Here is a 529,875-nt window from a genome sequence, read left to right as displayed (position 1 = left end):
GGGAGCTCGATCCCAGTTCCCCGGGATCATGACCTGAGCCAAAGGCAGACACTTAACCAAATGAGCCACCCAGATGCCCCAGTATTGCTTTTCAAAAAATGTTTGGTCTTTAAATTCCTCAGGGTTGTTACATTTCTGTGGACCTATCACTTTGCCTTTTAGGTGATACTGAGGAGATTTTAAAAAGACGGGGGGGGGGGGTGTGGTTAAGAAAAACAAAAACTCTAAGTGACTCTCCTTCCATAGACCATATGCTTTTATGGATATGCATTTCTTCCTTCGCCTCTGTGTTTTGGAAGCACGGAGTTTCCACAGTCTTGGAGTTTCAAGAGCAGTTGAATGTGAACCGGTGATTCGCTGCAGCCAGTCACCGCTGTCCAGCAGCTGTGACCACTGGCTCTCTTCACTGTGGTCTGCAGTGTGGAGGGGCATCTGAGGGGCGGAGTTAGCACCTACACTTTTCCTAATTAGCTTTCCGTCTAGAAGCTGGTTCCCCTTCTTTTCCCATCCCTTCCCAGATTGATACCTTGAGTCTTAACCTCTCCTCTGAGCTTCCGACTCAGCTGGACATTTCTACCTGGTTATGGAGTAGGTATCTCCTACTTTGGATTCCCTCCCTACCTCAAAGATGTTTCTCTAGCTTTCCTCATCGCCATAGATGTCTTCACTGTCCATCCAATTTCTTAGCCAAAACCCTAGGTTTGGGTATTTTACCCTCATCCCCATCAACGCTACTGCCCCTGTCTCACAGAAGTCCTTCAGTCTGTGGCCACAGGTGGCCACGATAGCCCAGGCCACCATCCTCACAGACCACCGCCATCGTCTCCTCACCACACTGCTCCTGGGGCTCCTGCCTCAGGAAGCCCTTCTCCATCAGCAGGCAGAGTTACATTTATAAAAATGTAGACCAGAGCCAGGGCTCCCCTGCTTAAATACATAATTACATTACGCCTGGTCTGAGTCCACACTCACTCCCCTGTTGGACTAGGAGGCTATTGGTCATCTAGCCTCTGCCTCCCTCTGCGGCCTCATCCACTCTCCAACCACTTGCACCAGTTCTGCGGCTTTTGTTTTCTGGCTCAGTCACTAGGGCCTTCTCGCAGCTAGACCTTGGCCTCTAAAGCTCTTCCCCAACTCTTGGCATGGCTGGTTTCTCCCCTCCCCAGGGGGGGCCTTTCCTGACCACTGTGTCCAGCGGAACCCCTGCTAACTATCTCACATCACACTGCTTACTTCACATTACAACCCTCTCTCTACCTGACCCTTTTTATATACTCGTTGACTAGTTTACTCGTCTCCCTCAAGAATGTAAGCTCTGTGTGACCACAGGCCTGGGCTCCCCTCCTGACCAGTACATCCCCAGACCTGGTCAGCCTCATGTATGTATGATATGGTTGACCACATTCATTGTTCTGGAAGGTTCTTTGCACACTGTCCTGACCCAAAACCCCAAACATGCTTCTCACCAGCCCCAGTGAACATCATCCCAGGGTTCCCCCAAGATTTCTTACCTAGTTTCTCACCAGTCTCCTGTAGACCGTTCTCAGCATAATAGGTAAACATCGATCGAGTGCTTCCTCTGTGGCAGGTAGTGTCTCAAGTGCCCTGTATGCACTGTCTCCCTTAATTCTCATCAACTCTATAGAGACAGACCCTTTCTTGGCAGGGAGGCCTGGGGGAGAGAGGGTCAGAGGCCTTTCTCCTGCTGTAGCCTCCAGGCACCTGTGACCATGTCTGGGAACAGATCGGTGGATTGGTAGTAGGCTGTGGGTGGTGCTGAGCTCAGGAGGGCAGGATGACCCAGATGGTCTGGTGTGATGAGCAAACTCAGGCTCAGACTATGGGCCAGGGCTGGGGTCCAAACCTTGGTTTTCCTGACTTGGGTGCCTAGTTGCAGATAATAGAAAACTGTTCTTGGGGTAATTAGAGAAATTGTAAGATTGGTGTATGTCTGCTTTTTAAGAGTTTGATTCCCTTTGGTTGTAAAGCAACCCTGAAATCACAGATTAGCACATCTGACACACAGCCCTGCTTCTCGGCCAGGCAAGATATTTAGCAGGCAAGACCTAGAGTTCCGTAGAATTCAGGGATGATTAATGTGCATCATTACTGATTTAATTAGTCCAGAAATGAGACTGGGTAAGAGGGCATCTGTTTTTAGTCTTCACTTAAACTCAGGGATGATTTTCAGTTTCATTTCTATACACTAACAATGAGATAGAAGAAAGAGAAATTAAGGAATCAATCCCATTTACAATTGCACCAAAAGCCATAAGATACCTAGGAATAAACCTAACCAAAGAGGTAAAGGATCTATACTCTAAAAACTATAGAATGCTTATGAAAGGAATTGAGGAAAGATACAAAGAAATGGAAAAGCATTCCATATTCATGGATTGGAAGAATAAATACCGTTAAAATGTCTATGCTACCCAGAGCAATCTACACATTCAATGCCATCCCAAACTACCATCAACATTCTTCACAGACCTGGAACAAATAATCCTAAGATGTGTATGGAACCAGAAAAGACCCCAAATAGGCAGAGGAATGTTGAAAAAGAAAACCAGGGGTGCATGGGTGGCTCAGTTGGTTAAGTATCTGCCTTCGGCTCAGGTCATGATTCCAGGATCCTGGGATTGAGCCCCGCATCAGGCTTCCTGCTCAGCAGGGGAGTCTGCTTCTCCCTCTCCTTCTGCCCCTGCTTGCGTGCTCTCTCTCTCTCTCTCTCACTCACTCAAATAAATAAATAAAATCTTTTAAAAGAAAAAGAAAACCAAAGCTGGTGGCATCACAATGCTGGACTTCAAGCTTTATTACAAAGCTGTAATCATCAAGACAGTACAGTACTTGCACAAAAACAGACACATAGATCCATGGAACAGAATAGAGAACCCAGAAATGGACTCTCAACTCTGTAGTCAACTAATCTTTGACAAAACAGGAAAGAATATCCAATGGAAAAAAAGTCTCTTTAACAAATGGTGCTGGGAAAACTGGACAGCCACATGTAGAAGAATGAAACTGGACCACTTTCTTACACTGTAGACAAACTCAAAATGGATGAAAGACCTAAATGTGAGACAGGATACCATCCAAATCCTAGAGGAGAACACAGGCAGCAATCTCTGTGCCCTCAGCCACAACAACTTCTTGCTAGATGTCTCCAAAGGCAAATGCAAAAATGAACTACTGGGACTTCATCAAAATAAAAAGCTTCTGCACAGCAAAGGAAACAGTCGACAAAACTAAAAGGCAGCCTACAGAATGGGAGAAGATATTTGCAAATGACATATCAGATAAAGGGCTAGGTTCCAAAATCTATAAAGAACTTACCAAACGCAACACCCAAAAAAACAAAAAATCCGGTCAAGAAATGGGCAGGAGACATGAACAGACCTCTCTCCAAAGAAGAAATACAAATGGCCAATAGATAGATGAAAAAATGCTCCACATCACTTGGAAATACAAATCAATACCACAATGAGATACCACCTTACACCAGTCAGAATGGCTAAAATTATCAAGACAGGAAACAACAAATGTTGGCGAGGATTCAGAGAAAGGGGAACCCTCTTACATTGTTGGTGGGAATGCAAGCTGGTGCAGCCACTCTGGAAAACAGTATGGAGGTTCCTCAAGAAGTTAAAAATAGAGCTACCCTCTGACCCAGCAATTGCACTCCTGGGTATTTACCCCAAAGATACAAATGTAGGGATCTGAAGGGGCACCCGCACCCCAATGTTTATAGCAGCAATGTCCACAATAGCCAAACTTTGGAAAGAGCTCAGATGTCCATCGAGTATATATATATACACACACACTTGTATAAACACACACACACACACACACACACACACACAATGGAATATTAGCCATCAGAAAGGATGAATACTTACCATTTACATTGACTCCTGGAGGGTATTATGGAGCTGGAGGGTATTATGCTGAGAGAAATAAGTTTGAGAAAGACAATTATATGGTTTTACTCACGTGGAATATAAGAAACCCACAGGTATCCTTTTGCCACAACCTGTTACCAATCCACCCATCTGTTCCCAGACATGGTCACAGGTGCCTGGAGGCTACAGTAGGAGAAAGGCCTCTGACCCTCTCTCCCCCAGGCCTCCCTGCCAAGAAAGGGTCTGTCTCTATAGAGTTGATGAGAATTAAGGGAGACAGTGCATACAGGGCACTTGAGACACTACCTGCCACAGAGGAAGCACTCAAGGTTTACCTATTGTTTTTTAAAGATTTTTTATTTATTTGTGAGACAGAGAGGGCACAAGCAGGGGCAAGGAGCTCCCTGCTGAGAAGGGAGCCCAATGTGGGGCTCAATCCCAGGACCCTGGGATCATGACCTGAGCTAAAGGCAGATGCTACCGACTGAGCCAGCCAGGTGCCCCTAATGTTTACCTATTATGGTGAGGAATGATCTACAGGAGACTGATGAGAAACTAGGTAAGAAATCTTGGGGGGAGCCTAGAAGTGCAGTCCAGCAGGTCAAAAGGCAGTAGGTGAATCCTGCCAACCACCACGGAAACAAGCTTGAAAGTGGGTCCTTCCCCAGTTGAGCTTTCAGACAAGACCCTAGTCTCATCCAACACCCTGATTGTAGCCTGTGAGAGACTCCAACACCGAGTTCCTAAGCCGGCCCCCATTCCCAACCCACAGAAACTGAGATCATACATGCTTGTTTATTAAGCCACTAAGTTTGTGGCCATTTGTTATGGGGCAGAAGATACCTAACACAGTGGTGCTTAATGAAAAAACTGTTGCCAATGGGACAAGCTCCTACAGATCCTCTGCTGTTTATATGTAACATGTGGGGACAGTCCAACAACTATTGATTCTTTTGGGATTAGAAGGCTCTCTTTCGATCTCAAATGGACACTCCCCTTTATGCCCTAGCAAAGATCTAGGCATACTGGAACCAAGAATCCTGTAAGTTTTCAAATGCACAGCAGATGATTACAAGCGTTTAGGCTTACTGAGCACTAAGGGAGCAGAATGAGAGTCCGTGTTACTTAGCTCAGGCTGCCAGAGGGATGGGCTTGTTTAGGCAGGAGGGCGTGCAGGGTGGGTGGCGCACGCGTAATGGAACGCCTGTTTGAAAGTTGACAGCTGAGCACCCCTGGCCTTGAGGAGCTCACGTGACCTTGAAGTGAAGGAGGAGCTACGCAGGTAAAAGCACAACTGGACATTTAGCCCTCCTTGGAATTTTTATAACTTTTATTGCTACAGCCAGGGCCTACCCTGAAAGATCCGTGTAAGCACTTGAAGGTGATTTAGTTTGATAAGCAGGCTTGGCATACACTGCCGAAGGCAGCTTTCTACTTCCTACGACTTCAGGTGGGACAGGAAGCCTGGTGCAGCTTGGTTCAGCCAGATTCTCCTTATATTGTGGTTGACCCACAAAACTGCCCTTGTGTCGGGATCAGCATGAGGAAATGCAGTCTTTATGCTTTGCTGTACGTGAAGTTTGGGCCCTGAGAAGCTTCAAGGCAGGGCCAGAAACCCCTCATCATCTGAATGGACTCACAACAGGCATCCTCCAGATCCGTGGGGGTGGGGGTAGGACCGCTGGGGGCGTGGGGGCGGACACCAGTGCCACTTGGCTGTGGCACAGCTTTGCAGAGGGCACCTCTATCGGCAGAGCAGCTTGTCCTTATTAAAACATCCAGAATGTCCAGTTTGTTCTGCTGCTGGGGCCACGCATGCCCTAGTCCCTCTGTTCTAGCCTGTTCTAGCCTGGTTCCCCCTCACTTGCTCTTCCGCAAGCAGACCCCACCCCCACCCTGGAAGTGAGCCTCCCAACACTTTCTCCCTTTCATGGAGACACTTTCCCCACAGGAGGACCCTTCTTACCTGCTTCCAGGTCCTCCGGGAAGATGGCCCATTGACTAACGGGTAATTGTGTGGAATGATTCTCTGTGGAGCGTCTGGTCCACATATTCAACCAGAAGCTCTGTGAGGGCAGGGACTAGGGCTGGCTGGTTTACTTCTGAAGCCTCTGTGCGTATATTTAAGTGGAAATACCAAGAATATATGAATAATAACATAGGAATGAATGGACCCTTGTTTAATATGTATTTAATGATTTTTTTTTAACGTAGGCTCCACTCCCAACATGGGACTTGAACTCACAACCCTGAGATCAAGAGTCGCATGCTCTACTGACTGAGCCAGGCAGGTGCCCTAATATAATGATGTATTTCTATCTCAAGCCACGAGCAAATGGTGCTAACGAAGAAGCACTGGAGTCAGGAGCAGGGTAGCCTGTCTACACCACAGCTGTCACATGGTGTGGCCCTGGAGGCCTACCTGATGGCCCCTGTGCAGATGGACAAGGGGAAGAGATGAGAAGGATCAGACAGGTGATTTAATCGCTGATGTGCGTTTCCAAGAGAATTTCCTTCAAAAATTAGGAACAATAAGCGATCAGTCATGTGACCGGTACAAAATCGATATACCGAAATCCGTTGTCTCTCTGTATATAAGAAAATAACGGACAGAATATAACGGAAGACAAGTTAAAGCACCTAGGAATAAACGTATAAAGAAATGTGTAAAATGTATATGAAGGCGACTTGAAAGTCTCCCCGGAGGGTGCGGAAGGAAGCTTAAATAGGACAAAGGACGCGCGCCCCCTTCACCACTGCGCAGGACCCTGTAGCTTGAGTCACACGCCTGCCTGCGGGCGTCCCCCCAGACCAATGCTTTGCGCCCCCTTGTGGTTGAGAGTTCTCCACACACACAGGGAATGGTCTCAACCCTCGTCGGGGCATCACTGCGCTGAAAGCTGGACCCACAGCGGACTGTGCAGCACCCACATCTTTGCTCTTGCTCACACCCTCCTTAGGGCACCTCCATCAGCCTAGCATCTCCTTTGTTTAAAGGGTAAAACCCTACACTTAACATATATCCTTATTAGGATCCTACATGGCCTTTGAGCTAAAGTTTGGTGAGGATTATATAACAATTATTACTGCTTTAGTTACGAAGTCGATTTTTTTTTAAAGATTTTATTTATCTATTTGTCAGACAGAGAGAGCACAAGCAGGGGGAGCTGCAGGGAGAGGCAGAGGGAGAAGCAGACTCCCCGCCGAGGAGGGAGCCCAACATGGGACACGATCCCAGGACCCTGGGATCATGACCCGAGCTGAAGGCAGACACTTAACCCTGAGCCACCCAGCCGCCCACAAAGTTGATTTTAAGTAGTCATCCGCAAATGCTGCTTTCCTCAATTTCAGCGTGTGAATGCGAAGCTAATTAGGAATAGATATTTTGCATTATAGTGGAATCTGCTTTTGAAGAAGAAGATCCAATAATTAAGTCTGTCGGTTCTCCCTAAACTGATCTCATATTTAATGCCTTTCCAGTAACAATACCTACAAATTATTTTTAAGTGGAAAAGTGACTCTAATGTTGATATGGAACAATGCCGTGCACAAGTCCCCAGGACAGTGCGGGGGCGGGGGGGGGGGGGGGAGTAAGGAGGGAGGGAGGGAGGCACCGTAAAGAGATGAGGACCCTCCAGACCTTGGAGAGAGAGCGGGCAGCCCCACCTCCAGCCTCACCCCCAGCCCCCTGGGGGAGGAGGGGTCAGCTCTGGGCCTTCTCTCCATCTGAGAGCTGAGGGCCTGGGCCGCTGCTGGTCAGGGCTGCTGCTACCTTCAGGACAGGAAGGACTAGGAAGCAACAGAGCAGCAAGGAAGCTTATATTTGATCTTCCATCTGTCAGTGGAAACCTGTGGGAAGAAGCTGGCGGTGGGATTCACTGGCCACTTCAAGCCATAGCAACGGTAATTAAGATGGCCTGGGTGAGACTGGTTTATGAAAAATTAAGGGCAGAGTGGACTCCAGAAAGACCCAAATACATATAGAAATTTCGTATATGGAGGCATTTTAGTGGGATGAGTTATCCCAAAATGTCTTCCAGATGAATTGTATGTGAAAAATGAAATTATAAAGGTCCCAGAAGAAAACATGGGACAAGAATTTCCGTTTAATTCCTCATTATGAAACAAAATCTAGAAGTCCTATAAGGAAGACTAATATGATAAATTCAACCACATACAAACACATGCAAATTAAAAATTTCTGGGCGGAGAAAGCATAACGACAGTCAAAAGACAACTGACAAGTGGGGGAGAAATTTACAACACTTGTGTAAAGGGGCTTTAGATATTAAGAAGAAAACTATTGTATAGAAAAATAGGCAAAAGACATGGGCAGTTAATAGAAGGGGAACACAAATAACTTTTAAAATTTCTTAAATAAGGGTGCTAATCAACTTTTAGATGATCTCCACCTCAGTGGTCTAGGCGGATGCATTTGCCCTTCTCACTCACGGGGCGGGGAGACGCACAGGGTGTGGTATATTGCACCTGCGCGTGGTGGCCGGGCTCCGGGCTGCGCCTGGTGCTCCTAGCTTCCGTGCTTCTCACTCTTCTTGGCCAGTAGGTGTCATGCTCTCCCTGGGGTGAGACCAGGGATACAGGTGGCCCTGCGGACACATGCCATGATGCCCAAGGCCTCGGCTTGGAACCAGCCCTTGTCGCTGCCAGTCACTGCCTTTCCAGGGGCCAGAGCATGTCACACGGGCAAACCCAACATGGGGGCCTAGAAGGTGCGGGGTGTAATTCTGCGTATCACAGGAAGTCATGAAGAACGTCAACAACAACCACATTTGCCATGACGTATATCGTTTTGAATAGGTAATTCATGCACGCAGTATAAAATACAAAAGGTTTATAGTATATTAGTCTGCACACACCTGTCCACTAGCCACGGATGACTCTCTAAAGCAAATGAGTATGTCAGTTTCTTGTCGTTCCCGGGGGGTGTGAGAGAGAGATTGAGAGAGCAAGCCCTCGCATGTGCCAGGTTGACGCTGCTCAGATCCCGCCTACTCACTTCACTGGTTCTGTGACCTTGGGCGTATGTGACCTGTCCTTCATTTTCCTCACCAGTACAATACGAATACTAGTGTCTATTTCCTGGATTTTTTGTGAAAATGAGTAAATATTTGTAAAATGCTTAAAACAGTGCCTGACACATAATAAATGATATAAAGTTTATATATAATTGTAGGGGCTATTGGGGAGGGGGGCAGAAGAAGGGGGAGAGAGAATCTTAAGCAGGCTCCACACCAGCATGGAGCCTGAGGTGGGGCTCAATCTCACGACCCTGAGATCATGACCTGAGCCAAAATCAGGAGTTGGATGCTTAACCAACTGAGCCACCCGGGGAACCCATATAATTGTAGTTTTATATAATTATAGATATAATTTTTAAAACGCAAGTCAGTATACTATATTTGCTTTTTTTTTTAACTTAAAAATATACCTCGGAAATCATTCTGTATCCACACATATAAAGCCTCCTCATTCTCATGAATGGCCACCTAGCATCTTCATGTGGCTGTACCATTATTTATTTGACAATCTTTATTTGATGGATATGTTGACTATTCTAGTATTGTTCTATTGTGAACAGCACTACTAGGACTGTCCACATACAGATGTCATTTCACGTATGTTCAAAGATATCTGTAGGATAAAATACTAGGAGTGTGGAATTGCTGGGTCGAAGGGTATGAGCAGTGTTAATTTGGATAGAGATTACCAAGTCGCTCTCCATGGTGGTTGTACAAGCTTTTACTCCTGCCAGAAATTTATGAAGAGTTTCTCTACATCCTTGCCGAGACAGTGTGTTAGCCAACTTTTAGTTTTCCCACTCTAATAGGTGAAAGATGGTGTCTGGTTTAATGTGCACAACGGGTTTGAACGCCGGGAGCAGAGCTCACCGTGGCAGGTACCTGCCAGTAGCCATCCCTCACCCACTTCCCACCAGGGCTGAAGGTCGAATGTGCCAGACTTTGGCTATCCTAGCATCCCCTGAAGCTGAGCCCAAAAGAGAGACCCTCTGAGGACAGGACCATCCTTCCCTTCGGGCTCTGGATGCTGTCACATGCGACCTGGAGCAATGGCAGCCATCTGTGGCCAAGTATTGACAAACGTGTGGACAAGAAGACACTTCTGAGAATGGCAGGGAAGAGGATGACGCCCTGGGCCACGTAGGCCACTATGGAGCTGCCAGCCCAGACCTCCTGCTGTCTTACAACACTAACAGCCAACACTGAGCTGGGATCCTGCACGGATTACCCTGCTTGGGTGCCTGGGAACCCTCCCACGCAGCGCCCTGTAACAGCACTTGCTTCTAGGCAGAACCCCGGAACCTCTGGACCAAGGTAGGGGGAGAGCTTGCCTTTCCTGGGCTGTCCAAAGCTTCTAACATGTTCAAGTATTAACAATTTTTGTAATGATGTTTTAAAAGGTAGACATAACAAATGAGTTTAGTGAGAGATTTTTTCTGCCAACATTCAGTAAACTTGATGGAAGCTGTCACTTATTAATTAAGGTATTTGGGCCAATTAATTGGGCAACCAAATATTACCTATTGACAGTAGCCCTTTTCAGAAGGCTTTTTTAAAAAAAAAGAATTTATTTGCTTATTTGAGAGAGAGAGAGAGCACGCAGGGAGAGGTACAGAGGGAGAGGGACAAGCAGACTCCCCACTGAGCAGGGAGCCCGATGTGGGGCTCAATCCCAGGACCCTGGGATCATGACCTGAGCCAAAGTCAGACTCTTACCACCCAGGTGCCACTCAGAAGTCTTTTGAAATGACACCTCCCAGTAAAATTCTAGATGGATTCTTTCCTTCTGAAGAGCCTGCACTCTAGACCCTCACTATTCTCCCAGGTGTCTCTGCTGAACCATAGAGGCTGGGGTCCCTCTCCAGGGCCCAGTGTGGGAACGCTCGGCCAGCAGAGGTAACCAGGTAGCTGGACGCTCCCCATCAGCTCGGCTTACAAAGTGTTTCAGTTCGGTGTTCACGGTGAGAAACAGCTTACAGAGCTGCGTGGCTTGGTTTCTCCTGGCCAGTCACCTTGGAGAGCCTTTGGTGGCAGAGACCCTGGAGGGTCTGAGAGATCTGGAAGGATTTCTTGGTCATTCTCAATTGCAGGGCTGCTCCCCCAACCTGCCCTGCCTTTGGGAAGTGAAATGTTAACCATGCCTGGGTACCTTTGGTGACAGTGCTTCTGGTCACTCTGTTGCACTTGAAGTTTGGCTTTCTGTTTGTTTGTTTTAATTGAAGTATAGTTGATAAGTCTTTCTGTTATTTTAATGTCCATCCTAAACCACCAAGAGTTTTTCCGCGTTTCTAGCTATTTAAATCTTTGGACATGAAGCAAGCCTGTTTTCAGGGCGCCGACGCAGTTCCCCCAGAGGAATGGCTGCAGAGTGGGCTCCAGCCAGCGAGATGAGTTTTGATTCTCAGGGTTGCCGACTGCTTCCCCTCAAGCCCAAGCCTGAGCTATTCCTAAAACCGATCAAAGATCAGTTACAAAAAATGTCAGTCATGCAAAGATGACCACAATAGAGTAAAGAAAAAAGTAAATTGTGAGACAGCACGCACAGCGCGATCCTTTTCTGTAAGACGAGTGACCATAATAGCGTGGATGGTAATAAAAGCAGAGGGAACGTTTTGCAGAACATGCTCTGCGGTGATAACCAGGTAGCATTATGGGAGGGTGGACAACGTTTCAATAATATGTGTTTTGGGGGCGCCTGGTTGGCGCGGTTGTTAAGCGTCTGCCTTCAGCTCAGGGCGTGATCCGGGCTTTCTGGGATCGAGCCCCACATCAGGCTTCTCCGATGGGAGCCTGCTTCTTCCTCTCCCACTCCCCCTGCTTGTGTTCCCTCTCTCGCTGGCTGTCTCTATCTCTGTCAAATAAATAAATAAAATCTTAAAAAAAAATAATATGTATTTTTGCTGTCGTCCAAAAAGGAAAGGTGAGGGAAAAAGACCAAAATTCAGAGACTATAACCAACCCAGTGCATCTGATGTGAGCTAAGCCATCTAAGGGGTGAATCTCAGGGTCACTTCCTGCACCAAGGAGTGGAGCTAGGGGTCAGCTTGAGAGCTCAGGGGCTTCTTTGGGGGGGCTCTGCACCGGGCCAGTTTGGCGTATATGCTTCCTTCTGACCCAGGAGCGCTGCCCGTGGAGACCCTGTGCGCGGGGTCCCTGCACCAAATGTGCAGCTGGGCGCCTGGCTGCAGCGGCCTGTGCTGCCCCCCAGCCCGGTGTGGGGGAGGCAGGGGCAGGACTCAGGGAGGGCCTGGGGAGGGCAGATGAGGCCCCAGCGGCCCCACGGACGCCGGGCCTCCAGACCTGCCCGCCTCATTGTGCAGAGTGTCGTGTTGAGGCAACAGTGGGTGAATTCTGCAGATGTGCTCAGGAGTCCTTGCTCTTCGTGCCACTAGGCTCTCAAGTTAAAAGCAAGGGACCCCCGTGGGTGAGGTAGGGGTCGCACTGCCCTCCCTCCCTGCGTGCACCTTCCCGCCCTGTTCCTCAGAGCTTGGCGGTCAGTGGGACTCATCCCACAAAGGCCTGTCCCGCTTTGTGGCCACTCTGTCACCAGCCAGAGCTGTCAGTCATGTCGCTTTGTGGCCATGTCACCAGCATAATCAGCAAGATTAGGTGGCCACAAAGAGCCGTGAATGAGGTGGTAATTGCGTTCAAGGGAAAAGCGAGTTAAAGAAAGAGGGACTTTCCTTTCTCACAAGACCCGTGAAAGAAGTGACAGCTGATATTTTAAAGCTGGAACAAGATAATTGCGGTAAGAGATCTTTGTATGTTCTCTGACAAATGCTGCGCCCTCACAATAAATATTCAAACGCTCAGTGTGTGTTGTGAACACCAGATAACCATTTGCAGTGAAACCATTTACATTGGCCATTTTGGAAGTTCAAATCCAGCCCTCGCGATGTCTGCGTAAGCAGACCACACAGCCTCAGGACCTGGGATCACTGAGGCAACTGCTGGGGCGGCTCTGGGGAGCACACGTGTCCCCCCTTCGCAGGAGGAGGCAGCCCACCGTTCAACTTCAGGGCATCACTCCATTGCCTTTCTCTGCTTTGGTCAAAAAGGAAAACCTAGCCACATGGGAATGAATAAGAAAAGGGAAAAGATAAAGAATTAAAAAAAAAAAAATCTGCAGTCAGCCCACCTTGGGGAAAAAACAATTAACCTCTTTTCTAGCATAAAAGTAGCAAAATCAGTCATGGAAAGATGCCAAAACTTCCAATATACAGCTCTTCCCAATGGCATTTCATTTGGTCTGGGATTTTGTATCATGATGGGTGATTGGACTGTCACGGCCCAGGGCCAGGAGCTCCTTGTGGAGGACCAGGAGAAGGGCAGGGCCTCAGGCAGCCCCAAGGTCCCCATGCACTTGGATTTGTTGGCTGGCTGGGACCTCAGGTCCAGGAAGAGGCATTTGATACAGGTGCCTTCCCTTCCCGAAGCTGTTCCGTGTGGTGGGGGCAGGAGAAAACCTGACCGAAGCTGTTCAGTGCGGTGGGGGCAGGAGAAAACCTGACCGAACACTCGGCCGCGCCGAAGACCGTTCAGCAGACTGTGCTTTCTTGGTCTTTTTGAGTGTCCCAGATTGAGACTTTGGACACATTGAAGGCTGACAAATTCCATGTCTCACTCTTTCATCACATCCTTTATCAGTCCTTCAAGATTTTCCTTCTTTCTTTCTTTCTTTCTTTCTCTTTCTTTCTTTCTTTCTTTCTTTCTTTCTTTCTTCTTTTTTCTCTTTCTTCCTTCCTTTCTTTCTTTCTTCTTTCTTTCTTTCTTTCTTTCTTTCTTCTTTTTTTTCTTTCTTCCTTCCTTTCTTTCTTTCTTTCTTTCTTTCTTTCTTTCTTTCTTTCTTTCTTCTTTCTTTTCTTCCTTCCTTCCTTCTTTCTTTTTTCTTTCTTTCTTTCTTTCTTTCTTCTTTCTTTCTTTCTTTCTTTCTTTCTTTCTTTCTTTCTTTCTTTCTTTTTTCTTTCTTTCTTCTTTCTTCTTTCCTCTTCTTTCTCTTTCTTTTTCATTTTAGAGTCGGCATCTCTTACATTCCTGGTGAGTAGACCACATGAGCTCAGAACCACACACAGGCTCGGGGGACTACCGAGTGGCGGCAGCCGCCTCTGTGAGCTCTGCAAGCTTTTGTGTCCCGCAGGTCTCCTAGACAAAAAACTACAGGGGTCCCATTTAGAGACTTCTAGCAGCACTCCAAGGGGACTGAGCAGCTTTTCTCGCTGAAGTACCCTCTTCTGAGCACATTTAAGCAATCCTGTTTGCTTCCACTCTTGGTGCTAGAAAATGCCCAGAGAGACCCAGAGACCAGCCCCCAGAAATCTCTTATGGGGTGTGGGGGGGTCTCCTTTTATTTTCGCATGTCCTGAGTTTCTGCCTTGAAGTGTCTTGAATCTCAACACGGAGCGTTAAGTGACGTTGCCACACCCTCAGCCTATCCGCCCTTCTGTGGATTCCAAACTCACACGCGAGACAATATAAAGGCAAAAAGAAAACACTGCCTTTGGCCCTCCACACCATCCACTTGCCGGCCTCAGGAGGCCTGACCCATTTGGGGAGACTGTCTTCATGCAGGTTCTCCTGTGCTGATGAAAAGGAATGAAGTTTGCACACAGCCAGGAGCTTCAGGAATCCTAAAGCAGAGAGGCAGGGGCGCCCTCCTGGGACCACTCCCCCCACAGCCCTGAAGTCAGAGGCAAGGGAGGAAAGGCAGGCTGGAGCTGGAAGAATTCCGAATAGGACAACTAAAAGCATCCGGGGACAAAACCGCTCTGCAGGTGGAGGGAGCTGGGAGATTCCACCCGGGAGTGGGGAGAGCAGGGGAAACCTGCCTTCGTTCCCCAGGAGGACACACGAAGGCACCTCTCTCCCACACGCACATGCACACCTTGAATTTTTTTTTTAAAGATATTTATTTATTTATTTATTTATTTATTTATTTATTTGACAGAGAAAGAGACAGCCAGCGAGAGAGGGGACACAAGCAGGGGGAGTGGGAGAGGAAGAAGCAGGCTCCCAGCGGAGGAGCCTGATGCGGGGCTCGATCCCAGGACCCTGGGATCACGCCCTGAGCCGAAAGCAGACGCTTAACGACTGCGCCACCCAGGCGCCCCCACACCTTGAATTTTGAAAGGGATAAAAGAATACACATCTCATTTGCTTCCAATTTTATCTCAAAGCCTAAAATTCAGTCTTGCTGCAGCTGTCATGCAGGCTAAAGTGTTAGCAGGATAAAAATGTTTTGCTAAGCTCTCGGATCTAGGTTCTGGCGAGGTCGCTGGGCCAGCTGGGGCAGTTCTGGGTGCGGTCTATATCCTGGACGGGGACGAAGGAGCTCACCCACCGCTCTCTTTCTCAGACTGGCCCAGGGTGGAGGGTTGGCGTGGAGATGATTCCCGGGGCAAAGAGGGTTGACGCCCCCTCCTTCGGTCCACACCACTTCCAGCTTCACCGTCTGACACGTCCCACTCTGATCTGCTCGCCTCTTCTCCCCTCCCTGCCTCTCACTCTCTGCCCTTTATTTTTTTTTCCTTCGTTCTCCTCAAAATCCATCTCCAGCCTCAGTTTCTCCCCCCAAGTCTCTCCAGGGTGCAAGCCCACCTGTTCTGGGTTTGGGGTGCAGTGTGACGTAGAGGACAGGAAGGGGTGCTGCACAGGCCACCTGGGCACACGTGCCTGGCGACCAGACCTCGGAACCTTCTGCTCTGTGCCCCGTTTCCTTCTCCGAAAAGTACGACTGAATAGTTCTTCCCCTATAGGTGGTGAGCGTGTAATGGAAGGGCTTAGAGGGGAGGGTGGCTGTGGCTGGCTGCCACTCGGCCCTCAATTCATGAATCCAGTGCTCTTGGACCGCTGTCTCAAGGGGGCAAAGTTTACGGTGCCCTCGACTAGGATCTGCCCCTTTGGAAGGGTCATACTCTGTTTTGGTTTTGCCCATTTGTTTGTTTTATAGGAGGTGGCTGGGGGAGGGCAGAAAACCGGGCTCCTGGAGAGTTTGCCTGATGTGACAAGGGACGGTCAGGCCTGTGACAGCAGGTCGGCCCCGCTGTGCGTCGGCTGCAGGTGCACCTGCTGAAGGGAGTGCTGACGCGTGCGCACGCGCACCCTGACCACCCTTCCAGGGCAGAATGAAGACTCGCCCACCTTCCAGACAGTGTGCTTTGTTTGTACTCTGTGCGCCCAGTTGGGCTACGGGGAACGGTGACAATTTCTTGCCCAATCCCTGGCTCTCTGCTGGTGTCCCGTCAGGTGTCCAGTAAAGAAGGTGAAGGGAGGTGTTCAGGACTCACGTTTCATAGGTGGAAATGCCAGCACAGCCAGGCGAGCACCACACACAGCCCCAAAGAGTGAACCCAGGTCAAGAGACCAGAACACCAGATGGTAACTAGACTTATCCCGGGGAGCACGTCATAAGGTACCGAAATACCAAATCAATACTGTGTGCACCTGAAACTAATAGGATATTTTATGGCCAGTATACTTCAATGTAAAAAAAGTCACAGAGGCAAGAGAGAGGGACACCAACTACAGCAGCCTAAGGCACCCCATTTGGGTCCTAATTCATACAAACCACCTGTAAGAAGACGCTTTGAGACAAGTGAAATTGGCAAAGGACAAGGGATTGGATATTACAAAAGTATTGTTCACTTTATTGTGTGATAATAATTTTTAAAGATTTCCTTATGTCAGTGGTACGCGCGAACCATTTATGGATAGAATGGTGTGTTGTGTGGGATTTGCTTTAGAGGCTTTGGAAAAGCAATAGACAAAAGCTGGGATGGGGAGAAGGAAAACCTGAAGAACGTGGGTTATTATAGGTGAGTGATGGATACGTAGGGTTCGTATTCTCTGTTCTTTCTACTTTTGTCTATGTTTAAAAACGTCTATAATAAAAAATGTTAAGGTTGAAGAGTAAGTCAAAAAATAATAATTGGATATTACCATTTTCCCTCATATTAAGTCATGCAGAGGCCAGGGCAGCACTGACAGCCACGCCTGTTCCCTCTGCCTGGAATGTTCTCCCACAGACACTTGTGGGTGACTCTCACCCAACACCAGTCTCTCCACTGGGTCTTCTCTGCCGTCCCCAGGGAGCGTGTCCCTCATCCCTCTCCTCCTTCCCTCTCCCCTTTCAATTTGTCCTGTTAGCATCTTTTACCCACGAATATTCTAGGCAGCAGAATGAACCTCGGGGAGGGCGGCTTGGGTCGGGCTCACGGATGTGTGTGCAGTGCCGAGACCGACGGAGGACACATCGGAGGCGACCTGGGCGTTTGTCGAGAGATGAATGAGTGGTTTGGATTCCAGGTTTCTGGTCAGCTGCCAGTACCTGAGGTTTCTTTTCTTGAGGCACACCACCAGGCCTGCCTCCACCTTTCCCTGGACACCCAAGAGATGCCCCTGGGACCATGAGGGGGCAGTGCAGGGGCACAGGGGCCCAGGGTTCCCCCCAGTGCTGTGGGAAAAGGAGGCCCCACCTCCACCGTCCTGACCTGGTCCTGTCTGGGCACTAACAGGTCCACCTCTCCATGCACTGGCCGACCGCCCCGCACTGGTCCTGAGAGAGACATCCAATGACTCGCTTATTTAATGTTAGGGAACTCCAACTTTTCAGGGAAGGAAATGGAAACCTGAGCCCGTGTAATGTCCTCCGTAGAGCAGTCTGATGCGGAGAAGCACTAGAAACATTTTGGAGGCCTTAACCCACTTGGGCAACTGCTCTGCCAGGGGGCCCGAGGCCCCTCGACCACAAGCCCCTCCTGTGGGGACCAAGACGGACACCTGTTGTCCCCCGCCTGGATAGGCAAGACTGCAGCCCTCAGCTCCCTCGGGCCCAACTTTTGCCCTTCTCCAGCAGAATCTCTCTAGGTGGAGAAGTTGCACTGGAGCCTGCTTGTGGAAAAAGCCTCTCAGCCAGAGTCCAAGCAGGAGATCTGTGTAGACACAGCCGCCCAAGTCCACAGAGACACATGCACAGGGGTCTCTGTTGCTGCTAGTAGGTAGCGGACCAGCACCAGCCTGGATGGTGCTGGGGGGCCCACCAAGTCCCCCTCATACAATAGAATGCCGTGCAACCAGGAAAGAAAGGGAGGTGGGTCTGTTTTGATATGAAGGTCTAAACTATAACACTGAGTGAAAATAAAAAGCTGTCTACCAATAGGTACAGATCATTTCCCTTTAATAAAGCCCAGATGGAAGGACGGATGCGTGTACATACTTATGTATATGTAAATTCAGGGGAAATCAGAGAGTTTCTTGGGGTCTTGGACACTTCTTTAGTTATTTGGCACTGAAATTACGGGTGATTTATAAGTTCATTGTGTTTTTCAAATTTTCTAACATTTAAAAACCACGTAAAGAATGTCAGAAATGAGGAGGGCAGTGAGACCTGTCAGATTCCACCATGAAGGCTGAGAGAGCACACTTGCAACCCCCCAAAAAGGAGGCAAACAGCTGGGGGCCTGGATACAGGCTCAGGATGCAGTGTGGTGACATTAGGGTCACACCTGGCTCCTTTACCTTGTCCCAAATTCCATCTTTGGACTTGTGCTAAGTGATTGACCAGCCCCAGACTCCAAAGCTGCTGGAAGGCATAATGTTTATTATCAGGACTCAGACTGAGCACTGCCTTGCCTGGGCTCTGCTGTGGAAAGAGCCCTAGGACCAGAGGGGAAGGTGGATACCAGTGCTGCCCCCAGGAGGCAAGGCCCTGGTTTCTTCCTTTGTGAAAGAAACCAGCATACTAACCACCACAGGAGCACCACGCCGTTGTTTCCCTGCTCTTCCTCATCACAGTGCTAAGGCCTTACACTGGGACCTGCAGGCAGATCGCTACTTCCGGCCCCAACAATGGTGTGGGTTCAGAATGCTTACTTCCTCTCGTGGGTGGCTATGATGACATAGGCATGTGATCATGTGTATTAATATTTTAAAAATTAGTTTTGGTTTTCATTCCGTTTTATCACTTAGATAAAATTACTCCTTTTTAGCAGATTATATTTAAGAGTAACTTTGAAAAGTAAGATTAATAACCAACCTGAAATGGAATAGAAGCAGTATGGTGATAGTGGCTCTTTTCATTCATTATGTTTCTCCAGGGCCGTAGAGTCCTTGCACTGAGATCATTATTTGTCGCAGCTGAAACTGATCTTCAGATAAAGACACAGTTCAAAACAACAATAAAATTTTCACTGCTTTTTTTTTTTTTTCAGAAAGCTGAGTTTCGGACTTATTTTACCTAAAACTGAACTATATTCATTGAATTAAATATTGATTATAACTTAAATCTGGAGATGTAAGTTTCTCTCCTTCCAAGTTCATGAGATTCTTTTTTTTTTTTTAAAGATTTTATTTATTTATTTGACACAGAGTGAGAGAAAGAACACAAGCTGGGGGGAGCAGTAGGCCGAGGGAGAGGGAGACTCAGGCTTCCCACTGAGCAGGGAGCCTGACACAGGGCTGGATCCCAGCACGCTGGGATCATGACCTTAGTTGAAGTCAGACGCTTAACCGACTGAGCCACCCAGGCCCCCAAAGTTCACGAGATTCTTATTTAGGTGATTCTTGAATGCAGATCAATTCACAGATTTTTCCAAAATGTATTCTTCAGGCAGACAGTAGTCTTTTAACATTCCATAAATCGTGTGCATGTATTCTCATAGGAATGCTTCGTAAAAAAGTGTAGTTGGGGAGCCTGGGTGGCTCAGTTGGTTAAGCATCCAACTTTTGATTTCAGCTCAGGTCGTGATCTCAGGGTTGTGAGATGGAGCCCATGCTCAGTGTGGAGTCTACTTGAGATTCTCTCTCTCCCTCTCCTTTTCCCCTCCCCCTCCCCTCTCTCTCAAGCAAAACAAAACGAAGTGCAGGTAATGTGTCCTAATTACTTGCCTGGGTGCATATCAACCAAATGTTTAATTTCTGAAAAAAAGTTGTCAAATTTATTATACAAATGGAAGACAGTGGTCAGTTTCCCTGGAAAGTCACAGTTAGCTTATTTTTAAAGGTGAAATTTACCTTCTTAGCAAGTTTTGCAGTTGTTTTGTGTGAGTAAAAATAAATTAGAAAAATTCTAATTCTTTTGTTAGAGCACTGTTTTAAGTTCCTTTTTATAAGTTGATCCTTTTAAGACTCATTCAAGACAGCCACATTATTCCAGCATGAAACAGTACATGTACTTGCTTAGATCTCTTCATCTCAAAGGGAAAGCAAGCTTCTTCATTTAGTGCACAGCTCTTAATGGAATTTACAATCTGTACTAATTGTTAAGAGTTTCATTTAAGCAGAGAGGTCACTTTGCTCTGAATATCCATGGAGACTAAACATCATGTCTGTTTCTGTTCCCAGGGATTCCTCATGGTCACTCATCACAATGCTGTTCACCAACCCACCTGGGTACACTTAGTCTGATATAGATTATAGTGCGGAGATGACTTATTAATATCTTCATTTGTTTGAAGTTTTCAAAATTAATCATTGAGTTAACATTTTAATGCAGAAGTACTTAGGTATAAATCTAGCAAAATATGTTCAGGATCTCTATGCAGACAACTATAAACACTTATAAAAGAAATCAAAGTCCTAAACAAATTAAAAGATGTACCATGTTCATGGATTGGAGGACTTTAATTGTTAAAATGGTGATTATCCCCAAACTGAGCTTTAGATTTAATGCAATCCTAATCAAAGTCCTATCAGAATTTTGTATAGATATCGACAAGGTGATTCAAAAATTTATATGGAAAAGCAAAAGGAATAGAAGAGCCAAACAGTTTTGAAAAAGAGGAACAAAATAGAAGGAATTACACTACCTGATTTCAAGATTTATGATAAAGCTACAAGAATCAAGAGTAGTGGGAAAATGATAGACATATCTAGATCGATGGAACATAATGGGAATCCAAGAAGTAGACCCACACAAATATATTCAACTGATTTTAACTGCTAAAGTAATTAATGGAGGAATGACAGTCTGTTTAACAAATGGTGCTGGAATAATTGGATGTCCATATGGAAAAAAAAAAAAAAGAACCTAGACATATACCTCGCACTTGGTATAAAACTAAATGAAAATGTATCACGGACCTACACATACATAGTCAATTAATTTTTGACAAGGGTGCAAAGGCAATTCAGTGAAGAAAGTATAATCTTTTCAACACATTGTGCTGGAACAACGGGACATCCATATGAAAAAAATTAACTTTTAGGAGCTTGGGAAGATGGCAGAGTAGGAAGACCCAAAGCTTACCCTGTCCCACATTTTCAGCTAGATATCATTCACACTCATGTAAATAAACTGAAGTACGAATTCCACACCTGAATGTAGAAAAGAAGCAGCATCTGAGAGTTTAGAAAGGGCAAAAATGGTGGTCAGAAGCTGTCCACAGGGGGGAGAGAGCTGCAGCTGTGGAGAGGGGAATGCACCTGGGAGCCCACATGGAGAAGACAAATCCCCATAACATCTAGCTTTGGAAACCAGAGGGGATGAATTCCCCAACTTTGTGTAACCAGCAGGAGCTTTAAAAGTCAGCTGTCTTAGCACTGGGCCAGCCAGGAGGGCCCGAGATACCTGGGTCCCTGCCCTTAAAGAGACAGCAGCTCATGGAAACGCAACATAGAAGTGACCGTGTGCACAATGCCTGGGGCAAATGGGAAGAAGATCTATTTATTCTGATTTCAGAGCCTGTAGGGGACTTCTCTGGAAACAAAGGAAATGGCAGGTGCCATTTTCCTACCCGACCCCCTGGCATAAACACAGGGCCACCTTCGGGAGGCAGTGCTGCACAAACACTTACTACGTACCAGCTAGCGGTGTGCCTTGCCCACTTGCTGTCCTAAGGACTCGCTCACTTCAAACCTGCCAAAGCCCTGGGCTCTGCAATCTTGTTAATGCCTGGGTCCATCAGCTTGATATAGACTGCTACACGCAGAAGATGTTCCATATAACCAGATTGATAACCACAAATAAAAAACAGGAACATATATGCAAAAAATAAAGAGTGAGGAATCCAAGGAATCCAGGTAGATCACTAAAGAAAACCAGCAAACCATGGAAGAGAAAAAGAGAAGAAAGGATCTGAGAAAAACTACAAAAACAACCAACGAAATGGTAACAAATACATATCAATAAATAGTTTGAATGTAAATGGACTACATGCTCCAATCCAAAGACATAGAGTGTTAGAATGGATAAAAAAACAAGACTCATTTATATACTGCCTACAAGAGACACATTTCAGACCTAAAGACACCTTCAGATTGAAAGTGAGAGGATGGAGAAACATTTATCATGTAAACGGATGTCAAAAGAAAGCCAGAGTAGCAATACTTAACACCAGACAAACTAGATTTTGAAACAGAGACTGTAAAAAGAGACAAAGAAGGACACTATATAATAATAAAGGAGACAATCCAACAAGAAGCTATAACAATTATAAATATTTATGCACCCAACACAGGAGCACCCAAACACGTGAAACGGTTAATAACAAACATAAAGGAACTAATCGATAGTAATATAATAATAGTAGGGGACTTTAACACCTCATTTACATCGATGGACAGATCATCCAAACAGAAAATCAACAAGGAAACAAGGGCTTTGAATGACACACTGGACCAGATGGATTTAACAGACATATTCAGATCATTCCATCCTAAAACAGCAGAATACATATTCATTTCAAGTGCACATGGAACATTCTCCAGAATGGATCACGTTAGGCCACAAAACAAGCCTCCACAAATTCAAAAAGATCAAAGTCATACCATGCATCTTTTATGACCATAACACTGTGAAACTCGAAATCAAACACAAGGAAAAATCTGGCAAGAGCACGAATGCATGGAATCTCAATAATACGCTACTAAACAATGAGTAGGTCACCCAAGAAACCAAAGAAGGAATGAAGAAGCACTTGGAAAGAAACAAAAATGAAAACATAACGGTCCAAAACCTTTGGGATGCAGCAAAAGTGGTTCTAAGAGGGAATTTTATAGCAGAAATTTTACAGCAATACAAGCCTACCTCAAGAAGCAAGAAAAATCTCAAATATACCACCTTACACCTAAAGGAGCTAGAAAAAGAACAAACAAAACCCAAAACCGGAAGGAAATTATATATAAAGATTAGAGCAGAAATAAATTATATATAAGTATATAAATATATATAATAAATTATATATAAATTATATATAAAGATTAGAGCAGAAATAAATGATATAGAAACTAAAAAAAACCAGGAGAACAGATCAATGAAACCAGGAGCTGGTTGCTTGAAAAGAACAACGAAATTGATATCCTCTAGCCAGACTCATCAAGAAAAAAAAGAAAGGACTCAAATAAAATCACAAATGAAAGCAGAGAAATACAACCGACGTGACAGAAATACTATTATAAGAGAATATTATGAAAAACTATATGCCAAAAAATTAGGCAATTTAGAAGAAATGGATAAATTCCTAGAAACATATAACCTGCTAAAACTGAAGCAGGAAGAAACAGAAAATTTAAGTGGACAAAAACCTGCAAAGAAATCGAATCAGTAACCCAAAACTCCAAACAAACAGAAGTCCAGGACAGATGGCTTTACAGAGGAATTCTACCAAACATTTAAAGAAGAGTTAATACCTATCATTCTCAAACTATTCCAAAAAATTGAAGAAGAAAGAAAACTTCCAAATTCATTATATGAGGCCAGTCTCATCCTAATACCAAAATCAGATAAGGAACCACAAAAAAGAGGACTACAGGCCAAGATCTCTGATGGACATAGATGCAAAAATCCTCGACAAAATACTAGCAAACCAAAATCTACATTTAAAAAACCATTCACCACAATCAAGTAGGATTCTTTCTGAGATGCAGGAGTGGTTCAGTGGTTGCAAATCAAACAATGTGATACATAGCATCAATAAGAGGAAGGATTAAAACCATATGAGCCTTTCAATAGATGCAGAAAGGGCATTTGACAAAGTACAACATCCATTCATGACTAAAACCCTCAACAAAGTAGAGATAGAGGGAACATATCTCTACATATTAAAGGCTAAATATGAAAAGCTCACAGCAATCATCATGTTCAATGGGGAAAAACTGAAAGCTTTTCCCCTAAGGTCAGGAACAAGACAAGGATGTCCACTTTTATTCAACATACCACTGGAAATCCTAGTCACAGCAATCAGACAACAAAATGAAATAAAAGGCATACAAATCAATAAGGAAGAAGTAAAACTTGCACTATTTGCAGATGACATGATTCTATATATAGAAACTCCTAAAGACTCCACCAAAAAACTATTAGAACTAATAAGTGAATTCAATACATTGCAGGATACAAAATTAATGTGTAGAAATCTGTTGCATTTGAATACACTAACAACTGAAGCAGCAGAAAGAGAAATTTAGAAAATAATCTCAGGGGCGCCTGGGTGGCTCAGTCGCTAAGCATCTGCCTTCGGCTCAGGTCATGATCCCAGGGTCTGAGATAGAGCCCCGCATTGGGCTCCCTGCTTGGCGGGAAGCCTGCTTCTCCCTCTCCCACTCCCCCTGCTTGTGTTCCCTCTCTCACTGTCTCTCTCTGTCAAATAAATAAATAAAATCTTTAAAAAAAAGAAAAAGAAAAAGAAAACAAAAACAATCCCATTTACAATGCAGCAGAAATAATAAGATTCCTAGGAATAAACTTAACAAAAGACCTGTACTCTGAAAACTATAAAGCATTGATGAAAGAAATTGAAGATGACACAAAGAAATGGAACCACATTCATTCCATGCTCATGGACTGGAAGAACAAATATTGTTTGTTTGGGTCTTTAAAGATTTTATTTATTTATTTATTTATTTATTTATTTATTTATTTATTTAAAGTAGGGGAGGGGGAGAGGAAGAGAGAGAGGGAGAATCTTAAGTAGACTTCACACTGAGCGTGGAGCCCAACACAGGACTTGATCCCATGACCCCAAGATCATGACCTGAACCAAACTCAAGAGTTAGATGATTAACTGATGGAGCCACCCAGGTGCCCCGAAGAACCAATATTGTTTAAATATCCATACTACCCAAAGCAATCAACAGATTTAATTCAATTCCTATCAAAACACCAACAACATTTTTCACAGAGCTGGAACACCTAAAATTTATGTGGAACCACGAAAGACCTAGAATAGCCAAAGCAATTTTGAAAAAGAAAAGCAAAGCTTGGAGGTATCACAATTCCAGACTTTAAGTTATATTACAAAGCTATAATAATCAAAACAGTATGGTACTGGCACAAAAATAGACACACAGATCAATGGAACAAATAGGAAGCCCAGAAATAAACCCTCAATTATATGGTCAATTGATCTTTGACAAAGCAGGAAAGAATATCCAATGGGAAAAAGACAGTCTCTTTAACAAATAGTGTTGGGAAAACTGGACAGCTACATGCAAAGAAATGAAACTAGGCCACTTTCTTACACTATACATAAAAATAAATTCAAAATGGATTAAAGACCTAAATGTGAGATCTAAAACCATGAAACTCCTGGAAGAGAATACAAACAGTAATGTCTCTGACGTTGGCCATACCAACTTCTTCCTACATATGTCTCCTGAGGCAAAGGAAATAAAAACAAAAATAAACTGTTGGAACTACACCAAAATAAAAGATTTCTGCACAGTGAAGGAAACACTCAACACAACTAAAAGACAACTGACAATATGGGAGAAGATATTTGCAAATGACATATCTGATAAAAGGTTAGTATCCAAAATATATAAAGAACTGATATAACTCAACACCCAAAAAACAAATAATCCAATTTAAAAAATGGACAGAAGACATGAACATACATTTCTCCAAAGAAGACAGATGGCCAACAGACTCATGAAAAGATGCTCAACATCACTCATCATCAGGGAAATACAAATCAAAACCACAATGAGATACAACCTCACACCTGTCAGAATGGCTACACTCAAAAACACAAGAAACAAGTGGCGAGGATGTGGAGAAAAAGGAACCCTCTTGCACTGTTGGAAAACCAAACTGATGTAGCCACTGTGGAAAACAGTATGGAGGTTCCTCAAAAAGTTAAAAATAGAGCTACCCTACAATCCAGCAATACCCACTACTGGGTATTTACGCAAAGAATACAAAAACACTAATTCGAAGGGATAATTGTACCCCTATGTTTATAGCAGCATTATTTACAATAGCCAAATTATGGATGCAGCCCAAGTGTCTATTGATGGATGAATGGATAAAGAAGGTGTGCTGTATGTATATCCACACAGTGGAATAAGAAAAAAGAATGAAATCTTGACATTTGCAATTACGTGGATGGAGCTAGAGAGTATAACGCTAAGCAAAATAAATCAGAGAAAGACAAATCCATAGGATTTCACTCATACGTGGAATTTAAGAAACAAAATGAACAAGCAAAGGAGAAAAGAGAGAGACAAACCAAGAAACAGACTCTTAACTATAGAGAACAAACTGACGGTTACTGGAGGGGAGGTTAGGGTGGGGGTGGGTGAAATAGTTGTTGGGGATTGAGGAGGGCACTTGTGATGGGCACCGGGTGCTGTATGAAGTGCTCAATCACTATATTGTATACCTGAAACTAATACAACACTGTATGTTAACTATACTGGAATTAAAATAAAAACTTAATGAAAATTTAATTGTAATGCCAAATTTATCAATATTTGCAAATTTATTATTCCTAATAATCTGAAGGTTAGCATTTAAAAAATACATTGTAAAGCAAGTATTAAAAAAAGAAAAAATTAACATGTCCTAGCACCTTATACCAAAATGAACCCAAAATGAACCATAGACTTTAAAATCTTAAATCATAAAATTTTTAGAGGAAAACAAAGGAGAAAATCTTTGGGTCTTTGGGAAAGTTTTTAAATACACTGTAAAAAAATAAGATCCATAGGGGTGCCTAGGTGGCTCAGTCGGTTAAGTGTCTGCCTTCGGCTCAGGTCATGATCCCAGGGTCGTGGGATCGAGCCCTGCATTGGGCTCTCTGCTAAGCAGGAAACCTGCTTCTCCCTCTCCTTCTGTCTGCCGCGCTGCCTGCTTCTGCTCTCTTTCTCTCCGTCAAATAGATAAAATCTTTCCAAAAAACTAAGATCCATAAAAGAAAAAGTTGATAAATTGGACCCTATCAAATTTAAAACTCCTGTTCTAAAAAAGACAATATAGGGGGCGCCTGGGTGGCTCAGTCGTTAAGCGTCTGCCTTCGGCTCAGGGCGTGATCCCGGCGTTCCGGGATCAAGTCCCGCATCAGGCTCTTCCGTTGGGAGCCTGCTTCTTCCTCTCCCACTCCCCTGCTGTGTTTCCTCTCTTGCTGGCTGTCTCTCTGTCAAATAAATAAATAAAATCTTTAAAAATAAAAAATAAAAAAGACAATATTAAGAGAATGAGAAAAGGAGCCACAGGCTGGGAGAAAATATTTAATATCACATACATGACAAAAGACTTGTATCCATCACATGTAAAGAATTCTCAAAAGTCAAAATAAGAAAAATTTTAAGTGATCAAACAATTTGAACAGACTCTTCATTAAAGAAGAGATACAGATGGCAATTAAACCCAGCAAAAGATACTCAATATCATTATTCATTAGAGAAATGTATATTAAAACCCCAATGAGATACCAGTGTATGTCTATTAAAAATAGCATTAAAAATAAAAAGAACAAAAAGTTGACGATACCAAGTGCTGGTGAAGATGTGGAGGGACCAGAGCTCTTGTTCACTGGTGGGAATGCAAAATGGTACAGTCACTTTGGAGACGGTTTCTCAATCTCTTATTAAATTAAACATGTAGTTACCATATGACCATTAATCCTACTCCTAAGTACTAACCAAGGAGAAACGAAAACAAACATTCATGGGAAAATCCTTATATGAATGTTCATAACAGTTTTATTCATCATAGCCCAAAAACCTGGAAACAACAGGGTTTAAATATCTTTCAGCTGGTGAGTGGATAAATACCCTAATGGAATATTACTCAGCAATAAAAAGGAAGAAACTACTGATATAGGCAATAACATAAATAAATGTCAAATGTAGTTTGTTAAGTAGAAAGTAAGAAAAAAAAAAGCCAAACTCAAAAGCCACATACTATCTGATTCTGTTTAAAAGACTTTCTGGAAAAGGCAAAATTATTGGTACAGAAAACAGATCAGTGGTTTCTAGGAATTAAAAGTGAAGTGAAGGGTTGATTATAAAAAGGAAGCATGGGAGGAAGTTTGGGGGATGATAAAACCGTTTTTTTTTTTTTTAAGATATTATTTATTTGAGAGAGAGAGAGTCGCACGTGAGAGAGCACAAAGCAGGGGGAGGGGTAGAAGAGGAGGGAGAAGCAGGGAGCCCCATGTGGGGTTCGATCCAAGGACCCTGGGATCTTAAGCTGAGTTAAAGGCAGACACTCAACCAACTGAGCCACCCAGGTGCCCCGATAAGACTTTTTTATCTTGAACGTGATGCTGATAAACTGTGTGCACTTGTTTATGCTCATAGAACTATGCACCAAAAAGAGTGCATTTCCTGCATGGGAAATTTTAAGACAATAAAATGGAAGTGAAACCGCAGCAACAACAAAAGGGACGAGGGAATGTGTCTATACCCTTATTTAAGATGAGCTGTAGGAAACATTAAGTGGAAACAGGACGTTCAGAATGGTGTAAATTATATGCTCCCTTTTATCTAAGAAAGGGGGAAGAGCAGACCAGATCCTAAGGAGGTCTCCACGATTGCTGCCCCCTGTGTACACACCCCTTGAGCGTGAGTGTCCCTCTACATAGAATCAGATGATGCCTGTGATTAGGTTATGTTACCTGGCAAAAGAGAGAGCATCTGGGGTGGGTCTCGCCTAATCAGATGAGCCCTTGAAAGCCCGGTTTCCTCCAGGAAGTTGCAGAAGAAGACCTGTAGGTGAGCTCCTTCTGGCCTGGAAGAAGCAAACAGCTATGATGTGACCTGCCCAAGAAGCTGAGAGAGGCCTCCAGGACTGTGACTAGCGGTCGACAGCCAGCTACAAACTGAATGTTACCAAAGCAATGAGCTTAGATGGGCACTCCAAGCTCCGGACGAGAGCACAGCTCAGCCAACACACTGACTTCAGCCTCATGAGACCCTGAGCAGGGAACCTGGCCGTGGCTTGCTGGGCTTCCAGCTTCCAGAACCCTAAGCTAGCTGAGCAGTGGGTGTTGTTCTAAGCCTCTGCGCGTGGGGTGATTTGTTATGCAGGAACAGAAACCAGCATGGGGCCTGTGAATATAGATGTATATTTGTTTACACTTTTTAAAAAGTTTAGCAAGAATAAAAAGCTGATAAAAATCATTAGATAGCGTGTGAGGAAGGAAACACAGGATGAAAGTCACACTAACCTGAATGTACTTTGCTTTGTAGATTTGACTTTAAAACTGTGTGAACATGTTACATAATTATAAATCAATATTAAATTAAAGTTTAAAAAATCCATCTGTAGAAAGAAAAAATAAAAATAAAACAAGGGAAACAAATTCTACTAAATTATAACTTCACGCCACACCAAGAGAAATGAATTCAAATGACTTTAGATTTCAATAATTTAATCGTACATCCCTAGTGGGATATATCCTAAGGCCAAAAAGTATTACAAATGTATCTTCAACTCTATTGTGAAGAATCGTATACCAGCATTATTAATAATATGATTACTACTACTAATATTATTGACATTGTTACTCAAAAGTTATTACGTTTGGTAAGCTAAAGCAAATATTTAATTGTATTATGTCATTAGGAGCCAAAATTTTCAGCATAAGAGAAGAGAAAGAAATATGAATTTAAAGAAATTAAGTAAAATCCCTTTAATACTAAATTTGAATTGGGAATAGAATAACCTCCTGATATGTTTCTCTTGGTAAAAATTTGTTTCCTGGCTCTATCTGTTGAAAAATACTACAACAGCCTATGTTAACTGAAGAGCGAGGGGCACTCCCCCCTTTCAGGTGAGCTTCTGCAGGAAAAAGAACCAGACATCCCTGGAGAAACACTGCTTCCAGGCTGGAGGCACGACATGTCCGGAATCATCCTGTCTTACCGGAGAGCAAGGAAGCCATGGCAGACGACCAGGGTCATGTCAGAAAGACTCAGATGCCAACTTGAAGGGGTTTTCTTAGGCTCTAGATGTGACCATGTGAACATTAAAAAGAATAGTAACTATAAAGGATTGAAACACATGTACTACGTCTACATCCAGGATTTCATAATAATCCTGAAACAAACGAGCAAAACCCACAACTCATCACTTACCTGTGCATGATGCTAAGAAGCCAATGCTTGTTGTCTGAAAACTTGTAAATAAAAGAAAACAATCATGAATGTATCCTGCCTTTGTGTTATGAACTATGAACTCACAGTAATCAAATAGTTGATGAGGGGAAATCCTTTTTCTTAGAAATTCCAACTTATTGTCCAGAATAAAGAAGGAAAAATAGAATATTATCATTTTGCAACCTTTAATGAAAGATAGGTCAAGACCATCCATTGTTGCTCAATGGGGGAACTGTTAACGTGGAATGGATACATCAGTCTGACAACAGCAACGCCCCCTGGTTAATCTCAGCCTCACAAAACGAGAGACCTTGTGCTTCCTCTTACCGTGCATTGCAAGGTCCACACTCTAACATAGTTTTGCCAAAGAAATCAAGCCTGAATATGTTCAGATCTCTAGATTTAACCATAGTTAACAGCAAATACAGGTGTACAAGAAATGTTAGTGACAGTGTGGTAGACAAAATAATGGTCCCCGAAGAAGTCCACTCCCCTGTGATGTCCCCTGACACTTACTTGGCAAAAAGGGATTCGCAGATGTGATTAACATTGTGGACTTTGAGTCCTTAAAAGCAGAGAACCCTTCCCAATGTGGTCAGAGAGAGATGGCACCCCAGGAGAAGGTCAGAGGCAAGCTACGAACAGACCCAGTCTGCTGTGCTGGTTTTGAGGATAGAGCCGCGGACTGTGGGTGGCCGCTAGAAGTGGGAAATGGCCCTCAGCTGACAGCCAGCAGAGAAACAGGGACCTCTGGCATACAAGCACAAGGCACAGATTTTGCCAACTACCAAATCAGCAGGAAAACCAGCTTTGAGGAAGGAAGGCAGCAAGCCAACAGAAACTTTAGCTTGGTGAAACCCAAACGGAACTTCTGACTTCAGACCGACAGGAGAAAATATTTGTTTTGATTAAAGTGCTAAGCTTGTGGTGACTTGTTTTCCAAGAAAATCATTTTATTTAGTACAAGTAAGTACTTAAAACATTGTGTACAATAATTTCTACAGAAATCATCCTCTGGGATTGTTTTGTGACTTTGAAAAAAAATCACAGAACTGCTTTGAGATGCAGTTTCTTTTTCCACTAAATGAAAAGACTGGACAAGAGAATTCCAGATCTTCAAAATAAGATGGTCATTACCACTTTAGAGAGAGAACATCATAATAATTAAAAGCATAGGGTTTAGTTTCATGAATTCATTCATTTATTCAGCAAATATTTATTGAACAGCTACGATGTGGCAGCACGGTGTTAGACCCTGGAGACAAGGTCTTTGTCATCATAGAATGTATCTTCCATTTCCTTTTACTGTGATAAAAAACACAAAATATGAAATTTACCATCTTAACCATTTCAAAGTGTATAGTACAATTGTATTAACCAGAAGCACTCTATTGTACAATAGCTCTTTGGGACTTTTTCATCTTGCAAAACTGCACTGTGGTTTTGTAATACGTTTTGAATTCAGGAAGTGTGAAGCCTCCAGCTTTGTTTCTCTTTCTCAGGATTGTTTTGGCTATTCGGGGTCCTCTTAAATTCCATATAAATTTTAGAATGGTTTTCTCTATTTCTGCAAAAATGCCACTGAAATTTTGGTAAGTGTTATATTGAATCTCTTGGTCACTTTGGGTAGTGTGGACATTTTAACAACATTAAGTTTACCAATCCATAAACAAGGGTTTCTTTCCATTTGTATGGGCCTTCTTTAATTTCAGTGTTTTGTAGTTTTCAGTGTACAAGTCTCCTGCTTGCCTGGTTAAATCTATTCCTAAGTACTTTATTCTTTTTGGTGATGTTGGGTGTTTTGTTTTGTATTTTTTTAAGATTTTATTTATTTATTTTATAGAGAATGAGCAAGCAGGAGAGAATCTCAAGCAGACTGCCCACTGAGCAGGGAGCTTCGTGGAGGGTATAATCCCACGACTCTGAGATCATGACCTGAGCCTAAATCAAGAGTCAGACACCCAAACAACTGAGCCACTCAAGTGCCCCTCAGTGTTACTACAAAAGGCATTTTCTTAATTTCCTTTTCAGATTATTCATTTTCACTACATAAAAAAAAAAAACCTGCTTTTTCTGTGTTGACTTTGTATCCTCAACTTTGCTGAATTCATTGATAAGTTCTAACAATTTTTTTCTTTGTGGAATCTTTAGTGTTTTCTATATATCAGATCATGTCATCTGAAAAGCAGATAACTTTACCCCTTCCTTTCTGATGCAGGTACCCTGCATTTCTTTTTCTTGTCTAATTGCTCTGGCTAGTACTATGTTGACTAGCAGTGGCAAGACTGGACATCCTTGCCTTGTTACTGATCTTACAGGAAAAGCTGTCAGTCTTTCACCATTGAATGTGATGTTCACTGTGGACTTTTCGTATCTGGCCTTTATTATGTTGCGGTAGTTTCCCCCTATTCCAAGTTTGTTGAATGTTTTTATCATAAAGGGTGTTGAATTTTGTCAAATGCTTTTTATTAGATCAATTGAGATAATTATGTGTTTTATGCTTCATTCTGTTAATGTATGTATTACGTTAATTGATTTTTTTATGTTGAACCATCCTTTCATTCCAGGAAAAAATCCCACTTGATCATGGTGTATAATCCTTTTAATGTGTTGTTGAATTTGAGAGAGGGCATTTTGTTAAGGCTTTTTGCATCAATGTTCACAAGGGATGTTGGTCTGTAGTTTTCATTCCTTGTAGTGCCTTTGACTTCATTATTGGGTTAATGCTGGCTTTTTAGAATGCATTAGGAAGTATTTCTTCCACTTTCATTTTTTTGAAAAGTTTGAGAAATATTGGTGTTAATTCTCCTTTAAATGTTTGAGAGATTTTATCAATGAAGCCATAGGGTCCAGACCTTTTCTCTGTTGGGAGATTTTTATTACTGATTCAATTTCCTTACTAATTATAACTCTATTCAGATTTTCTTTGTGATTTTGCCTTCACAGGTTTTGTATTTCCAGAAATTTGTCCATTGCACCAGATTATCCCATTTGTTGGCATACAGTTGTTCATAGCATTATCCTAAAATCTTTCTTATTTCTGTCAAATCAGTAATGATGTTCCTATTTTCATTTGGGTACTAAATAACTAAATGTTATTTGAATCTTTTTTTTCATAGTCCATCCAGCTAAAGGTTTGTCAATTTCAAAGAACTAACTTTTAGTTTCATTAATTTTCTTCATTGTTTTTCTATCTCTGCTCTAAGTTTTATTTTTCTCTTCCTTCTGCTAGCTTTGGGTTTAGATTGTTCTTCTCTTTCTAGCTCTGTAAGTTGTAAAGTTAGATTGTTGATTTGAGATTTTCCTATTTTTAAATATTTTATTTATTTATTTGAGAGAGAGAAAGAGAGCATGTGCATGCCTGAGCAGGAGGAAGGACAGAGGGGAAGGGAGAGGGAGAGGGACTCTCAAGCAAACTCCAAGGGGCTCAATCCCACAACCCTGAGATCATGACTTGAGCCAAAACCAAGAGTGGGGTGCTCAACCGACTGAGCCACCCAGGTGCCCTGAGATCTTTCCTGTTTTTATTTTTCTTTTTTAAATATTTATTTATTTATTTGAGAAAGAAAGAGAGCATGCATGAGCAGTGAGATAAGGAGAGGGAGAGAATCTCAAGCAGACTCCCTGCCAAGTGCGGAGACCCATGCCAGGCTTGATCCCATGACCCTAAGATTAGGACCTGAGTTGAAATCATTTGTCGGAGTCCTAACTGACTGAGCCACCCAGGCTCCCCTCTTTTAAATGTAAGTGCTTATAGCTATAAATTTCCCACTTAGCGCTGCTTTTGCTGAGTCCCAAAAGTCTTGGTATGCTGAGTTTTCATTTTTATTAATCTCTAAGTATTTTGCAGTTTCTCTTGTGATTTATTCTTTGATCTACTGGTTGTTTAATTGTGTATTGTTTAATTTTGACAAGTTTCTGGTTCTTCAAGTTTTATGTCTGTTACTGATTTTTTAAAGATTTATTTATTTATTTGAGAGAGTGTGCACTTGCGTGAGTGGGGGAGGGGTGGAGGGAGAGAGAATCTCAAGCAGACTCCCCACTGAGCACAGAGCCCAATGCGGGGCTTGATCTCATGACCCATGAGATCATGACCTGAGTTGAAATCAAGAATCCGATGCTTAACTGACTGAGCCACCCAGGTATCCCTATGTCTGTTACTGACTTTTAACGTCATCCCATTGTGGTTAGAAAAGATACTTTGTCAGATATCTACATGTTTTAATCTACTGAAACTTAATTTGTGGCCTAATATATGATCTATCCTAGAATGTCTCATGTGTACTTGAGAAGAATTACATGCTATTGTTGTTAGGCAGAGTTTTCTGTATGTGTCTATTTGATCTGATTGGTTTATTGTATTAAGTCCTCTATTTCCTTCTCTATCTTCCGTCTGGTTGTTATATCCATTATTGAGAATAGGATATTGCAGTCTCCAACCATTGTTTTAGAACTGTGTATTTCTGCCTTCAATTCAAATCTATTTTTGATTCACATATTTTGATGGCCTGATATTGGGTGCATAAATGTTTATTTTTTATTTTTTTAAAGATTTTATTTATTTATTTGACAGAGAGAGACAGCGAGAGAGGGAACACAAGCAAGGTGAGTGTAAGAGGAAGAAGCAGGCTTCCCGCCGAGGAGGGAGCCTGATGCGGGGCTTGATCTCAGGACCCTGGGATCATGACCTGAGCCAAGGCAGACGCTTAATGGCTGAGCCACTCAACCGCCCCGGGTGCATAAATGTTTAACTTGTTATATCTTCTTGCTCTATTTAGTATTTTATTAATGTATAATGTCTTTTTTTGTCTCTTGTAAATTTTTTGATTTAACATCTATTTTGCCTGATATTAGTATAGCTACCCCTGCTCTCTTTTGGTTACTATTTACATGGCATCTTTTTTCATCCTTTCACTATTAATCTATTTGTGTCTTTGAGTCTAAAGTGAGTCTGTCGTAGCCCACTCATCTGCCCGGGGGTCTTGTCCCTGCACTGTCCACTCCTGTTGCCTGCATGGAACCAGTTCCCTTAGCTGCCTGGTGGTGGGCAAGGGGGCTTTGGTGAGCCTGAGGAGGCACAGGCCTGCCCTAGGCCTGCAGGTTTGTGTGTCTGTCCCCAGCAACATGGAAAAACTCTACAATGAAAATGAAGGAACGGTGGAAATCCAGGGAAAACCAAAAGATGAAGCGGAGAGTGAAGATGAAGGAAAATCAGAGAAGAGAAGCTGGAAGTGGAAGGGAAACCAGGGCATGAGGGAAAGCTCCAGAATGAGGGACAGCCAGATGATGAAACATAAGCCAAAGGTGAGAGAAAGCAAGAAAAGCAGGGCAAGTCTAAAAGTGAGAGAAAACCACATAGTAAGGGGAAGCCAGAACCCCTGGCAAAGGCTGTGAGGGAGCCATGGGCTGCCAAAAAGCACCTAGCTGAAGATTATATGCCCGGAAAAATGGGAGGATGGGTGATTCCCCCAAGGACCATCAGGAGGACTTCCAGGAAAGGCACTTGGGCAGTGAGGAGATCATGAGAGAATGTGGAGATAGGTCAAGGGCTCAGAAAGAGCTAAGGAAAAAAACAGAAAAGGCATTGTTTTCATTGGACGCAAAGAGATGTACAAGATGCATTCACCCCAAGGATGTCAGGAGAGCGAGGGGCAGCGGTAGGGGCCAAAAGGGGCCCATATCTTTAATGCCTTTGGCCTTCAATTCTAATTTCTCTGATGAGAATATTGTTGACCATGTTTCCCGCAGCAGGCTTTTGCCAGGCTAAGTGCTTTAACATTAAGCTGATACTTTGCTGTAAGAGTCACTTTTGTTGCCAGCAGGCTTTTGATCCAACAACTGTGTTCTCTGTCTTTAGTAGGGGACTTCCACCAGGTGCATGAAAAGATGTTCATGGTTCATCGCAAAAGAACAGTAAAGAAAAAACAGTTTCAGAACCACACACACACGCAAAATAAAGTGAGTCTATTGTAGACAGAATATAGTTGGATCATGTGGGTTTTACACATTCTGCCAACCTGTGTCTTTTGACTGGAGGGTTTAATCTCTTTACATTTCAAGACATTACTGACAAGGAAGGACTTACCTCTGTCATTTTTCTATTTGATATAACAATTTGCTATTTACCTTATGGCTTTTTTGGTCCCTTATGTCCTGTATTAATATTCGTTCACGTTTGATTTTTTTGTAGTGAAGTGCTTAAATTCTTTTCTCATTTCCTTTTGTATATATTCTGTAGCTATTTTTCTCTATGGTTACCATGGGGATTACATTTCACATCCTAAAGTTATAACACTCTCATTTGAATTTATACCAGCTTAACTTCAGTAATTACATATAAAAACTCTGCTACTCTACAGCTCTGTCTTCACCCCTTTTGGTTGTTGATATCACCAAATAATAACTTTATACATTGTGTGCCCCCAAACATAACCTAATAATTCTTGAAATGTATTACTGTCTTTAATCGTCTATAAACAAAATTTGGAATTACAAATCAAAGTTACAATAATACTTGCTTTTTAAAAAATGTATTAGTTTTTTAAAAATCCCGTATAAAACAAAAAGTAGAATTACAAACCATTGTTACAATGATACTAGTTTTTATAATAACCCATGCATTTACCTTTATCGAGATCTTTATTTCTTCATATGGCTTCAGGTTACAGCTTTCATTATATGTTGCAGGACTCACTTGACATTTCTTGTAGGGCAGCACTAGTGGTCACATACACCCTCAACTTCTGTTTATCTGGGAATGTCTTAATTTTCCCTCACTTTGAAGGACAGTATTGCCAGATATAGGATTCTTAATTGACAGGTTTTTTTCTTTTAGCACCCTGAATATATCAACCACTGCTTTCTGGCCTCCAAAGTTTCTGATGAGAAATCTGCTGAAAATCTTATTTAGGGTCCCTTGTATATGATAATTCTCTCCTTTCTTGCTGCTTTCCAGGTTCTCTCATTGTGTTTTGACAGTTTTATTATAATGTGTCTCAGTGTCAACCTATTTGAGTGAACTCAAAGTTCACAGAGCTTCTTGGATGTTTATATTCATGTCTTACACCACATGTGGGAAGCTTTCAGCCATTATTTCTTAAATATTTTCTCTGCCCCTTTCTTTCTCTCCTCCACTTGAGACTCCCACAATATGTATGTTCGTCCACTTGATGCTGTCCCACGAGTCCCTCAGGTTCTGTTCACACTTCTTAAACCTTTTTGCTTTCAGTTTCTCAGACTCAGTAATTTCCATGGTCCTATATTCAAGTTCACTGATTCTTTCTTCTGCCTGCTCAAATCTCTCTGACTCCCTCTAGAGAATATATAATTTCAGTTATTGTAGTTTTCACCTCCAGAATTTCTTTTCAGTTTCTTTTTAGGTTTTCTATCTCTTTGATATTTTCATTTTGTTCACACATGATTTTCTTGACTTTATCCACATCTAATTCCAGCAAAGAATAGAAGAAAGAAAGAGAAAATACAACAATAAGAACAAGAACAACAGAGAACAAAACAAAACAAGCCAGAAAAAAAACAAAAACAAAACATAATAGGAAGAAAAAAAACAAATAAGAAACAAAACAGAACAAAACAGAAAACTAGATCCTGGATGTGTTTTGGCATGTTTATTTTAAGAGACTAGATCCCAAAATAGGAAAGAAAGAAAAATTGATATATACATACATAAATAAAATAAAATACAATGAAAGGAAACCAAAAATTATAAATATACACATTTAAAATATATACATGTATGTTTATAATATATATTTATATATATATTGTAATATATATAAAAATAGAAATTAAAAGAGAACTAAAAAAATTGAAAAAATAAGAAAATAGCTGAGAAAATAATACTGGAAGACTAAAGGGAAAAAAACCATGAATGCTATCTACCGTTTTCCCCAAGAGCTGAAGCTTTGCAGCCCTCTGTGATCCGTAAACTTGGTGAGAGCCAGTTGTTCAGGCTGGTATTCTGGGGGAGGGGCTTGTTGCACCGATTTTCAGGTCCACTTGCCTTAGTGGAAATGTGCCTCCAGTTCACGGGGAGGCAGGGCTCAGTGGAAGCAGCTCTGGATTCTACTATGTGGTGCTGTTTTGCTCCCTGAAGGTTTTCAGCACTGATGGTGGGATGGATATGGTGGTGCCCTGCTCTCTAGCCCTGGAACTGAAAGTTTGCAGCCCCCCATGCTCTTCAGTGAGCCCTCACAGAAAAGCAGTCAATCCCTCTTATCTCCCTGGTTTCTGTCCAAACTCTGTGTTTACCCGGCCTGTGACAAAGTGTTTTTATCTCAGGCATGCAACTGAGTTTAAAACTCCAAATCTTATGGACTCCTGTAGCGTGGACCAGCGCGGTTCCTCCTAGGAGATAGGGGGGGAGCGGTCAGTCTCACCACACTTCTGCCTTTTCCTGGGCTCCTGCCAGGAAAGCACTTGCATGACCGTGTACTTGTTTGCAGTTTATGGAAACACAGAGCAGAGAGCCAGCACCTAGACTCACTGTTTTAAATTGGCAACCCTACTCTTGTGCCTGGGAACCCTGCTGTACTCAGGCACCCCTGTTCTTCCTGTGACCCCGGGGATCCTGAGACCATGCTGTTGCACCTGGGAGTCCACCTCGCTTTGCCACCTGAGCACCTTTAAGCCAGGGACATCCCCCACTGTAGCAGATTTCTTAAGGTTCTGATTTTGTCTCCCCCCCCCCCCCCCCGCTGCTTATAATACTTTGCTGTAGCCTCCTTAAGTTGGTTCCCTCCCCTCTGCCACACCCTCCAATATACCTCCCCAGATTCAAGTCTCTGGACCTCCTACCTTCCAAAACCTGGTCATTTTCTATTTGTAGAATTACGGCATTTCTTTTCTCAGATCTCTGATTGATTTTGCGAGTGTTCAGAATGATTTGATAACTATCTGGCTGTATTTGAGGGACCAGACAAACTCTTGGTCCCCTACTCCTCTGCCATCTTAACTCCACCCCTACAGTTGTTTTTGAGAGCCCTAGTCTTTATGTCTGGCTCCCAAAAGGAGAAAAATAGAAAGATGAAATGTGGGGGTTAGGGGTGGGCGTTGGCTCTTTAAATCCCCAAGAAGTCACTTCAGCCAGAGGAAGGAGGGGCTTGCTGCAATCAGGGAGGTACAACGATGTGTACTCCCTTCCGAGTCTGCTGTTTGTGATCAAGAGCAACGATTAGCAGTCAGAGCACATATCTCTACGGTTTGGAAGACAGAGGCCTTTCTGCCCACCTTGGCTCTGGCAAGCTGCATGCAAGTTGCTCCAGGAACCTATGCCCAGCTGCCTGTCACATGGTGAAGGGGTGGGGGATGTAGTGCAGCTACTGTGTTAAGAGCTAAAATTGACTGAAATTAACTGAAACTTAAAAAAAAAAGATTTATTTATTTATTTTAGAGAGAGAGAGGATGTGTGCACAGGAGCAGGGGGAGGGGCAGAGGGAGAAGGGAGAGAGACTCTCAAGCATTCTCCCTGCTGAGAGCTGAGCCTGATGCAGGGCTTGATCCTAAGACCCTGAGATGATGACCTGAGCCAAAACCAAGAGTTGGCCGCTTAACCCACTGAGCCACCCAGGTGCCCCAACTGCAACTTTTTATCCAAGCCTTCCGCTGGAAGTTGCAAGCCTCCAGTAGGCTCCAGAGTCCCAAAATAGTGATAGCAGAAGATTCTGCCAGTGCAATCACGGTCTAGGTGGGGAGACAGATTCCTGGTGCTTCCTACTCTGACATCTTCCCAGAATCTGTGTTCTGTTCTTCTTTACATTTCTATGTCCTTGTCGGTATTCTCATTTTGTTCATGATTTGTTCCCCATTTTCCTGGGTTATCTATCTGTGTTCTCTAATAGTACATTGAGCTCCTTTAAGATGATTATTTTGAATTCCTTGTGAGGCAGTTCATATATTGTTTCTTTAGGATTGATTTCTGGAGATTAATTTTTTTCTCCTTTGATTGGGCTATGTTTCCTTGTTTCTTCATGTGTCTTAAAAAAATTTTTTTTTTTTTTTTTGGTCTTTGACTGGCTTCATACAGGAAAAACCCTTGCCAATCAGCACAGCTAGAGATGCTGGGAGACTCTCGATCCTTTTCTGAGGCTGGGTCTTCTCTGGGCTTGTATGGTAATCTCTCAAACAGAGAAAATTTGCCTTTTCTTTTTTAGAAGCTGGTAATCTGTCGCTTCCTTTGGTGTCTGTCTATGGTACTGTAAGTTCTGGGGGCTGCAAAAGGCCTCTGAGCTCTCTTGCTTTCCGCGGCCCCAGGCATCCAAAGTATGTTGGTTCCATCAGCCTTCTGAGGCAAGTGAAACCAAAACCAGTCCCTCAGGGAACGTCTTGAAAAGCTGAAATGTTGGACATACATTCTACTCTTCTTTCTTCCCTCGTGAGGGAGAGGCTACATGTGGGATGCTTTCTCCCTATCGCATCAAGCTTTCCAGCTTGGGGAAAAGGCTATGGGGTTGAAATTAAACAGCTCTTCTTACCTATTTCAATTTGTCTGTTCTTGGCTTTGAGCCTGCCTGGGGTACTATGACTTATTTAGTGATTTCCGGAGTTCTCATAATGCTTTTTTTGGACTATATATTGTTGTTCGGTTGGTGTCTCTGTAGGGAAATGAGATCTGGGGCTCCTATTCTGCCATCTGGCTGATATAACTCCCTTCTGGTAACTTCTTATGACAGCAATAGAAATTAATATGGACATCAAAAAGATGCAGTGAACAAAAATCATGAGGAATAAAGGAAACCCTATTAAGAAGTCGCATCCCTGGGGTGCCTGGGTAGCGCAGTCGTTAAGCGTCTGCCTTGGGCTCAGGGCGTGATCCTGGGGATCTGGGATCGAGCCCCACATCAGGCTCTTCCGCTGGGAGCCTGCTTCCTCCTCTCCCACTCCCCCTGCTTGTGTTCCCTCTCTTGCTGGCTGTCTCTCTGTCAAATAAATAAATAAAATCTTAAAAAAAAAAAAAAAGAAGTCACATCCCTGAAAGGTCTGAGCCTCACCTCCCTCCCTTCACTGTGGATGGAGAAATCAGCTGATTATCTTTCTTGCACAAGGTGTTGGCCAACACGCTCGAAGCCTTGGGTTTTGAATTTTGGTGATGGCCATTTTGCCGGGGAGGCACAATGTTCCCAGTTGTTATGGCTACTGGGTGACAGGTGCCCTGATGACAGAGGGATCAAGGAGTACCTTATGGACTGATGCAGGCCAGGGTAGGCACCGTGAAAGGCAGAGTTTGAGCTGGCTACTTAGGGACACTGACAGGTGTGTTGGAGTGAAAGGAACATTCCAGGAGAGTAAGGAGTACTTTCTGTATAGGTGTAGGAAATTAAAATAAAATGAAATTTACCATTTTAACCATTTTTAAGTATCTAGTTCAGTGGTAGTAAGTAAGGAGTGTTTTTGTGCAAGAAGTGATTTTATTTTGGGAAGAATAATCTGGTGCTTTTTCAATGGCTGAAAGACTAAAATACTTTTATTTATTTTTATTTATTCTTTAAAGATTTTATTTATTTGAGAGAGAAAGAACAAGCAGGGGGAGGAGCAGATGGAGATGGGTAAGCAGACGCCACACTGAGTGCAGAGCCTGACACAGGGCTCAATCCCACAACCATGAGATCATGATCTGAGCAGAAATCAAGAGTCAGACACTCAACTGACTGAGCCACCCAGGCGCCCCAAGACTAAAATACTTTTAGAGAAAAAAAGTAAAAGGACTACTTAGGAAGTAATAAATCAATGAACAATTGAGCATTGATTGTCATATTGGCTAAGGAAGTGATCATCTGATTTGAATAATGTTGCAAAATGGAAAAGAAAGAATTAGTATCCCCATTCCTCAGATAAGGAAACTGATGGTCTGACTAAGTGACCTGCTCCAACTGCACAGTATGAAAGGGGTATATCCAAGACTAGAATCCAAGTCTTCACGTTCTGAATCCAGGCCTTTTTGCACCAGCCATTGATGGACAATCCACCTTCCTGAAGCTGAAGCTTCCCTAGTCTCTGTAGAAAATTACCTCCTAGGAAGACACAGGATGCCAGAGCTGGTTAGCTGTGGGTGACAGCAGTGATTAGACTCAGGGCCACATGCTGGACATTCTGTCCTCAAGATATCACCACTTTCATTCTAGTGGGCAATAACATGGTTTGGCAGGTCAAGAAGAGGAGTTTGGGGATGCCTGGCTAGTTCAGTAGGAAAAGCATGTGATTCTTGATCTCTGGTCATGAGTTCGAGCCCCATACTGGGTGTAAAGATCAGCAAAAACCAAACCAAAACAAAACAAAGCCTTAAAAAAAAAAAGGAGAGGGGTTTGAATTTTATGTTTCTGTGAATGCCATTTGTTGGGACGCACTGTCCCTTCAGTCTTGCCATCAGCGGTGATGCCATCTGCATGGTGCTGATTGCCAGTGGCAAGCTGGGGCCCTGGAATCAGAGCATTAGGGTTGGCACAAGGTGCATGGGAACGACAGAGCGTGTGCTGCTTGCTGGCCAAAAGCACTCAGCCAGAACAAAGTCCCAAGAATAGACTCTGGAAGCCTGGGAGATGTGCAGTTGTTTCGGAGGAGGAAAGGACAGTGAGAAAGTCTGCTGTATAAGCACCTTGGGATCCCTTTGTGGAGGCCATCAGCCAAGAATGAACACAGCCTGGCCTTGGGGCCAGATTCTCTCCTCTCTGGGCAGCCTCACTACAGGCAGTGTGACTCGGTCTGTCTGTCCCACCGGAGAGTTGAACTCTAGCTTAAAGGCGGCTGAGTCCATGTGGTCCCGACCTCTCTTCAGCGACAGGTCCCCTCTGCCCATCCTCCCCTCTGCCAGAGGCTCTTCAGCTTCCAGGCAAACACTCCTGGGGGTGAAGGACCCACGTTGGGAAGGCAAACATTTTCATGTTGGGGTAATAGCTACTGCCATCACTTTCCTCTCCTCTTTGGCTTCCTCCCACCTTCCAGAGAGTGAGCTCGGTTAGAAGTGTGGAATGCCCCGAAGCGTGGAAAGGGCTCCATCTATGTCTTGGCATGCCTCAGGGGAGGCAGCACAGAGGGCCTGTGGGCCCGGCCTGAGCACCTCACCCCAGTCAGACTTCACCCCCAGCTTCGTCTTTGGTATTCACCCCAGAATTCCACACCCCCCCAAGAACCCCGCATGGGGAAGTGTAGCCTTGATTGGCAGGTTCCAGCACGGTCCCTGCAGCCACCCCGGATTCCAAGTGTTAGAGAGGCCTCAGCAGACTTGGGATTTTGTCCCAGCTCTGCCGCTAACTGGCCAGCCACAGGATCCTGGGCAAGTTGGTTCCTCCTTGACAACTCCCTTTTTGTGTTGTAAAACGAGAGACATCGGCCAGATTTGACTTGTTCACTGAGCACATTTGGGGGCATTTTCCACAGAACAGGCTTTGTGCGGGAAGCAGGGCATGGCCCAAGCGAGCACGGCGCAGTTTGGTGGGGGACGCTGCTCTGCACGTGGGTGGTTATGAGACAGAAGGTGGTAAAGCCGGGTGGGGGAGGCCTGTGGGGACCGCGGCGGGACGGCCCTCCCAGGCAGGGGTGGCCGGGCCTGGCCGTGCTGGGAGCCGGTGGGCAGCCACCGCGGGGCTTGGGGCTGCAGCACGGGGACCGCGATGGCCTCAGGAGTGGGGAGTGGGGGCGGCAGCGCGACAAGTGTGTGTGGGAGGGTGGCTTCACACCGTGGGAACCAGGGAAAGGTGTTGGGGAAGCTAGTGGCCTGATCGGACACACCTCCGGGAAGGCAGGCACTGTGGGGGTCCAGACACGAATGACTTCAGACAGAGGGCCTGGAGGGGGAGGAACAGCCAAAGGAACAGAAGATAGGAGTGATCAGAGGTGCCTGGCTGGGAACCGAGGGATGGGGGGATTGGGGGGTAGTCACAGGAGTCACTCAGAACGTGGCCCAGGCGTGAGGACAGAGAACTGGGACAGGGCCCTCCTCACTGCATCACCTTAGACTACGGACGCCTTGAGGACGCTGCGGAGCCCGCCCGAACCCTCTAGGTGGCCAAGAGCGCGTGGGGTCCGCTCCATAGGTGCGTGGCGGGAGGACCACCCCGCGTGCCCCTTGCACTCACCTCTCCATCCAAAAGGACTTTTCTATCAGTTCGGGAGTGGAGCTGCTTTTCCCTCAAGAAAGGACAATGACTTAACTGAGGCTGTAACCGGTCTACAGAAAGAATTTTATCATAATGATGGAATTTGTGCAGCTTCCAGACTCACTTGAGCCATTAGCAGCAAATTATCAGCCCGCAAAGGTAGGCATACGTGTTGGGATATGTCAGGAAGCCTCTTGCTCCCCGTCTTGCTGTTTGACCACTCTGCCGAGGGGTCCCCAGCACGGAGTAGGTGCTGGCAGGGAATCAGGACGTGGAGGTCAGGAGAGCCACTCCACAATGTGCACGCTTCCTCCGAGCGCCCGGGGGCTGGCTTTCTGGACGCGCTAGCCCTGTGGGGCATTGTGCGGGACCTAGGCTCCAGGGACACCCGCCAGTTCCCACAGGAGGGTGCAGCAAGGGTGGGGACTGCGGGAGAGCCCTGCAGACGGCGGAGACGAGCTTCAGCCCGCGACAGCACCCACTGTGAAGTGACCTTATGTTGTTCTTCTTGTTTGCTTTTAAGAACGAGCACATGCCAAGCACTTATTTAACTCATTAATGAGGGGACAAGGGGGATGACAGGGCTGGTGTAAAAAGTATTCTAGTCATTGAAAGATTGTAGGAATAAAGTTGCTCAATTATATACAAAACTGGTCAATCCCCCGGAGCAATAAAACTGTAACTTCGGACAGTGACCATTTGCATGTTTGCAGGATGAAATTCATCGCGTTGCTATTGGGCAAGGATAACTTGCATTGCTATCACTTTCCTATGAGTTAACATCTACCCTTATGAGGTTTATAAATTACCCTCATCAGTAGAGTGCATTTGGTGGAAACTTCGGGGCCTGCTGCTACAGAGCCCTCTGGCCTCAAGTGGGCTGTTAGTGGGGCTTCAGTGTGACCTTGAGAGAACAAGCTGTCAGCTGTTTTCCTATTTACAAGTTTGATATGGTTCTTTTCTTAAGAGCTCCCCCTTGTAATCACAGAGAAGCTCCCAGTATTACCCTGAACACAGAAGGCTGATCTGACTCGTTGACACAGGTCCAGCCAGAGGTGTGAAGCCGGCTCAGGCTCTTGCAGTCTGTCGGCAGAACTGGAGCTCAGAGCGGTGAGTAACAAATGAGGCTGGAAAATTAATCTCACGTTGCAGAGACTGCATGAGGATTCGAAGACTGCATTTTCAATAGCCTTTACCATTCCAGAGATTTAAAAATTCTCTAACTATCTAAAGCTGGGACACTCAGACCACGAAATGATTCTCCGCTGAGTTCTGCCTGCAGAACCTGTAAGAGGGTGAATTCCACTCTCCTTCAAGTCCTAAAAACTGCTAAGATTCCCAGCCTGCAAGAAAACGCCCTTTCTTACTCCCTGTAAACAGCACCAAACCTTTTCCCCAGGAGGGCTTTAGAGGTATTATTACCACATTTGAAGTCCAATCCATGTTCCTCAACAATGAGTTTGTCACACCTGATCAAATGGAATTTATTAGCAAATATAATACCACAAAAATGCAAACAAAATTGCACAATTAGTCCAGTTACATCCTGACAAAAATGAGGACAGATTCTTATTGAATGTTCATAAATAATGCTATTCAAAGCAAAGAAACTCAATAAAACTATTGGTTTATGAATTCTGAGATAGAATTAAGAGTAAGATATTAAAGAGCGTTTCATATCAACTTGCAAAAGCAGAGTCTATTACATTGAAGGTTAGAAAAAGACGGAGAAGAAAGAGAAAAGGCTTCATCATATTCTAACCAGAAAATAAAAGATTTCCTTTACTCATCCACTCAAATGGTTCCAAGGGTTCTTGGATCTAAAATTCTCTGCTTCTGGACTACAGAGAAACCCAGAAATCTTACCTTTGTTCCCTGGGATCGTCGGACAGTCTCTAAGCGACGTCAGCTCCAAAGCTGTATCAATGACAATTCTTGATGTGGAGTCCTTTCCACAAGGCTTGGAGACTCTCCCTTCTGTCCAGGACGTAAATGCTCTCCTGGCTTGGTTCAGCTAGGACCTTGCTTCCAGAATCCCCTCTCTGCACAGTGCTGGGTGAGAAAGAGTCCAAAGAGAAATCAGCCCAAAGTTGGGAAGGCAGAGCAGGGGGGTGGTAGCTGTCACCCCGTGGTGACACCTGCAGGTCTCACAGGGGGGCCAGCTGGTACTGTTCCTCATGAGTGCCAGCCGACAGTGCCCAGGCCCATCCCAGACCGCAGGCAGCAGCCTCGGACACTTGTCCAGCAGTCCCTGCAAGGGCCTGTCATTCAGGGTGCCCCACCACCCCCAGTATGGAAACCTGAGTGTCACCGACGATGTGACCATCAGCTCAGCCCTCTGTCTCCACACTGGGAACTTCCTGCTCCCAAAACTAACCCTTCTCCCGAGTGCCAGGGGACTCACACCTTTGCCTTTCTGTGGTTTTCAAGCCAGATTCCTGAACACACATGCACACACACTCACTCACACATCACATATCTGTTCAGTCTTCTACGGCTTTGAACTTACGAATGGAATCATACTGCTAACTTCTCTGACATTTAGATTTTTCGACATTGCTGTTATCCAAGTTGATGCATCATCGCCTTAGTAACTTACCATCATTTTTTTTTTTTAAAGATTTTATTTATTTATGTGACAGAGAGACAGCCAGCGAGAGAGGGAACACAGCAGGGGGAGTGGGAGAGGAAGAAGCAGGCTCCCAGCAAAGGAGCCCGATGTGGGACTTGATCCCGGAACGCCGGGATCACGCCCTGAGCCGAAGGCAGACGCTTAACGACTGCGCCACCCAGGCGCCCCAACTTACGATCATTTTTAAACTAGCCGACTGAATACCTCAATGCCAACTTGTTATTGTAACAGAAAGAAAACCCAAATTCCAGTCTTGCATTAATATCGTATTTGGCAGTGAAGAATTCATACGCTTTTATACCTTCTTATGAACAAATCCGTTAAGTGTGAACAAATTTTACCCAAGTTTCAACACAATTCATTGTTTCTCTTCAGATTCATTATTTGCAGATGTTTGGAACCAAGGAAAACGAAGTTTACTTTCCTCAAGCCGTCTATAACGTTCCGTTTTCACGCAAGTTGTATCTTTTACAACTGTCTTTCCCGTTCTGGAGTGCACACTTTATTTTAGACAAATGAATCTCCTTGATAAACAAAAGCACATCCTGAGAGCACTGTCATATTTCTTTGCCACTATTGCTCCTAGTACGGTCTCAATCACCAGCGGTGATTATCAGTGTTACCCTAAGTCATTACCTTCTATTTCACGGGCAGACTTGGGAGGTAGGTGACCGCGAGCCGCCCACCATCGTGCGGCATTTTAGCCGCGTCACACAGAGGGGGCCTCTGGAGAAGTTGCGGAGACAGAGCTGGGGTGCAGATGGTTTCTGGGGTCCAACAGTTGGGAGGAGAGGGAGGAAGCAGAGTTGGGCAGAGGAAGGCGTCGGGTCCTGTGGGATCAGAAGTGACAGAGGCATCGTGCACAGGCGGAATAGTGGGGGCTGTGAGCCCGCTCCCTGTTCAGTGGTGACTCCCAGGAGGTGGCTCTGCTGCAGGGGAGGAGCCTGGCAGTGTGTCCCTCCTCAGCGCGAACCCCCCACTGTGCACCCCCACATCCACCACAGCCAGGGAGCCGCACAGACATAGAAGAGGACTCCTACAGTAAACCCATCAAAGTGGTAAAAATGGACACATTTGTAACATGGCCCAAAGGTATCACCGCTCTGTGACATAGAAAAATAAGTACTTAATCTGTTGATAAGTTTAATATTAATGCAAAATCTTAAAGTTAATTAAGAACCTTGGAAATGATATGTAAAAACGACATTCTGCAGCACTTAATGGCTGTTGGTATAACAAAGTCTGTTAGATTTGTAATTCAATAGAGTCGAACACAATTTTACATTTTTTAAATCTGAAAATTTTACTTGGAAGTAATATTAGCTTATTTGATCAATATAAGAAGTATAGGAAGTCCAGATTATCTACTCTATTCAGGATAAAACAAACTCAAATTTATAAAAAATAAAATTTGTTCTTGCATTATACTTCACATAGGTTAAAATCAAGAAAAAAGCATATTAGCTGTTTTTAAACCAAACTTATTAACCTGGTATGATATGTTTAATCCCTTGGTTTATATTAACTTTGTTTTTTACAGAAAATTGTTATAAGTGGTAGAAGTTTTGGGGAGAAAGATTTTCTCTTAAAAGGTTAGTACATTAAATAAAGTATTAGAGGTTTAGTTTCTTTATTTTCTGGGAATTCTGGGAACATTAAATTTATGTAAGCATTATTAGTGGCTATAAACCAATCAGAACATTTATTTATTGTGATAGACTTTATAATCTAATTTATTAATACAATCTTGATACAGAAAATATTTCAAATACTTGATGTGAGAGGTAAAGAGAAAATGAGAAAAGTCTCACCGGAAACACACGGTGCAGAGAACTTGCAGCTTTCTTTCTATAACCTCAGCGCTGCGTGAAATCAACACGGAAACTAACAACCTCCTGAGTCTAGACCTTTTTCTTTTTCTTTTTTTTTTTAACATTTTATTTATTTATTTATTTTGACAGAGACAGAGACAGCCAGCGAGAGAGGGAACACAAGCAGGGGGAGTGGGAGAGGAAGAAGCAGGCTCCCAGCAGAGGAGCCTGACGCGGGGCTCGATCCCATAACACCGGGATCACGCCCTGAGCCGAAGGCAGACGCTTAACCGCTGTGCCACCCAGGTGCCCTTGAATCTAGACCTTAAAAACCCATTCTTCTTAGGGGACCCAACACATCATTTTGATGGAGATGAGCACACAAACAGAAAAAAGGCGAGTAAACCAGATTTTTTGTCATCTGTCACCCATGCAGAGTAGATCCTTCCCACCTCAATGGAGATGGGCCTCCTAATGGCGAACCATGAAACCTGTCTCTCAGGCATTGCTGCTGCTCGTGGGGAAGAAAGTACTGGATCTGGCCAAACCGGAACCAGAATCAAAGCTGGCCAAGAACCAGAAACAAAAACAGAAACAGAGGGTCAGGAGAAAAAGAACCAGTGAGCCAGTGAAGGGAACGTTCGAGTGCCATTTGGGATTTACCCTGGAGATCAATCATCTATGGCCTTGAGGTGCTCTCAGGAGGGGGAGTTCTGTGGCTCTGTTGGGTGAGTCCACCAGGCATCTCGATGGGGCCTCCAAAATTGTCCAACTAATTTGTAGAAAGAGAAAAAAATCATAAATTTCATATAAATAGAGCATGAAGACATGTTACAGATTTATTGAACTCCCTAATAAGGGAACAAGGAGGATGGTGAAGCTAATGCCCTTATTACTCTTTTGAAATATCTTTCTGGTGAGCTTAGTTCACCCCACAGTTTACACACAAAAAAGTCCTGTTGACTATCTCTATACGATGGCAGAATATGATGGGACTCCTCTGGTCGTGGCATGTGAAAAAAATAGCTGGCGGCCACTCATAGTTCTCTGAGGCCTGCAGGCTTTTCCAAGGTCCACATTTTGATGTGGACACAAAGCCAGTGGTGCCTTTTGGTATCACTCACTTCCTGGAAGACCAAGGCCATCATTCCATAGAAGCTCATACCACCAGCCTCCGTCAGCAGCTCCACAGAGGGCTTCTCTCCTGAAGAATCTGCTTGCCTTTTATTCAAAGTTTGTTGTATTGAACCAATGCAAAAATATATATATATATTTATGTTACTAAAATGTTACTAAACTTTCACTCCAATAACAAGTTATAGTGGCCTACGTTAACGTGCTTTGTAAGCACTATCATTTCTACCAATTACCAGTTTCTTTCAACATAGTTGATTCCAGAACAAATAATATCGCAATATGCTACTAGGCCATGTTGATATTATTTTAAAAATGCATCTGACCTGGCAAAGAGACCCATCAATTACAAACCCCCCTGAGCTGGATCTCCCAGGAGATTTAGGTAACCACAGCATTTAGGACTCCTCTTCTCTGGCTTTTTCCTTTTCCGGCGGTTCTGGGCTGCTCAAATTCTGTTTTCTGGTTCTTCAAGCTAGCAAGCCTGCAGACTTTCTATCCAAATCCCTGCTACCCCTGCTTAGCAGGGACTGGGGCTAGTCTTCAGGCTAAAAGCCACAGGAAACAAGAATTTGCGGCTTCCTTCTTCCAAATACAGACTCCGTTCAGAGTTGGTCTGCTCGGGGGGGCCCTCCGGTGCTTCCTTGAAGCTGCTTGTATTTTGTCCTGAGTTTATGGCGGTTGCCTGAGTGGGGGTCGGTCTATGAGGAGCCACTCCCATCCCTGGGAGCACCTTCTACAGATGGCCCTTGGGAAGCTAAATTCTTCATCTTAAGTAGTCCCCTTTTACCTGTGGGAGGAGGAATGTCTCAGCTAAAGCTTCTGAGGGTAAACGTATTTATTCCACTTTTTCTATATATTTATCTCCCGTGCTGGTGTCTTAATTCAGTACGTGTGACTCTCCCCCTTTCTCTTCTTGCCTGGTCCTCTTCTGTTCCCTGTCCCCTTCCCCTCTCCATGGATCTCAGGTTAGATAGTGCTTTGCATCTTACAGATACTTTGGCTCAAATAATCTTTATTTGTTTTTTTCAATTCCTCTGAGACACCAGGGTGAACTACATTGTGACCATTTCACAGATGAGGACACAGAGTCCGTAACCAGCTCAGGCCACAGGGTGAAAACATTTGGACCGGCACACTGGCCCTGATGGGGCTCCGGAGTCCCTGGAGGCGGTATCTGGTGCGAAGAGTCAATGTTAAAAGACAGTTTCTGGGTCGATAGCAGAAGTGTAAACTACATTTTATTAAAATGCTGGGACTTTCAGAAAATTAGTAAATCGTCTGGACTTTAAAAAGGCGTTTTTAAGCAGCTGTAAATCTATGCACTAAGGCGTGATCAACTCTCTGCCTGGTATTGGTGACGAGGGACGTGAAGTCACGATTGTCCATGAGTAAAAAGGGAGACTTTCCAGAACCTGAGATTGTGTTTGACATTTGAGCAGCATGAATGGATTTACAGGTGGTATTGTTGAATTGAAGGTGTTATTGTAGCTGAGGGATTTGGGGGCAGGACTTTGAAAACAAACCACCAACAGAGGGAATCATTTGGGGATTACATGAGGAGTTTGAGGAAGAGGTTAGCCGGCTCCCGCACACGGGGTCACTCGTGGAGGAACGGCCCCTTGTCAGCTCTGGGAATCGCCTCAGAAACATGCACAAGGACCTTTGCGCTTCTAGGCCTCACATCTAGTGTCACCGGCTTCACCCCACGTGAATGTATTACTTCTCGAAATGTATACACTTGACTTTCTAGTCCATATTCGAACTGGCTTTTAAAATCCATTTACGTATCTTAGAACTTCAGAGTTTTCACATATATATTTAATACCTCTGTGGTTAGTACATATCTTTACTTATGATTTATCGTGTTATTTTCTAAATAGCAGAAATCGATATGTTTGCATTTTACTAGATCTCCAATAATCTTATCTTCATGGATGTTTAAGCAATTTATAATGCATGCTTATCTTTCACCATCTGTGCTGATTCCGCAACTCAGTATGTATCATCATTAGAGACCCAGTCACTGGGTTTTCGTTTTTTCATGCTCTTGTGGGGTCCTAACTCATTTCTCAAGAATATGGTATTGTAGGGGCGCCTGGGTGGCTCAGTTGCTTAAGTGTCTGCCTTCGGCTCAGGTCATGATCTGGGGGTCCTGGGATCGAGCCCCACATCAGTCAGGCTCCCTGCTCAGCGGGGAGCCTTCTTCTCCCTCTCCCTCTGTCCCTCCCCTTTGCTCATGCTCTCTCTCACTCTCTCTCTCAAATAAATAAATAAAATCTTTTAAAAAAAGAATATGATTTTGCAAATGTTATTGTGATTTTTAAGTTTCTTCTTTAATGAATTTAATGGAAAGTACAAGAGAATCGAGTCTACGTGAGCTTTTTTCTGTATTCTTCCTTGTCTAGAGTTTAATTATTAATTATTAATTATCTTCCTGATTATAATTATAAAGTGATACTGACTTTATCATCATCTTATCATTATTTAGCATTCATTATTAATTAGCATTTGTTAGTGCCTTCAGTGTATGAGACTATCAGTCAAGCCACATTTTAATATTATTAAAACTTCCAATTGTTTATAAATAGAGATTTGTTTTCAGGTTTAGATCATTTGTTATCTGTCCCCTACAGTATGGGGTTGGTTTGCATGTAAAGAGCTAAGACCCAGGGGCACCTGGGTGGCACAGCGGTTAAGCGTCTGCCTTCAGCTCAGGGCGTGATCCCGGCATTCTGGGATCGAGCCCCACATCAGGCTCCTCCACTAGGAGCCTGCTTCTTCCTCTCCCACTCCCCTGCTTGTGTTCCCCCTCTCGCTGGCTGTCTGTCTCTGTCAAATTAATAAATAAAATCTTTAAAAAAAAAAAAAAGAGCTAAGACCCAGAGCTGCCCCAGGGGCCCCAGGCTGAGGGCACATCACACGGGAGCACTCTGGGCCACTGCCTGGGCTCTCCTGCGTCAGAAGGCGCCACAGAGAGCCGGTGTATTGGCACTTCTCATCCCTCCGCACCAGCATGCTCCCTCCCCAACTGGTCCCCCAGAGAGCCCCTCAGCCTCTCAGAAGTCCATCTGCCATTCTGCTCTCACATCAGGCCTCTTGCCCAAGGAATTTTGAGACCCTTTACAATATTAAGACACACAGGCCAAAGAGCTCTCCAACAAAACAGCATTCAGAAACTTTATAGAAAGAGGTGATATGGGACACCTGGGTGGCACAGCGGTTAAGCGTCTGCCTTCGGCTCAGGGCGTGATCCTGGCGTTCTGGGATCGAGCCCCACATCAGGCTCCTCCGCTAGGAGCCTGCTTCCTCCTCTCCCACTCCCCCTGCTTATGTTCCCTCTCTCGCTGGCTGTCTCTATCTCTGTCAAATAAATAAATAAATGAAATCTTTAAAAAAAAAAAAAAGAAAGAGGTGATATAATTGTTCCAGGCAGTTGGCATGGATCATCATCACTTTTGGAGGGGGAGAGGGGAGTGTGGTTATTTGGTTTTTGTTGTTGTTTTATTTCTTTCTTTCTTTCCTTTTTTTTTTTTAAAGTAATCTCTACACCTAACATGGTGCTCAAACTCATGACCCTGAGATCAAGAGTCAGATGTTCTACCAACTGAGCCAGACAAGTACCCTGGTGGTTATTCATTTTGTCAGCTTTAATAAGATATACATTATATACAATTGACTGCACACACTTAAACGTATACAGTTGGGTACGTTCTGACGTGTGCATACCATGTGAGACCACCACCACCATCAAGGTCATCAACACGTCCATACACCACAGTTAATTCACAGACATCACTGTTCAACAGCGCTTGAGGGAATGCCGAAAAGGGAATGATTTTCTGGGCAGAAGAAACACCTGAGCAGGGTACATGGATCATGAGGATAAGAAACACTACTAATATTAGCCACAAGGGAAATTCAAATCAAAGTCACGGTGAATATTACTTCACACCCATTAGGATGGCTATGATAAAAAAGGCAGATAAGAAAAAGTGTTGGAGGGGATGTGGGGAAATTAGAATTCTCATACACTGCTGGTGAGAATATAAAATATTGAAGCCACTGTGGAAAACAGTCTGACAGTTCCTCAAAAAGTGAAACAGAGTTACCATATGACCCAGCAATTCCTCTGCTAGATATGTATTCAAGCGAAATGAAAATGATGAGGTTATGGGATATCGGTGAGGTGAGGTGGGGTGGAGTCCAAAGCCAATGACCAAGAAAGAATTCTTGGGATGTCTTTGGTGCAAAATGGTGGGTTATTAAAGCACAAGGACAGGACCCATGGGCAGAAAGAGCTGCACTGGGGTCATGAGGAGTGGCCCATTATATACCCTCAAGTTGGGAAGCAGTTAGGAATAGCATAAGTCTCTAAGCAATTTTGGAAGCAAGGTTTCCAGGACCTTGAGGGGGCTAACTATTGTTGGGAAAAGGTAATTTATTACCGTCTAATAAAACCTGAGTCATGAAACCCTTCAGATGTGTATCGGTGGACCATATGCTTGGGGGATGATTGCCAACATGTATCTTGGGGGCGGGGGGATTAGAGATAAAGGAAGTTTCCAAAGGAATTTTTATATGTTAAAATAGACTTACAGGATCCTGGTGGGGGGAGGGGGTCAGGCTAGGATTGCCTTTTGCCCGTAGCAAAGTATTAACATCGAGGCAGCTGAGTGCCTAGAGGAATGTCACTCTACCTGTTTCAAGGACTTGTCAGTGGGCTGTAGGGAGTAAGGAAATGTAATAATTTTTCTTCTGCCTTTGTTTCCCACGTCAAAAACATACATCCACACAACACTTGTACACAGATGTTCATAGAAGCATTATTCATGATAGCTAAAAAGTGGAAACATCAAATATCTATCAACTGATGAATAGATAAATAAAATATGGTATATCCATATAGTGGAATTATTCTTCAATAAAAAGGAACAGAGTACTGATATATAATACAATGTGGATGAACTTTGAAAACAGTATACTAAGAGAAAAAAGCCAGACACAAAAAACCACATATTATATGATTCCATTTATGAGAAATGTCCAGAATAAGCAAACCCATAAAGACAGAAAGTAAATTTTGGTTGCCTAGACCTGGGGTAGGAAGTGGAGGGTGATGGCCGAAAGTATAGATATTGTGTGTGTATTGTTTTTTTTTGGGGGGGGATAATTAAAATGATCTAAAATTGATTGTGGAGATGATGGTACAACTCTGAATATACTAAAAACCATTGCATTATATACTTAAATGAATGAATTGTATAGCATGTGAATTATACCTCGATAAAGCTGTTATTAAAAAAAAAAAGAGAGAGGTAATAGGAGTTCCAGTTCAAGACGGTGATGTAGGAAGATCCTGAACTCACCTCCTCCCACAGACACACTGAGGCTGCAGCTACACATGGAACGATGTCCTTTATTAAAAACCTGAAGGCTGGCTGGCTGATGACTATGCATTGATCAAGCAAGAAGTAAATCACACTGAAATGGAAAGGAGAGGCTAGGATACATTCTTGCCATAGACCACCCCCAGGATGGTGCCCCACATCCAGGAGGGAACAAAACCTGGAGCTTCTCCCTCAGAAGCAGAGTGTTTGAACACCTTATCAGGCTTCCCAACTTTTAAGACATACACTTGAGAGACAAGACCCTCAAAACACCTAATTTTGAAAACCAACAGGGCTTCTGTCCCAAGACCCACAAGACTGGTGATCTAGAGCTCTAAACGGCTCACTCCCTCATACTCACTGGCCCCAGGGTCCAGCTCAGGGCAGCCAATTGTGCCCAGACTTAAAGTGAAGGAGGCTCAACTGCTTACATTAAACATTGGCCTGACGGGCAGGCATGTAATTTAACACAGACATCAAGGAGTCTGCCGGGACACTCTCTGGGGGACCGAGACTCAGGGGCCGTCTCTGAGCTCTCCCTTTCCTGTGTCCCAGAACATCAGCATCTCCTCGAAGGGAGCTTTTACACGTGTCTGGTGCCCTATTTTTGCAGCTGCCACCTCTTGAGCACCTGGCTCTGGAGGTCAGGGGAGCTTGTGTTCCTGGTCCTATGGGATTGTAATAAATAGTGTCACTCAGAAAGGAGGGCATACCCCTGTCTAGCACCCTGATTTTTGCTACTGCTTCCAGGGACACCTCTATATTACCTGGCTCTGGTGGCCAGTGGGGCTTACACTGCAGGGTCCCACAGGACCACAACAAACAGAAAAAGAGTTCTTAAATAGCTACTACCCTCTGGGCACAGCTAGAGGCAACAGACCCAGAGCTCAGTCTTTCTGTGAAGGAGGCCTATTAGCTAATCATCACGACTGTGACCTGAGGGGCAGGCTTCTAATTAAATATGCATCTTGATACTGACTTTATCATTCTTTCCAGAGACCTCAGAGGGTGGGTGCTACCTTCACACTCACTCTCTGCTGCACTCCAGGGCACCAGTGTCTCGTGGAGGGGAGCTTTACATACAGCAGGTGCCCTGGCTTTTGTGGCTGCTGTCCAGCAGATGCCTCTCTATCACCTGGTTCTGGTGGCTGTGAAGGGGTTTGCATTCTTGGGTGCCACAGAACTGTGGCAATTGGAGAGATGGTTCTTGGCAGGCTACCATCCCCAGGGCAGTGCACTGGATTGAGGCACATTCCCCAGGCTTTCTGTGAAAGAGAAAGAGGCCTCTTTGTTTGTCCTGGATCTTTGACCTGAGGGGCAGACTTCAAGTCTGTCGAACATTCAGTGGCTACAGAACTGCTCTCAAGGAGCATAAGCTATGGACGCAATCTTGGTGCTGTATCACCCCGATAAAAGCTTATACACTCACCTGGAGCCCAGATCTCTATGATTGTTGCCCAGGGGACACCTATAGATTGCGCGCTTCTAGTAGTCAGCAGGGCTTACACTTTGCGACTCCACAGGACTGTATATATTTCCATACTTTAAAAAGCTAATGCCGGTAGGTCCAGGGTCCAATCAGCCTGTATCTATGAGCTGAGATGATTCTCCTTTTTGGCACATTGACAAGACTTGGCACATCCTCAAATACCGGGAGCTATTAAAATTATGATAGGCTGCTTGGACAAGCACAAGGGTTTGAGAAATAGCCAAGACCTGAGGCAGGGTTGAATGACAAGTTTCATCTCCTACACAAGGCCAGTCCTTTAAGACTGCAAGAGGAGGTTGTTTCATCTATTGTATAAACACCAACACAGACCATCAAGCAAAATGAAGAAACAAAGGAATATGTTCCAAATGAAATAGTAAGATAAAACCTCAGGAAAAAAAAAACTTAATGAAATAGAGATAAGTAATTTAACCTGCTAAAGAGTTCAAAGTAATGGTTATAAAAAGATCACCAAACTGGAGAGAAGAATTGATGAACACAGTGACAACTTCAACAAAGAGAAGGAAAATATTAAGAAAGTACCAAATAGAAATCATAGAGCTGAAGAATAGAACAATTGAACTGAAAAATACACTAGAGGGATCCAACAGCAGACTAGATGAAGCAGAGGAAAGGATCAGTCAACTAGAAGGCAAGACAGGGGAATTCATCCAGTCAGAGCAACAAAAAGAAAAGGAATGGGAAAAAATGAGGGAGCTCCTGAGCTTAAGGAACTTATGGGACACCATCAAACAGACTAACATTTGCAACATTGGGGTCCTAGAAGGAGAAGGGATAGAGAAGGGGCAGAAATCTTACTGGAAGAGATAATGGCTGAAAACTTCCTGAACCTAGAAAAGACATCCCAGAAAGTTCCAAATAAGAGGAACCCAAAGAAACCCACATCAAGACACATTATAATTCAAACGTCAAAAGTTAAAGACAAGAAAAAACATAAAACAGCAAGAGAAAAATAATTTGTTCTGTACAAGGAAACGACTATAATAAAATTTTTCAGCAGAAAATTTGCAGGCCAAAAGGAATTGTCACAATATATTCAAGGTGCTGAAAGAAAAAAAAACTGCTATTCAAGAATACTTTATCCAGCAAAGTTATCGTTCAGAATTGAAGGAGAAATAAAGTTTTCCAGACAAGCAAAAGCTAAAGGAGTCCATCACCACTAAACAAGACTCACAAGAAAAGTTAAAGGGAGTTCTTTAAGCTGAAAAGAAAAGGTGTTACTTAGTAACAAGAATACATACAAAAGAATAAATCTCGTTGGAAATGTAAATATGTAGTAAAGCTAGTTGATTAATCACTTATAGAGCTAGGATAAAAATTCAAAGACAAAAGTAGTGAAAATAACCATGATTTTTTTAGTTAAGAAATTTATTTAGTTTATAGTAGATTATTTAGTTAAGTAATACACAAAATAAAAAGAGGTAAAATGTGACATCAAAAACATAAAACATTGGGGCTCTTGGGGGGCTCAGTCAGTTAAGTGTCCAGCTCTTGGTTTCAGCTCAGGTCATGATCTCAGGGTCGTTTCCGCCCCCTCAGGCTACACACAGCAGGGAGTCTGCTTGAAATTCTCTCTCTCCCCCTCACTCTGCCCCTCCCCTCCCAAATAAATAAATAAATAAATAAAATCTTAAAACAAAAACAAAAAAAACCAAAACCAAAAATACCACCATAAAACATTGAGGAGAGAGAGTAATAAGGTTGAGCTTTACAATGGGACGAAAGTTAAGCTCTTATCAACTTAAAATAGAGTGTTATAAATAATATATAAGCCTCATGGTGACCACAAAGCAAAAACCTATAGTAAGTACACAAAAAGAAAAGAGAAAGGAATATCACTGAAGTCATCAAACCACAAATGGACAGAGCAAAAGAAGGAACAGAGAACTACAAAAACAGAAAACAATGAACAAAATGGCAATAAGCACCTACCTATCAATAATTAATTTAAATGTAAATGGACTAAATTCTCCAATAAAAAGACATAGAGTGGCTGATGGTTAAGGCAAATGAACAAAAAAACACCCCAAAACACATGACTCACCTATAAGAGACTCCCTTTAGATGTAAGAACACATACAAACTGAAAGTGAAGGGATAGAAAAAGATATTCCATGCAAATAGAAACCAGAAGAAAGCTGGAGTACCCGTACTTATATCAGGCAAAATATACTTTCAAACAAAGACTGTAAAAAAAGTAATAAAAATATAAAACAAAGACTGTAAGGAGACAAAGAAGGGCATTACATAAGGATAAAGGTGTCAGTCTGTCAAGAAGATATATAATATTTGTAAATATTTATGTACCCAACATCAAAGCACCTAAATATATAAAACAAATGTTAACAGACCTAAAGGAAGGGATGGACAGTAATACAATAATAATAATAAGCAACTTAAATGTCCTATTTACGTCAAAAGATAGATCATCCAGGCAGAAAATCAATAAGGAAACATCACCCTAAACAGCATGCTTGACCAGATGGACTTAACAGAAACTTACAGAGCATTCTATTCAAATGGAGCAGAATACACAGTCTTCTCACGTGCACATGAAACATTTTCCAAGACAGGTCATATGTTAGGCCAAAACCAAGTTAGGTCAAAACTTATTAGTTTAAGAGGATTGAAATCATATCAAACATTTTTTCTAAACACAATGAAATTAATTACATGAAGAAATCTGGAAAATTCCCAAATATGTGGAATTAAACAATATGCTACCGAACAACCAATGGGTCAATGAAGAAATCAGAAGAGAAATAAAAAATAACATACCAAAATTTGTGGGATGCAGCAAAAGAAGTTCTAAAAGGGAAATTCATAACAAATTCCTACCTCAAGAAACAAGAAAAATCTCAAATTAACAACTTAATTTTACACCTCAAGGAACTAAAAAAAGAATTACAAAGACTAACGTTAGCAGAAGGAAGGAAATAACAAAGATTAGAGCAGACATAAATGAAACGATGACTAAAAAGACAATGGTTAATGATACTAAGAACAGGATCTTTGATAAGATAAACCCTTGACAAACCTTTAGCTAGATTCATTAAGACAAAAAGAGCGAGGTCTAAATAAATAAAGTCAGAAATGAAATGGATGTTACAACCGATACCACAGAAAAACAAAGGATCCTAAGAGATGATCATTTTAGTCTCAAAATTAAGTTTCACAATTCTTTTCGCTCTCAGGCATTTCTCCTAAATCTGATATCAATAGAATATTTTGGAGGCACACAGGTAAAAATCCAAAGTAACTCAGGCACAAGGTTATTCATTGTGGCATTATTTGTGATTGCAAAATGTTCATCGTGGGCCTGGTTCAGTACACTGGGGTCCACGCACACAGGGGAGAGGCCAGGGGATGCGACGCATAGATACCAAGGGAGCCCTGGGGTATGCTGCGACCTGGGGTACCCTGAGATACAGAACAGTATATGCAATACGTTCACTTTTGGTGAGAAAGAGAGAGAAACATGAATATGTGCATATGAATTTGCTCCTATTTGTGAAAAAGAGGATAATCCAAATACTGTAGGGGAGGGAAGGGACAGAGTGAGAAGGCCAACGATGGGGAATTGAGGCTTCTCAGAGTGGAATGTGCCTTACAGTTTTTGCTTCAGGGTCATGTAACATGTTATAAAGAGTCCAAAAGCAAAAACCAGTTCCTAACAATTGAAAACAAACTGAAATGAATGACCCTGTTTGGTTGGTGACATGTCCATTCAGAGAAAAATAATTATTTTAAGAAACATTAGAACACAGTATTTACCCGTCCTTAGAAGAAAACCACACAGAGGTAGAGCTGCAAAGACATCCTCACCTTCGTTCAGCACTGTGGTGGTTCATAGTAATATGGGATTGTTACTTAGAAAACCATTTTATCTATGGTTTATTTTACAAATGTTATATAAAATACATAACATATGTGGGTATTTATGCATTTTATATGTTTATTAAAAATATCTTAAGGGGCGCCTGGGTGGCTCAGTTGATTGAATGTTTGCCTTCAGCTCAGGTCTTGATCCCAGGGTCCTGGGATGGAGCCCCGTGTCAGGCTCCCTGCTCAGCGGGGAAAGTGCTTCTCCCTCTGTGCCCTGCTCATGCTCTCACGCTCTCTTTCTGTGTCTCAGATGAATAAATAAAGTCTTTTTTTTTTTTTAAAGATTTTATTTATTTATTTGACAGAGATAGAGACAGTCAGCGAGAGAGGGAACACAAGCAGGGGGAGTGGGAGAGGAAGAAGCAGGCTCATAGCAGAGGAGCCTGATGTGGGGCTCGATCCCATAACGCCGGGACCACGCCCTGAGCCCAAGGCAGACGCTTAACCGCTGTGTCACCCAGGCGCCCCTAAATAAAGTCTTTTAAAAATATATCTTAAAATGTCTACAGATATACATATCAGGATAGAGTAAATGAGTAATTGAATAAGGTTGTTAGCAACAACGTTTTTAGTACAAGATAAAGGTGATATTATAATTCAAAGATAAATTAAGGTATTAAGTAAAATCCCTTTGAAGGTAAATTTAAATCAGAAATATTAGCTAGCACTCATGATTTAAAAAAAAAAATCCGTATTTCGATCTCTGTCCACTGAAAATGCCCCCAAGCACTTGTAACTCATTAATAGCAGTCCTAGAAAAATAGATATGGGACACAGCTATGGCTGCCAAGTACCTACAATTCGAAGTATTAGTTTAACTTTAATCTTGATTTATAAAACATGAAGCTAACATTCAAGGATGATTATGTCATGTCTACATATAAGAATTGAACTGGGATAATTGTAACTCTTGTAGATTTAGTCAAAGTGAACAATTCAAGCCTCAATAGGCATTTTGTTTTATCGTTCACATTGATTAATTCAAATAATTGCCAAATTTCAACTTCATTTTGGTTACATGAATACAGACTTGTAGAAAAATCCTCTCCATCTCATATTTAGAAGACTGTAAGAGAGGATAACTCCATTCGGGATGATTTAATTTATATGCGTATGTATTTGTTTATTTCTTTCCTTGGAAGTGATTGGCAATCCCATCAGTTATAGCAATCTCATAGTCTGCTCACATAAGATAACTTATGGACTTCATTAGAAAAATATGCAGCAGTAATTTCTAATTATTAAATAAAAACAAGGCCAGAGAATAGATTAATGGAAATAGAAGAAAAATATCATGATGGTATAATTGACTGAAACAACTGGAAAACCAATACTTTATGTCACACTTAATAAGTAAACTCCAGATGGATTCAAGTTTTTAATGTAAAAAATAAAACTATAATTTTAAGGGAATATTTCGGTAACTTTAAATGGAAGAGAGTTTCCTTTCTTTTTTTTTTTAAAGATTTTATTTATTTATTTGACAGAGACAGCCAGCGAGGGAGGGAACACAAGCAGGGGGAGTGGGAGAGGAAGAAGCAGGCTCCCAGCGGAGGAGCCTGACGTGGGGCTCGATCCCAGAACGCGGGGATCACGCACTAAGCCGAAGGCAGACGCTTAACGACTGAGCCACCGAGGCGCCCCGGAAGAGAGCTTCCTAAGCAGGAAAAGAAACCCAGAAGCTATAAGGAAAAGTCAGATGTATTGCTTTTTACTGTAAAATATACATAACATAAAATTTTCCTTTTTACCATTTTTATGTGTACAGTACACTGGCATTAAGCACATTCACACTGTTGTGCAACCATCACCACCATCCATCACCAGAATTTTTTTAAAGATTTTATTTATTTATTTGAGAGAGCAAGAGCAAGAGAGAAAGAGAGAGAGCACAAGCAGGGGGAGAGGCAGAGGGAGAGGGAGAAGTAGACTCCATGCTGAGCAGGGAGCCCGATGCAGGGCTTGATCCCACGACCCTGGGATCATGACCTGAGCCAAAGGTAGGTGTTTAACCGACTGAGACACCCAGGCACCCCATCACCAGAATTCTTCCATTTTCCCAGTGGATGTATTTTAACACATAAATTTTACATACTGAACACCAAGAAGATATCATAAGCAAAGAGAAGAGACAGTATGTTGGGTAAAACCCTTTACAACACTTGCCATTTCTAGCACACCAAGTTCTCCCATAAACTGATAAGGAAAGACAATTACTAGAAAAGTAGATAAAAGAGCATAGACATTTCACAGAATGAAAAACTTAGCTGGCTAATAGACATCTGAAAATTGGTTGAGAAAATGCAAATGAAAGCAATCATGAAATGCCATTTTTGTAACCCATTGGATTGAAAAATTAAAATGCGTCATGCATCCCTACATTGCTGGTGAGTATGAACTGCTGGAAATTGGTATGGGAAATGCAAGTAAAGCAATAAAAAGATTTTTTTTTTCTTCTCAAGTCAACAGAAATTAAAGTGAATGAGAAACATCCTCACTTTGCTGGTAAGGGTGTGAACTGCTAAAGCTTTTGAGGAATGTAATCTAAAAATGTCTACTGAAACATAAAGTCCTTTGACCCAGCAATCAACCTTTGAGAGTCTATCCTATAAAAATGAAGTCACCAGAGAGTATAGCTAGATCCGTATAGGAGAAAGTTGATCACAGCATTGTTCGCAGCAACAAAAACCTCACAACAATCTAATGTGCACCAACAGGGCTGTGCATGTTAGGGTGTGCTATTTTATCCAATAGAAATAAACATAACAAAAAAGCTTATCCAATAGAAGTAGGCGTAACCAAAAAAGGGGAAAGAAGCCTAATGAATAAACATAAGCATGATGAATAAACATAACATATATTAATTTGGTTCAAAAAATCGATGGCTTAAAACAGCAAAAGCGACATCCTTGATCAAGACTGGACAGCTATGTCAGCACTGAGCTCTCAGGAGCCAGGCCGAGTCACCCTCTTGGAATGTGTGTGCATACTTGCCGCAGCAGAAGAGCAGGCCACAAGGACTCACAAGGGCAATGCATGCTTTAGCAGGTAAGTGAGGCCATTGGGGGTGCCAAACATTAAGGTGTGTATGCCCAGAAGGGTAGCGGATACTGATGGACTATAAGTATCTCTGCTACAGAGGAATGGTTGAGTAAATTACAGTTACATCCAACACGGAATAGTACATAGTTTTAATAAAATTACTCCAGTTTACACCTGGAGGGATGTGCATGGTCTCGTAAGTGACCAGCGGGTTGCAGAGCAAGATGCAGACTGTTACCTCAGTTTTCTAAACACAGCCACCAAGCAGTACCTGCGTGTATGAGTGTTCATGCTTGTGTATGGGCAGCCAGGACACGGGGACGGACACATTGGTTACATCAGGGAAGTGGAAATCCAATGAGTGCAGGAGAGATTTTATTACCTTTAAAATATATACCTTTGGGTATTTTCTCTTGTTAACATTACCATACGCGATTTTACCAATTTCAAAGGAAAGTTATATAAAGAAAAAAATTTAAAATTAATAAAAACCTTTGGTATTTCTAGTTGAGGATCTTTTGAAGCTAAGACATTGCAAGCCAACAAAGAGCAAACGTTATATCACAGTGTGACTGGAGTATATTTTCTGAAGTTGGCTGCAACCATTTCTGCCACTTCCCACGCTCTTCTGCGATTGCAGGCTTCCACTCCCTCACCAAGAGTGGGATCTGTTCCTCCACCCTGTTGACTCCGGGCTGGCTCTATGACTGCATGGGCCAGCAAACCATGACAGCAGTATTAACGGCCAGATTCAGCACAGCCTTGGACTGGCCTGACAGCGCCTGCTTATTCTTCTTGGAAGCTGGCACCATGTAAGAAACGCAAAAATCCTGAAAACACCTTGCTTTGAGAAGCCCCAGAGGTTAAGATACCACAGGGGAAGAGAGATGAAGGGGCCTGAGGTGCCAACAGGTTGAGCAAAGTAACCATCTTGGAAGCAGGTCCTTGCCCCAGTCATCCTGGCTGATGTCCCTCAAGTTCGGGTTAGCCCAGCCGACCCTTCCCCAAATTCCTGACCCACACAAACGTGCACAAAATAAAGTGGTTACTTTAAATGACCAAGGTGTAGGGTAGTGTGTTATGCGGCAATCAAAGTACAGCATACAATAACCGTCTTGGTTTCTACAGAGAAAAAAGTCTCATTCTGCTCTTTCCTTGCATAATTTATTTCCTTTTTATATGATACATTAATGTACTTTACCTCTTGTTTTTTTTTAACTGAATATCTATCTCCATTCACTAATAGAGTCAACTAAGCCATTTATAATAGGAAACTAAGGGAAAAGAGTTATTAAGCTTTATGTAAAAGGTACTATATTGTTAATACAGTGGTCCTCCCTCATCTGTCATTTCCCTTTCTGTCGGAAATGATGGTCAGAAGGTCAGTAGCAGCCTAACACGACATCCCAACACCTACGTCCTTCACCTCACTTCATGTCATCACATAGGCATTTTATCATCTCACATCATCACAAGAAGGGTAAGTACAGTAAGATATGTTGAGAGAGACCACAGTCACAGAACTTTCGTCACAATATAGTTTTAAGTGTTCTATTATTAGTTATTTTTATTGATCTCTTACTGCACTTAACTTATAACTTAAACTGTCATAGGTATATATGTGTAGGAAAAAACAGCATGTGTGGAAATTGATACTATCTGTGGTTTCAGACATCCCCTGGGGGTCTTGGAACATATTCCCCCCAGATAATGGGAGGACAACTGTATTTGTTTGAAAACAACAACAAAAACAACACCCTCCATAACCAGAGCAGCGATCTTCTTTTTTTTTTTTTTTAAAGATTTTATTTATTTATTTGACAGAGATAGAGACAGCCAGCGAGAGAGGGAACACAAGCAGGGGGAGTGGGAGAGGAAGAAGCAGGCTCATAGTGGAGGAGCCTGATGTGGGGCTCGATCCCACAACGCCGGGATCACGCCCTGAGCCGAAGGCAGACGCCTAACCGCTGTGCTACCCAGGCGCCCCAGTGATCTTCTTTTTACAAAATAAGCTTCATCGCCTATTACTTTATTTTTTTGTAGGCAGTACATCGTAATTGCTTTGTTGGTATTATCCTTTTACATGTCTTTAAACTTTGCCAGCAAAGTCTTACTAATACTGCTGAAGAGACATTTTTCCTGCTTACTTGGCAGTTTCTTTCTGAATTAAAAAAAAAAAATTGAAAGTTGTGAAGAGCTTTCTCTTGCCTTCCTTCTCTTTATGCTTATTCCTCCTTCTTTCTGCTTTCCTTCTATCCTCTTCTGCTTTTTCTTTTCTTAAGTAAGCAATATACCCAATGGGGCTTGAACTCATGGCCCTGAGATCAAGAGTCACGTGCTGTACTGACTGAGCCCCCCAGGTGCACCTCTTCTGCTTTTTCCTATAACCTATCAAAAAGAATTCTTATTTGCTGCAATAGGATTTGACTGTAGTTCTCTTAGGCACAGAGGAAACTTAGCAGCACGTGTTCTCAATGGCAGAATAAGAAGTAGGCTTGAACACAGAGCAACCCTGAGAGCCTCTGGAGTTCTGAGTACACGGAACCCAGCTGAGGGCACACACCAGACCTAACCTGCTTTGGGTATCCCTTTCGTGATGACTTTGACTTCCAGTAGTTCCCACTTCCTTAAACCACTCACTTAAGCCCTTGAGAGCATCTAATTGGCCTTGTCTAGGTTCCATGTTGCCCCCAAGTTAAATGGGGTCAGAGAGGAAGATCTCCAGCAGGAGGCATGGAGATGGGGTTGCCGGTAGGAAGGGTTTGGATGCTGCACACAAATAGCCACTAAAATTTAATTTCATCAAGATTCTACTTAGAAAGGAAGCAACTAAAAATTGAAGATGAACATACCTTAAGACCCAGAAATCCCATTCTAATGTAGACACTTAGAAAAAATCTCACACCTGTGTGCAAAGAGACAAGTCCAAGGGTGCTCATTACAATAATGGAGTCATAGTGAAAGAACTGGAAACTCTTTAACGTCATCAATAGGAGAATAGATAAGTACATCATGATATGTTCACATAGTGAAGTACTATTACCAGTTAAAATAAATGAACTAAAACTACATGTGTTGGGGCGCCTGGGTGGCTCAGTAGGTTAAGCGTCTGCCTTCAGCTCAGGTCATGATCTCAAGGTCCTGGGATCCAGCCCTGTGTGGGGTTCCCTGCTCAGCAGGGAGTCTGCTTCTCCCGCTCCCTCTGCTGTGCTCTCTCTTTCTCTCTCACTCTTTCACTCTCTGTCAAATAAATAAATAAAAATCTTTTTTAAAATAAATAAATAAAAATAAAACTACATGTGTCAACTTGAATAAATTTAAAGAATGCAACAAGTGAAAAAAGTCATATGTATACTATGAGAGCATTTATGTAAAATTTACAAACAGACAAAACAATAGGGAGTATATATATGGTTAAAGGATATGATATATGCAGCATTAGTATAACAACACGAATAGAAGAAATGTACTAATGCTTGTCTTTTATATGTTAACATGTCTTACAAGTGAGTCAGTGCCTATCTCTTGTTCTAGACTATTTTTTGAAGGATGTTTGTGTAGTCAACGAACTTGGAAGACAGATAGTGTCTCCTCTGGGGACAAAACCAGCCATGCTTATTGGCCAGTATAAAAGATTTGGGTCTCTAAATTCAAGTCTCCTTTCCTGTAATGCAACCTACTGTCTATCTAATTGTCATCTGGCCCTCTCTGCATTGCCCTCTGAGAACTGGTCCTCAAAATATTACTGCAAATATGCTGACCTGCTATTGTTGTAATAAATTGTCCTTTGTCTTTGACCCTGGATCTCATGTCTTCTGCCAGAATCCAAGGGACATTAACAGCTGAGAAATAATAGAAAAATATATACGGGAACCTGGGTGACTCAGTTGGTTAAACCTCTGACTCTTGGTTTTGGCTCAAGTCATGATCTCATGGGTCATGCTGAGGTGGTTTTGGACGGTTGGTGAGGTCCAGAGCCAATGCCCAAGAAAGAATTCTTGAGACGTCTTTGGTACAAAAAGGTGGTTTTATTAAGGCACCAGGACAGGACCTGTGGGCAGAAAGAGCTGCTGCTGCCTGCTGCCCTGGGATTATGAGGAGCAAAAGATTATATACTTTGGGGCTGGGGAAAGTAAAGATAAGGGAAGTTCCAAACGATTTTCATATGCTAAAGAAGACTCACAGGATACTGGAGGCCTTGCTGTTATCAAACTAAAGTTGTTTTTCCCTGTAGCAAGGCATTAACTTTAAGGCAGTTGGGAGCTTCCCAGAGGAACATTATACTCTGCCTGCCTCAAGTATTTGTCAATGGGCTGCAGGTTATAAGGACACTTAGTTTTATCTATATTTCCTCTGCTTCTGTTTCACACACAGTGGGATTGAGCCCCACGTCTCTCCCTCTCCCGCCCCCACTCATGAGCTCTTGTATGCTCTCTCTCTCAAATAAATAAATCAATCCTTTTTTAAAAAAAAAAAAAAAGGAGAAAAATATATATCAGTCTCTGCTCCCAGTTCCTGACATCGGGTTCTTGAAATCTTTGTAATTTCCTGGGTGAGATGCACTAGGGCCATCTTTTGTTCTAATATTTGGGTTTTGACCATGGTTCTGGACACGGCTTCTGAATCCCTTACAATTTCCTGGGTGATAGGAGTGTCTTTGTTCCAGTGAGGTGAGTCTGGGTGGACTTCTGGATGGCTTCTGGATGAGAGCTGGTTATCAGAAAGACCAAGCCATAATTAGAAGCTTGAAATGTTCAGGCTTACCCGCCCCTCCATTCTCTTGAGAAGGGAGGAGGGCTGAAAATGGAGTTAGTGATACATCATGCCTATGTGATGAAGCCTTCATAAACATTCCAATCGTGTGGGGTTTGCAGAGCTTCCAGGTTGGCAATCATATCCACACAAGCAAGGTGACCCCGATTCCATGGGGACAGAAGCTTCTGTAGTCACACTATGTGTCTCTTCATCTGGCGTTCATCTATATCCTTTATCATTTCCTTTAATAAACTGGTAAACGTAAGTTAGTATTTCCCTGGGTCCTTTGAGCCACACTAGCAAATAGAATCGAACCTGAGGTGAGGGTTATGGGAATCTCCAATTTGTAGCTGATTGGACAAAAGCTGTGGGGGAACCTGGGACTGCTTCCTATTAGCATCTGAAATGGGTTGGACGCAGTCTTGTGGGACTGAGCCCTTAACCAGTAAACCCTGATGCTATCTCCAGGTAGACGGGATTAGAATGAATTAAACTGCAGGACATCCAGAAGATGTTGCAGATTATTTTGTCGTGTGGGGCAAAATCCACACATTTGGTGACTGGAAGTGTCAGAAGTGAGGTGTTTTGAATAGCAAAGGGTAGACTCACAGGGAAGACCTGGAATTTTCCCTACAGGGGAGGTGGAGAACTACGTTCTTCCTTTTTACAGGCTAATTTATTAGTTCACACGCAGGGTAAAATTTCAGATTCTTCATAGTTCTTGACAACTACTGATGACGGAGCAGAAGGCAAGCTGAAGACAAAGCACAAGCTGACACCCTGCAACCTTCCCCCCACCTCCCCAACTCCTTGGGGGGAGATATATATATACATACATATGACATCCCTCTAGGAAGCTCCCCTCAGCCACCCCTCACAATCCCAGTGCCCCAGTGCACCAGGTCTTTCTGCCCACAGGGCTTGTGCTCATGCTTTAATAAAATCACCTTTTCGCACCAAAGACATCTCAAGAATTCTTTCTTAGCCATTAGCTCGGGGCCTCACCACCAACACTACTTCAAAACTGTATCATTACCTTCAGGGCGGGCATTATCTCTAGGAAGGGAGGAAGGCAAATAGCGTAAGAGTGGGTCAAAGGAAGACTATAACATTTTTCAAGAAAAAGCTCTGAACAAATACGGCAACATGATAGTATGTGCGTTTGTTATATTATTCTCTATTTCTTGGTATGTCCAAAAGAGAAACATCCCAGAACAATGTTTAATATTTTTTTTTTAAGATTTTATTTATTTATTTGACAGAGATAGAGACAGCCAGCGAGAGAGGGAACACAAGCAGGGGGAGTGGGAGAGGAAGAAGCAGGCTCATAGCGGAGGAGCCTGATGTGGGGCTCGATCCCATAACGCCAGGATCACGCCCTGAGCCGAAGGCAGATGCTTAACCGCTGTGCCACCCAGGCGCCCCAATGTTTAATATTTTTATTGGTCAGGTAAGCTTCATATTTTTTCACTGATTTCAAGCCACTTATTAAAAGAAAAAAAATTAACCAAGGACCAATGGTACACTTACTTGGTTGTATTTTTCCGTGTTTATGTAATGTTAAAAGAATCCATCCATTTATTTGTTTTCATCAATTAAATAAACATAAATATTTAATAGCAACAAATAAAATAATATCTTCAGTTCCTTACTGTGGCTAGAGGAGACAGCATGGGGAAGAATTCACAAAGGAAACGAAAATGAAGAGAGAGAGAAGGAATTGACAGAGAAAGATACAAAGAGGAAGCACATAAGTGTTTTGTTTTACTTTGAACATGAATTTTTATTGCCTTTCTTTAAATAAAGTTTTTTATTTTGATTCCAATAGTTAACATAGTGTTACATTAGTTTCAGCTGTGCAACAGATTGATTCAACAATTCTATACATTACTCAGTGCTCACCGTGGTAAGTGTACTCTTTAATCCCCATATTGTTGACAACCAACCCCCGTGCTTTGGGGCCAAAATATAACTGGAAGACAGAGTTTGGGATAAAGAGGAACAATAGCTTTATTGCTTTGCTGGGTAAAGGAGGCTGCAGCAGACTATGGCCTTCAAAGAGCTGCAAGCCTGCAAGAGGAGGGGGCTGGGGGTTTTATAGGGAAATACAGGATCTAGCTGGTTTTGACAGGACTTGTGTACTTGCTGGGGCCTCCTTTGTCCTGTCTGTGGGGTGGTACTAGTTCCTGAAACAAAAGGCAAAGAAGGGAGGAGGGGAGGTTTGCAAAAAGAGGAAAAAGGTTATTTTAAAAGTGAGCTTTGCTGAAACATCAGTGCAGCCATGTTGATTTTTGTTCAACTTTATACTTTTAAGCAGTTTCACCCATCACCTAATTCACCAATTCCCTCCCCCACGTCCCCTCTTGTAACCATCAGGCTGCTCTCTATAGTTAAGAGTCTGTTTCTTGGTTTGTCTCTCTCTCTTTTTCCTTTGCTCATTTGTTTTGTTTCTTAAGTTCTACATGAGTGAAATCATATGGTATCTGCCTTCCTCTGACTGATTTTGCATAGCATTATACTCTAGCTCCATCCATGTTCTTGCAAATGGCAAGATTTCCTTCTTTTTTATGGCTGAGTAATATATACACCACGTCTTCTTTATCTATGCATCAGTAGGTGGACACCTGAGCTGCTTCCATCATTTGGCTCTTGTAAATAATACTGCAGTAAAGGTTGGGGTGGATGTATCCCTTTGGATTAGTGTTTTGTACCCAGTAGTGAGATTACTGGATTGTAGGATAGCTCTACGAATCATGAGGGAACAGAAGGCAAGTTGAGGACAAAGCAGAAACTGACACCCCGCAAACCCCCCCCCCCCCATGGGATGTATGTGACCTTCCTCTGGCACTCCTGGCTGCCCTAAAGGGCAAAGAAATAGTTAACCTATAGAGACCACAATCCTGCAAGACTTGAGTCTCCCTTGGTTTACAAATGTCTTAGCAGTTTACAAGAACAAAGCATTTCTATCAATAAGGGAGCTTCCCGAAGGAAATGTAAGTACAATTGAATGTCCTTGTAACCTGCAGCCCATAGACAGATACTTGAAGCGGGCAGAGTGTAATGTTCCTCCAGAAGTTCCCAACTATCTTCGTGTTAATGCCTTGCTAGAGGGAAAAACAACCTTCACTTGACAATGGCAGGACCTCGGGTATCCTGTGAGTCCTCTTTAACATAGGAAAGTACGGTCTCAACCTCCCTGTTTCCTTACCTTCCCCCAACCTCATGGTATCAGCCACCCCTCACAACCCGGGGCAGCAGCTCTTTCTGCCCACGGGTCCTGTCCCCGTGCTTTAATAAACCACCATTTTGCACCAAAGATGGCTCAAGAATTCTTTCTTGGTCATCGGTTCCACCCCACCGAACCTCACCTATACTCCACAACCTCATCATATTCATCCACTGATGGGCATTTGGGTTCCTTCTACCCTTTGGCTATGGTAAATAATGCTGCTATGAACATGGGTGTACCAATGTCTCTTTGAGACCCTGCTTTCAGTTCTTTTGGTTATGCAGCCAGAAGTGGAATTGCTGGATCATAAGGTAATTGTATGTTTAACTTTTTTACTGTTTTCCACAACAGCTGCACCATTTTAAATCTCCACCAACAGTGCACACAGTTCCAATTTATCTTCAATAATACTTATTTTCCTTTTTTTAAAAAGTTTTGTTTCCTTTTTTTAAATAGTAGCCATCCAAATGGGTGTGACATGTTATCTCATTGTTACCTCATTTACATCTCCCTAAGTGATTAGTGATGTTAAGTATTTTTTCATGTATTTATTGGTCATTAGGATATCTTCTTTAGAGAAATGTCTATTCAAGGCCTATGTACATTTCTTTTTTTTTTTTTTTAAGATTTTATTTATTTATGTGACAGAGAGGGAACACAGCAGGGGAATGGGAGAGGAAGGAGCAGGCTCCCAGCCGAGGAGCCCGATGTGGGACTCCATCCTGGAACGCCGGGATCACGCCCTGAGCCGAAGGCAGACGCTTAACGACTGCGCCACCCAGGCGCCCCAAGGCCTATGTACATTTCTTAATTAGGTTGTTTGCTTTGTTGTCACTGTTACCATTCAGTTGTAGTTCTTTGTGAAGTCTGGATATTAATCCCTTGTCAGATACCTGATTTGCACGTATTTTCTTCTGTTCTGTAGGCTGCCTTTTCACTCTGCGGATTATGTCCCTGGCACCCAGAAGCTTTTAATTTTGCTACTTCAATTTATCTGTTTTTTTCTTTTGTTGCCTATGACCACAACCAGAAGTGTCATATTCAAGAAATGATTGCCAAATTGAATGTTATGAAGTTTTCCCCTGTGTTTTCTTCTAGGAATTTCATCGTTTTAGCTCTTACATTTAGGTCTTTGATCCATTTTGAGTTAATTTTTGTGTATGGTGTTAGGTAAGCGTCCAGTTTCATACTTTTGCATGTAGATATCTAGTTTTCCCAGCACCATTTGCTGAAAAGACTGTCTTTTTGATATTGGATGGTCTTGGCACCCTTGTCAGAAATCATTTGGCTATTTATGCAGGATTTATTTCTGGGCTTTCTATTCTATCCCATTGGTCTATGTGTTCGTCTTTATGCTAGCACTACACTATTTTGATTGCTATAGCTTTCTAGTAGGTTTTGATGTTTCTTGTATTTCATGCGTTCATGCTAATACAATTTGAGATGAGGATTAAAATTTTTTTTTCTATCAAATAATGTTTATAGCTGGAAACAGTCATAATGGGAGAACTTAGCCCCAGAAATCACTACAAATTAGAGCTTTTCTTTGCACCCCAGATCTTGTTAAACATTTACTAGCACACCACTGTTTCAGTATCTACATTTTTTTAATTGCTTTTGAATTTTACTAACCATACCTTATACTGCAAATTTCTTCTTCTTCAGTATTTGGCTTTCAGATGTCCTATATATTCATAATACACTTATACATAGTACATAGTATGTATTCCAATAATGCAAGAAATTTTTTTGAGAAATATATTTCCTGAGTCTTTGTATAATATATGAATGACTATTTGGCTAGATAAAGAATTCTGCTCTTCAAATCTCTGTACCTACTGTGATATTTCTCCTAAAACTTAATATTATGGAGAAGTATAAAAGCTACTTTGACTCTTACTGCTTTGTAGGTAACTCATATTTTTCTGATTGGATCCCTGTAGAATTTTTCTCTTTACCTTTAAATATAAAAATGTTATCAGACTATTTTTAAATATAGAACTTTTTCTATTAATTTTATCTGAAATGTACTAAGTACACTTTTTTTTTTAAGGGGGAGTAGGGCAGTGGGAGAGGGAGAGAAATAATCTCAAGCAGGTTCCATACCCAGTTCCACACTGAGCCACTCAGGCACCCCAAAATTAGCCATTTTAAAGTGAATGATTTAGTGTCATTTAGTACATTGTCTGTGTTGTTCAACCACCACCACTATCTTATTCCAAAACATTTTCATCATTCCAAAACAAAAAACAAAAAACAAAAACCTGTACTCACTAAGCAACATGGAGCCTGACGTGGGGCTTAATCTCAAAACCCTGAGATCATGCCCTGAGCCAAAATCAAGAGTTGGATGCTTAACCAACTAAGCTACCCAGGAGCCGCTGAAATGTGCTAAGTACTCTTAATCCATGAACCAAGTCTTGATTCAACTCTGGAAAGCTTTTTAATTTTTTTTAATTTTTTAAATTTTTTAAATTGGATTTTTCTTATTGGGCCTGTGTTTTGTTCTTTCTTGATTACTCTTTTTTTTTTTTTTTAAGATTTTATTTATTTATTTGACAGAGATAGAGACAGCCAGTGAGAGAGGGAACACAAGCAGGGAGAGCGGGAGAGGAAGAAGCAGGCTCACAGCGGAGGAGCCTGATGTGGGGCTCGATCCCAGGACCCTGGGATCACGCCCTGAGTCGAAGGCAGACGCTTAACGACTGAGCCACCCAGGCGCCCCACAATTAGCCATTTTAAAGCGAATGATTTAGTGTCATTTAGTACGTTGGCAGTGCCGTACAACCACCACCCCTATCTAATTCCAAAACATGTTCATCATTCCAAAAAAACCCCATTACCCTCCATTCTCTTTTTCCCCTCAGCTCGTAGCACCGTCCGATATGCTTTCTGTTTCTATGGATTTACTGACTCTGGACATGTCATACAGGCAACATCATACAGCCTTCTTTCATTTAACATAATATTTTTGAGGTTCATCCACATTGTGGGTTTGATTACTGTCTAGGGTCATTTGCTTTTAACCTGAAAAAACGTCATTATTATTTCTTGGAAAGTAAGTTAGCTAGTGACAGATTCTCTCAGTTTTTGTCTGGGAATGTCTTTATCTCATCTTCAGTTTTGAAAGACAGCTTTCCTGTTGCTAAGATTCCTGGTTAACAGTGTTTTCCTTTTTTTTTTTTAAGAATTTATTTATTTATTTGACAGAGAGACGGCCAGCGAGAGAGGGAACACAAGCAGGGGGAGTGGGAGAGGAAGAAGCAGGCTCCCAGCGGAGGAGCCTGATGTGGGACTCGATCCCATAACGCTGGGATCACGCCCTGAGCCGAAGGCAGAAGCTTAACCGCTGTGCCACCCAGGCACCCCAACAGTGTTTTCCTTTGAGCACTTTGAATGTTACTTCACTGCCTTCTGGCCTCCCCGTCACCATCTTCTGGCCTCCACTGTTTCTGCCGGGTAAGTCAGTTGTTACTCTCACTGGGGCTCCCCTGCAAGTCATGAGTTATTCTCCTCTTGCTGCTGTCAAGATTTTCTCCCTGTCTTTGAATTTCAGCATTTTTATCACAAAGTGTTTGTGGCTGTCTTTGAGATTATTGGATTTCTTGGAGCTTCTTAAATGTCTAGGTAAATATTTTTCAATGAATTTGGGAGTTTCCAAGTCATTACTTCTTAAAATATTTTTCTGCTCCTTTCTCTTTCTCCTCTCCCAACACTTCCATTACGCATATGTGGTGTGCTTAATGGTGTCCCACTATTCTCTGAGGCTATGTTCATTTTTCCTCATTATTTTTTCTCTCTGTTCTTCAGATTACATATTCTCCATCAGCCTGTCTTCTGGTTTGCTAATTCTTTCTTCTGTCAGCTCAAACCTACTGCTGAGCCCCTCTAAAGAAATTTTCACTTCAGTTATTGTTTATTTGTTTGTTTGTTTTAATTTTAGAGACAGAGAGTGAGAGAGAGAGTGAACATGTGGGGGAGGGAAGGGAGCAGTAGAGGAAGAGGGACAGAGAAACACAAGCAAGCAGACTCTGCACCCAACATGGAGCCCAATGTAGGACTCAATCCCATGACCCTGAGATCATGACCTGAGCTAAAAACACAAATATACTGTCTTACAGCTTTGGAGCCAGAAGTCCGAAATGAGTCAGCAGGGATGATTCCTTCTGGACTCTCTAGGGCAGAATCTTTTTCTGTGCCCTTTCCAGCTTCTAGAAGCTGCTTGTGTTCCTTGGCTCATGGCCCTTCCTCCATATTCACAGCCAATGGCATAGCATCTTTAGATCTCTCTCTCTCCCCCCTCTCTCCCTGTTTCTCCTCCTCTTGCTCTCTCCCAATTTCCTTCTCTCACCTTCCCTCCCATTATTACATCTCCTTCTCTGACTGACCCTTCTGCCTACCTCTTACAAGGATCCTTGTGATTACACTGGGCTCATCCAGATAATCCAGAATAATCTTCTCATCTCAATGTCTTTAATTTAATCATATCTGCAAATCCTTTTTCCCATATAAAATAACATATCCACAGGTTCCAGGGATGAGGACATGGACATCTTGGGGGCCATTACTCAGGGTACCACATTAAGCATGCACATGTCCTATAATCCACTTATGGTTGTCTGCTTTAGAGAGATTTTCCCATATCTATACAAGCACAGCAGCCACTGGCCGAAGACTTATGTTGGGGATATAATAGGAAAGACATGTTTCTGGTGACCTTGTGGGCTTCGTTGTCAAGTCAAGGGTCAAGCGGTGGGGAAGGCCTGTTCGCAAGCGGTCGGGAACACCCAGCTCGCCCAGCAACCTGGAACGCCCAGCCTGCCCGCCAGTTGGAAACACCCAGCTGTTTTGGGGCAGAACACTGCTGAAATCTGATTGCCCTTGGCTTGACGGTGGCCCACGGGACCCCTAGAAACATGTTTAAGAATAGGCCCTACTTGCTAAATGTTACATCACCTGATCCCCTGGCCTTCCCCGTGATGTACCACCATCCCATGACCCTCCCCCTGATGCACTACTATTCACTAGAATGTAATAGGGATCACTCCCTTGATCGATTGTGATTGTAATTGCCTTTGATTGTTGCCAATAAATACGCGAGGTTGCAGCTGTTCCAGGCGATCACTCGTGGCGATCGTCCCCTGCACCCGCGCTCTCTTTTGCAAGCTAACCTGTCTGTGCCTCGTCCTCCCTAATCGACAAATTAAGGGTGCTGCAGCTGCGGCGCTGTGGACGTGCTGCGGCATACAAGTTGATATGGATAAGGATGTTTAGTGTAACAACCTGTATAACAGTGAAACATGGGAGATAACTTCTTCTTTCCAGAACAGTGGCGAAGAAAACTCTGAAGCCAAACTGCTTTGATTCAAATTCCAACTCAGCCATTGACAAGCTGTGGGAGCTTGAGCAATTTTCTAAACTTCTCTGTGGCTGTTTTGTCATCTCTTAAAGTGTTGTCACAATAGTGCCTATATTTTAGGGTCATTTTGTGGACTAAACCACTCAATACAAATAAAGTGCTTAGACACTTGGTAGTTGTGGCTGTGGTTTGTTCATTTAATACCAGATATAGCTATCTCTCATATCCGTGAAAGTATCTCAAATACATTACATTGGGTGAATAAAGCAAGATGCAAAAGATGTATACTGTATGATATCATGTAATTTTAAAAACATATAGCAATAGTTCAGATTGTTACGGATGTAATAATGAAAGTGCAAAAAGGGCATAATGTCCATTAACTTCATAGTAATACCTATATGTAGGGATGGAGAGAAAACTTTACCTACATGTATAATATTTTTCTTTATTAGTTCATCCATTCATTTTTCAAAATAGAAAGATATGAAGCAAAGTCAATTTCTGTTTTTGTCTTGCCAGTGATGTTAGGTGTCATATTACTCTTGTATTTATAGGCTTGAATTGTTTTATAATTGAAAATTAGAAAAATTAAGGGAAAATGGGGATTGGAAACTCTGTGTATACATGTATGGGGATCTCTTTGTCCAGTGACCATGCAGATAGCACCCAGGTCTGACCAGGACTCCAGCACCTTTCAGCAGCAGATGCTGGTGCTGGTAGGTAGAACTTTTCTCAGAGGCTATTTGTTGGTGCCAAAGGAGACCCTCCTCCCTTTTGCTGGCATGCTAGCGGTGATGGGTAGTCTGGCCCTGGTGCTCTGCTATAGCCCCTGACAGGTCTGGCCACCTCCACCACCTTCTCCTCTGTTTCCTACATGACATACAGAGTTATTTAAAACGGACTTAAGATCTTATGTTCAGATTCTTCCGGCGACTTCCCAATCTCTCTTAGAATCCATCTCAGGTTCTCATTGTAATCTTGAAACTCTACAGATGTCTCCCACCTCGTCCCCTACTTTTCCCTGGATCACTGCATGCCTGGTACCCACTGGGCTCCTTGCTGCTCATTGAACAGGTCTTGCACGCTTCTGTCTATGACCTTTGTGCTTGGTGCTCAACTCCCCGGCGGGAGCCTTCATTTTATTCAAGCCTCTGCTTCTGTGTCCCTTCCCTTGACATCTTCCTCTGAAGTTCAACTCCCTCTACCCTTCAAAAGTAGAGTCCTGCCGCTCTGTCCCATTGTCCTTTTTCAGTTTTCTTCAAGCGTTACCTGTCAATATATATCTCTTAATATAGGTACTTATTGCCAGTCTGCCCTACTAGAATGCCAGCTCCGAGAGATCAGGCACTTGCCTATCTCTTTCACTGTTGAATTCCCCAAACCAGTTATCTGGCACAAGTTTCACACGATAAATATTTGTTGAATAAATGATTGATAGCCGGGCAGAAAGAAGTGTCAGAGGGCCACACAGTTGGGCACTTCAACTTTCTGCCTTTACCACCGTGCTTCCTTGCTTCGGTTACTGCCCCTTGTCTAACGCTCACGAGGTGTGACCTCTCTGGAAAAGAGCCCTTGGTCTCTAAGGAGGGAGCTGGTACAGGGAGGTCTCTTGACTGCTCAGCGTTGCAAAGGGACCCAGTAGTTAAATCACTCTCTACACATGCTCCTTTTCCCAGTCTCATGCCTACCCAACTCCCCTCCCACCCCGCCCCGCCATTCCTCACAGGTTCTCTGCAACAAATTGACTCACTCGATGATTGATATATCTGCCTACCTCTGTGGTGTTTTTCTAAGCTTCATCTTTTTTTCTATTCTCCAAAAATCCACTGAGATGCACTGAGCTGGTCTCCTCTCTCATTTTTTTCAACCTTGTGGGTTTGCATTTTTTCTATTCCTGTCTTATTTTTTTTATTTATTTATTTTTAAAGATTTTATTTATTTATTCGACAGAGACAGCCAGCGAGAAAGGGAACACAAGCAGGGGAGTGGGAGAGGAAGAAGCAGGCTCATAGCAGAGGAGCCTGATGTGGGGCTCGATCCCATAACGCTGGGATCACGCCCTGAGCTGAAGGCAGATGCTTAACTGCTGTGCCACCCAGGCGCCCCTCTATTCCTGTTTTAGATTTTATTTATTTATTTGACAGAGAAAGAGAGTCAGCGAGAGAGGGATCACAAGCAGGGGGAGTGGGAGAGGAAGAAGCAGGCTTCTAGTGGAGGAACCCGATGCAGGGCTCCATCCCAGTGCCTTGAGATCATGCCCTGAGCTGAAGGAAGATGCTTAACAACCGAGCCACCCAGGAGCCCCTACAAACTAGTTTTTTAAGGACATGTACTGTTAACTTTGTAAGGGGTTGAATTTGATAATTGAAGCAACAAATATGGCAGTATAAAAAATGAGCCCAACATAATAATACAATAACTATTAAGAATGTTGATTTTATTGGACACACCTGGGTTTAGCTCAGAAATTGCTTTGATGATCGTCTTTTGAGTCTTTTGCACTTGTGATGCATAGATAAACCTTTGTTGTTAGACCAATTTTAATTTCTAGTTGTCTGGTAACAGAGCTACCGGCTTACGCTTCTGTTGGAGACTCCATTTTATGAAGCGGGTAGATAAGAAACTAGCAATTTTATTTTGACTAATAAACATCAATTTCTGAACAGTTCTGGATCTACAGAAAAATTGATTGGAAAGTATAGTGGATTATCGTATATTTTCTCACTGCCTCCCCTCCCCCAGGTTTTGTTTATTATTGACATCTTGTATTAGTGTGATACACTAATGTTTCAATTGATGAGCCAATATTGATACTTTTTTTTTCTTTTTCTGTTTTTTAGTTTTATTTTTTTTTATTTTTTTTTATTTAAGAGAAGGAGAGAGAGAAGCAGACTCCTCACTGAGCAGGGAGCCTGACACAGGGCTCAATCCCAGAACCCTGAGATCAGGACCTGAGGAGAAGGCAGATGCTTAATTGACTAGATACCCAGGTGCCCCCATTGATACTTTCTTATTATAAATAAGTCCATAATTTATATTAAAGTTCACTCTTGGTGTACTTTCTATGGGTTTTAACAAATGTATAAGGACATGTATCAACCATTACAGTATCATAGGGTAGTTTCACTGCCCTAAACATTCCATACTCTACCTATTCATCCCTCTCTCTCGCCTGAGCTACTTGCAACCACAGATTCTTTTTTTAACTGTCTGTATAGTTTTGCTTTTTCTAGAATGTCATATGGTTAAAATTGTGTCACGTGTAGCGTTTTCAGATTTGCTTCTTTCAGCTAACTTTATGCATTTGAGCTTCATCCATACATTTTCATGGCTTGATATTCTTTTTATTTAATTGCTGAATAATATTCCATTGTTGGGGTGTACCACAGTTCACGTAGCTATTCACCTACTGAGGAACATCTTGGTTTCTTTTCTTTTCTTTTTTTTTTTTTTTTTAAGATTTTATTTATTTATTTGAGAGAGCATGAGAGAGCGAGCAGAGGGAGAGGGAGAAACAGGCTCCTCGCTGAGCAGGGAGCCGGATGTGGGGCTTGATCCCAGGACTCTCGAATCATGACCCCAGCGGAAGGCAGGAGCTTAACCAACTGAGCCACCCAGGCACCCTGACATCTTGGTTTCTTCCAAGTTTGGTCACTTATAAATAAAGCTGCCATAAATATGTGTGTGCACTGGGTAAATACCAAAGGTCATGTTTACTGGAGTTCAGTTTTTAAAACTGTTTCTAAAAGTTTCATTTAGCTACCATTTTGTACACTTGTCCTTACCTGAGTTTTTGGATAACTGCATCCTTACATTGTCAACACATATTTTAATACACTTTACCTTAAGATTACCAAAGGACATAAGCAATGGTTATTTTTCATTTACTGTAATTATATCTTTATATTCTTTTTTAAAACGTAATCTCTACCCACAACATGGGGCTCAAACCCACAACCCTGACATCAAGTGTTGCACGTTCTGCCAACTGAGCCAACCAGGCACCCCTATATGCTTGCATCTGATTTAGGATTGCCAGCGTAGGTGATCAGAACTTGAGTGTATGACTCACACAATTTGAATAGATTAACCTTCAGTTTAAAAAAACACAAATGAGCTCCTTTCCTTTAGATTTAGTGTAGTCATGGCTTTCTCCAGCCTGAACATGCTTCAGTTGACTAGAATGGGTACTTTCTTTTTGAAAAAGCAAAGTTTGGTTAGTGGGGATTCTTTTATTTAGCAATATTTCAAACAGTTTGGAAAACATTTTCTGGCAACCACCAAGTGTCCTGGGCCCCTCTTGATTTTCCCCATCCTTAACACAAATGTAGTGATCTTTCAAGGATTTCGACCCCTATTTATGGGGAAGGTAATAGAGACCAAGACATAGGCCTTGGGGCTCTCTGTGAGCATAGGCTGTAGACAGGTGTTATGCCCTTCAGGGGCTCCCCAGTGCTCCTGTTAGTGATAGATTTAGAATCCCTTTAAAGTATGTGAGTTCAGACTGATATTTCTCATTCAACTCTAACTTTACTAAGCCATTCTTTACTTTGTTCTAATGCTAAAATATTTTTAAATTAAATTTTACCTTTTTTGAACATGTAGAGATTGTTTTTTAATTGCCTCCACCAAAATAAGTTTAGAGGAGCTTCCTGTCAGTTAAGTGCCTTTGATCACCTTCTTAGAAGGTGCCTTTTTCCAAGCCAACATCCATTTCCAGAACCTTCAGACCCTCAAAGTCAATTTTTATTTTTATTTTTTTAAAGATTTTTATTTATTTATTTATTTATTTATTTATTTATTTATTTATTTATTCATTCATTCATTTGACAGAGAGAGAGACAGCCAGCAAGAGAGGGAACACAAGCAGGGGCAGTGGGAGAGGAAGAAGCAGGCTCATAGAAGAGGAGCCCGACGTGGGGCTCGATCCCAGGACTCCGGGATCACGCCCTGAGCCAAAGGCAGAGGCTTAACGACTAAGCCACCCAGGCGCCCCTCAAAGTCAATTTTTAAAGCTCAATTAATTATAACACATATGCACAAATCACACAGCTTCAAGTCACAGTGCATTGGCAGAAAGCACCCTTGTCTGAAAAAGCAGAAGTTTTAACTCACACATACTAAGACGGAATTACTCACAGTCAACAGTGATAATAGTCAACCAGAGTGCCCATTAAAATGATATTTTCCTGTAATTGGTCTCCCTTTTGTGGTCTATGGGAAGGATTTAATTTCTGAAAATGTGAAGCTTTTCTCATCTTCTTTCTCCCTCTTCCCTCTTAATTGAAGAGGACACTCTCAGTTATTTTGTGCTATAAACTAGGACTTGCCCTAGTTACCAGAATCCTGGCTTTATCAGTGGTGGGGGGGGCGCTGATTTGCCCATAGCTGTGGTGCCTTCCATGTTTAATCTTTCATGCCAGCCATGTGTCTCTACTCTGGCCATTTACCTCACTCCCAAATCTGCTTTGTGAGCCAATGCTTTACTTTCATTTTTAATCCCTTTATGCATCTAGGGCAACAAATCCTCAGGACTACGTGCAAGAATATCCATCTAGGTCCACGGTGTTAAATTTTCTAGAGGGCCCTAGAATTCCCGGGCAGCCAGGTATCATGCCTCCCTTAGGTAGTCCTGACAATTGGGGGGCTTCATTCTCCCTGCTTTTATATCACTTTCCAAATACTGTAATGCTGCCATGGAGCTGCAGCTGTTATATAACGATTTTGAATTGATTTCCATCAAAAATTCATGCCCCCGGATTTTAAAGAAAGGCTTTACTTTATTACAGGACACAGTTGTATCAGTGAGTCTTTTTTTCTTTTTTTTTTAAGATTTTTTTATTTTATTAATTTGACAGAGACAGCCAGCGAGAGAGGGAACACAAGCAGGGGGAGTGCAAGAGGAAGAAGCAGGCTCCTATCGGAGGAGCCTGATGTGGGGCTCGATCCCAGAATGCCGGGATCACGCCCTGAGCCGAAGGCAGACGCTTAACGACTGCGCCACCCAGGCGCCCCTGTATCAGTGAGTCTTAGAATCTTCTTGTCCTACCCTGAGTTCAGCAGCAGCCTGTAGGAAGTAGGCTCATCAAGTATGGAGAGTCCCTGAGCAGTGCTCCTCATTTTTTGCTGCCAACTGCTGCTTGACACAGAAAAGAGAGGCTACCCGCCCAAATACAGAGCATCCTTCCTGAGTGGCTCCTCTTCTGGCAATGGATTCTCAAGGCCTTTGTACTGAACAGAAAGATCTCAGAACAACCATAGAAAGTCCATCTTCTAGCATCCTTATATCTTGTAGTTTCCACACAATGTCCAATGTCTAAACCCAAACTCATGGCCTTCCCCTCCAGCCTGATATCTCCTGGTGACCCCTCTGGATGAAATGCTACCATCTTCCACCTGGCAGGGCTGAAGAGCTAGGTCTTCTCATTTTTCAAGAGAAGCAGAAATGTCAGTCAGAGGCCTGGAGCACTTTCTGATGCCCCCTATAGCTCATCACCACCTTGCCCTGGATAACTTCCTGATATTGCTCCTTGCACCATGTCCACCACACTCTCTTGGCCACATCCCTGTGATCTTGCCCTTGGCCTCACATGACAGCCTTCTATGGACCATCTCTCAGCTTCCCCCTCCACAATAGTTGCTGGGCATGCCCATGTGCTGGCTCTTTGTTGGGTTCTATGGCCACAGCAGTAGACTCATGGTGCAGATTGTCCTGAGGGCAGAGACTAATGACAAAACAGAACCTTCTGTTAGTTAGTGACGTGTAAAGAATAAAACAGAACAACGGGATGGAGTGATGGTGAAGGACAGGAGTGATATGGGATCCTGTCTGATCTCAGCTGGCAGGGGAATTGAGGCAACATAAGCAGATAGCCAGGGTAGGGATGTTGTCAGCCAGCTGAGCTGACAAAAAGACACTGAGACTGGAACAGAGCATGCAAAAGTGAGGATTAGGTGGAGAGCATTTGACTTGCTGGGGAGCTACAGGGAGGCCAGAATGTGCTGGGGGCATAGGAGAAGGTGGGAAGAGAGGCCAGAGAGGTAGGCAGGAGCTGTGTAGACTCTGGGGAGGATATTGGGTTGGAATCCGAGTGAGATGGGAGCCATTGGAGGTTATCAGTAGTTTCCTCAGGAATCTTTCAGGTTGCCTGTGAGAAGAGACCACAGAGCAAGGAAGTTAGGGGGCTTTTGTAATGCTCCAGGTGGGAGAGATTGGTGGCTCGTACTAGGAAGGTGGGGGGTGGTGAGAAGCAATCAGATTCTGGGTATATCCACCTAAGTGTCTCTCCAAACTAAGCCCATCACTCAGCCAGGGCAAACTTCTAAGCTCAATCATACCATGTCACTCTTCCTTCAAAACTCAGCAGGAGAGTGTGTGAGGATGTCTATCCAATCACATAGGGCACTATTGTCAACTCCCGCCAGTTGCCTGGTGGGGATGCAGGGGTGAAGAGTTAGGTCTTCTCATTTTTCAGAAGAAGCAGAAATGTCAAATTTTTATGTGAAATCGTTCAAATCATACCTTTTAAAATAATGAAGTTCAAATGAGACATGTCACTGAGAGTTTGACTTCTGTTCATAGAAAGTAGTTGCAAAGTTTGCTGGATGAAAAAAGTGGTAGAATGAGTAGTCATAAAAAAGATGAAATATTTACACAGTTTAGGTTTTTTAAATATTACTGTCGGTCTTTAAACATTTCCCCTTGATATAGCTAGGGAAAAGTATGAAACAGTGGTAGTGATTGTGACAGGAGGGGGTGAGTGGAAGATGGTGGAGGGCAAGCCCCCAGGGAAAGTGGGGTGTGTCAGGACCTCCAAAGGGAGGTGCGATTGAAGGGAGCCTTATGACAGCAGTCCTCACATGGTGTTGTAATCACCAGGCACTGTCCATGTCTGCCATTAGGTATAAGGACAAAGACAGGAAAGGCAAATAATTCTGGAGGAGGATTGGATTTGCATCCTTGACCTTGAAATGACGCTGTTCAGAAGAAGATGCTCTTGTTTCCAGCAATGACCAAGAGTCAGACACTTTGCTCATTATGAATGACCAATATTAAAGCATCCATAGTGGTTTCACCAGTAGTTTAAATCAATTTTATTATCTTTGACTATTTTTTCACTTAACAGCATTATGCTATGCCTCTACGAGGACAAGTGACATTTCAATGTTAGAGAGGCCAGGCTAGGTGGCCATTGTGGCCAGCCGATTTCATGACATGGAGATGTGGCAGGAAGACAGGGTCTGGGAGTCGGATGCCAGAAGCAGTGGTTGTATGATATGTTCACAGCATTTAATATATGTGAGACCCAGGGTTTGCTTTTAAGGATGAAATAAATATGCAACTTCTTGGCATGGTGCTTTTGTGCTCATATGTGCTCAATAAACAGTAACTGGCACAGAATTATCTTGACATAATTGGCCTCTTTCTTCCTTTGGTAAACAAAGACTATCCTCAGAATCCCCAACTTCTACGTTAATTTCTCACTGATACTCTAATACACTATACATAGTATACTGTTGGCTACTGATACATGAACCACTCAGCCTACAACTCACTGGGTCCTTAAACATTTATGCGACTAAGATGAATTTTAAGACTGGTTTGGAAAGGCAGCTTCTTGCCCTGTGTGATTACAGGAACATAAGCAGGGTTATCCAAGAACACCTTTCCAATCAGCTTACTGATGCCTGAAAGGTTAGAATGAGGAATTAATTTATTTAACTTTGTTTCATGTTAATTAATCTCCTTGGATTAAACCCGACAGCCATTTAGTGTGAATGATGTCGTTAGTGCTTTTTCTAAAAAGGGCTGGGTTGGGGAAATGGGTGAGACAGGGTGACACAGGGGACAAGACTGTGATGCTGGTGTGGCTGATGCAAACTTTGCCAACTACACTATCCATTCTGGATGGTCTGGTCTTTAATCTGGACATATCTAGCCACTATCTGCAGGCACAGAATGTACTGAAAGTTTCAGTCTCTGAGCTAGCTAGCACCTTATTTATATGTTGTGGTTTTGTTTTCAGATTAAAGTTACCAATTAGCACTATCCCCATAAGTATGTAATCTGGTATAATCTTCCTGGGAAACAATTTGGTTATATGCATCAAGAACTTTGAAATACTGTTCGATATATTTATTCAACTTCTAAAAGCCTCTTCTAAAGAAATAATCAGAAATTCTGAAAAAAAGATGTAGAAAATATTCATACTGGTGCATATGTTTTGTCGACACAAAAAAAGAAAGAAAGAAACATGATGTCTAACAGTAGAGGAAGAGTTAGACAAATTATGGTACATCTATGAAATAGTAATAGTAGTAGTATTTAAAATATGTCATAAGGAAGTCTTAATGACTTGAGGACTGTTTATACTGTAATGTTAAGTAGAACAAAGCAGGCTGTAAAGCAGCATGTGGTATCACCTGCGTTGAGAGGGCCGCTACTGCTCTGCACAGGTGCTGTGCTTTGTGCTGAATTCATGCCTGGGATGAGTGTAGAGGGTGGCTGAGATTTAAATATGGCCAACATGGCTGGAGTACATGTTTATTGTTCTTGCCTAAGCAGTGTTCCTCTTACCTTCATTTAGTCTTAGAAACACTCTTCTCTGTGGAGCCCATTACACAAGGGTCAATGCAAAACTCGACCCTGATCAATTAGTGCTCCCCGTTTTCCTGCTTTGGTGATTGGATCTTGGGTGAACACGTGGTCAGCCAGGCAAGAGTTCTCCCAGGACCTTGGGATAGATGCACTTTTCCACTGGGGGTGTGAGACTGCTGACAGGATGGTAGGCAGCAGCAGCTGGGAGCCACTAGTACCCTATGGTGCCCCGACTGAGAATCAGACCCAGTGGAATCAGCGGAGAGAACATGGCATGGAGAGAAAGAGAACTATGGCATTTTCCTTGAAGACCTGGCTTCAGACCCGCCTAAAACCGCATCAAACACTTGAAATTTACAAATAAAGTGAGCCCAAAATTCCATTTTCAGTGCCACTTTCCCATTTCAAATGACTTGTCATTTGCCATCAGAAGAATCCTCTTGAAAAAGGACTTTGGGGTTTCAGATGCTTAGTTGTAGGCTATTTCTGATTGGCTGCGAAAATGAACTCATAGAGTATTAGTTCGCACTAACCAGACTACCATGTCCAGGAAGGTAACCAACCTGACTTAATTGGTGAAAATCACACACAGCATTGGGGTGGGTTTTGGGCACCAGACTGCAGGAGGGAGTTGATCAGCCAGGAGTGTCTGGAGGAGAATGGCCAGGGTGCTGAGGGAACTCAAGCCCACAGCATCTGAGAAATGGGTGAGAGAACCATGGCTGTCTGGAGAGGGAAAGCATGGCAGGCAGGAAAGCTGACTTCAAGCAGGGATTCATGTAGAAGAAGATGTCCTCTTGCTCTGGCACAAGAGCCGGGGCAATGGGAAGAAGACTGCTTGGACCCTAGTCTCAGCTGAGTGCAAGACCCAGCTTTCCAAAACTCAGCATGGGCCACAGGGCTGCCCAAGAATGCAGTGAGTTTGAGGACATTTGGAAAACCACTTGGCAAGAATGTAGTTGAGCCATTTCTGAGACTGGTTTACCTTCAGGGCACTTCCCCGGAGATTGTAAAATTCTATAAAAAAGTCAAGTTATTGGCTCTTTCTTTAACTGAGATTAGTTGGCAGCTAGCTGGGAACAAGTTGCCTGCTTAATATTTTTGGCCTAATCAAAGATTGGCCTTGATTCTAAATGTTTTTAAATCACTCCTTCAGTGGCCAAGTGAACTGAAGGGAGGGTCTTGCCCAAAAAAACTAAAACAGAATAAGTTGGGCTTTCTACCATTCTTCACAGCCCTTGGTCTTTCAAATCACACTTATCTGTTTTGACTTTCCAATGTTTTCCATGGGTGAGGGGACCATGGCCATGGTGAGGTGGGCTGACCTGAGATTTCACCTGGAGAAGGCAGGATGAAGCTAGTGGGAACTATAGCAGCCCAAAACACCCAGTTTTGTTGTTGTTGTTGTTGTTGTTGTTGTTGTTTTCATGGGAACCCTCTTCTTCCTGAGCTATCAAATACTCCCATGGGAAATTCAAGTCCAGTGAGAATTGAGACTTTGATTCATAGGTGTGATGCCTGTGCCTGGCTCAGGGCTTGACACATAGTAGGAACTCAAGAAGTATTCATTGAATGAAAGCATGAAGGGTTTTTGTTTTGTTTTGTTTTTTTAAGTTTTAGTTTTAGTTCTATCCGCATCATTGCAGATGGCAAGATTTCATTTTTCCTTTGATGGCTGAGTAGTATCCCATTGTATATATATATACTGCATCTTCTTTACCCATTCATCTATCAATGGGCATCTCAGCTCTTTCCATAGTTTGGCTATTGTGGACATTGCTGCTATAAACATTGGGGTGCAGGTGTCCCTTTGGATCACTACATTTCTATCTTTGGGGTAAATACCCAGTAGTGCAATTGCTGGGTCATAGGGTAGCTCTATTTTCAACTTTTTGAGGAACCTCCATACTGTATTCCAGACTGACTGCACCAGCTTGCATTCTCATCAATAGTCTAAGGGGGTTCCCCTTTCTCCACATCCTCGTCAGAATCTGTTGTTTCCTGACTTGTTAGTTTTAGCCATTCTGACTGCTGTGATGTGGTATCTCATTGTGGTTTTGATTTGTATTTCTCAGAGTCAGTGATGTGGAACATTTTTTCATATGTCTGTTGGTCATTTGTATGTCTTCCTTGGAGAAAGGTCTGTTCATGTCTTCCTCCCATTTCTTTCTTTTTTTTTTTTTTTTTTAAGATTTTATTTATTTATTTGACAGAGATAGAGACAGCCAGCGAGAGAGGGAACACAAGCAGGGGGAGTGGGAGAGGAAGAAGCAGGCTCGTAGCGGAGGAGCCTGATGTGGGGCTCGATCCCATAACGCCGGGATCACGCCCTGGGCCGAAGGCAGACGCTTAACCGCTGTGCCACCCAGGCGCCCCCTTCCTCCCATTTCTTGATTGGATTATTTGTTCTTTGGGTGTTGAGTTTGATAAGTTCTTTATAGTGGGTACTAGCCTTTATCTGATATGTCATTTGCAAATATCTTCCTCCCTTCTGTCGATTATCTTTTGGTTTTGTTGACTGTTTCCTTTACTGTGCAAAAGTTTTTTATCTTGATGAAGTCCCAATAGTTCATTTTGCCTTTGTTTCCCTTGCCTTTGGAGATGTGTCTAGCAAGACGTTGCTTCAGCTGAGGTCAAAGAGGTTGCTGCCTATGTTCTCCTCTAGGATTTGGATGGATTTCTGTCTCACATTTAGGTCTTCCAGCCATTTTGAGTTTATTTTTGTGTATGGTGTAAGGAAACGGTCCAGTTTCATTCTTCTGCATGTGGCTGTCCAATTTTCCCAGCACCATTTGTTGAAGAGACTGTCTTTTTTCCATTGGATAAGCTTTGCTGTTTGGTCGAAGATTAGTTGACCATAGAGTTGAGGGTCCAATTCTGGGTTCTCTGTTGTGTTCCAGTGATCTAGGTGTGTCTGTTTTTGTGCCAATACCATGCTGCCTTGATGATTATAGCTTTGTAATACAGCTTGAAGTCCAGAATTGTGATGCCACCAGCTTTGGTTTTCCTTTTCAACATTCCTTTGGCTATTTTGGGTTTTATTTTTTCTGGTTCCATATACATTTTAGGATTGTTTGTTCCAGCTCTGTGAAAAATGCTGACTATATTTTGATAGGGATTGCACTGAACGTATCGATTGCTCTAGGAAGCACAGACATTTTAACAATATTTGTTCTTCCAATCCATAAGGATGGAATGTTTTCCTTTTCTTTGTGCTTTCCTCAATTTCATTCATAAGTGTTCTATAGTTTTCAGAGTACAGATCTTTTACCTCTTTGGTGAGGTTTATTTCCAGGTATCATATGACTTTTAGTGCAATTGTAAATGGGATCGATTCCTTGATTTCTCTTCTTCTGCCTCATTGTTAGTATATAGAAATGCAACTGCTTCTGCGCACTGATTTTATATCCTGAGACTTTGCTGAATTCCTGTATCAGTTCTAGCAATTTCCTCGTGGAGTCCTTTGGGTTTTCTACATAGAGTATCATGCCATCTGGGAAGAGTGAAAGTTTGACTTCTTCTTTGCCAATTTGAATGCTTTTTATTTCTTTTTATTGTCTGATTGCTGAGACTAGGACTTCCGGTACTATGTTGAACAACAGTGGTGGGAGTGGACATCCCTGTTGTGTTCCTGACCTTATGTGAAAAGCTCTCAGTTTTTCCCCACTGAGGATAATATTCGTTGTGGGCTTTTCATATATGGCTTTTGTGATATTGAGGTATGTTCCCTCTACCCCTACACTGCAGAGTTTTAATCAAGAAAGGATGCTGTATTTTGTCAAATGATTTTTCTGCATCTATTGAGAGGATGATATGGTTCTTGTCCTTTCTTTTATTAATGTGGTATATCACATTGTTCGATTTGCAGATGTTGAACCACTTTTGCAGCCCAGGAATAAATCCCACTTGGTCGTGGTGAATAATCCTTTCAATGTACTGTTGGATCCTATTGGCTAGTATCTTGGTGAGAAATTTTGTATCCATGTTCAACAGGGATATTGGTCTGTAATTCTCCTTCTCAGTGGGATCTTTGTCTGGTTTTAGGATCAAGGTAATGCTGCCTCATAGAATGAGTGTGGAAGTTTTCCTTCTATTTCTATTTTTTGAAACAGCTTCTGAAGAATAGGTATTAATTCTTCTTTACATGTTTGGTAGAATTCTGCTGGGAGTCCATCTGACCATGGACTCCTGTTTGTTGGGAGACTTTTTTTTTTTAAAGATTTTTATTTATTTATTTGACAGAGATAGAGACAGCCAGCGAGAGAGGGAACACAAGCAGGGGGAGCGGGAGAGGAAGAAGCAGGCTCATAGCGGAGGAGCCTGATGTGGGGCTCGATCCCATAACGCCGGGATCACGCCCTGAGCCGGAGGCAGGCGCCCAACCGCTGTGCCACCCAGGAGCCCCTGAGAGACTTTTGATTACTGTTTCAATTTCCTTGCTGGTTATAGGTCTGTTCCAGTTTTCTATTTCTTCCTGTTTCAGTTGTGGTAGTTTATATGTTTCTAGGAATGCATCCATTTCTTCCAGATTGCCTCATTTGTTGGCATATAATAATATTCTCTTAGAGTTGTTTGTATCTCTTTGGTGTTGGTTGTGATCTCTCTTCCTTCATTTGTGATTTTGTTTATTTGGGTCCTTTCTCTTTTCTTTTTGATAACTCTGGCTAGGGGTGTATTGATCTTATTAATTCTTTCAAAGAACCAGCTCCTAGCTTGGTTGATCAGTTCTCCTGGTTTTTTGATTTCTATATCATTGATTTCTGCTCTAATCTTTACTATTTCTCTTCTCCTGCTGGATTTAGGCTTCATTTGCTGTTCTTAGGTTGTGTATTTGAGACTTTCCTTGTTTCTTGAGGAAGGCCTCTATTGCTATATACTTCCCTCTTAGGACCGCCTTCGTTGGATCCCAAAGGTTCTGAACTGTTGTGTTTTCACTTTCATTTGCTTCCATGTATTTTTAAAATTCTTCCTTAATTGTCTGGCTGACCCATTCGTTTTTTAGTAGGATGTTCTTTAACCTCCATGTATTTGTGTTCCTTCCAATTTTTTTCTTATGGTTGGCTTCAAGTTTTGAAGCATTGTGGTCTGAAAATATGCATGGTATAAACTCTGTCTTTTTGTACCAGTTGAGACCTGATTTGTGAACCAGTGTGTGATCTCTTCTGGAGAATGTGACCTGTGCACTCGAGAGGAATGCGTTTTCTGCTGCTTTAGGATGAAATGCTCTGAATATATCTGTGAAGTCCGTCTGGTCCAGTGTGTTATTCAAACCCCTTGTTTCCTTGTTGATCTTCTGCTTAGATGATCTGTCCATTGCAGTGAGTGGGGTGTTCAAGTCTCCTACTATTACTGTATTATTATCAATGAATTTCTTTAATTTTGTTATTAATTGGTTTCTGTATTTGGCTGCTTTCAAGTTAGGGGCATAAATAGTTACACTTGTTAGATCTTCTTGTTGGATAGACCCTTTTATTATGATATTGTGTCCTTCTTCATCTCTTAATATAGTCTTTGGTTTGAAATCTAGTTTGTCTGATAGAAGGATGGCTACGCTGACTTTCTTTTGATATCCATTGGCATGATAAGTGGTTCTCTACCCCCTCACTTTCAATCAGGAGATGTCTTTGGGTCTAAAATGAGTCTCTTGTAAGCAGCATATCGATAGGTCTTGTTTTGTTTTGTTCTGATATCCTATGTCTTCTGATTGGAGCATTTAGTCCATTAACATTCAGAGTAATTATTGAACGATATTAATTTAGTGCCATTGTATTACCTGTAAAGTCACTGTTCCTATAGATTCTCTGTTCCTTTCTGGTCTTTGTTACTTTTGGGCTTTCTCCCCGCTCAAAGGATCCCCTGTGATAGTTATTGCAGGGCTGGTTTAGTGTTCACAAATTCCTTTAGTTTTTGTTTGTCCTGGAAACTCTTTACTTCTCTTTTTATTCTGATTGACAGCCTTGCTGGATAAAGTATTCTTGACTGCATATTTTTGCTGTTTAGCACCTTGAATATATCATGTCAGTCCTTTCTGGCCTGCCAGGTCCTGTAGACAGTTCTGCTGCCAGCCTTATGCTACCCTTGTAGCTTAAGGACCTCTTGTCCCAAGCTGCTTTCAGGATTTTCTCTTTATCTGTGAAATTTGCAGGCTTCCCTATTATATGCTGATGTGTTGACCTACTTTTATTGATTTTTGAGGGGGGTTCTCTGTGTCTCCTGGTCTTGAATGCCTATTTCCTTTCCCAGAGTAGGGATGTTCTCAGCTATTTGTTCAAAGAAACCTTCTGCCCCTCTGTCCTTCTCTTCATCTTCTGGGACCCCTATAATCCAGATATTATTTCACTTTATGAAATTGCTGAGTTCTCCAAGTCTCCCTTTGTTATCCAATAGTAGTCTTTCTCTCTTCTTTTCAGCTTCCTTATTTTCCATCATTTTATCTCTTTTATCACTGACTCTCTCTGCTGCCTCATTTATCTTCATTTTTATAACCTCCATTTGGGACTGCATCTCTTACTAGCATTTTCAATATTGGCCTGACTAGATTTTAATTTTTATTTGTACAGTAAGGGATTCTCTAGTATCTTCTATGCTTTTTCCAAGCCCAGCTAGTATCTTTATAATCATTGTTTTAAATTCTATTCAGACATCTTATATCCATATTGATTAAATCCCTGGCAGTGAGTACTACCTCCTGTTCTTTCTTTGGGGTAAAGTTCTCCATTTTGTCAATTTGTCCAGAAAAGAATAGAATAAAGAAAAGAGAAAAGACAACAATAAGAACAATGACAACAGAAAAAACAAAACAAACCAGAAAAAAAAAAATCAAACAAGAAACAAAACAATACAAAACAGAAAAGTAGTACCTGGGTGTGTTTTGGGGTGCTTGTTATAAGAAACTAGATCCCAAAATAGGAAAAAAAGAAAAACTCATATATATACAAAAATAAAATAAAATGGAATGAAATCTTCAAAAATAAAAAATATATAACATATGTAAAAATTAAAAAAGATAGAAAGAATTAAAAAAAATCAGAAAAAAATTAGAAAATAGCTGAATAAATAATAGCGAAAGACTAAAGAACAACAACAAAAAAAACAAAAAACAAAACACGAATGCTATACACTGCTTTCCCCAAGAGTTGAAGTTTTGCAGACTTCTATTGTCAGTAAACTTGGTGGGAGCCAGTTGGTTGTGCTGGGGTACGGGCCCAAAAAGGAGCGAAAGAAAAACTCATGTATATATACAGAAAAACAAAATAAAATAAAAGAATAAAATAAAATAAATATTTATTGCTCTGTACTCTTGCCCTTGTGGAAATGCGCCTCACTTGCCAGGGTGCTGGGCTCTGTGTAAGTGGCTCCGGATTATGCTATGTGGCCCTTTTTTGCTCCCTGAAGGGTTTCAGCACTGATGCGGGGGGGATGAATATGGTGGTGCCCCACTCGCGGCCCCGGAAATGAACATTTTTGTCCCCCATTCTTCAGTGAGCCCTCACAGAAAAGCAGTCAATCCCTCTTGTCTCCCTGGTTTCTGTCCGAACTCTGTGTTTACCTGGCCTGTGACTGAGCATTTTTATCTGAAGTACGCAACTGAGTTTCAAGGTTTAAATTTTACGGACTCCTGGGGTACAGACCTGCACTGTTCCTCCTGGGGGAGGGAGGGGGTCTCCCTGTGCTTCTGCCTTTTGTTCGGCCCCTGTTTGGAGAGTGGTCGTTCGACCGGGCAGCGGTTCACAATTTATGGCAACAGAGAGCAGAAAGCCGACACCTAGATTCGCTGTTTTTAGCCAGCTTCCCTGCTCCTATGCCTGGGAACTCTGCTGTACTCAGGAATCCTGTTCCTCTTATGACCCTGGGGATCCTGAGACCGCACTGTCCCACCTGGGATTCCACCCCATTTTGCCACCTGAGCACCTTTAAGCCAGGGACGTCCCCCACTGTAGCAGACTTCAAGTTCTGATTTTGCCCCCCCCCCCCGCCCCCCGCTGCTTATAATACTTTGTGGTAGCCTCCTTAAGCTGGCTCCCTCCCCTCCACTGTATCCTCTGATCTATCACCCCAGATTCAAGTCTCCACATGCACCTCCTACCTTTCAAAAAGTGTAAGTCTCCACACCACCTACCTTCCAAAAGCTTTCTTATTTGTAGAATTACAGTGTTTCTTTTCTCAGACCTCTGATTGATTTCGCAGGTGTTCAGAATGTTTTGATAACTATTTAGCTATATTTGAGGGACCCGACAAACTTAGGGTCACCTACTCCCCTGACATCTTAACTCCTCCCTTGCAATTTTAGATTTTTAAAACTGCTGTGCGGTCTTCCATTATATGAGTTTACCACGATTCATTTTTATTCTTTTTCCACTGGTGGACATTTGTGTTGTTTTCAGTCTTTTTCTTTTTATTTATTTATTTATTTATTTTTATTTTTTTTAAAGATTTTATTTATTTATTTGACAGAGATAGAGACAGCCAGCGAGAGAGGGAACACAAGCAGGGGGAGTGGGAGAGGAAGAAGCAGGCTCCCAGCGGAGGAGCCTGATGTGGGGCTCGATCCCATAACACCGGGATCACGCCCTGAGCCGAAGGCAGACGCTTAACCGCTGTGCCACCCAGGCGCCCCAAGTCTTTTTCTTTTTAATATTAATGAATAGAGCGGTATGAACATTCTTGTACTTACATTTTGGCAGACATGTGGACACATTTTTCCTGTGTTCTCTTGGGAGTGGAATTGCTGGGTATGCAAGTTCTAGTTGTTTCACATCCTTGCGAACATTTCAAATTGTCAGTCTTTTAATTTTGCCATTTCAGTGGATGTGCTATTTCATTATGGTTTTAATTTATATTTCCTTAATGAGTCGAGTATATTTTCATGTGCTTATTGGCTATTTAGTATCTTCTTTGATAAAATATCTTTTCAAGTATTTGCCCACTTTGGGGGGGAACCCCTTTCCTTAAAGAAAGCTAGATTGAGGGGGTTATGTTCTCTTAAACAAGCAAAGAGAGGGAGATACACAGATGTATGTGTTAGGTTTTTTCTCCTCGCCAATGAAATCAAGACCGCAAGGCAAACGTGGTTCAAGGGACGAACTTTATTGCAAGCACCCTCCGGCGAGGTTCCGCGACTCAGGAAAGAGCAGTATGAATTGGGGAAGTCGCGCCCAGGGCAAGACAGCGAGGGTTTTTATTGGGTACTGCGGGGGGTGAGGAAAGTCGGTAGGACGGGTTTCGGTTTCCCGCCTAGGTTTTGGATTAAATCTTGGCGGGAGAGTCGGTTATCTTGGCGGGAGAGTCGGCCATCTTGGGTGTCTGGGCCCCTTTTTCTCGGCCAGCCCAACAGTATGATTCTTAACAGTCAGGGTTAGATCACAAGACTCTTCGTAGGTGACACAGAATCAGGATTTATGCTAGGCAATAGTGAGACACCCATGGAAGGCCATAGAATCTGGGTCTGGCAGGCCTGGTAAGTTGGCAGGAAAACTGACCATGAAGTGACCAAGAGGAAGGGGAAGACTGGCACACAGAGGGACAACCTGGAACCCACGAAGACAAACAAATCATGGTAGTCTTTTGTCCCTTGAACTTCAATAACACAGGCAATGTGTAGAAGAGGCTGGCACCCTTCACCACAGGGCTATTGCATATTACACCTGACCCAGGATCCTAAGAGGACAAAGGGACAGAGAGAAAGCAGGTTAGGGACATGTGTGGGCTTCTCAGTGCGTTTTGCCCCATGCTACCCTGCAGGAGTACCAGCTACTGCTTAGTTCCTCTGACAGCATCCCTAACCTGTATTTTATTTTATTTTATTTTATTTTATTTTATTTTATTTTATTTTATTTTATTTTTTATTAAGTAGGCTCCACACTGGTTGTGAGCCAATGCAGGGCTTGAACTCATGACCCTGAGATCAAGACCTGAGTGGAGATCAAGAGTTGAACCCTTAATCGACCAAATCATCAAGGGTCCCCACATCCCTAGCCTGTATTTAAAAAAAAAAAAAAAAAAAAAAGATTAAGAAAAACAATTTAGGTGATACAAAAAAACTTTAACATTTCATGAAATGGATAGTTTCTTTTTGCAGAACTGCAAAATGGGGCAAAGACAAGAAGGTTTTATAGGGTAAAGTATAAAGAAGAAGGAAAAAACAAATGGGAAATACTTGACTGGCTTGTTTGGAGTGAGAAGGCCCAGCGTTGGCTTGGCAGTTGAGGACTGGCTGACTGAATATACTGCGTTTCAGGTGAGGGAGATGAAAGTTATCCAAGTTTCTCATTTGCTGATGGGGCACCCAGGGCAGGAGTGGCTCCCTCTTGGGTCTAGACATTTATTTCAAGCCCTGGAACCCCATAGGAGGGGAATTCTGGGATGCGTGGATCCAGCATGGCTAAATTGTCAGGGTACAAAATCACCAGAGAGCCTGTCTTTGCTGACAAGGGAAAGGACTAAAGGAAGCTAATATTTATGGAATACATTTCGGGCCAGGTACTGCGCTAAGTCGTGAACTTGATAGTTAGGAGTTCGTAAGGAGCTGCGTGCACCAGGTGTCAGGAAAGCAATGGAATAGGATGGGGCTGCGGCAGCCTCTTTACACCCAGATTTTGGTCGTGCATCACATCCCCAAAGCCCAGGGAGGTATCAGTGAACCCTGAGATGCCCTGCCCTGGTGTGGGTTACTTGGGGGCCACCTGGACACCAGAAGTGGCAGAAGCAGAGGCAGAAGCTGTGAGCTGCTATGACCCTAACAGACTGAGGGGATTTTACTGTACTTCAGTAGTTGTAAATGGTTTGAAACTACATGTGTCATCGATCAGGAATTGTTCCATCATTTTTTTAAAAGATTTTATTTTATTTTTAAAAATAATCTGTACACCCAACGTGGGGCTTGAATTTACAACCCCCTGAGATTAAGAGTCACATGCTCTACCAAATAAATGAGCCAGCCAGGTGCCCCATTGTTTCATCATTTTTGTTAACCGCTGTATGTTATGTTTAAACATAACATACATAGATATGTTTAGATGGGTAATCTTTGAAGTGATCATTTACATTTTTTTCTTGCTGTATTTTTGCTTTTCCTTTGCCCCACCCCTTTCCCTTCACGGAGAAAGAACAGATACTGTTTTTGTTTTTCCCAGGAAGAGTATTGCAGCAAGGCTGAAAGCAGAAGTTGCCTGCAAAACATTTTCTTTTCTGTCTTTTGTGATTTTAAACTTAAGGGGAGCAGAACATACCACCCCCAAATATGCCTCTTTCGCATAAGGATTATTTTAGGCTGATTATATTTTTTAAAAACAGCAGGCATGAGAGCAGCTCTGAAAACCAAGCAGAAGTTACCCTTTTGTAGGAGACATTTACATGTATAAGGGAAATCTCCATTTGTAAGGGTGTCTCCCTCTCTGTACTAGGAAGAGAGGGGTGACTCTGAGTCTCTGAAAACTATTCTCAATGAAGGCAAAGACTTAAATATGCATAACAACCCTACCCTTGTTTACTGTGCTTTTCGTGGTCACCTCCCATAACTGGTCTCCCCCTACCTACATCTTTTGTCTTTAGCTGGAGATGTTATTTAAGGGCATGGCTTGGGCCATTTAGAGAGTTACTTGGTTTTCTTGGGTCTCTCCCATGTACACGGGGGGGGGGGGCGGTTTGGCAGGTTACTAAATTTTTGTTTTTCTCTCATTAACCTGCCTTTTTATTACAAAAGTGTCTTAGCCAAGAACCTAGAAGGGTGGAGGTAAAATTATGTTTCCTCCCGCACAAAACCTACACCCATAGAGGAGTCAAATGTGTGCGTTCTGGAGTAGTGGGGATGGCACGATCCCAAAGAGGTTAATATGTATGTAGATGGGGACATGGCCAACCTCACAACAGACCCCATGAGGTAGGAATTATTATCTCTGGTTTACAGACTGAACTCTGAGACAGTCTGATGTGCAGAGTAAATGAGGAAATGTGCCTACGAAATTGAGAAATATCCCCCAAATACGGGACAGATCCTTGTTTCCTGGAGCTGTGCTCCTCCATGGATTCTGGTCCTAAGTATTTATCCAGACTGGGACTCTCACTTTCCCAGCAGAAACTGCAATTCAAGTTTCTCTTTCTTACTTCCTCCTCTCCATTTCTTATTTAAATTAAAAAGTACAAAGAGTAGTAAGGATCATTTTGAATAGCTTAAGTTTCATCTAAATGTTATGCATGAGATCAAAGTAACAGAATTATGTTCTCTGATTCACGTATATTTTGTGGTCAGTTGGAGCCCTCAGAATCTTTTTTTTTTTTCAACATTTGTTCATTGTGGTGTCTAAATGTGGTGTCTCTCCTGATGGGATGGGGACTCCCAAATGTGGGGGCGATGATTGGGGTAGAAGATGGTGACACTGGCAGTGAAAGAATTCACCTGAGGCAGAACAAAGAAGATACAAATTTATTAAATATACTGCAAGAGAGTGGTGGGCAGGACAGAGGAGGAGAGGCTGTCTGCAAGGAGGCAGTGGGCAGGGGCCGTTTTCTTTTGGCAGGGGAGGGGCAGGGATAGAAGGAGAGAGATAAGCTTAAGCAGGCTATGCTCAGCATGGAGCCCCATGAGGAGCTGGACCTCACAACCCTGAGATCACGGCGTGAGCCAAAAATCAAAAGTCAGGAGCTTAACCAACTGAGCCACCCAGATGCCCCACGGGTAGGGGATTCTGTTTGTAAAGTGGGACAGTGAGGAGGTATGGTGAAGTGTGGAATTTTCCCTTTTTTGGTAATTGCACCTGGTTGTAAGTAGCCCATTGGTTAGTTAGGGCTTATGGATGCTTTGAGCTGGGGGTCGTCTGATGGACCTGTGTGTATTCAGCCAGGTGGTTGCTGAGGGCCCTTTCTGTATTCCATTGCTCAAGCCTGTTTGCCTAAAAGCAGCCTCTACACTCGTGTTTGCCCTTTCTATTTTTGTCTCTTTAGATGACTGGTCTTCTATGGAGTAAGTATTGTTGGTATATAATCAACACCAGATAAACCGTAGTGGATTTATACTGAGAATTTTTCTCACATCCCACTCCTTGAAACCAATTTCGGCTGATTTTCACCCAATCTGGTGATATTCTACCTCAATATTATTTACTTGTCTATCCCAATAGTAGGCTCCATGCATTCCCCAAATATCTCTTGAGTTCTTAGTGAGGGTCAGGCATCGTTCCGTGTAATGGGAATACACATTCTCCACCGTTTTGAGCAAAACAAAGTCCTGGTCTTCTGAGCTGCAGTGAGGGTCCTTGGAGGGTATGTAATAGATTACTAATGGGCAGGGTAAAGCTGACATATAATTATGTTGAATTTTACAGAGAAACATATACCTAAATGCCTCCAACTCTCCCATTGCCATAATGTGTGTGTGTGTGTAGGGGTATGAGCGGGAACAGCTGAAACGGAAAACAAATATAGGGAGGACCACGTGCAGGGATAGATTCCTTCCATGGCTATTTTCTAGAAACAGAGATAGAGACTTGCAGTTTCTAGTTATGAACTAAAGAAGACAAGGAAGGTCAATGCAAGATTAAGATTCATCATAAATGATAAAATTGAGGTTAAGATTTAAAACTCAGCTCTCCATTTAAAAGGGTTAAGTTATACACAAAGAAATCGTGCGGAATTGAAATAGAAAAATAAATTGTTTTGTGGTCTTAGAAAAAAACATTTCCTTCTTCATTGTCCATGGGCAGTTTCTTGTTTAGAAGGAAAAAGTCATTTCTCTTTCTGCCCCAAGAGGGCAAGAACACAGTTTCTCCAACCCCATAGCATCTGAGCTATTTGTGTGGTATGCATCACGCACATGAAATATAAACTAAGTATATGCTTGTCACATTCTGATAGCCGGTATTAAACACTTAGCTCACTGCTCATTTAATAAAAGTTTACCCTAGTAGCCAGATTTGAAGTTGTCTTTGCAGTCTGGGACCTGGGCATTCTCAACTGGTGCCAGGACATGCCTGGCCTAGAACAGATGCTATCCACTAAGTTTGCTGGGGCTGAGCTTAACCTAACGGGATTTCAAAGCTACTGTAGGTAGGTGGCAGTATGGTTCAACTCCCCACTTCATATGTAGCCAGTTAGGAATTTTAAACCCATCTCTTTGTGGTCTGGGGACAAGCTACTAAATCTTTTATAGCCTCAACTTTCTCATCTGTGAAATGGGAAAGTATTGACTGCCCCAGTCATTGTGAGTATTAAATAAGACCATCTACTTAGTAGGGGACTTGACACAATAAATGGTAGCTATTATATTACATATGAGGACTGATCAAATTCTACATAGTAATTACCATGATAGTGGAAGACAGCAGAGAGCTCTTTAAAGAAAGCGAATTAAGCCAACATTTCACTAACCAAAATGTTACTGACAAATTATTCATAGGTTTCAAAAGATTCTCTTCTCTGACATTATGGAAGTTGAAAATTAATTAGCTGCACCTCTCACAGATCCTGCCTGAAACCCCAGGTTAGTATATTTTGGCATGTCTGCAGGGGGTTTAATTTGGGCAGCGGGGAATTATCTAATTTTGGCGACTGTAATAAAATTGGGTTAAAATGCCATATGCTAGGGCAGTACCGAAACTCCTTGGCTGTCAATGCTATTACTTCTGGAGGACAAAACGCATATTGTCTGCACTCAGGCGGAGTTCAAGTCCTAAAGGGCCTTCAGAGGAGAGATGTAGGTCCTTCAAGGAGAAAGGGTCGTAACCGGAAGAATCTAGCTGACTTTCCAGTATGGAGCCATTGCCCTTATAAAGGGCAGGGAATCCTTAAGGGGGTAACCACATGGGGTCAGAAAGAGCCGGGTGGGTCTTGCTCCGGAAGGATTCATCTGTTCCACTACGTGTTCTGCAGCCCTACTGTGTGTCTCGGGACTGGTGCTGCCCATTGGGCGCACGCAGTCCGCGAGGTAACGGGCGCACGGAATAAGTCGGCCTCCTCTCCCGAGATCGTCCTTAGCCAGCCGGGGAAGCCGGCTCCTCCAGGCGCGCCAGCCAGCCCTCTGTCGGCACTTGGAGTTCCCTGTCCGGCCGGCGGTGGGCGCGCGCCCCACGAGGCCCGAGCCGGCTGCCGTGTGCTGAGCCGGCCGGCCCCACCGAGCATTGGGGTCCCGCGGCCTCGGCGCCCACACGCCCCCAGCTCCGTGCAAGCAGCCCGCAGAGGTTGGTGCGGCTCGCGCACTCGGGGTCGAGCCCGGCCCACCCGCCGGCAGCACGGCGGTCCCCACCGCCCCCGCGGCCAGGCCGCACGCCGGGTCCCCGCCGCGGAGGGGGATGGGGAGGGAGGAGAGCCTGGAGGAGTTGGAGACAGACACAGCCTCGGCGAGCATAGTTACGGCTGGAGACAGACGGCGGCGGGAGGCGGAACACTCCCCCCCTCCGGCGACGGGAGGCGGGACACCTCCCTCGGCGGCTGCAGCACCGTCTCCCTCCTCCCCCCCTCCCGAAGGCTGCGGGTCGGGCCCGGCGGGACAGGCAGGCGAGTGCGGCTGGCCCTGCCCGCCCCGCGCGCCGCCGCGGCCGGCCGGGGATCCCCTGCGAGCCGGGGAGGAGCCGCCGCCGCCAGACAGGCTGCGAGTCTCTGGGAAAGTGAAAGGGGGGCGGGGAGCGCGGGGGAGGCCCGGGGGTAAGGTCCCCGGCTCTTAAAGAGACCCGGCGCACCGCGCCGCGCTCCCCGCCGACCCGCTGCGCGCCCCCCGCCGCGGCGGCCCCGCATCCCGCGCCCCTCCCCCGCGGCCAGCAGGGCCGGTGGCCCGGCGGGCCGCACTGCGGGCGGTCCCCCGCCTCCGCTCCGGAGGGACGGCCGCAGGTGAGTGCAGACCCGAGGTGGCTGTTGTGGTCTCGGCGTCTGGCCCAAGTTCAGCGCAGCGCTGGGGCGGGGGTGGGGTGGGGTGGGGAGGGCAGGGGGCGGAGGACGCGGGGACAGGACGCTCCGGGAACGGGACGTCCGCGAGCCTGCGCCGTCGGCGGGGGCCGGAGGGAGCTGCCCAGCCCTAGGAGTCCTCCCCAGACCGGCGAGTTCCCCGGAGACGAGTTCTCGAGGTCTGAGGCAGTGTAGCCCGTGGGCACGGCGGCGTCCTGGGGCGCTAGCCCGGCGCGGGTGTGGGGAGGGCGACCCGGCACTCCCGAACCGAGGCTCCGCCGCCTCTGCCTGTGTGCTCTGCTGGAGGAACATTGCCGACCTATTTCTCGGTGCCCGGCGTGGGGTGTCCTGCGGTTGCAGGACTTAATTCTGCACCGCCGGGAGGCCGGGGTAAGCGCCGAGGTAACTGCCCAAACTGAGGTCTCGGTTCCCTTGGGCCTGTCAGCGAACGACTGCAGGCGGGTGGGGGGGCACTGGAGGTCAGCGGGAAGCGGGAAGATTGTTGCAGGACCTTGCTGGGGAGTTCGCGGGAAGGAAAAGGGGCGGGAGCGGGCCGTACCCTGAACCCTGCATCCCGCTGCTGGACAGCCCGCGGCTCCGCACCCCCGCACCCCGCATCTCGCGCCCCGCGTCCCTCGGGCCCTCCTCACCCGGCGTCTGCCCGGGTCCCCCAGCGCGCGTTGACGTCGGTCGCGGGGCCGCCCGGAGCTCCCGGCATTGGCTGGGAAGTCGATTGTCTCAGGAGGCTGCTATTATACTTAGGCTGGGTCTCTGAGCCCCGGAGGAAGCAGGCGTGTGTTGAATTTCTCTTTGACCCTCACGGTGGAATAAACAGGAAACGACGAGCACCCAGCCCGGGCTCAGCACTTGCCTTTGTTGTGGGATCCGCTTTGCACAGTGGCGAGGAGGCTTGCCTGGGACCCCTGCCGGGTGCACCGCCTGGGGTGGCGTTGGGGGCGCGCCCTGTAAGTACGCGGCTGGAAGACAGTGGGCTCGGTTCAGGTTAATTCGCTGTGGTGGCGGAGAGGGCATTTGCTTGTTTCAAAACTTTTTTTTTTTTCCCCACTGGAAAAGGAAGAGGCTTCCCGTTGCGGCAGAGATTTTCAGGAGGACGAAACGGACGCGTGGTGGGTGGGTGTCACCTGGAGAAGGCGCGTCAGTCAGTGCCCTGGTTCCCGGTTTAGCTGGCGGGGCACCGTGTCGCCGGTCAGAACAGCGAGAAACTCTTGAAAGCAAGCAGGGCTTCTTTGCTCCTCGCCGGGCACGGGAATGATTGCTGAGTGGCGTTGGCCACATAAACTAGCTTAATTTTTGTTTTCCCCGAAGACCCTTTTTTAATTAGCTAGAATTGGATACTTTTGATTTGCTTTTCTCTTTCTCTGTGTCCCCTCTAGTACCTTCTCTTTCTTTGAAATTACTTTGGCAGCTTCTTATCCCCAGGTCCCACTTACGGTTTAGTGCTGCTTTCTACAATGTTATAGAAGTATTGTGACAAATATTCATTGACGACCTACTATGTGCTAGGCATTGTAGGCTGTGGGGTGAGATAAGCTGTTACAGGATGTTGATTCCGAGAGCTACTATAAGTAAGTTTCTTGCAGTAGAGGTGGGCCGAGATGGTCAGCAGCCTTGGTCCTTAAAAATATATGGGTCCTGTTGGCTGGCATGGAGGTTGGTGCCTTCCCTCATGGCTAGTACTAGGAAACTTCCCTTTAAAATGGGAAGTTGTTTCCAGTTTGTTTGGCTAGCCAAGAAAGATACTCTCCCATTTCTATCTCCCCTGGATCCTCTGGACTGAGCTTGGAATTAAATGTTCTGTAGAGTCTGCTCTGAAAAACTGCCATTGCATCAAGCCATGTTCTGCATTTCGTATGTGACTATTTAGTCCTTCCTAGTATTTATATTGAATTTACTGTCATCTGTACATCTGTCTTTGTACTCTGCACAATTCTCTTGCAACAGATTCTTTATGTTCAGTATGGGATCATAATGTCAAGTTTGAGTCATTACATAGACAAATGAGTGGATCTGAATATTGCCCATCCCATGCACATTTATTGAATTATAATATTTGGTTTCCTATCAACCCTTGAATGTTATTTGATGGCCCTTGCAAAGCAGTGCTTTTTAAAACATGGGTAAATTCCTCATGATCTTTGAAAGCTTAATTCTTTTAAGAGCTTCACTTTGCTATTGACATTGAACACGCTGTTAGGAATCAGGGCTAGGACGGTAAATGCTGGTTGGGATTTGCTGTAATGGAGTTGCAGCTACCTTCCTCCCTTTTAATTTCTTAACATTCTTCTGTTGCCCTTGGAAGAGTTTGCCGTCATTGGCCATGGTTCTAGTTCATGTAGATTTATAGTTACTCTGGAGAAGACTTTTCCCACAGGTTTTAGGACTGTCTCTTGAATCCTCTTGGGGGCTTGGTGTGCATGACCACAGTCCTGCAGAGGAATCCAGCCGGTGCCACCTGCTTATTAAGGGATTTTGTGCCAATTTGTTGGCACATAATATGAGAATCAAAGCCCCCCCCCCCGCCTCTCCTCGCCCCCTGCCATAGTGTATACATACATAGACAAATATTCCCCCCCCCCCAATTGCTGACAGTGTTCTAAGAATAGTTTTCTTGCCTGGCACGCTGAGAGCAAGGACCGGTCTGCAGAGGTGTTTACAGTTTGGGACTGTGCTGTAGTCTTGATTGACTTAGCAGCCTGGCAGAGTAGGCTTGTAGCTCATGGTCCGCTGTCTGCTTTTCATCTGGGCTGCTGGAGGGGTAATTCCCAGCTGGACAGGGCATCACAGAAGCTGAGAATGACTTTTGCTCAATGAGGGTAGTTCCTGTCCTCATGTCAAGCAGAGACTCTTAAGCTCTGTCTGGATCCTTTTGCTCTCACCTAGCTATCAGTCACCCCCTGGTCTAGGCTGGAGAGGATTGCTCTGTGTCATCTGTAAAACCCAAGGACTCTCAGGGCTGGGGCAGGGACACTTGCTGTTGTGACACTTGCTAGTCAAATCTTTCTGGTAGTCCTTGCCATATTTCTTCTCATGTTTAATCATCTGGGCTCATGGAATTTCTATGATGTGTCTGTCCTTTTGGGTGAGAGTTAGTAGAGAAGAAAGAAAACTCAAGGAGCAATAGCTATAAAAAGATTATTCCATATTAACCTGGAAGGTTTTTAGAAATGTTAAACATACTTGATGTGGACACATGGCTGTTAAATGTAAACAGTAGCAAAACTGCCATGTAGCCCCATCTTGCCCTTTTGTCCCTTCTTCCTACTCCCTTCCTCCCTCTAGTCCATCAGTCCCTCCCTCCCTCCCTGCCTCCTTTCCTCCCTGCCTCCTTCTTCCCTTCCTCCTTTCTTCCCTCCTTCCCTTCCTTCCTTCCTTCCTTCCTTCCTTCCTTCCTTCCTTCCTTCCTCTCTCCCTCCCTCCCTTTCTTCCTATCTCAGAAAAGTCTTCTGGAAGCCGTTATTTTCTGGTGTCAGAGTGACTTTCTGCCTACATGGGATTCTTTGGTCTAGAATTACACCTTGACCTATATTATGGGTGTGCATGGAACGTGACTCTTAAGTTTTAAAATAGGAATGTAAAGTTTCTGCCTACTATTTGAAAATTTAGGCCACAAGACCTGCCACTTTTTTAGGGAAATTTTGTGTGTGTGTGTGGCGGTCTTCGTTTCACTGTTAGGCAACTAAAGCGAGCAGCCCTAAGCACCTGTACTATTACTTGCTGCAGAAATATTATATTCCTATTCCCAGTTACTGTTGTTTTTTCCTCTATCATAGGAGGGATTGAAAATAGTGTTTGTGTTGTCTCATATCCATGTGATTTAAGTATGGATTGTTTTTCTTTGAATTTCCACGAAAAATGGCACTTTGGCCTTTTAAGCTGTTTTTGTGAGGACTTTTCTTTCCACCAGGCTTGTTTTTCAGATAGGTCTTGGAAATTACGAAGAACATAGTTATAATTTCTCTCTTGATTGGCAGCTGAGAGCTTTCCCGAACAAAAATAAGGCTACACTGTGCCAAATGGTTGACTTTTCTAGAATAAAAACTCTAAAGGGTATGCAGAAAGTCCTCTGGTTAATATATTGGCATTCCCAGAACCCACTAAAACTCCGGCAGCCTGCCAGCCACCACTTAATGAGGATGCAGAATGTCTGGCTCGAATCCCCATGAGCAGAAGGGGGTGGGGAGCTGATGTCCACACCCTTTATTAATTTTTAATGACTGTACTTTTGTTTTGCAGATTTTGCTCTGTACCCCCTCATGACTGACTCCCACCACAGCACCCCTTCCCCCATCCATTTATTTACTCATTTACTTGGCATTGGGAAAATGTTGAGACTTTCAAGGTTAAGAATCCTGCTGAGGGATCATTTCTGTTTGCATAGGTTCTTTTGTTGTTGCTTTTCTTTCGTTTTCTCCCCTCCGAACCCTTTTTTAGAAGAGGAAGAGAGAAAGGGAACAGAAAGAGAGATGACAACTTTTTTTTTTTTTAATGATGCTTTATTGTCTGCTGGAAGAGAACCATTTACGAAACTTTAAGTTTGTCAGACAGTTTATATGACAGTGCAAGTTGGTGCTTGCCAAGCTCCAGACAGATTGCTAATGTTACATGACAGGGATAAATAAATTACCGCTGTCTGCAACACGCTTGCACTGCAGACGCACCCTGCAGCCGGCGGCCGGGCGCTGAGCACCCAGGGAGCCTGTTGGATGTGCAGCTGGGAGGAAGGCCTCTGCCTATTGCCTAGAACTCTGTGACTTGGTTCGGAAATGAAAAGGGTGTGTCTCTCGCTTTTATTTTTGGCAGTGCTGCAGGGCAGCAGAATGCACGTAGCAGCTGTGTGTCCTTCGTTTTGCTGGGCAGCTCTGCCCCCTTGCCCTGCCCTTCCCCTCCCTCTCTCACCCGACCTTCCCCTCACCCGTCTCACATTCTTCCCTATGCACCAGGGGGCCATGGCACCTAGTCCTCCTCCCAGGGACCTGCTGTGGACAAAACGAAACTTTGTTCTTAGCTGCTCAGCCCTTAAGTTTTCTCAAAGCCAAGTTTCAAGCTGTTTACAGTTGCGTTCTTTCTGCAGGTGCAGACATTGAGAACAAATTGTCTGAGATAAGTGTGTGTGTGCTGCCCTGGGAGGGGGCTGGGTGGCACTCCTTGGGCATAATGTACTTTCATCTCTGGCAATTTGGATAGTCAGCTGGCAGAGTGACAGGTGTAATGAACTTAATGGTCTTGCTCTGGTTGTTAGCGGACACACTGCTCATATTACAAAGCCACCTCCCAAGTTGGGCCCCTGCCAAATGACTTGCTCTTCCCTTTGCAGACAAGATTCAGGGCCTAGACTACTCCAGTGACGTTAAGGTCAGGAATTAGGTGGGTGTGAGCCAACATCTGTGTGTCTTCATCTCCATGGTCTGTAAATGGACCTAGAATTTCTCTGCAAAGTAAAACTGTTGCATTCATTTTTCAAAAAGGAGCCATCCCATCCACCCTTGGCTAGTCCTTCCTCCAGGAGAGGTGTGAGGACCCTCCGTGTAGGTGTGTGCACTCCTTGCCCCTGGGGTTTGCAGAATGACAGGCTTCCTGCTGTGCCTTTTCAGTTCTGTGCACAGCCACCATTCTTCAGAAATGGGCTGGGCCTATAGCTGGTGGAGGCTCAGCCAGGCATTGTTTTCATTGTCTGTGGCCCCAAGGGCCTGCAACCTCTGTGCAGATCGGGGAGGGGATTTCCATAGTAAAATCTCACTGCTTCCGGAAGACAAGAGTGGCGAGCCCACGGCAGGAGGCCAGGCTGCTTTTGGAAGGGCTGCTGGACCTCTGGCTGGCCCGCCTCCCCAGGGCACTTGGTCAGAGAATAGTAGCAGCAGTTCCAAACACTTGCATAGCGCTGATTATGTGCCAGGCTGTTCTTAGTGTTGCACGTATATGAACTAACTTCGTCCTCAGGGCAGCCCTGTGACATCTGTACTGCTGCCACCCCCAGCTTGCAGGAGGGAACGAGAAGCCTGGAACTTACCCAGAGTCACACTTCTTGTAAATAAAGGGTGGACTCAGACACAGCCAGGGCATTCTCTCACTTGGGGCTTGCGTTTTGACTGCAGACCTCCGGAGGCTGGGCCCAAGTTAGAGGGTCTGGGCTTTGACTCTGGGCCACCCGAAGCTGGGCCCAAGTTAGAGGGTCTGGGCTCTGACTCCAGGCCGGCCAAGGCTGGGCCCAAGTTAGAGGGTCTGGGCTTTGACTCTGGGCCGCCCGAAGCTGGGCCCAAGTTACAGAGTCTGGGCTCTGACTCCGGGCCGCCCGAGGCTGGGCCCAAGTTAGAGGGTCTGGGCTTTGACTCCGGGCCGCCCAAAGCTGGGCCCAAGTTACAGGGTCTGGGCTCTGACTCCAGGCCGGCCGAGGCTAGGCCCAAGTTAGAGGGTCTGGGCTCTGACTTTGGGCCGCCCGAGGCTGGGCCCAAGTCGGAAGTTCTTCATCGGGGATTCTTCACCTGCTGGGTGGAGGAGGTCCCAATGACAGGTTCCAAACATGGCTCAGTCAACAAGCTCTTTCTTCCTCCTTCCTACCTTTATCTGTGGCTCTGATTATGGCCCCCTCACCTCTGTTCCCTGTTCTTATTTCTAGCCTCTGCTTTCTGTGCGTATCATGCTGGTGACAAGAGCCTCGGTTTTGAGAATTAGGCCATTGGTGGTTGTGTTTTGTCCATGTTGAACTTGAGTCCTTGAAAGACAGATGAAGTAAAAATCAGCAGCAGTATTGTTGGCCGAAGTATTCTGCACCATTCCTTAAAAACCCGGTCTTTTAGTCTTGTCTGGGTGTCGATTGTCAGAGCATTAGGGCCTGTTTTCTGGGGGGTGAACTGAGGCCGGTGGCGGTGGAACTGTCTGCTGTGGGTCTGGGGGGAGGCTGGATGCGGCCCTAGTCAGTGGTTTGCTCAGGCAGAAGGATCCAGCTCATCCAGTACATGGAAAGCTACCGTTTTCGTTTCCCTTTGCTTCTCACGCGTTTGGGGAAAAAAAAAGAAAAAATAATCATATCTTTAAGATTCTCTATTTTGATCCACGAGGGCCTAGATTAATCATCTACATGTATTGACGTGTACTTCTTGTGAAATAGTGTCCATTTTGGACAAACCTAAATGTTTGGGATTACAGGACCTTAAGCGAGTTCTTAGGAGATGCAGATTTCCTTGGGGCTGGCAGGACAGCTCTCAGCTCTTTGCAAGCCCGTGGCAGTGGGGCAGGAACTGGAATCCATGGGAATCCATTGTAGCCCCTGCGCTCAGCCGGTGACTGAGGTGGTGCTGTCCCCTATATAATGTATTATGGCTTCCACACATTGTGGGAAGCAGTCACCTGAATGGGGTTAGGCAAATGCTGTCCTCCCGTGGGTTGATGCAGGCCTCTGAAAGTTCCTGTTCTGGTCTGTGTTCTGTCCTCCCCATTTCCACAGCACCAAGCAGCTATGTTTTCATGTGGCTTGTCCCAGAGTTCATCAAAGTTGTCAGTCTCCGGACGTGCCCATCACGGCCTGTGTGGCAGGTGTTAGCATTGCCTGTCAAGGACAGACATGGGGGCCTGGGTGTACCGGCCGCCAGCCCAGCTCTGCCCACTCTAGTTGAGACTGACTTTTTATTCCACAGAGTCCCAGAGGCCCCTGGCTGAAACCATCGTCACAGGTCTAGTCTCTGAAATTCTTTTTTTCCTGATTAGATTCTTATTGAAGATAATTAGAAACAATTAAACAAAGAAGAAGAAAAAAGAAACAAAGAAGAAAATAAAAATGTCTAAAATTGTCTTGATTCTACTACCTTTAGGAGACCTCTGTTAATAGTTTAGTAGGTTCTTTCCAGACTTACTTACTGATAGGTTATAAAATTATATGTAGAACTTATGTATGTTTTCAGACTTTGTATTTTACCCTGAACATTTTTTCATATAATTTAAATATTCTGCAAAAGTACCACTGCTGATAACTGTAACATTCTGCTCTATGGTTATATTGTTATTTTTAAAAAAATCTGTTTGGAACATTGATGATGTTACCAGTTTTCTGTATTATAAATGATATGCATTGAACATTTGATTACATCCTTTGGATAGATTCCTAAAAGGGAGGCTCGTGGGTATAAGAACTTTTAGAGGGTCCCCCAAAAGTATCACTAGCTTGCTTTTCGGAAAGAATAGGGCATTTTGTACTCCCACAGACACGAGAGTGGCTGCACCCTTGCCAATGCTAAATATTATTGTGAAAAAAATCTTTGCAAATTGGGCAGTAAATGTTATGATGTTTAAATTTTCCTTTCCGTCTTTTTGTTATAAGAATCTAGGTCTAGGGGCGCCTGGGTGGCTCAGTCGTTAAGCGCACTACCGGGTACCCCCAAAGATACAGACGTAGTGAAGAGAAAGGCCATATGCACCCCAATGTTCATAGCAGCATTGTGGGAGGAGATGAGATGCCCTTCAACAGATGACTGGATTAAGAAGATGTGGTCCATATAGACAATGGAATATTACTCAGCCATCAGAAAGAACGATTTCATAACATTTGCAGGAACATGGACGGGACTGGAGGAGATAAAGCTAAGCGAAATAAGTCAAGCAGAGAAAGACAATTATCATATGGTTTCACTCATCTATGGAACATAAGAAGTAGGAAGATCGGTAGGAGAAGAAGGGGAAGAAGAAAGGGGGGGTAAACAGAAGGGGGAATGAACCACGAGAGACTATGGACTCTGGGAAACAAACTGAGGGCTTCGCGGGAGGGGGGGGAATGGGATAGGCTGGTGATGGGTATTAAGGCGGGCACGTATTGCATGGTGCACTGGGTGTTATACGCAAGTAATGAATCATGGAACTTTACATCAAAAACTAGGGATGTACTGTATGGTGACTAACATAACATAATAAAAAATTATTATTAAAAAGAAAAAAGCGTCTCCCTTACAGCTCACATCATGATCCCTGGGTCCTGGTATTGAGCCCCTGCTCAGCAGGAAGCCAGCTTCTTCCTCTCCCACTCCCCCTGCTTGTGTTCCCTCTCTCCATGTCTCTCTCTCTGTCAAATAAGGAAGTACAATCTTAAAAAAAAAAAAAAGAATCTAGGTCTGTATCATCTGGATCATAGGTGAAAAGAGTTTTGCTGTTTGCTAGAGTTTTGTTATGGGCAAACACAGTGATTCACTGGATGATGTCCTCAGGGAGGGAGAAGATCTTTGTGCTATTTTAAATTCGAGATAAATTCTGCTTAGGTAGGTTAAGGACACGAAATAATCTGTAATATTTTAAAATAAAATTAGAGGATTTTTTGGCCAGGGACTGCACCTGGTTTCCCCCCACATCCTCACCCTACACTGTGGGGTAACTTGGACTCACAGTGGAAGAGTGGGGGCCAGGAGAGAGAGTGGATTCAGTAGCCAGCTGCTTGAAGATGGTGTAACATCTCAGTCACTTCTTTCCCTTCCGAGATCTCTTTCTGAGATCATACGCTTCCCTAGCCTCGTCGGCAAGGGTGCCAACAAAGTATTCATCCTCTTATGTTGTACTTGATGACTGACGCACAGCACTTGACGTTGGTGGCTCTGCGGAGGGCACTCCCTTCCTTCCTCCCACAGGCTTGGCAGTTTTCTGCATCTAGCTGAGGCCTGTGCCCTTTCAGAGGCACATGCCTCTATCAACAGTGTCTGGCCTGCTAAGCTGATTGCTCCCGAAGCTTGAGAGAAAAGAAAAATCATCTTAGCAGATTTCGATTAAGGAAAGGCAAAGTAGTTTTGTTTTCTTTGAAAGGCAGCCTTTTCCGCTGAAAGGTTGGGACTGGCTGGCTGGAGGGGAGCCCATTCACAATGCTGGTTGGAGGGAGAAAAAACAAAACACCTGCATCTTTGGGGCTGGTCCCATTTAGCGTGTTTTGCTCACACTCACCTTCATGCATCCATTGGTTCCTCAGGTGTGGGTGCTAACTGTGCTCTGGGGTTTATGGTGGAACTGTGCCCCATCTGGGGCATGGCCTGGTGAGCAGTGTGAAGGGTCCACAGGGCCCAGGTGGGCAGTGTCCTCTCTGTGCTCAGGTGAGCCCTGGCACCTCAGGCATGGATGGTGCCCGGCGCGCGTGGGCAGTTGTCTCTTGGCCTGCATCTCTCCCCTGCTGGCCACGCAGTCGACCCCCTGCTGCATTCCAGGTGCAAACCCACTCTTGCTGTGGCAGATAGTGTGGACAGTGCCAAGGCCTTGGAGATGGAGTGTGCAGAAGACCGCCAGTGGGTGGGAGGGCTGGTTGGTGGCCACCCAGGTGGTCTGACCATGAGATGTCAGGCAGCATCCTTAAGGGAACAGCTTGTGCCGGATCCGTGGCTGAAATTGGCTAGGAGTTTCCCAGGGAGTTGCGTGCTAGTGGTGTTATTGAATAGTTTGCTGGAACATTTACTCAGGGCACTTTGGGTGACTGAAAAATACACCTTGTGTACTTTCCTTCTGTTTGCTGTTGGCTGATGTGTATGGGGGCTGACAGACTCTTGTTTAATTTGACCTCCCTGCATTTGGCTTTGCTCCTTCAGCAGAACGATAAAATGCCAGAAACATAGGAGGGACAGAGAGCCTTTTTGGACATAATGCATGCATAATTTTAAAGGTGGAGGAAATGCTTACAGTTGGATGGCTTGGGTGAATGTTTGTTTTTCTGCTACTTCAGCTATTAAGATAAATAGTGTACCCTTACAGAATTTAGCTTTCATCCTATTTGTGTTTAAACGTGAGATCCAAAATCTTTACTTCTTTAGAAGAAGTATTTTACAAAATCTTTACTTTTTTAGTTTACTAGAGGTAGGTCCTTGGATTTAAAATTTTTTTTTCATCTGGAAAATAATGTAAAAATAATAAGTATTGTACGTATACAAACATAACTACATAATTATGTAGTAAATTTAATCCAGAGAAATCATATTTGTTTTCTGATCAATACAGTTGGACGTTAAATGGAGTTGGAGTTATGTAATGGAACTCTTAGTGCATTACTTTGCAATGTGAATGCATCCTTTTATGGTTATAACATTGTTTATACGTTGGAATTTAAAAATTGGGGCACATTTGTGTGCTTAAGGGGATGGCTTCCATTCTGGCATCTGCCATGCAGCAGGCTGTTCTCACTGGACCCACCTGAAGAAGCAATGTCAGGGCAAAAATGTGGGCCTGAGCACATGACCCGCAGCACCCCACTGTTCGCAGTGTGTGTGCAGGTATCTCAGTAGGGGGTGCTTGTAAAGGGGTTGCTTTCCTCTGCCTCTCCCAGATGTATTTTCTTCTTCTTCTTTTTTTAAAAGATTTTATTTATTTATTTGACAGCAAGAGACAGTGAGAGAGGGAACACAAGCAGGGGGGAGCTGGAGAGGGAGAAGCAGGCTTCCCACTGAGCAGGGAGCCCGATGCGGGGCTCGATCCCAGGACGCTGGGATCATGCCCTGAGCCGAAGGCAGACGCTTAACGACTAAGCCACCCCGGCGCCCCCCTAGATGTATCTTCTGGGCTCTTGTCTGACCAAGCCCTTGGGAGACTGCATGACCTTGGGAAGATCTGCTTGCCCTTCTATAAAACAACTATTTGCGTACCTTTTAGCATTAAATAAGATAATGCATATGGAAACCAGTTGGGAGAGGCTCAGGGAACTAGTGAGTGCTCAGTAAATGACAGCTGTTATGAAGTCCAAGTATCTGTGAGGCACCTGCCCAGCCTGGTGTGGTGGAGACCTCTGGGGACTCGGAGACTCAAGGACAAGATAGACTAAGTGTACAGGAAGCACCCCGCAAAGAAAAGCGGGCAGTTTATAATCAGGTCTCAAGTTAAGAGTGGGAAAGCCTATTTAAGCCATGAGTCAGGAAAGGCTTTGTCCATGGAGAGAGTGAGACAGCAGGGTCTGAAGGGCGGTGAGCTCTGATGGCCTCACGGGCTGCCTCCCTTCCCTGCTCTGTATTCCTGTGGAGCATTGTGATGCCCAGACACTGGCTCTGCTCCCACACTGCGGGAAGGCAGGTGCCCACATGGTTGCTGCACTGGGTGATGGCCTCACTGGGGTGTTGGTGGCACCGGGAGGTATAAAGGGCCCAAAGGAGCGAGGAGGACATCTAGGTCTACTCTGGTGGTCAAGGAAGACTTCAGCGAGAGGCTGACTTTGGGCTGAGACTTGGTGAAAGAACACAGTTTTGCCAGGTGGACAAGCAGGGAGATGGTGTTCAAGGTCACTGGCTTCTAGAAAGCTGTGTGCACTGGGCTCTAGACGGCAAATACCAGAGTTTCAGACTTCTGTGTGTAAGTGTACAAGACATTTTTACTGCAGTACCTATGTGTTAATTTATAAATAAATACATGTGACCTGTGTGTGTGCTCACACTTTTTTGCTCATAGGAGTACGTGCTTAAAAAATTGGGGGACCTGGCCACCTGGCTGTCTCAGTCACTGGAATATGCGACTCTTTGATCTCGGGGTTGTAAGTTCGAGCCCCACGTTGGGTGCAGAGATTACTTAAAAGTAAAAAATCTTTTTTTTTTTTTTAAGTTTTTTTTTTTTTTTAATTCATTTGAGAGAGAGAGAGAGAGACAGAGCACAAGCAGTGGGAGAGGCAGAGGGGGAGGGAGAAGCAGACTCCCTGCTGAGCTGGGAGCCCGATGTGGGGCTCGATCCCAGGACCTGGAGATCATGGCCTGAGCTGAAGGCAGATGTTTAACCATCTGAGCCACCCAGGTGCCCCCAAAGTAAAAAATCTTTAAAAAAGTTGGGGGACCACTGGTGGGCAGTGGAAACAAGTGTTCAGGGATGAGAGAGAGAGCGGGTGTGAGGGGGAGCAAGGGGCTGGTTATTTCACAGGTCAGTAATGATGCATATAGCTCTTGAAATTTAGAACTCCAACTGCACCTACCCCATGAAGGGGTGAGCCTGGTGAAGAAAACCCTAAATTATTAGTGTTTAAGTGCCGCCAGCTCAAAATCCTTGTGCCATATTTTTCCACTTTGCTGCTCTCACTTCTGCAGGTGCCTTTTCCTGAGTTTTCAGCTGTTGGAATATGGTGAGGGGGCGGGGATTTTGCGCTCCATTTTAGGTAATATGAAATGCTAATAGGACTGCTTTGTTGACCCAGAGAAATAATCATCAAGACGTTGGATTATTCACGCTGAGTAGGGACACAGTTTTAGGGGCCATATGCGTCTATGAGAATGGTGAAGTTCAATTAATATGCTGAGGGGGCTGTGGGGGCTGCAGGGATAAGTTAAGATGGGTTCTTTTCCTGCCTTCAGAGACTGTACTTTATGGCCAGAGTTCTGAGTGTCAGACAACACGGTGGTGTTAGTCGGTGAGGCAGCCTGCACAGAGGAGGGAGCTCCTTGCTGATGGTGTTAGTGAAAGGAGCTCTCATGGGGGATGGGTGGAAGGGCAAGAGGGCTCAGGACAGACTTTGTGGGGAAAAAAAGGCAGTTGACACGTGCTGCCGCAGATGGGCAAGGACGGGAAGAGAAAGGTTTGCTGGAAGGGTGTGGATAAAGGCAGGGGAACATGGAGGGGCATTTGGTGAACGCCAGTCTGTTGGAGGCTCCGTCATTATTGGACCCGATAAACATAAGCTGTTGTCATTATCATTTTTGTTCTTATGTCATGGCACTGGATTAAGGTAGGCAAGACTCTTTCTGCTGTGGAGTGCTTCCTACCATCTTTTTTTTTTTTTTTAAAGATTTTATTTATTTATTTGACAGAGATAGACAGCCAGCGAGAGAGGGAACACAAGCAGGGGGAGTGGGAGAGGAAGAAGCAGGCTCCCAGCGGAGGAGCCTGATGTGGGGCTCGATCCCATAACGCCGGGATCACACCCTGAGCCCAAGGCAGACGCTTAACCGCTGTGCCACCCAGGCGCCCCGCTTCCTACCATCTTTGCTGAGAACCGAATCAACGGCCAGTAATGGTGAAGAAAAACAAACCTCTTGGGAGACTACTTTCTATTTGATTTCCTTATCTGCTTGTTTGCACTGGATACTCTGTCTTGACAGCGGTCCTTTAATACTCGGTATTTGTTCACATTTCACAAAATGCTTCCATTTCAGCCTCCATGCAGTTCATACCAGGAAGCCAGGTTTATCAGTTTCACATGGTAATAATAATGCCTTCTATTTGCAAAACGTCTGTAACTTTTTAAAGCTCTTCACAGGCAGTATCTAATTTCAGGTTCCTTGGCTTTAAGGAACAAAAAATTAATGAAATGTACATCGAGGTGTACTTAACGGATTTGTTCCTTACTCTTCTTTAATGTGGCTATTAGCTGAACGTGGAATTCAGATTGGCGTTTATCTTAATGTGCAAAACCCAATGGGAAAGAGATGCTCCGTCATTGCCCACGTGACATCGCAAGGTATTTTCTGCAGTTGCTGGGACCAAGGCTTTGCCCCTTGCTTGCTGGGCAGGCACTCAGTCAACATAATTTTGAGAGGTTAGGGTAAAGCACTCAAAATCCAATTCAAGAGTGCAGCCAAACCACGCAGTCCTTTCTCAGATGGGTTGTGCGGACCAGAGACATCACTGAAGGGTGCGCAGGCGGCCTGGGTAGATGTGGGAGCCTCCTCTCATTTCTTCTCCTTTGTGAAAGGAAGGCTTGCTGGTGAGCCCCTTGTGGCACTTACAAAGCTGTAGTAGGCTGCAGCAAATCTGAAGTGTCTACCCATTGGTAACGGGGGAGCTGGTGCCCTGCACACCCTCTTGCGTGCTGTGGGTCCAGGGCACTTGGGATCTCTGTCCTCAGCTCGTGCTCCTTTTTCCTCAAGGTGGTTTTGGCTTCTGTCCTGGTATCCGTTTGTTCAGCTGTGCAGGCAGTTACCATCAGTTCTGTCTCTCTCCTTTTAGCAAAATAGTTTTCATTCCAAGTTGGGGCCCTTTGTCCCGGTTACATAAGGCTGCTCTGTGGCCTCAGCCCTTGGCCAGCATCTGGCCACCTCCGCCCAGTTTGCGCCTCTGCCTCTAGTGGCCCCTTTTCTCCACTCAGCGATTTACTGGTGCGTGTGGCTCCGCTTCTTCCTCTGTGGTTGCCAAGTATTCTGATCCCCTTCTTGTATTCCAAGTGGAAGTCATTCATGCCGCCATTCACACTGGCTTTGCAGTTTTCTGCTCTCTCTCCTCCACACACCTACTCTCCCTCCCGGAAACCGCGGGTGGAGACTGCCTAGCCCAAGTGCTCGAAGCCTGCTTCTGCAGTCGTGAGTCCATAATAGAGACAGAGGCTGGAGTGTCTGCTGGCTTTTCCTGGTTTGGACGCCCACTGACAATGGTTTAGTGATCGTTCAATAGTTGAGGTGGCAAATGAAGTGCTTTCTGATTTCCTTAGGTAATTAGTTTTCGTGATCAATAAGGACCGAGCTCAGTTGGTAGCTGCACACGGTGAATTAGGTGGAGAGCTCGTAATGAAATGGCCCTGCCTCGGAGGAGGGCGTCTGCCCTGCAGGGCGGTGCGGATGGCATGCGCTCTCTCCATCGCTTAGAAAGTGAACTTGTCTCCTGTACCGTTCGCAGATATTCTCTGCTGTTGGAAAATAGAGTGGTAACATGATCTGTTAACTTCATTGGCTTCTTGTCTGATTGAGAGAAGATGGCAAGATGTCAGGGAGCCCTTCCGGCTTGCTCGCAGAGTGGACAGGGGAATGGCAAGTAGAACCCAGCACAGAATAGCTGCTTTTGCACACTGGCTGAAGAACCGAGTGCCCTCTTGCTTGACAGTCTCCCTTCTGTGACCTCTTTGCCACTGTCTCTGGTGCTGTTTTATTGACAGTCTTCTCTAGATGTGTCTGAGCCCCTAGTCTCCCTACGTCTGTGATGTGGCCCTCCAAGCAAAGCTGTCGAGGAGGGCCAGTCTCAGAGTTGGTGTTCAGGGGGTCTCTCCCTTAGTTGTCAGTGGAGAAGGTTTCTGAACTTAGACCCTTATACCCATATCTGGAAAGCATAGAGGCAGAATTCTTGTGCACATATTGAAATTGGTTATACGGTTGATCCTGGAACAACACAGGCTTGAACTGCATGGGTCCACTTACACACGGCTTATTTATTTATTTATTTTTGGTAAGTACCGTACAGTACTATAAATTAAGTATGTTTTCTCTTCCTGGTGATCTCCTTTTTTAAAAAATTATTTATTTATTTAAGTCATCTCTGCACCCAGTGTGGGGCTCAAACTCATGACCCCAAGATCAAGGGTCGCATGCTCTACCAACTGAGCCTCCCATGTGCCCCCCCTTGTGATTTTGTTAGTACCATTTCTTTTCTCAATCTTACTATATTTTCAGAATATGATGTATTCCTTAGGTAATAAGCATAAAGAATAGTGTTAATCAAGGTCAACATAGGCTATTAATAGTTAAGTTTTGGGGAGTCAAAAGTTAAAGATGGAGTAGACGGTACAGGAGCCAGTACCCTTACTTTCTACATTGTTTAAGAGTCAACGGTGTATTTACATAGAGGATCTCACCCCTGAACTCTGAAGTCCAAACTCATATCTAACTGCCTGTTGGGCATCTCCAGTGTCCATTGGGCATCTCCAAACCCGTGTCTAAAAACGATGTCCTGATTTCTACCACACCCATCCCTGTCGTCCCTTTGGTTTCCCCCACCTGCCCTTCGCTGTACCGTCTCAGTAACAGCATTCTGGTCTGCCCAGTGATTCAGGTCACACATCTTGGAGTCCTCCTGGACTCTTTTTTTTTCATAGTTCACCTCAATCCATCAACAGATCCAGTTTGTTCTGTCTTCTAATTTTGCCCCAAACCTTCTCATTTGTCACCGGCATGGCTGCTAGCAGCTCAGTGTGTCCCTTCCCGACTCAGGCCAACAACGCCGCTCCCCCCTCCCCAGGGAGTCTTGTCTCAGCCCAACAGTTGAGGGGGCGGGGGGCTCTGAGGTCTGGCAGCCCTCCCTCTGTGGCTCCTCCCCATGGGCCTTTGTGGTTGCTCTGCTGAAACTCCCCCTTGGGGGCCACACATCTGTCCCTAACTTCATTCAGTGCTCAGTCTGGTGACCCTCCTCCGGTGGCTGTCCCTGACCTCGGGCCCTGCCCAGACCCTGTCCCGGTCTTCTCCATCTGTTTGCCTGCTGGTTGTTACCCCCCATGCTGGAAGTAAGTGCAGGAGGGCAGGCATGTTGCCTTGCCTCTGGTTCCCAGGAGGTGCCCGGGGACCGCAGGGCATGACCAAGTGAACTCGGTCAGGCGAGGGCCAACAGGGGACACGGTGCCGCTGGGGTGAGCAGTCTACTCCCTCCTGGGTGGAGCTACTTGTGGGTGCTGGGTGTCTCACCTCAGTTCCCGTGGGTCAGGTCAGACCTCAGTGCAAACAGAAGGTCCTGCCAGAAGGGCTAAAGTACAGCAGCAGAAGGGAAAGGGGTGCGGCGAGGCTGGCACATCCCAGGTGACGTCATCGCGGTCACCCCTCCCACTTCTTGCCTCCTTGGGCTTTTCCACTCACCTGCATTAAAGCTCTGTTTTGCTCTTTCTTCCCAAAGTAAACTACCTGCTAGGAGCTAGGAGAAGCAATTGTTCTCCAGATAGACTCTTGCCTTCCCTCTCTTCTTCTCCGTTTCACTTGCTAGCTAAATAAATTAAGGATGAATTAATACTATTTATATATTTCAAGAAAATTGATAAAACTGTAAAAGATCATCAGATTTATTAATTTTAGTAAAATCGTCATAGGTACATGTTTTCAGACAAGTTGTCTCTATTATAATCTGGGTTCCCCTCAGCTGTTCTTGGGATCAGGAAAAGTTCAAAATGGAGAAAATGGTGGTCTGTGAATCTTTTTTCTATCTTTTCACAGAAGACTGTTTGACAGTTACCTGGAAGTCTGACTCATCTTCCAGACATCTGACTGTGCTTTTATTCTGGTATTCGGTACATCTCCTTGAGTTTTATATTCTTGCCTTAGATTTAAATTTCACAAGGATGTGAAAACTAAGTACCTAGTGGAACAAGGCAAAAAACCTGAATAAGACAAATTGCAAGTAGTAAGGCAGTTTGTTTCTACTAATGGTTTTTAGCTTGTGTGGTGTGCCATCACATGCCGGCCTTGCTTGTGAATGAGGAGGGCAGCCGTGGACAGGGCAAGGTCTTTGCTTTGCAAGTTCTTCCCTCCCATCCAGACCACACATCATTGCAGTGCTGCCTGACCTGTGGCCGCACACGTCCATCCCCAGGTGGGGGGCTTTTCTTGAGGGCCAAGCTCCAGTCTTTGGCTCCATCAGGAATCTGATTTAAATGACACAGACCCATGTACCCCCCCTCCGGAAAACAAACCGGAAGGAAATGCACCAGGAAGTTAAAAATAGATGTCTTCCAGTATAGTACGGAGGGTGATTTTAAAAATTCTGCCTTTTCACCTTTTCCATATTTCCTGCAATGATCATTTTTATAACAAGAAAATTCCCAGTGAACTTGATTTCCTCAGGGTATGGAAAAAAGTCAGTTTCTGAAACATTGTGGAAAACAATTTGATGTGTGTCTTTTTAAGCATTTTAGAAGCACGGGTGGAGTTGCTATGGGGATGGTAAGGTTTACTCTCTACAGAGAGTGGTTCCATCTGGCACCACACACTCCCTGAGCCAAGCTGGGCAGTCCTACGCACAGCAGAATTTCTCATTAGATGTGGAAACAATTACACATAGAATCATGATTCCATCTTTTTCCCCCTAAATCACCATTTAGCTTTGATCTAATAGCAGGACATAAAGCTAAACTGCTTTCCACAGCCTCTGACCTCTGTGCCTGTCGTCCTCTCTGAGACGGGTGTATTGCTTACAGTCTGAAGAAGGGGTTCTGTCTTTGCTGGTAGAGCCGGGGTGTTTCCTGAACAGGGTGCATGGTATTGTACCTTTATCACGTTGGAATTAATTTTCTTTTGCAGACGTGCCGACATCTCTTCGAGAGGCACTGTTTTCATTTCCCTTGGCTTCCCCCTCAAAACCATGGCCTCCTTCCCTTCCTGCACTTGCTTAGAACCAATATGGTTCCATCTCAGTTAGAGATGAGGTTTTAACATTCTGCACTGGGGGCACGGTGGGGACATGATGCATGCAAATAAAGTTCAGTTTTACATTTCATGGAGAATGAAACAAAGTGATTAAGAAAAGCAGTAGGCTTCTCTTTGTCTGTGGGTCTTCAGTTGTCACTGGAGGACTCATGAGGCTAATGTAGTGGTGGAGATGCTGGCTTGGGGATGGCTGGTGGCCAGCTGGTTGGAATTGGTGGTATTCTCAGAGTCTGGTGGGGGCCCCGAACTAGATGCCTGGGGACCCCATGTTGCTGCTCTTGGTCTCCTTTTTGGGGTGTGCTCTTAGTCTAGTTCTGGTTCCCTTATCTGGAAAATGGGGGTGGCGATGCTTGCCTTCTCATAAGGTTATTGTGACCATCAGATAAGATGGTTCAGGTGTCCGTTTTGAAAAGCAGAGAACCGAGTTCTTGAATGGTGCATTGCCCCCACGTCCTCACTACTGGCAGGGTCGCTGTGTGTCCTGCTCTGTCCGGCCCACTTCCTCTGATGATCTGATAGGACATGGCTCTATGATGTCATTGTGGATGGTCTGTTAGTACCTACAGCTTCTAGCTTAAGTGCTTGTGATGATGGACTTGTAGACGACCACTGTAGAAGAATGCTGTTTCATTCTTGCCTTGGAGACAAAGGTGGTAATTTCACTCAGCCCCAGGACCAAGTGGAACTAGGGTGGTTCTACTTAATGGAAAAAGCAGTTGGAAGACATTCAGGAAACATGGAGTCTTATTCCCAGTTCTGTCCCCAAGCAGCATTGTCCCTGAGCAACTCAGCATCTAGTCCTTTAGTGGATGGGATTGCTTGACTGCCCTTGGCCGGAGACCATGGACACTCAAGACCTCTGGCCTCAGTTCCCCCCCTGAGAACTCCCTTCATTTCAGCATTGCTGTCTAGCACTTCCTGTGCATTATTTCATTTTGTTCATTCAATTAATTCATTTATGGGGTTGGGTAGTGTTCCGATCCTACACGCTGTTAAGATCTCGTCTCCAAATGAGCGCCTGGTGTGGAGCCTGTTGGCTCCCTGGGCCCCTCCTGGCTTGCAAGTTCAAGGACTCTGGTTCCTCGGAAATCATAGCTCTTGGGCTGATTGTATAGGACAGGGGCAGTGGTGAGGAGCTGTTTCAATTCTGCCCTTACCTATTAAGCACGTGCTCTGAAACCCCACCTAAAACCCCAGGAACTACTGGGACCCAGAAACTTAATAATAACAACACCCAGTATATCTGCCTTTCTTGAGTTGTAGGGGTATCCCATCATTTTGCCATCCAAGCACCAAAACAGATCTAGGATTTCTCTTCGTTTTCAAGATAGGAACTGGAGACAGAATCCTAGGGACTGGCCATGATTAATGGTAAAATGTCTGTCTTTTTTTCAAAACACACTGCTGTCTGGCTTGTGCCCTCTAGGTGTTAGCTCCTGTTGGGAGTTAGTCTGCTCACCTGGAGGGATATCGGAATTTCCTGTGCTGTGCAGTCTTTTGTTATTTCTAAATGCCCTTAAAGCCCTTTTGGATGGAACTAAAGCCTTTATTTGGGTTGCTAATTTTCACACCAAAGGAAGACTTCTGTATCTTAGTCTGTAAGCTGAGTTTCTGTGATAAACCGGGAGAGTTGGTGGTTAGTTGAGAGAAAAGGGTGAGCAAGAGAGTGTGTCAGTTGGGGAATTTTACATGCACAAAACCAAGAGACAGCCTGGTGCAGGGTGGGGGATGTGGGCTGTGGAGTCCCACTAACCTGGGTTCCAGTCTCTGCTGAAATGCATACTAAGGTGTGTTACTTTTTAGGATCCTGGAGAGACTAAATGAGGTGATGCCTGGGGTGGGGCCTGTGTTTGGAGTGTGGAAATACATGTTTATAGAGCTGGATTCAGGCTGGCTGTCAAGACAGCTTGGCGAAAGCCAGTCTTGCCCACGACCCACTGGCCCCAGCCCCTGCTGCAGCAGAGCTCATGTGGCAGTTTCTGCACGGAGCCTAGAAGATTGCTGCCTGCTTGTAACTGTGGCTTTGATAGGGCATTTGTGTCCTCAGACCCAGCTTGCTGGTGGGGGTGCCTGGTGGAAGGGGAGAGGGTACTGGAAATGTTAATGCAGCTAATCCAATGAGATTAGCCTCCTGAGCTGAGGGATTTGAGGGAACAAAGGGTATTGAAGGGACCACTTAGAAGTTTAAACAGACTCCGTTCTCCCTTTTCACCTACGTCTTGTATAAGGATTTCAATAGCTCCTAAATGAGCTGGCCTGAATGGCAATAGCGCCCTTTTAAATTCTAATTAGCTGGTGAATTAACTAGTATGAATTTTGATTAGTTAGGATGAATTACAGGTATTAATGATTGTACAGTCTTAGAGCAAATGAAAGTAGCGGTTATCCAAAGGGGTCTTTGGCCAGCCATCCGGCAGGAGGACTTTAAATAGTCTCAGAAAGGCTGTGCTCTCTTTTCACACTGCATTCTTCACCCTTTAAAGCCCGGACTGGAGCAGCGTGACGTGGGGACAAGACGCGGCCCCCTCTCTCTCCTTGGTGGCCCTGGAAGGAGCGGAGCCCGCGTCTGTAGCTGGCAGGCCTCCAGACGCCCTCTGCAATGCACCCTGCCACGCGGCTGCACCAGCTTCCTTACTAGAAAAGCCCACGGCTGTAGCTGTTCCCTCCCAGGGCCGGCCTTGACCTGTTCTGGAGCGGCAGTGTTTATGTTTGCAGGGCTGGCACTGCAAGCCCTCCCCATGCCAGTGTCGGGGCCTGTTTGGCCAAGGAAGGGAATTCATAAGTATATTAATATTTCCTTGGCCTTGCTGTGTTTCAGACAGCCTTGCACATAGAAACTCATTGCATAGTTACATAGGCGAGTGTTTTTTAAAACACCCAACCCAGACCCATTTCAGTGATGGAGATGGGTCACACGCGCACGATCAGGGTGTTTTGGAAACAGTCACCAGCTCATTTCTGAAAGGCCTCACGTGGTCTAGCACACTGAAGGTCCATCTCCTGATTACCAGGTGCTGTGGGCTGCAGGCTGGGCAGCCTGGGCCCTCCCCTCTTGAGTGCCTCTGCCCTCCTCCAGGCTCTCTCACTCCCTACTCTCTTGTCCTTCCTCTGGGTTCTCCAGACGGGGTGGTTCTCCTTCACCTTTCCCCTCCCCCGGAAGCTTTCCAAGGCCATGTTCACGCCCTGGGCTGGCAGGTCTCCTCCCTCCCCTGTGCTTCCTCAGAGTGTGGTCATAGTGTGTGCATGCATGTATATGCATTGTGTGTGCGTGTATGTCCCTGTGCTCACGCCCGCACACCACAGATTGTCAGTACCATGCACTTTTATATTCCGAGGCCCAGCATAGGGCCTGGCGCAGGTGGGTCTTCAGTGATCAGTGGGAGAATGCACAACGACACAGCAGCTTTGGGGGATGATGGCAAATTGTGGCCTAGTCTCGCGCTTTTTGGAGAAGAGAGAATTGGCCTTGTTTTACGCAGACTTGGTCCCCTACTCCTCTACTTTGTGTCCCGTTGGGTACCTCATATGACGCACTGCTAGTTTATGAGCCCCCAAAGATGTGTTAAGTTCAACACTGGACGTAGCGCTTCCTGTGTGATTTCCCATCATTGTGGATTCGTGAGTTCAGCCAGAACGCTCTTGGGCAGAGACCTTCCGCGTGGTCTTCAGCAATTCTAACATGCATCATTGCTCTTAAAAGAAAAGTTTTGGTGCTTTGAGAGTTGAGATGGGCAGAGATCCCACCTAGAGAGAGAGCGCAAAACCTTGGCTATATCGATTTTAGCATGGTTGGACTGTGGGCATGTCTCAGGGACAAACATTGCAGAGAGAGCAGCAGGTGAATTCCAGCCCGAGGCTTTCTTGCCAAAAGGCTGCTGTTTGTGGGCCCTGATGGTTCGCTAGCCTCGCAACTTCTTACCTCTCACCGACCAGCTGGCTGTTGCAGGGGTGACCCTCTCAACTTCGGCGTTTCCTGGTTGAAGTTGGTGCTGTGAAGTGCTCGTAGTTCAAAAGCACAATATTGCTCCTCCATCACAACCCTCTCCCCCACCCCACCAGGTTCATCTCATGATGGAGCCTTCTGGATGTCGGTTTCGTGGGATGCTACTAAGCACATCCAAGCACATCCTCCATCATAACCGTTCCTGGTGGAGGCCGAGGTTGTAAAGATGACTACTGCACTGTGGTCTGCTGTATGTCTGTGTTTTACCGTAATGAAAACTAAATGTTGGCAGGGCTCACGACTGAGAGACTCTTGTGTACCACAGAGTAGGTTGGATTTCCGGAGAAGTGGTTGACCGTTACATCCACACCTTCTGCGTGAGGCAGGACGACCTTGTTAGGCTGTCTGGAATGGTTTCTGTTGCCAGTGCTCGCCATCCTCTGCTGTGGGAATAAGGCTCAGGCCCCAGAGTCTAGTTTCATCATGTTTGAGAATAGCTCAGACCTATGTCTCCCATCAGAGAACAGATCCCATAGGAGAGCTTGGATGCATTTCTCCTTCTATACGGTGGCATTCTGTTTATTTCTTTAGGCATGCCCAGCTTCCTTCCAGAAGTGATTTAAACATAGCTTAAAAAATACCTATAGTGTTAAAATAGTAATAAAAGATTGAGGTTTTTAGGAAAAGGAAAATATGTGTTTCAGCAGTTTTATTAAACCAGAAGAGGGGCACCTGGGTGGCTCAGTCGGTTAAGCGTCTGCGTTTGGCTCAGGTCATGATCCCAGCGTTCTGGGATCGAGTCCCACATCAGGTTCTCTGCTCAGCGGGGAGTCTGCTTCTCCCTCTACTCTTCCCCCCCCCCCGCGCCCCCACTCGTGACCTCTCTCTCACTCTGTCTCTCTCAAATAAATAAATAAAATCTTAAAAAAAAAAAACCAAAACCGGAAGAGTGCTTCAGACATGTTGACTTACTAGAATCCTTTATTTACAAGTGTCCAGGAAAGTCAATCAAAACAATTTTGTTTAGGATTCCAGTATTTCAGGTTTTACCAAAGAAAAGGAAATTTCAAGTGACTCCAATCCAGTTCACATTTCTTTTACAGAGAAGGGGTTAAGGTTTTTAGGACATGCTCTCTAATAGGCTGTTTAATTCCTCCTGGTGTTTTGGTTTCAGGCCTGGACCTGTGTTTGGGTGATTAGTGACATCTAATTACGGGAGGGCAGGCAGGAGCTTTATAGACTCGAGTCCGATAGAGAAGAACCACCTTCAAGCACTTACTAATGATTTTCATTAGGAAATGGATTTTTCAGAACAATAATACAGAGATTGATAGTATTTTACCTTTTGAAATATGGTAATTATGGAATATTATGCAGTCTCTGAAGTACATAGAATAAGAAATAAGAACTAAATGTAAAAGGAATATCGTTTTATTAACTCAAATAAAAGTAACTTCCAAGTAGCTTATTTTAATATCATCTAACAGTTTGGTGTGGCCTTGCACTCGGCTCTGACCCCACTTGTCCCAAGTTAATTTCAGCTGTTAAACAATTAGAGCCCCCCCCCCCCCGTTAGGTCCGAATTAGCGCTGTCATCTTATTTATAGGGAGCGCGGTGCTGGCCGCTGGCCGTTTTGCTGGGAGCCTCTAGTCTGCTTGTCTGTAGAAGCTCAGCTCTCCCGGTGCACTGGCTCCACCTTTGTGCCTTTGTTCCCACAGCCCTCTGTTCTGTATCCCCTATTTGAGTGTCTCTGAGCTGTCTTTTATGATAGAAGCACTTAGAGTCTTTGTATCTGATCCCAGCTGATCTTAATTTCCCAGCCAGGCCATGTTTTCTCTGAGAGCCACCTTGCCCTGGGCCAGCCTGATGTGGGGGGCAGGGCCCTCCTGGAGCTGTGCCTGGCCTCTGCCACTTCTGGCTCTTAACCGTTGGGCACGGTACACACTTCTGTAGAATGGGCATGATAACACCTCTCAGACTGTGAGGAGGAAACGAGACCAAATATGGGGACAGCACTGGAGACTACACCAGCATCCATCCTTCCATCCTCCCAACTCTGCCTACCTAGCATTTAGTAAACTAGATTGCCAAGCGTACATTAAATTAACGCTCCAGTGAAGATCCCAGGTTTCTCTGTTACCTACCTGTGCCTCTCTTTTTGTTATTATGGTAACGAATTAACCTTTGAAATCTTTAAATATTATTTATTGATCCACATGGAGTATATTGTGGTTAATATGATCACTTAAATCTACCCTGCAGGTGTTGCCATCAAAAGTTGTGAGATGGAGCCCCGCATCAGACTCTGTGCTGGGCATGGAGCCTGCTTAAGATTCTCTCTCTCCCTCTCCCTCTGCCCCTCCCTACCCCTCTCTCCCTCTCAAAAAAAAAAAAAAAAAAGAAAAAGTTAAATTTAATAAATATTTAGAAAGTGTATATCATATGTCTCAATAGCAAGTTTGTCAGATGCCCTGGAAGAAAAACAGCAGCACGTGAATTACCTGTGTCCCATGGACCTCTCATTTTGGGGGGCTCATTACTTTTTATGCACATGAAATCCTTGGAGAGTATTGTCATCTGTCTCATTTTGGTGGGCCTGCACACTCCATGCGGTGGTGGTGATCAAGGGGTTCCCGAAAGTGGAGCTGTGCCATCGGCAGTGCCGTAAGGGGGAAATGTCAAGAAATGCGTGAGCAGTTTGTATGAAGTGTGTACACAGGAATGACCCTGATTTTTAGGGACCACGTGTCCCTGGATTTGGAAGAGTACCATGTGTGTCACCCAGTGGGTTCTGGACCTTGTGGAGCGCTGACTATGCCGTGGCCCAACCCCATGGGAGGCATGCTTAATTCCACCCTGGCCCCACTGTTAATGAGCTCTCACCCAGTAGTACCAGGAATAATGGGGGAGATTCAAGGTGAGACAGGCAAGTGAGGGGAGAGTTTTTTATTCATGCCTTGAATTTAAGCAATATCAATTTGGTGAGCTGCCTGAAGTTTTTGCTGAGTGTATTCTAGCAGGAAAGGCTACTACTTCTAATTAATATTCATGTAAGACTTTGCCAAATGCATACTATATAGATATCGTTGTAATCCTTGCTTTCCAAATGTGAAAACTGAGACTCCGATAGATTGAGCGACGTGCCCAAGTCAACCACGGGCCGGAAGGAGTTGGCTGTGTCCCTTATTCCACATCTTGGACCCCGGCTTTCTAACTTGTGGCTAAGGACTGTGGACGGCAGAGTTTTTCCATACGGGATGAGAGCAAGCTGCATGATCCTTTCTGCTTCAAGAGGAGCAAGAGAAGCAATATTCGTTCCCAGGTCACCTGCATAGACTGCAGCTCCTGGCTCCCAGATGTGAGCATGGGCCTGCCTGTTCCCTCTCTTCTGGGCTTCCGCATCGACTTGCCTGCAGCCCAGTGGGAGGACTAAGGGAACAGGCATGCAGAGTGAGGAGTTATGTCCAGCATGTAGTGGGACTCGGGGCTCGCCGTACACTATCGCTGTCATTACTGATTTCTGCAGAGTGGGTCTCTGTCTCGAATTACAAGGCGGGCACTGACAGATGTATAGGGAGACGCTTAAGAGCAAATTAAAAATGCATTGTTAGAAATGGATTCAAAGTGTGAACAAAGATTGGCATGAAGGTTGGGTCCCTGTATTTTTAGAGGCTAATTAAAGTTCATGAACAATGATAAATTCAGATAACCCATATCGTCTAAAATCACCATAAAGCATTCACTAAAGAGCTAATTGCATGGGATGCAGTGCTGGCAGCCTGAGAAGTCCAAGTGGTCGGCCATCAAGTTCCGTCTGCTTTGCCTGTGTAGAGATCAAACTGGGTCTCTCGGTCCTGGCCCTGAGCACCTCAGATGTCCAGCACCTGGGGGTGTGCATTCGCTGTGTTTCTGCGGCCCTGAGTTTGGGACACGTGTGGAGTTCTCCCATGGCACTTGTCTAAATCACTCACAGAAATCTGTGATCAGGTTTCTCTAAAGTGCTTCATTGGTGATGGGGAGAGAGGGAGAGAGCTTTATTATTGATGTATGTTCACACACCAAGGCTGTGCAGATTGCTTCCCTTTCTGTGGCCCCTGCCATAATGTAGAATGCAGACGCCACAGCCCCTCCTGGGTGACGGGACCACAGTTTATTGGCTGCAGTAGGAATTAGGGTGGGCAGGGTTTTGCGGGATCCACGGTGATAGATTTCCCCGTGTTTGTCTGTCTTGGAAAACCGGCCTCCAGAGATGAACCGTGGAGTGAGTTGTGTCAGAGGCTGTGTTCTCCCATTGCAACATTTAGCTGGTTTATTTGGAGGACCTGGTGCTCTGCACGCCTGATGTTCGGTTAGTCACACTTAGAAATGAGAACATACGCACTTAGTAATCTCAGGATTAGTAGTCTTGCAGGTAGATAGCAAGATCTATAACTCGGGATTTTTTAAAAGTTAGGTTAGTTTTGTTCCTGAAAGTCTGTGGTGCCTTTTTTTTTTTTTTAAATCTACAAGCACTTAAAAAAATTTCCTAACAGCAAATGTATATTCATTTCACACAGATGCAGTAATGGCATACTAAGGACAAAAAAGACCAGGGTAAACTCAAGACCTTTAAACATCATCATTCAGAACACATCCTTTCTCACCAGGCAGTCTGTTAAATTCCAACCTGACTAGCTTTTGGTTGCCAGGAGGTAATAGGTCTTATGGGTTACATTTTCGGGGGAGCTGCAGTATTTTAAAATCCATATCCCTTCCCTTTCTATCGCTGAGCCACTGCTTTTTTTAACTTCCCGTCAATTACTTTGGAATAACTATAGCTTTATGGAAGAGTTGCAAAGAAGATGCAGAGAGTTCCTATCTACCCTTCACCCAGTGTCCCCCAATATTTCCATTTGGCCTAACCACCGCATACTTACCACACTAACATTGTGATGATTTGATCACGTATCAAGTTAACGTTGGTACAGAACTGCTAACTAATACCACAGACTTGATTTGGATTTTACTAGCTTTTCTGCTAAAGCCCTTCTTCTGTTCTTGGATTCCATCCAGTATGCCACATTCCATTTAGCCACTGCCCTTTTTTATTCTTTAAACAATTTTATTTTTTATTTTTTATTTTTTTATTTTTTTTTTTAAAGATTTTATTTATTTATTTGACAGAGATAGAGACAGCCAGCGAGAGAGGGAACACAAGCAGGGGGAGTGGGAGAGGAAGAAGCAGGCTCCCAGCGGAAGAGCCTGATGTGGGGCTTGATCCCAGATCGCCGGGATCACGCCCTGAGCCAAAGGCAGACGCTTAACCGCTGTGCCACCCAGGCGCCCCTAAACAATTTTATTTTTAACTTTTTATTATGGGAACGTTTCAGACTCTCTAAAAGTAGAGAACGAGAGAGTGAGTCCGTGTTGGTCATCACCCATCCTGAACCGTGATCACATTCTGTCGCCACCAAATCTCGTTTCCTGTTGAGTAAGTTGGCCTTCAGTGGGTCACTGGGGTCATTGGGACCCTCTCTCAGCAGTGCCCTTCCCACACGTGTACCCACAGGTCCTCACGTGACCCGCGACCTGCGGGATCTCACCTGGCATGCCTGTGTGTCATCTCGTGGTCCCTTCCTGATGCTCTGGTGGGGTTGCTACTGCAGGCACTTTTAAATGCAGACTCGGTGTGATCTTTTTCCGCTTTTTGCCGCAGTTTCCAAAAAGAATATTCTGCATGTAGGAAATATGGAGTAGGATTTGTTGGAAAAGTCTCTCTGGAGCCTTTATTTGGCACTTGCAGTTTGTGTCTGTTACTCATTGTGACCCAGCATGACCTCAAGAAAAGGTCCATCTTTCTAGAGATATGTGACTGTAAGAGCCAGGCTAGAGGGCAGGATCTCACAGAGCAACGGCTTTACTTCCATATTCCATCTTCCCTTGGTGCCCTGGGTCCTTACAGCATGACTTGGATGCCAAGGGGTTGAAGAGTTACCCCTTGCTGCAGATGTACTCCTTTCTGCTGGCACAGCTGTCTTTCTTACGCTTTTCCTCTGTTTTTGGCTGGTACCAGGCATGGGCACCTCATTAACCTCATTAGGCATTATCTGGTAATTGTTTGTTGAGTGAATGAATGACCACCAGACTACGAATAAATAGGTTTATGGGTTTAACTGCTAAGCTTCTTCACACCAAGGTGTTAATAGCTGTTAGTGTTTTCAGAATTGACCCCTTGGGATTATTTACATTTTAAGGAGATGGTATCATGAGGAACAATTGCTTACTCCAAATTTGGAATTCCTGACCTTTGGCCCCACAGGGGGAGGCTAGGATGCCTTTCTTAGTGGTCTTCAAAACAAGTATGTGGCTTATATGAAAACTCAACTCTGGAAATGATACATATTGAAAAGAATGTTATTTTTGTGGTTTCATAGAAATGATTCAAAGGGGACTTGGGTCTTCCAGTGAGAAACAGGACATGTTGGGAGCCTCCTCATATTGGAACAAGAATAAGCCTCCTTGCTGAACATGAAGTTTTCAGTGAAAAGTGGGTGTCCCTGCTGGAGCTCATGCAAATATGCATTCGTTCCATCAGCAGTGATTTACGGTGTGCGCTCTGCCAGGTGCAGTTGTTTCTGGGGACGCAGCGGAGGGCCACAGCCCTGTGTTGGACCGGGCGGCGGACCTTTGATGCACGTGAGTCATTGCTAATAATATTATAATTATGAATAGAAACCCAAGACCGATGACAGGGTTGGCACTGTACTCATTCCGTTGGAAGTTGGTGGGTCCCCAGCACAGCTTTAGGCACTGGGACTGCTGTCCAGGTGGGTGACAAGGTCCGGCCTCCGTATTTAGTTATCTTCAGAATTCGGAATTCATTACAGGTAGATATTGATGCATTTTTTGTGTACCTGTGACATACAACTGTGACATCGTATCTCTGTGGTGTCACATAGTGTCCTCACGTGAATTAGTCCGCACTTCACAGGGTGGAATCTCAGAGATGACGTGTGTGGCAAATATCTGAATTTATATTGTATAAAGGCTGCTGAAGAAGGTGAAGAAGCCGGTGTGAGAAGCTGGGATGCCATTGGCTGACATTACAAGCAAGGCTTACACGAAACATTTAGAAGCAGCCTCCTTTGCCATCTTCCTTCTGCTTCCACAGTCATGTCTGCACAAGGGAATTGGAACCTGGGTCCTGGTCTATTATAGTACCGTATAATCTTGTTGGGTTTTTCTTCTGTTTATTTTGTATCTTGGCGTTTTGCTTATTTTCCAAACCACTGGCCGCACCACGAGGCCTCAGAGAACAGATGGCACGAGACAAATGCGTGCTCGTGTGGAAGCAGGGGCAGCCAGAGGGTCCAGGGTCCAGGCCTGCCTGCTCTTGGCACACAGCCTCTTCCACCTCCACTCCCAAGTCTGAATGATTTCTGCCTGGCCTGGGCTCTGGATGCAGGATCAGACTGCTGGGTGTCCCAGGGGAGCCCCAAGTGGTGGATGCCTTCAGTCCTGATGCACTGAGGTGTGGCGAGGTGCCACAGGGGCAAAGTGGAGGGAGAAGTGTCAGGCATTGCAGCTGCTGAGGACGTCGGGTATGGGCAGCAGGAGCCAGAGCCTCCAGGTGACCGGAGGCAGTCGTCTCGAGGGGAAGCCCATTCTTAGCATGAACGTGCTCAGGCTGTTTACTGAAGTGTGTCATTTACTTCATTTCTTTATAGAGATGTAATAAGAATCTAGGAGGAGTAATATTTTTAAAATCTTTTTTTTTTCTTCTTTCCCCTCACTATTTAATGAAATTTCTAAGCCTGCAGGTAAACTAGCATTAGGATAAGCTAATAAGTCTAATGACTGATTTAATACCAGCAGGCACGGTTCCTTTTGGGATTGATTATGGCACATGGTGCTAATGGGGGTTAATTTGTAAAGGGAAGTATGGTGTGTATTACCTTATGAATTCTGCACATAAGAGAGGGAGAGAGACAGAGACAGAATGAAAGAAGGAATGTATTCAGTGAAAACAGAAAAAGCTGAAATTCAGAATAGTCTTTTTGATATTAAAGTCCTAACGATCAGGATCTATCATACTTTTATTTCTTTTCTGTAGAAATGGACACAGGCTCTCTTGATTGGGAGCACTTGGCCCTTTACACTCAGGTGTCACTGACCATGAGACCTTTGCGTGGGTTCCTGACAACCTTCTCACCGACTCAGCGAGCTCAGCCCGACCTCACAGAGCTAACTGTAAAGTGGGGAGAATGCAGGGATCAAGCAGTCCTGTGAACAGATGTAGACTTGCTCCTGGGAGAGCTATTGAGGGCAAGCATAAACATGAGAGAGGCTTTCTGGGTTCCTGGGGTCGCTAGGGATTTCTGGAGGAGGGAGCCGGGCAGTGAAGGAGAGCCAGCCCAGAACAGGTGCTCACACGAGAGGTGGGGGAACAGACTCAGCGACTGGGAATGGAAAGTAGCATGGGCTAGGGGTACAGCAGGTGCCGTAGGGTTCCTGCAGGAGGCCTAAGGGTTTTCTCTTCTGAGATTTTGGGCTCTTAGAGGCTTTGGGAAGTCACTGGAGTGTTCAAAGCTGCAGGATGACAAGCTCTGTACTTGGTTGCAGTGCGGAGACTGGCCAGGGTTATGGAAGGTCTCTCCTTGCAGGGCCAAGGAAGACTGGGTGCAGACAGGGCATGGGATGCTTTGAGGCTGCTCACCCGATCTAGGGGGCATAGCTGGGGGTACTACTCCAGGCACAGTGTTTGCCCTTGGAGATACATCCAATATTGTGTTTCTGAAAAGCTCCACTGTTAACGAAAGTGGGATTCCATGTGTCTAGGGTCAGGGAAGGCTTTATCATTCAGGTGACATTTGAGCAGGGACCCAAGGGAGTGGCGCATGTGGGTATTTAAGATGACTTCTAGGCAGAGGGAACTCTGTGCAGAGGCCTTGAGCAAGGTCGTGTGGCTGAAGAGGAGCAGGGGAGGGGAGAGCGAGATGAGGGAGGCCAGGTGCGCGTGTGGGCACATGGTCCTGTAGGGCCCTGTAGGACTCTGGTGAAAGGGTGCCATTGCAGATGTGGAGCCGAGCAGTGTCTCAGCTTCGGTCCATGTGGACCTCTTTGGAGTGAAGTGGGGGACGGTGTTGGAGGCTGTTACAGTATCAAGTCCCAGGAGATGATGGTTGCCCAGCTCAGGGTGGTCCCAGTGGAGAGAATGAGCCAGGGCTTGGAAGGCGGAGTTTTGAGGATTTGGTGAGGGCTGAGAAAGACAAGACTGCCTCAGAGATTTTGGCTGAACAACTGGAGTTGTATTTTATCAGGTTGGGGGAGATTAGGGAAGGAGCAGTTTTGATTGTTATTTTTTATAAGGAGACAGTTGTTTATTATGATGATAACAATAATTGTTAGTAGTAGTAGTGGTATTTGGCCTACTTTTATTACGATGGTTACAATAACTTTTTAGAAAACAGCATACCACTTATTTAGGACATTATGAGTGTTAGTCATTGTTCAAAAATCAAATGGGATTTCTTTGTCAGAAAGATTCAGTTTAAAGCACTTTGATTCCCGGGGTGCAGGGGTGCTGTGTACACAACAGGTTTTAATGCTCTATTATTCTATTGAAAATTAGAACAGTGATTATATATGTTGACACGACTCAGATCCGTGAACTGCGCTGAATCTGGTGGCGGGAACTTGGGGAAGCAAAGTAAATCTGTTTGCTTCCTCTAAGAACATCCTCCTGAATTGGAGGTGGGTCCTACCTAGGTTGGGAGTAGAAATCACTCATCTTTTAAGTTAGAGTCACTTTCCTGGCTCTGTTATCTGAGTTACCTCCCTGTGATGCTGGTTAGAAATGCAGACTCTCAGCCCTGCTCCTGCCCAACAAGTCACCACCTGCCTTTTAAACAAGGTGCCCAGGGGATTCGTGCCCCTTAAAGTTTGAGAAGTACTGAGTGAGAACAATGTTAAGTGTTTCTGAAGCCTAGCTTTGGGGTGGGCATTTCATCAGGGCTGCTGGGTTTCAATCCAGAGCTGGTGTGAACAGGGTCAAGTTACAGAACACTCCCGACAGCCTCTCCAGCAGTCTGGCACCCTTTCTTAGAGACGCCTTTGCAAATGAGACCCCAGGTAAGCTGGTATGTGTACTGGCATGCAGTAGAGAGCCTTCTCTTTTCTAAGGAGAGGGTCAAAAGTAGGGGGGTGAGTGGAGGGGGAAAGCCCAGGTGCCCGGGCATCCCACGCGGCAGGTGCACTAGGTGGGGTGAAAGGAAATTCATATTGCTGAAATGAAATAGCTGTTTGATGCACTTATTTGGAAAACATTGCCCATAGATCTCAGAACTGTTTGTTGCATTTTCCTTAAACATTTCTCTTGTCAGAATGATGAGAAAATTGCCTGTGTGGGAACTCTGAGAAGTGCAAATTTGTTAATACCTCCTTTGACAATGGTTTGTATTCAGAGCTGTTTATGAGCTGTCACAAATCATTTCCCGTTAAAATACGCTGCCGTTAAATCAGGTGGTGGTGGAAGCGTCTGGGAGGATACGTGCGGCCTCATGGCTCCAGCTCAAGAAGGGCCCAAGCATGGATGCCGTGGGTCTGGTTTTTAAATTGGTGAATTGAATTGTAGAGTGAAAATGGTCTGGTTCCTCTGGAAAAGCTCTGTTTTGAAAATTGTCTCTGTTTTAAGGCTCTTCAGAAGGCTAATATTAAGGCATAAGTTTGAGATTCAGCCCTTCTTTCAATGGCGAGCACGGAGGGGAATTCAATGCCTGTCCCTTTGTTCTTTTACGGTAGTGTTTGTCAGACTCAGGGGTGGTGCTGTTACCTGGTCTCATCACTGCTAGAACATGGCATGCAGTGGCGTTCGCACTGATGGTGGTGAGTCTGCCCTGACCCGTCCACCCTGTGCTTATGGCGGACATTTGCAAGATGGTTGTCTGGGGTTCAGAGTGTAGCCTGTGGCCTCAAATTGTGAGAAACTAAATGATCTCGTGGGGTGTTTTATCGTTGGTCTGGATGCTTTAGAGCAGTTGTTCTCCCCTAGAGGCAATTTTGTCTCCCAGGGGACATTTGAAAATGTTTGGAGATGTGTTTGGTTATCATAACTGGGAGGCATGAGGTGCTGCTGGCATCTAGTGTGTGGAGAGCAGGGATCCTGAAGGGTCCTACACTGCACATGACAGTCCCCCCCACAAAGACTCTTCCAACTCCAGTTGTCAGTAGTGCTGAGGTTGCTTTAGAGCTGGAGGTAGTTTTGATAGGTGGATAATGGTGGGTGAAGATTAGAACGTGTCTGTTGGCCAGATAGTGGTTAAAAAGATGTCAGATCTTCAGTGTCTGCTTCTATTCCTTTTTCATGGGTTTACTTCATAGTCAGAAGAGGAATGCCATCATCCCAAATCCATTTTTTTCTAACCCAGACAGATAGTCCCAAACTGCTGAGCTTTGGATGGCAGAGCCCTTTGTGAGAGGTAGCCCAGCTTCTTTTCTGTGCTTCCAGAACATTTTGCTTGACAGAAGCACATCTCTAAAGGCATAATAAGGCTTTTCTTTTTTAAACTCTTGATTTGTCTTAATCAGTGAATCCTATGAAATTCTTTCTCGTTAGCATTAAAATGGAATTTGCTAATAAGATGAAAACGCTGGAAATGTGGTCACTGAATTTGAATATTTACTTATATTTTGCTTTCATGACTTCACAGTTCAAGTCTCTAAACAAATGTTTACAGTTGACTAGAGAAAAGTCCAGCGGATGGAATAACCTGTCACCTGGGCACTGAAGCCGCAGCCCCTTTTCACAATTGCCCTTCCTTCTTTGACCAGGTCCCTTAAAAGCTTTTGTCGTCTGATTACACCTTCTAGAAATTTGCAGTTAAGAAATTTGTTGTTTATTAATTCAGTATTTAGGCCAATAGTAGTTCTTTCTAGTTTATTACTAAGGCTGTGGTCCAGTCTTTCATGATGGAGTTCCTCTTTCCTTGGCTAGAGGACCAACAAAGGATTATACCAAAACAAGTGGCCTTTTAACTTCTTTAAAATGAAATCTTCCCAGAAAATACCCTCTCATCGGAACTCGTAATTTAAATTCAGAATCGACTGGTGCTGCTGCCATACATAATTGGACCCAGTGCGATGGCATACCAGCGAGTCCCGGGGCAGGTTATAACTTACCATCTTATGCTCTTTCCAGGATAACAACATGTTGCTCTGTTTTGGAGACTGCTGTCTTCTCGTAACACCTAACAGTTTCATGTGTCCTCAATGAAAGGTGAATTTGCGACTTTTGTGGCTGCCTCATTTCTTTTTTTTCTTTTTTTTTTTAAAGATTTTATTTATTTATTCGACAGATAGAGACAGCCAGCGAGAGAGGGAACACAAGCAGGGGGAGTGGGAGAGGAAGAAGCAGGCTCCTAGTGGAGGAGCCTGATGTGGGGCTCGATCCCATAACGCCAGGATCACGCCCTGAGCCGAAGGCAGACACTCAACCGCTGTGCCACCCAGGCGCCCCTGCCTCCTCATTTCTGATTGACTTTTGGGTAGAGTGAATTTTAATGCTAAAACATCCCACGGTTGTAGCCCTTAGAGAGGCACTAAAATACTAAATAAAAGAAACCGGAAGCTTTAGACTGTTTAATTATATAGATTGTTAGATTCATTTTCTTCCAGTTGTTTCTTTAGCTTGTTTTCTGATTTTGTCTGTTTATATTTCTATCATCTTTATCAACTGTCTATACCTATTTCTGCCTACCCACCTGTCTGCCTTGTCTATCATGTCATTTATCTGTCTTTATCATCTCTATTTCTGTCTATCCATCCATTTGTCGATCTATCATCTACATCTATTTTTACCTATATATCAATTATTCATCTATGCATCATCTGTATCTATTTATCTGTCATGTCTATCAATCCGTCCATCCATCCATCCATCCATCCTACTAACAAAACTCAAGGAGCGTGCATTCTACCTTCCCCTTAAAGAGAAAAAGGCTGTAATTTATTTTCAGACACTCTCTTAAGAGCACATACTGCGTTTTATCAGAGGTCATTGCTTTGATGTGCTGATTTTCACGTGCCAGCCCATGGGCTGCAGCTTTGAAAACACACCCTTTGCTGCCTGAGCTTCTTTCTGGCCACAGCAACAAACATGTTCTCTTGTAGCCAATTGCTCCCCTTGACACAGTACCTTCTCTGGCTTTTCAGAAGCCCTTTCTGGAGCTCTGAAGCCTTTCTTTGCCCCAGGAACCTAACTGGAAAAGATTGTCTTTTATGTAGTGTCATAAACAGCTGAAATGTAGGACAGCACCTTGCAAATCTTTCTCTAGTCTGTTTTGAGGCATAGCTGAGTAGTATTGGTTTTCCATGAACCTGACTAAATTTGTTCATGTTTGGGGTGAATGGGGGCATACGACAATTAGTGGCGAATGGTGAGATTCTAAAGTGTAGTATTTCTGTGACTCAGCCAATTATTTCCTTTTTCATATTGTGTTATTTGTTGTTGCTATTCTTTCTCCTACCATTTCCTTCTCTCCTTGCAGATGAATTTTTTTTCTGGGACTTTCCTTGTCTTTTTTGACCTCTGTCTCATAGACACGGTAGTCACCTGTACCCATCCGACCAAGTACATCACCACTGAATGTAGCCCGTTTTGAGGACAGTATAGCAGCTGGAAATATCCCTAGACTGGATTGAAATGTGCCTCCTCACGGCCTCCTCTGGCCATGATTAAGAGCAGGGTTTGCTTTTCCTCCACGTTGGCAGATATTTGAAGACGCTTCTGATGCCCCATCTGATCCTTGTCTTCTGGGTTGGATGGGCCAGCTTGCTTTCACCGCTCCTTCTCTGGTAGTGTATTGACTGTCTGTCTGTGTTCTTCCTTTAGAGATGAGGGTGTGCTCACCAAATGGCAATGGGAGTTTTTCCAGAGCCCAGCCACAACGCACTGTGTCTTAGAGTGGCAGGCTTGGTGAGGTGAGCAGAGCACTGGCGGGGAGGAGATGCTGGGGGCATTTAGTTCTGGTGCCAGTGAACAGCAAAACCCTGCCCCAGCATTCCATTTACTGGTGGAAAAACAGATCAGTGGGTCCTTGCTGTTCTGCTTACTAGATGGTAGATTTTCTTCATATTGTTTACCAAGAAAGAATGTGGTTTTGCAGCCAAGGACTTGGATTCCTGGTTCTTGGTGAACAGTTGTTAGAGTGCTCCGAGTCTCTTCATTTATAGAAAGACAGCTTCAAGAAAATGCTCTGCCTGGGACAGGGTAGATTTCACTAAGTGTTTGTAAAAATCCCAGTTCGGTTCAAGCTATGGGCTAAGAATCCTTGCTGTTGGTTTCAACCTCTGACCTTCAGAACTTTTGGGGATTGTCTGGGCAGCTGTAGCCCAAAGGGAAGACTGATTAGGGCCCCAGAGCTAGTGAGAAGCCCACCTGGGAAATTAACCTGTGGGTGAGAATTTAGGCAGTGTTGTTAGAAAGTACAGGATTTCTATCCTGCTTCTGAATTTCAGAGACCAGCTCCAGGATTTTCAAAGACCCCATCCATACTGAAGACTGCCAAGACTTATGGCTTAGTAGGCTAGTGGTGTCGTTCCAGGCCTCTGCGCGAAACCTGTGCTATGCATTAGGAAGGGAACGATGGTGGGGGCCGTGGAGGCAGGAGTGCACATGCAGTCGGGTGTGGGAGAGAGCGAGGGGAAGTCAGGAGAAGGGGATGATGCCATGGGGACAGTGCGACCCACGGGGAGTTGTGTACGTGGGAACTGAAGTCTGAACGGTGCTGCGCTCTCCACTCCTGAGCGCCGTGGGCCAGCCTTCGTCTCTGCTCTCACTGATCTCACAGTAGCCTGGCGAGGCCAGCGAGGGTAGCAGGGGAAGGACCCAGGCTCATGGAGGCAGGAGCTGGCCAGGAGAGAGGGGGTGACATGTGGTGGTACCTTATCCCACTTTGCCAGTTCAAATCCCAGCTCTGCCCAGTCCTAGCTGTATGATCTTGGATGATTCACTCGCATTGCCTGTGCCTCATTTTCCCCATCTATAAAAGGAAGATTCTGGTAGTAGCATTACCTACCTGAGAGAGTTCTTATAAAGATTTTGAGTTAATAACGTCAAGTGCTTAAAACATGGCTGACCTGTCCTCAGTGTTAACGATTGTAAGTGAGGACACTGGTCCACCTGAGGGCATTACCTCTCTTCTGTCAGAAGGTCATTACTGAGTTATAGCCGAACTTCACCTTCTCCTGTGTTGGTAATCTTATTTAAGGAAGTACAGTCAGAGTGACTTTAGGATTTTTGGGGTGGGGGCTGTAACATAACTCTGGAGTAAGTCTGTAAGGTGGTTGTTGCATGCAGGACACCCCAGCGAGGAGTCTGTAGGATGCTATGATGGGGTCAGGGAGGGCACGTGACCCCGCCCTCCTGCGGTGGATCAGACCCCATTCCTCCCTTTCCAGGCTGGCTGCTGTTGGTTGGAAGCCATTTCAAAGTGTGGCGGTGGGAGGGGGACGAAAGTGGCTGTCAGTGGCTCTGTACAACTAAGGACCACGGGACCTGACAGTCCTGCCAGACGGCTCCTCTGTGTTAAGTGGCCAAAGGAAGGATGGGGCCTGGAGATGGAGACGTTGGACGGCTTCCCAGCTCCCTGGAGTCACATCTTCACAGTGGGCCTTGTTGCTTTTTAAAAAGAGAATATCCAGAACATTAGACACATACACATTTAACAATAAATGTAAAAACATTTTATAAACCCAGAAATTATTTTTGAAACATTTGCCACCATTCAATTATACAGTATCCTTTATGCATATAGTTAATTAAGAATGGCCTTTTTTTCCCCCATAAATATCTCCAGCCCAGTGACTTAAGGTAAATACCGTTCTTGGGCAGAGAAACCTTTAACATGTGTTTTGTATTAGACACTATACTGTGTTTCCTTTCTCTTCAAAATTGTGATGAGCGTTAAGCAGTGTTTCATACTTTCCTCAGCAAATGGCTCTTCTTTGGATTGTGTGAAGTAATTTCTCTATAGCCCTTCCCTTCTTCCAAGACTTTGAATCTGGATTGGTTTTTGTTTATAAAGCTTTCCAAGATGCATTACCGAAAAAAATAGTTGAAGAATGTATCTGAAGAAAGCACATGGATGCATTTCACAACTGTGCTGTTTTATAAAAGCACTTAAATACAATCTTCCCGAATCTGGAAGCCTCCAAGCTGGCTTATAAAAACAGACTTGAGTGTTTCAAGGTTGAGGCAGACATTGGCACATTTATATGTACAATGATAAAAAGAGATCTCTTTTCTGTCCCCTGATCTAAAGCTGGTTACCCAGGCCAGAAACCTGGACTTGTTCTGGCTCCCCACCTTCCTGTCTGCACATCCAATCTCTGTATCACCGAGTGCTGTGATTTGACTTTGGAGTATTTTTTCACATGGTTTTCCCCACTCCTGCATGTAGTTACTGCACTGGATTCTTAGTGCTTCGTGTGTAGAGTTCTTTAACCTCCCCTGGACAAATTGCTCTCTGCCTCGGACCTCTGGTTTTCTCTCCCCTTCTGTGTTCTCACCTGTGTTTCGAAGCAGAGGGTCGCAGACTTCAGTGAGTGTCAGAATCACCTGGAGGGCTCTTTAAAATGCGGTTTCTGATTTGGTAGGAGTGGAGCCTGAGACTTTGCATTTCTCACGTCTTCCCAGGGACGCCGACACCCCTGCTCTGGGACCCCCCTGCTCTGGGACCCCCCCTGAGAACCAGCGCCCTAGTTACCTGGCCCGCACAACTGACGTGTCACTGCCTTGCTTCAAAAGGCAAGGGCTGGACTTGCCTGTGTGGCCATGGGTCCCAGTGGCCTGGTCTGGTCTCTGTCTCCGGGTGCTTCTCCCACTGCTGCTCCCTGTTTCACCCCATTTCTCTAGTTGGACACTTTGTAGACCTCCTTCCTGGCTCCTCTGCCTGCAATGCTGCCCTCCTCTGTTGTGAAGCATGGATGTCAGTGGGAGAGGTGAGTACTTTTCTGGGCTCATCTTAACTTGTTAAAATGAATAACAGGAATGAATTGTTCCATGGCACTCAGAAGCAAGGCATGCCACATCTCTGTTTTTCTAGAGTGATTAGATCTCATTTGAGCCCTGACTCACCAAGAAAAGTAAGGTGGCTTCTATCGGTCATTGGTGGTGCGGTGTGTACCTCAGGACTTGCCGCTCATCCCCCTCCTGCCCTCTTCATTGGTGGCGGGTCCTTTTGCTTGGCACTCAGGCGAGGTAGGGGGTGCCCTGGTGCCAATCCTGGGGAGCCTGCTCTTCCTGTCTCCATCCCTTCCACCTCTGCTCCCCCAGCCTCCTGTCTCACTTCTCACGCATCAGTTTAATTTGGGTTTAGACCTGTTTTTCAAATGTTGGTATGTTTAAGAATTTTAAGGGGGAGCTTGTTAAAAATGCAGATTCCCACAACTCCACCCTAAGAGATCATGACTCAGGAACAGAGGTGGGGCCCAGGAGTATGTGCGGTAATAAGAGTGTTAGGCACTTTTGTAGTTGTCCTGTAGGTCATGGACTGAGTAGCACTGACCCCTCCCGCCTTCTCCCCAAAGGCCCAGAAACACAAAAGGCCATTTTGGTACCAATAGTTAAGTCATTTGGCTACCCAGCTTGAGATTCAGGACTGGACCATGGACTCCTTGAGGTCAGGGCACATGCTGTACTCTTCCTGCACAAAGCCCCCTCCCCCCCCCCCCCAGACTCGAGACCAAGGCACGCAGGCAGTCTTAGAGACAAGTACACACCACAGACCTAGGGAGGCACCAAACTCATGGTTTTGCTTTTTGTTTTCTTTCTGGCATGATGCTCCCATGTCCAGAGGTGGGGAGGATGTTTAGGGTCTCCAGTGGCTGTCTTCTCCAGTTCTGGGCATGGCTGAGAATGAGCTGCTTTTTAATTGGCAAAATGATCATCTCAGATCAAAGGAAAGCTGCTGAAGTGGCTGGCGTTCCTATTGGGATGGCAGCCGGTGATAGCTTTTACGTGGAAGGAAGGGAGCCGCTTTGAAGTGAGCCCAGCTCTGACGTCCTGGCTGGACTCCTGCTCTTGTCCCTGGAGTCCTGTCCCCACCCCACCCCTTAGAGTTGCCTTCAGGGTGTTAGCTACAGTTTTCATCACAACCTCAAAGGGTGGTGAGTCACTGACTTGGTATAGAATTGAAATGAACAGAATTCTGAGTAAGAGCAGTTCTAAAAGTTGCAATTTTTATGTTCCAGTGAGATTGACAATCGTGTTAACTGAACGATAGCCCTACTTTTTCCCATGGAATCTCTTCCTGTAATAACACCATTGTCTGAGTTCTGGGCTAGCTTTTGGCTGGATTCAAAAGGGGATCTTTGGCAAGGTGGGAGGCTGATAAAGATGTTCTCAGATGGCAATCCGAATTATGAAGACTTCTAAAGTCACTGTGTAGCAGTCTTCAGTTATACCTGTATTTGCAGGAGGTACTTTTACTTGAAAGGTTTAAATAGTTAACTGTATTGGAAACATTCACTGCACGCGATAGTGTAGAGTCATGCACTTTTAAATTATCAGAGAAATGTTAGGTACTTTTGAAAACAATGCTTGCAGTGACTAGAGGCTCACGGGTGTGTGTGTTGTTTTCGGTGTGTGTACACGGGCCCGCAACATGAACAGTTAGCTGGAGAGCAGTCTGTCTTGTTTTGAAACCAGCACACCACTTCCACCTGTCACATGTCGTGGTGGGATTTGAGAAGAACGAGGACAGTTTTCTCAGGATTGGGAAGTGTTCCAGGGGCATAGCCTGTGCGCGCTCACTCGCTTTCTACAGTAACCTGTGCAGCGACTGTGCTTGAAACAAGTGGGCTGTTCTCACTCGCATCCGGCTCCTGCACCGCACAGCTTAAGATGAACACCCCCCTGGCAGGTGTAGCGTGCAGCTCGGTGGCTTGTTCCTTCTCACCGTTTGCTCCCCTGGGAGTTGGAAGCAGAGGTAATGGAAGCTCACTCAGACTGGTGTGGCGGAGACCACCCACTCGCTGGCACTGCCCAGCATTGCCCAGCCGCTTTCCTGAGGCTCATGGTAACAGGTAACAGGTTGTCTTGCCGGGAGAACTAATGCAGACTGTGAGTCCCTAACTGTCCCTTCTGAGCTTTGATTTAAGTAACGTGCACACCGGTGCATTCTTTCATCAAACTTTAATTCTTGTGCTTTTCAAGATGTGCGTAGAGAGAGATTTTCCTAAGGCTAATACCACACTTCTATACTGATTTCCTTCATTTTCATGTCACGTACCAGAGTATTTTGTATCTGTGTTGTTGGGTTGCAGACAGTGCTGACTCTCCGCCTTTCCCTGTGAGTCCCTTCTCTTTCTGGTGCTTCAGTATTCTCCTTCACCCTCATCTCCCATTTGGACCATTTCCTCTTGCGTTCACCTCTTGACTTTGACCGTTCTCCTTTCCCCTCTTCCCTCCTGTCCTGGCAAGCCATGGGAATTGGGACGTTGGCTGATCACATTGTGTGTTAAGTTCTTGTGGTTGTGATTCTTTTCCTCTTCACAAAAATTCCAGTTATTTGAATTTCCCAGCTGTTTGGATTCTGGCTAAGTGGGACTTACTTCATCCGAGGATCTGAAAACATGGTGCGCGTTGGTCTTGACATGCATATCTGAGTTTGCTGTTGAAGACATCGGGGGGGAGATATTTTAATAAGTCAGCAGATGCTTTCAAAACTGCTCTTCTGTCTAGTACTTACCTGGAGCAAACGGCATACATCCTGCCCCTAGCTCGATTTTCCCCTGTAATGTAACCTTGCTTCACCAGAGTTACTTCATGCTTTTCCCTTTTAAGTGTCTCTTTGTTTACCTATGTCACGCATTTTAGATTGTGCTGCTTTCTTAAAGGCTGAAGCAGTGCACAAAGTAAAACCCTAAAATTTTTAGAAGGTCTATAGCATTATATTGTAAATGTGTAAAAATTCTTAACAAAGTTAGTGGTTTGGAAGGATTTCCATGAGAACTCGTTCAAGCAAAAAGGTAGTAAATTCCTTAAAACAACTAAACTTTGGCTTATAACGAGGTCATTGTTTGGCAGTGTCCACATTTTAAAAACTTTCCAAAGCTAAGGGAGGAAATGATTCTGAGACAATGTAGCAATTTGAAAAGTAAAGACAATAAATTAATATTTGCATTATTTGCCAACCACTGCCTTCCTTTCTTCCAACTTTTTACCTCACATTCTGAATAAATTGGACCATGTGAAGAACTAGATTAAATTTACCTTTTTTTTTTTGGATTGAAATTGTTTTTGCAGAAGTGGAAATTTGGCCGCAAGTATGGAAACTAGCAAATCAGTTTATAGTGTTCTGTGCTTCTTAGTTTAATGAAACCCACAAGAATGAGGAAAGACTGCATGGCTTCAAATAAGAGAAGGCTGTACTAGTGTAGGCTTTTTTCCTTTTCTGGAATTTTATTTTTACTCTTATTAATTCAGTAACATGTAGAACAGCATGTCCAAACTTTAGTTCGTTAACAGTGACCTCCAAATGGGTAGAATTTAAACTCCCGCTTGTTACTTTTTGATGATCTGATGGAGAAAATGCTGGGAAATATTTTCTAAGAATGGCGTAAAATGAAGAGGAATATGGTCATTTAAGAACAACAACAACAGGGGTGCCTGGCTGGTGTAGAGCATGAGACCCTTGGTCTTGGGGTTGTTGAGTTCAAGCCCCACGTTGGGTGTAGAGATTACTTAAAAATAAAATCTTTAAAAAAATAACAAAAATAAAAACTACAACAACTGTGAGCTGTGGAGTATAAGCAATTGGCTGATGATAGTTTTTACACTCAGACATTGTGTTCAGAGCTTGACCTCGAATGAGGCAGTAGAAGCATGTATCTAATTTCAATTAAAGTGACCAATTGACAGGGAGTATTGGGAGCATCTGTGTTCCTTTCAGATCTAATAGGGTAGGTGGTGGGTGCTTGGGTGGCTCAGTTGGTTAAGCATCTGACTCTTGATTTTGGCTCAGGTCATGATCTCATGGTTGTGATTGGGCCCTGCATCGGGCTCCATGCTGGGTGTGGAACCTGCTTCAGATTCTCTCTCTCTATCTCTCTCCATCCCTCTGCACCCCCTCCCCCAACCCCACTCTGTGTCTCTAAAAGAAGGGGGGGGGAGGAGGTGGACTTTTTTTTTTTTTTTTGAATGATGGTTTTCATTGTCAATATGTGTGTTTTCCAGCCAGCCGGAGCTCTAGCAATGTGTTTGACAAAGCTAACTTTTAGCATATCCAAGTTGGTAGCATATGAGTTGTGGTGTCTAAATGTAGTATCTCTCGATTGGATGGGGGCCCCCAAATGTGGGGCGACGATAGGGTGGAAGCCAGTGGTGCAGGTTGCGCAAAAATTCACCAGAGGCAGAATAAAGGAGATAGAAGTTTACTGAATACACCACAAGAGATCAGTAGTGAGGACGGCAGAGGAGAGGCTGTCTGCAGTGAGGTAGTGGGTGAGGTAAAGGGGGAAGAAGAGAAGGTATGGTGATGTATGGAATACTCCCTTTTTTGGTAACCGTGCCTAGTTGTAAGTAGCCCATTTGTCAGTTAGAGCCTGTGGATATTTTGATGGCACTTTTCTCCATGACATTGCTCAAGCCTTTTTGCCTGAAAGTGGCCTCCACATGAGTTACTTCCAAATAGGTGTTCTCTGTTCATCTGTGGACATCCTATAGATTTTTGAAGGAGCCTGGACCTGCTTTCCAAGTCAGTCTCCTCTTTGTAGTTCTTTTACTCCCTCACGTAGGTGCTGTCCTCCAATCTTCCCAGATGGCCTTTTCCATGACCACCATCGATGAGTTGCCATCAGCGGAAGCCCACATTGATGTGCTTGTGGCTGTCACCCGAACACCCGCCTTCACAGCAGGTGCTGTCTGCTGAGGTGTTTGCTGTGAATTTGAACACGCATTTTTAGGGGGTGCTAGGGAGGGCTACCTTGATCTGTAAATGACCCAGTGCTGTCTAGTGCTTTGTTACTGGACCACCGCACTGGCATCCCCTGGGAGCTTGTTAGAAATGAAGACTCTTGGGGCTCCCTGCAGACCTGCTGAGTCTGAATCTGCCCTACTCTCAAGTGCAAAATAGTGCTTATACTGGTCCTATTTTAATGACCATTTACAAGTTTATCAAAGCACTGGAAGCCAAAGGCAAAGATCCTTTAGCAGTAGAATCCTTTCACTAAGTTATTTCAGAATACTGGAGACTTTATTTGACAAGGTCAGGCACAGAGAGTGCGGATGGGTTGAGTTCTGTGTGGCTGCAGCAGAGAACACTTAGTTCCTTTCTGCCTTCTGGTTATTCCACGAGTCTCGCAGGGCTGTGCTGTGAAGGACCGTCCCTCAGGACGCTCTAAAGCTTTCCAAGTGGACTACAGCTTGCTCTTCTCTGCAGGTTGAGAGGGTAGGTGGACAAAGTAGGGGACAGGTGATGTGATGAATTTGAGGTTATTAATTAATAGTTAACTGGTTAAGTGCCTTGACTAGTGTTTTAGAACTGCAGGTCACAACTCCTTGTCAGGTCATGAAATCATTTTAGTGGATCACAACCAGCACTCAAAAGGTGATGTGCAATAGAAGAGAAGATGGAATATAATTCACAACTATAAGCCTAAGTATTTTTAGAAGCTTTATTATTATTTTTTTTGTTTTTAGAAACTCTAGAAAAGTTATATATGTGGGATGCATAAGTATTTAGAGATATTTAATGTCACAACTCCGTATATGTATATGTGTATACACATACATGCATTTCACATGCATGCATTTTCACATATATATGTATGTATGTACATACATGTATATATTGCATGTGTTAAGAGTGTTTGAAAGTCCAAAATGACTAGTATCACAGGTGAGTTACAGAGGAAGTATTAAGGAGATATAATCTATGTAGTTTAATAGAGGAGAAAGACCAAGCATTGGTGTTTATAACTGTCTTAGTTTACCAAAATGACAAATACATATCTGGATATCAATGAACAGTAAACATTCTGACATTTAGAAATATTAGGAAACATAGGGTGTTAAGATTTTAAACCATTATAGTTATTATAGAGCTATTATATGCCATCGATAGATTTAAATATTTAGAATCTAATGAGGTATAATCAGGACAAGATGATTCTTGGACTTCATTTGATTTTCACTGCTGATTCACACAACTTTAGGATCTTCTGTGTTTTTGGTGTTCTTCTGGTAAACATTCAGGGTCTATACGTAAGTAAAGGGTGGAGAGGTATCCTTTGAGCCCACCGAGTGCTCGTTTCCAGGTTCCCATGTGAGGCTTGCAATGTACTCTTGGTTACTTAGTCTACTGAAGAAGACCTTAGCTACCATTGAAGGTTGAGGAGTCTAGTTTTATTTATTTATTTATTTTCCCCCTCTTTTCAACCTTCTTCCTGTTCTTATGTCTTTAGCATCTGGCACACGGCTTGGCATATTTAGCATCTGGTAAGTCCTTGTTGAGTGAATGCATGACTCTTTCAATAGCTCCTCATTATTCTTGAGTAAATGCCAAGTCCTTACAATTGCCTACAAGCTCTTGGGATCCCCATTGCCTCTTTGACCTCATCTCCTGATACTTTTGCCCTCCTTCACTCTGTCCAGCCACGTTGCTTCTTCGTTCCTGGACCCCCTCCCTGAAATGCTTTTTCTCAAACATCCATGTGTTCAACCCCCCTGCCTTCTCCTAGCCTTGGCTCTGATACTTTCCTTCTCAGGGAGCCTTCTCTGGCACTGCTTCCCTCTGGCCGTAGTGTCTGTCCTCCGCTCTGCTCTGCACTTGCCCTTGTACATGGCTCTTAACCATTTTTGAGCAAACTTCTTAATTTACCTGTTGAGTAGTTTTATTGTTGAACTCTACACCCTTGTTCTGCTCACTGATGTGCCCAACTGCCTGGAATCGTGCCTGGCACTTCATATAGCCTTCCAGCGGATTGCATGGTTGAATGAGTTTGAGTGTGGAGTTTGACATACTTGGGTTTTTTCTTACTACCTCACATGACATGGTGACTTCTTTGGTCTGTTCCTGGCATTTATCATCACCCCCTCACAGTGCTAGGGATTCAGTACATTGAAACAGCTTTCTACAAAGAGTTGGGTCCATATGTAATGTTAAATATTAATAGAGGTCAATAAAATATTGATATCAATTTTTATCTTTGCCATATGAAAATAAGTCTTGACATTTAATTGTAAAAGCACAGACTTATTTATGTTTGTCCTATTTTCCATACTAAATTTTAGAATTTCAGAGAAATAACAACTTAGGTTCTTTTTATTTTCTGATAGTATGTGGTAGAAAATTTGGGACATTATGGGTCTCCGAGAACATTGCTGCCACACCAGCCTGGGATTGAGTCTGCTGTGGCTCCTGAGAAGTCCTGACTGTGGCCACTCACTGTGCCAGTCTTGGGGGTCAGGATTCTCATGTGCCAGCTTGGTTCCACAGTATCCACATTTGTTTCTGCCTGTGGAGTGTTCATGGGAAGTGACCAAAAGGGTCTGAAAAAGTGTGCTTATTGGTGAATGACTTGTTGGTATTTCCAAACAGACTCATAAAGTCTGGGTTTGAAGATAATATTACAAAATATTACAAAAATAATAAATATTGTAATAAATATTACAAAATAATATTACAAAAATACACCTTAGTTTTCAAAGGAATTCCCAAGAATAAAACATATTGGTTTTTTGATACCTCACTTTGCTTTCTTTCTTATTATAACCATTTGTTTTGATTGCTCTGTGGATCTGGTTGTAGGATGGAATAGGGTTCAAATCTTAGCTTTGCCTCTTAATAGCTGTATGACTCTAGGCAAATCACCTAAATTCTCTAGACTCTGGTTGTCTCATCTGTTAACTGAGGATACTAATAACATCCATACAAGGTTGCTGTGAGCATTAAATGAGTTACATAAGGTGCCTTGCAAGTGAGGCACTGAGCAAAGATTAAATGAATGTTAGCTTTACTGTTATTGTTACTATTATTGCCTAGAAATGAATGACCAAGATGCCTGAGTATCTTTATCTGCTTGATTTCTTCTTGTTGTGATTAATTAAGTGTCCAACAGGAGGTCAAAAAGAGCAGAGAACGGAATACTTGGACCAGAGCTCAGAATCCTGGGTATGCAGGGCTGTTTCTTGAAGTAGGTCTTGTCTTGCTGTCAGGAATATTGAAACCCCAAGGCCCAATGCTGTGTGGTGGGATACATGGGTCATTTGGACATTTATCTTTATAATACCAGTGGCAATTGTTCTTTCTTATAAAGTAGGCTCTGTGATAAGCAGATGCCATTGGTATGGTGGGGGAGGCAAGAGGCCCAGGTCTTTGCCCCTGGGACCTGACCCACCTGTGGACTTGGTCAACACTCTTCACCTCCATGTTCCATGATTTCTTCCTCACTTGTACAAAGGGACAGGGCTTGAGCTCACTAAGTGTGAGAGCTTGTAAGATGTGAAAGGTGGAAGTTTGCCTCAAGTCTTCCTCTGAGGCTGCTATTCTGGGGAATGCCAGATATGGAGATTTGGGTATGGTTGAGGGGTACAGGGAAGGAAGTAGATTGTATTTAAAAAAACCAGAAAATATGAGACCTATCCTTAGAAAATGTGAGACTTGTTCTTAAGAGTTGGTATTCTCATGGGGGAGTACTGAGTGAACATGAGAGAGGATATGTGCAGATAGCCCAGGAATGCTGGAAACTGAATGAGGAGGACTGTAGAGGGCAGGTAAACCAGGAGGACTGTTGGGAAGAGGTACTTCTGTTGTGAGTCCTGTGTATTAGCAACCGGTTTTCTCTGATCAGAAACATTGCTGCTCTTTATATCATTTGACTATGTTGATATTTATGATCAGTTACTAAGGCCCCTACTGCCTTTCTAAGTCTCTGCAGTGACCTGCAAGGTATATAACCTTATCTTCATTTGTTAACTGTTGTGTCTTAGAGATGAGGTGATTTTCCCGGGGTCAGGTGGGCAGTAAGTGGTGGATCTGGATTTGAACCCAGGGCAGGCTGTGCATTTGGCTCTTTTTCTCCGCCAGTTCACGTACTCATGGAGTTCCTGCCATAGTGACTAAGTATTTGATTCCCTTTTTGGCTTGTAACAGATATGGTAACATCTCGATTTGGATGTGTGCTAATGTGCTTTAAAGAGTATAGTTTGACCCTGAGAACTCCTTCCAGGATGCCTGAGAAATGAGACAGTACTTTATTGCTTAAGAAGCAAAAAAAAAAAAAAAAAAAAAAAAGGATCATGATGTCCCAGTCACTGTCAAATTTCTCATTACTTTCAAGTACTTTGTGATCCTTTGCGGAGGCGTTGGGCTTGGTCTTCCTCCCCACAAGTTTGGAAATAACTTGGAAACTTCACTGTCGTACCTGAATGTCACTTAAAAGAAATCATCCTCTTTGTTATTGTTTCCTTAAGGTGCTCATTCCAGCTTTGTTAAAAACTTCTATTCGTCCTTTGTGTGCTTGAAACATTTATTCTGCCTTTATGGGTCCTGAAGCGTCCCATTTTTAGACTTTACAAGCGCCCTCAGCACTTGTGCGTGCGCGCCTCCCTATGTGCGTCTGCGTGCATATGTGTGCGTGCGCGTGCGCGGAGGCTGTGTCGCCTTACCCGGCAGGAGCCCGGGCTGCCGTATCAATTCTGGTGTTTTTTTTGCAGTGCAGGGCTGCCCGAGGGTGGCCTTGTCCTAGTTTCTTCATACATAGTTTTGGCCTTTATAAAGCTTAGCAAAGGGAGCTTCAGAACTTTGCAGTCTGAAGAGCTCAAGCCAAAACGGCAGGGAAGATCGAAAACCTGTCTCTTTAGCCATAGGCAGATGGGCTGTTTTTGCTTTGACCAAAGATTTTCTTGGTTGAAGGGCGAGGCAGGGCGGGAAGAGCCCGTAAAGGTCTATTGGCCGTCCCGCTGTCGTGTGAGCGCAGCCCTCGAAGCCGTTGCTGTCCTGTGCTGGGCGGGAGGAGGCGTGTGCGGGAGCCCGCCAGCACTGCCTTACTCCAGTTGGATATACCTCCGAGGGGCTTTGGGGACCAGGTCTTTGAGGAGGCTGGCCATTTCAGCTGTGCCCCGGGAAAGGCCCCTCGTCCCGCCCTTTGTGCTCCAGAAGAGATGACTTTCGGGTATGGTCATTGCCGTGCCTTATTTCTTCCTGGTGAGCAGAATGGGACGGTTTCTTTGTTGCGTCTGCTTTGAAGAGGTCCTTTGTTTCTATTTTGGGAACAAATCTCCGTTAGAAGTAAGCCAGGCAGCCGACAGAAGGCAGCTGGCTTCGGGATCCCTCTCCTTAGTCCTGGTCCTGACTGGTTTTGTGTCTGCTGGGAGTTGCCCAAAGCCGCCCTCTTCCTGTGCATTCCTCGATTTTGAAAGGCACTGATGAAGTGGTTGGTGATGCTTTGTTAAGATGGAACTTGTCAAACTCTTGGTCTTGGCTCTGCAGCTGGAACCCGTGCTCATCTTCTTTGCATCTCACCCTGGGCTCTGGGGGGAGGTTGCTGGTGATGCTTCCTGCTGGCCTGACCCTTTCCCAGGTCAGACTCAAGTTAGTTAGAGAGCAGATCCTTGTGCTGGGCACTTCTGCTGCAAAGACACACCTCTGGTCCAGTACTTCTTAGCATAAATTTACTGTGAAATAGTTCAGCTCCAGGAGAGAAAGACACCGAAACTAAATTGTACGGCACTTATGGGTTGACTAAGTGGACATACACATTTTATGTCGTGAAAATATACCTGATAAAAAAATTTATGCATCTGGGGTTGAAGTGTAGGTCCATCCTTAAGGAATGCCTCAACATTTCTGAAAAATGATGTAAAGTAGGTATAGTTTTGGGAAAGAGATCTTTGTTTTCTATTTTCCTTGATCTCTTTGTGTAACATTGAAGTATACCTACTTTGTATTTTTTCTCTGGCAACTTATAATTTACACAAAATGGCTCTCTTGTTTCCGGGCATCATTGTGTTTTAAATGGCTCCAGTTTCCAGCTGGAAGCCAGTCCTATTTCAGAGAAAGGAGGCATGTGGCCAGATTTCTTTCTTAACCTTTGTCCGGAATAAATGTCTTCCTTTACCTTAAAGAGAAAGTGAGAATGTTGTGAAGGTTAAGAATAAATGTGTCTCACTTCCCTTACGGTTTTGCAGTCTACTGCCACTCATGTGTCCCCTTCTTGGGGCAAGGGAGGTGACCTCCTTGCTTCATGTTACTTTCCAGGAATGCCTGCAACTCTGCCTCTGAGTCTTGCTGTGCCTCTCACCACCTCATTGTTCCCAAACTGTGGCCACTGAACCTGCAGTGCTGTGTAAACTGCTGGAAACATGTTGGAAACATGGCATGGAAACAGAAGATCGTTTGGGCTGGTGCAGCCACTCTGGAGAACAGTATGGAGGTTCCTCAGAAAGTTAAAAAAAGAACTGCCTTATGACCCAGCAATTGCATTACTAGGTATTTACCCAAAGGATAGAAAAATATAGATTTGGGGGCGCCTGAGTGGCTCAGTCGTTAAGCGTCTGCCTTCGGCTCGGGGCGTGATCCCGGAGTTCTGGAATCGAGCCCCACATCAGGCTCTTCTGCTGGGAGCTTGCTTCTTTCTCTCCCACTCCCCCTGCTTGTGTTCCTTCTCTCGCTGGCTGTCTCTCTCTCTGTTAAATTAATAAATAAAATCTTTAAAAAAAAAAAAGGAAGAAAAATATAGATTTGAAGGGGTATGTGCACCCTGATGTTTATAGCAGCCTTATTAACAATAGCCAAACTGTGGAGAGAGCCCAAATGTCCATCGACTGATGAATGGATAAAGAAGATGTGGTGTGTGTGTGTGTATACACACACAATAGAATATTACTCAGCCATCAAAAAGAATGGAATCTTGCCATTTGCAACAACATGGATGGAGCTAGAGTGTATTATGCTAAGTGAAGTAGTCAGAGAAAGAAATATCATATGATCTCACTCATGTGGACTTTAAGAAACAAAATAGGTGAACATATGGCGGGGGCGAGGGAAGGGAGAGAGGGAAATAAACCATAAGGGACACTTGACCATAGAGAACCAACTGAGGGTTGATGGAGGAAGGTGGGGTGGGGGATGGGCTAGCTGGGTGATGGGTAATAAGGAGGGCACTTTTTGTTATGAACAGTGGGTGTTGTGTGCAAATGATGAATCCCTGAATTCTACTCCAGAAACCAATATTGCACTGTATGTTAACTAAGTAAAATTTAAATTAAAAAGAAGAAGAAGTAAAAAAAGAAGATGGTTGGGGGCTAGTGAGATCATCATCCCCACAGGACCATACGATTTCACTTTGGAAAACCATGCATGGATTCCTCAAATGCTTCAAGCAGCAGGGGATGGTCTATGTATAAAGAATTCCGCCGGCATCTTCTCTGAGGTCCTAGGCTTAATAATTCTCTCCAGGGTCATTCTCTTGGGTGAACCATTTCACTGAAGGCTTAATTTCCTTTGTGGGGGCATGATATTAATGTTCAGTCTTCTTTCTTTGAAGCACTGGACTTTGTGTTGAGCGTGTTTTGGTTTGGGAAAAGGCATGTACTTCTTAGAACTGAGGGTGGAGGCAACTGGGTGGGGTCCATAAACTGGACCTGTTTCTTTCTATGCACGGCGTGAAGTTCCTTGTTGTGGGTCATTGGTTATTTTCACATGTAGAGTTGGGCCCAAGAGAGTTAAAATTATGCTGAGAAGAAGAGGTGAATGTATTGAAATTTTCTGCCTCCTATGTCATGGAACTGGTGTGTTTAGTTTTTTTTTGTTTTTTTTTTGGCTTGAGTGTGAAAACTGCCTGAGAAGCTCAGCACTAGAGGATAAACCTTGGAGATAATGTTAAGGTTTACTGAGTGATTTATGAGGGAGTGGGAATATATTGTACAATCCTGCATATAGACTTCAGGAGAGTAGGATAGGTTTCTGTAATGAATGAAATTTTTATTTTGTAGTCTCTTAAGTAATTTAACTGATTTGAATGTTTTAAAATATCTTATTTAACCAGTCCTTTGAAAATCTAAAATAGAGCTTTAGTCACAATCTTCTTTGTAATAAAAAACAATTTATCTCTTAAGGATAGCAGAAACTGAATATATTTACATATTCAACTTTTATTTTAAGCAGGGCTTAAGTAAAATCTCGCTTAAGAGAATTAAAAATCATCTGTTTAAAAAGAAAGTCAGGGGGCGCCTGGGTGGCACAGCGGTTAGGCATCTGCCATCGGCTCGGGGCGTGATCCCGGCGTTGTGGGATCGAGCCCCACATCGGGCTCCTCCGCTGGGAGCCTGCTTCTTCCTCTCCCACTCCCCCTGCCTGTGTTCCCTCTCTCGCTGGCTGTCTCTATCTCTGTCGAATAAATAAAATCTTAAAAAAAAAAAAAGAAAAAAAAAAGAAAGTCAGTCTTAAAGCACTTTTGATATAGGTTGTCAGAAAGTTGGATTAGCATTTTGTTTCAGAATTAGAGCTGGGTTATTTGACCTTTACAGGTTTTTTCCATTTTGGTTGGGAATGAATTATTGATATGAATGGGAAATTAAGAACAAGTAACAAATTCTTCCTTTGGAAAATTTCTTAGGGATCTTTTTGTTTTTAACCTTTAGCTATTAGACAGCTAAATGCCAGAAAAGTGGGAAGGATATTTGGCAAAAGTAGTGACTGCTGAGAAACATTTCTAAGTGCTGACTCAAGTTTACAGGTAAAATGAAATAACCAGTACTGGAGAAATTGTGGATTCATCATTTGGGGGTAGAGCATGGGGCTAAGTGCCTTCCACCTAGTTGAAATTAATTTAGAGGTTCTGAGCTCTGTTTTGAAGGTTTCCATAAATTCCATTGCTTTGGCCTTATTGCAGTAAAGTAGAGATTGACAAATCATAACTCTTTTAATTTGGCTTATTTAAAAAAATGTAAGGGCCTCCCATGTGCCATGTACTCTGCAGAGTCTAAGGAGATGTCAGGGTGATGGTGATGTGGTTCTTTCCCAGAAGGAGCTCATAGTCAAGTAGGAGAAACGAATTTTCACTTATTGATGGATGAGGCAGATAGGAAGGACTGTTCTATTGTACCAATTATGTATGCATATAATATATACATATGTATTTTATACATCCCTATACTTAATTACTAAGCTAAGTTTATTTTTTGTTGCTGAGTAACAAATTGCCAGAACCTTAGTAGCTTAAACCAACACCCATAAATTACTTCACAGTTTCTATGGGTCAGGAGTCTGGGCATGGCTCAACTGGTTCTTGGCTCAGGATCTCAGAAGTTGGCAGTCAAGGTGTGGTCTCGGCTGTGTTCTCATCTGGAGGTATGAGTGGGAAGAATCCACTTCTAAGATCATTTAAGTTGTTGGTAGAATTCATTTCCTTGTAGCTATAGGACCGATGTTCCTGTTTCCTTGCTGGATGTCAGCTGGGGGCCTCTCAGCTCCAGGAGGCCCCTGCAGTTCTTGCTGTGTGGCCTCCTCACAGTCCTTGTCGCCATATAGCAGCTTCCTTCTTCAGAGATAAAAAGGGAGTCTGTCACTCTCTAGTCGGCTGAGATGGAGTCTTGTATAGCATTGCCTGATCAAGGGAATGACATCTCATTACTTCTGCCACATTCTGTTGGCTAGAGGCAAGTCACAGGTTCTGCCTGCCCTCAAGAGTAATTTTGCCCACCACAGTACATTTCTAGTATTCCACTGACGTTTTTTCCAATTAAGTCTGAACATTTGAATCCTAGGAAGACTGATGAGAGCAATCCCAGTTGAGGAATGAAAACTACTGTTTAGAAAACCAAAGGTGGATTGTTTTATTCTCTTAGTAGATAGTAAACAGGAGAAAGTAATGTTTGTGGGTTCATAGTATTGATACTAAGGAGTTACATACAAACAGCAAGGTGTTTGGCTCGTGTGTTCAGGGTGGACCTCCCCAGGAATCCACAGGATACTCTGGCTAGACACAGTCATTTTTTATCTGGATGTCTTAGCCTTGGCTGATCACTCAGGAGTGACATATGGTAGGAACACACTTTCAGGGACAAGTCTCCTGGAGAGTACATTACAGCACATGAGCTAGACAGATGGTGGCTTATTCAACCTTGGACAGGAGTGTAATCCTGCACATTGGCAGGCTGGGTGCCGAGAAGTGCTTGTGGTATCTGAAGCAGAGTTGACTGAGTCTACCTGAAACTGCTTTGTAGGGCGCAAGGTCGTCACCTGACGTGACCTGGAATGGTGTGATGCATACAGAGCATACACATCAGGGTGGGATGAGAATGATCATGGCAGGTTGTGTGAACTGGACCCGGACAAAGTCCGGAGCACCAAACTGGAGGATGTCCTACAACAGGGTGAAGGGCAGGTGTAAAGACAGCCGTGCAGACAGAACCATGAATGTTCCCCCAAGGGTCTTCACTAAACAGGGCTCCGTGTTGCTCCCACAAAATTGAACACATTTCATGGGAGGAAAAAGGTGCCACTGGGCCTGCCTCTCTTTACAGTGAAGGATTGCGTGGATCCGTGTGCTCACAAGATAATTCAGACTGTTATGATGTAAAAAACCCCAAGTCCAAAAAGGACATTGTTCATGATTTATTCTTGGGCCCTCATTGAAGAAAGGGTTTGTGTGTTTAGAGGAATAAGTTGTGTCTCTTTTGCTTGGAAGATGAGAACAGGGTGCCCCTTGTGGCTGCTGGAGAACCGATAGGGAGATTTTGTCCCTACCTCAGTGTACCTTATCTCAGATTCTTTGCTATAATTCTCTCTTCCTTTATTATTTGATGTTTATCTTTGTGTTCTTATTTTGTTCATTTTGGTATTCGTGGCTTTTATTGTGGTAGTCCTCAACTATTTTTTGGAACTCGGGGAAAGGGAGGGTGGTGCATTAAGAGAACCCAAGAAATGGTTTGCTGAAATTCTTTATTTTTCATTTTAGCAGTTCAGGCTCTATATTTGTAACATCACACGTTGTCACCTGATTGGACCATTTTCAAGAACTCACCTCAGTTTTCATACAGCTTAAAAGGTGAGTAGAACTTAAGACTCTTCTCTCTGATAATGTTTGTGAAGCAGAGCTTGTCACGGCACTGTTACGAGATGCTTTACCTCTCAAGAAAGTCATGCCATTTCTAGGCACGAAAACGATCTTACTAATTTAGCTTTTTCTGATCAGAGGAAAGTTGCATATCAGATTAAATTGTGACTTTTCTTTTTAAATGCACCTTGAACTGTGAATGTATATAGAATACGTATTTCTAGATTTACTGAAAAAAAAAATGATCCTATTCTTCAACTTATATTTGTTGCTGAGCCTGAGCATTGAATGTCCAGATACTGGGAAATGGGATTCTTTATTTGTCATTCTAAATTCTGTGTTTTGTTTGGTTTCCTACTTTATAAAATGGGGATAATAATGGGACTGCCATGAGAAATAAAGGGGCCATTATACTTAATACAGCATCCGGCATATAGCATACACTAAATAAATACTGGTTCCTTTCTCTTTCTTAGCTGTTGTAACATCAGGTGGTCAGGTTTTTCTTTCTCTGTATTGGTAGCACGTGTGGTTTGTTATTGTGAAGAGGGGGCTGACTTCCTAATTTACTGCATTTGGTTTTACATTTGTGTGTCTGTGTGTTTCTGTTTTGGTGAGTAGGTGTAAGTGGCTGGGCATTGGGTTTTCTGGAAGTAGAAGCTTAGGTGACACCTATGTATTTTGGTCATCTCTGGACATCCTCAGACCCAAAGAGTGAATCAGAGCCAGCCCTTGGGGGGGGGGCAGTCATTGAAGGTGCTGGGAGGGTACCAGGAGCATCCTACCCTGCCTCAGCTTGCCCGCCACCAGCTTTTCACTTTAGGCATACCTCTTCACCTCTCAGTGCCTCTATTTTGTCAACTCAGTTGATTTTAATGATTCTCGTTCTGCCTAACTGTCAGTCTATGGGGAACATTAAATGAAAAAATACATGAGAGTCTTCAGGAAAGTAAGAAATTCTATAAAATATAAAGTACAACTTTTCCCTAAATTTTAATGTGCCAGGTATGACTCATTGTTTATTCCAAGTTTTTTACTAGATCGTAAGCTTTATAAGGGCAAGAATCTCCCTCTTTCCCTCCTGCTGTTTTTTTCCCCCAGGACCTCAAGCAGTGCCTGGTATAAAGCAGGAGTTCAGTAAAACTTTTGTCAAATGAAATGAATTGATGAAGATTCCCACCCTGGATACTCTCTCAGAGCATATCCAAGCTCTTTATTTATGGTTGCAGTTGAAAGTAGATGAGGCAGTTGGAATGATTTAATGTGCTTCCTCACTGAGGCACACAGACCCCTGAATTTAAATGGACTTTTCACAGTTTGGAACCTTCCCAAAATTGTAGGTGCTACAAAGCATGCAGTATTTAACAAACCACACACACTCTGAGTCCATGTTGGCTACAATTGCTCTCTGTTGTTGAGTGAATGCAGTTCATATGTGTTTCTTTCCTGAGTCGGGCACTTAACTGACTGAGCCACCCAGGCTCCCCTTACTTGGTGAGTGTTGATGAGTTGTGCTGTTTTTCTTCCATGATTTGGCGTGCCCACCACCAGCTTAAGGTGGGAGGCAACAACTCATCTCTACCAGAGCCGAAGAGAGTGTGGGCACAGTTTAGTTACTCTTTCATCATCTCAGATACAGTCCTCTTTAACCTTACCCACCAAAAACTAAAGCTATCTTCAAATAGAATTTTACAGGATAACTGAAATACCGCTGGGCTATGCTCCTAAGGACTGTGCAGCTTGATTTACAGAATTTCGACAAAAGTAGAAATATACTTGCAAATTACATAAGAACCTGATTTCCCACCATACATGGGGTTACCTCATTCTGTCATTTATTTTAAGTAACTTTCAAAATTGGTAATGACAGTCTTTTTTTGACTACATTACTGTAGATGGATTTTAAATTAAATACAAGGCTATGTTGCGCCCTATGAACATTGGAATGGTTAAGGAACAGATCCCTGTGTGCAGACCTGCGTGTTGGTTTGTGCATCTCGGGTCATTTTCAAGCACCATACTTGGATTCTGAGGTGTTGCAAGAACTTTCACGCCTCTAAAATAGGTTCTTACAGCTGACTGTCCTGGAATTTATATTTGCTGTGTTACTTGTAAAATTCCGTCTCTCAAAGCTCACAGCTGGACCGTGAGACATTCCTAAGTGCTGATAAGATGGACAGGTGGCATTACAACTCTGCTCCAACTGCTTGGCTAGGAAAGCCCAAGGAGGTCTGGATTTTTGCACTAACTGCAGAATGTGCCTGTCTTACTGTATAGTGGATTTTTTTGGATTTGGTTCTAAAATGGGGTTGGGTCTCCATGTTTAGGTTGTTATTAAATGTATTTTAAAATTTAAAATTGTAAGCTCCTCGATAAATTTGAAGACAGATACCTCTTGGCTGTATCACATTTGTAAGGTGTAGTTGGAAACATGGCCTTTGGCTCAAATTCTATCCGTGCCACTTTCCTTCACCATTTTACTCTGACAAGTCCTAAGCCTCTGAGTCCCAGCTTTTCTCATCTTTAAATGGGATAATATTTATCTTGTGGAATTATTGTGAAGATGCCTAATTCAGCATTCATGCACAGCAGGAGTTCAATAAAATGTCAGTTATTTGCCATCCAAATGCTAGTTCTTATCCAAGGACCATGTGCTGGCTGGCAGGATCAGAGAAAAAGAGGGAGCAGAGGCATGGATTTCTCTGTCCTCTTTCAGGGTGAAGGAGGTTTGCTGAGGAGTTTCATGAAGCGTCTTCTTGCTGGAGCCTGGTGTGATGGAATGCTGGTACTGGTGACTTGACTGAGCACAATGCCTCTAGGATGTAGGTGAAGAAATCATTCATTCAGGCTTTTCACACCATTTCCCGTCCTTGTCGTGAGAGAAAGAAACCTCAGACTTAGATCTGGTTGGCTCTCAGCACAGATAAGAAAGGTTCAGATGGGGAAAATCCCACCTTCCTTTTGGTTTCCTTTAAGGTCCTTAAAGGATCTGAAGGAGATGGTGAGGAATAAGGAGCAGTGTGAAAGTCTTCTGGTATAAGACCTGTGGTCCCAGTGGGAAGATGCTCCAGCATTGAAAAAGAACCTTAGGGGTGCCTAGGTGGCTCAGTCGGTTAAGCGTCTGCCTTCAGCTCAGGTCATGATCTCAGGGTCCTGGGATCAAGCCCTGCATCCAGCTCTCTGCTCAGTGGAGAGCCTGCTTGCCCCTCCCCCTCTGCTGCTCCCCCTGCTTGTGCTCTCTCTCTCTGACAAATAAATGAATAAAATATATATATAAAAAAAACAACTTTAGATGCTAGCCATACATCCCTGACCTGAACTTCCTGGCTTTGTGTTAAATTTAAACTTTTAAGGAAACTCAACGAGGATCAGTAGTGCTGGGAGAAGGGACACCTTTGAGTGTAGGTCCCTGCTTTCTATACTGGTAAATAAAGCAAGGCTTATTTTCTCCAGATGTTTCCTTGGCATGTGTAATAAAATAGATTAAGCTGTGAAAATGCGATCAAACAAAAACATTTGGAGCTATGGTATAAATGACCATATTGTGCTGGAGTTTCCCTAACTTGAAGGAGGATTAAACTCTGCTTTACAATTAGGTTAGGATCATTCGGAGGCAGCACTAAAACTTCTTGTCTGTGTGAGAAGCCGGACAGTGGTGGGTTGGTGCCTCTCTGGCCTTCGAGTTTGTCTTTAGAGAAGTGACACCAAAGTTCCCATGGGGAGGAGTCCCGGAACAGATCCCGGGTTGACCAGTTCTGGGTTGCCCCTTGGCTTCTGAAAGAGTTTTTGGGTTCTCGAGGCCTCATTCAGGCCCTCCTGCTTCCCATTTCCTCTCTCTCCTTTTCTTCCCCCTGCCCTCCTGTCTACCTCATGTATACACAGTGTCAGGGGACCAAGATCTGAAGTCCATCTCACGGCTTTCCCCTCATTCTCTAAGGTTAAGAAGAGCAAAAGAAAAAATCAAAACTCTGCAAGGGCATCAGGGAGGCTTTGTGCTCTGTTTGAATTAGGAGAAGTCAGCAATGTGAAGAGAAAGTTCAGCAAGCAGGAGCACCGCTTTTAGAGACCAGAAAGAGAAACTGGTTAGCTTTCTTATTTCTGTCTATGGCCTGGGAACTTGGGAATTTTCTTTTCCTATTTGTTGGATTGTGTCCTTCTATTATTAGACTGTATTATTTTCTTAAAGTAGACTCAATCAGAGCTGTATCAGAAAAATACCTTTTCATTTTGCTTTAAAATCAAACATGCTAGGAACTTCGTCAGTCCATGCCTAGCACGGTAGTGTCAAACTGCTAAAAAGCTAGCAAATTTTCCACCTAAAATTTTTGTGGGGGAGGTAAGGGTAGGGGGCGTGGGGAAGTGTATAAAAATAAACCTTTCAGAGATTCTGGGTTGCTTGGTGGCATGTGTATTTTTCCATGGTGAGGGAGGTTAGAAATAGCATTGCTTTTTATGGGCGTCTCAGCAGCAGCTCAGAAATTTGGCTTTGCAGGCTCAGTCTATGTGTGGGTGAGGCAGCTTCTGCAGCCTGTGGGGTGGGGGGCAGTGCCTGGCAGCACGCTCTGGCGCTGTCATTGTCTGTCTTCCTGCCTCCCCAACCCCCGCTTGGTGTCACCCGGATGAATAGCACTCAAGTGTAAAATGTGCTTACCAAGGTCAGGTTCTTGTGATGACTTGCCGGTGGCAACTGATGCCAATTGTAACAGACTGAGTCTCAGCGGTCCCCACAAAGTCACATTGGTACATGTGTGAGGGCAATCACTGGGAGCAGGTATCATAATCTGGGAGGGAGTCGTCCTTCAGGGCTGCTGTGTGTCAGACTGACTGAACCTCTTGAGCTTCCGTGAGATGACCTCCCCTCAGAGTTTTGGTATCAGTGAGGTTGCTAGGCCACCCCATCAAAAGGAGTCCTTATGGATTCTTGAAATTTGTTGGTTACATAATTTTCACAAGTAGCGGTAGGTTGCCAAGCGTTTCTCAGATTCAATGTAGAAAGGAGATGGAAGGAAGAGCCACTGGGACAGAGGTTTTTAATCTCCAGGGGACCCAGGACATATGTGAATCCTTGAAATTGTGCCTGTTCCTGCAGAGAAAGCCAGAGGGCTTTGATGGGATTCTCGGTAAGATTTTGACCTCCAAAAAGGTTAGAGCATTTGCAGTAGAGCATGAGATGTGAGGTTCATTTAACTTGGAAAAATCATTTTGGAAATGTAACGAGTATGGGCAGAGGAAGATGTTGACAGGAATAAAGAGGACAGGCAGAGGAAGGAGAGGGACCCAGTCATAAACTGTTGAACCTAACAACACAAAAGAGGACGGCTGGAGGTTTCCATTGGGGTTTTGCTTCGTAGGCTTTTTTCTTGAACTTCATGTAATATTTGTTTTTGTGTCAGAGATGATTTCTGCTGAAGGCTGTTTGGCAATGCTTGGTTACCTTTGCGAGCTCAGCGCTCAAGAGAGGTGCTTGCTGCTCACAGGATGTCTGGGGTCTGTATGGCTTCAGCCCGACATTTAATGGTTTTTCCCTCTTTTCCTGGGATCTCCTTTGCCATCGTTCTCCACATTTTCTACACCTAGAGATACGATAGGGAAGTCGGGACTCACTTGTTCAGAGGTGGTGGAGGAAATGTTAGGCCATGCGAGTGCTTCACGTCAGCTTCCACAACAGGCGGTGGGCTTTGGGGCTGCTCATACATGCTCTGCTAGAGTACCTTCAGTCTAACTGGGCCAGTCATATTTGGGAGACGAGGTTGCTGAGTAAGTGTAGAGATACTTTACAAATACAGAGCGTTACAGCTGCCAGTGATCATGTGGGAGAGAGTGCCAGGACAGGTATACTGCCTGGGCTACGCGTTCCACCTAGGAACAGGAGTTGTTCTATTGAATTCACAGACACGGCTATGGGAGCAGGGAAACCATGGTATCAGTGGGCTTGTCAGTTACAACGGTCACTTCTCTGTCTTCCAGTGCTTTGGAAATGGGGCATTTTGGGCAGGGAAGTAAACACCCTCTGACCTGAGTCTGTATTTTAACTTTTTAAAAGTTCCTAGGTTACTACCTGTTACATAGGTTCTGTTCTGTTGTCATATTTTTCCCGTGCTGCTATATTCCAAGAATATAATGCCTGGGCTTTCTTTACTTCTAGACTTGGGTTGAGCCGCATTTACCCAGTACAGTGGCTGGGCAGGGAGTTCTACTTCCTATGGTGTTTAGTCTGGCAACTGCCACATGTGAGACATAAAAATAAGAAAATTGCCCTGAGATTCTTGGATCATTTGAGAAAGAGTTGTTTCATGGGGCCAGGTGGGTTTGTGAAATATTTTTTAGTGCTTTGTAAGATATAAAAGAAATTGTTACCATTTAGGATTGTGATATTTAAGTTAGGATTTAGGTTAGTTACCTTTTTTTTTTTTTTAAAGACTTTATTTATTTATTTGACACAGAGAGAGAGACAGCCAGCGAGAGAGGGAACACAAGCAAGGAGAATGGGAGAGGAAGAAGCAGGTTCCCAGTGGAGGAGCCCGATGCAGGGCTCGATCCCAGGGCTCTGGGATCACGCCCTGAGCCGAGGGCAGACGCTTAACAACTGAGCCACCCAGGCGCCCCAGTTACCTATTTTTTTATTTTTAATTCGTTCCCAAACTTCTGCTCCTCCTTTTTTTTTTTTTTTTTTTTAAAGTAGGCTCCACACTCAGTGTGGAGCCCAAAATGGGGCTTGAACTCTTGACCCTGAGATCAAGACCTGAGCTGAGATCAAGAGTTGGATGTTTAACCAGCTGAGCCACCCAGGTGCTCCTTTTTTTTTTTTTTTTTTTTTAAATTGTGGTAACATATAAGTAAGATGGAGAACTTGGAACCCTGTGCATAGCTGGTGGGAATGAAAAATGGTACAGCTGCTATGGAAAACACTGTGTCGTAACCATTTTAAGTGTATAGTTCAGTGGCATTACATACATTTTTATTGTTCTGAACCATCATCACCATCCACCCCTAGAACTATTTTCATCTTGAAAAACTTAGAACGCTGTACGCATTAAACACTAACTCCCCATTCCTCCTGCTTCCTGCCCCTGGCAACCATCAGTCTCCCGTGTCTATGAACTTGACTAGTCAAATTCCTCATATGAATGGCATCATACAGTATTTGGTTTTGTGACTGGCTTATTTCATTAACATGGTGTTCTCAGGGTTCATCCATGTTGTAGCATGTATCATAGTTTTCTTCCTCTTTTAAGGCTGGTAATATTACATTGTATGGGTACACCACATTTTGTTTATCCATTTGTCCATTGTCGGACCCTTGGCTTGCTTCTACCTTTTGGCTATTGTGAGTAATGCTGAGATTGTGAATATTATGAATATTGTGAGATATATGGGCCATATATCTCTTTGAATCCCTGCTTACAGTTCTTTTGCATATCCTCATTTTTTAAAAAGAGTAGAACTCCCAAAACTTATTATTTTCTCCCCCAAAGCTTGTTTTTAAAAGCACATTCTCAAGACACTATTAGGAATCTAAGAGAGGGGCTCCCGGATGGCTCAGTCGGTTGAGTGTCTGCCTTCAGCTCAGATCATGATCTCAGGGTCCTGGGACGGAGCCTCCTGTCAGGCTCGCTGCTCAGCAGGAAGCCTGCTTCTCTCTCTCCCTGTGCCCCTCCCCCTGCCCATGCTCTCGGTCTCTGTCTTTCTCTCTCTTTCAAATAAATAAATAAAATCTTAAAAAAAAAAAAAAACAGGAATCCAAAAGAAAGGCACATTGAAGTATGGAGGTGATCTACTTGAAATACAAGATCTACAAATATAACCTAACTAAAGGAAAATAAAAGAATAAAATTGAGAACCGTACCTTATTATAGATAATAAATGTTATTAGAGGCCAGTGAGCCTCTAGTACTTGTTTCTGAGTAAGGCATCATTCTTTAGACAAGACTCTGGGTAGGGCCAGATAACCAACTTCCAGGAACAACCCAGTTAGGCTACAAATTGTTCTTGTGTTGTCAGGACTGCTGATAGGGGAAATTGTCAGGAAATGTGAAGAAATGGAAAAACGGGAACATTTCTAGTCAGATTCTTGTTTTTCTTTTTTTCTTTTTTTTTTTTTTAGATTTTATTTATTTATTTATTCGACAGAGAGAGACAGCCAGCGAGAGAGGGAACACAAGCAGGGGGAGTGGGAGAGGAAGAAGCAGGCTCATAGCGGAAGAGCCTGATGTGGGACTCGATCCCGTAACGCCGGGATCACGCCCTGAGCCGAAGGCAGACGCTTAACCGCTGTGCCACCCAGGCGCCCCAGATTCTTGTTTTTCATGAATGTTGGAAAAATAATTAAATTGTGACCTCTTAAGGATAATAATACATTATTTTATGGTAAGAATTCCTCCAAGTTTTTATTAGAATGACTTGTAACAATCATATGTAATAGGAAGGTTTTCATGTTAGGTTTACAGTGTCAGTTCATTGCCATGCCTTCTGTGTGGTATGGCAGCTTGTAAGTGCAGACTCACCCTTAGGAACCTACCACTTACTCTGCCCCCATTTTCTTTAGTGTGTGAAATGTCCCATCAAATCAAGAAATAAAACTAATACGTGAGAGTGGGAAGAAGCTCATCTTAATCTGGGCAAACTTTGGCTTTCAAAAGTATGAAGTTTGGGGCGCCTGGGTAGCGCAGTTGTTAGGCGTCTGCCTTAGGCTCAGGGCGTGATCCCGGCGTTCCGGGATCAAGTCCCACATCAGGCTCCTCCGCTATGAGTCTGCTTCTTCCTCTCCCACTCCCCCTGCCTGTGTTCCCTCTCTCGCTGGCTGTCTCTCTGTCATGTAAATAAATAAAAAATCTTAAAAAAAACAACAACACAAAAGTATGAAGTTTATAAGTCACTAAGACAAAGAAGTTGTTGGAAGAGGAGCAGTGGGAAAATAATCAGCTGTTTGTGATAAAATTTAACACACATTTACAGAGCTGGGCACTCTGAGGAGGACTTGGGCACAAAGATGAATGGGAAGCAGGTCCTGCCTTACAGAGGGACACATGATCTAATGGAGGAGATCCACAGTATGTCCCTAGTCATAGTCCCTGGTGACATGTCCTCAGCACATTGTGCTGAGGGGACCCAGGGCAGAGATATCTTGTATACCTGTCTAGGAAAGTTTGTTGGTACACTCAAAGAGGTGGTGACATTTAAAGTGGGTCTTAAACCATGAACAGTAGTTTTCCGGGTGGACAAATGTAAGGTGAGAGGCATTCTGAGCACTGGGGAAGTCTCACACAAATGCATGGATGTGGGGAAATTAACAGTGTGTCAGGAGAGTAGAAATGTGGCTAGGATGTAGCGTGCTTGAGAAGGAAGGCAAGAGATAGAGATAGGTTGGAAACCAGACCATGAAGTATTTGAATGTGGTGCATGGATTATCCTGTAGTGTGGGGAACCCCATTTTGGGCTTTTCAGGGAAGATGATGACACTAGATATGTGTTTAGGGAAGTCGAGTCTGGTGGAGTGGGTAGGAGTGAATGGAGGGGAGAGACAGAAGCTAAGATCAGCCAGAAAGAATAGCATGGGGGCTTTTCCAGGGAAGAGGTGAAAAGGCCTGCACTGTGCAGCAGTGATGAGAGAAGGGCCTAGAGCAGAGAGGCCTTGGGTGTGCCCATTGAGCAAATGTGGATTCCAAAATAAGTTTTGGTTTTCAGCCTTGGGTAAATGAGAAGATGGTATAGGCAGAGACAGGCAACCTAGGAGGTGGAGCTCACCAGGGTGAGATTTCTTGACTGGCATGCCTATAGGACATCTGTGACGGGATGGCTGGAGGTCAGTTAGACAGCAGTTGGAGGCGAGGAGAAGTTGTGACAACAAGATGCAGATTTGGGGGTCATCAGCCTGTGGCAAGATCATTGCAAAGGTGTAGAACAAATAAGAGAACAGGACTTCTGAAAAGGGCATAAGGCTGCAAATATATAACTTTCTTTGTCTTGTAATAATGATGATCATCTATTCTGTTGTCAAGTTTTTGTCTGTCTCTTTGAGTTGTCCAAAAACAGTTGTTAAGCTTTACTATTTAGTACTGTGTATCCTTTTACCTCCTCAGTGCAGCCTTAGAGATTTTCTCCTTGCTGTATCCATTATCCAAAGCATTTCCTGTCTATACCTTGATGCCTTAAGGCCTGTTGCAATCACACTTACTCACGTATGTATCATCTAAAAAAAAAAAAGAAATTACTCCAAATAGTGCATATTGTAGTCAACCTTCAATTTGGGTGATTTTGCCCATGAACTTCTGGTTTCAAAATCCCCTAACATAGTATCTTGTCTTCTTCCTGTAACTATCTAGAAGTACTTTTAAGAATTTTACCCCAGGGACCCTGGTTGGCTCAGATGGTTAAGCGTCTGCCTTCGGCGCAGGTCATGATTCCAGGGTCCTGGGATCGAGTCCCACATTGGGCTCCTTGCTCAGCAGGGAGCTTGCTTCTCACTCTACCTGCTGTCCCCCCTGCTTGTGCTCTCTCTCTCTCTCTGACAAATAAGTAAGTAAAATCTTTAAAAAAAATTTGTTTTTACCGCATTTGTCAATCATAACTCGATAAAGCTGGAAAAAAAAAGAATTTCACTCTATCTCTAAATGTAATTGGAAAAATTTCATTGTTGATATTCTGCCATTAGAAATTGGGAACACGCAAAAGCTTTGTAATTAATCTTCTTTTAAAAATGCACTTTAATGAATTTTACTTTATTAATACAGAACCAAAGGTAAGGATAAAATGGGTTTTGTGTTCTATATCTTCTGGGTTGAATCTGATACACAGATGTGAGAAATGAACTCTTGCTTTACTTTCGAAGGTAGGTGAGGGGGTGGCAACATTTTTTGGGTAAATAATCTACTCTTGGCCTGAGTATACTCATTTACATTCTTGTCTCACGCCCTGGCTGTGATGATTTGACTCTGTTGAGGGGGCTATTACATTTTCTCCACCATCTGCTCTCACATTATGGAGGGTAGGTGTTACTCAAATTGTTACTATTACTATTCTGATTTCATGTAGAACTTAATATGGGTGAGTGGAGAGAGATACACTTATTATGAGGAGTAGACAGTCTAAGTTAAAATCAGATAATTGGATATTTATTTCAGAGAAAATGCTAGTAATTAATATAAGCTTCCTGCAATTAAGAATAATTAATAGAAAATCAATTAAACACTGGTGACATTGGTTCAGTGCAGAGGAAAATGTTAAAAACTTTATAAAAAAAACTTTATAAATTTTATAAAAAATTTGCCAAGAGATTAAAGCAAAATGTACCTGTAAAGCTAGTTTTAGTATAGTCATCTGAGTTTCTAGAGTTTTTAGAAAATCTTTTTTTTTTTTTTTTTTTAAAGATTTTATTTATTTATGTGACAGAGAGACAGCCAGCGAGAGAGGGAACACAGCAGGGGGAGTGGGAGAGGAAGAAGCAGGCTCATAGCAGAAGAGCCCCATGTGGGGCTCGATCCCATAACGCCGAGATCACGCCCTGAGCCGAAGGCAGATGCTTAATCACTGTGCCACCCAGGCACCCCCAACTTTTCCTTTTCTAATTAAAAATCATGCTTATGCTTTGAAGGATGAAATGTTTTATTATTCTATGTGTCACATGCAAGCATGCATGTGTATGTGTATATTTTCTATTTGGCTTGTTCATATTTCATTCATTGTAATTTTATTTTTTTTGTCAGTTTAATAAGTTTCTGAAGAAGATATTTAAAAATTTCCTGTTGCGATTAAAGATTTAGTGTTAATCACAAAGTGAAACTTAATTTAAAATATTTGGTGTTATGTTTTGAGGCTATATTATTTGGTGCATGCAAACTCATAATTATTTTTTAAAATGTCCGTTTTTGCTTTTTTATTTTTTATTTTTTATTTTTTTTTTTTAAAGATTTTATTTATTTATTTATTTGACAGAGATAGAGACAGTCAGCGAGAGAGGGAACACAGCAGGGGGAGTGGGAGAGGAAGAAGCAGGCTCCTAGCGGAGGAGCCTGATGTGGGACTCGATCCCGGTACGCCGGGATCACGCCCTGAGCCGAAGGCAGACGCTTTAACGACTGCGCCACCCAGGCGCCCTAGAAAATCTAATATAGTCCTAGAAGCTATCAGGTAAATGACCAGGCACTATTATCATTATCTTCAAAAATGATTACTGTATTCCGTGAAGAAGGTGGAATGGGAATAATTTATCAATTTATAGTCCTCTCACGTTTTGAACAAAAGATTTACTTATGTAGCAATTCTAGTGAATTCTGTGGGTTTTTTTAATTGATAAAAATGGCAGTTTTGTAATTCCTCAACTAAATGTGTGTAGAATGTAAACCAGAATAAAATGGGCATGTGCTCCAACCTTAATTTCAGATGATTAAAGTGAAATGATCTCTTTTTAACCACCTTCCATCATATTAGCCCAGATTACATCAATAAATGTCTGTTCCATTTCTGTTTAAAGGACAAAAGTTTATTGAAATTGGAAGATTTACTTTGGACATCCATAATAGAATTGTTTACATTAAAACTATGTCAATTTTACAGCAAAGTAAAATTTTAGATAGGACCAGATATACAGCTTTGGCTATTTCATAGTAAAATATCGTTGACAATACAATTTCAGCAATTTTAACAAAAAGGATCCATAAAGTAATTTGCTTAATATTGTGACTACAAATGAAAAATGCTTTAGAAACCGCTGCTGTAAGGTCAGTCAAGGGCCATAATAACAGATCTACCAACTTTGGCAATAGACCATAGTTTCTGTACCTTGGTGACCCTAACAAAGCAGTTAAGAACTAATACAACTGTCCTACGCAGAAACTTTTAAAAGACGACCTACAAAAAATAAACAAATATGGAGCTTTGGCAAAAGAACAAAACCACTGTGGAAACAGCATTATCCAAGCCTTTGGGCATTTTGGCAGTTGGGGGCCTTTAGAAGCACCAGTTGGACCTCATAAGGAACTTAGGCTCTGTTCTGCTTTGCAGCAATTGAGAATGCTCCACTGCTTGGAATCTTCCACATTACTTTAAGGGTCCCAACACTCGACCTATTTGGTAGTTGTTTTGAATATGCTTTGAGCTTGCATAATATTATTCTGTTGAGTTCTAATGGTTTACTTCTTAGGGACTTACATCATGTTTGTTTTCTCATTTGTATCTATTGTGTAGAATAAACTGAGGGCATGAGGCATATAATAGGATTTCTGATGACTCTTACACTGTTGGAAAGGATTAATAGAGTATTGTAGATTGCAGCACATTGAACGGTTCAAGGATTCATACATGTGTAAATGTAAGTGAGATTTAATACTATTAGTTGGCTGACTAATTGTCTAATTACTTAACTTTAAACCTTCTTCAGAAGTGTCATCTGTCTTTAATTTACAGTTGAGTAGAAAACATTGACTCCATCTTTTGGGAACTTTAATTTTTAGTGGAGAAAGCATAAATAGGGACTGTGATTAAGAATTGCTAGTTGTCCATTGTAGTACTTTGCAAAGTAAAAGATAGATCGGTAAAATCATCTGGGGTCTATCTGTCTCTGTGTTAGAGGGCTCTGCTTACCTGCAGACCCAGCTGTGTTCAGTCCTGAGTTGTGGGGATTGCCATGGAGAGAAGAATAGCTGTATTGCAGATCACCAAATGTGAACTCTTCCTTGCTGAAGTTTTATGCTTGAACGTTCAGTTTCAGGGGTGAAGAATCATGCTCAAAAATAGGCTTCCTCCTACCTAAAGAAGAGCCATATTCTATTTTAGTCTTTCTATGAACATTGGGGGATCTCATGAGAGGTGCAACAGCCTCTGGGGGAACCACTGAACATTCTGTATTTTCAGTTTGGGACAACAAGACTGATTCTGGGCTCTGTGTGTCTACCTTTCCCATATCCAGTGTGTAGTTCTTATGCATTGGTAGATGTGGTAGGCTCAGGAACCCGGTGGGATGATAACCCACTTCAGTCCTCCTGAGTGTGGCGGGACAGTTGATGCCTCCTCTTTGTTGGTGGGAGCATCCATTCCTTCCTGTTTATCATCAGACTGGATGACTTTGTTTCTCCATGATTCTCAGGGATCTCAGTCCCATGATCCTTGAAGAGAAAGAGAAGCTGGGGGATTCCTTTCTGTTCATGGTTCTTCATGGGAAAGTGTTAATACTTTGGGTGCCTTAAATGTTTAGTTTGTAGTCAGTGTGATGGTTGATTGTATGTGTTAACTTGACTGGTTCAAGAGGTGCCCAGATTAAACATTTCTGGGCATGTCTGTGAGGGTGTTTCCAGATGAGGTTAGCATTTGAGTTGGTGAACTCAGTAGATTGCCCTCCTCATTGTGGGTGGACACCGTCCAGTCCGTTGAGGGCCTGCATAGAACAGAAGGTGAAGGAAGAATGAATTTGTCCCTTTTGCTTCCTGTCTGCCTGTTTCAGCTGTGACATTGGTCTCCTGTCCTTGGACTGGGATTTATACCAGTGGCTTTCTGGTTCTCAGCCTTTTAGACTCAGAATGGCATTATACCACTGACTTTCCTGGATCTGCAGATTGCAGACGGCAGATCCTGGGACTTCTCAGCCTTTGTAATTGTGTGAACCAATTCCTCATAATCGATTTTCTTCCCCCCTCCCTCCCTCCCTCCTTCCCTTCCTTCCTTCCTCGCTCTCCCCACACCCCCTTTCTCTCTCTTTCTCGTGTGTGTGTATGTGTGTGTGTGTGTGTGTGTGTGTGTGTGTGTGTGTGTGTGTGTATCCTATTGCTTTTGTTTCTCTGGAGAACCCTGACTAATACAGTCAGTCAGTATAAGAGTTTGTAGCAGCTGCTTCTTCATTAATGTGATTTTGTTTATATCCCAAGCATTCTTCTACTGTCTCAACATCCACCTTTTTGCATATCTAACTTACTGTAGATAAAACAATCCTCAAGTCATTAGAACACATTAGAATTTTTGCTTGGCTAGAAGAATTGATAGCTATTAAAGGTTCTATTTCTTCAGTTTTCTCTTATCCTTTATTCATTCTCTAGACAGATATTCTTAACGAAAGAGATTTGGGTTTGTTTTAGGCATATTTTTGTGCCTTATTCCTGTACTGGTATACGCAATTTTCCTTTTTGGTAAGAAGCAAATCAGGGTTTCCTGAAAGAGTTTTGTTGTCCACCATCAGTTGTGTGATCTATTCTTTTTGGTAGATAGCAGTGACACACTTAATTAGAGGTCGAGCACTGGGTATATTCTAAGAAGTTAGAGTAAAAAATGAAAACGTCTTATTCCTATTTTTAAATCATAGCTGATTTATATCAAACCTTTGCCTCTAAAGATAGGCCTATAAAAATAGAAGAGGGGGCTGCCTAGGTGGCTTAGTTGGTTAAGCATCTGCCTTCAGCTCAGGTCGTGATCCCAGCGTCCTGGGATCGAGCTCCAAGTTGAGCTCCCTGTTTGGTGGGGAACCTGGTTCTCCCTCTGCTGCTCCCCCTGCTTGTGCTCTCTCTCTCTTTCTCTCTCTCTGTCAAAGAAACAAAGTCTTTAAAAAAAAAGTAGAAGAGGGTACAGTCTATGTAAGTACTGTACATTGCCAGTACCCGTGAGCAAATCTGGAGACCTTCTACACCACAGCTTTCTGAGACAAAGCCCACACAGGGGCCAGATCCAGATCTGTTGTGACACATGTGGATTTTAATTTCCTGAGGCTGACTAAACTCTTAAGTATTTTCTTAGTTTACAGGCAGTAAAAACCTAAACAAAACTGAAATGAACTACCCAGATTGGATAGAGTTTGGGCCTCTGAGTCACAGCAAAATAGTCTGCAAAGAGAGTGAGTAGTGGTGTATATATATCCACTGATCCTCCCTTTGTCCCGTCAGTCAGTCTGTGTTCACTGACGTCTTTACACCTTTCTGACTGAGGCCCAATCTGTTGTGCTCTGAAAACGAAATGATGAATGATATAATAAGCAGCAAAGCCTTCTTTGCCACCAAGAGGGGCATCTGAAGGCAAAATCAGTTGTTAGCTTTTTCATTCATTTTACGCATTCACTCATTCAGTAAATAATTAACTGAATACTTGCTGATTGAAACCAGAAAGTATTAATCCTGGTAAAAACCTTTTACTGGTTGAATTGTATAGTTGGAGTAGTCGAGGCTCAGATAGCTGTAATGATTTGCATGTGGTTATAGAGCATGTAAAGGGAGCAGCAAGGTTCTGACTCAGGTCTCCAGGTTCCTCACGCACCTTTCGCATCATCACAGACCCGGTCTTTCTTACTCACACAGCGAACTCTGCAGACTGGCCTGGTCTGAGCTGCAGCTGATTTATTCCAAATCTTGGCAACTATGATCTTAAGATTCTTAGGAACAGTAGGATCACATTCAATATAAATGTGATTTATCTTTAAGAATTCCTGAATTTTAACAAAGCAATGTTTCTAAGGAATAAAAATATGTCATCTCACAACCAATGTAATTTTCTCCTGCATTCTTAAGCTTACAACTCCTCCTTTTCTTTTCTTTTCTTTTTTCTTTTCTTTTCTTTTCTTTTCTTTTCTTTTCTTTTCTTTTCTTTTCTTTTCTTTTCTTTCTCTTTCTTACAATTCTTTTTTTTTGAAAATTTTGCCTTTTATACTTGAGATTAGAACTGAGAGTCCTAAGCAGTGGCCATAGCATAGGGAGTTTTCTGTTTACCTTGGGAATATTGCCCCCAAATCTGTCGTGCCAGCTGATTAGGTTACTTTTGACCAATCAGATGAAATTTTGGAAAATGCCCCAGTGAAAAAAGATTTTCCCTTCTAGGCTACCAACAAGAAGTGTTAGATGTTGGGTACTTTCAGTATAGCCAGTCCTTATGTATTTGTAGTATGTCATCCAGGGGCTCAGCAGTGACAGGGAAGCACTGTGGGATTCAGAAGTTTCATGTCCTCAAGAAGCAATTTGTCTGCTATTTGGATGGTAGAGTGGGTGGAGATAATGATAAAGCATTTCCGAAGGCCTGATGTTTTTCTGGGTCTTAGGTGTTGCCTTAGTGTTTCAAAAGCATATGGCAAACAATAACAATGTTGAGTGCATCTTCATGTGAACATAGATTGTCTGTGGGTTGGCTACTGACATTATTCCTGGATGTGTTTTGTGCATATTTGTGATTCCATGAGCCATGCTCTACTGTGTTATTTCTCCAGCTAATTCAGATGGCTATGTGGCTTGAGATGACTATAGGTCAGGGAAACTTGAGTTATAAAATCTCTTTAGCGTCTAGAAATATCTCAACATTCTTTAGTCTTTAGTCTTTGGGATACCCTTCACAATGCCAAATAAAATGAAACATGTCTAATATATTTTGAGGAAGGAAAAAAGACACTCTTGGGGTGAGTTTTCTCATGTCCAGTTCTTCAAAATTTAATGGCAACGTTGAAAACTTTTAAAAATCATCCCTCCAGGTAAAGAAATTGGAGCATGAGATCCACATGATTGACTGACATGATTGATTGACTGTCATGAAGCATGGAAGGTAGAGATTTCTTGGTTTCTGCTTACTCCACGTGATTGAGCTGCACATTGTTTTCTGGTTATTACATAGAGGATTTACTTTGCAGTAAATGAGGCAGCAATAACTGCCTTCTGCTTTGTGGGAGATCAACAGTCCTGATACAGGTTTTTTTTGTTTTTTTTTTTTTTTATTTGCTACCCTTTTATTGTTCTTTGGTAATTCTGGAGAACAAAGGCCACTGGAGAGATATCTGGGATCTTTTCAATTCAGGAGACGCTAGGAAATGGGATGATGACCAAGGCAGTGGGGACTTCAGGAGATCAATTCTGGGTGTTGGTGAGAACACTCCTGAGGCAGGTGTGCTTTGTTTCTGGGGCTTGCCATGCCATCAAAGAATACTATGAGCCTTTGTTGTTGACCTTTTAACTTTTAAGGTAGACACATGATGAAAGCATAAACCTGAAGTCACTGGTTAGGTCTTGACAAAGTTTACACATTTATTGATGATCTTCGAAGCATTGGTGCATGGGTTGGCATTCCTTGTAGTTCAGTTTTATATCCCTTCTATGTTCTGTAGAATTATATCTCTTCTATGGCCTCTGTGGAATTTCTTTTCCAGAAAAGGAAAACTGATCTTTTTGTGGACATATTAATTTAGCGGAAGAGACATAATTTCTAGGTTGCTGCTGTGAAGCGTTTGCCATATAGACAAACCGTAGCTGATCTCATGTGTTAGTCTATGTGTTTGTATGCTTTCTCTAAGTCAACGTAGCTATAGTAATTTTATGGCTTCTGTTACCCCATATCATCTCTGAACAGATACTGAAATTATTTAATTAAACTTAGATGCATGAAGAAAACACCTACTTGTATAGAAGTTTTGCAAATGTATGCAAATCATGTACAAATGAGTTGGCTTAGCTGGACTGGAATATTGTATTATACTAGCCCTTCCTTGCCATCACAGAGGAAGAAACACTCCCGTATTTCTTCCTTATTGTTTGCTTTTAGATTGAATCGCAACCTCAGGATGCTTTTTTTAAAAAAAGTGTTTGACTGCCTCACTCAGTAGTCTTGGATAAATGTCACCTTCCTTCATTTTTTTCACAGTGCATGTGAATTTTTAGGTGTCAGTATTACCTCATTAGTCCTTGTCACCTCTTCTGGTCACCCTTTGAAGCTACTTCTAAAATTTATCATTAAACTTTTTTTTTTTTTAAATATTACATCTTACCTTGCTCTAAGTTCTAGAAAATCATATATTAATGGCACTGTCTGAAGGTAGGCCTGTTTTCTTTAGGGATCTTATAGGAGTCAGGCTCACAGACTCGTGGGGGCTGGAGGAGTTCTTTAGTACAAGTTCAGTGGTAGCTCTCTCTAAATTTATGGTAAATTATTTGTGAAGTTGGAATGACAGATTTGTCCTAGTGGTTCTTCTTTTAACCTCCGGCTATTTAAGTTTAATTAAAGTAAGCTGAGAAATGTGTATGTTAAATGCTAGTTCCTGGCCATGATGAAAGGGCTGATGATGGTCAAGGTGACTGTCACTTTGAGGCTGCAGGCTGGGAGCGCATCAGAAGGACCTGACCAGAAATGGCTTAAATAAGAGATAATTTTAATAAATGGTCTCTTCTTAAAAAGGCTTAATCACTCAATCTGAATACATAGCAGAGATTTTTGTCGTGAAAAGAATGAGGTCTGTGGTAGTTCAAAGCTGTTATTAACAGAAAAGCAAGTTGTATCTTTTTCTTTAGAATTGGAAGGGACCAAAGCTATCATATATATTCAAAAACCTCAAATACAAGTGAGGAAATACAAGTCAGAGGTTAAGTGACATGCCCGAAGTCAGGCCGTGAGTAAATGATGGAGTGAGCCTCAATGCGAGAGCCCTGCAATGTAGCCTGTGCCCCTTTCAGACCTTGTTCTCAACCACAGGGTGTGGATGGAGGATGTTATAAGCCGAGGTGAAAATGGTAATTTGGGGGGTGCCTGGGTGGCTTAATTGTCGGTTATGCGTCTGACTCTTGATTTCAGCTCAGGTCATGATCTCAGGGTTGTGGGCTTGGGCCCTGCATAGGGCTCCACGCTGGGTGTGAAGCCTGCTTAAGATTCTCTCCCACTCCCTCTGCCCCTCCCTACCCCTCTCTCCCTCTCAAAAAAAAAAAAAAAAAAAAAAAGAAAAGAAAAGAAAATGATAATTTTAATGGTTGCAAAGAAAATTCTGGTTGCATACTTTTCACATCATAATTGATGTTAATGCAGCTTGCCTGCTTGTTTGAGTGCCAGCCTGTTGTGTAGAACAGTAAAAAATGTTTATCATTTTCGTTTGGTTTTATATGGAATAGCCGAGAGATTGTTAGAAGACCTGAGAAATTTTCAGTACTCTCGATGGGTATAAAAGTGAATTCTCTCAGATTTATTCAGTAGTTGTTAGAAAATGCTCAGGAACAAAGAACACTTTGAGGACTGGCTGGTCAGATTTTGGGGACATACATACATATTTTGTAGTAGTCAAACACAATGAAAATTAAGCATTTGATTTGTAGGTAAACCCTTCTTGCCCTGGAAGAAATGAGTTATGGAATCTTTGTTTGCAACTGAGGAATTAAGCCAACAGCTTTTCTAAGGGAAGTTGCTTAAACAAAGGCATCAACAGTAGTGGGCCCGTTGTTGACATCTGGGCTTTGTAGAAACTCGAGATATTTACTTTACTCTTTTGCTTAGATTTTTACCTCATACTGTGGTTTGCCCTTGCCATATCGACATATATAACCTTGTGTAATGTGCCCAACATTTTAGAAAGCTGTGATGGACCTTGTAACTGGGGAAACCTTGGAAGTTGATTCTTCTGTAGGATACCTATTGTAGAATCATTACCCTATCAAGCCATGTGCGTGGAGATCACAAGGCGCCTGAGCCTGAACCAGGAAAAGCCAGTGGCTTCTACATTTGGAAGCTCCCTCCGCATCTCCCCACGCCGGCCTGTAGTTGTGCTGTCACCCAGGACTCCCAGGAACGTAAAACATAGCTTTACGTATCCAAATGTCTTGTGATAAGCTGAAACCTGTGGAAGAAGTAGAATGAATTTTAAAGGCTCACCTGGCACCTTGAAATGTTTAGCATTGTTATACTCAGTCAGTTATAATGGTTGTGGTGACATCCAAGTAGGAGGAGAATGTTTATGTTGTTGTTTCATGTTCTTGAATACCTGGAACAAATGGCATGGCCACTGTTGCTTAAATACACATATTCCTATGAGGCTTTAAGACCTTTCCAACAGAAGTGAACTATAATGTGTATGTTCATGTGTGTTCTTTTAAAATATTTTTAAAAATATTTATTTATTTTTAGAGAGAGAGAGCGAGTGAGCAGAGGAGGGGAGGGAGAGGGAGAGAGAGACTCATCAAGCAGACTCCCCGCTGGGCACAGAGCTCAATGTGGGGCTTGATCCCAAGACCCTGAGATCATGACCTGTGCTGAAACCGAGAGTCGGCCATTAAACGGTCTGGGCCACCCGGGCGCCCCTCATGTGTGTACTTTTAATGATTATACAAAAAGATTTTTTTTTTAAGTGTTTGTGTGTGAGATTGAGCACTGTGCACTAACAATGGCAGAAATCATAAAGTCAGGGTTTTAGAACTCCAAGTAACTGTAGAGATCATTGATTCTATCTTTTCCCTTATACAAGCCCAGAGACGCGAAGTGACTTGTGCAGGGCTGTGTAGACAGCTATTTGTAGACATGGGAGCAGAGCCAGTGCTCCTGCCTTCCATTCTAGAGCTTCTTGTGTTCTGTTAGGCTGTCTTTACTGCTGTCCTTTCAGTTCAGTTCCACAGGGCTTCTGCGGCATTAAGCCAAGCTGAAAGGAGGCATGACGTGTTGTACTGTAGCAGGAATAGAATGCAGTGGATTATCTCTACTTAGAGGCCACCTCAAATTAAAACTTTTGAAATTCTTTTTTTAAAAAATATTTTATTTATTTATTTGCCACAGAGAGAGTGCGCAAGCACAAGTGGGGAGCAGGAGACAGAGAAGCAGCTCCCCACGGAGCAGGGACTCAATCCCAGGACCCTGGGATCATGACCTGAGCAGAAGGCAGACGTTTAACCGATTGAGGCACCCAGGTGCCCTGAAACTTTTGGAATTCTTAAATGTAAGCTTGCATAAAGTAGGGAAAAGGAACTCTGGAAAGCTTATTCTAGGAATTTCAGGCTATAGCCCAGAAGTGACCAATCCTGATCACATGGCCCCCTCTGACCATGTGGGGATAAGGGTTCTTGCCTTCCATGTGTCTATCAATGAATATCACTGATAACTGACAGGCCACATTTTGTTTTCTTAAGAGATTATAATAGAACTAATGGAAAGTACCCATTCAGTGATATACACACAGTTTTGATTTATAACTAGCATTTTCTTTCTTGATTTAAAACATTTTTAAATGATAAAAGTAAGAAAATTTAGGAACAAAGAAAAAGGCAAAAGTCACCCATGGTTTCATTATTTTCATACAACTATTTTTCTTCCTGTGCATTTTTTTTTGTCTTTTAATATTTAAAATTTTTAAAAAATATGTGCTTTCTACAAGGTTGTAATCCCATGGCTATATGAAAAGTTCATGGTCTTTAGAGGCAGACAGACATGGGTTTGATTTCTGGGCCTACCAATTACTAGTTATGTGACCTTGGGTAAGTTCCTTCCCTTTTGTGTATTTCAGTTTCTTCATCTGTAAAATGAGCTAATACCTTAAACTCACATAGGATTCTTGTAGGGTTGAAGGAGATATTATACATGAAGTACCTGGCCTTTTGTTGTATACCATTCACTGCTTAATATTCTCTCCTGGTCATTTGTTTTTCATTTTGTTGCATGGTCTGAAAGAAAATTACTGCCCTCTTTGGTAAGAGAAGTCCCCAGGTCCCCATGGCTGGCCATTGGAGAATGTTCGTAGGAGAGGAGGGTGTTGGGACTGAGTGCCTCTGGGGCCCCAAGGGTCTCTACATGTTGGAGGAGCTGGCCTTTGCTTTGCTCACCCAAGGGTAGAGGGGAAGGGGAGGAGTGACACTGTACTCTTTGGTGTTTTCTGGCCCAGTAGAGGTCACACAGCCCTTTTTCTAGTATCTTGTAAAGGGCTGGGACAATTCAACCGTCTTTAGTGGAGCCTGGTAAACACACAGACCAGACTGAAGGGAATTACCAGTTCAAGTTATTGAAACATGGTTTCCTGAATTCCAGAGCCATGATATTGGTGTCCAAATTTTAAGTCTAACATAGAGTGTCTACTAGACCTATCTGCCCTATCTAAGATGATGGGCAGGCCTTTCTTTGATCATTCAGATGAGAAGGAGCAGTTGGGCTAGGATTTGGACTACACCTGGAAGTATAGTGGGACTTCTATTTGTAGGAGCTGACAGGAGGGCTCCCTGGAGTGGGCGTGGAGTGGGCCACATAGGGGCACTGTGGTGTGGAGAGCCCGGTGTAGCCATGGGGGAGCCAGGTGGCTGTGGAGGGGCAGTGGCAGAGCTCTGGTCCTAGGGTGAGATAGTACAAGAGTGAGGGGGTGATTAGCTTTTATTTATTTATTTTTTTGAAAACATTTTATTTTTAAGTAATTTCTACACCCAACATGGGGTTTGAACTCAACCCCGAGATCAAGAGTTGCATGCTCCACCAACTGAGCCAGCCAGGTGCCCTGGTGCTTAGCTTTTAAGGACAGTGGAGACTCCCAGCATTTATCAATGGGAATCTGGCATTCTGTAGAATCTGGTAGAAATTCACTGGCCTATCGTGTCTGGGGCCAAGGAGCTTGGATAAAAATGTACTTTGATCAGGGCACAGCTTTTGGGGTTAGGTTGGCACTGACAGGACTTGCTGCTGAGCACCTGGGTGGTGCATCAGTCTAGCTTAAGTCTGTTCTGCTTCAACTTGGGATTCTTCTGAGGCCTGGGCAGGTAGGATTATTAGTGGGCCCTATTGTCAAATTCTGGGAAAGCAGAAGTCAGTATGTCATGTGTAGTTTGAACATACAAGCTTGTTCGAAATTACTCCATTTTTGAAATTCTGGGGGAAACATCCACAGGATGCCTTCATCATTCCCTCTGAAGTTCAAAGACAGAATACTTAGAGCAGTGATTTTATGTAGCATGTAGGTACACATCTCAGGTGACATTTGTAGTTAATGAAAGGGGGTGTTGATTTCCTTTGAAAAGTAAAGATCATTTTTATAATGCCCCCAGTCCATACAGGAACATCAGAGCAACCTTCACAATCAGCTGTACCCTACTGCTACAGAGAGTGGATGTGTATGAGTGTCTATGGAAGATTAATGCTGGGCCAGACTCTTTCTGGAAATTAACAAATTTTAATAGCAGTGGCAGAGCTTTTCAGGTTTATAGTTTGCCTGTTTCTCAAAGGAAAAGCATTTAAAAATCTTTCTTTAGAGTTTTGTTTTTGGCCTCTTCCTCACTGAATCAAGTTAAATGGGTAACACGCCTCAACCCCTTCAACCTCTCTACTTCAGAGGAAGAGAAAGCCCAAGTAACTGTCTATGTGGGCCAGAGATGTATGCAGCTGGGAGTAGCCCTTTGGAGCCAGTCCTGGACTTAAGATTAAAGCCCTTTGTGATGTAACTTTTAGTTTTAAGTGGGGGGACCAGGCTGCCATGACAGTTACAAGTGAATTTCAGGGAGACGTTCAGACTTGTGACCTCCTCATGGGTGACGTTGGTGATGTCTGCATTGGTGGTGGAGTGTGTTTTAGGGTCCTCTTGTAGGAGTGTAGAAACAAGGGGGAGTCCACTGCTCCTGGGCTCCTAGAGGATGCTGTTCCCCTCAAAAGAGGGGGTGGGTTGAAAGGTTGCCTACCTGTGTTCACCTGATGCCTGCACAGATCAGCCTCTCATGGTAAAGGGGGCTCTGCTGGCTCTGTCTGGAGAGAAAATGCCTGTATTCAGGATAATGTACTGGAAATAGGAATAGCTGGTCATAACCCATCTGGCTCTACCCAGTGTCTGACCAGTTTTTGGCTCCTGAGGAATTCCATCCTCCCCAGCCACAGCTTCTGGTCCTTGCTTATCTCTGGAGAGCCATGGTTTTAAAGCCCAGCCAGTGCTTTCTTACAGGTGGGGCTAATCCAGAACATAGAGAGGAGATTGTGGCTTTTCTTCCCATGCTCCTGCCCACCCTTGCTGCCCAACCTCTTGAGGCGGAATGGATGGTTGTGGTGGGAACCTGAACCCTTGTTGTGGGGCCCTGGGAACAAAAGGGGCAACCTCAGGGTGCCTGGGTGGCTCAGTCAGTTAAGCGTCTGCTTTCAGCTCAGGTCATGATCCCAGGGTCCTGAAATTGAGCCCCAAGTCAGACTCCCTGCTCAGCGGGAATCTGTGTCTCCCTCTCCTTCTGCCCCTCTCCCCGACTCATGCTCTCTCTTGTGTGCACTCATTCTCTTAAATAGATAAATAAATAAATAAATAAAGTATTTAAAAAGAAGAAGAGAGGCAACCTCTGCTCTGATGGTCTTTTGTCCTAAGGACGTGGCCAAGGGAGGTCTGAGCTGCAGGGACCAGTGCCTGAACTGGATGGTGTTGCTGCCTCCTGTAGGCCTGTCCCAGCGGAGATGCCTAGAATTATCTTGGCTTATTTTTTGGCAAGGTATGTGAAAATTGGCCATGAAATGAAAACTTGAGTACTCAACAGCAGGATGAGGGAATTTGGTATCTTTATTTCATCTTTATATTATCAGCCACCTTACTCAAGAATTCCTTCTCTATATTAACACTAAACAGGATTGGTCAAGTGGGCAAAGGGAGTGCATTGTGTTCTACTTTAATGAAGGATTTAGGCTTATGGAGACCTCCATCTGATCTTGCATTTCTCAAGCTGAACACCTCTTACAATCAGAGGTAGGGTGTGGTAAGGAAGAAAGTGTGGTGAACTGGGAGCTGGCGGCTAGTTCAAGCTCTGAAACCAGTTGCTAACCAGCTGCATTACTTTAAGCAGCTCACGTTTTAGAGTTTCTGAATACCTGAGGAGTGTGTGTCTTTTCCATGTTTATATCCTTGACATCTAGCATGTGTAGGTGCTCAGCAAATGTTTGTCTAACAGTGGAAGGAGAAGGTGGGCCGAGAACCTAGCCCAGCATGTATTCGGAGTAGCTTTAGGAGGTGGGCAAAAGAAAAGATTTTTTCCAGTCAATTGAATTTTATAAATACTGTATGTTAAATCCCTTTCTTGGAGATTCTTATTTATTTATGTGGAAGGGGGGAGGGCAGAAGGAGAGGGAGAGAAAGAGTCTTAAGCAGGCTCTGCACCTAGCAGAGTCCAGGGAGGGGCTTGATCTCACAACCCTGAGATGATGACCTGAGGTGAGGTCAAGAGTTGGATGATGACCCCACTGAGCCACCCAGGCACTCCCCTTTCTTGGAGATTCTTTTTTTTTTTTTTTTTTAAAGATTTTATTTATTTATTCGACAGAGATAGAGACAGCCAGCGAGAGAGGGAACACAAGCAGGGGGAGTGGGAGAGGAAGAAGCAGGCTCCCAGCGGAGGAGCCTGATGTGGGGCTCGATCCCATAACGCCGGGATCACACCCTGAGCCGAAGGCAGACGCTTAACCGCTGTGCCACCCAGGCACTCCCCTTTCTTGGAGATTCTTAATGTATGATTAGCTTATTAGATACTGTGAGGAGTCCTATGGTAAAGAAAACCTCAGTGTTGTTTAACCCAGAATTTCCTAAACTTATTTGACTCAAGAACACCCTTTGCCTACAGCTCCATGAAGCTGGAGAAACTTTTGCTGTATCAGCATACCTTGAAGGAGACTTTCTACTGGAGCATTCTAGAATTTGAGAGCAGGGGTGGGAGGATGGGACATATTTAGAAGGGTAATAAGGTATAGAATGTTGAAGTTTGGGGTGAGAGGATAGGGTAGGGTTAGTCTTCAGATTTTGGAAGTAAACATTGTAGGGTACACTCTTCATCCATAGCATGAACAGGAATCTCGGGTGAAGTCTTTATCTCCTGAGCTGCTCTCACACATGCACAGATAGACGCTCATCTTGTCCTCAGGGAACCTAGCTCAGTGGACAAGATGACCACGTGTCTGTCATACTCTCATGCACCTTTTCTTGTTTTTCTTTTTAGTAGATTATAAGTATCTTGAAAGCAGGACTCTAATCAAAACTCTGTAAAACTCTCTTCCGCTCTGTTACTGGTTATTCACTTACTGTGGAACAAGTGATGAAAATGCCAAAAGACAATGTAGAGACTTGGTTTCCACTGTCCCCTTCCTATTCCTGTAGGGTCTGAGGTGAGCACCACTAACAGGGCAAACAGGAGAGTGTCGTGTTGTTCCCTGTCCTTGGTGCACCCCTCCCCTCCCATGTCAGCTTCGCCAGGTGGCTTTGGTGATGCCTGCCGGTGGACATGCCCAGTGGTCTGCTGCTCTGTACTGATCACCCGCTGCTGTCTCGGGGAATCCATGCCTCCGCCCCCAGAGTTTCTCTCCGTCTACTCCCCCTCCTAGATAAGTACATATAAATGCGATTATGTTTAGAAGCTGAAGCATTTGAATAAATCAGATGCTTTTGCCCAACCCTAGAATAAAGGCTGTAGTTATTTTAACAACAACAACAACAGCAACAACAACAACAACAACAAAAATCCTGCAGTCTTCAGCTATTTCTGGATGTAGACTGGTAATTAGCATGCCATTTGTAATTCATTGCTGTCTCAGGCTGTTTGTTTCCTTGTTCCAATGCAGCCCAGTTTGGGAGACAAGGTTTATTTCATTTGGAAATGTGATTTTGTGGAGACCTCTAAAATGCCATCATAAGATTAATGGTTTTCTGTAGCCAAAGTTTGCCAAACCTGGTGTTTGTAGCTTAATTATTAGTTTTCAGCAGCTCTGTGGAGGGGAGTAACAGCTTGCTAGGATGGTATTTAGTTTCCAAGAAAACTGTTAAAAAGCAACTGCTTCAGGAAGGACTGATGCTACCTGGAGTAAGTGATACTTCAGGAGAACAGGTGGTTTTGGGATAGGTGAAGGAAGCTTTACATTGTTTTACCCGTTGCAATGTTTTTCACGAGCTGTATTTCACATTTTTAGTTCAGATATTAACTGACATGCATGAAGACCAAATGCAGAGGAGTGCCTTTTGGAAATTTATCCTGCCAGAACGAGAGGAAAATGTTTGCATTTGTTCTTGTAACAGGGCAGGCAGGTGAGAAGGCTCCTGGAGGCAGCCTCCCTCCCCCCGGCCCGGGTCTCTCCCTGGGGACTTCATGCTTGCTCTCCAGCTGCAGAGGGAAAAGAGGAAAATGTGCAGTTACTGTTTCTGTTTTGGAGTGCTGGGACCTGCTGCTGGTTGTAAAATGAGAACTTGGCCATGGTCCAAAAGGAAAGCTTTTGGTTTCTTCTTTTTAGAAAGATTTATTGGGGGTAGTCTTTAATGAATAGACTGATTCTCTAGCTTTCTCTAGCAGTGTAAGGCCGTCTGACTCTAGCTGCTCAGTTGACCCTGTAGTTGCCGACAGTAAAGGCACACGGTGGGCAGGAGTGCAGCCTAAGGAGAGCGTGTGTGAGACTGCACACCATACATGGGCTTGATGCCTGCCTGGCTATCTTGGGGTTACCCATGCATCTTCTCATACCCACTGAAGGGGAAATAGATAAACTTTGCCCTCTGAGGACTTAGCTTCCGATGAAGGAAAAAGGGAGTTATTTTATATGTGAGCTAAATTTTTCTGAACTCACTTTCCTGCCCCTCATTTACCGAGATGAGACAAAAAAGGAAGGAAGCTAAAACAAGACAAAGCACGTGGGAAGCACATGTGTTGTTTCAGTGGATCTCTTGATAAAAGGGTTTAGAGAGATGAGCACTAGGTTCTAATGGAAAAGAATTAAAGTGGTTCTGATTGCTCTATAAGATATGATGGTAAGAAGGAACTAGCTTGAATTGTAGAGGCCAAGCAGTCATGAAAAAACTATGGCCTGAAATGTTAGAGAGTGCAGTTAATCACCAGGCAAAGTCATTTCTGGAAATTTTTAGGATGTAAAGGTAAACAGCTAGAAGAACTTGAGTACAGTTCTGTACTGTGCAAGGATGCATCCAGGTACCTCCGTCCAGGTGGGTCGTCTTGGACCTCAGACAGAGTTTTTCATGCCACGACCCGTGGGTGGCTTTGCGGCTTTCATGCTCAGCTCCAGTCTTGGTTGATGTTGTAGAGGCATTGGACCTTAGATACCCCTGGAAGTCTGGCACAGTGCAGGCTGTGGGTCAGACCACCTAGACAAGTGCTGGGGAAGAGGCTAGGGAGGGTGCTGTCTTTCATACTCACCCCTGTGCAACAATACCAACCAGCTTTTCTCATTTGATTAATCCAAGAGGTTTCAGCTCTTTCAGGTTTACCTAGTGCAGGTTTAGGAAAATGGATTCCATGTGTGTTAGTTTCAAATTATGATATTCGAGAATAATTTCTGTTTTCTGAAACTCCTTGTCATAGAAACAGGCTTGAGGATAGAGGATTGGTAAGCTAAGTACAGTGAGGAAATATTAAGGATCCCCTGAGAATGGGGAAGGGTAAATGATGGAGGAGACAAAAAGATATCTGAGGAAAGTGGACGTGTAATCTTATGCACCAGCTTGCTGATATGGAATCTGATATAAAAGACAACTGTAATAGCATGTTTAAAAAACTATTATTATTTTTTTGTTTTATTTTTTTATTGTATCATTACATGGTTCAAAAATAAAATCAATTATCAAAAAGGTATTCATTCAGAAGTCTACTTCTGTCTACTTTGTCCGTGTCCCCATAGTCAGTTATTTTTTCTTATGTATCTTTCTAGAATTTCCCTATATATTTATAAATACATTTGAAAATACATTAATCATCACCACCTTCTGTCTATCCAAAGGTCTCATACCCATTTTCCTACACCTTGCTTTTCATGCTTAATGTGTCTTGGAGATCCTTCACATCAGCACATGCAAAGCTTCCTTCCGCCTCATCCTCTCTCTCCCCTTTCCTCCCTCCCGTCCTGTTTACAGATGCCCGGTGTCCCATTTAATACACATCATAATTTATTGAACCAGTCAGTCCTCTACTGATGAACATTTGACTTATTTCCAAATTTGCTTATACAAATAAAGTTCAATGAATAACGTATTTCATTTCACTTAATTTCATTGCACTTAATTATATGCTAGCATAACCTTAAGGATAAATTCCCAGATTTGGAGTTGTTAAGTCTAAGAGTATATCCATTTGTAGTTTTGATTGACATCGTTTACCCCATCAGCAGTGGGCAAAGGTGCCTGTTTTGCCACGTTCTTAACAATAGACCATGTTACCACATTTTTGGAGTCTACCAAACAGATAGATGGAAAGCGGTATCTAAATGTAGTTGTAATGTACATTTCTATTATTATGAGAAGTTGTGCATCTTTCATGTGATTGTACAAGCCCTTTCTGTTTGTGGATTGTACTTTTTTTTCCTCATGGACTTCTATGAGCATTTTGTATATTAGGGAAGTAGATTTTGTGATAAACCTTGCAAATACTGTTTCAAAGTTTTTGTCATTTGTCTTTTAACTGATTTTTACCAGACTGAAATTTCTAATGTTTATGTGGTTATATTTATCATTCTTTTCTTTTGTGGCTTCTGGTCATAGTTAGGAAGGAATTTCCAGTTTGACTGTAGAACCACAGTATTGTTTAGGATTAACTGGTTTTAGAAATTCTGTTGGTTTTCTGTTTCTAAAACCTAAAAATAACAGATTATTCAAATTATATTTGCTTTTTGTTTTGTGTAATTTCCTTTTGTCCTTTCTTCTTGACTTTATTTAATACGATATTTTTCCATTTCCCATAACTGGAAAGAGATTTTAATTGCCACCCAAAGTGGAAAATGAAGGGCATGCTCTCAGTAGGGTGGATTAGATTTATAGAGGGCTGTATGTGGCCCTGGGGCCTGTGAGTGGTTCTGCCTGGTGGGTCAGTGCGTTGTCATGGAAGGGAAGTGTAGGGTATGGCTCTGGGTGTCAGTCTAGAGTGCCTCAGAATGCTGGTAACAAATACCCGTCAAGTAGCCTTGGGAATTCATGAGTTGGGTGAGGATGATTTAGCCAATGAAAATAGAGCTCCAGATATGTTGTTTTCTATTCATTATGGTTCCCAGTTTCTCTTGCAATTATTAGATGTGCCAAGCCTATTATGTTTATTACTTACAATTCTGTTTTTCTCTGTGTGAGTTTACTGAGGATTTGGGATTGGTTCATGGGGAGGAGTCTGATATGACACAGTACCCCATCTCCTTTGGTCTCCATAGTACTCAATATTCATGTGGTAATGACATTAAAGACCTTAAAAAGACAAATTAGGGTCCGTCAGATAACTTAGACCTTTATGAGTGATATTGTGATTTATAAGAAATATATATATTTGGTTATTCAGATGACCAAAATATATTTCTTATATATATTTGGTCTTTGTTTATAATTCCTGGTTCACAGTTTCTATAACCCTTGGAATTTCCTAAGCATTGAGAGTGATAAAAAGTGTCATTTGTTATGTTAATGAGGAAAGTTTTGAAAAGCACTTAAGGATGGGGGGTGCTGATTGCCAAGCCAACTTTTAGTTCCACCCCCTGACCTCTAGGGAGGGGAGAGGGGCTGGAAGTTGACACAGTCGCTAATGGCCAATGATTAATCAATGTAATGTATGTAATGAAGCCTTCATAAAAATTCCAAAGGACAGTGTTTGGAGAGCTTCCGGGTTGGTGAATACCCAGAGATTGGGGAGAGTGTAGTGCCTAGAGAGCAACCTGGATTTGTGACTGGCATCTGAAAATCCAAGGAGGAGGTTGTGGGAACCTCTTATGTATAGCAGTTAGGTCAGAAGGACAGGTAACAACCTGGGCCTGTGACTCGCCCCTGAAGTGGCAGGGGAGAGCAGTGTTGCAGGACTGAGGCCTTAACCTGTGGGATCTGATGCTATCTCAGGGTAGATAGCATCAGAATTGAGTTGAATTCTCCTTGGACACCCTACTGGTGTCAGAGAATTGCTTCGTTGTGTGGGGGACCCATCCCCATGCACACGCACACATTGAAATTGGTCTCAGAACACCGATTTGACCTTGACCACTTAGAATAAGATCTTCTACGTGATCTGTCTTTGTGGAGTAAGCACTTTCTGCGACTTGGGAGGTGGGGTGAAAGTGGGGTCCGAGGGACACTGGGAGTGATACAGGAGAGACAGGAAAGAAGGACTTTGGGATGACTGTATTTAAGACTGAAAAATACCAGCTAGTCTGATGTCTACCTTTCTGAAAAATGATTTGTTGAGGATTTAGCCTGTCCCTAATGGAGCTGTTACCAGCTTATACTGGGTATTTTTTTTTGTCAACTATAGTAAGTCTGTCTTGTCTATTAGCAGGCAGCTGTTTTAACTGTATATCATTTTATGCAAATGAAGGTGACTTTTCAGCATTGGGCCTTGAATTCCTGTCATTGGACAGCCTCAACTAAATTCTGTACACAGTTGAGTCTTGACTAGGTGGTTGCCAATTACATAGATGTAGTTGAGCAAGGCTGTGGTTTATCCTCTTCTACTTCCTCCTCTTACTCCTTTCTTCTTGTTATCCTTCACTTAGCCTTTCTCCATTGGTAAGCAAATTTAGGGAAAGTCAGTAAAATTCAGGATGGATGATTTTGCTAAGGACAGTACTCTAGGCAGCAGCAAATTTTCAGGGCTCAGTGGAGGAAGAGATGCTGCAAGGGTGTGAGAGACCATTGATGGTCAGAGAGAGACTGGGAGAGCAGAGTCCTGATAACTGTGGAGAGGGACAGGCAGGTGCTGTTAGAGCATCAGATGCTGCTGAGAGGTCATATAAGACAGGGACTGAATGATGCTCATTGAATTTGGAAATTAGGAGGGCATTGGAGAGTTTTTCCAGAGCACTTTCAGAAACCTGGCTGTGGGATGAAAAGTGAACATTCTGCTCAGTTTCGGGAGTTCCTTCCTCACAGACACTGTTGAATGGAAAGGCTGACCCATGGGAGACCGTTGTTTATTTAAGATCATCTATGCTACATGAACTATTTCATAAATTATCACGAAGTTGTCATTGTTAGATCCACTGGTGTGATATAAAATGCCCATGTGACTTAACTTCCAAGCTCTTGCTAAACATGAAGTGGTTTTTTTTTTTACGTTTTAATTTAAATTCCAGTTAGTTAACGGTGTAATTTTAATTTCAGGTGTACAATGTAGTGATTCAGCATTTGCATACATCACCTGGTGCTCATCACAAGTGTACTACTTAATCCTCTTCACCTATTTAACCCACCCCCTCAGCTCTCTATGGTAACTATCAGTTTGTTCTCTATAATTAAGAGTCTGTTTCTTGGTTTGCCTTTCTCTTTTTATTTTGCTTTGCTAGTTTGTTTTGTTTCTTAAATTCCACATATGAGTGAAATCATATGGTATTTGTCTTTCTCTGACAAAGGCCCTGTGCCTTTCTTACCCCCCTAGACTCCTCTTCTACATGTGATCCTGACCTGAGTTTCTTGTCACTGGGTCTGAGATTTCCAGGTTTCTTTTGCTGTTTCTGTCAGGAATAACGGCTTCCAGATGGGTTTTGAGCTTCAGTTTTGTGTTTTGGCATGTTTTGGCTTATATTACTTACTTTGCTTAGCATAACACTCTTTAGCTCCATTCCATGTTGTTGCAAATGGCAAGATTTCATTCTTTTTTACGGCTGAGTAATATTCCATTGTATATATATACACCACGTCTTCTTTATCCATTCATTTATTGATGGACACTTGGGCTGTTTCCATAACGTGGCTATTGTAGATACGCTGCTGTGAACATAAGGGTATAATTATCCCTTTGAATTAGTATTTTTGTGTTCCTTGGGTAAATATCCAGTAGTGTGAAGCTGGATTTAGGGTAGTTCTATTTTTAACTTTTTGAGGAAATTCCTTACTGTTTTCCAAAGTGGCTGCACCAGTTTGCATTCTTACCAACAGTGCAAGAGGGTTCCCTTCTCTCCACATCCTCACCAACACCTTTTGTTTCTTGTGTTGTTGATTTTAGCCATTCTGACAGGTGTGAGGTGGTATCTCATCATAGTTTTGATTTGTATTTCCCTGATGATAAGTAATGTTGAATATCTTTTCGCGTATCTGTTGGCCATATGCATGTCTTCTTTGGAAAAATGTCTATTCATGTCTTCTGCCCATTTTTTAACTGGATTGTTTTTTGGGTGTTGATTATAAGTTCCTTATATATTTTGGATACTAACCCCTTATTGGATATGTCATTTGCAAATATCTTCTCCCATTTCTTTGGTTGCCTTTTAATTGTTGTTGTTGTTTTTTTAAGATTTTATTTATTTATTTTAGAGAGAGAGCATGGGACTGGAGGGGAGGGGCAAAGAGAGCTAGAGAGAGAATCTCAAGCAGATTCTGCACTGAGCATGGAGCCCGATGTGGGGCTTGAGCTCACGACCCTGAGTTCATGACTTGAGCTGAAATCAAGAGTTGGGTGCTTAACCGACTGAGCCACTCAGGCCCCCCACCAGTTGCTTTTTAGTTTTGTTGATCGTTTCCTTCACTGTGCAGAAGTTTTTTATTTTGATGTAGTCCCAGTAGTTTATTTTTCTTTTTGTTTCCCTTGTATCAGGAGGCATATCTAGAAAGAAGTTGCTACAGCTGATGTCAAAGAAGTTATTGCCTGTGTCTTCTTATAAGATTTTTATGGTTTCAGGTCTCACATTTAGGTCTTTAATACATTTTGAGTTTATTTTTGTGTATGGTGTAAGAAAGTGGTCCAGTTTCATGCTTTTGAGTGTTGCTGTCCAGTTTTCCCATCACCATTTGTTGAAGAGATGGTCTTTTTCCCACTGGATATTCTTTCCTGCTTTGTCAAAGATTAATTGACCATATAATTGTGGGTTCATTTCTGGGTTTTCTCTTATGTTCCATTAATCTATGTGTCTATTTTTGTGCCAGTACCATACTGGCCAAACGTAAAATTTTAAAAAACAGTTTCTATTTGTGATTTATCAGGATACCCAGAAGTGAAATTTGGTGTGTGTGTGTGTGTGTGTGTGTGTGTGAAATTATGCTGTTGTTTGTTTGTTTTTAAGATTTATTTATTTATTTAGAGGAAGAGAAAGAGAGAGAGAGAGAGCAGGAGGGGCAGAGGGAGATGGGGAGAGAATCTCAAGCAGACTCCATGCTGAGTGTGGAGCCCAAGGTGGGGCTCCATCTCACAACCCTGAGATTATGACCTGAGCTGAAACCAAGAGTTGGACGCTTAACATACTGCACCAGCCAGGTGCCCCATACTGCCTTTCTTTGTGACTTGAATCCATATGGCCTTCACTGAACTTAAAACTACTGATAGAATGGTAATGTGCTCACTTAAAGATGTATCAAGAGCAATATAGAGCTAGATAAATGGCCAAGATGATGGTGTTTTTGATCTGCAGCCTGGCATTACCCATTTCTTTCAAATTAGAACAAAGACATGGTGTTAGGCCTGCTTGGGCTTGCAGTCTAGGGAAAAATAAGAGTAGGACTGTGTTTGCTGTAATAGCCAAAAGAAAACCTAACCCTTTCCATGGCCAGGGAGTACTTGAGGGTTTTGTTTGTGTGTTTTTTGTTTTTTGCTATTATTACATTTGATTTGCTTATAGAGTTTGCCATTCATTTGTTCATTCATTAATTCAACATTAATCCAACGAACATTTTGTGATATGTACAGTGTGGGGATAGATGTCACGGTAGAAAATTATATTGGTAGAAGACACAGTCCTTGCTGTCAGAGATTTTACAGTCTGATCTGATCAGAGAGGCCATTAGCACTGGAGTGGAATGACCAGTAAATTCCCCTTGAGGGAGGGTTGGAGGAGGCAGCCTCAGCTGGCCCTGTGCCTTTCTTACCCCCCTAGACTCCTCTTCTACATGTGGTCCTGACCTGAGTTTCTTGTCACTGGGTCTGAGGTTTCCAGGTTTCTTTCACTGTTTCTGTCAGGAATAACGGCTTCCAGATGGGTTTTGAGCTTCAGTTTTGTGTTTTGGCATGTTTTGGCTTATATTACTTACAGTAGACAGTCTGAGAAATATTATTTTTTAGTTCTGAAATTAACATATTTACTTTTGTTTATTTTTTAATTTTCCTTGGGAAACTTCGCAGAGTTAAGCTTTCCTTAAGAAGACGATTTGGTGTTTTGGAAAGATGCAAGTTTCGATAGAAGAAATAGAAGTTCAAATTCCTGTTCCACCCTTCGCATTAATTACTATGTCCTTAGACAAACGATTTAACTCACTGAGCCCCTCTGTTCCCTGCTCCATAAAATGGGGAGAACACTACCTACCTGGAGAGCTGTTATAAAGATAAGGACAAATTAAAAGCTTTGACTATTACTGGGGAAGGCAGAGGATCCATGTGACCTTTCCTATTTTATATTTCAAATTCATTCATTCATTCATTCATTCATTCATTCATTCTTCTGTCCATTTTACTGTTGAGTCAGAGTTTATTGGGTGCTTCCTGTGTGCCAAGATTTGTGGTAGGTGAGGCACAAATACCAATAAGGTTGCATCCCATCCTTAAGGAGCTACTCAGGGGGCTGACTTTCAGTCTTGTCAGGATGGGGCAGCAGAGCCCACTCAGGGCCTTCTGATACTCTGCCTGTAGTACTTGTGTGTCCTGGAAGCAGGACTGGGAGGGTGGTGCTGGTGGTGGTGGTGGCAGCAAGAAGCTCTGATGTCCATCATTTCTCTTTGATGTCATCAGCTCTTTTTCATTGGACTCTCGGAAACCATTATTCTTTGGGCCATTGGTAGCACCACTTGCGTTGGCCAGCAGAGTTGACTTTTACCCCTGTTTCATCCTCAGGAGTGCAAACCACACTGAATGATGTTTTCAGTTGGTTATCACAGTTTGCTCAGGTGAGATTTTAAAATAACCTTTATGGAGGTCTTCGGTGGTGAATACATTAGGGGACTGTGACAATGGGCAGTGCCTTCTGGTTTCCTTGTCCTCCTGTTCAGGAAAGATGATAGATTAGTCTGGAGGTAGAGGAAATGCTCCCAGGCCTGACCAGAAGGAGTCCTACATATTCAGGTTGCTTTGGAAAAATGTGAGTCATTCAGGCCGCCCTTGGCTAACATGGAAAATAAAAATCCAGAGGAAGCTATGTACTTTAAGAACTATAGGAAAGCACCATTAAAAAAAATAAATTCAAAGTTAAAGAAACTACTACATAATTTTCCTCTTAAAGTTATATGAATGAAATACCTTAAATAATTATAAAACCAGTGGGGTAAACTCTTTCTAAGCCTCAAGTGCATTATATGTCTTAGGTTTTGTTTAAAAACCCTAGAGTTTAAGAGACATGGTAATAAAATAATATAAAAGAAACACAAGGTTCTATTTGTGTGTGATTTTCCATTTTTTCCCCTTTACCTTTGATCTTTTTACTGATTGTTAACGATAGGAAGGGGTTGATCTGCTTTGTGTTCAGCTGTGGGGCTTGATCTACACATGTAAGCATTTTTGCTGATGAAGTGCTAAAGAGGGCCTCCTGCTTCATAGAATTTGGGGGTTACTAGAGAGGATCTGTTATTTTGTTCATTTTCTGCTATCTTTATTCTTTGGAAGAAAGGACAAGCTTGCAAAAACATTTTTTGTCCTTCTTTTTGCAGAGACCTGTGTGAATCAGCATATAATGTATGGCCAACCTGTTTGGGTTAGGGCGCTAGCCTCTTTTGGCCTCATATTGGAGGCTGGACTCAGTTGTACCCTAGCTCTGTGCCACAGCCAGCTAGCCGGCAGCCCCGTGCTTTAAGGGAGTGGTTATGGGCTGCAAGTACCATTCACATGTGCCCTTGACCGTTTTCTTCTTGTGGCAAAAGAGCAAGTTTGGGTTGTTTTTATCTCTGTGGTGAACCCGATTTCCCCGTGGTAACCAGTTGTTTAAAGGACTGTCTTCCCCCGCAGTCTTCTCCGCAGTGGGAACAGGAAGTTAGTCTCCTTGGCATTCGTGTGCATTTCATTTGAACAAGAACATTTTGCACCTGTTGATGTACTGCTTTTTAATTGTTCACAGCTGTTTTCTTTCTTTCTTTTTTTTTTTGGTCTTTTCCTAATTGTAAGGACTTTGAGGACAGTGATGGTTTCTGCCTGTTTCTGCCTTTGCTTAAACCAACAACGCTGTACAGGGGTGGGCTGATCTCTCCTCCCCTGAGTGATATTTAAATGCTAGGGTTGAGGAAAATCATTTCTTTTTGCAGGTTTTTTTAAATTTAATTATTTATTTATTTATTTATTTATTTATTTATTTATTTATTTATTTTGCTTTGGAAGTCAGAAATGGAGGGAAGCAAGAGAAATCATTATTATTTTATTGTGAATTAGGTGCATCCAAAAAATATCTTTCCACTGCTCTCAGCCCATCCTTCTAATATCTCCTGAAGAAATTTAGCACAAAGTCAATGTTTAAATGTCTATTTTGAAATTGTCAGTATCAGGTGAAGAAGCAACATCTTCAAGTCATCCCAGTAATGGATTTGGGAATCAGTGGGGCTCAAGGGGAAATATCTTGGTCCAATTTATTGGGGTTTTGGCATACTTCCTAACAGACTGGGATTTCTTAGTCACTGAGTAGTAGATTGGAAAGGATGCTTTAAAAGAAACTCTTTTTAAATTTTTTTAAAATTCCAGTATGATTAACATACAGTGTTATATTAGTTTTAGTTGTACAATGTACTGATTCAACAATTCTGTATATTACTCAGTGCTTATCAAGATAAGTGTACTCTTAGTCCCCTTCACCTATTTCATCCATCTCCTCACACACCCCCTCTCTAGTACCTACCAGTTTGTTCTCTGTATTTAAGAATCTGGGTTTTTGTTTTGTTTGTTTGTTTGTTTGTAAAAGAGACAATGTTTGACACAAGAATATTTTATGAATTAGAGGTAGCAAAGGGCTCTGGAAAAATGGTAGTTGTTTTTATATTGTTAAACCATGTCAGATCATTTATTTTAGAAGTGTTCTCTTAATTTTAACAATTTTTGTGATGTGGCTGTTACTCTTGTAGTAAAACGTGTGTATAAGGAATAAAAATGACTTAGGTTTATTTTAAATATTAACATTAGAAGCCACCGTTTGTTGAAAAAGTATTATCACCTAGAATTAAACAGTAGTCCCCATTGGCCCAGTGCATGTGAGAACTGCTCTAGTGGTGGTTAAGCATGGTAGATGAGTGCTACATGTTTTGGAGGGGACCATGAAACCAGTTGTTTAACTTCCTGTCAGAAGGTTGACCTATGTACCTAATCAATAGACCCTTGGAGTGCCTGGGTGGCTCAGTCAGTTAAGTGTCAGACTCTTGATTTTGGCTCAGGTCACGATCTCAGGGTTGTGATCTCAGGGTCATGGGATCGAGCCCCCAGTAGGGCTAAGTGCTCAGCAGCGAGTCTGCTTGAGAATCTCTCTCTTTCCCTCATTCTCTGCCCTTCTTCCTCGTACACACATGCTCTCTTTCTCAAATAAATACATATATCTAAAAAAAAAAAGTAGACCCTCTTCTAGGTGGTGTGCATAGGCTGACTTTGTGTAAACCAGGAGAGCTGCTCCCTCTCCCAGGTGTGCTCAGAAGGTCTCAGGTCATTGGTTTAGAGGAAGAAAGCCCTACTTCTTTTCTCTCGGGTAGTTCCATAGGCCATAGGAGTTCTTCATGAGGCATCAAGCCTTCAGAACACCAGATTGCAGGCTCCCCAGGCCCCATATATGATGTGTAATGCTGGCCTTGTGGCCAGGTGTGTGCCCTAGCATGTATAGCACAGTGGGTTCACTAACGGGAAATAGCAGTCAGGAATAATGGACCATCGGGTTGTGTGCCCTGAAGTCCATAGGGGAAGAAGGAGCCTTGCTCGAAGGGTTGTAAACCAGGCAAGTCCCCCCACCCTAACATTTCATACACGTGAACTAGGCTACCTCCATCCATGAAGTTCTTCTTAGAAAGCCGTGGGTAACATATAGATAACTGACCACTTGAGCAACCCTGCTTTTTCCTTCCTGTTCTTTAATTCCTACTCTTATGTCTTAAATTTGCCAATAAAGAGTGAACCCATGAAATCATAAGCTACCCCACTCCCAGACCCTAATAAAGGCAGAGCTCCAGGTCTTTAGTTCCCCCCTTTCTTTCTACCTCTGACTTTGCTGTGTGGCCCTCAGGCCTGCCATGTACCCTCCAGGACCTTTGAGTAATAGATCTTATTCCTCAAAGTTCCCTGATTGTTTTTTTGCTTAGGTGCATTTTGCAGTCATAATCAGAACCATAAGGCCCTGTCAGCTTGCCACAAGTAGTATGACCCAGGTGAGTGCCTCAGGCATTCCTAGCCAACAGCAACTCTTTTAAGGTTCCTGCACTCAATTCCAAACTGGGTTTGTGTGTGTGTGTGTGTGTGTGTGTGTGTGTGTGTACAGTCGCCATCAGTAGGGTGTCCAAATATTCGATTCAATTTTGACGCTACCCAGAGATAGCATCAGATTCCACAGGCTAAGGATTCAGTTCTACAAGACCGCTGCCCCAACCCCCTTCAGATGTCAGTTGCAAGCCCCAGGCTGTTTGTTACCTATGCTTCTGACCAGCTGGCTACAGACTGGAAGATCCAAGGACCTCCTCCTTAGGGTCAAATTATTTGCTAGAGTGACTTATAGAAGGAACCCAGGGAAACACTTCTGTTGACCAGTTTACTAAAGGATATAATAAAGGATACAATCAGTAGCCAGAAGAAGAGACACATAAGGGCAAGGTTGCAAGCAAAAGGAGTCTCTGTCCTCATGGACCTTGATCCTGGCTCGGTGGCATATGGAAGCATTCTGGTTCCCCATCCATGGAAGTGCTCTGAAGAAAGAACTAAAAAGTTTGTCCTCTTGGGTTTTTATGGAAGCTTCATTACATAGTCATGATTAACTAAGTCATTGGCCATTGGCTGATTCAACCTTCAGCCCCTCTTCTTCCTTGGAGGTCATGGGGGGGGGCACTGAAAGTTCCCACCCTGTGATCACACTGTTGGTTTTCCTAGCAACCAGCCCCTGCCCTTGGGTGGGTTTCAGAAGTCCTTTATTAATAGTAAGACACCCTTTTCACCGTCATGGTTCTGAAGCATTTTCAGGAACTATGGATGAAGACCAAATATATCTGAGAAATGCATTTTGGTTATCTGAATGACCAAACATATATTTCTTATAAGTCATTGTATTGCATAACGAGCTGGTCTTTTCTCCCCTGAAAGTGAAGGCCTGCTTATTGACAGTTCACAGATGAGACTTGAAATGGGGAGGAAGGGTCTCAAAGCTTGGAATATAAACATTGGATGGTGCTTGACATGGGTTGAGAGTATGGGCAGATTTGTGCGGGTAGGTAGGTGGAGTTGAGTCTTATGTTTAGGTCTGATTATGTGGTGTAGTGACTGGGAATATGGAGCATGTAGGCCAAGAAGGAAGACTCATAAGATGAAATGGGTTGGACCAGATGTAAGTTAAGTTGGATATATGTAGAGGTGAACCCAGCAGTGAGAGTTGGCAAATCCAGGTTTGTCAAACCCCAGGAAATGTTCAGAGTTGCAATCAGAGCAGGGCCTTATAAATTCTGATGGATAGTTGCAATAATTGGATGCTGCTTATCTGGACTTTTAAATCAGTGGCTATTTAGCTATGTACCTTTAAGGGCTTTTAGAGTAGCTTCAAAAAGAAGAGAGATTTCTGGATAGGACAGAGCTAGTTCCAAAGATGAAAGCCAGTAGTTCATTTCTGCTTTTAGGGAAAGTGGAGTAGCTTATAGGTCAACTTCATCACAAAGCTATCTAGAAAAGCTGGCAAAAGAGGTGGCCAGTACTTGTGGGACTAGGGTACTGAAGAGAAGGGAAATATACTGATCAAGCCAACATTCTGTGATGCTTTTCTCCTTGAGGTATTTGCTGGTTTTTAAGGGCTCTGGAAATTGAAAGGCAAAGAAATCAAACCAAAGTGGTTTCTAAGAAGCTGGGACCATTAATGGAGCTGTTGGCAGTCTTATGTGGAGACAAAATTTGGAGTGGAAGCTATGAAGACTGTGCAGACTTAAGAGGTTAGGATCTTGGAGAGAAGGGAAGAATGTTAAGATGAGCCCAGTAATCTGCACTGCTGTTCTCTTCAAGGCATTTGCAGATGTGTCAACAGCTCAGACGCTAAGAAGTGAAGAGAAAGCTGTTTTTTTTTTTTTTTTTTTTTTTTTTAAGATTTTATTTCTTTGAGAGGGAGAGAGAGAGAGAGAGCAAGTGAGAGCACAAGAGCACAGGGAGGGAAAAGCAGACTCTCCGCTGAGCAGGGAGCCCATTGTGGGGCTCCATCCCAGGACACTGGGATCATGACCTGAGCTGAAGACAGCTGCTTAACCTACTGAGCCACCCAGGAGCCCCTAGAGAAAACTATTCTTAAAGGCTGGGAGGCTAAGCAGGCAGTGTCAGGGATCTGGGGAAACAAAATTTGGAGTTTAGGACTTGCCAAAGAAAAGGAGACCTGGTAAACACCCTAGATTTCCTGCTTGGGCCTGGCCTCACCCAGGAATAAGAGTAAATTTGAAATATGGCATCCTTCACAAAAGACTGAAATGTTGGTTTGAACCAGTTTAACTCAGAGTGGATTACAGTGATCTGTCCCTATTCTAACTTCCTGTCAGAAAGCAAAAATAAATCCTCTCTGAAGAATAACATCAGCCAGAATCTCGGATTGTCTTGTTAGTTTTTGATATGCAATGTCTGGCATTCAATGAAAAATCAACAGGCATGCTAGGAAATGGAGATAAATGATTAAAAGAAAAAAAAATTAAAAATTAATGATGAAAACAGCAACAGGTGATCCAGCTATTAAAATAATTAGATATGGATTTTAAAAGAGCTCTCATTAATATGTTCAAGAAAGTAGTTGAGAATGTCACAAATAAAATGGAATGTATAAAAAAGGGACCCAAATGGAAGTGCTGGAAATGAAAGATACAGTAAATAAATTGAATTAAATAGATAAATTTGATAGCAGATTGGACATAGGAGATTAGTGAACTCTGCAGTATTGGCCAATAGAAAATATCCAGACTGAAGCATAGAGAGAAAAAAGAGTAGAAAAGTAGAAGAGCATAAGAACCATATGAGATACGGTAAAATGACCCAGGATGTGTGTAAGTAAAGGGAAATGATGAGAGAAGAGAGACTGGGTCAGAAGCAATGTTTGAGGGGCGCCTGGGTGGCACAGTCATTAAGCGTCTGCCTTCGGCTCAGGGTGTGATCCTGGTGTTCCGGGATCGAGCCCCACATCAGGCTCCTCCTCTGGGAACCTGCTTCTTCCTCTTCCACTCCCCCTGCTTGTGTTCCCTCTCTCGCTGGCTATCTGTCTCTGTCAAATAAATAAATAAAATCTTTAAAAAAAAAAAAAAAGAAGCAATGTTTGAAATGACACTGGCTGAGAATTAATCCCATATTGTATGAAGAGATTAAGTCAGAGATTCAAGAAACTCTACAAACTCCAAACATGATAAATACAAAGAAAACCACATCTGACATCGTAATAAAACCAAAACACAGAGAGAAAGTGTTAAAAATCAGCCAGAGGGTTCTCCAACCAGGGCCCAGCAGAATGGCTCCTGCAAAGAAGGGTAGTGAGAAGAAGGGCCATTCTGCCATCAACAACATAGTGACCAGAGACTGCACCATTGACATTCACAAGTGTATCCATGGAGTGGGTTTCAAGAAGTGTGCCCCTTGGGCACTCAGAGAGATGTGGAAATTTGCCATGAAGGATATGGGAACTCAAGATGTGTACGTTGACATCAGGCTTAACAAAGCTGTCTGGGCCAAAGGAATAAGGAATGTTCCATACTGTATCTGTCTGCAATTGTCCAGAAAACGTAACAAAGGATGAAGATTCACCAAACAAACTCTATTCGTTGGTTACCTGTGTACCTGTCACCACTTTCAAAAATCTACAGATAGTTAATGTGGATGAGAACGAACTGCTGATTATCAAATAAAGGTATAGAACTGCCATAGGGGAAAAACATACATTATCTTAAAAGGGCTACTATAAGACTGGGAGCAGGCTTTTCCACCAAAATAATTGAAATGAGAAGACAATGAAATGATCTTTAAAGTGATGAAGAAAGTAACTGTCAATCTAATTCACTTCCCAGTGAAAATATCTTTCAAAAATGAAGGCAACCAAACAACATTTTCAGAAAAAAGCAGAGAGAATTTGTCACCAGAAGACCCATAGTAAAAGAAATATTAAAGAGAATTCTTTTAGACAGAAGGAAACATGATTCTAAATGGAAGCATGGAAATATAGGAAGAAATGAAGAGTAACAAAAACAATAACTATGTAGATAATTCTACATGAATATTGACTGTAAAGCATCAACAACAAAATAATATCTTGTACATACCTTAATTAAAAAAAATACTTCATTGAGGGGCGCCTGGGTGGCACAGCGGTTAAGCATCTGCCTTCGGCTCAGGGCGTGATTCTGGCGTTCTGGGATCGAGCCCCACATCAGGCTCCTCCGCTATGAGCCTGCTTCCTCCTCTCCCACTCCCCCTGCTTGTGTTCCCTCTCTCACTGGCTGTCTCTATCTCTGTCAAATAAATAAATAAAATCTTTAAAAAAAAAAAAAAAACTTCATTGGGGCCCTTGGGTGGCTCAGTTGGTTAAGCGTCTGCCTTTGGCTTGGGTCATGGTCCTAGTGTCTTGGAATCGAGCTCCACATCAGGCTCCCTGCTCAGTGGGGAGCCTGCTTCTCCCTCTCCCTCTGCTGCTCCCCCTGCTTGTTGCTCTTCTCTATCTGTCAAATAAATAAATAAAATCTTAAAAAAAAATACTTCATTGGTAAAAAATGCTAACCATCATGTGAGATTTTACTGAGTCGAATCTTTTTGCTGGTTGAGGGTCCTACCTCGATATTGATGGCTGCTGACTGATCAGGGTGGTGGTTGCTGAAAGTTGGGGTGGCTGTGGCAGTTTCTTAAAATAAGACAGCAATGAAGGGTGACTCACCAGTTGACTCTTCCTTTCACGAATGATTTCTCTGAGGCATGTAATCCTGTTGATAGAATTTTACCCACAGTAGAACTTCTTTAAAAATTAGAGTCAGTCCTCCCAAACCTCACCGCTGCTTTATCAACTAAGTTTATGTAAAATTCTAAATCCTTTGTTGTCATTTCAAAAGTCTTCACAGTATCTTCACCAGGAGTAGCTTTCATCTCAAAAAACCACTTTCTTTGCTCATCCATAAGAAGCAACTCCTCATCCACTCAAGTTTTATGAGATTGCAGCAATTTAGTCACATCTTCAAGCTACACTTCTAATTCTAGTTCTCCTGTTATTTCTATCATGTCTATAGTTACTTCCTGCACTGAAGTCTTGAACCCCTCAAGGTCATCTGTGAGGGGTGGAATCAGCTTCTTCCAAACCCCGTATATGTTGATATTTTAACCTCTTTCCATGAATCTTGAATGTTCTTCATGTCATCTACAATGGTGAATCCTTTCCAGAAGGTTTCAGTTTACTTTGTTCAGATCCATCAGATCCATTACTATTTATGGCAGCTCTAGCCTTATGAAATGTATTTCTTAAATAATAAGACTTGAGAGTTGAAATTACTCCTTGATCCTTGAACTGCAGAATGGGCGTTATGTTAGTAGGCATGAAAACAACACTAATCTCATTGTGTATCTCCATCAGAGCTCTTGGATGACCAGGTGCATTGTCAGGGAGCAGTAAAATTTTGAAGAGGATCTTTTTTTTTCTGAGCAGAGGTCTTAGCAGAGAGTTAAAAATAGTCAACCATGTTGTAAATAGATGTGCTTATCATTCTGGCTTTGTTGTTCCATTTATAGAGCACAGAGTAGATTTGGCATAATTCTTAAGGGCCCTGGGATTTTCAGAATGACAAATGAACATTAGCTTCAACTGAAAATCACTGGCTGTATCAGTCCCTAATAGGGAAGTCAGCCCGAACTTTGAAACTTTGAAGTCAGGCATTGACTTCTCCTCTCCAGCTATCAAAGTCCAAGATAGCATCCTCTTCCAATATAAGGCTGCTTTGTCTACCTTGAAAATGTGTTGTTTGTGTAGCCTCCTTCGTGAATCGTCTTAACTTGATCTGCATAAATGGCTGCACTTCTACGGCAGGACTTGTGCTGCACCTTGCCCTTTTATGTTATGGAGACGGCTTCTTTCCTTAAACCTCATGAACCAACCTCTGCTTGTTTCAGACTTTTCTTCGGCAGCTTTGTCACCTCTCTCAGCCTTCATAGAACTGAAGAGACTTAGGGCCTTGCTCTGGTTTAGGCTTTGGCTTAAGGGAATGTTGTGGCTGATTTAATCTATCCAGATCCTTAAAGCTTTCTCCATACCAGCAATATGGCTGTTTTGCTTTCTTATTATCTGTGTGTTCACTGGAGTTGCACTTTTAATTTCCTTCAAGAACTTTTCCTTTTTCTTCACAACTTGGCTAAGTGTTTTGTGCAGGAGGCCTTGTTTTTGGCCTATCTTGGCTTTTGACCTGCCTTCCTCACTAAGTCAGATCATTTTCAGCTTTTGATTTGGAGTGAGACGTGTACAACTTTTCCTTCCTCTTGAATACATAGAGGCCTTTGTAGGCTTATTGATTGGCCTAGATTCAATATTGTTGTGTCCCAGGAAATAGGGAGGCCCAAAGAGGGGGAGAGAATGGGGGAACAGTCAGCCGGTAGAGCAGTAAGAGCACACACTTATTAAGTTCTCGGTCTTACACAGGTATGGTTCGTGGTGCTCCAAAACAATTAAAATAGCAACATCAAAGATCATGGATCGCAGATCATTGTAACAAATGTAATAATGGTGACAAAGCTTGAAGTATTGTGAGAATTACCAAAACGTGACAGAGAGAAATGAAATGAGCAAATGCTGTTGGAAAAAATGAGCAAATGCACCAATGGACTTGCTGGATCTAGGGTTGCCACAAACTTTCAATTTGCAAGAATTGCAGAGCACAGTAAAACGAGGTATATCTCTAAATTAAGAGTGTATGTCGTAATCTCTAAATCATCGTTAAAATAATAATGTGTAACTAATGGGGTAATGGAAGGGAAATGGATGACAAGTAATTGAGGGATCGAAAAGAAAGAAAGGAGAGAGAAACAACAGGTGGGACAAACAGGAAGATAGCAACATGGTCAGTTTCTACTTAAATATATTATCACGTGAAATGCAATTGGAGTAGATACTTCATTTACCCGACAGTGATTCTTGATCTGAATATTAAAAAAATGGTTGCTTACAGTATATGCACCTTAAATAAAGGGGTACAGAAAGGTTGAAAGTAAAAGGATGGAAAAGACCATGCTAACAAACCAACCAAGACAAAGTTGGTGTACCTCTACACAATATTAGGTGAAGTGGGCTTAGGCAAGGAGCATCGCTAAAGATAGAGACATTTCATAACGATAAAAGGTCAGTTCCTAAGGAAGAAAATTTATTATGAAGGCAGGGTCTGTAACAATAAAGAGACAGTCCCTAATTTATCCTCAAGGATACCCAAAGATTTTAGGGATTATTTTAGCCAGTAGAGACTCCCAACTTCTTCAACCCCCAAGCATAGTATATACATTCCCAAGAGCAACTTGCATGGAAGGTGCTTGCCTGCTCAGCTACTGAGAGTTTTTAAAAACACATTTATCCATTTATTTTAGAGAGAGAGAGACAGAGGGAGAAAGAGAGAGAGCAAGGAAGGGGAGGGGCAGAGAGAGGGGGAGAGAAGCAGACTCCCCGCTGAGCATGGAGCCCGATGTGGGGTTTGATCCCATGACCCCGAGACCATGACCTGAGCTGAAATCAAAAGAATCGGCACCCTACAGACTGAGCCACCCAGGTACCCTGTCAAGACTTTTTTTTTAAGTAGAGTGTTTCTCATTTGTCTGAATTCATTTTGGTGGATTTACAAATAGTATTTCTTCACTAGGAGGCATCCATCATTTTAAAAAATTAACATCTGAGTGGCGCCTATGTGGCTTAGGTCATGATCTCATGGGTTGTGGGGTTGAGCCCCTCATCTGGCTCCACACTCAGTGGGGAGTCTGCTTGAAGGTTCTCACCCTCTGCCCCCTCCCCACTCATGTGTACTCTCTCTCTCTCTCAGTCTCTCACATAAATAAATAAATCCTTATAAAAATAAAAAGTTAACAGTTGAAATTGGTTATCCTCCATCTTTTTTGTCAATTCACAACAATCAGGGATTGGTTGAGTCACTGGCAGTACACCTGTGTATTTTGCGTGGTGTCGCTAGAAGATCTTACAATATTGTTGAATTGTAGTCTTTGAACATGGAACTTATTAAAGAAAGCAAGTAACAAAACAATATGTACACTATGCTTCCACTTCACTTAAAAATTGTATGTTTATATTCATATAGAAAAATGTCTAGAATATAACAAAATAGAAATAATGTTTTTGTCTGAATGAAAAGTTTATGGGTGATTTTATTTTGTTTATCTGTACTTTTGTATTTTCTCCAGTGAACACTGTTCTTCATTGTATGACACCAGCTATTTCTACCATGAGAATCTATGCTTTCTTTTAGTTTTTATTAAACATACGCAGTTGAATTTCACATTGTCTTAAGTACTTTTCTCTTAGTGTCATTTGAAATAGACTTTTCTGTGTTCCATATACTGGTTATCTGCTGTTTTGAATGATTTGGCCCATTCGTACAACGTACTTGTCCTTTTAGCTTGTCTGTTACTAAGGTGATTATTCGTTTAGTGTGCCATTATTAGGAGTGTTCTGTGACACAGGAGTTGGGCTCCTGAGAGGTGAGGCCATGCCCTTACCTGTAGCCCCCACTTTACAGCACTGCATGCTGCTTCCCCTTCTGATTGTGGTCATCTCTGTTCTCTTGGCATGGAACTTAAATTAATGGCGGATCTTAAGTGTGTCTTCAGAAATTAGAATCGATGCCCATCAGTAGGCTAACAGTTCTTGCTTTTTCTTCTTCGTCTGAATTTAAAGTGGCACTGTATGACGGTGAGAGCTTTAACGCTGCAGTCGGTCTGTAGCTATGGCAAAAACAGAAGAGGGCACTCCAGTGACTGAAATTTTGGTAACCGTGAATGAAGTGACGTCTAACTGTGTGCATTTTAGGACATTGATTGACTTCTGGCTCTAAAGCTGGTAAGATTTAATGCTCAGGTCAAGAGGCATTACTCTGGGTCACTATGTTGAATTATAAAGGAATTCTTGACCTATACTTCCAAATGTAAGATGGGGTGAAAACCAAAATCAACCCAAATTGGCTGATTCATATACCATTAAAACATTTTTGTTTTGACTTGGGAACAGTGGTTGCCTGCATCGCTGCAGAACCTTAAGTTACTTCTTACGGTATCCTGAGGTACCAACTCTCTGAGGAGATAATGAACTTTATTGCATATTGCATTAGAAATTCTTTAGTAGCTTGCATTTTCAAGTCTCTTAGCTGCATTTCTAAGTCTGCCCATCCTGCTTTCAAGTTTGTATTAATCTAAGTAGGCAGAATGTGCTACAAAGTTTTGTGTTAACATAATCCAGTTGCCTCTTTTTTTTTTTTTTAACTTTTATGCTATGTCTAACCTAGAGGGAACCTTTTTTTTTTTTTTAAGATTTTATTTATTTATTCGACAGAGATAGAGACAGCCAGCGAGAGAGGGAACACAAGCAGGGGGAGTGGGAGAGGAAGAAGCAGGCTCATAGCGGAGGAGCCTGATGTGGGGCTCGATCCCTTAACACCAGAATCACGCCCTGAGCCGAAGGCAGACGCTTAACCGCTGTGCCACCCAGGCGCCCCTAGAGGGAACCTTTTAAACTAAAACATTTAAAATGCATCCTCTGGCTTAGGGAAGAGACCATTTTTTGTTTTTTATTTTATTTCTTAAATACCTTGTTTGAAGTTGTTGCTTTCCTCCCAGGATTGCAGCACACACAGTACTCCTGAGTCTCTTGGTACAATTAGTTTCCTTTGGTTGAACAAATTCCCTCTGATAAGGGGTTACCCTGACAGTGCTTGAACTCTTTTAGTATCAAAGAATTCACCACCTAAGTAGGGAGCATAATCCTATTTCTGGACAGCTCTAATTTTGGAAACCTTTTCTTTATATGGAGGTGAAAAATCTGTTTCTGTAGTTCTCATCTGATCAACTAGGTGACCGCTTGAGGAGTACTGCTGCCAGTTGGGAAAGCCAGGGGGAGACCAGTGTAATTCTGAGTTTGAAGATGTTTCTTGATTTCAGTATTTCCTTTGACATATTGTAAATGCCCACAGCATCAGGTGGACCATATCCAAGCGTAAAGCCCAGTATTACATAGCCCAACAGGAACAGTTTTGGGTTCTGTCCTGTATGGGATCCTTTAGGATGTGGCCCTTCTCTGTTACTGGACCTGTGAAGCCTTGCCTGCGACTGTGGATGAAATGGTTTCTAGTAAAATCAGGGAAAAGTAAATGGGAGGTGGTGAGTAAGCACAGTATTTAGTGAGCTCTGTTAGGAGAGCATAATTTGAGATATTTGATTTCGCGGCTTCTTTTCAAAGCAGTCTTTTGTCCCTTGCTCTCCCTTCATGTTTATAAAGTCAGCAAGCCAGAAGGTAGTTAATTTTCATCCGGAGCATGCTTTAGGATTCTGAGAGATGTAGCTCCCCATTTGTTATCTGGCCCAGCAGACAGGCAGTTCATTGAACGACAGGTTTATTTTCTACCCCTGTGCCTCTGAGTCTGCATGCTTAGGAACTGCTTCTCGCCACAGAAATCTGTTCGTTATTTGGTTCCCTCTTTAGCGTCCTTCTGAAAGTTACTTTTCCGTGATCTCAGATGTAGTAGCAGACATTCTCAAAACCAGTGTCTATGCACAATTTTTTTTTTAATTTTTTTTTTGAAGATTTTATTTATTTATTCTACAGAGATAGAGACAGCCAGCGAGAGAGGGAACACAGGCAGGGGGATTGGGAGAGGAAGAAGCAGGCTCACAGCGGAGGAGCCCAATGTGGGTCTCGATCCCATAACGCTGGGATCACGCCCTGAGCCGAAGGCAGACGCCCAACCGCTCTGCCACCCAGGCACCCCTATGCACAATTTTTTAAAAGTTGTAGTTTGTTTGGCTTTTAGTGGCTATTTAATTATTCTCTTATGTACTCTATTAAACTCCCTCAAATTTTAAGTCGTTGTTTATAGCTCTGAATTAGTTTCTTTGTGTCTTCTGTTTTCTAGTCTTTTCATACAGTTTTATAGCTGTCAGTTTGGATAATTACAGTAGTGACTTTTCTTCCAAAAATAATGTATTAAGAATAAACACATCTTAACATCTTCATTTGTGAAGAAGGCAGTAAAAGGCAATATAGTTATATTTAGAATTTAAAAAAAAAACTATGCTTGTTCCCTTTAGTTAACACATAAAATATTAATTCACAGCATAGAAACCTTAATCCTAAGTAGAAAATCAAGTGATCCAGTCAGCTTTTGTGTTGTATTGCCACACACTTACATAATTTGACAATTACTGTGTGTGAAAAATTGTATTTTCTTTCTTGATTTCTTCTTCTTCTTTTTTTTAATAAAAGGAATTTACTGCAAATATGCTTTTGAAATGGCTGTCTCTTCTTTTTGTATTTTTGTGTTCAACTTTATACCTTCCAGATTTTGGATAATGTAGATTTGTGTCACGTAAAGACTTCGACTCAAAGTTTTCCTTTTCTTCACAGACAGTTATGAAACCAGCAGCAGCAGGTCTGGATTTCTACTTTTGTGAAGCTTGGTTAGCGGGGGAAGCAGTTGGGAACAGGAGTCTACTTAGGAAGAGAGCTGCTTTCTTTCAGACTCCTCAGAAGATAGTTTGTTCTTTAGAAAATGTTCTTTTAAGAAATATACCTCTGTGTATTTTTATTTTTCTGACTGCATGTTCTTTGTGTGTTTGCTTTCATCAAGGATGTTCCTTTTTTATCGTAAGCTCCTAGAAGTGAAAACTTGTGCCGTGTAAAATGGCAGGACTAGCAATTAGGAGAGGGAACACAAGCAGGGGGAGTGGGAGAGGAAGAAGCAGGCTCCCAGCGGAGGAGCCCGATGTGGGACTCGATCCCAGAACGCCGGGATCACGCCCTGAGCCGAAGGCAGACGCTTAACGACTGCGCTACCCAGGCGCCCCAGGAATGGATATTTTTAAATGGCAATTTAATGCAAGGATGCAAGGACTGTATAGCTAGATCATTTCTGTGTCCTAAGCAGGAAACAGAGTAAATATGTTGGTGCTCTTTGCTTTCCCCCCTCCCCCCACAAATCATGTATCACAGGGCCTGGGCTAGAGTCAGGCACCAACTTAAGGAGGTACCAAAAATTTATTATCTGTAATAAGAATACTTTGAAAAATCAAAATTATGACCAAAGTCCATGATGAACAAAATATTTAAATTTTAAATAAACACAGTATCAGTAGTGTTGGTGTCCTTTTGCTTCAGGCAAAAATATGCCTTACTACTGAAACATCTGCTTTGTTGTACCAGTTTTGTTAAGTTACCCTCATCTCAGTTTTTCGTGTTGGTTTTGTTGTGGATGATTTGTATACGCAGTTTCAAGGGTCTGAATTTTATGCCTTTCCTTATATTTAGCTTGGAGAAATAAAAAATAGTGAGGTGCTTTTACCACTTGAGCTTTCTAGGGGTGTTTAAGTAAATTTCATGAAAATATCTTAATATATCACCACAAGCAGAAACTTCTGGTAATGTATTATACTATTATAAATTGTAGCATTTATACTTTGATGGATATACCGAGATGAATACTTGATTCTGTTTTAGTTGTATGATTGGAATTCTTTCTTGATCGTGTATCAAGAAAAAAGAGGAGTCCGTTTCTGATAAGATGTAATTATTCAGCACACGGGATCAGATTTCTTGGGAGTGATGTTAAACGTATATAGGGCATAAGGGTTTCCGGTGGCGATGTTGGAATATTTTATTAACCTCTTTATTTTTAAAAAAGAGTTATTTATTTATTTTAGAGAGAGAGCGAGAGAGAGCGCCTGTATGAGTTGGGGGGGAGGCAGAGGGAGAGAATCTTCGAGCCGACTCCCGCTGAGTGTGGAGTCCACCACAGTCTTGATCTCACAACCCATGAGATCATGACCTGAGCTGAAACCAAGAGTTGGATACTTAATCAACTGAGCCACCAGTTGCCCTTATTAACCTCTTTATATTGATGTTGTTCCTTAGTGACTATTTGTAATAAACAAGGAAAGAATTAAGGTCAGGTAATGATGTAATCTTCTAAAAGTTGCCAGAGTTAGCACACCAAATTTTGAGAAAGAACTGTATGCCTTTGGTTTCATTAACCACATTGGGCACAGTGTATTTTTGAGGGAGCAAGGTTCAGAAATGACTTACTTAATATTTATCGAACACCTACTACATATAAAGAACAGTGACAGAAATGGGGAAGAGGAAGAAGGAACAGACTTGTGTGTTTATTATTATTATTTTTTTAAGACTTTATTTATTTATTGGACAGAGAGAGACACAGCAAGAGAGGGAACACCAGCAAGGGGGAGTGGGAGAGGGAGAAGCAGGCTTCCTGCTGAGCAGGGAGCCAGACGCGGGGCTCCATCCCAGGACCCTGGGATCATGACCTGAGCCAAAGGCAGACGCTTAATGACTGAGCCACCCAGGCGCCCCAGACTTGTGGGTTTAGATGGTGGCTTCAGTTCTGAATATTTTGATTTTGAGGAATAGGCAGGACATCCAGGTGGATGTGTCTTTCTAGGCCACTGGAAAGGCTGGCATGGAACACAGCCAAAGGTCACTAACCTTGAGTCCCTGTCATGCAAAGTGAGATTTGAAATCACAGGTATGGATATCTGTGGGAGGTCAGTGGCAGAGCAAAGAGGACTGAGAGAAGACTGAGATGGCATATCTGGAGAGTGGGGTAAGCCCATGAAATGCTCTAGTCAAAATTCCACCCAACCCACCTCAACCCAGTGGAAACCCAGACCCCGAACCAATAACCAGGACAAACTCCTCCCCTCATCCTGCTGGCCAGTTTGTCCTTCTGTTTGTAGTTCACCTTCATTAATGGGACGTTTAGCGCTGTCTTCATTTCCTCATGTCCTCTTCATTTTTTAGTTGCTTGCAATTTAGCGTTGTCCTCTGCATTTCACTGAAATTGTTTTCATGGTGACCTTCATGTTGGCAAATCATGCTGTGTCCTTTTAAGGCCTGTTCTACTGGACTTCTCTGTTGCATTCAGCTTTGCTGAGTTCTCAGTCATCTTGAAACTTCCATGTGGTTTGGAGCAAACCTCAATATCCTCATTTGTAAAATGGGTATAACACTACATTCCTCAAGAGGTTATATGTGGTTAAGTGAGACAACATATTAAAATGCTTATCATACATAGCAAGTGCTTCAATAATAATAATAATAATAATAATAATACTACAGTAAACTGTATTCTTATCATTATTGTCATCATTACTGTCATTAATAAACTACTTCTTTAATAACTTATTCTCGCTTTATTAGGGATCCTTTCTACCTTAAAGGTAGTATCTTGTTGTGGGCCCATTGCTTTTCTCTTTGACTCTTGTCTGTGGGCTGATGACTCCAATGTAAATCTTCATCTCCCTGAATTTCTGATTGGTTATCCTGTTGTCTTCTAAATAAAAGACGCTGTAAATATGCTGACAGTAACAATAATGATGGTGATTGAACCACTTTTCTAAACAGTTGTATTAACCCATGCATTCTCACCACAGCTGTGTGAGGTGACTGTAGCACAGAGTTGATAACAATTGATAACAAGTACTTGTGCCGGTGAAGAATAGGGTGCTGCTGAGATGAAGGAAGGAGCTTTAAGGAGTGGACCGGCGGCAGCACCACCGTGTGGGAAAATTAAAATTGGAAAAGGACTGGCTGAGAACAAGTCTTCCAAATGGGAGGAAGGGGATCATTGAAGAACAGTTTTAGGCAAGGAAGCCAAATTTCAAGGAAGTTGGAAGAGCAAGGTGGAGAGAAAGGAGATTTCCTGTTGTGCATGCATTTTTTTTTTTTTAATTAAAGATTTTGGTGTCAAATATATGTAGTATTAGATGGCCTAGTAGGATGAAGGAAAGTTTGTTTCTAAAGATAGGTGGACATGAGAGCATTTTATTTTTTTATTTTTTTTATTTATTTATTTATTTTAAAGATTTTATTTATTTATTTAACAGAGAGACAGCCAGCGAGAGAGGGAACACAGCAGGGGGAGTGGGAGAGGAAGAAGCAGGCTCCTAGCGGAGGAGCCCGATGTGGGACTCGATCCCGGTACGCCGGGATCACGCCCTGAGCCGAAGGCAGACACTTTAACGACTGCGCTACCCAGGCGCCCCAATGAGAGCATTTTAAAGAGAAGGAAGTGGCTAATGAATTATGAGAAACTGGAGGTGTTGGAAACTGGATCTCTGAAATGGCCCAGTGTCCTGAGGAACATGGGGTTGGAGAAAAAGAGGTGTTTTCCAGCTGTAGGCCTCACTGGGTTCCCACATGGGGATAGTGAGAGTCCAACATGTCATGGCCCTCTTGCTTTGCTTTTGGGCTTGTCATCGCTGTGCTTTGTAGTGTTGTCCTTACCCTTTGACAGCAGGGGAACGTAACATTTATTGAGCACCTACTTTGTGTTTAGGGACTAGTTTATCTAATATCTTCACAACGCTGTGGAATATATTAACTGTATTCACTTTTAACTTTAACTTTTTGGATATGCTTTATAGTCAGGTGGCTTAAAAGCATATAAAAACACATTTATCAAATAATTTCCCTCCCGTCCTTATTCTCCATCTGTCAAGTTCTCCCACTCCTCCATACTTAACCATTTTTATTGTTTTCTTATATACATATCCTGAAGTTTTAAGCATATAAATCAAATATCAAGTATATTATTATTTACCTTTTATGCCCAAATTATAGATTCACACTGTTTTATACTTGCTTAATTTCACTTACCAGTTTATCTTGAAAATCCTCATATATCAGTTCACAGAGAGTGGCCCCATTATTTTTTAATAGCTTCATAGTATTGACTGGATATACCAGAATTCATTTACCCAATGCCATATAAATAGATAAACATCAATTTGTATCTGGTCATTTCGTATTATTACAAATGATGCTAAACTGAATAATCTTATATATACATATTTTCCTATATGTAAATGTACATTTCCAGGGTGTGCTCCCAGAGTGAAATTGCTAGGTTAAGAGTATATGCATAAAAAAAGAGTATATGCATTTTTAATTTTGAGTAGTTATTACTTTTCCATAGAGTTATACCAATTTGCATCATAATTAGCATATACTGGAGCCCTAGTCATCATTCCTACTGATTTCTAGGGGTTCTTTATGTAATAAGGGAGATTAACCTTTTTGCCGTGATATAAATTACAAATTTTCTTCCAGTTTTTCATTTGTGTTTTACTTTTCTTACTTTCCCCCCTCTTCCGTAAGTTTTTGATTTCATGTCATCAGATCTGTCAATCAAATCTTTCTTTTAGAAAGCTTTAGAATCATAGGAAGGAGGGTCTTCTGAAGTTACAAAGGAATTTTCTCATGAATTCTTCTCTTAATTTAAAGGCGTTTTAGAAAAAAATTTGAATCTCTCATCCATTTGGATTTTATCCTGCTGTGGTATAAATTATTGATCCAGTTTTTTTTTTTTTCCAGATTGTTACCTAATTCTACTACCATTTATTTCACAGTCTACTTTTTTTTTTTAAGGATTTTATTTATTTATTCGACAGAGATAGAGACAGCCAGCGACAGAGGGAACGCAAGCAGGGGGAGTGGGAGAGGAAGAAGCAGGCTCATAGTGGAGGAGCCTGATGTGGGGCTCGATCCCATAACGCCGGGATCACGCCCTGAGCCGGAGGCAGACACTTAACCACTGTGCCACCCAGGCGCCCCCTGTTTTCCATTTTTTAACAGAATCTTCAGGTTTTTTTTTTTAGGCAGTTATTAGATCATTTTGAGTAGTACCTTCAGTAGAGTGTTAATTAAACACATTGGTGGTAGGAAGTATCCTTGTCTTATTCCTAGCTTTGCATCTTATGTTTCTCTATTAAGTATGATCAGTGTAATTAATTATAAAAATAAACATACAGTATTAAAATATGGTTTTGTTTCCTGGGCACCTGGGTGGCTCAGTTGGTTAAGGGTCCTGGAATCATGTCCCGCATTGGCTCCCTGCTGAGCAGGAAACCTGCTTCTCCCTCTCCCTCTGCCACTCCCCTTGCTTGTGTTCTCTCTCTCTCTCTCAAAAAAATAAAATCTTAAAAAAAATTTTTTTTTGTTTCCTAAGTAATTAGGCTTGACCACGTTATACTCTTAGCTGATGTTGGATAATGCATTATGATTTTGAATTGAATATAGTAAGTGAATAGTCTACTTGTTTTGGTATCAAATGTTATATATATGCCTTTTATATAAAATAGGCAATTTCTCATTACTCCCTCTGAAGCAGTGTAGATAGTCGACTACTGTAGTGAAACTGGTTTGGCACTATTTAAGGGGGTAGCTTTTTTAACAACCTTCTCTATTTTTTTGAATGTGAAGGTCAATTAATGTATTTTTGGTATCAGTTTTGGTAAATTATATTCTCCTAGAAACTTATTTCATTCAGAATTTCAAATTTGTTTGTATCAAGTTGAGCAAAACAACCCTTTATGGGTTGAATTTTTCTTTTTTGAACAGATTTTCTTTTTTTAGAGTAATTTTAAGTTCACAGAAAAACTGAGTGAAAGTTACAGAGATTTCCCATATACTTCTTGCCTCTGTATGGCACAGTCCACTAGCAACATCCCACACTGGAGTGGAATATTCATTATGATTGATGAACCTACATCGGCATGTGATTGTCACCTGAGCTCCATGGCTTGTATTATGGTCCACTTTTGGTTTTGTACATTCTGTGGGTTTTGACAAATGTGTGATGACATGTATCTACCATTATAGTATCATACAGTTTTACTGCCCTAAACATCCTCTGTGCTCTATCTATTCTTTCCTCCTTCCCTCAACCCTTGGTAACCAGTGATTCTTTTATTGCCTCCATAGTTTTCCCTTTTCTAGAATGTCATAAAATTGGAATCCGACAGTAAGTAGCCCTTCAGATTGGCTTTTTTCACTTAGTAGTATGCATTTAACTTTCCTCCATGTCTATTCATGGCTTTAGAGCACATTTGCTTTAAGTGCTGAATGATAATCCATTGTATGGATGCACCTTAGTTCATTTATCTGTTCACCTCTTGAAAGATATTTTTGGTTGCTTCCATGTTTTGGCAATGTTGAATAAACTGCTGCAAACATCTGTGTGTTTGTTTTTATGTGAATGTAAGATTTCAACTCATTTGGGTACGTACTAAGGAGTACAGTTGCTGGATTGTATTGTAAGAGTACGTTCAATTTTGTAAGAAAATACCAACTGTCTTGCAACGTGGTTGTACCATTTTGCATTCCTGCCAGCAATAAATCCAAATTCCTTTTACTCCATATCTTCACCAATATTTGGTGCTGTTAGTATTTTGAATTTGGCTACTGTAATAGATGTGTAGTGGTATCTTGTTTTAATTTGCAGTTCCCTAATGACCTTCTGTATGGAGCATCTTTGCGTAGGCTTATTTGCCATTGTTGTATCTTCTTTGGTGAAGTGAGTGTCTACTCAGGTCTTTTGCCCATTTTTTAATCAGGTTCATTTATTTCTTACTGTCATGTTTTAAGAGTTCTTTATATATTTTGGATAACAGTACTTCATCAGACATGTCTTCTACAATTTTTCTCCTGGTGTGTAGACTTGTTTTCTCATTCTCTTGACTGTGTCTTTCACAGAGCAAAAGTTTTTAATTTTAATGAAGTCTGGCTTATCAATTATTTCTTTCATGGATTGTGACTTTGGTGTTATATTAAAAAGTCATCAGCATAACTCAGAGTCATCTAGATTTTCTCTTAATGTTATCTTCTAGGGGTTTTATAGTTTTGCATTTTATATTTAGGCTTATGGTCCAGTTTGATTTAACTTTTGTGGAAGATGTAAGGTCTATGTTAACTTATGTGGAAGGTGTAAGGTCTATGTCTAGGTTCCTTTTTTTTTTTTTTTTTTTTTTTTTTTTTTTGCCAAGTTTTCCAACACCATTTCTTGAAAACACTTTTTTTTTTTTTTTTTTTTTTTTTTTTGCCAATGTATCGCCTTTGCTACTTTCTCAAAGATCAGTTGAGTATATTTAAATGGTTTCTCTGGGCTCTTTATTCTGTTCCTTTGATGTATCTGTCCATGCTTTCCTCAGAGTCATGCTGTCTTGGCTACTGTAGGTTTCTAGTAAGTTTTGAAGTCAGATAGTGTCTGTCCTCTGATTTTGTTCGTCTCCTTCAGTATTGTGTTGGCGATTCTGGTTCTTTGTCCTCTCCATGTAAACTTTAGAATCAGTTTTTTTGTTTTCCACAAAGTAGCTTGTTGTGATTTTAATTGAGTTTCATTGAATCCATAGATCAAGTTAGGAAGAACTGACATCTTAAAAATATTGAGTATGCGGGGCGCCTGGGTGGCTCAGTTGGTTGAGCACCTGCCTTCAGCTCAGGTCATGATCCCAGGTTCCTGGAATTGAGCACCATGTTGGGCTCCCTGCTCATCAGGGAGCTTGCTTTTCCCTCTCCCTCTGCCTGAATTGCCCCCTGCTCATGCTCTCTTTCTCTCTCTGTCAAATAAACAAATAAAATCTTTAAAAAAAAAATCCTGAGTATGCCTATCCATTAACATGGACTACCTCTCAATTTATCTAGTTCTTTGATTTCATTCATCAGAGTTTTATAGCTTTTCTCTTGTAGATGTATGTATTTTGTTAAATTTGTAAGTTGTTTCATTTTTGGAGGGGTTAATTTTATTTATTTATTTATTTATTTATTTATTTATTTATTTATTTTAAAAAGCTTTTTATTTATTTATTTGACATAGAGACAGCCAGCGAGAGAGGGAACACAAGCAGGCGGAGTAGGAGAGGAAGAAGCAGGCTCCCAGCGGAGGAGCCTGATGCAGGGCTTGATCCCAGAACGCTGGGATCACGCCCTGAGCCAAAGGCAGACGCTTAATGACTGTGCTACCCAGGCGCCCCTGGAGGGGTTAATTTAAATGACATTGTTTTAAATTTCATATTCTACTTGTTCATTGTTGGTAATAGGGTGATGATTGACTTTGTATAGTAACCTTATATCCTGCAACCTGTAATCATTTATTTTGAGAGGTTTTTTTTTATTTGTTTGTTTATTTCTATTTGGATTTTCTGCAAGACATGTCATCTATAAACAAAGACAATTTTATTTTCCTTCCCAATCCCTATATTTTTATTTTATTTTATTTTATTTTATTTTATTTTATTTTATTTTATTTTCTCATCTTACTCCATTAGTTATAGGTACGATGTTGAAAAGGAGTGATGAGAGGGGACATTTTTGCCTTGTTCCTGATCTTAGCAGGAGAGTTAGTTTCTCACCAATAAGTATCATGTTAGCTGTAAGTTTCTTGTAGATATTCTTTGACAAGATGAGGAGGTTCCCCTCTGTTTCTGGTTTGCTGAGGATGAGTTGAGTTTATTACTTTATGGCCTCATCTGAATAATTTTCATTTGGTGAATTAAGTTTATTTAGTTTGAATTTTAACTCATTATTGACATGATAAATATGTTTGACATAAAGTTGTTACACTGTGTGCTTTGTTTTTATAGTTTTCCTTAAGTCTTTTTCATTATGTGACCTATTATTTATGCTTACATGTTTGATCTGACTTCTGTCATACTATTTTAAGGTTCCTCCTTTCAGAATTTTCGAAGTCTTACTATAGGGTCTTTTTATAATTTAGGTTTTATTTTTGATATTTATAACTGTTTTTTCTTGTAGTGACTTTTTTTATTATAACATTATGAAATACCTTTACCTCCTCTCTTTTGTTAGAGAGAAACTTCTAAAATGAGCAGTGCTGTTTAGCATATGTCTGCTTTCTCTCTGTCCACTTTTTCCCCTCTGGTACTTGATGTTAGTTAATCATCTTATTAGTGTTTATATTCGTTTTGTTAGATATGCTTATACATGCTACTTTTTTCATTACACTTGAAGATCTTTTGAGTCTCAGCTTCTAGGCACTCAGTCAGTGACATTACCTTATATCTCACCATCTTTTACTGCTTTTCCTTTACTGCCCCAATTTTTGCTGCTTGTATCATTTTTACATTGTCATACATTATAAAATTTACATTTGGCTTATCCCTTTACTCCTTATATTTGTTTTAATCTCAGTTTTATAGTTAAATGAATTCAATTGCCAGTTCTTTTGCCTTTGTTTCCCCACTTGTCTCTGGGATTCATGGTGACAGTAGTTCCTGAATTCTGATGAGTACAAAACTATTAGTTTGTGATCTTTATACTTGAAGGAATACCTAGCTGGATATGAAGTCCTTGGTTTATACTTTATTTGCTTATGTATTTTTTAAAAAGATTTTTATTTATTTATTTGAGAAAGAGAGAGCACAGAGGGAGAATGAGAGGGAGAAGCAGACTCCCCACTGAGCAGAAAGACCGATGTGGGGCTCGATCCCAGGACCCTGAGGTCATGATCTGAGCCAAAGGCAGATGCTTAACTGACTGAGCCACCTAGGCACCCCTATTTGCTTATGTATTTTAAGTATTTGGAAGATTTACTCTCCTGATTGATGGCATTGGCTATTATTGTAAAGAACTATTAAGTGAGATCAATGCATTTACCTCTGAGAGGTGACTTGATTTTTTTTTCTTTTTGACGAGCTGCTCTTAAGGAGTTTTTTCTCATTTTGAAAGTCCAAATTTAGTAAGTCCAGTTTTACTAAGCTATGCCTGATGGTTGACCATTCCAGTGTCTTTGTCACATTGGTTGCCTGTGTGTCCTTTCACTATATACATTTAAGCCTCTTTGTATTCAGGAAAATGTTCTTGAATGAGGTCTTCAAGTATTTGTTTCATTATCCTGTCTTTTTTTTTTTTTTAAAGATTTTATTTATTTATTTGACAGAGAGAGACAGCCAGTGAGAGAGAGAACACAAGCAGGGGGAGTGGGAGAGGAAGAAGCAGGCTCATAGCAGAGGAGCCTGATGTGGGGCTCGATCCCATAACTCTGGGATCACGCCCTGAGCTGAAGGCAGACGCTTAACCACTGTGCCACCCAGGCGCCCCACATTATCCTGTCTTTTTAAAAAATATTTTAGAGATCCCAGTTATGCATATGCTGAATCTCATTTGCTATTTTTCAGAATTTATTGTTTTTCTCCCCAATCCTTCTTCAGTCTTACTTTTAGTTCCATTTTGTTTTTTGGCTTTTAAAATCCCATTCTCTGCTTCTTCCTTTATTTTCTGTGATATCTTTTCTGTTTTGTGCTCATTTCAAATTCATTTTCATTTCTATGATTTTTTTCTTCCTCTAAAATTTCTTTTGTGATTTCTGCCAGCTCATATTTTATTTCCCTCCTCTTGATTCTTACCATATCTATCTTGAATTTTTACATTTGTACTTTGTAGTCTTTTTTTACATCCCTTTGTTTTCATGAGGTGATTTCCTTGTTAAGTTTTAAGAATTTATGGAAAATATTTGGTCATAATTTTCCTCTGATTTGTGGTAACATTCTGGGGAGTGTTCTTTGTCTCTTGGTAAGTTTTATGCTCTTACAGGTTTTCAGTAGAATATCTTTTTTATTGCTTCTCCAGTTCTTTTTTTACTATTCATCATTGAGTCCACTGGATTTTCTTAGTCCAGGTTTTTTCAAGAGGTATTGTGGTATGGGGAAACTTTCAGGGTAGTTTTCCAGACTTCGCAATCCAGAGCCTCCCTCCATCTCTGCTGCATCATAGATAGGGCTATTTCCAACAAATATGGCTCATTCATGAGTTTGGTTTTTTTTTCCAGCTGTGACATTTTTTGAATAGTCTCATATTTTCTGATGTTTTTGAACCTAAAGTCCTGAAGAGCTTCTACTACCACCTTGCTCATACCATTTCTTGCGCCCATTGTTGCAAACTTGGTATATAGCTTATGTTCTTCAAGATGTGCTCTTCACCTTCAAGTATTTTTTTGCTTGTGGTGCTTGGGATCTCCTAACACCGAGTCTGTTTGATTCTCGGTGCTTCTTTTCTTCACTTCCCTCTGTTTACTTTCTGTCCAGTCTAACCTGCTTTGGCAGTTGTTACAGATATTTGGAAGTCTTTAGATTTTGCCTGTCTCCTAGTTGCATTGAAAATGATGTTTGAAAATTCCACGTAATTCATTGTCTTTTTGTGTTCGTTTAATGTCCAGAGGAGGAGAAAATTCTGCTACTTCCATTATCATGGATAAGGAAAATAGTTTCATCAAAGTTAAGCAACTTGAACCTTGTCACCCAGCAAAAGATAGAGTGAGGATTTAAAATCAAGTTTAGAAGCTTATGCTCTGTTACTGTACCCTGTTGTTCCTTCAGGATTGGAAAATATAGTCACAACAGAGTAGTTATATGGTCAAAGAAACGGTAGTCTCTTTAGGTATTTGTCACAGAGGTAGTTGCACCTAGGTAGCAAGTAATGGTCCTGGAAAATTTTTGAGCTTTAATTTACTGGAACATTAAGAACTTTGTGATCGGCTACAGCTTCCTATTTCCTCCCTCCCTTCTTCCATTTTTTCTGTCTTCTGTGGCTCAAAAAGGAGAGTAGAGATAGATAAGGCTGTCTGTTTTCATCCACTGTCTTTCTTGCAACTTCTCTGAACACCATGATGCTTTATATCACCCGTCATTCTTCCTTTCTATTCTCTCTTGATTTTTCCTTTTTCGAAGTAGACTCACTAATATAATATGCGCTCTCCCTTTGTTCTGTTTATGGGGACCTCTAGTCAGACATTCTATGGAGGTGAGGGATGACTGGGTAAAAGCACATTTCTTTTTTAATCTTTTCTAGTTTCTCAAATTTAGAATGGTTGAGGTTCTCAAACAGAGAGATCTAAAAACTAACTACTGCTGTTGACTCTAACAGGATCCTCAGCCCTGAACACTGCCGTGCCCTTCTTGAATACAGCGTTGGTGGATTTGTTTGTGAATGTTTCTGAGAGTATAAAGGTTACTCTCATACATTTGTTTACTTTGTCTAGATAAGGTTCTGGTGAAAATAGAATTGAACTGCCATGTTCTCCATCTTTACATGTCTGTGAAGAACACAGTTTTCAGAGGTTATTGATGGTTGTTAATCTGTGTGTGTGTGTATGTGTGTATTTAAAAGGCTTCATTGCTAACACTTAGGATTGCTAACATCTTAGGATCAGACTTGGTTGTTTGTCTATACACAATTTCTGGCTTGTGTGCTTTTTTTCTTATTAGCTGGGTTATTTGTGGGGAGATTTAACTTGGAGAGTAGACAGGGAAGATGATGGTGTTTTGAGACGATGCTTTTCAATGACTTTGTTTCCTCTGAAGAGGACAGTGGTGAGTCTAAGGGACTTTATTTTTAGTCTGCTTTGGGGTTGAATGAGGGAAAAGACACATTCTTTCTGAAGAATTCATAAAATAGTTACGATTTTTATGTTTAATTTATAATAGCTGTGACATAGCAGCATAGTTTGGTAGGAAAGACAGAGACATTCGATAGTTTTGTTTTCTATATTTCAGGGACTACTTTGCATTGCAGCTTAAGAGTAACATTCACTGCTTAAATTAATGGCTCTTCCAAAATTAATGTTATATGGTGAACATATTTCATTTTTTAAAGATTTAATTATTTATTTGAGATGGGGAGGGACAGAGGGAGAGAATCTCACATAGACTCCCCTCCCTGCTGAGTGGGAAGCCTGATGTGGGGCTCGATATCACAACCCTGAGATCACGACCTGAGCCAAAACCAAGAGTCAAATGACTAAGCACCCAGGCACCCCTCATTTCTTGTCCTTTTATATATCTGTTTCTTTCTTTTTTTTTTTTTTTAAGTGATTTTTTATTATATTATGTTAGTCACCATACAGTACATCCCCGGTTTCCGATGTAAAGTTCGATGATTCATTAGTTGCATATAACACCCAGTGCACCATGCAATACGTGCCCTCCTTACTACCCATCACCAGCCTATCCCATTCCCCCACCCCCCTCCCCTCTGAGGCCCTCAGTTTGTTTCTCATAGTCCATAGTCTCTCATGTTTCATTCCCCCTTCTGTATCTATCTGTTTCTTAAGCTTTTTATGTTTTTGTATGTAAAGGGAAAGAGGTTAAAAAAGTAATAAAACTATATATAGCCAGAATAGGTACAGTACCAAAATATAATGCTGATATTTATTTTTTAAAAATAATAAAACAAAAAGGTTTTATCTTTTATTATTAAGATGGTAATAAGAGATGATGAAAACATATTGAAAATAGAGATAATAAATAATTTAAAAAGGAAATAAAAATCACCCAGTCTCACTTCCTAGAAGTCGCCATTGTCAGTGTTTCTTTTTGTTAAGTTTTTAATAGTGTGGTTAAATATGTATAACAGAAAGAAACTATTTTAACTTTTTTAAAAAAGATTTTATGTACTTATTTGAGAGAAAGAGTGAGCGAGCAAGAGAGAGCAAGCGAGCATGAGTGGGGGGAGGAGCAGAGGGAGAGGGAGAAGCAGACTCCCCACTGAGCAGAGAGCCTGGTGCGGGATTCCAGGATCATGACTGGAGCCAAAGGCAGACACTTAACCAACTGAGCCACCCAGGCACCCCTTAATTATTTTTTTAAGTTATTATTATTATTTTTTAAGTAATCTCTGCACCCAACATGGGGCTGGAACTCATGACCCAGAGATCAAGAGTTGTGAACTCCACTGACTGAGCCAGCCAAACACCCCTGTTTTAACCATTTTTAATTGTATAGCTCCACGACGATAAGTACTTTTACAGTGCTGTGCAACCAATACCACCAGAACTATTTATTCTTCCCAAACTGAAACTGTGTTTCCATTAAACACTGATCACTGTCTCCCATGCCCCCCATCTCCTGGCAACTGCCATTCTACTTTGTGGCTATGAATTTAAGTATTTTTGGTGGAAACAAAGTATTTGTCTTCTTGTGTTTGGCTTATTTTACTTAGCATAATGTCTTCGCGGTTCATCCGTGTTATATCAAATGTCAGAACTTCCTTCCTTTTCAAGGCTGAATAATAGTCAGTTGTGTGTATATACGACATTTTGTTCATCTGCTTATCTTTTTAAAGACCCTTGGGTTGTTTCCTTTTGGTTACTATGAATAATGCTGCTATGAACATTGGTATACACATTACCTGTTCAAATTCTGCTTTCAGTGCTTCTGGGTTATGAATTTCTTGAGCGTATTGTAATTCTCTGTTTCATATTTTGTGTTTTCCACAGCAGCTGTACCATTATTCATTCCCACCAGCAATGTACAAGGGTTTCTGTTTCTCTATGTCCTTATCAACAGTTCTTATTTTATTTTTTTTCTTTTCTTTTTGATAATAACCAATCTGTTGGGTGTGAAGTGGTGTCTCATTGTGTTTCGATTTGCATTTTCCTAATGATTTGTGATGTTGAACATCTTTCCATGTGCTTATTAGCCATTTATGTATCTTCTTTGGAGAAATATCTGTTCAAGTCCTTTGCCTATATTTTAATCAGTTTGTTTGCTTTTGGTTTGTTTTTGGGTTGTAGGTATTTATATTTTGGATATCAACCCTTATCAGAAACATTATTTGAAATATTTTTTCCAGTTCTGTGGGTTTTCTCTTCAGTCTCTTGATACAAGTTTCCTTTGGTGTATAGGTTTTTAATTTTGAGGAGTCCAATTTATCTATTTATTCTTTTGTTGCCTGAATTTTTGGTGTGTTATCTCAAATCATTACCAAATCTAATGTCATGTAAAACTTTCCGCCTATGTTTTCTCCTAAGAGTTTTATATTTTTAGCTCCTTATGTTTAGATTGATTCATTTTGAGTTAAATTTTATTTTTTCTTTTTATTTATTTTATAAAAATTTTTAAGTATTATCTATTTAAGTAATCTCTACCCACAGTGCGAGGCTTGAACTCATGAGCCTAAGATCAAGAGTTGTGCGCTCTTCCGACTGAGCCAGTCAGGCTCTCTAAGTTAAATTTTATATATGGTGTTAGATAAGGGTCCAACTTCATCTTTTGCATGTGGTTATTTCATTTTCCCAGTTGAGTCCTTTGCCAGTGGAATGGTGGGGATCTCTGTCCCATTGGACTATGTCTTTATGCCAGTACTACACTGTTTTAATTATTGTAGCTTTGTAGCAAGTTTTGAAATTAGGAAGTGTGAGAATTCCAACTTAGTTCTTCCTTTCTAAGATTCTTTTTGGTTAGTATTGACATCTCAACTATAATAAATCCTCTAATTTATGAGCATGAAATATCTTTCCATTTCTTGGTATCTTCTTTAATTACAGCAATATTTTTTAGTTTTCAGTGTACAGATATTTCATTTACTTAAGTTTATTTCTAAGTATTTAATTCTTTATTCTTTTTGATGCTATTGTAAGTGGAATTGTTTTGTTTTTTCCTTTTTGTATTGTTCATTCTTAGTATATAGATATGCAAATGAATTTTACGTGATTTTGTGTCCTGCAACTTAACTATATTCATTTATTAGTGCTATCATTTTTGTGTGTGTGTGTGTGTGTGTGTGTGTGTTTGTTTATGTGAAATCTTCAGGATTTTCTATGTATAAGATCATGTCATTTGTGAACAGAGATAATTTTACTTCTTTTTTTCCCATTTGGATGCCTTGTATTTTTTTTCCCCCTGCCAAATTGCTCTGGCTAGGATTTCCAGTACTATATTGAATAGAAGTGATAGCAGTAGGCATCCTTATCTTGTTCCCAGTATTAGAGGAAAAGCTTTCAGTCTTTCACCATTGAGTATGATATTAGCTGTGAGTGTTTCATAAATGAACCTCTATAATGTTGCAGTATTTCTTTCTGTTCCTAGTTTGTTGAGTATTTTTATCATGAACAGTGTTGAATTTTGTCATGCTTTTTTCCTTTATCAGTTGAGATGATCATGTGATTTCCCCCCTCATTTTGTTAATGTAATGTATTACATTGATATAATTTTTATTGATTGTGCAAACAATCCTTGCCTTTAAGGAATAAATCCTACTTCATCATGTTGTATAATCCTTTTAATATGCTCTTGAATTTGGTTTGCTGGTATGTTGTTGAGGGTTTTTGCATCAGTGTTCATAAGGGATATTGGTCTGTAGTTTGCTTATAGTGTTTTTGTCTGCTTTGGTATTACTAATTCTTTTCTCATAGAATGAGTTAGGAAGTGTTTCCTTATCTTCCTCAAGTGTTTGAGAGGGATTGGTGTTAATTCTTTAAATGTTTGGTAGAATTCATCAGTGAAGACATCTGGTCCTGGGCTTTTTTAATGGAGGTTTTTGATTACTGACTCAATTACCTTACTTGTTATAGGTCTTTTCAGATTTCCTACGTTTCTGTAGTTCGGTCTTTGTGGGTTATGTATTTCTAGTGATTTGTCCATTTGGTGTCCAATTGGATACCATCTAGATGCCCAATATGTGGCATAAAATCCTCTCTTATAATCCTTTTTATTTCTGTGAGACTGGTAGTGATGTTCCCACATTTACTTTTCATTTTAGTATTTTGAGTCTTTTCTTTTTTTCTTGGGTAGTCCAACTAAAAGGTGTGACAATTTGGTTGATTTTTTTCAACGGATCCTTTCTTGGTTTTGTTAATTTTTCTCGAATGTTTTCCTATTCTCTATTTCATTTATCTCTTACTTTTATTATTTTTGTCCTTCTAGCTTTGAGTTTAATTTGTTCTTTTTTTAGTTCCTTAAGGTGAAAGGTTAGGTTGGTGATTTTAGATGTTTTTAAATATAAGTGTTTATAGCTATAAATTTCCCTTTTAACATTGCTTTGCTGCATTGTATGTTTTGGCATGTTGTGTTTTATTTTCATTTGTCTTAAGATACTGTCTAATTTCTTTTATGATTTTTTTCTTTGACACAAACAATAGCGTATTATTTAGGTTCCTCAGGTTTGCAAATCTTTGACTTTTCCTTCTGGTATTGATTTCTAGTTTTTTTTCCCATTGTGGTTGAAAAGATATTTTGTATGATTTCAGGTTTTAAAAATTTACTGACTTGTTCTGTGGTTCTGTCAAATGTTCTGTCATGAAGAATATTCCATGTGCACTTGTAAAACGTTTATTCTGCTGTTGTTGTGTGGAGTATTTTGTATATGTCTGCTATGGTACAGTTGGTTGTAGTTTTAAGTCATCTGTTTCCTTATTGGTCTTCTTTGTATCCATTATTGAAGTTAGGGTAGTGAAATCTCCTATTATTGTAGACCTGACTAATTTCTGTCTTCAATTCTTTTTTGTTTTAAGATTTACTTATCCATTGAGAGAAAGTGCCCGCACAGGCGTGAGGGGGAGGGGCAGAAGGTGAGGGAGGGAGAGACAGTTTCAGGCAGACTCTACACTGAGCACAGAGCTGACATGGGGCTTGATCCCAGGACCCTGAGATCATGACCTGAGCTGAAACCAAGAGTCAGATGTTAACCGAGTGGGCCTCCCAGGCACCTCTCCCTCTCATTTTTAAATAAGGCAGTTTGTCAGATACAGAATTTTTAATTGACAAATTCTCCCCCTTTCATCATTTTAAATTTATCATTGCACTGTGTTCTGGCCTGCTACGTTTCTGCTGAGGAATCCCCTGATAATCCTATTGATCTGTTTTATGTCATAGGTTGCTTTCTTCTTGCACCTTTCACGATTCTCTCTCTGATTTTCAATGGTTTGATTATATTGTGTCTTGGTGTGACTGTCTTTGGGTTTATCCTCTTTGGAGTTTGTTGGGCTACTTGGATTTGTCGATCTGGGATTTTTTTCCTCTCAAATTTGGGAAATTTTTGGCTATTATTTCTTTAAATAATATCTACCCATTCTTTCCTTACCCTCTGGGACTCACATAATGCATGTTTTGGTCCACTTGATGGTGTCATATAAGTTCTTCAGGTTCTGTTCGCTTTTCTTCAATTTTTTTCTCCTTCTCAGACTTGATAATTTCAAATGACCTGTCTTCAGGTTATCTGATTCTTTCTTCTACCTGTTGAAGTTTACTATTAAATCTCTCTAGGGAATTTTTAATTCACTGATGTATTAACTGGACAAACATCTGAAGAAATGAGGTGGCCTTTTCTGGATATGTGTCTTGCTTCAACCTGTGTGTGTGCTTCCTTGATTTTCCTGTATATGTGGCTGCTTTTCAATGTCTTAATTCCCTGTGATTCTCACTTTGATTTCTTCTCTTGGCCTTTCATTTTCTATTGTATGCCTCTCTGTAAATCTCTTGCCACATATATCTGTGTGTCTTGTAGTCTCACTAGAGATTTTGTTGCTGCTTCCTCTTCCTTAGGAATTTTCCCAGCCTTAGATCCAAGCTGTGTTGCCTTTTTGCTGTTTGAGCTCTGAGTAGGTGACACAAAAACCAATCCCTTATGCAGTCCCCAACAGGTTAGAATTTTGCAAAATAGGTCTGCTCTGCTCCTTCTGTTTCAAGAGAGGAAATTGGGAACTGGGCTGCTACCTGTCTTCCAGATAAAGGCCACGCCAGGCTGGGAAGGGGTTGGGATGTGGGTGAATAAAAGTGTGAGAAAACTTCCTACTATTTTGAATGTAGCTTCTTGTTTGGTCCTTTGCTTGGTTGCTCTAGACTTTTGTTTTCTACGGCTCCTATAAAATTAATGTAGCTGGTCTGAAGTTGTGTGTTTTTTTTGTTTCTGCAGGTAAACGAGGGCTTGGAGTTTCTTAGTTAGGCTGCTGTGTTGCTGACATCATTTCTCCAGATGTTTGTCCAGTTAATACATCAGTGATTTAGCTCAGATGACTAAAACGTTTAAAGTTTAATTTATTTAGCTATTTAAAAAATACAATTGAAATTGTCATTTTTTTTACACTAAAATTTCTCATATTGAAGTTTTCATTGTGCTGATAGAAATTATTCACAGAAAGGGAATTTACTTTTAGTACGGTATGAATTTTTGTCTGATTTTGGGGCGATCAGCACGGAATGGCTATAAAATGGTAATCTATTCCCACTGCTATTGGGTTTACACTCTTTAATTTTCACATAGGGTACTGTGATTTAGAAATTTTATTTATTTGTGTGATTGAAAGATGTAGAGAATTAGAGGCAGTCTGAACTGATTTATAGCCTGTTAAATCAAAGTGCTAATATAGCTGGGCCTGTGATGACTTAGGTACTATCCTTGAAGGAAGGGGAACGGGTGACTGAGCATCTGAGCCTTCTGATTGTGTGATTCAGAGATTATTCATCGGTTTTCTTTTTTTTTTTTTTTAAGATTTTTTATTTATTCATTTGACAGAGATAGAGACAGCCAGCGAGAGAGGGAACACAGGCAGGGGGAGTGGGAGAGGAAGAAGCAGGCTCATAGCGGAGGAGCCTGATGTGAGGCTCGATCCCAGAACGCCGGGATCACGCCCTGAGCCGAAGGCAGATGCTTAACGACTGCGCCACCCAGGTGCCCCGATCTGGTTTTCTGAACCTAGAATCTCTTAATGGATGGCAAACTTTCTTGTAAAATATACTCCCAAAATCATTTTGCACAGGATTTGCTAAAGTCTTCCTCAGTGTACAGTTTGCCTCTCAATACTGATTGAAAGGTGGGGGTGCATGTTTTTAGGTAACGATAGATGTACTACAGGCCTTTATTGAGTCCTTTGGCGGTTTAGGGTGGACTTTGTGCCCAGAGGCCATCTCAGTGTTACCAGCATCCATCTTCGTGGAGGTTCTTCTTTGGAACCTGCTGTCAACACCAAGTGACTTAATTGAACCCCTGAAACTAAAATGAATGGAGAGTTGCTTCTTTCCACTTCACTTCCATGCGTTTTTTACACGTTGATAATAAATATATATGTTCAATGTGTAGATTAAAGTTGTCATACTGACACACTGTGGCAAAGAATGTTTGGCACAATGTCACGGGAACTTTAGAGGCTGTGCGTGTTCCTCCAATTAATCTATGTTGTCAAGATTTTTGTCTGTTTCATTTAATCAGATCTTACCCTATTCTTTTGATCTAAAATTGGACACTCTGGACAGTGCTTAAAACTTAGGAAGACTTGGAGACTTGATGAATCTGGAGATCTAGTGAGAAGCCAACTTGATCTTTCTATTTGGATAACTTGGATGATTCTCGAGATGCTGTTTAATAGAGGGCTCTGGTAATTAACTAGCAAGAGAAATTAGTACCCTTTGCTCTTTGTCTTTCCCATGGAGTTGATATTAGAAGACAGTTATTAGGGAGTCTTATGAGGGAGTTAGTGGCTCATCCACATTAAGTAATGAAAGATGTTGGGACATGCTGGTGGCATTTAATGTTTCTAGAATGACAAAATGTTTATTCATGATGATTTATGGAGACCTTTTATACCTACCAATAATTCAGTTCTCTTATGCTGAAGTCCCTTTCATCACTGCAAAAGTGACTTTTTCTTTTCAAGTCTCAAGTTGGTTTTCTTTCTTTCTTTCTTTCTTTCTTTCTTTCTTTCTTTCTTTCTCTCTTTTAATTTAAAAGATTTTATTTATTTGAGAGAGAGAGACAGAGCACGAGTTGGGGGAGAGGCAGGGGGAGAGGCAGAGGGAGAGGACAAGCAGACTCCCTGCTGAGTGGGGAGCCCAATGCAGGGCTCCCAGGACCCTGAGATTGTGCATGACCTGAGCTGAAGTCAGATGCTTAACTGACTGAGCTACCCAGATACCCCTTTATTTGGTTTTCTAGAAGCAAAGCATGAGATAACAATACAGTTACGAGTGATTTATTGAGGACATATTCTCAGGAACAGGGGGTTGAGGAGAGCAGGATTGGGCGGTTAGGGGACAAGCTAAGCAGGTAAGTGGTCTCAGCCAGAGTCTTACTTTAGCATCATCCTCTGGGGACTCCCCAGCATGAATTGGTCTAACTTTGAAGGAAGGTGGTAGGGCTTTTGTACTCATTATCAGTAACTTTCTGGCTACTGGCTGAGGGCTGGAGGTGCTGAGGTATGGCGTGCGCCATTGGGCATAACCTCTGAGGGTGGTGGCTCCCATTCAGCCAAGGAGAATTTCTTTAGAAGGGGTGTCTGTAAGCCGTTGGGAGCCAGCACCCACAGCTGCTCAGCATGGGTGCAGTGCCAATAAACCAAGTATGCAATAGACTCAGATGATGTAAATGCATTGTTTCAAGGTAGTTTAGCATATTTAATTGAAGGGAAAAACCCTCTAATTGTCCACTCTTAATATCTGTTTTATCCTACGTCAAGGGGAAAGACACAGGGGTATAGAAGGAAGAAAAAAGTAAGACAGGCATTTTATTTAAACTTAAAAATAATTTCTCTTCTAATTTCTAATTTACTGTAAGATAAAACACAGATAACTGAAACATACAAAAAATTAATCGTTCAGTAAAGTATTCTGTGGTGAAAATGCCTGTAACTACCACCAATATCAAGGATAGAACTTTGCCACCCACCTAGGAAGCTCCTATATGTGCCCCTTTTGCATCTCATCTTATTCCTTCCTTCTTCCTTCCAAAAGTAACCACTACCTTGTCTTTATAAGAATGACTTATTGGCATTTCTTTATGATTTTATCATCCAAGTTTACTCTATAATTTGATCTTTCCCTATGTTTAAAAAAAACTTGATAAGTCTTTTAAGTTTCTTTTAATATACAGGTTCTCCCTTTATGTCTTTGTTTTCCTTGAAGTTTATTTGTTAAAGACCTGGGACCTATTGACCTACAGTTTCCTTCGCTTTGGATTTTGGTACTTGCATAAACACAGTGCAATTCAGCATGGTTCTCTGTCCTTTATAATTCTTGTAAATTGGTAGCTGTATCCAGAAGGTTCAGAATTTGGTCTAGAAGAGGATTTGTGTTCTGTCATCTGGAGACACGTAATGTCTGCTTGTCCACCTTTTTAAAAAAATGTTATGTTCCTAGCTCCATTCGTTTATTGGAGGCTATAAACTAGTCATGTTGTAATTACATTTTTTTCCCTTGTTAACTGGAACATTTTTGTAAGGAGATGCCTCCCCTCATCTACCATTTGGTTACCCAGGGGTATCGTTCATTTAAACACTTGATGTTCATTTTAGTCACCAAGTTTTCCTGTCATCCTCAAAAGATGACTGGTTAGTTTTTAAAATATAATTATGAACTTATGGATTTATTTTATTTTTTTGAGATTTATGTATTTATTTTAGAGAGGGAGAAAGAGAGTGAGAGAGCATGGGGGGTTGGGGGAGAGGGAAAGAGAGTCTTTTTTTTTTTTTAATGTTTTTTTATTATATTATGTTAGTCACCATGTAGTACATCTCCGGTTTCCGATGTAAGGCTCAATGATTCATTAGTTGTGTATAACACCCAGTGCACCATGCAATACGTGCCCTCCTTACTACCCATCACCAGCCTATCCCATTCCCCCACCCCTCTCCCCTCTGAGGCCCTCAGTTTGTTTCTCATAGTCCATAGTCTCTCATGCTTCATTCTCCCTTCTGATTACCCCCTCTTTCTTTATCCCTTTCTTCCCCTACCAATCATCCTAGTTCTTATGTTCCATAGATGAGAGAAATCATATGATAGTTGTCTTTCTCTGCTTGACTTATTTCACTTAGCATTATCTCCTCCAGTGCCGTCCATGTTGTAGCAAATGTTGAGAACTCGTTTTTTCTGATAGCTGAGTAATATTCCATTGTATATATGGACGACAACTTCTTAATCCAGTCGTCTGTTGAAGGGCATCTCGGCTCCTGAGGGAAAGAGAGTCTTAAACAGACTCTGTGCAGAGCGTGAAGCCTGTCCTGGGGCTTGATCTCAGAACCATGAGAGCACAATGTGAGCCAAAACCAAGATCAGGTGCTCAATCAACTGTGCCACCTAGGTGCCCTACATTTTATGGATTTAAACAGATGGGTTTCACTCCATTACAATCATTATTATTGAAGTTAAAATGTCCCATCTTTGACCAATGAGAATCTCTTCTGATTTTTTGTTGAGTTCTTTTGACATGACCATAGTAGTCTTTGATGATTTTATTCTTATCTGGTGTGACGAGATATTCCATGTTCATCTTGTACGTTTTCTAAGATTTTATTCATTTATTTGACAGAGAGAGAGAGAGTTCACAAGCAGAGGGAGCTATAGGCAGAGGGAGAGGGAGAAGCAGGCTTCCCACTGAGCAGGGAGCCCAATGCGGGGCTTGATCCCAGGACCCTGGGATCATGACCTGCACCGAAGGCAGATGTTTAAACTACTAACCACCCAGGTACCCCCATCTTGAACATTTTCTGCACTAGGCCTGGAAGCAGCCATTTTTTCAAAAAGCCCTGGCTTCTTTAAATGAGAAGTTGCATTTTAAGAACGTAATCTAAGTACTAGGGGTGCTCACAGATATTAGGTTATTGTTTTTAGGTCTTTTCATTGGATAGAGCTAGGCATGTATACATAGTGCAAGATAAAAAAGGTCTTGTGAATTTATCTTAATATAGTCAATTCATAGTTAGGATTTCAGGATTACTGGGTTTTTTAAACTTTTCTGTATTACAGTATCTCCTTCCTTCTACACTGAGAATCCTGGTTCTCAAGGACATGAGGAATGATGGAATTAGTGTATCTTATGCTTACTCCTTTGATTTATCTCATTTTACATGTACAGCAGAGCTAGAAGAAAAATACTAACACTATAACCACCAATTATGATTACTAGAAAGTTTATTACAGTGGAAGGGATATTCTAACCCTGTCCCCATTAGAGTTTTTCAGTAATTGAAGCTTTGAAAAAAGATGCTAAGGTCTGGGTGTTTGTATCTGCCTAAAATTCATATGTTAAAATTCTAGCCTCCAAGGTTATAGTGTTAGACAGCGAGGCCCTAGGGAGGTAATTAGGAGGTGATTAGGTATGAGGGCCAAGCCCTTCTGAGTGGAATTATTGTCCTTAAAAAGGAGACACCAGAGAGTTAGCTCACCCCTTTTACTAGGTGGGGTTACAGTGGGAACATGGCTGTTTGTGAGGAAGTGTGCTCTCACGAGACACCACACACTGAATCTGCTAGCACAATGACCTTGGACTTCTCAAGCCTCCAGAACTATGAGAAATAAGTGTTGTTTATACGTTACCCCGTTGATGGTATTTTTGTTACAGCAGCCTGAATAGACGAAGACAGATGGTTTATATTTCCATGTGAAAAGAGTAAATATATTATAAAAGGGTCGTAGTTCAGAACAACATTGATAGGCTAGAAAAATTAACACCAATATGATGCAGTTTAACATGGATGAAAATGCAAATTTGCATTGTATTTTGGCTCAGAAACTGAGTTACATAATGTTAGGATGGGAAAGTGAAAAGGATTAGATGGAGAAAGCGTTAGTAGTAAAATAGAACCAAAACTAGAAGCTATGATGTTTATTAAGAATATGAGGCAGCTGAAAACAAACAAAACCTCACCATCGAATTTTCATTTTGCATTCACAGAAGCCTAGTGTCTACTCAGTGCCTGTGATTTCCCCATGGAAACCCACATTGGTCAGGCCACATCTGTGTTCAGTTTTAGATTTCATCCTAAAGTATGGAGAAGGACACACTCAAAAATTTGGACTTCATGGGGCACCTGGGTGGCTCAGTCGTTAAGCGTCTGCCTTCAGCTCAGGGCGTGATCCCGGAGTTCCGGGATCGAGCCCCACGTCAGGCTCCTCCGCTGGAAGCCTGCTTCTTCCTCTCCCACTCCCCCTGCTTGTGTTCCCTCTCTCGCTGGCTGTCTCTCTCTCTGTCAAGTGAATAAATAAAAAATCTTTAAAAAAAAATTTGGACTTCATGTCACATGAGAAGTAAATTGAGGAAACGAAGGATGGAGAGGATCCCATATTTATAAGATGCAGGCCTTCAAATAAATGGAGCAGCTCTTTGGTGAAGGAAGAAGTGGGGTTTTAGCATTGCTTGAGATTATCATTCTGAAGCATGTGAGTATAAGGTATAAGGAAGCAAAATTCTGCTCCTTTGTTGGGAGGTGGTTTCTCTGACAGTTGGAATTGTCCAACAGTGGGATGGATTTGTCAAGTAATTTGCTTCCCTGTCTTTTTTTTGTTTGTTTGTTTAAAGATTTTATTTTATTTTAAAAGATTTTATTTATTTATTTGACAGAGAGAGAGAGACAGCCAGCGAGAGAGGGAACACAAGCAGGGGGAGTGGGAGAGGAAGTAGCAGGCTCATAGCGGAGGAGCCCGATGTGGGACTCGATCCCAGAATGCCGGGATCCCGCCCTGAGCCGAAGGCAGACACTTAACGACTGAGCCACCCAGGCGCCCCTAAAGATTTTATTTTTAAGTAATTTCTACAGCCAATGTGGGGCTTGAACTCACAGCTCTGAGATCAAGAACTGCGTGCTGTACTGACTGAGCCAGTTGGGTGCCTCTGAGCTTCCCTGTCTTTACAATTGTTTAAGTCAGCTTATAAGGGAAATCATATGGTTACCTGCTAACTCTAATGTTCTGATTTTCCATTTACTATGTAATAAGTAAATAGCAAAGAAGAATTTTTTTTCTATTTTGGCAGGTAAACATGAGTGTAAACTCATTTTTGAGAATTTAATTTTCCTGGAGTTGTGTCTTGTGGACACCTAATAAGGAGACATGGCCAGTTGACGTTGATATTGTAATCACATAGATGATGAATGATATGAACGTTGGTACTTCATCAGAAATATTATCCCAGAGAATTAAGCTTTCTGGTCACAGCCACATTAAATACATCTTGGTCCAAGCCAACCACAACAACTGTAGAGGGTACAGAGTCCTCCAACCTCTTCAACCTCAGATGACACTATTCTTGAGATCGACTTGTGTGTTTCAGATTTTTCCTTTCAACCAACAGGCATACATGGCTAAGGCACAGTTGGAAATTGATTAGTTTTTTCTGACTGTTGTTGGCCTTTGAAATCAATGAGACTAATGTGTTTGCAGTTTCTGATGGCGCATAGAGAATGTGTGTTGTGGGTGGGCCATGGAATCAAAAGACTTAAATGTCCTACTGTAGTGAGTCTTGGAGAATGGTGTCTCTCTTGAGTGATGAATGAGGTGTGGCCCCCCACCCCCATCCCCAGGATCCCAGCCAGGCTCTCCTTACCCAAGCGGGCTTTTCACTTTCTTGATTTCTCTTGTTATCAGTGGAGAAAAAAAAAATCGCATCTCTGAGCCACTTTGGGAACAGGTTTATTTTAGGGTCAGATTAAGAATAAATATCCTGTAGAGCTCTCTTCCAAGGAAAATGTGTTCTCTGCTCTTAGGAAGGTTGTAATTTAATTGTAGATACAGCAAGATAAATACAAGTGAAGAGATATGCAGCATTATAATGTACCCAGCAAGGACAGTTATTAATATTTATCAGCGATAATTCTGTGTAGTTTTTGGTCTCCATGCTATCATGCGTTTTATCATGTTAGACCTTGGTCCTCCATTATAGATATCAGTACTAAAATAAGTAAGTTGTCTGCAATTTTAAGTCATGAAATTTCCAGGTCATACGTACAAAATGACCATGAATTGCTGTGAAAGGAACATAAGTAAATATAATGTGGATTTTCCAATTTCTGCCCTTAAATGTACTGGCCATTTAAATTTATTTACAAAGATAATTTGTTTCAAAAAATTCTCTAGTATCATTACTCAAAAGGTAAAAAGGCCACTGCAAAGTGGGGCAGTTGGACTCCTCATACAAGTCCTCTCAGGAGTGGAAACTGAGTAAGAAGAGAAAGACTGGAATGCGCTGCTTTTTCATAATGCAAGTAAGAGAGGATATGAAAGTGTCCGTTCCTGGACCCAGTGAGAATTTCTGATATTTTTTGGTCCCATCTTTTGGTCCCCACTGAATTCGGTCCCTTTTTCCCCAAGAGGAATGGGAAACGAAAAGGACGACTCTGCCAAAGTTTGCATTAAAGAATTGCCATTCACGGGCATCTGGGTGGCTCAGTTGGTTAAGCGTCGAACAACTCTTGGTTTCGGCTCAGGTCATGATCTCAGGGTCCTGGGATTGAGTCCTGCGTAGGGCTCTGTGCTCAGTGGGGGAGTCGGCTTGAGGATTTCTCTCCCTCTGTTTTTGCCCCCTCACCGCCCCCCCCCCGCTTCAAATAAAAAATCTTAAAAAAAAAAAGAATTGCCTTTCAAAAGAAGAAGAGAAAGAAAAAGAATTGCCTTTCATGTTTGCACCAAATATTTGGATGTAGAATGTATACTTTGTAGTTATTGGCTTATAGAGTGAGGGAGTGGAGATAGTAGCACATACTTAAAGTTTTGAGTACCAAGCAACCCCTGTGAAAAGAGCTCAGTTGCTCCTCAAGATGATTGTTGGTATGGCCTGAGGGCTTCCCTTTTGTTGCTCACTAAAAATATGCCTCTAAATGTAAGTTACCATTCTTCTGTCATTTTAGTATACACAGCATGTCAACTTTTCTATGGTGTATTCTAGTAGGGGAGAGATAGTGGGCTTGAAGAAGAGTGCATATTTCCTTCCTTAAATTCTAAGCACTTCTTTTTGCATTTCGCTTTGTGGGGGTGGTTCTGTGGCTGTAAGCACAATGGTATTGCGTCATCTGCCAAGAGATTAGAACATCACCCTTTTCTGGGGCGCCTGGGTGGCTCAGTCCTTAAGCGTCTGCCTTCGGCTCAGGGCGTGATCCCAGAGTCCTGGGATCGAGCCCCACATCGGGCTCCTCCGCTGGGAGCCTGCTTCTTCCTCTCCCACTCCCCCTGCTTGTGTTCCCTCTCTCACTGGCTGTCTGTCTCTCTGTCAAATAAATAAATAAAATCTTTAAAAAAAAAAAAAAGAACATTACCGTTCTGGGCCTCTCCATGTGGGTTCTTGTCATCTCATAGTTTGTCTGGATGACATCATCACTACCTCATCCATGTCAGGCATTATCACTGTAGTGAAATCTACACTGATGGGGTTGAGAAGGGCCTGTTAGATAGATGAAAAACAATGAATTGCATTTTTCTCATTAAGGGCATCTCCTAGCATGATGTCAGCTACACACTGTGTTGTCGCATGTGAGGGTTTTGCCCCTGGTCAATCAGAGCAGGGTCATGGCAGAGCCAGGCATGCCTGATCTGATTCTTGTCAGCAATGGGCTTTGACGTCGTTGGCACATCTTGACTATATTGAGCTTTAATGGGTAAGGGGAGCAAAAGCTTGGGATTGTTAATCACAGAGGAGGTGGATGGGCAAGGACGTGTATTTGGAATACAGTGTGAGCGGAGATGTTAAGAGAAAAGAGTCGGTTTTTAAAATTTGTCGTAGTTGCTTTGCCTCGTACACTGACATTTCTGTTGAGGCTAGCTGTGTGCTGTGCTAGCTTCTGTAGAACTGTCTAGTATCAGTTGTGTTATTCTCACAGCTTGTACTGGAACAGTTCTTGGTTTTTCTGCATGTGAGTCACAATTTTACTTTCATATATTTGTGTCGGTGTAGTGCTCTAGTGACCTTATCAATCGGAATCTTTTGCAGTCCAAATAAACCTTATAGTGTGGAACTTTGGAATAGACCAGTGAAGTATGTAGGTAGGAGGAACTGACACATAGGAGATCAAGGTATGTTTTGGAGCAGCTATTTGGGAATATCGTAGAGCCAACATTGTATCACCATGTGATTATGAAACACCGCCCTGGCAGGGTACAGCCCAGGTGACCTTCAGGTCTCAGTCTGTTTGCTTCAGGTATGCACCTACATGTTTCAGCTGGGCCTTAGTAGAAATATAAACACATCTTAGGAGACAAACTGAATAAAACAAGTAGAAAATTCAAAAGGTGGCAGTAACAGAAAGCAGCTTGATAGACCTAGCAGTATGGAAGCCAATTTAATAGAAATGAGAAGGGGAATGCAAAGATGATAAACATCATAAATTATTCTTGAGTGGAGATTTAGTATTTATTTGTGTTAAGGGCAGGGAGGTTCCTTCTGACTTCTATTATGAAAATTACATGAGAAGTCTGTGGATCACTGGGTATGAGCTTCTTGAATACTTCTATGCCTTCAGAAAAGAGCTTAATTGGAAAACTACAATTTTTTCCTTTCTTTGCTTGAGATAGGAGAGCCTGACTCATCTTTTGGGAAAAACTAATCATGTTTCTAACCAGTTCTGTGTGCTGTAGTTACCAGGTTAATCACAAAAACGTCAGCTGGCAGAAAGGCTTGAGAATAACAAGAATAGAGAATGGGGATGGATGGGCAGGCTGTGAGTTGCTTCCCTTAATGAAAGTCTTTAGGATTGACTGCACCAAAGGAAAACGATAGTAGAAATTAAAATGCAGATTTCTCAAGTGTGCCTGTGTGGTTTAATTATTCCAACACCAAAAAGAGCTTTGTCTAAACAGAACAAAACCTGTTATGCATTATGTCAGAAGGGCCTCTAGGAGTCAGCTCTGAGGATAGTTTTGCATCTTTAACTATCATGTTGTCTTTGAGTTAGTGTTGGCTTATGACCTAGGGTTTTAGGAGGTGTTTTGACAGCTGACAATGATAACAGTAGTTCTCATTTCCACAATAAAATATGTAGTGTCAGGAGTAGTACTATAATAAAAATAAAATAAATATTGGTTGGGGTCTCCTACATACCTTAAGTAAGTCTTTATAATTATAATTAAGTCTCATTTTAAAAAATGTGCAACATTTTAACTGCCAGATTAACAGCATTAGAATACTCTTTTAGGTAGAATCATAATATGATTTGACACTTTACTTTTTGTGATGCCTGTCAGTATTAAAAGTCTCTAAATAATGCCATGTACTGTACATGTTCTTTGCTGACTCTTTTTTAGACCTGATCCTGTTCTCAGCAAGGAGTGAAGACGAGTCTTATTCTAAATTTTGTTAGATTGTCTTCAGATATACTGAGGTCATATAAATATTCTTTTCCAAAGAACAATTAACATAGAATGAGTTTTAACATACATTACATGAAAACATTATACAGTAATCTCTGTGGTATGATGCTATTTTTTGTTAAAAATATATATGCATATTTAACTAATCTGAAGGATATATACCAAGATACTAATATTGGTTAGTTTTGGTGATGGGATTATAAGTGTTAATTCTTTATATTACTTATCTGTATTTTCCATTCTTCCCCACAGTGAACATTATTGCTTTTTTTTTTAAAGAAATGTTCTTTAATGATAGGTATTATTTGCTCTTTTTGCGTAGGGCACAAGTTATACAAACAGCAAGTCAATTTAAAAATCCTCCTCAGTGGAGGCCCTTTGTTCTCTTTTTTCCTGCATAACTAAAGACAGTGATGCTTTGAATAGTATTATGTTTGCAGGAGTCTCTCAGTAATTCCTCACTGAAGAAGGAAAGGGAGCAAGTAACCCCGTATTATCGATAGAGTAGCTGCTGTTTGAAGTGTGTGAAATGCTCTGAGGGCGTAGATATAGGGCAGTGTCCTTGCCCATCGCCAGTTTATAGTCTGACTGGGGAGACAAGGTGTACCCTCAGAGCAGTTAGTGAAGGATACAGTATGTGGTCGTACATTGTACAGCACAGGTAGTTAGCAAAGCTGCTCCTCTTCATGTTCTGGTACTGGGACCTGGGATGATTAGGGCCCAGGAATATTGCCTCCTGAAGTATAGAAGCCGGAAGAGCTGGTTCAGAGTATGGGCTCTGAGTGGTTCGTTTACATCACAAAGGCTTGCCCCTAGACAAGTCATTTCCTATCTAGAGGAATTAAGTAGACCTGGGAGGGGAAATCTCTTTCTGGTCAGTGAGGCCCCCAAAATATCAAAGTTTCCTAAGATCACAGAAGATGACATGATTGATACAGTCTTGGGCTCTAGTTTTGTGTTGATTTACAGTATTTCAGTTGTATTTTAAATTTTCTTCTATGCCATATAAGTGTTTAATTCTATAATGTTTTTTTTTTTTTTAAGATTTTATTTATTTATGTGACAGAGAGACAGCCAGTGAGAGAGGGAACACAGCAGGGGGAGTGGAAGAGGAAGAAGCAGGCTCACAGCGGAGGAGCCTGATGTGGGACTCGATCCTGGCACGCCGGGATCACGCCCTGAGCCGAAGGCAGACGCTTTAACGACTGCGCTACCCAGGCGCCCCTTAATTCTAATAATCTTGTGAATAAATAAACTACTCACTGTTAAAAAAAAAGAAGAAAAGCTGCTCATGATGTGATGCCGACAGTGGGTGTGAAGCACGTAGGAAGGGAAAGGTGAATGTCGGTAGGAGTCATTGAGGAAACTCTGTAGCATTGTTTTGTGTGTTCTTCCCCCTGGAAGACAGGTGTCCGTCCTTGGAAAGGTCCCCTGCATAGCAACACTCTTGGTGCTCGGGCATCAGGCCTTTGCTCTTCACTTTGTTAGCTCTACAAGAGTTGCTAAAACAGAAAGGTCTCTTAACTAAATCGGGTGCTGTCTTCTCCTAGGTACACGGAAAACTTTGTTTCCCTCACGTCTTCATTAATGCCACAGAATGGAAGCTGGGCTGTGGGAAACGACACAGATAATTCTAGCACAAAGTCAGGCTGACTTTAATTCTGTGGTCACTGTTACAGAAATAATAATTTTCAATATTTGTAGTACTCTGTAGAGAGGGGTGAGATTCCTTAAAACCTTCTCCACTTTTTTTTTTTTTGCTCATAAGGAAAATGCAACAGTGTCACTTAGAAGACAGCCTGTGCATATGAATACTCTCCACTGACAGTTTCCTTTTCTGATAACACCCAGTTTGTATCTAGACACGGGGAAATGTCATAAGAATAAATTGATTTGATTCTGAAATATACTTCCTGTAAAAACCCATTAGATTGAAGTCATTTCATTCAAAGGGGTGCCTGTCTAAGTGACAAAGATTCCTTGGCTGGGTTTTATTATTTTTTTTGACTGTAAGGATATACTGATTATTTGAAATTCAAAGTAAATATCTGTTCCTGTAAGTTCTGAACTCACAGCGAATTGAGTGTTTATCTCAAACTTGATGAGTGTTCTGCAGGAGACCCTGGTTGGTTTTAAATGAAAGGAGAGAATAATCCACAGCATAGTTTCTTTCTTACACTGTCTCCCTAAAGTCAGTTAATGGAGTGATTCATAAGTCCTTCTGTGGAAAAATCAGGCTTGTTGGATGTTCAGCTAAAATTAAATATTTGATATTTGAAGATCAGTATTTCTTTATCCCTGGGTTGACCATTTTATAATATAAGCTCTTAGAGATCAGGGTCTGTAATGTATTTATTTGATATTGTGAAATTCAATGTGAGAAAAAAATCCTTCTGAATAAATATGGGGGTTGTTTGATCTTTAACATCTGAATTCTGTCTTGGTTTAATCCCTCCTTAAAAAAAAAAAAAAAGAAAACACCTTCATAGCTCCTTGCTTCGTGTAGCAAAATTACTTGAGATTCAAGTCCCATTTTTAAGGCAAAATTAATGAATACTGGCCTTGATTCCTGAACCTCTGTAAGTGGCTTCTCCGGGAATCTGGGTCATGACTGATCTTCATGGTAGGTATCTGAGAGAACCTCTTTGTCCTTTTAAGGTGTGTCCTTGAGGTTACTGTTGACAACAGAGCTCTGAGTGAGATTCAACAAGGGTTAACCCATACACAACGACTGTTTTTATAACATCATTTGGACATGGAGGGCATTCCTTGGCTATCTGATGCAGTCCTATCTGATGGATGAATTCCTCTTCAATACCCTTGACACGTGGCCATTCAGCCCTTCTCTAACAGCTGCAGTGATGGGGAGCCTACCTCTTCATAAAGCAGTCAACTTGAGTTTTGCATGGTTCTAAATTATTTAAATTTATTTCCTGTCAATGAGTAGAAGCCGGATTTTTCACTCAGTGGTCCTAGTTCTGATCATGAGAGCCATGTACAGTAATCCTGTGGGCTGGCCACATGAAAGTCCTTTGGATATGTGAAGGAATGCATTATAACGCGCTCCAGCCCCAACGAATCACAACCTGTGATAGAACTTGGAACCTTAGTTTTAAATAAACTCCCCAGATGGTTTTGATCCATGCAGAGTCTGAGAATCACTGTGTGGGTGGGAGAAACCAGTGGCTTGTGACAGCGTGAGAAAGCTGTGTGTCAGGTGGTGTGGACAGCTGGTGGGATGTAGTGGGTCTGGCAGAGGAGGGCACATGAAGTTTAAGAAGGACTCTATCACACTACCAGGAACTAGCAGGGAGGTAAGGAGTGAAATGGGTCTCAGGCCCAGATTTGGGTGGGTCATTCCTTGGGACAGGAAGAAGCCTGGTGATTTTCGGGGCAGGCAGCAGGTCCAGTGTGACTGGGTAGAGGACAGGTCAATAGTCTGGAAAGGCCAGACTGTAAAGGACTCTGTTGGTCACACTCAGGAATTACATATCACACCACAGGTATTGGGGAACCACAGCGGTTTCCATCCAGAAAAGTCCTGAAGAGAGGGGTTTTATAGAAACATAGCCCTGGCAGTGTGAACAGAGTGGACTGAAGGGGGTTGATAGGCGTATGGGTGGCTGAGGGTCAGAAACATGAAGCTTTTGGGATGATTGCACCTTCTATTTTAAGTCGGGGTATATAAAAAGAGAAGGAACAGCTTTATTAGGGAAGAAAGGTTTGTTTTTTATGTCTTAAAATTGGGTATATTTGGGGATATGCAAGTAAGACTACCTAGGGAGTGGATTTAGAACTCAGGAAAAGTTTTCTGAGCCAAAGTTACAGATTTGGGGTTATCAGTTCATAAGTGGTTGTAAAGATAAGTCTCTAGTGGGAGAAGATGGGGGGCCTGAAAATGGGACTTTGGGGATACCAACACTTAGGGGATGAGCCGAGGAAGAAGAAGCAACAAAAGAAAGAGGAAAAACAGACATGTAAGGAGGGGACCAGGAGAGGGTAAGGACCTAGATGTCTGGTGCACAGTGGAATGGGGAGAATGCCTGTGGCAGTTCTGGTCATGAGAAGTGGGTGCTGCCCACTGGCCTGGACCCCTCTCAGCTGTGGCTACTTAATGTTTAAGGAGCTGCAGTTACTAATCGCCCAGCCTATATCAGAATTTGATTTTACAAATCATATGTAAATTGAACAAATATTAAAAACATAGGTATAAAGCCATTTTTTCTCATAAAGCAATTATGATTTTTTTCACCTGTCATCTATCTGTGGTCCCTCTGTCCTGTCCATCTGTCTAGTTAGTTGAGAGCCTACTGTGTGCCAGGTGCTCTTCTAGATGCTTCTATGGTACTTACCTGATTTACTTCATTTATATTATTTCTCTAGGCACTTTCTCTTAGGTGATTTGGGACCAGCTTGTTTAGGAACACCTTATGTTTTGGATGGTGGTACTGGCCAAGGACCTGTTTGAACCATATGGAAAATATTGATAAGTGGTTTAATTTGTGCTCCTCACAAATTTCTTCTTTCATACATTTTGGGGTAGAAAGCAACTCTGCTAGTGTTCTAGTTCAATCCTTCTCTTTACCTGTGGGGAAACTTGAGACTAGAGAAGTTGTGCAAGGTCATAGGAGCCCAAGCTTCAGTGAACTGAGCTGTCTTCACTCCTTACCAGCCAAGCACAATTTCCTACCTGTCTATCTAGTTTTATCTATCTATCTATCTATCTATCTATCTATCTATCTATCTATCTATCTAATCGATCACCTTTTCCTTTTTGAAACCTGAATTTGTTCATTTAGCTAAGTGCTAGAACTTTCTTTTAGGGTTCTTTTTTGGTCTCATTTCTGTTTTTACCCTTCTGAACGATTTTAGTTGGAAGAGGCGGAGGACAAACTGGCTTTGTTTCGTAGTCTTTCTTGTTTATAGTTTGTTATCATAGGCACTGGGTCCACCTGTATAGCTTCTGGGTAGACATGGTCTCATGAAGCATCTCTGAGGGCAGGAATGTTCCCCACCCCCACCCCAAGGCAGGAGAAGGGGTATTTTTTCTTACTCTTTTGTGGTGGGAATGTGTGAGGGTGCTGCAGCCCTGGCCCCGCTTCTCTGGAGAAGCCAAGTTGGTGCAGTCCAAAGAGGCGGGCTTTCCGCTGGGAAGAGCTCCTGTAAGTCAGATTTTGTTACAGTGTAACTCACAGCCTTCAGCAAAGCCTTTAGCTTTTCTGACTCCAGTCTTACCTGTCTATAAAGGAGGAATGGGTAAAATTATTTGACTGTGGGGGAACACCAGCCTTATAATAGATGTGAAGCAGTATTACAGTATAAAGAAATATATACACATATCAGTTCTTATTTTGAAATGTTATTTGAAATACCTATCAGGATTAAAAAGTGACCACAGGGTCTTCTATAAGACAGCCTGAAGTTCTGTGACTCTGGGAGTCCATGGTGGGGAGTGTCTGGAGGTAACCACCCAGAGCTAATCACCAGGGAGGCAGGATTAGAAAGGAGCAGAGCTTCTTTCCTGCAAAGAGTGTATCCCTTCTTACCGCACACCTCACTCAGGGGCACAGAGGTATTTAGACAGCAAATGTGGCAGGAAGCCAGGTGTGCCATGAACAGGAGTGGGTTCGGGGAGGGGCATGAAGGTTTAGACTCAGGGCAGGGTGGAGGCTCTGAGATGCCCTTAGCTCTGCTAGTCATGTTGCTTACTAGTGGTTTGCAGAACGATTATATAGCCATGTGCCATCTTTGACAATTCCTTCTTATTTTTCATCTGAAATACTTATATTTCTGAAAGCTGGGGGAGTGTTAATATAGGAAGGAGGGGATAGAATCTCCATGGGCAAATCTGCTGTAGCAGCGAGCATTGTTTCCAGGCTCTAACAAGTTTCCACATTGGATTAAAAACACTAATGAGTTTTTACCTGTGCCAGAGATTTGTCAGTAGCAACAACTAGGGCAGCTCCTGTTCCTTCTTGTCTCTTTGGATAGTAATATCCCCTTTGTCTATAGGAAGAAACAGATAGGACTTTCCTTGTGGGTGTGGATTGGGTCAGAAGGATGGGCTTGCCTGATGTGAGAAGATGAGATTTACTTGCTTGCTCAGAATTTCTCCAGAAGATATGAACAGACACTTTTCCAATGAAGACATACAAATGGCTAACAGACACATGAGAAAATGTTCAACATCATTAACCATCAGGGAAATTCAAATCAAAACCACACCGAAATACCACCTTACGCCAGTTAGAATGGCAAAAATTGACAAGGCAGGAAACAACAAATGTTGGAGAGGATGTGGAGAAAGGGGATCCCTCTTACACTGTTGGTGGGAATGCAAGTTGGTACAGCCACTTTGGAAAACAGTGTGGAGGTCCCTTAAAAAGTTAAAAATTGAGCTACCCTATGATCCAGCCATTGCACTACTGGGTATTTACCCCAAAGATACAGACGTAGTGAAGAGAAGGGCCATATGCACCCCAATGTTCATAGCAGCATTGTCCACAATAGCTAAATCGTGGAAGGAGCCGAGATGCCCTTCAACAGATGACTGGATTAAGAAGGTGTGGTCCATATATACAGTGGAATATTACTCAGCCATCAGAAAGAACGATTACCCAACATTTGCAGCAACATGGATGGGACTGGAGGAGATTATGCTGAGTGAAATAAGTCAAGCAGAGAAAGACAATTATCATATGGTTTCACTCATTTATGGAACATAAGAACTAGGAAGATCGTAGGAGAAGGAAGGGAAGAATGAAGGGTAAGCAGAAAGGGGAATGAACCATGACAGACTATGGACTCTGGGAAACAAACTGAGGGCTTCAGAGGGGAGGGGGTGGGGGAATGGGATAGGCCGGTGATGGGTATTAAGGAGGGCACGTATTGCATGGAGCACTGGGTGTTATATGCAAATAATGAATCACGGAACACTGCATCAAAAACTAAGGATGTACTGTATGGTGCCTAACATAACATAATAAAAAATTATTATTTTTGTTAAAAAAAGACGAAGTTCTCCAGTTTCAAAGGCAAGGACCAGGAGCTAGGCTGTCTTGTCGTTTAATCGTCCGCAATCCCTTCAAAAGCAGGCCCACCTTGCCTTCCCACAGTGGCTCATGCAGGTGAGTGACCTGCAGTGCTCATCAAGTGATGAGTTTCTGTTACCCCAGGCGTGTGGGCTTGAGCAGACTCATCAGGGGAGAGAATGCTTTTGGGTGCTCGAGGATTGGGTGGAGTCGCAATGTATTGTCTCCAGGAGCTTGCCAGATACAGGTTTTTTGTTCTTTGTTTTTGTTTTTCCCTCAGTAATGGCTTTGTCATTTGTAATTGCTGCTGTTTCTAATGTTTATTAAAACTTCACAAGCAGAGTCTGTCATCTGTTGGATTTTGGGAGTGAATTTGTTATCTTGGTGAGATGAACCTAGCACGTGTGACTTTCCTCCCCCTCAGTGCCATGGGTTAATTCATCATTATTGATAGAAGTGTTCTATCTCTATCTGTTTGTGCATCTGGTCTCCATACACACACACATACTTGCGTGTGTACCCTGTATATATAATACATAATATACAACATATAACATACCTGTAACTCTACAATTTTCATATATCACAAAGATGTATTTACCAGAGTCCTTACCTTGGGAGCTGTCTTTGGTCTTAGTTGCTCTCTGTTCTCTTTTCTGGTTACCCTGCTGGTTTGTGTTGTGACTTTCTGTTCAGGTGGGGTGGAGTGTCAGTGGAGAAGGAGGAAAATGTTATACGCCATAGTTATTTGTGCCAGAGGAAGCTGTCAGTTGTATGTGTGTCCAGCAGTGAACTGGACACCAAGATGGAGAATGGGAGGGCCAAGGCAAGGCTGTACAGTGTACTTTAACCAGATGCTGATACCAGACTCAAAGATAGGGCATATGTGAACTGAAGAGCAATGACCACTCACCATTCTTCTAAGAGTAGTTTTGTCTTTTTCCATTCAGGTAAGTGCTTATGGAGCACTTCTTATTTCTGGAGCCCTGTGTTTGGAGCCAGAGTGATATGCATTTATTTTATCTTATTTTTTAAAAAGATTTTATTTATTTATTTAACAGAGAGGCCGCGAGAGAGGGGACACAAGCAGCGGGAGTGGGAGAGGGAGAAGCAGGCTTCCTGCTGAGCAGGGAGCCCGATGCGGGGCTCGATCCCAGAACGCTGGGATCGTGACCTGAGCCCAAGGCAGACGCTTAACGACGGAGCCACCCAGGCGCCCCGTGATACGCATTTATTGCCCTCAAGAAGCCTGGTAGTAACAGAAAAATGAACAATATGCTGGGATAACAGGTGCTTTAAGAAAGGGCTGTGTGTGGCAGGAGCTCCCAGAGGCATGAATCCCAGGTTGGTTGTATGTGTGTATGTGTGGGGGGTGCGGGTGAGGGCGCTGCTGGCAGGGACACTCCAGCACTGGGGCTGGCCATGGCAGCTTGCGGAGTTGCTCACGATGGCTGGCACATGGGGCTTGCACTGCAGCTGGAGAGAGATGAGTGTGGGAAAAGGAGGCAGCAGCTGGGCCACGAAAGGCCATTGATGCTTCAGAGTTTGAACTATATCCTATGGACTGTGGGGAGCCACTGAGGAATGTTAAGCAGGAAAGCAGCCTGATGAGATTGGCGTTTTAGAGAGCTACGTCTCTTCCCTCAGACCTTTGATAAATGCTCTGACTACCTCTTAGTAAACATGGAAAATGAACTTCATGTTCTGTAGATAAATATCCTGTCCTTGAGTGTCTTTTCCTCAGATGACAGGCTTCTAGACACTACTGAGAGCGCTTACACAGTTAGACTGCCTCACCCCTGTCTTCTGCCTCATCTTTAAATCAGGGGTAATTGTGGAGATCATCCTTTTCAGCCCAACTCTGCTCCCGAGCCATGCTGGCTACTCGGGAGCAGGACTCACTTTAGGCTTGGAACCGTGGAGGGTTCTGGGGAGTTCTTGAGCTCTTGTCACTAGAATATGGCTCCGTTAGTATGGCATAGTTAGTACATGGACATTTTTAGTATTCAGCCAACACACTAATTAAATTCCTAGTTACAAGTGGCCTTTCACACAGGGAGCTGTGGTGATAATCTGTGTTAGTAGCATAACATTGCTCAGTAAGAGGTGAATTTTACATCCTGACCATGATTCACGGTAAGAAATAAAAGTTGCACTGTGACCCAGCACACACATACCAGTACCCACATATCTATCACTCCACAGAAGTTTCTTGAGGCAATACTCACCCTTACTTTCTGAGATATACTCTCTTTCCTTCTCTGTTAAAAAAAAATATACTGGTTATGATTCACGACATTAATTTCACAGCCCACTAGTGGGTCACAACCCAGTTTGAAGACATTGTCCTGTAGGAACTTACAGTCCTGGGTGTAATGGACTTGTGGCCTCTGCTCATCTTCTAGTGGGCACGGAGAGGAAAAGGCATCACTGGCTGGGATTAAACACTGTCATCAGTGACCCCCGTGTGAGCACATTATTTGAAAACTAGTTGTACTGCTTTTATGTACTTGAGTTGACTGTGCCGACTGTCCTTAATGATCCCCATTATGATGGTGCTCTGCGTAAGGGACTTTACATGGACCCTACATAGTTTAGTATTTGCATCACCCCTATAAGGCAAGTTTCATGATTCACAGTACCGAAAACGCAAAAGATGATGCCCTTTCCAGAGTGGCTAGAAGAAACAGCTTGGAATGGTCCAGGCAGCTGGCCATTTTCTGTGACATCGGGCCTCACCTTGTTTTTAGATGTGGGTGGTGTCTACTTCATGGTTTTTGATCGTTCTACCTTTTCTCATCAGATTATGCTAACAAGATTTTCAGACTGAGCTAGTGGCTCCCAGGTTTTGCTCTCCTTGAGAAACCAGGTTCTAGCAGTGGGAGGTAGAGATGGCTGCAGAGAAGGCTCTCCTCCATTGGGATTTAGATGGCTGTGGAAGTTGCTGCCTATGTTCATCTTAATTTGATGCTTCATGGGAACAGTCTACGGAGAAACTGAGATGGAGGACCCAGGTCTGTGAAATGCTGCTGAGGACCCAGGTCTGTGAAAACAATGCTGTCTCCTGTGCTCTAAGATTGGGGCTGTCCCCAGAGGCATGGCATTCCATACCCTGCTGCTGCTGGATTCCAAGCCACAATTTTATATTGTGTCTGCTGTGTCGCTTCAGACTGTCATAATCTCCTGTATAAACACTGTGAGTAATGACTGGTGTGCCTTCCACTAGGCAGACTGAGTCTGTAAGAACCTAGATTCAAGGAGCTGCTCAATTAGGAAGAAAACATCTTTTTACTAATGCATATATTTTTATTTATGAGGGAAGATTCATGATAGGATTCCCTAAAACATTAGGAATTTCTTAATTTCTTTTATGTTTAAAAGAGCACGACATTTAGCCCAATTTTATACTCTGCTTGAGGCCCAACTCTGAATAACTTTTCATGATATCTGAGCCATAATTTCTGGGACAATGAGTTGAACTGGATGATGATATCTAAAAGCATTTCCTATTCCAAAATTCCAGAGTTATGTTCAAGTGTTAGAAATTAGCTTAGTTCACCATACAGTTCATTGTACTGTTGAATTTAGTAGATATTTCCACGTGCAATATCCAGGGACACTACTGGGTAAGGCCAGTCCTAGCCCTCTGGGAGTTCTAATGAACATATTCATTATGTACTTGGCCTTCGTAGGGTAGACCTGAAGATTGTCCTCTCTACCACAGTCACATTGGTGGTAAACATAAAAGATGGTAATGTTTTCCCCCCATTTAGCCATATTTTTACGTACCCTTTGAGAGGGGGAAGGATTTGTTTGTCAGCAGTATCTTTTGCTGAACATTAAGCTAAATTCTGAGGGAAAGTGCCAATTAAAAAGTCTTGCCCTTGGGACTATTAGAATGTAGTGAAGGAAACAAGATAAATGCAAGACAGCACAAGACGAGATGCAGAGAACACAAACAGCACACAACAAATAATTATTACATGTTAATTACTAGCAGCTATACAGAGCTGGTGTATCAGTGATGGGAAATGCTAGAATATTTGGTATTGAGAATCCAAGGCATTCCTGAGGGGTGGCTGAAAAACTGATATGAGATAGATACTGCAGCCTTTTTTCTCCTCACTCACCTGGGCTATGGAGAGGACGTTGAATAAGACATTTCCTTCAAAATACGGAATTTATAGTCTAGTCCAGTAGTTGGTGAATTATAGCTCACAGGCCACATCCTGGCTAGCACTTGTTTGTATAAATAAAGTTTTATTGGAACACATCACACTTGTTGATGTGTATGTGGTGGCTGCTTTCATGCTGTAATGACAAAGGTGAGGAGTAGAGACAGAGACTATGCACCTTGCAAAGCCATTTACCATCTGGCCTTCTGGTGGAAGTTTGCTGGCCCTGCTCCAGTTGCTTCTTCATGTAAACACAAAGTAAACAAACACAGGTACACAATAAATATCTGCAACTGATTCTCTGGCTAGGGTCTCACAGACTAACAGATTTCCATGGAGCTGGGTGTAAGCACGACTCTGCATTTATTCCCAATTATTTTTATCTTTTTTAATGGAACACTTAACAGCTCACACCCCTTTGGCATCCTCTACTGCAGCTGTTTAATTTGTTATTGTGTGTGTGTGTGTGTGTGTGTGTGTGTGTGTGTTCTCTTTTAAACAAATGCAGAAATCCCTCATTTTGACTTTATTTTCTTATCACAGCAGTTGTAGCGCTCTGGCTTCCTGTGCTTTGGGAACCTAAAAAGCAACTGAGTCTCAAACTAACTCATGGCTTTTTTTAAAGTTTGTGTGTGACATTATATACGCATGTATAAATAAATATATGTATATTTTTGCCTCATTGGAATGAAAACGTATCACAGACTGTATGTGCGAAGTTTTCTTTGGCTGCCTGCAGGACTTACAGGACTGCGCAAAATGCTGAGCTCTCTTTGTTGCTTGTGTGCTGACTAATCAAAGAATTGATTTTTTTTCCCATTTACATTTTTTGAATCAGAAGATTGTTTTTCAAGTAAGCTTGAAACATAATTCAATGATTTATAGTTGAATTCTTTGCTCATATTTTAGTTTTCAAAGGTTAGTTTATGTTATGCTTTTTGAAGAACGAGATACAAAATATATTTAATGAAACAAACTGAAATAGTTCCCTTTTTATACATAGGCAAAAGGGAGATTTCTTAAAATAGAAAATCAGGGATTTGCTTTTGAGTAACACTGGCATTCTACGTGGTTTAAAATTATTTTGTGGTTTAGTATAGAAATAAACATTACTTTTGTATTACTCTGCATACTTTTAGCTGAAATGTAGAGCCTACTGTTACTCTGTGTATTTTCTATTAGGCTAGGAATTTTAAGGCTAGCTGAGTTATTTCCTTATAATTGTAGAGTTTTTCAAAATTACCTCGTATGTCCTTTAAAATGACACAGGGAGTTCTGTTCTTCTTTGATCATACACCTGTATTTATTTATTTATTTATTTATTTATTTTTGTGGTTTTTTTTTGTATGTTTTATTTATTTTATTTTTTATTATAATATGTTAGTCACCATACAATACATCATTAGTTTTTGATGTAGTGTTCCATGATTCATTGTTTGCGTATAACACCCAGTGCTCCATGCAATACGTGCCCTCCCTAGTACCCGTCACCGGGCTAGCCCATCCGATACATCTGTATTTATAAATAAGTATTTCATACATTTTCCACAACTAGTTTGTGTAGAATTATGTACAATTTGCTTTTTACCTTTTTAAAGAAATCAGATTTGGAGAGACAATCATGGTTCCCCTGATGATTATACATAAATGTTGACTATTTTGTTACCTTTTTATCCATGCAGGATTGTCCCTAGAGGCAGTGGAAACAGGTAGAGGGATGACAGATAAAGCATGACTTGATTCCTCTTCAGCTCCCAACACCATGCTGTCTGTTTCAGAGGCCTGGCCTGGGGGTGGACTGATGGCTGGAGGTGGGAATAAGCTGCTCTTATGGGAATGGCTGTAGCCTCCATTTTTGGTCAGTTGAGAAAATTCTAGAGCCAAACTCATTGGAGTCTGGATTCTCACTACTCAGATGTGGTTCAAGGAGCAGAATCATCAGCATCCTCTGGGAGCTAGTTAGAAATGAGAAATGGAGAATCTCAGACCCTGCCCCAGACCTGCTGAACTAGAATTTGCATTTCACCATGGTCCCCATGGGATCCATGAGCACCTTAAATTTTGGGAAGCTCTGCTCTAGATCATTGGTCTCCCAGAGTGGTCAAGCATCAGAATAGCCTTTGGAGCAACGATAGAATCCTGGTCGCAGCCTCTGAGATATTGATTTACTGGGTCTGGGATGATCTCGCTGCCCAGCCAGACGGGGGAAACCTCGGTCTGAAATATTTCACCTCTGGTTGGTAAAGGGATCTTTGAGGACGTGAATCACTTGCTGAGTGGGCGTCTGGAGTTCGCAGCTGCTGTTGGTCCCGCAGTCTAGCTTACTGTGAGCTTCCCTTTCTCTGAGACTCTGTCCCTGAGTGGACATGTCATTCTTGGAGAGTCTGTGGAGGCCTGCAGGCAGTTGGACTGGTGTGCTAGCACTGTTTGCATCTCCAGCTGATGGAATGGAGATTTGCAGGCAGTCTAGCTCCCCAGCCTCCATTCCCTTCTCATCCAGTTCCCATGGAAACAGATTGCAGGAAAACTGGGCATGGTGCTATCTTTACCCTGTTTTTGGCGATCGGAGGTCTGTTGCCATGGGAACTAGAAGGGAAAGGATGGTAGTAGAGTAGCTAGACTGCTTTTAAATTTCAATGGCAGCCTTCGTCCTCACTATAAAACCCTCTTTTGCCCAAGTTTACCTCTAGGCCAGGGGCCCATGTGTCTCTGCATGTAGCTGTGACTCAGCTGTGGGGGGAGTGGGTGGAGAAGGAGGGGAAAAATGGAGCTCTTAAAATACCCTTGCAATGCCAATCATTTCCTTTTCTTCCAAGAAGCCATTTTTAGGTGTTGGTATAAGTTATTTAAATGTCATCTTTAGCTATTATTTCTTGTATGGTTTTATTGAACATAATAACATGTTTTTATTCAAAGGAAGGGAAGAGATGAATCATTTCAATAAGAGTGATTTCTCTGATGTGGGGAATCCCTATGGTTAGTGGGTGTACAGTAAATATTGACGGCATGTTGGGGTAGGAATGAGGGTCTAGTGAGGTGAAAGGGGGGGCCAGGCTAACAGGGTGGATGTGTGGGTTAGATGGGGATATTTTGGCCTGTGGTCAGGAAGAAGTGATGAAATGTACCTGATGTTGACCTACTTAAGTATTCGAAAATGAAAATATTGATTTCTAATCTAATAGGCCCTAGATTTTAACTCTTTGAGTGTTCAGCCACACAGTGGAGGTGAATGCGTCCCCTTGAGGTTCTCTATTTTTCTTACCCCTTCCCCCTCTCTTTTTTTTTTTTAAACTTTCTTACAGCCTGGTCAACTGACCTCACCTTTACTGCACTTCCCAAGGGTTACACAACTACAGGCAATATCATTCCTGCCCTTCTTCCCATTTACTGCCTTAACTTTTTTTGGAAGGCCAGTTAGATTTTCTGATGCCATATACATGCATTTCATATATTTTCTCCCTCAGTCAACAGCACTGCCTTACAGTTTTATTAATGCCCCATTTGACAGATGAGTAGATTGAGGCTTACAGAGGTTGTGTAAGCTGCCCAAGTAGTGTGTGGCAGGCTGCTCAGCAGAATTGTCACTCTAAGCCCCTTCTGTTTGATCCCAAGGCCATGTTTACTTCTCTGAGCACAGCACCCCCACAGAGTGAGTGGCTGTGTCAGTGCCAAGGGGTATTGCAGAGCTCCTGACTGCAGTAGTTCATCATTTAATTGGAGCCTCTCTTAGCACCCACCTCTCCCACCCCCCATCCTCTCTATCATTTCTTCCAGGTAGCCAGCCCAGATAAACAGGCAGCTCCATGCTTTTTGACATTAGTCTTGTGTATTTATTATATATGGGTATTTCCTCTTTCAAATGTATTTGTCAACATGTTTAGTTTTTAAGTCAAAATGGACAACATTTAGTTTTGATGATTGCATGCTTCCTCTCGAATATTTGGGGAACAATGGCCTAAAGAGAGTATTTTGGTGAAAAGCAGCAACAGCTTGCTTTCCTGTGAGGAACAAAATTAAATCCTCATTCTTGCTGTTTGAAGGAACTAATTTACTCACTAGACTATGGAAAGGTGGGGAGTAGGGTGATGTTGTTGTACACTGTGGTAAAGTCTCTTCCTGCCTTCCCACCTTATGGTCCCTGCCACCTGTGCTTCCCTTCTGTCCTGTCAGATATGTGGAGGTAGGAGGCCCGGCTTCTATCTGTAGAAGCTAGCGGAGGGCTCCCAACTGCAGAGCAGAGGTTAGAATGAGTCAGTCCCTACTTGTTGATTCCAGAGGGGAAGGGAATAAATAAGGGCTAGATTTTGAGAAGGAAGATGGAAAAACGGAAGGAAGATGCTGTTTTAAATGCAGAGAAAGTTGCCTGTCAGGTTGGTGAGGTCCATGGTGTACTTGGATCGTGAAAGGCCTCACAGACACTGTGTAACTTAACTTTGGCAATGAACAGTGACTTCAGGTTTCAAATTTGATGGTTAAAATTTCATCTTGCTGCCAGAGTTCTGCAGTCTTCTTTGGTGGCATCCCAAGAATTCTCTTGTCCAGATCTGATGATGGACTTATAAGGCAGACTGACTCAGCATCAAGGATAGTGATGCTGGGTTGAGAACACTATTCAGAATGAGATAGTTCCCATAGCTGCCAGTAAGTGCGTCTAAAGCTGAGCAAACTCAGCAAACTTGCAAACACATGGCCTCCGGTGCTGTAGGAGACTGCTTGCGATCACACTGGGCTTGTGGAGGGGCCAGTTCTATATTATAGGAGGGCATGTTCCTGCTGCCCCCTGGGCTGCTTGGCGGGACACACAGTACCTGTCTGTAGTGCTTTCCCCCATGAATAACACTTGTCTGCTTTTACTGTGTAAGAGCACACGCATAGGTCTTTGTTACCAAGGCAGCGGAAATTGGTCTAATGAACTCTTTCTGCTTGGCTGGAGGCCTCCAGAACACACAGGGACAGGGTTTGTGTAGTGCCATTAGTTAAATACCAGGCAGCCTTTCCCCCGAATTCTCTGTCCCCTTCAACAGCTGCTCTTCAGGACAGATGCACTTTCATGGTTCTGCCTCATCCAGCCTTCCAGGAAGATGTGAAACTCTATCAGTGTTTCCCTAATATATGTGGAATCAGGCACTGCTCGTCAAATGGCTTGGTGTGCTGGGGCCTCTCACAGATGTAGCGTTCATTAGTGTGTGTAACTGTACCACCGAGAGCTCGTTTGTCACACTCTCAGACTGGTTGCTGCCGGTGACATCAGCTCCGGGGGCCAACCTCAGACAGTACCATTTTGTGTTATGTCCTTCAGACATCTGCTGAAATGTTCATCTCCTTGGATTCCTGTGATCCGATTAAGTTGTTCCACCAACAATAACTGGGCTAAATGAGTTCTGTTTCCAGAATTTGGTATGTCTCAAATGGCAAGTTTTCTTGGTTGAATTCCAAGTCATTCTTGAAAGGTTGGTCTAGAGATTGTCTTTTCACTCTCACATGAGAACGTGTGTTTTCTCTAAGGTAGTCAGGGGATCTATGTTCTTCCTAGGATGGCGTTTGACACGCTATATAACACTTCTTTTTTTGGTTCTCTTAAATGATAGAAACAACACTGTTTTGAAAGGAAGTTTAAGTTCTAAGAGGATGTGAGATAGGTCTGTGTCTATGTCTGCTGTGCAGACTATAGGAAGGAACTGTTTTCTCTTTCTGGAGGTAAGTGGGACTTCTAAATTTCGTTGTAATGGACGTATTCAGGCAGTAAGGAGTCTTTCTGCCAGGGCACAAATTGCTAAACGATTGTGTGTGTGTGTCCCACATTTGCATCTACATTAAATGAGCAGTAGACTCTGCTGGCTGCTGTCAGAGCCTTACCGGCCCCAGGGGTTGGGGAGATGCCTGTCTGGGCTCCCTGTTCATCTCTCATCTCTCATGCCTTGTCCCAGACAACACGGACTTTTCTTTGGAAATATCCAATCAAAATATTCCTATTTTTGGAGTATTCCTATCCAACACTCCCCACCTCAAACTGGATATTGAGTGGTAAAAAATTACAAAACAGAGGGGTGCCTGATGGGTTCAGTCGGTGGAGCATGCAACTCTTGGTCTTGGGGTTGTACATTTGAGCCCCATGTTGGGTGTAGACATTACTTAAGAAAGATAAAATCTTAAAACAAATTATAAAGCAGAAAGTTATCTTTTCCTAAAGGAATATATTTTTCAGAAAATGAATATGAGCAAATAAGACAAACCACGTAATGAAAATTCAGATATTCCCTGTGTGTTTTGATTAAAGATGCACATGTGGAGCTGGCCTGGAGCTTTGTACACAAGGGAAGTTTAGGAAACCTTTGCTGATGCAAGTGACTAAAATTATATAGATCATTCATTTCTGTAGGGCGTATTGGCTGTTTTATTGTCGATCCATTTTTATTATCTTTTAAAGTGTTGATGTTTCTGTTCCAGCACCTCCTGTTACGTAGAAGAGTGCTGGATTTATCACGCTGTTGGGAGGGGTTGGTAGGATGTCCTCTGTGTGCAGAGTATCGTTCTTGGGGCCTTATGGAAGTTTGAGAAATGCATGTAAAGGGCTTAAAAAGTCAGCATTTTACAAAGGGAATGAACGAAATGGGGAAAAGGAAGGAAGAAAGATTGGAAGATTGGACCCTGCATGATTATATTCTGGCAAAGGCACGTAAAACCTTGGTTAAATTTATTTATTACTGTCTATTGCTGTTTTTTCAATTTGATATTTCAATATGAAACATGAAAAAATTGAGTACCAAGAGGCTGTTTTTCCTTTTCAAGGCAAGTTTCTTTTTTGTCACTTTTTTCTTCTACTGTTCTACCACATTTCATACCAAATATCTCACCCACACATTTCGTCTAATTTTGTATCCTTTCCCCTGATCCTTTCTGTTATGAATTTTAGCTGATACGAAATGATTTTAAGCTTAGATTTTTCTCTCTCACAAACTTTAAGAAACCAAGACAACCAACTGAGGAACTATGAGAGGAGATGGCATCTTTTGCCCAGTTAGCTCTGATGAAAAACTGGAAAAGGGTACGTGGGGGATATTCTTTGAAGACCTAATTTTATCAGTCTGCTGAGGTGAGTTGTAATCACTGTAGCAACTATCATGTCTTTACCATTCATTAGAGACCAGCGTTCTGTATCTGTTTCCTCATTTCTATGAGGGAGGTTCCGTCGTTGCTTCTATTTTACAGATGAGGAAACTGAAGACCAAAGGGGTTAAGTAACTGCTAACATCACCCAGAGTCCAAAATGAGATGAACCCAAGGTAGTCCAACTCAGAGCCCGGCCTTTTGTCCTCCGGCCTCTTTGTGTATGAAGTTCTCATTTGAGTGTGTTTTGAATGGTGGATGGGCTGGCCCTGCCTGGGCCCCAGACTCCCAGCTGGAACTTCCCTTACAGAGTGCCCTGGGGCCAGCAGTCTCTTTGTACATCATGCCCTTGGTACTTTGTGCAGCCCATGCAGAGTGACAAGGAGGTGATCAAGCTGAAGCTCAGATGCGATTCAGTGTACAACCAGCATTTATTGGGCATCTGCTGTATTCTCGGCCCCATGGTCGTCAATGCCGAGGATACAAAGATCAGCGAAAGGTTTCCATTAGGAAATACCTCCATAAACGCTATAGACACCTTGGGGACAGGAACTAGGTTTGTTTTGCTCATTCCTGTCTCCCCATCACCTAAAATAATACCTTGCTAGAGTAATAATCCCACAAAGAGCTATTGAAATGCAGAATGGGAGAATACAGCTTGTACAGTGTTCCGTAGGCCAGAGAGCAGGCAGGGGTAGTCATGGGCAAGGCCTAAGTGTTTGATGGAAGGCTGCTTTTAGCTGGGGAAGGAAAGTGGTTGGTGTGGGATGCTGTGAGTGCCAGAGCTGGCAGAGCAGGCACTGCTGGGTGATGAAGGCATCGGGGAGCACGTATGAGGAGGACAAACACTTTCATACGAACAGCTCGTCAGTCCCCTCATTCTTCTACCCTCACCAAAGGAACCAGAGGACAGCTCCCCTTCCTTACTGCTCACGCTTGGTAGTTTCCTATGGGGCCCCTTTTTCTTGGCTGTCATGCCCACTGAAAGCTAATTTTATCTGAAGACAATTGGGATGGCGGAGAGTGCTAGGTGGGAGCATCTTAGAGCCCAGCTTCTTGGTGTGGCCAGTCTGTATGTCTTGCACCGGGCTGGGAGGGATAGCCATTTCTCCACAGCCATCTTCTGCTTGCCTGATGTTCACAGCTGAGGTGAGCATGATGTGCTCAGACTAGGTCAGGTAACGTTCAGTGCACATTCTGATTCTGTGCCAAGCCCCTGACCCTTCCTTGCCTTTTCTTTTCAGCATGTTGGTAGTGTGACCATAGGCCAGTTTGGGCCTGGGGAAGTGGAAATCATCTCAGGATTCCCTGATCTCCATTGGCCGTTGGTACAGGTGTGTGCTGCACCCCTTCCTTAGCTTCTTCCTTTTGGCCAGTTTGTGTGTACGGGAGAACTTGGAGCCTGGGCCTAGACTGACACCTGGTTTCCTTCCCAGTGCTGCCTTTATCATCACAGTAAGTTTCAGCGCATTCCCTCCCCTCCCTGAGCCTCAGTCTCCTCCATAAAATGAAGGGGTGGGGTAGATGACCTCTTAGGGCTTCCGTTGTTCCTAAATAGTATGAGAAGATAGTTATACACCTACTGAACCACTAGGGACAGTTATCCTACTGACTTAATTGGGGAGAAACCTTCTCCAATTTGGTTGGAGGAGAGCCTCCAACTATAGATCCTTCAGGATTTATCAAGTGTCATATTTGTCCAAGTGACATTTTAAAGGATTTTCTGATGTAATTGCCACTTTTTTTCTTTTGCAGCTTGTGTGTATATTTGAAATGAGTGTTTGAGATTTTGTACTTGCTTCCTAAAATGGTGGAGCTGTCTGGAGCCCGTCAAGCTCCTACCCAGGGCTAGGATGGCTTTATAGCTCTTATAACACAACCTCAAATTGTTTTATACCCTTGAATCATAGAAATTAAAAGTAGTGTGAAGTATCTACATCGCCCCAATCCAGCCTCCCCTGGTTACAGGCAGCTCATTTCCCTGACTTGTTCTCAGACTTGGGTTTATGTGCAGATTTTCTGTGCTTGGTCATTATATTCTTTGCATACACCTTGTCCTGTCTCCCTTGACCAGAGACAGGGCCACAGGAGAATACTCAGGATCAGAAGGGACCTCGAGTTTCATGTTCTCACTTTATAAATGAGAAAGTGGGAGCCTGACAGGCTGAGGGACTTGACCAAGTCCTGTAAGTGGGCCCCGAACCAGGGGAAGGATGCCCTGTCTGGTATTCTCTGCCCCATGGCTGCCTTGAGGGTAGGGGCCATGTTTTTTCCAAGGACATACTTTTTTGCTATTAGGAAATGTTGAGACTCATGGACTCTTGCCAAGGTCCAGACTCTCTGTTGGCGAGGTAGAGGAGCTCACGTGGGGGAAGTGTGACGTCTCTCTCCCAGGGTGACACCTGATTCAAACTCTGGTTGGAAATAGATCCTCAGGTTTCTTCTCTCTACTTTTTCTCACACCTGTCTTGCTGAAAGTCCATTATCACTTTAAACTTAAGTGAACCAGCCAGTAGTTGAGATTTTTTTCAGTAAGCAGTGCAGTGGAAACTCTTAATGTGTTAATTTTAATGTTTTGATTTCTTCTTCTTTTTTTTTGGGTCAAGATTAGAGCTTTCTCTTCATCTCTCAGTGTTCCTTTTTCCCTAGGACTTCTTTGGTGGGTAGAGCAGTGACAGATCATCAGACACAGGCGTGGGTCCTCAACTCCCTGAGTCCCTTCGGCCTCGAGCCCGTTCCGGCTGCTCAGTCTAGCCATCACCTAGGTAACCGACACCGAGCCAGTAAAGCAGTCTGTCCACATTGAGAGGAAATAAAAAATGAAACTGCAGTGTTTATTCCTTATGCACTACCAATTTTTTGGATGTTACTGGATTTTTAAAAAAGGGGGTTTTACTTTGCTTCTGAGTTTTGGCCTTTGCGCCCAGTGTGTGACCCTAATGTTTCCTGAATTGCGTGTATCTATTTTTGCAGTGTAGTTTTGTGAAAGCTGTGATCTGATGAGTGCAGTTTTCATTCCCCAGTGATTCCTAGGAGACTGCATTTCATGTAAGTTTTTATGAAATAAGTGGTAAAGCAAACATATTCTACAGCTTATTTGGTTAGGTTTTGTGGGTGTTCATTTTTTAAAATGTGTCCCTTCCTGTGGGGATGTTTTTCCGTTTGGTGTGCTCTATTTCCTTAGTAACTGTTGCTCTGTTATGGGAGGGACTTAATGACATTTTTCAAGTGCAATATTGAATTAATTTATTTTCTGGTTAGGCCTACCCATCTTCCCCAGTATAAATAGAACGTGTGTGTGTGTGTGTGTGTGTGTGTGTGTGTGCGCGCATAGAAGACAGGATGATGTTAGCCTGCTTGCTGTAGTGGGGGCTCTTCAATGTGTGGTTCAGGATTACCCTGTGAACTCGCATCCTGGGTAAATTGCCTCTCTCTCTTTACTCTTTCTTCATTTTCTCCCCCTTGATTTCCCTGATTTGAATATTGTCGGGTTTAAGACATTTCGGTTTAGGGAATTTAGGCTTACCTGATGTTTAGAGGTAGCATGGGAAGAACAGGGGCAAGAGACACAGGCATTAGTCCTGACTCCCCTGCACGATAGTTTTTGGCATTAAGTTATCTAACCTCTTTAGGGTTAGAGTTTTCTCTCTGTGGTTTGAGGGGGTTTAAAGCAATGTCCTCTAAGGGCCTCTACTGGATAGGATGTTCTGTGAAGTCTGAGTGCAGTGGAAATTATTGCTGGTAATCACTGTCTCACCTTGACCAGTGGGTGGTAGGAAAAGCCATCCCAGTTCACAGGCTCAGAGCCAGTACCGTAGAGTAGCCTCTCAGCCATGAAGTGCTGCCTTCAGCTCACTGCTTCGGGTGGGTTCGTCTTGGAAGTGTTTGCCGAACCCTTCCGTGTGTACCCCTCTGAACACTGATGGCCTTCATCCACTCTTCCATTCGTTTAGCAGACACAGGCATCAGGCATTGTCTTAGCTGCTGAGAGGAAATGGAAAGTCAGCCAATCACTGTCCTTGTCCTCATGGCACTTACAGTCCAGCGGGAGAGATGGGTGCTAAGTGATCAGGGCCCCTGCATGCAGCCATGACTACGGCAAGCGCCGGGAAGCTGGCTAGCCGGGCTCTTAATTTAGCCTGGGGGATGATAAAGGAAGCCTCTTCGATGAAGGTCATTTGAGCTGAGATTGGAAGGTGAGCAGAATCATGAGCAGGAGCCATGGGAGAGGGTTAGGTGGGAAAAATGGATGAGGTACCATTTGTTCTGTTTCTCTGCCATTTTGCTGATTCTTGGTTGGTTATTAAGCTGTGAAAGCAGGTGTGCCTTGCCTCTGCTATTTCTGGGTCCTGATCATCTACCTCTGTCCCCCAGCCTGTTGGGTCATCTGACACTTTCTTACTGAGGGTGACTGGGTTCCTGGCCCAGTCTTGGATGATTGGGTCCCTTACTGAACAGAACAAAGTCTCCAGGTCCTGGGCACCCTCCCCTCTTTTTTGTATATTTCTAGAAAGGGTATCTGTGTTGTTAGTGGCTATTAAGAAAACATATTATGTCAGAGTTAAATTTTAACTTAAAAATTGCATTTATGGAGACTGAGTGTATGCAGGAATATAAACGTTATACATTAATAAGATAAAACAGTTGTGTCCCTCTGGTCTTTATTGGGAACCACACACATCATGCCCTAAAAATCCATGCCTGAAACCCCAAAATGCGCTGTTACACACCTGTCACCATACTTTTAAAAGAAGTAAAGAATTGGTGAGTGTGATAAAGATGGGGAAAAAATCGTTTTTTCTATTTTTGTCTACATTTGCCTTAGTCCTTCCCATAGCCATTTGAAATGTGATGCAGGATGCTTGATTTTTTTTTTTTTTTTTTTTTTAAAGTGAGGTAGCAGGATGCCTGGGTGGCTCAGTCAGTTAAGTGCCTTCACTCAGGTCATGATCCCAGGGCCCTGGGATGGAGTCCTGCATTGGGCTCCTTGCTCAGTGGGGAGCCTGCTTCTCCCTCTGCCTGCCACTCCCTCTGCTTGTGCTCTCTCTTTCTCTCTCTTCTTGGACAAATAAATCAATAAAATCTTAAAAAAAAAATGTGAGGTAGCATACCTTTTGCAATGAAACAAAATAAAATAAACGGAAAGCCTGAGTAAAACAACAACAAACACCTTACCACACTTCAAATTGCCTCTGAATTTAGAAACAGAGGACAGATAAAGGCTAGCATTTCTGTGCACTGAAAGTACCATAGCAAAGGGCAGAGAAAATTAAGGTTTTATAGGGCAGATGGGTTTTTGTTTTTTTCTGGCAATTTCATTTCCTGAAATTGATAGGTATAGTACATGTGATTAGGTTTACTTTAGAAGTTAGTGTAGGACTTTAGGATGTTGATACTGTGTGTGTTGGTCATTTTATGTGGAATATTTCAATTCAGAGAAAAAATGTTTTGTTACATTTTCAAGCACTTCAAAACCATCATTTGCATAAATGATTTTTAATTAAAATAAATTTTGTTACCTATTCATTAAATTTAAGTACTCGTGGTAGGCTACACCATATTAACTGTGATACTGCAGGTCCGTGAAGGCAATACGGTTGAATTTTTAATATAATTATAGTGCTTCATTAATACTAAGGTTTTCCTTATAGTTAGTCTGTATTAGTGATATTTTACTTTACTACTTTATATTTACAACAAGAAGGCTTAACAGAGTGTTCCTTTCTATTATGTGCTGTTTTCTTAAATTATTTTTCTTTCTTCTGGTTTGATGGTGAAAAAGGATTAAAGGTTATATTTTTGAAAGATTGATGTAAATTAATTAGAGTGAAGTGATGATAATGGAAAAAAGGTTTCTTTTCTCTAATACTGGGGATTCCTGTTCAGGTTCTGTTTTAAAAAGTCTCATCCTTTGGGCTTCTAACATTCTTGTTATTAGTGTTGCTTCTTGTATAATATAACAACACTAAAATATCTGGAAAGTATTTTGTAAAGTGCTTTTATTATTTGACATGTAATGTAAATTTTCAGATGGAATTTGCTTTTCCTTCTTACTCTTTAAAATTTTGATACAAGCCTTTGTTTTCCCCCTTGAGAGTAATTTTTTAAAGATTAAAAAAAATTATTAGAGAGAGAGCATAAGCAGGGAAAGCGGCAGGCAGAGGGAGAGGGAGAAGCAGGCTCCTGGCTGAGCAGGGAACCCGATGTGGGGCTCGATCCCAGGACCCTGGGATCATGACCCAAGCTGAAGGCAGACGCTTAACCAACTGAGCCACCCAGGTGCCCCAGGAGTCATTTTTTAAAACTAGTCAATCCAAATCATTCCTGGAGTGTTGATGGCAGTGGATACGAACCTCAAACCGCACTTCTAATACCTCAGGAACAAGCTCGGGAAATGGGTTTCTTCTTCAGTGTATCTATGAACTATGAGTAACTGAGGGACAGACATTTGAATGTTGTGTGACCTTTGTAGCCATTTTTAGCAAGCCTTAGAGCAGAGAATGCTGTCTTCTTTCTTTTTTCTGGGGTGCAAGTAAAAGCTGCCTTTGCTCCCTGCCCCTTCACAGACACTTAGGAAAAGGTTTTACATCTGCCCCTTCCTCAGAGCTCCCCCAGTGCCCATAGCACGGCCATGAACACCACTCTGGGTGGCGTTTTCTTTTTTTCTCTCTCTCTTTTTTTTTGGCCTCTATGGGTCTGCTAAATTTAATGCTACAAGTCATCAGGAAAGTGATCTCTTTCTTTTTAATTTCAGCGAGGGGAGAGGCGAAGCACAGAGAGCAGCAGATCAGACCATACTGAGCTCCCTTAGAGCGGCTGAGACCCGTGGAGGATGCTGGCTGCCAAGTGGCTGAGGAGGGCCTCACTCTAAGGTGGGAAAGCAGGTCTCAGCGGGACAGCTTCCTCTGCTCCTGGGCTCACCATGGCCTTCACTCTTTGGCTGGACGGCTGACGTGACTGTGTGCCCCAAGTGTGCACGCTGCTGGACTGGGTGCTGACCCAGGTACTGCCTGCTCTCAGGGTCTGGGAGCAGGGCAGGTGGGCATCAGATGCTACCAAAAGCCGGACTGGGCAGAGCGATGGACTCCGACAAGCTAAGATGGAAGTGACCTGAGGCCTCGCCCAGGCGGTTTCCTCTTGACAGGATAGCTTAAGAGTTGGAGCACAGGCTTGTCTGGGGAGCAGTATGCAGGAAGCTGGTTTTCAGGCCACAAATGCTTTCACAGGTGAGAATCCTCCATACTTAAAACTTTATTTGAACTCTTAGTTGGTACGTAATAAAATACCAAACAACTCTATAAAATGAGTGTGCATTTACATTTATGAACTGAAGGCCATACAGAGTCAAGGGGCTCAGGCTGCCATGGTAACTCATTTTGACAAAATAATAGTATGTTTTTCTGCTCTCTAAATAGGAATTTGAAAAAGCATTTGACATTTTATGATTCTGCTTTTGTCGAGTAATACAGCACACACAATATCCTGCAAGTCATTGTTCTCTAAAGGAAATGTCACTTGCAGAGCAATGTATGGGGGTATGTTGTTCTTTACAGAACTGCAAAGACTGAGGGAATAAAGTTCTTGATGATGAGTAACTTCTCCCTCCCCAATCTTTAGTTTTCCTTCTCTGATTTATTCATGTGCAAATGGTGGTGGGGTGGCAGTTCTGTTGAACTGACCATGTAGTTAGGATTCTTCTCATATAAGTGAGCTAATGGGGGAGCCCCACATCACTATTTGACATTGCTTTGCCCCCTGGCTTCCAGTTTGCACATTTTGCAGGGAATCACTTAGTCTGTCTGATGCCCCAGAGGCATGGCCTGAAACACAGGGCCTTTTGAATTTGGGTCCTTGTTTCTCATCTGATTCACTTAACATCCCAGTAAGTCACGTAATCCTTCTGGGTCTCTGGCTCCTTATTTATAAAATGGGGGCTTTGAAGTTGAAGAAACTCATGGAATCCAGAAGAAACATTTCTACATAAAAAGAGGGTTTTGTTTTTGTTTTTGTTTTTAAGGAAAGATGGTAGAATAATCATAAGAAGTGCCCAGATTCTCTGGTCCTGTGGAACCTGAAAGTCTGCAGCATTTCAGATTCTGTGGAGAGAGCAGGTCAGGTTGTCAGGTGCTTAGAAAGGTGGCGGCTCAGGCTGAGGGCCCCGTGGACTTGGATTGGATTCTGCCTTCTTCCCTGACTAGAGCTCTGCTCTTGTCAGTCGTTGAGCTCCTTTATTTTCCCTTAGCCTACTTGTAAGTGAAGATGGCCACGTTCCGCTCTCAGTGGTGCTGCTCTGAGGAAAAATGGAACTGCTATGTGAGATGCTGAATGTGGAGTTCGATGCTTTCCAGGCCTTGGCTGTTTCCTGATGTGGAGTTACAGTGTGGAGCCTGGTTGCCTGGTCCAGTCCTTCTTGCTCTCTGAGCTCACACGTTTGAGTGAGCTCCTTGGACCTGTCAGCATCTGCATCTGTAACATGGGAGCCCTCATCACGGGGGCTGTGCTGGGGAAGGTCCTCGTAGGGTGGTCACGGCCCTTTGAAGATGAATGAAACACTATTTAAATGTAGAGTCAGAAGAGCACGCAAAGTTAGGTGCTTTAGAACGATCTTCAGACTTCCAGCCTGGCCGACTGGAAACCCTGCCCTCCTGTCCTCCCTTGATAGGTACACTTCAGCTGTTTCAGTCACATGAGCTGCTCCTTCGTGGAATGTCACTTCCACTCTTCTGTGTGGAGGGTAGCATACAGGGCCACGACACAAAGCACCTCTGTGAAGTGGCCAGGCCCTTCAAGCTTTTCTTCCCCATTCCCTGGGAGACAACTGGGGAGGAAAGGCACCCAGGAGATGCATGGGTAGAAGCTCTTAAGGCAATTCTGAGAGGAAGAGCGAACAAAAAGAACTGGAGTAAGAGCAGCACGTGGTTCAACAGGTAGACTAGCGTAGTCCCACACTCCCCAGCTGTCACTGCCTACCCAGGAGGGGAGAAGCTCCTGTAGTCGTTGCCTCCTCCTGCCTGGCTCCTGAGACTCCTGCCTTATTGCCAGTCCCTTCTTGGGCAGTCAGCCCTTTAGAGGGACCTGACCAGGGAGTGGAGATGACAGGGGTGCCCCACTGGATTTTAGACACAGTGTCTCCTGAGCCTGGCATTGGTCTGCCATGGTTCACACTTAATGCAGTTGTGTCCAGTCTTCACCACTTGTTGGGTTGCTCTGCAGCTCCTCTGCTCTAAGGAGAAAGGAAGCATGCTCCCCACTGCTGTCAGGATCCCAGGCTGGCTTGTGCCTGGGGCCTTGAGACAGTTGACTGTGAATAATGGAAACCCCTGGGTTCTGCCTGGAGAATTCACAGTAGTTAGGACAGTGCCTGAAACATTAAGGCCCAGGAAAATGGCAGCTATAATTATGACTGTTACTGCCCTGGTTGTGGGCTATGCACAGGACCCTCGTCACTTCCTCACAAATTTGCTCTTAGCCACCCTCTCAAGGCTCCTCCCCAGCTCATATTTTCTTAATTTCTTTTAACTTGTAGTTTACCCAAGAACTCTGTTTCCTTACAAATTTGGCTTCCTCCTAGTTGCTTCAGCCTACCTAATAGTAATCATATTGGTAGCAGTAGAAAAATAATATCCATGGCCAATGTTTCAGAGAACTTACCATGTGCTTTATCTGTGTTAACTCTGTCTTCACAACAACTCCAAGGCGTTGTTAGTGTGCTGGTATTATTGGTGCAGGGGCACACTCAGCAAAGCCAGCAATTAGACTGAGCTGGCAGCCTTTCCAAATCTAGCACTGTGTGTGCAACCTCAGCTGCACATGGGGGTCACCTAGGGAGCCTTACCACTGCCTGGGTTTCCCCGTCAGAGACTGGGATTTTATTAGCCTCTGTATCACCTAGCCCTGCTAAACCAGGAGCTATATCTTAACGAGATTCCCAAGTGCCCGGTGCATAGGAAAGCCTGGCGAGCTGTGAGAGCCAGCCCTGTACAATGGGTGGTGTTTAGAGGAGAGGGTAGGTTGGGAGAGTCCATTCTTATAAAAAGGAACTGACTTGTCCCATTTCCTCAACAGAAGGGATTGAATTAAATAATCTGCACATTCGGTTTTTTTTTTAAAGGTTTTATTTATTTATTTATTTATTTATTTATTTATTTATTAGAGAGAGTGAGAGAGAGAGAGGACAGGAAAAGGAGTAAGAATCTGAAGCAGACCCCATACTGAGCTCAGAGGCCAACGTGGGGCTCCATCCCACCAGCAGCAAGATCATGACCTGAACCGAAACTAAGAGTTGGATGCTTAACCAGCTGAGCCACCCAGGTGCCCCTAATCTGTGCATTCTTAAGGAAGCTGTCAATTATTGCGTATTAGCTATTGGAGTTGGGCCCACGACTACCTGTAGGACAATGGTTTTAGCTTCCCAGTATCTCTAGGGAAATAAGCAGTGGTAGAATAAAGGAGATGTATGTACTTAGCCTTTTCTCGAAGTGGGTCCCTGTGGACTGGGCTCATCATTTTTTATTCTGTGCTTGCTCTCTTCTCATCTTTCTTTCCCCACATAGTCAGTGAAAGTTACTTATGATGTAGAATGAAAGGGACAATCCTCTGTCCCTGCCCAAGTAGTGGGGTAAAGCTGTAGTCTTAGAGGTAAGTAAGAGGCTGGTGCCCACCCCCTTATTTGGTTTGCTGTTCTTATTTTTCTTGACTTTAGTCTATTCTTTTTTCTTTCTTTTTAAATTTTTATTTATTTATTTTTGAGAGCGAGAGAGCGTGACAGAGAGAGAGCGAGAGAGAGCGAGCGAGCACAAGCAGGGGAAGGGGCAGAGGGCAAAGCAGACTCCCCACCAAGCAGGGAGCCCGATGCAGGACTCGATCCCAGGACCCTGGGATCATCACCTGAGCCAAAGGCAGACACTTTAACCCACTGAGCCACCCAGGAACCCGACTTTAGTCTTTTCTTATCCCAGGGCAACTAAAGGTGCTAATGTCTTAGTTTCTGGAATCGAAGATGTGCTGATTTTGTGGATTCTCTAGACCCGTGGAAAAGAGTCTTGCCTTAGATACTTAAGATGGAGAGAGGGTTAAGGCATTTTTCCTTGGCTTTAAATCTTGTTTTAGAGCATGGCAGAAGTCATTATATAGTTAACCATACCGCCACTTAAAAAGATTTGTCAGTTTATGTTTTATGTTTAAATTCCCTTATTGATGGGGGTCTGGGGGGCTCAGGATTCCTATTAAAGAAGGGCTTAGGGGCTGCAGTCTGGCCAGGAGGGAAGCCCGTGAAACCAATGTGAAGCTGTGTTTGCATGGCAAGCCCGTTGCTTGTTTTGGAGTGTGTGCAGCTATTGTGATGGCTGGTTGGAGCTCGGAAGCCGCTTCCTCACCATGCCAGTGCTGGTTTGCCTGTTTTGCAAACCTTACATCGTGTTTCACGTGTGAATGTAGGTGTACACAACACACATGGATACATATTGCAAATACATCCTCCTAATTATGATTTTCTTAGGCTATTCCTTACATACAGGAATTTATACATTGTTTTAAATTTTCTCAGCACATATCATTTATTTTTTTAAAAGATTTTATTTATTTATTTGACAGAGAGAGCAGAAGCAGGGGGAGCAGCAGAGGAAGGGAGAGAAATAGGCTCCCCGCCAAGCAGGGAGCTTGAGGTGGGGCTCAATCCTAGCACCCCGAGATCATGACCAGGGCTGAAGGTAGAGTTCAGCCAACTGAGCCACCCAGGAGCCCCTCAGCACATAGAATTTAGAAATGATTTTATCATTTAGATACTATTTTATAACAAAAAAACCTTAAATTTTCTCTTTTACAAGTAATACCTGTTCATTGTAGGCAAATTTGGAAAGCACAGAAAAATTGCAGTTAGAAAAATAATTACCCATACATACAGTCTTGCCATATGAAACTTTCCACTGTTAACATCTGGCTTACGTCCTTTCAATCTTTTCTTTCTTGCATAAATTTCTTCCTGTAGAACTGTTTGTAATATGTATTCAGTTTTGTCACCTGATCATTCCCCTTTAAAATTACATTATGAGCATTTTTTTAAAAAAGATCTTTTGTATTTATTTTAAAGAGCATGCACGAGTGGGGGGAGGGGTAGAGGGAGAGGGTGAGTATCCCTACCAGAGCCCCCTGCTGAGCACGGAGCCTGACTCTGGGCTCAATCTCAGGACCCCGAGATCACAACCCGAGCTGAGATCAAGAGTCAGACACTCAACCAATTGAGCCACTCAGGCATTTTCTTTATAAATATGTTTTAAAATTGCTACATAGTATCCTTTTATGTGTGTGTACTTGAATTTTTAAATTGTGTTCTTATTATTAGCCATGGCAGCTTTTGACAGCTTTTGCCTTTATAAATAATGCTTTGATGAACACCTTTGTGCAAAAAGCTCTTCTATGTATTGGGTCATTTTTGTAGGTTAAGTTCCCAGAATCAGAATTATGGAGTCCAAAGACGTGAACTTTATTAAGGTTTATGATTGAATTTTGAAAGGAATCGATTGGTCCTAGCTTCTAAGACTGTGCTGAGGTCAGTTTTTTTCCAGTCGTCTGTTCATAGTTGCTGTGGCCAGTCCTTGCCATTTGGCTGTGAGATGAAGCAGCCCTGGCCTGCACTGCAGGGTGTTGTAAGATTAATGCACATTTATGGAGCTCTTTGCAGCATGATGCTATAAAGGCTACCCTGAGTGTCACGAGTTATGACAGTGACGCTAATATTTTATTTGGGCAAGTGAAAACTCAAGCATCCTAGGTTCAGTGTTTTCTTTTGGGCAGTCTTTCTGCCTGGCTTTAGTTCATGGAAGCAGTAATGTAGATGGACAGACTCCAGCAAGATCACTCTTGTAAAAACAACCCCCCAGTGCCTCTGGGCATAGAGAAATGGGAATCCTTCCAGACTGGGTCGGTCAGCTTTCTGTTGAAGCATCCTAATAGTGATGGAGATTTCATCTGAGGTTTACTGTACTCTCTGATGACTTGGAAAGCATCCTGCCTGGGTTATCACCATTATATCCTAAAGAAGATGCTGGTTTCAGATTCCAAAGCCACCCTTAAATACTGTTTTGTATAATTAAATTTCTTAGGCTTTTGGAATCATTTCATTCTGTATTAGAAGAAGCGTATGTCCTTAGATGACTAAATAAGTGAGCCAAATTCCTGTAGAATTTATAAGTCTTTCTTGTGAAAAGGGTAATCAGACCTAGTTGTTAAATACATTAAGGTTATTTCACTCATAAAGGAGATGGATGAGAGTTTATTTAATAGTCTTCAGGTGAGCTGAGCTATTTTATGGATTTGGGGGCTTGGGTTTTCTTAGCCACTAATGGCCAGAAAGGAATCACGTAACTTGAATTGTTGGGATGCTTATTTTTCCCCATGGAAATGTTTCACACTCCCTAGAGCACTGGGACTCTGTGTGGTGTGGGGGGTGGCTTTACTTGGACTCTGAGCAGCCCAGAGGGATCCTGACCAGACTTTCAGCTTACTGCTGATCCCTTTGAGGTTGTGCCCGTGTGCTGAGCATGGATGACCTTAGTGCACACTTTCCAGATCTGCCTGGAGGATGCTTGTTTTAGGAGACGTGTTTCTCAATTGGGGTTGGGCGGGGGGGAGGTGGGTGGATTCATGGCCAAATTCTGGAAGAAGAAATTAAGTTGATTACTTAACTATAAAATTTTTCAAAGTCTTTAATATGGGACTTGCAATATGAAGGTCCCGAATGGGCAGATGATGGGCAGAATTTTCCAAATAACAAGACCTTGTGGGCTTTTTAGCAAGGCAAACACAGAGGACAGCACATGCTGCCAGTCCGTGGCGTTGCCCTCCTTCTAGCTATCCTTCAGGTGTCGCTGTCCTCTGGTGCTAGTGAAGCAGACCCCTATTGGGGCAGCTTCTGTTGAGTCCATGTTTAGAGAACTCTTGCCAGACATGTGTAAAGTGCTGCAGATGGAAAAAAGGTAACGAGGCAGTCTGTCTTCCTGCCTCCATTCTCCCCCTTTTCTAGTTCTGCCAGTATTCGTTAAAGTGCAGCTTTAATTATACCTTCTCTTGCTCCCCAATTTTTCATTGTTTCTTCTTGCTTCCTAAAAAAAGTTCTGGACAATCTGAACCACTTGCTTTTTTTTTTTTTTTTTTTTTACATTTTTAAATATTGCAATGCTTTGCTAATGTTTTTTCATCTCCCTTAGACTTTATCCTTCTACCATTTTTCTCTGACCTCAGGGTCTATATTAGTTCCATGAAATCTTTTGTGATATGCATGCGAGAAGCCCAGACGATCTTCCTACTCGCAATTTAATAGATGTGGAAGTGATCGATAATAATAGCTTTTTGTAAAATCTTGCATTCTCTGGCTTGAGGGAAGTGGGATTTACTAAGAGAGCTATCAGAACATACTGTGGTGTATGTGCTTGGTTTTTATATTGCCCTATTTAGCTTGGCATCTGGTCCTCAGTTATAAACCTAACCCTTATTTAATAACATTGTTTCTATGTGTAAATAATACATACTTTAAGTTGTTTTTTAATAAGTCCTGAAACTATCTCCATTTTCTTTCCTCTAAACTATTCTGCACTGTTTCTAGAGTTTTCCTAGTATGACAAATGTGATAATCTTCTTTTTTAGAGACATTATGGTAGCCTAATGTCTGAGGAGTGTATATACCCATTTTAAATATGGACAAGAAATAATTTCAGTGTTGCTTGAAATTGTATTTATTTTAAGGTTACTTAACTATGTACAACATAAATATAGTTTAAACTCCTTATTTTGATAGCTTTTAAATAGCTGTAAAATCAAAACAAATATTACAGGACTTATAAAGTCAAAAGCATTCAAATTACTGTTTAACCTGACGTATACTTTTATTTTGTTGAAGGCTTCCATTTCCCAGCTTTAAATTTATGAGCAGAGCATTCTAAAGGGTGATTCAAAGTGATGGTGGTGGTGTCTTTGCTGGATTTTAGTATAAACACACAAAAGTCAAGGTTGGTTTGAATGTTGGTTTTAAGTAATCAGCACTGGTTTAAGATGAATTCCTTGTTCTTGAATATCCAGGGTAAAAAATGACCAACAAATCTCATTAGGTTCTTTGAAAAATGTTGGCTTTTGTCTGTGATATTTTTGAAACTTGAATGTTTATGTGACCCTTGAAAGGAATGGTTTAGCTCTGGAGAAATCAAAGACTTGTGCAGAAAGTAGGTGACTGCTTCAACAAGTGACTTCTTGAATTTCTTTCGTGGGTCCTAGATTCTTGGTGCATTGCAGAGGTTTTAGAATCCTTTGTTTCGACTATCTTGTGCTTACCATTGTAGGATGAACTCAGAGGCTAGAGAAGGCGTGGCTTCCAGGAGAAGCAGCCAGTCCTGGATAGTACTTTCCCCCAAATTCCTGCTCAGGGGGTGTTGATGAGTTGGCTAACCATTCTGAGGCATGCCTTTTACAACACTAAAATGGAGATAATAATAACTACTCAGTAGGATTTTAGTAAAGATAAATGAAGTAACATATGTAAAGTATCAAATATAGAGCCTAGCAGGTAGTTGGTACTCAATAAATGGTTTTCTTCTCCAATCACCATCTTCAAGAGGTTAACTATAAGTAAAGGCCTTAGAAAAACCAGGGATTCATTTAGCAAATGTGTGATGGGAGCTCGCGCCACATCTGTGAGGGATTCAGAGCAGATTGCTATGACCCGTCTCCCTGGAGCTCAGGACCTGCATGTCCAGTGCATCATCGCTGTTGTGGAGCTGGGAGCATGGTCTAGAGAGGCTGTGGACTTTTGCTCAGACCCCTGGCCTCTCTGCTCATGGAAATCTCCAACATATGGTTTCCTCTCTCCCTGAATCCAGTCTGGTTTCTGTCTCTGCACTCAAGTCACTCTATCTGCCTTGCTCAGAGACAGCCCTGGGTGATGGTTTCTCTCCAAAGTTATCACAGGTCACGGGTGTGCACCTTGAAGGGTCTAAGTTGGAGTAACAGGTCTACATGTGTTTATTTCAGGACATTATGTTCAAATGTGAAAACTCAGAGGGGGATTCAGAAATAAACATGTTTGACATCTGGTTCTATTTAAAAGTTTTAACCAACAATGGTGAATATGATAACATGGACATTTTTCCCTTTCGGCTGACTACGGTATTTTAGAATGTTTCCAGAGCAGTGTGCGGAAGACACCTCTTGGTTCCAGATTTAGGATGACTGTGCGTGGTCCTGCATCTGGGCTCAGGGCTCCTCATATCAGAAGTAAGATGGGAAACCATGCTGTCTTATTATTTAAATTTATTGTTTTTCTTTTGTGGTAAAATTTCAGAAAATTAAGGGTGTTTTCCTTGCCCTTTGAAATTACTTATCCCTGATTGCAGATATGATGTTTCACAGAGCTGACATCAGGAGTGAAGATTGATTGTCTGCTCTGCCAGGTGCTTTCGCATATGCAGTCTCCATTCAATCCTTGCAACAGCCCTGGGTGGTACCTGTATCATCCCAGGTTTATTGGTAAGGGAACAACACAGGCCCAGAGTAGGTCTACTTGAAGCCGTGCTGTCTAGCAAGCTGCAGTGCCCGAGTTGAAACACAGGTCTGTCTGTGCTGGAGCTGGCTCTTAAGCATGCAAGGGAGGAGAGAGAAACAGGCCTCGTCCTTTAGAGATCAATGCAGGGCACGAAGAACAGAGAGAGAGAGAGAGAGACAGGAATTTGAAGCTTGAAACTGAACTCACATAGTAAGCATTTGTCGGATAGTGTTGTCTATTTTCTACCTTGGAAAATACAGACTTTTACGTGTCTGCCTCTTAATCTCACCAGTTTTTATGTCATTCTGCTTTTGGAATGTTACAGGAATGAAAGAATGAACCATGGCAGTGATGGTTGTACAGCCAGGTGACTGTACTTATGCCACAGAACTGTACACCTAAAAATGGTTAAAATGGGAACTTTTATATTACATACATTTGCCCACAATAAAAATAAACACTTTAGAAAAAAAGAACCAATACGGTTGAGCTTATCAGAAGAGCTCAGATTTGAGCAGGGGCTTGATGGAGAGACAAGCAGAAAGAAGTGTGGGAAGGTGGGAATAGTCGTGTGAGTGTGAGGAAGAGCAAAGGTCTCATTTGGCTTAAGGGCAGATTTGGGGTGAAGTGGGTGCACCCACAGTTGGGCATGCTGGTAAGCTGATATTCCTCTAATGTTGATTCAGTGCTCATTGTGGGAGAGTTTGCTTTCAGGTGGCCTGCAGTTACCCCACACAGCGTCTGTGCTGCTGGCTGTAAGCACGTGGATCCCACACAGCAAAGCAAAGGCCCTACAGGTTAGCAGCTCCAGGCCCTAGAAGGCATTTTAACAATTATCTGTTATTCCTGGGGATTCCCTTCCTGTTCAGAACACTGATCATAATGAGCTTTCAACTGTCTACAGAGTACTTATGCAAAGAGATAAGATAAATGTAGTTTCTCCCAACTGTTGTTATTTGTAAAGATGTTTGAGGGCACCAGTACTGTGTTGGTGCTCAGCATAGATTGGCCTCCTGGGTGACTTCTTGGCTGGCATGCCCTGGAATGTGGTTCTTCTTGGATGGAGTAGTGGTGAGGTTGGAGACTGAGTTTAAGCCAGGAAATTCTGGAAGACTGTTTTCCTTGGGAAGCACAGGTTGTGGGGCTAGAACCTCATGGTTTCTTGGGATCTCCTTTTGTCACTGTAGGTTCTGTTGTGACTTGAACTGATGCATGGCCTCCTTGGCTATTGTATATGGTCTGGCGAAAGAGATGGTAAGAGACTCTGCTGTGACCACCTCAAGAGCATCTAGACTGACCATCCAGAAATGTCATAAACAAAAGGTAGCTGTCACTCAAAAAAAGTGTTGGTACCGGCACACTTCCCTGTTGCTTGTTTAGGACCTCCTGCCCCTCTTGCCTCATGCATCTCCTTATGTAATATTATTTGAGTTCTTTCTGGTCCTTGCCTCTGCCTCTGACCAACGTACAGCAGCCAGTGCCAAAAATCTCTGAGTCTCCTGAGTTCGTCTTTGGCCTAGGACTCTTAGACCCATTTTCCTTGCTTGTACTTGGAATTCTAGCTGCTCTGAGTACCTGGCTCTAGGTATAGCCTGCATCTTCCCATTCTGACTCTCTTTATGGAGATGGTCCTCTGATAGCCTGTACCCAGGCTGATGCTTGTATTGGGGAGTACCATTTTCCAAGTGGGAGCATATGAACCACACTGGTCCTACACACCCTGCTCACTGCTCCTACTGTGAGTTTCCTTCACCATTTAAGCCATCTGCCCCTTTTTCTATCTATGAAACAATCAGCCTTAACCTTCGCTGATTGCTTTCTCCTCTCACCCAGTCTTAACTAAGAATGCCATGAATGGAAGCATAAGGTTTCTTATCCCTACTTCCTCAGGATGAGCGTTATGGAGAGTGAGTAAATGATAGTAATCGAGTATTACTATGTGCCAAGCCATGTTCTAAGCACTTTATATGTATAATCTTATTCAAGCCTCAAAACAATTCTATAAAATAGTTGCTATTATGAAATGCGTTTGAGAGATGAGGAAAAACAGGCACAGGTTAAGTGAAGGTATCACCCCTGGTAAGAGGAGTATCTGAGATTAGAACCTGTAACCTCAGCACAAATGACTGGACTGTGCCTGGAACATGGTCAAGGCCAGCCTTTGTCAGGAAGTGTTTGACTTCCAGCTTATCAATGTCCACAGAGACCTATGATCCAAATACTGCTCTTGGAGAGGTGGCTTAGTTCATGGAGAGATACATGTTATAGGTGTATATTTAAGAAAACGTGGTCTGTAAGGACATTTTTTTAGACATAATAGTGATAAAATCATAGCCTACCTGTAAACTGTGGCACCTAATATATGGGCTTATAGCCTTGTTTACCTTCTCTAATTCTAGGCTCAGTTAGACCACACAGGAGTGTGTCTTGTTACTGTGATGGCCTTTTAGGGGTCTGCAAGTAAGCAAATGCAGAAGCACTGGAACACCTGTGTGTCTCCTGTTTGTAGCCCAGTGCAGCATGTATATTTTTCAACAGTCTAGCTGGTATATTCTCAGTGCAAACCTTGTTTCTCACAAAGTCTTTTTTTCCTTTTAAAAACACAAAACGCACAAGAAAAATTCCATTTATTTCGGTAGACTGGCTAATATTATAGAATAGAAGAAAGATCTGCCTACCTCATGTTTCTGGGTTGTTCCTGCCTCCTGCTACTCCATTCGATGCTTAGACATTGGGCGACTACTTCCTAGTGCAAGAGGAGGTTCGTTTGGACCCAGAGCATGAGAATACCTCTTCTAAGTTGACAGCAGATCATCCTTCACACACACGGTCAGTTTTCTGTGCCGAGGATGCAGTAAGGACAGGAGAGGGTGGGCTTAGACTCATAAGATCTGAATTTTCATCTAAGTCCTACCATTTGTTGGGGGTAAGTTCTGGGCAAGTTACTTAATCTGAACCCCAGCTTTTTCCCCTGTAAAATAGTAGTCATGACCTCAACCCATACGACTGATAGCTAAAGAGAGAACCTAGGTGACCATGCTGGACCAGGCTGCCTGTTTCCCTCCATGGCCTCCTTGCCATGCTGGAAGCCCTTGGAGCTGTGCTGTGAAGTCCCCTGGAGTCTGCCGAGGCCTTGATGTGGAGGCAGGTCTGGCCTCAGAGACAGGTTGTCTGGGACGAGGCTTCTCCTGCTCGAGAGGACGAGGCCTCCTCCGTGCCTGCCTGTAGTCTTTCGTTCATGTGTCTGTGGCATATTCACGGAGGGTGGACATGGGCAGGGGAGGGCAAACACAACTTAAGCCTAGCCATGTGGTTGCCTGTGAATAGTGCGAACACTATTTAGGTGGTTGAGGGGCTGGGACCTTTAGGCCAAAGTAGGGTGAGTGGATTATGGATGGATTTGACAGTTAATTTTGTTGCTGTCCTGCCCTTCTGTGGGTTTGTGATGTGTGAAGTGACAGCACAGGACCTAATGTACAGTCTTCACCTCTGTTGTTTCTTTATTCAGATTTGAGCAAATTTCCCATTCGGGGTCGAGCAGTTGTTAGGCCCAAACCGTCTTCTAATGTTAAATATTAGTATGTTGGCTTAAGATATTAGACTACCTCAAGTAAAAACCAATACGGGGAAGATTCATCCTTGTTGTTTGTTCCCTCCCTCGGGGTCCCTCAGTGCCCCCTGGAGCTCCTGTCCACGTTCTCCCACTCCTCCCTGTCCTGTCACTCACCGGTGCTGATGTGGTGTTCTCTCCAGAAAATGGTCTCTCGGAGTGGTGAGGGCACGTCAGGACACACAGAGAGGGTGGACGTGCAAGCGCTGGGTCTGGCTGGTTCTTCTACCTGGCAACTGTGCACCTTCACAAATGTTTTATTTCTCTGGAACCCTCTTCATCTATAAGATGGAAAATGTGTAAATGCGCACTTTCCTCTGTGGCGATACCACGTATGGACGGGATAGCTACGATGTGAAGGAGAAGGTTCTGAGTGCTGAGGAGTGCTGATGATGTTCTCTGGGAGTTCACAGCACAGGCTCCTGGGGTAGCTGAGGGAAAACGAGCTGAGCCCAGAGCCCAGGCAGGGAGATTCCAGGCAGAGGAAGAGGGAGATTAAGGTGGAAGCGGTACAGGCACAAGTGGCTCCTGACCAGGAGTGCGAAGAAGTGAGCGGGCAGTCGGAATGGGGGGTTGCAGTTGATGTGGTGGTGAGGGAAGAGCCTTTGAAGGTTTCCAGCTGGGGAGTGACTTTGTCAGAGCTGTTGTGGCAGCACTGTCCCCGAGAGGGCAGAGGCAAAGGAGGCCTGGCGGAAGGAAGTTGTGCTTGGTCTAGATCGTGCTCTGCTGGGGGAGTGTTTTTTTATTCCCCTTCACCTTCCCCCTTGATGGTCTGGGCAGCGCTCACCAGCTTTTCTTTGTCTGTTTATCTCAAAGGCACACTCTCTTTTGAGCATAAAGTACCTGTTCCTTGTTGCTCTAAGTCAGGCATATGACTGAGAGAGTACGGACACCTGTCAGCACTCAGAGAGTGGAAAGGCACTGGTTAAGACAATAAAAGAAAACGCAAGGGGAACAGCAGGCAGAGGCAGAGCGAGAAGCAGGCTCCCTGCTGAGCAAAGGAGTCCGATGTGGGGTTCGATCCCAGGACTCTGGGATCATGACCTGAGCCGAACGCAGATGCTTAACCGACTGAGCCACCCACGCATCCCTGGAATGTTATTTTCTTGCTGAAGACTGCATTGTTTCAAAAACCATTCTGTGCTTTCTCTCTTAACTGTGGAGTTCAGGTAGCTGTGCAACCACAGACAGCCTTGTGGGATTTGCTCAACTCGGTGTTTTGGAAAGAGGAATAGGACCAAAACCAAGTTGTGATTGATGGTCACATCTTCCCTTCCCTTCCCTCCCCTCCCCTTCCCTCCCCTCCCCTGTCCCTTTTCCCCTTCCTTTTCCTGTCCTTTCCCTTTCCCCTTCCTTTCCCATTCCCCTCTCTCTCCCTCTCCTCTGCTCTCCTTCCTCCCCTCCCCTCTCCCATCTACTCCCTTCCCCTGCTCTCCTCTCCTCCCCTCTCCTTCTTGGCAAACTTTGTGTTTCTTCCTTAAAGAGAAATGATTGCCAAATGAAGTTATCAAAATATTAGAGTCTCGCAGCTGAGAGAGGAATTATATATTGAAGAATTAAGTGGCATCACCTTGTTTCACCCGTGTTAAATAAACACCGCACCTAAAAATGATTGCTATGTAAACCTCTGCTGATGCGACTGCTCCACTAGGTGAAAATCAGATTCATCCATTCCATCTGCAGTATTTGTTGAATTTCCAGAATGTTCTGGGCACGGTAGGAGCTGAGCCCCCAGGGGGCGTAAAGCCTGAGAGAAGACCTGGGCGAGGGGGTGAACCATTATCATCATCGAGACCCATTCCCATGGCCTTCATAGTAGCATCATCTGCACTACATCATGGACCTCAGGGAAGAGTTTTCAGTAGGACATGACTTAGAGATCAGAAGGAGGACTGGGCCAAATGAGGGGTAGATGGGGTAGGAGGGAGTCCCAGGAAGACTTGGCAGCAAGAGCAACAGCCCAGAGATGAGTGGGAAGAGCCTGGGTGGTGGTTCTATCCAGCCAGAGCTAGAGTTTACAGGGTGGTGGATACAGTGAGGATGGGTGAGTGGGCCCCAGACAGTGGCAGTGGATATGTAAAGAAGGGATGTGAAATGAGAGATGATTCAGAGGCTGGATGTGGAGATTTGGGAATCAGCAGTTGTAGATTATGGTATTGTATGCACTGCAGATACCTGCGTCCCATGCTTGCAGCAGACTTTTGGGGAAAGGAGCCCATTTCACAGCCTTTCTTTCTCTGTGCTCAATGACACTGCTTCTCTGCTCCCAGCACCTCCCTTTTTGTCCCACTCCACTCTGAGGCACCCACCCCCTCTGTCTGCCACAGGGAGAACCACGCTGCTGCCCTCAGAAACATTGCTGTGGCTGAGCTGTTCTTGCAGGGGATGAGGCCAGCTCCCCATTGCTCTCTGAACCCTGCAGTAGTGCAAACACAAGACTGCAGGTGGCCTGCTTTACTGAAGGCTGCAGATGGCCAGTAAGAGCTCAGGATAGGGGAAAAACTTTTAAAATCAAATAAGACAATTTACAGAATTTGAGAGAAAAGCATAAGTTACATTCTTCACAGATAATTCTCTCAGGGGGCAGCCTACTCCTGCCCTTTCTTTCCTGCCTATGAGTCTGCCCCATCTCTTACCGCTTCAGAAAGAGAGCGCCTTCCTCCTTCATGGAGCCCTTCCCCATAAATCTCTCTTTTCCCCGCTCCTTGCGCATACAAACCTGGGATTTACCCTCTTCCCTCATGGAGCAGGCTGTAGGACACGTGAACCCTGTATATAACACTGCTGCCTATTCCATGGTGGATGATGCCCCAGAGTGTATTTCGTTTTGAGGTCTCTGGGCCCGTGTGAGCTGAAGCAGTATTCCCTGTGTCCTCCCTGAGGCCCCAGTTTCTCTTGGTGACTGGTGTACATCTGTGCCTACTCACGCTTATCTCCGAAGGACCCCACATTTTATTTCCCAGAGGCAGTAAAGCCTGTCCAGAGACTTCAATTCTATTACTGCACATTATTATGTGCTTCCTCTTGTCTTCTGCTTCCAGACCAAACCCAGAGCCCACTGACATTATAAGAGGTAGAGTCTGTCACCGGGCCTTTCTGAAAAGGGGCCGTCTACTCCATGGGTACAGAGGCCTTCAAGAGCTTCAGGATTAGAGGTGGTTGTTCTTTTATCTTGGGTCACACATAGCTTCATTGTATTTCCAGTGTCTTTACATGGAAGTTTCTGGGGCTATTTTTCATCATTATTACTGGGGGGTAATAATTGAGGCCAAGAGAGGGAAGGAACACAGTTATGGAGAGATGGTATATAGCTTGAGAAGAGAGGCTCAGGGTAGGACTGTGTGGAATTTCAGTATTAAAGGACAGTGCAAGGAGGCCATTCAGGGGAGGGTGTCAGGATGTGGCCTGAGGGGTCAGGGGTAGATGTATGAGTGGGCGGTGAGGAAGCTGAGAGTATGAACAACTTTGTATGAAGAAGTTTGGAGAAGGAAGAAAGGGCTAAAGGGAGAGGTGGGTCAAGGGGGATACAGGGAGCAAGTTGCCAGAAAAATATGTGTTAGATTAGAAGAGATAGAGTAATGGGAAAATGGATCCCAGCTCATTGGGATCGCCTCATGGAAGAGTGAGTGGAGGCAGCGAGGCCAAGTGCAGGGGTCCTCGTGCCCAGGAGGGTACTTTGGGACCAGATAGTGTGCTCTTCCTTTCCTCCTGGGTCCAGAGGAGGATTCATTGGGGAGCAGAGTGATTGTGGAATGGAAATGAAGCCCGTTTCTGGTTCAGAGAGAGAGAGAGGAAGGACATGATCGAGACTTTAAGCAGGTTCTGGGAGTAACTAACGATTCCAGAAGTAGAACTGATACTCCCCAACATCCAGCTGAAAGTTTGGGAGCTCTTTTGGCAGACTGCAGTAAGGGCTGGAACAGGAGAAGGAATTTGGTGTGGGTGCCCTGTGTGCTATACCAGCCTAAGCTATCCTTGGCTAGACCTTAAAGCTTGCAGAGGGTTGCCTCTGCAAACTCACATGTGTGTGCCTTGTTTCTGGGTCCTGGCATTCAACCCCACCCTTGCCGTCTGCTTCCTTGGAGGGTTACTCAGGTTCTCTTGGCAAAAGTCCGGCATTACTTGGATCTGAGTTCTGGGGACCCCCAAAGTCCACTCCTTGGTTCAGAATAGATAAGGAGAGTTTCCATGTGGCCACGCTTGCTGGAAACAATACATCAGTCCATTCGTGTCTGGAGACAGGAACTGGGCCAGCTCTGCTGCTTTGCTCCTGCCCTCCACACTGGTCCCCACTCCTTTTAGCCCTCATAGATTCTAGTTTGAGGTTGAAAGGGCCTTGCTAGGGGTGATTGTATTTTAATAGAAGATTTTGTGCTAATTGTCATTAGTGGGAATTCAGTAACGTGACAACATGGGGTATGAAGTTCAGACAGTGTGGGGCGGGGGGGTGGTGGAGTAGTTTTTTGTTTAGTGTTTTTTTTTTTTTAATATTTGCATTATATTTGAAATATTTTCAAATGGTATTTGTGGAAAGAAAGGCATGTGTACATGTTGTATAGCCAGTAATTATAATGTGGAGACTTCTTTTGTTTCTGTTTCCTTCCCAACATCCATGCCTTTGTGGGAGCTGTCCTGGCCCCTGCTTGATTCTAGTGAGCTTTCAGTCACAGGACTCCAGAGGCAAGCTAAGCTGAAATGATCAGGTTTTCTCTTCTAGGAGCTTCAACTGTGAGCAGAGACACACAGGAGTAGGAGGCAGATAGAATGGACTGATCTCATGGCAGCTCCTAACATAGTCAACACAGGAGTTCCCACAATATATATCACCTCACTGCTCCACTTCCTGCCTTTCCTAGGCCTGGTTATTCACCATGTTGCTCAGCAGCCTTACGATAAATTTACTCACTCTGCTTCCTCGCTTTTATGCTTTAGTTAGCAAGAGTTTGGTACTGTTGCTTACAGCTAAAAAAATAGTGATGTGTGTATCATCAAGCTTCTCATGGTATTTTTTTTCTCATAATACTTTGAAGATTTAAATATGTATATAGATCATTTAACTACAAAGAGGATAATGAACTTGGTGGATGAAAAGGTTTGTTATGGAAAACATTATTGTGTTTCCTAGCGCAGACGTGATGGTGGGAGAATGAGGCACAGGGTGGAGTTGTCATTGTACCAGAAATTGTCTCTAACTCTTCTAGCACCAGCCCCAACTTGAACCTAATCTTGGTAAGTTTTCTCCATCAGTGCAACATTTTAGACTCTGCACCCACCTAGAAGTTGTAGAAGTGGAAGTCTCCATAGGGCCAAATTAGCAGAGCCCAAAGGGGATACCTTTCTCCTGTTTCTCTTTACCGCAAGCCCTTACAGTGAGAAATAATATAATGCATATAGACAACATTTATTTTAATTCTCCCCATCTCTTCCCCCCGCAATATATAAAATATGTAGAATGTCAGTTAACATCTCTGAACATTTATTTGTTGTAAAAATGAAGAAGTTGAACTAGGTCGATTTTTTTCCTTCTTTGTATTTAAGCTAAAACCCCCCACAACAATAGGGGTTCCTGGGTGGCTCAGTCGGTTAAGCACATGCTCCCTCTCTCAAAAAAATCAATCTTTTTTTAAAGTTTTTTTTTTTTAAAGATTATTTATTTATTTGAGAGAAAGGGGGTGGGCAGGAGCAGGAGGGAGGAACAGGGGGAGAGGGAGAAGCAGACCCCCCGCTGAGCAGGGAGCCTGCCGCAGGGCTGGGTCCCAGGACCCTGGGATCATGACCCAAGCTGAGGGCAGATGCTTAACTGACTGAACCACCCAGATGCCCCACAAAAAATAAAACTTTTTTTTTTTAAAAATCAAGAGTTCATCCATTTCACCCCCACCTCTGACAACCACCGGTTTGTTTTCTACATCTATGAACTGGGTGGGGTTTTTGGTTTTTGTTTTAAGATTCCACCTACAAGAGAGATCATACAGTATTTGTCTGTGTCTGACTTACTTAGCACGATGCCCTTGAGGTCCATTTGTGTTGTCACAAATGGCAGGTTCCATTCTTTTCTATGGCTTATCTTCCTGTGTGTGTATGTATGTTTTAGAATTTCTTTATCCATTCACCCGTCAGTGGGTGCTTAGGTTGTTTCCATATCTTACCTGTTGTAAATAATGCTGCTGTGAACATGATCCGGGGCATCTTCTCAAATTAGTGGTTTTGTTTTCTTCGCATAAAGACCCAGGCATGGAATTGCTGGGTCACAGTGGTAGTTCTGTTTTTAATTTTTTGTGGGACCTTCATAATGTTTTCTATAGTAACTGCACCAATTTACATTCCCACCAACAGCGCATAAGGGATCCTTTTTCACGTCCTCACCAGCAACTTGTTATTTTTGTCTTTTTGATAATAGCTGTTCTAACAGATATGAGGTGGTATCTCATTGGGGCTTTTATTTGCATTTCTCTGGTGATCGGTCCTATAGAACATCTTTTTTACGTGTGTGTTGGCCATCTGGAAGTCTTTGGGAAAATGTTTATAAAGATGTTTGGCCCATTTTTAAAGAGGATTGTTTATTCTTTGCCACTGAGTTGTATGAGTTCTTTATATATTTTGGATATTAGCCCCTCGGCAGATATATGATTTGCAAATACTTTTTACCATTCAGTAGGTTACTTTTTCATTTTGTTGATGGTTTCCTTTGCTGTACAGGAACTTTTTAGTTCAGTGTAGTTCCACTTATTTATTTTTGCTTTTGTTGCTTTAACTTTTGGTGTCAGGTTCAAAAAACCATCACCACGACCTGTGTCAGGGAGCTTCCTGCCTATGTTTTCTTACAGTCTTATGGTTTCAGGTCTTACATTCAAGTCTTTAATCCATTTTGAGTCAATTTTTGTTCATGGTATGAGATAGTGGTCCAGTTTCTTTTTTTTTGCAAGTGTATGTCCGGTTTTCTCAACACTGTTTATTATAGAAATTGTCTTTTCCCCCATTGTATATTCTTGGCTCCTTTGTTGTATATTGATTGACCATGTTAATGTTCTATATTAATTGACCATACTCGGGTTTATTCCTAGACTCCCTATTCTGTCCCATTGATCTGTGTTTCTGTTTTTATGCCAATACCATACTGTATTAATTACTAAAGCTTTATAATATAGTTTGAAATCAGGATGCATAATGCCTCTAGCTTTGTTCTTCTTTCTCCAAGTTGTTTTGGCTATTTGGTGTGTCTTATCTATCTATAAGATTGGTCCTGTTAACTCTCATAAGGCTAGGATGTAAAGACCACCAATGAGATGGTGGGTAGATTCATGACCTCCTTTTAAGGGGTCTCATTCTAAGAACTTACTGGACCCCTATGGAGGAAAGAGCTCTTTTCACCCCCTTTCCAACCATAATATATACACCCCATTCATGAACCTTTTCCCAGAGGTGTCTAAAACTTCGTTAGCCAAATCAGTGATATTCTAAGTAGCAATCATCTTAAGACACTGTGCATGTTTTGCAGTAGAGACATAGAGAACGGTGGTGTGCTTAAGCACGTGTGGTCTGAGATTCAGACTACCTGGGTCCAAACCCTTGCTCTGCCATAGCAGGTTTTTTGTGGCATTGGGTGAGTAACTTAATCTCTCTGTGCCTTACTTTCCTCATCTATCACCTGAGAATAACGGGAATAGTATATACTTAAGAGGGTTGTTGGGAAGATACTTGAATTTATGCAGGTATGGCTTTTTTGCAACAAGCAATTGTTAGGCATAGACTCACCTTGTTCACGCAGCTTAGTCCCCAGATGAATTTTTCCTGCCTCTGCACATCTCAGCCCACCGTCAGCAGGTCCATATGTGGGCATCATGTTTGCCCATGGGGTGTGAGGACATTTCCAGAGGAGCCATTCCAAAGGGTTTTGAATGATTACAACAGTATTGGAATTAATGGGTTAAACTCACGTGGATATATGCTTTCCTAGTTCATTTGTCAATCAACAATAAGAAAAAAAGCCTCCAATTCTTCGATACCCCTTGTAATTTGAACTTAATATTCCCTTGTGACTAGTTATTCCCAGTGCATTCACTGAAGATTAATTTCCCACTACATAACGAATGTTTATTATATATTTGTCATTTAAATACAAATTTTTTTGCTATATTTTATAATAAGGCAGAAATGTAATTTAAACATACATAGTGCTAAACGGGTTAGATTCTGCATCTTTTTTTTGTTGATCTTCCTCCTTTTTGTCTTGCTAGATGTGAAGAATACTTCTGGGCCTGGAGAGCCAGTCAGCACTGGTTGTCTTATTCACTTTCATTGATTTTTGTGCCAGGCACTGGGCTAGATGCTGGGAATATAAGGATGAAAGGACTTACAAAACAAAAGAACATTTCATTTAATAAAAACACTATACAATTGACTTGGATGGCAGGCTTCTTCAGGACAGCATGCCCATGTCATATGTATTTGTAGTTATTTTTTAATGTGGAAAAAAAGAGGGAAGCATACAAGACTTGGAGATTTTATTTCCACATGTTAAAAAAGTGCCATAAGGGTGTTTTACATGTCTATGTCCCCTTTAAGATCCTGGGAGCCTTCAGAAATTTCCATTTCCAGCAGGAATTTGGAGTTGGGTCCAAGTCCAGAGGGTTGAGGGTCGGGCTGCATCCCTCAGGAAGCTCAGACTTGGTACTCAGCACTCGGTGTGGATCCCAGACTGCCTGGCACCAGGCAAGTCCTTCTATTTGTGTAGCCCAATTCACAGGTGAGCAGACAAAACTCTTAAAAATGGCAACAGGGATGGAGACCCTTTAAGATGGTGAAAAGAGTATTTATGATAGGAGCCCATGGCTGGAAATGAACCAGGGTAATAACAAATCCAGCTGTGTTCACATGTATTTTTATAAGTTGATCAGGATTGAGAGCATATGTGTGGCAGCAAATCTTTCTTCTCTCTTATATCCTTTAAAAACACTGACCAGGAGGAGGCCTAATTTTTGCCTTAAGGATGACTGAGGAATGGATGTGGTTTATTTATAGGTCCATGACCTGAGGCCTCCTCTTAGATTTATTCATTTGGCACATATTTATTGAGCACTTGCTATATGCTAGGAACTGTAGTAGGTACTGGGGTTATAGGGATGAACAAGACAGAGAGAGGCCCTGCATTCAAGGAATTTACAAATTGGCTGGGAGACAAATCATATAGAAGTAAGCAAACACATCGCACATGATGTAATGATCACTGGGTAGTATATAAGAGTCACTGACCTCTACCTCTGAAACTGTAATACATTATATGTTAATTAATTGAATTTAAATAAAAAAATTTAAAAAAGAATAAAAATTAAAAAAAAAAAGAAAATAAAGTGGGGAAGAAGATAAGACAGTGAGAGGGAATGACCATTCCCGATAGAATGGTCAGGGAAGGCCTCCCTAAGGAAGAGGAAGGGAGAGAGCACGTGGAGATGCAGCAGGAGTTCTGGGCAGAGGGCGCAGCAAGGGCAGAGGGCTTGGGTTCACAACAGAGTGGGTGTTCGATTAACGGCAAGGTGGTTGTTTGGGTGGTCACATGCCCTGCAATGGGCTGGGCAGATGGGTGGTTCCTGTGCTTTTGTTTTAATTTGTTTTGATTCTCACTGTTCTCTGCAAAGGGAGGGAGAATCTGGGTGAGTATCTGTAAATTTTAGCTAGCACTGTTTGCTATATATTTAGTACATTATGTCTTATTTTGAATCACTGCTTCTTAAAAAATTGTCTATCTCCCAAACACCGAGTCCACTAGGAGAGTCCTATATTCAAGGTCAGTTCTTGGACTTCGGTTTCTTTATTTCTTGGCAGTTTCTAAGCACAGTGCTCAGACGTGTTGATACAAGTGTGAGAGAAACAACTGCAGGTGGTGACTGAGCAAATTCTCATTGTTAGTCACCGAGAAATGTGGAACAGAACAGCAAGTCTAGTGGGAGGAAAGATGCGCCATATAATGAGCTCCTCACGTCTGGGGAGAGCCTGTGGTTCTTTCCAGCAGAGGCTGAGGGACGTGAAAGACATGACAGACATTTTGCATCTTAGCACCCCCAGTTTTGCCCCCTCAGATGCAGACTGCAGTCATTTGGGGCCAGACATGTGGAGAATGGGATCTGTTTTCAGCCCTGGTTCTCATTTTCTAAACTGGGCTCCCCTCAGCCAACACCAAGGCTATTTCTCCTTATGCATCCTTTCAAAATGCCACCTTCTAGCAGGTAATATCATCACCAGTTCATGTTGGAATTTATTTTTCTTAGATTTCTGGACTGACTTCATTAGCACAGTTTCCAAGGTGGTTTGTCCTTAAGCGGGGCAAGTACATAATAAAATAGTGATGGGAATCAGTACCAATGGCACTTTGCCAAATCACTTTTTAATCCTGCCATACTTTGTCTCTTCTCACTTAAAATGAGAACATCTGATGCACTTTTCATGATATTTTCAGCATTAAATACCGCCTTTTAAAAAGATATGCACCAAAAATACCGCATGTCCTTCTCTTCCAACTCTTCTCTTGAGGCTTTCAGCTCTTGGTTCCTCTTTGCTTGTAACTACATGAGTTTCCTTGTTTGTTCGAAGAAGTCAGGCACAGCCTATTGCCCTTTCTTCAAACCAAAGCTCCTGCTCTTGTTACAGGACCTTGCTACGGTGACCTGAATTCGTATTTTCATTATAAACATCCCGTTTTCAGAAACTCATTGCTTATCAATGATTGTTGCCCAATAGCTAAATCTTGAATTGTGAGATTTTTTTTTTTATCTCCAGTAACTTGAATAATTTTTATAATCCAGATATGTTTCCAAAACATGTTTTTGGTATTGGAGGGATTATTTTTTATTAAAAAGAAACTTGTGAAAAGTTTTGAAGTCTCTTAGATTTTAAAAAAGTGAAAAACATTGTAACTTTTAGGATCCCAAATCTAGGTACATTTTTGTAAATAAAAGTGATAAAAGTTCTAACTCATGTAAGTATTCCTAACACTTTGCAGACATTTTTATAGCTTCTAGGTCAGTGCTGTTTATAGACAGAAGTGAGTAAACATATATTGAATAAATGAGACACCAGATATTTGTAATGATTGGGTAGCTCTCCCATAATTTGAATTCCTAATTGGTGATCCTAAAGAATGTTGTTGAATGAATAAAAGTCAACCAGGTGGGAACTGCCTAATGGTTGTATCTTAAGGAATTTGTCAAGAACTTGGGTGAAGGTGATAAAAAGCATTCTTATCAAATTTTCAAGTGACAGGAGACTAGAAGGAATTGCTCAGTCCTTGGCTGACATAATCAAAATTTAGAAAGATAGCAATTTTAAAATATCATGACGAACCAATCCCGGAATAATACATGGTTAAATAATAATGGTACATCCTTTTGATGAATTACTGTGTAGCTATTACAAAGGATTTTTGAGAAGAGCATTTCATGTCCTAGAGAAATGCTTATGATATATTTTTAAGTGAAAAAAAAGTAGGTCATAAAATAACATGAAGATGATGATCTTTTTTTTATACTCAGGAGCAGACGGTATATTTCGATCTACACCGAAATGTTAATGGTGGCTACTTACGCGTGGTAGCATTAGATAGATTTTTTTACTTTCTTGTACTTATCTGTACTTCCAAATTCTCTCTCTCTTTTTTTTTTTTTAGGTGAAAATCAAAATGTTTTATAAATAATGGATCAATAATGACTCTTACCTTTTTGGTAAAAAAAAAACCGGTCGGTTGTACATGTCCAGTATAGCTTAATATTATTACTTTATGATACCATGATTATTAAAAGAGTACATATGGGGCGCCTGGGTGGCGCAGTCGTTAAGCGTCTGCCTTCAGCTCAGGGCGTGATCCCGGCGTTCCGAGATCGAGTCCCACATCGGGCTCCACCGCTGGGAGCCTGCTTCTTCCTCTCCCTCTCCCCTGCTGTGTTCCCTCTCTCGCTGGCTGTCTCTCTGTCAAATAAATAAATAAAATCTTTAAAAAAATAAATAAATAAAAGAGTACATATGAGAATGGATACTAAAACTCTCACTGTTGGCTTTGGAAGCAAATGACAGTGAGGTGAATGTAGGCAGTTCTTCCCATTCCATAGTTGTGCGACCCTGGTTCGCTACTTAACCTCTCTGGGCCTCAGTTTCTCTGTGAAATCAGAATTAAAATGATCTCTGAGACCCCCTTCTGATGGTGAACTGTGTGATTTGATGATTCTGTACACCTGCATCCTGACCTCATTTAGTTGTCTCTCCTTGGGGGGGGGTGTGTTTTACTGCCTTGTAGAAATCTCCTGGACTATGTCTTTATGGGGCCCAAAGTGTAAACAAACAATTCAAATTGGGCCTAATCTATTTTACATCTAAAAGAGAGGGTGTGGGAGTCTGCGGCCTTAACAGCAGGCTTTTTCTGTTGTTTGTAAATCCCAGGATGATGGGAGTTGCAAGGACAAGGAAGAGAATATTTGGGTGAGAGAGAGTAAGATGGTCTACAGGCACCCAGCCCCCACCAGGCTAGAGACAGCTCTGGGTTTTTTTTGTTTGTTGCTATTTTGTTTGTCCTTATAGAGGAAAAAAATCTCTTCTATTTTCCTTGTCTACACATAACACCCACACCTTTGGCCACCAAATGTGTGGAGCTTTCCCGTACCAAGCAGCTCTGTGATACCAGCTGGATAATCTTACAATTTAACGCGATTCTGACCGTCTACCTGGAGTCAGCATCAGATCCCACAGGGAAAGGGCTCAGGCCCACATGACCTCCTGCATCAGAGGTCAGTTGCAAGTCTAGATTTTCTGACTGGCTATAAATGAGAGATTCCTGTGACCCCTCCTAGATTGCATTAATTTGCTAGAACAGCTCCCAGAACTCAGAGAAACATTTTACTTTATTAGATGCTAGTTTGTTTTAAAGGCTATCGCTCAGGGGCGCCTGGGTGGCACAGCGGTTAAGCGTCTGCCTTCGGCTCAGGGCGTGATCCCGGCGTTATGGGATCGAGCCCCACGTCAGGCTCCTCCGCTATGAGCCTGCTTCTTCCTCTCCCACTCCCCCTGCTTGTGTTCCCTCTCTCGCTGGCTGTCTCTATCCTGTCGAATAAATAAATAAAATCTTTAAAAAAAAATAAAAAAAAAAATAAAGGCTATCGCTCAGGAACCGCCAGATGGAAGAGATGCTCAGGGCAAGGTGTGTGGGAAGGGGTGGAGCACCATGCTCTCCAGGAGAGCCACTCTCCCAGCACCTCCTTGTGTTCACCAACCTGGAAGCTCTCCAAACCCTGTCCTTTTGGGTTATTTGGAGGCTTCATTGCGTAGGCATGATTGATTGAATCATTGGCAATTAAGTCAATCTCAAGCCCCTCTCCTTTCCCCAAAGATTGAGAGGTGGGGCTGAAAGTTCCACCCCCTTAATCACAATTGGCCACCCCTGGAAACCAGCCCCTGTTTTTAGTGGTTTCCAAAAGTCACCTCATTAACTTAAACTCAGATGTGGTTGAAAGGGGCTTGTGAATAACAAAAGACATCTTGGGGCGCCCGGGTGGCGCAGTCCTTAAGCGTCTGCCTTCGGCTCAGGGCGTGATCCTGGCGTTCTGGGATCGAGCCCCATATCGGGCTCCTCCGCTGGGAGCCTGCTTCTTCCTCTCCCACTCCCCCTGCTTGTGTTCCCTCTCTTGCTGGCTGTCTCTGTCAAATAAATAAATAAAATCTTAAAAAAAAAAAAGACATCTTATGGCTCTCTTATCGTTTAGGAAATTCCAAGAGTTTTAGGAGCTCTGTGCCGAAAATAGGGACTAAGATCGAATATGTATTTCTTATTATAAACCACAGTATCACAGTCCCACCACCTACCCCCATGGTTAATGTAGCCTGGAAAATGACTTTTACTTCTCCTTTTAAGTATATTTTACTGAAAGGCCAACTGATTTCAAGTTCTGCTGTTTCTTGATTAATGTCCTGTAGGGTTGACAGGTGCCTTAGAGACTGGAATTCTTTCTTGAGGATCTCTGATAATGTAGTTTTACATCCTGAACTGGAGCCCTCCATTCGGGGGTGTGTGCTGTTCACAAGCCACCCTTTCCTACGGGGGCTTTGCTGTCACATTGCTCTGTGTTCTGTTTCTGGTCCTCTCTAAAGCACATGTGCACATGAGACTTCCAAATCCAGATGTCTGAAGGCACAGAGTGCAGTGATAGGTGACCTCAACTTGGGCTATATGCTTAAAAATGCAGCCCGAGATTATATTAATCTTTTTGGCAACCCTCCCACCCTGGCATGGCCTACTTACTTCGAGTGTCCTCCGTGCCAGTCATTGTGCTTGTCACAATGTGAATTGAGAGATATGCTGAGTTACTGACCATGAAAACTCCTCTCATTGTTTTCATGGGAACTGTTGCTAGGCAAGATTTTCTCCCAAAGTAATATTTTTTGTTGTTGTTTTAAATTTATGTTTTAGATTTTTTAAAAAGTAATTATACAAATTTAGGACTTATTTTAATATCCATTTCAGTCGTCTGTGACATTTCAGAAACACATGCAAAGAACAGAAATCAGAAATCTAATATGTAGGTTATACAAGTAATGGGAAAAAAATGTAGTGCGAGAGAAACCTAATGAAGATATATTGTTATAAAGTAGGTGTGACTTTAGTGCCCCTCTTTCTTGAGGGCTGTTATGTTCCCTGATGCAGTGTGACCCCCTGGGGAAATGGCTTGGTTGTCTTAACTATAGCTTCAAATTTGTTTTTTGATGAACAGGCGGTAATAATTGTTAATGATAGTAAGAAATACAGTGTTATTAGCTGCATTTTGTTATCTGTGAACCATTGGTCAGACACTGTAGTGAGCACTTCATGCGTGGCCTCTTGTTTAATCTTCACAACGACTTTAAGAAGTAGGTATTAAACCTGTTTTCTACAAAACAAGCCGAGGCTTACAGAGACAATGCAGCACAGCTTATTGATGGCACAGTTGGAATTTGTACCCAAGCCCATTGCCTTAACTAGTATATGTGATCTTCCTGAAGTACCATGTTGAGAATGGAAGCTATAAACTAGCGAGTTTGTCGCTGCCTCTTCAAAGACAGCACTATCGCCAATAATGTGATCTCTGCCACCCGTCTTTTTTCTATATGTCAGTACCATGGGCACAAGAATTATTTTGAATGAAAAAAAAAATGTTGAGATATTGATATGTGGGTGTGTGAGCATTTTCACCATTTAGAATTTTTACTGTTGAATTGTTTGAGCATGCGTGGGCTCTCTGCCCCTCACTGACCTGGAGGATGTGTGGTGGTGCTGGGAGTGTGCGTGAGCACCGAGGGGCTCCTGGACCCTTTCCTCGAAAGCAGATGGTTCTTCCCTAATTTCCCTTTTTTTGTTTTGGACTAGTAAAGTTTTTGTGAAGATTTTTACTGTGCGTCTTCCAACACACCAATGTCACATGTCTTTATGGAGACTGATGTGGTCACCTCTAGTTTTGCAGCATATTTCATTCTGGGGTCTAACAGAGCTACACACCATGACAGCTGCCCCTCATCAGAGTGGTGTGCCCACGACTTGTAGACAGATCTGCCCCGGATTCTTACTAACCAGCCCTCCTGACTGATAACACCTGGCCAATTTCCAACTCCAAGTGACCTGGCAACTTCCAGCTGGTAAGACTCACATGTCTCAGTTGGGAAGGTGGTGCTTCAGGTACTAAGGGCTAGGTTTTGCAAGTTACTTGGCTTTCTGGAATGACAGTGACCTGTAAACAAGAAACTGTGGGTCCATCTTTATTGGGAAGTGACATGAGCCATGCCACCTAGGCTTTTGTTATTGTTACAGAGAAGATGAAGGATCTGGCATCACGTAGGACCAAGTCAGGATTATATAGTAAGGAGGACACTTTGTCCTCTTTGTCCATCCATGTCATGGACCACACGATAATTACACTTACTGGGGGACGTGCTTCCCTGTTATGCTAAACCTGTCTGCTCCAGAATTTCCATTCATGCTTAATCATTCTGCTTGCCTCTGCAAAGGGAAATTGGAGTGGAGCTGGGGCAGACTCCAGGACCTGATGGACTGGAACACAGAGCCAGGTGCATAGCACACAATTTCTCATGGCACAAGGGCTGACTCACACCTGGCAGCATATTACCTCTGCTTGCCCGTGGGACCTTAGTATAGCAGTCCCGGCACTCACTGGGTGAGAGGACATACAGAGAGATAGATGGCCAGGGGCCTCTGCATGCTCACAGTGTATGTCCTCCAGAGGCCCTACCTGTCTGTGAGGTGAAAGGTGACTGTCAGGGTGCTAAGGATCGGGTGGTGTGGCAGTTGAAGGTGGATTTGAATCCTTGACCTTTGGAGCCCAGACACTGATTCAGCAGTAAAATAAAATGACTGTTTATTAATGGCAATTTAAGGCCAGGACTGTTGGCCTCTGCCCTTTCATATGTCCCATAAATTTAACATGCTCTGACATACTGTGGAACAGAATAATAAACAAGGCACGTGGTGGTATGGATTTTAAGATTTTTTTTCTGATTGTTTTTTTTCTTTGCAGTGTTTTGGACAATCTGAGAATGAGAGAGAGAGAAGAACTTGGTAGATTTTTCTTATGATTGTTTCAAATGCACATATTATTGTTCATTACTCCTTGACGTCACCTGCTTACTGGGGTGCTTCACTCATAAAGGTCAATCTGTGATTATACAGCTTCTCTAATTTCATTTCTTATCAGAGGCATACAGAAAGTCTTGCTTATAGGAAAATGCCATTTCCCTTCATTATAACAATGGATTGAGGGTGGTGTAACTATCTTGAATATTTCTTGCCCCGTGTTTGTAGAACTACAGTGCTGAGGCCTTCCATTAACACTGTGGTTAGATGTAAAGACGAACAAGAGAAGGGTCTCCCGTCTAGTCACTTTTATTACCCGACTCTTCTGATCTGTACCAAGATTGCCCAAGGGAGGAACTCTGCCAGTGCTTTCTGTCCAAGGTTTTGACCTCCATTAGTGGAGATGGCTGTTCAGAGCTCAGAGAACCACCTCCTGGCCAAATGATAGGAATGCAGCTAGCCACTGTCCGAAAAGGGTACCCTGGGTATTGACAGGAGTGGGCTGCCTGTCTGTGCCTCACAGACCTTTCTGTCACACCCCTTACAATACTTTCTAATGACATATTTATATGGGTTTTTTTCCCCCTCGTGTTTGTCTCCCCAAGTCCCTGAAGCTTCTAATGTCTACTTCCAGCACCTAGGACAAAATAGGTGCTCAATAAATAGTGAGCAAATAAGTGAACTTCTCTGGAGGTAACTTGGCAGTGCATATGACAACATACAGCCATTAAAATGATGCAGGGGAGGCATGTTTTATAACATGAGAAGTATTGAAGAGACCCTAAGTAGGTAGTCAGTTTGAAGCAATTACCCTCCCCCACCCCCATTGTGACATCTCCAACATTGGAGGTCTCCACATCTTAAAATTGCTTGTGTTTTCTTTTTCTTTCTTATTGACATAAAATAGTGTCTTACAATTACTGTCCCCTTTGATTCAATTAAATATAGCCTATTAAAAGAAATAGAGTAGGTAAACTGTGAGCCCATTTTTGTAAAAAAGATAATGCATACAAATTAAAGAATGGTCAATAGAAAGGGCACACCTTATTAATAGTGCTCTCTTTTAGTTCGTGAGGTCAGGATGCGTTGTCTTCTTTTCTCTCTTCTTTTCCTTTTTCTCTTGTTTCCAGTTTGTCTAGGTTTTCTAAATTTTGTACCGTGAATATGAATTACCTTTTTGAGTGATGGAAATTAGCTTAAAATCACTCTACAGAAAGTGATGATTATATTTGTTTTAGTGTGCACAGAGTAAAGATGTCTGAGCACACTGAGTTCAGAGGAGTTGTGAGATTGTGCCTATGTGTCATAGCCCCACCCTAATCCCCCAAATAGGTTCACCCTTGATGAGCTCGATTCTGCCTGTTTCCAGCTTTACCTATGTTACATGAAATAATTACACCATTTTCTCTCCCCAGGGAAGTAACTGGGCCACCTTCCTAATGTAGGCAACGCATGCCTCCTGGTAGTGAGTGATTGGGTAGAGCCCGGGAGGGGAAAGCTGTTGCCTCCACTCCCCTGCAAAGGGAAAGGTGTGTGAGGTCCCCCTGGGGATGCTGTGTAAAATGCTTTTAATTGCCCTCTAGGGGATCTGTCCTTGACTGTAGATAATTCTACACCATACCATTTGTGGTTATCTTGGCTATGGTTTATTAAATGACCTTGCATCTTATTTATTACTGGTACATATAGGAAGGCTTTAAGCTACTGATAGGTGAAACTGTTAACCTATTATATCTTATGTGGAACTTATATTCTTAGAACTGTATCTGCAACCTGTATTTCATCATTTAGTACTAGAATATATGCAAGTTTTCCATTACATATTGCAATATGAACATCCCCTAGACTAATTCTTGCATTAGATGTAGTTCACAAGAATAAAAAGTGTTATGGGATGGAAGAGAAGGGACAACTCTTCCCTATGGAAGAATTCCAGTTATTACATGTAGATGAAATGAGGAAAATAGAAATTTCTCATTAGAATACCATAATAATAATTTCTGTAGGTAATAGGTGCTGAAATTACTCAGTGAAGGTTAAGAAGAAACAGGATATTTGAATAGTCTGAAAGTATCGCCCCCCAAGATAAATATTTGTTAATTACAAAGAAAAAATAATAACTTTACAGTTAGAGAAAACTGGCAGACATCAAGCGCTTAAGGTTTAATATCAGCAGTAATAAACATATTCTCATTTTGTATCCCTGGATAGGATGCTATGAGAGGGGAGGATCACCTCTGCGGTATTCTTCCCTGCATGCATAATCTTAGTCTAATCATGATAAGAAATGATACAAACCCAAGTCAAAGAACATTCTAACAAATACCTGACCGATACTTTTCAAAAGTGTCAAGGCCCTGAAAGACAAGGAGAGATTGAGGACCTGTCACAGATGGAGGAGACTAAAAAGATGGGACAAGTAAATGAAACCTGGGCTCCTATATTAGATCCTGGAAGAAAAAAAAGACATTCATGAGGAAAATTGGCGAAATATGAAAAATGTCTGTAGTTAATGTATTATACCAGTGTTGCTTTCTTAATTTTGATAAATGTCGTATAGTTGTCAGATTATAACACTAAGGGAAGTGGGGTTAAAGGTATACAGGAACTCTGAAGTATTTTCGCATCTCTTCTGTAAGTCTAAAATTATCTCAAAGTAAGAAGCTAAAAAAATTCATTAGGGATATTTATGCCTATTACATGAACATACAGCTTTGCTAATGTTTATTGTCTTGCTTGATCATCTGCATTAATGGGTGGAAACAGCCTATACGGAGTCCAGAATTGCAGATATTGGTTTACACGGGACTTTAAAATACAGTGTATGTAAATTTTTTCCCCTCTTCAAATTTGTCTTGTGATTAACCTAACAGAATATGAGGCGAGACCAGAGAGGTTGGATGCCTAAAACAATTCATAAAATTGATAACGCATTTTATGGGAAACTAAAAGTTCTGTTTCTAAAAGGATAGCTTGATTTTGGTGATGATTTTTTGGCTAGTGGGAAGCAGAGATTCAGAACAAACAAGAGGATGAATTTGTTGTTGTTGTTGTTGTTGTTGTTGTTGTTGTTAGGATGGATTTTGAGTACAGCAGCTGCCCATTGCAGTTGGAGGTCTACGAGGCACACAGCTGCCATAGAAGGTGGCAGTGAGTTATAAGCAAATCTACATAGATTCTTAATGAGGAGAATCATCTTTTTTAGTCCCGGTATCTCATAGTTTTGCCACAGTAGGTGCTCAATAAATGTTTGAACAAAGCTTTTGCTGTAAACTAATATGTTACTACTTCATTAGTATCCTCCTGTAGTCACAATGGCCTCATATAAAAGAGTGGGTAGTTCAGTTACTGTTGTAAGCCAGTGAGTAGAGTTTTTTTGTTGCAATTGGCATGATAAGACTCAACCCAGAAGTTTACACTGAATTCTTAAGTTGATGTTTGCTCAGGGTAGCTCCCTAACTCCTTCATAGCAGTTAGCTCAGGAATACGACTTTGCCTGTTATTACACTGTTGGCCTCTTCTGTGTGCTCATCTTCCACACTGGCCTTGTCACACTACCTGCTCTTCTGCAGAGCATGGCATATCCTTTACCATCGGCCTCTGTTTGTTGTTTACTGTCAAGCATCCTCACCTTTCTTCTCTCTCTGAGAAATTCGTATTTATCTTTGGAACTCAGGTCAGCAGGTGTTTCCTCTGTGAACTCTACCCTAATCACAGGACTCCATAGTTCTTTAGTATAACATTTATCATGGTTTTTCTATTTAAATGAATTGAACTCATTCATTCATTTACTCATTTATTCATCTGATATTGATCACCTTTTATGGGCCGATACTTGGGGAACTAGAGAGACAGCAGTAAAAGCACAGACAGGGTTCCTGACTTTATGGGCCTCCATTTTAGCAGGGCAGGAGGACATAGCTAATTAAGTAATTACGGTTGTGAGTAAATGATCTGTGTACCTATTTCCATGGCTAGATTATGAGTTCTTTGAGGGCGTGGATTTTGTCTCCCTTATTTTCATAGCCCTAGTGTGTAGAATAGCAATCTGGCAGCTAGTAGGTGCTCAATAAATGTAGAAATGAACTGAGCACTTAATGTGCGTATTTGCACGTGATTATATGGCTAATCATTTTACTCTCAGCATCCTCCCGAATTTTTATTTATCGTCTATGAACTGAGCTAATCAAAGGAAGACTTACTGATTTCTGTCTTTGATGTACTGGAAGTCCTGCTGCTTTCTTCTTATACATGGTGAGGGTGACATATGTGACAGGATTCATGCAATACAAACCAGCAGGATGGGCTCTTCTTGACCTTTCTATCTCATACCACTATCTCCAGGTCAAGCCCAGGAGGGTGCACTGGGTTCTTGGAACTAAGGTCACATGACTGTACCCTGACTGCTAGTGAGGCTGGAACCCAAGGCTTTATATGTATTTGCATTTTCTGTTGTGAAGGTGCTCCAATTCCCCCAGGACATAAAATAAGGAGTTCCCTAAAAAAAAGTTTCAGTGCCGGTCAGGAAAACAGAATTGTAAATGTATACTAGTCGCTGAAATGCAATTGGTTGATTGTTCATAAATTCCAGCTATTTGTGTTTAAGCTGATAGAAAATTCGGACAGAGTCAATGAATGCTTCTGCAGGAGTTTGTATCACAGTATATTTTAAATGTGTATCAAGTTGTTTGTAAACTGCATTTTTCTTTTTAACCCTATCTCCAGTGTGATCAGGTTTGTGACTGGAGGCTTGTAGTTTTCCCAGAACCGTATCTTTTACAGAAAACAGCATGGTGGAATGTGATTTGGGAAAAGGGATTGAGTCTCCGCTTGAGTACAGAAATTCCATCTTTAGAAATCAGGGAATTCTAGTCAATCGTTTAGTCAGGTCAACAAAATTTACTGGATGTCCAGTGTCCATTGTGGTTGCTGCATAACTTGCATTACTAAGTTTTTCTAAGACATTTTATATCTTCTTTCCATGAAAGAATACAGTTGGCACATGAAATCATTGGGGAAAACAAGAATTACAAAAGTGTTAGCATTTCTAGCCAAACCCAGGGTTTATGGTAGTTAAATAAATGGATGACATTTGCTCTGGTGGTATTCTGGACATATTTTCTCAAGCCATAAATGAACTATATAACCAGCTACACTATAATCAGCTATACTTTGTTCTACAAATCCCTGTTAGAGGTCCACCTTGTGTCTAGTTTTGTGCTTGGCTCAAAGGAAATATATAAAGATGAACAAGTTGGAGAGCCTGCCCTTACGAAGCAGGTCTCCTGACTGAAGGGATAAACAGGTAGGCTTTGGAGCTACGCAGACTTGAGAAACTTTCATTCCTTCCATTTCTTGGAGTCTATTTCATCCTTGCAATATGGGGTTATTGATACCTACCTCAGTGGATTCATCAGGGCAGTGTATGTACAGTGCCTAGTTCAGTTCCTTGTACAGTCAGCATCACTATTGTCACTGTCACTTAGAGGCCAGAGGGTAGGCAGGAACTTGGATTTTACAGAGGGAAATCATGTTTCAGTTTTATAATTCTATGACTAATTGGAGAATATGATAAAATCACCCATTGACACGATGAACCATTTTTTACTTACTTTTGCATTTCTGTGTTTGCTGCAGCCTTAGCAGGAGGTCCATTAAACCAAAACGCTTCATTATCATTTTAGGTGAGGGACAGCAAATGAGGAGGCTGGCTTTTAGATAGCTGCTTGCACTGTCTTCAGCTTGAAGTGTTGGGGAGCTCAGTAGGAGGGAGCCCACAGGACCCTAAGCCCTTTGACAATATAGCCCTTCTGAGGGGGCTTCACTATTCGCCATGAAGTAAAATCCCTAAATACTGGGCTCATAACAAAAAAAAAAAAAAAAAAAAAAAGGTACAAAAATTCTTTGTGAAGCATACGTAAATAGTTCTTTGGAGATCGTCCTTAGTCCTGTTTTCACTCATGATTGTGGATAATTGAAATTCACCTGCAGTTTAAACTGGAGGTAATATATTTGGTGGCACCCTTGCATGGAAGTCTCTATACAATGAAGCGTCCTTAGTCCCAGAAGTGCTGATTTACTCCTCAGCTAAGAGATTATTCACATTTCTAGAACATACATATGACCTGAAAAACTATCATTTTTATTTATTCATTAAGATGGGTAATAGCCTAGAGGAATAACATTTCTCCAGATGATTATCATCCCCAGAAAGTGGGGTTTGTGTATGTCCATCCATCCTGTGGTATGCTTGGGTTGTTGGTAATACTGTTATGAAGAGCAGCAGGGGAGGTCCTGATGCTCTTCCGCTGAGGATGGGGTATGGGTGCTTTCTGCATCGAGGGAGGTGTGGTTGCAGGGCAGATGTGTCTCCTTCATGGTCAAGAATATCTGAAGGAGACGGCCATGGTCCCAGGGCTGTGAAGCACATTCTGCCTCATGAGGGAAGTGGATTTGTTTTTGAACAGCTGCAAGAGTTAATATGTGAGGTGGACGACACCCCCAGCTTACCAGAGGGGCAAACCTCACCCCCCAGGAATCTACTGTTTCATCTTTCCCACAGGATTCCAATTCTCCAAGGCTGTTGTCTGGAGAGAGGGACTTCTGGCTGCTTCATCAGTCAGCAGGGTGGGTGGGCAGGCTTGTTTGCCTAGACCCTGAGTGGGTCCTTCCTGAAGCTGCATGTTAGTTCAACAGAAAGCCTTCCAGGATGGAAGGTTGAGTAGAGAGGACTACGTTTGGCTGCCGGCCTCATCTCCACAGTGCTTCGCCCACTGTGGAGATCTTTGGTAGGCTCTATTTTGGCTGTTAGTCACTTAGTGACTTGCAGGTCTGGGGGTTGAAGGGAGGGTCAACCAGATCTTCAGTAATGACATGGGACTGGTGGAGGGCTTTGAGTATTTGTGATAATGGAAGCTGCTGGGTTGAATGAAAGATAAAAGACAAGGATTCAGTGCAGGAGGGCAGCAGCCTAGGAAGCAGGGTCATGAACTAAGACAAGGAATACCATGGTTGTCCAGTAGGACATAATTAGGAAGTTAACGCTGAGAGTAGTTTAAAGTTAAGTTCAATGCTAGAAAGGTCATCAAAAATCTTCTATTTAGTTTCCTCATTTTTTTCAGGTATGAAAAACCAAGGCCCAGAGTTTAAAGTCATGCAACCACTTTTTAGCAGAGCTGATACTGGAAACTGGAGTCCTAACCCCTAAGTGTGAGTCTACACCCTGCCACACATTGGCTGTTCTGAACTGTGGCAAATCATCATCCTCGGTTTACCGTTGGTCAGGTGGGCCCAGTGGTGTCCAATAATACCTCTTATAAGTTTGTTGTGAAGCTTAAGGGGGACAATGCACAGGAAGCCCCTTGCCTAGTTATAAATGTGAGTGATCATGAATGATTGCCATGTTCACCAGCCAGAACACGAGGCAGCCCTGGGCCTCCTCAGGTTCTTGCATTTTTTTCAAGTTTTGTGAACGGGATCATCCCAGCACCATCACCTTTTGAAATTCTGGTTTTCGTTCCCAGTTTTCTTTCCAATAATAACAGTGACTTTGTCTTTAGTGGTTTGCGGTTCCACCTTCATTCACGGGACCATTATCTTACGTGATGCCTGAGGTCAGCAGAGCTCATTATCACACCCTGCTGTAGAGATAAATAATGAAAATAGACCTCATCTAAGAACCACTGTGTCAATTCTGTAGCGGCTTAGGGAAAGGTTGGTGTGTACTCAGATGTCTGTGTTTCTTGGTAAAATACCGGTGCCTATATCTAGTGGAATAAGAATTCATTCACTCACTTATTCAACAAAATTTTATTTTCTGTTTGTAAAAAAATGTAATTGCTATAGCAAAAAAGCTATACTGCATGTTATTGCTAAAAAAGTATGAACTGTACAAGATTGTAATAAAGGGTAAAAAACAAATTTGTTATACCAGAAGGTGTCATTAATAATCATAGGACACATTTACATGGTGCTGTCTATGCCACACACTATTCTTGGTGATTTCTATGTATGTTACTTGAGTTAAGTCACGTAGCCACCTTATGAGATAGATACTATTTCTGACTCATTTTTGTAGGTAAGTGACATGTGATAATGGAAGAGCACAGAGCACAGAGAGATTAAGTGACTTGTCCAACGTGGCCAAGCCAGGAAGTAGTAGAGTTGCCCATCAAATCCAGGTCCTCCGGCAGCAGTATCCACTCGGAACCACTCTGCTACACTGCCTCCGAAATCAACTGCTGCATTAGAAAGATGAGGGCGGATAATTGTGAATGAGAAATGGCTCATAGCGTGAGTTCCCACAGTTCACATCTTGGTGTGGTAGGGAGAGAGCAGGCCAACATCTGATCAAGATTTGGAAATTAGAAAAGTATTTTAAGAAATGGATTCACGGGGTGCCTGCCTGGCTCAGTCAGAAGAGCGCGTGACTCTTGATCTTGGGGCCGTAAGTTCAAGCCGCACATTGGGTGTAGAGATTCCTTAAATGAACAAATAAATAAAAACTTATTTAACTAGAACTTATAAAAGATAAATGTATTTGCATAAATTGATTCCTTCTAGGTCATGTTTACCCGCCGTAATTCACTAGCTTTGTGTGAAACTTCAAGGCAAAAGTAAGAGGCTGAGGACTACCAGTTTTTTCTACTTTTGAATGGTGGCCTGGATATATCTCCTAATTTGCAAATAGTGATTTGATGGTGTGATACATTTCAAAGCACTTGAATTTGTGCTCCCATTACAGTGGCCTGGATTGTGGCCTGTGTATGTCGGGAGTCCTTTTTGCTCAATTTATTGTAAGTAATTTTTTGTGTGTTTCCTTTTATCTACCTTTCTTACTATGTGTTTGACGACATGGCACATCGTGACAGTACCAGGCTATGTTGGTAGATAACATTCATCTACTGAGGAAGAGGGCCCTGGGAAATAAAAGGCTTTCCCAGTTCTGGGGCTCACCTCTTGTTTGAGTATTGTCCTAGGTAGTCCTGGAGGCTTGGCTTTCCAGGTGTTCACGAGTCCTGAGCCCGCACTGAGCCTTGAACACTTGCTTGTCCCCTGAGACCCTTAAGGGCTCATCCTGGCCTCCCTTGGTAGCGTCTTCTCCACTTAGTCTCTTTTCTTCCTCCCAGCCCAGCCCAGCCCTGGCCATTGTGGGCACTCAGTGCTGGAAGCAGGCTCCCTCATGCTCCCCTACTCCCGGGCACTGAGTCTATGCTGGAACCTCCACCCATGTCTGGATACTCACCTTTAGGAGCCCGCTTGGTGCCATCTTTATCGGGAGTCTCACCTGGTTCTGCCAACTCACAGCCCCTGTGCTCTTGTCTGAGTCGCCATCTGGGACATGGAGGCTTACACCATTAGACCTTGCCTATGCCAGGCCTCTTTCAGATCATTCTTCCTGCCTGAAGGGCTTTTAAAACGGCATCTCCTATTGATGCCCTGAATCCCTTCTCATGTTTTCTTTGTCCCTCATCTCTTATGGGTTCTGGGTCTTTATTATTCCCTTGTGGGCGCTTGTCACTATGGACAGGCCTCAGGTCTAATATAGTCAACTTTTGAATAACCCGTACTTTTGTATGTTGCATGTTGATTTACCTAAACTGGCTTTGGGATGCCAGGTTCAAAGTTTTGAGCAGCAGCTAGTGAACAAACATTTTGAGATATGGCTGGCTGGCACTAATCTGCCAGACAGTAGTTTGGTTCCAAAAGCATACATACGTGGGCCAGGCCCTGTGCCAGAAATAGAGTGCTGACCTGTCACTCGTAGCTCCCACTTTTAGGGGGTTGTCCGTTCAGTCCTGCCACCTTTAGACTCTGAACAGTTGGGTTTCAAAACGAGACAATAGAAATTCTGTATAAATGAAAGCAAAGATTTTTTAATTCTATGGTGGCTTGATTGTATGACATAGAAAACTGCTTCAGGTACTTTTGTCACCAACAGTAAAAACTTACAGTAAATGCTTCAGTTGGAATGTATTTTACTAGCTTTGTAAATTACCTTAGGGCTATATTTATAGAATCATTAAGAGTTTAAAGGGGCCCCTTAAATTTGTCAGTTATACTTTGCTGCATTTTATTGGGGGAAATTATGTGCTGTAATGGTATTTGGAAATCCATGTAAGTTTTAGGACAAGGACCTCTGTATGTAGACATATAACACAGATTCATGTTCTTTGATGTTCATTCGTTCTTTTTATCCTTTTACAACATCTTGTACAATAGAAGGGATGATCCAAGTTGGAAAACAGCATGGAAGTCATTAAGACAGAGTTTTAGATTACGGCTTGGCCCAAACTTAGTTTCAGATATAATATTATATATCTGGGAATCTTTTAAGTTCTTTACATGAATCATATAATTTCATCCTTAAAATATCCCCATGAGTTGGCATGTGAACTGTGACCCAGAGAAGGTGAGTAACTTGCCCAAGATCAGCTAGGTAATCAATGGTTGCACCAGGATTTGAACCCAGGTGGTCAGATTCTGGTTCCACCATGTTATAGCTCCTCCTTTCTTTGGGCCTGAAATCTCTCATCTCGAAAATAAGGGAGTTGGATTACACAATTTCTAGTGTTTCTTCCAGCCCTAACATTCTCTGTTCTCAGCTGGTAGAAGACTGGACACACACTCCTGTGCACGTGTTCACACAGGCCCCACATAAACAGATGTCAGCTGAATGGTCTGGTTGAAATGCCTGCATAAATACTGTGCCTCGTGCTTTGGATGAGGACGGAATCTTTATGCCATTCTGCATATGCACCTTCAGAGGAGAAGCAACTGTTTGTCCCTTGCTCACTGGCTTGTCCACGCTTGTGATTTATAATGGAAAAAATGCCACAATATTGAGAACCTTTTTTAAAGAGGGGAGGTTCTTGAGACACAGCCTAGCAGAGCACAGAATGTCTTTTTAACACCTTAATTCTTCACAAATATAAAGACCATGGGTCTTAATTGAAGATAAATTTCACAAAGGCATATTTGAACTTCAGTGTTTATTCTGCTAGAGACATCTAAGTAAAATGTTGCTCGGGCTTTGGAACCCAAGTGCAGAGCTTCCTTGCATGGCTTATAGAACACAGCAGTCCCCATTCAGCCATGACTCATCACTTCCTGAGCTTTGCAGAGGGTAATGGCTGACTATGAAATACTTACTTTAGAATACTCTGGACAGCATAGAAAATGTTAGTTTTTGCTGGTGTTGGAAGGCACTTCAATCCTCTGTGTCCCAAATGTACAAGGAACTCAGTGTAGCCTGGCGGATGCCTAAGTTGGCAGGATGTTCTCAACCGAGCAGCCACTGAGTGTGGCACTAAGATGGGGTAGCTCCCCTCAGTCCCCTTCCTCCACATTATACAGAGAAAAACATACCAGGGTCACTGAGCAAAATAATCATTGAGTATTTTAATAGGAGCAGAGATTCTCTTTCTGCACTTAGTACACTAACTTTTTAAACGCTCTGTAGAATGGGATAGCTGTGCAGGATGGAATAGTCAAGTTGCCTTTCAGGCCCTTGCGGTCAGTAGACATATATAACACAGATTCATGTTCTTTGATGTTCATCCTGTTCTCAGAATGAACAACATGACTTTGCTAATAAATTAGCAAAGACAATTGGACCCTTCTGATTCAATGTAAAACCAGTGAATGATTGTGTGTGCGTGTGTGTGTGGAGGCATGGTGTTTGTGCACATGTGTTTCTGAGTCCATGTGTGAGGATACTTTTGTTTGTCTTGACACTTATTTCCAGATCATTTGTGTCCTGGGGAGAAGCAGTAAATAGGTGGGGAAGTCGTGTAGAATTTAGGAAGCCAGCCTGGGTTTTGCCCCACTGTCCTCCAGGCTGTAGATGCTGCGGCATGGTCACCATTGCCACAGGAGCCTCCTCTTCCTGCCCCTCCACCTCTGACCTACACACCATAGCTTGGTGTGGGCCTGGAGGCCCAGAGCCAAGGGCAGGGGAAAACGAGCATGTGAGGAACTGTTTTCTGGCTTTTCCCCAGGTGACCATCTGCTCAGTGAAGCTTCCTGAGCATCAACTTCTTCATCTAAGGTAATGAGCAAACAGCCTCTAATACAGGACCTGGCATACGTAGTTGTTGACCAAAGGCTAAGTGATGGAATAAATAACAGTGGAGATAAAGACAGTAAAAGTTAAGGGCATCTGATGTTTGATGACACTAAGGTTGGAAAGGTCATGACTGCTTTAGTTTTGGTTAGTCTGAGGGGGAGGTTGAAGAATAGGGAAGCTGACACTTGTCCAAGGCTGTGGAGGAACCAGTACATGTGTTCTACAGATAAAAGAAAACAGTGGATTAACTGTAAGAAATGCAGAAGAAAGAGTGAGTGTGAGCACCCATGGACTCAGCCCTCCCAGTTCCAGAAGGAGCTGAAGTCACAGCTCAATGGGAAATGTAGTAAATGGGTTTTTTCCTAAGTCTCCTTAAAGTCAGGAACTTTCTCCCCTAAAGGCCCAAAATCGTCAGAGTTTTAGACAAGTGGTAACTCACCATGATTACACCAATATTAATGAGATAAAACAAAGGCTCTGGACATTAATAATATTACAGACATTTGCTTATCAATCCTCACTAGCAGATTAAATTGTACCCAGCCAGTGAAAACTGCCGGGATTAACCATGGGGCTCACTCAGCAACCTAGGCTGCTCCTGATAACTCCGGAGACACACTCCTTTCCCAGCATCACCTTTGAACTTCTGGTCAGTGGGGATCACATTACCAAGATTAATTAGGTTTTTTCCCCCTATGTGCACCTGAAGAATTGTAGGAAGTCCTGTTCATGTGGTTCCTTCTTACATATCCTTTATCTCATAAGTAACCTGTGATCATTGACATTTTGTCATTTTGGTGTAGAATTTGTGTATCATTTTCTCTGTGTGAAAAACATACATACTTAAATTATTCTCTAGTGTTTATTGGCTCCCTATTTGGACATGTAGTGGAGAGGGGGTGAGTATAGTAGTTTGTACGATTTACACAGCTTTAATAGCTTAAATTAGCAAAGACAAATGGGCCCTTCTGATTCAATGTAAAACCAGTGAATGAAGCATGTTCCACTTTTTTTTATATCTTTGACTTGTATGTCTGCAGTGAAAGCATAGATTTCAGGTGCAAGTGAAAGAAACAAACTAAACCCCAAAGTCTACTTCTCTCTTCCCCTCCCCCCGTACTTTGGATTCAATTTAAGTCCAAGCAATTATTAATCACCAGCCAGCTGGTGGGGATGCAAAGACATGATGTGTTGTGGGCTGGAGAGGTCTCACCAGTGGGTGAGACAGACAAATAGACAAACAATGACAGCAACATGACAAGCACTGTACTGGAGGGATGTGCTGGTTGCCATGGGAACACAGAAAGAGACAGTGGTATTTTATTGTAGTGAGAATGGAGAGGTTGGGGAAGGCTTTACAGACATGGCACTTTATTTTTTCTCCTGAAAGGTCAGTAAGCATTTGTCAGGTAAGGAGTGGGAAGAGCAAGTCATTCTAGGCAGGAGAAATAGTGTGCACCAAAGCACAATGATGGGGAGCCATGATGTGCTTGAGAACATCTTTGTGTTTTGGTGTGTCTGGCTTCCAGGGTGATGTGTAGAGGAGTTGGGAAATAGGTTTGTAAAAGTCATCAGGAGCACCTTAGGAGGAAGAGTCTTATACGCCTAGCTAGTATGGACTATATTTTGAAGGTTATGGGAATCTATTGAAGAATTCTATTTATTTATTTTTATGATGTTCAGTTAGCCAACATATCATTAGTTTTTGATGTAGTGTTCAATGATTCATTAGTTATGTATAACAGCCAGTGCTCATCACCACACGAGCCCTCCTTAATACCCATCACCTGGTTACCCCATCCCCCCACCCCCCTCCCTTCTGCAACCCTCAGTTTGTTTCCCGGAGTACAGAGTCTCTCATGGTTTGTCTCCCTCTCTGATTTCTTCCCATTCAGTTTTCCCTCCCTTCCCCTGCGGTCCTCCACACTATTCCATATGTTCCACATATGAGCGAAACCATATAATAATTGTCTTTCTCTGTTTGACTTATTTCACTTAGCATAATCCTCTCTGGTTCCATCCATGTTGATGCAAATGATGAATATTCATCTTTTCCAATGGCCGACTAATATTCTGTTGTATATGAACCACATCTTCTTTATCCATTCATCTGTTGAAGGGCATCGCAGCTTCTTCCACAGTTTGGCTATTGTGGACATTGCTGCTATGAACATTGGGGTGCACGTGCTCCTTCTTTTCACTACATCTGTATCTTTGGGGTAAATACCTAGTAGTGCAATTGCTGGGTCATAGGGTAGCTCTATTTTTAACATCTTGAGGAACCTCCATACTGTTTTCCAAAGTAGCTGTACCAGCCTGCATTCCCATCAACAGTGTAAGAGGGTTCCCCTTTCTCCACATCCTTGCCAACACTTGTTGTTTCCTGTCTTGTTAATTTTTGCCATTCTAACTGGTGTAAGGTGGTATCTCATTGTAGTTTTCATTTGAATTTCCCTCATGGCTAGTGATGTTGAACATTTTTCATGTGTCTGTTAGCCATTTGTATGTCTTCTTTGGAGAAGTGTCTGTTCATGTCTTCTGCCCATTTTTTGATTTGATTATTTGTTTTTTGGGTGTTGAGTTTGAGAAGTTCTTTATAGATCTCAGATACCAGCCCATTATCCATAATGTCACTTGCAAATATCTTCTCCCATTCCATGGGTTGCCTATTAGTTCTGTTGACTGTGTCCTTTGCTGTGCAGAAGCTTTTTATCTTGAGTAAAAAGTAAAACAAAAAAGTAAAGTAGAGACATTTAGAGATGTCTTTAGAGACATGTCTTAAAAGAAGTCCCTGTGGGGGTGCCTGGGTAGCGCAGTCATTAAGCGTCTGCCTTCGGCTCAGGGCGTGATCCCGGCGTTCTGGGATGGAGTCCCACATTGGGCTCCTCGGCTGGGAGCCTGCTTCTTCCTCTCCCTCTCCCCTGCTGTGTTCCCTCTCTCGCTGGCTGTCTCTCTGTCACATAAATAAATAAAATCTTTAAAAAAAAAAAAAAAGAAGTCCCTGTGGCCAGTGTTGAAGAGGTTATTGCCTATGTTCTCTAGGATTTGGATGGATTTTTTTCTCACATTTAGATCTTTCATCCATTTTGAGTTTATCTTTGTGTACAGTATAAGAGAATGGTCCAGCTTCATTCTTCTGCATCTGGCTGTCCAATTTTCCCAGCACCATTTATTGAAGAGACTTTCTTTTTTCCATTGGATATTCTTTCCTGATTTGTCAAAGATTAGTTGACCATAGAGTTGAGGGTCCGTTTCTGGGGTCTCTCTCCTGTTCCATTGCTCTATGTGTCTGTTTTTGTCCCAATACCATGCTGTCTTGATGATCACAGCTTTGTAATATAGCTTGAAGTCAGGCATTGTGATGCCCCCAGCTTTGGTTTTCTTTTTCCACAGTCCCCTGGCAATTCAGGGTCTTTTCTGGTTCCATATAAATTTTAGGATTTTTTTTTCCAGCTCTGTGAAAAATGTCAGTGGTATTTTGATAGGGATAGCATTGAAAGTGTAGTTTGCTCTGGGCAGCATAGACATTTTCACCATGTTTATTCTTTCAATTCATGAGCATGGAATGTTTTTCCATCTCTTTGTGTCTTCCTCAATTTCTTTCATAAGTGTTCTGCACTTTCTAGAGTATGGATCCTTTACCTCTTTGGTTAGGTTTATTCCAAGGTATCTTACGGTTTTTGGTGCTATTGTAAATGGAATCAATTCCCTAATTTCTTTTCCTTCAGTCACATTGTTAGTGTTTAGAAATGCGACTGATTTCTATGCATTGATTTTGTATCCTGCCATGTTGCTGAATTGCTGTATGAGGTCTAGTCATTTTGGGGTGGAGTCTTTTGCTTTTTCCACATAAAGTATCATGTCATCTGCGAAGAGAGAGGGAGTTTGACTTCTTTGCCAATCTATTGAAGAATTTAAAGTAGAAGAGACACATGTTATTTATGATTTAGAAATAACTATTTACTTGATAGAATAAACTTTCCTTCATTCAGCAATTTTTTTTTTTTGAGAATCTGTTTCATGCCAGATTTTTTTCTAGGTCTCAGGGAAATAACATTAAATATTACCTTAAAAATTTCCTACACAGACAGACTTAAATTCTAGTGATCAGAGGGTGTAAACAATACAAAAAGTTAATTGTAGGACTTATTAAAAGGTGTTACATGCTGTAGAAAATAAAAAGCAAGGAACATAGGTAGGTAGTTTTGGACATGGGTCAGGAGGGTTACATTTTAAATAGGGTGTTTTGTTTTACTTGAATATACAGAAAAATTACTTTAGTTTGTATTTTTTTTATTAATTTGTTTTTGCTGTATGTTTGAGGACTCAGGTTGTATGCCACATTTGTCTTTTATTTTTGTCCATTATTATTGCTGTTTTATAAATTTATGTACAGAAGTAGTATTGAGGAAACCTCCTATATTGGCTGTGAAATAGCATTAAAACTCCACTTCATGTCCATTTAGTGTATTTACTCCTACCAGTAATGTGGACAAATATGAGAAATTGGAGTTTGCAGATGAGAAAGCTAAAGAGGAACCTCAGGGGGCACCTGACTGACTCTTGATTTTAGCTCAGGTCATGATTTTGGGGTCATGAGTTTGAGCCCTGCATCAGGCTCCATGGTTGGCATAGAGTCCACTTGAGGTTCTCTCCCTTTGCCCCTCCCCCAGTGCATGCTCTCTTCCTCTCTCTCTCTCTCTGTCTCTCTGTCTCATAAATAAATGAAATCTTTACCCCCCCCCCCAAAAAAAATGGTAACCCCAGAACCATATTGGAGGGTGTGATTGGTTATTTAAGTGAGGCCATTTGCTTCTGTCTCCATTAAGGACAGAACAAGGTAGAATGGGGTTAGCTTCAGCAAGAACATTGGAGCTGAAGTGACAACAAATATGGGTTTTCCGTACTGAAGCAGATGGCCTTGGGAGCTGGATGAATTGTTCTCATCATGTGCTACTGTACTTATGGAATCATTGATAGTGCTGTGGTTATCAGTCCAGCTGATCTGGTCTCAGCTGCAGCAGTGGTGAACATATCTTTGGAGTAGGTCATTTATTGAGGCCCATTTTGTTTGAGGGGGTTGCAGAAGGGTAGTCAGACAAAGGTTGAAAGTGATTGTAGCCTATGAAGGGAGACACCATTCCATGAAGGTTAGAGTAGAGGGATAATGGGAGGAGATTTGAGGACAGATGACCAAGAGCAACAGGGTCTCCAGAGCTCCTGGGTGCTGGGTCATCAGGTCATACCACACAAGTGGAATAAACTCCCAACTGGGCATGCCCTCAGGGAAGAATTGAGCAGAATGACAGATTAGTTGTTAATTGCAGAAGATAAGAATTTTATCAACCAGTGTTCCATTGAAGAAGATGGATTTTAAGACCCTTGTTCAGATTATTAATCAAATTCCTTAAGTCTACCAGAAATAATCTCTTTTTGGTTATTGGGTAGATAGGCAAAAAAATTCAGGAAGTCCTTAGTTTGCCGATGGGACTATAAAGAAATTCTTCATCAAAGGCCTGAAATGAGCATATTCAGGACAAAAAATGTCTTGTCTTTGTGGATCTTGGGATTCTCACCTGGTCTCAGTTGTCAGAAGTAGAACATTTTCTCCAATAAAGCAGTAGAGTGCAGGGCTGCAGTTTTCTGCATCTCTCCTGTCCAAGGTAGGATTGGTCCTGGATCACTGGGACCTTCCTGCTGAGAGCCAAGATTCCCCTGCTAGTTTTTCTCCCTCTAAAATATGGCATTTGAAGGAGGACATGGCAAGGGCTTTTCACCCACATTAATCCCTGTTTTGAATTTGATTAGTTATGGAAACCAAAGGCCCTTATTTTAAGTATCTGAAGATCTTCCTCTGGACATAAAAGGATGGCTCTGTCTACTGACACTGAGTATCTCTAAGGCCATGCGTGTTGTGAAGGAGCTTTGAGACTTGCCCAGATACAGCATCATCATGGGTAGGAGGTCATCAGCTTATCCTGGAGGACAGTAGGGCTGAATAAGGCCTGAAGTGGGAAGTTTATTTGAGGGGACAAAGAAGGGCTTCCAAAGAACCAATAGGGGAAATAAGACAAAACAAAATGTAACAAACCTTCTTTGACTGGGGCAAGGGACATTGTCCTTACAGTAGATGGTATTAACCATTAAAAAAGTATAAAGATACAATCTCAAAATTCCAGTGTGGGTTGGCTAAAGGAGGCACAGAACACAAGAGTTTATATAGCCATCTCCCTGTTGCACTTTTAGGTTAGTGAGTTTGGATCTGTGGAGGTCTCAGAAGGTATAAATTTTCAGGGAAGGGAAATTTCTTAAAGGGTATGTGACAGTTGGAGGACCGCAGGCAGGCAGTCTGGTCAGGCTCGAGACAAGAAAGTGAGGCAGTTTGTACCCAAATAGAAAATAACTAGCTGTGGTCAACTTGAGGACAAAACCGGATCAGCAGTACCGTGAATTGATAAATACCTGCTTTACTCCCTGACTCCTGTGAACTTGAATGTAAACATTAAAAAATAAAACAGGTGGAGAACTCAATGTCCACACCCAGTTCTCAGGGTGCTGGAAGCTGTCAGGGAAGGAGCTGGCTGTTTCCTGAACAAACAGTCCAATGCTTTAGCCAGACAATGGGCTTTCTCTCCAAAACACACAAGGCTGCACTGAGAGAGAATATTGTGATTTAGGAATTAAGCCAGATGACTGGGAAGGGACAGATGGAAAAAGCCTAAATATTTATGACATTGAACACTGGAGAGAGAATAATTCCATAAATGGGGACCACAGGTAATTAAAAACTACTCTGGCTGTAATTTTAACTAATTCTTTGCCTTAAAAAGTAATACATAATTTGCTAATAATATATTTGAATTTTATCCCCTTTTTGTCTCTTTTCTACCTCATTTTCTGTATATATATCCCTAGTGAGGATATTTGCTCAGTTAGAGAAAACTTTCTTCACTCAAAGGGTTACAGTACTTAATTATGTTTCCTATAAGAACCTCTGGATGTGGGGCGCCTGGGTGGCTCAGTTCGTTAAGCATCTGCCTTCGGCTCTGGTCATGATCCCAGGGTCCTGGGATTGAGTACCGCATTGGGCTCCTTGCTCAGCAGGGAGCCTGCTTCTCCTTCTGCCCCTCCTCCTGCTCGTGCTCTCTCTCTCTGACAAATAAATAAATAAAATCTTATAAAAAAAAAACAAACAAACCTCTGAACGAGATTTTATTTCTGTTCATTGATTTATTTAACAAATATTTATTGACTACTTATGATATACCAGGTCCTGTTTCAGACCCTGAGGATTCCTCAGTAAAACCAGGCAGACAGAAATTCCTACCTGCCTTCATGTAGTTTATATTCTAGTGGGGGAAAAACGATTATGCGTATATTTAAATACAATGTTAGATGGAAATTAGTTGTGGAGAAACACAAAATAGGAAAGGAGGATGGGAAAGGCCAGGAGTATTGGGGGGGCGGGTGTAATGGAGAAGGGATTCCAATTTTATTTTATTTTATTTTATTTTTATTTTTTAAGATTTTATTTATTTATTTGTCAGATAGAGAGAGAGTGCTCAAGCAGGGGGAACAGCAGGCAGAGGGAGAAGTAGGCTTCCTGCTGAGCAAGGAGCCTGATGTGGGACTCGATCGGAGGACCCTGGGATCATGACCTGAGCTGAAGGCAGATGCTTAACTGACTGAGCCACCCAGGTGCCCGGGATTCCAATTTTAAACACAGTAGTCAGAGAATACCCTGCAGAGAGGTTGACATTTGAGTGAAGGCCTGATGAAAGTGAAGGAGTTAGCTAAGCAGATATCCTGGGCAATTGTGTTGCAGGCAAAGGAACAGCAAGTGTGTGAGCCTTGTGTGTTTAGGGGACAGTGAGGAGGCCACTGTGCCCAGAGCCAACTAAGGGGAGGAGAGGGAGGTTGGAGAGTCCAATTATGGAGGGTTGTGTAGAGTTCATTATAAGGACTTTGGATTTCCCTCTGAATGAAGGCATTTGAGAGTTTTTTTTTTTTTTTTTAAGATTTTATTTATTTTTGCGAGAGAGAGAGGGAGAGAGAACACGAGCAGGGGGAAGGGGCAGAGGGAGATGCAGACTCCCCTCTGAGCAGGGAGTCCCATGTGGGACTTGATCCCAGGACCCTAGGATCATGACCTGAGCCAAAGGCAGACGCTTAATTGACTAAGCCACCCAGGTGCGCAGCATTTGAGAGTTTTGAGCAGAGGAGAGACCTGATCTGGCTTCCATTTCAGCAGGAACATTCTGGCTGCTCTCTTGGGACTAGAATATGATGGGAAGGACAGGGAGAAGATGGGTTACTAGTTAGGAGACTACTGAAGTATTCTGGTTGAGAGATGATGGCACCTTAGACTAGGGTGACTGGAGTGAGGTGGTGAGAAGAGGCCAGTTTCCAGATGTATTTTGAAGGTGAATCTAATAGAATTTTTTAATTGATTGGGGAAAAGTGTCAAAGATGACTCCAGTGTTTTTGCCTAAGCAACTGGAAGGATGAAATTTCGAGATATAGAAGGCTATGAGTGGAGCCAGTTTGCATGGGAAAAGGAGGTACCTGGTTCTGGCCCCGGTAAGTTCAAATATTTATTACATTCCACATGGAGATGTTGAGCTGGTGATTGGAGGAATTGAGAGCCTAGGGAGAGGTGGGAAGGTCCAGTATAATTGTGGGGAGTTATTAGCACGGAGACACTGTACTGCTTGAGATCTCAAGGGAATGGGCTGAGGGTGAGCCTGGGCACCCAAAAGTGCCCTCCGGATGAGGAGGTTTGGAGAAGCAGTCATCATTAAGGCAATAGGACATGTCCTTGGATGCATGGAGCAGTTGGCTCCAGGTGGTAGGATTGATCAGCTCTGTCAAAGGCAGTCTGGTAAGATGAGGCCTGAGGTGCCCACACTGGAGCAAACAACATGGAGGTCACTGGGGACCTGGACAAGCAGGTTTGGTGCAGTGATGGGGATCAAAGTCTGAGTGGAGTTATTTTTAGGGGATAATTACAGATTAGAGGCACTAAGCTACAGGAGCAGGAAAGCAGAGAATGGGGAGAAAAGCATTTTTATTTTAAAGATGGGGAAAGTTATAGCACGTTGGTATAGCTGATGTGATCCCTTAGAGATGGTGTTGATAATCAGTCTGTATAAAATATCCAGAATTCAGAAATTTTAAAGATCACCTATAATTTGGCTAATCAAGATCAGGCAACACAAGTCCCGAAGGGCTAAAATGGGATTTCATTCTTTAAAATTGCTTTCTTAAATCATGGATTTTAAGAACTGAAAGGACTTTTAGAGTTTAAGACATTCAGTGGCTTTCAGAATTTTTAGCTGGGGGATGCCTTTTTCCAAGGAAATCTCAGAGGAAAGCCTAACCTAAAAGCAGATCCTAGTGGAACTGCCAGGATTCCTTTACTGACCCTACTCCCACCCCCATCTCCTGCAGATGATCCTGAGGCCTCAAAGGGGGAACACCTAGTTATTCAGAGTAAAGATTCAAAACTACTGGTTTAATCCAGACACCTCATTTACCAGCAGGAATCTAGAGGTTAAGATTCTTGCCCAAGGAGAAACACAATATATAAGAACTAGAAAAGAAGCCAGTTTTCTGAGTTTCACGACCGTGGACTATTTTATGTCTGTCCTTGGTGCCTATGGACATGCTCCTTGTCCCAAACAGTGCGGGACTCTTGAATGAATGAATGAATGAAGCAATGACTGGCTTAGAGAGAAAGAGCATGAGGCCCAGGAGTTGTGATACCCAAGGATAAATGCCTCCCTTTTGCTCCTGTGGGTCTCCTTTTTGGGGCCTGGGTCTGTGCTGTGAAACACTTGTGCATCCATTTATGTTGGTCCTGGGAGTTGGGTGTAGTCCTCATTGGCTGTATACCTCAAATGCATATGGAAACATCAGTTAATGGACAACTTAAAAACTCTTGTTGAGTCTTGTGGTTTATGCTGCTTACTCAGTGGAGCAAAGTAATAAGAAAACCATTATCTGAGGTTAGTCTTGGTGAGTATATATTAAATGCTCAATACTGTCCAGTTACCATTTCATTCAAATACATTTATTTAAAACCTATAGACTGAGAGCCATTAACAGTCCTCAGTAAGGCATACAAGGTTCTTCATGACCTGCTCCCTACCTCCCCTACCTTATTTTTACGTATAGTGACATCCTGTTAAAATGAATGTTGAACACCCCAGGAACCACACTCCCACCCCATGCCTTTTCTGTACCTTGATCAGTGTGCTGGTTATATGAGCATTCTTTTGTTTTTCTCTTTGTATAAACCCATTGACCTGGATCTCTCTCTCTCTCTCTCTCTCTCTCTCTCTCTCTCTTGCTCATACACACACAGACACTCTTAAACAAACTGTACTGCAATAAAATATTTTTTAAAATGTCGAAGTGTATCAGTCCGTGTGCTTAATATTCTTTAATGCCTCAGTTCTCATAGTAAAGCAGGTTTCTGTCCAGTGGCCCTCAAGCCTCCACAGGCCTGGCTTGACCTCATGGCAGGCCTATTTCACTTGCCACTCCCCTCAGGCAGTTACTCCCCTCAGGCAGATATTCCCCATCAGGCAGTTACTCCCCTCAGGCAGATACTCCCCATCAGGCAGTTACTCCCCTCAGGGAGATACTCCCATCAGGCATTTACTTGGGCAGATACTGCCTACTGGTATCCCTTCTGCTACTACTGCTCTACTCATGATAGGTGGTCAGTATATACTTAATGAAATGAAAAGTAACTGAAATAGTGTTTATCCTTATGACGTTGGAGCTATCTGTCTGGATTTCTGTTTGAATGATGCCATGGGGAATTAGGTACTTTATTAGTACCATTAAAGTTAACATTTTGATAGATTTAGAATTCTACAAACATTTGGTTTTCAGAGATTTTTACTGAGATTTTCCCCCTTAAAATAGGATTTATACTTTTCTTGATTATAAACTCGTACTTAAAATTGTCAAGGAACTTATAAATTACTTAGTGACCCTAGAACCCAGAGGTAGACACTGTTTGTATTTTGATCATCATCCTTTCAAACTGTGTTCCCACGTGCATTGCATATATTGATAACACTTTGTTCCTCAAAGTGTTTTAAAGTAGTTTTTACCTGCTTGGTTTTAGTACTGCACTAAGAAGCTAGTAAGAATACCTCCTCACATTTTCTTTACAGAAAAACACAGAAACAAATTCATTCATTAATTGGTTTTAAACACAAAAAAGACAGAGTGCTGAATTGCCAATTCAAGTCCTAACGACTTTTACTGACTTTTAAAATGCCTTACGGTGTTTTGATGAAAGTTGTGCAATGTTTAAAGCTGCTCTAAAAGGTAATTGTAGGACTAGAAGTCTAAAGCCTGAAAATAACTTGGACTTTTAAGAGCACATTTTTCACTTACGGTTCTTAGATAATTTCAGACACATTAAAATCGTCTTTCAGCACCATAGTGGGAGCGATAAGCCATATCATAAAATGGTTTGAGTTTTAAAAAATTTTATTACTATCTTTAATGGGAGGCTCTTCTATGTTAATCTTATTATATGGGCAAATATCCTTTTATCACGTCATATTCATCTTTTTGAAGGACAACTATGGTTTCGGTTGCACCACTTAAGATATGACTTTTATTAAATGCTTGTGGGTAACTTAATTCATTACACAGAATATAAACCTTCTAATTAAATTCCCCTTTGTTCCAAATTTATAACCAGGAGAGTCAGCTCTGTCTTTGAGGGAGGGGAGAGCATCATCAGTGATACAGTGTCTTTACATTTGACTTTCGGCATGCTGTGTAGATCACCGTGTGATATCAGGCAAGGCACAAGCAACTTCTGCAGGTCTCTTCCCTCAGACTTCCAAAGAGATCAGTGTTGTCAATATGTGAGATTCTAAGTCTCTTACAGGTTACTCAAAATGTATTCTTTGCATTAACAAATTTTGTAGGAGAATATGCATATTATCATCCTTATTCCATTCACATGCTATCAAAAGCCGACATTTGAGAATAGCCCTAAGGATTAGCTTTTCATTTCTGAAGATTCTCAAAGCCTTATCTTCATAATTTGCTAAATCACTACTTTCTGGTGCTGTCATTCTGGCTTATAGGAACTACTCCCGTATTCTAACTTCACTGAAAGCTGATAAAGGAAATAACCATATGGGGAGCCCTTTTTCCTTTTTGACAAAATTGGTTATCTGAGATAGCTTCCATACTGTGTATAGCATCCCTTAATAACATCGGCGACAGACCTTTTAAGCCTTAGAAGCAGAAGAAAGTCTGTTTCTGATTAATTGAAATGCCTACCACTCTTGGCTCCCAAGGGCTCACCACCATGCCTCTGGTTTCCTTGTCTCTGTGGCAGCTTGTTTCTTTGGAGTTCAGTTTAATGACCAGTTACTAGAGCTCTCTTAAGTCACAAAGTTTCTCTCATTTCCCTTGCATTTTTTGGTTTATGTTTTTTGTCTTTTACTCACTGTTTTTCATTTTTATTGAACTTTACTTTTATGATAAGTAATCCTGTACCTTGCTGGGGAGTAGGTGATGTGTGTATAAGTCAATAAAAATATCGTTGTCATCTCTGTGCTGGGAAATGTAAAATTATGTTGGTTGTGGTAAAATTATTTATACTAATTTTAGCATCCTATTAATTCTTCACCTATAGGTTGCTAACAACTAAGTTTAATCTCTGTTCTTCACAATGTAGGTACATTGAGAAGGCCCCCATTACTGAGAGATAATTCTAGATTTTAATGTCAGAAATGTTGGAGCCAGAATCACTCTCAGTTTTCAGGTTTGTGAATGATAGAAGTGTGAACTGAATGAGTCGATGTTGCTATATGAATTTTAACAGAAATAGCTATCATAGACTACTTTGCCAATTCACACAAAAAGGCTGATTGTACAGCTGTGATGTAATACTGTATATAGGTCCTTATTTTGTGACTGAGATTGTATCTGTGAAAACTAAAGCTTTAAGAAAGAGTATAGGAAAAATTGAAACCAATGTTTTGTTGCCTTTTCCCTCCAGCTTTATTGAGATATGATTGAGCGTGTTGATTCGATACGCTTATGTATTGCAAAATGATGACTGCTATCATATTAGCTAACACCTGGGTCAGATCACCTAATTCCTTCCTTTTTTTGTGGTGAGAACATTTAAGATCTACTCTCTTAGCAACTTTCAAGTACTTTTTGTTGTCTTTTAATTAATAGAATGTTGACTCTACCAAGCGGATTAACTTTCGTCTCTGAGATGCAAGCTTGTTCTCCTGGAGTTCAAGATTGAGCATTTATCTTTGAATCCTGTCCAAGTTTAGGTGTAAAATATAAAATTGTTAAGCTACTGGTCCTTAAAAATTTTTTTTTGAAAATAGACTCCATAGCCAATGTGTGGCTCAAACTCATGACCCTGAGATAAAGAGTCGTATGCTGTACCAACTGAGCCAGGCAGGTGCCCCCCAATTTTTTAATAAAAATTTTTTTTTGTATGTAAGTTTGAGATTCACAGAATCATTCTTTTCCTTTTTCTCTCTCACATGGTGTACTCCAACTGGTTAATATTAGTTTGTTCATAATTAGAGTGATATTTAGGACAAAAAAGTTTTCCCCTCAATTTGATAGAAATATTGGGCTTGCTGTTCCATTACAGGGAGTTCATTTTTGACTTTGGATAAGTCAGGAATTCTCTCTGGACTATTTCCTCATCTGTGACATGAGAGTTCGGACCACTGTGTCTCTAGGGCCCTCGTAGCATTAGTGTTTTATGAAGCTATGACAATTCAGAGTCATAAAATCATCAGAAAGCTTTATGTAGGAATGTAGAAAAACTAAAGAAGACCTTAAATTTGGAGGAAATTCTCTATTGGTAAGACTATATTAGTGATTCTAAAATCTGTTGCTGATTCTGGAAATTTTTTCACAAGAAATAGAGTTATGGCAGAAAGGAATGCCGTTTTATTCATTTAAAAAGTCCCAACTTTAAGGAAGAAGAATTATTTAAGTATTACAGATTTTTAAATTATGTCTATAGCTCCTGAAGGAAAAACTAAGCTCCCGAGTTGTTCCTTCTGTATTCCCTTCCAGTATTACCCATCTGAAGTCACCATGAATTTGTAGCCAAAATATTTCCAATGTTTTAAATAATCTTTGATATCCTTCAACTTCAGGATTGGAAGGAATACTCAAGTTCCACAAAGAATGGATGAAATATAGTAAGAAAACATTTTTTTATTCTTCTATCTTCTTTCTCCCACTTGAGGTTTATTTCATTGAGGATGTTTTCTGTCTTTAGTGGGTCAAAATGTAGTTTGGGGGTCACACCTGTGGTCCCAAACCTTCTGAAATACCTTATTGGTAGTACAGAGTTGTAGCAACTGGGCTTCGTTGTCCAGGAATCATCAAAATACCTGCCTATTTTAAGAGAGAAGTTTTTAGTAAATTAGAAAATACCAACTAAACGTTCCAATAAAACACTATTAGCTAAAAAGGGGGCTTAATATAAGTGAGTTATCTAAGGATAACATTCTCACTAGACAGTGGTTCTTCATCCTCGCTGCCCATCAGAGTCATTCTAAGGATCTCTGGTAACAACCGTTGCCCAGGCTGCACCTTGGACCTTTGAGAGCAGTTGCCTACGCTGGGGCTCAGGCATCAGAAATGTTGAAAGATGCCCAGGTGATTCCAGTACACAGCTAAAGTTAGAACCTCTCATCTAGGGTTCTTAGTTTGTTTCAAATGTCACAATAACTTGGTTATTAGAGGACTACTCACTAACGCCTTAACACACTGGGTTTTTGGATAGCAAAGTATGGTGGAGGTGGCCTTGTAAGTCAGGATCCAGTTAAAAGCTTGCCTCTCACTTGATGGAATGAGCACTGGGTGTTATATACAACTGATGAATCACTAAATTCTACCTCTGAAACTAATAATATACTGTATGTTAATTAAGTTGAATTTAAACTAAAAAAAAGAAAAAAGAAAACCTGCTTCTGTCGATACCAGTTATGTTACCTTAGACAGATGTTTACTCTGCAATTTCGTTCCAGCTTTAGCGTGAATCTTTAACACTTAATAGCATTATAGCAATTTTCTAGTATTTTCTATATCACATCCAGAAGTCAATGGATTCAAAATTTCAATCTAGTTGTTTTGATTCAAGTGGTCATGTAATGGAAAGACCTTTAGTTTGATATTTAGCTAATGACTTACCATTGAGAAGATTTAGATTCTTTGAATTTGAAATTCTATGGGTTGATATCGATGTTTGCAATTATCTAAGAAGCAAAAGCTTTCTAAGCAAATCAGTAGCAAAAGCCTTGTTAATGCATCCTGAGTAATGTTAAGCCTATTAAGAAAATAAACTGTTTTGAGAACCTTTTTACATATATGGGCATCCTCATTACAAATGAATGTTACGCATTCATGAAAGCAGAGTTGGAAACTGTGAGGCAGCTCTGGAGAAAGCCTGAGACCAGAGCTGGAAGATTTGGACACACACCTGGATTTGCCATTTATTAGGAGTTTAATTATGGGCAAGTCACTTAATCTCTGAGTCTTAATTCCCTCATCTATGAAATGGGCATAATATCTACCCTAATTATTTCACAGAGTTCTTACGAGGCTTAGATTAGATCATTCATTTATTCCACAAATATGTGATTCACTGAGTGCGTTTTACTTGCCAGGCGGCACTCTAGATGTGAAGGATATGAAGAAGGAAAATATGTCCTTGGAAAGAAAAAATATATTGGTCACTTCTCACATTATTAAAAAAAAATTCATGTTGTAAGCCCTTTGAAGAGGGCCGCTCTTTCATCTCTGTGTTTCCATGTCTTAATACCTGGCACATAACAGAGAAGGGGCTAAAATATTGATTATATAAATGAATGAATCACATAATTCATTTCCTTGAAAATGGTTTGCTGTCTGGACCGGTCTCCCTTGATCAAGTGGAAACGAATAAAGTGTGGGGGTGGTTTCATGTTCTTGCTGGTTTAAAGTTCCACGCAAACTGGAACGTGGTAGTCTAACCTGAGATCCTTGCAAAGCACAGTAATAGTTAATCTTTTAGTTGGAGTTTAATTCAATTTAGGTTAGTATTCCCTTTATTCCAATTACCATTTCAACAGCATCAGCCTATTTTTGGCTAATGTCCTTTTCATGTTTGGTATTAATCTGAACTCTAATATTTCTTTTGGAAAGAAAGATAAATTCTTTTCTTGACATCCCTTTTTTCCATTAAGTTAAAAAAAAAGTCACTTCATAAATGTGATTTCAAACAGCTGGATTTTAATATTTCTACCTTGGAAGAGCACTTGGCATCAGCAGCGTTCCTACCACATGGCCTGGATCACATTTAACGCACAGATTTTTTAACCTGGACACCGTGGCCAGTGATGAACTTGTAGACGTGCTTTTGGGCTACATTCACATGCTCTTCTCAACTAGGTCAGGGGGTGGGCTGGTTTCTTCTGTGCTCTTTTAGGAAAATGTGAACAAATAAACTATAATATCCCTTTCATACTGGGTCACAGAAATACTTTGAAGATTTAAGTTCTCTGTCTCTTTGCAACAGGTAAAAGGGTCTTTCTCTTTGCAGCCCCGTTTGTTGTGAGGATAGCTAGAGGAGGCCTTGGTGTGCTGATGCCCAATCTTTTATTTGAATAATGGAATTTTAGAGTTGAAAAGACCCTGTATTTGATCCAGGCCTGCCACCCATGTTCTAGACAGACAAAATAGAGGAGAAATGAAGAGGCTGTGATAGGCAGCATCAGCAAGGGTTTGGGATGCTTTTTCTGAGGTTTTGTTTTCTACCCACTGATTTGTACATACGGTGTGAGTTCTGCCAGCTTTTGTGGGTGCTCCTAGAAGAAAGCTCACAGTCAGAATGCAAGGTGATATTCAGTGTAAGATATACACAGATGTTTATGTGTCCACATGTATAACTGTGTAATTTCCACTATCCTTAAAGGCTTACATTGATAGTAATGTGTTAAGTTTGCAAATTTATTTCAAAGTATTACAAAAGTAAATTCCATTTGCATTTATTGATTTGTAGAGATTTCAGGGATTCCATGTTCAGTGTGGCCTATAGAGATGTGGGCTGGGCTTCATCATATTCTTTAAGTTACTCACCTGGCCCTTGGCATGGTTGCTTCTCAGGTTGCAGAGAACACACATTGTTTTCCTATGTTTTCCATTATAAAGTCAGTGCTACCCCTGCCTGCTGTTAAAATTGGTGTTTCGGAGGCACGAGATGAATGAATACCAGAGAGGTTAAATATTTTGCTGGAGCTTCACAACATCCAGCGACAAGTTGGAAATAAAATATATGAGCCTCCTTTTGTTAAGCTTGAGCTCTCAAGTTCTGCTGGACCCCCAGCTGCTCCTTCTAAGTCTCCCCACATTCTTGGAGGCTTGGAAAACTGCCACAGATGTTTTCATGCAAAATAAGAACCCCATATCTATGACTTGCTGGGCAGGTCGTGGAAAGAAAGCACCTGCGTTTCTCATTTTTTTTTATTAAAGATTTTATTTATTTATTCGACAGAGATAGAGATAGCCAGCGAGAGAGGGAACACAAGCAGGGGGAGTGGGAGAGGAAGAAGCAGGCTCCCAGCGGAGGAGCCTGATGTGGGGCTCGATCCCACAACGCCAGGATCACGTCCTGAGCCTAAGGCAGACGCTTAACCGCTGTGCCACCCAGGTGCCCCTGGGTTTCTCATTTTTGGGTTAGAGACATGGGGTGAGTAATTTGCAGCAGGCCCCACAGTTCCCCTGGGTGGGACACTGTCGTGTGTACTTCACAGAATGAAGGCCCTTATCAAGATAGCCCTCTCTAAGTTTTTTGGTATTTACAGATAGACTGATTTCCCGAACTATCATAGTGCACAAATGGGGAAGGAAGAAAAAATTCAAGACCCTCAAGCTTGCACTGACTACTTTATATTCTGCGTTGTACTTTTTCAGAGTGCAAATTCACCTGCACCAGCGGTAAATGCTTGTATCTTGGTTCACTGGTCTGTAACCAACAGAACGACTGTGGGGACAACAGTGATGAAGAAAATTGTCTCCTGGTGACTGAACACCCACCTCCTGGCATCTTCAACTGTAAGTCCCACCTACTTACCTTGGTATCATTAAGTTGGATTCTGTTTTTGAAACGGTTAGGACGTGGGGTCCTAGGGAAATGGAAAGGATGTTGATTTTGGTTAAGAAAAGAGATTTTGTACTTTCACAAAGGGAATGTTTTTTTCTTTCAGTATAGAAAGATGGTGTGGTGTGTCTAAAAGTGGAAAATTCATTCTACTTTCAGAGATGGCCAGTGGTGCTGTGTTTTGGAATAGGCTTTGGCTACTTATCTTAGAAACACTAACTGTATTATAAGAAATAATGTATTGGGTTTAGTTTTCATGTCAGTTTTGTAGAAAGTTTTTAGAGTGATTTAAAATAATCATTTTAAAATAATTTTAGATAAGCAAAGAAAGATATGTGGAGAGTTCATAACTGATCATGTAATTAAAATAAGAAAATAGAAAAAATTTATATGGGACTTGAAAAAAGGTTCTGATTATGTGTTTTTCTGTTTGGTACTAGATGGAAAAAAGTTAAGTAAGGTGTTTATATGTATGAATCCTAAGGCTGAGGCTTTGAGCATTTCTTGAACTTGAAAAGGTGAAATCAGAGTTTGAAGTTCATTGATGTTTTGATCTCATGCTTTTTATGAAGAAGAAGGAGTAAGAAGTCAGCTTTGAAACACTGCTGAACTTCTCTTAGGAAACTTGTTTTCTCGAACTAAGTGAAGTGGGTTAAGGATGAGAATATCTTTGCAATAACACATCCAGGAGGGATGTTTGCTCCTCTTCATGGGGTCCTACTGAAATCATTTGGCGGAATTCAGCTTCTTTCCCCAGTTTTACTGACGTTATTTTGAAAAGTTATATTTGTTTTTTATTTACAGATTTAGAATTTTTGTTATGGCTATCAGACTGCATAAATACTGATACTGTAATGTGAAATGGGAGGAGATTTTTTTTAAAGAAATGGTTTTCTGTATTCCTGTTTAATTTTTATATTGAAGGCAACCTCAGAAAATGATCATGCCTAGTGAGTTTTAAGCCTGTTATTTATGCTTGCTAAATTCAAGAGTCTAATAGTGCAATAGTTCTCGTCAAGTTTTTCTGTTGTGTCAGTTTGTATTTTCTTATATTGAGTGTCTGTAGAGTCCCATCTCTATACTTTGAGAAGACAATTTAAGGTTAGGAGCGTGCTTTCTTGGTATTTGGTCCTTGTGTTTCCTGGGGTGATGTTTTCAAAGCCCTTGTGCCACATCTTGGTTGGGGAGAGCAGAGTTCCTTTGACTTCCCAGAAGCAATAATTGAGTAGCCTTGTGGTCATCAATACTGTAATTTGCATAATGCTGTTTGCCTGGACACATGGCAGGGATCCCCACAGTGAATTGCCTTGCCCACTCCAAGTCTGCCTGTTGGGTTGGGATCCTGGCTACAGCACTCACCTAATAATGGGGCAGCTCTGTGACCTCATCTGCAAAATGGAGCATGAGAATGGGTATTGTAAGGATTAAGTGGGATGGTCATAAAGCACTTAGAATTTTGCTAGTACTAAGTACTCGGTATAGGTCAACTAGACTCAAGCCAGTGGGTCTTAGAAGGAAAAGAACAATGTAAAGGCAATATTTTGTTTCTCTAGACTTGAGTAACAGCAAACACATTACATGATAAACTGGAGAGAATAGTACAATTGTGTGGTACTTTCACTGGATTGGAGAGTTCTGTGTGAAAAGCAGGCAGACCAAACCTTTGGCCCTCTAACCTGGGGCACTTCGCAGACTATTTCTCTGTATCTTGAAGGTGCTTCTCCTTCACTTTAGGATAGTTCAACTGCAGTCCTCTTATTGTATTGAACCCCCTTCCCTTCCCTTCCCTTCCCTTCCCTTCCCTTCCCTTCCCTTCCCTTCCCTTCCCTTCCTCCCACCTCTCTCCCTTTCTCATGAGTAGTATTTTCTGGTTTTTATAGCCTATTTCCAGATATCTTTTTCTTTCATTTTTAACAATGTGAATGTTTTAATTTTGCTTAAAGCTGGGTGAAGGAGTTATATCTATAAATGTCTCAACATTGCCCAGGCAGCTACAAAAGTTTATCCTAATAGGAACCTTAAGATCCTGTTGGCAAACGGTTGGTCCCTGCTGTTCAGATATAACTAAAACTTGTTGTGTCCTTTTAGCTAAAATGGGAGATTAAGACAAAAGCCCGGAGACATAAGAACAAAGGTTAAGACCATGGCTGTGGCTTCAAGTTGACTTGGGTTCAAGTTCTAGCTTAAGGAAGTGACTAAACCCCTTTAAGACTTAGTTTTCCTATTTGTGAAATGGGAATAGTTCTTGCCATATACGGTTGCTATGAGAATTTGAGTAAAAGAATATACATGTAAAGCATACTCTACATAATTGCATCATTACTATCATCATCCCTACTCATTGTGTGGCCATTTCTTGGGGAGGTGGACCACCATGGCTTTTATCCTCTGTCTCTAATGCCAGGGTCACTCTTCATATGTAACAGGATTTTTCAGGTGTCCAAAGGTGAGTTCATCTTTACAGATTCTAGATATTTCCTACCTACTTGTCCCCTGCTCGACTGAGGGCAGCTTGCTCTGATCTGACCAGCAACCCCCACTGCACTCCTTTCCCCCAGTTCTTCACAGGCACCAGAGGGAAGCTGGATTCACTTGTCACATTGGGATACTTGCTCTGAGTTTGTTGTCACTGGTGGGTTCTTTGTTGTCAGGAGTCTTTGGGAAAGGTTGTAGCTTCCCTGCTCTTTGTTGATGCCAGAAGATGATTGAATATTGAATGAATATATTTTCTTCCCCCTACCCTACTGGGCACGAATATAGAGTTAACAAAGGTTATGTTACTTCCTGTTGATAGCTGCATAACGAGGCTTAGAGGCTCTCCATTTGAAAGTGGGTTTTAATGGATCTACCAACACATTTCCTCCCGCAGATGGACAGTATGCCCTTCACAGAGTACTAACTCTGATGATGAGGCTGTCCTTCATCTCTGCTTTGAGAACTTCAAATTCTACAGGAAATCTTATCTATAAAATGTCACATTCCAGAAAAACACAGAGTGCTTCCTCCTTGTTCCCGTTTAAGAACAAGATTCATTTACTTGATCTGCTTTGTTCCCACCTGTAGGGAACATTCAGTGTTCTGCTATTTTGATTGTGCTTATGGTAAAGCAAACTGGAATCTTCCAGATTTTCAGATGAGCTAGAATCAGTTTTCTGCCTATGTTATTTGGCTGTGAGCATGTACCAAGGCTCAGATGTTTGGGTCATCTCTGTCTCTGATTTCATATTTGCTAAAATTTAGCATGGATTAAAGTTAGAAAGAAAATGTTATTGTCATTAGTGAAGCCAGGAATGCTAATATTAACGGAGACACTTACAGCAGCTGTAAGTAACTTTTCTCTTCAAAAAATGTTTTTGGAACCTAAACTGAGTGGTTTTACCTGCTTATCTGCTTCAGTAACTATGGTTAGGCCATCCTTTCACTGAGGCTGGTTTATTTTCCCGTGAGCCTCAAAGGGTTTACATAGATGTGGAGGTCCAGGCTGGAGTTGGTTGTCTCACAGGGGAAGAATTTTGCTGGATGCACATTTTTTACAGAAGAGGAAAAATGCTATCAGCTTAAATTGCCAGTTTTTCTCATGTCTTTTTCCTTGGCTGCTCCATCAAAATATTGTACTCCTGAGCACTAAAGATACAAATTATACAAATAAAATGATTTATTGTATAGAAAAATAAAATTATCTTTATACAAATTATTATATTTACAAATAAAATTACTAAGTGACTACTTTGATCATTGTACCAGGAATTGTGTGGGATGAAGAAAAACATAGATCCTGTTACTGAGGTGCTAATAGTCAAGCTGGAGAAATGGAAGATAAATATGAACACAGGGTAGTGAGAGCTAAGCAGTTTTAGTAGTTTGTGGTTCAGTAGTTTAGAGAATTGTTTTGGTTGGACCAGTAGTCATAGTGGCTTTCTGGAGAGGTGTGCAGGAGGGCATGGAGAGGGACAGAGTGTCAGGGTCAAGAATAGCACGATCATGGGGAGAAGGAGAGGGTGGCAGGTAGCCTGAGCTAGGGTTGGAAAGGTGGGTTGGGCCCATAGAGAAAAGCCAGTAAGTCATGCTACACTTTCTGCCCGTCCCTAAAAAGAGCTGGACTGCCTGTGGGTCTGCTGTGCATGTGTAGTGGAGAGCTGCACAGCTCACCTGTCACCCTGGGGGATGCTGGCGTTGCTGCTCCCAGACTTTTAGTGAACTCTGCCTCACCATTCCTACCAGGCTGAGTGTTTCCTGTTACACTACATTTTCAAAGCCCCCGTGCCACATCTTGGTTGGGGAGGGCAGGGTTCCTTTGACTTCCCAGAAGCAATAATTGAGTAGCCTTGGAAAGAGCCATGTACTTTGGCAGTGTTGGCAAGAACAAACCTTCCTTAAGCAATCAGAGCTAAGGAATTCATGCCACTAGACCTTAAGAGTAAGCCGAAAGTTGAAACGAAGCCAGCCGTTAATCAGAACAACTTTCACTTTCAGCTTCAGTGGAATTTCCAATTAACTGAAGGGATCCAATTCAGGGAGAGCGGGGAGTGAAGGAGCTCCCATCTCAATGGGAGGGGGGACGTTGCTTCGTTCTCCATGGGTGGTCTCATAAAGCTGAATCTCGAAATCCAATGAACTAAAGCTAATAAAGTGTACCCAATTAAGCCAGGATTTTAACTTCAGGACTTTTTAAGAAGGAAAAATTTTTTTTTTTGGCCCAAGACCATTTAGGGTAATAACAACCAAATAAAATAAAATTCAGTGTATTAAAATCTGAGTTGAATGTCTTTCTTCCCAAACCAGCTCTTCTCACAGTCCTCTTTTTTTTCCCCCAAAGGGACTGGCACCTAGGCTCAAGTCACCTTTAAGTACTGAGCTATACTGCCCTGTGCTTCACCTTAGACTGTCAACTCCCCACCTTCCAAGTATGTTTGTTTGTTTGTTTGTTCATCCATCCAGTTTTATTGAGATAGAATTGACATACAGCACTGTGTAAGTGTAAGGTATATAGCATAAGGACCTGACTTACATATACTGTGAAGTTCAGTTAACACCAAGTATCTTATATTTGGGACCAGGCTCATAACCATGAGGAAAACTGATCCACAACCAGGCTTCGCAAAGACCAGGCCTTTATTTTTTTACTGTAATTATTTCAGCAGACATTAACAGTCATCAAATAGCCTGTCAGAGTTCATATTTTTTTAATTGTCTTTTTAATTGTCTTGTAAATGTGTATGTTGTTTTGTTCTGTTCACAGTTTGTTTGAACCGGGATCCAAAGAGGTTCCAAATATTTCTCCAGGAGAGATTAGTACACCCCTGAAGAATTTTTGCTCTACAGTGTACCCCCTAGCTTCTTGTAATTTTTGGTATAAGGGTCTGGGTTGTTTCTTCTGTAGGGTTTCCATACTCAGGCTTTTGCTGACTGCTTTCTCCTGAAGTCACTACATGTGTTCCTCTAGCCCCTCTAATTCCTGTCAGTTGGTAGTTACATTCTAGAGTTTGGGGAGATTAAGGTTTGAATGTTGTGTGTCTGAAGTGGCTTCATTGGTGCCATTGTCTTCCATCCAGAGGCACCCTGATTGTCTCTCTGTTGTGCGATTATTATTAGTCATGAGGGGTTGCAGAATAGTCATAACCTAATTCTATCCTTTTTTCTCCATTTATTGGTGGGGATGCTTCTATAAAGCGAAACTCCCCGTCAACTATGTGATTACCACAAAGTGCATATCAGATAGGATCAGTTTTCTTAATAATGAGAAAGTTCCCTATCACCCTTCACAGGTAACCAATGAGATTTTCTTTAGTGTCATTATGAACTGATGAATTAAAGCACATTTTTAAAAAGACTTTATGTATTTATGTATTTAGTGCGCACAAGCACAAGCGGGGGGGGGGGAGCAGAGGCAGAAGCACACTCCCCGCAGGGGAGGAGCAGAGGAAGACGGAGAAGCAGACTCCCCACTGAGCAGGGAGCCCTACATGGGGCTTGATCCTGGGACTCCAGGATCATGACCTGAGCCGAAGGCAGATGTTTAACTGACTGAGCCACCCAAGTGCTCCTAAAGCACATTCGATGTATATATGGAACCTTTGAGAAATCCCCTCTGCTGCACTTGGGTGACCCAACTCCCAGGTCTTATCCAGGATTCTGGGTCTCCAGTGGCCTCTTTAAACAGGTGAAACTCCAGGGGTGGAGGAGTCCAATGAGCTCACTCCCTCATGCGTGCTCCTTCACCTCACCCAGTTGACTCTTTCTTTATCTCCCTTACACTCTGAGCGTCCCACAGCCCTGTGCCTCACCACCTTCTGCTGTACCCAGTTTGCAGACCCCAGGGCTGTACTGTGCTCTCCTAAACCCTGAGCATCCAAAGCTGAAGAAATGATTTTTCTGCCCACCCAGTCCAGTTTCTCATTTAGTGTCTTTTTTAGTGTTTTGGCCATCTGCCAGTTGTATCAAGTTGGTCACCCTTCCTCTGATCCCCTCTCCAAAGCCAGAAACAGTTTCTCCTGCTTGGAACCCTGCAGCAGTTGGTGCCCTTCCTAAGGTGCTGTCTGTTCTGCTTGATCATTTCGTGTATACGAATCTAGTTCCCACTAGATTTAAGCTCTTTGAAGGCAGGGGCTATGCTTTTATCTTTGGAATACTGATTCTCCTAACATAGCATGGACAGTACATATATGGACACTTGAGAAGTATTTATTGTATTAAACTGAAAACCATTTATACTTCCTCTGCTACTTCTCAGCATGCTGTAAGCATGACCTTCAGTGAACAGAGACTCTAAGGTTTTCTGTGGTAGCCCTGGTGCCCACGATAGTGCATTGCATATATAGCATATGGTGCATGACATATACAGCATACGGTATGTGGCATATAGAACATATGGTAATGTGGCATATATATAGCATATACTATATGGCATATATAGCATATAATACATGGAATATATAGCTTGTTGTTCGTGAGCGATGGATGAATGTGATCATTTTAGAAAACTCAGGTCTGACCAGAGGATGCAAAAAAATTTCTGTTTGCATGGCCAAGTACCCTGCTAATGGAACCGAAGAGTTGAAAATATCTATACAAGCTTGGCAGCCTGCATGATAGGACACAGAAAGAGATGATGATAAGGTCTATCCTCCCAAATTGTCTGTCATGACAATATATATTGGGTTACCATAAACACCCAAACTAACCAGAGTATAAGCCTACTTTAGTTTATTCTATGATAGACTTTTTTTTGCTTTTTGGGGGTCAAGGTTTCCCAGTACAGCAAACCTTGGAAGATCAATCAGTCTGTGGCTTCTGAATATCCACATGCTTTATATGAAGGGCTGGTTCATGCCAAGCCCAGAAGAAATGTGAAATGCTTCCTGCCAGGTCCTAAAGAAGTGGGAGTGAGTGTGCCAGAGTGTGTGAGTGTGTGTGTTCTATGCATACATGAGTGCATGTAAGTATGTGAGTGTGTCTGTGGAGGCATGGTTACCTACCTCACTTACCTACCAGGGCAGGTCCCAATTTTATGCCAGGGTATCCCTAGCATCTGAGTTTCTTATTATTCCTGGAGAACATATGTTCCAATGTTCCAATGGAACATATGTTCCAACTATGGTTAGGTTCCCAGGCTAGCCCTACAATGTGTTTAAAACATAAAGTATAATATCAGGTCCTGAGTTCCAATCCTGCAGTCACCATTTACTGATTGTAGCTTTCAGCAAGTTGCTTAACCTTCTCCTGTCTTGAATTTCTCAATCTTAGAGTGATGATGATAATATTGGTATTTCCTTCAAAGTGTTGTTCTGAGAATTTAATAAAATAGTTCAGATAAAGCAGTTATAACAATGCCTGGTGCATAGTAAATGCTCAATAAATAGTATTAAATTTTCAGCCCTGTTTCTCTGTTTGCTGTCTTTTAAAATTATTTGAAATAATTTTCAAACAGAATAAAGTTATAAAATTTATCCTTTTTATCATTCTGTCTCTCTATATTAACATTTTTATTTTTTCTGAACCAGTTTATAGTAAGTTGCAGACATCCTGTCTCTTTACCTCAAAATACTTCAATGTGTATTTCCTAAGAAAAAGAAAGACTCTCTTTCATAATCTTAACATAGTTACCCAAACCCACAAAACGTCATGTTGACACAGTACTGTTTTCTACTATATAGCTCATGTTAAACTCTTGCCGCTTGCCTCGGTTGTGTCTTTCATAGGACGTTGTTTCTATTTCTCAGCAAAGGCTCAGCAGGAATACTGCTTGTGAGGAGGCTGCACGGGGACACCTGTCAGACCCCTCCCACTCTTAATCTGTTCATCCTCTCAAATGCTGAAGAAGCGGAGTGCATACCAGGAGCTCACTGACCCTGGTTTTTCACCCACTTCTGGTTCCCATGTGTTTCATCACCCCTTATACAAAGATAAAGTATTAAAACGCTGCTCCCTTTCTCTGATGACCATGGCGGGGGTGGGGGGAGTACAAAGAGTTTATCTGAAGGCCTGCAGCTCCAGGGGTGGGGATAAGGTAGGCAGAGAGCTGACATTACTGAGTGCCAAGTGTTTACACGCATCGTCTCATTTATCTCTCAAAACCATCCCAGAAAGTTTTCCTAGGAGATAGTGCTCAGAGAGGTTAGGTACACTTTATTCAGACTCACACAGCTAGACCATGCTGCAGTTAGGAACCTGTGGTTAGGCTGTGGTTTTGGTTTTGTTTCTGGGTATTTTTTTTCCTGATATTTTTTGAACAAGGTAAGGATTTACTCATCAGTTTTTAAAGATTTGTACCATTTGGGGCTGGAGATCAAACAGACTGTTATTATGAAGGCCCATAGAAGTGAGTGTTCCAAGAGCAATAATTTATATGACAATTTTTAATTGATATACAGATGATGATAATCTTGGTTTCATCCTGGATTTTCAAATAGATTACAAAAACTTAACCCAGTAGTCCTAGTGTGTCAGGGATCATTGGGTTTCCTCTACTAATTAATTAATTAAAACCTTCTTCAATTCTGCCTAGCCTGTGTACTGTTTACGTGACTTGGAGGAAATTAGTTTCCCTTTCTGTCTGACTTTCCCCATCAGGATAGTGAGTGTGATGACAGCTGCCCTGTGAACATGACAGATTGTGTGGCTCAAGCTTGGTGGGACCCAGCGAGCGGAGTGACTCTCTGCCATTACTCTCCTCTTTTCACCTGCTGTGAGCCCCAAGAGTCCTCCTTGGCCAGATGTGGGCTTGTGGCCCTAGACCCCTAATTTTCCTCCGTATCTTCTGTGTACACCGTGGCCCCTTCAGACCCTTTCAGCTGTCCCAGTGGACGGAGGCCCCTGCTTGTTTCCTGTGCCCTTAAGCAACTCAGTGGATTAGACTCTTGATATTGCTGACTGCACGGAGGGAGGAACAAGGGTCTTCCAGTGTCTTGTGTTGTCCTAGAGCACGGTGGATTGGGTGGCTTGTGCTCTGAGGGTTCCACTTGCTGAATTCTGGTTTACCTTGGTCAAGGCCAGTAGCAGAGGCCGCTTTCAGTGAATCAAGCTGTTCTACAGAGTAGTGTATATTTTTTGACAGGGCTCCCCACCCCTTTTTCAACTTAAAGAAAAAGAACCCACGACAAAACAATTACTGACTTGTATGAAAATGATGCAAGATGGTATTTAAAACAAGGAGGAGAAGGATATGCATCTCTTCAGCTGAGCAGGTCAGGTTGCAGGTTATCACTGGCAACATTCCACCTGGGTGTGTTTCGTGGGGTGAGCCAGAGGAGGCACTCGCCGCGAGCTCACCCTCCTGCACTGCCGAAGGGGGGGGGGGGCTCTTCCCCCGCCCCCCCTCCCCTTTGGTTTGCTGCCTTTGTTTCTCCAAGACCGTGTTCTGATCAATTAAAATCTTGTAGGGTCTTGAAAGGCAATTCTGCCTTTTCAGATAAACAAAGGCAGAGAACAAATGGGAGGGAAAGTTTCAATAAACGTGAGGCATCATTTCCTCCTGCTGTGACACTAAATTTACGTGGATAAAAACAACCTCTTAGATTTACATTTTGATTCTGTTACTGCTTTCATGTGTGCAGGGCTGTCCCACTTCAGATGAAATTTATCCACTTCTTTAAATATTTAGTAGTCTAGCGTGGATGTTAATGAAAGTCTGGCGGTGCTATTTTGAGAATTGCAACAATGATAGTAATTTTCAGTGTCAGATTCCTGCTTCGCAAAGGGAGAGAGGGATGGGAGGAGGAGGAGGGAAAAATGGTTTCAGTTCTAATAGAGTTTGCCATCCGCTGGGCCGTGCCAGACAGATGGGTCATGAATACTGTCTAGACGCTCTCTGCCTGAGCGAAGCCCTGGTCTCTAAGGACACGCAATGAGACGCCGGCTTAAGTAACCGGGGAAAGTCAGGGCAAGCTCTCCTGTAATCAGATAGAAATCAATGTGGATCCTGCTTCCTGGGGGAGGCCAAGGAGTGGGAGGGGGGGGCTAGATGTGGAGGGGGTGTTAAGAGAAACCGCTCTCTGTTACTGATCAATTTTAGTGCAAACTTGACTAATATTAGGCATTAGGGAGAGCGTGAAAGGAGCGTTGTAGTATGATAACGCTATTGATTTAAACTGTACTGCGCCACGGAATGCAGAATGATTTAATTCAGACATGGTCCTTAGAAGGCCAGAGAGCAGAAGAGGAGGATGACTTCTTGTATCATTTAGACAAGAACACAGACCGTTAGATGTGTGCATTGATAGGCAGGGCACTGCTCCAGTCAAGACTGTCCCTTCTGACTGTCCATTTTCTAAGGTTTAGCCTCTTAATTAAGAAGGGTTTTAGAAACTCACTTGGCTTGCTTTCTTTTCTGATGAATCTCTGAGAACTTTCCAAAGCTAGACTTCATCACAAGCAGCTGTGCTAATGGGGCTGTAGAAAATGAGAGAAAAATCTCACAAGTGCCCTGCTTGGTTCTGCTCTAGTACGTGGCTACTTTCTGATGGTCATTTTACTCCCTATTTCCTCAGTGCCAGGAGTGGAGCTTACATGACATAAGTAGTGGGTTTCTGTTCATGAAAACTCACAATCTAAATGTGGTAGTGGGGGGGAAGGGCTCTTGCTATCAGGATGAAATTATGGGGAAGGTGAGGGGGCCAGTTGAGCATGACTCGACTCAGCTGGAAAGGGCTTCATTGTTGGACTTGATGTGAGTAGTCATATATTTGCCTTAGAAAACTTACCCCAAAGGGTCTGCAGTAAAGCTTGGAAGAAACCGCCTTTGAGTAATTGCAAGAATACAGCTGAAATGCAACCAACATGTGACCTGTCCTGTGCTGCAGAGAGGGAGTTGACACCCCCACCCCCTGAGGGTAAGGCCTCTGAATTAACCCGTCAGGGCTCGCAGCTCTTTCAGCCATGTCTCAACCAGGATGTGGGCATAGGCTTTTAATTTGGAAAAAAACTTCAACAACATAAATTTAACAGTAATACTTTTTTTTTTTCACTCCTTCATCCATTCTTGTTATGTTCTAAGAGCAGAAGGAACAGTAGACAGTTTTTGCTTCTTCCTTCCCAGAAAGAAAAGGAAAATCAAAGAAGAGAGATATTCTCAAAGTACACAATTCCTGGAGAGGAAAGAAAGAAATCCTGCGTTCCAGAGCTGCGGCCATAACCAGTGAGCAAGTCTGTCCTTGCTCCAAAATGGGTCTTCTCAGAAATACTGCCGAGGTTGCCTAGAAGTTGTGGTGGTCTTTCAGAAAGGCATCTTCTTTCCCCAAAACTTTTACCTGTTGTCCCCATCAGACTTTTACACTTATGCCATAAATTCGCCTATCCTTTAGATAACCTATAAAGAGCGTCCCATTTGTGGCAACAAGGCATAATGTTGGGAGAGTGATGTCAGGTCACACTGACGGCCTTGGGTGTCTGGAAGGTGAACCCCAACACTTGGCAGAACCCCAACACCTCTTGGTTCTGTTCACTTACAATCAGAGAAGCAAAACATGCATCTGCCCATTTTAAAGACTCCAGAGATTTTGTGGGGTGACTTGTGGGCTCATGTGTATGCCTTGGCTAAGAGAATGTGGTATTGATCCCTCTCTTTGAGAAACGGCACCTGCCCTCACACTGGCACACACCCATTATGGAAAGGGTGCCTAAACATATTCTGTATCTGTGTCTTTTTAGCAGGCGCTCTGGGCTTCTGTTATTTGATTTGATTCTAAAAAAGGGAAGAACAAGGAACTTAAGCTAAACCTCTGGCCCTTTTCTCCTTAGATCTTGGGGGGGAAGGCCAGGTATTGTTCCTGTAAGGTGCAGCAGTGGGGTTTGCTCACACTTGCAAGCCTCTCCAACTAGTCTGGGTTTGAAGCAGGCAGCAGGTTGAAGTCTGGTGGCAGCTCTCTCTGTCATAGGGGGAGTGGCTGAACCAGGCAAGGACAATCGTTTACCTCTGTGACGTGATTTAAGTCTGTGTCTATGACTTTACATGGTTTTCCATAGAAGGACAACCAAGGAAAATGCATTCCTCAGAGACACACTCTTCTTTCTGTTAGGTATGCTTAGAAGATAGAAATGTTGAGTGTTGTCTGTTCCATGGGAAGAAAGCTTGGCATGACACTAAGTTTTTAAATGACAGTCTGACCTTAGGAGATGGAAGGATCTTCACTTTCTTAGACCTCTCAGTGTATCCTGCTAACCCTCACAAGGCCGTCAGGAGCCAGGGGCTTCCTCATGCTCTTGTAGTTCCATGTTCTCATGGTGAGACATTTTAATCTGGAAATGATAGGAACTGATGGCTAGTGTACGTAGCTTCTCCCAAAAAACAAGATACCAGGACTGATTAATTTTTAGAAGTTGAAAGAGAATTAGTCATTGAAAAATAATATCTAGACAGGAGGCTGGAGAGTGTTCTAGATACGTTTAGTGTAGTTGCTTGCAGAAAATGATACACTAAATAGAAGCACCGTGTCCTTTTTTGGAGGCATATTTCATGAAGAGTGTTTTTGTCAGTGCTGAATATGTAAGAGGCGTAAGGTGGGGTGATGGGTTGGGTGTAGGGCATATAGAACATGGTCTCGGTTTTGCAGCTGTTTCCATCTAGTACTAAAATAATGCACTTGAGAAGATCATAAAAGCTCCGGATAGCTTCTCTAGTGCTAGTAGGTGAGACAGCAGGGAAAATCTCTTTGAGCGTGGGTGCTCAGGGCAGACCTCATCATGGCGGTTTCTAGAGAACTCTCGTTTTCCTGTGAGGCAGAAGAGGCTGGAAGCACAGGTGGGGGAATGGGTGTGCAGGGATGGCGTGCAGGAATTGTCGTGATAAGCCAGCTTGCTTGGAAGTAAGGGCTGATTTTGAGGAGCATTACTAGAAAAGGCAGGTTGGGCCCAGATTCTAGAAAGCCAGGGATATCAGGCCAAATAGTTTTATTCTCTATCCTGAAGGAAGTCACTGAGGGTGTTTGAGTAAGAGAGTAAGGCTGTGCTCCAAAGCAATTATGTGCAGGAAGGTCCTGAGAGATCACCTAGTTCAGTGCTCCTCTTTATAGACCTGGGAGCTTTAAACCCAGAAGTGTCAATAACTCTCTCAAGGTCACAAAAATAGTCAGTGGCAGAGACCCTGATATGAATGCTTTCTATCTCTTAGGCCAGTCTTCTTTCCAGTAGATAATGGCTCCATGTTAACTTGTCAGGTTAGGCAGTGACAGGGAAAGACAAAGAATAAAGGAGTCACCTAGAAGGACCCTTCTTCACAGAATAGGTGGCCTTTAGGTGATCTTGGTATGTATCCCATGAGGTCAGAGGCACAGAGACTAACTCAGAAGGTTATAAGAGGGAGTAGGCCCCCAGCACATTTACCACAAAGTGGCACTTTTTCAACAGTTTTTGATGATAGTCTCTTGCTATGATAGTTGTTAAGATTGGCGCCTGGGCGGCTTAGTCGGTTAAGTCTGATTTTGGCTCAGGTCATGATCTCGGGGTCCTGGGATCGGCCTCGGGATCGGGCTCCACACTCAGCGGGAAATCTGTTCTTCCCTCTCCTTCTGCCCCTCCCCCTGCTTGTGCTCTCTCTGTCTCTCTCTCTCCTCCTCTCAAATAAATAAAATCTTTAAAAAAAAAAAGATTATGTAGGAAAAAGAGTTGGGAGGAATCCGTGCAAGCCACATCAGAAGATGAATAGATAGGTAGTCAGAGTGTGCCCCAGCTTCAAGGTGTCCCTTAGTTTGGGGTAATCCCAGTATGGGCCCTGCCCGTGCCCCTGCAGGCTCCGTCACTGCTGTAATGTTGGCCCAGCACATTGCCTGGCAGCCCTATGAGGCTCTCCAGCCTTGAAGGAGGAAAGGAAGGAGAAGGGGGAGAGAGGAAGGAGGAAGGGAGGCACTGCAGGTCTTTCGGGCAGGGGGTGACTTTTAGAGGTCAATGGGTGACTCCAGAGCATGGGGAGGACCTCAGGGACAAGTCTTTGAGGGAGCGGGGATCCAGCATAGAGAAGAGAAACCTCCTCCTGGGAAACTTGGTGCTGAGGTGGAGAGGAATAGGAGGAAGAAAGATGACCTCATAGCACAGGTCTTCCCAGTAAGGGGGCCTGGGCTCTCCTGTCAGCTTGGGGCTGAGGAGTCGTAATGGGCAACAGCTTGGTTGTACTTTGCAACTTTCTTTAAAAGTTTTTTAAAATGTCAGCTTCATTGAGGTATAATTCACAAATAAAATCGTAAAATATTTAAAGCGTACATCATGGTGATATGATATATGTAAACGCTGTGAAAGGATTTTCCCCCCACTCGTTAATTATGCATCTATCACCTCACATTTATCTTTTTTTTCTTTAGCAAGGACATTTAAGTTCTCTCTCCACAAATCTTTTTTATACGGTACAGCATTTTCAACTGTAGTCACTTTGTTTTTTATTAGATTCTCAGATCTTATTCATCTTATAGCTGTAAGGTTATTCCCCTTTACCAACGTCTCCCTATTTTCCCTACCTTCTGGGATGCATGTGAGTGGGATGTGTGTCATGGGATTTTATTGTGTGCAAATATAACATTTGAATTAGAGCAAGAGTTGTATTTTTTTTAAAGAGTTTATTTATTTATTTGAGAGAGGGAGGGAGAGAGCATGAGCTGGGGGAGGGGCAGAAGGCGAGGGACAAGCCTACTCCCCACTGAGCAGGGAACCTGATGAGGGGCTTCATCCCAGGACCCTGAGATCATGACCTGAGCCGAAGTCAGAGGCTTAACTGACTGAGCCACTCAGGCGTCCCAAGAGTTGTATTTGAAGAAAGAGACAGGATCCAGCTCTTTTTCCCTTTGAAAACAATTGACGATGGACTGTGTTTGCTTTGCTGCTGCTGTGTTTGGTGTATGTTCATGGGCATGCATTGTGGAAATCAGGAAATCTGTGAATCGTGATAGTGCTACGGAGAAACTTTGGGTGTGACGTTTTCGGAAGGGACAGGACCCTTAATGATCTTTTTCTTGGAGGACCGGTGCTGACACTTGTCCTTATCATGAATGGTGGTGGATTTGTGCTTACTGTGTCACAGGAGTGAGTTAGACCATAGAAGCAGCAGCTCTGCTACTCTCTGTAGTAACCTTAGATCATCTGCCTCTTGGGCCTGGGGATTCTTGGTCTGCTGGCAGGTAACACGGTTTTTGATCCCAGAGTCCCTTGTGGCTCAAAACAGCACCTGAACTGGTGACTTTACTTCAGTTATTAACTTGAATGAGGTAAGCATCGGATACAGCATTTATTCAAGAAAATTGTGTTCCCTGTACATAATGTCATTATTTCCAGGTTTTGAGAGAGAGAGGTGCTCATCAGGGTAGACTATGTCTACCAGTGCCTGCTCAAATTAGAATCTTCCTCTGTGTGATCAGCCCATTCATGCATTACAAAGTGCCAGGTGCTCCGTCTGCGTTTCCCACCGTTACCCCTTCTCATTACATTTCAACCTCCGTCCCCAATATTGCTGTGTAATCTGTTCACTGGGGACAATAATGACGCAATGTGTGAATCCAGAGTCTGGCACCTAGTAGCACCTTGACAGAAATAGAAAGCTGTGATCTCAGCATTAAAATATGCTAACAAGCTGTAGGAGCTAATGGGTGCCGCTTTTACACTGCAGATGTTCATTCCGGTGCCGCTGCTGAGTGCGGGGACGGAACAGGCGGGTGTGCTGCTCATATCCCAGTGTTTGGTGGTGGCTTTTGTTTATTGCAATGTTATTCTCCAAAAGGGACCTCCTGTCTCCTTTGTAAAGTATGCTGCCTTTCTGGGGCTAGAAATGAGAGAAGAAACCCCTATAGTAGGACTGTTAGAGAGAACAAGAGAGCAGAGTCCATGTGGAGGAGAAATGTTAATGATAATGATAGGATGTAGTCGTTTGATTAAAATAAATTAGATTTTGTGCTGTTTGTGGTTGATGTTTATCCAGACCGAGTTTCTGAGCTCTAGAAAGAGGTTCTAAATGTGTTACACACATGCATAAAGAATTCTGGTATACCAAATTTAAAGGGATGGTTTAAGTGTATTACATTAAAATTTAAATATATAGAATTTTGAATTCCTGTCTTACAGTTCTGTTCTGTATTTGCTTCCTGGCTCATATTAACAAACGACTCCATTCTGTTCGCAATCTTTGCTCTTATTAATGCCAAGGCACACCCTCAGCTCCCCCCACCCTTTATTTGTTTGCTCTCACTTTGCAGAAGTCAACTGGGTGAAAAACATAATCAGACTGAGTGGACAAGACAGCCAGATGCTATCTGCTGGTAGTATTTGTCCCAGTTGAAGGATGACTCTCTCTGCAGGGAGGGTGGCAGGAGGACATTCCTGGCCCACATTTGCAATCTACCGAAGCTTCAGGTTCAGGAAGCTGGCCGAGATGCGGTGGACAGGTGCTGAGTGCCAGGGTACCCAGGTCTGGGGCATACACACAGCAGGCCTCATCCAGAAGATTCCAGGGACCAGGGGGGCACTGCATCCCTATGACAGATGCTGTTATATGGTATGTTTTGTGTTTCCTTGGATTATACAGCTCTGAGTCCAGAGATAAAGGTCATGATCATTTATATATTCATTCATTCATTCATTCATTCATTCATTCATTCATCAGATGTCCCACTCAAATATACACTTAGCTGTGCATCCCCCAAAGCAGGAACAAGGTGTAGGACCTAGTAGATATTCAGCCAGTACTTATTGAGTGGATTCATACACATCAGCCACTGTACTGGGTAATCCAAATCATGTAAGACTTGGTGGTCCTCACCTACGAAGGATACAAAGGACATAAAGTAGACTGGTGCTGGGATACCTGTAAATACGCAGGAGCCAGGGACTAACGAAGAGTCAGCGCTGCCGAGGAAGGGAGGAACAGGAGAGGCTCGGCAGAAGAGAGACGATGCTGAAGCGTGTCCGGGCACCAGCACTGGGGGTTCCCCAGGCTCAGCAGGCAGGTCATTCTACCCAGTGGGCACATAGGCAGGGAGCCCAGGGTCTCTAAGCTTTTTGGGGGCCTACATAATGGAAACCTGAAAAAAATCATACAGCCTCCGAGATAGGAAAAGAAGACTGGAAAATCGAAATGAACACATGTAATTAAATGTCAACATAATGTAATCATTCATCAACTAGTTGATGGTTTATTAACTCATGTGGGTGCACCGCAGTGGTTTGGGGTGCATAGGTGAGGCCCTTGCAGATGCTGACGTGACCCTGGGCAGCCTGTGGTGAGAAAAGGCTGGAGCCTGCAGTGATTCCTATTCCTTATTGAGAAGGTACAGAAATACCAGAAGCTTCTCAGCATTATTCCACAGCCCGGATGTCCCACTGAGGGCATGTCCTCCTCACCATCCCATGTGTCCCCACTCTTCATGGAGGAGTTGGGCTTGGTCACTTTGTGCATGTGCTTAAGGTAGGAGGAAAAGGGCAGGTACAGAGATGTAAACCCCCTGCAGCTGGATAGAGCGTGTGGTTTGCTCCTTTCTCCCTTCCACACAGCTCCCAGTAAGCTGCCCAGGAGCCCGCCTGCCCACCTCCCCTTCACCTGTGTTCAGCCCCACAGCCATAGAGGAAGAGTGTTAGCACAGGGCACTCCTGAATATGTGAATTGAACAGTAAAAATTTATCAGGAGGGGAGCCTGCTATGTGATAGCAACATGAATAAAGCCAGAGTCCCTGCTCTTTTGGAATTTACAGTAGGGCTTGCGTGGTAAGATGCATCTTACTGTTAAAGCACAACAGCAAAGGGAGGGCATGGTAAATGCCCATATCCTTACACACTGTCTCAGCCCCTTGTTTGGCCAGTCCCTTGCCTCCCCCTCAGTTCCACCTGCAAAGGAATGTTCGCCCTCATCCTAGAATCTCATCTGCCAGCTTAGCCCAAACACATGCCAAGATTATGCTCATGAGGCAGGACCCTCTTCCCACCAGAGAGGGGAGAGGGCACCCCTTCACCTGAAGAACAACAGGACGGGAATTGCCAAGGGGGACTTTGGAAGAGAAATGGCTCCCAATAGTCTGATGGATGGCACTCTGTCAACCTATATACACACACCAGGAGCATATTCTTCTGTAATCTCTCTCTACAGTACAACTCACAGCTAATATGGCTCACCTGCAGTCAAGGTCACTAACTTACAGTTGAGGAGACTATAAAGAGTGCTTTGCTATGTAGTAGGAAACTCGTCATAGATTCTAATTAAAACCACAGTCACTTCTTCTTCAGGCTTTTCTTAACACATTATTATAATAATTTTAGAAGGATATTTTGCTGTAGCATTTTCTTTCCTGCTTCTCACACAGGAGCTAAACTCTGAAACAGACATACTGTCATCCTTTTCCCCTCATCTCTTTTCCCTTCCCTCCCTGCACCCTCACCATCTGATTCCCTCCTTCACTTCTCTTTCTTCTTTTCTCTCTTTTTCCCCCCAGACTGGATAATGATATCTGCTGTCTGTACTTAGGGCTGTTTCAGATGAAATGTGGGGTGAAGGTTTCAGCAGAGGTGTTATGGCACAGGGAGTGAGAGTGAATTTCAGAGGGAGACACAGCTCTCCAGAGGGTACACAGCCCTGCAACAGTGGCTCCTTCACACACTAGAAGAAGTCTACACAGGTAGTCTGATGCCTGCAGATGTGGCCTCTCTCTTTTTGGGGTCTTATCAGACACTGTAGGCACCTGCCACACAAGTCGATAAAGACTGAGGTGCGCTCTGAAAGTGCAGAGTGACAGAGGGTGTGTGTGATGTGTGGGTGGGGAGGCAGTACACGTCTGTAGTTTACATTTTTGTTTATTTAAAAATGCTCTTCGGATCTTCTAAATTACAAAATTGAAAGATCTCTTAGAATCCCGAGATGGCTTTTTCAGGAACCAAGCCTCCTCACTTATAAGACACCAGCAACCACCTCTTCTTTCTGGATGCAGCTGTCCATCATTTTATGTTATGTTATGTTATGTTATTTTAAAATTTTATTTAATTATCTGAGAGAGAGAGAGTGAGAACACATGCGCAAGCAGTGGGGCAGGGCAGAGCGGGGTGGGGTGGGGGAGGGAGAAGCAGATTCCCCACTGAGGAGGGAGCTGGACTCAGGGCCTGATCCCAGGACCCTGAGATCATGACCTCAGCCTAAGGCGGACACTTAACAGAATGAGCCACCCAGGTGCTCTGCATCTGTCCATCATTTTGAACAGAAGTCCCACCTTAAGTAATTCTCCTTGAATAACTCTTACCAGACGGCAATGACAGGGGACCAATATGGTTTTTCCCTCCTTTCTTAAAGACTCGACTCCAGTAACCTTATATAAAATACCCAGTCATTATCCTTGCACTCAGTGAGAAAAGAATGAAATTGCCCTCTTTCCTACAATGGGAAATACCACCTATTAGAGGAGACCCATTGTGGACTCATTCCCACAGAGTGTTAGAGGTGCAAGAAAGAGATCAAAGGAATGAATCATGAGAATTTCATCTTAACCTTTCTCTGTGTTTTTGGTTTGGTTTGGTTTGGTTTTTTCCTTTCTCCAATCCTCTGCCTCCTCCGTGGTGTAAATTTCCTGCTTGGCAATTCTGTCTTAACAAATTCTTTGGACCTAATTCTTGCATATTAGTACACTGTATGTAGGGTTTCTATCTGCTATAAGAAATGGATATATAAGGCCAGATTAGTGTGACCACAGGAGGAGAACAGAACAAGGCTTGGAAGGAAGTTTATTATACTCACAGGTCCCAGAGAGGTAGTCAGTGCATGCCATTAAGGGCCACAGGGTGGAGGCAGAATTTGGAAATAAGGGGAGAACTTGGGCCACAGCCATTATTGGGGTTTCTATGGGAAAGGCAAGGTAGGGCAGGGTGAATAGTTTGATTGGCTAGTTCAAATAATTTTGGCAGGCTTTGGGCTATCGGGGTGGTCTCTAGTTTGCCTGGTACCTGACCCTGGGATGATTAGGGCGCAGGAACATTGCCTCCTGGGATGTACAGGCCATAGAGGTCTGACTCTGGACCGGTCAGTTTGCATATCAAAGGCATGCTCCTGGCTGAGCCCTTTGCTACCTCCAAGAATTGGCTAGTCCTAGGAGGGGCAGTCTCTTCCCAGTGAAAAAGTGTTTTTTGGGATGTCAAGACATCATAATATACAAAATAAATATATACAATACACTATCACTGTACGGAGAAAAACACACAAGTACTGTACCAAACAAGTCACAGCTTTAGAAGTATTATTTAGAGTGTATAAATTTGGTGCAGAGTAAGTGTATTTGTTAACGCAAGGGGATTAATGTATCAGCATTTAATAAAATGCTCTTACTGCATTGATATCAGACATTTACTAATGAAGGACTAGAGAAACCAAAATTTTCATACATAAAAGGATGTTTTTTGCAAAGTTATTTTATTATATCTATAGAGTAAAAAGTCATTCTCAATTTCTCAAAATGCAATCACTGGTCCTCTTGTGAAAGCTGCAATGCCTTCATGGCATTTTTGATGGTTTAACATACAATTGAACAAGTATTGGTGGTGCTAAGATGAATGGATAATACATTATAGTTAAATATTTTTAAGATTATGATGAAAGCAAAAGTATTTGTGAAATAAGCCTATTTTTTAGTCTACCTTTTATTTTGAGCCCCAGCAGGTAACTATTCCAGTATATGCTTCTTTTGATTTCCATGTGTATGTCTAACAGGTCTCCTTATAGGAGGACCAGTTTGTCTCACAGGTGCTCTCCATTGTTAGAAGAGACATGTTCTTATTTGGCTCCCAGCATATGGGGGAAGAATCACATATTTCACTGATGTGCTAAGAAGACATCTTCCAAGAACCAAGGGGCATCTTCTCATGGACTCCTAGGCAGGAGATGGGCCAAAGTCCAGTGTACTGGTGGTCTGTGTTGGGGTATGAATCAATAATTACCAAAATGACCACCTGTGGTGGGGGAGTGAGGGGCTGACATATGAGTTCTGCCTGAGAAGGGGAGACTAGATTTCAAAGATGTTAAAAACTTTTATTTCTTCCTGCATGTCTTTCTCTGAGCACGCCTTACCTGTGAGAGAGTGCTGCTTCCTCAGCCAGGGTGCACTGCCTGCTTCTTCCACCACTTCCTGGGCACCTTGGCTGCTCTTTTGGGTAAGGTGTTCCCAGAAGTGCAGCAAAGCAGCTCTCATGGTATCTGAGACATTTTAAGCTCTCAGTGAGTTGATTTCCCTTTCTTTCTCTTTTCATTGCTTTTTTTATTACTGTGGATCCTGTAACCCATATCATGTTGGATTTTAATTATTTATTTAATTATCCCTCTCTGCTGGATTAAGAGTAATCCCTCCAGGGTATGGTCTATATTTTATGCATTTTTAGACCCTTAGTGTCCAGCACAAAGCCTACCACATAGCAGACACTCAGTGCATGTTGATTTTGACATAACATTCATATATACACACACACACAAATGCATACGAATAATTATATATACATATAGTTATAATTGTATTTTTGTAAACTCGTCATGTATAAATAGAAACACAAAAACAATATTATATTTGCAAACGTAAACCAATTTCTGCTATTATTGTGGGTTTGGACCCCGGTCTCAGGCTAAAGAATCTTAATCAACTGTAGTTCTTCAGGACTGTGCTTTTCCTTAAACATACATGGTTTATTCTAAATTTTGTGGTTTATAGTGTTATCTAAGATTGCTTCTGTCACTTCTTTGCCTTCCCTCTCCTCTCTAAAAATTCGCATCTTCCCCTCCTTCACGGTCCTGCTCTAATGCCCTGCTGCACGAGCTGTCCCAGTGCTCTCTGCTGTGAGGAATTGCTCTCTCGGCTCCATTCCGTTAGCACGTGAGGCCTTGACTTCTCCTTTGCCCTTTATTTCCTTCAGCGCTTATCGTACTAGCCTTCCTGGTTATAAGCTCTTACCTAAAGACAGTACCTAAGAAATGTTAAGTGAGCAAAGCCATGAATATTTGTAGAAAACAGCGTATTCCAGCACCATAGTGTTGGTCGTTAGTACATGGTCTGATGATTTCTTTTTCTTTTACTAATGGTGAGAGTTGCAAATTCATTCATTTTTTGTTGAAGAGTGTAACTGTGGTAAGTCTCCCAAATGGATCAAGAATGTAGCATGAATAACAGGAAGGTCCTGGGTGGAGGGAACATAAGGGAAGAGCTTCGATGGCTAATTCTAAGGCAGGAGCAGTGGTACAGGTCTATACAGTTGTATCAGCTCCACATGACAAGGGATTCAAAACACCATTCAGGAAAAAAAAAATGCAGCAGCTAAGAAGGAAAGCTGCACATTGCTTTAAAAGTGCTATTTGTTAGCATGCGAAATTTAAGACTTAGCTCTTCTTTGTCTGGGGAAGGAGAATGGGTCTTATGCACCTATTATCATTTATGCCCATGTTATTTATGCAAGTCTCATCCTGGGCATCCTTCCTGAGCAGACTTGTGGCCATGTTGGAGAATGCGTGTCAGGTGAAAATTAACCTGTATCCATGAGAGCAGTTCTGCAAATATGCTGAAACAGTCACTGCATTGTTTTGTCTCTCTGCTTAATTACATAGGTGTGGTAGGCAGAATAATGTCCCCCCAAAGTTGTCCATGTCTTAATCCCCAGAACCTGTGAATATATTACCTTTAGTGGCAAAAGAGACTTTATGCGTAGGATTATGCTAAGGACCTTGAGTTGCAGGAACGATCATGGACTGTCCAGATAGCCCCAAATACACGGGTCGGAAAAAGTGGAGAACTTTTCTTAGTTGTGGTCGGAGGGAGAAGTGGTGATGGAAGAAGGGTCAGAGAGATGTGATTTGAAAAGGACAAAGCCTGCCATTGCTGGCTTTGAAGATGGAGAAAGGGGGCTTTACACCAAGGAGGGTGGGTGAATTCTAGACGGAAAAGGCAAAGAAACATCTCTCCTAGAGCTTCTGGGGAAGAATGCAGCCCTATTGCCACTGTGATTTTAGCTCAGTGAGATTCATCTCGAACTTCTGACCTTAAGAACTGCAGGATAATAAATTTGTGTTTTAAGTTACTAAGTTGGGGGTAACTTGTTACAACAGCAGTAGGGAACTTAATATACAGGGTCTTATGTATATAAAGACGTTGTTTAAATAAAAAGAAAAACATTTTCTGCTTCTTCATTTCCTCAGTGTTTATACTCTGTGAGAAATATGGACATTTACATTCACTTCAAGCCTACAGATTTTAGCCCAGCCACTTCATTTTGGTAAGCATTTCCTAAGTTTCTGCCCAAGGTCACATACACTGACAGTGACACTAACTTTACTGAAGGGTAGTGGTAGTTTCTTGCAGTGGAAGTTTCTTACAGGTTCTTGTACGAAAGGAAATTATGCTGAAGAAGGCGTTTGGGGTCAATTGTTTGGTTAATTAATGTGGTTGAGATTCCTTCTACAGAAACCACAGAAAATTTTTGAGCAGTACGCTGAGATCATATATACCATGACAGCAACAACAGCTACAGCAGCAGAACATAACTAATGCTTAGGGAATCGTTCACCATCCCCAAAGTAGACAGAGTGGGTGGACCAACGGGAAATAAGGCATGCCAGGTGTGAGATAGGTCTGAATAGGACAGTGGCAGTAAGCCTAGGAAGCAATCAGTCAGTGTGAATACTCTTAAAATTTAAGTGAAGAAGGATAATCAGAGGACCGTGGAGCTGGTGGGAGAGAAGCCCAGGGGAAGCTTTCAGGCGTCAAGTGAATGAAGGTGTGATTCATCAAACCATACAGTCAGGGAGGAGGGTGCTTTTCAGGAAAAGATGCCAGGTTTGGTGTAAGATAAGCTGAATTTTAGATAGGACTGTGAAACATTCAGTGTCCTATAAGTAGTTAGATCTTGGAACTGATTTGAATGATTATAAAAAAGAAATCTGGAAGGTATGTAATTGGGTTTTGTCTTCTTAATTAATGCAGAAGTCTTCTATGCCCAAGCCTTGAAAAGCTCTCCCAGAAAGGAGTGTGTCAGTGCAGCAGGGAGATGGTCCAGAGGAACAGGGCAGGCTCAGCTGTGGTGGCTCGAAGGGGTAGAGCATGGACAGTAAGGACATTGCCCAGAAATGCAAAGACCCCAAGCAAAGCCCTGTTCAGGAACTTTTCTATAATGAAGGAGCCAGATGGATCCGATCTTTTGGTGAACAACTTGCTGCCCAGGCTCAGAAGGAACATAATAATTCTTGTGAAGAGGTGTTCATGGGGAGATCTGGACACTTTGGGTGGGATTGCCATGGAGACTTCCCTGGGCTCTTAAGGGACAGCTGACAGACATGTCTAACCCTTCAGCTGCACTAAGCATGGCTTTGAGGGGAGTGGTGTGTTTTCCAACTTGCTATTCTTAGGGACTGATGGCTATAGAATCTTTGTGAAGCAACTGGTGATTCCCACACAGAATTTCTAGATTTAGGCATGATGTGTGCGTGCACTTAGGGGAGAGCTGCCATGTGAATGCTGACTTCTTCCTGAGTGTAGCCATATCACTGGGCTTTGACAGGTGAAGACAGTCTCGGGCTCTCTCCTTTTTCCCAGTCCTCTTTATGTCTGAAGAGAACTCCTTTCTCCTCCATTTTCTTTGACAGACATCCTTTCTCCTCCTTTGAAAGGGCACGCTGTCAGGCTCCGCTTGTCCGTTCTTTGCACCCTCGGCATGTTGCCCTGGGGATTGGAAGAGCGTAGCCAGTGAGTGGGCTGTGGACACATGACTGATGAAGGACAGGACACATTGCCTTTGCTGCCCGTTAGTGCTGTAGCTCCGTTCTGTTATTTTAATATTTAAACAGACTTAAAAGCAGTTAACACATATTCTCATCTCTCAAATTGTCATTTTTTTGAGATAGTGACTTGACCAATGTACGTTGTGCCTTCCAGAGGCTCTAGTTTGCATCACATAGTGTACACGCCACCCACGCAATTCTGATATTTTTTCCTAATTCTGAGAAATGATCTTCAGGTCACATTTAAGTCGTCCCAAAATACTCTCATGGGCACTCTTGTGCGTAGGAAGGATGGCCCTGGCACGAAGACCTGTTGCAGAATGCTGCCTTTTCAGACCATCTTGACAACTACCCTTCCATCTTTGGAGGAAATGTAGCAGCTAAGAAATATGTGTTGTAGAATAGGAGAAGAGGGCCCAAGATTTCTTTTAAAAAAATGTGTTTCTTGTTTTCTGGCATAATTTTTACATTTATGGATAGTACTTCTCAGCCTTTCATGAAATTTCTGCCTCTTGTATGTGGAAAAAACAGAGGCTATTTTAAATTATAAAGACAGGCTTTAATCTAGTCCAAGAAACTGGGGGAAATAGACTTATTTTCTCTCTTTCAGCCCCATTTCCTTACCTAATGTTAAATATGGCTATTTTTCCTAATTTAGAGGGTTTTCTTTGTAGAATATGAATGAGCTATTTACTGGGTAACAAAAAGACAAGCCTTTTAAGTACAAATGGAGCTTTGGAGATCTCTCAATTTGAAAGACTAATCTCTGCATAAACACAACTGTTTCTCCATATTGCTGGGAACACTCCATCTAGCTGTTTGGCCACATTTTCTATTATGGTTTTTATAAAATGAAACTATGGCTAATAGCTCAGCAGAGAAATATTTGGGCACAGTAGCAATAGGGATGTGTTTACATCGCCTTAAACTGTGTTGATGAGCAAAGGATAGTAATTCTCTATAGAAATTGATCTAATCTAATAAATAAAATTAAACATTGCATATTTTCATTCCCCTACATTTTTCGAAGATCAAGGCAACCAGTAATCTCATTTCAATGTTTTGGTCTTTTTTATTAAATGTCTGGTTATACCTGTTACCTTTCAGGCTCAAAATTTTATAGCAAGACTTCCTTCTTCTTTATATAAAATGACATAACATCAAGACTGTCTACCATAGAGGATAATTTGGAGGTCACAGTATACCTAACACCTTCTGCCAGGAAGTGCACCTGGGTATAGAAAGATGGAGCCATTGCATTTAGAAATATCGTTTGGGGCTGACAGAGCCTGACTGTTTCAAGTTTCACATCCCTGTAGATGGGGCTTGGGAAACCCTTCTTCCCTTTAGCCCCACCCTCAAGGTTCTAGGATAAAACTGGATTAGTGAATTCATGGCTTGATAGACTGAAGAGAAAAATGAGGCTCTGTGCTCCATATTCATGTGCATCTGCCCCTCTTGGTGACATGCTAATTGGTTGGCCTGGGCACAAGACTAGGAAGCACAGGTTTCCTGTTGCTCACACAGTGCGTCCTGTCTGCTGTGATGGGAGAAAGGCAAGTGAGGTGAATGGCCTGAAAGACATCACGCAGCCCATGACCAGCAGCTTCTTGGATATAAAGCCAAATGAGGGGTGCCTGGGTGGCTCAGTCATTAAGCGCCTGCCTTCAGCTCAGGGCGTGATCCTGGAGTTCTGGGATCGAGCCCTGCATCAGGCTCTTCCGCTGGGAGCCTGCTTCTTCCTCTCCCACTCCCCCTGCTTGTGTTCCCTCTCTCGCTGGCTGTCTCTCTGTCAAATAAATAAATAAAATCTTTTAAAAAAAAAAGCCAAATGATTGTTTTCTCTAGGAAGCTCCTTATTAAAAATCTGCATAGCTATTAATAAGTATATTGCTGTTTTATAGTTTAAATTAAATTGTGTTTAACCTGCATAATAACTGGTTTTAAAAACCTGGATATATTGGGGCACCTGGGTGGCTCAGTCAGTTAGATGTCTGACTCTTGATCTCAGATCAGGTGTTGATCTCAAGGTGGTGAGTTTGAGCCCCATGGTGGGCTCCACACTGGGTGCAGAGCTTACCTACAAGGAAATTAAAAACCTGGATATCTTTTATATCTGTGATTCAGTTAAGTAGCATTAAGTTGTTCCTTCCATGTATGTGGTCAGTTTATCAAATAACATGCATGCTCTTCATTCTCATGCTGCATTTTTCATTATTCTGAAAGTTAGATGAATATGTTCAAATTCTGTAGCATGTTGGAGTCAGCAATGAAAAGACCGTGTAACCTTTTATAACTTAAAGAATCATACAATGTCGAGAAATTAGCATATAGGAGTTCAGGACAAATGCACAGTCCTGAATATTTTCATCTGTCAAAAATGAATAAAAGAGATGAAAACTGGAAAAGGTGGGTATATTGAAGCATTTGACTCTGGACTATTGCTCATTTATCACTTGATGGGTTCTACAACCTTTTTCTGGTTGAAGAGGGCATATCTGGTGCCATTTATGCCCTCGTTGGCCCATAACACCTAAAAACCATGTTAGGTTTGGCATCAGGGTCAGTATCTGTTGGTGGAGGACATGGAGCCAAAAGGAAATGGTATTTCCTAGTAGGGGTTGTGGCTTGGCAGGGATTTTTGTGGGAGACATTAAGTCTGTTTAGATAATTTCTTCCTCTTCACTAAAAGGGTTTTTCTTTAGTGCTAAAGCAATGCTAAGTTATGGACATGTGTATAAACTGTAATGCTGCAGGTTAGATAGGCTTCTGACTAAAATCTCAACCTCTTCATACCCTCTGTCCCCATTGTTGCTTTATTATTTTTCCTATCACTTGCCACTAATTAACATAGTGTATATTTTACTCATCTTGCTTATTATATTTTACTTACTAGAATGTTATTCCAGGGGAGTAGATATACCTGTTTAGCTCACTGGTGTGATGTACCCTAAGTACCTAGAATAAAGCCTGGGAGGGGCACCTGGGTAGCGCAGTCGTTAAGCGTCTGCCTTCGGCTCAGGGCGTGATCCCGGCGTTCCGGGATCGAGTCCCACATCGGGCTCCTCCGCTGGGAGCCTGCTTCTTCCTCTCCCACTCCCCCTGCTTGTGTTCCCTCTCTCGCTGGCTGTCTCTCTGTCACATAAATAAATAGAATAAAGCCTGGGAGTACAATTAATATATGAATGAAATAATGAACTATCTTTAAAATGATGCTCAGAGCATAGTTTTTATATAATAATACATATTTGCAATTAATTATCTTTTTAAAAATAATGAAATTATAGTTCAACATAAGAAAGTCAACCAAAGTAATATACGTTATAGAATAAAGAAAAAATATGCGCATCTCAATAGACACAAAAAAGGCATTTGACCAAATCCAACATCCTTTCATGATAAAAACACTCACAAAAATGGGAATAGAAGAGGACTTCTTTAACAAAGTAAAGGACATTTATGAAAAACTTACAGCCAAGACCATACTCAGTGGTAGGAGACTGAAAGCTTTCCCTATAAGATCAGGAACAAACAAGGATGCCCTCCTTAACGACTTCTAATCGATATTGTAGTAGAAATTTAGCCAGAGCAATTAGACAAGGAAAAGAGATAATAGGCATCCAAATTGCAAAGAAAGAAAGAAAACTGTCCCTGTTTGCAGATGACATTATCTTATGTGTAGAAAATTCCCCAAATTCCACAAACAAGCTTACTAGAGATAATTTTTAAAATTCAGTGGAGTCGCAGGGAAGATTAACACAGAGGAATCCATTACGTTTCTACACATGTGCAATGAATGATCTGAAAAGGAAATTAAGAAAATAATAACATTTAAAAATAGCATCTAAAAGGATAAACTACCTAGAAATTTAAACAAGTAGGAAAGGCTTGTACACTGGAAACTACAAAACATTGCTGAAAGAAATTTAAAGAAGCCCTAATTAAATGGAAAGATATCACATATTTGTGGGTAGGAAGACTTAATATTGCTAAGATATCGATGCACCCCAAGATGATCTGCAGATTCAGTGCAATCCCTATCAAAATGCCAACAGCCTTTTTTTCCCCCTCAAAAACGCAAAAGCCAATCCTCAAATTCACATGGAATTGTATGGGATCCTACAGGACCACAATAATCTTGAAAAAGAACAAAGTTGGAGGACTCATAATTTAAAAGCCTACAAAATTGCAGTAAGCAAAACAGGATGGTACTGGCATAAGAATAGACATATAGACCAATGGAATAAAATTGAGAGTCCAGAAATATATATTTATATCTCTCTGGCCAACTGATTTTTTACAAGGGTGCTAAGTTCATTCAGTGGGGGAAAGAATAGTCTTTTCAACAAATGGTACTGGGACAAATGAATTTCCACATGCCTCAAAGCATGAAGTTGGAATGCTACCCTCACACCAGATACAGAAATTGACCCAAAATAGATCAATGACCTAATTATAAGAGCTGAAACCACAAAACTGTTAGAAGAAAACACAAGGGAAAATTTGTATGGCCATAAAATTGCAGTAGATTCTTAGATATGATACCAAAAACATGAGCAGCCAAAGGAAAAATAGGTAAATTGGTCTTTACCAAAATTAAGAACTTCTGTGCATTGAAAGATATTATCAAGAAAGTGAAAAGACATTCTACAAAATAGGAGAAAATATTTGCAAATCATATGACTGATAAGGGTTTTAATATGCAGAATATATAAAGAACTCCTGAAACTTAACAGAAAGACAACCCAATTCAGAAATGGGCAAAGGATGGCAAAAGAAATGATAAACAAAATAAAAAGACAACTTAGAGAACGTGAAAAATACTCGCAAATGTTATATCCAACAATGAGTTAATATCCAAATATATGAAGAACTTATACCACTCAATAGCAAAAAAAAAAAAAAAAAAGTTCTAAAATGGGCAAAGGATCTGAATAAACATTTTTTCCAAAGAAAATATACTAAAGGCCAAACAGGTACAAGAAAAGGTGCTCAGCATCACTGATCATAAGGGAAATGCAAATCAAAACCACAGTGAGATACGTCACACCTGTTAGAATGGCTGTCATCAAAAAGATAAGAAATGTAAGGATGTGGAGAAAAGGAAAACCTTGTGTACTGTTGGTATCCCATGGTGCAGCCACCATGGAAAACAGCGTGAAAGTTCCTCAAAAAATTAAAAATAGATTTATCATATGACCCAGAAGTTGCGCTTCTGGAAATATGTAGTAGTCTCTCCTGTTCTGCAGTTTCCCTTTCTGCAGATGTAGTTCCCTGTGGTCAGCTGCAGTCCAGAAACAGATGATCCTTCTGACGTATCATCAGAAGGTTAATAGTGGCCCAACGCTACGTCACATGCCTCTATCATTCAGTTCATTTCATCTCATCATGTAGGCATTTTACCATCTCATATCCCCACTAGAAGGGTGAGTGCAGTACAATCCTGTATTTTGAGAGAGAGAGAGAGACCAATCATATTCACATAAATTTTATTACAATATATTGTTATAATTGCTCTACTTTATTATTAGTTATTGTTGTTAATCTCTTACTGTGCCTAATTTATAAATTAAGCTTTATCATAGGTATGTTTGTATAAGGAAAGAACATGGTATATAGAGGGTTTGGCACTATCCACAGTTTGTGGCATCCACTAGGGCAGTTGGAATGTCTGCCTTGTGGATAAGGGCGGGGAGAGAGCTACTGTGTCCGAAGGAAACAAAAACACTATGTTAAAGGGAAATCTGTGCTCCCATGTTTCTAGTAGCATTATTTACAATAGCAAAGACATGGAAACAACCTAAGTGTCCATCAATAGATGAATGAATGAATAAAGAAAATGTGGGTTGAGTGTGTTTGATGGAATATTATTCAGCCACCAAAAAAGAGGGAAATCCTGCCATTTGCAACAACATGGATGGACCTTGAGGGCATTATGCTTACTGAAATAAGTCAGCCAGAGAAAGATAAATAGTATATGATTTCATTTATATGTTGACTCTGTAAAAATAAAAAAAGAAAGAAAAAAGAAAAAAAAAAAACCTCAAATCAGATTTGTGGTTACTAGAGGTAGGGCTTTGGGGGGAGTTGGGGGAAGGCAGTCAAAAGGTACAAACTTCCAGTTATAAGATAAGTAAGTACTAGGAATGAAATATACAACATGATGGCTATACTTAACACTGCTGTATGGTGTACCTGAAAGTTAAGAGAGTAAATCACAAGGAATAGAAACCATTTTTTTCTTTTTCTTTTTGTATCTGTATGAGATAATAGATGTTAACTAAATGTATTGTGGTAATCATTTCACAGTATATGTGAATGAAATCATGATGTACACCTTAAACTTACACAGTGCTATATGTCAATTATATCTCAATAAAACTGGGAAAAATTGAAAAATAAAAATCAATAAAATACCCCCAAAATAGGCTAATGACTTGAACAGACATTTCTCCAAAGAGGAAATGCAAATGGCCAAAAAGCACATGAAGAGATGCTCAACATAGTTAGTCATTAGGAAAACACAAATCAAAATTATAATGCGATAGCACTTAACACCTAGTATGGGAGCTATAATAAAAAACCAGAAAGCACTGGCAGGGATGTGGAAAATTGGACCCTTTGGGCATTCCTGGTAAGAATATAAAATGGTACAGTTGTTGTGGAAAGTAGTTAATTGTTAAGGCTCAAAAGCTAAATGTAGAATTATCATCTGACCCTGCAATTCTATCTCTAGGTATATACACCAAAGAATTGAAAACAGGAACTCAAACACATATTTGTACACCAGTGTTTATTGTGACATTATTCACAACAGCCAGAAGGTGGAAATAATTCAGCTATCAACTAATGAATGGGTGAATAAATGTGACATATTCACACAAGGGAATATTATTCAGCCATAGAAAGGAATGAAACTCTGATACAGGCTACAATATGGATGAACCTTGAAAAACATTATAGTAATAAGTAACATAAGCCAGACATAAAAAGACGATTATTCTTTAATTCCGCTTATATGAGGTTTTGAGAAAGGCAAATTCATAGAGACAGAAGGTAGATTAGAAGTTACCAGCTGTGGGGAGGGAAGAATGGGGGCTTAGTGCTGCTGGTTACAGAGTTTCTGTTTGGGGTGATGGAGAAGATGGAAACATATAGTGATGTTTGTTGCACAACACTGTGAATATAATTAATACCACTGAATTATATACTTAAAATGGTTTAAATGCCAAAATGTGTTATATATTTTATCTCCCCCAAAATAGAATGGAATTAATATTGAGTTTTATTTTTCCTTCTCCAGAATTAGTCTTATAGTTCTGGGAGTCAGAAGAGATTGAGTAATAGGCTTTCTCTGTTATGATTATACATGATAAGAAAGTAATAGTAGCTCCTTGATATTCAGAGGGACACACCTGAAGGCTTTTGCAAATCTTTAAATATGAGACTACAGACATGTTTGTAGCATCTCCTGGCTTTCTCCAGGACCTTGTTTACATAGAGAAATAAGTGCTTATTGTGTATTTCTTCACCCTCAAGCTTAACGGTGGAGTTTCATGAAAAAATGAACTTTTTGGCATTTAGCTGGCTCCCTCACCAGCCTAGTGGTTGTACCACAGTCTTCACAATTCATGACTCAAATTTGTACAGATTTGCAAAACAGCAAATGGCCTGGACCACCAGAGCATAAGCTTTGTGAGATGTGTATGAAGTCATTTTGCATCCTACCCAGTGTACAGTATGAGTTCTAGAAATATTCCTTGAATGAATAAATCAGTATGTCACTTCCTTTAAAAAAAAATATTTATTTGAGAGAGAGAGAGAGTGCACATGTGCGGGGTGTGGATGGGGCAGGGGAGAGCATCTCAAGCAGACTCCCCACTGAGTACAGAGCTGGAGCCAGCCCATCTCACAACCCTGAGATCATGACCTGAGCCAGAGTCAAGAATTGGATCCTTAACCGACTCAGCCACCCAGGTGCTCCAGTGACCTACTGGACAGACCTAAGTCTGTCAGTGCTTATGGTTATTCTGTACGGTATTGCTTTTAAAGAAATTAGGAGTGTGTTCTGAGAAATGGAATGTTTGATCTCTAGTAATGACACTTCCTCTTTCTCATTCTGAAGTGGGGCCTGTAGCTTTCTTGCTTCTCTCATCCTGTGTGCAGGGTGCAGGACGACCAGGGGCAAGGAGATTGTTTTCTCCTTCCCTAGATTGATACCTCACCTTTGGCTGTACAGGCACCTAGTGGTCCTCACTAGTGCCCTGCCCTCAGTCATCCCTCCCAGCCAGAGCACCACTGAGAGCATTCTCATGATATGTGTAGGCCATCAGAATTTCCCCCTTCCTCTTGCTGCTGACTGTACAACCACACTCACTTCTCCATGGCCAGGCTGACTTACTTAAAGAAACTTGTCTGCAGACAGTGTATTAGATTGCTACTGCTGTGGATGAAACAGCACACTTGGAGAATATTTTCGTGAAGTCCTGTAGGTATCATTACTGATGTCATAATTAGATGCAACACTTTTCACTGTGTTCCAGTCACTGATGGTTGCTCCTCCAGTGGCTCTTCATGGTCTTTCTGACTGGTTTTTCCAATGGTCTGTACACTGACGTCTGTCTCAGACTGAGGACTTCCCTTTGTAGCCTCAGAGTGACCCAGCATAAACAGACATCTGTAGGAATCAGACTCATAACCTTGATCTGGTTAAGGCGATGTGCAAATAATAACAGTGAACACTGATCAGGTTCTTTGCCATAGTGGCCTGTCACTGTGTATCTGCTAAATAGAGACAGTGGTGGTGGTACGTCTCGGTCACAGTAAGCATCACCATCACCATCAGAAAGGGACAAAGCACTCTTTTTCTTTTTTAATGGGGAGGAGGGAGAAAAAGGCTCAGGCAGTGATTGTCCAGTTTTTTGTGCATGGGATCACTCTATCCTCTGAGATTCAGGAGTCCTGGTGTGTTCAGAGAGTCTGTGTTTCCTGTAAGTTTGCAGATAACGCCAATGCTGCCGCAGCATTAAAGGAACGACACTGAGAACCATCAGCCTAAGAGCACTAGAGAATGTGGCAGAGTCAGGTCTTGGGGTCAGCTGGAGGAGGAGAGGAAGGCTCAAGGCAGACTTGCATACCTTACAGCTGTGCCTGAGGCAGCCCCGGATCCAGAGAAGCTGGGTGCTCCCCACCTTCTTGCTCATCACTCATGGATGATGCTGCATTTTTCTTGAACAATAGTGTTGTTGTTACTGTTGTTTAAGGCTTTTATGGAGCTTTGGGCACTATAGAAGATATTTACTAAATAATTTATACCTTATTGTTCTAATCTCATAAGAGAAAGTCATGAAGAGAAGGAAACTCAGATCATAAAAGTATGGATTTTGACTTTCTACTCAGAGAAACTGGATTTGTTGCTTTAGGCAGAGGATTTGGTTGGGTTGAATTTGTCACACCCACTAAAGTCAAAGCCTCCCACCTACCAGCAGCCCGCTAGGACAGAGGGTGAAAAAGACATGCCTGTTGGACGAGGCCTCACTCTGTTTCAGCCAGCCAGTCTACAGGCAGCGCTTCCTCCTACACCCTGCCATCTTCTGAAGAACAGCCTTCCAAAGTCCCACTAACCAAATCGGTTCTTTGCCCTCTGAAATGCTGCGGAGTTCATTGAAACCTGGAAATGTGACAGCACTGGCCTTCCTTGTTTTCATTCAGGTACTTGAAGGGAATGGCCAGCAACCCGGGCAGATAAAAGGAGTCATTTAGGCTTCAGTTTCAGATAAAAGACTTGAGGTTCATGAAATGTTCCGACATAACAGTGTAGCTTCTGTTCTGTGCTGTGAAACACATTAGAATATGAACAAAGGAGCAGCACTGTGGAGTCGGCAGGATCCTGACCCTGCCAAGGCTGTGAGCCAAGTCTGAGGATTTGGGCGTCCTCTGAGCTAATGAAAAATCCACCTGACAGTCTCCTTCATCCTATTCATTCTCCTACCCCCATCCTTTCTGTCTTGTTACCTTAATTTGCACCTGCCTGGCCTTGATGTTAGCAGGAAGGTAATGGAGAGAAAGTTTAAGGTCAAGTGCAATAAAATGATTTTATTTATGAATTACATGGATTCCTGGTTAACACACTCCAGAATTTTGTATTATCTCATGAATAATCTTGCTCCACGAATCTATTACATCTTTGTTTTCAATGGATGAAAAGGGGCAGGTTTCATAATTCACAGTGGGCATGTATGAGCAAAAATGCATCCCTTTCCTTGGGTAATATGTAGGGAAGATTTTGTGGGTGGGTACCTGTCTTTTACAGATTTTCAAAGATTGTGTTAATTTTTAATTTACTTATAATCTCAGTATGTCAGTATCATTCTCTGAACAGTGTTTGTTTGTAGAAGTCAACATTAATTAAGCTTCTCAACTGAAATGAAAATACTTTACTAGTATGGGGTGAATGCCACCAGTGCCCCCCTTCCCTCAGCACATCACTGGGTTTATTTTTTTTTTATTTTTATTTTTTTTTAAAGATTTTATTTATTTATTCGACAGAGAGAGAGAGACAGCCAGCGAGAGAGGGAACACAAGCAGGGGGAGTGGGAGAGGAAGAAGCAGGCTCACAGCGGAGGAGCCCGATGTGGGGCTCGATCCCAGAACGCCGGGAACACGCCCTGAGCCGAAGGCAGATGCTTAACCACTGTGCCACCCAGGCGCCCCAGCACATCACTGGGTTTAAACTGGGTTATACTGATCTCAGAATATATAGGTCTCAGAAGAAGCAAACCTAATTATAGCCTAACGATCATATGCCAGGTGAGTTGTGTTCTCTTCAAAATGGAGACATTAAAATTTGTTTTCATCTTCCCCAGACTACAGTCCTAGACAGGAACAGAAGAGCACGCTGCCTGGCCTCTTCCTGCCATCTCTAGCTTCTCTAGTTGTTGAGGCACTTGTCCATAGTCAAGATGTTTCTGAATAAATACGATATTCCAGCCAGACAAACTCAAACTGTTGGTGGGTGTTGGAGTCCTGAGGTCAGGCTGGATTTGTCTGGCTCAGAGTTTGCTGGTGGCAGTTATAGAGGACTACAGGAAATGTATAGGAAAATGTGTAGCCTTTGGTGTCCAGGCAAGGGGCTGGTTCAGGATTCCTCTTGGAGTCAGTGCACTGGCAAGAGTATGGGTCCTGTTTTGTCTGGGGTTAAAATGGTTCATGGAACAGAGAAAAATGCCATGGTCTCCTGGGACTACAGTTTGGGACCCGAATTTGCCCTGGGTCTGGTATGACTCTTTCCAGTTTCCAGAAAACCCCAAGTAAGGTTTAGTACCAGTTGAGTACTCACTTGTCTCAAAAGGGAAATAGAGTAGACTGGTGAATTCAAGGTTGTAAACATTTGTTTGCTGTTTTCAGTTCTAACTTCGCACTGTTTCTTAACGAGACCATTTTAGGCTGGGTAGCTCTTATCTCTCCCACTGTAAGAAATGCCAAGCTAGGAATGGCTGTTGTTTTATTTTAATTAATGTAGTGTGTTTTGTGGCTGATGTCCCACATGCCTTTATATCTTATGGTATGTGTAGGCTCCTGTGACCCTGCCTAAAACACATGGGATCTTATGAATGGCCAACAAGACCTGAAATAACAGTCCCCCAGCCTGAAATAATGAATATATATGACACAATCGGCTCACAATAACAGCAGTGTATGATGACATGCTAAGCTGTGGTATTGATAATAAAAGATACATTCACTAGAGGCATAGAGGAAAATGGTGTGGAGAAGATGTGACTGTATGTGATGAATGAAAGGGAGAAGAGAGGCCATTATAGGGAAATAACATAAAGTAACTTAAGCAAAGGGACAGAGATGGAAATGAAAATGGTACGATCATGCAGATGTTTTCATTTGACAGTGTTTTCATTAGAATTGAGTGTTTGTCAGGAATGTGCACTATAAATTGCATTAATCTGGAGGACCAGACAATGAAGGATCTTTAAACCAGTAACAGCATTAGCGCTTGATATGGAAGCAAGTGAGAGACGTGCTTATAAACCCATGGACTGTAAGTTCCTTAGGGATGGGGGCCTGCTTTGTATGTTGTACGTGAGAGGTTGCAAACTGCCAGTGTTGGGTCACTTCTGGTCCAGATATGTGTTTGATTCGGCATATACACTGTTGTCTCTCAGTGTTTTAAAAATTATGAATAAACTGCCAACGTTAAAAAGATTAGGGGACTTCACGTTAATCCTGTCAAATTTCTCTCTCAAAAAATGGGAAGGTGTAGTAGCAGTTGGGCCTGCATTGCTGGTGGGCCTTGGTGGGGATCGAGTAGGAGCTGGTTTCCCACGGCCCTTGCTGTCTGTCTCCTTCACAAAGAGGCCAGAGTCTTTTGTGGTGTTGTAACTATTGCCTATCTTTTCCATCCAGCCCAGTTTACTCACTGACATCACCTGCTCCCCAGCTGGCAGTGAGTGCATCTGGCCCTAGGTATGGTCCCCTGCAAATGTTTGCCTGGCCTCATATCTTTAAACAAGAGGATGGAGTGGTTTGGAGAATATTTACATTGAATTGGATTATGCCTTATATCAGAAAACGTTCTCCACTAGCATTTTTTGTCTTATCTTTTTTGATGTATCAAGAAAAGTTACTTATACAAAATGGTTCAATGTGTCAAAATAAAATAAGCCCCAGGGATGTAACATACAGCGTGGTAATTGTAGTTAATAATACCATATCGTATATTTGAAAATTGCTAAGAGAATAGATCTTAAAAGATCTCACCACAAGAGAACATACTTGTAACTATGTGTGATGATGGATGTTAGCTAGATTTATTGGGGTGATCATTCACCACATTTGCATATATTGAATCATTATGTTAACACATGAAACCAATATGTCAACTATATCTTGACTTTGAAAAAAAGTTACTTAAATCAGTTTTTACAAACATGTTTGAATTTGGCCCCACAATGGGCTAGCCCTTTTAAGAAACTGAAGTTATATTAATGAATATTTTAATAATTTGGTGGAATTTTCTGAGGTAGAGAATAAAAGAAGGAACACCAGGAGTAAGAAATCCTGATTGTACCCTGATTTTTCCCAAGAGGGAAATTTCTTTTATACCTCAGTTTCCCTTCCAGCAAGACTATGGTTTAGACTTCCTTTCCTCGGTCTGAATGACCAGAAAATGTGTTTGTTGCTGGGACTCATGGCCAGAAGAACAAGCTGAAAGAGATGTCCACCTGCTGGGAAACACACACTTGCCTGAGAAAGCAGCCAACTGCAGTTCTTCCATGCCCACCCATCAATCTTTACAACCAATGAAGGAAAGGAAAACAGTGGTAGGAATGTTTCTAGAAAAGTGCTCCCCAAACTGCTTTTCTTTTTGTGACCTGTTTGCATTTTCCTTCAGTAGTTGCTGGAGGCTGAAAGTTGGGGTAAAGCCCAACTCTGTGAGGTAGAGGGGCTCCGAGTAAATCTTTGGGAACAAAGGGGAGAGCTGTAGAAGGCTGAGGGTGGAGCTCAGGTTATAGGATTATGGAAGGAGGACTGTAGGCATTTTTCAGTCCAATCCTTCTTTTCATAGCTAAGAAACACTGTGACCTAGAAAGTGAGGTGATGAGCCCAGAGGATATCCAGGTACTTATGTGACCCTCAATTCATTGCTCCTTTTGAAAACTATATTCACTCTTAGGAAGGAGAAAGCAGCTGCCCAGAAGACACACACCCATGCTGATGGACAGTAAAGTAGAACCTTCAGATTGATGTAGTGAAGGACCAGTGCTGCAGGACAAATCCAGCAGGCACATCTCACTGGGCAGGGGAAAGGTGGCAGCAGCTTTTCCTTAATCCCTGGCTCTAATGACCCATCTCAAGCCAACTAAAGGTGCCAAAGGTACATTGTGTTTATTCATCCATTCACTGACCCCTTCATCTATTTCCTTCCCTGCGCTGGACCTAATTCTGATAATCAGGTGCTGTGAAACAATGATAAGAAAAATGTACCTGCCTCTGGAATCTGTCCCTTCCTCACTGACTCTCCCTGACCTCAGACCCTTATTCTCTCTCCCTAAGACCCTGGAGACTCAATATCTGAGAACCCACAGCATTTGCATTACCTGGGGTATTGTTAGAAAGTCAGAATCCTGTACTCCATCCAGACCTACTGGATTATAGACTGTACTTTATCACAATCGCTAGATGATGAGTTCGCACATCCAAGTTGAGATATGCTGCCCTGGATACTCCCCCTCCCTCCACCTAAGCATCTGTTCCCCTTCCATTCTGAACAACAGCCAGAGTTCTGGTTTAAAACAAAATCTTGCTGGGGTGTCTGGGTGGCTCAGTTGGTTAAGCGTCTGCCTCTTGATTGGGGCTCAGGTCGTGATCTTGGAGTCGGAAGAGCCCAGTGTCAGGCTCTGCTCTGGGCGTGGAGCCTGGTTAAGGTTCTCTCTCTTCTTCTTCCTCTACCCCCCCCCCCCAAAAAAAACCCCAAAAAAACAAAAAACAAAAACAACCAAAATCTAGCTATGTCAGTTCCTTGCCTAAAATCCTTGTTTGGCTCCCCATTGCTTACCAGACATAAGACCCTTTTGCAGGCTAGCCCCCACTTGACCGACTGGCAACCCTGGTCCCCTCTGTAACACCTCCTGAGTTTTTTGCATTGAGCCACACATCTTGCATGTTTTTCTCCCCTCACCCAGTTGGCTCAACGGCCATGCTCGCTTTAAGGCTTTGCTCAGGCTTCTTCTGTGAAGCAGCATGTCGTCTCCAGGCTCATGTGCCCAGTTCACTGATGGTCCATCTGATGCCTGCTCTCCATGTGGTCCTCAGGGCATGTTGTGATCCTAGCATGGTGCTGGGCACAAGTAGGTTCTCAGTACGTGTATGTTGGATGAGTGAACGGTGTTGGAAAAGGGCACCAGGAGGCCTCAGCTCAATAGGAATATTATCCTATTTAACAGGCTGCTTTGATGGTGTGACGATAGTTGTCATACATTAAGTGAGCCATTTGAAAAAGAGCACCAGTGTGGTTTCCTTTTAGACCTGGAGTTGAACATTAAATTTTCAAGCAAGAAAAGCTTCAGAGTCGCTGATGTCATATATCCCTTTGCCTGGGAAGGTGCTCGTGCCTTTAAAACACTTCTGGAGAAGAATCTTAAACCACAGTGCTTGGTGACGTGGGCCTCTGTTTCATAAATACTAGTCTGAGTGGCTGACCAAGATAGACAACGCCCCAGTCCTCTGACATCTGAAGCCGCTAGATCCCTGAGATTCTGGGACGTTCTTCATAAATGTCTTACCTGTTACTGTGATCTAAACCCGTTGCCTCTGACTTTGCCCTTTAAGAAGTAGAAATTGGACTCACAGGCCTCAGGGGGAAGGACGAGAACTCCTACTCCCTGCTCCCAAAGCTTTGGAGGCTATGGTTGTTATGTAGTCAGACTCAGCTCTCAGGGATTTGGGGTCAGCCAGGGCATGGGGGAAGGAAAGAAGGAGTTCGGGGAGAGCTCTAAGTGTATGCAGAGGCTTTCGTGAAGCATTTCTCTGTTGATATCGGCGTGTTTGAGAGAGTCCGGGTGCAGGGTGTACGGAGAAGCATATGTACTCACAGGAGATGGGAGCAAGCGCAATAGGTACTGAGTTCAAGAGTAGAGTTCATATAGTAGTTTTCAGGATTTATAAACAAAAACAGTTCTTCAAACTAAAGGTTTGTTCTCACAAGCATGATTTGGTGCTTTTGGCTTCTTCATTTTAGGGAAACTAATCTGTCATAATGAGGTTATGTTGCTATCTTGCTTTTAAAAGAACTCAGTGAAACATGGTCAGATCTCTGTGTCTTTCTTCTAGGTTCAGCTGACTGTAGTATAGGAGCATAGCCTCGCACAGGTGCTCTCTGGCAAGTGTCTACACCTGGGCTAGAGTGCCCTGTCCAGTGTTCTTGCTGTGGCTGTTGATTTCTGTCTTAAATGAGTCTGACCCACAACCATGTAATTGTAATTTGGAACTGAAATTAGCCTTTCTTTTTCTCATTAGGGAATCATTTGATTATTTTGGCAAAGGAGGGAATCATATAGTAACTTAAATAAGATAAAATTACTAAAAAGATTTGAAATCCACTCTTGTGTAAATGTTCAGTGTTTTCAGATTTTTCCTCTTAATTTAAAAACATCCTGAGTAGAGCTTCATAATGTAGAAGAATGCTCTCGAAGTTAGATTTGGGCCATGATGATATGTGTCAGGATCAAATGGCCTGAAACAGAACAGAGAAAAGTCTCCCCAGCCACATCTTCACCCATGTTCCCCATATTCAGGCTGTCCCGGATGTCAGCCAGAGAGGCATGGCCAGCACAGCATCTAAGAAAGAACATGTAAGGATCACCTAAGCAAAAATTTAGCATTTTGGCAAAGCCTGGTTAGTGTTCTCAGGAGATCTGACCTGGAAGCTGTGAACATGTGTGTGTTTGGGCCACAGAGAGACATACCGGTGTGGGCTGGAGTGTGGCTTCAGTCCGCACTGACGGTGTATGTTGCTATCCTCCTGCCTCCTGCAGTCTTCTTAAGATGGCAGATTCTCGGACTCTCAGGAGTGACCACACCTGCCAGGAAGAGGAAGCCTGGCTGAGGAAGTGTCAACGAGGCGAGTATCTGGGAGTGGAGAGTCACCAATGAGATGCTTCCCTCCCTCCCTCGCCTGGAAGCCCTTAACTCCATGACTGCTTTCTGGGCAGACGGGGTGCTTCAGGCTCAAACCTGAGGAGGCAGCTTTTCTACAGATGGAGGCTAATGGTTGACCCTAACTGTGCTATAGAAGTGGCTTGATTTCTTGGGGGACATGACGTGACAAGGTTGAGCATGTGTCCCCATCTCCTGAGAAGAGCCCTAGTGACCCTTGAGCTGTTGTCATAGTTCCTATCCCTGGCAACCTCCCCCCGCCCCATGCACACACACCAGCCCTGTGCACTTACCCCCACCACTCATACTTCTATGAGGTACAGACTTGTTCTATCCCTGGACACCACCATTTATTTATTGGTTCCTTCAAAAAATATTTATCAAATGCCTGCCCTACGTCGGGTCTGTGCTAGGTGTGTGGATTCTGCAGGGCTTAGGATAGGCAGAGTCTCATCTGTCCTCCGCAGCTTGCAATCTGTTGGAGGAGGTGGGCAATTAGATAAATAATTATAAGAGGGTCCTGAATAAGGGGCTTCAACTGGAGGGGCAGGAAAGGTCTCCTAGAGGAAATGACATTTAAGCTGGGATGTGAAAGGTAAGTAGTATTTGAGGGCAAGAGAGTCGCATGTGGAATCCCACAGGGGCAGAGAAGGAGAGAGAGTAGGCAGAGTATGGAGGAGGGATGGGGTGGGGATGAACAGAGTGACAGAGGCGAGGCCAGGGAGGACTGACTGTTAGGGGTCCAGGAAGGAGAGTGAGAGGTCTCTGTGGCTGCAGGTGGAGAAGGGGTGGAGTTGAGCAAGCTCAGAGTGATGGATGCCATGCTCCAGGAGAGAGATGGGAAGCGGAACCACAGTGAGAACTGGGGGCCTGCAGAGAAGGGCCAGAGTGGGGCAGTTCAGGAGAGAACCTGTGATGGATGGGTCCAGGCAGCTCTACCGCACCACATCATTGTCTTCTATGAACACCAGTCTTCCACTATCCCCAAAACAAAGATTCCTGTTAGGAACGTGATTATAAGTAAGTTCTTTTCTTGACACAAACCGCCACTCTTACTGAGCAACTGGAGGAGAGACTATTATAAGTACTTAAATATCTTAATTCTCCCCATCTCCCTTCAAATATAAAAATAGAAATTGCCAAGTTACACAAAAGGAAAGGAACACGGGGAAACTGAGTGTGGTGCTAGGCCAGAGGTGTCCTGTGGGGTCCAGGGCCTAGGGTGACTGCAAGGCAATGCTACTCTGAGGCCAGTTGATTTGCACATTGCGGAAAATCGTGGGACATAAAGTGAGCGAGTTGATGGCTCCTGACGGTGATTGGTGATGAGGTGACTGCGGTTGCTCGGTGTCGGAAGGGCTTGCTGGGCAGCTTGAGGTGATGCAGCGCTTGTCACCCTCTCCCGTGGGGGCAGCGTTAATTAGCCTGTGTTGGGGCTGCTGGTATCGACCCTCAGCTCCTGGTGGAAGCGTCCATCTGTGCCCAGGGAGCCCCAAGGGATGAGTTGCAACTCTAAGTCTCAGTGGGATGGAAGGCTGAGCTCTGAAATCCTGAGAAGTGCATACGTAGCCTAACGAGATGGGGAATCAGTTATGGAAAGAAAAGGAGAGGACGCTGGAAGATACGGGAGCAGAAATGAAGGAAGTCTCTCGGTCGGTACTTCAAAGTATGTACAAGTCTGAGGTAGTGAGCAGGGACTGAGGGTAAGAGGATGTCTTTCTGTCTTCTACAGAAGGACCCCTAGGCACTGAGATGCTTGAAAGGCAGATAACTGCAATGACAGCAAATTGAGGGAAGGAAGAATTGCTTCTTATTTTAGAGGTGCTTGTTTCAGTTACATTTCAGAAATTTATGTATTTGCAAAAGGCCAAGTTACTGTCCCCAAATTCTGAAACCATTTAGAGCTCTTCAAAACAATCACAACTGTTATAGTTTCAGATAAACAGAATAGCCCCTCAAGTACTAAGTTTTCTGCCTTTGAAATCACTAAATGGAAATTTGTTGCAAAGTCTGCAGGTCTTCTGGGTACTTCAGGTTTTAGTTTCTTTTTATATCAGAAGAGTCAGGACACTTGGATTGCTAATAAACAATAAGTTTTGGATGATCCTTACATGGTTTTGCATAGTTGGACCAAGCCTCCCCCATATATATACTTTAAGCTAATACATATTTTTTTAAGACATATAGTGAAGATGAATAGTTCTGTAGTAGTACTTCAGAGCTCCTTGTCGGCTTTCTGAAACAAAACGGTGTGTCTGTGTATCATAGAAAACAGTATTTGTCATTGAAAGTGCTCGTGTATTAAAGAGATGCCTGATGAAGCAGGTTGATGGAGAGGTTTGGGAGTGGACAGGACCGGAGACAGGGGTGAGAGCTTTCTTTTCCATAGGAAAAGAGCTCTAAACAGACTGGTGAAAAGAAAATCAGTTAAATACCAGTTTTGCGATGATGAGAAATCCTGGACTATAGATTTTTGCCCTTGAGTTGAAAGGTGGGACTTAGGAGATATCTGGAAATTGACACTTAATACAATAATATATGAGCCCTGTATGGAGACTTAAGGTGAAAATGTCATTCATTCATTAACAAATATGGAGCAATTGCGATGTGCCAGGCACTGTGAACAAAACAGACATTTTGGTGCAGGCAAGGCGATGAGTGCTTTGGAGAAGGCAAAGGAAAGAATGGGGATCACTTCTGATCAGGGAAGGTCTCACTGAGGATGTGACATTTGCATGATACCCCAAGGGAGGGGAAGCAGTAAACCATGCAAACCTAGAGGGAAAGAATCATCCAGTGCAAAGGGCCTGGGGCAGAGCATGTCTGATATAGTTGAGGGACATCAAGGAGGCAGCATCATCATGGGAGAGTGAAGGGCCAGATCATGTAGGGCTTCCTGCACCACTGAAAGAAGGAGTTGCTTACTCTGAAATGAGGAGGCATTCGAAGGTTCTGAACAGAGATGCAACATGATGCGATCTGTTTAAAAGGATTCATCTGAGAATAGGCTGTCCAAGGGCAAGAGTGGGAGCAGGGAGACTGAAATAATACAAGGAAGAATCAGTGATGGTGGTGTGGACCTACAGGGTGGTACCTGTGAAGGGGTAAGAAGTAGTGGGTATATTTTGAATGCTGAGCCAACAGAATTTGCTGTGGACCAGATGGATCAGGTGTGGGTTGTGGGAGCAATGGAAGAGATAGGAAGGCTCTGAGGTTGTTGACCCTAGCTCATGGAAGGATGTAGACACCATCGACTGAGACGAGGGCGCTGTGGTGGTGGGTGGTCCGGATTTGGACATGTTAAGTTTGTGATTCCTGATGAACACCAGGTAGTGACTAGGATGGGCCATTGGGTGGAGCTCTATATGTGTCTGGCTCCCAGTGCCTGAAAGGTAAAGGAGAGTGAAAAGGTGGGTATGGGGCTGAGGGAGAGCTGGTGAAATATTCTGTACAACTTGAGTTGTCAAATGATTTCTCTTGTAATAATGTGTGGAGTTTTGAAGTTGCTCACAGCTTTTATCCAGAATGTTCTGATTTTCTTTTGTAAAGCTCTCATTTGTCTTTATTTCTGGTAATACCCTTGCAGGCTGAAGGGAAAAGCAATTTTCCAGGACCCTAATTCATCTGTGTTCTGGGTTGTTTTCTACCCCTGCTACCCCCACTTGGAGCAGCACATAAGAAATGTCTTTCTCCAGAAAAGAAAGGATAATCTTTTTACTTGCAAAACAACTTTGCAGCTCTGCTAATGATTTAGCATATGATTTGCCTGTCATGTGCCTTAAACCCTTGGCCTAGGGATAGAATATATCCAGAAAATGCCTTAAGCAGCATACCTAAGGAGACAGGCAGAAATTGCTAGAGTTACCAAAAGTCAACATTGATTTGATTTTCTTAGAAGCCAATGTTTTAGTCTGAATGTTTAGTGACACCCCCCACCCCATCCCCAGGCAGCTTACACTTTTATCGTATCTGTAGCTGTTCTGCTGGAGAAAACAGTGTGGTTGGTAAACCTGGGGAGGCTGTTGAGGCCAGGTGGTGATCAAGTAGTTGACTGGAAAGGAATAGGAGGAAGAGAGGTAAGGAAGAGTTTAGATCAGTAACAAATCAATTCCTCTCATGGGTAGTTCCTTCCTCTCTGACGTGGTAACAGAGAGAAGAAGAGGTCTTGGAAGGAACCTGGCCAGCTCCCTCAATTTAAGTGAGTTTTAAGCCACTTGCCCAAGGCCACACAGCTTGTCAGTAGCCAGACCTTGCTACAACTCTGTTAGCATTTTCCTCTGCTGTCGTCATGGTATGTGAAAGCATAAAGAAAGAGAAATACTGGTAGGGGAGGAAAAAAATTCTTTCCATTTAAGTCACAAAGATCTGAGAGCCTGGACTGGAACTCTCAAACCCTGGAAATGCCCAAGCTGCAGCAGAGGGCCGTCTCCTCCTCCCTATCCCCTTCTTGCTGAGGGCTCTTAAACCTTTGCCCGTGTTTCCACATGGGTTCCATCTCTGGACTCAAACCTGGAAGGAATGTGTTGAGCTCCAAGCTCCTAGGCTTAGCATCTAACCAGAGCTGCTATGACTCAGGGCTGCAGGTAATGAATGTCTTATGTGTCCTGAAGCTCTGAGTTTTGCCTGGTGTCCCAAGAACTACGTTTTCTACCCTTGAAGCTCCTTGTCCTCAAGTCTAGTCTTCCATGTTAATTGCTGAAACCTTTGCAAAACACCTGTCCTGTCCCTGCCCAGATGGACCCCTGGACCTGAGGACTATTTTAAGTCATCACTAAACCATGTCGCTGCCCAAATGCTGTGTTGAGGATTCTAAATTTGCATCCACTGGAGTGGAAAGGCGCCACCAGTGTTGAGTGCACCTGCCACAAGTGGGGGCAGAGGGCATGAGCTCTGTGTCTCAAGTCCATTTTCCTGGCCCAGTAGTCTTGAAGAGATAGATGAGACATGTTTCTTGATCATTTGCTAAATGCCAGGCACTGTGTATATTGTGTCATTTAATTTTCCCCGTCTCTGTGAGGGTGGCTGTTTTTATCTCCATTGTACTGATGAGGAAATGGGCTAAGACAAGAAGTTAATGGGGGCAGGTATTACCTAGGTCTTGCCCTGTAGTGCCCCAGCTCTGCCAGTTCTGAGGCCTTTTCCTCCAGGTTCTGGAAGGGTCTCTCTGTTTTCACTGAGGACCTGCCTTCCATAATGGACTCCAGACTCAGCATGTTTGCTTTGTCTCCTGCTGGTTTCCCCCTCACTCCTAACCTGATCTGATGGACTTGGATCTGGCCCACTCTGACCACTCTGCATTCTCTCTCACTCCATTCAGGAAAGGAATTCTCCACTAAAGCTCCAAACTGCAGGCATAGCACAGGTCCTTGTTTTGATAGTCAACCAATTTCTTGTTGAATTTTATGATTAATACCCCCCCCCCCCACACACACACGGAAAGGCATCTACAGAGGTGTGTGTGCACTCACGCCTGGTCATATCTTTTACTCCCAGCTCAGCACACATTTCTTGAGTAGTCCTTCTGTGCCAGGACATCATCCAGACTGCCCAGGCCTCCACCCACTAGCCTGGTTTGTGGAGGAGGGACCAGGTTCTAGTCAAATAGGAAAACATTTTTGTCTGACGACAATTGGAATGTGTCCAGGAGGGAACGTGACATGTGGTGCCCTTGCCTGGCTTCTCCTTCCCTCTCCTAGTGGGTATTGGTGGGAGATGCTAGATTCTGTAGGAACTCCTAGGAGATCCAGTGATTAGGAGGACGAAAGGTCAGAGTGGACAAAATATGTATCTTTGGAGTAATTTTAGAAAACAAATTAAGCTATGATTTTTATGTTACCTGTAGAGGATATTCAAAACCCTATTTCAGGGGTACCTGGCTGGCTCAGTCGGTAGAGCATGCAACTCTTTTTTTTTTTTTTTAAAGATTTTATTTATTTATTTGACAGAGATAGAGACAGCCAGCGAGAGAGGGAACACAAGCAGGGGGAGTGGGAGAGGAAGAAGCAGGCTCCCAGCGGAGGAGCCTGATGTGGGGCTCGATCCCATAACACCGGGATCACGCCCTGAGCTGAAGGCAGACCCTTAACGACTGCGCCACCCAGGAGCCCCGAGCATGCAACTCTTGATCTCCGGGTTGTGAGTTCAAGCCCCATTTTGGGCGTGGAACCTACTTACACACACATACCCCACTCACACACACACACACACACACACACACACACACACACACACAGGCACGCACCCTTTCTATTTCACTGATACGCATCCTCCAGAAAACTATTCTCTCGTATCAAACTTAAAAAGATATAACTCTGCCCCCACCACAGCCCCAGTAGGACAGTCCCCAGTGCACATTCCTAACATAGGTGTCTGTACCTTCTTTGATTTTTTTAAATGAATGTCAGCTAATCTGATACTGATTTGGATGTTTTGGGGGTAGATTTAAATATCCTTGGTAGTTACGCAAAGTTGTTTCAGCCTTGGATACAGCAGTATTATTAGACATTTTAACACTTATGGTAGAGGATCATTCTATAAAATTAGAACATAACTTTTATTTCTGTAGCTACTCTGAAAACTTTGGAAAGACACGTAACCTAATGGAAGTGATCCGTGGTGACACCAGCTTCATATTTGGAGAAATATTATATCTATAGCACATAGTCAGCCAGTATTTACTGAACACCTATTATTTGCTAGGTATTAGGCATCTAAAGATGAAAAGACAAACCCTCCTTGAAGGGAGCTCATAGGCTGATGGGAGAAGCCATGAGAACAGATAGTAAGTATCACTATAGTGATGACATGTGCCGGGTGTAATGAGGTCTCATCCTGGTACCTGAATCTGCTTGGGTGAGTCAAGAGGGCTTCATGGAAGAGGCAGCAAAACTTACTATAGTAGGTAGATGGAGTACCACCTGACTGGCCTGGAAGCCATCCCTCACTTCTTCCTGAATGGTCAGAACTTGTAGATCAAATGACAGACCTGGGTGGTACCTTGGGTTGGTTTTTCACTCTGGGATTATATAACATCCTTTGTCTAGGAGCCCGAGGGATTTGCTTACTGCTTGTTTTTCTGGTTATGAGCATCTGCTTCTTCAGCCTCGCTGGGACGCCTGCAAACACTTCCATGTGTATTGAGAGTGGCTGTCAGTGTGCTTACCTTCTCACAGCTGACCAAAACCTCCTGGGGGAATACTCACATTTCTTATCTATGCTTTTGTTCTCTGAACGTCTTGCCTTGGTGTGAGGCAGTGTGGCTGGACAGTAAAAACACAGATTTGGGAATCAGGAAGGCCCAAATTTGAATCCTGGCCCCGCGGTTCTGGCCAAGAAAGCTTGGCCACACAACTGACCTCGTTGTGGGTAGAGTACAGATGGTGTGATAATGGCAGCTGCTTTTGTCTGGGTGTTAACCTGGCCCAGTGCATGGCTCCAGGGTCACCTGCCCACGCACTAGAGTCTCATTACTGATGTGCTCAGGTGCTTCGATTTTAGTAATTTTTTTTAAATAATATTTTTTATTATATTATGTTAGTCACCATACAGTACATCCCTAGTTTTTGATGTAAAGTTCCATGATTCATTACTCGCGTATAACACCAGTGCACCAAGCAATACGTGCCCTCCTTAATACCCATCACCAGCCTATCCCATTCCCCCCACCCCTGGAGCCCTCAGTTTGTTTCCCAGAGTCCATAGTCTCTCATGGTTCATTCCCCCTTCTGTTTACCCCCCTTTCTTCTTCCCCTTCTTCTCATACCAATCTTCCTACTTCTTATATTCCATAAATGAGTGAAACCATATGATAATTGTCTTTCTCTGCTTGACATATTTTGCTTAGCATTATCTCCTCCAGTCCCATCCATGTTGCAGCAAATGTTGAGAAATTGTTCTTTCTGATGGCTGAGTAATATTCCATTGTATATATGGACCACATCTTCTTAATCCAGTCATCTGTTGAAGGACATTTCGGCTCCTTCCATGATTTAGCTATTGTGGACAATGCTGCTATGAACATTGGGTTGCATATGGCCCTTCTCTTCACTACATCTGTACCTTTGGGGTAAATACCCAGTAGTGCAATTGCTGGATCATAGGGTAGCTCCATTTTTAACTTTTTAAGGGACCTCCACACTGTTTTCCAAAGTGGCTGTACCAACTTGCATTCCCACCAACAATGTAGGAGGGATCCCTTTTCTCCACATCCTCTCCAACATTTGTTGTTTCCTGCCTTGTCAATTTTTGCCATTCTAACTGGCATAAGGTGGTATCTCAGATAAAAAGCTTCTGCACAGCCAAGGAAACAGTCAAAAAAACTAAGAGGCAGCCCACGGAATGGGAGAAGATATTTGCAAATGACACTACAGGTAAAAGACTGGTATCCAAGATCTACAAAGAACTTCTCAAACTCAATACACAAGAAACAAATAAACAAATCAAAAAATGGGCAGAAGATATGAACAGACACTTTTCCAATGAAGACATTCAAATGGCTAACAGACACATGAAAAAATGTTCAAAATCATTAACCATCAGGGAAATTCAAATCAAAACCACACTGAGATACCACCTTACGATTTTAGTAATTTAATCATTTTCCCCACATGTCAGATAGTACTGAGTCCTGCATTATACAATTTTTAAATTAAGGCACCAGGATAAATAAGTAATATCACCACAAAAAATAAGAACAGAAAACATCAACTGTGGCTGAAAATACAAAATGATAAAACCTTATTAATTGCTTTAAGAGGGGCCTTTTCCCTTCTTTTCTTCTGGTTTATTTAGTTTTATAGTAATCTGGAAGTTGCCTCTGCTAAAGAAGCTATGGTTTATTGACAATTACCCATGGTTCTGGGATATATCAGCTACTTGGAAATATCAAGAACTAAGAAGCAATCCTGAAAACTGAATCTTAACCCCATTATCTACTCTCCAAACAGTAATGAGATGGGGCTTCAGAAACCATCTAATGAGGAAACAGTTACTAAATACTCACCATTATTTCTCCAAGGGCCCTAAGCGCTGTTAGCATGGTGAGTGCCAAGTATGAAAAGCACTTGCTTGTTGCAGATGTAGTTCCCTGGGATATGTGACGTTGTATGTAATTTTCACATGCAAAATAATTTTCTACACATTTATTTTTTGTTATTATTACTCTTTATGACTTTTCCCCTTAGTTCCTTTCTCCAAAGAATTGAAAATGTATTGCCTTGGCTAATTGTGAATACAAATAGCAGAGTGTAATTTAAAGCCATCTGGAAAGGTCAGTGATGGGTTTTGTCACATGCACAGAAAACCCTTACACCATCCAGGAGAAGGGATCTGATGATACGTTTAAGCAGAGTGACCAAAGCTCCTTCTACCAAGGAGAAAGAAGAAACCACACAGAGATGGCTAAAGAGAAAATGCTGCACACATCTTTCCTCTGTTTGCAAAACATGTTCTTCTGAGGAATGGAGGGAAGAAAAGAGATCTCATTTTTATGTTGTCATTCCGTTTTAAAAATTTTTATTGCATTAGTATATACTTTAGAAAAGTGCATATGTCAAAAGCTCACTGTATCTTTTTTTCAACCAGCCCCACCTACAGAGCTCCCGTGAGCTGCTTTTTTATTGGAAAAGTAGGAATGAAATTGCTGGGGCCATTTCCGCTCCAACCAGTAACCAGCGGAGTTAACGAGAGTTCTGCTTGCCCCACATACTCCACAGTACTTGCTATTGTCAGGCTGTTTCATTCAGCTATTTCTGGTAGGTGGGTAGTAGTATTTTGTTGAAGCTTTAATTTGCATTTCCTAGATGACTGTGACCTTTTCATGTATTTATCAGTCATTTTGAATTTTTATAATTCTGTTTTAAATAGAGATCTTTTTTTCCTTAGTACAATATCTGTGAGGGTGATCATTTCTCTTTCATCCGCCAACTGTAGTTCAGTTCCAGAAACATAAGGAATTTGTCTCTCTCCTGTTTCCCCCCTCCCCAGAATAGCAGAAGGCACACTGCCCTCAGTGGTAGCCAAGAGCCCTAGGTTTGCCCTTGTTGTTTGGTTGAGGATATGGTTAGAGTTACAAAGACATGTCAGTGCATGAAGACTTCATGATTTACTGGCAGTGCTGCATGGCAAGGGCAGGGAGAGCGTGATGGAGGAAGAGGACTGGCTCCCCTGCCTGACCTGTGGAGATGCTGTCCTGCCTGATGTGGCCCACTCTGGTGCCACCTAGACTCATTATGGAAAAGATAGCAGACAGACTCTATTCAAGCTACTACATACCACACGGAGTCCTTTATAGTTAATGGTGAGGAGTTGAAATGTGCTACATTTCTATGGTAGTGTGTTTTTTTTTTTTAATTTAAAGTTGTTTTATTTATTTATTTATTTTAGAGAGAAAGGGAGAGCATGGTGGGGAGGGGCAGAGAGAGTCTTAAGCAGACTCCACACTGAGTGTGGAGCCTGACATGGGGCTCGATCTCATGACCCTGAGACCATGACCTGAGCCAATATCAAGAGTCGGATGCTTAACCAACTGTGCCACCCAGGTGCCCCTCTACGGTAGTGTTTTGTAAGTAATTTATTGTCAATGTCTATGTGTAAGGCAACTGGGATAATGAAGACATCCCAAGAGCTACTTCTTCTCTCTGTAGCTGTTGACCTCTTGAACCCAAGTCTAACACCTGGTGGTCACTGTCTCTGTCACTGAGTGTATTTACTTGTGTCTGAGTGTCCAGTTTAAAGTCAGAGATTTTTGGAGAGATGCCCTGAGACAGAGACATTTAAAGTTGAATGACAGTAAATTTGACTTACTGCTTTTTAAGATACTTTATATGTTGGAAATAATTAATAGCTGGTACCATTGAATCTAACTTGTGTCTTTTCTTTAAAGATAGGTAGTGTTGGTAAGTTTAATTTAGTAGCCCCTAGTTAAGGTGCTAACATTTGTTTATAGCAAAAGAAGCACTTAAGTGTAGCAAGGCTATTTGTACGTAAGCGATAATGAAGTGAATGGCAGGTGGGCCCAGAGCTGAGTTTTCTGCATACTTTACAGACGAAGAATAAGGTCTAGAACTAGAGGCCCGGAAAACAGATCTCTTCTTTCTCCACCCAGTACTTCTGCCAGTAAGTCACAGTGTGAAGGTCTGTACCTTGTCACGCCAGAGTTCTGCACAGGGGTGCTGTCGGATCACTGAATTTGCACAACTCCACAGAGGCCTGCATTGATCGCTGAAGGAGAAGTAGAGGTGTTTCTGTCCTCAGTTTATGGATAGCAATTAAACTTGCATTGCTAGTTGCAATCTCCATTGCATGTAAAATTGTAATACTGTATTTTATGGATATGATTAATACAAATACAGATAATTTGTGTTGCTGTCATATAGTTTTTGTGCCCCGCCCCCCATCGTTCACTGCTGGTCCACAACAGAGCATAGTATAGGTAGACGGGTATCTAGGCGGGAGTTGAAAATGCAGCTTGTTGTGCTTTAAAAGCCATGCCAGCATAGGCCAGCCTGGCCAGAAACAAGTCATGTTTATCCCTTGAATGTTCGGGAAAGGCGTGAGACCATGAGGTGACACCATGAGGACTTAGAAATACGGAGTTGCATATCTAAGTGGCCTGCTGTCAGGCTTCTCCACAACCCAGGCATTCAGGAAGGTGAATCTTGGTATTTCTCCCCCATGCTCTGGGCCCTTGAGAGTAGCTTGCCTTTTTGAGAGTCTTACCTCTAGTTACAAGTTATCTTCGCCTGAGATGACATCCTTTTGCTGTCTAGGATTTGGCTTGTTTCTTTGCCTTGCTGTAAAGGTAAAGATTATGTGGAATGTCTGTATTATTTGGTATAACAGAAGTGATTATCCCTTCCCTCTGTGTCCTTTCCCAGTTTGCTCTTGTTCATTCACTCTCGTCATCTGTCAAGAAGCAGCAGTTCCCTAGCAAATGCCTCTCTCTTGGCCCAACAGGACAGTCCACCTCCCTGAAGAGGACACGGTATGGCTAAGGGGCATTGTCTCACCTTAGCCAGCAGCGGGGTCTCCACAGGCTTGGGCAGCCTTGGGGATCTCCAGAGGGATCTTGAGTGTGGTGGACTGACCCTCCTCTGAGCCTCTGTGCACAGAGCCCACCCGAGCTAGGTGTGTGCCCAGAATCCCGACGCTCAAGACGCCCGAAGACGGAGCTCTCCCTGGCTGATGCTGAAGTACCTGGGCTGTGTCTGGGTGCCCTGTTAGAGCCCAGTCAGGCCATACCCCCACCTTTCATTTCTTCCGTCCCAACAGCCCCCCTGCGCCTGCTGTTTCTGCATGCCGCTTACCTAGCAGAATGGTATGATAGAGGGGAATCTAAGACGTGACCCCTGTCTTCTAAACAGCTTGACATGTTGCCCACACTCAACAAATTTAATTGTTTCCAACAATTTTAGAGCCATTTCGTACGAGTGTACCAATTCTGCGAACGTGCATGCCCTTCATCTGGAGGCTCATCCTGACAGTCTGCTTGTTTTCATTGTTTGAGTCTTTTTTGTTTTGTGGTGTTTTTGGTTTTTGGTTTGCACAAAAGTGTAGTTCTGTGTAAAACGTTATGAAGTTTCTTTTTGCATTTTTGTTAGACCACAGAATCAGCTTTTAGAGCTAGAAAAAAGAGAGAAATTTAGATCTTGGAAGTATTTATCACTAAAGAGAATTTATATAAAAACAAATATATTGTTTTTTCCTCTTTTTTGCACTGTATGCCCCCTATTGCTTCATGTTATTCCTAATGTCCTGAGAAACCCTATGGTATTCGTAGTTGGGAATTGCTTTGAATACTTCAGAAATATTTTCCAATGTTTGAATAGTATCGTTTCATTAAATCACAGAACACTCTGCCTGGCTCATAATATAAGAGCTTTTCTTTAAGCAAGAAACCGAAGGAGACTGAGATTCAGTGGTTTTCTCTCTGCTGCACAGAAAATACCATACAGGGCTCAGAGCAGAACATAGTTTCTTTGCTTTGTCCACTGGTGGGCCTCTCTATTTTAGACAAAAATAATACACAGAATAGGCAAAGGGTGTCAGAAGTAAAAGCCACAGTCATACCCACGCCTGCCCTTGGCCCTGTGGTCCTTAGGAAGAAGAATGCTTATTAGCTTGGGCCTCCTTCAACCCCCGTTGGGCCCTTGCTTCTTCCTACCCATATGCTGGACAACCTGAGAGATATCCCCTTCCTGAAAATGTGCTGGCGGAGCCTCGCAGTACAGAGGCAGACATGCTGGCCCTAGACATGGTAGCTGCCATACTACTGTCCTCAGATGTGGAGTGGCTACCAGGAGGCCATCTTCCCCATGTTTGGAGGACAGCTGACTGCAGACATTACCTAGCAACAAAAAGAGCTGGACTCAGGCAGGGAGAAGTGAGATGGTTGTTACTAATCATGCTGAAATGATGTATTGTGGTTTAAAAATGGAAAAGGAGGGGACAGATTAAATATTGACATGTACCGTATTCCAACTCTGGTAGCTTTTGGCTTGTCTAACACAAAAACATACATTCACTGAAAGGGGAAATAAAATCTTCATCTAACTTCTGCTTCAAGGGGCTTCGGTAAAAAAAAGAGAGAGCGCTTAATATGATTCATTTTCAGGCCGGCCTCAGTTGAAGAGTTTAGTTATTGAGGTCTGTAAAAGCTTTTCCTTAGTGAGCTCACAATGCAGTGTCCTCACTGAAACAAATTCCATCTTAAGATTTCTCTCAAGTCGATGTCTGAGTTTTGTAAGACAAGTAAAATCTCTCTTCTCTTATACTACAGGTTGGCAGGATGCCTACAGCATAGAAAATATACATTAAATAAATGACATTTATAGTGGGAATTTGAAGAAAATATGTGACCTGTACGAAGTTTGGGTGCCCCCACCCCTGCCTCGCAGGATATAGGCCTTATCAATGAATTATTAAGTATCGTTAAACAAGTCTTGTAAAATGTTGATTTGTAATTCAGTGTCTTCTCTCTGTACATGTTGTCCTCAAGGTCACTCTTCCTGTTATTACAATAGTGAGAGGGAACCTAGTGGGCTAATAGTCACCTCAGCCTCAGCACCCTCAGCCTCCTGGCACGGTGGTTAGGATGGCTCTTAAGGTCTTCTTGGCATCCAAGTTTTCACAGTGAGTAAATCATTGTCTGAGAAAAATGACCTCCGAATGTAAATGTGTGGGACTATTCAAAAGGGCTTACGTGGTGGGGTTCTAAGGAAAGACAATTCAAATTCCAGTCTACATCCATAAATACAGAGTTCCATCATAGAGGAGAAATTAGAAATCATTAGAAGTCTCACGGCCTCATTTTGTTAATTGGGAAACAGTTTCAATTCCAGTGTCAAAAAGGTGAATGTAGATGGGAGAAAGGAGAAAGGAATTGAACCCAAATCAGTTTTGTTCTTTAGCTGGCAAATCTCCGAGCTTAAAAGTCCACTGACAAATGAAATTGTAAACGTGTCTCATCTGTTTCTCTAAGCCTGCCTTCGGTCAACAAATGTTTTCTATTCATCAGCCTGAGAAACAGCTTTGGTGCTGTCGCTTGCAGTGAGTCCACGTATTTATCTTTTAGAGGAAATACAGGGGGATATTTTTCCTCCGCTCCTGAAGTATGGGATGGTGTTCTTGAAAGGGGCTTGTTACCGATAATGTGGCTTAGTAGAAAGGAAAGAAATACGTGAAAGATTCTTAAATCTTCCCTTAGCTGCTTCTCAGAATTGGGTCAATAACCTCTAAAGTGGCTAAGATGGGTCAGGAATAGGTTAATAAAATTACAAAGTCTAGAACAAGAAAGGGCCTCTAAGGTCATTGGGCCTAGCCTCTGTCTTTAGGTAATTAAGATGTTAATTCCGTACTGTGGTAACACTGAAACTCAACGGGATTACATGCTCCTAGATCACATAGTAAAATCATAAGCACTGCTATGTTATAAAATTAAATGAACTCGAAGATCTCATTCATCTTCTCACTCCGTCAGCTTGCCTTTGCCTTCACTGCCAGCCTCTTTGTGGAATTTTTTTCCCCTAGTGATTCCCGCCCCCCACCTTTTCAGGTCCCTGTTTTAATTCTGTAACAAACCCCAGGCTCTTGGCTCTTCTGGCACCCCTCTGGACTCCCCTGCTTGGCTGGAGGAGACTGGCTGTGTCTGGAGGGACAGGAAGAGTTATTATGCAGACGACAGGCACCAGCTGTTCTGCCTCGGTACCAATGAGAACAGGGAGGAAATGAGCACCAGTGGCAGCTTGGAAGATTTAGGTTAAGCATAAGGAAATGAATCCTGAGTCATGAAGACTGTCAGGAACTAGAGTAAATTGTTAAGGAAAATTGTGGAATCTGCTTCTCTGGAAAAACAAAAAGCACACCTTAAAAATAAGGCAGCCTTACTGCCCAGAATGATTTTAGTGGGGTTTGCTTGAAGTTAGGGGGTAAACCGGATGAACTCCCATCCTCCCTCTTGATTCTATTAAAAGATTTGCAGGGGATGAGGTTTCCACAGTCAGTAACACAGTCTAATGCTTAACAAGTCTTTTGTTGAAGATATTAATACCATCTTTTCATCTGACCTAAATCTTTCCTGTGGAAGTTAAGCCACGCTCCCACTGGGGATGAAGAGCAGAGGAGATCAGAAGTCAACCTTGAAAGTATCTAGTTAAATTTAGAGCATTTAGCGTTAGGGAGACTCCAGAATCAGCACTGAACTGGGTTGCATCATTTGATGCTTTCAGGGAGGGGTATCACAGAACCTTGACTCTTGGTTTTGGTCAAAGGCTCCCATAGCTGAGATTAATAAGAGTTAATAAGAATAGGGAGGTGGGAGGAAAAGAGTGTGATTTCAAGGTTTGTGGCAGGTACCACCAAACCACTGCATTAATGTAAGTCAAAATTAAAACCACAGAGTATAAATGTCATGCTCACACATTTATTTGCTCCAGCAAATCTGAAGGCCGTCAGCCCTGCAACCAGCACCTCTGTGGACTTGAAGATAGATAACCAAGTAGCACAAGGATGAGCACCTCTTCATTAATTTTTTAAAATTGTTTTTTATTAGTTTAACAAAACATAAAAAATGTGCATGTATTCAGGAAATGCAGTAAGATGAATTAATGAGTTTTAAGGCTATAATGTTCAATTAATTAGTGATTTCCATTCAGCCTGTTGCCCGACTCATAATGAGCATTCTCCAGTCTAAATAAAATTTAGACTGCTTAGCTTTTGGGAATTTTATTTAGCTTCTTTCTATTACAGCTTAAAAAAGGGCCTTTTAGCATTTCTAAAAGGGCGGCTACTGTGCATTTTCAGGCTTTCTTAATTATTACCATTTTTCAAAACCAGCTCACCAAGCCCTGTAAGAAGACACATGTGGGGCGCCTGGGTGGCACAGCGGTTAAGCGTCTGTCTTCGGCTCAGGGCGTGATCCCGGCGATCTGGGATCGAGCCCCACGTCAGGCTCCTCCACTAGGAGCCTGCTTCTTCCTCTCCCACTCCCCCTGCTTGTGTTCCCTCTCTCACTGGCTGTCTCTATCTCTGTCGAATAAATAAATAAAATCTTTAAAAAAAAAAAAAGACACATGTGACTTTTATGTCATAGTATCAGATCAAAACACATTTGGGGAACCTAAATCTTCTTGTAGGTGACAAAGGTCCCCCCTTTTTGGAAGAAAGAAGGATGACTTCTGAAAACCAAAGCTACGGTGAGAAGAAATATTTTGTTTGGGGGAGGGGAAACAGGAAAATTCCTTTCAGCCATCACAGTAGGAAGTCGCCCAGGTGAGGATGACATTGAAGAAATCCTTCCAAGCATACACTTCCCCAGTTGTGGAAAATCTCCATGATCCCCTTTCATTTTCACTCTCATCTCTCCTTCCAGTATTATTCTTGGGACAAGCAACGAGGTCCCCACTCCCCTAACAAGAGAAGACCTCACCATTTTCTTGTTTCCTTTCCACCTCCATCTCCAGTTCCCATCTCCAGCGAATCACCTTCCTGATTGATAGGGAATCTTGGTTTCCCATTTAGAAGCACATGTATGTTGCACAAGACTTTGCAATTTGGAAACATTAGGAGTAAGTTGAAACTCTTTGCTTACGGAGGGTTGTTTGATCTTAAAAACAAAAAACAAAAACAAGCAACATTTAGCTAACCTCATGGAGTCACTGTGTGTAGATGTTAGCAGCTAGCTGGGTTGGGCTGGCCCTAACCAGGCACAAAAATAGCATCTGTCTGTCTGTTTTCCCATCTTTGGCACATTTGAGGAGTTGCCTCCTGATTCCATTCTCCAGAGCTTCTCCTTCCCTGTGAGATGCTGGAGGTGATGTTAGAGTGCAGAGGTGTATCTCACTGTCTTGTTGCAGGATGACATTGGGTTTCAGATGTTCTTTTGTGTTGTTCACACATAGTACTGCCCTTATGGAACCTTTTGCAGGAAGACTTTGCTTAGCATCATGCTTTCTAGCCCTTTCCTGGAATAATGCCTGGGAGAGGGAAGCATTATTTTCAAACCTTGGGTGAGAGGAGAGAAGATGGGTGAAAGTTTGACTGTCCCTTGTAAGTGATCTTTCATGAATCCATATGAAGTTTGATATTCAGTTGCTGACTCCCAGAACAAAAAGTCCTGTCTTTTTAACTGAATAAAGACTGATGTCAGAGGACTCATCCAGTAACAACGGGGAAAATTTAAAGAAGCCCTAAGCATTTCTGTAAATGCTTCTGTAGGATCATAGGCTGTGACATGAATGTATCTTGTTGACAGCAACCACAGAGACAGATCATCAAGGGAACATATGGGACCTGTTCAGTATAAGCACGAGGGTGCCCATAATTTGTGAGGCCCATAAAGCAGGTCATCAAAAATAGATGGTAGCAAATTTGGAATTTTTTTTATAAGGAAGAAGAAACCATTGGCAATCTACTATGTTTCCAAATGTGACAACTATCCAGGTAGCTTGAAGTGGCCTTGAAGCCCCACCTACCTACTACCTCCTCACCCATTCTCACTGACAGGGTGCAAGGGGGAAAACCCGAGTATGGTTCTGGATTTACAGACACTGGGAGAGACAGCCCCTGGGAGAGACAGTTTGTGCAGTCCAGGGTATGTACAAGGGATTGCAGGTCAGTGCTGTGACTGCCCTTGTTAGGGGAAGCTTGGGGGTGGGGCACAGAGTGGGAGGCTTGCTTTTTTTCCTCCCATACCTGCTAATGTGATTTCAGCAAAAACCCTGGCTTTCCATCTTCAATCTTAAACAGGTATGATGGCTAGCTATTAATATTAATGAGCATAATAACAATAATAAAACTGGCAGCAGCATCAAATGAATGTGGTCTCCTGCAGTAGAAATATTTACCCGATGCGTCCTGCCAGTTAGAGAGATTTTGGCATTAAACCTAGACATTACCTCATCCTCCTGGGCAGACAGCCGATTTCAGTGCTAAGCAAGTCTGCAGAAGTGAAGAGCTGAATACCTGCCTGATTAGCTGCGTAGCCCCAGACCCTGGGTGGAAGGGATTTTCTTAGGCATGTTTGTCTGTCGGTCTGTTTGTCTCACCCTTAGTTCCTTTCTTTCTCTCTCCAGCACTCCATAGGGTTGTCATTATTTTCAAACTGTGCTGATATATATATATTTTTTATCTTAAAGGGCACACTGTGAAAAGGTCTGCCAGCCAGGTGGGTAGGTATTAATACACATAGAAACCTGAAAGGTCAGAATTAGGAGGAAAGTACAGCGCCTGTGTATGCACCCCCCCCCCACACACACACGCACGCACGCACATCCTTACACTTGGAAGCACACAGGCTCCTCTGTCTTTGTAAGGATCAGAGACAGGGGAATGAAACAGCCTTTTTGTTTCTTTTAGTTCATGATAAATGCAAGGGACATTGCACAATGAAGGAGGTTTTCTTTCAAGATCTTTAACAACTAAAATAATATTTTGAAACATTGAAATTGTACTAGAATTGTGTTTTTGCTACGTCCAACCTAAGAGAACATAACATTTAAAATCCTTTCATTCTACTGGCCTTAAACGACTTTAAAGTTAGTACTATATACATTATAGAGGCTCAGGATAAGCACAACAGAAAAATCTGGGTCAGAAGGAAAATCTTTGGGTAATATTGCAAATATTGGCAAGGCTTTGAGTTATCATGAAAGCACCAAATAGTCATTCCTTAAGTTTTCCAAATAGGGTATGGAAAACCACTCCATCTCCTCCTGGAGCCAGTTTGTCTTATGTTTTCTTTAGCTCTTGACTCAAAGTTTCATATCACACAGGTTTTGCGCTATTAACTACTAAGTGCATTAATGTGACCAATTGGTGTCACATCTTCTAAAATTCCTTCCCAGAGCTAAACAGCTTCTGTGTTGGCCCTGATTTTTTAACCAGTTCTTAGGACTGTATTGAGGTACATTTTGTGATAACTTGAAGTTTTTTTCTGAAATGCTTTTATGTGGATTTCAGTTGTACTAATTCCTTTAGAGACGCGCAACTGAATACTGATTATTGGCCTATATGCATTGACCAAACTTTAGTGTAAGAAGTTCATTCTAGCCACCAAGTCATTAAAAAAAAATGAATACTTTAAGTGCTAAGCTCATAAATACACAATTTGGCTATCTCCTAAATTCTTAGTTATTTGTTAACTCTTTACAGAAAAAATAGTGTATTGAGAAAATTGCTTCCTTCTGGTGGCAGAATGAGCCAGACTCTGTAGCTCTGCTTCTCATGTATTCTCAGCCAGCCTGGGCAGTGACTGTCCAGAATCCACAGGGACATTAAAACAGGGACTGCCCACTGGGAGGATTGTGTGGGCCACGCCTAGGAAAGGGATCTGCCTATGAAACCGGTCTTCTGAGTGCTTCGGCACTTTCCCCCAGCACCCTCAGAGAGCGTAGCCATCTGGGAATCACTGATGGACTGTGCAGTTATCCATGGAGCTGCCCCATGTCCACAGGCTGAGATCCGTCCTCATGAGACAAGTCTCCATGGGCTATTTGGGGGGGATGGATTTCTGTACATCTTACAGGGGCTTTATGTTCAGAGAGTTGTAGGTTAGTAGATACAGCAAATATCTGTTGTAATAGAGGGAATTTGGGGGAGATGCTCAAGAATGAAGGGTGACGGCAGAGTTTGTTGTATAAATCAGGATTATATACTTGTATTAATATAAACAGAAGGTACTGATGGCATTACATGGAATTTTAAGTTTTGACTGCATGAATTGTGTTTCTTACACTTTATCTGTGGCCACAATCAGTTGATGATATGTGATAAAATATTTATAATTTATATACCTGAAAGTGGAGATTGATAAAAGGGTATTTTTTTTTAATTCTGATGCCATTTTTAATTTTTAATTTTTTTGTTTTAAGTTTTTATTTTAATTCCAGTTAACATACAGTGGGATATTTGTTTCAGGTGTACAATAGAGTAATTCAGTGCTCCCATACATCACCTTGTGCTCATCAACAAGGATTTCTTTTAAGCTTATTTTACTCTATGACTTTTTTTACTCAGTTCCAGGGAAGATGGCCCTAAATACTATTACAAATGGTATCATTGGAAAATGCAGTACTCTGTGCTTCAGCAATATTTCTCTTCCGTGCAGGCTTTGAAAATCCTTTTCCACAGATAGTTGGCAGTCTGCCACTGTTTCCAGCAGACAACATGTTTCCCCACGACCAGGTACCAGGAAAAATGGTGACATGTATGAGGCTCTCTCTCTTAAGTAAAAATACCCTAAATACTCTAAACAGGAATTGGAATTTAAATATCGGATAAGGGGGGGCGCCTGGGTGGCACAGCGGTTAAGCGTCTGCCTTCGGCTCAGGGCGTGATCCCGGCGTTCTGGGATCGAGCCCCACATCAGGCTCCTCTGCTATGAGCCTGCTTCTTCCTCTCCCACTCCCCCTGCTTGTGTTCCCTCTCTTGCTGGCTGTCTCTATCTCTGTCAAATAAATAATTAAGATCTTTAAAAAAAAAAAAAACCCACACTGAGCTACCACCTTATGTCTGTCGGAACAGCTACAAGCAAACAGACAAGAAACAACAAGTGTTGGGGCGCCTGGGTGGCACAGCGGTTAAGCGTCTGCCTTCAGCTCAGGGCGTGATCCCGGCGTTCTGGGATCGAGCCCCACATCGGGCTCCTCCGCTATGAGCCTGCTTCTTCCTCTCCCACTCCCCCTGCTTGTGTTCCCTCTCTCGCTGGCTGTCTCTATCCTGTCGAATAAATAAATAAAATCTTTAAAAAAAAATATCGGATAAGGGAAACAGATAAGAAAGGAAAGAGGAAAATGGATCAGAATACTTCCTCGCGTATTCCAGCAGTTCAATATAAAATAAAGAACCACAGGTAGGGGAAGCGGGAGCACAGGCGTGCTAGAGAGGACCCAGACAAGCAAAATGGGTGCATTATGAATGAGGCCTGTTCTAAAGTGAATTTTGTTTTGTTCTGGGAGGGCATTGTAAGGTGTATATCAGGCAGAAGTGAAAAGGAAAGACCAAGACCATCATTTTAAAGAAGAATATCCATTGTCTTTGAACGAACAATTGCACACTCAAGGATGAATAAGTAATACAGAATACACATTTTCTCTTCTGCAAAAACAAGAGTGCGAGTTAGGATTAATCGTCTTATGCCAACCTTCCCCCAAGGATGCCCCCATTACTTGTCATTGCTGTTTGTGATGGATTCTGATGTGGAAATCGCCATCCTTTGTAAGAGATGCCATCCTTCCCACCAGAGGACCTGGATAGGCTGTGGAAGGGGTGGGCAGAGAGGGTGGCTTGGAGTCAGAGGACCCGGCTTTGGATTTTAGCTCTGCCGTGTGTCTGGGACAAGGCACTTGATCCCTAGCTCACAGCGTTACCATGATGGCCTATAGTATAATCCCTTGCACACTCTGGGGACTCCCAGGATTTGGTGGTTGGTACTGAATAAAGAAATATAATAATGTCTTTTAATTCCTGTAGATTTTAGGAGCTGGTCGCCCATAAGCTAAATCTCAGTTAGCTTCTATCGACAGTAAAAAGGAGATTTTTTTTTTTTAGGTTAGCCCCGCTAATAATTATAATTGTTCCTTGACCTTTAAACATTTTTTGTTAAAACATTAAAAACTCTTATTATCAATTATAAGTATATAGGGAAATGACAAGTGGTAGTAAAACTAGTATTTATTTAGCGTACTATAACTTGAAACATTAGAAACATTGAGAATTAAACTGTTCTATTTCTTTGTAAAACTTATCAAGAGTAGTTTGAACAGAGCCTGCTATCTCCTTCCTGTCCTGTAACTTATGGTGCGGAGCAAGCGTTTTTTTCCTGTGCCTTGATGAATTGTCAAACTCCTTTCTTAGTTTGGATCAGCTTCCAGTATTTTATTCTTTGTGCATTTAATGTTGTGAAATATCTCTGAGAGTTCTTTTAATGTAAATTTTTTTTGGTCCCATCATTTCCCCTGGGTCACCTTTATCCTTTTTGTCCCAACTCCTCTCCTCCTTTATGGTGATAAGCTTGCCTTCTCAGACTTTTTCTAGCTGCATATTTTAAGTCTTAAGCAACGTCAGGGTCACTGTTCCCACTGTCAGCTTTCTTCCATACCTCCACTTATAGTAGATTCAAATTTCACTTCCAGCATTATCACTTTGCATTTCTTTTTATCTTTGTTGGCTAGTTCTCTCTTCTGATTACCCATTTTTGTAAAATGGCATGTATGTATCCCTGGGACACAGGACACAACACTACTACACCCTTTGCTGTTTATGTGTAAATAACAGCTGTGTGGTGACCAGTCACCAACGGATTGTGAAAGAAGTGATATGATTGGTTACCAATCATGATGCTCAGCTGTTATTTACATAGTGATTTGTAGACTGAAGAGCTAGCTGTGGAGTTTGTACTTCATGCTATTACTCCTAGCCAGTGTACTCTGATAACTGAAATTTGAACTGTGCTGTTTGCGGATGGTGTTATTTAAAGTATGGTAATGGCATTTTTTCCTATCTGAACTGTGTGTAAAGCAAAGATAGCCCGTACTCAGATCCCGAACAGAACAGGTAGTATGTTTCATAGGAATAGGAATCCATGACTTCTAGTTAAAACTAGAATCAGTAAAATCTAGCAACCAGCTGGGAGACTTTCTGCATGTCACTCAGCCTCTTTGGGTCTCAGTTTTCCCTTCTGTAAAAGCCTGGATGACTTTACAGTATCTCTTCCAGCTCTAAAACGATTCGATTCTACAGTATGAGGGCACTTTAGAGAGACTTCCAAAGAAAGTCATTTAAACATGATTAAAGGGTTGAAAAAGGAGACCTCTGAGGAAAGGTTATGACAACCAGGTTGGCTTCCCTAACATAGAATGGCAGATTGCAGTCCTTGTGAGGTTCACACCCAGAGCCTGGTGAACGCCATTCCATCTCCGTTACTGAGAGTAGGAGCAACCTAAAGGATGAGGGAGATATAGCATTTATAGGAAGCAGTTATAGGATTCATATGGCTTGTATGAGGAGTAAGAGGGAAAACAAACAAACAAACAAGGAAGAGGTGTAGAGGTGGTACCAAAGTGGGCTTTTCATCTACTTGGGAAACATGGAATTAAAGTTAGGTCTTCCAAATAAAAGGTAACACACTGAGGTTAGGGAAATGGAAATAATTTCTGAGAGCAAGGTCCTTTGAGCCTGGATTGGGTTACCTATAGAGACTGTTGGTCTTGTGTCACTTGTATCTTTACAAAAAGGATTTTTGAGGAATGGTCTGAGTGTAGCCCAAAGAAGAAATAGGAGAAAACTGAACAAGCTCAGAAGGCCTCTTCTCCGCTGTGCCCTTTAATTCTGTTTCTGAAAAGAGAAAGTAAAATATCCTCAAAATCATCACACAGCTATCAGTTCACTACAAAGTGGGCATGCTCTTCCAAAATTATGGATTAAAAAAATATATATATATCATGAATTCTGTGATCTCCTGAGGGGGAAGATTTTCCTCTTAGAGGACTGCCTGGGAGATTTGGGGATGAGAGAATGAGTGATTGGTTTTGACCCACTGATATGAAAGGCTTATAGCATCAGTACAGCTGCCATAATACCATCCAGCAGTATTTCTTTCTTTTTAAACATGCTGCATTAGGAAGTATTGGCTCTCGAGAGTAAAAATGCCTAAACCTAAAACAAAGAAAACACTTTTAACCTCCCTTTTGGTTGCTTGACTTAACTCCCCAAATCAGACTTTATTAGAAACTGTCCCAAGAAATCTGTTTTTACTGTCATTGGCACTGGGAAAGATGTTCCAGAGACTGCAAGTTGTAAAACATCTGGAGTGTACCTTATTGTGACTGCTTATGCGTTTAGTTGAAGATACTTCTTGGGCATTGAAGTTAAATTTATAACAAGGAGTACTTTCACTCTTTATCACTGAAATTCTTTGGATTCTCGTCCAACAGCCATTGTGTTTATCTAAGATGGGTTGGAAGGCAAACCATAGTGCTTCGTTTTTAAGTGTGATTTGTTTCTGTTTCTTTTGATGGTTATCTCTTGCACTGGACTTCTAGGATGAATATAGGCTTAATAAGGGAATGTGTCTATATTTCTTTATTTTAGCTACCCCCTTTTTTAAACCCCTCACCTGCATATCTTTTGTGGCATAACTACCTGACTAAAATAAGGACCGTCTTTCAGAGTCACAGTATGCGTTTGATCATTTTAGATCCCTGTGTAGTTAGTAGTTGCCTAATCATCCATGGCCTTGTTTCCTATGAACAACTTTGTAAGAAAATATTCTCAAACAGGCAGGTTCTTGATAAGTTTTTTAAGGCATTTACCATGAGTTTCTAGAGTAGAAAAGGTTGGGTGCTCAAATTTTTTAAAAAAGATTTATTTATTTATTCTTGAGAGAGAGAGAGAGAATGCATGCAAGGGTGTGGGGGTGGGAGGAGCAGAGGGAGAGAAAGTCTTAAGCAGACTCTCTCTCAGCGCCGCGGAGCTGGACCTGGGGCTCCATCTCGTGACTCTGAGATAAAACCAAGGGTCTGATGCTTAACTGACTGAGCCACCCTGGCGCCCCCGATGCTTGCAGTTTTTTAAGATTTTATTTGTTTGAGAGAGAGAGAGCGAGAGCACAAGCAGGGAGAGGGGTACAGAGAGAGGGGGAAGCGGGCTCCCTGCTGAGTGGGGACCCAGTGTGGGACCTGAGCTCCATGTGGGGCTCGATCCCAGGACCCTGGGATTATGACCTGAGCCGAAGGCAGACCCTTAAGACAGACCCTTAACTGACTGAGCCACCCAGGTGCCCCAAGAGCTGCTTGTTTTGATGCAGGGTTCCTTTCAAATGTTGATGCGTCGGAATGTGTGTTATGTCCCTAACAGATTTGCTGCTTTTGTCCTTCACATGCTGGATTCATACTTCCTTAGATTCATTGACCAATTTTTTGTGGTTTATAGTTACTATGTTAAATTGCCTTGATCAATGCTTGCTTGAAATAGTCTTAGAAAACTAATGACTACTACATTTAACTTGAGAAAATTGGAGATTGATTTTTCCTAGTGTTCTGCCTCCTTCCACTTCTAGTTAACCATAACTGCATTCATCTTTAATTTAAAATCTTCCATCTATTTTTTGAGGGTTAATTAGGTTCAAATACTGTCCTGGGTAGTATTAGCCAAATTCCCATTGGCTGTAATATTTTGGAGTGTCAAATTTTGCTTGAAGGTAACTTTGACAACATAGCTTACTTCCCACAAATACTGAAAAATAAATTTTTTGACTTATTTTATGTACTACCTTGGGGAAAATATCCCATCTTCTCTCACTGCATTTGGACTTCAGAGATTGTGCTCTGAGTTATCAGATGACAGGAGCAGTGGCTCCTATTTGACTCAGACACTAGTTGCCCAGCAGCAGTTCCTTTAAACTAATGAGGGCCCAAACTGCCCAGAGGGGCCTGCTCAGCACCAGAACAGGATATGGCAGGCTTCGTAGACTCGATAAATGTCTATGTTTGATTAACAAATCATCGCAGTCTGCTCTATGCTACATTTCATGTTTTTCTGGAGAGTCTTGCCCTGTGGTCACAGAGCTGGTTCTGAAGGGGCTATAATCTCTGCACCATTCCTGCCTCCAGTGTTCTATATAACTAGTACTAGTTTCCGGAATGTAACTTGTCTCATTCTTCAGAAAGCATTTAGACAGCAGAAGACGAGTCACATTTTCCACATTATTACTATGAGCTAAACACAAGATTTTTTTTTTTAAAGGTTTTATTTATGTGACAGAGAGACAGCCAGCGAGAGAGGGAACACAGCAGGGGAGTGGGAGAGGAAGAAGCAGGCTCCCAGCAGAGGAGCCCGATGTGGGGCTGGATCCCGGAACGCCGGGATCACGCCCTGAGCCAAAGGCAGACGCTTAACGACTGCGCTACCCAGGCGCCCCTAAACACAAGATATTTTTGTGGGGGAGCAGTTTTTTTCCCTCATGAACATCTTTTGCTGTCCTGAAATAGTTAAGAAGTAGTTAAATTACATTCCTCTTTCCCTTGTTTCATTAGGGAAAAATCAGACTCAGAAGCTTCAGATGTTCCTTAGCTGGTGTGGGGGTACGGCGCCCACATTAGCTGATAGATAGCTCCGGGGTCATCACAGACTTTCACCTCTCCCCTTTGTTGATCATCAGCTCATGGTGTCTCAGGTTTCTGTTAGCCTCAGGAGGCTCTGCTGAGTTTTCTGGCCAGGTAGAAGACATCAGGGCCCTAGGCCTTGGAGATGTGTTGCACTTTGATTTCCCTAGAGTATGTTAAAGGATATTTATAGAGTACCAGTCAGACTTAGGTAACAGTGAAAGATATATCCTAGCCTGGCACACTTTAGCTTATCCTTTTAAATTTGCAACATATAAGAGAGTTTAGGAGTCCAGTTGATAAAGACATGATTCAGAGTCAGAACTTGGAGAGATTGTAGACAGATCGAGAATTCACCGCAGAAAGTACTGAAGTTTTTTTTTCACCTATAAGGCTCAGAGAGAGTCACAATGGATAAATATAGGCAGCTGGGGTGATGAAAAGAGGGTGATTCAAAGTGTCAGAGTTATGTCTCTTACCTTGACTCTGTTTAAGATTTCACCATTTTCTAAATGGGAAGGTGGAAAGATTATAAACTACTATTGTATTTCATTTATAGCATGTTGTATATATTAACTTTTACATTTACGTCTAGTAAACTGTATGTAATTCTCATTCTGTAATATGGACCCACATGTTTTCAAATCCGTATCTTTGGACTGCTGAAGTCCTGGTTGAGTCCCGACCCCTTCATGACTGGGTATGTGACTTTCTTTTAACCTCGGTTTCTTTATCTATACAACGAGATAATAAACTGATTCCATGGAATTGTGTGGAAATTAAATGAATGCAGATAAGTCGCTGAGTGCGTTTCTACTATATAATAGATACTCAACAAATATTAATCCCATTTCCTTTCTCCTTCCCTCTCTTTATGAAGTTCAGAGTTAAGTATCCGATTCTTGTTTAATGAAACATAGATATCTAAGTTAGGTGGGCCTAGCTGACGGATCGATCAAGATTCTGGGCTGCGAAATAGAGGTGGAGCAGGCTCAATATGGCTGTAGCATCCATAATCAGGGTGCTACTTGTTACATAGAATCTTGACTCTGTTTCAGTTGAGCGTTTGTGTCATTCTGTAAGTTCATTTGAAGAAGCTGTGGGTCCACTTGGTACTCTAAATTCTACCTCCAGGAGCAGTGACTCTGAGCCCATTCCAGAATCAGATTAAAGTAATGCAGACTGATGATCTAAGCACATGCATCAGCCCAGAGGGGAAACCCAGCTCTGCGTTGCTGCCGCAGCCTCTTCCAGTTTCCCAGTGAGCAGGTTAGAGTTCCAGGTTCAGCTGCTCTGTTCAAATCTGCCTTTTCTTGCTGTTTATAGAGGAGCAGAATAAAAAGGCCCTTCTAAGCAGCAAAATATAACATTGCTATGTGCTGTAATTGAAAGCATGTTAGCCAAAACCATGCCAACTCTGCACCTCGTTTCTTCTCCCATTACCACCGTGGCTGGGCAACTTTTCTCTTCATGGGCATTTTTGCAATGTTTAAATAGTTAGGAAGTATTTAAGTTACATGGGCGTTGGAGGGTCAGCTGTTGTTGCAGAGAGAAGGTAAATGGTGGAGCACAGTGTCTTCCCTTATGGATGGAGATGGCTCAGAGAGCATACCTGTCTCGTGCACAACATTGGTATGCAGTCTTCTACTTCACAAGAGGCTGTTTGAAATAAACCCAAATCCATGGTGGCCTGTGGGTGTGAAAGATGAGTAGTTCTGACTTTGCTTTTTGTAAAGCTTCCAAATATATAGCAAAGGGCAGGAGACAAACAGGGTTCTGGTCCTAGGAGTGGTGGGTTGCTCCTATGTTTCCATTTATATGTAACTATGAAAGCTAACTTTGTCCTAGAAGCCTTGCAGTTACAGGACAGTTGTCTTCAAAAAACTGAAAGCATGTCAGGGCACTTGGGTGACTCAGTCAGTTAAGTGTCTGACTCTTGATTTTGGCTCAGGTCATGATCTCAGGGTTGTGAGATCAAGCCCCGCATCAGGCTCCGCACTGGGCATGGAGCCTGCTTAAGATTCTCTCCCTTTGGGGCGCCTGGGTGGCACAGCGGTTAAGCGTCTGCCTTCGGCTCAGGGCGTGATTCTGGTGTTATGGGATCGAGCCCCACATCAGGCTCCTCTGCTATGAGCCTGCTTCTTCCTCTCCCACTCCCCCTGCTTGTGTTCCCTCTCTCGCTGGCTGTCTCTATGTCTGTCAAATAAATAAATAAAATCTTTAAAAAAAAAAAAAGATTCTCTCCCTTTTCCTCTCCCCCCTCCACACTCGCAAGCACTCTCTCTCTCAAAAAAAACCAAAAAAATAAATAAAAACAAAACAAAACAAAAAAACTGAAAGCATGTAGATTCCAAGCTAAAGAAATAAACTTTAAACTGTCAGATAAAGCAAGCCATTGATGAGACGTTTCGGTAGCTTTTCAGACCTAGGTAACAGTACCGATGCCTGTACTGCTGATATACAACACTGATGAAGGTCCCCTCATGTTTTACCAATCTCTCGAAGAAATCTCAGTAGACTTACAAATTCAGATATTTAATTCCCATCATTTAACAATGGTTTCTGTTTTACTTTTCTTAGGACCACCCCCCCCCCAAATCAGACAATGATACAAGATCTGTAGGGTGAAAAACGTTTCTAAATTATATTTCAATCCTTATGGCTTGAAGTGTTTATTTGCATTTTATGGTGAATGTTTCTTAAGCAAGCTGAAATATTCTGATTCCTAAAAGTCTCCATATTTATTTATATCTCTTCCTTTTTCCCTGCATCCCCAAAATGAAGGTAGAGATACTGAGAGTGTTGCAAATACATGTTACCATAACAAAGTTCTAACAAGATTGAATCTTTATAGCAGCCCCTGTAGCAGTAAAACCACAAATGGTCTCTTTCAGTGGTGTTCTGAAGGTCTCATTTTCTATAGATGGCTGTAGATCTCAGTACCTCCAAGGGCATTCCCGTCTTTGTTCACTCATCACCTTGGTCTCATAAGCTGAAGAGGCACAGTGCTGATGCAGCGAGTACTTCCTCTTGCTGTGAAGCTGCAGTTGAGGGTATGATGTGTGCAGCAGTGTGAGGACGCAGACAGAACTCTGTCTCTCGGTGACAGCCTCCTCACAGACACATGCTCCAAGAGCTGGGCTCTTTTTTTTTTTTTTTAAAGATTTTATTTATTTATTCGACAGAGATAGAGACAGCCAGCGAGAGAGGGAACACAAGCAGGGGGAGTGGGAGAGGAAGAAGCAGGCTCCTAGCGGAGGAGCCTGATGTGGGGCTCGATCCCGCAACGCCGGGATCACGCCCTGAGCCGAAGGCAGACGCCTAACCACTGTGCCACCCAGGCGCCCCCCAAGAGCTGGGCTCTTTATTGTCCAGGTAGCATTGTAAATTTCAGTGATTCCTAAAGCAACAGAGCGGTACTTCACATTGATGCTATCTTTGATTCAGGGTCAGTGTCGCAGAGCCTCCATGTATTTTATTCCCAGCAAGTTTTCTGAACTCTAGGTGGAGGTATCTCACATAGGTTTGGATTTGTTTACTCTGGAATGGGGCAGCTCACTGGGAGAAAAAGCCCTTGGTGCTGCTTTCTTCGTGGTGTTGGTTCTTGTTTGTTTTTTGAAGGAAAACAACCTGGAATCAACCTGTGCTCCTCACGTAGTTGGCATCCCTTTTAAAAAAATTGGCTTCTTACGAGCAAATATTTGTAGCATATTTGTGAGGTATTAAGAAACATCGCAGTGCAGTGGGCACTCCTATTCCCACCGCTGGGTTCAAGCAGAAGAATGTCGCCCTCATCTTTGCCGTCTTTCATGTGCCTACTCGGGGCTCACCCGTGTCTCTCCTTGGGTCACCACTACTCAGCATTCGTGGTTATCATTTATTTTCTTTTCTTTATAGATTTCCTCGTATATATGTGTTCCTGAACAGTTCGGTTTTTTTTAGTATGTTTTTAAACTTTATATGATGAATCGTAATAGCTTTATTCTTTTGCAACTTTATTTTTCAACAAGTTTCTGACATCCATCCATATTGCTGCATGGGTGGTATAAATATGCCACAAGGTGGGTATATACATTCTCCCACTGGTAGATATGTGAGTTGCTTTAAATATTTTGTTATTGCAAATAGTACTTGTCTTACGGTGCATGTGTACAAGGGATTCAGTGAATCACCCTTGAATGATACTGCCAGGTCATGGGATATGTACATCTTCGATTGTCCTGGAAGGCCACATTGTTTTCTGGAGTGATTAGCCAAATTATACTTTCACCAGCAGTGTCTTAAGTGTTGAGTTTCTTCCTGTCCTCACCGACACTTGATATTGTGGGACTCTTCGATTTTCGTCAGGCTTTTCAGTGTGAAATAATACCTCATTGGAGCTCTAGTTTTCATTTACTCGATATGTTTATTGGCTGTCCTGATTTTTCTTCCATGAATTGCGTCTTCAAGTTTTTTGCGCATTTTCTTTTAGGTTGTTTGAGTCAAGCTCTGTGAAGTGTCTGAGGTTGTACCCTACTTGCAAGCTAACAACTTAGCCTGCTAGTTTTATGGATGCTGGCAGAAGATATGAGACTCCTGGATTATCAACAAAGGACTTGATTACTTCCAGAATAACAAACAGCATGAGCATCAGCATATTTGCATCACTTCCCTTTGCCCCAAGTCCCACTGGGGTGCCATCGTCCCAGATGAATGCATATGCAATGGGTTGAATTAAATAAGCCCTGAGCTTAGAGAACCCAAATCTTTTATAATTAGCAGTAAGCACTCCCCTCCTTTATTTTTTTAAAGATTCTATTTATTTATTTGAGAGAGAGAGCTCTCGCATGCACACGTGCAAACATGGGGGGGGGAGGGGAGGAGCAGAGGGAGAGGGAGAGGGAGAGGGAGAGGGAAAGGGAGAGGGAGAGGGAGAAGCAGACTCCCCATTGAACAGGGAGCCTGACACATCATGACCTGAGCTGGAAGGCAGACACTTAACCAACTGAGCCACTCAGGTGCCCCATGCCCCTCCTTTAGTCTGGAGAGAAATATTATCTTTTATTATACTGAAGCGAACAGATTTGCCCTTGGCTCCAGAGGGAGTTACTGTCTTTATCTTGCAAGGCTGCTTCCTATACAGACATTCTTGAAATGATAATCCAGAACAAAGGATAGTTAGTGCCTTTGCTCACAAGATGTGCAGAACCACAAAAGACCCATGGAGAATTGTTTTCCAATAATATCCACCTCTTGTTTCTACACCAGCTTGGCTTCTGAGAAATTTTCCCCTGAGTACACCATTCTATTGATCACCACGAAGGCTGAGAACCAAATCCATTCAATTTGTTTCATACAGCATTTAATTAAGGCTGTTATCAACAGAACAAGACCAACATGAAATAATGACCTCAGACTTGTCCCTCGGGATCCCAGACCCAACAAGCGGAAGAAATCCCATTAAACCATCAAAGTCTACCTGAGAAAGTCAGGTGGCTTTTCCTTACATTTCTCTGACCTGAGGCATTTATCTGGGCATGACAGAATAGATAAGTTATTGCACAGACTGCCTTGGCCCACAAGAGACCAAGGCAAGTCTGTCACCCATACCAACCGTGCCCAGTGAGTTGAGGATGACCTGAATGCCTTCCAGAGCCAAGGAACCATTGATCACTAAGTTCAAGGACTAATTTTGTTCCCCTTTTTCTAGTCAGATGACTCCTTTTGTAAGATGCTCATTGCCTGCATAATGCATATAAATAAGGAATCAGGTATTCCTCAGGAACCCCCTGTGTAACCAAAGGTAGCTTCATTTTGGAGAGAGCTCCACAGGTGCCTGAGGGTTACATGATCTACTGGTGGTATTTCCTTAAACCTTCAAATGATCTCTTATGACCACCACTAAAGTGAAGTTCCTGTGTTTTCGGGAAGCTGGCAGGTGAATACCTGTCTTCTACACAAGTATAGTCTGGAGGCTTGTATGGGGCTCCTGGAAAGAAAGTGTTGTTTATAGTTGTTGGGGCCCCATGGTTGGGATAGTTTTTCTCAGCTATTTTTTTAAGGTCTTTGTATGTGATATTCTGTTCTCCTTATGTGTAGACATGAATTTCTTTTTCTTTTTCTCTACCTCCTCCTCCTCCTTCTGTTCTCCCTCTCCTTCCCATTCTCCCCTGACCTCTTACTCCCTTCTCTGAATTTTATGAGTTTCCCAAATCTGTGGATTGGCGTCTTTCAGCAGTTCTGAAAAATCATCAGTCGTTACTTCTTCAGATATTTTCTCTGTATTGTTCTTATTCTCCTCTCCTTCTGATTAATTGTATATTAATTCTTCTCACTCTATCTCCCATGTCTGTTAACTCTCTTTTGTATTTCCCGTGTCTTCTGTTTTTCTGTGCTACATTCTGGAGAATTCCCTCCAGTCATTAATTCACTGCTTGACTGTGGCTAGTATGTTATTAAACCCATGGAATAAGTTTGTGTTTAAGTTATTGTATTTTTCATTTTGGAAGTTTTATTTGTTTCTTTTTTTCAGTTGGATTGGTCATTTTTTAAAATTGTGTCTGGCTCCTTGTATAAAGTTTCCATTTCTCTTTTTTTTCAACATATTAAACATACGTAATTTTCTTTTGTATAACTGGTATTTTCCATGTCTGCAGTCTTTGCGAGTCTCATTCAGCTGCTGACTCTCTCTCATGGTGCTTTGCTTCTTGTTTTGTTAGGGTGTGTGTGTGCGTGTGCGTGTGTGTGTGTGTGTGTTAATGTGAGCTTATATGTCTTAGAACTATGTCTATGGGCATTCCTGAGGCCTAGATTGAGGGTGAGCTCCTCCAGGGGCTACTTGCCTGTATACCCACCAGATGTCTTAAATATCCTTAGCTTTTGACCATCTTCTGTTACTGGCTTGAGTGTTTTTGACTTACCCAGAAAGTATGATTTTCGTTTATAAACCTGCCTAAGGACAAGCATAGGGTCATTAATTCTCACGGGAGATTGTTTTCCCACCTCCTCAAGACTAGTAATTTTCCTTATAGGCCAGTGGGGTAAGATGGGCACAGGGAGTGGGTTTATCTCTAGTTCACCATTACACTAAACATATAATTCTCAGGAGACCCAGTTTTATCAAACAGCAGTGTTTATTGTTGGACTCCCACGGTGGAAATGCCCTGGGTTTTTGTCTCCTGTGTTCTATGCTGCAAGAGCCATGAAAATGAAAACTCAAATTCATCACCCTGGCAAATGCTTTGGAGGTGAAAGCCTCATGCAGTGCTCCGTGACTTCCCGAGTGCCTGCTTTCACTTAGCTTCTGAGTGCTGCTTGCTTTCTTACTTCTATTTTAAAGATTGTTCATTTTATTTTATCCAGCACTTTAGTTGTTTCCAGGAGAGGGCTGTTCTGGGGATCTCATGCACTGTATTGCCAGATATGGAGCTCATCATTTTTCTAGTTCCAGAAACGTTTGGAGTCAATGTGCCATATTCTCCTTGGGTCACCATAGGGAGTGAGCATTATCACTTCCTTTGTCTGCCTTACCTCGGGTTTTCCTTCTTTTGATTAACTTCTTCAAGGGGGCACTTGGCCTCTTCCAAAGAGACTTAACATCTTGCAAAAGTTAGCAGAAATGAAAATTTTACCATATCTCATTTTATCCCTAGTAGATACTCTGAAAGTGCTGTGGTTTGCCAGTTCATATAGATTTTTCATTTTCATGACCTCCAAGTTGCTGTTAGGGTGTATATAACCAAGCACTGTTATGTAAAATAGATACTGTCACCTCCAAAGGCTTGAAGCTTAAGACATATTTGGAACTTACTAGGTAAAGTGTCCACCTAGCTTCTCTTGAAAAAGAGAATAGAAAGTGTGTGTGTTTGAAACAGAATAATTCTTAATCATGAGTGTCCTCTAAAAGCCCTGTAATTTACCAGTTCTTTTTGAAAATACACTTATTACGGACTCAGGCAATGAAGTAAGTTACTGTAAGTCCTCAGAGGGATTCATAAGATGACTCTAATTTTCTTAACCGTTTCATTGGAGGTGGCTTACCAAGTCTGCTGAATACTGTGCTCCAGGATTACCAGAGAGTGGCCCGGTTGGCATTCCATGGTGAAGAGAAATATGAACCTAGAATAATGGTGGGGCATAGAAGAACAGCCTCACCTAAATATCTCTAGTCCAAATTTTGCTAAACCACGTTTCACGTATTTTTAGTATTCTGTTTGCTGACATATTAGTAGATGTCTTTTGACAAAGGAAGCTCCATATTCAGACAAGGTTGGGGACACTGTGTACACACCTAGCTGCTCAAAAATGTTACACAGGAAGCTTCTAGGGGCAGCTGTTCTATAGGACAACTGACCCAAAAGAGGCAACTTAAAGATGTTCTCACACAGAACTTTATAGGAGATGAAGAAGACAGGAATTGTCTTTGTCACAAAATAGAGGGGATGGTGGTGGTGGAGAACGTGCCCCCCAACCCTTGGTCACCTCCTGGCCCCACCACCAATCCTTACCCTCTGCCGAAAGACTCATCATTCACATTAGTCTGTTGAATGTCCTGAGAAGTCAGAAAGCCTGTTCATCTTTGTTCAGTGCAACAATTTCCACACTTACTTCACCATGGAGTTCTTTCTGTTTTTCGAAAAAGACCTGTTAGCAACTTGTGGAATATGCATGTTCTGTGAGCCCAGTTTGAGAGGAGACGTTGTTCTCACTGATGCTCATGTTTTCAATTTCTCATGCTGCCTGGCGTTACAAATGATGAGGATTCAAGCTTTTAGTTTTCTGGAGCATGAGTACTACAGATGAATGTTGTAGTGTGGGGAGAAAGCTAGAGTTTGGAAGACGGTGTGCCTGCCCTGCCTAGGAGCGTTCACAGGGGCCCTCACTTAACCAAACCTGGGATAACCTTCTCTTTTCTCCTCTTTCCTCCCCTCCAAGTATCCTTTTCTTGCCTCACTTCACCTGCCTTTCATGGACCGGAACTCTCCACGCGGAACCCCGCTGCTTTTCCCCGTGCTCTGCATTTTTACGTCCCAGTGTGTCGGTCTGCTTTATATAGCAAGTGCGTTTTCTCTGAACTTCCTAAATGGAATTGTTCTGTGTCTTAACTATGAATATTTGTTTGGAAAATTTGGTTGAGAAGACTGATTATCTTGTTAAGCCTATTTACATGATTAGACTGTTTCGTAATTTGATACAGGTGTGAAAATCGGCCTGTTGTGGAAAGTATACTACGGTCATTAAGAGCTTTTGGCTGTTGCTCTCATTAGAGATGGAACACAATAAAACAAACCAGAAGACTTCAAATTATGACAGAGTGTCTTTAGTAATATTCTCTCTGGGTACCGCGCTGATGGCATGAATTGGGAGGTGGCGCAAAAGCCATACAATTACACCCTTTACCCCTACTCCGTTTTATGATGAGTGGTGTGAGGGGGCTGTGATTGGAAACCATCCTTGTCCCAGGGTCCATTCTAATGAACACACCACTGGGAGTCATCTGAGTTTACCGCAGCCCTATTGCTTACGTGCTCTGTGTTTTGGAATTTTAAACATATCTTAAGTATGAGAGGTACCTTAGGACAAGAATGAGAAATATGGAAAAATTTTTATTATAAAATAGTAAGAGTCATTACTGGAAATACAATTTGAAACCTAATAGCCATCCGTGTTTTCTCTAAGGCTGGTGAATAATCAGCTCCAATACTTGGTTTTATTTTTGTGGGCAAGTTATGGAACCTGCCTTGTCTGGGTCTCCTGTCTGCAGGCTAGGTAACAATACTAGTTCTTACTTTCTATGGTTATGGCAAAATACCTTGCCTGAAGCTCTTACTCTAACAACGCCCCTCACAAATTTTACTCGTTGATTATGTTTGCTAATATCATTTTTCTCCTAAAGGCAGTGCATTGAAACAAAAATATTTCTGATCGGGTTCTTTTGTTTAAAGTAGTAAATACCTCAGTATTCCTGTCTTGATTTGCTTTTCAGTATTGGCTGCGCAGGCTGAGTTCCTGCTCGTTGGATAAGCCGCATAATTTTCTGACCAGCTTGTTTGAAAGCCTTGCTGGTATATAGAACAAAAGAGTCTTTGATCCCACTGCCCATGTAGCCCCTTGAAATGGAACATTATCCGTAATTGATTCTAGAAAATCTTCTACGACAGACCAATTTTTTACATTTGCGTAGAATTATACTGTATGATAATCATGTAAATATGCTTAACAACATGACTTTTATACTTCTTAGTTTCCCAGATGCTTGGAGAGGCCATGTCTGCAGTGGGTGGTCCTGAGGGCTTAATTCTATGTAAAAAATTACTGTGCAAATGAGATATGTTATCTGAGATGTGACTGACTTACGAAGCTTCATGTCATGGAACATGGCACCTACCCAAAATACTCACCAGTCTTCATCCATGTCATTCAAGTAGAAGCTTGAACATTGCAAAAGGGACCAGAGCAATGTAACGTCGGCCACAAAAGCCATATCCTGCATGTTTACATTTGTCTTCTTAATTGGGGCCAAAGGTACTTTATTACTCCTTTAAATGAACCCAAGCTCTTAAAATCCCAGCAGTGAATCCAGAGTGATGTTGTGGTTGTTGTTGTTATTGTTCGGGAATTTTAGTAAGAAACTCATGATATGATCAACTTTTTTGTAAATAATATTTTATAGTGTTATCTTAAGATATAAAGCATATAAATATGTGTTTAATATATTTATTAGATGTTTAAAGTTCAGAAAGCATAAAGAAGAAAACCGAGTGGCCTCTAAACCCACGGTTATAAAGAGTTATAATTGATCAAGCAGGACTCAAGATTTAATTTAAAAACATTTTCAGAGGGGGGTGCCTGGGTGGCTCGGTCGGTTAAGCATCTGCCGTCGGCCCAGGTCATGATCCCAGGGTGCTGGGATCGAGCCCTACTTGGGGCTCTCTGCTCAGCCAGGAGCCTGCTTCTCCCTCACCCTTTGCCTTCTGCTCCCCCTCCTTGTGTTCTCTCTCTCTCTCTCTCTCTCTCTGTGTCTCTCAAATAAAAAGAAATCTTTAAAAACATTTTCATTTGTCTCCCATGGATGTTCTTCACCCTTCTGGTTAAGCTCAGGCATTTCCCTGACTCCTCATTTTTAGGCAGTAAAAAGTACCTTGGTCCGTGTCTGTGGTTAGGAGTCCAGAGAGCAGGTGTGGCCATCTGTCCTTCAACCCCATCACACCTCCACCCTTCCTCCAGCATGCTAACCAAGATAAGTCATACAAAGAGAGAGGGTACGGGAAATAGGAATGCTCGCAAGGCCGTAGGGTGGTTTGCGTTCTTTGGGTCTCCATAGACATATAGCTATCTGTTTAGTGATTTTGTGGTACGTGAGGCAGAATTCTGAGATGGTCCCCAGTATCCCTGCCTCCAGATATACACGCCCTAGATAATCCCTTCCCCCTGAGTGTGGGTGGCAGCTGTAATTGTGATTGGATAGTCACTGTCAAGATTATATGGCAAGGGTGAAGGGATTTGACAGGTATAATTAAGGTTCCCAACCCGTTCATAAAAAGGGAGCTTATCCAGAATGGGCCCAGTCTAACAGGTGAGTCCTTAAAAGAGATGAGAAGCAGCAGCAGATGCCATCCTGTTGGCCTTGATGAAATGAGCTGCCTTGTTGTCAGGAGCGGGGCATGCTGAAGGAAATGGGGACCCCAGTCCTACAACAGTAAGGAACTGAATCCTGCCCCGAACATGGGTGGGTGTGGCAGAGAGCACAGCCTCATGAGACTCTGAGCAGAGAACCTAGCCATGCCATGCTAGACTTCCAACTTACAGAACTGTGAGCTAACCACCAGGTGTTTTAAGCCACTGAATCTATGGCTACTGGTTATGCCACAGTGGAAAACTGGTCCATGTGGGTTCTTCGGAGTTGCCCACTAGGAGCTTGCTCTTGCACTTTCCTTGGTGTGGGTGATGCTTTTTCCTCCACTGGCCGCTTCTCTTGCTACGTGGATGGCCCCCTGCACACAGACCCTTTTTGTTAGGATCCCTTTGTTTTTCCAGTTGGACCGTTTGTGGAAGATTTGAACCAGCTTTAGTGGGCTCTCCCTCATGACCCACATCCTTTGTTTAGGAAGACTCTGGGAAATCCCTTAGCTCCCATCCATGAGCGGGAGCAGCTGCTTTCCTTTACTGTCTCCACAGCAGGCAAGTCAGCCCATCTCTTTGGTCCCAAGATTTCTTTGGTGGGAATCAGGCAGCAGTGCACTGCGCCTCCCTGACTTGTTTAACGCTTTTGAATGGTCCCATGACCCTCTTTCTGCCTTGGCCAGAGACAAAGGGGGAAGCACCATTCCACTTTGTCCCCTGGCCAGGAGTCCTAGTGAGACATACGGCACAGACTCTCCAGAGAGTTTTCTCTTCTCTTCATAGAGTTCTCTCAAACTTCAGGGCTCCTAGATCAGTCTAGATCAGACGTTCCCTCTTCCAACCCTTGGGATTAGGAGTGAGCCTGGGAACACCAGAGAAGGCCCCTTCTCAGATGTTGCCATGGCTCTTTTGTACTTGAGCATGAGTAAGCATTGAAGGTCTTATAAATATCTGGCACCAACTATTAATTTTTGTTCTGTGTTTTCTTATGAAAATACATGTTGATCTGTACCTTTGCTTTGGCATATATTTTTACTGCATCTTGACACTTCATTCAAAACTACCAATTTCACATCCTGCCATACCTGTTTAATTTTTTTCCTAAGGAAAACTAAGGTATCGTTTCTGTATGTGAAGAAAATGAAGTTAAATAGAGGCATATCGTTTAACCTGAGTTTTTAGGAAAAAAGAAATAAGCAGAATGGTTACACACTGTGTGGCGATCGATCTTGCGAACATCTTATCCCTGGAAAGGAAAATTACTGTCTGTATCAGTTAGCTAGTACCTCAGCGATACTGTGTAACAGACTGTCACTCCAAAAACTCTAAGTCTTAAAACAGTAATCGTTTATTATTTTTTGTTTACTAATCAGCCCCCACCTGTCTTTACTCCAGAACCTTTTCATTCCAGCAAAAGCCAGGGCAGTCCGATCCTATGGAATGAATTGTACATCTCACAGCCCCCCACCAGAGCAGATGTTGTTTAATGCAAGGTCTCTGTGGTTGAAGCTCTGCATTTTTTTTTTTTCCAGGTCAGAACTAAGCCCGTGATTTTATTCTCCGCTTCTAAAGCTTTAAGTGTGACTTGATCTTCTTGATCTTAAAGAGAATTTAGATGGCAGTTAAGTTGGCTGTATCACTACCCATCTCACCCCATTTCTAAATTAAGGCTGCCCTAGTTTAAAGGTACTTATCCTCACCATGCCTGAGTGTTAGAGAAGCTTAATTACAATCTCTGTGCCTGATTTGTGAGTATGTGTGTGCCCTTGCATGGGTGCATGCTTACAAGCAGGCTAGACACCCTTGTATTCAGCTATTCTGGTACGCTGAACTAGATTACTTTGGAAAATAGTGTTCAATGATGGAGAGAGTGGAGTGGGAGTTAACAGACCTGCATTTTGTAAGTCCCGACTTACTATTTTTGTGACTTTCAGCAGCTGACTTAGTATCCAAGAGTTTTAGTGTCCCCATCTGTAAAATAGAGATACTAAGGTCAACTTTTTGTTTTGCCTGAAGAATGAAGAGTGCACAGCACCTGGCACACAGCAAATATTCAGTAAGCATTAGTTCCCATGCCGTTTGAATCTCTCATTCAGATATTTAAACATTTTAAAGTGTGCCTTTCAGACCATAGAGCCGTTTCTAGATCATGCTAATACTGGACAGCTGGGGGTAGTAACTAGTCAGGATTCCCAGGAAAACATGAGTATCCCCGTAACCTTGATTGATTGTGCAGGAATTTTACCAACACCACTGAGAGTTAACAGGCTTGCTTCTGGTGGCAGAGATCCCATCTCGAGTCTACATTGTATCTGGGAAGGTCTTAAAGTCAGGTGGGGATGACCTGCCTACAAGAGACCCATCCTCATTCAGCTTGAAGAGCCTCTGAAAGATGAACTTGAGCAGGGGCCACTGCAGGTTTGAGGGCATCCTCCAGAAAGGGCACCGGGCGTATTGAAGTGGGCCCCACCATATGGCCCCACCATAGCATCTGAGCCGTTGGAGGAGAGCAGGAGACCTGAGCACAGGTTACAGACCAGAACTCTAGCTTAACTGGGACTGGTTCCCAGGAGAATGATGCCCTGTAAATGAAAAACTGAAGACCTATTTTACTGAACTATGTAAAACACTGCTGTGACAACTCTAAAGTTAGAGTGTAACAGAAAGGAGAAACTGTCATTCTTCCTCTCTGCATCCTGGGCCGCTAGGAGTTTGGGCACTAGGATGGGTTTAGGGCACTGGTGACAGGATAGGAGAGCCCAAGTGGCCACCAGGACTTGGCAGAAATTCTTAAGCAGAGAGTGACTGTGAAGGGACAGGAGGTGCTGATATAGGACCTAAATCCTTGGAAATTTCTGTTAATGTGATTTCACTTGATTCTTCTTGGTGCTCTCAAATATTTTGGGGTGCTTCCTGGGGATATTCCCCGTGTGTCCACAAATAGGTTTATTCTGTGCTGCCATTGCCCCTTGCAGGGGTACCCTGGGTCCTGACCCCTAAGCTCTGCAGCTTTCTGCCAGCAGTGCTCCTGCCGTGTGCCTGACCTGGAGCCCCACCTGGGGGACCTCTCCACACCAGCACTGGGCCACCTCTTGTCACTTCTACATTAATGTGGCTCAGCAAGGGAAGACCAAGATCCTGAAGCAAGATTATAACAACAGTGGTGTTTATTATGGGATCCTGTGTTAGATGATGGCTGCCACACCTCACCCCTCCCTCCTTATAGCACTGGTTTTCTAAATGGCAACTTGCCTCTGCGTGTGTGTGTGTGTGTGTGTGTGTGTGTGTGTGTGTTCTCTGTGTCTGCAAATTTTGAGCAGCTTTTTCCCTTTCAGAACATTTTAAGTATTAAACATGCTTGAAATCTTATGAACTCTATTTCAATTTGGGAATCTTATTTTACTGGGGAGGGGGCTCATTTCCTGTGGGAATTTTTTATGGTACTATTATGAGCAAACACTCCCATTGGAAATGTATGAGATATGTTCTCTGTGCATGTTCATTTCCCTTCCCAATTTAAATGAACAGTACCTTTGGAGCCTTTAGGATTTCTGTAGGAGCCTATTAGGCCCCTTCTTGTGAACGAGCCCGTAGTGACTCCTTGATCTGCATGTGGCGGGAAAAGCATCCCCAGATAAGCTGTGGCAGATCATAAAGCGTGTGGAAGGGATTTTCATAGTATTGGAAAACCTATCGTGCACTCTGAATAGGTTTACATGTGTGAGAAGAGAAAAAGAAATATTTGTAAGAGGGGAAATGATGTTAGCTATAACCATAAAGCTGAAAGTATGGAAGAAAAAATAATCTGTTACGTATTTCCTGTATCCTGAGGTCACTTGCATTTAAGCCATACTTTTGAAATAATGGACAAAATTTTCTCAGTTGTCTTGAGCATTAATCACGATTTATATCCTAACTCTTTCGGGGGGGTGTTATTTCTCTTAGAGCAAAAATAAAATGTAAATTCTACAGTGATATATAGTGTACAAAACACTTTCCACATGTTATCATTTCCTCTTTACTGAATGTTTGAAGGTGTTTTCTCCATTTGCATATGAGTGAACTGAGATTCAGATAGGGGAAGAAAATTGCTCAGGGACCTAAGGATGAGAGAAACAGTTGGAACTAAACTTCTGAGTTCTGCTCCAAGGTCCTCTCATCCCCTTTTCTTCCTTCCTTCCTTCCTTCCTTCCTTCCTTCCTTCCTTCCTTCCTTCCTTCCTTCCCTCCCTCCCTCCCTCCCTCCCTCCCTCCCTCCCTCTCCTCTCCCTCCCTTCCTTCCCATGGTCTCTTTCTTTCTTTCTTTTTTTTTTTTTTTTACATTACCACATGCCTCACAAGTGTAAAAGATTATCTGGATGACTGTTGTAATACATGTTATTGTTATGTTTGTGTTGTACAATGAAACCATCTCTGTCATTTGCAGTAGCCCTTGGCAAAGAGAGGCAAGTCTGAAGGTGATGCTGACTGGGGTTGGAGTCTTTGGTAGAACATGGAAAACCCTGGCCCTCATGACCTGATGCATTCCCTTTGTAAGACACCATTAAGTTTCATGGTGTTGACCTTATTCAGCTCCATGGAGAAAGCTCTGAGGCAGAGAACCCAAATAATGAATTTAATCGTGCTCAAAAAGTGCCAGTTCTACAGACACTTCATGACATCCTTTACAGACCAGCCTTAGAAAACAATGCATGGGAGATGTCTTAATATTGCTGACAGGGTTGTCATTAGGCATATGAATTTGTCCTTGAATGAGGCATATACTGTGCCTTTTATAGGCAGGCAGTCCCCAGGCTGAAGCATGGGTTCACGTGGCCTTCTGCAAGCTTGCCTTTGGAAGGTTGGGCTGCTCACAGAACTGGGGCTGCATGTTGAGGACATATGCTTCTTTGAGAAAGCCCCATTCTTCTTCCCACTTTCTCCCAACCCCATCCAAAGACCTACTTCCAGGTTGACCAAATATTAGTCACTCTGCAGCCTGCAATCTCTCTCCCAGTGGTCTTTCTGGCTTCTGACCTTATTCTAGCTACTACCCCTCCTAGGGAATTTGTGGTGACCTGGCTGCATGTTTGACTGTGGTGGACGAAGCAGAAGAAAGGGCACGGGTGGGGAGAGAAAGAGAGACAGAGTCACAAGAACACAAAATGAGGAGAGTAGAATAGTTAGCAGCCCTGCCTGGTTTAGACTGGCGGGTCTAATGAGCAGGACAGACCTCGTGGAACCTGCCTGAGTCCGGGATGGCACCTGTGGTCTTTCCTGAGGCAGAGAGTTGGGTCTAGGGCTGGAGCACCCAGCTTGCCATGCTCCTACGGCACAGTCTGTCCCTCCTCTGTTGGCACGAGTGTTCTGCAGCTTGCTTTCTGCTTTATCTTGCTTTGACATCCTCAACCACCTGTCTCTACCCTCTGCTAGCTCTTGTGACATAGTAAGCTGGTACCCACCTTCCCAGTTTCCTGATCACTGCCTCTTTCTACTCACAGATGCAACTCCTACATCTGGCCTTTTCACTTCATTGCCTGATGTGCTGCCCTGGACAATGTACCTTGGTTTTCCTGAGGTAACTTGGTAGCAGATGTCTGAGATTGCGCGCTCTTTTCCACCCTGTGTCTAAAAGTACATATGCGAAAACCCAGACTCATGATAGTCAGTATTTGTCAGCTTTTATCCATATGCCAGGTGCTGAGCTAACTACTCTTTACCTATATTACCCAATTTAATCCTCACAGTAGCACTATGAGTCAAGTACTATTATTAATGCCTTTTTGAAAATCTTTTTTGAAGAGGTTAACATAACTCACCCAAGGTCACACAGCTAGTTTATTGTGTATGTAAAAGAATAATTTGCTCAGAACTGGCCAGCTTGTTAAATCAGATTCTGCAGTAAAGCATGAGGCTCCCATTGGGCACCCAGCCAGCCCTTGTGTAACAGTGTTTCCCCACCTTTAATATACACAGTACCCAGGGGGTTTTGTGAAGATGCTTTTGAGGTCAGGGTGAAGCCAGAGATTCTGCCTTTCTAAACAAATTTGCAGGTGGATGCGCCTACTGCTGGTCCATGGACCACATTCTGATTAGCAAGGTTTAGATCCTTGGTTGTACTTCGAGCTTTGCAGTTCTCTGGATTCCAGGAGGGCCAAAGAGACATAGGACCCAACTGAGGTCAACTGATGGGAAATCAACATAGCACTGGCTACTTGAAACCTTTGCTTGGAAAATACCGAGATTAAATGTATGGCAAGAATTGGGTCAAAGACTGCACTTCCTGGTTCTGAGCATACCAGGACTTGCCCCACCTTTCCCCTCACTAGGCAGTGCTGGCTCTGCAGGTGCCTGGCATGGGCCAAAGGCCCAGTGTACAGCAGTGGTGGCTTTCAGGAAGAACAAGGTGCTGGGGGAGACTACAAGGCATTTATTTCTGATTGATTTCTCCCATGTTCCAAATAGTATGGTACCCCAGGAAGACATTCTGAGGATGACTTTTGATGATACAAAGGGGTGGTGATTACTGCAATCTACCTGGAACATGGCTCCTTTGAAAAGGAAGTCATTCACATGTGGCAGATGATAAAATGCATATTGAGACTTTGGCAGCCTCAAAGGCATGCTGTAGCAATGCAAGACTTTTAGAAAGTCCTGCCGGGAGCTGGGTTGCTGCAGAGTTCAGAGCATGAGGCACAAGTAAATAATACATGCTTTTATGATGGGATCTATCAAGTTGCTTTGTGAGGTGTCTTTTTCATATTCAAAGTGGACATGCCAAGAAACAGGAAGTGAGCTGCCAGCCCTTCCAGTGGGAAAACACTAAGAAAGAAAAATCTTCATATCAACAGAGAGCCTTTCTCTATATATTGGGCAGGACATCTGAATATACATGTGCACAAAAGACAGCTTGCTGTTGTGACTAACTTGTATTTCATCCACAAATGTTGTCCACCCAAATTGCATCCTATTGCATTGTGTTGTTACTGTTTGTTAGAGACACACACTGTTGCACCATCCCACTGAGATGGGGGAGATTCCAATTTGAAGCACTGTCATTCTTGAGTAATGTTTTCTTTCATGAAGATGACATGCTTATCGCTTTAGTGGGGAGCTTTCTATTTTGAAGTTTCTCAGGTAATTCAGGGTGACTAAATTATATTTTAGGGTGAATGTCATCCTCAAATGTACACGTGTTCTTAGAGTCCAAGTTATAGGGGGAAAAATTGTCTGATCATAAATTTCACATTTAAGTCAAAAGAACGCAGTTTGCCCCTACCTATGATTCTAGCCATGTGCCTCCAGATTCTTTGAAGGATAATTTGTGGAGTCATCACTCTGCTGCAATAAAAAAACATAAAAATCAATATAACTGTGTTGAAATGTAGCGTGTAGCTATAGACTCATGAAAATAACATGAGGAGAAAACACATCTCCCTCTCTTTTTCTTCTAGAAGAAAAACAATCTTTGGATCTAAAATACATACCTAAATTTTTTTAAGCTGTATTCCATAGCCATTTAATGAACAGTCTCAGATTATGAAATACCCAGTATGTTTCTCAATAGGGAAGAGCATGATTCTAGCAGTGTTTGATATTCTTGGGCAAAGTGTCCTTCGAGCACAATTACAAAAATACTCTGGCCAAAATGAATGAAATTTCTAGCAACATCTACAGTACAAGCAAATTGACCCAAGAATAATCTCCACATGGTCCAGAGGAGAAAGGAAACCAGACCACGTCTGCTGGCTCGTATGGCATGAAGTACCATAGGCTCTGTGCTGGCTTGCTCCCTTGGTGTGAAAAACCATGGATTCTTAATTAGTTTGGTAATATGTGTAATGTGCAGGGAGTCTGCAGAGCCCTGAGTGGATCCCCAGAGAAAACTGTAAGTCCTGCCCCTCTGGAAGCGTATAGTCAAGTTGGGAGGAAGAAGTCGAGGTGTAAGAAATGTTAGCTGGGGCACAGTATTGGAGCATGGCACAGATTTATAGTCCTGTGGTCTGGGGTGGTCCCAGGCAGTAAATACTCATTGTGAAGGAGCTTTATTGAAAAGGCTTTCATGCTCAGAGTTAGATTTAGAGTAGAATTAAGCTACCTCTTAACAAACTAGTTCTCATCATTTCATCTGCTGACCACACTGTGCTGCCTTCAGGCCTGGTCCATCAATCCACTGCCCTTGTACTGTACAAAGCCACGTATTGCTATTTCTTAACTAAGGTCTGCCTGGGGTTCAAAATCAACCCAGTCCTGGAGGCAGCAAAGGGCCTAGGAAGGGATGGCATCAGTTACCAGTCAGGAGCTGGCCTTGTGTTTGATGTTCCTTCAACACAAAGACCATAAGTACGGAGTCCGATGTGTGAGTATCCTACCTGTGAAATCAGTCTTATGGCTTAATAATCACACTTTATGATAACAATAGAGTGGAGAAATGTTGTGCAGTAGGAAGAAAGAAGGTTATTCTGGCTGGCTATTGTCTGAATTAGGAGGAGGAAGAATACCTAGTAATAAAGGTCTGCAGTTTGGGTTAGAACGCTGATGGGCCTCCTTTTGTATGAAAGGTGACAATTTTTACTCCCTCTGACCCCTGGTCATAGTCTGAAAATACGGAAAGTGCTGGTTCTTTTCAGAGCAATCTGGAGTTGTGCTGACAATCAGATGTTGTGAGGAATTCAGACTAGGTGGGGAAAATGGAGAAAGGGTATTTGTGGGGAGACAGAGGTCACCTGCAGAGCTGGCACTGAGGAGGAAGTGTGGCTGATCAAGTCTCCCCTGCTGGGGTTGCGTGGGGTACATTCATGTTTCGTTATGCCGAGCAGTGATGTTATTCCTCACCTCCTCCACTGCCTCCGACTTAGACGAAGTGTAGCAGCCTATCTAACCATGGTGTCGTTTTAGAGAATAAAGAACAAGCATCATGTGCCATCCTGGGTGAGGGTACTAGAAGGGAACAGGGCAGGAGCTGGCTCAGGGAGAGCTCAGTGGAAACAGTCAGTTAGATCCTGAGGACGTAAATGCCTGGGGATTGTTAAATCTTGTGCAGGATGTGAACTTCCCACACTACATGGGATGGGAGGGCTCACACTCTTTAATTCAAATGTTAAAAAGTGATTTGAGTGGGGGTGGGCACCAAGGCAGCAGACTTTTTGGTTGTATTATTTCTCCCTCTCGAAATACATTACTATAAATTCAAATTTGAGACTGGGACCTCTGCTGTAGTATTCTGTCTGAACTAAATGTGGCATTAAATTGCTGATGTTAAAATAGGTCTGTCAATTGCTATGATTTGGTGATCTGAGTTTATTTCCAAATGGGTCGGGCCAAATTACTACTCCATAGACTGTAGTTGGAAAAAAAAGAAATATTGACATAATTAGAGTTCCCGTTTTCTCTATTTCTTTAAAAAAAAAAAGTATGAAAAGGTATGGGCAGATGGCATTGGATTGGAATAAGGGCATTTGTCTAAGGAATTATAACAATTCAGGCAACCAGTTGACCTAGGTAACTAGTCTAATCTTATCCCTAATCTTTTGATGTTTATTACCTTGTCTGTGGTTTTTATATACATGGTGAAGAGTCTGCCATCATCAGACTTGGCAGAACAGAGGCTTGTTCCTCTATATAATAATTTTAACAGCCGTAGTGCCTGTAAAATACTTTGGATTCCTAGCCACTAGGGTGGAAGCCCTCTTTGCTCCTTGCGTTCCTGCTACATGATGGCACACTCAGCTCTGGGCCCTTAGTCCTCTGGGTTCCAGAGAGGCTCTGGGGTCAGTGGACCCCATCCTGGTCAGGGACAGTAGAAGGAGTCCTTGACCAGGAGCCCAGAGACTCAATGTCAAGTCTGCTAGCTGGAAGGGAAAACAGAACTCAGCAAAATAAAAATGAGCCTCACTTGGTCATAAATAGTATACGCTGTGGTTTCTTTCTTCGTTTTGGTTACTAACAACTAATCATTCACTGTTTTTCATTAATTAATTCATCATATTTTTTAAAGATTGTATTTATTTATTTGACACAAAGAGAGAGAGGGAGCACAAGCAGGGGGAGCAGCAGGCAGAAGGAGAGGAAGAAGCAGGCTCACTGCTGAGCAGGGATGCGGGGCTCAAGTCCAGGACCCTGGGATCATGACCTGAGCCTAAGGCAGGCACTTAACCGACTGAGCCACCCAGGCGCCCCAATTCATCATATTTCTGAGCACCTACTGTGTGTCAAGGTTTAAGGGATATGCCAGTAAACAAAATAGTGTCCTTGCCTCTCATAGCACTCATTGTTCTAGTTTATAGGCACAAGTTCAACAGCAAGAGGGGCTTCTATCAGAATTAACTTGTGTATATTAATCCGCACAGAGAGTTGGGTTTTTTTTTTTGTTTGTTTTTTTTTGCTTTTTTTTTTTTTTTTTTTTTTTGGGTGCAATTGATTTTTCAGACTCATAATCCATTCACTTTGATATATTTCTGGTCCCCAACTGTTGTCAAACATTTGACTGTTTAACTCCCCATTACTTACATTGAAAGAGTGAGAAAGGGAAGATAAAGAAAATAACATTGAAATTAGATCTTGTGATCGGAGAGCATGTTAAGGAGAAAAGCCTTACATGGCAAAGAAAGTAGAAACGGTGTCAAGGATTTACTTTTAGACCATGATCTGAACTCTCATAACCAGAGCATTTTCCACAATGCCTAACAAGAATTTGGTTTTAAATATCTGGGTTTAACTTAAATATTAATTCAGATTATGAATGGTACCCCAGTTGCCCATTACCATGAATGTTTTGGAAGTGATAATGCTCTGACCTTTACCATAGAGCAGTATTTCACATGTCTGAATTTATATAATAAAGGTTTTAAAAAATATCTATGTCTATAGCTATAAGGATGGATGGATGGACGGACGGATGGATGGATGGATGGATGGGTAGGCTTTTTTGAATTAAGTTTAATGACTCACCTCAATAGGTGAATAATGTTCTACTTTGGGAAATAAAGGGACTTCTGAGTTTCTCTCTTGAATATGATATGCCTTTCACTGAACTGTAAGGGTCTGTGGAAATCTGCACAGCTCCGTTGACAAAGGACAAAATGGAATGATGCTGTGAAAACTGTATGAAATGCATTAATTTAGAATGCAGTTTTAAAGTGCATTTAATTTGAATGGGCCATGAAGCTGTTGCCTTCCTGTTTGTATTTCTGTTAAATTCCCTGGCATAACTTCAGGTACGCCTCTTGGCTCTTCAAGCTGCCTTTCCTTCTTGTGCTTTCTGTGGATTGTTAGAACCAGCCACATCCTTCTCATTTCTGTCATTGAAACTCCTGGTAGGTTTATATTTTGCTGCCTTCTTTGAGTAGATCATTATTTCAAGGCTGTTCTTATCTGCACTTTCCTATAACCCTCTCTTTTTCTTTAATGTAACATCCACATGAATGTATCAGCACTTTTTAAAATTAGAAGCTATTGGGGCTATTATGAATAATGCTCCTATAAATATTCACATGGAAGTTTTGTGTGGACATATATTTTCATTTCTTCTTGGTAAATACCCAAGAGTTGACTGGCCAGATCGGATGGTAAGTGTGTATTTAATTTAAAAGATAATGCCATACTCGTTTTCAAAGTGACTATACAATTTTGCATCCCATCTGGCAGGGAATGAGAGTTCCAGTTGCTCCACATTCTCACTAACACTCGACATTGCCCGTCTTTTTACCATTAGTCACTTGGGTGTTTAAGTAATACATCTCATTGTTGTTTTCATATGCATTTCCTTGATGACTAGGAATCTAATGCTAAGCATCTTCTTTATGTGCTTATTGGTTATCTTTGTATTTACTTTTGTGAAGTGCTTGTTAAACTCTTTGCCCATTTTTAATTGGATTGTTTTCCTTTTAATGTATTAGAAACGTGTATATTCTGCATACAAAACTTTTGTCAGATATGTCTCCAAGTCAGTAGCTTGGCTTTTGTTTTCTTAGCTGTGTTTTGAAGAGCAAAACTTAATATATTTTTAAGATTTTTTCATTTATTTGAGAGAGAGAGAGAGGGAGCGAGCATGAGCAGGAAGGAGAGAGAGAAGCAGACTCCCCGCTGAGCAGGGGGTCCGATGCGGGGCTTGATCCCAGGACCCCGGGATCATGACCTGAGTCGAAGGCAGATGCTTAACCTACTGAGCCACCCAGGTGCCCCCAAAATTTAATATTTATGAACTCCATTTTATAATTTTTTTCTTATATAGATTGTAGTTTTGTGCCCTATTTAAGAAATCTTTGCCTAACCTAAATGTCACAAAGATTTTTCTCCTGTTTTCTTCTATAAGTTTAGTAGTTTTGGCTCTTATCTTCTTATGTTTTAGTTCTATGATCCCTATCAAGTTAATTTTTGTATAAGGTAAAATTCAAGTCTACTTTTTTCCATAGATAGTTGTTCCAGCCCCATTTTGTGAAAATCAATAGACCATATAAAGATGGGTCTATTTTTGGTCACTCTGTTCTGTTCCATTGAAGTTTATGTCTATCCTTACACTACTGCCACATTTTCATAATTACTCTAGCTTTATAAGAACTCTTGAAGTTAGTTATTGTAAGTCTTCCAGTCTTACCCTTTTTCAAGGCTGCTGTGGCTTTGGTTCTTTTCCTTTCCGCATAAAATCGCAATTTTGTTTCAATCTGCTCAAAAAAGTAGGCTAGGAGTTAATGGCAATGGCCCGAATTTAAAGGTTAGTTGGGGAAGAATTGCCATCTTAATAATATTGAGTCTTACAGCCCATTAACACTGTGTATCTTTCAATATACCAAGATCTATTCTGATCTTTCTATGTGAAGTTTTGTAATTTTTAGCACACAGGTCATTCATTAAATTCATTACATTTACTCCTAAGGATATTTTATGCTATTGTAAATGAAATTTTAAAAAATTTTTATTTCTATGTTATTACTGATAGCTTAAAGAAATGTAGTGGAGTTTCATACATTAACCTTGTGTCCTGTTACCTTGCTAAATCTGTGCATTTGTTCCAGCAGTTCTTTTGTGGGTTCTCTAGAGTTTTCTCCGTAGAGTTCTGTTGTCAGCACAGAGATTGTTTTACTTCTTTCTTTTCAACCTGTATTGCACTAGTCAGAATCTGTAGTACAATGATGAATAAAAATGGTAGAAAAGGACATCCTTGCCTTGTTCCTAATCTTAGGTGGAAAGCATTACGCCTTTCATGACTGAATATAATATTAGCTCTGTGTTTTTTCTAGGTGCTTTTAATCAGGTTGAGGAAGTTGCTTTCTATTTCTTCTTTGGTGGAGTTTTATTGTGAATGAATGTTGAGATTTGTCAAATATTTTTTCTGCATCTATGGAAGTGATCATGTGGTTTAAAAAAACATGCTATAAATTTGATTAATTACATTGATTTTCAGATATTAAACCAACCTTTCATTCTTGGGGTACATCCCATTTGGCCATGGTATATTACTCTTCTTATATATTGTTGGATTTGCTAAAATTTTGGCAAGGACTTTTTGCATCTGTGTTCATGAGACACACAGATGTTTTTCTTTTTTGTGATGCCTTTATCTGGTTTGGTATCAGAGTAATGATGGCCTCATAAAATAAGATGAGAAATGTCCCTCCTCCTCTGTTTTCTGAAATCATTTGTATGATTGGTATTATTTCTTCTTTAAATGTTTGATAATTTCAATGAAATTCATCAGAGAGGCCATCTGGGTCTGGGGGACAGGTATTTAGTTATATATTCAAATTGTTTAATTGATGTAGGCTCTTCAGTTTTTCTATTCTTTCTTGCATTCAATTTTGCTTTCATATGTCTTTCAAGAAATTTGTCCATTTTCATCTGAGTTGTCAAATTTATTAGCACAAAATTGTTCATAACATTCTTTATTATCCTTTCAATATTTGTAGGATTTATAGGGGTATTTTCTCTTTTATTCCTGATATTGGTGATTTGTGTCTTCTCTCTTTTCTTCTTCTTTTTTTTTTTTTTTAAGATTTTGTTTATTTATTTGACAGAGATAGAGACAGCCAGCGAGAGAGGGAACACAAGCAGGGGGAGTGGGAGAGGAAGAAGCAGGCTCATAGCGGAGGAGCCTGATGTGGGGCTTGATCCCATAACGCCGGGATCACGCCCTGAGCCGAAGGCAGACGCTTAACCGCTGTGCCACCCAGGCGCCCCCTCTCTCTTTTCTTCTTGACCAGACTTGTTACAGGTTTATTAGTTTTGTTGATCTTGTCAAATAACCAGCTTTTGTCTTTGTGATTTTCTTCCATTTACTTACTTTGGATTTAGTTTGCTCTTTTTCTGATTTATTAAAGTGGAAACTCGGATCAAAGATTTTATATCTATCTTCTTTTCTAATACAAGTATTTAAAGCTGTAGGCATCATTCTAAACACTGCTTTACCTATATGCCACAAATTTTGAAATGCTTTATTTTTACTATTTATTTCAAAATATTGCCTAATTTCTCTCATGATTTCTTCTTTGATGCATGGATTATTTAAAAATGGATTGTTTAACTACTAATTATTGGGGCTTACCTAGTCATCTTAATATTGTTAATTTCTAATTTAATTTCATTGTGGTCAGTGTACTGTGTATGATGATTTCAGGATTTAAAATTAATTATGACTTCTCTTAAGGTCTAGACTTGAAAAGAATGTCTTTTATGCTATGGTTAGATGTAATGTCTCTTGTAAGTCCTGGTGGTTGATAGTTTTTTCAGATATTTTATGTCTTTGCCATTTTTAAAATAATTATCATTAGTTTTGGGGTCAGCAGACTAAGTTTGTGGGCTAAATCTATTCTTCATATTCTTATAGATAAAGTTTTATTGAAACACAGCTATACTCATTTTTTACATATCATCTCTGGCTGTTTTTGAGCTACCAAAGTTAGAGTTCATTAATTTTAATAGAGACTGTATCACGCAGAAAGCCTACAGTATTTGTTATATGGCCCTTTATAGAAAAAAAAGTCTTGACCCCTCTACTGCAAAACCACCACCATGTTGTTCCAGCAGCTACCAGGGAGAGGGGATTAAAATATTTATTTGTGACAGTTGCAGTTGTCTATTTCTCCTTTTGATTCTGTTTTTGCTTTGTGTGTTTTGATTTTGTTTTCAAGCATTTACACATTTGTGATTGTTATGTGTTCCTGATGACCCTTTCACTGTAGTGAAATGTCCCTTTTTCTCTCTGGTGATATTCTTTATCATGAAGTCTATTGTATTTGATATTAATGTTGCCATTCTATCCTTCTTATGCTCACTCTTTGTATTCTACAGTTAATCCTTGAAAAACATGACTTTGAACTGTGGGGGTCCACTTATACTTGGATTTTTTTCAATACATACTGTACAGTTCTATAAATGTATTTTCTTTTTTTTTTTTTTAAAGATTTTATTTATTTATTTGACAGAGAGACAGTCAGCGAGAGAGGGAACACAAGCAGGGGGAGTGGGAGAGGAAGAAGCAGGCTCCCAGCCGAGGAGCCCGATGTGGGACTCGATCCCATAACGCCGGGATCATGCCCTGAGCCGAAGGCAGACGCTTAACGACTGCACCACCCAGGCGCCCCTATAAATGTATTTTCTTAATATGTTTCCTTTAGCTTTCTTTATTGTAAGAATACAGTATATAATACATGTAACATAAAAATTTGTGTTAATCAGCTATTTATGTTATCAGTAAGGCTTCTGTTCAAAAGTATGCTATTACTAATTAAGTTTTAGGGAAGTCAAAAGTTATACGGACAGATGCCTGGGTGGCTCAGTCCCATAAGCATCTGCCTTCAGCTCAGGTCATGATCCCAGGGTCCTGGGATCGAGTCCCTCATCAGGCTCCTTGCTCAGCAGGAGCCTGCTTCTCGCCTCTGCCTGCTCTGCCTGCCGCTCTCCCTGCTTGTGCTTTCTCTCTCTCTCTTTTTGCCAAATAAATAAATAAAAATCTAAAAAAAAAAAAATTTACACGCAGAGTTTGGACTGCATGGGGTGGTGGGGGGGGTTGGATCAGTGTCCCTGACCCCTGTTTTGTTCAAGGGCCAGATAACAGATCTTTTCAGGCAGTATACCTGAAGCTATCTATTTATTTCTGAAAGTTGAGTAACACACTGGATAGGGTATAAAGTGAAAGCGTCTAATGGAAATGGAGCTTGAGAAACTGCCTGGAAATTGAGGAAAGTATGGACTGGCAGTTTGGTCAGAGTTGTACATATAAATTCATCAACTGTGCCTGTTGTGTCTGAGTTGCAGCAAGAAACCAAGTCTCCTGATTATTGCAAACCAGGCATGGATGAGTTTCGTTTGTATGACCCTGATCATATTATCAAGAATTGATTTCTTCAGGGCGCCTGGGTGGCACAGCGGTTGGGCGTCTGCCTTCGGCTCAGGGCGTGATCCCGGCGTTCTGGGATCGAGCCCCACATCAGGCTCCTCCGCTGTGAGCCTGCTTCTTCCTCTGCCACTCCCCCTGCTTGTGTTCCCTCTCTAGCTGGCTGTCTCTATCTCTGTCGAATAAATAAATAAAATCTTAAAAAAAAAAAAAAGAATTGATTTCTTCATCTGTAAAATGGGGATAAGAATACATTTGTATTTATCTCCTATCAAATTAGTGTGTGTGGATAGTTCTTTTTTTTTTTTTTAAAGATTTTATTTATTTATTCGACAGAGATAGAGACAGCCAGCGAGAGAGGGAACACAAGCAGGGGGAGTGGCAGAGGAAGAAGCAGGCTCACAGCGGAGGAGCCTGATGTGGGGCTCGATCCCAGAACGCCGGGATCACGCCAGGATCACGCCCTGAGCCGAAGGCAGACACTTAACCGCTATGCCACCCAGGCGCCCCTGTGGATAGTTCTGTATACGACAAAGCACCGTTAAAGAATTATTTGTAAGAGTGGACAGTATGGTGTAAATGGGAGCAAAAAACAGCTTTCTATTCATAGATTTTTTGGTGGGGATGAAAGGTGTCATTGAAATTTTTTATTTCTTTCATGCTTCTTTTACTGTCACTTTGAAAAGCCTTCTTCAGGAAATTGAGGCAGTGTTTTGCTTCCCTTTGGTTCTGAGTGGGAAATTCACTTTCCTTTAGCGTAACTTTAGATTTTGACTTGAATTCTCCTCTCCTTATTACAAGGTGGGGGGGGGGGGTGGGGGAAACACACCGCAAGCGGTTCCTGCCAAGTTCTCTTTTTCTCAAAGTGGAGTGATTGCTCTTACAGGCATGTTGGTGTAGTAAACACTTGTTGGGAAATCATCTTTTTACCTTCCCAATAGCACTGTATTCTGGAGGCGTCTGGAGAGCCTTGGGGTCCAGAAGCGGGTGTGGAGCATCTGTGGATAAGCACAGCAACCCATACTGTGGAGCAGGGATGTGCCTGTTTGAAGTCCGACTAGCCGAAGGAAGGATTTAGTAGTGTAATGTTTCAGTCATTAAATGTAGTTCAATTTCATTTTGTTTTATAGGTGTAGAAATAGAGCTATTCAAGGAAGGAACCAGTACTCGAGGAAGCTCAAGTTTTGCCAACAGGAAAAACAGATACAAGCTCTTTTTTCACTGTGCCCCTCGCGATAGAAGGCTCTCGTGTTTGTGCCTTGCAGATAAACACCACACATTATTTTCCACCCCCTTTTCAGCTCTTTAAAGATGATCTATGGGGGCGCCTGGGTGGCGCAGTCGTTAAAGCGTCTGCCTTCGGCTCAGGGCGTGATCCTGGCGATCCGGGATCGAGTCCCACATCAGGCTCTTCCGCTGGGAGCCTGCTTCTTCCTCTCCCACTCCCCCTGCTTGTGTTCCCTCTCTCGCTGGCTGTCTCTATCTCTGTCAAAATAAATAAGTAAAATCTTTAAAAAAAAAAATAAATAAAGATGATCTATGCTACCCTCCTTTACCCTGCCTATTTCAGTACTCATCACTATTACAGTGTTTATGTTTTCTTCTTTGCCCAAATGGGAATAACAAATGAATTAGGTATGTACCACGATGGCTGTGTCTTGGCTGGAGGAAAGACGTTATATCAGAAATTTATAGGAATAGCGTAAGGATTACTAGGTGCATAGTTGCTCAGTTGCATCCTGGATTAAGTACACGCCACAGGTGAAGAATATACTGTCTCAATATAATTCTTATTTCAGAGAGAAAATCTCCAGTGCATGAAAAGGAAGTGTAACTAGTGTCATAGTGGAGGAGAGGATATAGGTGCCTAGCTGGCAGATAAATGTCCAGATATGTGCCCTGGGCTAGCTGGAGCCACTGGGCCCTTGAAAACCTTGGTTAAGTCTGTCGGTAGAGCCCTGGTGGCCCTGACATGCGTGGGGTGTGGGCAAACTAAATGGTAGGCACCAGCATGCTAAAGCTCCTTCTGGCCCAAGAACAAGAAAATAAGTAAAACCTACAGTTGAAAATTACATGACCAGCTGCCAGTGGAGGTGAGGTGAAACAGGGTTGGTTTTTTGTTTCGTTTTGTTATTTAGTTTTTGCATCAGATTTTTCCACTTTATTTGTCTTTTGACAAAAAGACAAATTAAAAAAAAAAAACTGGTAAGAGACATGTGCCAAGAAGTTGAAAACTCCGTAATTCTTTGTTTAGTCTCTAAGGCAAAGTAGATTTGTATCTAAAATTAAATGGGCATTAAATAAACTCCAATGTAATGTAAGGGCACTAGTGTTTGCAGATGTCTGTATTTGTTAAAGGCACAGGTAAGGGAAACAGGAAGTTCTGGAGTTTGTACTTTTTTCTGGAAGGAATAGGCATTTCAATCGTGTCCTATAGAGTTTGGTGTTTTGTTTTTTTTTCTTCAGATACATTCATAACTAACAGAGTTTCTGAAAGGTATTCAATCCTGGTTGGGAACTGGAGATGTGTTTATGCTGTGGGTTGTTAAATATATTTACAGCCTTTTCAGAGAGTTCAGTGGGGGTTCTACAGTCGTTATTTATTAGTCTGCTTCAACAGCTGCTGGCTGGAATTAAAGAAAATAATCTATCCCGTGTGATTCATAGGAACATTATAAATCACTTCAGATTATAATGAGCAGTAGGAAAGGTAATTTGAAGGAAACTCCACACATGTTGTTAGTTACAGTGTGTCAGGAGAAAGATCTGGTGTGAAATACATAGATAATCAGTGTCTGCTGATAGCAGTTTTTAAGATGGAAGACTCTCTTGGTGTCTCAACAGAATTTTTTTCTCTACTCTTACTTTTTGGGTTGCCAGGAGTTTTGCCCACTGAGGTCCCATCAAGTCTGTTGACATCTCCTTGTGGGGACTAAGCCAGTGCCTGGCCCCCTTTCTGTGGGCACTGCCAACTCTCTGTGATGGGAGTTTCCTGTGGCTGACATGGTCCATGTGGTCTCTTCAGAAGGCAAGGAGCTAAGTCCTCGCCCCTCACCTTCAAGATCAGCCTGACCCAACAAAGCATTCCTACCAGGGTATAAATTGGGCTGCCATTTTGGAAGGTTTTGGGGGAAATATAACAAAATATAAAATGTGGGTACCTCTCTACCCAGCAGTTTAGACCAGTGCACAAGATAGATATTCAAGGATGCTCATTATAACAGTTAAAAATGATGCACTTTAAGGATTTATTTATTTATTTATTTGAGAGAGAGAGAGAGAGAGAGAGAGAGAGACAGAGCGTGAGTGGGAGGGGCAGAGGGAGAGGGAGAGAAAATCTCAAGCAGACTCCATGCTGAGCACAGAGCCCCACATGGGGCTCAGTCTCACGATCCTGAGATCATGACCTGAGCTGAAACCAAGAGTCAGAGGCTCAACCGATGGCACCACCCAGGTGCCCCCAAAATGGTTCACTTTAAATTGCTCATTGTAATACTGAGAACTCAAATTCACATAAGCAGTGCCAAGAATGGGGACTTGGTTTAAGAAATTACAGAAAGAGAATTACCACAGACTACAGGGGCGGGGGAGCAGTTAGAGCCCTCTGATCTCTTATACAAAAGTGTGAGTGCACGCTTGTGTGTTTGTGTACGGAGGCATGAAGAAGGGTAACCACCAAAACATAAATGGTGGCTTTTTCGGGCGGTAGAGCACCAAGGTTCCCTTTTGAGAAGTGAGCTTGTTCACACTAGAACCGGTGTTTCTTACTGAAAGATCATCCAGTTTAATAGTCTGCGTGTGTGTACTTAATACTGAACATTACTGGCAATTAGGGTGCCTCAGGACACTGTTCTGTGGTCACAATGCTTAGAAATGTTTCTAAGTCTGGAGTATGGATTACCTTTGGACTTTGTCTGGTGTGAGAAATTTAACTCACTAAATATAATATATGAAAAAAAAGGGGGCATCTGGGTGGCTCAGATGGTTAAGCGTCTGCCTTCTGCTTTGGTCATAATCCCAGGGTCCTAGGATCGAGCCCCATGTGGGGCTCCCAGCTCAGCAATGAGTCTGCTTCTCCCTCTCCCTCAGCCTCTCTCCCTGCTTGTGCTCTCTCTGTCTCTCAAATGAATAAATAAAATTACAAAAAGAAAAAATAATTTTGAACTCAAACTCAATTTCTAACAGGAGTAAAGTTCTCTTCAGGGAACTAATGTTGTGTAGTTTACATTGAGGTCTCAGTGGCTTAAAAGGTTGTGTCAATTCAGAATATAAGCTAGTGTATTTTGTGGAGAAGTTATTTAATACCCACTTTTGGGCTAGGCCTTGCTGACTCAGCAAATATTTGGCAGTTGCGTAGTCCTGAAGGGCATGGTCACCATCTGGCATCACTTTCCTTCCCACCTCATGTCTGATCACTTCCTGCACAGTATTTCCCAGGATCACTGGCTCTTTCATGTCTGCACACCTGTGCTCACACCGTCTCCTCTACCCTGATGTACATTTTCTGCTGGAATCAGATCGATGTCCCCACCAGCTTTGACCCCCCAGGCAGAACCTGCTAGTTTCTTCTTGCATCTCTACACAGGTTCTTATGACAATCCTGTGCATCCTGTGTCAGCCTTCTCGTTTGTGTCAATCTCCTTCCCCTTCTGTTGGCATCTTGAGGGAGGTGAGGGCTTATGGTCCTTTTCATAGCAGCCCTCAGGAATAGTGGGAGGGGAAGAGAGGTGCTGTTCCAGAAACACAGAACTCCCCTCTCTTCTTTTTATGTTGCTTTTTCCTGTGAGTCCTGGGTGTTTTTAAACAAATCCTCTCCCTGCCTCGGATGCTATTTTGAGCATAGATCTGCTGGCTCCCCAGGTTTACAAGGAAATAGGGCTCTTGTGTATTCAAGCTCCAAGGGACAGAAGGTGTTTCCCATTTGCCTGTATCCCCTCTGAATCCTTCCTGATGTTTTCCTTTTCCATCTCATTTTTGCCTGGTTGCCCGCGTGTTAAGGGAGAATCATTTCTCTGGATAAACAAGGAAGATGTGGTCTGCAGTTGCTGCCTTTTATAGGCAGTCACCTGGTGCAGTTGGGCAGTAAGCAGAGCACCCCTGCTCCCGTAGCAGGGGTGCCCCTGCTGTGTTAGCTGGATGCTTATGGAAAGGCAATTTAGGAATGAAGCATTTCCATTTCTTAAGGATTCATGGAACATGGTTCTTCTGATTCAGCCCTGCCATTAAATCAAATCCCTGCCCTCCCTTGAAAGCTTGCTTATCAGGTGCGGGTAACAAAGGCATAGATGAGTGGTCAGCTCCATGTGTCCTTGTGCCTTCCTGGGACAAGCAGTGTCTAAGTTGGGCTGGAGCTGAAGGTCTTAAGTGCCTGGTCCTAAAATTATCTCCATCCTATCTCTGCAGCCTTCTCCTGCCAGAACACTCCCAGCAGCTGTGAGCCTCTTGGGTGTGGAGCCATGTGAATTTTGAGACCATCTGGCTCTTTCCTTTAAGGTTCTAACCATTGTGTTCCTGAGCCTGTGGAATGTATGCAGCAGTACTTTTGTTTACTGAATGGTGTGCTGGTGGGGGACAAGGGACAGGGACGTGTGTAATTTAAAGGTCTAAAAGGTATGAGCATCCCTGAAGGTTGTTTCACAAACAGAACTGAAGAACAAGACCTTTTTCAGTTGGAGAAAATGTGCACTGTTGCATTATTGTTAAACTTAGCATCCCACCTTTTGATAAGCATGTAGAAATTATCTTTATATTTAATCCTCTTGGTCTGTCTTACATTATGTCTCAGAGCCAGATTGGTGGAGTCACCTGGAGTTTGTTGGTGAACGAGAGGCAGCCTGTGCGGTCATCCAAACCCAGATTCTTCCCTTTATCTGCTTCGTGCCCTTGGGGAAATCGTTCAGCCTTTCTAAATCACAGTTTCTTCAGTAAGGACCTAGTATTTACCTCAAACAGGACTGCTAGGAGGACTAAGTAAGGAGATGTACATGAGGGGAACCAGCACAGGCTCTGGCATGGAGTAGGTGTCTAGAGACACCTGGACAAGCCCTTCCCTGAACACGCACACCACACATGTGCACACACTCACGCAGTGTGAGTCCCTCACGGAACTGAGCCTGGCGTTTGCCAACTCTCAGTCCTGACACCGCCATCTAAATTGCTGGGCCTGCTATGGAACCATGCTGCTTTTCAAAAATAACATTCAGAAGGAGGATTGGGAAACGTTAGTGAAAATGAGATTATTGCCCTAGGCACTGCTTTGCCTCGGGGCTGTTTTCCTGGAGTGTAATTTCCCAATCAGGATGCTGCCGTGGGCCAGGGACATTTTTAGGGTGCCATGGAGTCACAACTGTTGATTTTGTTAATAGGGTAAACAAACCTTCTTGGACACCATAAATAGTAGAAGCTATGCTTTCCTTCCCACCTCCTAAGCAGGGAAGGTATTTGAAGCTGGAAAGAATTGAGCCCTGAGCTTAATACAGTTACAGATCCAAAAAGAAAGCTATGTACAAAGATGTGTTTTCAGGAGACAAAAAGTTATGAAATCAGCCCAGCAGTAGGCCCAGAAATGGATTTACTTTGAGTGGCTTCTGGAAATAATTGATTGTTGATGATGGCAGCCTGCATGGTGGACTGTGAAAGCGGAGTTTGTGTGTAGTTGCAAAGCACCTACTGGAAACATGCTGTTTTCACATAAGTGGACAAGCAGGGAGGGCAGTCACCTTATAGGTGAACCTAACCTGGGACTTACTGAAGTCTGAACACACCAGAAAATTTTCAGACGACAGAGAGAAGCTGTCTTTATAATAGCCATGTTTCATAGGCCAAGGGAGGCTTAGTTCAAGTTTCTGGTGTTACCTAGGACAAAGGGCTCGACTCCCTGACACATTTCAGAATGTCAGAAGTAATGGGGGTGACATTTCTTGTGTCTCTTTACATGCTTATCTGTATTTTTCAAATTTTCTAAAATGAGCAGGTATTACTTTTGTAACTGAAGGTATTATTAGATAAAGTATAAATTAAACTTTCTTAGAATGTAAACATCCATTGTATGAAGTCAGCCCTGAGGTTTTAATGGTCAGACCATTCAGGCTTATCCATTGGGGCTCCTTGGAAGTTTCTCAGCTGGGAGAAGAGGACAGAGTTAGCATTTTCTTCTTGGTGGCCCTAATTGCCTAGGCAGCACGGATCTCGTGGACACTGCAGATGGAGTGTGAGGGAAGATGACTTAGGACTTCAGTAGTCTTATGTCTCTCGCCGTGCTCCCTGGGACTCATTGCCTCTTTAACACACTGTTGAGCTACCCACCAGTCATGCATGTTCAGATCAGATGCCTGGAATCCAAGAGCTCTAGTTGATAAATAGGGAAGAGAAGGGGACTCTTCGGGGGCTTTGCTCCATAAAATTATATGTAAGTGAATCCTTTTGGCAGAACCAAAATTCAGGCTGAACCATTAGTTGAAGTATGGGAAAATAAAAATTGGATTAAGTGTAAACTTTCTCCGATTAAGACCTATTCAGGGATGCTATGTACATCCCAGTGCCCAAAGAGAATGGGTCTGTATAATCTTATCTTAACTCTGTTGGGATTCAGTAATGGCTTTCTCTTTTATGGAGTGATGTGTTTGTTTAGTACCAGAAGCAACCTCGGTTGCTCTTTGATGTGACTACCATGCAGCTGTCCACCATGAGTTGTATTTGTCAGCAGCAAATGAGTCACAGGGGCAGAGAGGAGGCTGATAAAACTGGAAGGGCAGGAAAGACATGGGAAATGTTATGGAGGAAAGGAAGGTAATTTAGTACACCAAGGTACTTGGTGAGTGCCTGCTGTGTTCGGGTCATACTGGGGTTGAATCATTAAGAGATGATACCCGTTAACGTTTCTTAAAAGGCAGGGAAAGCCAATCGAACAAGACTTTGGGTTAGAAGAACCCAATCAGTGGAGTCATTTGGCTTCATTTGGAGTCACAGTCCTAGAGTTACCTTAAACCCAAAGCCGGGACGGGATAGTATCAGTATGGGAGGATGGGGTTCTGGTGCCATCACTATTACTGTGGAATCACAAGCCCATTGCTTGCCCTTTCTGGGCTTCCGTTCTCCCACGTGTGAAATGAGCATTTGTGTCGGTGCTTAGGAGGCCTTTCAGGATTAGGGCTTATGGGTTCTGTTGGGGGCTCAGCCAAGAGTGGGCTTGTGAGAGCCAACAGCAGTTGGGACAGAGAAACAGATTTACGTGTGCAGATGGAGAGGTGGGTACAGTCTTATCTGATGTTCATAGCTCTTCAGGTGGAAAGCTGTGGGTTGAAGGAAAGGACGTCAGCAAGGAAAGCTCTGCTGAAGAATATTACAGACTTACTCTCCTGCCGTTTAATTACCATGTGCTGCTTGGGAGTGATTTGTCTAATAGTGAAACAGCTTGGCAGTAAATGGCTGAAGATGGCGGTTTTTTTTTTTTTAATACCACAAACCCCACCGTGGTTTGATGTAACTGAATAATATGGTGGGTTTACTCGGCATCCTGGAAGAAAAGTGACAAACTGTTGTCATACCTGAAGAGGCATTTGCTCATTGTGGTTTGTAGGTCGCATAATATGAACTCATTAGGCATAATGCCCTGGAAGGACGCCTGGTCTCACCACACTGCTCACCTGGCTTAGTGAAAGTGCTGATAGGAGTGTGGCTCCTGCTTGCAGGTGGGTTCACCTCAGGGGTTGTGAAGCAGCAGGAAAGGTGGTGAAATCGCGAGGGGAACATGAGCGCACTTAGAGGGATGGTATTACTACATTCCCCTTGATGGAGGCATCCCCTCCTCTTGAATTTATGTCACTTAAAAACATAACATTAGAAATTCTGGTTGGTAAGGTAAGGCTGTGAGCTGTTGTAATTTTTTTGACATCTTGAAATTTACGGATGCTAGATAAGATGACAATGGGCCCAGATGTTGGCATTTACACTCTCATGCCTGTGAGAATTATGCCTCTCCTTTTGTTACTCTTCGTTTTGATATTGACTTTATTTCAGTTAAATTGTCTTGAGAGAAAAGGAAGGAGATATGTAGAATTTCATCATTCACCTGAGTAGCCTCCATTCAGAGTGTATGGTTCTTTATACCTTAAGTTGGGATTATAGATTCTGGGCTTCTTTGAAAACTAGAACTATTTAAAAAATTAACGTCCTGCACAAGTTACTTGAGAGTAAGAACAATGTCTGAAACTGTTTGAAAAGAAAAAAAATCTCTCAATGTCTAAGAATGTGGTTCCAGGGGCACCTGGGTGGTTCAGTTAAGCGTCTGCCTTCAGCTCAGGGCATGATCCCAGGGTCCTGGGATCAAGCCCCGCATCGGGCTCCCTCCTCCGCTGGGAGCCTGCTTCTTCCTCTCCCACTCCCCCTGCTTGTGTTCCCTCTCTCGCTGGCTGTCTCTATCTCTGTCAAACAAATAAAATCTTTAAAAAAAAAATGTGGTTCCACTTTATTAAGTACTTAATAAATATTAGATGGCATAATATAATGAATACTGATTGATTCCATTTTACCTTCTCAAGGTGGGGCTCTCTTAATATTTCAATGAGTCCTATGGAAACTTCTTGAATTTCCAGCTCCCCAAAAGCAAGCAGCTACTTAGTTGAGTTTCACTTTTGTCACAAAATGATGTTAGCGTGCATCTTACAAACACATAGTCACGTGGGGTGGAGGGGGGTGCTTGGTTGGGATGACATTATGATGTTTCAGAAAAGCTGTATAAAGATGAGAAATATTTGCATCTAGGCACAGAGGGAGGCACCATGCAAGCATCTAATTTGCTGAGCTCCCTGCTGGCAGTTTTTAATGCCTTATTGATTTTATTAAACATTCTTAATAAGAATTTGGAGTTTTGTTTAAGCTAAAACCATAATGAAAACAGCTGCTTTCATTTCTCAGAAACCATGAAAGTCACATGGTTGAGGAATCAACACTGATTGGGGAAGCTGGTCAGGTCACAGGTGAGGTGCAGCTTCTAAAAGGTCTGGTCAGGAAGCTTAAGGTCACGGTATTTTTATGTATAAGATTCTAAAAGACCAAATGGTTCTGTTAAATTTACTTTACTCACAGAGGCATTTAATTTGAAGAACGAATATATAATTGTGTTTTTACATGTCTAAAGAAAGGGAACTGAACCTGAATATTTGAGTATGAGCGTGAAACATAAAATAAAAGTCAGTGGCTACTGAAAGAAGAGAATCTGGAGTTCTGGTAGAAGACCAGAAAGAAGAAACTCAGTAAGAATAAAGACTTGAAGAAGAAGAAGAAGAAGAAGAAGAAGAAGAAGAAGAAGAAGAAGAAGAAGAAGAAAGAGAAGGAGAAGAAAGAGAAGGAGAAGAAGAGGAGGAGGAGGAAGGAGAAGAAGGAGAAGAAGAAGTGGGGGAGGAAGAGGAAGAAGGGGAGGGGAGGGGGAAGGAGGAGGAAGAGGAAGGAGAATAAGAAGAAGAAGAAGAGGAAGAAGAAGAAGAGGGGGAGGAAGAGGAAGAGGGGGAAGGAGGAGGAAGAGGAAGAGGAAGAAGAAGGAGTTGAAATTCACCCCTGACCATGTTGTACTCCAGACAAACAGTGTCTGGAGGCAGATAGGACTCGCTTGTTTTAGGTTGTGGAATTTAACAGCTTCTAGCTTTTTAGCTCTTGCTTTTTTAGTTTTTCTCCTGAAGTGGACAGCAGAGTGGTCAAGAAGACAATTTTGCTTTCAAGTTAAACTAGGTTCAGATTTAGGCATTACCACTTTAGTAGCCTGGGGAACTTGTTTAGTAGCCTGGGGAACTGAAGTTTCTTATTTTTTCTGAGCTGTATTTGTTCTCTAAAATGGAGATGATATTACCTGCTTCGTGGGTCATTCTGAACTACTGCCATCATCCAACTACCACATTTTTATTCAGCAAACTTTTTTTTTTTTTTGGAATGTTGACCATGTCCACAAAGAGAAATCAGGCACAGTTGCTGTCTTCAATGGGCTTATTTCTACTTAATATAAGACTTGAAGAAACCGGATTATTACAAAGTAGAACATGAAAAGTACCACAAAAAAGGTTCCAACAAAATGTTGTAGCAGTTCTGTAGAGAGAATAAGGGATAGTTTCATGCAGATTGTAAAAAGTACAGAACTTTGAACAGAAACTCACTTCACATGTAGCAGGAAAATGGTTTCATTCACAGATTGCTTAATTTCTATAATAAAGAGAAAGCTAGCATAAGAAAAATCTTCACCTGAAGCCTAGATGGATCAGTCAGTTGAGCGTGCAACTCTTGATTTTGGCTCAGGTTGTGATCTTGGGGTCACAAGATCAAGCCCTGCACCAGGCTCCATGCTGGGTGTGGAGCCTGCTTAAGATTCTCTCTCTCTCCCTCTCTTCCTACCCCTCCCACCTCACATGCATTTGCTCTAAATAAGTAAATAGATAAATAAAATAAATGAAAGAAAGAAACATCTTCACCTGATTGGTGTTATGCAGATTGTGATTGGTGAAAACAAAATTCTAGAAACCCTAGTGGATTTGTGGAGAGACTTAATATTGGGAACTACAAAGGGTTTGGAATAAGCGCAAGCTTACTAGTATAGAACATGGCTGGATTCAGTTGTATTATGAAAGCATACTATGATAATAAAGGAAATGTCCCTGATAACAGCAATAAGGAAGGTGCAGAGTGTGATGAATTAGACTGGCTATGTTGAGGTGCCTGTAAAGACTGAGTAGTACTGAGCAGTGTTCTGTAATATGTTCAAATTATAGCAACTACACAAGGATTCACGTCACCACTAGGTTAAGAAAAACTAGAGAACCAGGAGCTAACCAGGTGGTAAGCTCAAGCACATCAAAGTGGTCCAGCTGACAGACCCCTGGTGGCTGCCCAGATCTAGGGGTGTTCTAGAGAATCTCATGAAGGGCAAGAACCTGAGTCACATTGAAAGTGGTATCCAGAGTCTGTCTCCTGACCCTTGTGTCAAGTATGAGTCCCTTCCTCAGTGTCCAGCCAATGCTGATTTCCTATTTGGCATGTCCCATTCTTTGCCTCCATTGAGCCCCCTCTGATATGCACAGGTGCCACCACCCTGGGTTGGGACCCTCTGGCACACTATTCCCCAGCCACACCCTCCTTGCAGTAGTGTATGGTGTGAATACTAGTTCCCCATCTGCCAGTGATTTCTATGTGTCTCTGAATGTCATCACCACCACCAACACCACTTCCGAAGACTTTTGGCAGCACCCAATTTTAAACTTCACCTCCAGTGGTCATGAACAAAGTAGAGTCTTTCATCCCCCTGTTAACAGCTTTGGAGCCTGTCTGATGGAATAACAGGGGCTGTCCCACCTAGTCCTGGGACAGCTGCACAGACCTTCCCTTCAAGGTCATCTTATAAAGATTAAGTGTTCCTGTTGGGTTTCTTTCTACAGAGAACATATTTTATGTTTCATCTGTGTACACACTTATTTGTGTCATGCTCCTGAACCAGAATCACAGTGGGAAGAGTGAGTCCTGCAAGGTGGCTGAAGCCTCAGCTGTCACAGAGCATATGTGATAGAACTGAGAGCAAGGCGGTGGCCCTAGGTTTGCAGGGAGAGTGAGAGTGACCCAAGAAAGACAGAAGAAAGTAGCTGAAACTTGGTGAAATTGGGGGAAGTGATATTAGGTGAGTGGGCAGGATAGTATCACAGAACACCTGATGAGGGAGGGGACAGTTGAAGGCCCCTAGCCAAGGTGCAAGCAGGGAGAATGGGGAAGAAACCACTTGCACAGTTAGGCTGAGAAGCCCCAGACCTGCAATGCATTTGGGCTTGTGAAGTGGGCAGATCGACCAAGTGAGGCACAGAGAGACCAAGCAAGCATCCCATTCCTACAGCAGCCAGCGATGAGACAGGGCAAGAACCCATGTCTCTTCAGTTATCTGCCAGCCTTCTTCCACAACGCTTCTGCTTCTTCCTTGCAAGTGGATAGCTGCTGATGTCATGGAAGCCCAGCGCTGTAGGGAGGGCATGTTGAAAGGTGTTGCTCACATTTTATGTGCCCTAGTCTTCTCTGCCACATACAAATTTGGAGGGCTTGTGCACTATCTCTACACCTTGCTTTTCAGATCTTTGAAAATATCTTCAAGATTTCTTTAGCCCCTGAGAAGTCATGATGCTGCCCAGCCTGGGTTCATGTTCATGTTCACGCTTCCCTGAAATCTGCCCCTCTCCGTGGTTCTCTGCACAATTTGGTTTGGGCCTTTGATTGGTGGCCAGATACACCACTCTATTGCACTACTTCCTAATGATTGGGAGCTAGCTGGTTGTCCCTGTAGCTTCTAGGGGAGTTTTGCTCTCTACTCCCCCTTTCCTGGTGTGTTGATTTTAAAAGGTCCTGCTCTTCTGGAAGGTGTGGGGAAGGTGATAGAACCTACATTGGGCCAGTTTCACTCTTCATTGGCTACCCTAGTAGAGAATATGCACGCAGTTATTTACTGAGTTTCAGTTTGGGATTTCCTATAGTTTTTTTTTTTTAATTTAAATTCAATTAGCCAACTGATAGTACATCATTAGTTTTTGGTGTAGTGTTCAATAAATTATCAGTTGCATATAAATAACACCAAGTGCTCATCACATCACGCGCCTTCTTTGATGCCCATCACCCAATTACCCCACCCCCCCCACCCACCTCCCCTCCAGCAGCCCTCAGTTTGTTTCCTACAGTTAAGAGTCTCTCATGGTTTTTCTCCCTGTCTGATGACTTCCCAAATTTTCTTTACCTGGCTTTATTTCTCTCTTGTTAAGAAAAATTGAGGGTTTGCTATGCAAAAAAGGACCTACAGTTAGGTTGAAACTAACCATAATCATTTTATTTGATTTGGGTTCATTTATTTTCTTTATTATTTGATTAGTTAAGACTTCACCCATCCTTGTTATAATCTTAAGGAAGGATTTGAAAAATAAGTGGTTAGTATTTTGTTATTATATATTTTTAGTAAATATGACATTCTGGTTGAGTCTAAATATATAAAGACCTGGAACAGTGTTAAAATTATTTATGACTGGGAAATAGATGAAAATAAATAAAAAGGACTTACAGTAGATGATTTGTTCAGTATCACTTAGCAACATCAATATTTTTATCCACAAATAAAGGTCTCCTGTTGGGTGCATGTTGAAAATATTTGTACACTTACGTGTTTGTGACCTTGTGTACACATTATCTAAGGCACAAGGATGGTTTTGGTTGTTGCTGGGTTTACAGTACTTAATTTGGGTGTCTAGACACTGGGTATAGTGACAGAAAAGCATCTGAAGATGTGAGACAAGATTTTCAAGAACGGTGCTCTCAAAATATGTCTGCAAACTGCCTCTTAACACAGAAATAAATTCAATTACAGAGTTAGCAAAATCCTAAATCAAAAGGATTTGTTTCCTCTAAAATAATTATTTGAACATCAGTTTTTCCTTTTTCAGAAATTGAAACATTATGTTCCCTGAACTCTGCCAAGAACAGGGGGTGATTCCCATTAATAGCCATGGAACTTAATCAATCTTTAGTTTCTGATACCTTTATTATTTAAATCTTGACCAGCTCAGACACATTGGCTAGTCTCCATTCCTGCTGTTGATAATAGTGTTTGTCCTTTACATAAAAACAATAGCTTTGGCCCACCACTGGTATGTTGTGATGTGTGTTTTGAGTATGTTTCCCCCTTTGGTGTTAATATAGGAGGCAAGGCTGATTGTTCTGATGATTGTAGTCTCTGACCTGGGAGCAAGTCAGGTTGCTATTTGTACAGCATATTATTAAGTCTCACCATCCAAGGCTCTATCTAGGTGTCCCTTCCTAGACCATTTTATCTCTTAGTATGTTTTATTTCTTCTAATTATTCTAGTCTAGTCGTATAGCTGGAATTTAATCCCATTTTCCCATTTGTTGTCTGTCTTATGCTTGAATAGATAATATAATTATGTTAATTTTCTCTGCTTCCCTGTACCTGGCATACAGTAGGCACTCCATACATAGATGGTATTGAATCAATAGATTGATGAATGAGTCATAGGCAGTGCAAGCATTATTGTAAATGTTTTATATTTCAGTTGTTTGAACAAAAAACATAATTCCTCTATAAAAAAATACTGCAAATTATGGTCAAAATCCAGAATTTGCCCATGGCAGTGTATATAACTGGAATGTAAAAGATAAGTTGTTTTTATATGTTTTTCTAAGTCAGGAAGTCCATATATGTTAAATAAAACAGTTGTATATTTTTTGTAGCACTATTTCAAGCTTTTAATTTAAAATGTGGCTTTAGAAAGGATCTTTCTGTTAATATTTCACCTTTATATGATCAGGTATAATCTAGAAAGGGTAATGTATGGGTAGAATGTGTAGATACCTAATTTACACATGAATGTCTAGACACCAAAGACTCAGGGTCCAAAGTTACTTTCAAATAGACCTACTTAATTTTTTGCTACAATGAACAATTGCCCTTGAATATTATTATTTCCTTTAGGGAAAACTGAGGTTCAGGAGCATTATAACAGAATTTAAATTTTAGTGCCTTGACCATTAAAAATAATATTTTGGTTAGTAGTTTCCACTTGTGCATATTTTCAAAAGGTAATCAGTAATTTATATAAGTATTTCACCTCCACAGAGGAAGAGCATAACTCCTTACTCCTTAGGTTTGGACTGTGCATTGTGACTGCCTTCCAAATACATAGTATAAAAAGGAGTGGGGAAAGAGTAACTTTGTAGTTAGAGAAACCTGGCAGACAGTACCTACCACAGCCAGGTGATCAATGTTAACATCCACAGTCATGAGTCATATTTATAGTATGTACTCTTGTGATGATGTGACAAAAAGGACACTTTGCCTTTGTGGCTTTTCTCCCCCAAACCCATAATATTAATCATGAGGGGGAAAAAATCAGACAAACCCCAATCAAGGGGAATTCTACAAAATATATGACCAGTATTCCTCAGAACTATCATGGTCATCAAAAGCAAGTAAAATGTGAAGACCAGTCACAACCAAGAGGAGCCTAAGGAGTCATGGTGACTACATGTACTCTGGTATCCTGGATGGGGTCCTGGAATAGAAAAAGGATATTATGTTTAAAAAAATGAGGAAATATAGATAAACCATGGACTTCAGTTAATTTTTCTTTTAATTGTATTCCGTAAGAGGAGAGAACGGCATACAGTAGAGTCATGTTCCTTGAATGCTACCTTTCTGAATTAGCTTGGTATACAAAATTTTAACTTCGACTGCAATAAGCCGACGTAAAATTCGTCGCAACTTGCCTTCTCCTTCCTTCTTATCTCGTTCTTTTCTTTTTCTGTTTTCAGAGTTATTCAGCCAGATTACTTCTGATGAAACACCTTGATTTTCTCTTACCTGTGGAATGCTGCATTAGATTAACTGTTGATTTTCAGGTTACTGAAAATAATTTGCATTTGAAATGGGCTAAAAGATACCAAACTCCAATTGTCTAAATTTTGTCGTGTAGCTCTATAACGTATACAGCAGGTGTTACCTTAGGGCACAAAGAAATGTAGACCAATTAGTTTTTGAGTTGAAAAATTCATGTTCTAACCTATTGTGCCCCAAAGAAACTCACTATAATTAGACAAAGACACAGATTTACAAATTGAAAGAAGTTTATACAGTATATAATTGAATTATTTCATAGATGGAGAAAGATTGGGGCTTCGATGGTTACTTAAAGCTTGGGAATTGTTTGAGACTTGTATTATTTTCTAAGAAGGTGGTAAGTAGTTTTTTGTGTGTGAATCTTTCTCTCCCATTCTGTTTTAATAGCTTCATCAGTGTCTTCCCTGTGCCTTCATGATTATATAGAGAATGCGAGTCCGTCTATCTAATGCGAGCATTAGATAGATTTATTATCCACCAAAGCATGAGACAAATGGTTGGTTTTTTTTTTTTTAATTTTATTTATTTATTCAACAGAGATACAGACAGCCAGCGAGAGAGGGAACACAAGCAGAGGGAGTGGGAGAGGAAGAAGCAGGCTCATAGCGGAGGAGCCTGATGTGGGGCTCGATCCCACAACGCCGGGATCACGCCCTGAGCCAAAGGCAGACGCTTAACCGCTGCGCCACCCAGGCGCCCCAAGACAAATGGTAGTTTTTGAATGCATTTCTGCCCTACTAGTCAGTTGCTGAGATACATAATTTGCATATTCATAAATTGGGTAAATAAAACCCATCTTCTTTAGCATTAGTGATATTGTTTTGTAGAATTCATCATGTCTGGAAACTTGATTTAAATAGAAGTTATTTATTGTCACTTTGAATTTCTGACACTATTGGTTATCATTTCCAGGCTATCAGAGAACATTTTCAGTGAATAGAGCTTCTTACCTTCTTGTGATAGGTCATTTTCATTTCTACATGTTATTAGGAGGCTACAGGGCCACTGGAATGAGTAAGTTTAAGATGACAGAAATTAGATGGGTATAAACTCTGCTTTCAAGAACCTTACAATCCACTGAGGACACATAATTACCTGCAATGTATATGCCTCTTTCATCATATGAAATACAGAGGATGCATGGTGCTTGGCTCTGCTTGAACCCAGGTAGGCTTTTTATAGAAAGAGGAATTATAAGCCTAGATTAAATAGCCAGAGAGACAAATTTGAGAGTAATAACTTCTGATTTAGAGAGCAAGGACAACTTCATGGAATAGGTAGCACATGAGCCCAGTTTTTCAAGTGTAAGTAGGTTTCCAGAGGTAGGGGATGCATTGAGGAAAAAGGAATTTCATCTGATAAAGAAAGACATGCAAATAGGAGAAGTTGGAATATATTGGAAAAATTCCATGATGGGGGATTTGTTGTTGCTGATTACCTCCTAGTCTTTGTACATCTGATCTCGGGTCTATACTGTCAGGACAATTTATGGCTGTTGATGTTGACCTTGAGCACTTGGCTGAGGTCGTGTTTGTCAGGTTTCTCCACTGTTAAATGATTCTTCCCCCCCTCGTCTACAGGGAACCACCCTTTAAAGTGTGATACTCTGTACTCTATAACATAAATATAGATAACTCTCAATGGTATTGTTCTGAAAATCAATCCATGAAAATCATGGATGTTCCAGACCGTTCATCAGGTTTAAGAAAATAATATGCCATTACTAGACCTTGCCCATACTTTGAAAAAGATCCTAATCTAAACTTGACCTTCTCAAAAACTAGTATCTAAAGGTGGTTTCCTTTAGACAAGTTTTTTATAGGGAGATTAGAAGTTGGTAAGAAATGAATTAAGAAATGACATTTATCTTAGTATCTGGCATATAGAAATAGCTATATATGTGTTAGCCATCATTATCATCATTGTCGTCATCCTCCTCCTCTTCCTCCTTATCACAATTGTTGTCTTGGAATAGCTGAAGCACCCTGATGCCAGACACCTATATACCCCAATTCTTGATAACCAGTCTCATTATTTTTGCTTTGAATTTGAATTAGAAAAATTTTTAAACAAAACCAAAATCGAATCATTTTTTCAAGGTATAAGGACATTTTACATATCAAAATATAATGAATGGTTTTTGCAGATTTGATTGGCACTTTAAAATGTGTTGCAGTAGGGTGCTCTGGGAAACTGCCTATTGATTGCACTGTTGTCAGTTCCTAAGCAACCATTGCCAAATTTATCTCCACGTCACACAACTTGTGTGTTTATCCAAGCTGGTTGAAATTCTTACCCTTGTACAAAAATAGACCAGGGAGAATGTTGAGCAGCACTACACCACTGGACTGGGCTGCATTTATACATACTTTCCAGTAGGTGTCACTCTAGCAGAAGAAAACAAGATAATGAGTTCCAAAGAATGGGAAGACATTAATGGGAGACCAGCCCAGGGTGGGATTGAGTAGGACGCAGGGAGGCCTTAGTTCTTTCATTTTAATGTGGGTTTCTCTGACCAGCAGGGGCAGGTTGTCAAGAGAATGTGAAAAGGAGCACTTATGGAAGACATTGTTCTGAACCCAACACTTTGGCCAGAGCCAACCCAGCTTACTCATAAAACATTAAAGCAGCAACCAAAAGAAAAGCTATAATCTATGTAGGCAAAACCTGAATAATGGGCAGCACTTGATGTAGTATGGGTAGCAAATTTTTATTTGCTAGTAGGGTGGGTACATACAGGGCCTCCATAATAAATGCTTATTGGCTAGCTGAAAGATACCCACAGGAATTTCACATGTTTCTGGGTAATCTTTCATATTAGTTAGTATTTGCTCAGAAATGCAGAATAATTTTGATAATAATTAAATACATTATAACTATGAAAAACATATAATAGCATCATACGTGAATTTCCCAAGAATATTTATGCCAATGTTACTTTCTGTTAACAAGTGGAACTAAGAATAAATGTTATGATGTAATTTAACTTAATGTAATAAATGTATACCTCTAATTTCCCCAGGAGTAACTCCTCCCATCCCCAACATGCAGCAAGAGAAAGGCCTCAGTAGGCCATCTCATGAGCTTGGGCAGTCATGGGATTGTGAAGCACAGCTACCCAGTGGATACCTTGGATACCTTTCTTCTCAAGAGTGTCTTGACAGGGGCGCCTGGGTGGCACAGCGGTTAAGCGTCTGCCTTCGGCTCAGGGCGTGATCCCGGCGTTATGGGATCGAGCCCCACATGAGGCTCCTCCGCTATGAGCCTGCTTCTTCCTCTCCCACTCCCCCTGCTTGTGTTCTCTCTCTCGCTGGCTGTCTCTATCTCTGTCAAATGAATAAATAAAATCTTTAAAAAAAAAAAAAGAATGTCTTGACAATTTTCAGAAACTGAAGTGTTGTTACTCTCACTAGAAATGTCACTACCCACACTCCAGAATGCAGTAGTATCCACTATCTGCAAGACCAATGTGAAATTACATTGTAGATAAAAGTAATTAATGAGTCTAGATTGTGAATCGCAAGTCTTTAGTAGCTGTAAATGTCTCATTAGGGAAAGAGAAAATCCCTGTTTTCATTTTTCCTCAATAAATAATTGTTGACTAATTAGTAACAAAGGAGTACTTAAATACTTAGTAGGTGATTAGAACAACATCTTCGTAGCTGCTTCCTCACTGGGGTCTCTGAAATGCTACTAGCTACTTCTGTTCCTCATTCCCCTGGAAATGAATGAATGACAGAGACCTGGAAAGGTGGTACCTACCCTGAAATAGCATTTCCATGGAAAATGTCTGGACACTTAAGCAAAGTTGTTTTTATAATTTGTTAATTACATTTAAAGGCCAGTCAACTAAAAAAATGCAACATGATTATTAGCCTCTATTTGTCTAGAATTGGAATTTCTAAATACTTGCATCTGTGTATATATATGTGTGTATACGCATATGTGCGTATAGTTATTATTTCCTCAAAGTCTAGAGACCAAGATCACACTACTTGAGAGTCAAGAAACTGGGTTTTGATAGCACCTCCACAAATTGCTTTTTCAATGACCTTGGCTAAAGCACTTCTCTTCTCCTGGCCTCAACTTCCCCATCACAGGAGTTGGCTAGAAGTCTGTGAGGCCTCTTCTACCTCAAAGATAGTGTGGTTTGTGAGATTGCTGCATGTGTCTGGGCTGTACCGTAACTCCCTCCAACCAGGAGGCATGAGTCTTCTGTCTGTGAAATGTTCAGGCTGCCATTTCATAATCTACCAGGCTGAGTTTCCTTGAATCCTAGCAACAAGGAATCTCCAGTTCAGTCCTTTGGTCTGGTCATTTGTGGGTATACTGGGTACTTTTAGCTTTTAGGTTGACTGTTAGCAGAAAAATCAAACTTCTCAGTTCCTGTTTTGTTTTTATATTTTTTTTCTAAATTTATGTGTTCAAAACAAATAGAGGAACCAAGAGTTTTTTTTAGGGAATTGAAGCCCTCAGTAGGTGAGGTGATTATAAGAGTGTCCCTTTGCTTTTGTATCTATTGGCATGAGCCAGCTACACCCCCCAAAATACTATTAAGTGAGACTGCTGGAGGAAGATACATGACAACCCAAGTCATTAAGCATCTATTCCATGGCTGAGTTTTTCTCTGTGGCTTCTGAACAAATGTTTGGAAGTGATAGATAACTTGACACAATCTCAGAACTCTAGGGTATTCTAGTTTCCTAATTCTCAGGCTGGGACTACTGACTTGGGCCAGCTCTAGAAAAGACACACATCTGAAGTGTCAGTCTCCCTACCAGTGGGAAAAAGTGGGGCTGATACTTCTTCCAAAGATCCTCGGTGACTTGGATTTCGGGTATGACTCAGTAGGATTCTGAGTGACTTACTTAAAGATCTTTAGGTTACTAAGTGACAAGATTTAGAAAACAATAATCTTTCTCCTTATACATAATTTTTTAATTTAATTTTTTCCACAAGAAATCTGTGTTCTTCTTGGCTTGTCTGTGAAAGGCTCTTAATGAGATAAGCTTCCTCTTTCAACCTCAACCTTTTATCTTGAGAACAATAATTAAAGAAGACTCCAGTTTCATGTGTGTTGAGTGTTCAAGAAGGGGTTATAATTCTTGTTGGTGTGGCTGATAAAAATATAGGAAATATAGGGAATAGAATGCAGAACTGTGGTTGAAATTACCCATTGAAGAATCTGCAGGTGAACTCACAACTATGGCTCTCTCAACACAGAAACTTCAGGTCTGTGTGTAATAAAGGAAAATAGTGAGCCTTGTCCTGAGTTTTCTGCATACAACCTGTGCGACCTTAGGAAAGTTTCCTAAGCGTTTCTTGTTTGTTTGTTTTGTTTTAAAGACTTTATTTATCTATTTGACAGAGAGAGAGACACAGCCAGAGAGAGAGGGAACACAAGCAGGGGGAGTGGGAGAGGAAGAACCAGGCTCCCAGTGGAGGAGCCCGATGCGGGGCCCATCCCGCAGCGCTTGGGATCACACCCTGAGCTGAGGGCAGACGCTTAAGGACTGAGCCACCCAGGCGCCCCTCCTAAACGTTTTGATTCTATTTTCTCACTTCTACAATGGCTATGATATGTCACATGACCTTAGGGGGGTATACAACTTCTCAGTTTCCAGGTCTTACTGTCTCACGAAATATCCCGATAAATATTAGGGACCCTCCACTATAACTGTTCTTCAAGGTGAAAGGTGTTCAGATTTTTTTTATCTGAAATGAACAACTCAAATTATTCTGGGAGACAGCATGCTGATAGTTAGTTTTGTTTCACCCTTTTTAAGATGGGCTTCTGTTAATGTATCCTGTTGTCCTTTGCTCTTTTCTTAGAACATTACCCAGTTATTTTTTCTTAGGTCATACAATTTGGAATCTTGAAAATTTCTCAATGGTAGATGCAACTTTACTACTCCTTAAGATTTTGCACTTGTAATTAAATTTTTGAGTACCATTTTTATATTGGAGTAAATGAGATAATTAAGAGATATTTCAAGAAGGAGAAATATATGAGAAAATAAATGGTTTCTGCCATGTGATTAAACACTGCAGCTGAGATACTTGATGAGAAGAGGAGTCATTTTATTTGTTGGAAGTGTTCTTCATCATCATGAGTGGAGTCCTGATTATAGTTCAAAAAACATGTTCAGAGAAATCAGGAATGTGAGGACACCCATTTACAAGCACATACACTGAAACTTACCCTTATTTGATGAGGGACTTATACTGATGTTTCTTGGACCTTGGGAAAGATCAGGCATTAAAGTATATATTTGTTTACTTTAGTGATACGGTGCAGGAAGGATGCACTATGAATCTGAAATTAATTTGGGAAAAGCTGAACTGGAAAGGTTTTCTGATTATCGAATCCCCCTGTAATTATAAATAATTGTTGTATTATTATACTAGAGAAAACTGAGAAACAAAAGATGTCGAACAATGAGTAGTAGTAAGAAAGAAAAAAGTAGAAAGTCTAAAATATCCAATAAGAGTCCTGTGGCTCCTCACTTTACACACCCATCTGACATCAGAGACCTTCTTCACCTCTGGGATCACAGAGTGATTGAGAACTTTGGGGTTAAGTGGATTCAGGCCCCTGAATCGTGGTTTCATCTCTTTTTAAAAGATATGTCTCTGGGCAAGTTGCTTAATGTCTCCAAGTTCCCATTTCTGCATCTGTAAAAAGGTGATAATCGTTCCCACTTCATAGGTGGGTGTAGGTTTTTAGGAGAGTAAGTGACAATGTACACTGTATCTGGTGGAGGGACTGTCAGGGACAGTCATCATCCTTGACCCCTAAGACCCAGATTGGCCCCCTTGAGACTTTGTAGCGCTCAGCCAGCTCTGCTGACCTAGATCAGTTAAACCTGCTCTTGTCCCATTTCTCCACCCACTTAACTAGGTCCTTTCCTTTCATTTTCAATGCCTTTCAATTTTAAAAAATTTCAGGAAAGGCTATTGATAGGACATTGATGAACTTACGAGACATATGAGTTCTGGGTTTTCGCCGGCCCTCCTCCCACCCCAGGAATCTCTGTTCTTTTCAGGCTATGCCCTCATATGTGATCTGAAGTAGGGAATTGACATGCTAACTTTTGGAAACATTCAGCTGCCAAGTTTCCTCTGCCGCAGACTTAAAATAGATCAGACTGAGAAGGGAAGGTAGAACTTGAACCAACTGTTACCCTCTATATTGAGACGGTTTTGCTTGATCTAGTGTAACTAGTACAGTTCTTTGTTAGGAGAGGAAGAAACTTAACCCTCCATTTCCCATTTCTGACTATTTGGGGACAGACCTGATGGTTTACCATCACTGTACCTGAAGACTTAGTATTTCTTGTCACCTTTTTTTTTTTTTTTTAGTAAAATGATACTTTTATCATTGGGGATGACAGATATCTTTCAAAGGTTTTAGGGATAACTAATGATTATTTTTGGTAACATGAGCATGTTCACAACACCTAATTAATCTTTAAGCCAAAGTCCATAGAGCATTTTTAAGGTCGAAAATTAGATCCAGTTTAATTTTGGACGGGTGGTGGAATTACAGAGATGCCTTCCGGGCACCCCAAATGAAAATCTTCCCAGCCATGCCTATGGTTGCCAGTAGGAAGAACAGGTGGATTCTGGATGTTTGGACTGTATGTCAACTGAAAGAGTTGTTGGTGAGTGAATATTGAGTGTCCTGACTCCCAAAATCTGTTCACACAAGAGTTTTCTAGATTTTTGGCATAAGAAAGGAGGTAAAAGAGAGCAAGCTATTTCTCAATTAGGGATAGGTGAGTCTATAGAAATGACATTTGCTGTGGCTTTTCCATTTACTCTTTTCAGCTGAACCAAAGGCATAGGGTACAGAGCTTCCTTACAGAAGACCTTGACAGTACTAATATTAGCAGGTCTACAGGGATAGATGGTCAGACCTACTGGGCTGATAAACAGAAGGATCCATAGTTTTCATACATCAAGAAATACTTAAGTGCTTATCAAATGCCTGGCCCCATGAGAGATAGAAAAGCCACAAAACAGATCCCTATTCTCAAGGACCTCTAAACAAATGGCCTTTCAAGACCCCTCAATAATTGTCTGCACTGTGGTTTAAATCCTCATAGCCAGGTCATAACTAGACTATTTTCAAACCACCAGATTTCTCCCCTTCCAATGCTTTCTGTTGGTAGTTACAGAAATTTTATTTTCCTTTTTTTCCCCTAAATGAAGTAGTGTTCTGGATTAGAAAGTGGCTGTTATTCTAGTAGTCCTCTTTGGAAGCAAACATAAGTTGTTATGTCTGAAGGTAAATCACACATCTCCGGCAATTTTCCCTCCTGTTTGTAAACCAAGGCCAGCAGCTGTGCTGCCCACCTCTGCTAAGTGGGCCAGTCCCTGAGGGTTGGGGTTGCTTGTCTTTCCCTGATAATGCCTGCATGATCAGTGCTCTGAGAACCTTCTCCTCACTTGCTGTCCTTGGTTTTGTGTTTTTGAGAATGTAAACAGTTTATTTATGTGTTCCCATTTTCTTCACACACACACACACACACACACACACACACACACACACACACACCAAACCTAAAACCTTCTTGGGGACTAAGTCAGTGTTTACCCACAGCAGGTAAAGGACACCTAGGGGCACCAGTGACATTTCCCCTGCTCCTGCTGTCTTTTCCCTCTCCTCAACACCTCCCATTTCTCCTGATTTGGCAGTTTGCCTAGAAACGATTTTTCTTTCATTATAGTAGCAGCCATTCAGTCTTCCATTGCTAACTTCCCTGTAGCTCGTGAGGTCATTAAAAAGTCCAGGTGTATATTATTCTTTAGGCTTGGCATAGCTTAGGCTTGAATCTCCTGAATCCTCTGAAGAGTCCTTGTTTTCTGTGCCTCTGCCCACACTGTCCCCAGTCCCCTGCCAAAAAAAAAAAAAAAGAAGAAGAAGAAGAAGAAGAGAAAGGAAAAAGAGACATATTAAAAGTGAGCCTCAGCCAGTGGGAATCTGTAGTGAAACTTGCTCCACACATGTCAGTTATGCCTACATTACTACTTTGGAACATAGAGTATTTCACCCTGTATGCCCTTGCCTGAAAAGTAAAGGCAATGAAATCTCATGTTACCATGATTTGAACTCAAAGTATTAATAATGTAAAACAAAGCCACACCACCTAAGAAATAGGCTTTGTATGACTATAATTCCCCATAAAACATAAAATATCCCCAGGTTAGTTATGTCTCAGAGGGCTTTGGTAATGCATTGTCTTTTAGGTCTACCAGTTGTCTAATAATAAAGGGGAAGGCAAGGGACACCCAGGGGTGGGACCAGAGCTGCCATAGCTGAAAAAAGTGTCTTCTGTGGTCTCAGATGGCTGGCTGTGTCTTGTGTGGCAAGGGGCCTGAGCAGCAGAAGGGAACAGAGCTATCTCCAACACCAAGCTGGAGTCAGAGCCCGCCAGTGCCATTCTGAGAGCAGCTGGGCAGCCCTCCAGGCTGCTGGACAGAGGGGGACTGCAGATCCCCAGCCACACAGGCAGGGCCTGCTGTCTGCCTGCCGCAGGAAATAACAGTCTCTTGTAGTAGCAGGGTCGTGACATTGGCACGAGCTGCCCCTCACAGCTGGGCTGTCCTGGCACCTGGTCTTGGGCCTATGGAGGGAGCCAACCCAGCTGTACTGAAATACTCATTCTTTTTCCCCCTCTCACACTCCCTTATCAACAGGCAGACAAACAAAAGGGATGATATTGTGGTTCATGCAGTGAACAGAACCTTTCGCAGCTGAGGGAAAGAAATGGTTGCACTCACGGATAGCAGAATTCTATACCTATACCTTATTTTTGTGTGAGAAGAGGAAATTTAGTATTTTCTATTTTCATAGCTCTTAGGACAGAGCTCCTGTGTACTTCTTGGATCACACAGTTCGAATGGAACTTTAAAGGATTTGTGTTTGTACTAGAGGGAAGAATTCCATCAGCGTTGATCAGATGCGGCTTTGAAGAATAGGATGACATTATATGCAGCTTTAAAAAAAAGCCTTGGGTGCCGCACTCTGACATGTCAATCATCATTTCCTTCTTTCAGCAAACCTGAGTCGTGAATTTTCTCTAATACAAGCACTGTCTGCTCATGGGGATACAGAAACATTCCTCCACAGTCCCTGTTCTCAGCACCATGGCATCTGGTAGGAAGGGACAAGTGTCTTGGACATGGGGCTTTAGTAGTCATATACATTTAGTGGATAAGACTGAAGGGCCTCAGGCAGGGACCTCCAGTCAGTGTACAAGCAATCATAGGGAAGGCCATTGAGCAAGGTGAACAAGGTCTTCTGTGGCTACTTTCTTCCCTCTCTCTTAAAGGCCAGTATAGGACTAGGGTGGAACCCAACATTTATCTTCTGCTTGGCATGATGGGCTTGAGTTTTCTTTTTCTTTTTTTTTTTTTTTTAAAGATTTTATTTATTTATTCGACAGAGATAGAGACAGCCAGCAAGAGAGGGAACACAAGCAGGGGGAGTGGGAGAGGAAGAAGCAGGCTCATAGCGGAGGAGCCTGATGTGGGGCTCGATCCCAGAACGCTGGGATCACGCCCTGAGCCGAAGGCAGACGCTTAACCGCTGTGCCACCCAGGCGCCCCAAGGCTTGAGTTTTCTTTTGTTTTCTACAGAAGAATGTTCCTTGCGCGCTTCATAGGTGTTAAATGATGACAGGTGTGTCTTGGCCCTGTGAAAATAACTAATGTAGTATTATACTATGGTTTTATATATACTATCCTTGACACATGAGTCTCCCCCACCAAAAAAAGAAGGGAGCATGTGTGTGTGTGTGTGTGTGTGTGTGTGTGTATTTAGTTAGTTAGTTAGTTAGTTAGTTAGTTAGTTAGTTTTGCTTTGTTTTATTTATAAGCATCTACCCAAAAGGATATGAAAGTGTCATGGAAAGTGAGAAATTCTTAGATTTACTGAACATCTGCTGTGTGCTAAGTACTGTGCTGCAAATTTAATAATTCAGTATCCCTCTAAAGAGTGTTACTGTACCCACTGAAGTGAGGAGAACACTGAAGCCCAGCATGGTTAAGTACCTTGCCCAAAGTCACACAGCTAATGTGGAAGGGCTAAGCAGTATCCAAGCCCAAGCCTGGTCCATTTCCTACAAGGGAAGGAATGCAGCTAACACTTCTCATAGTTATTCCTGTTTTGGGTTCACTGACCTTTTCCTCACCTCATGTTGTTATTATGGTGTGGTTTGGTCAGTATTAATCATTTCCCCCATCCCGCAGCCTCGCTGTTTTAGCTATCATGTGCACTTCTGTGGTTACAGTAGGCCTTCCTGGATGCAGCTTAAATGCATACAGTTAGGGAAGAGAAGTACGTACCTCATATATTCCTAATTCGGAGGTATCTGAATTGCTTGAAATTCCTGGGGTAGATGGATTGAAAGCGGAGATGAGGCCTTTTTACCTGTTCAGGCTTATTGGCTTAGAAGCTCTTCTAGTAGGGGGCGCCTGGGTGGCACAGCGGTTGAGCGTCTGCCTTCGGCTCAGGGCGTGATCCCGGCGTTACGGGATCGAGCCCCACGTCGGGCTCCTCCGCTGTGAGCCTGCTTCTTCCTCTCCCACTCCCCCTGCTTGTGTTCCCTCTCCCGCTGGCTGTCTCTATCTCTGTCGAATAAATAAATAAAATATTTAAAAAAAAAAAAGAAGCTCTCCTAGCTAATTTTGCTCAGCTTCATAGTTACTCAGAAGGGAAACTGCACATTTGGCTGTCCCCATAGGGCCTACTCAAAGAAACACTTTCTTCCTCTGGCATTGCAGGAGCCCTAAGGAATTTATGCTGTTGCAGAAGACCCAACCACCTAAATAAGAATAAAAACTCTCAAATTGTTTACAGCTTTTAAAAGCCTTTTTCTCAGCCTCGAAATTCTCTGGAGATTTGAGACTGTTAACACCGAACCAAGAATTTTCTCTGGGCTCCTTCTTCTCTTTCTCCTGAATGCAAATGAATTTCCTCTGCTGGTTTCTATTCATCTTACTGGTCATGATTGCTACGTTAGTGGAATAGAAAAGGTTCTCCCTTTAACATAAAACTCTGAGAACTTTTTTTGCCAAAAATATTAAAATATTTGCTTATTTTCAAATGAGATTAACAAAATGATAACTGCTGCTTTTGAACTCTAGCTTGAAAAATGTCTTGGTTTCTTGGAGAGAGGTAGTTGTTTAATACAGTTATAATGCTATGGATTTGCGATTATATTAGGTATAGCTGTTAGGGATTATGAGTAACAGACATCTGACTATAGAGCTTTAAAACCACAAGCATTTTTTCCTCACATTAAAACAGTTCTGGATGAAGTTAGCATAGGGCTGGTAGAGTGGTACAGTGACTCCACTAAGTCCTTCTGGACCCAACACTTTCTCTTTTTTGGCTCTACCGCCCCCCCCCCCCCCAGCACTTAGCTTCTAGCTTTGAGGTTGCTTCATCGTCTAGGATTGCTACATCATATGGCCAAACCTGGCGACAAGAGAGGCTGGGCACTGCCGCCCTCTTGCTAAAGAAAGAAGGGGAGGGAGGAATTAAAGCCAGAGAGGTTCATGCCACGCATGACCTTAATTCAGGGTTGACAGGTTATAGTAGACAGAGCATGTGTTTAGAGGCCAGTTAGGTCTGATTTTTCAGGTCTAACTGCTTCTTAGTCAAGTTATTTAAATGTATGGCTTGGATAAACTCATCTATCTGGTCAGTATAGGCATAACTAGTCTGCAGAGTTGTCATGAAAGGGCACATGGAAAGGCCTTCGTACCCCACCTTGACAAGTACCTAGGTCTTAAGGGATGATAGCTCCACTCACCGTACACCCTCTGCTCTGTCTCTCTTCATGGGCACTAAATATATAAACATTTTATGAGTAAATTGATTTCAGCAGATTACTAGGAGCAAATGCATAATTTAAAAAAATTATAGGAAGGTAAGAGAAGTTGTGACAGTAATTCAATGGTAGGGCTCTATTGTCTTGAGATGCTCACATTAGATAATGGCTTTCATTTAAGAAGCCTGGCGTGTAGTAGAAATTGAAGTATCCTCTTCCCTCCTCCTTGCTGTTGAAACCTTCACCTCATGCTGCTCAGCCCCAGAAGCTTCTTTCCCAACACTTCTGCCCTCTCATGGCCACCCTCTCCTCCTGCAGGCACAGGGGCTCAGACTCGGACTGAAATATTAGCTCAGTAGTGGGCTGAGCTATCATAGGAATAAATCATTGTACTCTTGTTTCCATAGAAAAAATGCTTATCAGTTGAAAGATAAGTCAGTTATAATTGAGTTTTGGGAACCAATCTAATCCATAAGTTGCACTCTGCTTATGTTCACCTTATTTTAAAAGAAGTCTCTTTTATGTCTTTTGAGGAAGAAATATTTTTTAAAAGTCTTTTGTGCTAATGATTGGCATTACTTTGAGTTAATTTCTCTTTCAATAATAACTGATCATTGTACCAACAATTTGGTTGAATTGTATTAAATTCCCCCTGGAAGAATAAGGTAGTATTTATTTTTATATATTTGTTTTCTTTGTTATGCATAACTGAGGCAAGACTGCTGATCTCCATCACAACTAAGCTGCAGAGCTTAAGAAGTGTAGTTTGGTGGAGGCGATGGTTGTATTTTATTTTGCAAGGTTTTTTCTTCTTTTTAAAAGATCATTAAGCCCTTGAAGGACAGTCTCAATCTAACTGAAGCAAAGATAAAAGACTGTGATAGAAGATGACATTTTAGTTTGCTCAGCAAACTGACCCTCATAATACTTTGCGTCATACAACAAAGAATTACAGACATGTGACCATTCAGGAGGGTCTGGACAATAGGAAGTGGAAGTCTGGTTGTGTGTGTGTGTGTGTGTGTGTGTGTGTGTGTGCGCGTGTGTGTGTGTGTGTGTGTGAGCCCTGCACCAGGCATCGGGTCTTTTCAGAATGCCACTGCATGGTCCAAGATGAAATGACCTTGTCCTGCAGCTTTTTGCTCAGACTGCTGCCAAATGGGAGCCCAGACATCAGCTGTCCTGGGAGCCAGGGAGAGGCCAAGACTTCAGTGAGAATGCGAGAGCTCACAGCACTTTCAGGGTTCCGCCAGGCACCTTCCTGACTACTGGGTGGTAAAGAAAGGCAGGAGTCTGTCAGCAAGGAAGTGGCATGGCCTTGGCCAAGCACTTAGTGGGTGAATAAATGCCACTAACCAGCATAACTCTGGGTACATTTAAAGCGCATGCTCCTGATTTGCACTTGGAGAGGTAAACAGGGTCTGACAGGTCTGTGCCCAGGACTCCTTCAAGGTGAGCAACCCCATGGTGACCATAGGTACAGTTCCAAGCTGCGTTTTTGAAGTGTAGAGTTAGTAAGCATGTCTTCTCTTTCCTTTGGAAAGCTGTCAGAAGCTGAGAAGCACTGAACTCAAATAGAGCTTCCACTTCCCTGAAGCTCCCAGTGGCTCCAAAGACCCTAAATATAAAGCATATGAAGCTGAACACGACCCCATAAAGCAAATACTATTTCTGCCACCTCCACCCACAGCCCCCTACGTGTGGGGATTACCAAGAAGCCACGCCTCTTCCATGGCCACTGTATGCCCACTGCTGTCCCTGGTAGCCGATGAGATGAACACCTGTGCTTAATCTTCATCAAAGTCACAGAAAATGTGTAGAAAATGTCTAAAATTGTAAAGGATCTTTGTGAGTAGTTTGAGGGTGCCTGATACTGTTCACATGCCAGTGTTGCTCAGAATTCTGAACAAAAAGTAGAATGATTATTTATAAACTGGAATTAATTCATTAATCATTGCCAAGATGGATGAAGAATATATAGGATTCATTTTTTAGACTGGGCCAGTGCTTTCACTATTTGAGGGTATAGTGAAAAAGGTTTAAAGTTACAGTGTTTTTTAAGATTTATCTGTTTTAGAGAAGGAGAAAGAGCACAGTGGGGAGAGGCAGAGGGAGAGGGAGAGAGAATCTTAAGCAGACTCCACGCTGAGTGCAGAGCCTGATGTGGGGCTCGATCCCATGACCCTGAGATGACAACCTGAGTCAAAACCAAGAGTTGGATGCTTAGGGGCGCCTGGGTAGCGCAGTCGTTAAGGGTCTGCCTTCCGCTCAGGGCGTGATCCCGGCGTTCTGGGATCGAGCCCCACATCGAGCTCCTCTGCCGGGAGCCTGCTTCTTCCTCTCCCACTCCCCCTGCTTGTGTTCCCTCTCTCGCTGGCTGTCTCTCTGTCACATAAATAAATAAAATCTTTAAAAAAAAAAAAAAGAGTTGGATGCTTAACCAACTGCACCACCCAAAAAGTTACAGAATTTTATGATGGATTTCAAGCGTCAGAAGAAATCAGCCCCCCATCACATCCTCCCTCTGGCTACCTTCTAAGCCGGCTGTCATTCTGTAGTTGCTGAACATTAGTTAGGAATTCCCTCAGCTCCTGCACTCTGAATGGGGATCTAAATGTAGACAACAGTGCTTGCAGACCTGGGATTGGAACGGAAGGAGATTCTGAGAACCCGTCAGCCTTTTTGCTCATGTTTGTGTTTGCCTTAGAAGATTTAGGGATCCTTCAGTCCTTGTCAAGAGGCTCTCTAAATCTTTTGTTGTGCTTCAGTGCACATAGAGTAAGAAACCCCAGAAGGAAGGCAGAGAAGGGAACAATCAGTGGGAACAAAGTTGATGTGCTTTGAGTTGTTTTATGATTTCTAAAGTCATGCCTCTTGCTAACGTTTCTCAGTGCCCAGAGTTTACCATCTTTTACCCAAGTTAGGGCCACTAAACCCTGGTAAGCAGAAGGCGGTGTTTTGAGGTAGCTTATTCATCCAGAGGTGATCATTATTACATGAACCCTCATAATGGGGAATTTGTCACCAATACCAGGGATGAGTGTTCTACTTGAAGGACTTGCATTTTTCTGTCCTAATAGGAGGAGGATAGAGGGTACAAAATAGCACAGGTTGGACTTGCAAGGCCCTGAAGAAGTCTGGGGTGCGTGTATAACTGCTCTACGGATGGAGCTGCCCGTTCCTGTATAGGGTGCTTATTATAGGACACTGGGAAGGGCACTATTCAATTGTGAAGGAATTGTTGGTCTGAGAGTTTTGTTTCATGGTGATTCTCCTATAAAGTTTTTCTCGGTTTTTCCATGGAAATCTTAGGAGTATTCTGGGCTAAAGTGAGAGGTCATGAGGGTAGATGTGTGTTGCTTACATACACTGTAAGCAAATGAACATTGGATTGGAATTCATTTTCTGTTAGGGGAGGAGTGTAATAGTTTTTTTGGTAGAAGGAATATTGTCAGAGAAGCTAACTCAGGGTGAGAGTCTGATGACAAATTCAATTCACATGTTTAGAACTTTCTCAGATAATGAAGGTGAGACCACAGGTTTGGATCTTCGGTAGGAAAGAGAAGCCGGATGTTTTATAGTTGACATACTCCGTCTCATGTCCTCATCTCAGTATTTTCTAGTCAGGAACTTCATGAAAGAGAAGCTGTATCTTTTCCAGGCTGACATCTATAACCAGTTTGAGGTCTGTGGGCTTCATGCATAGTCTCGGATGGAGACCCTTTGGCCTACTGATGAGAAGACATTGAAGGAAGCTTAACACCTAGTGGAAGTCTGTAACTTTCAGTCATTTGTAATGCTCACTCCTCTTCTTTGACAATTAAGAAGGCTTTAAGATGACCAGATTTGCAAAAGTGCATCCAACTATTATCAAATTTAATAATGGCTGTCCTGTCATCTGTTATGTTTACCTATTACTTGATTACTTTTGTGTTATTAGAAAGTCTTCTAGGAAAAAAGCAGAACAAGGCTGGACTACAGCTCTTGGGCGAAGCCAGCTGTGGCAGCACTTCTCCGGTGCCGTCCCCAGGCCACGTAGAATGGCTGCTCTCTCCACTGTCCACAGTGTGCTGTTGAGAGCTTTGTGACATTATGACCCATCCAGCTGGACATCTTCATCACCACAACCCTAACTCCTTTGGGACAGGAACTATGTTCTGTTCATCTTTGTTCCCCAGTCTGCATCTGGTATCTAAGCGCTCCAGAAATGTTTACTGGATAAGGTGTGCAGAGCTGCAAGGTAATTAGACCTTTCCTCAGACTTTCCCATCTCAGGGTTCACTGTCCTTGCTGCCTCAGAGTCCTGGGCATTGATGCTGATGGAGCTCTGGTGCCAGGTGTGAACACTTCTCAGACCACTGCTCCTGGTTGGCCCTCTGAAATGCCAGAGCTTAGAAGGGGGTCCCAGTGTGGCAAGTGTTCGCAGAACCTCCTCACAGATTATTGTGAAGTTTTAGAAACAAAGACCTTCTTGCTGCTCTTAAATCAGATTCTACTGGGTTCCAAACAGTAGCCGAAAAGTAAGATTCCAGAGCTTGAAGTTTGTGTTTCTGGTGGGAGTACTTGTATAGAGACCCCTCCCTTTTGTTTCTTGCCTCCATACAACACCTCCTTAGAGCACAAAGCTTTTTTAGAAGGAAGAGATAGGATATATTGTCCCATTTGTCTCCTTCCCCAGCTGAGTCACTGATTATGCTTCAAAGAAAGGAAAACTCCCAGAAATACAAAGGAAACATTTAAAGGGAGAGTTACTATGAAAAAAGTCTTTGGGGAGGATATATTGTCCCCTACAAGTTATTGCAGGTGTCAAGTAAGTAGATTCCTTGTCCAGTTTCTTGCTTAGTTTATAGTCCATCGTTTAATGTTCACCAAATCACATTCTGATATTCTGATTTTAAGCCTTTCTAATTGGAATTGAAAATTGTTTTAACTAAGCTTATGAGTTGGATGCTAAATGCTGTGTAAGGTTAGTCAAATCAAGACCTCATCCTCTTTTCACTTAGCAGACTGGATTATCTGCTCTGTTTATGGCACTCTCCTAGGCCCTTTGTCAGAGCTTTACGATTTGTTGGGTGAGAGAACAAAAGACACATGATAAGTTAAATCATTTTTGAAGGCAGTAGCAAGAGGATGTCTGGTGGCAGTGGAAGGTGGAGTGTTAAGTGAGGGACGTCCACAGCTTGGTGTTGGGCTCTTGGGAGGGAGGCCCAGAGGAGGGCCATAGGGAAACCTGCTGCTTTGGTGGTAGTGAGGACTTGGCTTTGAAGGAAGAATTAACAACATTAAGCAAAACAATATGTTGCTTTCTGTGGAAAGGAATCCTTAGCATAAATTTTAAAAATACTATTGGGTGTCTTGACCTAACATTTAACAAATAAGTTCTGTGTTTAATATCCTGGTGGCATTTTTGTTTTGCTTTGTGGTTTAGCCTTTTCTTAAGTGTCTGAATTTACATGAAACTAGATTCCTATTTCTGCAAGTTTCAACCTGTGCAATTTGAAGCAGATATGATAGCAAACACGAACAGGATTCATAACGGGAAAGTAAACTCTTGGGCATGCTGTTCCATGCCTGCATTGACTGGAAAGAAATTTGATCACTTTGGGAAATGAAACTAATATTTCGATGGTTGTATAATGGACACAAAAAGCATGATTGCCAGCCTTTGAGAACTGAGATTTAACTGCTCTGCAGTTGTAGTACTGAGTCTCAGAGTGGCTTGTATTGAAGTTGGTTTGCCAGCTGTGGGACAACACCTAGAGATGCCAGCGAGAAGCTTTTGCTCAGCTGAGGCCAGTCTTTTTAATGTGGTCAGTTAGAAATATGACCAGAATGAGTTATGATTCTGTTGATTGTAATTAGAAAAAAAAACACCTTTTTTTTTAAGATTTTATTTATTTATTTGACAGAAAGAGAGGTAGTGAGAGAGGGAACACAAGCAGGGCGAGTGGGAGAGGGAGAAGCAGGCTTCCCGCTAAGCAGGGAGCCTGATGCGGGGCTCGATCCCAGGACCCTGGGATCATGACCTGAGCCAAAGGCAGATGCTTAACAACTAAGCCACCCAGGCGCCCCCCCAAAAGACAACTTTTAAGAAAAATCCTAAGAGAAAACATAAGAAATTAAAATGTTCTTAATCTCTAAAATCTAAACCGTGAATTCTTTCTTAGTGATAGTGAGGGAAAGAGAAAAAGTGAAGGAAGAAGGGAGCTTTTGTGTATAGTATCTCTAGGGTTATACAAATCCTCTTTAATGAATAAATGGAACCTTAATAAGGAAAACTACCGGCTGCATTATCAGTTGCAAATTGATTTGCTGTGGGCTAATTCTAATATAGTTTGACTATGTGGCATACCTCTTAAGAAAACAAAATCAGGTTACCTGAAAATGGACTCTTACTTTCTAGGTGAAAAAAAAGCAATAATGACATAGCATAGTTTTATCCTGAAATTTTTTCTTGCTCCTGAATCATGGATGGGCTCTTCTGTTGCTATCTGTAAAGTTGAGATTTTATCTATTTAAAGATAAAAACTGTATACCTGCATACCTTCCACACCCAAATGAGGCTGGGATGAGAGTGAAGAGAGGGAGGTCAGTGCTTTTCCACTTCTTTTTGGTGGGACAAGAGATCATGGGAGGAATCCATCTCTAATAACCTGTGTTTCTTAGCCTTTGAGAATGTAATGCAGGCCAACCACTCTCACCTCCAAAAAATGCAAATACACCAAGCTTCATGTCTAGTTTTGGGGTTTGCACACCCCTGAAGCCCATCCATGGATTCTCAGTTTAAAGCACCTGTTGTAAACTCAATTAGGTGCCATTTTTTAAATAAAGCAATTGGTTGCATCATCTTTTTGATGAATGATTACCTTACTATTATTTTATTTTCTAATTTTAATAGCTATTTATATTCCTGTGGAACACCTTGAAAATGTCCCCCGAAGTAGATAAACTAATCTGAGACCCTGCTTGTCCCAGGAGATAAGAATGACTTCCGAGTCTCACCTTGTGACCTGCCAGACCAGCATATCATCACCACCACCACCCCCATCTTCTTCTCTGCCTTCCTCCAAATACTGTTTGCTGTGTATGGTTCTAGATACCAGAGAATGAGCTGGAGGGGATATATAAGAAAGAAGAGACACATATAAGTATTAACCCTCAAAGGAAGAAGGCACAGACTCCCTTGGGGGAAATAATAGTGACACACAGTGTTTGTGGATATGTATTGCAGATCATGGAAAGCAGCCGAATAGGATGTGGGTGCTGGCTTATTAATTAACTGTAATCTATTTAGCTGGGAGCAACTTTTGGTTTTTGATGGAATGAAACACACGCTGAAATTCAGTGAGGATAAATACAAGAGATCAAAATAGAATCCATGAAAATACAGTGACCAGTTTAAAAGTTGTCCAGGTCTTTTTTTGAGTCAAGGATCACAGTGGACTGTAAGTTGCTATGAGTTGGTGATATAATAGTGTGTGTTTAAAATGATAGTGGTGATTTATGAATGTGAGAAATATCCAGAAAATGTCATTTGATTTTTTTTTTATGTGTAGTCATCTGATTGTATATGGAAAGTGTTTGAGCGGGTGAATTCATTTCTTTTAATAATAATTTTTTATTATATTCTGTTAGTCACCATACAGTATATCCCTAGTTTTGATGTAAAGTTCCATGATTCATTACTTGCGCATAACACCCAGTGCACCATGCAATATGTGCCCTCCTTAATACCCGTCTCTGGCCTATCCCATTCCCCCACCCCCCTCCTCTCTGAAGCCCTCAGTTTGTTTCCCAGAGTCCATAGTCTCTCATGGTTCATTCCCCCTTCTGTTTATCCCCCCATTCTTCTTCCCTTTCTTCTCGTACCGATCTTCCTAGTTCTTATGTTCCATAGATGAGTGAAACCATATGATAATTGTCTTTCTCTGCTTGACTTATTTCACTTAGCATAATCTCCTCCAGTCCCATCCATGTTGCAGCAAATGTTGAGAAATCCTTCTTTTTGATGGCTGAGTAATATTCCATTGTATATATGGACCACATCTTCTTAATCCAGTCATCTGTTGAAGGGCATCTTGGCTCCTTCCATGATTTAGCTATTGTGGACAATGCTGCTATGAACATTGGGGTGCATATGGCCCTCTCTTCACTACATCTGTACCTTTGGGGTAAATACCCAGTAGTGCAATTGCTGGATCATAGGGTAGCTCAATTTTTAACTTTTTAAGGGACCTCCACACTGTTTTCCAAAGTGGCTGTACCAACTTGCATTCCCACCAACAATGTAAGAGGGATCCCCTTTCTCCACATCCTCCCCAACATTTGTTGTTTCCCGCCTTGTCAATTTTTGCCATTCTAACGGGCATAAGATGGTATCTTAGTGTGGTTTTGATTTGAATTTCCCTGATGGCTAATGATTTTGAACATGTTTTCATGTATCTGTTAGCCATTCGTATGTCTTCATTGAAAAAGCGTCTGTTCCCAAAAAACAAGAGTCCAGGGCCTGACGGATTCCCCGGGGAATTCTACCAAACATTCAAAGAAGAAATAATACCTATTCTCCTGAAGCTGTTTCAAAAAATAGAAACAGAAGGAAAACTACCAAACTCATTCTATGAGGGCAAATGCCTTTTTAATAGGAAATCACTTCTTCCCCATTCACTGAGCCCAGAGCGTTCCAGCTTCTCCCAACCTGAGGGACCCTCTTGCTTCATGGATGACTGGCATGGCTGAAAGGAAGAGAACTCATGTCTCCACATGGTAGCTGAAGGACATTCCCTTGGCTGGTGGATGCCAGTATAGTCCAGCTATTCCTGGGATCATCCTGAATTTGAAGTTTAAACTGATGGAAATATGATAACATTGGATTTGGCTTCACAGGCAAAATCACCGAAGATTCTATGCATAATAGACTGAAATGCCATCTTCTCCTAGAGCATGTATTTCAGTTACATATGGATTATAGAAACTTCTGTGAGGTATCCTGGACACAAGCCCACCATTTGTGATATATATTTGTGATATATTTTTTCTACAGAGAAATTAGTTTCCAATTCCAAATGACTTTTGTGTGTATTTTTGGAATGCAGTCTGTCTGTACAGCCTCAGGGGGCCATATGTACTTGGCAAGAGTCAGACTTTCCTCTCTGCGCCACATCCCTTTTCAGCAGAGCTGATGCTGGGCACCGTGAGCTGCAAAGTCCCATCAGGTGTTCCTTGTTGAAACCTCTCCTAGCTCTCCCTTGCCTTCCCCTCGTTCACCACACATTAGCCATAAATGAGTCTACATTATTAATGCTGTGCTTTTCACACATTCTTTGCTTATAAATTTCTCATTTCTACTGACACCCTTCCTCGGGATGATTTTAGGAGCCTCAACCCTGAGGCACTCCACACCAGACCCCAGGTCCCTGCGCTCTGTGCCGCTCCAGCAAGGCAGCCTGGCCCCCTCAGCTGTGCTGGCCCCATTTCTTTGCTCAGTCTTCTTCAAGCTTCCCCACCTCCCCAGCCCCTGGAGATGACTGGGGGTGTCATAGGACTATCTCTCCAGCTGGAGGATGAATCCTCCAGCTCAAGGATGTGTCTCCATCTGCTGAGTTCTCCAGGATGCCCCAAACAACGTAAGAAGGTACTTAGTGAGTGTTGGCTGCCGCTGACAAGGATGCTCTTGGAATAAGCTTAAATGGCAACAGGAACATGACTTCGGCTGTCAGGAGGACTCTTCTGGAACCTGAAGATGATTAGCACTGGAGCAGCTGCTTAACAGAAGCACAAGATGACTGTCCCCATCCCTGAATCTCTCCTGGGACTGACTACCTTTCATCTCCTCTCCTGGTTGACTAGATCATGGTCTTGTGGAGAGGCAGAGCTCTGGACCTAATAATGGTTACTAAGGATTTTATATTTTCCTGGCTTATGAAACCAGAGCATGTGTTTAAACTAACTATAGCTCTCTTTTTAAGGGAGCTCTTGGCAAAGAGAAAAGCAGCATCACTTAATTATTACAAATTCACCTTTTATTTAATAGCAAATAACTTTTAGTTCTGAAATTGGGTAACTACAGGGTTACCATGTGGTGGATACCTGGATTTGTGCTCTGTATAATACATTTCGGCTGGTCTGTTTTTCTTGTAATGCAGTTTTTACAGAGGCTTGTCTCTCATTTTCTGTCTCCCTAGTAAACTGTCTGGAGACAGTCTAGCATATTTCAAACAGCTGAGCTGCTTGCGTTCTGTCTTCTCTGGATAGACTCTTCTAAATTCTTTGGAGCCTTTTCTCTGGGAGCATGGAAAAGGGACTCGTGCAGTTATAAAAAGAAACTAGAGATCACCCAGCTATAAAATTGCATCTTAGCATTAGCTTCTGTTTTGTCTACCGTTCATTTTCTATTCATCCTTTTCTAAAGTTTGTCCAGCAATTTGAACCTGGTAATTTTAGTTCTGTGGTTTCTATTGGCTCGCAAACACTTACCCAGTGGTTAAAAATAAAAATTGCAAACCCATCTTGGTGAGTGTGTGAGGAGGCAGCGGCTGACGACTCACTGCACTACTGGCATCCGAGCACTCTGAGCCTGGCTGCCATGCTCGCTAGGACTGGTGTGCACGGGTGTGTGTGTATGCTTGTGTGCATGTATGTGCTTGTGTATATGCATGCGTGTGGCGGGAAGTTAGTGGGGGGCAGGTCACAGCATTAGACAGTTTAGAGCTTTTCTTAAAAAGGCATATATCTTTTCATGATTTACTCCACACTGAAACGAGCATGGCCTTGGACGGTTGGAGTCACTGTCCCCTGCTAGCCATGCGTCTCTAGTCGGGTAACATACTGCTCGTCCTCAGTATCTTCCTCTCTCAAAGCGTGCAGACTGATTGCTGGCAAACGTGAGAGAAAGGAAAAACAAAAACAACATAGAGCAGTTAGCACAGTGTGGCACAGAAGCAGCTAGCAACTGTGAGTTCCCTTTCCCTTTGACCTTTGAGCTGCCGAGAGGGCAAGAAGCTACTGGGAAGAGAAGGAGAGGGGGTGAATCTGTGTCCTGTCAGTTCTGTGCTGGGAACTGTGCCGAGCCCGGAGTGGGCATTCTGGGCATCATGATGGTAGTTGCCCATCAGAGAATTACATCTACACCTCCCTTTGGATGTGAATTAATTTGAGAGGAGCATGCTATTTCAGAGTGAAAGTGATTCTTTCTCAGGTGCCTGTCCTAAAACCAGCGGTCAGGCCTAGAGGAGAATAGCTTATACGCAGCTCTTTCACTTTGTCCACTTTGGTTCCTGTGACTGAGTCTGATGAGGCGTTTGACAACGTGTGGTTTCAGTACCTCGTACCCACTGGGCTGAATGCCAGAGACAGCATGGTGGGCAGCAGGCATCAGCCTGGGCCTGTGTCCTCACCAGCTCACCACTGGGCTCTACCCCTGGATGGCCCACCTGTCACGTGGCCTCACTTCACCTTGACACTTGTCTAAATCAAACCTTGATACATTTCCTGCCCCGGAGCTCTCTTATTTGTATTGTTTTTGAGATTACTTTACCTGTACTGTAAGACAGTCACGAGTCAGTAGCTCTTATTCTAAGGCTTACTACTACTCAGAGTGGGCTGTTTGCTAGCCAAAAACTAGTTGCTCTAGTTGTAATATTATCACTGAATCCTATAAATATGTATAATTTAAGATGTCAAGGTACTTCCTTTGTATGATCTCATTTTTTTTTTTAAAACAGCTCTATGAAATGGGTAGAGGAAATAATGTTTGTCTATGTCTGCTGATGACAGGATAAGGTGAAGAAAGGATGGCCACTTCACTGAAGGATGCCCACATTCTGGGGCAGAGACTAGAACTGTTCTCCTGATTCCCATGTGTTTAGTGAGTGCCTTTAGATGCTGAACTCTCTGGAGACGACGTGGCCCAGGCACTGCCTTTCGGATGCTTAAATCTAGTTAGTAATTCTAGAAAACTGACTTGGGAGCCTAAGTAAGTTGGAGAAATGGCAAGTGTTATTAGAGTTCCAAAAAAGGAAGTGGTTTGGCCCCTAAGATATTTGGGGGGACATTTTATTATCACCACCTTCAACTGAGAAATGAGATTTTAAGGGACATTGTAATTTATCCAAAGATACACAGAGTAAGAAACTAGGTGGCTTGATCACTCTTAAGTGAGTAAATGTGGTTTTCACTCATTTACTCACTTAGTAAATAGTTGTGGATGCCTACCACGTGCCAAGGACTGCCTGGGTTGTTGTGGGTGCCATCTCTACCATCACAGAAGTCCACCAGCAGATCACACCCTAAGGCAGGGTACTGCTGGCTCGTGACCTTGCTGGCAAAATTTCGTCACTGTTTTCTGGCTTTGCCTGTGGCTTTCTATGAGGCTCCTCTCAGTTCCACAGTTCTGGTGTATTCCTGGGCTTAATAAATGTTAGGCTCAGAGTGACGAGAATTGAACTTGTAACCACTTTACACCACACTATGACAACCAGGAGTCCTTTTTGACACCTGCTTCTTCCTCTCCCGCCAAGTCCTATCATTGTACTTCTGTGTATTTCCACGACCTGCCAGTGCTTCCCACTCTACCATGCCTCATGTCTTCATCTCCTCTTCCCTGGAGTACTGCTAGGCCTGTTAATCTATCTCCCTGTCCTCCTCTTATCCATTTCCCACACAGCCCATTTTACATAGAACTCAGTTGATCTGAAGCCCCAACCAGTTCACATAACCCCACACTCTTCAGTAGTTCCCCCACCCACAGAATCTGGAGTCTGCACCCACCTTGTTTAGCCTCTTGGTCATAAAACCCTGGCCATGTCACTTTGCTTAGAGTTGCCCGAGATAGACCAACCTCTTTGCCATCTTGAAGCCTTTGTTTCATAGTAGTCTCTCTCCTTTGGAATCTGGCACCCTTCCCCCGACCCTTTTTCATCTGGCGAATTATTACTTATCCCTAACACTCAGAGTAATGGTCACCTCCTCCAGGAAGCCTTCTCCCACCTCTCTCTTCCTCCCACTGGCTAGGTACTTCCTATCTGCTCCCATTGTGGGCTGTAATATCTGTATACAGTCCTTGCTGCCTAGTTTGTAAGAAATCGCTTCATACCCTGCCTGCCCCCAGCAACTCAGAGAAGCCTGTTTCTCTGAGAACAGGGACTTGTCCATTTGTTCTCATCAGTGACTAGCGCTGTGTCTGGTACTCATGAAGCTTTAAGAAATGGATGGACCATTGGGTGGCTAGGTGGAGGGATGGCTGCAGAAGAGATCTCTCCTTATACCTGTTCCTCATTAACTCCAGACCAGTGGTTACATATCTCCACTTCTTTTAGTCCTGTGTAACTTCGGATAAATTAAGGTAAGAGCATGTAGTGGGGAAGAAAGTGAAGAACGTATCTGAGGATAATGTTGCAGTTAGTGCCGTAAGAGCTGTCCCTTGATTTGTTATCCAGCCAGGATATCATAATGGTTTGTCCAAACCCCTTAGCGCTTTCCTTCCAAATGAAGTGATTAACTTCCACTATAAACTTCCTTTAGTCCAGGCTTCAGGCTTTGTGCTCAGCCTGACGGCGGCACTCAAGCTCCCCTGCGTATGTGGGCGTTTAGATTGTCCTTATTGGTTCTACTGCCTGGTGAAATATTAGATAACGAGGACAGAGCTTATCTTCCACAAGGCTGAGCTGACAAATATGGCAGCCTTTCAATGAAAAGGCGAATGCAGACGAGGCTCCTTCCCTGGCTGGAATAAGAATGAGCCTCATGCTTGTCTGGCCCCATTGCCGATGGTCAAATGCACTCGACGCAATTTCCATAGCATCCAGACAGACTGAGTACCTCAAATCTACCTGTCTAGTCAATACATCAGCTTTGCTGGAGAGAGAGCAGGAGTTTGTCACAGGGTCTCATTTCTAATGCATCAGGAACAAATCTGTTACCAGCTCTCTTTATTCTGGCGTAAATGCTGTAAGCTGCATTAATTTGTTATCTTTGGTGGTAAAATAACAGTGCCTTCTGAGTTTTGTTTTTGAAAGGGGTCTTTTTGAAGCCTTTAATGTCAAGGTGAAGAGAGGGGAGAAGAAACGGATTGTGCCTGACCACAGGGATTAGCAGCTCACTCCAGGTGAAGGGTGTCCACCCGTATTAATGCACTAATGAGCAAGAAGGTTCATTTTGATGATTAGTAATTTTGGCAACATAACTTCTGCCCCAGATTTGATTAAGCCTCTGTACAGACTTCCTCTTCCAGGAGATTATCTTTCAAAAAGCACATTTGGTTTCCCTCCGCCTTTGAAGCCCATTAGGAAAATTAAAACATTTAATTTTAGTGATGAATTTTACTGATGCAGACAACTGCTCTCCCAGATTCTCTCCAAATGTAAGCACAATTGCTACATCAACTAAAATATCTGTTACTTAACTCAGACTGGTGTTAAATTGTGTGGAGATTGCAGATTCCTGGTAATATATTACAGGATAATAAGCCCTGTGTTGGAAGAAAAATATCTCAACATCGAACCAAGCCAGTGGGACAGATCAACTAGAGAAGCTGAAAGGTAGCTAATATCTATAAACCTACTTCCTCCCACATGGATTTGTTCACCAAACCCTCAGATTTCCCCTGCTTCCTCCCTTAAAGAAGCTGATCAAAAATATTTTATAATGCACAAGCTAGCTGACACCTGAATAACTGGTGAATTAAGGTGAATGAAAGCTGAAAGTGTGGCAAGATCATTGAAGCTAAAATTACTGTCATTTAGGAGTTGAAAAACTACCTAGTAAAGAATACAAGCCAAGAAGGGTTTTGGTTTTGTTTATTTGTTTGTTTTGGTTTTTAAAGATTTTATTTATTTATTTGACAGAGAGAGAGGCAGCGAGAGAGGGAACACAAGCAGGGGCAGTGGGAGAGGGAGAAGCGGGCTTCCCGCTGAGCAGGGAGCCCGATGTAGGGCTCAATCCCAGGACCCTGGGATCATGACCCGAGCCGAAGGCAGACGCTTAACGACTGAGTCACCCAGGAGCCCCCAAGAAGGGTTTTGAGTCACAATTACTATTTTGTCTTTCTTCTACTAGCCAAGTGAGTCGGATTATGATAGCAGTGGTCCCATTGTAAGGAAAGCCTCAGAGCCCCAAAACACACACACAGTCTCTCCTCCCCTCCCCTTTCCCCTTCCCTCTCCTTTTTTCCTTCCCTACCTAAATGTACAGTACCTCATTCCGTGTGTATTTGTTCGATTTCTTTGTTTTTTAAGAGGATCACTTGAGCTGAGACATAGCAGACAACGCAAAGTATAACAAGAGAGGAAATAAGAACATCAGCTAAGGAGAATTATTTTTCAAACCTAAAATGTAGAAAAAATGCTTCTATGTTTCATTTGAATGTTCTAAAACCTAAAGATTTCAAGTAGGAAGTTTGCAGAATTACTTCTGATAAGAACGGGTTTACTTTTTCAGAATGTTCTCCGCTGCATATGGCGTACTTGTCTGCATGAGGCGGGAGCCAGGGCAGGGAGTTTGTGGGATTTATCTGCTAGGGCTTAATAATAGACGGATGCTTTTCATATCCTTCAGATATGACAGAATGAACAACTATGTAACAGACACAGTCTCGTGAAAATATTATGAAATGTATTAGAATAATTACTAAAGATGAACTGGCCAGTTGCTTTAACTAAAATGCAGATCCGAGAATTAAAGTAGAAAGCTACTTCCCCCCACCTGCCATGCATTATTTATCATTCCCTCCTCTAGCACCTGAACGCCCTCCTGACCTTAGTGTTTCTGTGACATTCATGTGGCTTTGAAAAGATGTAAAGAGGAGCTTGATTCTCTCAGCCAGAGAAACATAGAGTGGGGGCGAATGGGGGAGGTTGCAATGTGTTCGGGAGCTTTCTTTTGATCATTAAGATATTTTGACTCAATATTCTCTTTTGAAATTCATTTTATTTAACAAGGCTATAAGTTCTAGATGCTCCATTACAGATGAAAATGAATGCTGAGTCAAAATGGAAATTGAGGAAACTCAAACTACAGAATGGTCCACATGTTTACCTTTGTCTCTGGAATTCTTGAAAAAATGAGACCTACTTGTGAAATGAGCAGAAATGAGAGATGTTAGAGAGAGAAGGAATTGATTCAGTCACAGTATTAACTTGAAATAATGGATTGCTAAAAAAACAAAAACAACAGCAAAAAACACCATATCAAAAAGAGGCCCTACTTAGGAAAGTAGGGGAAGGCTGTCTTGTGTAGGCAAGGGCTTCCCTGAGGCTTTCTGCTCCCAGATAGCATTGGTTTTCTCTGTGGTCTCATTGGAAATCAGAGGTACGCGTAACAAGATTGTGATTTTACAAGAGTCCCTTTAAGGAGGGGCGCCTGGGTGGCTCAGTCGTTAAGCATCTGCCTTTGGCTCAGGGCGTGATCCCTGCGTTCTGGGATCGAGCCCCACGTCGAGCCCCACATCAGGCTCCTCTGCTATGAGCCTGCTTCTTCGTCTCCCACTCCCCCTGCTTGTGTTCCCTCTCTTGCTGGCTGTCTCTCTCTGTCAAATAAATAAATAAAATCTTAAAAAAAAAAAAAAAAAGAAAGAAAGAAAGAAAAAGAAAGCCTCTCTCAAAATAGGAGGATTTAAAAAAAAAAGGGTCCCTTTAAGGAAATTGTTTCCCATCATACAGTTTTTGTTTTTTGTTTTTTTGTTTTTTTTTTTCAGAATAGGTCAGTTGAAGATACTGTACACTTTCTGATTCTGTATTTATTTATAACACACCTACGTACTCACACACGTGCGCTCACAAACACTAAAATACTCAAGGATCTAACTTTCAGACTCTTCAGTCTGAAGCAGTCTGGGTGTCTAAAAAATTAGAGTGGACCTGTATGTGTATGTGTCCCTATAACATTACGCTGCATAGAATCAAAAAGACAGAAGGGGTTGCCAGTCCAATTATGGGAAATGAAAGACCTAGGGAAATCATTGCCTGGGAACCTGGCAATATCAAAACATTATATGTGTTTCCATTTTCTTCTTGGAAATTTCAGTCTTGAAATGCCACCCCTTCCCTCGGGCAGTAGTTTTTTTTAACTCTAGCATGCATTACAGTCTCCTGGAGGGCTCCATAAAACCCAGATTGTTGGCTCTATACCCAGAGATTCTGATTCAGTAGATCGAGATGGGCCTGAAAATTTGCATTTCTAACAGGTTCCCAGGTGATACTCATGCTGGTGGGGCTGGTCCAGGAATCACACTTTTTGAGAACCACTGCCCTAGGCATCACATTCCAGAATTCTGTCTGTGGTCAAATGCTCATGTATTTTGCATGTATTTATTAGACGCTCACCAGGTACCAGGCACTGTGCTAGAAGCATGGAATATGGGAAACACGCTGGCCTGGCCTTTATTGAGAGCAGACAACTGTTCATGATCCTTCACAGAAAAACCCACGTTCACCCTTAGCCCACCTACAGGGATAAGTTGAAGACCTGGTAATTCCTGGGTCTATGCTTAGTTTACAAGACACAGAAGGGTAGACAATTCCAACTGCTTTTCCCTCTCCTTGTGAGACCTCTTTCCCATCTCCTGTTGACTTGTGATGTTAGGTTTTGCAGAGTAACCTCTTTCTTGGATGGATGGGTTTTTGTATGCATTTGTAGGTCCTTGGATCCTTTCTAGGGCCACTGCCCCAATAACACAGTGGGGTTACTTTTCTCCAGTACTTCTGAACTGTTGTTTATGATCAAGCCCTTTACTCATTCATAGTCCTGCGTAGTCACATCAAATCCTCTATTTCTTTAGCTATATAGTGTCTACGAAAAACCAAGGTCACTTTCAACCTTAAAACTTTAGCCCCCAAATAACTTTGAATAATAATAGCTGACCTTGGATCTCTTTCATGTATATCGGATGGCTGTCCTTTAAATCACCAATAATTTCTTTATTTTAGACTCAAGAACACCTCATATCTAGAATTCAGAAAGCTTTTTTATATAAGTTGTGCCATTTTCTAGGTTCCTGAGGAGAACACAGTCCAACATCACTCATTATGAAATACTGTTTTCACTAGAATGATTTACTTGCCCTCCCTTCTCACTGACACTTTGAAGAGCTTCATGAAAATACTATGAAAAGACAAACGCATTCCTGCTTGAGGTTGAAACCCCTGGTGACATTTACACTAGAAATGGTGTCACTGTGTTTGGGTGCACCTGTGCCTTCTCTCTCACCCCTGGCAGATGCTTCCTTTTTATTCCCCATTTGACTATCATTTTGAGTTTCTTTGCTCTGAGTGAACTAGTTGGAGTTTTACACAGGGATCTTATAGATAAAATAATAATTTTCAGAGGCTAGGAAGCAAATCTGTATGTTGATTTCTTCATTTCCTGAAGTTTTTTGGATTATTATCCTTAATTTTTTTTTAGCAGAACATTAAAATAAATTCACAAATGGGACTTCGATAAGGAATATATTTTAAAATATATCATCAAAATAATGCAGTATTTTTTAAAATGTCAGTTTACCTCCCTTGCCTTAGAATTTTTTTAGAGAAGTATAACGTATCTGGTTGTTTTACCTTACCAGGTGAAGAAACAAAAGGCACATTTTACCCCCATGCTTTGGTTTGCAACAGACTCACCTGGTGTTTTCCATAAGCAGCTTCAATTTGGGAAGACATAATTTAGGCCTACTTCCTCTGTGCTCTTAAGACTGAATCGTTCTTGTGCTATCAACATAATCTCCTCACAAAGAATATATGATCACCGCTGGTTCCTCGGAAATATCCTGACCCTATTTTAGAGGAAACGCCCTCTTAATCCCAGAGTCCAGCAACATTGATTTTATGTTTTATGGTGCCCTCACTCGGCTGTTTGTTTGTGGACTCAGGAAGCTCAGTTAAAATCATCCCTCACCCTGTCTTTTTTCTCTTTTTTATTGTTAGTACCTGCCTCCAGAATCTTTTCATCTTTTTAAAATAATCTGTGGTAGGAGAAAGACAGTGAAACAATAGTTTGAAGCCTCCACATGTTGCCCTCCTCAGCTTGGGTTTTTGTTGTGTGGTGGCTCATGATACATAGACAAGGAGCTTAGGCCTCCGTGACACACTCAGCTTCATCCAGAGAGACTTAAGGTGTTTGTTTTGGTTGGCAAATTCTTGGCGACAGAGAGTTTTCAGGAGCTATATTTTTTTATATTTTTGCTGCTGTTCCCACTGGCTCTTCTGACAGCCTGGCTTGTTTTGATGATTTTCTTGAGGATGGGATTGTGGCAGCACAACCATGCCTGCTCACACACACACACACACACACACACACACACACACACACCAGAAGTCAAGAAAGAGTTGAGTCAAGGTAGCTGCAGAGAGGGAAGACGTTTGGCTCTGGCTCTGGCTCTGGCTCTAACAGAACCCATAGTTACGTTCCCGGGACTCTGGCAGCTGTTCTAGCACCCTTGGTCTATCTTTCCCCCAGGTAGGGTCATGACATCCAGCGTTGCTACAAGCCTAACAGGTCTTAGATTGCGGGTATTGATCAGATTTCACATAGTGAAGCTAGAAAGAAAGAAAAAGTCAAAAGGGAGAGAAGAGGCTTAGAGAAGGAAGAAGAGGGCTGTTGGAGAAAAGGAAAGATGCCTTAAGAATGAAGGAAATCTCAGGTGAGGTAAATGAGGTGGAGGCGTGGTGGAAGGGAGCAAACTAGCAAAAGAAGTGAAGGACAGAGGAGACAATCCCTACCTGCTTGGCGGCTGGGCCTTCCCTACAATGGTAAAATATAAAACAGATGAGAAAGACACCAGGCAGGTACTCAGAGAGTGGGGTGGGTGTGTGTGCACACGCATGTGTGTTGAGCATTCACTCATGTGTAGCAAGAAATGTAAATGACCCAGAATCTGAAACATCACCCGTGTAGGCATGCCACCTCTTACATGTTCCGATTTGTACGATAAAAATTTGCATGTCCCCGGAGCAGCCACACTTCCTGGGGGCTACCTCTGACATAACACCCCCTTGACCACACAGTCCTCTCTGATTTCCTAACCCATCATGGAATTCTGGCTGAAAAAGCACCCCATCTTGTTTGACATACATGACTAGTCCTTCTGAAACCACCACACCTGTAAACATGTTAAAAGTTCAGGAAGGGGGCGCCTGGGTCGCTCAGTTGGTTAAGTGTCTGCCTTCAGCTCAGGTCATGGTCTCAGGGTCCTGGGACTGAGGCCCCTCATGAGGCTCCCTGCTCAGCGGAGAGTCTGCTTGTCCCTCTCGCTCTCCCTCTGCTCCTCTGTCCATTCGTGCGCACGCTCTCTCTCTCTCCCTCAAATAAATAAATAAATAAATAAATAAATAAATAAATAAAATCTTTTTTAAAAATTAAAAAAAAAAGTTCAGGAAGTACTTGCTGATAACTTGCACGGGGGATTGAATCTAGCTTTGGGCTTTTAAATTTATAAAGCATCTTATGTTTAAAACTAGTTTGAAAGACCAGTTTATTATTTTTAATCCAGAGGTCTCATTATTATGAAATGGAAAAGAATAAAGCAGAATGTGTTGGTGGCCTTGAGGCTGATGCTTGTCTTTTCACTGGAATTCTTGGGGCTTTTTGTTTTCAGATGTTTCTTTAGGTATGAAAAAAAAGGAGCAGAAGGCTGTAACCCAGGAATCCTGCGTGGCTTTGATTAGGGAATTTGGGACTGCCTTACTATCTTTGAACAATTAAAATATCTGGAAGAAAAAAGACAGAACTCAAATCTTGTCCTTTGTTTACTCACTGTAGAATTCCATTTCTTCTCTGTCTTAACAATTTTAAAATAATGCCATATAAATAAAAAACTCTTGGGGGATTTCCTTGAGAACACCCAAGGTAATAATTTGTCTGGGCTAAAGACTTTTATTATATAAACTGGTTTGGTGTCAAGGATTTTGAGTTTCATGTTTAACATTACCAGGTAATTAGAATAGGAATTAAGAGGTTTAAGTAAGTCAGCCTTATTAGCTTTTTGTCTCTTTCTGAAGTCAGCTACAATATGAAGGAATGTATTCCAAAAGGATATGTGTGTATGTGCGTGAGTGCCTGTCTGCCTGAATATATAGAGAGAGGAGGACAGCAGATGGAATTTTTTAAATAAGGAAAATATACCAGTGATCCAGTCTAGGACAGTGATTCTTAACCCTGGCCGCACACTAAAATCACCTGGGGAGCTTTAAAAATTACAGATGCCTAAGCCCACCTCTCAGGCTTCTGATTTCGTCTGTTTGAGATGAGGTCTAGGTATTGGTATTTGTAAAATACCCAGGTGATAAAATCTGCAGCCAGTTGAGAACCGCCACTGCCCTAAAGAATATATGCAGAGTTGAATTCAAGGGTTGTGAACAGTGGAGCCAATATAGAGCTCAGCTGTCACTTGTAAATGAGGCCGATGAGAAATAATGCAGGCTTTATAATTATATGCCACTTACACACATACTGTTCTATTTGGTTTTTACGACACCCTTACGGCATTTAGGGGTGATGATGACCATTTGATAGATAAGGAAACTGAGGCTAAAGCAGCTTTTGTGACTAATCCAGACTCACACAATTTGCAGGTACTGGGTCAGGTTCTAGCCCAGGACCTCCAACTGGAAGGACGCTACCCTGGTGCGCATGTGTTAGTTCTCTGAATCACACAGACCTCCAAAAGACCTTCATCAGTGTATTGCTAGGATGTTCCTGATGAAGAATGGAATTTTGTGGAAGATGATTCACCTTGTTTAATTGGGGAGAAATGAAATATTTGAATAGTCAGTTACTTTTTCAGACAGTGCCTTTCAAAGTTTTTTAACCCTGACCTCCAGTGACAAATACATCTTATATCAAAACCCAGTGCAAACACAGACACGTACATTCCGAGCCCAAACACACCTTCTCATTGTGCTTACCCTTATTGTAGATAAACTGTCTCACAGTGCTTACCCTTGCTATTTGCACTCCAATATTTTCCATTCTATCCTATTTCTTTAAATGCTGGTTGCAGTCTGCTGCGCTGACTGCCTTAATGGACTGTGACCCATGACCTGAAAAGCAGTACAGCTTCCCTTCTCTCTGAAGGCCACAAAAAGGGTAACATCATGATTAGAGACGTGAATGACCTGTTTTATACAGCCTTTATGGAAAGATCTGCTGTATGCCAAAGAATGGATATTATTTGGTAGAGTGTATAGGAAATATTATTACTTGTAAGCTTGGTGTCTTGATGCTATGTGGTCAACCAGGCTTTTAACCCTTTTAAGGAAAAATCTTACACAACAAAGAGTGTAGGTATGGTTTTTCCAAGGCAGGATAATGAATGTTGTGATCCTTCATTTTTTTTTTTTTTCCTTGGCAGGGGTAGGGACAGATAAAGAGGGAGAGAGAGAATCCTAAGAAGGCTCCACGCCCAGCATGGAGTTCAACTTGGGGCTTGATCTCATGACCCTGAGACCATGACCTGAGCCAAAATTAAGAGTCGGACGCTTAACCAACTGAGCCACCCAGACACCCCAGGCTCTGACAATTTCTTGAGAATTTATTATCTGACTTACATTTTAAAACCCGATTGTTTTAAATGAGAGTCTACATGTAGAAGTATTTTTAAATATATAAAGTACTATTTGCAAAATAATGTTATTTAAATTTTTCTAATTGTCTTTGGGGAGTGGGCAGTCTTGCATTCTAAGCAAGACTGTGAGGTTTTTGCGAGCTGACTTGGGCACGGATTTCTCTTCTTCCTCACAGTGCTTTGCCAGAGATGGTTACACAGAAGATGCTCTGTGATCTTTTGTCACACGGAGGCTCAGCCTGCACCTGTGTCTGGCCTGCAGCCTAAGAATGGAGAAGGGAATGCTGAAGAGTATGAGGATGGGAAAACCGGGCAGCCTTTTAAAGTTTTTCTTTTCTTCTGACACATTTTTATATCCTGATTTTCCATCAGCATCCTCGTTTAGCATTTGCATATATTTATATGTGTACAATTGTAACTACCCCCTACACACAAGAGTGTGTGCCCATGAGCTCACCTGGCTGGAAACTAAACTTAAAAGAGGTGGCTCCTGGCTCAGTCCCTCTGCCTGTCTGCCACTCAGCTGACACTGCCAGACACCGTGGTGATTCTGACTGCTAGAGGTGCAACTAGTCCTTATTCCAAACGATATTGTTTAATTTGTTCCCGTTGTGAACCACTGATTAAAGAAGAAAACACTAAAGTTGAAATACCAGTGAGGAGATTAAAAAACTATAATCACTGCAAATTTAACTCAATGTCTTGCTCAGATCTATGTGTTTCATTATTCTGATAGATGTTTCTGGTTTTTCAAAATGTAGTGTTAAGGAGGAAAAATAGGTTGATAATTATATTCTGGTCAAGTTTATATTTATTAAGAATACACATCATTCACATTTAGGTGCTTGCAAACAATGGCACAAAACAAAAATTGCAAAAGCAAGCTCATTGATTATTAAAGCTGAAAATACAAAAATTATAAATGTTAGTAAAAGCAGTTGTTAATCATAAAACAATTTTATTTCATAGTTTTTTATTATTCCAGCTTTATTGAGATATGATTCACGTACCATACAATCTCCCCCATTTAAAGTGTATATTTCAGCATTTTAAAAAATATATTTATTTATTTATTTATTTTTAGTTATTTAAGCAATCTCTGTACCCTACATGGGGCTGAACTCACAACCCTGAGATCAAGCATTGCATGCTATGACTGAGCCAGCCTGGCACCCCTCTGTATTTTTTAGTATATTCATAGAGTTGTGCAATCGTCACTAGAATCAATACATTTTTGTTACTCTGGAAAGAAACCTCATACCTGTTAATGGTCATCCCCATTTTCTTACAAGATCCCAGCTCTAGACCACCACTAATCTACTTTCCATCTCTCTATATTTGCTGATCTTGGATATTTCATATAAATGGAATGATATAATATGTGGTCTTTGGTGACAGTCTTCTTTCATTTAGCATGATGTTTTCCAGGTTCATCCGTGTGGTAGCATGTAGCAGTGCTTCATTTCTTTTTATGGCTGAATAATAATTTCGTTCTGTGGATTTTGTTTAGCCATTCTCCTGTTGATGCACATGGGAGTTGCTTTTACTTTTTGGCTGTTATGAATATTACTGCTGTGAACATTTATAGAAGTTTTCGTGTGGATATATGTTTTCATTTCTCTTGGTTATATACCTAGAGTGGAATTGCTGGGTCATACTGTAAATATATGTTTAACTTGGAGGAACTGTCAGACCATTTTCCATAGCAGCTGCACCATTTCACATTCCTGTCAACACTGTGTGAGGGTTTCCATTTCTCCGTGTTCTCGCCAATACTTGTTATTTTCACTCTTTCGATTTTAGCCATCCTCAGGAGTGTGAAGTGGAATCTCACTGTGGTATCGGTTTACATTTCACTGATGGCTAATGATGCTGAACATCTTTTCATGTGCTTGTTGGCCATTTGTATATCTTTTTGGAAAATTATCTATTTAGATCCTTTGTCCATTTTTTAATTGGATTGTCTTTTTCATTATTGAGTTGTAAAAGTTCTTTCCATATTCTGGATATATTATGAGATATACGATTTGTGGACATTTTCTCTCATTCTGTGGGTTGTCTTTTCACTTTTCCTTCGTGCACAAGTTTCTAATTTTGTTTAAGTACAGAATATCTATTTTTCTTTTGTTGTTGGTGCTTTTGGTGGGATAATTAAGAAGGCTTTGTGTAATTAAAGATCACAAAGATTTACTCCCATGTTTTCTTCTAAGAATTTTGTAATAGTTTTAGTTCTTACATTTCGATCCATTTTGAGTTAGTTTTTGTGTATGGTCGAGGGAGAGGTCCGGTTTCATTTCTTTGCTTACGGATATCCATTGTGCAATCACCATTTGTTGGAAAGACTCTTCTTCAAAATGATTGTTCATGGCACTTCTGTCAAAAATGAATTGACTCTGAATCCCAATTCATCATGATACATAATCTCTTTTATATATTGCTGGATTTTGGTTTGCTAGTTTCTTGTTGAGAATTTTTCATCTACTTTCATAAGAGATATTGGTCTGTTATTTTCTGTTCCTATAATGTCTTTGTCTGGTTTTATTACCTGGGTAATATTTACCTCATAGGATGAGTTGGGAAATGTTCTCTTTATATTTTTTAGAAGAATTTATAAAGAATTAGTTAATTCTTCTTTAAATGTCTGATAAAATTCACCAATAAAGCCATTTGGGCCTGGACTTTTCTTTGTGGGAAGTTATAAAATTACTAACTCAAGGTCTTGTTAGAAGTCCATTCAGATTTTCTATTTCTTCTTGCATCCGTTTTGGTAGTAGGGGCCTTTCTAGGAATTCTTCCATTATATCTAAGTTATCTCATTTGTTGGCATACAGTTGTTCCTGTTATTTCATTATAATCCTTTTTATATTTGTCAGATGGGGACACTGACATTGCTTCTTTTGTTCCCGATTTTAGTAACTTGAGTCTTTTTTTTTTCTTTTTTTCTTTGTCAGTCTACTAAGTTTGCCAATTTTGTTGGTCTTTTCAAAGAACCAAATTTTGATTTTGTTGATTTTCTCTATTCTATTTATATTTCATTATTTTCTGCCCTAATCTTTATTATTCCCCTCCTTTTTTTTTTAACATTTAATTAATTAATTTATTTATTTATTTATTTAGAGAAAGCATGTGACCAGGGGGAGGAGCAGAGGGAGAGTGAGAGAGAGAATCTCAAGCAGATTCCATGCTGAGTGCAGAGCCCGATGCGGGGCTTGATCTCATGATCCTGAGATCATGACCTGAACTGAAATCAAGAGTCAGATGGTTAACCAACTGAGCCACCCAGGTGCCCCTCCCCTCCTTCTTCTTGCTTTAGATTTAATTTGCTCTTAAATATTTAATTTGCTGTATGCCCTTTAGATAGTTTTCAGAGACTTTAAATGGTTGATTTTTAATAATCTTTATTGGTTATTTTCCTGGGCAGTGGGACCATGGAGCTCCTTTTTTTTTTTTTTTTTAAGATTTTATTTATTTGAGAGAGAGAGCAAAAAAGCACAAACGGGTGGTGGGGGGAGAGGCAGACGGAGAGGGAGAAGCAGACTCCTTGCAGAATGGTGAGCCCAACACAGGGCTCTATCCCAGGACCCTGGGATCATGACCTGAGCTAAAGGCAAGACACTTAACCAACTGAGCCACCCAGCTGCCCCAACCATGGAGCTCCTTACTCCACTATTTTAGAAGTGGCTCTCCCATAGTATATTTTAAAAACATACATATGGATAAATCATGTTTTCCTTACATAATTGACCGAAACTAAATTGTATAGCAACCATTTCTTTTTAAATGGGCAATGGTAAGAAATTTTTCTTTATATTTTATAAATAGCATTAAAGATTGTATTCAAATTTAATTTTGGTATAAATTTTTAATAATATACTTCACAGAAAAATCCCTAGCATATCAAAACTATGATACCATAGATATTATTACTTAGGAGAGGTTAAAATTTTTTCAAATGAATTAATTTAAAGTCCAGTTAAAAGTTGGCTATTAAGTAAATAATAGAATGCAGATATTTTAAGAATCATAAGTGTGGGCCTTGAAAGATTGAAATGTGCAGAACACTGGAATTTGGTCCCAGCAGTGAAGTGAGAGAATATGTGGGGACCGAACCTTGACATGACTTACTAATGGCAATCTCAGGCAACCGTAGAGGCAACACCAGAAACTGGTCTCTTGACCAGGGTTAGACCCGCACGAAGAGGAGCTAAGGCGGAAGTGTCCTGGGCATAATGCCTGCAGAGAGAACCTGTATGTAGCCTAAGACCTAAGAGCCATTTATCTGATCAAGGTTATCCATTTGCTGTTTTATCTATTTGAACTAAAACTCATCAGCAAGAGTATGTATGACTAGATTGCCACCCTGCAGCCAGCCTTAGCCAGGATTTCTATTTCTAAGAGGGTTAAGTGGTAAATAAACAGTCCTGGAAGGTTTTTCCTTAAGGTGTATTACAGGGGAAAAAATGTAAAGGCATTTGCAACATTACCATTTCTGGGCCTTTAAATTTTTTTTTAATTTGGTTTTATTTGTATAACCAAGATTGAGTTTGTGCCAGAAAACCATTCGTCCTATGAAAATTCCAAACATTTTTATTATTGCCACTCTATTTTACTGTATTCTGTTGCTTTACTAATTTGGATGTTTATTGTTGAAAATAACAGACTTGATTAAGGTCACTTACGGGGCCACATTTCACCTTAGCCACATGAAAGGGACTCTTGAGTGCCCGCTCTCCTAACCTTTTTGAGTTTTGCCTGTTTCAAGGTGACAAGTTGTCCTCAAACCCTAGTTGATCTTCATTATCTCTGGCTAATCAGGGGCCTCGTGGGCACACCTAAATTCTTCCCATTTCCTTGTGGTAATTTCATTGCCTTTGTAGAAAGATCCCTCATTTTAAACAAAGAAATCTGACTGACATTATAGTGGGCTTAAAAATTTTTTAGTTTCAGTACTTTTCAATTCACAAATGAATAAGATATTTAACGGAACAATTCCTTCAAGCACATTACAATTGTCAGTATTAGAATAGGTTCCAACGAATCTAAATGAAGAGGACATCTTAAATTAGAAAAGAAAGGGCTATGGACGAAACATAGAAGCGAGATACAGAGAAAAAAAAGGAAGGGATGCTTTTTTTCTGGAAGACTCTGATTTTTTTTAAAAAAAGGATTATTTATTTATTTATTTATTTATTTATTTATTTATTTATCAGAGAGAGAGAACTAGAGCACAAGCAGGGGGAGTGGCAGGCAGAGGGAGAAGCAACTCAGTCCCAGGACCCTGGGATTATGACCTGAGCTGAAGGCAGGCGCCCAACTGACTGAGCCACCCAGGCATCCCCGAAAACTCTGATTTTTATCAATATTTACATTTATTTTTTATTTACCCTTTTATACTACCAGTATAGAACCAGGCACTTCATCCTTTCAAAGCCCAAAAAAAGGAAAGGGAAAAAAGACAATAGCCTTAATTTACCAGAAGACAGCTTTAGTTTAACCTAATGGAAAAATTGCCCAAGGGTACAATTAAGTTTGCTTGCAACATGTCTTCCTTGAGATGTGAAGATGTCTTCCTTCTCAGATTGGAGAGTTAAATGGTCTCTGTGTTCTGTCAGCCCATCCAAGAGCCTTGGTCTCAGAGAATTAATTCATTCCCTGAATCTTTTAAATGGGGCTTGTCCATCAGGGTCCTTCTAAAAAATAGGATTTGGTTCAGGCGTCTTCCTTGGACCTGCCACATTTAGGGTTAGCCTGATTAAATGGTTAAGAATAGACTTTGGAGTGAGACTTCCTCGTTCACGTTCTGGCACCACCACTTACTAGCTGTGTGACATTGGGCACAGTCTCTCTATGACTCAGTTTTCTCATCTGTAAGATTGGGAAAATAACCAGTATCCATACGTTACCTATAAGGATTAAATGGCTTAAGTAAATGACTAAAGTGCTTTGGACTACTGCCTGGCACATAGTAAGTGCTGTATAAGTATTAGCTATTATTGTTATTATTAGATTAAGAACCCCTCCTCTTACAGGACCCTCAGTCACTTGTTCGTTTGTTCGTTCGTTCATTCATTCATTCATTCATTCATTCACCTGCTGCTTCCTGAGCACTCTGTCACTCTATTTTGCTAGTTCTCGCTCGGGATGAACTAGGGATGTCATGGGCAAGGACAGTTCCTGGCTCTCTTTGTATCCCGTCTCCTCACAGTGACTGGTATTTAATGAGTGCTCAGCTCTGACATAAATGAGGACTGACCTCACATTTTCAAAGGTGATCTGATACCAGAGAACAGTAGTTCTTATTTTTAAAGCGTATTTGCTAGGCTTGTCTCAAAGTGTCAAGGATGAGAACTGAGTATAGTTACAGAGATCTGATGTGATTTTTGGATTAACGTGGATTTTAGCCTGTGATTTTTCTAGTGTTTGCCTTAGTATATGCTTTTTTTTTTTTTTTTTTTTTAATTTATTTGACAGAGAGAGACAGCCAGTGAGAGAAGGAACACAAGCAGGGAGAGTGGGAGAGGAAGAAGCAGGCTCCCAGCAGAGGAGCCCAATGTGGGGACTCAATGTGGGGCTCGATCCCAGAACGCCGGGATCACGCCCTGAGCCGAAGGCAGACGCTTAACCGCTGTGCCACCCAGGCGCCCCCTAGTATATGCTTTAAAACAGTAACTAAAACTCTGGAATGTGCTGTGACTTTTTCTCAACTTTTGAAGAAATTAATGCTTTCACTAAACCCAGGTTATGGAACTGCCCAGACTCATCCTGGAATTTATAAGCAAGACAAAAAGGAGCTCTAGAGACAGTAGCCTGCACCTCTCCTCCAAATTCAGATTGTCCGAGAAACACTTGGGATCGCGAAGAGACCACTGCTTTAGAATCCTCAAGAATAGTGAGACGATAACGTTCAGTAATTTAACAATAGCCCACACTAAATATAGATACCATATATCGTGCCATGTACTGTATGTATGTAAGAAAGCACAATGTTTGCCTGTAGTACAGTGCTGATGGAAGTGGTATTTCCATCTTCAAAGGGTTCAAGCTTTTGTGGGGTTAAGAACTAGAAATGGAGTCATAGTATCTAAGATCTGAGTTGTAAACATCTTGAGCTTATATTTTTTATGGTCTGCCCAGAAATAGGATAAGTTACGAAGGTTTTTTAACTTCCTGGCTTTTAGACAAAATTGAGAAATATAATGTATTTGAAAAGCAAAATAAAATATTTTTCTGAATAACCACACTGAATATTTTAAATATTAAAATATTTGGTGTGTTTTTATATAGAATATGTGTACATTTTACCTGAGACGTGAAGAGGCTAGAGTAGATCTTTTCTGCCACACCTTTGAAGGGCCTCCCCTTGATGATGAGGTGGCAGTTTTGTGAAGGCACCATCAATAAGTCCTGTTGATAGGAAGAACAGTTTGGGAGGTACCACTGGAAGAATGCATGCAACAGAAGAAGAAAGCTGTTTCCAGAAACCAAGTGTCAGGATTCTGTTTTCCTGGTGTCTGGCTCTCCCAGGGAGTGGACCGATGGCATCTTCATAATTCTGTCTTTAGGAAGAGCCTGCTCCTGGCACTTGAGTTTTTCCAGAAGGCAAAATTAGAATTCTGTCTTAACCTACGATATCCAGAAGTCCTCGAGGACTTCCAGAGTTTTTATGAAGAATGCCAAATATCCTAGAAATTGTATTTCAACACCAGAGACCCTTTCACCAGGAGCTAGCTTAGCCTCACCATTATTGTGAGCCCTGACAACACTGTCTCCCTCTACTACTTTTTCTAAGAGGTGTGGGTGGATCGGTGTCAGCCCACTAGCACAAGCGGGGAGGACAGCAGGAAGCACCCGCCCTGTGGTCCTGGGCCCTTCCCTTAGCCCAAGAGGGTGGCGTTATGATTTTACACACATGTGCACACAAAGGCGTGCATGTTGAGTGCCATTGTTTAAAATCATCGTTGAGTAGCAGTTGCTTGGGCCCTCAACGGGAGACCTGTCTTCTACGCTCATTTCCTCTCTGTGGTGTACACAGGTCACAGATTCTTCAAGCCCCAGCGTGCTCATTTAATCTGAATGAGGAGTTTGAATTGCGAATCTCCTGGGGATTTTGTTCAAATGCAGACTGTGGTTCAGTAAGTCCAGGGCAGGATACAAGGTCCTGCGTTTCTAACCAGCCCCGAGATGAGGCCAAAGCTGATGCTTCTTGGACCAATTTGACCGATAAGGGTTTAGATATGACATCTTATTCTGTCCTCCCACCATCCTGTGATACAGGTGTTCTTAGCTTCGTTTTACAATTGAGGGAACAGGGGCTTAGCTCAAGCTGACACAGTCAGATGGCAGGACTGGAACTCAAACTAACTGGCCCCAGAATTTAGCCACTATAAAGACTTTATAGTGCCTTCCTTTTTTTTTTATTTCTGGGGCTTGAAAGAGTAACTGCAGTTTTCAAAGGTGTGTAACTCACTTAATAAGGAGTAGCTTAGCCATTAGGAAAATCTGTAGCACCATATATGCAGAATAATACATAATTCTTTTTTTTTCCATTAGGAGAAAAAATATTGTGTGGCATAGATAACGTGTAAGGTAAATGCCAAAGTCTGTTAATAAAGGGGGTATTGTTGCATATTAGGAAGCTATTTTAAGAAGATTTAATTTAGACTAATTTATTTAATAAGCTTTTAATCCACCTTGTTAGCTTGCTAGTTCCATCGTGTTGCATATTTTTATATTTGCTGACATTTCCACCAGCAACGATGGGGATATCAAGCGCTGTGGTTGGAGGACATGCAGAGTGTTCATATTTCTACATAAAAACCTCTCTGTTGCTTCTTTCTCTTCTTTCCCTTCCCTTCCCTTCCCTTCCCTTCCCTTCCCTTCCCTTCCCTTCCCTTCCCTTCCTTCCCTTCCCTTTCCCTTCCCTTTCCCTTCCCTTTCCCTTCCCTTCCCTTCCCTTCCCTTCCCTTCCCTTCCCTTCCCTTCCCTTCCCTTCCCTTCTTTTCTTTTCAACAGAGATTACGAGTAAGCCAGGGGTGAGGGCGCAAAGGGAGAGGGAGAGAGAATCTTAAGCAGGCTCCATGCCCAGCACGGAGCCCAGTGTGGGGCTTGACCTCATGACCCTGAGATCATGACTTGAGGCAAAATTAAGAGTCCAATTCTTAACCGACAGAACCACCCAGGTGCCCCCCGTTACAATTTTTTAAGCGCTAAGAATGCATTAGTAAATTATTCCATGCTATAGGCTGACATCCACAAATATCAAACCATTACTGTGTTTTGAGTCTGCAGGAGTCCGCGTTCTTTTAAAAAATCCTCCCATTCATGACTTCAAGCATAGCAAACGTACTGAAAATGAACTGTTTTGTTTTCTAAAAGCCAAATTCCAGGACTTAGTTTTTATGTGGAAAACTTCACCTCAGAGCAGAATTTTACAGCATAGTTATAAAGCTCAAAGAACAGGAATTTGTAATGGACAGGGCCATTGATTCTTAACAGAAGTCACATTAACAGGTATACAAGACACATAAAATGGTTCCAAGAGCCTCTGGAAACATGTGGAGATACAGAATCTTTAACATGGATTTGCAAGTTAGTGCCTACAAGGAATTAGGCAGTCAGGCTCTAAAAATCCAATTATCGATCTGCTGACATACTTTGGTTAGTCCAGGGGAGTTTAGTTTGGATAATTACAAGTTCACCGCCCAGTAAGCAGAATGATGGGCGGGGTGGGTAGGAACTTCTGAGTCAGGCTGCCCAGGATTCTGACCCCCAGAACCACAGCTTGCCTCTTAGCAGACAATTTGACCTTGGACAAAGTACTGACCCGCTCTGAGCCTCAGCTTCCTCCTCTATAAAGTGGGAATAAGAAAATGTGCCTCAAAATAGACAAGGCAAGAGACAACAATTGTTGGAGAGGATGTGGAGAAAGGGGATCCCTCCTACATTGTTGGTGGGAATGCAAGTTGGTACAGCCACTCTGGAAAACAGTGTGGAGGTCCCTTAAAAAGTTAAAAATTGAGCTACCCTATGATCCAGCCATTGCACTACTGGGTGTTTACCCCAAAGATACAGATGTAGTGAAGAGAGGGGCCATATGCACCCCAATGTTCATAGCAGCATTGTCCACAATAGCTAAATCGTGGAAGGAGCCGAGATGCCCTTCAACAGATGACTGGATTAAGAAGTTGTGGTCCATATAGACAATGGAATATTACTCAGCTATCAGAAAGAACGAGTTCTCAACATTTGCTGCAACATGGACGGCACTGGAGGAGATAATGCTAAGTGAAATAAGTCAAGCAGAGAAAGACAATTATCATATGGTTTCTCTCATCTATGGAACATAAGAACTAGGATGATCGGTAGGGGAAGAAAGGGATAAAGAAAGGGGGGTAATCAGAAGGGGGAATGAAACATGAGAGACTATGGACTATGAGAAACAAACTGAGGGCCTCAGAGGGGAAGGGGGTGGGGGAATGGGATAGACCGGTGATGGGTAGTAAGGAGGGCACGTATTGCATGGTGCACTGGGTGTTATACGCAACTAATGAGTCATCAAGCCTTACATCGGAAACCGGGGATGTACTGTATGGTGACTAACATAATATAATAAAAAATCATTAAAAAACAAACAAACAAACAAACAAACAAATAAATAAATAAATAAAATGTGCCTCACAGGGTTGACATGAAGGTAAAAAGATATACAGCACTTGAAAGTGCCTAGAACATCGTAACAGATCCTTAGAAATGTTTATAAATGCTAATTTTCTGCTATATAACCATTATGAAAGTATTCCTAACTTTCCAAATGATATTTATCTGTGGAATTTTCTGTTGTGAGTGGGGTACCTGTTGAGGGTGGGAACATGGTGGGAGAGACAGCAGAGCATGACCAAGAAGCCCATGGTGATTAAGTCCAAGGATTGGGCCAGGGAAGATGCTAGGCCAGGTTATATGTGACAGAGAAAGATTCTGGTGTAGCAGAGCATCCCTATACCACCCAGAGGTATTTTCTGAAGCTATTGGGCCCTGAGTAGCCCCTGAACTAAAATCCCTGCCCTGCGCTGTCTCTTTTGGTCATTCAGGTCACAGATACTCCCAATCACCTCAGCTTGTCATATTCAGATCAGGCTGGAAGCCAATCCTTAGAGCTAGTTCAGTTCCTTAAATAAGGAACTGCCTACACTCAGCACCGAATCCATTCAGCCCAACAGTAAATGCTTGTCTGTCGGATTACATTGAAGGTCCGGTATATTTCCTCCTAAGGTCTCTAACCACTTAGTAAATATTTGTCAGATGAATTAATGAAATTAAGACCTTTATAGAGGAAACCTGAAGATGTTGTTAGGGTGGGTCTATGAAGACAATGGCTCTTCAGGTCCTTGTTGCTGTCAAGAGACCCTGTGAAAATGTCTATCATTGGCAAGCCTCCCTTGCATCATTTCCAAGGCCTCTGGTGTACACAGGGTAACCACATACGGCTTTGGGACATTTTTTTAAACTACTAGCAAAAGCAGTTAGCCCATCAGAGTACTCATTTTAAAGATGCATATTTAAAGACAAGGAGGGAGGAAAGAATTCTTAAATGCAAATGGCTTTTACACTTTCTTACTTACGTGTTTTTGTTCAGCAGACTAGTCTCTTCCCACACCCTTCTGCTGTGTGTGCTGCCATTTTCTCTGAATTAAAGGAACAGAAATATTGGCACCTATCAGTGAAAAAGCCCCAGTGATCCACATACAGTCATGGCCAGCTAGAATGAGGTGTTTCTCAGGGCATGAACACTTGGCTCCTGGGAACCCCCAGTCTGACCTCTGTGCTTTCTTCCTAAAGTCCTCAGGCCAGTGCTTAAAAGGAAAGAGAACAAAATTAAGGCCACCACTGGGTGATTTAGCCTTTAGTGGATGCCGAAGGTTGGTGACATGCTGGTGTTAATCAGGCAGCACGGCCAGCACACGCCAACCACAGCCCAGAGTGGCGCTGGTAACCACGCACGTCGGCCAGGAGCAGCTCGCATCCCACGGGAACGTGCGCCAGCCGGCGGTTGTGCCTGGCGTGCAGTTTGGGCAACATTTTGAAAACAAGCTCATCCATAAAGTCAAAGGCTTTTAAAGTGATTTTTAAAGAGATTGAACATTTTGTTCTCAATGTTCAAACAGAATGAACAAGGAGCTTAATTAAGATTGACCCCTCCCCCACCCGATTTTGTTCTCAATGTTCAAACAGAATGAACAAGGAGCGTAATTAAGATTGACCCCTCGCCCACCCCCCTGCCCAAATATCCAGTGATAAGGAAGCCCCCCAAACACAATAAGTATGTTAAGGCAGAGTAGAATACAGTGCAGCCATTAAAAGTGAAAATGCGTTACATTCCTTTGGATACATGAAATACGCATCTTTACTAATGTTGAACCCCAAAGTGGACTATTTGCAACCATTTCAAAATGCAGGTGTACTCTTTAACAAATGGCAGAACCGAATTTTCATAATGTTGACTAATGTTTTCATAATATTGACTAAATCCCTAATTTTTAAAAACGAACTCTCAATGGCAGTCATATGCAATCTTGTGAATATTCCCTTTTAAGGACTTGATTTCAGAGTGATCCTGTCAGTCTGACTAAACCGACAAGAAAGTGCCATCCCTGGATGGCAAGGACCGGGGACCGTAGGGACAAAGGAGAGCCAAAGACCAGTAGGCCCGGCTTGAAGCCGGAATGTCGGAAGCTTGATGCTTTCTGATGCTGGCTTTTCTCTGAGGAGGGTCCCCTGCCCTGGTGACTGCACCCCAGCCCAGTCCCCTAAGCCTCACCCTCTTCATTCACCCAGCCATGTGACTCTGAGACAAAATCGGAGAAAAGTAGAACAAGAGAGGAGAGTTATGTTTTAAATTTGGAAATTGCTCAAGAAAAATCAGGCTGTCTTGATTGACACATGCAAATATACGCAACTGTTAATTTTCTTGCTGAAATTCCCGTTTCCTATCCACATGAAATCTCTGAAGAATCTTCTTGATGTTTCTTTTGTTCCCTTCCTGCCCCCACCCCCAGTAATTAAAACATGAAATAGTGATGTCTTCTGGCCAAGCTGAGGACCTGGTGGTGACATCAAGCCCAGGACACTGCTGTTGGCCCCAGGTGACATGCTGGGGCCGACAGCAGGGACGGGCTGCTGACGTAACTGTCTTCGTTTCTAATGCTGGTAGTAACCAACAGCATTTAGTTTTGCTTTGACAACTCCTCCTACAGCCAAAACTATTGTTATGGCCCACATGTCATTGCTAGTTATCCTAAATAAGGAAAAACAAAGGCTATTCTGGGCATAGAGCAGGGCTTGTGGCTGGGGTTATTTGCAATATTACCATGGCATGCTGCCCTTTTCACTGTGGCCACACCGTGATTTTTCTGAAAAGTGCTGTAACAGACACACAGCCTTCTCTTAAGTCTTTCCACACAGCCCCAGGGCATCAGAATGCACCGGAGATGTTTTATGCACATATGAAAAACTGCCTAGACCTCAGGGGAGACAGAGACTGCTTGCACAAAATGAACCAGGAAAAAGCGCCCTCCTGAGAGCTGTCTCTGCCTTACCATTTGGATTCTTTTCTCTAATTTCTGAACCTTGTAAACTAAAACTGCCTAGTAGTTAAGAGTGAGAGTCCTGCCTTTACAGCATCTCTGTAGGTGTATTTTTGCCAGCATGCGTTGAGAAATAGAGAGGAGAGAAGAGAAGGGGAAGAGCCAACAGGGGAGTGAGAGTGGGAGGGGGAGAAGCTGAGTGTTTCCTGCTGTGGTTAGGACTTTGCCAGTTGCAGTGCACAGCTTAGCTGCAAGAGCTGTGCGAATTGCTCCCATCAGTTAGAGAGAGACTTTGGGGAGAGGAGGACCCTGAGGACAGCCTGCAGCCTGTCTCCTGGTGTGAGAGACGCTGTGGGCACTTCAAGCCAGGATGTGCTCTTGAAGCTGGATCCACAGCAGAGAAGCATAAGTGGCTAAGCGTCCCTGCCTGTTTGCACGCGCTGCCTGGGTAAGCTCTCTCTTCATTTCTTCAACCTTGAAAGCTTCTAGCAGGGATCAAGGGAAGAAATAATGTATTGAGATTTGTAGATCTCCCCCTTTCTGCCTTATCTGGTTTGATATTTGCCTGTTAAAAAGATTATTGAATGCAATGGAGCAAGATGATCTGTGTAGCTGCATTCTGCTCATCTGTGTGTATAACATGTCCCATGTGAGGCCAAACATGAGAAATGCAGACTAATCATTGCTCTGTGTTGCTGTATACAACACTGGGTATTCAGCTGCTCTCAGGATTTGAGACCCTGGACTGTGACACCACCGGCTTCCTGCCACAGAGCTCCTGATTTCTGTGGGTGGCAGTTGATAATTGGTAGCCACAGTCTGCGGTCAGAGCCACAGCATTTGAGTCTAGCACCTGGGCTGGGCCCCGCTGATACAGTAGAGAGAGAGACAGAAGCACGCACACACACACACACACACACACTCACACCCCACGCTGGCTATAACTGCAGCTCTGAGCTGCTTAAAGAAGAGATTGCCTGAAGCTGAAGGGATGCTTTGAACTGGGTGGGGGCGGGGGGGGGGGAAGCTGCATCACGGTTGGACTCCCCCCTGCAAAGGACCCGATTATGTCCAGTGACCACCTGAACAACAGCACACTGAAGGAGGCCCCGTTTAAAGACCTGTTCTTGAAAAAAGGTACACACTTTCAAAGGCCAGCTGTGGGTGATGCCTGTTCTCTGGGGTTTGTGGTGGTTGTTTTTGGAGTTCGGCCTGAGGACAGAGTTGAGAAGAGTAGAAACTCTTTCTCAAGAAGTTTGTATCTACCTAAGAAGGGTCTGTCGGCTCTGAGAACACTTCAGGGCTTGACTCTCTGTGGGAAGATGTATTTTAGGCTTTTTTATCTTCTTTCTCATCTGCGATCGGGTTGTTCCTGTTGGAGGTGCTATACGTAAATACACAGGTTTGTTGCTTCGGAGTTTTGTTTTTCCAAATGTTCTAGACGTGAGACTAATGCTTCCCTACCCCTGAAAATTGTATTACTCACTGCTAGACTCATGGGTACTTTTTTTCCCCACCCTGAGTCGTTGAAAACAGCTTTGAAAGAAAAGATGTGTTTCTCAGGATGTGGGTGGTTTACTGGGTTGTTTCTCAGGTCACCAGTCTAGTGACAGTAGACCTTAGGAAAGCCAACTGTGACTCTGAGAGGGAGACCGTGAGAGACAGACAGAGACTGCTAGCTAGGGAGCATTCAGAAACTACTGCTCTTAAATGTGAAGAAGGTGCTTACTTGTGGCGCCGTATGTTTTTCTGATACATTTTCCTAAATTAATAATGTGGGGGTGGGGTGGGGTGGATTTTAAATGAATCCTATTGAGGGAATTATGGGTTTATGTATGTATTTTTTTCCATTTATAACATAGTAGAGGGACAGGCTTTTAAAAGGTTTGTAATTGCTCTTACTCCTCTGCTATGTTTTCAGAAAATCCTATCAATCATCTTTGATTGGAACGTATTTAGGTGGATTTCTTTCTGAAGAGACCATGAGACTCTAGATTCTAAAATGCATGATGAAAAGTTGTATTGGATGAATGCTTGGACCTTAGTAATTTAAAAAGACATTATTCTAGCTGATGGACCTGCAGTGTCTGCATTCTAGGGATCCAGTAGTCCGTCAGCTTATTGCTCACGGCTACCTGCCTGCCAGTGTCATTAAAGGCAGCTAGCTCTGGACTGGAGTCAGGCAGATGTGGGCCACGCCTTGCCCTCAGAGAGCCCTGGGCCATTTGACTGTGCTCTGCTTTCATCTCTCCTCCCAGAGATCATAGGTATCATTTCCCACATTTATTATCATGCAAAACATTTTATATAAATATATTAATATAAATAGGATTCTGTAAGCAGATAACTTATAGCAACCATGAGGTTCTTTTTCCAGTGACAGTTCACACTGCCTAGAATAGTAATACTTGAATAATTTTTAGGAAATATGAAAACCTTTGGCAAAACTTCATCACTGAAGCCATTAGTAAATGTTTGGTGGAATACGGTTCTGTGCTAGACATTGTTAAAAGCAGATTAAGCGACTGGGACCCTTCCTTCTACGATTTCTTTAGCAGTTTATCTAAAATGAATGCTCACTTTGTACAACTCATGTGCAACCTACTGAGGATACTGAAGAAGATGGAGATACTATCCCAGAGATTACTCCATGAGGAAGAAGACCAGAAAGTGGGCACTATTAGTGAGAAGTCCGATGGCAGGGTTCAGCTGCATGCTGGCGAGCCTCCCAAGGGAACCATCATCAAATAGTTAAGAAAGAACTTCGTAAGGAAGATAAAGCCTGGGAGGTGACACCACATTGGCCTATTTCTGGGGGTGGTTCTTTTTCCCTTCTTTTGTTCTACTTGTTATAGGATAGATTGGAATAGCCAACCCACCCAAGGAAAAGAAAATCCAAAATATAGAATCTAATCATTATGATTATAGCTCTTACTGTTTTGCCTTCTGAACTTCAAGCTGTGAAGTTACTCATATAACACAGGCTGAATTCTCCCCCCTCGACCATGGTGTTTAATGAGTGTGAATTTTCATTCAGCCATTAAAGTCTCCAAGAGTATTTTTAAACTAACGGTACACAAACTTGAGGCAATTATGGTCTGTAGATTCCAACTCCAGTCCCCACCCATCTTCCTGCCTCTACTGCCCTGTCTCTGTAGGACTGGAGAAAGATTTTACCAGTTTTTAGGAACATTCAGCACTTTAGAAGTGTCACAGAGCCATTAATAAAGAGTAAGACACCCTCCGAGGCTGTCCTCTTCTTACCGCACGCACTCTGCTCAGGACGACAGAGAGGAAGGAAGTGCAGATACTCATTCGCTGTGCTGGGGCCATGGCGGAGACCTAGGAAAGCTCCCTGGGAGAGAGGGGCTGCCCAGAGTAAGCCTGTGTGGCAGCAGCCACAGTCTCGGTATTCCCAATAGACTATAGCACTTGGGGGAGCAAAGTGGAGTGCTGTCATTGGTTAAGGTGGGAGAGAGCCATTTGCAGTGGTGTGTAGGGGTTTGTGGGAAGCATTCAGTCCTTTCAGTGACATCACAGTATTCTGCATGGCAACTTTTCTGAATGCTGGCTGCCAAGGTATTTCCTTGGCTGGGTGAAAGGAGGGGGCTGATGAGAGGCTCAGACTTTGCTCCCCCCACCCCATTTATAGGGCCTGTAAGGGCATAAATTACACATCTGGAGCTTTAAAATTAAACATTTAGAAAACAGGACTCCTGTGAAGGGTGATATATTAGTGGAGGAAAGACCAAGTGGAAGATGGTGTTAGCCATCCCACAAATAGAAATGTGTGTTATATTAGGAACCCAAGGTGGTAGAACCACGCTTCCCCAGAGTTCTTTTAAAAATAGTGCAGACGCTCATGCCTGTAGTATGAGTCAGTTCAGCTCTTCATTGAACCAGAGAATAGACCAACAGGCCTCACGCAATTTCCTCTGTTCTTGCCATTCTGCACTGCACAGCCTGGTGTTTCTTGAGGATATTTCTATAAAAATAGAGAGATGCCATCATCACCATCATCACTGTCACTGTTTTATAGTAATAAAATAAGGTGCTATGATGCCTTCCAGTAAGTTTTAGGCGAAATTTATTATAAAATTTCTGGTGTTTGGATTGCGGTGACTCATCCATTATAACATTGTGAACTAGGGCCCCATGAAAGGAGGGGGAGTGTGAAAATTCGACTTTGGCCTTAAGTTATTTTTTTGCATGAATCGCCTTTTGTCAGTATCCACTGGAATCAAGGAAAACTGACCAGTGGGCTGCGTTCAGGGTCCAAACTGGGCACATGAAATTTTGGAAACCCTAAAATATCCTGTTATTTTCTTGGAACTCTACTATTCCTGTAGATTTTTTTTTTTTTTAGTCTGTGCTTTTAATTGTTCTTCCAGAATTCATTCTCTCCTTAGCCTCTTCTTTCCACCCCATTCCCAAAACCAAAATCACAGGCATTTTTCCTTTTTGTGCACCATTGCACATTGCCTCTCCTCTACGAAAACAGACAGCGTCTTGTAAGGCCAGATGTGGGCAAAGCAGGGTGAGAGAGGGAGAAGCCGCAAGGTCCCAGTGCAGTGCCAGTTCTCAGCTGGCGTCTGCCTCACTTCTGTGCACAGACTGTTGTTCCTAGACACAGGGTTGGATGCCACCTTAATTCAGGAAGCGCGGGCATGCATGCGTCTGTCTGAAGAATACACCTCTTCGGGGCCTGTCGACGGAGTCTCCTACAGGTTGGGTAAGAGGCCTCACCATACCTTCTGCAGCTCTGTGTATACAGCCTTTGCACCTCGGGCCTCCCAGGCTTGGAGCACGGTGAAGAGGAATCAATGATGTGTAAAGCAGGAGGGTGTGTGTGTGGGTGCACGAGTACCCATACACCACATGCACATACGTGTGAGAAAGCATGTGGCCAGGAACCGCTGCCTTGAAGGGATGGTGGGTTCAGCAAGAAGTGAAGTACTTCGGCCTGCGTGAGCCCTGACTGTGCAGCACAGGAAACTGCTGGGTAAGGGCCCCAGAAGCCCCAAGAAGGTCTGTGGTTGAGATCAGGAGTACAGCAATCTTGAAACAGGACACCTTGAAGAACAGGTGCGCTGAATTCCATCTGATATTCGCATCCGGAAGTGAGAAAGCAAGGTTTGTTTTGTTTTCCCATTATTACACAATGTATGGAGAGAGAGAAGAGGGACTGGGTCTCCTGTCTACCATGTCCAGGCTGTTGATATACTCTAGTGGTGTAGTCTTTACTTAATTTGCCTTTTATGACACATGTTTCAGTAGAATTTTCCTGTTTAAAGTACAAGAGGGCATGGGAGGACAAGTATAGGGGGAGCTGCTCACATACTCCCTTGTCTTGAAGGGAGAGGTTATCAGGAGCAGAGCTCTCTGGAGTCTGGACGTCATCATGCTTGTCCCCAAGAAAACTCACTCTGTTGACTCCAATTTTCACTCTGAGAATTCTCTGGACCCCTCTTGGAGAAGTATTTATAGCCCCAAAGAGAGGAGAACCTTCATATTTCCCTGTTGTTAGTGTTTGAGAGAGCAGTCTGTTTTTATTGACTGTGTATTTTGCCCAGAGTTCAAAGGGAAGCATTTGACTGGGGCTGTGCCATTCTACCGAGGCTCCGTCCCCAGGGGCTTCACTTCAGGCTTCAAGAAGCACCACAGGTGACCCTGGACTACAGCGGGGGCTGACTAGCTGCTGCTGTGCTGACTCTTGCTCCTGTGTCTGATTAGGACTTGGTTGTTAGGACAGTGGCCTTTGGGACCCAGGCCAGTCCCTGCAGGAAGAGCTGCCTCTCGTGCTGGCCCGTGGGCTGTAGTAGCTGAGGCTTTGATTGGGCTTCTTTCACCCAGATTGGCGAGCTGGGCTACCCTGCTGGGCTGTTTGCCTTAGTGAGTGGCACCCTGGGAACCCAGTTCCTGCCAGCCTGTGCCCTTGCCCTGCCCCAGGCGAGTTCTGCACTATTTGAATGCCCATGAACCAACCCTCCCCCCCGGGGGTCTCTGCGTGTCCTGTGTTCCATAGGTGCACCTGCTGTGGTTGTACTTGTGCATGAAAACTCAGGACAGTGGCCCAGGAGCTGTTCTGACCCCATCTCAAATCCTGGCATCAGAAGTATCCCCAAGAAGTCTAGGCTGATGGTTTGTACTAGTGTTTGTACTAGAGTGCCTGCTGTCGATCAGTCTAGACCACCATTTCTCCAACTGTGGCTCAGCGATCTCTGGGGGTCTCCAAGACCCCAGTCTCCAGTGGTCAGTAAGGCCGGATCTCCATCATCTACCTTTAACCAAACAAACAGGTCGCAACAGGTGAAGCTGAAGGAGGGGGAGAATCCAGCTGTCTTTCATTAAGGCATGTATCGTAAGACATATGCAGAAGGGTAAAGCAATGCCACTCTTATCACTAAATTTTTGTTTTGAAAAACAGTGTATATAATTGCTATATATGTTGACGTGAGTTTATTTTTTAGCGAATGAATTTTTTAATTTTTCAGTGTTAATTGTAAATATGGCAAACATCAGTAGACGTCATCCATACAAATAAAGCTCTTTTGGGGTTTACCAGTATTTTTTAAGAGTATAGAGGGGTCATGAGAGCAAAGCACTGGAGAGCTGTTAGTGTATGCAAAGCAGGAGCGTGGAGCCGAGGGAGGAAGTGCAGCAAGTTTGGACATGTAGTGGGGGGGCGGGGGGGGGCTTTCCAGGCTCAGCAGGGCCAGCGTAGGGCCCACTACACGTAGCATGTTGATAAGAAATGTGATGAATTTTAAAAGAAAGACTCCATAAAGACTTTCTTTAAAAGAAAGACTCCATACACTGTTTCCCACAACTGAGACCTTTCTTACTCTTGCTTGCAATGAACTTTTTAACGTAATGTTAGATCAGAAGATTCATGCCTTTCAGATGATGTAATATGTTCTATGTGCTGTCTCAGACCAAAAGAAATCAAATCCAGAGAGAAAAAAGATCTAAACATAAAAATGCAATGTATAAAAATCTTAGAAAAAATGTTTTTAGAATATTGGAGAAGACCTTCCTAATCAAACAGGAAGCTTAGAAGCCACAGAAGAAAAAAAAAAACAGTATTTCATGACATAAAAATTATTCATCTCTTCTATAGAGAAACTCACAGCAAAGTTAGTGATAGACTAGGAGAAAATACTTGCAACACATGTAATGGACAAAGCTTTGTGGTCATAATACGTAAAGGCTGCTTACCAATAAATGAGAAAATTGCAAATAAGTTAATATGATTACGAAAAAGAAAAATACAAATTGCCAACAGCCATAGGGGAGGATCTAAAATTACTAGTAATTGGGGAAATACAAATTAAAACAAGATACATATTTTTGCCCATCAGATGAGTGCAAGTGAAGAGGGTGAGTATTCAGTGTTGATGAGCACGTGGGGCAAGAGCCCTTTCCTAAGGCAGAGTCTCAGTAGCCATCAGCATTTAAAAAGATTTGTCCTTGACCCAGAAATTTCAATTTTAGGAACCTGTCCTGAAGGGATACTCAAAATGTGGGTCAACACTCACATTCACACACAGACGTACACATGCACACACAATCTTTTGATCATAACAGAAAAAAAGGAAAAAAAAATACCCAAACATTGATCACTTGGAGAATATAAATTCCAGTACGTGAGTATTCTGGAATAGACAGCCACCATAAAGAATGAGGTTGGTTTTTATATATTCTTGTTTTAAAATGTCTGTGGTATATTAAGCGAAAAAAAGCAGAACAATGTGTTTGTACAATGATTCCACTCATTAAAGAAGAACGCCCTATTCCATCGGCAAATGCACAGGTGCGCACAGCGGGTGAACTGTGCTGTGCCCCAGGGCGGCCTGGGGCTGGGTGGGGTCAGGAGCGCGGCAGGCCTCCGAAGGAGCATTTTACATTGTATACTGTTTCCTTCTGTCTTGTTTACGTTTTAAGGAAGTCTCCATTATTTTTATAATAAAACTCCTTCTCAGAGGAAACACCAATATCCCCCAAATGCCTGTAGAATTACGGAAAATCTAATTTGACTGTGTTGCTATAGATGGTTTCTTTATACAGGAAAGGATGACGTAGAAAGACATCCTCCAGGTGAAGAATTAACCCACGAAGACTTTGTGCAGAACCTCTCACTGTAATCATCATTTTCCTCTCTTTCCATGTCCGTAGAGCAATGAAGCTTTTTTTTTTTTAAGATTTTATTTATTTGTCAGAGAGAGAGAGCACAAGCAGGGGGAGCGCAGGCAGAGGGAGAGGCAGGCTCCCCGCTGAGCGAGGAGCCCGATGCAGGGCTGGATCCCAGGACCCTGGGATCGTGACCTGAGCCTAAGGCAGAAGCCGAACCAACTGAGCCACCCAGGCGCCCCCCAATGAAGCTTTTTAGAGAAAAGAAACATTTGTCAATTCCAGTTCGTGATTTAACCTGCTGATCAGCCGTTAGGCCTCGGGGTGTGTCTGGAACGAGGACAGCCATGCAGGGTGGGGGTGCGGTGGGGAGCACAGTACCGGGGTTTGCAGACTGCCAGCTTCTAGAGCTGCTCAAGGCATTGCCTCCTGAGCCTGCTCAGTCAGCCTTTCACTGCCCACTGGGGCTGTGCCTGGTGAACCCACCTGGTCTCAACTACTCACCACACCGGCTCAGCAGTTCGGTTCCCTCACACTCAGCTCTCCATTCTCTGGGGTGCACATCTGGGCCGGTCCCGCTGTAGGCCCCATGCCCAGTACAGTCCAGCCCAGTCCAGCGAGCACATTTGTACATCTTTGTCCCTTGGGTATGTGTGGGCAAGGGTGGAGGGCAGTGTCACAGGACTGGCCATGGTGAGATCCAGGAACACGCTCTGTTCACTCCCATGCCAGCTCTAGCCCCTCTGTTTCCAGGGTATGGATGGTGGGGGCTCGCAGGTGCAGACATTGGAGAGAGGGTGCTAACTAGTCCCTTCCTGTATTATCCCAGATGTGAGCCCCTACACTGAGAGAGCACCCCTTTCCACTGGCCATCAGCCTGGATTCTATAGCAAGAGGGTGTGTGTGTGTGCACGTGCTATGCTTGGGCGTGCCTTCTATGTATGCATATCCACGTGTATGTGTGTATGAATGCACTGTGCCCATGTGTGTATGTGCCCATGTGTGTTGCTGTACACGTGTGTGCATGCAGGTGTGTATTTGTGGGTGTATGCATGTGTGTGTTGCAGGTTCCAGGCAGGGACACAGTCAACAGAGCTCTCCCCTTTCTCTTCCTCTTCATTAAACCCCATACTTCCCCACCTCACAACAAAGTTGTGTGCTGTCTTCCTCACCATCTCTCAGGGCCTCTCACTGTTTAAGTTGACACCCCTGCACACTTCCTTTCACGGTGGGGAGAGACTGAGGAAACTGGTGGGCAACATTCAGCAAAGCCATGAGCTGTAAGTCAGAAAGCAGGAAATGTGAGTTCTGGGGTTGACCTTGAGCAATGAGCCTCTGCTTCCTCCCGGCAGAACTGAAGGGCTTGAATCACCCACCTGTAATTGCCGGCTCCGCGTGCCGCCGTTCTAGAGGTGGCTCCGCGGCGCTGTACTGGAGTGTGACAGCTGTGTGAATGGCAGTTAGGAAATCCTTTGGAATGGCAGTGTCAGGAATGTAGTTTCTGACTGCTCATAAAATACGGTGCCTGCAGGGTTGGAGACAGTGCAAATGTGTTTTCTAAATTACTTCCAAAGGCAAGGCCCTGCGTAAAGGAAGTTGGAGCTTTTTCTCAACAGATTTTCCCTTTGGTGTATGGTATGGGTCCTGTGTGGATGTGCTTTGGAAAGTGTGACTCAACTATAAAGATGGGTCTAACATTCCTGGAGAGATTACACTGGGGGAGCAGCTTCGATTTCGCAAGACTTTCTTACCTCCCCTGGGGGCGGGGCCGTCCAGCAGGAACAGAGTTCAGATGTTGGAGCTTTTCGCACCCCAAGAGGCAGCAGCCCTCCAGGGCCTGCCTGCCCATGGGAAGGGGTAGCCTGTGCAGCAGCCAGCCTATGGCATGCGCACTGGGCTAGGACTTCAAGTTCCGTGTGTGAGTGGGGTCAGTTACAGCACAGCTGTCTAGAGGTCTTGTAGAGCCAACAGAATGCATCCTCCTAAGGCCCTACTCATTATAAACAATTTGCAAAGACAAGGTTTGTCTGAGCACCACGCGTGGGCTCACCACCAGAGGTCTATTGGGAAGAGCCCCATACCTGGGTTGATGTTATTCAACTGTCGAAGTCTGGCAATGGCCTTGGGCAGCAGACCTGGGGAAAAATAGTTTCTCTTTCTTGAGGTCCTCGAGGACCGAGTGCTTGCAAGAAGCCCTCAGTGCCTGGCGGTTGTGTTGCTCAGAGAACTGGGTGATGGCACAAAGGGGGATGTGGCTAACAGGCTTTCCCTTTCTGTCACAGCGGAGCTGGAGTTTGCCCAGATCGTCATTATCGTCGTGGTGGTCACGGTAATGGTCGTGGTCATCGTCTGCCTGCTGAATCACTACAAAGTCTCCACACGGTCCTTCATCAACCGCCCGAATCAGAGCAGAAGGCAGGAGGACGGGCTGCAGCCGGTAAGTGTGGGCCTGAGCCTCTCGGTGCTGCCCAGGCCTCTGTCTCGGGCTCCAAAAGTGAGGCTGGGTGCCAGCAAGGGCCGCAAAGCAGGACAGCCTCTTGAGTCAGCCCACTGTGGTCCATAGGTATGGAAGACTCTATCAAATGTTCCTACACTTTAAGAAAACCATATGCATAACGAGCGTTCGATTCAGCGAGTTCTCACAAGCCAAAGACGCCTGTGTAACCACTACCCAATCAGAAGAGACGTGACCAGCCCCTAGAAGCCCACTCGGGTCCCACTTCTAGGCATGCCACCTACAAGGTCACCACTGCCTGGACTGCTGTCAGCACAGATTACTTGCAGTTGCTTTTGAACAGTGTTTTTAACAAAAGAATCCGACAGGCGGTGCTCCTTTTTGTCTGGCCTCATGCTGTTACATGCTGATTGTCTTTAAAAGTGGCCCTGGAGTGGTCAGGGACGCACTTGGGCGGCACCACCGGCATCCATAAGATGCTACGGGGGCTCGGCAGCACGGTGGGGGTGGGCGAGCTAGAAGGGCAGTGGGGTGATAGCAAGAGCTTGAGGCCTCCTCTGGTGGATCAGGGTGGGTCGGGTTGTGTAGGGGACTCACAAAACAGCCCATAGTAAGGCTCTTCAGGTGGTTGTTTTTAGGGTTTCTAGCTGTTTCTTGCCCTTAATCACACTCCTCTGAAAAAGAAAATATGTTTTCAGTTAAACTGTTCTACGACCTGTGCCTAGGAGACCATAGGCCACTGGCACTTTCTGTTCTGAGCTGCTTTTACAATGTGACTCTGGTCGCCTTCAGTGAGAGGCTTGGGAATGTGAGTTTAGGCAATTACAAATTACTGGTTTTGGTGGTAGGCAAAAGAGGCAGAATCCCCGCGTGATGCTTAGCCCCTCAGAGCGTGTGTCAGGACCAGGGAGATCTGATCATTGGCTCAGGGAGGCCATCCTAGGTGTAGGGGTGCAGCTGTCCTGGAGGGTATGGTGGAGTGGCTACTGGGCCCAGGCCCTTGGGCCCCTAGGGAGGACTGGGTCACACTTCATCAGGGCTGCAGAATTGCTCAGTGACCCATTAGCTCTGCTGTCTACATGGGTAGAACTAAGGGTTGCTGGGTGTTCTGTGTCTGTGGCAGGCAGGGGGCGGGGAGAGGGAAGGGGTGGGGCTGCTGGGAGCAGTCCTGAGAAAGAACCCCTCTCTCCCTTTTGCTTTCCCTATCCTCTGCAGTCCCCTACCTTTGTCTCTCCGGGTCCCCAGTTGGCCGCACGAGCTTCCTCCAGCGCTATCAACATGATTTTCATCACACCAACAGTTTCCCTGTGGGCCCCAGGCTCGTTGTCCTCCCAGCACTCTGGTACCCCAGTGGTCCAGACTCACTGAACCCTGGTGTCTTGGTGCCTATAGATTCCCCACTGTCGTATGAGGACAGTTCTGTTACCTAAAGGAGGGAACTAATTCTTCCGAAGTTCTGAACACAGAATACACGTAATTCCCCTGAGTTTAAAGAGAGAGGACAGAGAGAAAATCACATTCGTAGCAACAGTTTCAGAACTGCGAGAGGATGGGCCATCACTGCTTTGCCTAAGCCTTAATGCAAAGACTGTAAACCCCCAGCCTTGGGGGAAAGAGGGAAACCCATAGGCAGCTCTCACGTTTCCATGAAGTACCTGCCGTGAATTTAGCCAAGTTCCCTGCCTTAGGCCTTCTGCTCCCATCCCCAGGGGATCTGGAGTCACTGCACGCATGGACTCAGACTGCTTTCTTGTGTTTGGCCTGGGTCCCCACCTACCTCTGTGTTCCCCTCAGATTTGATTTGGGGATCACCTTGCTTCTACGTGACTCTCCTCGCATTGGTGAGGTGGCTCCTTCCTCCACTCCTCAGTGCAGACGTGGCCATGTCTGCTGTCACTGCCCCGTCCGTTGTGGCCGAGGTGCCTGCCCATGGGTCTGCTCCCCAGACTGGGAGCTCTGTGACCCAGTCAGGGGATGGGTCACGTACACACACACAGTCACACTCTTACCAGCAGGATACCAATTTTACAAAGGCAGAAAAGTGAGAATTTAAGTTTGTTTTTACTGAGAATGTGTCTTCTGTTTCATTTGGGAATGGGTTTGTGTGGGGCCATCTTCTGGGAAGGGGGGGGTGGCTCGCCTGTGTCTGCCCTGCTCCAGGGGTTCCTGGGCAGCAGAGTTTCCATTTCTTGAACTTGAGAAGGTAACTAATAATTTTTGGGTGTAAGGTCATCGATATCTAGTGATTGTGTCCACAGGGGCCTGATCACACCGTGTGCCTAAGTTTGTTAATAAGCGTCTGAAAGTTTTAGCGCTGAGAGCTGGACCCTGGTTCTGAGGTGCAGGCTGCACACGACTTAGGGTTTAATTCCTTTGTTGCTACTGTACTATTTTTTGTTTTCTTTACGTGACCGAGTACCAAGTGCTGTTGCTTCTCAAAGCTTGAGTTTTCCTTCCCAATAAACTGGGAATGGGGATATTGTACAGCTTAGCCGAAGGCTCTGCCCAGCGTTTCACAAACTCAAGGTGTATGTTTATACAGTGACGAGAGACCATTCAGGCCCAGACCGTAGCCCCATTTCATGACTAGGACTACTGACCTGTGTCTAGTCCAACGAGGGAAGAGAGAAGGTGAGAAAGAAACCTTACTTCTCTTCTGGACACAAATACAAATACAGCCAGCACTGTGTGCCACGTACAGTGTTCCTGGCTACCCAGGAGTGTGCCCCCAACCAGACTTCTTGCCTGGCTCCTTTTTGCCTGGCTCTCCTCCCTAACGCCTTTCAGGAAATGCTGCTTCCCTTAGTACAGTACTAGGAGAGCAATTGATTAATTTACAGTCATGATTCCCGGCTGGGGTGATTTTGCCCCCTAGGGGACGTTTGACAATGTTGGGAGACATTTTTGGTTGTCACAACTTGGGGATGCTGTAGGGGTGCTCTAAACATCCTGCGATGCACGGGGCAGCCCCCACGACAAAAAACGATCTGACTCTAAATGTCAGTAGCGCCAAAGGGGAGACCCCCCAATCTCAGCCGGTGAGACAGTAGTTGGGTTTTATTTTCAAGGAGGAGGTTGAACATGTAACTGCTTTGACTGAGGAAACGCCACTGCCCTGGTGTGAGCTGCCTCTCTCCTCACTGATGGGCTTTCCACTTTGACCAAAGGGAAAAGCAGAACTAAGGTTAATGAGATAGAATCTTAACAGCTGTGAATATCCCTGATTCTCAGGGAGAGTCTTCTGGAAAATGGTTGGTTGGACCAGTGGCCCCTTTGGGCACCCTGATTCCGGGAGGTTTGCTTTGTAAAGTCAAAGGTACCTTCCTCCATGACTGCAGCACACGCCTTCTTCCTCACATGGCACCCCCTCCCGGGGCCTCCCTCCCCAGTTCTAACGGTGTCTTTTGGAAGCACATGCTTTCGACGCCAGCTCCCTCTGGCCAAGGAAGGAATGGGTGGGAATCTGCATTGTCCCCGGCCAGGCAGCCTTCACCACGGTCTCTCTGAGACACCATTCCATGGGAGCCCAGGGACGGGACAGTCCTGGCCATGAATTTGGTGGAAGCAGCCATTTCTGGATGAAAATGAAAAATAGCAACCTTGGCTTAAATTACAAGGAAAGTAAATACTTAACTAATGGCAAGGAGCAGTGAGTGGCTTTATGACACAAACCTGTATGTATTCTTCCTGAGGTAGCCTCAGCTTATTTTTTAGAGCTTGGGTTTATGTGATTTCAGGACTTTGAGACTGTCTAGATTTCTTTCCATTGCCTTAGACTGCCAAGTAATAGGAGAACAATAAAGGGGCATAAATATTCCAGACACAGCCCTGAGAGATGTTTGCACATGTCACTGGAGCCTCTCTCACTAGAGCTGGTGGAGGGTAATGGGGGCATGAGCGGACTTCTCTGACAGCCTGTAGCGACCCCACCTGGACAGCCCAGGGTGCAGTGGACAGTGGACAGTGGCGAGGTCAGAGTGGCCAGCCACTTACTGAGGAACAGCAGAGGGACAGAAACATTACAGTTTGAACTATATGAAATTATGGATATTCAGCCATTTTGACCTATAAAAACAGCAATTTCAATTAAAAAATTAACAGAAGGAGTCATGTCAAGCATTGCTTCATTACTAAGTACTGCGGGGATTAAATCACTTGTGAAAATGCGGGTTCCTCGGCCTCCCTGTGGAGATGGAGCCGCGCCCCCTGTGCTGTGCCGGCTTTATGAGGAAATGCAGGTGGGATGTTGGGAAGAACGCCATTCCTTTTGCCTCCCAGCTGTTGGGAAGGAGGACATGACTGCAGCCACCAGCTGTGTCAGTACAGAGATGTGGGTTCTGGAGATCCGAAGTGTCCCGGGGTGGGGGAAGTCCACACCCAAAGTCCCTCCCTACTGATGTTGCAGACTTGGCCTAAGGTGTGGCCAATGTGTATGGTTTGCCCCACAGGGTGTTTTGACAAAACGTGATTGAACTGTAAAACTTGGGAGATTTCACATAAAAACCGGAATTTACATCTTCTCTTGAAAAGTCAGCATATCAGGCCTCCATTCTTGCCTGGTAGCCCCAAGATGGGGCCAGGAAGCAGCTGCCACTCTGAATGGACTAGTACTCACCTTTTGACTGTGGTCCCATCTTTCCGTGGGGAACCCTCAGTTGTGGGTAGGGTGCCATTGCCATACTGCTTTGCACAGTGGCGGTCGTTTTTAGAGAAAATACATTTTGCACTCATGCCTCTATCACAAGGGTGAAAACAAAAGATAGACCAAGAGAGCCACCGATTTCCAAGGAAATGGGAGAGAACTTCCTTGTAAAGAAAATTCCTACAAGATTAGGGGTTCAACCACGTATGTCTGGGCCAGCGGAGTCCAGTGTCTCCTTTGTCCAGCTGGAGGTGCTCGCCGTTCTGGCCCCTGCCATTCCTCAGAGCGGGGCTGTCTTCTCTGCGGCTGGTGTCTGTGGTCGAAAGAGTAAAGATGGCCATGGGCTTGGGAGCGGGGGTGGCCCGAGAATGGGCAGTTCTGGACTCCTCTAGAAGCAGCTCAGGAATCTACCACGCTGGGCTCAGAACTCATGGTGCTTGAGAAGCCCCCAAGCTGTGTCCTGGGCCCAGTGAAGGGTGTGGGGAGTGGCGGAGTCACCACACACACAGCTCACTCCCACTGTGGCTAGAGGTGGGCTGCTCTGTACCTGCCTTTTCTCATGTCTACTTAGGTTTAGAAAAGCATTTAGAAAAACATTTCTAAAATGATAGAAATGAACTATTTTAGTAAGGTGCAAAAAAAAAAAAATGAACTGAAGGGCTCGATGATGTAGTTATAACAGGCATGTCTCTGACACTCCAGACTAAAGAGAAGAGAGCCACTGGCTTTATTTAGCCTCGGACTGAGAAGAAAGATGGCCAGGGACGGTTTCTCTGTGGGTGAGACAGATTCTTGCTGCACTGTAAGACCAGGGATACTTGTTGTCAACTTTGTCCTGTAACAATTCATTATTTCATGAGCCTCTGAAACTACGTTTCCTAATGTCACAGGGACAGCAAGGCGCAGGTCAGTCAGCACCTAACTGTAAACTCCAAGCACAGGTTTCCTGTTGTCAGTCAAACTGTTTCTCTCTGAACGAGTGAGAATGCAGTCCAGCCTCCAGACCGGTCATTTAGAAGGTTTTACACTTCGGTATGTCTGATTGAAGCATTAGAAGATGACGTTAACAGCTTCAGAATGAGAATGTCTCCCTTCAGGTAAGGAGGTGAAGTTGCTAGCAAAAATTGGCCAAGGTTGCTGGGACCCAGCTGTTCTGCAGGAGATCTCATCTGAACAAAAGTAGAAAGACCTTGTTAATAGCCAAGATTCGTCTTTAAAGCAGTGTGAGTAGAGCAAATTGTCCCTCCGCTGATGTTGCCATGCTCACGACAGTTTTGGAATTACCGTCAGAGCTTGCGGGTCGTATTTGGGGAGTTTTTCAAGGGAAAAATATTTTTTTAATATCTCAGTGATGGCAAATCTTCCTTTTTCTTATTTGTTCCCTGCGGATGGATTTGATTTTTGGTACCAGCCAAAATCCATTAAGAGTTAAATCTTAACAAATGATGTGACCGATCAGGCTAAATGATACAAGTTTGGTGCAAAACCAAGTGTGGCTCAATTAGTAAGACCGATGTTGTCTGAGTTACAAACCGATGCTGTAGAGAGAGGTCAGGAAAAACCCACAGCAAACCAATGGCTTCCTCTAGGAAGGAGCTGGGAGGGGAGGAGGTGGACAAAGGGAGCCTGGTTTGTGTGTTAAAACTTTCATGATAAGAATGTGTTCATATATTACTTTTGCAATTAAAAAACATCCTCCGCTCATGTAAACTGATGCTGAAGACAAGTCCAATAGTGTTCTGAGCATCTGTAGACCCCCTGGGTAACTCCTTTGAGTATGTTTTGTATTCTGACAAAAGCATGCTAAAACCAGATTTTTAAGTAAAATTGATGAAAATTTTTAATAGACAAGTTTTAGTGATGTTTTAGGTAGACCCTATAGCAATAAAAGTCTAATGGTAAAGCCTGTTTTATTTTTAATTAGTCCTTAGAAACTGGTGTAAATTTGTTCTGGGGAAAGTTCTCTAAATTATTCTAATTCTGTGGCCCTAGTCGAGGGGGCTCCCTGAGGCTATCAATAGACACCAAGGGAGGTAGCTGGGTTTTGGTTCTGCGTTAATCCCCTACCAGCTCTATGACCTTGGGAAAAGCATTGGCCCTGTCCCTAGGCTTAATCTCACAAAGGAGGAGGTGATGGTGCCCGCCTGGGCTGATAGCGTGTAGTTCCGCAGTTCTCTGTTGCTCTGAGCTTTCTAATTCCCAGGCTCTTCTGTCTCCAGGTCTAAGTGCTCGCTCTCCCCCGGCACGAAGCCCAAGAGAGGCACCTACCTTCGTGTCTCCTTTTCTGCTTGGTCCTCAGAGCCTATAGACTTCCCTGATCCACTGTATTGTTCTGGAAATGTATAGGATTCCCTTTTCTTCCCGACAGATCGTCCTGGATGATTTGTGTTTCTCTTAGGGGATGTGCCCTAGATTGAGTAGAGTTGGGAAGGACATTTTAAGTGTTGAGACTAAGTCCGATGGTGGATTCCTGAAGAGGAATAAGGGGGGAAGTGCTGGAGAAAACAGTCTCTCGTACCTAGAGGTCTCGCCTTTGCATCTAAGCTATTACTGCCATCTAGGGTGGAAAGACAGTAATACTAAAGCATTTAGATGGTGAGAGGCTGTGTGAGGAAAAGGAAGAAATGAGAGAAAGTAGATTTTGCCACATGGTAAAGGTGTTGCTGAATATCCAAAGATGAGTTTTACCTGTGCTTTGAAGTTCTCACCCTGAGATGGGGAGAAAATAGAGTCCCAAATATTTGATGCCATACAATGCATTCATTCGCTGGGAGGTACCCTTGAATGGTAGAAGACAAAATATCCAGCAACAGCCTTGCTTGACCACAAACTGGCTATCACCTCCAATGAGAAGTACACCTTCTTCGGGTTCACCTTTCTCCCATCAAATAAGGGATAATTGGCTTAGATCAGAGGCCTTCAGATTGTTTTTGACCCTGAAGAACAGTAAAAAACACGTTTTATGTCATAATCCACAATGCTCATTTACACAACTAAGGCAGAAGTTTCACAAAACAATACTTACAGACAACGTACTCAGTCATTCTCTATTCTGTTTCAGTTTTTTGGAATGCTGGTTGTGACCCACTTAAATTGATTTTCCAGTTCTCTAAGAGGCTGCAACTCGCAGTTTGAAAAACAGTATTAGGTTACAAGTCTCGCAGAAATCGGGTTGTTTCCAGTCTTCAAATATGCTTCCTGTGGTCCTCTGTATGTGGAAAGGAGAGTTGAACTGAGAGCATAAAACAAAGATTCGGGGTATGGGAGTGGCCTTATACACGGTCACAGTGCAGCGGATGCAAGACAGCAGGCTTCAGCTGCAGGTCACAGGAGAGCCCCAGTAAATCATGGCCACATATTACTCTCTTAGTGCTATAAATGCTGTATCCTTTGATGGAAAAAGATCCAAAAGATACAGAAATAAAAAAGATTATAAGAGAGTACTGTGATGGGGCGCCTGGGTGGCTCAGTCCTTAAGGGTCTGCCTTCGGCTCAGGGTGTGATCCCAGCGTTCTGGGATCGAGCCCCACATCAGGCTCCTCCGCTGGGAGCCTGCTTCTTCCTCTCCTACTCCCCCTGCTTGTGTTCCCTCTCTCACTGGCTCTCTCTCTCTCTCTCTCTCTGTCAAATAAATAAATAAATAAAATCTTTAAAAAAAAAGAGAGAGAGTGCAATGAACAAGTTGAAATGGACAGAGTCCTAGAAACACACCCTACTAAGATTGACTCATGAAGAAATAGAAAATCTGAATAGATCTATAAGTAGTAAGGAGATTAAATCAATTTTCAAAAACCTCACAACAAAGAAAATAACCTAGACCCCTTCAGTGTGAATTCTACCAAACATTTGAAGAATTAATCAAATCCTTCTCAAACTCTTCCAAAAAAAAATTTTTTTAAAGATTTTATTTATTTATTTGACAGAGAGAGAGACAGCCAGCGAGAGAGGGAACACAAGCAGGGGGAGTGGGAGAGGAAGAAGCAGGCTCCCAGCGGAGGAGCCCGATGTGGGGCTCGATCCCAGAACACTGGGTTCAGGCCCTGAGCCAAAGGCAGAGGCTTAACAACTGCGCCACCCAGGCTCCCCGTCTTCCAAAAAATTTGAAGAGGAGAAAACACTTTCGAACTCAATTCTAAGAGGCCAGCATGTCCCGCAAGCCAGACAAAGACCCAACAGTAAAAGAAAACCAGTATCTGTTATGAATATTGATATAAAAATCCTCATCAAAATACTAGCAAACTGAGTTCAGTAGCATACTAAAAGAATTATGCACTATGACCAAATGGGTTATTTCTCTCGTGTAAGGATGGTTCTATATATGAAAATCAATCTACTATTCATTAGTAGAATGAAGGGAAAAAGCTAAATGATCATCTTATTGATGCAGAGAAAGAATTTGAAATTATTCAATACTTTGTCATGATTAAAAACATTCAACCAACTAGAAGAGAAGAAAACTACCTCAGCATAATAAAAGGCCATTTATGAAAAGCCCACAGCTAACATACGCAATGGTGAAGGACTGAAAACGTTTCCTCAGAGATCAGGAGCAAGACAAGGATGGATGCTTTTACCATTTCTATGTCAGCATAGTCTTTATTGGAAGTTTTGGCCGGAGCAACTCGACAAGAAGAGGAAATAAAAGGCATTCCAATTAGAAAGGAAAAATTAAAATTACCTCTGTTCAGAGACGACATGATCTTATATGTAGAAAACCTGCTAGAACTAATAAACTAATAAACAGATGGATACAAAAATCAATATGCAAAAATCAGTTGCATTTTTTTACACTAACAGTGAACAATCTGAAAAGGAAATAAAGAAAGCAGTTCAATTTACAAGTAGCGTCAAAAAGAATAAAATACTTAGGAAGAAACTTAACCAAGGAGGTGAAAGATTTGTGCACTGAAAACTATACAATGTTGCTAAAAGAATTTAGACACGAATAAATGGAAAGACATTTATGTTCATGGATTGGAAGACTTGATATTCTTAAAATGTCCATACTACCTAAAGCGATCTACAGATTCAGTGTAATTCCTGTGAAAATCCCAATGATGGTTTTTTGCAGGAAAAAAAAAAAAAAGTCCATCCTAAAATGCATATGCCATCTCCAGGGAGATAGTGCCCCTCACTATAGCCAAAATAACATCAAAAAGGAAGAGCAAACTTGAAAGTCTCATACTTCTTGATTTCAAAACTCAACTACAAAGCTACAGTAACAGAAGAGTGTGGTGCTAGCATAAAGACAGACATCGAGTCCAATGGGATATAACAGAGAGCCCAGAAATAAACTCTCACCTATATCATCAAGTGATTTTTGACAAGGATGCCAAGACCATTCAAGGAGAAAGGACAGTGTTTTCAAAAATGGTATTGGGAAAACTGGATGTCCACGTGCAAAATAATGACATTGAACCTTATCGTCTAATACCATATACAAAAAATTAACTCAGCATGGTCCCAAAACCTAAATGTCAGAGCTAAAGCTACAAAACTCTTAAAGAAAACAATGGGGAAATCTTCATTGGGCTTGGCAATGATTTCTTTCTTTCTTTTTTGCTTTTTTTTAAGATTTTGTTTACTTAGAGAGAGAGAGAGAGCATAAGCCGGGAGGAGAGTGAGAAGCAGATTCCCCACCAAGCAGGAAGCCTGACGTGGGGCATGATCCCAGGATCCTGGGATCAGGAGCTGAGCTGAAGGCAGACGCTTAACCGACTGAGCCACCCAGGTGCCCTGGCAATGATTTCTTGGATATGACACCAAAAGCACAGGCAACAACAACAAAAAAATAGATTAGAATTCAAAAATTTAAAAGTTGTTTATCAAAGGACACTGTCCAGAGAGTGAAAAGGCAACTCCCAGAATGGGAGAAAATATTTGCAAATCATATATCTGATAAGGGATTAATATCCAGAATATATAAAGAACTCCTGCAATTCAACATCAAAATAATAGACAACCCAATTTAAAAATAGGCAAAGGACTTGAATAGACATTTCTCCAGAGAAGATACACAAATGGCCAATAAGCACATGAGAAAAGCTCAGTATCACTAATTACGATGGTTAATTTTATGTACCGACTTGGCTAGGCTAAGCAATGCCAAGATAAGTAATAGAACATTATTTCTGGATGTGTCTGTGAGAGTAATTCTGGAAGAGATGAACATTTGACTCAGTTGAGTGAGAAAAGAAAATCTGCCCTCCCTAGTGTGAGTAGGCATCATACAATCCTGGAAGGCTCGAATAGAACAAAAAAGGTGGAGGAAGGGTAAATTTTCTCTTTCTTCTTGAGCCGGGGGCTACATCTTCTGCCCTTGGACATCAGAACTCGTGGTTCTTGGGCCTTTGGACTCCAACACTTATATTTGTGCACACACACACCCCGTCCGCCAGCTTCTCAGGTCATCAGACTCAGACTGAATTATACCACGAGCTTTCCTGGTTCTCCATCTTGCATATGGAAGATTGTGAGACTTCTCTGTTCCTATAACCATATAAGCCAATTCCTATAATAAATATCCTATTATTTATAATTCCTATAATTATTTTTAATTCCTATAATAAATATCCTGTTATATATATAATATGATATACATTAAAATATATATTAAATATATACAGATATTGTGTGTATATATATAACAATGTTTCCTGTTGGTTTTGTTTCTCTGGAAAATCTTGACTTAATACACTAATTATACACAAAATCAAAAACAAAATGAGACACCACATCATGCCCATTGGGATGGCTGTTAGCAAAAAAAACACAGGAAATAAAAGTGTTGGTGAAGATGGGAAGATATTGGAACCCTGTGCATTGCTGATGGGAATGTAGAACGGTACTGCTGCTGGGAAAACAGTGTGGATGGTTCCTCAAAACATTAACCATAGAATTACCATATGATCTAGCAATTCCACTTGTGGTTTTAGACCCAAAATAATTAAAAGCAAAGATTCAAAGAGATATTTGTAAACCCCTCTTGATAGCAGCTTTATTCACAATAGCCAAAAGGTGGAAACAACCAAAATATCCATCAATGGATGAATGGTTAAACGAAATATGACATATATCTACAATGGGAATCAGCCTTAAAAAGGAAGGAAATACTGACACATGCTGTAACATTGATGAACCGTAAAGATATTATGCTAAGTGAAACAAGGATCCAGTATTGTGTCTGCCCACAAAAGGACAAATGTTGCATGATTCCAGTTATAAGAGGTACCAAGAATAGTCAAATTCAGAGAGACCGAGAGTGGACCGGTGGTTGCCAGGGGGTCGGGGGCGGGGGGGAGGGGAGGAATGGGAAGTTAGTGGTTAATGAGGACAGCATTTCAGTTTGAGAAGATGAAAAGGTTCTGGAGATGGGTGGTTGTGACAGTTGCACAACTATGTGAATGTACTTAATGCCATAGAACACACTTTATTAAGTTGGTAAATTTTGTGTTATATACATTTTACCGCAATAAAAAAAAAAAAAAGAAGACAAGTCAGTTTTGATTGCCCACTCACCACCACCCCATAAAATGCACCAAAGGGTCAGATTTAAAGGGGGAAAATGCTGTCATTGTGTTCCAGGTCTGCAGGTAACCCAGCGTGATTGTTGGCATCATAAAGACAATCATCTGAAAGATAGGTGATTACCTCTGTCTTTAATGCAGATGTTTTACCATCAGGCAGATTCAACTCAACAGGACATTTTTCTGTCCGTCCTGCTGTTCTTTGACAGCTGGGAAGGAGGAAAATACGAAGTGACTTCTCAAGTATAAAGGAGTCTGAAGATACCTGTCTTCAAGCCTGCAAGATTTAGAGCTGTCCTGTGTCCTTTTTCCATAAGGCGTAGATTCCGTAGTGCCCCTTGATGACCAGCCAGCCCCCCAGGGTGGTCCAGGGGGTTCAGGGTGCTTTTTTGTGGATCTGGACTGAGAGGCACTGCCATGAGGGGAAGCCTCTCCCTTGGCATGTTTCCTCAGTCCAGACTCTGCCCACAGCCTTGCAGATTCAGAAGAAATACGTCACCCGACTCAGAGATGATCAAACAGAAGTGCTCGAGGGTGACTACATTCGCAGAAGAATGACAAATGGCAAAGTACTCATTCACAGGAAAGATTTCCTTTTAGCAAATAAAAGAAGATCTAAGAGATGAGCTCTTACGATAAGCTTTTATTCTTCCTGTTTACTGCCTCCCTGCTTTCGCTTCATGACATCAGAAGGAGCGGTGCACGGCATAGAGAGCCTCTGCTGAGGGCTGTACTTACGGGGTTCCTTCCGTGGACGGCTAATGTCAGCTGAGCTGATGACTGAAGAGCACAGAGCGTCATCGTGCAGCAGTGGGCCTTTCTTCTGTGTGGCACCTGAGTTTTGCTGAAACCCAGTGGCGGGAAGCTGTAGAGAAGAACTTGCTGTGAGGGGTCTCATGGCTAATGCCCCTCTTAGGAATCAGCTCCCGACCTTACGAGAAAGGTTCTGAAGAAATCTGATATAAATGCAGCTTTGCTTAAGCCTTTCTGATGCTTCCAGTCTTCCCATTCAAAATGCCACCTTTGGTGACATATGGCAGCTACCCTCGTGCTGAGCGGAGCCTGACGTACAGAGATGCAGAATCCCTATGCTGCACACCTGAAACTCGGGTAACATTCTGGGTCAGCTATGCTCAAAAACAATTTTTTTGAAAAAGGCAAAATGCCACCTTCGGAATAGTCTTGTAAATGAACAAATAAGGAAATTTCAATGAATTCATTATTTTAAAAGGGGTAGCTGAAAATTATCCCCACTTTAGTTGTGTGAAATAGCAGGTGGCCGTGACCTATAATGTTTAAGAGCTACCATTTACTGAATACTTATGTGTTCATAGACACACGGACTAAGGAATTTACATACAATGCTATATTGGAGCCTCACAACAAGCTCCGTTTACAAATAAGGAAACTGAGGCTTGGAGAAACTAAGTAAGCTTGCCTGGAGTCACAGATCGAAGAGTGGCAGGGCCAGGAATCTGGCCGAGGGCTTTCCCAACTCAGAGTTCACTTGCCCGTACGGATCCGCATCCGTGTCAATAGCTGTGTCATCCATCGGGCAGTGTAAGTTGTCCTCAGATAATCAGTCATTAGCTTTCTTGTTACAGTGCCTTTGTGTTCCAGGCAGAAAACTAGAGAGTCAGAAACATACATGCAAGGCAGCACACATACAGAGAGGGACCCAACTGAATGCCCTTCTTGTAAGCTCCCTCGATCAGGTGTGACAGCCCCCCATGTGTTGTCCTGCTCAGTTTCAATGTGTCTCGAGTAACTGGTACTAATAATAGATACAACATGAGCGACTTGAGAATAATGTACCTTAAAAAAATGAACTAGAATTGATTCAGCATGATCCTTAGAGTAATGTCATGCCAACTCACATTCCAGAATGCTTTCTTGAGCGGAACAAGGCGGGGGGGAGTGACAGCTTAAGCTTGGGGACTGTACAGACCCCCAGTTTCCCCCAACCCCCCCATCCCATGGGAAGGTGTGGCACAGGGCCTATTCGGTTATGCACATCATCTCGTGTGTTGGGATTAAGACCCCTTGTCAGGAAGTACTCAGTAGACAGCTGTAAAGGAAGGAATTTGTTTAAGCCTCCATAAAAATATTAGCAAAATTTTATTCCTATTGCTCAAATTTCTGTGAATTATTTTAAGTATTATCTTATTTCACAGCTTATTCCAAGTATAACACCATGTAATAATATAAGCATTAGCCAGGAAGAATAGAGACTTCATTGTTGAGATAAAAATTGGTTCCATAATGAGGAACCAGAAATATTGCCATTTGAGTAGATGCCAGCTGTATGATGAGCCCCTTCTCCCTGAAAATGTCACCACTAGTGCTTGGAGATGAAGAAACAGAGGGGTCTAGACAAGAGGGCCCAGGTCTTTGAGTTCAGCAAGGCACAGCTATCTGAAAAGATAGTACAGGCCCCTTGGAGGACGCTGGTCATAGGGTCAGATCATAGTCCAAGCACTTCACCTCACCTGGGGGGCAGGAATCACCGGGCTTCGCCAGCAGTGTGAAAATTGGTGCTACTGAGGACAATCTGGTGATGGGCAGCATGGGACAGCCCCGGGGGGTGGCCAAAGCAGGTTATGGCCTGAGTGAGGAGGGTCCCTAACCATCAAGTCAGCTGGAATACAGCCTTTCTAGAATTCTGGCCATCTCTGGGTCTCAGTTCTCTGTGTACCAGCCCAGAACTAGAATGACAGCTTTTTGGGCTGTTGACCCTAACCGTTCTCACCGGGGATCTCATAGTTTTCATAGCCTCCTGTGTACTGTGTGGGTGAAAGGCCTAAAAAAATAAGTGTCCTGTAAAAACGAATGAATCAGGGGGCAGGGAGTTGTTAGTGAATGGTTAAATAAGCCATGTCGTTGTTAAAATATTAATGATGGAGGGTCGCCTGGGTGGCTTAGTTGGGCATCTGCCTTTGGTCAGGTCATGATCGGAGGGTCCTGGGATGGAGCGCTGCGCGGGCTCCTTGCTCAGTGGGAAGCCCGCTTCTCCCCCTGCCTGTGCTTCCTCTCTCTCTCTCTCTCTGACAAATAAATAAATAAAATCTTTTTAAATAAATAAAGAAAGTATTACTGATGGCTATGAGGGAGGTGGAGTCGGGACGAGGGGGCCAGGTAAGCGGGTGAGCCACAGTGGCAGAGGAATATGAAGTTCCGGGAGAAGCTGATGGGCCCCAGTGCAGACAGGTCCGTGCTGGGATTCCGTCCGAATCCAGGAGGCCCCCTCGGTTGGGTCCTGGAGCTCCTAGGAGGAGATGCAGTGTGTAGACCCATCCCCACGAGGATGGCCCTGTACGGCGGCGGGGGCAGGAGGGAGTGTCCCAGGGAGCCTGCAACGAGAGGAGACATGTCGCAGACGGGGTCTGAGGAGCTCCCCACGTTTAACCAAACGCACAGCTGGAGGCACCCCCAAGCTTTGGTCAGCGTGGCCAGGGGGGTGAGAGCACAGACCGGGGGGCAGGGCGGCACAGCAGGCAGCGAGAGCGGCTCCAGCGCCAATGGGAGGAGGGTCACAAAGCCCCGAGCGGAGCTGATGACAGGAGGCAGGTATGAATTTGGTGAACGAAGATCAAGACCACAGGATGTGGTCTCTTTTGGCAGTTTCCCAGTTTGGTGAATTTCTAGGGAAATAAAACCATTAAGGAGGGTTATTTCCATCTTCGGAAAATGCGCAAGCCCCTACTTCTGGGTCACTTGGCGTGGTGCTGTTATTTCTGGCCCTTATGCAGCTGCTCTGCGTTAGCCTCCTGCTCTGGCTGTCGCCTGGTGCCAGTCCCCAGGGTCAGGGAGGCGGCCCGTGTGTGCGGCAGCGGCACCAAGCTCATCTGACAGACAGGGAGCATCGCTGGGGCGGAATTACAAGTCATAGAAATACCCAAGCGTTCATTTTTATGCTGTTTTCAATACAAGAGTGGCTACAGCCCCCCAGAAGCATACTCATCGTTTCACCTTGGCCCAGAGGAAACTGCACCAGCGTCGTGCAGGCCGCCTGTGCCTGGGGACGGGCTGCCTGTGGGTGCGAGTCAGCTGCTTTATTAGATTCGACTGGGGGCTGTCACCTGTCGCCATGCCGGAGCCAAAACGGCCCATTACAGAATTTCATAGTCAGACCCTAAGCCCCAACTTCCTCTAAATGCAGCTGGGTCTGTTTATATTTTTGCCCCTAATTCCATGGTGTCCTGCGGGTATCTTAGGAACAGGTTGTATGTACTGGACAAACACCCTGTTTAGCTGCAAAGGGAGTGTTTGTATTAGAATTCTGGCCTACAAAAGGGAGCAAGAGAGGGTTGGCCTTCGCGTCCAAAGACGTAGGAGTGATTTACCTGGCAGGTCGACTCGTGGGTCTTTTAGACTTCAGGAGGCTCAGTGATGGCACAAGGTCATGTATGCATATTCCTAGGAATCCAAAAATACAGGCATCTCTCCCCACCACCACGAACCCAGTTGTTCTTATTCTCTTTCCAAAAGTAACAGGTCTTAAGCTAATAAATGGCCCAACAGACCCTTGCTAATAGCCAACAATTTGGGTTCAAAAGGGATGACACATTGAAATGCCTTGTAAACAAATTTATGGTGTTAGAAATGACCCTTAATCACGCCTACTGTGTGCTCGTCACCTTGTCAGTCTGGTCAAACATTTTTGAAAAAGACATTAAACAACTAGATGTCCCGTTACATCTGCCTTATGAATATATAGACTCAGGAATAAACTCACTCCAAGATACTCGAAGGGCATTTGAGCTTTTGGAAACTCAGTTTTTGGTCTGAAAGCCAACCAGTGTGGCTGGGTAGTGCTTTCCTTCTACTGCTGCTGCTTAGGTCAACGCTGGTTACTGTTCAGAAGAGTGTTGTCTGGCGCTCGGCCCGTGGAAGCTAGTGCCCGTTGCGCGGGGCAGGCCTCCGGGTAAGAGCTTGGATTCACCCAGACCCTGTGCAGCTCCGGGTGGTGACTGAATGCAGTTTTGAGGATATTTTGAATGCATTGCAAGCACACAGGTGTACGGTTTGGAAGATATCTGATTTCAGATCTATTTGAAATCTATTATGGCTGAGACCAAACCCTTCTAACTTTTCCTTGTGGTCACAATTCTCTGTTTAGATGTTAGGTGTGAAAAAGGACCAGTTCTTTGTCACTCCATGTTTTAAACAGGTCAGCTGCTCTCAAAGAGGAATGCAATCCCTTGATTTTGGGTGCTGTTGTATGAAACTAATGATTTTCTTGTGATGTTTCTTGTCCCCCCACTGCCAGGAAGGGCGCCTGTGGCCTTCAGACAGCTCCGGGCCTCGGCCAGGGGCCTCAGAGGTAAGGAGTTGGGCAGGGGTGGGGATAGGCCGCAGGAGGTAGCTGCTGCCCCATGTCAGGGGAGGGGAGGGGAGGAGGGGAATAACCATTGCAACACAATTGGTGGAAAGGCTAAGTGTATTACCGCGTAGATTAAGAAATAACCCGTTTCAATTAAGGCATATACTGTAACTTTGGTTAAAAATGCGGGGAGAAGTTTTTCCCTAGGATGTCCTAGAGATGATTCATGCTAGTCTGAAGCTCCTTACAGAAACCAGGTTGAGAATCACTGATCTTTACATGATCCCCATAAACTGCTAATAACGAGGTTTGTCAGATGTGGGCATCGTTTATAAATACATCTCCAAGTTTAATGATATGGTTTTTAAAATAACATAGTTTTTGCCTGTAAGTTAAAAATATGGTGTGAGAGAAGTCAGCGGAGATCTATATCTTTATATCTGATATATCTCTTTTCTCTAGAAGAAATTTGGATGGTGGAATAGGTGAGAGGATTATGTAAGAAGAATGGTATTTGGATTCATTTTGGGAAATCATCTGTAATTATATTTACTTCGGAGTACAAAACATTTTTCATGTCAGTTACTAAAAATAACTACAGGAAACTTGTATCCAGAATGAAACAACTGGAAAAGCCTAGAAACTAGAAGGAAAAAGAGCTCACTTGTTCTGTATTTTCTTAAGTAATTGATAGGTCAACATGCTCCTATAAATGATTCATCCATTGACCCAGTGCCTTGGACCTACTCCAAGTACCACTGTGTGCAATTAAACTTACATTTATAGTGAGAACTCTGAGGGCCCCCACTCTTCTGAATCATAGGTGAGAGAGCAGGCAGCGTGGTCCTTTTGCTCCAGGTGAAGGGGTGGGAGCCCAGAACCGTCACCTGGTGGGCAGGACTGCAGCGCCACCCACACAGCGTTCTTCCTCTCCATTCCTGTCCACTGAGCTCTGGACATTGCTGCTGTATTCTACTGGAACCAGCAGAAAACGTAGATACATAGTGTGCTCCGTAACTCCCGTCCAACCCAAATTGTCAGTCAACCAGACTCCACTGTTGAACCATCCTAGATTCCCTGTAGTTTGGCAAGGTGAGTGGTGTAAGTCGCAAGGAATAAGAAAGCTACTTTTTTTTTTCCTGAAATAGTCTTTTCTCTTTGTTTCCTGTTTTGAGGACTGTTTGGAAAGTCTTCAAACTGCCGAGAACACAGACCAAGCATGAATTTCCTTGCTACCATCACATTCGTGGTCATTGTGTCAGGAATCTCTTCAACCCTCTCCTCCTTCCCTTGCAGATCATGTATGCCCCGAGGTCCAGGGACAGGTTTACTGCCCCATCCTTTATCCAGAGGGACCGGTTCAGCCGTTTCCAGCCCACCTACCCCTACGTGCAGCATGAGATCGACCTTCCCCCCACCATCTCCCTGTCTGACGGGGAGGAGCCGCCTCCTTACCAGGGGCCCTGCGCCCTGCAGCTCAGGGACCCGGAACAGCAGAGGGAACTCAACCGAGAATCTGTGAGGGCCCCGCCCAACCGAACCATATTCGACAGCGATTTGATAGACATTTCCGTGTACAGTGGGGGCCCGTGTCCGCCGAGCAGCAACTCGGGCATAAGTGCCAGCACCTGCAGCAGTAACGGGAGAATGGAGGGGCCGCCCCCGACGTACAGCGAGGTGATGGGCCACTACCCGGGCGCCTCTTTCTTCCATCACCAGCACAGCGGCGCACACAGGGGGAGCAGACTGCCGTTTCAGCAGGACAGCTCGGGGGCCACGGTGCTGCCCATCCAGGGCAAAGACAGGAAGCCCGGGAACCTCGTCTGACCCTGCGGAGTGCACAGGAGGAGGAAGAAACCGAGGAGGGAGGAGGGCCGCACTGCCTCCGCCCCCAGGCACGGTGTTGTTCCGTTTCACGTGCTCCAACGAAGTAAAACCAAATGTGCAAACGTGGTCTTTGTTTCTGATTCCTTTCAGGGGAATTGCATGCAGACTAGACTGAAATAATACAAACTTCCATCCGGTCGGACCGCGAACAGTGTTTATTTGGGGACAGGCGTCAGGACGGGGGTGGGGGCTGGTTTTGGCAGAGGGCGGGCTTGGGAACACAGAGAAAGGGTTGCTTGGAAGATATCATGAAATAAAACCTGCAGAGATATTTGATTTATTTAATTACGAAAGGAGACTTTGCAGAGAAAGAGGCCGGAATGGCCCGTTTTATAATTAATTGATAAAGAAGGATGCATTATTATATATTATCATGGGGAAGTATCGGCCAGTTTGCTTTTTCTCCCAAGGTGTGGAACTTTTATTTTGTTTTAAAAATATGATTCAAAATTCCTGTTTTGTGTGCCAAGGTATAAAGTGAAGAAGTTAGATGAATGCAAGGAGTTAATTTGTGTTGTGATGATGTGTTTTTAAAAGTTGCACTATCTAAATGTTTATATATGAGGGGACTGTTCCATGTGAAGTTCTGTATGTTGTCTTCTCACCTGTGGATTATTATTAGGCCCAAGGAATACCTGGAGTGTTCCCCATAATCACCCAAGAAAAGATGTTTGGGGATGTAGCCTAACATATGCCAACTTACCTAAATCAAGGGAGTCATTACCGTTGCAAGAGCTCGCCTCACATAGCAGGGCGTCCCCGCAACATTTGGAGACTTTTGGATGGAGGAGAGGAAATACTAAACCCCAGTGTTTCTGAGTTGTTGAGTTACTCTGCTAGTCTTAGGCTGCATATTTGATTAACTCTGACCCCGACACATGCACTTATGTACCCGGTGCCATGCTGCCCGTCCTCCAGCGGTGCAGTTTCTTCAGTAATTTAGAGGGTTTTTTTTCACTGTAGCATGAAATATACTCAGATACATACATTATTTTATGCAATAAATTGTTTAAAATGCAAGGTGGTTATTTTTAATACTGTTGAAATATGTGACTTCTCAGTGTATTCCCATTTTCTCTCTCCTTTTCTAGATAGGTAGTTCAGTTCAGGCCTGGACGGCTGGTCAGGGCTCTGGAGGCCCTCAGCAGTGAGCCACTACCTGGCCACAGTGAGCAAGTGATGCCTCCAGCGGCTTCTTCATGCGCAGAGGCCCCCGGAGCAGATGAGAGCCCACCGTGGTGCCGCGCACGGCAACAAGCCGTCGCCCGTCACTGCTGCTGGCGCTGCGCTCTTGGAGGCGTGCGGTGCTCAGAACCCAGCCCGGCTCCTGGGGGAGCTTCCTCAGCTCCCCGGACCATTACCCAACAGCGCAGGGCGGGGGAGCGACTGGCAGCGCACAGGATAAAAAGCACAACACGTAGTTCGATGCAACTAGAAAGCCAGTTTTAAATATCGCTAGTCTTAGCTTTACTATTCCTGATATTTACGAACATTTGCTCTTACATAGAATAGATAACTGCTGGTGTGGAAGCCAGCATCTGGCCCGTGCGACAGCCGTAGCCTGTGGGTTTGGCTGGCACCAGGCCATGGGAGGGCTCGTCCCCTTTGGCCTCTGCGTGTAAAACAATGAATTTGGAATGATGGCTCAGTGACTCTGATCTCTGCAGTTTTCATGCTGAATCGGCACGTGTGCTCATGTCTGTCTGTGGGTCTCTGGAGTGGTTTCTCAGGGAGGTGACTTCGTGCTGTGGGCTAAGAGCTGGAGAATGTTCTGAACGACAAGTCCTGTCCGCTGCTCCTTCCTGCTACTTCTCTTGGTCAGTAGTGGCCGGTTTTTGTTTTGTTTTGAGGATTGGAATCTCCATTACACTCATCCGTTTCACACAGTAACCTCCACAGAACTAGTCACTCTTGAAAGAGAGAGAAAAGATGGACAGCAGTTGCCACTCGGGACTCAGACCCTGTTTGGAGGTGTGTGTTCTGGGGGCTGCCTCAGGGATTCCAAGACTGGGCAGATCCCCGGGAGCCTGGAGTTGGACCCAGAGACTGCCTCTCCCATGCCCCAGGCCCTCCCGCAGCTCAGCTCACTGCCTGGGTTACAGGCCTGGGCTTAAGAAAGCTGGGCATCCCCTGGGCATGAAGCCTCACCTCGCCCTGCAGGGGAATGTTAGCACCTGACCCACTGTGGACCCCATGGGTGGGGGCTCAGGGTAGGTTAGGTGTCCTGTCAGATGCAAAAGGAGAAGGTTAGTCATCATTTCAAACCTCACCTGCAGTTTTGGTACAGTGGTGAACCGCTTTATATAGCCCTTGCTCAGAACGGTTGCACAGTCCTCTTCCTACCTGCTACAAGAAGGGGCTATGGTCAGAAGCTGGTAAATTTCTTAGTCACCTTGCAAGTTTATGAATGTCTTGCAGATGTCCACAATAATTGGCAAAGCAATTCTTTAATTCAAATAACTTGAATCCTTCAAAAGAGGTTCCTCCCATTCGGCCACCCTAGAGAATTGCCCTTTGAGTTATATAAAGACACAGACCTATCAAACCATGACTTGATGGTCTTTGAGGCTGAACCTCTGCGATGAATTAGTTTGAAAGCCAAGGTCATGAATTAATAGTCAATTTCCTTCGACATGGGAAAAGGTGATTTAGATACGTGGCTTCTTGGAAGGTGTGGCTGCCCTGTTCGTACCACGTTACCCCTCACTGGCCAGGTGAGGGACAAGGGGTGACGTGAGGAGGCAGCTTGTATAGGGGCTCAACCTTCAAGAAGCCCATGTGCTTAGGAGACCCACAGGTCTGGCCTAGGAACCTGATTTAGGCAATCCATGGCAGGTTTACTATTTCAGGAGGGTGTTAAGATGAAGGATTGTGTTGTTCAAAGGAACAGGGGTGGGAACTGGTGCTCCCGGGCATCCGGCTGTCACTTCCAGCGGCTGTCCCCAGACTTCCAGGAGCAGGAAACCCAAGGCATGTTGACTCCTCTTCCTAGAAACAGTCTCCAGGGGTGTATTTGCTCTTTCGGAAGGTCTGTGGGCGTCAGTCGCCAAAGCAGGACTTAGTGCAAACGAGATTTTGTTAAGCAAACTGTAATTAAGTAAACGTTGCTCTATTCTTTGTGTCCCTGACCAAAATTTAGCGTTAAGGAGTTTGACAAGCATGTCCTCTGTCCTTCCCCACCACATATGCACATGGACACACAGCCCACAAGAAATTTCAAGATAGCCGAAGAGAGTATTTAAAACTTAACAAAGACTTGTCATGAGGAGGACCTCATGTGTATCTGCTGATTTTAGCTCAAACTCTTGGAGAGGACAGGGGCTGACAGGAGCCCGGGAGGCCCTCAGAAGCCCCGGCATAGGGATGTGGCGCCCAGATGAGCAGGCCTGGGGCTTCTGAACATCTTCATTTGATCGTCTTCACCTTTATTCTATTTTTGTAAGAATGAGAAGGGCTCAAACAGCACGCACTGCTAGAAAGCTGCTCTGACCTAGAGGAATCTGATCAGATCACAACCTTCCCCTGAGCAGCAGAGTTGCTCACCCCACCCCCAACCCCCGCACAGGGCCCTCCTGCGCCACCCATCCGGTTGCTTTTCTGACTAGGGGTGCCTGTAGAAGGGTCCTGGTGGGGTCCTCAGGGGCACGGCTGGGGGCCACTGCTCCACGGGCTCCCTGCCTGCAGCCTCCATCGGGTGTTTGCTGTGCCAGGGCTCCTACTTGAGGTTCGTTGTGTAAAGCGGTACCATGCACTGCATGTTGTCCCCTATGCCGTTCATTTTTCTTCAGATTTCCAAAGCTCAGAAGTGTGCAAAGGGGGGGGACAACCGGGAAGGACACTTGGGTTTTGTTAACTTTTTGGTTTTGTCTGTGGCTAAAGCAAGACGTATGCCCATGCTTGGCACCAAGCCTGTGTATGGTGACATGCCCCCCAAGACCACCTCCCCTCTCTGCAGGGCCCCCCGTCATGGCTGAAGGGCCCAACGCAGGCTCCGTTCTGCTGATGTTCACCCAGATTACCTCGGCCTTGGCAAACCTAAATAAAATGACATGATTGGGTGACAGGCTGGCAAGTCACCCCTCCATAGTGGGAGCAGCACTGTATCCACCAGTGCGCACCAGTCACAGATGAAGAAACCGCTTTGGCCCCAGACCACAAGAGCTGGTCTCCGCAGCTTCGCGGCTCCCCTAACTGGGGCCGGCTGCCAGAGGCCGCCAGAGGACCTTGCGAAATACTCCCGCCTCGCCATCCCCTACATTTTTCGGGAACCAAGATTTCAGCCGGGGTTAGTTTACTGCCCAAGGTACTGCGTCTTTTGCGTAGCTCGAGTTTGTAATTTTCTGCCAGGGTTAGACAGTCGTTTGCTGCTGCTGCTTTCCAGGCCAGCTGCATCAGGAAGCCGGTGTGTGTGAGTCGGAATGCCTTGCTGAGAAAGCGCTGCCTTCCTCTGATCCCCTTCCCTTCCCGGGCGTGTGCTTGTCTGTGGGCCTCGTGGTGGGGGCGCCGACGCACTACTCGCATGTCGCGTCGCCCGTGGCATTCCAAAGAGCTCTGCATGCCGGTTGCTTTGAAGCCCCCACGGGGTCTCCTGCTGACTTCAGCAGGCCCAGGAACTGAGCCCCCCACCACCGCACTCTGCTCCCCCTTTGTCGTGCCTCACTTACGATGGTGCTTTTTCAGTTGTCTGTCTCCTCTTATGTTTTTATTTGTAAGGTGCTGTATATAACTTGAATATATTATGCACATATCCTACCCAATGGGTAGAACAAAACATTGTTAATACTGTAATATAATGTATAGATACTGATTTTAACAAAAATGGCATAGAATTTGTGAATGCCTACGTGCTTTGTCCTCTTTTGTAAGGAAATTTGCAAATGGATGCATACAGATAAAAGTCTATGTAGTTTATTTTCCTATTAAATATCAATATTATAACACAAAGGAAAGAAGTCTGAACAAGCAAGCCTCTGTTTATGACCAGCATATGTATAGCCATTGAGAGTTGCATCTTTGCTGTGAAACCCCTTTAAAAAATAATTTAAAAAGAATCCCACAGCTTTTTGGTTGCCACTAGATGCTTCTCGTTTTCATCTCTTTAGTAAGGCTCAGTTGGACCAGTGTTAGAAGTCAGAAAAAAAAATGTTTTTCCCACTTGCTTTATGAAGAGAGATCTCATGGTGTAGAGTAGCGCAGACGTCAGGCCCCAGTGAGAAGTGTGTACTTCGTTAAAATGGCAGAAATTATGTCCAAGTTCAGTAAATTGGCCAGCAGCAGAGGACCGTATTCAGTACAGAGGCGTCGGCAGCCATCTGTGTCCCTAGTCTCTCTGTGCCTTTTTCTTTGACAAACCGTAGCCGCGGAGCCAATGAACGCGTGTGTAGGGCACGAGTATCTCAGGAAAAACGGATCCACTGAGGAGAAGACCCCACTCTTAGAAGAACTCTTTTGTTTTGGGTTATCATTCACAGAGAATTAGCTATCAGCCAGTCAAGCGAAGAACCTTCTATCCATTCCTGTTGGTGTCTCGTGGTGATGTTGACAAGCGAGGTTTTGCCAGCGTTAGGGATTAACGTTTCCAGTCGCATGTTTCGTCTCGCCTCTCACGCAGCATCTATCCTTCCAGCTCGGGGTTAGTGTCCGTTATGACCTCTGCATTTATCTTCAAATATTCTAATACTAAAAAAAAGAAAAAGCCTATCACGTGTTCACCAAAACCGTGGTTGAGTCATGGGCGTGGCATCCCTTCCAGTGTTGACCGTAAAGGCAGTCAGTGAAATTTTGCCCAGCTCGTCCATATCTCCACTTTATTCTGTCACTAGAGGATATCAATTCTAATACAATCCATGTGTGTCATTTGCTCTGTGGTGTATGTTCTGATTTTGAAAATCACAAGAGAATCATGCCTTTATCCTCCAGAAAGCAGATTATTACAGATTAGCCTTGCATTGAAAACACCTCTACCGTGCAACTCTTGATGCTGAAGGATGAGAAGTCCGCCCTTCTCTGTCTGTTCTGAAAAGGCATGACAAGAGAGCTCTCTCCAGGGGCTCCGTCCCGTCCAGCCCCCCACTCTCTGCTCCGCTTGTGACCTGCAGGGACTCCCTGTGGTTCAGGTTTGGCATTAGGAGCCACGGCTCTCTGCTGTCAGAAGCAGCACTCCCACCCTTCCCGGTTCCATCTCTTGGGAGAACTGTTGAGCATGAGTATCATCAGAGAATGTTCTAGACTCAGAGGCACTAAAGTGTGTTACCACACCATTGCTTCCTTTCTACAGAACTAACTGAGGCTTAAACTTCACTGTTAATGATACTGGTTCATTTTAATGTGCTTGTTGGTATATTGCTATTTTTCATTTCTTGGCTTTCAAAAATCACATCTTCTAATTGTCTTTGTCTAGTGGAAAGCTATTTTTAAATGTGTACAACACTATTCATAGCATTTAGTTCATTTAATTTTTATTATAAAGCAGCCAACTAAAAAAGTACAACTGTATTCGAACTTTTCAGTGGTTCGTGTGAACTCTGATAACCACAAGTCATTAAAGTCTGTAACAGCCATTCGTGCTCACCTTTCAACATAATTCCCAGTTATATACAGAGAAATATTTCCAGCTGTTGTGTACCTGCCTCTTTTAGCTGAGCAATGGTGATGTAGTTCTTAGACCTAAGGTCTATAATTGCAATACTTTTAAAGAAAGATGTTGCCCTAAGTGCTGTTTGTTAGTCATGAAATCAGCCTTTTCTGCTTGTTCTGAATGCTGTGGTCAAACCATAGCACAAACCATTAAAAATAATCAGTGATACACATGCGTCTTCTGTTTTTCTTTTTTGCAATCTTCAAAAACAAAGCACATATATGTGTGTCGGGGGTGGGGGGACTACATGTGTTTTAAAATCCAGTCTCAAGGAAACACTAGTCTTATGGTTTCTTAGCTAACCTGTCCTCAAGCCCAGGTTTTACATAGAAATGTTCAGGGTTTGTCCACAGGTCTTATCATGGGAGGAGCCATTGAGAACAGCTTCACCTGAGCTGAGGTGCCCGAGGGCTGTGTAGCTGTCTCCCAGTTTCAGGATGGCTGACACAGAGAAACAAAAACCAGCTAAGCTCAAAACATGAACAAGATTTCTAGCAATGGGTCCACAATAGCCAAACCGTGGAAGGAGCCAAGATGTCCATCAACAGATGAATGGATAAAGATGTGGTTCATATGTACAATGGAATATTACTCAGCCATCAGAAATGATGAATACTTTCCATTTACATCCACTTGGATTTAACCGGAGGGTATTATGCTAAGTGAAATAAGTGAATCAGAGAAAGACAATTCTCATATAGTTTCACTCATATGTGGAACATAAAAAACAGTGCAGAAGATCATAAGGAAAGGGACGGAAGTCTGGATGGGAAGAAATCAGAGAGGGAGACAAACATGAGAGACTCTCTTTTTTTTTATTTTTTTTATTTTTTTATTTTAATTTTTTATTTATTTATTTGACAGAGAGAGACAGCCAGCGAGGGAGGGAACACAAGCAGGGGGAGTGGGAGAGGAAGAAGCAGGCTCATAGCGGAGGAGCCTGACGTGGGGCTCGATCCCACAACGCCGGGATCACGCCCTGAGCCGAAGGCAGACGCTCAACCGCTGTGCCACCCAGGCGCCCCAAACATGAGAGACTCTTAACTATGGGAAACAAACTGAGGGTTGCAGAAGGGGAGGTGGGGGGGGGGATGGGGTGACCAGGTGATGGGTATTGAGGTGGTGATCTGATGTGTGGGATGAGCACTGGGTATTAAATGCAACTAATGACTCGAACACTACATCAAAAACTTATGATGTACTATATGCTGGCTAACTGAACATTAAAAAAAAAAGATTTCTAGCAATGGGAACCGTTCAACCCGGAGACAGAAGTTTAAGGTCCTCAGCATTAGAGGTTCTCAGTCTGTGATCATGTAGCAAAAGGATTCTAAATTTCCTTCATTGAGAGATTAGAATAATAGCTCTAAGCTCTAATTACATATACAGATTCACAGATAACATAATTGTGTATGCACAAAACCTCACACAATCTACCAGATCACTAGAATAAGTGAATTGAGCACGGTTGCAAAAAACACAATTATTTTTACATGTCTATGTTAGTAATGAACTTTGGAAACGACTTTGGAAGCTGAAATCTTAAAAATGCCACATAAATAATTGTTGGTAATAACACCCATTTTAGATTCTCTTTTTTTTTTTTTTTTTTTTGAGCGAGAGGTGGGGTGGGGCAGAGGGAGAGAGAGAATCTTAAGCAGGCTCCATGCCCACCTGGCAGGAGGCTCCATCTCATGACCCCGATATCATGACCTGAGCCAAAATGAAGAGTTGGACGTGTAACCGACTGAGCCACCTAGGTGTCCTTGAATTAATTTCTTTAAAATTGTTTTGGAAAGGGGATTAAAATAGCTATAAGAAAAGAATTTCTTTTCCTTAAAACAGCAAATAGTCACTGATAGATCAAACTATGTTCTGGAATAAATTCTCTAATCTCTCATTCAGTAGATCATTCAAGAAATATAAAAGAATATCCCCCAAACGTGCTGTCCCTGAGTGAAGCTAAGACTAGTATAAACTTTCCTCATGGAGAAAGTTCTGCACAGAAATGAGGGGGTTCAGGGCTTGAGATGCCTCCTTGATCTTGTTCAGTAAAACCTGGGGTCTGCAAAGAAACAGCTCCCCACCCCCATCCCCCTCTGCCACAAGGAATCTTTACCAAGCACCACCTGGTAGCTGTCTCCGTGTGGGGTTCCTTGAAAGCAAAAGCAGAGACGAGGATCTCCATGCAGGTAGCTTGTCTGGGAGCTGTTCCCAGAGGACAAAGCAGGTAATGAGAGAGGAGACAGACAAAGGTGTTCACGCTGGTTTCCACTGCAGGCGACGGGGGCTCAGGATGGTGCCAAGAAGGAGGGGAGGCAGGGACACCAATTTCCACTCTTGAGGGTTGCCCTTTGGGATTATCTTCCCAGACACTCTGGGTAGGAACAAACTGAAGACTTCTGGAGAAGCCCTGAGGCAGAAAAACCCAGACAACTGGTGTCTGGAGCTGCCAGTGTGCATAGGAGTTATCCCTCCCAGCTGGAGCTGAAAGGACAGTGGCCAAGGGGCACCAGAGTGGAGCTCTCCCACTTCTGCCATGGTGCATGCCACACTCAAGTGGGTCCTTGCAAGAGCCAGGCCCTGCTGGCAGGGGAAAGAAACGCCCAGTTCTGGATCCGCCATTTTCCCCGATAGGCTTACACTCAGCACAGGATGCGAACAGAGCCCAAAACCTTCCCTCCTTGATGATGACCTCTACTTCTTCCTGGGCTTCCTTGTATCCCAACCTGGAACACAGTACTTCAGTGCTGCCAAACATGCCTGCCCAAGACCCTAAACCCCTCCAGTCTCTGGCTTTCTTTGACCAACTTACTCTGTTTATTAGCTTGTTTGTAAAACAGCAGGGCTGCTGGCTGCTAAGCAGAGCAACTCCTCCGGCTGCCCGCTTCCTGCCCCCTTAGGAGAACATTTGGAAACACAGGGCATCCTTTTCCAGAGATCCACTCAAAGTGAGCCTTGAAATAAAACACTGTATTTGTGACTCTCCGGTGATGATACTTGCACATAACATTCTATAATGAGTCTGTTACTTAGAACATCATAATTAGATTGCTCATTACGCTGTTTTGCTTTGGATTCTAATTCGAATGTTCGTTTTAAAATAGCAGCCCCAAAGTAAAAACTTTGCTTTTGTGAAGTTCTTTGTTTTAACATCATGTTTCTGTTCAGACTTTAGCTTTTACAAACCTCATTCGCCCCACTTTACACACTCTTCTAAAAAATCAGAAATGCCAAAGCTACAGTTTTGCTCATTTGAACACAATATTGTGGTGACTGAAACGCAGACTTTCAAAAGGCCTTACCAGGAAGGCCGTATATATATTTACAGATAGCTGTATATAGTAGCCCCTGTATAACTAAACATGCTTATGAAGCCATTTGCACTTAGAGCTGTATGTGGCTACTGTTACCATGCATCTGAAAGCACCAAAGGTTCTAGCAAGCCACACTAGCAAAAAGAGGAAGCATGCTTTAAAGCCAGAATACAAAGGTCGGTCTCCCCACCCTGTGCGGGCCAGGTGACCCCAACCCCTCACTTGCTGTCTGCCCTGAGCTGCTATCTGAATGAGGGCACCATCAGTCACTCCCATCTCTGGCATGGACCCTAACATGATTTGGTATCTGTCTCACTTCTGTAAGATTTCCTACTTACAATTAAAAGGCAGCACAGATTTTGGAGCCTACAGACCTGGGTGGTTCAGATATTAGCCTTCTTTCAAATTAATGTCCCTGATGGGCTGTTGCTTTTAAATGTTACTTGTCCAACAGGAACACTCAGGGAAAGACTGGAAGACAGAGTGTGCTTGCCATGCAGGACCTCAATGAAAGGAGCTGCTATTGTTACAGCATCCATATTCTAGATTTAATTTAAAAACATTTTCCCAATTACTATAGACTTGTAGACAGTACTTTATCTTGGAATGCTGTCTACACTCACTACTACAGCTTAAAATGCCAGTGGAAAAAACAGGCACCAGAGTAAATTAAAAGGGGAAATAAAAGTTTCTTGAGACAAACAGAAATGGAAACACAAAAAACCAGAATCTATAGGATGCAGCAAAAGCAGTTCTTACAGGGATATTCGTAGCAATAAACACCCACATTAACAAATAAACAACCTAACTCTATTCCTTAAGGAACTAGAAAAAGAACAAACTGAGCCCAAAGTTAGTTGAGAGAAGGAAATAATAAAAATCAGAGCAGAGATAATGAAACAGAAAACAGAAAAACAATAGAAAAGATTAACCAAACTAAGAGTTGGCTCTTTGAAGAGATAAACAAAATTGACAAACCAAGGGAAAAAGAAAGACCAAATCAACAAAATTACAAAATTATAAATGAGAAAGGAAAGTGATACCACAGAAATTCTAGCAATTATAAGAGACTACTATGAGCAATTGTATGCCAACAAATTGGACAACCTAGAAAAAAATGGAAAAATTCTTAGAAACATACAAACTACTGAGACCAAATCAGAAAGAAATAGAAGATCTGAACAGACTAATTATTAGTAAGGAGATTGAATTCAGTTATCAAAAATGTCCTAACAAAGAAAAGCCCAGGACCAAATGGCTTCACTAGTGAATTTTACCAAACATTTAAAGAATTAACTGCAATTCTTCTCAAACTCTTCCAAAAAATTAAAGATGAGGGAATACTAAACTTATTTTATAAGGCCAACATTACCCAATACCAAAGACAGATAAGGACATCAGTAGAAAATAAAAGTACAGACCAATATCCCTGATGAACAGAGATGCAAAAATTCTCAAGATATTACCAAACAAATTCAGCAGTGCTAAAAGGATCATTCTCCGTAATCAGGTGGGATTTATCCCTGCGATGATGCAAGGATGGTCCAACACGAGCAAGTTAACCACTCTCACTACTCCTATTCGACACGGTACGGGAAGCCCTATTTAGAGCAGTCAGGCAAGAAAAAGAAATAAAAGTTATTGGAATGGAAAAGGAAGGGTGTGGTCAGTCGAGCATCTGACTCAATTTCAGTTCAGATCATGATCTCAGAGTTGTGGGATCGAGCCCCACATCAGTCTCTGTGTTTGTCTCAGCGTCTGCTTGAGATTCTCTCTCCCTCTTCCTCTGCCCCTCCCACTCATGCTCTCTCTCTCTTTCTCTCTCTCAAAATAAATAAATCTTAAAAAAAAAAAAAGAAGAATTGAAAAAAAGAAGAATTGAAAAGGAAGAAATAAAATTGTCTCTATTTGCAGATGCCCTGATTTTATATTAGAAAATCCTAAAGTCTCAACCAAAAAAAATTATTAGAACTAATCAACAAATTCAGTAAAGTTACAGGACATAACAATAACATACAAAAATCAGTAGCATTTCTATATACTTACAATGAATTTTCTAATACCAACAATGAATTTTTTGAAAAAAACAATAAAGAAATTGATGCCATCTTTAATAGCATCAAAAACAATAAAGTACTTAGGAATAAATGTAACCAAGGAGGTAAAAGATCACTATTCTGAAAACTACAAGACATTGATAAATCGAGGAGACACAAATAAATGGAAAGGTATCCCATGTTCGTGGATTGGAAAAATTAATACTGTTAAAATGTTAATACTACCAAAAGCCATCTACAGATTCAATGCAAACCTTATCAAAATTCCAATGGCATTCCACTCCTAAAATCTATATGGAATCACCAAAAAACAAAACAAAACAAAACCCAAATAACCAAACAAATCCTAGGAAAGAAGAACGCAGCAGGAGGTGCCACACCTAATTTCAAGCTACACTAAAAAGCTACAGTCATTAAAACAGTATGGCCCTGGCATTAAAACAGGCCAATACACCAATGGAGCAGAATCAACAGCCCAGAAATAAACCCAAGCATATATGGTCAACTAGCATTTGACAAGGGAGTCAAGAATACACAACGAGAAAAAGACCGGCTTTTCAGTAAATGGTGCTGGGAATACTGGATGTTCACATGTGAAAGAATAAAACTTGACCTCTATCTTACACCACTCACAAAAATAATTGAGAATGGATTAAAGACTTACAACCTAAAACCATGAAATTCTTAGAAGACAGGAATAAACCTCATTGGCAGGGGACTTAGTAAA

The 529,875-nt window shown here is 42.8% G+C and overlaps 1 protein-coding gene and 1 pseudogene across 41 annotated transcripts; both read left to right on the top strand.

Annotated features, from left to right (window-relative positions):
* Window positions 1–35,331: 35,331 nt before the first annotated feature.
* On the top strand, window positions 35,332–35,943 carry LOC113245947 (transcription elongation factor A protein-like 3; annotated as a pseudogene).
* A 66,115-nt stretch (window positions 35,944–102,058) lies between these two features.
* Window positions 102,059–523,942, top strand: LDLRAD4 (low density lipoprotein receptor class A domain containing 4). 41 transcript variants are annotated; one of them, XM_057305858.1, is made up of 10 exons: window positions 138,351–154,038; window positions 158,510–158,599; window positions 258,309–258,437; window positions 259,696–259,785; window positions 265,206–265,677; window positions 321,437–321,481; window positions 325,239–325,379; window positions 497,587–497,741; window positions 515,197–515,250; window positions 516,547–523,942. In XM_057305858.1, exons 5-10 carry the CDS (start codon window positions 265,638–265,640, stop codon window positions 517,075–517,077), a joined length of 966 nt encoding a protein of 321 aa, XP_057161841.1. In that variant the 5' UTR covers window positions 138,351–154,038; window positions 158,510–158,599; window positions 258,309–258,437; window positions 259,696–259,785; window positions 265,206–265,637; the 3' UTR covers window positions 517,078–523,942. The 41 variants fall into 41 exon arrangements, with proteins under 41 accessions (XP_044235449.1, XP_026342024.1, XP_048077545.1 ...); XM_057305862.1 differs by lacking the exons at window positions 138,351–154,038; window positions 258,309–258,437; window positions 259,696–259,785 and adding exons at window positions 102,670–102,761; window positions 161,325–161,430; XM_057305854.1 differs by lacking the exons at window positions 138,351–154,038; window positions 258,309–258,437 and adding an exon at window positions 102,670–102,972.
* Window positions 523,943–529,875: the final 5,933 nt, after the last annotated feature.

The sequence above is a fragment of the Ursus arctos genome, unplaced genomic scaffold, assembly GCF_023065955.2.
Source record: "Ursus arctos isolate Adak ecotype North America unplaced genomic scaffold, UrsArc2.0 scaffold_34, whole genome shotgun sequence".
NCBI lineage: Eukaryota > Metazoa > Chordata > Mammalia > Carnivora > Ursidae > Ursus > Ursus arctos.
This window is presented reverse-complemented; position numbering and strand designations above follow the sequence as displayed.

Bases quoted from the DNA above. Each gene is read 5' to 3' on its own strand.
- LDLRAD4 (XM_048221588.2), top strand. From the start codon at position 265,638: ATGCAGGAAGCTGGTTTTCAGGCCACAAATGCTTTCACAG. The intron at 325,380-497,586 runs GTAAGTCCCACC...TTTCTGTCACAG, and splicing joins ACCTCCTGGCATCTTCAACT to CGGAGCTGGAGTTTGCCCAG. The intron at 497,742-515,196 runs GTAAGTGTGGGC...CCCCACTGCCAG, and splicing joins AGGAGGACGGGCTGCAGCCG to GAAGGGCGCCTGTGGCCTTC.